Source organism: Spea bombifrons, chromosome 7 (genome assembly GCF_027358695.1).
Source record: "Spea bombifrons isolate aSpeBom1 chromosome 7, aSpeBom1.2.pri, whole genome shotgun sequence".
Lineage (NCBI taxonomy): Eukaryota > Metazoa > Chordata > Amphibia > Anura > Pelobatidae > Spea > Spea bombifrons.
In genome coordinates this window covers 40,175,745-40,752,460 of record NC_071093.1, presented here as the reverse complement: position 1 = coordinate 40,752,460, position 576,716 = coordinate 40,175,745, and the positions used below count along the sequence as shown (strand labels likewise).

The window sequence follows — 576,716 nt, the reverse complement described above, 5'->3', positions numbered from 1 at the left end:
CATAAGCTTTCAGGAGCTCAAGGCTCGCTTCTTCTGGTTGACTCTACAGTCACGGAGAGGTGCGGGTTCCTCCGGAAGATCAGAACTATTGGATCAGTGGTAGCACAAGCTTAGCGGATGAATATGGAATAGACTTGGGTTTTGTGCATTCAGCAGACTGGCAATTTTAAGTCCATAGACCACTTTTGGTATGGTCCAAGAGGGACCATCATTCTATCTGGTGTCACTCCCAGTTTTTATAAAAAATAAAACAGTATTAAATGACACTTTAAATTAAACTAAAGATGATCTGCACTCTATCCTGCTCTGCCTTTTATATAAAGTATACTTTGTCATCCTCACACATTTTTCTTGGACTTTTAAATAGCCTTCAGACAGCCATAAAAGTCACTGGCAGTCCACAAATCAAAGAGGAGCATTTTCCTTGAGTGATGATCTAATAGTCTTGGAAAGAATATTAAAAATTTCTAAAAAAAAAAAAAAAAAAAAGAAAGTTCATTATATAACCGTGATTAAAAATTAAATTTCATTGACCACCGACAAGTAGAGAGAAGAGCAGTGTCTCGGAAGACAGCCCGTCATGGGATTCCAGGGGTTAATTATTGATGGCGTATGGCAGACACATAGGTTTTTAAACACTCCGCTGCGTCTTAGGGGCAGCAAGCCGTTTACTCGGACTGAATTTCTCCATGACTTGCTGCCAGTCCTATCATATTCCAACACACTGCGCTTCTATTAACCATTTCACGGGCTGCTGGCGATTTCAATATATCATGACATGGAGCCAGCACCACATAAAAAGAAAACAGATTGGAGACGCAAATCATTTTAACGCTCGGCGCGTGTTATAGTTTGCCCGCTTTATCTATGGCCTTTTATATGCAGATAATGGTAAAAAAAAAACATAAAAGATCGTAAGAAAAATAGACACATCTTATAGCTGCAGTCACAAGGTCTTTGTAGGGTTTTACAATAGGAATAAACATGCTTTTTTATTATTTTTACGTATATTATTTATATTAATTCCTCAATGTCTGCAACGTGAACGCAAATAAATGTAAAACATTAAAAAATAAAGATTTAAATAAATACATACACAGCCCAGGTACACTATGGTAGACTATGCCAATCCAGTAAAGCCTCCATAGGATGACTGCATGCTTTAAAAACACATCATCGGGCGGCTGCTGGCCTTAAAGTGCCAGAGTTGCCTTGTGATCGTCAGTCCAACCCTGGGCACTAGTAGCAAAAAAAAAAAAAAAAAGTTTAAAAATATTTTAAAAATGTACCAAATACATAATAAACTTTGGGTTTCCAATGGGACGCCTTCCAGAAATGTATAAAGCAGGAATAAAATGAAAAAAACACAGTGTTTTTAAATAGTGATACTTCCTTTTTAGCAAACAACGCCAATAAACACTTCTCCAGATGTCTTGGCTCCAGGTGGAATCCACTCGATCAAAACACATACAAACGCTACATGTTACACTCTTTGAGGCTCGCTTCTAATTTCCAAAAAAGTATTATTGTCTTGTTTTTCTGCACACTCTTGATCCGTACTTCCTTGACCTTCGGTACTTTATCACAAATATGGTCCAAGGCTTCTATAGAAGAGGATAATACAACGAAAGGACAGTCAACGTTCAAGAAACACAAACTTTACAGCTGTAATTACTAAAACTTTTCTCTTTTTTTTGCGTTTTAGTTTGAAGCTTTGTGCCCACAGGGAATTTGTCCTGGATGGAGCTTAATCGTAAAAGGAGAGACAAGTTCCAGCGAAAATGAGTAAGCAAATCTTATTTTTAAAGAACGAATGGATCTAAGAATATTGGGGCTTAAAGAAGTTGGAGTTGATTGGAAACTCTTTGTTAAAAGGACAATGTGACGTACTATCCAGGAAATGGTCAGGTCTTGATTTAAAATCATATCCTTTTTTTTATTATTTAACAGCTTTGAAATCAACTTCATCTCAGAGACAGGAGACCAGATCGCTTTTCATTTCAATCCCCGTTTTCCTGAGGGCACGATAGTCTGTAATTCCTTCCTGTCAAGCCAATGGGGTCAAGAGGAACGCACCGACACGTTCCCAATGGAGGCCAAGGAACCTTTCCTGGTAAGGTCTACTCAGTTTGTGAAACTTCTTCAAAAGTAATAGTTCTAAAGTGCGTTTAGTTTAATTAAATATGAATGTTTACCTTCCATGGGATTCTTTTTCCCCAGGTGGAAATCTATTCAGACCATGACTATTTCCAAGTATTTGTGGACGACAACAAGATCATGCAGTACAGACACCGTACGAAGCAATTATCTGGCATTACCAAAGTGCAGATCCTGAATGACATCAATATTTCCTCCATTGAGCTCACGAGAAGAGAAGTGTATGAGTGAGAACACGTCATGCCATCTACTGTCTCGGGAACCATTCGAGCTCTAGATTGGCAAGCAATGCTGTAATCCATGTACACCTTAAAATACCACCAAGAGTCCTTCTTTTTGCTGTCAACCCATAGCTCGGTGAATATGTCATACCAGATATAGCACATCAACCCATTGGAGTTACTTGCTACATGTCTACAAAACACAATTATGAAATGAAAGCTTTTAGAAGAGCTTTTTTGTCTAGAAGTTGTACTCTGCTCAGATCGTAAATCCTGTATATATATATATTTATACATTTCCCACAATGCTTTGTCATGTTGGAGACACCTATATTTTAGATGTAGTTTCTTTTTAAGTAACACCAAGGTCAGTGTTAATATGAATCGTTCACCTGCCATAGATGGACAAGAGAGTTGCTGTTACAAACATTGATATTAGAGTCTTTGCTGTTTGGTCATGGAGACGGATGACTAGCATGACTTTGGAAGTTTCTATGTTATATTTTTTTCCACCAATAAAATCATCAGAAAGCAGTTGGTGCCATTATTATTATTATTATGTGTTTATCGATGGACAAAAACGTATTTTCAGTAGGATTTTATCTTCTTGATAGGGCACATACTTTGGTGGTACCTGCCCAGAAAATTACCAATCCACCAACCTTTGCATGAGTTCAACAAACTCTTTGTGTTCTTGCTTCATATCTACTACAAACTTTGTATGAGAATACTGATACATTGACACTCGGTGGGGTACAGGACACATCATTGGAAACAACCCATAGACTGCGTGATAATCACTGGTTTTGTAGACTACAAATAGCTTAAAGAGCTTTTGGTTGACTTCATCTTGGTTGATCTTTTCACATTTTAAGTAAGACAGTTTATTTTTAAACAAAAAAATGAGGAACCAAAATCCCAAAAGCAGAATGAATGATCTGAATAATCCAGCACAGACAGATCAGGATCATTCTGGTACCGCAAGATCTAATGTACTTAAAAAAAACAGAATACAACAGTGACACAGAACTTGGTGTGCATCAGACATTCTCAATTCCCACCCGACTTCTTCAGTCTGCTTCTCGGCATTTGAATGATTCCATTTATCGTTATCTGTTTGACTTGGTATAATGTAACAAAGCATACAGTAGCTGAGAGATGTTGATCTTGTATTAGGACTCCATCATTCTACGCCTCTAGGACAGATCTTAGCCGCCTCATTTAACAATAAAAAAGAATTCTTGTGAAATGAACCTCAGCGGCAAAACTATTCAGCGGTCCCAGAATGGTGAGCCGTCACCTGGAAAAGTTGATCTTTTGTTTCAAAAGACAAGGTTTTTTAAAACGAAGTCCGGGTAGTCGTATTATAATTGGGTACAAATTTCTGAGAGCGAAGTGTAGATAACCCTCAAATATAGAGTAACACTTAACAATACTTTTACCGGTGCCTAATTGGAATTACAAACTATTCAATGCATTCACACTTAAAAGATGACTCATCACTATAAAACTTACTTTCACTAATAGGTAAAGTCTGAACACTATCTTTTTTATTTCTTTTTTTTTTTTAGTATTCAGCAGTTTTTAATAATTCTTTTGATACTTTATTTTAACTGAACTACCAAGGAACACATTTTTCTTGCCGCATCCAATTAACCTCTCTCTTGAGTTCTCTTGCGGCTTCAAAAAAAAAAAGCAATTTAATATACAATATGGGAAAAGGAAAACAGGTACGCATTTTAATATTAAGTGACAGGAAAAAAAAAAAAAGTAAATATTAATATATATATAATATATTATATTTAATATAATTAAAATTATATCATTCAAATAGTGTTAAATTATAAAATGTTTATGGAAATACAAAGTATTTATGGCATGATGGTGGTGGCCGGAGTATTTAGCTGAAAAGGAGACCTTCCTTTGAAAAGGTGGTAAGAAAGCTCCCAGGTCACCCAAATTGGGGAGCCACGTGGTTCTTTGTGGGCCTAAGCTCCCTCATTGCTCACTGATATCACAAGTGAATTATAGTTTGATTTACTAAGGACGCCAACTTTGACCGAGTTTAGTCAAGAACAGTTCAATGCTCCTGACTACACGCTTTCTCAGGTGAGAGTCACGTAAGCCAGGAACAACCGCATCACATAAAATAACGGCAAAGCCACAGAACCACCAAGGAGAAGGAAAAGATACAAAACCAAGTTGAGTAGCGTAGTTGGCTAGGTTCCCAGATTTATTCTGGGAACTCTGCCAGCTCTATAGTAACTTATAAGTGGCCAATGAAAGAGCTTAGCACATCCTTAGCAAAACACCTCCGGTGGTAGCTGATTCATCAAACTGAACCAAGATTGGGCTTTTCCTGAAGCAAACTGAGTGGTCAGTCCGCCATCACTAGTGATATTAATTAAACCTTGTATATAAGAGTTATAACAGGGTCAAGCATTATCATTGCAAAATGGCGCCTGTAAACCATCCCAATCCCTGGACCAACCCCCCTTAATATTGTTGTACACAAAACCACTAAAACATTTGCATAGAAAAAGAGCTGGAGGCATTTTAACTCATTCGTTATGGATTATGTAGGTCCAATCCTGGTACGCATCTCCTGATAGAGTTATAACTGCATAATGCATGGTTAAATTGGCGAAATTAAAGTTAAACTTTGCAGCATTCTAAATCAAATTGGCCCTTTGATTAGAAGAAGCTCCAAAAAGTCTCCTATGGCGTGGTTATGCTGCTGTCACTTGTTGTAGTTACTAAGAGAGCTAGACGTTAGTTCCACCTCCGTGCCAACTTTACGTGTTTGTTCTCCCAGAATCAATTTATAATAAGTTTTCTAGCTTTGGTTATGACGTTCTTCAATATAATTGGGCCTTTTCTGTCAATCTATGGAATGTATTAATGTGTGCTCTTTAATATGACTAAAGCTTCACTTGACAGCCTTACAGCTGAACTTCCCTAACTCGTCCAGATGGTGCCACTGCAAGACATTGGATGTTGTCCAAGCGGATCGTCCAATGCTTCCCTTTTGTCTCGGCGTTCTGCAAAGTATACGATCATTTTTCTTTTCTGTTTTTGGCTTTAAAATGAAAGCTTTTTGCAGGCAAGAAAAATGAAATGTACGCTTTCGGAGATAAGAACTGTAAAAAAGACATAAAAGAGTGAGAAAACTCTAATTATCTGCCATGTGTTTGTTTCGGATAACTCCTGGATAAGTAATGCAGCGTCTCGATTCTCTTCCAAACGTCATTTTACATATGAGCATGTGAAATCAATGTCCTGCCAATGCCAGATTAATAATGTTCCGTATTACCTTTTTTTAATGCCTTCTCCCCCTTCGTAGGAAAACACAAGCTGTGTCAGTCCTAGAGAACACGGCGTTCTTCTGCTGAAATATATTCTGCAGGGTTAACATTAGTAAAATGTTCTTTCCACCATTGTTGTGCTTAAATATTTTCCACATTTTACAAAACGTAAATGTCATCATGAGAGAGACACAACTGCAAATATACTGGGCGGAAACAGCACTTTTTGATATATTTAGAATAATTTTAAGCACGTACAGATAATAAGATGTAGGGTCACATAACTCAATATAAGGTAGTTGAGGAGCTTGGAGAAACACTCAACCGGCTACCAGAACCAAAGGGTTTAATGGAACCTGGAAAGTTTTGTCTGTGAGTTGAGCCAAGTCAATCGTGCTATCAAGGGATGTAGAAGAACAGAACCATTATCCATCTTATAAATATAAGAGGAACAGGTCCCTTATCTGCTTTAAACATGGCCACTTATATACCTTAAGATTTTCCTTCTGTCCAACAGCTGACCATCACCGGTGAAGAGTTTGCCGAAACAGGAACTAATATAATAAAAATAATAATAATAATAATAATAATGTTATGCTATTTAGATGTAAAGTTATATGACTGAAATTTATTTAATATCCTCAGGCCATGACTGGGCACCTCACGCGCCAGGCAAATGCCCCGTGTGTCCGTTAGCGCCTCATAATTACCTGTTCTGCCGATCCTACGCTGTGCCGCCGACGGCTGCTATGTAACCGTCATTCTGACGATAAAGCTGTCAGTTTACAATCACTTTAATTAAATGAAACTCTTCTCAGCGTTAGATACTATCAAGCCGGTGAGAGGCATCGGTATACCTGGCTTACTGGAAATGATACTTAGGTCAGCTGTCTATCAAAACTGGCAGAAAAGGAACGAAAAAATAACAGAAAAGGAACGAAAAAAAATGAAATTTCAGGCATGTCAAAGGTAAAAAAGGTGGGGTATATATTTTTCAAATAAAAATGTCCATCTTTTTATTAATGGTTTGACTCATTTATTAGGTACATTGTATATTTAAAATGTATATATACATATATATATATATATATATATATATACACACACACCGGTATGTGTATATATATATATATATATATATATAGAGAGAGAGAGAGAGAGATACAGTATATAGATATATAGATATATAGAAACATATATTCACTATATATTTATCAGGTATATTGTATATTTAAAATGTATATATATATATATATATATCAACAAAAAATAATTAGTATAGTTTTTTTTACGCTTTAATACCTTAAACGTAGGACAATAGCCACAATCAGTTTAATATCCCATTTGGAGCTGTAAGTACAATATTGGTTGTATTGTTCACCGAATTTCTTTTTAAATGTATTATTACTCGTTAGAGCAAATGCTTGCCTGAAATCAATACATTCCAATCAGTGTAATGCCAACTAAAATTACCTCTTTCCTAAATCAATAATCGTCAACCCAAATGCATGCAATTTAACGGCAGCGGTATCACATAATAGTAAATTGGCGGGAGTGACATCTTTAAAATGCCCTCAGAGTACTTAACAGGCAATATTCCTCGATTGGTAACATTTTTAACAAAATAACATTGTAAACAAACCTGCGTCTTATCTTTCAGCATTTACCTGTTTGCGTCCGGATTTTTAAGTTGTTTTTACATAATCAGGTTTTATGAATCTGATTACGGGGAAATCGAGAGACGACATTAACGTTCCGAATTTGTATCAAGATGGCTGCCACGTGGCCGCCGGAATGAGTTTCTAGAAACATGCTGGGTGATTGAACACCGCCAGTCTTTTTAAAGGGACACCCGAGTGTTCCATGCAGCCTCACCAACAAAGAATGCGGATTAAAGTCGTTTTTAACCATATTAAAAATAATTTGCAGAACTTTAGGAGAAGCTGCAGTGCACTGCTCCCTTAGTCAGAGGGTCCCGCCAGGAACTTTTCGCTGAGAGCTGATTGGCAGTGGGCTCTAGCAGCCGACATGGGCGGGGCTAGCAGGAAATTATATATGGGAGTGGAAGTGGGTGGGGAGTGGGGTATGGGCGTGGCTATATGTGGCTCCCATGCCCCGGAGACGTGTTCAGTATAAAGCTAGGTTTCCATTTGGTTTTTTTATGCTAAAAACGCCTATAAAAACGCCAATAGCGCCACCTGGCGTTTTTTTTGTGAAAAACGGCTGCAGCCAGATGTTAGCTGTAATTCAATAGGAAATCGCAAAATGCCATTTCCACTTGGCGTTTTTCTGTTTGGCGTTTTTTCAGTCCTCTTTGGCGTTTTTCTGCTTTTTTGGGCTCTGTGGCAGTTTTTCAAAACTGCAGCATGTTCACACTCTGGCGTTTTTTGCAAGAAATCTTGGCTTTTTTTCTCCAATAGAAGTCTATGGGAGAGAAAAAACGCCATGAAAAAGCCATGTTTTTTATGGCGTTTTTTCCACAGTTACAATGCAGAGGATGGACCCAGTATCTGTGTGTCCTACGAGAAATAGGCTGAAAACAAACAGTTTCACACAAAACAAAGTCCTGGACTGGTTCATATTGAATTTTACACCATTTGGAACAAACATGCCATTACAAACAAACATACCCGACGCATCAACTGGATCCTGCGTGCCAAAAGCAACAGCAAAAAATTGTTTTTTTTTAAACAGAGGTAAATCGGGATAAATAGAGGATACATTGGGGTTTTTTAAAAAAAAACATGGGCAGGGAAGGCAATGGAGGGCACCTTAGGGATTAACGTGATGGCTGTGAGTATGTGGTTGCAAGAGCTCTAAACTGATCTCGGTGTAAAATAAATATGATGAGAGAGCAGGGATCTTTGATACAGAATATTTGGGAATCTCCCAGTTATGATTATTTGCCGGTTTATCCTTGAAGGTTTTCCTGCCGGGTCATCAGGTCTTCATGGTTAAGCGCTCCACGGTAGGACATCATACCTTGAGACCCTCAGTCAACAAGACGTCCAAAGACTGGCAGTTACACCACCCGAAAACCTCAATATCGTCATAAATTAACACCGACACAACAATTAGACCAGAAAATCAATACTTACAAACTCTGCTGCTTTGTAGCCCAAACCTCAATGATCTGATTCCTTTACGGCAATGTGTATTTACTCCTTGGTTTATGCATTGATCTTCAGGGGTTCAAAAAAAAAACCTTCAGGGGTTAATGTGTTAAGTAAGTAGGTTTAAATAACACACGTGAATCACACAAAAAAAATATTTAAAATACAAAAAAAATGGAACAAAAAGGGTAAAAACAGTAATTTTATACAAATAGAGGGTATTATGGAAATAGCGACATTAAAGGTCTTGCTGTATGAATCTTTTACAAAGCTCCGGTTCTATTAGAGAATTTCAGTTCTGGATTGCCCTTGGGGCAGGATCAGACTTATAGGTGGATGGAGGTCTTTTCTCGCTAATGGCACAAGAGAGCTAAAAAATGAGACGCTCCCAAGCGGGGATAGGCTATGAAGCGGAATTGTATTAGCCGCTACCACTTCTGCTGGGAGGCTGTTCAGTTTATCTACCACCATCCCTGTAAAGTAAAGCACCGTTACCTTAAAACTAAACCTCTGATTCTCTCATTTTAGATGGTGACCTCTTGATCTATAATGATTCAGATGAAGGATATTTCCCCTCCTGGTAAATGACTGGTTAAAAGGTGTAATTTACCCCAAGACGGTGTCTTCTAAGGGCTAAGCTGGTCTGCAGATACCTCATCGTGTTCCTTGGGACAAAAGCGCAAAACTAGTTTTATAGAACATATATCAATGTACATTGATGGGACTGGGTCCATAGGCATCTACCGGTGATCACGGCAGACATTAAATCATCTTGCCTTTTTCTAAGAAATAGCTTATTGTTATGGCAACAAGAAAGTTAAACTTTTAGTTGTCAGGACAAACTACTTGAATTTACTAAAATCCAATACTAAATACCTTCTCATCACCTAAACTATTTTACAATCAGTAGTTTAAATGATTTCAATCCCTATAGAGGGTTGTATCAATAAACACAGGTTATTTGGTGTAAATATATTTATAATAAATAACATATATTTTGTATATTGACAATACATTTTTTTCCTGATGTAAAGGCTCTTCTTAGATTCAGGAGCCATATGCCTATCCCATACCTGTTTAAATTCCATTACTTTATTAGCCCCTATCACTTCTGCTGGGAGGCTGTTCCACATATCTACCACCACATTATATCTAAGCATCTGACCCCCCCCCTTAGATTTTAGATTATGAATATTTTTTAAGGTTGGGTCTGTAAAAGGGATCCTTTTTTTTTGTTGCCGGTGTGAATGTTTTGCCTTTTGCTCATTAATATGCGGAATGTCCGCTACCTCAATGTTCCAATTGGTGGAAATAAATGTTCATTGATGGGGATCTTGTGTTCTTGTTGATACAAAAAAAAAGCGACTTCTCATCAGCTATTGGGTAAATATTAAACAGTAGAGGTTTATCCAGAACCACATGATACAGTCCATCTAGAACCCGTCTGAGCCTGGCTGCCTCTGACATGTTACCTTTAATCTGGGGTGGAGTTAGAGCTCACATGGGTACCTAGAACATCAGAAGCTGTAGGCAAAAGGAACACATTCCAGCAGCTTCTGATATTCTCCAGGGCTGAGGCTATAGACTGGCTTCATCAGAGCTCATAAGGAATGACAGAAGGGGCTTTCTCTCAGCACTTTATGGGTGGTCTCTTTTTACTTATTTGAAGCTGATGAATGAATGAGAACTGCAAACTCTGAATGAACAAGCGCAGAACAGCCAGCAAGAAGCAAGTATGAAACTGCCAGATGAAATCGTCATTCATGGTCACAGAGCAGGATGGCAACATGATATCAAGGCTTCAATGTGACAATCTCACAGAGAGAGAGACCAGGCTGGGTAATTTGGGGGGTACTGTCTTCAAGGGGGTACTACATTTTGGGAATCCAGCTGCACTGATGGTGTGAAGGGTGCCTGGAGACACAATCCTTATTCCACCAAAACTGTGGCAGGTGAGTGTATGATTTTATTCTGATTCTGGAAGGTGTGTGATGATTTTAAAGGGGTGATGGGTAAGAGCTGTTCTTGGCATGAGCTGCCCATTCAGCACCACGGAGAGCACTCACAATACCCAGGAGATTAACATCAAATGGCTGTGGATTTAAAGGGAAGATGCACAAGGCATAATCATCACTGTACTATAATCCTCTGTCTGTATGCATGCATTCTGTTCTGATAAAAATTAATACATATATTATATGGCTAAACAGATTCGCACAAAAGAACTGGCACGCTCTGGTCTTTAAAAAAAAAAGAGTCAAACAAAAAAGGTTCTAAAGATAGAGAGATAGAGAGAGAGAGAGATAGATAGATAGATAGATAGATAGATAGATAGATAGATAGATAGATAGATAGATAGATAGATAGATAGATATACATATATATTATAATATATATATATATATATATATATATATATATATATATATAAAACTAGCAATTTCTTAAAAAATATGTGTTTTTTAGATGTTTCTAAATAAAAAGGCACAGTGCTCCTATACATACACATCATTCAGTTTCAGAATGTTTTCTGATCACAGCAGAGCTAGTGGATTTTACCTAAGCGCACTTCAGACTGCAGGCTTCTCAGGCATCTGGGTGCCTGGTTTCTTACTACCGCTTAAGCGGGTGACTTGTTGGGGCAGCAGATGGGGTAGTTTTGTGTTATACAGTATGGAATATAAAACGTGATGGCCACATCGTATCCACTGCTATGGAAAGAGTTAAAAAATACCTTTTTATAAAGGGGTATAATGGAGAAAATATACGTCCACAGTTTCGTTTTTCAATGTACTTTTCATATGTCACTGGAAGTGGGTTTTTTTTGTTAAATAAGGCACTTAGTCAGACACAGATAACAGGTTGGAAAGAACAATAAGAATTCTCTCTATTGATGTTTTGTGTAGCTATTTGCGTTGGTGCGACCCTGCACTTACTACTAGATAAATCACACGTATACTAAATTATGTATTAGTCGCAGCGAACAAAAATTGCCCAAGGCCATCTCATGACATAGGAAATACAAAGACTGCAGCTTCGCTAATCAGTCATTGTCATTACTACTCATTATCAAGTGGTGTGATTAATCGGCTAGCATGAATGCCAGCCTCTGTTCCTGTAAAGGGTTAACATTCCAAGTATGCCCTGGCATTCATCCTACCTCTTTGTATTAGGTGCAAACGAAAGATGGGGGCTCATTAATAGTAATCCATTTTTTATGTTTCTTAACATGAATTAATGAAAAAAAATCAGCTATTCCGTCTGAAATAGACAAAAGGGTTAAATCCGCTAAGGGGGAGCTTTGATTGTAAAGTAATCACTAGAATGCCTCACGTCAGCGGAGAAAGTGTTAACGCAAACGTAGACTGCAAAAAATAAAAGGAATTTAGGGTCAGTAGTAAAGTTTAGTGGGGGAGGGGGGGCTCGCTATAAATCTTGCCAGTAATTCTTTTAATGTTTCTTGTAGCTTTATGTTGTAAAAATGTCTGCTGTATTTGGCAACTTGGCTGTGACAAGAGGGCATCGCTGCAAAACACCCATATTATTACAAACAGTTCTAATGAATGGATTGATGAAACTGTAATTTGGCAGTTTAATGGTTAAATGGGACCTACCGAGACCTGTAATTTTATAAGTTACATTGCTTTACATTCTAAGTCAGATATACGGCGTCAGCCATAGGCTGTTCCAGAAAATAGATTGTTTCCCATAGGAAAGCATTATTACTTATCATTTGCGTGGATAATTAAAGATCTCTGTGAAGCCACAGAAGGTCCACAGGTTCCTCGGTGTATTCACTAACAGCACAGCCCGTGTTAGGATGGGCATATCTCATCTTGTGCAGCAACGCTGGAGCTCAGGTTGAGTTCCTGAGATGAATTACCAGTGAAATGAATTGGTACCAAACCAAGGACAGCTCAGAGAACCTCAGATGGATGCTCCATCATCTAACTGGGGAATGGACCTCCTTCGTTCAGATCGGTACTAGGAACAATTTCTAAGATACGTTCTAAAATCTCCAGTTTGATCACATGATACCTGCTGTCATTAAAATATCTACACAACTTAAAATTCACTTTAGATACCTCAATTCTCTCTCCCTCTTTTTCAAGGTTGCTAGATAGACAGGAAATTGTACTCACAAAGGAAGAGAGGAGACACATAACAATACAAAGTGTGTTACACACACGCACGCGCACACGCGCACACACACACATGAGACACAGAGGGTGAGTAGTAGTCTACAGGGAACCTTGACAATTACAATAGCTATCCAGAGAGAATACGATAGGCTACGCAAATTGAAAACGCGTTGGCTATATCTATTTTTGGAGAAACACATAAAAAGTAACAGTTTTTAGGGAGCGAGAAGAATTATCAGACTAGATGGGCCGTTTAGAGTCGATCTACCATCTCGATCCCTACCTCCTCGTTAGTCACGCCGATAATTTTAGCTCTTCTCTTAGTTTCATGGATTTGGCATGATTACGTTTGTATCCGCGGTTCGCTGGCGCGTCGACGTGTGATTCCGTCCATTATTGTTGCTAACAATATTATTGATATTGGCTCCTCTCACATCGTAACAGAAGAGTTTATTTTCCAGCTAGGTTGCTGTAAACATTTACTTATTCAGGGGTTTTTTTTGTAAATGCAAATAGCCAAACTATGTCATTTCTCGGGTTTTTTCAGATGTAATTTAATTGGTCCAAAGAGAACAAATATGTTCTGGATCGTCAGAGGGAAATCTAATGATCTAATCTATATTTATTGCTTTTTTCTCTCTTGCAGAACTGGCTCTTTTTCAGTTGCATCATGCAAATAAAATACCCAGTGTTTGGACGGAATGATATTGCGTCGGGCGATGCCAGGATTTCCCAATTAAACGTGGATCTAAAATTATCATTATTCCGTGAAGCTGCCTTAAGGAAGCAATGAATTTCTCCACTCCGATTCTTGACTCTAACCATTCCTTTTTAGAAGACATCACCTCAAAGGGCAATGTGTCGGCACATCTATATGGGAACGACAGCCAGGAACTGAGTGTGGAAGAACTTGAGAAAATACTATTTCTGTTTGACAAAGAACCAATCACGATAACTCTTACTGCTATGTATATCTTATCCTTTGTTGTGGGTCTTATTGGCAATATAATGTCTATAAAGGTACTGAGCAGAAAGCGGACCTGTAGAACGTCTAGTTTGAGTGCCACCCGTAGTTTGCTTATCAACCTGGCCATATGTGACCTCATGGTGGTTTGTGTCTGTATGCCCATATCCGTGGGTAATTTGGTCTACAAGGCATGGGTATATGGGGATTTCCTATGCAGGGCAGTTCCTTTCATCCAAGCCGTGTCCGTATCGGCGAGTGTCTTAACCCTGACGGTCATTAGTGTGAATCGCTATTATAGTGTACACAATCCACTCAACGCTAGGTCTTTTTTCACCCAGAAAAAAATAATTTGCGCCATTGTGGTGGTGTGGGTATTGTCCTCCAGCATATGCACTCCTCTTATATTCATGAACAAAAAAGATAACCTCCAGATTGTTCCTGGTCTGCCGTTGGCTTTCCCCATTTGTAGAGAGATCTGGCCCCATGTCATTTTTAAGCAAGCCTATAACTTCCTCCTGTTCTGCTCTCTCTATTGCCTCCCAGTGCTCTTCAACTTGGTCATTTGTTTCCTCACCATACGCAAGCTTTGGAGCTCCAGCAACAATTTTAAAGAGTGCGACTTCCGAAACCAATCCTTACCCGTATCAAGGCTGAAAATCAGAAAGAAGATCGTAAAAATGGTAGTGGCTTTGGTATCCCTGTTTGCTGTGTCTTGGCTCCCCGTGTATATGTTGGACATCTGGATAGACTTCAAAATCCCCCAACCTTCTAAAGATGCCACCCCATCGCTATGGATTCTCCAGCTGAGACCCTTCGCACAGTGGCTTGGGCTGACGAACTCCAGCCTTAATCCCATATGTTACTGCTTTGTGGGCGATCTCTATCGGTCAGCCAAGCAGATGAAGAGCATGTATCACAATAGGATGGTTTCCCTTTTCAGTTTCTCGTTCTCCGAAAGTTCTCCTCCTTCCATTCCAAAGCTTCTTTCGTACAAGAACTCAAAAGGATCAAAGAAAAACGCCTGCCCTTTGGCCATGGGCGACCAGTGCGGAAACTGCTACGAGGTGACAAATTCACTGGCGACTTCTCCAAGCAGCCAAAGCGTGCCATAAAAACACATTATCGAGAAATATTTTGCTGTTAAAACACTACGTCCCGTGAAAATCCAGATTCCAATTGCTTTGTACTGATGAAGCATTTTACAACACAGCCCACTGATGAATGTAAAAGTCACATTATAGATTTATGGACCAGACTGGAAGCCTTTATTGCCACTTTAGTGGTTGATTTGAATGTTGTAATTCTATTACAAATGGTCTCTTCTCTGCCTCGCTCAAAGAATTACAGTATTTTTTTATGTTTTCCCATTTTTTTGTGAAATTATACGGACAGGTGTGTGCTGCTATAATACGACTGGTTAATAGTGGTTAATATTATGTAATTAAAAAAATGCAAATATTCAGCATCTCAAATTTTTTTTTTATGTCCCTTTAACGGGATTCCTAGCGTTTTCTCTCTCTCATTTTGCTGCATTTAATATAAATTAAATATTAATATATAAAATTTCCCTGATGTTGAATATGGGCCATTGGATAACCTTACAAAATTTTTCCTGATATTCTGGATATTAAGACGAAAACAGAGAGTTTTTAACCTCACCCAATTTTTTATCAATTAGGAACATTACTTTTTAAAGTTTTCTGACACTTAAAGAGGCTCTCACAAAGTTTGTGTGTCAATCCCAAAGGTTATGAAATAAATTGAGGGAAAAAAAGCCTAAATAGACTATCTCTTTGGCTCGCAGAAAGTATTGGATTCTGCCATAGTGGCATGGCTGGTCTTCGTGCCGGCCAACTCAGGTCTGGTGTACCAGGAGTAAGTGAAACAGCCGATCAACAAAGGGGCTTCTCATCTGGGGTGCTGTTGGGTCTAAGACTTGCACCGATGGGTGGGCGATGCTTATCTGGTAAATACAGATATATATATAGATATATATATATATATATATATATTTATATATATATATATATATATATTCATTTCCCTGTGAGTATGTTAAGTAAAGATAAGGATTCCTAACTCAATCTCCAATTATCGACAAATCCAAAATGGCTGCCCCTAGACGGACAATACCTCGTTCTATACACCTGAGCGTTAAACCCACAGACCTCCAATAACAACGTCCCTGCCTTTGCCTTGTCCCAGAACGTAAATAGTCGTTTAGTCCGTAACTGTGCCAGCTGACGCCCATCACGGCGATGACTGCTTACACTTTGTTGAGACTTTCGAGGAACATTTGTTAGAATGATAGCCTAAAAACATGTCTACAGATCTCGTAAGTACATGTGACGTCTTGCTGCTATTTTAATGTCAGATAATTGGGGGGGGGGATCTGACTCCAGGGGAGAACTTCAGAAAATTGTCACTGTGATACGGCAGCGAACCCGTTTCATTTCCCAACGAGGCGGTTTTGGTCCCTGTTGCCCCGACAGCTGCCTGTGTAAATTACATTCAGAATGGCATTTAGAAGACGACACTAAAGGCAACCGGCCGTCCTTGTATTAAAAGCAGTATTAGATACAGTGTTCCTTTTTTGTTTTGAGGACCACCAGGTCTTCTCGGTTACAGAAAAAGAAACCCCTGCCCTGGATTTTCAAGGAAAATCAACATATGTTGACTGTTTTTTTGAATAGAACATAGAATTTGACGGCAGATAAGACCTATCTGGCCCATCTCGTCTGCCCCTTAGATTCAGGATAACCACATATTTATCCCATAGGTGCTTAAATACCCTCACTGCATTAACCCCTACCACTCCTGCTGGGGGCTGTTCCATTTATCTACCACCCTCTAAGTAAATTAAAGCTTCCTTACATTCCATCTAAACCTCCGACCCCCTAGTTTTAGATTATGGCTTCTTGTTTTAACATTTCTCCTCTTTTCAAAAAAAAAATTATCCTGTACTTAGTTAAATCTCTTTAAGTATTCAAATATTTCCATCACATCTCCTCTCTCTCTCTTCTCTCCTCCAAGCCGTACATATTGAACGCATACCAAGCCCAATGTTATGACAGTTTATACCCATTCTGGCATAAAGAAATCTGAAACAAATTAGTTATTTTGTTTGTTTTTTTCCCGCAAGAACCCCTAAAGCAGTGAAAGTCACGCATTAATCAGTTACTTCATCTGTAAATGAGATACACGCCTGTCCACCCCTGGAACATGGGCATGTGATGTATGTGCTATAAGGGCCGTTCTGGCTTCCCGACCGGAGCTACGGAGCATTTTGATGGATTACAAATAAATATAAAGGATAATACACATTAATAATAATTCCTCCGTTATGTTGTTACCAGCAGCGATCTGTAGACAGGGCTTCAGTCATTTAGTCTGCGACTGTGTTTTGGAAAGCGTGTTTTTCACGCTAGAGCCCAGGGCTCATGAAGAAATTGATCCAATTTAGTGCAGGGCCACTGCCTCTGTTTCTTTACATAACATGGACACATACGCGTTCACGCTCACACACGCAAACTACAGAGGCACATAAAAGCAATTCATTTTATTAAAACAGAAGACGCAAGGTAAGGAAACGGGAACTTTGTAAAGTCAGTGCTCCCCAGAACCCACGCGGAGTCTACGGCGAGCAGTTCAGCTTCATATGAAAAAAAAACATTGTGGCGAGTTGAAACAATTGTTCTAAACCAGGTCAGCGCTGCTTGCTTGAGATAAGCTGCGAGGGGTTAATTGAGTCAAGAAAACCCTTAAAACTCTGACTACTTACCGTGTTTCCTGGAGAACCAAAGAACTTCTCTTGCTATCGGCGGCCATGCTGTAAAAATGAATGGTGCCTTCAATCAATGCAACATGCGCAACAAGGTAACAGGAGAGAAGGAAGTCTGCCTTCTCCCAGACATTGGCACGTGATGGTTCATGGACCCCTAACACACTTCTACACAGTTGGGATTGGCTAAAGGCGACTACACTGGGCTTTATCAGGAATACCCCGGCACAGGACAACATGTAGGTGACTTCTACCATCGTCTAGACAGGTATGTTACCCAGATGGCTCTAATAGCAGTTGGCTTCTTAATTAAATAACCTGCATTCAAGCAGGGATATCAACCATAACATACTTGGAGCAAAAGTACCCATTGGCAGTCTGGGAACATCCAGGCTCCAGCTACCCAGGAGCTCTCACTTTTCGAGATACCAGTGGGCGGGTCTACTGATGTCAGTAGGCGGTCCCACAAGTGGTAGGAGAGGAAGTGGGCGGAGAGGGGGTGTGGCTCAAGGCAGGCCCTGCAACCTAGAGATATAAAGGAGGGTTTTGAACATTATCCCATAATCCCTGAATAATTATTGAATGCTGTTTATAAGAGCCATAAGAATATGTGTTTTGTAACGAAAAAAGGGAAATATAGAAGAAGTTAGTTTGTCTCTATTGTTTAGAACGGTTGAAAGAATCCATCAAAGCGTCTAGTATGACTAGCACATCCCGTGTTTTCTTAGAGAAGGTTTAGGAGTTTACTATTCCTTTAAACTTCTCTTTCGCAGTTTTGTCGGGGGTGGGAATCCCTTTTTTCCGTGCCTTGGGGAAGTAGATCCAATTTCTTAGAAAAATAGCCTTTCTTTAATAGATCTGTAAGCGAGCCAAAGAAATAAACAGTGAATTAGTTTTTGGATCCATTTGTCTTTGTGACTTTTCTGTTTAATAACGGTAAACAACTATGAATCACATTATCTGATATGCAGCAGGAATAATTACCCACAATTAACCCTGTGCAAGCAGTTTATTCTAACAAACAATGGGGGATGCCTATCCTCTCTGGGGTATACCCCCCAAACATTTAAGTCAGGACCCCTATGTTGAGGTGTATGGCAAGAGACGGGGAGGGCAGGACCAGTCAGTGGAGATCAGGACAGCTAAACAACTAGGAATCGGGACTGTCCCGCAGAAACCAGGATTGTTGGCAATGCCCTAGGGCATTCTAGTTGGCCCATCATAAAACACAAGCCACTGCTGCAACTATGTGAACATAGAACCCTGCGACTTATATCGGGTGTTGTAATGCCAGACATAAAACCAGAGCATACCTCTCAAGTGTCCTTCTTTAGGAAGTCCAGTCCCTCTTTGGAACCCAAATGTTCCTCTCTCTGAGGATCTTTGAATGTTTGCTGATTATGAGTGTTCTATAGCAGAACATATATACACCTCTTACCCCATCCCTAAAACAAAAGTATCCCTCTTGGGCCACCGTTGGCCATATTGGGAGAAATATGTCTTCTACTCATAATGGCTAACAGCGCTCTACGTCTTAAAATTAAATGTAGGGGCAGGATTAGCCATAAGTTATATATGGAACAAAGACACAATGTGGAGGTTAGGTGTGGACATGGGTTGGAGCCACCATAAAACAGTGGCGCCAAAAACCGTCCTAGACTGGGTGTATTATTTCTTGATCGTTATTTTTTGAATTTTGAAGAAATTTCGTTTAAAAGTTCTCCTTAGGAAAGATGAGAGCCGCCCAAAATGTCCATAAAGGCTGCCTGAACCAATCAAAAACAAACAGCAACTTCTAATCAAAAGATAGCTGAATGGGGAGGAAAGACGATGCAGATTCTGAGTAAAGGAAGTTTAGATGGCTGTTTTATACGTAAGGTGGGCTTCCAGAACACATGTATTGCTTTATATTAATGTAAATACAATCATGTACGTTTATTGAGCTCACTGAGCCATAAAATGCAGGATTTGATCAAGGCGGCAGATCCGCTTTAACAAAAAAGTAATAACTTTGCAATAAAAGCTTAGAATTGGAAGTTAATTTTCTTTATGTGCATATAATAAATGGAAATGTTTAGAAGAGAAGCGGTGTTTATGTGTTTCCGTTGGGGGATATCATTGTTTACCCACAACCTTCAAATTTCCAGAGACGCCGCGTGAAAAATAACACCGGGGGAACTGAACGGCGGCTTTCAAATTTCTGATCTGATAACGCGGCACATATTTTCAAATCAACCTTTCCTAAGAGAATCCTATTAGATGGGAACGGCACTCGTGAGCTTCTTGGGGAGAAGCCGTTTGTGTCATAACGCCTCGCAGAGCTATTCTATAAAACATATAAATAAAAGCTTGGGAGGGAAGGTTTTAAACTCAATGAGTGCGTCTGGTTAATCTGCTTCACCCCTGAACCCCTCTGCTAATCGATCCTCCCTGGTGAGAACGGTATATGGAAGCAAGGCTAGAATCCATCCTTCAAACGTGGAAAATCCAACTTGCTTTTTATTTGCCGGAATGCATTTAAAAAGCATTTTATATTCCTGAGAGGGCATCGGTAGACCGGAATTTATTTTCACATTTCTATATTGCACATAGCCTTTTAAATGTGGACAGTCAAATCCATTAGCATATATATATATATATATATATATATATATATATAAAAATATTTAAATGGAATTTCCAAAGTAACATGCATGTACATTACTTCGAGTAATCACGATTGTTTTCTGGGCTCTAGTGAGTTCCTTTCGGTGTCAGTAATAATTCTAGCACGTCTCCATTGTATAATCAATCAAAAGTCTTATCTGCTACGTCCTTTTGAAGGTGATAAGTACAAAATGTACGGCTATATTCAGCTCCCATCTAATCGGCTTCTTCTCCCTCTACATCCGGCCTGTCATGGCAAATTGCAGTTATTTTATTTCTATTACAATAAACTATGATAATATTTTCTTTTGGGCCAGAAGAATAAGGAAAATGACTAATGTCTCTAATGAGCCAACAATTTGGAAACCATACAGCTAAACAAGCTACAAAAAGAGAATGAAATGCCCACCAAGTACAGGCAGCTGCTTTTTAGCCTGTCCCACAGGGTATCTCAGCATAAGAGCATCTTAAATTTTATCTCTCTCATACTGTTGTATGGGACAAAGCTTTTATTGGCATATCAGACTGATCTCACCAAACAGCACAGTTTTTTTTTTTGTTTTTTTTTGGAAGCCCGAGGTGCGTGCTCCTTTGGTGCCGCATTCTGTGCACAAGGCAGCAGAAGCCAGACTACGATACCGAGTTCCCTCACGGAGAACTCGGACAAATTCCAACCCCCCCCCCATGGGAGGGTCGGATCTTGAGTCTCACCCCGAAGAGTGAGACTCCTTGCTGGCCTTCTTGAAGAGAGGAAAGGGCCAGAAGGCTCCAATCCTCCTCCAGCAAAGTCCAGGCTTCACTGCCTCTTAAAAAGAAAACAGTGTCCAAAAACGAAGTGACAAAATCGTGTGCCAAAGAATAGTGATGGCCAAGCCGTGAATTTCAAAAGCCGTGAATTCAAAAGGGGAGCAAATTAATAGGCACTCGTGATCAACAATATGATTAAATAAATAAAGAAAAATAATTTAAGGACAGGCCATTTCTGGCCTGCCGGATTCAAAAATAAATCTCATCCCCAAGACCTGATGGTACATGGGGGCAAGTAGTGCTGGAAGGCTGCCAGTGGAAACATGCGCTCACCGTGTGCAGTGGCGTGCAATACCACACACGGTGACTCCGGCATTTCTGCCAGGGCAATTTCACCTCGGGTTCCATTGCTTTCCTGAACCCTGAGGCCAGAGGATCAGTGTCATCTCTCCCCACCGCAAGAGAGGCTACACTTGATCTTAGCCAAAAGGCCGAGAACAGCACAGTGCAAAACCAACACATGAGATAAACAAGTGCCACCGGTATTCTTATCAGTGTGAGAGCGCAACAAGGTCCATGTCTAGAACTACCTTTACACTTGGGGTGAACCCCAAGAGATCCCTAAAGGGTGAAATGCCATACAAAAAGAATATGAGATGCTCACCAAGAACAGACAGCTGCCTTTCTTACTGTGGCCCTTCTTGGTAGCATCTAAAACTTTATCTCTCTTGTGCCATTACAGAGAAAAAATCTACATATCAGTCCAACCCCACCCAAAGGGGGCAGTGCAGCATGGAAATGAGAGGCAAATTGCCTCTGCATGAAGATACCAAAATCCCCTAAGCATACGAGGCTTATCAGTAGGGTATGGTTGTTATCTCTCTATTCACGAGTGAGCAAGGAGATCCATGTCTGGACTCACCTGAACTCCAAGAAATTCCCCCGAAGGGTAAAATGCCATACATGTTTAGACATGAACAGACATGCCATACATGTTTAGACATGGGCATAGAGCAGGGAATGACATGGCTGGCTTCTTGGTGAGCATCTTGTGTTCTTTAATGTTTGGTGTTCTGGAGGTTTTGTGCCATTGCAATTCAACTTTTGCATATAAAGAAAGAAACATTCAACTAGACAATACCAAAAGTTAAGAGCTGATAGGGCAAATGCCACTGGAATAGTTGTAATAATTTCAAAAAGATGGGATTATAGGGCAGGTTTCTCCCAGTGGACATCAAAATAAATTATGTTGCTGTATCAGTCTTTTTTTAAGTAAATACAGTATAACTTACCCCAGTGGGGTTTTCTATAGGTGACTTTTATTAATGTATTTTATTTCAGGCTTACAGAGTTAGAAATGGCTTTTTACCAAAAATAAAATAAATAGTCAAAAAATAAAATTACTTTATCCACGTGTTTTTTATCAGCATCAGTAGTATCCACTGATGCTGATAAAAAACACGTGGATAAAGTAATTTTATTTTTTGACTATTTATTTTATTTTTGAATTTATTTTACTAACTACACACGATACACTAATTTGGAGATCAGTTTCAAAAATATATATAAATGTAGGCTTTATTGAAATTAAATATGAATATTATTTGCATACGAAAAACCCTTAACCCCTTTGCTGTCTAAAACAGCAAGGCGATTATTAGCCTTTACTGAGTGGGTGGTAGATAAGCGGAACAGCTTTCCAGCGGAAGTGGTAGATGTTAAAATATCCTGTGAGGATAGACAGACGTATGGCTTCTGGTCAAAACTGTGATATTAGTTGTTGCTTTTATAAAATTTGGATTTTTCAGACCCAGCTGAAATATTTTTTTTTAATTTCAGATCTATTTCATTTTATATAGTATTATTATAGTATTTTCTGGCATTCAGGTTAATATGGGAAAATTTAGAATTCCTGCTTTTTAAAAAAAAAATCTAACATCATACATATACCTAATTAGAGTCAATCTGTTTGGATGAAATGGACCGTTTTGATCGTGGAGAATCATACAAAGGTCACATTAGTGAAAAGAAGCCGAGACATATCTGCAGAACCTGATAAGTATGTAATTATCATCAGCTAAGGTACAAAGAGAACATTTCAAGAAATAGAAAATGTTCCTCTTTTGATGGTAAATGCCAAGTTTCACCTTTCCATCTATAATTGGCTCAAACTTCTATATAAAAAAAAAATATTACAAATATTTGCTATCCGCTTCCTTGAAAATGTAAAGCAAGGATTTTATATTCTATATAAAATGGATTTAAAAATAGCAACAATCTTTAAACATCAAAATACAGAATACTTCTAAATTGTAACTTGTCTACATGCTATAAAAAGCAAATTACTGGGTTGAATGAGGTTTAAAATCGGCTTCGGCACTTAACGGCCAACAGGTAATAAATGACATACGTGCGGCCACCTGCTGGATAGAAGCGAGCACACGCTACGCTCTCATACTCACACAGCATGCAGCCGTGTACATCGTACTGCACGTTACAGCTCCAGATCTAATGCCAGCTCCAGTAAAGGTAAGTGACCCCCGCCATTGGCACCAGCTCGCCGGGTATTTTCTTCAGGCCCCAGTTTGCTTTTTTAAAAACAGTTCTATTTTGTGCTTATTACCATTAATTCAGACAGCTGCGTACCCGACATGTACGTATATGTGTTCAAGCACTGTTATCTAAGCCTACTCTACTAGACAAACACCCCGACTCCTTATCATACTGCTTTGTGATATATGTTTGTGAGATACGGTAGAATGACTCAGTCTTAATAACCCAGAAGGACTCTTTGACTCATAGAGGCCTGTAGGTACAGACTTCATTAGATTAACAGGACTTTATTAGCAATGCCCCTAAACAGTGTGGTGTTTGAGCAGGAAATGCGGACATCACGGAAGGTTCAGCGTTGACCCCCTTCTGGATTTTGTCCATGACATCAACATACATGTCATTTGCATCAGGCACGGAATAGCCATCTGGCCATCAAATGCCCGTTGGGCTGTTGGCCAATAAAGTCAAATACTTACCGATGTTGCCGGTCAATGGCACATTGGGTCCTGCTGTGTGCGGCCACCAGCCGTGAAAGTATGAAAACGTAATATCCAAGCAATGGCCGCATCATTTGCAGGTCACTGGCCTTAAAGAGCCGAGGCTACTTAGTCATCCCCATTCCAAAATTGTTTTAAATCTCGTAGAAATAGAAAGATCATCAATGACCTTATTATTATTTTTAAGTCATTTTAATTGACATGGGGGCTGTCCCTTTAAACCGAGACTTGTTATGCTTTATGTCTATCGGTTTTAGATATGCGATCTTGGTGATATATTCTTAGCACTTGGAAAGCGGCATCTTTCAATAACACTAACGGAGAACGGAATTGTTGAAATTCAATAATAAATAAAGGCAACAAGAGAAGCAGTAAATTAGATTTACTTTGCACTAAATCTATAGAAATTGAATGGCAGCGTTAATTGCAATGTGCATTAACTATATTACTAATGGGAAAATATTTCTTTTGTTAGGCAGTCAATAATTTATTAGTGTAATCTTCTTTAATTGTCTTTTGTGGTTGAAATATAAAAGTATAGACTTCTGCCGTCAGTGAAATTCCATTATTCTAAGGGGACAGGGAGCTTCAGTTATTATTGACATGAAGACGAGCAAAGCGTTGTATCTATATCTGTAACGGGTCACGAGGATTTATGGATCCTTAGCAATGATTCCAAATTTTAAATTATATGTTATTGGTGACAACTGAAGACTGGGAACACCAACATTTTTTTTTTAAACAATTTAACACTTTCAACATTCTTTGTTACTGATTGTATTTTAGGATTGCTGCATTGACGTTAACTGATAGATTCTGAAGAATGAAGACATCCAAGGAGCATTCATTCCCTATGATGTCACTTTATAGGAGATCAGAAGGCGCGGGTAGCTATTACCCCCTACACACAACAAGTCGAGTAACCATAGGAAGACCATTTGCTTTTGAGTCCATCCCCAAAGAAGCGGCTTTGGGGCAGAACTTTAACAAGGTTTCTTTATGTGACATTGTGACTTATTGGTATATTTGTTTGTTAAAGGGGCCGTTTAATTGAATTGGGATCCCTACTATAGAAGAATGCATATTAAAATACTCCGTTAGCGGTTCTTCTCCATGATCAGATTATTCTTGCCACTGATTGACTGCTTAAAGCCCACCAGTGGCAGGAAATCAATGGAAACATCTTTCATTCATGCGTACAGGGGTCAAAAGATATCTCCATCTGCAACGTTTGTCGAGCCACTGCCAGCGTTCGGCCAAACAGAACTCCTGCACAGCATTAAGCTGGGGTGTAGGGAGAAGAGGCAAATGCATTTGATGGCTGAAGTGTCCCTATCATGGAAAAACATTTGGGTTCAGAACAAACTGATGAAGAACATTTTTATTCAAGCAAGCAAGTTTTGTACAATTTAACTACTCAATTTCGAAGCTGAACACCAGGTTAGAGAAGGAGGTCGGGGGAAACTGGGTTTTAAAGAATTTCCCCGAAGAAGAGACCAATGGGTAGACTCTCACTCCGTTGGTCTATCATGGTGTCAGATGGTTGGAGTAGTTGGGTCTGTTGGGGAATGATGTCATAGCACGGGTCCCTAGCTGACTCCCACATGGCTGGTGCTGTTTCAATGGCCTGGCCAAGTGGAGTGGCCAGTATGGGGCAAATGTTGATTGTACTACTTCTTTCCTGGACTCTTGTCCCACAAACATCAGATCCGTGGTGCCTTTTCTGTTATATAGTTAATTATTATCCACTTCCTACCTTAAAGTTGTTTTTTTTAATCAAATATTGATTCTAAATTCTAAAGCAGCTACTATTCCTGATCCAATGATTTATTTTGTTACCATCTAAAATTTGTAATTTCTGCGCTAGTAAAAATATTAAATCCCTAAACAAATGTAAAATTTTATCTAAAAGCCGTAGCGCCGTGTGATTTGTTTTCATGAAATTAAAATAGCATGCTGGCCTTTTCAGAATGCCAAGCGGATAAAATAAAACCGATGCTCAAAATTAAAACCTTGATCATCGTCTGAACAAAATAAATGATATGATTTGTAAGAGAGTAGATGTTAGAAGCAGCCAAAACGGAAGATTACATTTTCTTACATTAAATCTAATGGGAGCCAAAGAAATTTCCAATTATGGCTTCAATTCAATGCTTTTATATGAAAAAGTTGAGGTATAAAAGCTACATTTCGCTGAGAGATTACAAGATTTTTATGGTGCATTTTTTTGGGTTATTGACCAACCTTTAACATTCATGCGTTAGATGATGTATTGTTTGCTTCACCCCAAAATACTTTGTAACAAACTCAGAATTAACCCCTTAAGGACAATGGGCGGTCCCTAAACCCAATGAAAACAATGCATTTTGAGCCCGTACATGTACGGGCTTTGTCATTAATTCTCCTAAAAGTAAGTAATTAATGTTATAGTTTACAGATACTGCAAGTATAGGTTGCCAGAAAATTAATGTTGGAGCTCTGAAAGTTCTTGGCATAACTTTATATCTAAGCCTTTATATATTTATATATTTATATATTTTTATATTTTTATATTTTTATATATATATTTTATATATAAGCAAGCCAGGCTTTCTCATCCAACATCAGTGCCTATGCACTTGTAAGGGGGGGCACCGTGTAAATTTAAAGGGACCACTCACTCATCATATGTGTATGATGCCTGGATGGTCCCTTTAAGAATCTGTTCTTATTCACAGAAGCATGATGTTCAGCAAAAGAACAGGAGAAAAATAGCCAAATGCCGAAATTCTTTCACCTAAACTGTTCTGATTCAATGAAACAGAAGAGCTGCTCCATAATAATGGAACTGTATAAATGTTAAGTTCACTTATTAGATGGGAGGAAAAAAAAAAAGCTCGGTAATAGTCAAGGCTAATGGAAGCCTAAAGGTAGATGAACATTAAGCAGTAATGGGGCATTCTGTAGAAACTCACCAGGAAATGAAAAATGAAATATTACATCGTTAGAATTATAAAATTACAGCAATTTTGTATTTTAGGGCAGACTTTAAGAGCTGCCTTATAATGTCCGTTACATTTAATATTCACTACACATGGCACACACATGTATATACAGTATATATACAGTGTATATATAGATTTAAATGATTTTCTATACATATATATAACATGTATGGATTTGAGGAAAATGTTTGTGCTAAATAAATCAATAAATAATAATATAAATGATAATAACATATAATTATATTTCTAATAATAAATAATAATATTTTTATTTTTGCTATTATTTATAATTTTTGGGAGATGTGAATAAATTCCCCTGTCTAATACGTGCCGCACAAGTAGCCTAGAAAGGGAACTGGTCATTTTTTAAAAAAATTAAAAAACAACAAAAAAAGAATTAATGTTACAAAAGTAACAATGTCTTATACTCCGTGTAATAAATAAAGAATATATGGTGGTTTGGCAGTCTTCCAAGCTGTCTGACTGCATTGCTGGTTATATATTATATTGAGTTGTGAGCATTGACACAGCTGGAACAAAGGCTGGTGTTTGAATTTAAAGTTTATTTAACAATAGCCACATGATCGCACACTGTGTGCAGAATATTCTTCTGGAGCAATGGCGTTTAATTAGGGGACCCAGGACTGGTCTGGGGAAGAAAAGCTGCCCTGTCACTTTAAGGCCAGCAGCCACTAATGGAAATACACAAGATCATCTCTTACACTTTCTCAACAAACACCCATGTGTATCCATCCTGTGTAGTCATTAAAGCTCAGAATCTGTGGCAGTAAAGGTGAATGGCCTATGCCCAGCTTGCCATATGGCCAGTCAAGACCTGAAGAGCATATAGAGAGTTACAAACCCAGAGGAGAACCAACACTGACTGCAATAAAAGGTTATTATTAGCAGTACGTTCCATACAGTTTTTATAGAGAGAGATAACACACTTTGCCACATAATAAGTAGGGTTCCTGGAAACATTAAGCCATTCTGCATTGAGCAGTATGAGTACAAGTTCATTGAATGGGGGAAGGTTTACATTTAACCCCTCGCCTGGGGCCCAATGGAATCCTACAGAAGACAAAGTTCTCAACCATCTCCATCTCTATTACAGCTGCAAGTAATAGCTATAGACAACCCACCATCCTTCCTCGAGGTTAACATTTTGAGTGAGATAATCGAGCATTGTTGGGTTGGAACAGGTTGTAACGGTTAACTGTTTCTCAGAATTATCAGGATATGGAATAAGTAAGAGGATTACAGACCCGTGTATAAATAGAAGCACATGAGCTAAATATGAATATGTTCTTGGATGTCTATAGGTCAGGTCAATTTACAAGGATGATAAGATAAAGAGTTTTATCATCGCCCGACATGTTTCAGATTAAAGCACATCTTTAATTCCCGAAGTCAGGTAGAAGTCATCTATAAGTCATCTATAAAATAAATAACAGCTTGTTGTTGAAATGACATTGTTCTGATACCACTGCTGCTTTTAAGAGCTAGCAACTGATTGACCCTGCCTGATCTGTGACCTACGCAGAAGGGAATTTATGTGAATGAATAATACAAGCCTATATTGATCGCATAAAACCATGATAAACAATGGTACTAGAAGTTACATGACGCATGCTCTTAAGCCCCAAACCAAGAAAACAATTTCGTCGGAATATATAAAATATTTAGTCTTAAAGCAATCCTTTTATATATATGCATTTATCCCTGTAAAAAGCGACCTACCAACCAAACTTCTTCTTAATGGCGTTATGTGATATCCCGAAATGGCAATGCGGTGGGGAAAAAGTAACTCTCGCACATTTGTTTCATTGCAAATGCGTGATTTCATCCCATATCCTGAGATCATTTCTTTTAAGCTTGGTTGACGTTTATCTCCAGGGCATGAGCGGTTTAACCTTTTCTCTGTCAGCTTGTCATGGACGTCGCATGGAGCAGCCACGTTCAGAGATGCTCCCTTTTGTATACTGTGTAAACAGATTGATCAATTCAAACAGAAGCCTGAAGGGAGTAAGTCTTAATTTAATTGTTTTCTCCAAACAATCATTGCTAATTCATGGAAAATTATGCTTTCTTATTTTGCTTTACGTTTCCCTTATTGTGTCTCCCAAGTGACTCATACTGGAGCTTTTTAAATTCTTTTGAAGGTAACCCAGGACTATAATTGGAATTCAGTTAATTATAACTGAGAATGCTTTGATACGGAACAAAACGCATGAAAACGCATAATGGGAAAAGCATCAAATTCATCAGACTTGATTTATAAAAAAAAAACTGTTCATTCTTTTAACTTTTCTCAACACTTCAGTAGATTATGGTCCAACCATGTATTATTTTTGCATGCCATCTTCCATCCACATCTGGACTTTCTCACTCAACCCTTTTTTTTATAGCTAAATAATAAAAAAATATATTGTTTGTATCTGTTTTTATAGCATGGACGTTCCATGCAGAAGTTTTCGGGATGATTCTGTAGATTTGTATTACAAAAACCACCCTACCTTACATCGGTGCGAATATACCCTTGTTAGTTGCACGAAAAGCAACTTGAATAGTTTATGACTTACATAAATATTTGAGAGTGTTTTACATATCAGCCGTAGAACTGGGTGGAATATTGAACATTTCATCCATGGCTACCTTGAAAAGCTGGCTTTTCTTGCCTGCTTTCATGTAAGGTTTGGTTGAGTGATGATGAACACGATGGGCAGAAACTGCAATTTTCCATCCTTAGATGTCCTGTGCGTGATAGAGACATGCTGACTCAGAGGTTCAAACAAAGGTTTTCCCCCGGAAGAATTTCCCCGAAACTGAAATTGCTGGTTTCCACCCATTTTTGGAGATGGGTAATTTTTTAATTAGCAGACACTCAACAGCCTCAGACAAGGAACTAATCACAGTTATCAAACATTGTTGAGTTACAAGACAACAAGGCAACTAACCTAAGACACACCAGCACAACTCTATTGGGCATTGCTGAAATATACATTTCTGGAGCCCGCAGGCCAACTCGGTCATGTTGACCATAAGAGAGCCTTGCCTGCTGGTTATAGCCAATGACACACACTGGTAGTATCTTCAAATGGAGGGCAGGATTTGAACGTTGAGGAGCACATTCCATTTTACAACTATTTAAGGAGGCCCAAGCTGTAAGCAATCGTTCAGATCTTTTCGAACAAAGTATTTGCATCTTTTATCCACGCAAAGAAGAAGAATAGAACTAATGGCACCATCCGAAACAAATTATTCATTAAGATTAACCTATTCAGTGTGGCATTCGGTGATACATTGTGACAATAGTGAAGTCAGAGTTTGAAAGTCATTAAGCTGATGGGGAACTTCGATGTTAGATATCTACGCTGAACGGCCTCGCTCATGAAATATTATTACACAAGGTCAGGAATGCTCATGTCGAACGAAGAAAAACAAAATTGCAATTTGCACTCTTCATTACAAACGTGGCAAAAGCTATTATGTCAAATGCCTGCAGAATCCATTTCTATAGGTAAGACTTGCAGCAAATGTGTTAACATTTTAAATCTATAATTTCATCAGGTGGGATAGTACAAAGATCGTCTAATTTGTAATTTCTTTTTTGCTTAACAATATTCCACATATGGACATAGTTGTGGCTCAGAGAAGATGTAGCTATTTCTATATGATGTAATATAACTAGTGTAACTTTACTCCAGATCAAGGACTTGGACCCCCATTGCAGAAGATGAGCCATAGCCAGGATCGAGGACTTTCCACGGCAGTAGCTCAGCCGGGCAATCAGAAGTACAAGTAACCAGAACAGGCTTCCGATCATCAAAGCCAATGCGGGGAAACCAGGAATAAAGAGAAACCCGAAGTCAGGAGGACTAGGTCGCTAATACTCAGGAGAAGAGGACCTGCCGACTGTGGGAGGTGATGTAGAGCGAGCCCGAGTAGTTGTGCCACTACCCATATAGAAGTGACAACTAATTATTTTACTGCTTTTCCTCTATCTGTCTGTGTGCCATTATATCTATCTATCTGTCTATCTATCTATCTATCTATCTATCTGTCTGTCTATCATCTCTCGATCACAGACTTTTCAGATTGGAAAGGTCAGACATGATGATACATATTTTTTGGGACTGATCTGTTGGCCTTTGAAACATTGCTGCACCTACTCAGTCGGTGAATTAAATAAAGAGCCCATAACCTAATTATTTATTAATAAAAGTAGATAGCCAACCGACGTGCCCTCCGGTCAAGCTCCAGTCATATTTACAGTATGCGTTGCTTTGCCCCTTGCTACGCGCCGCTGATTTTCTTGCATTACCCGACTCGGAATCCAATCTTCGGTTTGATCCTCTAAACTGCACTTTCTGTTTTCCTCCTGGCAGGTAACTAAAAGATAATGGGCAGGCAGAGCAGTTGGTCACGAAGTCCTACATGAGAAAACTAGATTTTAAATGAGAAACCCAATTTCTTGCATTCTGTGCCGCAGTAATGATATCAGCCATAACAATGCCAATACATTCTGGCGCTCAAGGACGACGCTGAGAGCTGAGAAAACAAAGATGGAAGCATTGTGTTCAGTTTGCGGCTTCAAGCGAGTTTTCTGAATCTAGTATTCAAGTCAAAAGCATTACAATCGCAAAGAGATATACGGAATATATTACGTTAGTCTGACAGCTCTCCACAGTTCTCCTAATACTGTACGGAAACATGAACCCAATTGTCCAATTTCACAGTTCCGTACACGAAATCCGTAATGACGTAACGTAATGTAGTTTAGGGATTACAACATCTGTCTTGTGTCTACACCAGGGGAACAGCCGCTTTAACCTGCTGTTCTGCATGATCATTCCTCCCCAGTAATCCCCTATTGTTAACATTCATGTTTTATACATAACGGTGGGCCAAGCCATATATGACATATAGTGTGAAGAGATCCTAAATATGTATGCTTTCAAATAGTATTTGCTGGGTGTGCACCGATTTCTTGCTTGTATATTGGTCATTTCAGTGGCCTTCTGACTCTGACTTTTCTGTGGCTTTGTGGTTTTTTCACCCTACTGTAATCCCTTATTTGTCTGAGGTCCACACAGACCCAATTTGTAGAAGAGCTTAAATCTCAAGGGGACGGTGCTACGTAATTCAGACGTCTAAAGCTTGGGTAGGCAACAGACCTGTTCCTCCAGGTTAGACAGAAGGAACTGTGACTGAGGCACAGGTGATAAGTAAACGTATACAGCGACACACCTGTTATTTGTGTGTCACTGCTTGTTGAAGTACAATGTGTGGCTTTCACCCCTAAAATGGCATTCCATAAGTTATGGCGGGTAAAGGTGATGGAAAACCCTTCCACTAAAATTAAGGGGGTAGTAGAAGCGTTATTAAACACTCATCTACAGACACCAGACAAGCGAGGAGGCTTGTTTTTCCCTACAGAAATCTCATGGTGCTGCCACAACCACAAGGGATTCTGGGTAGGCGCATGCAAATAAGGTCAACAATTGTCTGTTGTCTGTAGATGAGTGTTTAAGAATGTTTCTACTGCCTCTAAAATGGAAAATGTTTAACAATGAATTCTACTCCTACAGCACCAGAGGTCGGATCAACACCCTGTGTTACTAACCACTGTTGCTTGAAGCAGAGCCATAACGGGGGCTCTTGGCCCCAGGGTAAGCGGTCCCTCCCCACGCTTATAATGCATGGGCATTGCTGTCAGCTTGCCCAAACCCACCAGGGGCAACAGCTCCTTTTGCCCTGCGTGAGTGGTCCTTTATTTTCCCTTCCAGTATAACGTATTTATAGTATAATGGGCCAGACTTTGTTAATTGTATCCATATACAGAAGCTACTATCCTAGATCTGCCACTTCTTCTCATCACAAAAGGGAGGGTGGCAGCTGTTATTACCGCTGCTGACGGAAAAATTAACAATCGGCCAGAATTTATGGCAAAACTGGCTGTCAACGAATTAAAGCCTGCGCTCAGATACCAATAATTTGCTTGCGATCGCAAAGAAAAATGAGTGGTGACAGGTGGAGTGAGACATCTCGCCAGATGACAGCATATTGTTAATAGTCTGCTTGTCTTGCCTGCTGACTTAATTGTGTTGATTCCCCTAAGATCAAGCCTCAGACTAAAACCCATCACATATATTACCCGCGATAGCTCAAGAGGGCCTTTCCGCCCTTCTTGATGCGTTGACGACATTGCGATCTGTAACTTTGTATCCCTTAATAACAGATGAGTCATTGTTTCAGACTTCGCTCTGCATAATCTCAAACAAGTGTTAGAGGAAAAATCGTCTAAGAGTCAGGGATGCGTAAAAGAGAATGGGGTGAGATTTCCAAAGGTAATATTTAAAGGCGCTGTTCCACCTACTCTGCCGAATTTAACACTTTAATAACCGAACGCAGCATCAGAATCCCCATTCCCAGTGCGGCTGAATGCTTAAAACCTTTTGAGAAATAATTATATAAGAATTTTGAACTCGTTGTTGTCGATCATTGTTCAGGAGCTGATCGTGTCATGTGACACAATAGCAGACCCCGATTGGTTGTTGCTTTAGAAAGCCTTAACTGCTTCCGCACTGTTTATGTGATGAAGGCGAAATAATAAAGTGACGGACCTGCTAAGGTTTATTTTTGCTTAATGTGCTAGAGAACACAGGGGAACCAGCAGCTTTTTGGACACTCCTTGATGCCGTAGACACATTAGATTTTAAGGATAACACCCAGGGGACACATGCTCTTAATTCTTAATTAAAAAGGTCTCATTGATCAATTTTGTGTATGGGCATTGATAACATTTTTAGAATGGTGCGTTTGTTTTTAAAATATTTATTAATATATTTGCATTGAAAATGTATTATTTCCCATCATGCACCTTCCTTCCCTCCCTTATTGGCTATCATTCTGTAACTTTTAAATCCCCAGTGCAAGTTTTATAACAACTGTAGGTAGCAGGGAATAATAGGGTTAAAATAATGTGCCCAAAGCTTCAGAATTATGCATTATACATCTATAAGGTCACAATCACCGAAACATATAAATAACTCCTGTTAGTGCCATCCTTCTGGGAAAGCATTTTAACCCCACAAATGCCATGCAGATTTATGCTAGTAAATACAATGCATGCAAACGGCATTTTGGGTAGTGAGTCTACACGTTTTTATTTTAAAGCAAAAAGACATGCAGCGGATCAACAGTATTTTTAGCCTGTTTCACATGGACTGCCGTATATTTTTAATACCAAATAAATATTTTAAAATAAACTTGGATGCAGTTTTTAGTTTAGATTTTTTATTTATAATCTTTCAGAATAGTCACCAATCTTTTTTTTTTTTCTTTTTTTTTTTTCTTGGGCTTTTTTGAGCTTAGGGGGTAACATAATAGTCTATGACTTTTTGGATGATGGACAAAAAAAAAGCTCTTGCCCACTATTGATCTAAAGAGAGCATAATGTGTATAATATATATATATATATATATATATACATAAAATAATAGATAGATATAGATATTCTGTAACATTGCTGTCTTCATTCTGTTACACGTATCATTCGATTCTAACTACAGAATCAAATGAATGAAATCTGTATCTGCAGAAACACACATTTTTGTCAGGGTAATGAAGCCTCAATTATTCTGGTGTCTTAATATTCTCATAAAACAAAGAAACAAAGGAATTCCGTGTTAGGTTGTTATGGCAATGTACTTTTTTGAAGACAGTCCATTACTGAAAATTACATATTATTTTTATCCTGTAAGTTAATTATTGTTTCTATCATCAAAACATTCTAGATAACACATAGTTAGACAGGCATAATTATCCGTCAGACACCCTGGTAACGCTGGTATAAAGATGTACCGCAGGAATCGGTTGTCACCGAGGATCTGAAACGAGAGCGATCGATATCTAAGCGGTGTGGGAGACATGCAGACTGCTTCAAGGCATGAGAAGATGCGTGTGGCATGTAGCATTAGGGAAAAATGAATCCTCAGACCAAATAAAACTTATATTAAACGGTCATATTAACAGCTGCTAACATAACTACCCATAGATTCAAATATGTATGAGATTGTTTTGTAGATATTAGGTCTAAAAGTGAGGCGCTGTCTTACTTTAGGAAAACTAAAATACAAAGCTCAAGCTGGCAAAACAAGCACCAGCTTCTTGCCTTAGAATTATCTCCCTTCTATATAAAACCTATATATAAAGTGCTCCCCAAGGAAGCCCCAGCCTTTTGACTGGTGTGAGAATTTTTATTCCCTAGTATGCACCGCACGCCTAGCCAAAAGAGTTATGACCAGCGTGTATCATACCATGCAGTAAAATGCAATATGCAAATCATATGCAGATTAGTTATAACAGAAAACCACACCAATTTACACAATTCTGCCATCAGAACCAATAACATTGGTCAGACAGGTAGGAGGAAGAGAGAGCTCTGGGTCTCTCGCTGTTAGCACCCTGTACTCCTTATCCAGGTACTGGATGATTTAAACATAAATCCAAGCAAGGGAACCAGATATTACACAGCACTTAGCATCCACTGTCACCTGCTGGAAGTATGTTATCCAGAGCAGGAGCCCACCATCTGTAATGGGAAATATATATCCAGGTGTCTGCAACCATAACCTTCTGTAAAAAAGGAACCGACAGACTCTGGCACAAGTCTTTTGTTTGCTTTGCCCTTTAAGGTAAAAAAACCTTTTTTTTTTTTATTAGCGGAGCTTATAGCAGTGGGACACAAAGGCAAAAACCATTTAGACCTTCTTTTTTGTATTTAAGTTTATTATACAAAACTGCTTATGATAAAACAGACATCACCCGGTTTTAGCAGGAATACAAAGGTCAGTAATATTGGTACAGATTTAGACCTTCACCCTCAGACATCCTACCAGTAAAACAAAGTTGAGAATCTTGCAGATACCATGAGCAAGGCGGTCCATGAGTATAGATGCCTCTACACTTAGGGAGAGACTGGGAATCTCTTAAAATGTAAATTTGAGCCCAAACAGAGGCATCTTTGCTTAATATGACTAAAGGAATATCAAAAACTATTCATTGATGATGCCCTTGAAGTTTTGAAGGAACATTGGTGGTTGTTGGTTCCCTTGTGCAGAATAAATTTGCATTATGCTAAACTTTCCATGTAGGTGGGACTAATCTATAACAGTGAAAGTGAGCTGACTCTCAAGACCATTGGCAATTTATCACAGAGAATTTTATTCTGGTGCGGTTATTTTTTTTTTGCTTACCCCCCCCCCCCTTAGCATTCTCCCCAAGTGTGAGGGCGAATCTTGCTAAAGTTTTGGGTGTGTTTTTTTTTTTTTTTTTTTTTTTTTTTGTTTTGTTTTGGGTTGCTTGTAAACACACCCAAAACATAGTTTGGTTTTGGTAATTGGTTATGTTTGTTTATTGATAATATGGTGGAGGGGGTTATTCTTCAGCCCCAGAACTTCTATCAAATGTCTGTGGTGGAATGCTAACCACAGAACCACTTTTTTACACCCCTGGATGCATTTATTTATTTTTGTTGTGTCATGATTACTTTTGCTTCTTTGTACTGCATTTTATGTTGATGCGATAATTGGCTACTTTAGTTATAGAAACATACAATTTGACAACAGATAAGAAACATGCAGCCCATGTTTCCCCGATGTAAGGAATCAGATCTTAATCCGTCCTGGTCTCATTTATAATGTATATGTGGATACGCTTGGCTCGGCTGCCAAAATGCTTCTCAATATTTAAGGATCATATAGAAAGTATTCTACAGATCCTATTTTGTGGTGTCCGCCATTATCTTTAGAGAAGATAGGAAGGAATTCATTTGTAAAAGAATGTGCGGGGGGGTGACGGGGGGACATTATTCATCCGCTTTCATTCCGGTGACCTGGAGTGTGGTTCTCGTATCTTATTACTTTTAAAATAACCTGCAACTGAAGCATATAACGTCTAATTGCAATAAGGGGGGATTTGAAGTTAAAATTATCTTCCATGGATCATTCAACCTGTCTTCTCTTAAAAATGACTGTCTAATCATGTTTTAAGCACCCCTGCCCAAAGGAGTCAGGGATATCACTGCAAGGAAATCTCTTTATGCGGTAGATTCATAAATGATTGGACACCTAGGGGCTTTGGGGAGATTTTTGAGTGGAAATAGACTAGGATTCCAGTGCCTAGAAAGTCGGGAGGATTGACAGAGACACTAGTAGTGGTGGGGGTGTTATTTAAAGCATAAATTATTAAAATATAATGCAATATTAATGATCAGAGCGTATTTATGTGTTGTAAAAACACACCGTTCTTGTTTCTATTTGGGCATTCTGGGCATCTTCTGTTTACACATTTGTTAAACAATCAATCAATCAGAAAGGGGGCTGTTGCCTGCGTACTGGGACGCCATATAGAAGTCTGCAGTTTTGGGAATATTCAAATATTGTCAACATTGATCTCCAGGATCTGAACAAACTACTAAATACAGAGGGCTAGCATAATATCACCATCATTATATACAACAAAAAAGACAAAGAAGTAATTGATCAATTTGTATGCATTTTTTATACTTTTTCATCCTTAAGTGTGGGGGGGGGTCTCTTTGGGGTCACTCCAAGTGTAACAGTTAGAGTATGGATGGACTTCCTTGCACACTTGGAGTTAGAAGTCTACTAGTGAAGTCTGGACTTTGCTGGGGGAGGATTGGGAGCCTTCTCAGCCCTTTCTGCTCTTCACGAAGGCCAGCAAGGAGTCTCACTCTTTGGGGTGAGACTCAAGATCTGACCCTCCCATGGGCTCTTTGTGAGGGAACTCAGTATTGTAGTCTGGCTTCTGCTGTCTTGTGCGCAGTTGCGGCACCTAGGAGCACGCCCCTCAGGCTCCAAACAAAAAAAATGGATGTGTTGTCCTGGGGCTAAAATGGCCCTTTAGCATGTGGGGCTTTTTGGGTGATGTATCACCTTGAATGTTTCAGTTGGTTGCTCTCTTCAGAGAAGAAGGTTTGTTCCATCCTTGGTTGTGAGGAAGGATGGTGGAAAGACCTTATACATTCCTTTGGAGTGTGTTCTTCTGGAAGATTAGGGATTACCATAGGCCATACGATTTGCATTGAGTAACAAAACAAAATCTAAAAAAGCACACACACACACACATATATATATAGCTTAATTTAATTTGAAATCATCATAATTTGAGAGTATTAGGCAATACTGTTTTTAAGCCGCATCTGACAATTGAGTAGCTCCCTTTGCATGTTAAGCTACATCCATTAAAATGTATTATATGTGCCGTTGATAAATAACATACATTAGCTTGCAACATGCTAAGTGATTATCACTTAACCGAGAAATGAGCCGCCTGAAATTGCTTCTGCGTTTCTAAAAACCATCATCGTGCGCAAGATGGAAGGACGAGCAGCCAGGGCTGGATTTTAACTACGACCCCCCAAAAAACTTCAATTTCTGCACATGGCTGTATATTAAAAGTACATTCTTGCATACTTAAAGTCCCTAAAATGATTAAAGTTAGAATAAGACATTTCTGTACCCTAAGCCCTTCATGCGACTGACATAAATGGGTACTTTAAAGCGATTTAATCTCTGACGGCGTCACTGCTGGTAAAAGGTTACAATTTTTTAAGTTTGTCAAGCGGCAAAAATCTATACACAGCTAACGCATGCTCCTCTTTTGTTATATCTTTTAGAATCTAGCGAACAAGGAATAGCTGAAAAACAAAAAATGTTTTCAGAGTAATTATTCCATCCCCTGCGTTTTCCCCGATAACTACGCCCTACGCACCAGGGCGACATTGTTCCCGGCAAAAGCTCAGCGGTCCCAGTTACTCGTTCGCAATCAATTGACTCCCAGCACCAACTGACAGATCAATTGCTTGTTGCCAAAACTTGCTGGGCAAAGCAGGCTTGATGATATAGTTGATCCTTTGTAACACAAGTCTCTGGTAGAGCAGTGATAATAGGAGACGTGACAGAGTCTCGAGCCGAGCGGTGGCTTTTAAAAAGTTGAACTGGTGTTCGTATGAAATGGAAATCTTTAACAAAACAGCACTTTAAAAAGAGCAGGGTAATTGTGAAATTCTTGGATTGTCTTTTGAGCTTTAGACAGAGTCTCTGTGGGGTTTTTTCTCTAAAAGGAATAATAATGTTCCTGAAAAGATAATCCCTTAGAAGTTTCCCCAAGTTCTCCTTTAACCCCTTGGATAGTTCTTCTGCAAGGTCCAACTTGCTGGGTTCAGACAAGCACTGTCTCCGTTGGGTTATCAGTTTTAAAATTGTATTAAAGAGCAACTGAATTGGTTCACCTTAAGTTTTTAAGACATCTGTGGTTCCTCTCTTCGCAGAGGAGCCAAGAAGATCCGACTAATCCTTCTGGGTTTAGCCACGGAGGGAAGGACGATGCTGCATATCCCCAATAGGAGAACTGGGAATCCACTGATCCGCTGCGGCACCTGCACTGGCGTCTTCTTATACATCGTCAACTGGAAGCACAACATCTTGGGCTTTGAAAAAAAGGATCATACTGCAAGGTTACTATTTTCCACTTGTATCTGTGTTTTTGAATAAACCTTATAATGAGCAAGCAAACAGTTATCTCCTTCTCCAGAAAATTCTCCACCTTTCTCTGTCTACAGGCTGCACCTGCCATCTAGCCCATAGCGCCATACTTCCACCATTACTGCTCCTGGAGTGGCAGATCCAATGCAGTGGTTGTTGGGTAGATACACAAGGCAGCAAGGTATGGCAGTATATAGGAATAGCATGTGATCGCACATATCCAACAGGATACGCCATTTAGTACCCAATGGCCTAAAAGTGCCAGGACCACTCAGTCATCCTCGGTCCAGCCCTGTCCCCATGTACACTGAGACCTCAAAGCTTAAAAGTTGAAAACCTATATTTTAGTAAATTATGTAACATATTTTACTGATTAAAGTAAGTAATTTGTACTTCCCTAAGATGTATAATCAGGGATACTTCATGTTCTTCCTTCACACTCAGGTATCTCTCCCGGTTTCTGATTGTTGTTGATTGGCTCGGGCAGCCTTTGTAAGGGTGTATACAGAGAAGGGAAGGACCTTCCGGAGAGAAAATGGATTAGATCGTGCTGGTTCTGCCGCAGGCTGCCACCATTTCCTTGAGGTAGACGTTAAACAAATATCTCTAAAATAATTACACCGATTGACAAAACAAAATGTTAATAAATGTAGCCGTGATAACAAAAGTTTGTTTTTAATACCTACATAAGACTAGACATTTACCAGATGTGATATAATTCTATCTGCTCTTTCATGCATAATCCACTCGAGTAATTAATTCAGATATTTTCGCTGGCCTTTCTACCGGTACTCCAATTAATCACTTATTGACTCCATTTAGTCTTGTGAATGCTCCATTTGCCGGGTACACCAATCAAGCAAACAATAAGCATAGGAATCAGTAAAATAAATAACATTACTGACACGGAGTCACAATAACCCTAGAATTGCGGCATAGATCAGGAAATAATTTATTATCAGCCGAAAAAGTGTATAATAACGTTTAACAACCGCCATCCGATCTCCCACAATAGCTTAATACTGACAGAGCTGCTCCCATCCTACTCCTAGCTAATGAGATCAAAAAGTTAATTACGCACCGTATAAGAAAGTATAATATAAGCAAACATATAATTTCACGTCCTCGAGACCCTGCGCTTGAGAGATAATTATAGCACCTCATTTATATTCTAAGGCTTATCTATGGTTCTAACACACAAACTTTAAATCCCATGAGAAAATATCACAATGTAACACTGTGCATTGTGTATGCGTTTTTGTCATATTTTTGTTACATTTAGTTAATCTTCTGTTATAGGTTGTAGTGTGCGTGTTGGGCATCATTGCTTTGCTGCCAAACCTTCCTTTCCATTTGTTATCCTATGATGAGCTTAAAGCCAGCCGACATAGACCAGCTGTGTTCGGAGGTCTTGGCCAAAGGCCCTGACAGCAGAATAGGGCGATGAATGCTCAAAGGCCTGTAATAATGGATTATGTGGGTATGGTGGGATCTATTAGTTGGGTAACTGGGGGTCTTTGTGAAATTATAATATGGAAGCACACTGCCTTAGTTTGATTAAATTGCGCAACAAAATAAACAACACAAACCAAAATGTTTAGGCATCTTTTTTAGGTCCCCTGGTCCATCTTAATAATTTTTATTACTGTCCTCTCCAGTGACGCATCGGGGCCTAGGGGCATCAGTCACCCAGCTACAAAACCAGGGGGCAGATCGACCCTCTTGGGTACTCAAGCTCCTGAATGTTCCACTGCACAATTGGAAATCTTTGATGTCCCCAACAGGCCTACTGACATCACATCTTGCGCAGCACCCAAGGTAAATCAATTATTGGGCCTCTCTTGACGTTTTCTCCCTATTTGATTAAATGGATGCCAGGAGATGTTGGAGCGGGAAGGCCATCAGTGAGTTAGGGGGCACTTAAGAAGCCATGGAGCCAAGTGTAGCATGTGAGGTGTGGACAGAGCTGAACGAGCTGGACCAGAGATCAACAGGCTGATCTGGACAATAAAACAATCGGATATTGAGAATTCCCCCGAACAATAATTCTTTGTAAATAGAGCTGGCCAAAAAGTGAAATTTTCAAATATTATCCACTAGCTTTAAGCACATTTTCTGCCATTTTTAGAATAGATACAAATGTTTTCACCCACTTCTGCTCACAAGCAAACATCCGACGAATCCAAGTTTGTTTTATTAAAAAAAAGTCATCTTATTGTTTTTAGTCTTCATGAATTGTTAATTCTTTTTACAAAACCAGACAGGAGACAAAATGGAAAAAAAAAATAATAAGGGCCCTATTTTCACAGCTTTCTTGCCTTTCTTCAGCCTGTCTGTGTTTTGTTGTTTTTAGAATGAAAAAAATAGGGCCGAGAATCGTGTTAGGGAACGCAACGGACTAGAGAAATATGAGACTGCTACGGGCCATGACGGAAATATCAATAACAAGCCACAACGCTTATGAAGGCTTGATAAATCAAAAAAAATAAGGACATTTTCAGGAAGCACGGTGCGCGAGAGTGTCCCCAATAAATAGCGCGTTTATCTTGTCTCTCTCTTTTGACAGCTTTCTCTGATGCCCATTATCTGGCAGAAACTGACAGTTTAATGAGTTTACCTGTTTTTCCATTTCGCTTTAAAAACCTCTGAAAAGACCAAGGAGTTCAATGCGTTTCAAAGTGTAGTGCTCGGACAATCAAAGGGTTAAATGTCACTGCCGGAACAACAAAGATGTCCCCATCTCTACGGTTATGGAGCCCTGGGCATATCTTTTCTTGGGTGCTCTTCTATAACACATAGCATGATGTATAGAGCAGACTGTGAAGTCTCTGTGCTACAAAGCTTACAATCTATCTTGTATGTAGTCGGTCGAGACTATTTCTCCTCTCTCCATCCATATAACTAAGACAGATAATCAACCGACAGAAGAGACATCCGGGGCTCCTTAAAGGGGTTGGGGCCCTGGGCAGTTTCCCCCCTTTTGCCCCATAGTAAAGACAGACCCACAACTACCCTTGTCTAGCTATTTTTGCCATATTGTCCTTCTCCTTATTTATATTATTGTTTTGTTGCAGTTTCTGAAAGTAAAAATGCAAATCTGGCATATTCTCTGCTCCAATTTTAGCTGGATTTATTAAAAATATGAAACTTGGCAAAAATAGCTTGACATGTGATTCTTTAGAGACCTTCCAAACGATTAAATGCATTCTTTAGCGCAAATTAATGCAAAGTTTGTCGATCGTAGGCAGCCAGAGGTGTAGTTACCTTTGGCATTGCCCCCGATGACCCAACGGGGGTGATTATCCAAGAAGGTGATCTGCCCCCCAGTTTTGTGGCGGAGGGACTGCCTCCCCCCCTGGACCTAGGGCAGAATACGCTACTGCAGGCATCTTGGAATATGATGAAAAACATTTTTTTTCTATGAATACAGTTTCAGAATCATTCAGAATCAATGAAGCATATATATATATATATATATATATATATACACCAAACCTTTACTTTATGAAGGAAAAAAAAATGCGAATAAGCTCAGTTACATTAACAGAACTGCATAAAATACATGAAAAATATTCTCATTCCGAATTATTGAACCGTATCTGGTATTTTATATCGCCTCATTCCGCGAGTCACGACCTTAAATTGTAATATTTAAATGCAGAAACCAGAGCTCATAAAACGCAATATAACAAAAGCTTTAAAAAAAAATCGAAAAATGTAGCTTTTTTGAGTAATGATCGGCTATACGGTTACATAAAAAAATGAAATCAAAAAGTAAAAAGTGGAATTATATGGGTTAAACCGAGGCAAGTGCTTTGGAAACAAATTGAATCGTTTCTCTCTCTGCGTCTTTATTCCGAACCTGAAAGGAATCAGGGGAGTACAAGGGAGCCTAAGCCGTATGGGATTCTGGTTATTAACCCCTTAAGGACAATGGGCGGTCCCTAAACCCATCGAAAACAATGCATTTTGAGCCTGTACATGTACGGGCTTTGTCATTAAGGGGTTAAAATTCTTCATTGTCAATATCCAGACAGTACAACAGTGTAGCACTTCGAAAAATATACGATGTCATTTGTTTGTCTGACAGAGATTAGCAAGGCCTGGTAATAAAAACGGGGAAACTCTTCGGTTTCGTCGCATTGTGGCAACGATTTACATACAGGGGATTATTCATTAAATGCATATTATATAAGTGGTCTCAGGAAAAAAAACGTTGAATGTAATTTATTATAGAAAGAAATAAAGCCTCTGAGAAGATTAAAGTTGAACTCTTTATTATAAGGGTTAATTGTTTCCATTCCGGCAGGATTGGGATTTTTTTCTTTTCTTTTTATTTGGTAAATTAAGTGCCGAGTGCCACACAGGGTTGGGGTCGGGGATAGAATTCCTATTAAGAATGGTAGGCCAGGGCCAGGGCACAATGTTTCTATTGCAACTATTACTTACTGTACAAGTCACGTTTCCATTTACTGAAATTATGCTCGACTCAACTCTACTCTGGAACGGCTGAATTGATCGAGATCTTAAAACAACTCCGGGGTTCAGTAAGGCCACAGTTGCGTGAGAGCTTGAATTATGGGCCATTTTTGAGGACCTCAATGGGTGGGAGAAGAAGAGGTCTCTCCTGTCTCCCTTTTGATATAATAGATTATGCTTGGGACTGCTGAAACGCAACATAGATCTTCTCTGTACAAAGTAATCAACAACTCCAGACATATTTTTCTACCTTCATAAGCTTCATCAGTGGAGTTCAGCAGGTATCCCTCTAGGCCCAAGAGGGCAAGGAGCTCCACTGTGATCAGTGCAGGGGAGATTGGAGGAAAGAAAATGAGAAAAAACATTTCTCCCTCTTCCCACAAAAGGGGAAATATAAACAAAAATTAAAAATAAAATTAATTAAAAAACAAAAAAACAATACAGTGAGCTCAGTTTTGTTGCCGAGACTTTACTGGCATGTATACGTGTGTGTGAGCATGAATGTCTATGTATAGGGGTGTTTTAACATGAATCTGTATGTGAAATCGTTTGAATGTTCGAGCATGGATTTGTAAGTGTTTGTGTGTTAGCATCGGTGTGTATGTGTAAGTGTCTGAGTAGATGTACATGTGTAAGTGTGGGTGAGCATGTATGTGTAAGTGGTGTGAGATGGCGTGTGTGTTAGCATGGGTGAGTAAGTGTGTGCATGGATGTGTGTGTATTTGTATTTGAGGATGGATGTGTATATATAAGTTGTGTGAGAGGAAGTGTGTGTTAGAATGAGTGTGTACAAGTGTGTTAGAGTGAGTATGTACAAGGATGTGTATGTGTGTTAGCATGTGCACATTTGTGTAGGTGTGTTTACATATGTGTGTCAGAGTATATGTTAAAGGGGTGACAAGAGGCAAAGATGGCCCAGGCAGGTTGTTTGGGGGTTAGGGTGGCACTGACTTGCTGTTTTGGGGGCACAGGTTGCACTATGTCACATGTTGCTTGGTGATGATGGGGGGCCCTGTGGTTTCTAGTGATGCCCCTGCCAGTAATAAAAGGGCTAATTGAACCCCCAGCTGGATTCAAATGAAAAACATATAACGGATGAATGAAGTCTTAGCTTCCCAATGAACTAATTTCATTAAACATAGATAAGGTGAGAAAGTTATTAAAAATATAACCTAAGCACAAAATTCATGGCGTCCTGAGGCTTATCCAAGCTGCAGACAGCTAAAACCCATACTTAGACCCGATTAGGAAATCAATTATCATTAATCTTTTTACTGTGCGATTTCATAATTCCTGCTATCCATGTGGTGGCGGAGGCCGTATTAGGTTTCTGTTACTTCATTGGAACATAAGGTGATGATTAATTCAATAGTACAGATGTACCTGTCTCTCTCTTTAAGTTAATTAGCTGCATGTTAATATGCAGAAGATTAAAGATCTATTGCAGAAATAGCACAGGATATTATACCCATTTCTGTATTCCTTTCCTCTACGTTTAGGTTAAGGTTCTTTGGGGTTTATTCACTAAACAGTGAACTTTTTTAAGTGTGCTGAATGATATCATTCCAACACCCTACCTACGTATTATGAAGACCCAACCCCAACGCATTTCTTCAGCAAGAAGGCATGACTTGGCGATACATAAGCCACAATTAAGATGAATTTGAAGACATCACAGGAATGCAGGGCTGGCTCTTTCTAATGCGTAGATGAAGCCTTCAACCCCCTTGCATTGGTTGAACTCTTTCTTTTGGAATCTAAGAAGAAAAATAACCATCACCCATTAGAAACAAGTCAATAAACATGGACTCTGTCTACTTAAAGGTCACATATAATGATCACATGCTGCTGACCAGCAGTATACAGCACACATATGCTCACAGATGGGAAATCCATTAATTGTCCTGATGGTTTAATGAGATCCCGACCATAATTAATCAATTGATTTCTGTCTGGCAGAATGCGCACTCACTATACTGATGGAGAGGACATCATATGCTGTGGTCAGCTTAGCAATATGTGAAAGCCATATGTGTCCAGAAAAAAAGCTGAGGTGGCAACCCTATGCATAAAGAGACTCATAAACGTCCTAAAAAAAAGCCATGTTAGCCCAAGAGAATTCATTACGGGATAATGAGAACAATTATGGGAAAATCCACAGCTTCAGATGAATTGAGCTAAAAATGAAGACTTCATCCTTCTTGAGAAATAATTGTTCTTCCTTTGTCCATCTCCAGATGAATCTTGAGCTACCTCCCAACCATCAGCACAATGGAACAGCAGAAGTGGTAGATGTTAGCACAGTGATGGAATGGGACAGGCATATGGCTCCTGAATCTAAGATGAGACCAACGACTGATTAAGGGTTGAGACTGGATGGGGTGAGTGGGTCTGTCTCCTGATTTCATGAAACGAGAGAAGAAACCCTGAATTCTCATCCGATTCTGGTTTCAGCTTCATAATGTTACCTTATATCTCAGCTTCCAAGGATTTATGTAATCCTGTAACAAAAGCTATAAATAAGGTATTATAACATAATATCATAGAGTTACCATTTTTAATGTTTGCAATTATTATTTATTTGAAATTAACATGTTTATCTAGAATCCCATTATTATTACTATTATTGATTCCATATCAGTGCCAATTGCCTCGCTTTGGGTGAAAGTGGCAAAAAAACAGCCAAAAAAAATATTTTAAGCCCATCCCAATTCATTCTTCTCCACTTTCACATTATTGTAATGAATTTAACATTTGGTTCAGGAAATTTGTGCACCAAAGGGTAAAAAAAAAAAAAAAAGAAAAAAAGCATTTTTGTGAATATTTCTCCAGCCTGTTTTTATTACGCATTTGATATAAATTTCCATAATTTTGACACGCGGAATAAAAATGATTTATTACAAAACAGTCACAAATGTCTTTTAGAAATATATTCAATATCAGCACAAATGCAAAAATGTACCTTGTATTAAAATAGATGTCAAAAACACAGCAAAAATCTTCCTTCCGTGAGGATATTTCCTTGCTGTGTTTTAGTGCCAGTACAGAAGGTGTCGGACCCTCTTTGCTCTTAACGTGGCATTTAATTCAGCTCCTTCTTCTTTCATCTGCCTACTTTGTAACCCTGGGCCGATGGATTCTTCTTAACCCCTTGTCCTCCATTAAAATGCTTAGAATTTTCCCCAATTTTGTGGATCCTGTCCAAATACGCTTTTTTTGTTTTGTTTTGTTTTTTTTTTCATCCGACGGGTATAGCAATCGTAATAATCTAGAAGTTATGTCAAATCAATTTTATTCTAAGCCAATGGATATAACCAAAAACTGAGTCACAGCCAGGACCTTACTACTCAAGGTAAGTGTCCCGAATTTATTGTGTTCTGAATCAGCGCATTTAAGGGTAATTAATCTTTCTAGATGTATTGAGTCTGCTGGCAGGAGTGTTCATATCACAGCAAATGTGTCCCTCTTCCAACTTTACGTATTACATTTATGAATTGGAAGTATTTGCTAAACGGTACAGCATGCCGTGACGCACGGTATATCATCCAAAATGAAGCGTCTGAAACAAGTTGTAAATGGGCTGCGGTGAAGGAAACCCCTGGAACTTAAAGCTTCAGAGTAGACGTTGGAGGACCTGAGTACACTGTCCATGTCACAGGTCACAGAGAAGTCATCACTCTGATGGAACCCTGTGGGTCTCCAGGATTTAAAGCCAGTTTGCCTATGAAAGTACACATGTCCAGAAGTTGCAGTTCTGAGCTATGAACGTAGTGGAGTAAAAAAAGCCAACTGAGATGCGAGACACGTTCGTCTTGCATGTTATTTTTGTTTTTTATCCTTTTTTTTAACTTTTTTTGCATTGTTATATTTGCCACAAGCCTTAGTGAACTCGGGGTGAACAGCATGACCTTGTTAAGTTGCGCACCTCCAAGCATACCTCTCTGGCTCCGGCTGATATATAAGCATTTAATTAATGTTGTCTTAAAGGGAGGACTCTCAAAAGGTCAGATCCTCAATAGCTGTGCAGCAATACATTCAGGTCCACAGCGGTCTCCCAAGTATAACTGATCCAACTCCCCCCCCAAAGCACAGCCACTACTTACTTCCTACATGCTCCTCGGAGCCTGTATCTCCTAAAGTGACACCGCGTCCCAGAAATGACATTACTTCTCAGCTCTTATCCTCAGTGAGGGAGGAGTGCCATAAAAGAGAACACCTAAATTATCAATTTCCCGGTGTTCCAAGAGGCGGACACTGGAACTCTTTGTGGTGGACACTGGCCGACTACTGTTTTGGACGGGTATTGTGGATACATTAAATGTGTTCTCTATTTACTGTATTTAGCCCAAATGTCTTATTGGGACACTTTGCTGAATTTGTTGCCAGCCCACCTCTGTCCTTAAGGAAACTCCTCATGTCTGTACAAAACCCTGAAGTAGAGAAGTGTAAGCCAGCTTGGTTTTGGTCTTCATGTGTCCTCTACTGCTCCTCAACCAGACATAAGCTGAATAATGAAAACAAAGTACAATGATTACAAGTAAATGTTTAACAAACGTGTTGGTTTAATGAAATTATAATAAGATCTTTTCTCTGCACCATCTCAGGTTGACTCTGCTTTCAACCAACGAGTAGGTCATTGGTAGCAGCTAAAGAGCTTTCTAATTAAGAGAAAGGTTCTGTCATGTAGTGCATTAGTGCATGAAGATTAAACATTACATTCTATTTATTATATGGCCTCACTTGCTGTTAATGGTTACGTCTAGCAATGAAATCTAGTTTCTGAACTTCCACAGCTGACAGCCTCGCTTTTGCGAACTTGAATTGCCAATGAGCCATAAATCTCTCGGATAAGATCAGTGCAAGGTCACAAACCTGTTTCTTCTCCATATTTGCATCCATAGTTTTCGTTAAGACCTCAAACCTGTGTTAAATCTGGAAAAATGGTTTAAGGTGAAATATCTTTGTTCTTTACATAATTGTAGATGACCCCAGGATCTAGCCAGTGTTGAAGGACTTCAAAGGCTACATGGACTACAAAGTTGCAGGAGGTGCCTCCTTAAGCCTAGCCAAAGTATAACTCAATCTATACAACTCAGAGATAATCTACTGGACCATGATTTAGGAATTGTGGTGCTTTGTGCCAAAAGGCTACTGCATCTGGGCAATGATTCGTATCGAGAACAACTGTCCTCAACCTTTAATGGAATCCCAATCTACAAGTAGACTTCAGATCTCCTCTTTGTCAATATTTGCCTATGGTGGGTGTTGATAACATATATCGTCTGGGCATGTTCTAAGTATTTTTAATTCCTGAAAGTCATCCCATATGTCCTACACAACGGATGGACATCGCCACTCATCTCCAGTGACACAAAAACAGCACATTTTCAGGATGATACATGGTCCATGTCGCACAAGGGAGTGCAATTACATTCCAATTATAGAATTCCTGGACCTCAGGGGGGTTTCAGCCTCAAGATTAGGGTATGATCAATGCTGATTTTATAATCGTCAATCTATCTACATTCTCGCTATTACATCATAGTTAAATTACTGGTTTTATTACAGGTGATGCAACTGATGGCATTGGAAAGTTCTACCTAGCCTGGATGCGGTCTGGTTTTGGAAACAGATTGTATTAACAGTTAAATATTAATGATCTATTGATATTAATATTAATGGATGTTTGATTACATATTTGATGGGGTAATAATGAACATTTTCATGAATTTAGGAATCAGTGAACTTGTGAACCTCATTAGATTCCTTCGATGAATTGAAAGCTCTATGTTTAATGTAATGGGGATGTAAGGTGATCTATGTCAACGACTATAATGACACTTCATATACATGTTACATGAACACGCATTGCATACAGATGCGAAGACTGAACGTTCTGCTAATTAGATAGGACGGGATGTGACTAAATGATATGTTATGTCTCTGCTGTGGAATTTAATGATACAGAAATAACCCCCAGCGCTGTATACAGTAATAACCCCACCCCAGCGCTGTATACAGTAATATCCCCCAGTGCTGTATACAGTAATAACCCCACCCCAGCGCTGTATACAGTAATATCCCCCAGTGCTGTATACAGTAATAACCCCACCCCAGCGCTGTATACAGTAATATCCCCCAGTGCTGTATACAGTAATAACCCCACCCCAGCGCTGTATACAGTAATATAACCCCCAGCACTGTATACAGTAATAAACCCACCCCAGCTGTATACAGTAATAACCCCCCAGCGCTGTATACAGTAATAATAACCCCCAGCGCTGTATACAGTAATATATCCCCCAGCACTATATACAGTAATGTAGGTCGGCATGGACATAAACCTAGTTTTATGTAACAGTATGATAAGACGTCGGGGGGCTTTAGTAGATTGGATTAAGTGTTTTTATTCGACTACTAGTATCCCCATTAAGTTGCACTCTTCTGCACTCTCTTGGCCCTTGAATAATGTACATTACTTTACTCAGTGTGGTAGATAAGTGGAACAGCCTCCCATCAGAAGTGGTAGAGGTTAATACAGTGAGGGAATTTAAATATGCATGCGATAGGCACACGGCTTCTGAATCTAAGACGAGACCAACGACTGATTAAGGTCTTTACATTAGGAAAAAACTGGCAAACTAGACGGGCCGAATGGGTCTCATGGGCCGGCACATTCTATGTTTCTGCATTGAGTACATCGATCCAGTGCCAACAAAGACAGGCATCTGGCTACAATGCTCGGAAATTTGGCTTTTGTGGCTGGTGTTTTGTGTAATTGCAACTGTTACATTGTTTTATTCCTCCCCGCTACATTGTATTTAAACTCCCCTCGATCGTCTTTGTAAATAACGCTAATAACTATCATTATTTCTGGCAGCCAGTCCCCTTTGTTGTTGAATCTTTAGAAACAGTCATCTTGCGTAGAAATCTTAAACACCTATTAATATTTTAAGTTAAGACACTTAAGGCTTAAATCGAAGGAACAGAATTATGATAATCTTTCTTTATTATGATTTTCCTAAATGTTGATTTTACAGGATTAGTATCAATTTCATTGAATTTTACTGATTGCATGATATTCAGATTTAATGCCTGATTGTAAAGGATGAGTAAACGGTGCTCTCATCAGGTGATTCATAAAAAAGACTTAAATGGTTAATAAAGGAATAAAAAAAAATCAAAAAAAACAAAATAAACAAATAAACAGATTTTCCCTGGATATTCTAACCGTCTATGGATACAAGTACATTTAGTCCGGAGATCTGACTGTTTAAGAAGGACATTGTCTCTTTGCGACTCAAACCCCTTTTTCCTCCCCTGTTGGGCGCATCATGGGGTTTTACAGCAGATGATGGGTTTCTAAGTTAAAATGTGCTAATAAGATATAGACTACAAGGTATATAAAAAGTCTTGATCAAGCCCCGCCCCAGCCACACCTCTAACCACACCCCCTGAAACAATGAAGTCCCTTTATGGCCATTTGAAATGTTGGACCATCAGGTCCCAATTACAAAAAGCCTAAGATCAATTATTTTATTCTTCTTGTTGCTTTTATGTTGTGAAAGTTAAACAATGAGCCGGATTGGTCATGTGATCGGTATTTATCTAGTTTGCGGGGTCTTTGTGCTCAGAGGTGGGAATTAAGTACTCTCAGCCGAATCTACTCCGGTCATCAACACGCGAGATGTGTGCTGGAGAACAAACCCATTCATAACCCTTAGACGGACTCTCCAACCCATCATAATGCAAACAGTGAGCTCTAACCCGTGATCTCGTTCCCTTGGGACCCCCGCAAGAGCTTTATTTCCAAACTAATGTCGTATAAGGACGGGGGGACAGGGAGGAGGGGGGCTTGAACTCCCCCCCATATGATTATGGGTAAATGCGTTCTTATGACCATGAAGATGGATCTTTGTGATGCAGCGTTTACCGAGAACATTCCTACCGGAATGAAACTTTATTAATTCTTATGGAGCAAGTAATGGAAAAGGTCTTGCTGGATATTGAAAACAATATCATGATGGATGATGTCCCTTTAAAAGCTGTTATGGAAGTCCGGTCCCCCCCCCCCAGTCAATGTCTCAGCTGCAGGACCCAGACGTCCAGATACAGAGAGTTTCTATGGTCCAGCGAAAATGTTTTTGTTCTAATTCATGAAGGTGGCACTCTGCCCCTGTTTAGTATGTATGAATGGAAGTTTCCGCTTCAAATGCCTGTCACTTAAAATATTCATAACCTGGTATTGATGATGTGCAGCTTCAGAACACGCAATTCATCTTAGCAAAGGAAGATTTAATCTTCTGATTCTTCTTCACATTAAAATCCGGAATTTGTGTTTATGAGATTTATATGCCAGCGTGAGTCGCCGAAGGAGGGGATACACTGAGCAGTGTCAAGAATGGCGTATGATACACGCAGTGTTCTTCTCAATTCTACATGAGGTAGGTGTGGGCTGACACCATCCAGGGCCTCCACCGCTAGGTCCCACTAGGCTTCACACAATCCAATTTAACTTAGGGGAAGCTTGATCATTGCCCCGCAGCCCCGAGGGTCACAGCGACATCAGCCAATGCCCGCTACACTTTGAGTGCCACCATGCCCTGCCACAGTGACCAATGCTAAATATAACATTTCATCTGCATGAGGAAACCAACATCCCCTTGTATACGTTTCTACCTACGTGGACTTTATAAGTGGAGTCCAGGTGATAACCATCTAGGTATAAAAGCGAGGTTGTCCACATCTGGACTCACCTTTCACTTGGGGTGGGCTCCAAGACATCCTGGAAGAGTGAAATGCCAAGGTAAATATAAGATGAACACTCTTTTGCCTGGACGGATACCAACCTGACCCAAGGAGTGCCTTGTGACAGGATCAGACTGATATGTCAATGGAGATTGTTCCTCTGTAATTACACAAGAGAGCTAAAACTTGAGAAGCTCCAGAGCGAGGACGCTGCATAGGACAGACTATAAAGCGACTGTCCATTCTAGGAGAGTTCATCTCAGTCTTGTTTTGTATGGTATTTCACCCTTCATGGGTGTCTTGGGCCCCACACAAAGAGCAAAAATTAGCCCAGAAAAAATTAACCAGAAACTTCTTCTGTGCAAGAGAACCATCAACCCATCATGTATGTTTGGACCCGCATAGGCCTTGTTAGCGAGGTCTGTTAGTATCCTTCTAGGCCTATGCGGGTCCAAACATACATGATGGGTTGATGGTTCTCTTGCACAGAAGAAGTTTCTGGTTCTGGACTGCTTCTTGGTGGAATCAGTCGTTGGTCTCGTCTCATTAAACTCCACCACTTCTGCTGCTCCATTCTGCAGGTGGTAAGGAACATCTATGTTTTCTACCGTTAAAAACTGCTTCACATGTCAAGACGATTATTTTTTTAAACATGTAGCTTTCATAAGTAAGAAAATAAAATGTCTACAGCCTTTATGGGATGGAGCTTAATTGGCCACTTAAATTACCACCTAATGAATGGCTCTGCTTGTAATGAGAGAATCTAATTTACAGTTAATGAAGCTCTGATATGTTTTGAGCTATTTTTGTACGGCGTTCATAAAAGTGTATTATTGTGTTCCATTAGAGTAATGAATAAAATGTAATTATGTCTATAGTTAGGTTTTCACATTTTTTCGGGGTTAAGATGTAGTTGATGGATGTCCATTTCCAGTATTAATGAATGGCCTAACAACAAATGGTTCAGGGGTTCTACAGTGACAGGGCCAGATAGCATACCCACCCCTCCATTTATTTGGTGATCTAGTCAATAAAGTGGGCATTGGAAGTTGGGTTCCAATGTATCCGTACTGGGAAAAGATATGGAGGTCCCTGATGGACGCCACCAGCCATGGTGTATCAATATAATTATAGCAAGACAGAAAGATAGCATAATATTTAGAGCATGTGACCTCCAACCGCATAGTTTTGTTCCGAGTCATCACCTTAATTTCGTTGCCACTGGTCTTCCTCGCAATGTATATTATTGCTAATGATATATATATATCAGTTTTCCTAGAAACCTCACTAAATCTGGTCCCAAAGGTAATAATTAGGTAATTAACAAGAAAGCAATCTAGGCTACTGCGAAGAGGCAGTGAGCCAAACCATGCAATATGCAGCCCCGAATACTCAACGTGACGTCTCCGTCTTGTGAAGCGAACCAAAGACTAATGAAGCTACTGACTAATACCCTTTAGAATCGTAATCGTCGATACTCAACAGAGAGCTCCCTATAATTTGAAATACAGATGACTAGAACAAGGTAAACTGTCACAGAAAGAGATGGTGCGGAGATCATGGATGTTGGAAGTTTATAAAAAGGTAGCCTCTAAGATTTCGCATACAATAATCAGAACAATTCCACCCCTAAAGCAGTCCAGTATACTATACATATGTAATTTATGGTTATACCATTGGAACTGCCATCTTAACTCAGGTTCTGCATGGCTGTTCCTCCACATTAAGTCATCTCCCCTCATTGTTGAGTTACTGATTGTTGTTGAGGGGTTCAGGCAGTCTTCATAAGGCTGGGGAGAAGAAGGAAGAGAACTTCCGGACAGGTGGTTGGTCATGTAATGCTAGTTGTGCCACGTCAAGACTCTTTCTCCTACAAAAAATGTTACATTGATCAACAATCAAAAAGCACAAACTATGGCTTCTTTCTGTTGTCACAGCGGCCAATCTCCTTTACTAAGTAAAGAATATCCGAAAATACTATGTAGAGGAATGGTGAGCTGCTAAAAAAGTAAACTTGGGATGGGAAGACAATCAGTAATTAATTAGTTATTAGGTGCTACTTCATTTTCTAGAGGAAACAGTATGAGAAACAATTGAAAATATTTGAAATAATTACTAAGATAAGATGCAATGGAGAGCAGTAATTGCTTTTCAGGAGAGAGATAAATGAGCAGTTTCATTGTCCCGTATTTGCCATCAAAATTCAGCATCCGTTTTCCCGTTTGGTTCCAGCTGTCCTCGCTCTGAAATTCTGAAAGTTGGCAGACGGCAAGAAGGCCAAAAACAGCTGCAGGACCCAGGCTAGCTTTCACGACCGAAGCGATGAAAAGAGCAGGAGACAGCTGGTGCCAACCGTAGGCATCTGATGGAGCTACGGCCAGGAGAGCAGATGAAGACCTCAGAAAAAAAGTCATGGTAACATTATTATATACGCCAATATTTCTGTTAGTACTGCTTGGTACACAAAGCTTCAAATAAGAAACAGCAATAAGTTTAATGAAATATGATATTAATGATTCAGTCACTATGGTGGACACTCCATGGTGGTAAGTAATAGAATCCCAAGACCTTCACCAACAACCATTGATTGTTCTAGTTTATCACAGATTTGATATGTGCTTTAGAATATGGTGGGACTTTTTTAGTTCATGGAGGACAAAATGGACTTCTGTTAGCTAACCCCCACCCCGCTCACGTCTTGTTGCCAAGCTCTCCATTGTAGATTTCCATGTCGGTCGGGAGTTTTTTTCTTGTGTGTAACCAGTAAATGTCCATTCGCCATCCATGTTCCTCTTTTATGCTGTCTGCAAGATATTTTTCTTAGCGTGAGGGTCATGTAGGGTTACCTAGCAGCATTTACGAGGTTAAAATGGACCTATAGACTGGATTATTATTAGTGTCTTTAAGTGTTGTTTACGTAGATTTAGTGTCGGTGCTAAACAATGGTACGAACGGAAGGAATTACCAGGATAACAATGGCCTTGTTGTTTGATCCAGCTACTTCTGTGCTACTGAATCCCTGGCAAGGTTACGTGAGAATACAATTTAATATATATTAATCAGCAATCTGCAGTCCATCTGTTCGACCTGCGCAGGCACAAAAGGTTTCAGCTTTGTAAGGGCACAGAACCATTGGCCGTGAAGAAGTGATATGATCAGGATGAGAGCCGATTCGGGGGATCAGCTTTTCTACTAGGTTTAAGCCTTGTATCGAAGCACAGGTCGATGATATAGCATAATATATAGACTGGCTGCACAGTTTGAGAGCGTTTGGTGTTTTTCATCTGCTTATTATAAGTTCTAGCAAATTGCGTGATCAGTAAAAGTTGCCCTGTGGTGTATTTACTAACAAGGATTGGTTTAACATATAGAGTAATGGATAAACCTTACGTTTTTGAACGTTATTGCTCCTCTACCCCGAAATCTTAGGGCCCCTGAAAAATGAGTCCCAAACTTTAGCTCGCTGTCACCGTTATAGAAGAGGAATCAGCATCTTAGACAAAAGCCACCCACACAAGTAGCCAGCAACACAAACACAAAGAAAATGTCCTTAGCATGAGAAAACCAACAAACTCACGTGACTGAGTATATCACACATTACTTCATTAGGCCACAGAGGAACTCCGGGTCACCAATCTTCTAGGGCCACCCTCCCTGAATGGATATGTAGCTGCTTCTTTCCCACCCTCCCTGGCCAAACCAAGGTAGGACCAGATCTTCTTTGTCTGAAGTCTGCAAGAGGACACAGGTACCTGGAGGTCAACCCATATCCTCCACCATTGTAGCAATTCCAGCGCTTGCAATGAAGCAGGTGCAACATATCCATGCACATAGGGGCAACGTGGTGCCATAGACGTGTGGTGCCTAAGCGTTGGGTTAAGGATGCTTTGTGGTTTCCCAGTAACTGCCAGATCCTGAGCTGGGAACAGGTCACCGTACGAGACGGATGCAGGACAGTTTGTGGAGGACCGCTCCATCATCAACCATCTTAAGGCGGTGGATTAATCCTCACTCTCCTCATCTCATCAGTCCTTGAACTTTTGTCATTGTGTTTTGTGACTGTACATAAACGTACGCCTGCACATCCATGGTTAAGCTGAGGATGTATGTATTCTGTGCTGTTACTTATATAGATAGAGAAGAATTCAACTAACACATAGTCACATCTGTTATCTTGTTGACCACGCTGTGGAACACGGCGAGCATCAAGTTATGATGTCATGACCCTGCACGCCTGTCTCTCTAATTACAGGCTCATTTTCTGTTCTACGGCGGGAGGTCATAAAAAGCTTTCGAAAGAGAAATGTCACCATAAGGGATTTGCCTGTGAAAGATTCCTGCCAGAGAGATGCAATATGTTGTCACAGAAGGCGAGAGCAGTACTGGCTCACGCTCAGTCCAGACCAGGCGCAGCGGCAGTATCATAGCTGATACGGTTCAACCACATCGTTATTATCGCTGATTAAAAACCAATCTCCGAAGGAGTCGTGCTATCGCATTCTGGGCACAGTGTGGGTTTAGAGTGCCCCCTGGTGGTCGAATACATGTATTGTAACAAGTCAAAAAGTAAGTAACCTGCAATACACACGCAGGTAAGGATATCCCCAAAACACGTCATCAGACACCTTCAAAACGAGGGCATTGTGCTGATGGCTAGGAATCCATATCTATAAGAGTGTTTAAGATAACGTAATGATGAATGATGTATTAAAAAAAAAAAAAAAAAGTGTTAGCCCTGCAACACCCGTAATAACACAACTTCTAGAGTATTTCGATGAATTCTAAATAAGAATAACCAGATTTTAAGATAAACCAAAAATCTTAATGTTTTAGCCTGTTACAGAGGGCCTGTTACCTTCTGTAGTATGGCTAAAAAAAACGTGAGGAAATAATGTCTACAGGTTTCTAAAGATACAGTTCCCTCTATTTTCCTGTGATTGTCATTTATGGTTTATCTATTAGTAGTTGAACACGTCTTTTGTTTACATGGTTTAAGTAATAATCATAGCTCTGTATTGTACCAAAGAATTAGATTTTTCCAAAGTAGACTAAAGAAAAAAAAACTAATAAAAAACTTGAATCGAGAGTTGCTCCTCATTTATGTCACTTTATAGAAACGATCGTAATGATCCAACACACTGTGTGTTCATAGCCGTTTAATCACTAGCTGTAATTTTAATAAGTTTACCCCCCCCAAAGAGCTCTCATCGGCCATCATAATTAATGGGTAATACGATGAAACAGCAGTTGAGGAAATTGGGCTGTCAGGATTTATTGTACTTTTAGGAAAAATGTCCATGTTGCCTTCTTTCGATTTTCTATTTTGATGACATGTTATAAAATGCTTCAAAAGAACCAAATAAAAACGGGGAAGCGATCGCTCGGCTGCAAATGACAACCCGTGTTCTCTCCGGCTCAGGGCTGATTTATTTCAGCTCCTTGCTAAGACAGGTTTACTTCCAAATCACTCAACCTAAAAGGTGTTTAAAGGTACAGCCTTCTTTTAGCAACGTATACAAAAAAAAAAATGTATACTTGGGGTCAAAATATATGCATCGGTCATCTGAAGCTCCACACTAAGTCATGACTGTTGATGACCAAGGACGTAGAAGATTGACCACGCATTGTCCAAGATGGCATGTAAGAACCCCGGAGTTCTTGGTGTTCATGAAGTAATAATTAGACCGTACAGAGAAGAATCCAAGCGTTTTCTGGTCATTCACCCCTTAAGGACAATGGGTGGTCCCTAAACCCGTTGAAAACAATGAATTTTGAGCCCGTACATGTACAGGCTTTGTCATTAAGGGGTTAAAATGCAGAATCTTGGCAATTTACTTGTTGAGAAACAACATGAATGATGTAGTTGCTGTGATATTTGCCTCTGTATCTCGCACCCTTCTCTGTGGATCCTTAGCCATATATATATATATATATATATATATATATATATATATATATCTTATATCGATTATATGCAGACTCATTACCTTTGAGGAACTCACGCTCATTCTACGCGTTCCCACGTTACGGTTACAGTCTTTTCTAAAATATCAAACTAACTTTAAGCACACGCATCAAGAAGAATGAAATAAAAAAGCACGAAAGAAATATTTCTGCTTCCACTGAAAGCGGATATAATATCCAGAGTTTAGAAAGGTTTCTAGCACGGAGTCCAAACACATGTTTTGAATGAAATATTTGCTACAAAGAATAGTGAGAATTCTGGATCCTCGGACTCAATCGGATTGCAATCTCTCACCGTATGTAGCTCGATGCGACACGTCCTCAAATTTAATAGCAATGATTTAAGGAACTTTGGGTGTTCTAATTGTTTTCTAAAGCACACATTCGAATGATTTGCCCCCAGCGGGGTAGCACCAGGTCTGAAACAGTTTGAGAATATATTAGAAGTTGAGGGAGAAAGTCTTTCATTGAAGTAAAAATAAAACATGTGGAACTCCTGGTATTTAAAAGGTAGGGCTGCTGAGACTCCACCTTCTGGGGCTCCTGATTGGATACTCTAGATCAGCTGACCTGGAGCTGCCCGAGTGAAAGGACAGTGGCCGCTTTGTACGTTAAGTACATGCTAGGTAGCCGGGGGGCAGAATCGGATGGTGTCAGACGAACACTGGAAGGGTTTTTGGTCCACGACCACAGACAGACAGACAGACAGACTTGAATACAACAGTTAAAGAAACGATACGTTGACGGCCGTGTCTGGCTACTAGTCATATAACCCGGCGGTACTTTTCCATGCATTCCTCTGTTGACTGTGTACTTCAGAGCTGCCGTTATTGAAGCAGAAACAAGGGGTCATTCAGTAGGGTTTTTTCTCACAAGACACATTCTGAAGGGTTAAATCGCCCAGAGCAAAACTAAGCTACTGTCGCCAGAACATCACCTTCCGATTCCTAAAATGAAAGCAGCACGCCGCATATCTACACGCACCCACCTGGATACACCGCACAAACAAAATGTAAACAAAATGTTTAAGATAAAAATGTATAACCAGAAATAACATTCTTATCTTCCTCTAAACCTAAAGACATATCCAAGTAGATAAGATACGGGTAACTCGAGCCTAAGGTCTCGGTGATTTTAAAGGTTCCACCTGATGGCCACTTGATTAAATAGAATGTTGGCCATTATAATTTTGCTTCTAAGTATATACTTTTTGGGCTTTTTCGGGGAGCAAAAGTATCATATTTGTTTTTTTCTATTTAATATTTTATTTTATGGCTGGATTCTATTAACTGAGATTTTTATAGTAAGAGATTTCAATACCGTGTGACTCAGGCTAGTGATTTCTAATTTTCTGCAGTAGTTAATAAAAAAAAAAATCATTAAAAATAATTATACAGAAATTATTGTACAAAATAACTACATTCATCTCATTTTGTTTTAAATTAAAATTGGATTGTATTGTATTGACCTAAGCCAAAGCATGTGACACCTAAGCCCAAAATCCTATATATAAAAAAATATATATATATATATAATATATATATATATATAATACAGAATATAAAATGGGAAGCTTGGGGCGGATTTAGTGATCTAATCTTATAACAGATCAATCTAATATTTGTTAAGGTCCTCCATCGCCTCAAGGCTTCAATCATCAATGAGGGTGACAGAGAATGAATAGTCTGTATACAGATCTAGAATTTTATTAACTCCTCTGAAAGTTTAATTACATAAAAAAAAAAAAAAAAAGGTTTTTAGGCAACAATCTATCAATGCCTCCTTTTGCATCAAACAATAAGTGTTAAAAATCAGTAATGAGAAAAAATGTAAAATGATTAAAGGAGTTATTTCTAGGAAGGGTTGGGCATCCAAAAGCACTAGGAATTATTTTTTGAACACGGCATTTAATTATAAAAGTGTTACATTTACCGGAGTAGGTGGAACAGCACCTTTCTAACCTCCCTGAACGTGAAATCTCATTAAACTAATGTAAGGTATAAATAGCTTTTTTTGTACAATATACGGTGTGTGTGTGTGTATATTATATATATATATATATATATATATATATATATATATATATCTATATATATCATGGAGCTTCAGAAAGACATAATGAAAGCTTCATTTATAATCATTACATATGTGGGAAGTGCAGTGGGAAGTAATAGTTAAAATATCATGAAGATGAATTAAATTGTTACATTGAGATTCTTGGATTTAGGTAAACAAGGGAATTATTATTAATAATAAAAACATGATTTCCATTATATATTAATAATGCAGTTCCAGTAGTATGTATATAATGCTCAATGAAGCTTATTTTTTTATTAAAATCTGATATTGGCTTCATAACTAATTTTTTTTTTATAATAAGTCTTATTTTACTGTCTAACATTAGATAATACAACTATATCTAAATAAATTTATTCTTTTTTTTTATTTATTTTATTTTATTCCTTGGCATTTCTTTAACAACAGATTTCCCTTATATAATCTTCCTGATACTTTCCAGCTGCACAGAATTCAATTTTTTGGCTTACGTTGTGTTGACTTTGGCTTCGATGAAAGATTTTAGGTTTTTTTTTGAGGAGTTATAATTCTCTCGCACAATTCCTTCAATATTTTTTCCACAAGCTAATCCAAAACATTGCCTCATTTTTCACTCTGACCTTATTCTTTCTTTTTCTCACATGCTTCTTGAGAAAAAAAATGAACACATTTGAGTAAAGGGAGAAATCGAAGGTTGGGCCTAGAATGGTCAAGAAAATTTACTACAAAACAAAAGTAGGTTCAACAAACGTTAAAAATCTGTATTTCAGCTCCAATGTTTTTGGAAGTACTAAACCAGCAGTATTTTTATGTAATTACCCCAAACTTCACATGTCAAAAAAGAAGAAAAAAAAATATAACAATTTTAACATTAAACTGAAATTGAAATATAACTTTAAATGAGCTAAACTAATTTATGTATTTTATATTTAAATAATTCTTCTGAAAAAAACAAGATTGTGTAAACCAAGGTCTATATAAAGAGGTTTATGGGTTGTTGTTTTTTTTGCTTGTAACCATATACCAGGGGTGTCCCAACCTGCGGCCCTCCAGCTGCTGCAGGACTACATCTCCCATACTCCTCAGCCAGCCCCTTAGCTGAAAGAGCATTGTGGGAGATGTAGTCCTGCAGCAGCTGGAGGGCCGCAGGTTGGACACCCCTGCCATATACTATGTTAACACAAAGATGGACACACAAACCATTTTACATCAAGACCACAAAGTGAAACAACATAAGACTCTGGATTTTTACAGTTAAGTCTTTACTCAACTGTTCTGTTCGCGCTTTGCATTAAATAGTTTAAATAATATATTAATTTAGAAAATAATGGTAAAAAGCATTTTAGATAATTCCTTTCTGAGAAGGCGTAACCGAAGACGTTTTGTTTACATTTTCTTTTTTTTTTTTCTGAAAAAGAAACCAAAAAACGGTAGAAATTTTAAAAAGGAGTTTGAAATTCTTGTAATTACAGCTTTCGGAATAATTCATTTTTTTTTTCTGTTCCCCATATAATCCCTGCTTTCACATAAAATGCAAATCAGAGAATTAACACGTATAAAATTGTATTATCGTAGGAAATTTTGATGAAAGGCAACAGAATGTTGTTAATTTTTGGTACTGGAAGGAATTCTTTTTTTTTTTTTAAGCTTTTACAGTAAGTTGTCGGGTTTATTGTAGCCAAAGAGCACAAAGTCGGCCTCGTATAACTTGTAGAGTTTCTGCCGCCAAGATAGGGGGATTTTGGAAAACCAATCCTCTTCCCAGCTACTTGCAGTCTTGTTCTTGTAGCTGGGAGGGAACTGAAAGAGCGAATCTATGTTTAATTGTCTTAAAAGTAAAGCTGCGTCTTCGTCTAGAGTTTCCAATTTGCCTACAAAATCATAGTCGATTTGGCAAGGGTGACATAGACGGTATATCTGCCGCCAGTGCTCGTTGAATGGCTTCTGTTCTTCGGTCTTCTCATCCAAAAGGTATTGAATGAACTGAGAAAACGACAGCTTCGTTCCAGAAGAGAACGCGTCCACCACGTTAGTGGGTACGTTCGTTTGGTTGAAATATTGTTTCAATATGGGCGCCGCGAAGCTCCGGTAGAAGTCCTCGTTTTCCAACTCAAACTTGCTGCGGAACGCCGAAATAAGACGTACGAAGGGGTCGCGGACAAAGAGGAATTTGGTGTACTTCTTCAACTTGATTTTCATCATGTGCCTGGAAAACTTTCCGTAGCGGCGCCAAAACTTATTGAAGGTCAAGTGACTACTTGAGTTGTGAACATCTTCACGGGGGATCTGTAGAGGATCTTGGTACGGGACCCCCTTTCTATCTAGGAGGCTTTCGCTCAACACAATCATAACCCGCTTCCAGTTAGTGCAGGCGACTTTTGGAACGTAGCAGTAAATAACCCCGTGTCTGTCATCCACAATGAGGTGATCCAATTCACGATTGGGGATGTCATCAAAAGAACGTTCCTTAGTCGGAAAAACAAAACTAGAGTTTTCGCAGAACTTGCGCAAATTTAATTTTCTTTCCTGTTGTATTATTTCCTGCTCTAGGATGGCCTCTTCCAGTTTACCTTTGGTGGACCAGTCATAGCCTCTAACGTTCTCTTCAAAGCTGCTTGAACCCCGTATTGGCAGCTTCCCTGTTTTCGTGCCCTGGAGCTCACCGACTGTAGTTCCAAAATTAAGAAAACTATCTAAGAACTCATCAACATCTGAGGCAACATTGTTCTCCGCGGTTGGGGCAACCGTTGGGCGTCCTTCAACCGACTGCGGAGGAAGAGACTTGGAGAAGGAAGTGTGTAGATTAAAGTTTGCTGTCCCAACATTGTCCCAATAGACAATGATGAAAAGTATCATAAATGCAGAACCCAGGGCCGTCAACAAACAGAAGAGCCGTGACCTGGTCATCATGGCTTGGATGTTCTGATTATACTCTGTTCACTTCAACCTCACACACCGATTCCGATGCTCCATCTTCTCTCTTCGAAGGCTAGCCTGAATAATGGACAAAGAATAAGAATGCAGTTAACATTTAAAGTTCTGTTTTTCAACATTTCATTCATGTTTTTCATTCTCTTCCACAAGAGTCTGTCTTTTACCTGCTTACAACTCCACTCCCAAGTATATCAAAGTCTTCTTTCCAAGTCTCACACGTTACCGTTCCATGCACTAAATGGAACAAAGTCTGTACCACTTAAGATAACAACATATATGTTTGGAAAGCACACCTTACATCCTGTTCTCAGGATCTGCAGGCTTATTCCTCCCCATTCTTCTATCTCTCAACTACAGCTAAGTTAGGACAAGAGTTCCTTTTGAAACTGGATCACAACCCTTCGTAAATAGCGAGATAAGAGAGGAATCCCACAGATTTGCGCAGTTATACAACCTCGGGGCAGTTATACAACCCAACACTCGTTTGATATCCTTACAAAACAAATATATAAAACTAGTTAAAACATGAGAAAATAGGATTCCTTAGCAAAGCAACGACTCACTTGGGAAATAACTCATTCCTCTGCCGAGCCTAATTCAAACAGACGATAATAAATGAATGATAAAATAAGTGATAGCGGGAGTAACTAGGCCATTTGTGCTGTATTGTGCAGCCAAAGATTACAGCAACTAATTAATGTAAGTTTTGGCCAGAGGCGGCTGGACGCAAATTTAGAATAAACCGAGCAAAGCCCAGAAACTTTTGTTCTTTGGCCAATAACTCCGCGGCCACCGCTGATAAAGTGCGTGTTGGGGTCAAGTATTTTAAAAATAGGGAAAACAAACAACCTTTTGGGTTGATAACGTTTGGAAGAGTTAGAAGACCGCCTCTGGATCCTTCTCCCATGGGCGGAACGCAGTGTTCTAGCTTAGAATACCCCTCTCCTAAATGCATTTTGACCCGGTGGGGGGTTGTGTATATCTTTAGGTATGAAGGTTGCAAAGCCACCCAAATCACCAAACTCTTCACCAATCCAAAACGAATCACACCCATGTTATATGGAACAATGAGGTTATTTGCAGTTCAAGGGACAATGCAGAATCTCCACATACATTTACAAAAGGGATCACACATCTCTCATATGCATTAAAGTGCATATAACGGGCGGAATGCCCCTTTAAACCTTGTGTACGACCACCGCTGGTCCCAGGAGGTCACCAACGCTGAATGCTCTTCTTTACAGATGTCCCCAACATATGGAAGTTCTTAAATTCTCTCAGCATGTTACATTTCCAGATATGAGATCCCCTCTAGGGTTAAATTCCATTATTTCTGACATTATGGAGAGGTTTTTGTAGTTCTTAAGGATAAACCCAGGAGCACTGAGGGCTTGCACCGTTGGTCCTGACACCGAAATTTTAAAGTCAGCTCTCTCATTCCGATGATGCTCATGGCCCATAGAATATATCCAATATATCTCCCTGGTAATCTGGGACAGTTGGCAGTTATCCAAAAAGTTCCTGGAGAGCCATCTGTCGTGCCAGAAATCCGAGGGTTAACGTGTAATTATATATCAGGAAGATTCCATGTCCTTAATAGCAAAGCTGGTTCAATAGCTGCAAGCGGAAGAAACGTAAGGGGGAGGCTTATAACGTACGGAAAAGTCTCAAACACAGCGAGGGGTGATATAAAGGAGGGGTGTCATCATAAAGCCTGGGGGCAAATAACGTTCATTCAGAAACGGCCACCGAGCACCAAAAATGTTTGTGTACAGACAGGCCTAGACCTGATACACATACACAATATATATATATATATATATATATATATATATATATATATATAATGTATTTTATGTATTTTTTTTTACATATATGTACATATATTGAGCATTGTTTAGGCAACAAGTTCCTACAACAAGTGTAAGAAATCCTTATAAAGTACATATTGAAATCCTTCCTGTAAATACACTGCCAGGAAGTGAATGTTTAACCCTCTCAGAGCTGGGGATGGTGTATGGTGCACATAGTTACCATAAAAAACACTACTGTACGCTCGCACGGGCCGAATGTGGTCGACTGTTTAACCCTTTCGAAAGCTCGAGAAAAGGGGCGGGGGGTTTCGCATCTGCAGGGAATGTCGTTTACTAAGAAGCGAAAAGGGTTATATTTGTGTCGATAATAAAAAACAGGAAGTTGTGACGGAACCGGCGAGGTCTTAAAGGAAGCATCTTTCTTTATCTGCGGATTCCGTGTCTGAAGACTTCCCCCACGATCACTAAAGCGTTGGGCTCGTTGTCCTTCCATAAAACCAGATCTTGGACCCGTTGATGAAAGACATTTTAGTTGAAAGGCTTTTTCTTTAGGGCAATCTAGATACCTCCTCAGATATTATAGAACTACTTATATAGGATTCATAAAATGCATCATCCCGGGATCCTCCACAATGATTCATACGAACGGATTTATATAACCAAATAATAATAACCATTCTCAATGACATAGTTGGGAGTGTCGGAGAAGAAGAAAAAGAAGAAAGAAGAGTGAGGAGAAGAAAGAAGGGTCAGAAGAAGAAAGAAGAAAGAAGGGTGAGAAAGAGGAAAGATGGGTGAGAAAGAGGAGAGAAGGGTGAGAAAGAGGAGAGAAGGGTGAGAGAGGAGAGAAGGGTGAGAAAGAGGAGAGAAGGGTGAGAAAGAGGAGAGAAGGGTGAGAAAGAGGAGAGAAGGGTGAGAAAGAGGAGAGAAGGGTGAGAAAGAGGAAAGAAGGGTGAGAAAGAGGAAAGAAGGGTGAGAAAGAGGAAAGAAGGGTGAGAAAGAGGAAAGAAGAATAAACTACTTTCAGTGCATACACATAACAGGGCCATCTAATACATACGTGGATGATATAGCGACTTTTCAAACGTTGCACCGAAATCACCAAATATAACATCTAAAAAGGCTGTCTGTTACAACGCGTTATATACGATATGCGAACGGAGATTAAATGGAAGTAAAGCGGCATATGATTAAGGAGGATCGGTAAAGGCGTGTTTAACCCCGTCAGTGCCAGCACAACCTGTTACACGCCTTCGGGGCAAAGTACAATAGGCACAAATTGGAAATCCCTACCTGGGGTAATTCCTGGGACCTGCTTTAGCAATCTCCTTTTTATGCGGACTTTTAACTCCGTTCAGATTAAAACTCCATAGTGACGGGGGGGGGACTGTTTGCTAAAAATAAAATAATGGTCAATAAAGGATTTTAAAAAATAAATTACACATAAGGAATTCACATTAAAGTACTTCCATATATATTCTTCAGGGTAATATCTGGCCCGTTGCTTATTGACATATAACATCATTTATTATTATTTACTGATTCATATAGCGCCATCATATTCCACAGCGCTGTACGACGTACACACAGGACAAAACAGGTAGTTACAGAAACAAAAGGCGAGGGTCCTGCCAAAAAGAGTTTAGAATCTAGATTATCGGACTGTAGCGTGCAGCCATGTAGCATGTTCCACGTCCAACACGGACTGACAGCAGGAGTCCCGTGAGCTCCCGCAACGGTTTGGTATCATGGGTGTGGAACGATCATGTTACACGTTACATGTTACACGTCTGCACTGCAGATAAAACAGAAACGGCTCGGTATTATCAAAAACACATGTAGGTATTTAAAGGGGAAGCATCACGTGTTCTCTGACACACGGCACCGGCCCGTTACAGAGAGCACCCGCGAGAGAGATTAGCGCGCAAGTTGCGCAATCATCACACGGCTCTCATCTAATACAAGGAACTCGACCCGCTGGGCTACAAAGATTTGCTGTGGAAAGCACCAAAAGGGTTAAGTCTGTATCCATAACCATACTGGTTCTGTATCGCTGCTTTTAGGGCAGTAAATATTTGCTCTCCGGGCACAAAGTGCAGGGACTGGGGGGTAACACCGGGAAAGTTGTACTTTAAGGCAGGATTCCGAGTGTTTTGCTCGCGGGTGCCGATACCGAGCGATTTCCAGCTCTATGTCGCTGCCGCAGCTTCTACGTAACAGGGCACTTCAATGTTTGTGGCAGCCAATCAGCGGCAGGAAAGCACTCCCCTGCAAAATCAGCATCTACCACTTCTGCTGGGAGGCTGTTCCATTCATGTACCACCCTCTTAATGAATGAAACCTTCCTTCTGTTACATCTAAGCCTCTGACCCTCTCGTTTTAGATTCCGGTCTCTTGTTGTAACGCTTCTCCTCCGGTACTTTATTAACCCCTTTAAGTATTTAAATGTTTCCATCACAACTCTTTTCGCCTCCAAGCCAGATACATTGTTGCACCGTGGAAACTATAGCCCCGGGGCAACCGGACAGACGGCAGATACATCCGCAGAATAACGAACGGATATTCTACGGAGAGAGAGAGGGGACATTCCAGATGGGAGATTTATTTGGGGGTTTAATCTTTAAAAATAAGGACACAGAAAATAAGGGAGGTGAACAGCATCAGCCAATACCAGAGACAGTCCACACGCGTGTAAACACCTCCACATCATGTATGTTGCTAAGAGAGGGTGAGATAAGAATAATAATGCAAAACGTGGCCCCTTAACCCCGTGTGTGCAGCGGGGGTAGAAATAATCCCCTCCTTGCATTTAAGAGGTTAATCCCCCCAACAGGTTTTTCTAACAAAACAGGAAGTCTTGGGTGACTCGCAAAGGCCGGGCAATTCCTTTGGATCACAACTCTGACAACGCTTAGCCGGCCACCGTTGGCTTTACATCATGAAAGTCATACCCTAGCCTATGGCTTTAACGCAAGCGGCTGACCGTTCCCGATAATATACCGGCGTGCACAGGCAACTCCCAACACGAGAACCGGCTGGCTGGGCGTGATGAGAGTTGCAGGTCTCCGGAGCTGCTTAGGTTTTAACTGGAAGCAAACGTGGGGGGACGTTAACTGGCGGGCAAGATCTGTACTTATAAATTATCACTACAGCATGTCAAAACGAATAATACATAGCGTGACTAAATATATATATATATGTGTGTAAAAAATGGTGAGAAATAAATTATTATATTGGACAAATTCGGTCAGTTTCCATAATTCGCATTTATTACAGAGTGTCTTTTATATATAAATATAAATCACTCCGCAGAGACTGACTCTGTGTCTATATATATAACATTCTATATATTATATATTATAGAGCCCAGAAGGCATTTATCTCACATAATAAACCATTTATTTCTCACCAAGAATTAAAATCTTTCTTTTTTCCTTTATTTTTTTTTTTAATTTTATTTTAACAGTTTGAGCGCTGGAAGAAGTTTATGCCGTGAGCAGACACATTGTGCACAGGGTATGTTAAGACAGGAGGGGGCTATAGGCCCCTTCTTCGTGTGATATAATCGCGACAGCAAAAGAATCCCCCTCCCCAGTAACGAAGCCCACAGTACCGTTATAGCAGGCGAGGCTAGACTCCTATCGCGACACAGTCTGCATGGCGATTTGCGGATGCCTCCCTCCTCCTCACCGACATAGATCCAGTTGATGCGGCCACTCGGTCTGCCAGCTGTCCCTCCACAGCCGCCCCGCCCAGCCACGGTCCGGAGAGGCGGGGCTAGGGAGGGGACAACCGGCGGCGCCATCTTTGATGAGGGCAGTATTGTGGGATTTGGGGGTGTTACAGCTTTAAGGAGGGAAATATTCGTAATAAACTGCATGCATATTCCACAAAAAAATAATTACATACATCAACATATACATATATATATATATATATATATATATATATATATATATATGTATATATATATATATATGTTGATGTATGTAATTCTTTCATATTACATGTTACATATATATTACATATAAGTTTTGCAGTTCTTGAGGGAGATTTTCTCATTTATTGTAAAAAATAATGTTAACTTTTACACAGAGTTATACACGTAGTGCCCAAGTCCTAATATCGCAAGTATTGCAGAGGTAATGTATCATATATGAGATGTTTTATATTATCGCTTCTCGGTCTTCTGTGTCAGATAAAGTGTGGTCTGTGCAGGATATCTTAGTCGGGGGGTTATATTACATTACATATATTTATATAGCGCCCGCAGATTCCATAGCGGGGTTCCCATACCGATGGGATTTCAGCCCTCTGCCTTCCAGCATCAGACTGGAGTCATCTGTCTCTGAGGAAGATGCAGTGAGGGATGGAGAGACACGGGATAGTATGGAGAAGAGAGTAAGGGGAGAAGAGAGTGCGTTCTTGTCTCCTCGTATTCCTTTACTTTTAAGAAGTGAGGTGATTGAGGACCCGATGGGTTCTTCACCGAGATCGGACATCTCTTAATATCAGGGACTCCATAGGTGTTTTTAAGAATGTGAAGCGTAGGACGTGGAATCCCTTAAAGGGATTTTTGACACAGGGAGCAGAGATACGAAGACTGGGGTTTTTGTGTAACCTTTAATAGCTTTCTGTGTGGCCTCCTTAAATGTCAGGAACATTAGGAAATGCAGCAAGAAGGGCCGTTATCTGTCTTTTTAGCAAAACAGAGTGGAGATTTTCTGCGTTCAGGAGGGTAGCTTGTCTAAGACTGCCAGGTATCCAAGGAGAAGACCTTTTCTGGTGGATCTAACCAGAGGCTCTATGATAGTCCATTGGGCTTGTTGCATACCCTGCTGTAAAGCCAGATAACCAAGCATTCCCTCTCTCACAGATACTCAGTTCACCCCAGCCAAACAGCTGAAGGAGTACACAAAGTTTGCCCCCATTCCTGGTGAAGCCCAGAGCGACCCATGCTTCTCACTGTCATTGTGAACAAAACAACTAAAAAGTGCAAGTGAAACGTGTAACTCTAGTGTGCTGTATTCAGATTTTTTTTATTCTCTCTACCACCAGCCATTGGCTGGGACGTATTTAAGTGATGGAGACAACCAAAAAAGTAGGCTCCAAATGGTCAGCATGAACTGCACTTATCAACCTGCAAATCACAAAAGCACATGATGAGCACCATGGAGGACCAGTCTAGCAGGTCTATATCTAGAACTTGAAAAAGACCTCATTGTGAGGTCAAAACATTGTTCTTTGTCTCAATAAATCTGCCTGACGTTGGAACCTTTATTTATCTATTGGATTCACTCTATCACGGACATTTTCCTTTTCTACTCTCCATGAAGGCCACAGTGGATAGCAGGTCCTCGGTCTTCATCTTCTGAGGCCATGCTCCCACAAGCGGATACGTGGTCCCTTCCTTCCCTCCCTTTCAATATCTTCTGTTTCCCGTTGGGGCTTCGGCGTGCGTTTACATGAAATAAGTGTGTAGTAAAAGCAGCACATTCCTAAGCAGTGATCCTCTGTTTTTCAGCAAGCGTCTGTTTCTCTGGCCTTGGGAATTACACATCGGTTTGGTTAGCGTGAGCTGGATTTTAACAGGGACAGTCAACTATGTCAGATTTTCCACACCCATGTTATTCTGCCCTCTCTGAATGTTCCTCATTTAAGAGAGGGCGTCCGTCTCACAGCGACTGGAGCCATGTAAAAAAGCTCTTTGTTTAGGTTACTCTTACACTTGACCATCTGAGCGCCGATGGAATATTTACCAAACAGAACAACTCTTACCAGCACCCTATGGGTTGGAGTCTCGAAGAAACCTCTTGTGCGTTAGCCTTAAAAAGGAGTAATAGAATAAAAATGTACAGGATGCAAAAATACAGGTTTTACAAACTTTTGACTTAAAGTGATTGCAGATGTGTCTGAAATCTGCTTAGGGCTGCTTTACCACAATTAACTCCATTGCTATGTACTTTGACGTGCACAGTGGAGTTACTTACACAAATATTCATCCAGGAATGCAGAGAGATAGCAATAACAACCACTTCAATACAGCCTTATATAAACGCATGTGCCCCCCGGCACTGTCTTTAATACCGGGCATATGATGTCATATGCCGGCGCTCCACTCTTAAATGATACACGGCGTGTAAAGAAACTATTGAGAGTTGTGCCAACCCGGCTCATAGTGATAATGAGGACTGGATATTGCATTATATCATGTAACAACTTTCCCATTGTTGCCCCAGTGGGGTATTCACCAGTAGTCTTTCTTTATTCAAAACCTACCATGGGAACACTGATGCCTGTGAAAATAGTGGGAAATATCCACTCCCTGACCTCACAACGAATCTACTTCTTGAAATATTGTGTCATGTGACATCATGGCACGCGTGACACAATGGCATGACTGCTCTAGGGAACTTGAGATGTGAAAGTTTCTGCAGGGAGCAGAAGTAGAACAGTGCAGACAGTATTGGGACTCTGAGGCTCACGGCACCTGCAGAAAGTATTACAGTTATCAGATTAATGGTGTGTAGTAGCCTCGGTCATCTTACGCAAAGACCGGTCCCGTTGGCTCTGATTTCAGATTTGACTGTCCCCTTTCGACAGGCGGAAACAATTCCGAGGACACCTATTTTCAGTCACCTAGTTTCAGCGACAACACTTCCTGCTCGTCACAAGATAACACTTCATTTTTAAAAAGGGCCTCTTTGTATAACTCGCTATCTTATCAGCTATGTACACCGGTTTAAAGACTGCTAACTACGCTACTTAGTTATGAAGCTCTACAAAAAATCATGGGTTATCGGTTAACCTTTAAACTTGCAATGCACAAGGTCCACAGTTGATGGCATACAGTCTATTGTATCCACCTGGGGGGCTAGGTTGCATATCATTGCTTCTCTCCATGCAAGTCAATAGGACAGTTAGCTTAAGAGTTGACATTTTATTTTGCGTGTCCAGATCCTCAAAATGTATACTACGAACAATGTTCCCAGGAGGTAAAGTGGTGGTTTGGCGTGTACTGGGGTTGTCCGGTCTATGACCTTCAAATCTTTGTCTTGTCAATCTTCACAAAGCTATCCTGCTTATTTTCTGTTCCCGCTTTCTGGTTTCTGTTGATCTTGAATGTCTCTTTGGGAACGCATTTAAATATTGTTGGAGAAAGTTGTATTTGCCTGGCTCATTACAACCTCCCTGGGACCTAAACAGAAAAGTAACATAAACCACAGTTACAAACTTAAAGTCTCAAAACATGTTCCAAGAGTTTTTACTTATCATATTTCTGAATAAGTTTTACAAGTAAACAAGGCAAACGATACAAAATGTATAGAATTCTGTAGCATAGGTGGAACGGCACCTTTAAGACTTAATTTATATCCTATATCAAAGTCCCACAAATACTTGGCAAGCGTCCCAACACCCTAATAAATTGGTAAAATAATTGTGAGTGGAGCACAATAAACAGCTGGCATATGGGCACAAACGGTAGTGAATAGAGAACGTCCCTCCAGGCATTTACAGACAAAAGCATGTTTCTAATTCAATCTGCAGCAAGTGGTTATCTTTCCAACATCAATGTATAATTCATCAGACTTCATGCTACTTAACAAACGTTTACTCAACTATAAAACACCAATGACGTCTAATAGGCAGCAGGGTTTCCACTTCTATGTCAAATTTTACAAGCTTTTTAACAATGCCTACCAGACCTTTAATTTAACCAAATCTTGCTGCAAAGACTTAGATCTTAATCAGTCGTTGGTCTCATCTTAGATTCAGGAGCAATGTGCCTATCCCATCAACTATCATAACCCTCATTCTACTGCTCATTCTGAATCCACCCCCCCCCCCAAAAAATAGAAAATTATATTTTTCAATGCATCTATTGTGCCCCTATGTTATGAGTGATAGATATTTGTATGATTGACCTTTAAATCTCCTGCGTAGGGTTTGACCTTGCTGTGGACCACGTTGTTGAGATGAACCGTGCTTGGCGGTGACTGACTGGCCTTGGGAATCTGCAATCCGCCTTTACTTTGATCTGCAAAAATCAAAAGAGATTTTCATAAAGAATGGCAAAATTCCACCCTACACTGCATAATGCATTCTTTACACCACACCACTAGGTGATATTATATTAAACTGTTAGCAAAGTGCCCCAAAAAAGAAGAGTTAAGCGTAATGAGATACTGCACAGACAAAAGGATGGAGTATTGGGTGAGGTTGTAAAGCGGGTAAAAAAATTAGGAACTAAAGCGGTTTTGTTGGTTGAACAATAGCTGCTTTTAGTGAATTCCTGAAAGTCCTTTGATTAAGGGACCCTATAGAGAGGTCCAGAGGATGTGGAATTATGGACCATCACAAGTGGTGGGATTTAGAGATAGTAATGGTTGAAGATAATATTTAGAACATTTTCTTCCAATGAGACTTGCTTCCCACTACCCTTCGCTCTGTTCGCCAAGATGAGTGGCTTCCTGAAGACTTGTATGGCATACACTTTTGGTTAAAAATGCTAAGTGTATACCTATTTCCTTAAGGACCACCACTGGAATGGTGCTGGGAATATGGCTGATGTTGCTGGGCCTCACAAAAGTCTTCAACCTAAATCCAATGGAAGTTGCAATGGGATGAGTGATGTTGTTATGCTTGTGTAGGCTTTGAGGCTTCACCTTCGGGAGCTGAAACAAATTGTTGGTTATGAAATCATAATGAAGAGCTAATCATCTCACATAGTATATCAATTTATCAGAGTGTTACAGTCCACAGAGTAGGTGGAAATCACCATCAAAGGATGATACATGCAAGAGAAATTGTTACCTCTGCACGGATGGCTTCAAATGAACGAGACCTTTGGTTGTGATACTTTCTTTCAATAATTTTCTCGCTCATTAGCCCTTTTTTTGATTTGAGTGGAAAAAGATCCTTCTTAAAGTCATTTCTTGTTGGAAGTTCTAAGGACTGTCTCTCATTTTTTTTCCTTAAGGGGCTATGAAAACATTTAGACTGAACATCCTTTGGCTCCAGAGCATGCAGTGGTTTAAGGCTGCTTGTATGTTCTTGGAAGAACGAGGACTCCTGACCAAGAACCCTTGAGCGTCTTCTAGCTGCTACTAGAGAAATGCTCTTGGTTCCAATAGCTATTTCATCAGGTTCAGCAACCAACGGAGGGAATGATAGGGAGCCTCTCCTCTCTGTATGCAGATGATTGCGCAAAATCAAGTTTTGCGTGTTTGGGTTCTGTTAAGAATCAATTATTTAAGTTATGGAACAATAGTTTTCTAAAACAATGATGTACAAAGCATGCAGTTTACACACAAATGCTTCACTGACCTGCCGTATTGGTGTTCTTGCTGGATGGAAGATGGTAGGAGTCAGGCTGGAATTCTCCCGTGTTTGAATCAAATTGGGAGTAGATTTGGGTGTTTTACTGTCGCTGTGGTAAGAAATATTAACAGTTGAGCGGTGCTTCACCCGGAGTCTCCGGGAGAAACCCAGAGAGTTCCCAGGTATGGTTATAATACATTAATGTACCAGAACTGTCTTTCGTATAATGTTTATTTTTTTATTTATCACTTTAAAAAATTAGACAGAAAAGAGAATTACAGAAACTCTGTAATACTGTATACTACTGAGAAGTATCATCTGCAGGAGCTTATCGCTATTTAGCTAATGATACTATAAAGTACAAAATATAGGCTTGAAGTATGCGCGGTTGGAGACTCACAAAACCCTTTGAAGGTCGCATCTGGTTCACAGGCCTTCAGATGGAAAGAATTGTTTTTTCATTATACGTAAGACTACAATTCCAACTTTTTTAGCGAATGATTACCTGCCTGATTCACACACAATCGGTGGAAGATCAACTTTTGCTCGGGAATGAACATGTTTCCTACCGTCGGATACCACTTTTTGAAGTTGCTCAATATCTAAGTGGACACACGACTTTCCAAGCCCATGGAGGTCCTTCTTGTTTTCCGTGGGTCCATTCTACAAAGTATCACATGAATACACATTACAGGATATTAAAAATACATACATCCAAAAAGCTGATTATGTGTTATGTTATTGTGCTTGTTATTTCATTCCTTTGCTGATGCTGAGCTTCTCAAACACCCTACTCTTCTAATGACCTCAAAAAAGGAATTAGACAAACAGACAGACAAAGTGTATCTATGAGTAAAAAAAAAGTTGCATATTTTCCCATCAAAGCCAGACAATGGCAATTAAATTAAGTACAGGTAATAGTGATCACTTTAGGCATAGAGAATCATTTTTTAAGATTATTTTTGCTTTTTCCCCAGATACAAAAAAAACCCCTCTTTCCTGATATTGATGAACTTGACTACTTTTTGAAAATAATTACCTATTTCATATTTGCTGTGTTGAAAAAGCTGACTGCAGAACATGTAATTGGAGTGAATATACTATATGCAAACAATTTTCTGTCGCCAGTTGTCACCGTTGTAAAAGGCTCCCTCTGTGATGTCGTTTGCTTGGCTTTTACTCCACTGGGAAAATGACATGCAATTTGTTGTTGTAATAGGTTAGCTAGAACACCGTGTATGTAATGTTTTTTTTTTTCCCCTCGGAGAAAACAGATATTACATCGAATCTGCATGATACACGTTTTCAAAAGAGTTGAGAGCAGCTATACTGACCGACGCGGATATTAAGGTCTATGTTAATGGTTTATGGAACCTTCTCTGATTGCTGCGTAAGCAGAAGTTCTAGATATAGAAGGGATGGGAAAACATATATTTTCAGGAGACTAAACCATCAGATTTAAAATTATAAATCAGCTTTTTAGAAAAGCCAACGGGTACGTAGTCGTCTAGCATTGGAGAAGGAAGAGCAGAGCCTCCAACAACTACTCAAATCTATTTTCTTCTGCTTCGCGTGGCTTGGCATACAAGTTACTTGTTAGAAGGTAAACCTCCACTTGACAGCTACCCGAAACACTTAAGGCATTTGTTGGCCCAGTCTGTCCCTGTTTTGCATAAAAATAGCAATAAATTATAAAGTTGGGGATTGGATGAAGGATGCACGTGGAGATTCGCCGTAAGGAGAGTGCAGGCACCAGGTTTTCATGTCATAACCCAGTACCTGAATCCCTATCAACGTGTAGACAATAGGATGCACATAAAGTGAGGTCTGTAGTTTGAAGTTAATGGCTGTGGACCCTTCTAGTAGTACTAGGAATACCTGCCTCAAGACAACCCCTCCAGGGGTGGTGGTGGGCTAAGGTTCGGTGGTAGTGGTTACAAAAATATTTCAGACCCAGCTTCTCCTTCCGCCTAGTTCACTCAAATGAAAACACATTTAGTATATTATTTCTGTACGACACTGGATCATTATAAATGCACATACCCCAAGTGTACTTGATAAGACAGAATGAAGCTGCTGTAGCCGATTTAAAGTTCCTTCCTCAAGTTCCTTGGAGTACACCCGGTAAAGCTTTTCTACACTATCTGGAACATGAAGCTTATTGTCTGTAACAGAATAATAGAACAATGCATTTCATCATATAAAGAATATTTCAGGTGATGCTAGGCCTTTCAATATTATTTTCACCCACCCAGCTTTTATCACCCCATGCACCTTCTATCAGCGCCCGTTGGCATTGAATGATTTCTTCACACAGAGCGCGGTGCTGTTGGTAACGCAGGATCACAAAGTCCTTCTGATAGAGGAGGTTCTCCTTGCACAAGGACTTGGCCTGCAACTCAGTGTTCCCGACTTCTAGCTCGTGAACTCTGCAAAGCAACTTCAGAACCTCTTGCTGATCCCCGCTAGTGATCTGCTTCGGAAGTAGCTGCTCCAGTTGAGACGCTTTGAGTTTTGTCTCTGCTAACCGCTTTTCCAGGTCAGCCTGTATGGGAAAAACGCATAAATCCTGACCTCATAACGGATAGCCTTAGCAATAACTGAGGTCATATAATCTGCATTGTAATACTATTTTATCTAGAACATAGCCCAATACCTTTCAGAATACTTATCAGAAAATCATCCTAGTGCTTAGTACATGGAAGCTCAGACCAACCTTAAGGGCGGCAGTTTTCCTCTGTTCCGCAAGGAGCATGTTAATTTCTTCTCTGGCCACCATGACTTCATGGGGTTCGGGAGAATCAGCTTCTTCCTCCTCTTCTTCTGTGTCCATGTCATCAGCCACCTTGTTCCTGAACTTCTCTTGAAGTTTGGAAGCACGTCGGGCTTTATCCTGTTCCCAGCTGTGGCAGAGGAAAGTAATTCCTTACACTGCACCTCTAAGCTTCTCATGACTTCTTGTTAAGTCAATATATATATACTCCCCCCTTGTAAATTTTGGCTCATATGTCTATTTTAATATTTTCCACCATATCCCCCGTCTCTCCTCCATTTTCCTGATGACAAAATGTATTATTTGTTTAAAGAAAAGTATAATTCTTGAGTTTCTTTGGAACTTACTCTGCAATAGTAACGAGGTGTCTGGAGGTATCAATATGCAGTTCTATGTTGGAGTTTTCCAGCTGCATGAGGCTGCGTCTCATCTCCATCTGATCTTCAAACGCACTGACGAGCTGATGTCGGAGGTTGTTCATCTCATTGGACTGGAATGAGCAACAGATCTGCTCAGATTCCTCTATGGAAGGCAGAAAAGATACATTGTCACTGAATCTGTAAATGAAGGAAGAAATAATGCCTATGGCTTATTAAGGCACCGGTTCCATCTGAATGGTTTTCGTTCAGTTTCTTTCTCTTCGTTGATGACAAATGGAAGCAAGACCTACCCCAAGACCTCCATCTCTCCGTGACATTTAAAGCAGAAGCACAGAAAATGATCCATGTGCGGAACTATAGAGATTACTTGTCTGCAAGCCATTGACAGCCAAGGCCAACCACGTGTTTTTCTTTTTGTATAATGGGTTTAAAAAATACCTTGCACATTTTCACTGTCGGCACCGTTTGGTTTCTGTTCTTTTTCGTGCTGCTTCACTGTCTCTTTCAGACGCTCAATTTCCTTGTGGAGTTCGGCAATGATGCTGTTGTACTGAGCTATGTGGTAGGAGACATTCTGTAGATTTCTTTTTACCTTATGGGGACAAACAAACCATTGGAAAGACATTTTTTTCATTAATTAAAACTTAATCTGTTTATTTGGATTAGTGGTCAATCCAGTAAAGCCATTTTCAGTTTTCTTTTAAAGAGGTAAAATAGTTCCTTCCCTATTCATAATGGTTCTGGATTGGTTTTGGTCTGGATTGGTTTTGGTCTGGATTGGTTTTGGTCTGGATTGGTTTTGGTCTGGATTGGTTTTGGTCAATCCAGTAAAACCGTTTTCAGTTTTTATCTGAAAGAGGTAAAATAGTTCCTTCTCTATTCATAAAGGTTCTGGATTTGGTTTTGGTCTGGGGGTCACGGTGGGTCTGGGAAGAGCCTAAGGCATATAGAGGGCACATGCTGCCTTCGTTGGGGTATTGAGAGAAGGAGGCTTTGCTGTGAGGACCCTTGGCTGTGGGTTCCTGGCCTGTGGCATTAGGCCGTTGAGGTTTTAGGGACCTCAGAGGGCTCTCCTTCAACTCTTCAACTGCTTTTCTGTGTTGGACCTATAAGGGGCATCACTTTTAAGATTTAGGGTATTATTTATATATAGGTCCGAGAACTGATTAGGGTCCGAGTCAGGAAAAATACTAAGACTGGATGGGTTGAATGGGTATTATCTGCTGGTAAATTCTATTTTTCTATGTTTCTGTATTAATGATCTCACCCTTGTTTTAATGTTCTTTGCTCTGTATGCGTAGATGAGGGTCGTGCGAGATTCCTCAAATGAAGTACTAGCCGGGCTTATGTGCGCAATCATGACCGTTCTACTGTTCCCACCTAATGCGTCCTGTGAAACAAAAGGTCTTGGTTATGTTTCATCCCATCAGCGCTCGGAGCACAAACATTGAGAGACCTATTTCAACGTACTTTCAATTACAAAACCGCTGTGGTTTTAATTGACAAGCCATTCTAGGATTCTAGGCTTTGGTCCTGAGCGCAGCACAGCTAAGTGAACACTTCATTTTCTTAAGTGGAGTTAAGTACCAAAATAATAGCGCTGGGATTTGTAGCGAGATAGAGTCAATAACCAGAACAGAGATTAACATGTTTTGTTCTCGATTTGCATGAGTGGTGTAACATCTGCCTATCTGGAGTTTATCCATAGCGAATTTCAGATGTGTTAAGGTGAAATAGAACGCTTCATCCCACCATTTTATCCCTGGAACAAAGGTCACTGGACCTATGTACATAACGCTTCCAATTCAAGTATGCATTAAAGAGCCAACTCTTCTTGCTTGAGAAATTAGTTTAATTGGTTAAATGAAATGTTTCACCTTTAGCTCCTCTTGCAAATCTTACATATTTTATAGTCTCATTTTATATTTTATTTTATAGTCTCATCAGATACGCAATGGAGTCTTGAATAGAAGGCAACACCTTTTATTGGGGCAAGTGGCCATTACATACAATGTAAGTGTTTGGGCCATAAGAAATCTCTCCTTTAACTTGTTAACTGTTTTTCAAGGCTGGACCTATAAATGGCATGACCTCTAAGAATTAGACAGGTGTGGGGTATGGATTAGGAAAACGGGTGACATTTAACCATATTGAACTCTTATGGGACCCATAAACATTGTTCTGTGGGATGTACACAATGGGAAGCCTGGACAGATGATACGATGTGACATACTTTTAATAACCGCGTGAGTTTGCTGTCTCGGAAGTTGACGTGATGATTTCGCCCACTCCCTTTTTCACTTAGGGCTGTGATGCAGTTTCCCAAGGCCAAAAGGGAGCGGTTAATGTGAGCTCCTTCTTTCATTCTCTTCTCGTGGTTCTGAGTGACCTGGTTGGAGACGGAGAAAGCATTATGATTCTATTGTTTCTTTAAGGATCAGAAGCTCTACAGACGTTCAGTGGTCTTCAATCATGATAACTATATTGTTGGGGCCAGTCAAAGGCCATGGGGAATTACAGATCTAATGTATGACTGCAGTGTATGGAACCGTCAATACCAATTGCATTTATGACCTCTACAAGAGAATTAGAGGAAGTTATGGTTATATGGGATGATGAGTCCTGCTCCAGTTATAACTCCTAATACAAGCAGAGACGTTGACACTGACAGAGGCAAAAGAGAATGAATCGGTCATCAGCCATTTACAACCATTGCCTCAATTACATTGTTTCACCAAAATGTTCTTAAGAATGTATAGCTTGGCGAATACTCATAGCGATACACTGTTTCCTCTTGTGTGCTATAATTCTGATAGAGTTATACCTGGGATGCTCTTTCGGAGCCTGCGAGGTCTATCATGAACAGTTTGCCTATTCGAACTTCTTCGTTTGTGTTCTTCGCTCTGCTTTTCTGTCTCACGGTGACCTGGAGAACTGCATGAGACCGGGAAGATGTCTTGTTGGCAGCTGTTGGCTCCTGAGTGCGTTGCTTGTTTCCTTTTCTCAACAACTGCATTATCTACCAAAAAAAAACCCTTTCGCAATAAGTGTAGAAAGACTTTAGTCTCAAGACCACATTAAACTGTTGAAACATTTAATGGGCTGGATTACATTTAAAGAGCACCTAGTTATAAGGATAACCAGTAAGAGAAAGAGGTAGACGATGGATGATGCAAGGTCTACATGGGTTGAATATGCCCTGTTTACTAAGTTGTGGGACAGAGATATGGTTCATTTGTTTGCTTAAACTCAGAGCCTTGACAACAGCGCAAATGGGCAGGATGCCTTAGAACATTATAACAAGAAAGGTTAATTTTTTTAACTTCTGGGTGAGAGAAAGTGACTTTAACTATATAAGACCCCAGGAATCCAATAAAGTACAGAATGTCTGATTAAAAAATGATATGTCCTCTTTGTTTTTACATAGGTGGATCTCACCGTCCAACTCTCCACAATTGTATCCATTTAGGCTTCCAGACAAATCTTAAATGTAAGAGGTAGAGTAATAACCCCAATCAGATTATGTGGCATATACCTCATTAGCATTGCTGGTAGAAAACTCTGTTATTCCCGCAATCTGTATAACACCTTTGGCATCTTCTCGGAGTTCCAGAACTCCCGAAGAAGGGTTTAAGAGGTCACGTATTATATCATTGTAGATCTGCAAGTTTGAAGAGAGAGGCACAAAGCTATTCGTATAAACAGAGTATTTTTATGAAAATTGGTCAGCAAAACATCAAGGAACTAGACAGCAGGCTGACCTTGACTGGATTTCCAAACCAGTTGCACCTGTATACATAGTTTAAAAAAAAAAACAATCAAAAGGCAGGGATCTGAGCAAGATATATAAAAATTCCATAAAGAGGTTCACCTCCAGATAGGACATGGACACGGTATAATCCATACTGTCACTAGTGCCTTCAATGGCTTTGAAGAGGTCATTCAGTGTTCGGATGTATATCCCAGGGTCACAGTCCATCCCGAGCATAGTGTATGTTTTACCGGTACCTGAAGAGAATCAGAAGGCAAAGATAAGAAGGAAATTGTTTAAGAAGAAATGATAAAAGGTGTTAAAAATATTTTTTTTTACAATATTGAGTTTTCCCTTTTAAAATACTCCCACTTTAATTCATGTGAATATATTCTAAAACTGTAGACAATAGAGGCTTATTGGATGTTGAAATACAGATCACATCTGAAAAAAGAATAAAGTAGAATAAAACCAAGCAAATCCAACATTTCAGGAGCACTTCAGCATGGTGTCCCCAAGGAAGTGGCCTTGGTGGCGTCGCTAACTATGTTAACATTGATTAGAACTTTGGTTCCAAACCGGGGTAGTTTTATATGCATGGTTTATATACAGGCCATGTGGAATAAATTGAGGGCTATAGGCATTTACTTAAAGGTCCACCACAAGTCCTATTCTTGCATACTCATCGCCAAATTAACATACAAAATAGACCAGTACCTGTTGAGCCATATGCAAACACAGTAGCATTGTAGCCAGAAATCACTCCTTCAATCAGGTCTTTGATTGTTGATTTATACACCTCTTCCTAAAAAATAAAACTTATTTGAAACAATTTCACAATAAAATTAGAGTTTAGGAACTAAGGACATCTCTATCCTACATCAACTTAGTCAAAGGCAGTTTGATTACATATGCTGTTTCAAGGGAGCCTATCCTTCTGGATTCTGATCACTTATCTTAGGTTAAAGCCTATGGACAAACCCCTGGTGGGGTTTTGACATCATCAGGATCTATCTTAGAATAATCAGGACATGACTAAAAACTGGACGTTCACCATAAACCACAAGGTACATGGTCTCAGTGGGTTAAAGTCAAGACTCACTGCTGACAGCTTTGCAGTCACAGCCGTAGGAGCCAATTCTCAGTTTTGTCAGTTTTGACTGTTTTATATACTATTAGGGCATTTTCAAATATTTCAGTTTAGTATTTATTTGCACCATCAAGAAACGGGAAACTTCACCTGCGTTGCTTCCATATCGAAGACCGTGTCAAATATAAAGGTCTTTTCTCGTGATCTATTGGTGCGAAGAACATCATCGGGACCTTCTGTTGGGTCCATTAGCACGACCATCTGTAGAAGAATGAGAGGAACATTATACTGAGAACTGTATGTGCTATAAAAAGGCACCATGAGAGACCTACAGAAGTGCAGAGAGCCCAAGCAAACGGAAAATGGAAAGGGTATGGGGCAAGAGTGGTTGTCTAGGTAGCAGCTTATGGTGATTTTGGCCTTGAGTAGAGCCAACAGCCCTTTCTTCCTACGGTTTCTTCACCCACATCCCATCTATACTGTTATTAGATGCGTACATTTTCTTGTAACATATGTGATCCATTTTGAATCCACACCCGTTCTCTGGTATTTTACTATATCGCTGTAGTTTTGATCTCCGCTTCCGTTGCTACAGAATTTAGAATGTTCTATTAGTAAATATTATTGTAGCTGTAACACATTCACTGGAATATTCAGAGGCTTTCCACTATATATTTCTTACCTGCTCTCCAACTTTTCGTGCTATGATGGTGGCGTCCTTGTCTATTTCGGTCTCATTCATCGGCCGAACACGTAGAGCGACCTACAGAACATTACTGTTAAAACATGGTTTGAGACGTTGAATCTCCTAGAAATGTTTCTGGCCAGTTTGGACGATAGGCTTGTGATGTGTTCAGGCCTGGACTGGCCATCTGGCACATGGAGCAATTGCCTAGTGGGCCTTGGGCCGAGAGAGCCACACACCCACCCAATCGGCCCTTCTAGGGGCTGCAGCATGCGGCTGGATCTTCCCGGCTGCACCCTTCATGAGCATAAAGACGTAGCAGCCACACATATTTATGTCATTAGATGGCCGCTGGCCTTAAAGTGCCAGGGCCACCTCGTCATCGTCAGTCCAGTCCTGGATGTGTTTTAGGATCTCATATCTATATGACACATGCTGCAGCCCCATGAATGAGTTGTGTCCTACGGTACCCTAACGAAACGTAGTCACTAGAACCAACCTCAGACATGCTCCCCATCAGCTCGGCACCCCTTCAATTGAATTGTTTTAAGAGATATCCAACAACGTAATCATTTTGCATGACATTGCTAGGGAAACTACCTTCTTCATCAACAAATGTTACGTTACTTGAAAAAAGTCACTAATTAAGTCCCTGAAGCCTTAGCGAATGACAAGCTTATCGTAGCTTGATATACGTTAATGATTCCAGGTACTTACGGTGAACTGGTGGAAACGATACTTCCCGCTATGGTCGTTCATGTTTTTCAAGTCCGGGCCAAGTTCAACGTCGTAGTTATTGGGTTAAAATAGCTGGAAATTTCAGTTGCGCTGACATATAGGACGGGACGACAAATCACCTGGAAATACAACAGCGATTGCGACAAAAAATTCCCTGTTGGTTTGAATTCCCTTGAAATAATTACATCAGCTCAGAGAAAGCCAACTCTGTATGGGAAGATAAGAAAGGGCTGGGATATACGATGAGCGTGTGATCACTGGTGTCAACGGGGATTTGTTTCCATATTTCCCTTAAACGAGAATTAAAAATGTAGCAAAATAAAATACTGAGAGCAAATAATTTCTCTTTATGACCCTTTTTTTATTATGTAAATAGATAGAATATGGAAAATATTTATTATATTTTTTTATGTTTCTTTCCATTTGCTTTACCCCTCCCTAAAAGTATAACAATTGTGTATTTCCTGTTAAAAGTTTGCCGAAGAACTAAAAAAAAAAAATAAAAAAAAAAAGTGAAACTATATAGCAATGACCAAAAATCGATACATTTTTGCCTTTTTAGCACTGCATGCATAAGGGACAAAACATGTATATAATGGACTGGAAATTTGCCTTAATTTCCCATGAATCAAAAGCGAAATGAGAAAAAAAAAAAATATTATTATTGATTTGCTTGTCGGGTAGGGTTCTCGGCTCTCTTAATAATTAGGGTGGCCATTGGAAAGCTGTGATGGGACAGAAAGCGGTGGAGATGTCACCCTCCACCCATATTATTGAAAGTTGGCTGTAGCACATGCGCAATACCCGTCCCGCCGAGTTAATAATAAGTTTCATGGGCATACCTGGGAACTCTGAAGGGTTGGACCCCGAGTCTCAGGGTTTTTGCCCTAATCTCAGGGTAAAGGGGCAGATTATCAGGGTCACTGCCTCCTTACACTGCTGTGATCATGCATCTATAATACCCATATTTGATGCCTTTGCTACCAGTATGCAATGGATGATATCCGTACTTGAATGGAGGTGCCTCAGGTGTATCTTTACATAATGACAAGTCAAAGTTTCCATGACGACAAGTATTAGAACCATTTGGCAACTCACTACATAGAACATTCCCACTGGGCTGTTAAAGGGTTAATATATCATGAGTGTCAGGGGCAGTTCATTTAGAAGGTTCCCAGGTACGTCCATGTGCTGATCTATATCTATGTTTTTATCTCTATTGCTTAACATAATTACTAGAGGAAAACCAATGTTTTTTTTGTTATTCCCTATAGAGGCCATCATTGTCATGACACCGGTGTAGTTGCCATGGTAACTGAAGCTCAGAAAGTACCAGCTGCACGACCTTCTAGGAAGAGTAGTTTTAAGGAACCGATGGAGGCATTCGCAGGAGATGTCAAGAAACATTCTCTATAAAAATAAAATAAGAAATGAAGCGGAATCGTTTTTTTTTTTCTTTTAGTCTGTAAAATATCGGTCACATAGAAACCCCGGAGTCATCTTCTGTGATGCGTTTACGACGGCCTCGATTGATATTCCGAACAGGCTATGCGATTATAGAAGGATAAAGCAAGTATTTTTACGTCTAATTAATGGACTTCAGAGCTTTGACTGAGTCCTCCAGGTTACCCACCTGTCCTCCGTGTGAATCGGCTTTAGCTCAGCTCCTTCCCCCAATCTCTTTCACACCCGATAAAACTATTTGATTTAAGAAAATCCAGACGGACATTTTCGCATATGTTTGGGGTCACTTTTCTAGCTGTAACATAATTGCAAAAGGGGTTTCTGAGGATCCATTGGCCTTTTAAAACCTAACCTTTTATCAGCATATACGTGGCGTAGAAGCACAGTGGTGATGGGAGGTATAAAGGGGCTTCATTTAATGAAATGAAGATATTCCATAAAAAAAAAAAAAAAAAAAGCCGTTTTTAGCTACAAGTCGTTCGCAACATTAAAGTCCGCACTGTATTTCTGATCCATTTCATGTTATTTTAATGGACAAAATTTGCTTTTCTTTTAAAAACAAGGGACAAATGCCCCCAAACTTTTGAATGGCAGCGACATGAACAATGTGTGTGCGTGTGCCTATGTATGTATATACAAGTACAATAGTGTAGGTAGGGAGAAAACCATTACCGACGTCACTGCAGATATCACAAGCGGCTCCCTCTCGTGGATACTTGACTGTCAGAAACAGCAGCAATTGTACTTCATTACGGGCCGTCTTTCCTGAACTTCCACCACCAAAGATACTTACCGGGTGCCCCCCCCCTTCAAAAAAAACAACCTAAAAATGCTCCTTTCAGTGGATACAAAGTAACATTACCCCATTCTAAATAGATTTTTAGTAAAACGATTGCCTCGGCCCCCCTTTTGAATTACCACCATTATGGAGAAGGCCAAGGTTAGACCTCTGAAGACCAAGACCTTCTCCTTACCAACCCTATATCTCCAACTTTTGCCCCTCTTGATTATAAATATTTTAACACATTTTTTTTAATACCTTAAAACTGTTACTAAGGAAAGAAAGACACTTTTTTTTTTTAAATATATGTTTACTTTAAATTCCATCTTAATCCCACAAAGTCGCAATCTGAATGGAGGAGGATACAGTCCACTGTAGTGCTGGATCAGGACACCGAAATGCGCGTTAACAATATTTCTCTTTTTACCAAGTGTTCGCCAGTCAGAACAGTTGACTATCCATTCTGCGTGGAAGCAGAAAAAGCCCCTCGTAAGCCGAACCGACGTGCATCGAGCTTGTGAAGGGCAATTTAAGATGTAGCGGACTGGCCGATCGATTACCAGCGACAGCGTAGATCTCATGGTTCTTATTTCACTGACGGTATTTCGAAAGAGAGTATTATGTTAAAAAGCCGTGCCCTTTGGGAAAAATCTTCCAACGAAGATTAAAAAAAGGCACAACTTTAAAAAGGAGACGTGTATTGTCCATTCAAGGTCGCGGGTGAAGGAGTAAAACAGAACCTTGGAGACCTGGTATAAAAGATGTCACTTCTTGATAGGATGGTGCTGAAAACATGAAAAAAAAAAACCAAAGTAAATGTTAGAAATTATTCGCATATTAAAAACACTCGTCATGCTAGGGCAAATAAAGCACAAATCTACAACATTTCTATAGAAAGCCCTCGTTGACTTTTCTACAGACGTTCCCCTGAAATGAAATAAAGATCCGTCTGTGCGAGTCTTTTAATAATCACTTTCATCTGGTAGATACCTCCAGGTTGGTCTTTCGCTACTGACATCTTATTCCTATTAAACCTTCAGGGTCTAATGTACACATTTAAAGCCCTGCAGCTTCTTCCCAGATTACCAGAACTTTAAATTAATAACGTATCGGACTAAATATATATATATAAACCCAATTAACAACCTGTTGTAGCGGACTACTCCTCCAGAGGGAATATTTCTTCAGTTACAAAGAACTCAATTGTCTCTTCCTCCCAGTCATCTATGTTGCTGTCCAGCTCATCCGTGTCCACACCTAGCAAGGATACAATAATTAGAATTAACAAATACATTTGTTAAGCAGCTTTAATGCATGAAAAGCATCACACAGGAACGGTCAGCTTCACACGAGCAGTAGAAATATTTAAAACAGGCTCCTATTTAGTGATCAAATCCAAGCTTTTTTTCCTCATAAAATTTCCACTTTGACGACCACAGGGCAGATTTACCTCCTCTGAGCTCCAGACGAGCGGATTTCTGTTCTTGGTAGAGCTTCTGCGCCATTTCTCGATAGCTTCTGTACTCTTCCATCATAGTTCTTCTACGATCAACAAGTTCCTTGAAAACGAGTAATTAAAGACGATTACAATCTGCAGAGAAAAGCTGTTCTTTGCCGTTTTTCAGTCCATGAAATACTAATTTACCTTTGAGGCCTTGGACTGACTTAAACGATCCTTCTGTTCAAAGATCTTGGAGTATTTCTTCAGGTCCTTTTTAATTTGCTGTAACAGACAAGGAATTGTAGTTATCGCCATCCGCATGGGGAAGAGATGACAATGCACCAGTTAACTAGACACATGCGGTATAACCAACCAATACCACCTACCTTTATTTCATCCTGGCTGAGCAGAGTTGGTGGTCTTGGCCTCCAGAGAAGTTGGCAAAACCTGTCTTTGCTGTTCTTCTGAAGAAGACGGCCTTGGAATGTCCACAACCAATACGCATTATCCACCTGGAGAGAGGGTTTCATGTTAAACAATAGGAAATGTTTTCTCCAAAGATACTTCTACCTACAGATGTACACGTAATTTTTTACAACTCAAGACAAATCTTGACAGCCTTTCCTGAAACACTTACTTTGTGGCTCCACCAGGATACAGAGGTGACTACATAGCGGCCTGTCGGATCCCACTCCACATCGGAGGCTGTGTAATGCTCGGCAATGTTCATTATTGTGCAATCTGATGTGTCAACAAAGGCCAAAGCTCCATTCATGCTGGAAAACATGGAGACTTTGATTTAGTAACAAAGTTGGTGTTTTATGGGCTTCACGCTTAGAGTTTGTATATTGTAAACTCTTATTCAGGTTCTTAAAAGCAGCAGGAACCAAAAACTCACCTTCTCAGACCAGCCAGGACCAAGAACTGCCCTTGTGGACTCCAGAAGATTGTGTTGGCCTGCTGCTTGTCATACGTTTCTGGTTGAGGAAAAAAAAAAAAAAGGTACAATTATTTTAGAAACATACAAGGTGATTGTAGACAACACCAAACAGGATTCTGAACATACTTATCAACTCAATCTTCCCGTTGTTTTTGACATGGTAGAAAGAAACGGATATTCTGGGGACTTCACCGTGCAGCACGGCAAACTTGCTTCCGTTCGGCTCCCAAGCAAAGGCGATGATACCATCTATCAAAATAAATGAAGACTATTCATCCGAAGAAAGAGCAGGTACTTTAGCCTCAATAACCTGTATAGTGAAGAACTTGATAACACAAAAATACTCCGTTGGTGGGAACTACAACCACACCAAGTCACAAGCTAAAAATAATTGTCACAGAGGTCGCCATCAAGACACTTGCCTTTCATTTCCACCACATCAACTGGGACCTGCTTTTCTCTCATTCTGAAGATCTCAAAGTTAGTTACTACACCCTGGTGTAAAGAAAATGAGTTAGCCAAGTTTTTGCGACAAACAATTAATTAAATCGTAACCGCATCCCAAAATCATCGCTGCAGTAGATTTTCACCTGCGTTCCTTTTGGTGTCCTGTCGACCTTGACACACAGGTAGTCGCCGTTCTTCTGCCAGTGGAGCTTGCAGTCCACCACGTTAAACAGATTCCTAACCCTGATCTCTTGTCTGGATGGCAGCTGCATTAAAGTCACCCTGGCTGGGATGTCTTTGTCTTCAGGTACCCAGAATGCTATGATGTTACCACCGGGAGACCAAGAGAAGTCCCTTAGAAAATAAGACACAGGCAACAAAATATAAATATACACACATTTATTTAGAGGGGATGCATAAAAAAATATAAAAAAAACCACAACTTACTTTATACCGCTGATCTTCAAACTCTTTTTATCCAACAGACCCATAGACTAGAAGATTAAAAAAAAAAAAAAAAAAAAAAAAAAGCTTTGTTAGGACGTTAATCTTGTTATGGGTCAGAGAAGCAAACCGAGAACATCAGCATCTTACATTCCTTGTGCAACGTTTGCATACGAACACATGAATGGGTTTTTTAGGTTGTTAATGTCACAGAAGTCAACTCATTGATGCAACACTTAATACTCACTGGTGTTTCATAAATACTAAGTGTATCTGTAGTCATTCTGGCAAAGAATTTGCCATCATGGCTCCATCTGGAACAAAGAAATGCAGGTTAACCCGTTGGCGTGTGAGATCAAACAGCAAGAAAGTTTTACTTTAGCGTAGTACCGTTTGTTGAAATGATATTACATACTTGAATATAGGCCAGTGAGCGGAGCTCTCACAGTGGAAACCTCTCTTCTTCTGTCCTGTAAGGGTGTCCCAGATAATAATGGCTTGGGGGTCATCTTTGGTGTCCATGAGGGGGCTAAACGTAACCAGGTACCTACAGGACAAGAAGATAGATATGAAAGGTCCTCGAGACTTAGAAAGATCAGGAGAACAGAAAAGCCGCTGAACATGGAATGGAAAGACAAACACACAAGGTAGTGTGCCCTCTGGTGGAAAACAGTGCATTTACAAGCAAGAGGCAAGCAACAATGTACAGACGCCCATTAACACGCGGCACACACCTTTCACATGGAGAGAAGTCAATGAGTTGTACCCCCTGGTGGCTGAATCTCTGGATTTGCTTGAACTTTTCTCCTCCCCAGAGAGCAATACCCCTCTGGTGAAACGTGGCCAGGTAAGTACCTCGTGGAGACCAACGAACATATGTCTCAGTCCAACGCTAAAAGTGACATTAACAGAAAAATAAATAAACTTAAGATGTAGCACATAATTTGCTACCCAAATCTTTAGGAAACAGGTGAATTACATGATATTCCCGTTTGAAAGCTTTCTTAATGAACAGCATGGAGGCCGTATACATGTTCATCCTTCCACAACAGAAACAATATGGAATCACACGGTTTAATTAAACACCAGTGATTCTGATGACGTTCACTTACAGCTCTCTCCTCGACGGGAACGGGCTCCTTGACATCAGTCCAGAAGATGGTGGTGCGATCTCCCGATTCGTAAATAACGCTGAACTGGTCTCTGCAGTCCGGATCCTCAAGCCACGATCGTAGGTTCCCCTGACAAACACAAGAAGAACAGCTCGAGTAAGGATCCCGTTAGAGGTTTTTAACAGAACCATCATTACTGGTTTTCTGAAGCCATCTCTACGGGTGGTCCTATCGCCCTCTCTCTAAAATAAAAGTTTGGTACACTTACAAAGTCTTTAAACGGCTGCTTCTCCGGGACATCCCATTCATCACAGATCACCATGTACCTGCAAGCAAAACGGAACGGTAGATCAATATTACGAGCACATCCCTCGTGCGATTACGCTCGATTGCCACGCCAGCAGAATGTACTCACTTATCAAAATCGGTGAAGAGGTTGACGCGGAACGTGTGCTGCTTGTCTAACTTGTAGCCATCGGCACCTTTCACGGCTTCCTGCGCCTGAGATGGTAACGCGTACTCAAGAAATATATACCTAGAAAGAGGAGGGGAGAGTAATGTGATTTAGTCTCGAGATAATCTCAATGAATTTGTGTTCAAGCCCCTCTCGTCATTAGGACACCTTTGGCTTCAGAGTCACACAGCAGAAAGTTTAGTACATACCCTTTAGTAGTCCCTTCTGTATTTGGATAGAATTCATTTGTAATTTTTCCAAACTTAGAAAAGATCTTATTGATAACGTTCTTGAGTTTCTCCAGTCGGTCGGGTCCAACCTGCGGCACGTTATCCACCACAACCACAGAGTCTATGCCATCGGCTTCTTGAGGACGGTCTGCCAAGATATCTCCAAGCAGCTCTGGGGGGAGAAAATGGATTTTTTTTTTCTAGTTACAACATTTCTCTCCACGTGAACGAACTTGTTCAACCGAGTGTCTGCCTGTTCTAGGTTCTAGATCAGTGGCCTCCACCCCCAGCAGGTGCGGGTTGTCAAGATATCTGCACGAAACCCGATGGGACTTTCAGAACGTATTGTGATTGGTGAATATAGATTACATTGTCACATGACCAATCCCAGTGGCTTCCACCCAAAACTTTACCAACTTGGAGTTGTTTTCTTCTGTGACCAACATGATGGCATGTCTCTCTACGCTTATCCTTGGGACAACTCTTCAGCAGAAGACCCATAAAGTACCCTGCATTAACAATCCAACGATGATGCCGCTTTACTAACAACTAAACTTTATTTCAAGCACTTCTGCCTATCTCAGGTCTGAACTCTCTTAGATTCTCCTCGCATCTTTCATCCTCACCTCGATGGTCCTCAGCTATTCTTGTTAGAGGGCATCTTCAGAAGATGCTTCAAATGACTGATCCGCTACAGACAAAACTTCCAAAATCAGAGCCCTCAAGCTGCACCCTTAAGCAACACAACCTAAAGCTGTCTAAAGACATCTCATCCTCCATGGTGGTAGGGCGAGGAGATCAATGATGAATATCCCTTGGAGAAATTCCATGCGGGAACTGAGCCGATAACGAGAGGAGCAATTCCCAGAGCTCTGGATCCTCCCTCCAAAGTACCCAACTACCACGTTTTATTCAGCAAAGGGCCGGAAGACTCTGGTTCAGTCCTGTCCAGGTTATGGTCTTCCAAGCACGATGTAAAGATAGGTGTACAGCACTGAGTGCACCGCAAACCTTATCGATGCATCATCTCACCTGCCAATCATTTCCACAGACAAGAGAAGCTTGCTACCCCGTCCGTCCATCCAAACATTTTAATTTATGGGACCGTTTGAGTTCTGATTTAACACGATACCCCCTATTTATTTTTTATGGTGGTGGGGGCCGTTTACCAAGAATTACCCCTCTCTGTCGGCATGATGTTTAATATTTCATCGGATCAGATTCTGCGCTATGAATATACTGCAAGCTGCTTAAAGTGATGTTTAATGTCCCCGACGACCCCGATAAAGATGAACGTGCATCAAAGTACTTAAATATGAATTCTTCCAATAAAAAAAACTTCCAGAAAGTGTTTGGCGAAACACATCTCCTGCGCAGCCGGTACCTTGCATCGGGCAATAGGGGGAAATGCATACAGGGAGGACACAGAACCCCTCAACATGCATTTGCAAAAGGGGACACCCTATAAATGTAAAGGGATCATGCACCTACTAAAGTGACTATGATGGCTGGGGTGTCTCTTTAATTTTATCGTGTTTGCATATTAAAGCCTCTCTGTCCTTTGCTCGCACATCGTTCCTTTGTCTTCTCCCCCCATAGATCGCTGTGTATTAACCGATCTATAGCAGAAACTTATGGTCTTTAGTGACTCTAAAATTCATTCATTCATTAACAGGCTCCGTTGGCATTCATTTCTCCAGTAATCAGCGGTAAGCGGGGGCTGCAGTACACACTACCGGGAGGCCCGGGTCCTTCCCATCACGATCCTAACCCAAACTCTCCTGCTGGACTGCAATTCCCCCGGGCCCCAGCCAGGTTCCCCCGAGAACAGCTGGCAGGGGAGCTCTAGGTCCCTTGCACCGGCTTCCCAACCCCACCTTCATCGCTGATATCGTCCACGAAGTCCTCGGGATCGCTGAAGGAGAGCTCTTCCTCTGTGGCCTCCTCTTCCATGTCCAAGCCGCCTCCGTCTACCACGTTATCGGTTTCCTGCATTCCGTGACTGCGATCGGGCCGTGTCTCTCGCGGGTTAAGGTCTCTCTGGGTTGTGCCTTTTGATGCTTACCGGTAGCCAGAGCTTCTAACAGCCTGAAAATTAATTAAAGCCGAGGCTTGGCGGCACTAACAGGCCATGTGCACAGTACCCGGCGCCTGGCGGAAAAGGAGCGAACCAACTCTTCTCGGGGGGGATGCTACTGACAATTACCTGTGCCTCATATACATTTGTATACCTACCAGTGGAGCAAACCCTCACTTCTATTGTTAGTCATAAAAACTGGGCATTTAACCAACCTATTGACTTTTTATTTGGATGAAAGCGCGTACGCAAATGCATAAACGTAGATACCTCCCCCCAAGCGGAAAATGGAATGTTCCAATATGGAGGAAGTAACCTCCTCTCCATTATTGCTGAGTGTTAAGATACTTTATCGCGTTAAAGGCGCAGTATCCACAAACCGCTCCAGCACCTACACAGGCCTATGGAAACTTATATCAAACCATAAAGAAAATATGGCTGATAAAATCATAGTTGCTTAGTTTTGGGCAATTCATTTTTTAAGCTTCAGTTCCTCAGTCTGGCCAATAAGACGATTAAACAACCAAAATATGACATCACTGATTAACTTTCCGCTAATAAAAGAAATCCTCAGAAAGGGACGTTAAGCTACCTCGACGATACCAGTGTATTGTGCAATGTCCTGCGGCTACAATGTTACACAGGGGGCTATGTCTCCGTGGATAGTTGGGGTATTATATGGTGGTCCGCAGGGCTTTATCCCGGACCCCGCATTTAATTGATTGTCCGTACAACGCACAGGGCCTGAAAACGTGGAAGGTAAAGTGGGCTGCTATGGCTATATATCCCGAGGCAGCCCTGATGCCAGTACTAGAATATTATTATTATTACGCCCGGGGTATGGTATGTAAGCCCCATCCTTTATCACCTATATACGCTGTAAGTGGGTAATACCCCAGTGACCCCCGCCTGGGTTGGCCTAGACGAGCCATGTCTCCAGTGCCTCAATCCTGACAACACATAAGAAGCTTCAGTTATTATTTATTGTTTTATATAGCGCCATCATATTCTGCAGCGCTGTACAACGGGATTGAAGTCAATACCATTTATTGGGCCATCATAGAATATAAGCTGTAAAGCTACATAAGCTTTCAGGATCTCGGAGGTCTCTTTTTCAGATGAATTTGAAAACCAGTGGTGGCATCCTCACTACTTTCCATCCTTTATAAAGTTAAGGAGGGCATCCGCCTGCATGATGAATGAATTTACATATATCTGCATGAATAGTGGTTGATTATTAATTGGCAAAAAAGGTCTCATTGTGTTTAATATAAAAATATACAAATCTATACGTATGTTACCATAGAATATGAAGGCAGATGAGAACCATTCAGTCTGCCAATTGTTCCTGGTGTAGAGATTTAGACCTTAATCTCGTCTTAGATTCAGGAGCCATATGCCTATCCCATGCTTGTTTAAATTATTAGCCTCTGTATTAGCCTTTACCACTTCTGCTGGGAGGCTGTTTCATTTATCTACCACCCCAAGGGTAAAGTAAAACATCTAAACCTCTGACCCTCTAGTTTTAGATTATGGTCTCTTGCCATAAATGTATATATTGGCCGGGTCTCTGTTTACCACAATGTCTGACTTTTTACATAGACATAATGCTAGTTACATACCTCCCAACTTCCCAATTCACAGGGACTGAAGCTAGAGTGTCACTCAAACTGGCAATGCTACTGCGCATGCGCACATTCTCCCAGACACCAGAGAATGAAATAATGACCACGGGATTGTGTTCCAGAGAAACGGGACAGAGATAGAGTTCAGTGGGCCAGTGGTATAGAGTGCAGAATCGGGACTGTCCTGCGCAAAACGGGACAGTTTGTAGGCATGTAGCTAACCGTGACGTTTCTTTTTTTCTTTTAACTTGTGCTTTTCTTAGATAACCAACGAAAAAACGGTTTCCGTGCACGCCTTGCCCGTATCACAGAACAGCGATGAGGTTACAGCAACTAGTTACCCAAATCATTGTCGGAACGAGGCAAAAAGTGGATTTTTATTAATAAAGGGGCCCCTCTTCACAGGTTCCGTCATCTGGGGCCCTGCCGTACTAGGAAGTAATATGTGATACATTCATACATGTGATAATATATTTATATAAATTGTTATTTTTAATATATTGTTTTATTGAATTTAATTGCTTCCTCGTTTACAGGATTGTCAAGTAGATTTCAGTGTCCTTTCCTCTAATCAATCAATATATTAATTGTTGTCAGTCATGTGATATTTTGGGTGACTTTCCCTGCTTTAACACCACATTGAGCTGATGCTTTATGGCAATGCTAATGAAGTCCCTTCCTCCACAGACTTTCATTAGTTAGAGTGTCCGACTGGGTGATTAACACAAAGCCATTCTGCTGTTTAGCACAATGCATTATAAGGAGTCGGCGTGTTTCTCTTGTTGGGGCAGCTTAGTCTATTTTTTGGCACAAATATGTCACCAACATTTATACATAATATAGGCCGTATCATACGGTGCGATTCTTCATTCACAGACCCAATTCTTGGCCCAGTTTGTGACAGATTGCTTATATATATATATAATATGTAAGTGTATTTTTATTTACTGGTGTATTGACATTTACAGTTTACGGCATAATAAACGGGAAGTTCAATAAGAGCACGTACATATAACAAGTACGGTGATCTACACTCATTTTGATTGGGGTATCATCGGTATGAATACATTGGGGAGGGAGGGTTCTGGCCCATGGAGCTTACAGTCTGATACTTAACAATATCTTAACCCCGATCATTCCTCTTCTAAATGCTTTACTCAGTTATTACCACATTTGCTACCAGTTGGCTGCAATGTCACATAAAAAGCCCTGCCCCCACTCTGCTATTATCAGACAAATTATTATTAATTATTATTATTATTATTATTAGCCTAAATAGCCCTAATCCTAGCACTTTCTCTGCCACGCTGCTACTAGATTTCTTGTAGTGACCTCTCCTCTGGCACCAGCAAGTCATGTGACTTACTGGGTGGTCACATGGCACAGAGAGCTGCCGGAAGTAGTGAAGCTGGGGAAAGTAGTGACAGGAAGTGAGCCCTCAGTGCTGTCTGAGTCCCGCAGCTGCAGCAGGGCATGGATTACGCTTCGGTCTCGCAGGGAGGTGCAGATCGTCGCATGTATTTTCCGTTCGCTTCGGAACAAGCCCTGGAGTCCGGTGTGTGGGGGAGCAGTGCAAAGGACTGCTCACGGTAAGGGGGTAATAACTCACTGAGTACTCTTAGCATTTACTGTAAAAGAGACTGCTGTGCTGAGACTAGTGGGAATGGAAAGGAAATCCAGATGCTGCACTTCATTGAAGGTTCATTAGCAATATCCTGGCACTGAAAGGGTTGTATTCCAGCGGGTTTAACCATTTTAATACCCATAGGTGGGTGATATGCAGAAGGGTGCATTGCTTCATCATTAACTGCAAGAGTTAACGTACAATGATTTTAGTTTATATTCCCAGTAACCCTCTGCGGAAGCATTCATTCACCTGGCGGTAATCCATTGGTCTGCTGGGTACCACTAGCACGCCAAGGGTTAAATAACTGGCCGTTTGGGGTCGCTTAGCTGTTTTCATGGAAAACAAGGACGTTTCTGTCTGTAACATAATTACAAAAGGGTTTTCTAACAGTCTGTTAACCTTTAAAACCTAAACTTGGATCAGCGAACCCAACGTGCCATCGGAACACAGGAGTGATGGGAGTGATAAAGAGCCATCGGAACACAGGAGTGATGGGAGTGATAAAGGGTCTCTGTACACCTATGAAGAGATTCCATTAAAAATCAGCCTTTTCCATCTGATCTCATATCATTTTTATTCTAATTGTCTAATGGCCTCTAAACGCCATGGGTTTAGGGTCTGCGTGTTTTGTCGGCGGACGCTCTGCTTGTTCGCGTGTGAAGCTTCTCGGGATTATGTGGAAGGGAGGAAGCCGCCCATCTAAGACGGCGAGGAGTCTGATGAATGAACTGATCCTCGGCGTAAATGCTGTCATTTCCTAGTCTGTCGCTGAACCTGAAATGCCGGACTGGAGCGTTGAGGACTGGAGGGTGTTTCTTGTTTTTTGTGTTTTTAACTCTCCCTAGATGTCTGGGTAATTTTAAAAATCTGCTATTCTATAACTCACTTTTGTGGCATTCATGGTAAATGTATAGATCCGTCTCGAGCTGTCTTAAAAAAACAATTCTATGTAAGTAATTCACTTTTCATATTCCATTGGTTGCTATGGTTACACCATCATGTTTGTTTATTTTTTTTAGGAACAGAACTGGTCAGCATACATAATCCCGAATAGAGACAAGTCAGACCGCAGGGTCTTTTTAAGGGTGAGTAGAGATCCTCGTCGTCCTCATGGGACATGCGTGCCGTAGGACTGTATGTAAGACGCTCCCGCGTTCTTGCACTCCATGGTAGCGATAAAATGCGTAACGTATAGAATTTAATTGCACGTAAAGATATTCCGACGAGAAGATGAGGCCAAAGACCGTGTTCGGGTTGAGGTTTTATAGCAGGTAGTAAAAAAGAGCGGTTGCTACGGGTGAAAAGGTTGTTGTCTGTTTTCTTCTTCTCCGCTTCACGTTTTCAACAAGTTTAGCTAAACTTCTTCCCAGGGTCTCATCTGCTCCGGGATCCTGTCCGGTTGAGTTAGAATTTGCTGGCAGATCAGACCCATTGGGCACATCTAGTTGTTAATGTATGTTTGAATACCCTCACTGTATTAAGCTCTACCGTTTCTGCTGGGAGGCTGTTCCCTTTACCTACTACCCTCTCAGTAAAGAGAGGGTGGTAAACTTTCCTCCATTCCATCTAAACCTCTGACCCCCTAGTTTTAGATTATGGTCTCTTGTTCTAACGTTTCTCCTCTCTCTCTTCTCCCCTCTCCCTTCTCCCCTCTGAGCCGTACGTGGTCACAAAGTCCAAGACGCTTGCCGGCTGGTTAATGTTAGAGAATGACTCTGTTATTATTGTAGCGTTATTTGGGTAATAAACATTCCAGCCGTCGGGAATTGAAACACGTCGGTGCAGACGATTCCGATCATTCTCAAAACCACCTTCTCAATGTCTCTGGACATTCTGTGTATTCAACCCTCCTTATTGCTTACTTTTCTGAAGAAGAGACCTCTGAGGTCCTGATTGCCTCTTGCTGGATGAATAAAACGGCTCACTGAGATCCTGTTTCTTTCCCCACCAGGTTTTAATGAAAAGTCTGATGTACCAAGAAAAGTGATTAGCCTAATGAAATATAAATAGCCAAAGAAACAATGGGGGGTTTTCCGCCCCAAAATTAAAATATTCTGTATTTCTGGGACTTTCCAAGGGTACTTCTGCAATATAGAAACGGAATAGAGTATAACAAGGACTGCAGATGGTTCCATAACTGCCCCTCCACCAAGAGTATTAATCTGTGAAGCTAGACGCAGGAAAGCCCCCCCCAGCCCCCCCACGCTGCCATCTTCATTGCAATAAAGGGTGCTCTGCGTCTTTAGGACCTCCATAGTGTAAGTGGGCTGGACCATCGTGCGTCGGCACACAGGGGGACCCGATCACCCAAAAGTGAGATCTGATGCCCCCCCCAGCGGACCTGCCGCCCCCCCTCTGAACCTAGAATAAAGTAAAAGATGCAAATTCTGACCTTTCCTCTCTTTACGTTATTCCTCCTCCTAATGTTGCCGTGAAGGGGGGACGAGCGGCCCAAGTGGGCAGAATAATCCTGCAAATCCTGGCAGCAGTGGGTTAAGATGGCTACCACCATGGTGTGATTTTAAGCCTGTTTTCTAACAGATATTTTAATTGTTAAACATCCGGGTAAGGATATTAAATGAGCTGTGAGATATGCGGTATGTGGAAGCGACCGGCCTTTTTAGTGTTAATATAATATGGACTATAGAAATCCAAAAGGCTGATTCCATGGAAAAACAGGAAGAGCCGGGACGTCTTCCCTTCCAGAACAGGAAAACAAAATTCTGCGTTAAAAGCTCGAGTCAGCTTAATTTCCCCACAACTGTAGTGTTAAAACAAAAAAAAAAAAAAAGTTTTGCCCTTTTTACGCTTATTATAACGATGTTATTCTATGCGATTTATTAGTTTTTATTATTAATTTTATAGATCAAAAATCTACTGACCTTATTGTTGTCAGTTTTGATCATGTTACTTGATTCGTGACCCTTGAGTATTGAGTGGAGATATTCATGACGGTTTTGTAGTCTGCAGGACTTAATTTATTACCGTATTTGCTAGATTATAAGGCGACTGTCCAGCCTCCTAAGTTTTGGGGGGAGAAATTATTTATTTATTCTTTTTGCTTTCATTGCTCTTACGCTCGGTGGAGACGGTAGGAAGATATGGAGAGAGTGTGAATGAGTGGCAAGCCCCTCGGCTCCGAATCCGGATGTATCCTACATGAATTTCACATCCGTTTTTGAACGCTCGATGTGGTTGAGCTCAGGCTCTGCACTTTATATCTCTTTGAAGGCATATAAAAGAAAACATCGACGAGCCCCCTGCTGAGTTTCTTCTTACCTGAGAATGAAGGCATTAAAGGCCGGCTTACTCGCTAGAGATTTCCGTTAGCCTCTGGACAGACCGTTCGAAGCTTTGTAGCTTTTGTTGTGAAGATCCTACCTTTGGGTTAAATATTCTCGACGTGACGGCAGCGATACTGCTTTGCCGCTTGGGGAAAGGAAGACTGTAGAAAGTTTATTGAGCTGGGCTGCTGATTAATACTGGTTCCAAGAATACCGTATTTGCTCGATTATAAGACAAGTTTTTTTTTGTTTGTTTTTTTTTCAGAGCTCTGAAAAATACCCCTCGTCATGTATTCAAGGTCATTTTATAATCTAACCTCAAATAGAGGTCTGAATTTAAGACTAAGATCCAGATCCCCCGCAGCGCTGCAGGGGACCTGGATCCTCCTCTCTGGCAGCCTCTTCTGCTGCCGGCACTTCCTCTGGGGGCTTCAATGACGGAGCGCCGGCATCACATGACCTTCCGGTGCACCACCATGGAAGTGCCGGTAGCAGCGGAGGTTGAATGTCTGAACACGGGTCACAAGTAAAGGGATGCACTGGTAAGTCAGGGGGTTAAGAGTGGCATGGGGGCGGGGTCGAACGGTTTTCTGCAGGCAGAGTGGCATATAGGGGATTAAAAGGCATAACTAGGGCAGAGTGGCAAATATAAGGAAATAAAAACAACTTTTTGTTTCAATCATAGTTTTTATTAACATGTGAATTCGTTTTTACTAGTACCCCCCCCCATAGGGTCATCTTATATTCAGGCTTTTTCTTTTTTCCTAAATTAATATTAAAATTTTGGGGGGTCGTCTTATAATTGAGCAAATGTGGTATATTTGCCAAACCTGTAGAATTTCTTAGAAAACCGGCTACTGTGTTAAACTTAAGATGCGGCTCATACCGTATTTTGCTGACTCTGCAGAACACCGATAGGAACTCTCCGTCACTTCAGCCGGAACGCAGACGCAAACTTTGACCGGTATTTGGAATTATAAACCCTGAATGCTTGGTTAACTTTGCTGTTAAAAATCTACTAGTTTTGTTTTCACGGTGCAGCAAGGTACCTATACAGAGCGATCCGTCCAACGCAGGCGCGCATGTTTTTGTAGTGATTTCTCTTGGTTGTTGTAAAACGGACCATTCATAAAATGTCGCCTGGTCCGGTAGATCTCCTGCGCTGACGTGTCCCTTCCTCGAAGGTTTGCCGGGTCGTCAGCTGAATGAGTCCTTGATTCCGAGACGATGCAGGTGACCGAGGGGAACCCTTTGATGCTAAGCTACACCTTGCCGGACCTTTTTGGCCATGATACCGTTCAAGTGGAGCTTATTCCAGAAAAGAAAGGCCTGTTCCTGAAGCACGTGGAGTATGAAGTTTCAAGTACGGTAAGAACGCGTTAAAAAAAAATCAATTAATGGCAATTAAACTACTAGTGAAAGACCCAAAGGTCATGAGTATGGAGCTTCCAGCCACTGTGATGACCTGTTCTCGGGGTCTATTAGAAGCCCAGGAGCCTATATATATATATAAAATCAATAACGTGATGGTGAATATAGTTATATAGCCATCTATTGTCTACGTTGGTCCTAAGACCCCCGTGGTTTTCACCTTCTGGCTCTGTTTGTCTCTCGCAGTTCTTCAAGTCTTCGGTGTACAGGCGTTACAATGATTTCGTGGTGTTCCAAGAAATGCTGTTGCAGAAATACCCCTATCGCATGGTGCCTGCCCTGCCGCCCAAGAGGATGCTGGGAGGTGTGTTATATCGTTTTTATTATCCTTATTCTTTAGCAGACTGGAATATCCTTTCATTATCTGTAATTAAGTCCTGAGTATTTAATGCACGCAGAATGACGTCTCCTAGCAGACACTCCTTGCAAGATTTGGAAACCAAATTTCTGCACGAGAATTTAGTTTCCGTTATGCCCGCATGGTTTTAACGGGGAGGAAAAAGATCTCAGATCTCCATAAAAACATGTCAAGCGAAGCCTAAAAATAATTTTCAAAGCGTTTGCCCAAAGCGACAAAACTATCGGGCTGTCGTGTCTCCTTCTCTGAGATGAAGACCTTTCAGAAGACGGGAATTTATTTTTGTCCTTGATTGGTTAGCGAGGGTTTAAAGAGACTAATGCGTGTTTGAGAGGCCCGATGATGCTGTCACTCCTGCCAGCTGTCTCTCTTTGATCACAGCTGATGGCTGCTCGGGGAAGCTCTAATAGTACAAAATACAGTAAGAGAGGAATAGCTCGGAAGAGAGAGCTGTTTATTTTTCATCGTTTCAAGAAAATAAAAGTACCTTTTTTTGGGATCACACAGCCTTAATTAACAAAGACGTCCTCCGACTCTCTGCTTTCACACAAAACTTCAAAAGGGAGGATTTTTTTAGTTCCATTCATGAAACAAATAATTATGTTGGGTCTTTTGATGGTAAAGCCTCTCATTTGTAACGTTTGCAGCCGACCGTGAGTTCATCGAGTCACGCCGACGGGCTCTAAAGAGATTTATCAACCTTGTCGCCAGGCACCCTTCTTTCTGGGACGATGTGCTTGTGAATATTTTTCTTACCTACAACGGTCAGGTGAGTACGGAGCGGGAATTTCAACTTATTATGGGAGTGTTAGCTCCTCAACAGCTAGATGGTGCTGCCTCCACCGAGATGTTGAAAGGTAGAGCGAAGGGGGTAAACGTAGAGAGATGGAGGGCAAGCAGGGTACGGTAGAAGAGAGAGCGTGGCGAGATCAAGGCTTATTTGTGTATTAATATATGCTCTGTATTTGTGGATCTAGGACATACAGAACAAAATGCGGGAGTCTATTCGAGGTGTGGGAGATGAATATATCACTTGTAAGATGTCTGCTCAAGCTAAGGTATGTATCACGGTATCCCTACGCTCTCTTCCTTTAAGTCCCCAAACTTAAAGGCTTCACTATACATTACGAAGGACCGTCGAGAAGAGCTGAGCTGGCCCTGTATATTGCATAACTCAATAAGTAATGAGACGTTAAAGGAATCTTACTGATTTAACTATGCATTAGGACTGGCCAAGCAGCAGAAGCTCGCCGGGGATGGACTTCCGTGACGTACAGTAAAGTCAAGGGTCTGAAACACAATCTCCGACAAACTCTCCCTTTAATGAATAAACCCTGTTCTGCCTGTAAATGATCTGTTTTGTGTTCAATCAATCATTATATATAACACAGAGTGTAGTGAGTTTTAGAACATAGAATCTGTATTCAGTTTTATGACATGCATTGAATAAAAAGATGAAACAGTTGGGCAGCGTGGCAGGTGGAGACCATTCTATCTCCCTTACTGGAGATAATTAGAGGATGGGTGCTGGCCGAAAGAAGAAGAGAAATGAAAAAGAGAAAATTCAATTAAGATAGCGGTACTGGCCGTTTCAGATAAAGGTGAGGGGATGAATTGGATTTATAGCCAGCGCTACGTCAACAGATTCTTAATGAGCTCTTTGGAAAGAAAGCTGGGTTTCGTCCATGAAACAATGTTTAACTTTTTATTCAATTATTTAGTTTTAGCATAACGGTCAAATGGCCTGCAGCATGTGAGGTGAGCCCTGGCACTTAAACTGCAATGTTATTTCGCTTTTCAAGTCAAGGACACGCCATTGAAAAGCTAAATTACGCTCCATGTATCACATTCCATTAGTAAATAAGCTATAGAATCCAATAGAAGCTCAGAGGCTTTACACACCGGTGGGAGAATTAAGTGACACTCACGAGAACCAACCTCATTTGGACCATCAATGAGTCCTAAAAGTCTATGTGCTGTGTAGACAGACGCCATCTATTTACCTGCCGTCGTATTTGGAGAGGTGTATCCAAGGAATGAAAGATTTCATTCATTCGCTATGGTGGATGTATGTGCCTGTACTTGATTTAAAGCGCTGTGTAGTTATTCATGCATGATATGGTTGATTGCAATCGTGTTTATAGAAAGAAAAATCTTCAATCACCCCTGTGAGGCTCCTGGATTTGCCCTTGAGTGGCCAAGTCGCGTCACCCAGTGATGCTGGATAAATCAAGCCCTCCTATTAGACTTTCTGCTAGTCAGTGAAGTTTAATGAAAATCTATTTCATAAAATATATTTTCATTGAACAAGCCACAAATTGCTCTCGTGTTTCCGGTCCTCTCAGGATTTTCTCCCGAGTGATATCCAAGTCCAGTTTGCCGCCAGCCGAGAGCTTATCCGGAACATATACAACAGCTTTTATAAGCTGCGAGACCGCGCGGAGAGAATGGCGGCACGTGCCATCGACAACGCCACCGACCTTCTAGGGTTTGGCAAAGAACTAAGGTACAGTGAGCTCCTCGGATGATGTGAGCTAGTCCGTCTACAAGTAGGAGCGGTGCACAAACCCCATGTGGGTCTGAGAATGTTTTTGGGTATGGATTGAGTTTGGGGTAAAGAAAAAGGTTTGCTGCATCAGCGCCTTGTGACGGGGAAGAGGCTTTTGCCGACCATGTTGAATAGTCCTCATGGAAAGGAGATAGCAGAAGAAGGAAAGATTAAGGCAACTTAAGTGAGTTTGTGATGGCGGCGGTATAACAATAATAAACATTAGTCCGGTTTGCGTGACGATGAGATGATAATCTGGTGCTGCACACTCAACAAGTGAATGTATTTGATGGATGTATCTGATGTTGGGTTTTGTTTTATGTCTTTCTATGTTTCTGTAAACCTGTTTTAGTGCCTTAGGCTCGGACACCACTCCTCTACCTTCCTGGGCAGCTCTAACCCACGGCGCCTGGAGCTCCCTGAAGCAGGCGCTGAAAGGATTATCCGTAGAATTTGCGCTGCTCGCTGACAAGGCAGCACAACAGGTGGCTTCTACGACGCTATATTACATTTTCCATACCTTCGTATCTTTGATATTGTTGATCCTTGCCTGGCTTTTGAGTTCTCAAAGCCTTATACCTTAACCTGATAGTTCAAAAGGAACTTAACTACTACAGGAAAGGCATAAGTTAACGCAACTGCAATTTAGACATTTTCTGTGGTGGCCAAAACAACCTCCAAGTCTGAAAAAGTGGCCAAAACAACTATAAGCATCCATTTAGATCTACCACATAAACCTAACCTTCTTTGAGAGGTCAAGAAAACCCTGTCCTACCGTATCTGTGTCACCAACCCTTGGTAGTTTCCATGTTGGCTCTCATTGGTACTGGATGTACACGGCCTCCTTTTAATTTATTCCAACTCGCTATACACTACAGATCAGATACCCCAGTGGACTTGCCTGTAAGCTCATTCTTTTACTTGGTTATTGTCAGGGTAAACTTGAAGAAATAGACGTGGTGGAGAAGCTGAATCTGTTTCTGGACCTTCTTCAGTCCTACAAGGCAAGTTATACTTCCCAGAGACTGTTGTATACAACAATTTACCCAAAACATGTCCGTATTCCATCTGGAATGGAAGCGTGACGGATTTTAATATCACCCCGACCCTTTGTAAGCCTTCGCCCCTTTGGATTCTCTGCATGTTGTCCTAACTATCACAACTCGAAGACCGATTCCTTTACCGCTGGAAGAAGGTGTCGTTTTAGCGACCTAGAAATGTTCGTAAGCCTTTTTCTCCGCTTTCCGTTCCCCAGGACCTGTGCGAGAGACACGAGAAGGGAGTATTACACAAACACCAGAAAGCCTTACACAAGTACAGCCTGATGAAGAAGCAGATAATCAGCGCCTCGGTACAGAATAAGGAAGGAGAGTCCGTGGAGCAGCTGGAGTCCCGCATCGCCGAGGTTAACTTTTGATCATTTTAATATTCAGCACCGTGGGCTGAAAAATATGGGGTTTCGCCTACTTTTGTTGGGGAGCTTGGGGTGGGAAAAGGGCAGGGGAGGGGGGAGTATTCTCCAAAGGATTGTTCCTTTATAATGGTGAAATTGTGGCCTCCAGTAGGATAGAGTCCTAGTAGCCGGGCCCTTACTTCCATCCTGACTAAATTCACTACATCAGGGGACCAGGGTAAGTATGCCTAGCCCTAAATTGCTTTTTGTGGCCCCTTGTGTAACCTCCCTCGGGCTGGCTACCTCAAGTCACTTCATTTAGGGTGAAGCAAGACACCAGCTACTCGCGCTATATATATATATATATATATATATAATATATGTGTTTTAGACTTCAGTATCGCTAAGCCCCGTTTCATTTCTTTTCTGATCCATTTTTAATGTTATTGTAATGGACTAAACTTGAACTTTTGTAAGTGACCCCGAAGCTGGTAGTGTACGTCTTCTGAAATGTTCTATCATAAAGATGTCCTGTGTTCCGTTATTTCTTATATCCGTGTAGGGTCTGATAATGGTTCTGAATGAGAACGCTTTTAACAAATATTTATTGTTTTCATTAGCAAGAAAATGCCATAATGGCCATGGAGCTCCGGAATCACTTCTCCTTGTATTGTCTGCACCAAGAAACGCAGCTCATCCACATCTACCTGCCCCTGACCTCCCACATACTCGGGGCTTTTGTGAATTCACAGATCCAAGGGCACAAAGAGGTCAGCAACTTTCACCAACTTTTTTTTTTTTTTATTTATTTACTTTTTATAAGTTGGATTAAACTGTTGTATATTTTTTTATATTTTTGCTTTTGAAACATCGCTTTGTTTGGCGTTATCGTCGGAATCCCTGAGCCTGATTACGTTCTCCTTCGGCGAAAAGGTTAAATCGGCTTTAGAGTACCAAAACTGGTGATGTTTTTATTGGTGTAACTCTCAAGCATCCTTATTTAGGAGGGACGCCCTCTTTGAGACCCAGGTCCCTCTGTCCCTTTTTCGTCCGCTGATGTCCCATTTTCTAGGAGCTTGGACTTCTGGTGGGTTATATATATATATATATATATATATATATATATATTTTTAAATGTTTTTATTTTCTCCTCTTCTTTTTTAGATGAACCAAGTCTGGAATGAGCTAAAACCAAAGTTGAACTGCCTGTTCGTGGGAACGCACGGCCTCCCTTCGCCTCCCCTTTCCCCGGAAGAACGCGGCTTTTTCCCCCGCTAGGGGCTGGATTCAGTAGGGTGCAGAAATGAAGCATGGGAGAAGAACATGCGCAGGTCTGGTCACGAAGCCCTTCTCTTTATGCATTCGGGGAAGAGCCAGAACGTATGTGTTTTGGGAGAAAAGCTTGTATTTTGCACTTCTGCTCCGATTTACAATAAAAGTGTATCCAGTCCATTGCGTTAGGCGATGCGCCTTTTCAAAATCAGCAGTTGGATCCATTCCTAGTAGAAGTAGAAGTGTTAGTAAGTAAGGGCTCAAAAAAGCAGGGCCTTTTAAAAGACATTTAAAACGGAATAATTCTGCTTAACCGAACATGTTCTGATTATTTCTCAGAGTATTACTAGATAAGCTGTATCCGCACATTTCGGGATCTGTCCGGCGAGTGTTGCGTACATTCTGGACGGATATATTGAATTCTGCTTCGCCGTTAATGTGCCTTTTCAGCCAGAGAGTTAAATTGCCACGATCACAATCATTTAATACATGATCTCCCAGGTTAACTATACATTATACAGGGCCAGCCAGGCTCGCAGAAGCTGACTGAGGAAAGACATGCATAATGTATAGCAGCTGAAACACTACTCTGTTCAACCTTCCCTTTAGTGAATAGGCCTCAAATACTTTTTAAAACCTTTCCATTGTAGATCAGTGGGTCAGGGTTCCAAATCAGAGCTTCTATTATATCGGTATATTTTGTGTTACGAAAAAATTGAAGTCCTCTGGAAATAGCAGTGAATGACACGGCCGTCAGTATTAACGCTTACATTTAAGGTGGACCATCCTGGACTTGGTACTTGTAGGCCAAGTTTGTATCGGACGCCCACCCAGTTTCAACTTCAACCCTGTAGTTCTACCAGGAAAACTAGACATTAGTGTTAACATCCATCAGAAATATCCCTTTAATTGTGTGGTCAGTTTGCGGCTGTCGGTTGCTACTGGCAACGCTTTACTTCATCCTCGGCAATAAGACAGATATAATTGCATTTATCTGGTATAATCTCCTTGTATGTGTTGTTTTTTTTATTATTATTTTCCCCTTTCATGTATAAAGTTACTTGTTTGTATAAAAAAAAAATAACTCAGTATTCTATAATGCAAATATTGTTGAAATTATATATTTTTCACCGTTCCGGCAATCAGTGTTAGCACACAACAAAGCAGGAATTACTATGAATCTGTGATTTTTTTTTTTTTTTAAACTGACAAAATATATATCAATCTTAAGAATTATTTGTTTTGTCTAAGCGACAAGCTTATCATAATATTATCATCGTCGGCACTAGCCAAGTCGTCTTGGAAAACAAGATGTAAAATATTATTATTGCAAAATATTCATTAATTATTAATATTAGTAAGAAGAAACAGTGTTCAGGGTCGCAAGTTTCGTAACATCTTATATCCCTGCTTCTGGGGAATCTGATCTCCATGAGGCCCGGCATTCAAAGTATTTTATTTTTTTGGAATATAAAACTTTTTCTTAGAATTTTTTTGCTGCATAAAACTAATTTTTTGAGCAATTTAATATTACGATAAGAGATCTATAAAAGCTATATTGCACAGTGTTTGATCCAAATGAATATATAATATATTTTATTATGTGGCAATGATAGGAACCTGTATTAAAATAAGATTTTGTAAGCTTTTGTTTGCTAGATGTTACAGTATCGAGAGATGTTGATATAAAACCTTCTAACCAGCCATGTGCCTTCAGCAATAATCACTACATTACAGAATTATATACTGTATCAGGATTAAGGATGACGTTTTATGTATTTTTGTACCTTGTTAAAGAACAAAATAGCACGCAAAACATCTTGTGTGCGTCTAAATCCCGGATCACGGAGAGCTGGCCTGTAATTTTATCAATATAGCCAAATATGTCACTTTTCATAAATTCTATACATTAAATGACCCGTCTGAACTCTTCACCGGTTCAGCATCATTATTCCTCCCACCGTGTTCTCTCTTCCCAACTGCTAAGTCGCTGGTTGTTGTTGATTGGTTGAGGGAGCTTTTGTAAAGGGTGGGTACGGAAATGGGAGATACCATCTGGACGGGAAATTAATAATATAATAATGCCACAGATCTTGGCTTACGCAAGTTCAACTGCAAACAAATTCCGGGTAGTGCCAGTGGCATGTTAGAGCTATGGGTCTTAGAAGGCTCCATTTACGATGGACCACATGACCTCCAGCTCTCCATGATCCAGGACGTAGAAGCATAGAACTCTCTATTAACTTAACCACAGCCATGTGGACTACGAGAAAAAGCAAGCGCTTAGATACCAGTATGGCCAGAAAAGATATGTCTGCTTCCAGATCTATCGTTGGTAACCATAATGATATCTTCCTGGGCTTTCTCATGGGATGCTTATAGTATTTTAAACTGGAACGGCCCGATATATAGTGTTGGTTATTACACTAAAAAGCTTCTTACATTCCAAAGGATACAAAATACCGCCAAGATGTATGATGGAAAAATATATGTATTATTGTACAATGCGTAAAATATTTAATAAAATATATATGGAACCACAATCGGTGTGCGAACATTATTTATCGTTGGTAGTTTTTTTTTTTTTTTTTTTTAATTTTGCTGTTTTATAAGAGTCCTTCTAAAAATCATAGCGATCGCTTTTGTTGCCAGATTGGATGTATGCGAGTAATCCGACGACCCTGCGCTCACCAGTGGTGGATAAATATCACGCAGCCTGTTTTTGTGTTGTTGCTGTGTATATATGTTACTGCCCCTCTTTCTCGGTTAGTGAACCCCAAAAATTATTTTTTGTTTCAGCACAACTAGGGCGTTCTCCAGGGTATTTTACGAGGGCCATTTTGACCCTTTTTAGAAGCCTTATTACCATGAATTTATTTCAAAGTTGGCAATAACTTTTTTTTTTTTCTTTTTCAGTTTTCACTCTGTTTTGAGTTTTCACTTGGTTCTTTGTGCTTACTCACACCGGTCACCCCTGTCGGGGTATGGGCTGCCAACTACGGCTGTGAAACCGACAGTGACTTAGCCCTGCCAGTGCAAAAAGCCTATGACGTAGGGGATACCTTCTTGGTCTTCTAGGACCGTTTTTTTTGTACCGTATCCCCCTCGGTCCTTGGCTGCAAAGGGGATAAAGGTCTCTTAATTGATTGTGAGCACCAAACCATTGAGGTGCTGAAATATTTTCCCCAAACTGCTGCTGTGTGCTGCTTTAACTAGGACCAAACAGTGAAGTTTATCGAATGATTACACAGGGACAAAGATAAGTGTTTTAACTACCTCTCAGCTCTGCAATGTGGCAACTTGAGGTCCTTCTATAACCAAGAAGAAGGGTTTTCATGTGACCTGCTCCTCAACATAACAGGGACTAACATGAAAGGGAACCTGGATACACTTACAAATGGCGTAACAGTTAAATTATTACAAGAAGGACCACTCCAACCCTATTTTCAATGCATATAGAAGGCCCTTTTTGCATGGATATCAAAGCCGTATCCTTCTGTGCTGTTGTGATTTGAAAGTATTTGACTTGAGCAAAGCCGCTACCAAAAGAAAAATATAAAATAGAAACTAGAAAATTTATTTAACCCCTTAAGGACCGGGCTCATTTTTCGTTTTCTACCCTGTGGGACCGAGGCTGTTTTGACACTTTTGTGGTGCTTGTGTTCAGGTGTAATTTTCTCCTCACCCATTTAGTGTACCCACATAAGTTATATATTGTTTTTTTCAGGACAAGATGGGCTTTCTTCAGATACCATTATTTTGATCGTATCATCTTATTTACTATAAAAAAAATAAAAAAAACATGGTGAAAAATTGAAAAAAAAGACATTTTATGACTTTTATTTGAAAAATCTTTTACTCACCTAAAAAAGCAAGTAAAAAAACTAGCTAAATAGATTCTACTACTTGTCCTGAGTTTAGAGATACCCAATGTTTTTATGTTTTTTTGCTGTTTTTTGTACGTTATAGGGCAATAAGTACAAGCAGCGTTTTATGATTTCCAAATCTTTTTTAACAAATCTGGTCAGTCTGCCTACATCTCCTCTTTGGAACATCTTTGAAGCCGGTTAACTCAATTTAACCCCCTCAAACCATATATTTTTGAAAACTAGACACCCCAGGGTATTCCAAATGCTGTTATTTTAACCCTTTCCATGCACCAATTATACAACTACACTTTGTCAAACTTTGTAATAGTAATTTTTTTTATTTTTTTTTCCACACAAATTGTACTTTAGTTATAGATATACAGGTTCTGTTATATGCCACTGTCTAACAACACCCCAATGTGTGTTCAGGAACATCTCCTGAGTACAGCGATACCCCACATGCATGGGTTTGTCAGATTGTTTGGCTGGTAAAAGGCTACTTTTGGGGCATGCGTAATTCAGGTGGTCATTTGGTCATTCTGCCTCCATCTCCTCTTTGGAATATCTTTGAAGCCGGTTAACTCAATTTAACCCATTCAAACCATATATTTTGGAAAACTAGACACCCCAGGGTATTCCGAATGCTGTTATTTTAACCCTTTCCATGCACCAATTATAGAACTACACTTTGTCAAACTTTGTAATAGTAATTTTTTTTCACACAAATTGTACTTTAGTTATAGATATACAGGTCCTGGTATATGTCACTGTCAAACAACCCCCCAATATGTGTTCAGGAACATCTCCTGAGTGCAGCGATACCCGACATGCATGGGTTTGTCGGGTTGTTTCAGATTTAAAATGCCACATTTGGGAAGTGCGCTTTTTTTCTCCATTTTGGTCAGTCTGTACCTATGCCCTATCTGTGAGCTAGGCCACTCCAATTTACCCCATCAGCCATTTTTTTTATATATTAGACACCCCTTGGGTATTTGAAGTGCTTTTATTTTAACAAAGATTTTTGAGAAATTTTAGCACTTGCTCAAAATAATAAACTTTATTTTTTTATTTTTTTATTTTTTTAATACTTTTTTTATATTTTTTTTTTACACATTTTGCTGGTACTGGATGGTTCATCTAGTGACATCACTGCATAATTATTTTTAAATGTTAGCACATTTTTTTTTTTTTTCCATTTTTTTTTTTTTATTATTTTTTTTTGAATATTTTACTAATCACATAGTGATTAGAAAGCTGGGCTCCATTGACTTGCATGGTTGAATGCAGTACCTGTATTCAACCAGCAAGTGGAGCCAGTTCTCTAGAGGGTCTGGAGACCCTCTAGCGAACTTTTTCGTCTCTATTGTTTTAGTTCCCGGGCCGCCGCCATCTTGCTTGATGGCGAAGATCACCGGCAGCGGCGGCTGTGACCGCTCTCCGGAGCGGTCACAGCCCACCTAAAGGTAAGTGTTTGGTGTCGCTGGATGCCTCCTGATCGAGGCATTCCAGCGACACCATTTAAGTTTAGGAGGCGATCGTTGATCGCCTCCTAAACGCTTTTAAAACGGGCGTCCGCCGCCATACAATGTATGGCGGCTGTTGACGCCGCGGGGAGGGGCCAGACATGGCCCCCGATGCCGATCTCGGCCTTGCTGAATGCCTCGACATCGAGGCATTGCAGCAAGGCCGTTTAAGCGAAGAAAGTGATCCTTGATCACTTTCTAAGCTTATTTAACTTTTTGACGGTTCAGGACCGTCAAAGGTCATTTAGTGACCTTCTTGTCATGACGGTCCTGAACCGGCAAAGGTCGCGAAGGGGTTAAAATAAAACCGTTTAACTTTTTTGAGAAACTGGAATAAAAAAAAAGATAAACTGAACATAAACTTTAGATCTTAACTATAAGAATACATTTGGTGACCTGCGTACTATTTGTACGTCGATGTTGAGTCAAAGCTGTGTTGCCGTTGGTTAAGTTCTTAGACATCATCAACCTGCTCCAAGGTGTAATCCAGAATGGTGTCATGGCCCTCAAACTTAAAATATCCTAGAAACTTCTTTTTCTGGAGAAGAAGAGGCATCCAATATCTGTCATCTGGCCACATTCCTTCATACGGTATGTTTTCCAACTCAAACCACTGAGGACGCATTTCTGAAACGCAAAGTTTGGTTAAAAAATGCTTCGAATTTATTTATTTGGAAAATGCAAAGTTTGGCTGAAAATGCTTTGGATTTAGTTTTATCATGAAAAACCCAGATGGCTTTCAAAGTTATCAAAGTCGAAACATGGTCACCAAATACGGACAAATTCACACAGCAGATGGGCCAGAAAAGAAATGTAGACTGACAGTACAGCAAACTGGGTAAAACAATTAAAAATATCTAAAGTAAAAGCAATCACCTTCGCTTTCGGTCGGTTCTCCGGTAAAGTCGTCAGCCCGGAACACATGGACGTCCAGTATTTCCGTGCTGCCGATAAACTCAAACTTAATCTGACCGATCTTCTGCAGAGTCTCCACTCTGAGGCTGCTTTCTTCCCATAGCTCCCTATAAATGCAATGGATCGATTTAAATTAAAAAAAAAAGACATAAAATACAAAATAATATAATCTCCTCACAGGGGCTTTTTATCACTCCCATCACTCCTGAGTTCCAACGGCCCTTTATCACTCCCATCACTCCTGTGTTCCAATGGCCCTTTATCACTCCCATCACTCCTGTGTTCCAACGGCCCTTTACCACTCCCATCACTCCTGGCTAATTGATCATTAGAACACCCTTTTGCGATTATGTTACAGCCAGAAATATCCTTGTTTTCCATGAAAACAGCTAAGTGACCCCAAACTTTTGAACGTTAGTGTACCTGAAACAAAGCTATTGTATAAACCAAACTTACACTTAAACCTTAGCAGTTCTGTAATGTTATTCTTGTCTCTGAACTTTCAATCACAAGAAAACAGACATTTTTGTATTTAGTTGCTATGGTAACAATTTATCAGTGCCCGTTTCTGTGTCACGTGACAAGTGTTCCCAGCACAAATTATGAATAAGACAATCCTTTGGGCAGCCAAGACTACTGGGAAAATGGTTGTTTATAATAATGTAGTTATGAAATGGTTAAATTCTGAAGGGTAGGTGGGACAGCCACCATTAAAAGTGGGTTCTGCGCAAAGAAGGACCGTGGGAGTGGATTTCCGGTGGACACCTCGCAGACCATCGTGGTCCCGAACCTCCTCACCGCTTTGCAGCTTCTTCTATCGTCTCCCCGGTCTGTACTTTCCCTCCGAAGCCGTTCCAGCGGCCGGCGCCAAAGCCGCGCTTCTTCATGCCCAGCAGGATTCTTGGCGGTTGGACGACTAGCACTAGCGTTAGCAGCTTTGATGTAGACATCATCCTCTCCGTCTACATACCAGCCAGAGATAAAAAGGAGGATTATTTCAATGTTACAGTTAAAAGGTTCATTTTAATCCACCAAACGACATCACGCCAGAGATCACCTAATCCACACCAAACGACATCACGCCGGAGACCACCTAATCCACACCAAACTACATCACGCCGGAGATCACCTAATCCACCAAACTACATCACGCCGGAGATCACCTAATCCACACCAAACGACATCATGCCGGAGATCACCTGATCCACACCAAACGACATCACGCCGGAGATCACCTGATCCACACCAAACGACATCATGCCGGAGATCACCTGATCCACACCAAACGACATCACGCCGGAGATCACCTAATCCACCAAACAACATCACGCCGGAGATCACCTAATCCACACCAAACGACATCACGCCGGAGATCACCTAATCCACACCAAACGACATCACGCCGGAGATCACCTAATCCACACCAAACGACATCACGCCGGAGATCACCTAATCCACACCAAACTACATCACGCCGGAGATCACCTAATCCACACCAAACTACATCACGCCGGAGATCACCTAATCCACACCAAACTACATCACGCCGGAGATCACCTGATCCACACCAAACGACATCACGCCGGAGATCACCTAATCCACCAAACTACATCACGCCGGAGATCACCTAATCCACCAAACTACATCACGCCGGAGATCACCTAATCCACACCAAACGACATCACGGCGGAGATCACCTAATCCACCAAACTCCATCACGCCAGAGATCACCTAATCCACCAAACGACATCACGCCGGAGATCACCTAATCCACACCAAACGACATCACACCGGAGATCACCTAATCCACCAAACTACATCACGCCGGAGATCACCTAATCCACCAAACTACATCACGCCGGAGATCACCTAATCCACCAAACTACATCACGCCGGAGATCACCTAATCCACACCAAACGACATCACGCCGGAGATCACCTAATCCACCAAACTACATCACGCCGGAGATCACCTAATCCACACCAAACGACATCACGGCGGAGATCACCTAATCCACCAAACTCCATCACGCCATAGATCACCTAATCCAGACCAAACGACATCACGTCGGAGATCACCTAATCCACCAAACTCCATCACGCCAGAGATCACCTAATCCACACCAAACGACATCACACCGGAGATCACCTAATCCACCAAACTACATCACGCCGGAGATCACCTAATCCACCAAACTCCATCACGCCAGAGATCACCTAATCCACCAAACTACATCACGCCGAAGATCACCTAATCCACCAAACTACATCACGCCGAAGATCACCTAATCCACACCAAACGACATCACGCCGGAGATCACCTAATCCACCAAACTACATCACGCCAGAGATCACCTAATCCACCAAACTACATCACGCCGGAGATCACCTAATCCACCAAACTACATCACGCCGGAGATCACCTAATCCACACCAAACGACATCACGCCGGAGATCACCTAATCCACACCAAACTACATCACGCCGGAGATCACCTGATCCACACCAAACGACATCACGCCGGAGATCACCTAATCCACCAAACGACATCACGCCGGAGATCACCTAATCCACCAAACGACATCACGCCGGAGATCACCTAATCCACCAAACGACATCACGCCAGAAATCACCTAATCCAGACCAAACGACATCACACCGGAGATCACCTAATCCACCAAACAACATCACGCCGGAGATCACCGAAGCACAGCAGCATTGTATGGAATACAAATAATCTGATTATTACTCGTTCTCATTATTACTGCCGTAAGCATCGCACCCCGTCCCATTTCCAGCATCATTTCTCGTGTTCTTGATGTGGACACCTTGCCGAGAGATGAGCGCCTGCCCCGTACCCACCAACGCCTGAAATGGGACCGTATTGCCGGGTGAGACTTCATCTGACCACATAACCTATTAACAGCTATTTACAAAACAAGACAATGGATTAACCCCTTCCGTACCAGTGACGTACCTGGTACTTCCTGGTTGGGTGTCACCCACAGACCGGGACGTACCAGGTACGTCATCGATGATGTGCGATCCAGCGTCGCTAAGGCCGCTGGGATCGCGAGGGGCGACTGCTACTGATCGCTGGGTGTCCCCAGTGATCTGTAGCAGCCACTACCCCTGAATTCCACGCACGTGATTGCTTTGAAGCAAATCACTAGCACGGAATTAAAATATTTAAACATTTAATACTGTATTTTATTTACACAATTTAATTTAGAAACTTTTATTTTTTTTTTCCTTTATATTCTACATTATTGTGTCTGCAGAACCCCATACCCAGCAAACATTCTGAGCTACTGGAATAAAGGGGCAGAGCGATTTGTGCCCCCAAAGAGGGACTGTCATTTTTAAACAGGGACACTAGGTAGGTACCGCTATATTATATGTGTATGTATATATTTATATGTGTATATGTATATATATATATATATATATATATATTCCAAGCCAGTAAATTAGTAACACACTCAATACCTACAACCCCTTAACCCAGTAACTCTTACCCGTATGAAGCCCCGGCGCCGGCTTCTTGTTATAATTGGCGCTCTGGGACGTACAGGAACTGGCCTGCAGTAAACACACGTGGAGCGCTACAGTAGATCACGTGCTCCCACACTGTGGACGCCTCCTCCGCCATCTTTGACTAGGGCAGAGAAGGTCTCTCATCATTACTACACGAAGCTGCATCCATAACATGTCATGTGTGCCTGTCTACGGTACAAATATATGATTAATAAACACGTTCCATCGTCACTTATACATATGAGATATTTATATTTAAATATGAGATTCATGCAGGGTAATCTAAGAGGAGTTGTTGTTCGCCGTACATGATTTTGTTTTGCTGCGTCTGAGGTGGACTTGGGGGATTCATTTGTGCAACGAGTATTCAAACTTTCTTTGCCCATAATAAAGATGGCGGCGGCTGCTTCAGCATGGCGTCAGGGACACTGTGCCCCGGTGGGTGCTTCTTCTGGCAGCACTCGGTGGTCATGGCGCTTCCAGTAACCCGGTGAGTGCTCATCAGTGGCTCCTGGGCTGTTGCGCACCTTGGGGTATCTAGGCATCAAAGGGTTAACTGGCTGTTTTGAGTAAAATATCCTCTGCTGTTCCATTTGATTTTTTTTAATGTTGTTTTTATGTTTTTTTTTATGATTTATTATATTTTATATATGTTTATTTAAATATTAGGTACGAATATATTATTATTAATAATAACAATAATTCCTGCCCTGGTAACAGAATTGCCCTTAAGACCATATTTTACCGGAAAAATATTGGGGTTTTATTGGGGTTTCAGCTATTTGTTTTTATGAAGGTCCGTCACCAGCGACCTTCTGCTGCAGGAGGAGCTCGGCTGCCCTGTATAATGTATAATTAATCTGGGAGATTGCTTCATAGTCTTCTAACCCAGTAAATTATGCATTATTCACGACCAGATCATCCCTTCAAGACGGACGGACCTGCCAGTGTTGGTCCAAGTGATAGCGTCTAGACCTGAGCTCCCCGTTTAGTGAATAAAGCTCCCCGGTATAATAACATATAAGGGTCACTGGGAAGACGGTCGTTGTATAATTTGGGGTACGGCTCCTCTCCTTTATTGTAATGATGTGCATGCGCACCGGGTAGTGTGTTACAGACGGCAAGGCCCTTGGCTCGGCACTGTAACCTGCATGTCACCCCGGCATTCAAGAAGGCCAAAACGGGAGCCGAGCAGAGGTGGTTAGCCCGGCAGACGAGCGACCCTTATGTGAAAGCAGCGCAAGCAAACAACTACAGATGCCGGAGCGCCTTCAAACTCCTGGAGATTGACAGCAAATACAAGCTTCTGCTTCCAGGTCATAGCGTCATCGACTGCGGGGCCGCTCCTGGAGCTTGGAGTCAGGTGGTTGTTCAGAAAGTAAATTCCTTGGGCACAGGTGAATAGCGTTTTTTTAGTGTAAAAAATCCTTAATTGTCTGATTTGTACATGTAAAGTTTTCTGGTTTCACCGGTGGTGCCACCATAGAAGAAGGGACTTCTTCTGGGCCGCTGAGTTGGCCTCTAATCGTTTCTCTTCTTCTAGAACCCAATGTGGATGTCGGCTTTGTAGTCGGAGTGGATCTTCTTCACGTCTCTCCGTTGGAAGGAGCCGTGTTCCTGTCAGACTCTGATATAACCGACCCCGTCACCCAAAATAAAGTCGTTAGCCTTCTTCCCACCGGGAAAGCAGATGTCGTCTTGAGTGATATGGCTCCCAATGCCAGCGGGATCCGGGAACTGGACCATCAGAAGCTGGTCAACATGTGTCTTTCCCTCCTCGATTTGACTGAAAGAGTCTTGCGTCCGGGGGGCAGCTTTCTTTGCAAGCTGTGGGACGGAGGCAAAAGCTGTCTCGTACGAGACAGGCTGCGGCAGAGATTTCAGGACGTGAGGAACGTGAAGCCGAAGGCCAGCAGGACGGACTCTGCCGAGACCTATTTATTGGCGAGATTTCACAAAGGAGACCCGTCTCCGGCAAACTAACGTACTTTACACGACGCGAAGGACGTGGAATCCTAAAAACGACGCAAATTTACAGCCACGTTATCGTCTTGTTCTGTTTACCGTTATTTGCGAGTGAAGGGGTTGGTGTGGTTGTGTCACTTAATGTAGGAACAGCGACAATATACCCCGCGTTCAAAAGTTTGGGGTCACTTAGCAATGTCTTTGTGTGTTTGTTTTTTTTATTTTTTTTAAGAATAGAACATTTCGTTTATTAAAACAACGTGAAATGGATCACAAATCCAGCACAGACCGGGTTAATGTTGTAGCTGGAAACGGCTGATTTTTAATGGAATATCTTCATAGGCATACAGAGGCCCTTTATCGCTCCCATCACTCCCATCACTCCTGTGTTCCAATGGCCCTTTATCCCTCCCATCACTCCTGTGTTCCAATGGCCCTTTATCACTCCCATCACTCCTGTGTTCCAATGGCCCTTTATCCCTCCCATCACTCCTGTGTTCCAATGGCCCTTTATCACTCCCATCACTCCTGTGTTCCAATGGCCTTTATCACTCCCATCACTCCTGTGTTCCAATGGCACATTGTGTTCTAATCCGAGTTTAAGGTTAATAGGATAATTGATGGTCGGAAAACCCTTTTGTAATTATGTTCCAGCTAGAAATTTCCTTGTTTTCCATAAAATCAGCTAAGTGACCCCAAATTTTTGACACAGTAAATGTTGGGCTGTGGGATCCGAAACCTTATTCTCCGGGCATGTTTATAAAAAGGCTTGGCGTGTATTTTCTCTCATTTCTTTGTAATTTGTTAATATAAAATAAAAAGCGCACATTGGAATTATAAATAATATAAGCAGAGCGTCCTATTAGCCCAATTTATAGCTTCTGTTAATGTCATAGAATCCGGATGGAGCCCTGCAGAGCTGCGTGAACGGCGGAACCACCAAACTATCCACGATTTATTGCATTTAATACAGAGAATTACACTTATATTTAATACAAATGTACTTAAATTAAATATTTTCATTTTACTTTATTTTAGAGTCTTTATTTTACTTTTTTAACGCTGGAGCCTGGGTCTTATAACAAGACTTTCCAACCATATATAATATAACATATTATATTCTTATAACAAGAATTTCCAACCATAATTTAATTTTATATATACACTGTGTATATATATATATATATATATATATATATATATATATTAAACAGTATATGTATATTATATATATAATATGATATAAAATCTCCATTGTACAGCACTGTGGAATATGATGGTGCTATATTAAACAATGCATTATACATATATATATATATATATATATGGTATATATATATATATATATATATATATATATATATTATATACTTTTATTATTTATTTTTGATTCCCCCCCCAAGATTTCCATACAGAGATTTATTTTAACTCGTATTTTCTTTTGCTTGCCATATACACCAAATAATAAAAATAAAACCACTTTCTAGTTATTTAAACATATGTATCTTCCAGAAACTAACCTGACATTCTGTTTATAAGACAACAAAGATCCCCTGCTGCAATATTTTGTTACTTACACTGTTACATTAGGGTGATGATGTCATCCATAAAGTATGAGTTATTATTGTAAATATTATTTGCACTGGGTAATAGACTTTTACATTAAAATGTATTTTGTGTAATTATATATATATTTCTATATCATTTCTATGTCTATTTATAGTAAGGTCTATACGGGAGGGAATGTATTCAGCGAAAGCTTTTGCTTAGATCAGACTGGCAGAGCTGGTGGAAGATTAGCGTCATTAAGGTAGTGCGCGCGGACTCCAGGGATTACGGTAAATGGCAGTTCTCGCGAGACGTTGCTGGGAAGAAGCTGCGAGCGGGATCGTTCAGTTCGTGTTTGGGTGATCGGTGTGAGTGCCGGTGAGTCATGTGACCTATTTACAGCGTGTGGTGATATATCGGCCTTATACACACTTTCATAATAGCGCGTCTACCGCTCGGGTTTCAGTGAAACTTTGAGCCCCCTCCCCATAGCACTGAATTGTAAGCTCTTGGGACAATTTCTGCTTCACTCATTTTGCAGCCGTATCATACCACCCATGTGCCCCTGTCTTAGAGGAACAGTCCTGCTGCCCCTTCCCTTCATTGTCTCGGTGGCTGTGCTTTGTGTTTAGTTGTTGGAGCTGTTTGATCTGGAGTAAGCGGGTTTATAAAGCAGTTTGTGCTGATAGATATGTCTGTACAGTTCCCGACTCCCAGGTTTCAGAGGCACGGACAGAGCCACGGCTGTGAGTCCTACCAGCCAATCCGCCTGCATCGCCTACCCCAGTCACGGCACCTGTAAAGACAGTGTGGTCACTGGCCGGCTTGCCATCCTCTATCCCCCCCGCGGGTCTCGGCGTGCGTGTCGGGGCCGGGGAGAGTTGTGTTTCCACTCCTTCTCTATACATTATGAAGTTAATAGTTAAATCGGCAAGATTTCTCACCCATTGAATTATACGTTATACGTTATACAAGGCCAGCTCAGGGAGGAAGCTGCCGACGTTGGATCTGCCCCCCCAACCCGTTAGAGTACTGGTACCCACAAAGCGTTGCGGTTACAGAGTAATCTGCATTGTTCTGCCAGTAACATTAAACTGTCCCTTCAAAGTCTGTAACGCGTTCCGATGCCCTGTTCTGATCGGCGATTCATAAACGGGGCCGGTTGGCTGTGGGCCGGTTCTGTATCATCCTCTCCGTCATCCCGGGGGTTTGGGGTTGGAACCGGGGCTGCGAGGCGGCAACGATCTTCATCGCGCTGAATAACAAGTGATCCCCAAAAATCGGAGGGATGTCTGATGTACAGAAGAATGCATATTAAAGTTCTCTGTGTATAATAAAAGATAAAGTGCACCCTTGTGACCAAATAACCCCATTGTGTATTATATACAGATCAGTAAAGTTATGGCGGTCTTCCACGTTCTCACATTCATTCTCCATCTCTCTCTTTTTTAGGCCTGTGCTTTGAAAGCAACCAAGATGGACGACATTGATGAAAACACCACAGTCCTTTCGACGTTAAGATCTTTCAATAAGTTTCTTTCCCAGCCCCTGGATGAGACGTCGCAGAGTCTCGGCTCGGCCAGCTCCACGGGGGCTTCGCTGCACATGCAGCTTCAGCAAAGATTTCTGGTGGGGCTTCTTCACATCAAACCCGTGGTGTCTCCACTTATTCTAAACCCATGCTTACTAAGCGATCGGTATATTTAGGGTTAACGCTTTATTATTATTATTTATAATATTTATTATTATTATTTTATCTGATAAAATGCATTTATTGTCATATTCTGCGAGCTGCAGACCATTTTTCTTTTCGTGAAGCAGGAGCACGTTTTATCTGTGAGACATGATGGGTTATAAACGCTTGGCTCCCCTATCTGTGTTATTTATCTGCGTATAGATTTAAAGAGGAAAAATACCTATTACTGTTTTTTTAGCTTTGTGACATTGCGGGCGTTTCAGCCTACATCGTACCGATACCCCCTCTTATATTCTCACAGATGGAGGACCAAGCAGCGCAGATCCGCTCCAAGTCGCACCTTATTCAGGTGGAACGAGAGAGAATGCAGATGGATCTGAGTCACAAGCGAGCTCGTATCGAGCTGGAGAAAGAAGCCAGCGCCAACGCCAAGAACTACGAGGTTCGTAAAGTGCTGCGTAATGAATATTTAATGTATTCAGTGGCTTGGGCTGCCATTGTCTATAATCCCTGCAATGCAGAAGGATTCGGTATAAAGGGACTGAGTGATGGTTTGGTGCAGTGGGAGTCTGTGACAGCGGGAGCGGCGAGGCAAAGTGTCCTAACGATCCACCGCAGATAAATATTAGATTCCCTTTCAAAACTAAGAATATTTGGGTCGGTTGATGCGTTCCCTAGAAACGTGCACCCTAGTTCCTTTAGGGTCATTTTTTTTTACCCTTAAGTAGAAAATTATTATTTATTGATTTATATAGCGCTATCATATTCCATAGCGCTGTACAATGTGTAAGCAGGACATAACAAGTAGTGCATCCCATAATTGGGCCCTGTTTAAAAGAGCTTGCAATCAAAAGAATATTTCCGGGGCCTTCTTGTTCATATTAGATGTTATTCTTTTTCTTAGGTTTCTCTTTCTTTAATGACTTCATTGATCTGTGTGACCAGCGGTATCTCGATTTCTAACTATTTGTATTAATGGTAAAAAAAAACACACAAAATTGGAAAATTAGGAAGCCAATTGAGCCAATCTTCTACGATCCTTATTTCCTTTGGTGTCTCTGTGGATCCCTTATTAACAAAGGAGATCTTGCGCCATTACAGTGAAATCCAAAGTCTGTATACTTTCCACCCGAAAGCCTAACGTGTTCTTTTCATGTAACCTTTTTTTTATTTTTTATCACAAGTTCCTTTTAACAAATAATTTGAAATCCGATCTCTGTGTTTTACTTCTCGATAGCGTGAGGCAGAACGGAACCAGGACCTCATCACTCGGATCAAGATGTTGGACGAGAGGGAGGCTGATTTCCAGAACAAGCTGCAGGAGCAGAATGAAATGAACAAATCCTTCAAGAAAACCATGGAAGCGCAGAGCAAGAAGCTTCTCGAGAGGGAGACAAAACTATCTGAAGCTAACGAGGTAACGGCTTCGATTGCTTTCCTCTACTCATCGTCCGGTGCTACCTTTTGGAAAGCAGTAATGGAGTGCTGTAGGTTTTTAACCGAGAAAATGCTTTCCTCAATCATTTGAACGGCATACATTCGAATAATTTTACTGCTGCTATGGCAACAAAGCATATATATGTGGAATTATTGTCCTTACATTATGTAGAGTATGCAACTTATTGAACAAGAGACATTGAGGCCAACCCTTCATTATAGACTAATAATGGAATGTGATTTTTTTCTTCTTATCATTGCAGTTATTCAACTTTAGGAATATTGTTAAAATTTCCAACTAGAAACCAAAGCAGCATTTTTCCAATATGTCTTATTATTAAAGAGGACTTGTTACTTTAACGCAAATCATTAAGGAATACATTTAACCTATTTCCCGTCTCTCTATTTTGAGTGCGACTTAAGGCATCTTCACACTTTCTGCATGACATGTCTTACCTGTTTGAGATTATATACGAAGCAGGAAAAAATAATTTTTATTTTTATTCAATATATATATATATATATATATCGCGGTCTATTTTATCTGTGTCAGGAATAGATTTGGGTGTTTACAATGAAGTGTCTGTTCTTTACTGTTGTTCAAATGGCCTTTTCTGACAAGAATTTCATTTATTTTTGTTTTTCCAATCTCGGTGGATACAGACCATAACTGCGTTAAAAGGAAAGATATCAGAGCTTCAGTGGACCATAATGAACCAAGAGATGCAAATAAAGACTCAAGACACAGAAAAGCAGGGGCTGAGCGAACAGCTGGAAATACAGCGCAAGTGAGTGATTTAAGAGACTCCATCTGCCCGTCCTACCTTCGGTTTTTGTCTTTTGAAAGCACATCCTATGCAGCTTAGCAGGCTTTAAAAGATTGTTCTCGTTCTCTGGTTCGGAGAAAGGAAATTATTTGTTTTTTCTTTTGAAAAAAGCCATCTTGATACCGGCGGGAAGAAAGTTTGAGTTGAATGAGTGTTCAGGCGTTAGTCTCTGTTGTGTAAAACAGCTTTCTTATCGTGTCCCGGAAGCTGAATGGAGACATTTTCTGAGGTTCTTCTGTATCTGGAATAAACAGAAGTGACTCTTTGTGGATTCAAATGCTCCATATCTGTATAAACCTGCGGGAATCTTCTGTTTCTGTAACTATGACTTCTTACCCACCCAAAAAGCTTTTACATTTTACAATACTGTAAAAACTCAAATCTACAACTCGCGTTTTGTTTATATTATAAATAAATATTATACTAGAATATTTGATACCAAAAGATGATTTGTAGTCATTTTGTTTCTATATTTTTTAAAAAATAATATATATAATTTAAGAAATATAAACTATATTAAGGATATTTCAACAATCTAAATGCATTTGCAGGAAGTTAGATGAAAGCAACCAGAAAATCCAAACCACTCAGGAACTGCAGGCGCTAAATACTGAATATGAGCAGAAAATCAAGGTGAGTCTGTTTGTCTAACAAATATTACCTTTCCATGTCTACACATTTATAAAACCTGACTTCCTGTTCCTCATTAACAATATGTATATATCATTTGATGGCGCTATACAAAACAATAAATAATATATATATATTTTTTGAACGCAGCCCAATCTATTATAATCTACTAATACCCCAGAGAAACGCTCTGGCTCAAGTATCACAGGGCTGCCAAGATGATGACCTCTGGTTTTATACATAAACAAATTTTAATTGGAAGAATGTGAAATAAACCACACTTTACTGTAACAGTATTACCGATAGTGTATTCACTGCTCAAAGAAAGCTTCCGCTTTGTGTGCATAAATCGTAGCATTTTAACAATGGGTCGCTTGTGTTGTCTTTGTAGAATTTGGAGCAGAAACTGTCTTCTCAGGAGCAGGATGCAGCCATCGTGAAGAGCATGAAATCTGATCTGTCAAGAGTCCCCAAATTAGAACGAGAACTTCAGCAGCTGAGAGAGGAAAATGCTTATCACAGGTAGGAAGGGGGAAAGGTCTTATCCAAGAACATGGATACCTTGGGGGCCCACAGCCAAACATGTTTTGGGCTGTTTAATACAGTTCTTGAGTTTTTTTTATTTTATCTATCGTGTTGTTACAGCAAATGTACTATGAGGGAGGTCTTGGGTTACAGTTACACCTCAAACTAACATGTTTCATGCATCCTACGATTAAGTGCTAGAATGCACGAAGCGTGTTAGGTCTCTACCAGCGTTATTTATACCCTGTTAGATATCTGCCGTGGATTTATGCGTTTAATTTTGTCTATAATAAAGGACTTTGTTTTTATACCACATCATTTCGATGAGCCGGCATCTGATATATCTACTCAGTAGGCACCTCGCCCGTAAAATATAACGTCAAATAGTAAACCTTGCTAAGGCCGTACAGGACCCATCTTCTAATGGCTTGAACTAAGACGATTCTACATCTTCTTGTAATAATGAGTTTAAAATTCAATAGCATTTGGTGGTATGGCAATATTATGTGCAAAGTTACATATAGTGGATGGTTCACAAACACATTTTATTACCTTCTTGTGATTAGGGAGATGAGAGAAAATAATGCGTTGCTGAAGGAAGAGGTTGAGGGTCTTCGGAGAACTGTTGAAAGATACGATCGCATGAAAGAGGAGCTTGTGGCGCTGGAAATGGAGAAAGAAGTAAGTGTTCTTTGTTTTGACATCTTAAACTCAAAATCTCATTATCCAACAATGCGACATCAACTTGGATACGAAGTTGATTCTGGCAGTTCGTGTCCACCATACGAAGGGCTGAAGTTGTGTCGGATATGATGTCTCCATTAAAGTGGGAATTGACTCGAGCGCGCTTCCGCATTAATAGTTAGAGATGGGGGGAAAAAACTTTTGGCAGAAAAAGGGACTTTGCACCCATAGAAATTTTCACAGAAGAATTGTTTCTGTGAAGATGAAGACTTTTTGTAGTATGCCTCATGATGTTTGTCAGGATGCATGTGAAGTTTAAGGAAGTTAATGGTTATCAAGTGTGTTGTGATGATGTAAAAAGTGGACATTCTGCAGTGGTATTTCTGCACTACAGATGGGCTTGGGCTAAACCTCAGATCAGTATGAAGAAGACATTCAACATCCTGATGAGAGTCCTATGGCCCAAAACAAACCAAGCCCATTCTAAATATTCAAATCACACTTATTTTATTGGATTATGTCTCATTGCCAATGAGAATCGGCCTTTGCAAGGCTCTGGGTTGCACGGATGCCCCCGAATCGCTAATTGCCAGTTTGTGAGCCTCTTCAGAATGAAGTCGCGGATGTAGCCATTATGCCAACTGTCTCTCTTGACGCTGTAAAATTTTTGAACTGATAGGCTTGTTTATGGCCACTAAGCTTCCCTTACAAGTTAATTTTCTAGTTACAATGACATTTAATGTGACTTTTTTAGTATTATTATTATTTTTATACTCTCTCTTTTATAGCACAAATACACTCGTAAACTATCTTTCATTAATTATTTATTTGTGTTATTTTAATGGTTCACATTAACTAACCCCGTCCCCCTCCCGTCGCTGTGCCATGTCTAGCATATACTTACATCAACGGGTCCCGTGATGGAAAATTATAGTTAGAATCCAAGTTATGCTTATAAGCAAGAACGCCGCGCAACATCAACAAACACGAAAATATTTCCATAGCGTCATGCATCTCCGGCTATTTGAAATGGCATACGCTGTTCCATAATAGACCAGGAGATGTGATTTTCCCTTTGAAGTTTCTGTTAAGAGCACTTTCTAGCAGACGGGTTTCAGAGGACACAGCAGGAAGTGGGCAGTGCATCGGAAAATTGCCTCCCCGTGTCAGCTGGAAACAATACGTTTTAATGCTTTCTTATTTGTTTTTTTCTTAATGTACACGTAGCACCTTTTTATAATGTTAGTTACGTCCAAATGCCTTTTTAGAAGTTCTACTGATCTGAAAACGATGTTTCAAACCATAAACCTTGCATTTGATGTTTTATAGAAAGTACAATGAAATTGATAAATAGGATAAATGAGGGTTTCCATTTAGAGTTGCATTTTTGCCACCTCCACATGGGAATAAATTCTCCTTTTGAAGCTGTTCATTTGAACACAAGATTTCATGTAAAAATCACAAATTATAACATTTTAGTTTGCTCTTTCACTGTTTTTTCTTGCGATTCCACCCCCACACCCTGTTGTATATGATGTCGGTGCCGTCATCGTTAGACTCCCGTAGACTAGAACTTAGAAACCACAGAATTGGACTGCAGACATGAACTATGTGGCCCGTTATGGCAGAGCCAGCGAACGCCTTTCTAGGTGTTCCATGTTTCTTGGCCATGCTTTGGGTACCGTTTGTGGCCCAGAAACCACACACATGTGGTTCAACTAATGGACAGGACCGAATATAATTAAGAACCTTTTTTAAAAATCTTTGAGAGCCACCAATTGGTCTTCAAGCTTATTTTTGACAGGATTTCTTAAATTTGTAAATATGGTGAATGCACGTTACCAGGGAGCATAGAACTGGAGAAAAACTGTTCCCGTTGTACAAAAAAATGTATATATTAAAACAAATCCACACCCACATTTTTATTTACTTTTTTTTTTGTAGAAACTGCAGAAAAAACTAAAAAGCTGGGAGAATCTAGAGCAAACTGGCTTGAATATAAGGTAAGATTTTATTTTATTATGAAAGGTTGTCTCCTCGTTGCATTGATGGGACTTCTTGTAGAGTCATATTCATCCATGATACTGTATCCATGTTTGGTGTTAAAAACAAACACGTTTTTGTTGGTTTTCTGTATTTTTTTTTGATTGTGGTCACCTTGGTAAATTCAGATATGTTTGACTTTTGGTGTTAAAACTCATTAAAAAAAAAATCATGGATATAATATCCGCACCTACTTTTAGCACAATATTTTCAAGGGCTACTAATAAATAGAAACCAAGTTACTTAATAATAATAATAATATTATTATATACAACCCCTACTTAGGTATCTAAAAAAAAAGTGGGAAAAAATGTGAATGTACAGGATTTATGTAGTAAGGTAGGGATATGTTGGGATAAGTCCATTGAGATATATCTAACTGCATTGATCTAGATGAAGGCAAGAACCTACACGCCAAAGCCATTTTTGACCCCATGGGCAACACGTTCACCGATGAACACCCGTTCTTGCCAAAAAACAATTCTTCTTCTTAAAATCCTCTATATTATCTATGCCCGTCGTCTCCATACTGTGCATTCCAAAGCTTTACAGCCCTTACTGTAACTCCTCTTATCACAATAACTGGTGTGATGTCCGCGGGACAGGAGAAGCAGTAGAACTTTCAGCTCTTTATATTTAATAAATATATATGTAATATATTCTTATTAGGAGAAACCATCTTCCTGATTCCTCCAGTTTGATTCCGCGGCCTTTGTAGGGTTTGTGTGAGTAGATGGAAGAGAACTTCTGGGCAGACTATCATTTGATACGCTTTACCGCTTACCCCTATCCTTGGGATATCTTCATATTATTTCCTTCTGAATGAACAACAGGCTTATATATATTATATAATGATGCTTCTCTACTGTCCTGGAGCTTTCTCCTCCCCTCAAACATTTTCCATAGGTGAGAAAGATGTAAAATACTTAGTAGATTGTCCGTTTTTTCATTGGGAAATGAAAATGACATCATACCCCCCCCCGTAAACTAATACTTTACCTTAAGGAAATGTTTTAAGAAAAAGAATCGGTGTGTCTAGAACTGCCAAATAAAATAATTAAAAAAAAAAGTTCAACTAATAAGCATGAATTCTCTTTATTCATGTCAAAGTTTGGTTGCTTTTAGGAAATATTCTACTCCTTTCACCCTCTTTCCACAACCCGGGAAGGTTGGATCGAGTCGTCGTTCAGAACGCCGTGACTACCCATAGACGGCAGATTCTCCGCCACTAAAGGCTAGTTAACCTTCCACAAAAATAAATTGGGGAGCTTGTTTCTCGCCCGTGAAATAATTCACTATTACTGCAGCGGTGTCGGAAACGCACAAAATTGAAAGTCATCTTGTACTCCGAAAGTTTAAGAGCCGACCCGTTGAAAGCTTAGATTGCGTTTCCCCCCCCATTTTTTCATAATGTTCCATTGCTAGAACTAAAATTGATGCAGTTACATTTAAGAAGAAATCAAAGTACCTGCCTATTAAATAAAATTATTTTAACCCTTCTATTCTCCGGGAAAAGAAAAAGTAACACGCTACATTTCTGACTTCAGAAATAAGAGGTTTTCTCTGTTAAATCTAATAATAATATTAATCTATTAAAATCTTAATGTATATTCTAATATAGAGAGAGGAAATATTGCGCTTAAGGCTTTCACAAATAATCAACATATTTTAATTATTTTGTTGCCCCGAAATTATTAATATTTGCATACCCCCCATTTCTAATCATTTTAATCAAATTAAATTTGTTTGCTTTTGGGGCCTGACTAATATATTATACTATTATTTTTTTTTTTATTTTGGGACTTAAACACACGCGCAGGCAGCACTAAATATATTTTATATACCGTATATTTAGTCAAAAGAAATTTCGTGTGTGCCTTAAAAAAAGGTACATAATCGTGCCTTTACAAAAAAAAATAAAATGCTTATTTATTCGTAAATTGGAATATGAAGAGCTGGTGATTTAACAGCAAATTACTTTTGGCTGTATTCTACTCATAATGGAATCCAATTACGCCGGTTCCATATGCGTTTACGATCCTCTTCGTAATCACCGGCATCTGTCACTTTGTCTCCTCTACTACGTGCCTCTACGTTCCACCGGATACCGGCACGGGAATAAGAAATAGGCTACCGTCCCCCTTCCAACATACCACCCAAATTACTATTTTATTATTATTACTTATTATTTATTTTATTATTATTATTTATTATTATTATTTATTTTTTTTTGGGAAGGGGGGTATCTAGTGTTTAAGCTTTTACTTACCCCAAGCTGTTCGTGTTTAATGAAGTAATTTAGCAGCAGGAGAGAAATGGAAATGAATGACAAGCCTTTTGCTGCAGTCTAATAACGTCTTCATTGAACATTAGAGCGCTCTGTTTAAGCAGGCGGCTTTTGATTAAGCCACGTAACGCTGAGCCGTGCCTTACACTGAATATGTATGTATTTTATTATTTTTTTTAAAACAGGGTTTGAATAAGAAAAAACAAAAATATATGCCGGAGGAAATAATTTATGGCTGTATATTATTTTTTTTTTTGTGTGAATAATTTGCATTAGGAAGATTTCACGCTGATTTCAATAAAAATATATCTTGTAAAAACACTCATTTTAATTCCCGTTACGTTCGCTTAGGGGCACTGCTGAGGTGCGGACCCTGCAAGATTGATTTACCGCTGATAAAACTTAATATTATTTCACGGGAGGCTTAATTCATCTGTGAAATTCTGTTCAGAGGCTGCGAGCGAATACCTTGCTTGTAAAAGTGAAGAAGTTTCCTTTCCTTCTTACCCCCGAGCTCCCTCGGACACTTTAATTATCCATTCTGCGCAGGAGCCACGTGCCTATCACTCTGTAATATGTCTTTAAGGGGGACACGGTGTTATGCGATTCTCTAATGTAACTAATGTGGCTTCTCCTGCGGGTATAAGGCTTGTTTAATACTTAGGCGTGTCTGCTAAACCGTCCTGCACTGTGAAAAGCGGGCTCAGTTAGGGGCTGGGGTGTTGGAGTATGCCTCAGGGGGGCTTCCAAAGAGAAATACACCGCAGGGCACAGTACGGTTGGATGCTTCAACTTTTTTATTTATTTTTTTGTAAATATTGCCAAGATTCTACAGAAAAAAGTGATAGGACGTGCCTGGCACAAGAGATTGTTTGCTGCCATCTTGTCCTGTAGCGTTCTATGAGCATCGTTCAGAGATTTCTATCAAATTAACTCGTGCAGATCCTTATCGCCAGATTCTGTTAATTTCTGTATTTTTTTTAGTTTCAAAACATTGCTCTCCTATATTAAGGTTTTTTTTTAACCATTATTGTTTTTTTTTCGCCACTAGATGGCGCTCTGCCCTATTTTCCAATCCTCTCCACTCGGAATGTCAGTGGATGTACCCGCTACTTACAGGCTGCTTTTATTAAGACCGAAGTCCTTGTTTTAAGTAGAAAACCATGGGCATGCCAAGAAGAAAAAAAGAATTCTAGAGCATTAAAAGAAAAGGCCTTTTCACCGATATTTAGTTATCTAATGAGTCTGATTTCCTTTGGCATGCTTTCACGTTTAATACGATCTGTTCCGCTTCTACGCTGCCGCTCGTTCTCTCGCTCTTAAAATAAACAAGCAGAGGTTTTAGGAGGTGAATCCGCTAACTCCCTGAGCTTTTCTCCTATTCACCGAAACGTCTCTGTTGTGATTAAGTACGTTCGGCATTCTGCAGGCAGCTCGGTTTAGATGCAATTAAGACGGGACAGATGTCGGGGGGGGGGCATACTTATGACACCTACATTCCTGGCGCGTTAATGACTTAACTGTACTAGTTTCGTCACGGTTACAGGTGACTTCAGCACGGTCCCGTTGGACCCATTTGGATCATAACTCATGATGGCAATTGTCGGAGCAACTCACGAGTTAAAGTGAATTGACCCAAAACTGTTTCAGCTATTAGAACGTCGTCAGAATTCTAGCTGAATAATTACTAGATGATCCGCTTTACACTAAATGTTAGTAAGGCAAGTGGTTAAAATATATTACAGGGGCAAGTATATGGAGATTTGGTTCCTAGGAAGGAGAAAAAGTGTTTTGCAGAAATACCTTTTATTAACTAAGCCACTGGCGTCCGACCTACGGCCCTCCAGCTGCTGCAGGACTACATCTACCATGCTCCTCAGCCAGCCCCTTAGCTGGAAGAGCATTATGGGAGATGTAGTCCTGCAGCAGCTGGAGGGCCGCAGGTTGGACGCCCCTGAACTAAGCTGTGAATTTCCTGGCGACTTTACAGAAGGGTTTCAATCTCAGTGACGATGAGCTTCTGCTGCAAAGAACCGCTGAGCTGGACCCTGTATAATAAATAAGAAATCTAATTTCAACAAACTGTGTGTCGTTCAGGGCCAACTCGGCCCTTCTTCCACGAGAATCTCTCAGGGGTCGGCCCTTCATGATGCATAGTGAAGTTAGCATTGAAACCGGAACTCACCTGGACACTCACCAGGTAGCTCCGGTGAGTGAACCCTTTGGCTTTGATGTGGGATTTTTATGAGGCTTGCTTGTGGGACGTGGATCTATTATCAGCGGCATCTGGCTTCTTCGATGAAGATCATGGACGGCCTCCAGCTGTCTGGCGCAGACTGACGCTAGTCTCCTGCCAGTTTCCCAGAGATGGGTCTTTCGCTAATAATTGGGATGCAGCTCATCGTAAGCCTTAGCAAAATTTAATTGTGCTACTTAAATGACTAATGAAGGGGCACATTTCCTCATTTGGTAGAAGCCCCCAGGGTTTTCTTTATTTTATGTTTATTTTTTTTGAGGACTTTATTCCCTGGCCCTCCTGAACAGTATATGGCAACCAACTCAACCTTATGGGGGCGGGGGGGACTCCAGATGGCTGCATACACCTAATCTTAACGTTATGGTATGGAAAGAGACTTTAGAGACTCGTCACCTAAGGAGTGTTTAAGATTTCCAAAGCCGAACATTATTATCTGTGAGCTTTGCTATAGGATTATTGTGCGTTTCAGTTTTAAAGAGTTGTAGTTTATGGGTTAATTCCTTGGGTTTTCATTTAATTGATTTTTTTTCCCCAAGTAAAAAAGCAGGAATGTAAATTTTTGTAGGTTTTAGGTTTGCGAGCAGAGCCCTCGTTACCTAATCTATTGGCTTCTAGGCACGTAGCCGCCATCTCTTGCAGAATACAAGTCCGCCTCATACTAATGAGCCCCATCAAATGTAAATTAGATCTATTATGTAAAAATTAGTCTTTCACATTTGCAAATTGGCTATCCTGGAAACCGCGAGGCTGCCGCCCTGAAGGTCGAGAGCGGGTGAATGTGTTTTTATTATAGGAAATCCTTTGTGTGGCCGGCTGATCTCCGGCGGCCGTGCCCGTCGAGGGGCTCGCTCGTAGGAGCGGCAGGTGCTTGGCACACAGACACCGGAGCCCATGCTATAAGAGCGTTCCCACGTCCCCCGAAACCTTGTCTGCTGAAGTCGGATGAGGCTAAGCAACTGCCTTAAATGAAGGCTGAATGAATGAATGAAAGCAAACGCATGCTGATCTTGCGCAATGTTGAAAAGGTTAAACAAGGACATTCTAACGCGGAATGTTTTAGAATTTCTTTTTGTCGTTGAGTTTTTCCGGTACGGCACATTATACAGTTGTGCCCTCCGTCTATTACCTGTCCCCTAATAGTGAGCCCCTCTAAACAAGCTTGCCGCCTCGCCTAGGTTCATCACCGCCTAGGTTTTCGCGACAATGCAGCACGCTGATCGCCTTCAATGCATCCTTCTGTGTGATGCCCCTAATCTTTATCTGAACGCCGTATCCGAACCTCGCTCTAAACCATGACCACACACCCGGCTCGCTATTTCACTGATATCACGGCTCGTTTCACTGGCGTTCCAGTAATCTGTAGCTTCTAAACACATTTAATTTTTAATCCTATACTGACCCCTCAGCGGGAATGGAATCCTAGGCTATGAACTCCAATTTTTTCCTTTTCTGACTCTTGTACCTGTGTCTGCCTTCTTTCTTTTTTTTTCTTCATGCAGGTGGGGTCAGTTTTCCCAAATTGTGTCTCCTACAGTTAAATAAACCTATTTAATTTATGTTTAAAATAATATATCTATATATATTTATATTTATATATATATATATATATATATATATATAGTGTGTGTGTGTGTGTGTGTGTGTGTGTGTAATAAAAGCCCAAATGGGTGATAAAACATGGAATAGATGGAGAGATAACGATAAGGCTGCATTGTAGATGAGCCGCGTTTGAATATTTATTCTTTATGTTTTGCGGAATCAACCCCTTTCTTACTCAGTAAATGTAAGGATTGACAAATATTCGGCAGTGATAGGATGCGACATTGTGCAAAATGAATGGTTTTAGAAGTAAAGAGAGCTACTTCGTTTTTCTGAGCTGTCAGCAAAAAAAGAATGAATGAACGCAAAGACAACACAAACACTTGTGTGTATAGATTTACTCGGATAACGTTATATGTAGACATACCATGGAAGGTCTAAAAAGCTTTGATATAATGTAGGGAATGTTTACTGACTGGGGGTAGGCAGAAGGCCTTGGAGGGCTGATTAAGCTTTGAGTCTTTACATCGGTAAAAATGGGCGAGCTACATGGGCGAATGGGCCGGCTCTGTCGTTAAACCTCATGTTTCTATTTTTTGGTGTGGTGAGCTTGGAATCCTCTTATACTGGAGGTCGGAAGAATTATGGCCTATGGGATAGACAATATCTCATGGGTTATGACTGAATGCATGTTGCGCTCCAAAAGTCCCGACGTTCTACAACCAGAACATAGGAACCACCGCCCCAATCTTTTCCTTACTCCATGGTAGTATAAGTTCTGCAGCTCCAAAGCAACCTAGTAAAATAGGCTGATTGTTTTTAGAATTGGTTTTTGCTGAGGATCTTCAATAATGTCCGCCTAAGGGGCTGATAACCGGGATGAGGTCAAATGTCCACCAGAAACGAAGCTGACGATCAGTAGTAGATGGAAACCATAGATGGCAAGTGAGCTTTCTGGAAATCCAGATCCATGATGCACATGATCCAATAAGACTCTGGTTCAAAAGAGAAAACCCCGATACATTGTGTGTGTGTGTGTGTGTATGTATGTATATATATATAATACACAATGTAATATGTGTGATCATGTCTCAACATTTTAGGTGTCCAGATTATGACACCTTTGTTACGTGTGGGTAGAAACACCCATTTACCTTCCTGGTAGGCCCGCCAGCCCACTTTAAACAGGACAGTTGGGAGGTATGATAAGTTTCCCAGACACCTGTTCATTCTTTGCTCTTAACCTTCTTCGCTTTAAGACCTTGTGCAGTCATTTGTAACTCCTCATTATGGACAGAAGGAACATATCATCGAATTTTTTGGGTGGGTTTGGATCGTTTATGATAAAAATCATAGATGGGTCTTCAGAAACTGTTGCATTAATGGGATGTCTTGTCTCGGGATCCGGGGATCAGGTGACATCGGGGCTGTTTGTAATTGGGCATTCTTTTCGCAGCCCCCCCCGTTCCCTTATCTCAACTCTGGTTTTGAATGAGAACGAAAGAATCTAAAAAACCTTGAAGCAAAGGGCACCGGTCCATTGTCCGGGGCTTAGAACTTACTAATGCAGGAAGGGCCGGCGGATCGAGAACAACTAAATCGCGTCGCGTCTATTATCAGCATTGTGCTCGGCGAACGTTTTATCAATAGATGGTATCAAAGCAATTTGCCAGCGCTGTCTACTGCTGATTGCAGCGAGATGGTGCGACAAAAAAGGGTTTAACGAATAAAAGGACCAGGGAAATGAGCTAGAAGCTGAAGCTGAGCGGGGAGGAAAAAAAAGATGACTCATGATTAAGGAAGAAAAAAAAATAAGAAATTTAAGGGCAAGTGCGCTGGTAAAAAATAGGTAAATTTTAAAGAGGAAGTAGAATTGATGCTTCACTTTTTATTTTTTTTACTCCGAAGTTTCAAAAATATGTGTGGACTTTGATTGGGGGAAGGGAGTCGAGGACAATCTTCTGGCCGTTGTCTCCGGCTTTGATATCCAGTATTTGTTTTTGAACTGTTGGAATGAACAAGCGTGTGCAGGGTCCCGTTCTTCCAAATGATTTGTAATTCCAACCCCATGGAAAAGCCATGGTTGGGAGACAGAGAAGCAGACAGAGGTTACTGTACTGAGAGGGTGGTAGATGAGTGGAACAGCTTTCCAGCAGAAGTGGTAGAGGGTAATATAGTAAGGGAATTAAAGGATGCATGGAATAATAATACGGCTCCTGAAGCTAAGACGAGACCAACGACAGGCAGACTAGACAGGTGGAATTGGTCTGATCTGCCGGCAAATTCTGTTTCAATGTTAAAAAACCCCCCAAAACATAATTATTTAAGTGGAAAAGACCCGTCTTTGAGTATTTTATGATTTTTCTCCGGCCTTTTTAGGTTGCACATTTTCTCTGTATTTGGATTTATTCTCGAATTATTTTGTATCTACCCGGCCATTAAACACTTGCCTGAAGCGCGTACAAAGTTTACTCTAAGGAGTTAGATTGCTTAAAGTAATGCAGATTAAATCAGGGAGGTGACTTAATAAACAAAAGACCATTATCTGCTTTTTTTTGTGAGGATAACCAGCTTTCTTGCTCTTAAGTGAGTTTTTTTTTTTTTTTTTTTTTTGTGAGCCGAGAATCTTGTTATTTCTGCCCATTAAATGCTTGGCATACGAGGACGCCGCACCTTGACGTACACTAAAGAAAAAGTTCCACTCTTTCCAATTTTTTTTTTATTTAAAAAAGTTTTGAAATTACATAAAAAGGCCAATTTGTTAGGGTCGCTTTAAAATAAATAAATAAATAAAAAAATCTAAAATATGGGTAAAGGTGGCAGAATTTTCCCCGTAGCGTTTTATCTTTCATCAGCTTCTTTATGATAGTAAGGAGCTTATTGCGGTCCTTAATATGTTGCTGTGAACAAGGGCCACATCACATGCCATCTTTTTTAAGGCAAAAAAATAAAGAATTTTCCCTGCTTGGCCCAGTTCTGTCGAAGTTAATTCAAACCTGTTTCCCCGGGCGAGATTTCTTTTGCCTTCATCTACAACTCTTTTAAATGTTCCTTGGAGGAGGTGAGGCGAGCTGGCCTCGCGATCCCCTTCAATACATAGCAATTCTAGACAGCTAATCAGCCCAGACACTTAGTTGCTACATAAATACTTTTTTTGCGTCTGTTCTTTCCACTTCGGCTCTGTCTGATGGGTAACGTCCTTCTGTATTCTTCACCTGTTCCGAAAGCGAGACGGACCCCCCCCACCCAAAAAAAAAACTCTCGCTGGAGGTTTGTAAACCGGGGTTACTCGTCATGTATGTCATACGGGCTGCTCCTTGCCAAAGTTAATTCTTCACTTAGATGAATTGAGCTCGGGCCAGACTAATGAACCCGGAGGGAATTTTGGAAGCCAGGTAGACCGTTAGTTATCTTCTCGAGAGTTTTTTAATCTTTACCGTATTTTAAAGTTTGGATTTTAAAAAGATCAATATCATTTTATATTAAGTGTTTTATTTTATTATGGAGAGAAAAATAAAAGGGAACATGTAACAATGAATTGTATTTATTCCCAATATGATAAGTTAGAATTAACCCTTTTGTTCCCTTATGTAAACGTATCTGAAGATTTTTGGTTGCTTTCTAGAGAATGTACTGGAATAAACCCACTGAACCCAGGGGGCAACATGCTGGATACTTACGGTTTGTTGGTATAACTATAATAAAATATATATATATATATATTAAACTCCTTTGCTAATACCCATTAATAAAAATGGTTGATCTACACTCTAACCTTGGCGGCCTGCAAGCCTACGGGAGATCAGAAAACGTAAGCGGTTACTGTGTATCACACGCAATGTCGATTGTGGGGTAATTGTATATACAGTATATGGACAAAAGTATTGGGACAGCTGACCATTACACCAACATGGACTTTTATGGCATCGCATTCTAAATACACAGACATTGATATGGAGTCGCTTGGTACCCTTACTATCCGTACCGCCAACAAGAAATGAATAAAGCCCCGGGACTTCCCCTTTAACTCTACCTTTTGGTCTTTAATTTATTATTTTTTGATCCGGCAAGCTCGGATTGCAGCCCAGCAACTTTAACAATTTTAATTTTATTACTATGTTAAAAACACATAATTGTTTCAATGGAAAAGACCCGTCTTTCAGTATTTTATGATTTTTTTCCGGCCTTCTTTCGGTTGCTTGTTTTCTCTGTATTCTGATTTATTCTTAAATTATTTTGCATCTACCCGGACATTAAACACTTGCCTGAAGCGCGTACAAAGTTTACTCTAAGGAGTTAGATTGCTTAAAGTAATGCAGATTAAATCAGGGAGGTGACTTAATAAACAAAAGACCATTATCTGCTTTTTTGTTTTTTAAGACTGTGAAGATAACCAGCTTTCTTGCTTTTTAGTGAGCCGAGAATTTTTATTAAAAAAACAAAAAACAAAAAAAGAATAGTTTTTAGTGCTTTTTGTGGGTGTGGCCACAATATCTGCCCAATTTACATTTTGTATAATTACGACCACCAAGCAGAAATATATAAAATATTATAAAAATAAAGAAAACAAATGCCAGCCGCTTTGAGAGTTCTTGCTTTTTACACTTTGGAAATATTAATTATTATTAATAATAATATTTTGTTATTATTATTATAATATAGCGCCATCATATTCCGCGGAGCTGTACAATTTTTTTTTTTTTTTAATTAAATAATTTCATGTAAGACTCTTTCCAGCCACCTGATTATATGGAAAAGTACGAGATGTTGTCCGGTAGATCACGACCACAAAGATTACCCTGATGGATGAGCCTGTTTGCTATCGCAGTCTAGTTGGACTTCCCGTTCATTAGCGAAGAATATTAAGTACGGATACGGCGATGGATGTGTTGCCCGTTTCCCCCCGTTGGGGGATTTTCGGCGAGCGCTGTGAATTTCACCGCTGGCTTTGTATTAGTTTTGTTCGGCTGCGTGTATTGGTTTCAGATTCGGCCCCTACAGTGTTTTTAATGACTGTTCTTTTATTTCCCGCGGGGGCAAGAATCCGTGCGAAGCGTTGGCTTTATTTCTTGTTGTTGTGTATGTTGTCTTACACGGCGGAGCACGGGGGCAGTAACGATCAGCCGTAGATGCTTTAATGCTTACCACGTAGAATTTTCAGCTACCAGCACCGCTTTCTTATGCAGATAAAACACTCCGGCGATGGAATATTATTTACGTGTAATTGGATTACTGTTGGACACGCTGGCTTATATGTTTTTTTTTGCGGCTAGAAACCTCTTGAAGGAGCGCTTTGAAACCGGGAGGACGTTGTGCAGTTGATTTCACGGATAAGTTAAGCCTTCATAAAATGTACTTTTTTTTTGGCCAACGGTCAGCCCTATTGGGGAATTTCAGAATGTTAGCTGATGTAAAACGCCGGTTTATTTCCGCGACATGTTTCCTTTTGTAAAGGAATAAACATCTTGAATAGATCAGACAATGCCGAGTTCCAGGTAGATTGGATTACTGGCGATGGAGACTCGAATCAGATTGGATTGGGCATGTTTATCGACGCAGGGAAATGTTTATAATACAGATTACCGGGGAGCCAGCTGGTTGTGGAGCCTCTCAGTATGGGTTTGATTTATAGATGGCTGGGGTAGATATTTGACCTTTTGATCCCACCTACTCTCAGCCAGTTGCCCCGTGCCACCAGAAATGGGGTTATAGCGACCATTTAATTATTGCGAAACTTCACTGGGAATGGTGATGACATCATAACTCACACAACACAACGTTTCTGTGTTTTCTATAACTTATGTTGATGGAAATGCCACTACACGATTCACACCAGAGTCTGAGGAAACTTTATCTTCAGTCTTTTTCTTTTTTTTTCTCCAGTTATGTCTCCCGGTTTTTCTTCCTCTGTCCGCCATCTTGCAGTTCACATTTTTTTTTTTTGGCATGGTTGTTTTAGTTGGGGAGCCCTGGCTGAGAGAGCCAGATCTCATCTTCTATCACGCTGTGCTGGGTAGGACCGTGGAGCTTTAGTGACCCCAATCAGATGGACCCAAGAAGCCTACGACCATTGTGCCCCCCCCTTTCCGAAGCACCAGCCTATAGACCATAATGGCTAACCCATCTCTGCTCCATAACATAATATCGCAATAAGACTGCTAATATCGAATGCACTTTAAAAAGGACTTTTTTTTTTTTTTTTTTACCAAGATGGTGGTATATAAATGGAACAGCCTCTCAGCAGAAGTGGTAGAGGCTAACACAGTGAAGGAATTTAAAAATGCGTGGGATAGACATATGGCTCCTGAATCTAAGATGAGACCAACGGCTGATTAGGGTTTGAAGAAAGACTGGATGGGCGAAAGGGTTAATCTTTTAGCACATCTGTGAGATTTGTAGCGGCCCCTTCCTCACCGCTTGGCTCTGGATTCTGGTCCATTCCCTCTGATTCCTCCCCTGTACTTTATGACGGTATACTCGGGCGTTTGGCTGCCACTGAATAAGCTGTTCCCTGCCCCCTGAACAATAAGCGCTGCGTACGCTCGCATAGCGATTAGCATGCTTTTGTGTTTGTGTTTTTATATGTTTTTTCAGAACGTGCCACTCTGACAGAAGCGTTTGCATGTACAGACGTCCCTCTGCCAAATTAATTTTATTTAATTATCTCTCAGGGCTAAGCTTGAATACATTTTATGGTAAATTCTCCGTTTCTCCCTCTTCTGAACGGAACTGACTTAATATCCTCCTTTTAAAATCTGATTAGAACTAAAATTGAGTTTTTTGAAGTCTGATTATCCCGTGAAAAGGAATTTTTAAACCTAATTAGGAACAGATTTGCATATTTTTTTTCCCCATTGAAAAAGTTAAAATAAAATTTGTTAATGGACTCTCCCTATGCATTCTGGGGGGGGGGGGACCCAAACATCTGCACGGCGTTCTTGTTCCGACGGCATGCACTCCTTCTTACTCTGCTAGTTCCTTTAAATCCATTCAATATTTAAGGCTACAGAATCACTTGGTTGGTCTTAAGGCCGTTTTCATTGGACGATGGATAGGCGCCTACACAAGTTGGAAATACGTTTCTCATAAAGTTATCACTGTAATGTATTTCTCCTTAAAATAAGCTGGTAGTTGTTGCTCTCCTTAGTTTAAGCATTTATTATATCGCTTGTATTAAAGCAGAGGCAACGAGTAACCTCTTCATCTTCGTGTATTGGTCCTCATACTAGTCTATGAGCTGCACTAATCTCCAGGGGACATCAACTTTGTCCTTAGAGAAGATCCAACCTTGTGGTCCGCAGCCTGGTAAATAAGAGGACTGGAAAAAGGTTTCTGCCCAAAAGGTTCTTCCAGGTTGTAAGTAGGGCTCTCCTCAACGTCATGTTTACCCATTGTACAGCGCTGTGAACGGTGGCGCCATACCGATCAATAAATAAAACGTTCTTTGTCAAGTCTTGGGATTGTCCGCACTCAACGCCCCCCCGCAGAAAGTCGGAGTGCGACTCGAGAGTTTTAGACTTGATGTTCATTTTAGTTACTATGTTGTGTTTTAGTTGTTGCTGATCACAAGCGGCATGGAGTGGTCCTTGATGTCCACTAGCTTTAGGACTTTGGGTCATAAGTTATTCTCTACACAAATACTTTGTAGATGAGTCACTCGTGAGTCTAGCGCATCAATTTCCGCAGCATGATGGGACATTGGGTCTATTTACTGAAAATAGAATACTTGGTGAACTACTGTTTTCCATCTGGAACCGGGACATCGGTTTCCAGAAGTATTTTCAGTAACATTTGCTAATTTTTTCGTCTAATACAAGAGTAGCATCTTAAATTAGTGCAAAAGCTGGTTTCTGAGATAAATGCCCCCCCCCAAAAAAAATGAACTGTTGGTCAACGTTTATTGGACCTCATTATTAACGGCTCGGTTAAACACAATTAAGTTGCTCTGGAAGAGTAGTTTTGGCAGGGATTTCCGCCAGAGGCAGGTTTTGCTGTAATGCAGTAGAGACTCCATTATTAGAAACCAGGAGCGGGCCGCGTTCCTGAAATAACAATTATTAGAGTGTGTACCGTTACGCAGCATTTAGCCATCTGTATAAACATGTCGTTCCAAAAAATGAGCAAATTCTGTCTTGCATGATAACAATTAAAGGGACGCTTCACGGCCCATGCAGTCCCACCAACGATGAATACATATTAAAGTACTTCAGCTTCAGCGCTGCAGCACACAGGCCCCATCATGGTCAATTTTTTTCCACTAGTTTAGACTGATTGAAGCAGCCTTTCAATGGCTGGAACAAACCGGGAGGGCTTTCTACGCGTCTTGCCGGACCCTCTGGAACTCACGTGAGTCGCCCCTGGAGGTGGCTGGTGGTGAGGATACCCGGTGAGAGCAGCTGCAGCAGGAGACGTGTTTAGCCGAACATCTCTCCTGCGACCCATTGAGCCGAGGTGTAGGCAAAAGGGGTAAATTCATTCTGCAGAGTTATTAAATTTATTATTTTATATAGCACCATCATATTCCGTAGCGCTGTACAATGGGTAGGACATGTAGCATATAACATAATAATTTGACTTACAGAACAACTGGTGAGGAGGATTTGAAAGGTGAAGAAAACATTTGTTGTTCTTCTTATAATTGTTCATCTTTTATTAATATTATTATTATTATTATCCTTTATCACTTATTATTATTTATTATTACTATCCTTTATCACTATTATTATTATTACTATACTTTATCATTATTATTATTATTACTATCCTTTATCATTATTATTATTATTATTATTATTATTATTATTATTATTACTATCCTTTATCACTATTATTATTATTACTATCCTTTATCACTATTAATAATAATAATAGTGATAAAGGATAGTAATAATAATAATAATAATAATGATAAAGGATAGTAATAATAATAATATTAATACTATCCTTTATCACTTATTATTATTATTATTACTATCCTTTATTACTATTATTATTTATTATTATTATTACTATCCTTTATCACTATTATTATTATTATTGTTATTATTATTATTATTACTATCCTTTATCACTATTAATAATTATTTCCATATTCTCACTCAGTGTAAGTACATTTTATTAGCTGGCGTTAGTGTCTCTTTTCACTCTGCGACCTGAAAAATGGAAAGTTCTTATTGCATTTATGAGCGTTGTGATAAATGTCCCCCCCCCCAAGGCTGCTCTCCATGATTTAGCGTTCTCCTCTCTCGTGATTTATAGGGACCCACAACAGATATCAGTGCCGCACGCGCTTATGAGTGCCGAAAGTTTTATTGATGTTTGATTTTGAAGAGGTTTTCTTTGGGAAGTCTCTTTTTTTTTGTGGCTGAACGATTCGATGTTGTTAAATTAAATGAAGAAGAATAAACTTTCTGAGTGTAGAGCGCTCTTTATTAGTGTGACGTTACTGCTGTCACTGTGGGCTAGGCGGGCAGACGCTGTAAAATAAGATTAGGGAGGATGAGAAATTAATGTTTTTACGTTAGAAACATTATTAGTGGTAAAAAAATTTACAAAATTCTCTGTTGAAAATGTAATTATAGCAATGAACAGAAAAATTGCAAATAATACTATGCGGGAGGAGAAGCCAAAGGAATCTAATTACCGGCCAAAAGTTTTATTTCATTTTAGGGCTCTTGTAAAATTTTAAGTTCCAAAGTAACACTAGAGGCTTATAAAAAAGCTAAAAAAAAAACTACAAGGGGGGCTTCTAGGTTTTTGAGGTCCTAAGCAAATCTATTCATAGGGGCTCCTATCAAACATAGACTAAGCGATATAATATCTACGGTGTGACATGTTTTGTTACAGAGGTTTCACTTCATGAAGAATATAGAAACATTTTCTCTTCATCCTTTTAAGGGGCTGATTATACCAGTGGGGGCTTTAAGCAGCTGTTTAAGTCTGTCCTGACCACAAAGCAAAGCCAACGACCAGGACCTTAACGAGAGGAGCAGACTTACGTTTTAGCCGTCAGGTGCTTCTGTTTCCGGTCAAATTAGAGAATGAGGAGAGAGCGGACACCAGATTTTTCACCATATATCCACTCAGCCTCTGGCTTTGTGTGGCTGTTGGACCATTGTTGATTCAGGTTACGCACGGGACCCGAGGTAAAGAAAGACGCCATCGCTCCAGAGAATGTGGGATCGTTAGAGTGATGGGGAATCCAGGTCTAACTGGAGACCTTAGCTGTGTAGAACGTATTGGTTCTCTGCTCCGGGGCTGTTGGTGGCCAGGAAGGTCACCACACGGGAGTCTGTTCACCAAAGGGGTTGTTGGCAGGAGAGTTACAGTTTCAACTCCTTGACATTATGAGCTTCTGCTGCAGAAAGAGTTGAGTGGCCCTGTATTATGTATAGTTAAATCAGAGGGTGTTCTCTTTACACAGTGGGTTATGCATTTTACAGGGCCATCTCAGCTCTTCTACCTGGAGGGACCTGTCTGTGTTGGGTTTTCGTAATACAGAGTGAAGTGAGGGAGATGAAACCACAACTCTCGCTTTAGTGAATGAACCCCAGTCTTATGTTCACCAAACCCAATATTGCTTTTATTTGGATGGCCAAACACGTCCTGCCACCTAATCCCGCTTCCTATCACCGTGCGAGGCTACAGGCAGCCCCGATCGGACCCTTACAGAGATTGTATGATACGGCCAGATCCAAAGATCTTTGCGCTCTCGGAATATTACTTCCACTGAGGCTTCCACGTTGCGTTGCTATAGACTTGGGGGCTTTTTTTCTTTTGTTTGTACGAATGAAATGTGCAGTTTAATAAATTGGCAACTTCATTCCCCAACCTAAAGGTGAAAACAGATTATTGTACCGTGCTTTGAAGAAATCATTAAAAGAAGAAAATCACACACCAGGGACGTCTTTTCAAAACCATCAGCGAGGTCGGTCCATCCGCACAAAATAACACAATGGCCACAACGGCCAAACGTATAACGAATGAAAGGAAACCTTTTCTGTCAGAGAGAGACCGAGGGGGGGCTTTTCATTCCTACTCTTCAACCTCAACTCTTGATCACTTGGGGCTGTTTCGAGGCACCTGCCCTATGTTCTTGTAAATGGAGTACAAATGCTCATTAGATAGGACAGGACTTCACCCAAAACCCATACATTCTTCTTCTTTTATTAGCCGTGGAATTATTCCTTATAAAGGATAGGTACGTATTGATCCGTACGAGTTACCAGTTGCAGAACACCTTCTCCTGATGGACCCATAATCACCCCCCGGTCGTGAAAACGTCAGGATCTGCTCTGATGGCCCGACAGCAAATATATTTTAAATGTGAAGTTCGAAAAGCAGAGCGGATTCAAGCAGAACAAGAACACGGCGGTGTCTCAAGGGTCTCTTGGGTTTGTTTCATTGGAGCTCAGAGTTCTTATCAATCGTTGATGATCTGGAAGAAGCTTCCAGTTCTGCGTGCGCAGCCGTTATACGGGGACATGTTTTATTTTACGTTTGGTCTTCTTGGACGTTTAGTTGCTGATCAAGGACAGCTAGGATATTATGGGTGTCAGATCAGACCAGATGGTGGAGATGCCAGCGAAGTGTTGTCTTCTGCGCTTGCTGATCAGTAAACATTTGGTGAGGGTGCGGCGGGACCGACATCAAGAGAAGACGTTTCGACAATTTCCCCGTCTTTCCCAATAGAAAGCGTTCTACGCCATTCTGGAAGTTTGGAAAACGCTGTTTGTTTGTTAGAGACGCACAGATGGAGTTTTCTGCTGTTGACGTTTTTTTTAAGCAAAACATCTTTGCTTCCGAGCTCCTTATGATCTGTTTTCACATACGGATGGGGAGAGAAAACGGCAGAAACTGTCTCCTTTTGTGTTTTCCTTTTGTAAGTAAAAAGGTTGTGGTTTTGATTTAAACGACTTGGCTCATCGTCACCAACTAAATAAAGGCTTTGGTGCATCGGTTTCAAATATTTTATGCAGTTGATTTCAATGAGATCCGGGTACTATATTTACTTGTAACCTGGTTGCTTTTTTATATAACTTGTGGTCCCTTGCAGGAGGGCACGGTGGGGAAAGAAAATGGGTAGATGGAGCGAGTTTTGGGGCAAGATAGTGATTTAGGAAGGGAGATAGTGATAGAACATAATTTCCCTGACACCCCCATAAAGAAGAGTGTAGACAAATGTAGAATAATATGAGTTCTTACATGATGGTAAACAGCCAATCAGGGACAGGGAAGCGCTCCCATTAATAGGAGAGCTTGCCACCCATGTGCACCTTCGCAGTGTTTGGCGAGCCTGCCTGGAGGTAACGCATCACCTGCAGGGCGTGGGGCAAGAGAAGGGGGCAAATGCATATGCAGGGGTGCTGCAGGTCCCTCCATGCATTTGCAAAGGGGGGGGACCTAGAAATGTAAAGAGACCTCTCGGGTATCATCCCCATTAAAGTGCATTTGATGGCTGGACTGTCCCTTTAACTCTTGGTAGATCGATTGTTTATTATCATCAATAATCTGATGCATTTATGGTTTGATCATTTCAATCCTGTTTTCCTGTTTTTAGGACTCCAGATGACCTTTCCAAGCAGATTATAGCCGTACAGCAACGAGAGATTAAACTAAAGGAGGAGAACCTGAGAATCACAAGCAGGTAAGTGTAAAATTACCTCGTTTTTTTAAAAGCTATCGAAAGTGGAAATGTTGTCATATCTAAACTGCAATCTCTCTATATCTGCTGGGAATATTCAATGTGACAGGTGTCATTTCTGTAGATAAAGTTTAGCTTCTCCAAGGTATCCCTGGTCGCATTGCAAAAAAAACCAAAAACCCTCTGGCTCAGTTTTTACCAGAAAGGGCAAAAAAGTCCTCATCGTTGCAAGTGCGGTTCACCCGCTAGTAAAACTAATAAAAACTGTTGCTCTTTCCATAAAGGAACCCAGTGGCTTCTTAAAACATTCATTCTCGGTGGGTTTGAGCTCCATACTCTGTACATTCCAGAGTTTTCATGCTGTCGCTTTAAGAAAAGTCATTATTAGTATTATAATTATTATTATTTCTTTTATATACAGTCATTATTTTACTATCTAGACTCCAAGTTATTGCTGTCTTTAAGTGTTTTTACAAGACTCCATAAAGCTCTATTTAGGCATTTTTTTGCATCAGAGTTAGTAAATGGCAAAGACCAAAAACACGGGTTGTATCCAGGTTTAATTTGAGAACTAGCGGATATAAGCGTCATTCCGACAGCAAACGTTTCAATGAAGCTGGATAAGTGACATTCTGTCGTACCCCGCTCTCCACTTCGGGGTCTTTGTGTTAAATTTGTTGGAAGCCGATAGGTCTGGGCAGGTTCCGAGTGAGGACAAGGGCGACAGCAAGGGAATAATTATATAGGCAAGGCGGAATAGCTTATAAAGTCTCCTGAACTGTTATACTAGCTAGAAAAAAATGGAAACTCAATTTAAGCAATTTAAATGAAAGCAACGTCCTCTTCAAGCAATTGAAGCCACAGCTCCGAGCATTATTTACAATAACGGAACTTTTATTTTTTGCTTTCGTCTCGCACTGTAATAAAGCAAGTACTCTATAACTCCTTGTATCGAGAAACCGGACCAGGACGCCCGTGTCCGTGATCGCATTTACTCCATTAGGTCATATCCTTTTCGGCCACGAGGAACTTTCTTGCTCGGTTCAGATAATGTTAGGATCTCCCGAGTTCTGGCTGCCGGGGAGAAGGGGCACAGTCGGTTAAACACTTGTTAGTTTTCTTGACATTTCGATGTGTTTCGAGCCCCTCGAGAAAAGCAGCGACGACAGGATTTGGCAACGCCAGCAGCCACCGCAAAGTGCACTCCAGTGCTGAAATGACTGAGGCTTTACGTACTTGAGTCATCTTAAATGCTGGGGAAAATATTTGATGAGTATTTGTTTGATTTTTCTTAAATGTCAAGTGTGCCTGTTCCTTCGCGTAAATAAATGCCCTTGAAGAAGTTGTCGTTTGTAGGTCACAACAAGGCTCCGTTTGGGGGAAAGAAGACCTTTTTAACGAACAGTTTTGATAGAAGAAGAATATTAAGTAATAAAGAAACAAGTTTAAATAGGGGAAAATAGGACGGGCACACACATATCACGTATACACACACATATCACGTATATACACACACATCACGTATATATACACACACACATCACGTATATACACACATATATCACGTATATACACACATATATCACGTATATACACACACATATCACGTATATACACACACACACACACATCACGTATATACACACACACATCATGTATATACACACACACACACATATCACGTATATACACACACATATCACGTACATACACACACATACACACGCATACACACACACGCATGCATACATACACACGCATACATACACACACACACACGTATACACGCGCACACACACACACACGTACACATACACCCATATTTACACTCCCTCACCCCTTTATCTCCCCGTAGCTTTCTATCTAGCTGCTCACACAGTGTAAGCAGCCGAGCTTTTATGTCGGGGTCATGTGACCTTCGTCTTCTATAAACCATTAGGCAACTCGACGGAAACTTCCGCAGGCCTTAGTAATATTAGTAATCTTATTACATCCGGAATTAGTAATTTTGTAACACTGACCACATGCCCATGTGTGTTTTTTTTTTTTTTTTTTGTTTTTTTTTGCCTCCCAGCTTCTTCTCTCTCCCAGAATACACTTCACATCGATCAGAATTCACAAAAAAATGTTATAAAATTAAGTTAAGCAGTAAATCTCCCCGTCAGAATGATTTAATATTCTTTTTCCGAACGTACTTTGCTGTTTTTCCTTTTTATGTCTTTGTTTAGATTCCTCCTTCCTTTTGCGGTCCCGTAAATTGTAAGCGTCTCTACGTCTCGCTGCTTCATTAGCGCGGCGGTTGTGAATTGAAAGTACGTTTCTGTATAAATTTATTCCGCTTGTAATTGCAGGTTTCAAAATTCTAACATATCAGCGCATCAGTGTTTACGGCCGGTACCCTCCGCAGGATAGGAACTTATTTAGATATACGGATTAAGAGACGAGAAAACACACGTCTGTGGGACACGGCCACATAAACCGTGCCGCTGCTCTCCCCGATCCCGCGCTCTCCCCGACCAGATACCCTCATTAAAAGCTAAATATATATGTACGTGTTATGCGATAATATATGTCACGGGGCGCCTGCGTGCGTGGAGCGGTGTTCTGCCGCGGTTACATCGCTAAGACGGCGAGATTCAAAGGCTGTTTACTGTTAAGCAGGCTCTGAAACCTTTGAAATATGATTTAATTTTCTCTTTAATCTCCCCGTCGCGCTGGCAGCTCGCGTTTCCGTTTACAGTGCACGTCTCTGGTTCGGAAGATTTTGTGCCGTTCTGGCATAAGGAGAACGTCTCGGGGGGATTAGGAAGAAAGGGTTTCTGGAGAGCAGAGAGTCTGCAGCTGGAAATACACAACTTAAAAATACACTTTTTTAATTTTATTTTAATTATTGCAATTTTAAACTTTTTTTCCTCCATTCTTATGTAATAATTTCCAGTCGAAGGATCCATTGGATCCCGGCAGTATTCTGACGTATCCGTAACATTCGCACATTTATAGTTCTCTATATCAGAGCCCCACCTTGTATATACCACGGGAGCAGCGAAAAGCCACCCTGTGGCACACACCGACGCAAGATGGCTATGTGGTGGGACAGAACAGCCCTCCATTGGTTTTATAGCTACCTGGGCCCGTCAGAGAAGATCAGGGGATCTCCCCGACTTACCCATGATCCGGTGCCTGGAAATCAGGACTGTTCAGCAAAAACTGGGGCACTTGGATGATCCAGCAAAGGGTTCTTGCTCTGCTACAGTTGGCCGAATTAAAGGGACTCTCCAGCCTTAATCCATATGAGACCTGGGGGATGCCTTTGCATTTTCATGGTGACCCCCTCCTTGCAAATGCCTCTCCATGTTATGCCTCGGGCCAGTCAGGTCCAGCACAGGCTGAGTGAGAGCGACAAGGGGGTCTAACGAGACCGCCCGTGTGCATACGGAGAAAGCACTTCCATTGATTGTGCTTTCCTGCCGTTGATTTGCAGCTTTAAGCAAAATGGGAACACGGAGAGGAGCTGCAGCTTCTCCTATAGAAAAGCCAGTTATTTTTCCTCTATTCGGTATGGAAGGAATATGAACTGAGCGTGATATGCATTCATTGTTGATAAGGCTGACAGGCCCGTCTATTTGATGACCGTACAAAAAAAGAGAAAAGAAAAAAAAAAGCCAATTAAGTTAAATCTCACAGCCAGGAGTGCAGGGAAGTAAAGCGGGGGGTCGGAGAAGCTGACATTGAGGGTCTTGGGTGGGTGTCCGGTAATCGCCGGCATTGTGAAGGGAGGCAGTTGTGTGATCTGGGACTTTTCTGCACTGCGGTATGCAAGAAATTGGCCACACTTACGAGCTGCATGGAGGTAATGAAAGAATGAAGTTAATTACCAGTCCCATTTAACCGCTGTGATTAGTTCCATCCCTGGTTTTTTTTTTATCTTCCCTCTGAACGCGGAATTAATTTTCCTTAAGCCCATTTTGTGATCCCGGGTGTTCATTACGCACTCCTCGCGCAGCGCCGCGTGCAGACAGGGGGAGAGCGGGCCGCGCCAGCTTAATGACATTTTCCATTTTTACCGCTAAAACACATTGACCGTGCGTTCCGCTCACAATTCATTCGCCGATCGGAGGTGTCCGCTTTTAATTACTTTCAGCCACGTCTCGCGTTTAAATGAGCAAATTAAATTATTAGCATTATTCAAGCACCTTGAGGATGGTTGGGGGGTTCATGAATCTCCTAGGAGAGCTTTAGAGCTTTATTCCCTAAACGCAGCGTCCCGTCCTCTCGGGTTATAATTAGGGCAGCAGTAACACGCCGTTTCACTTGGATAAAACTCCATTACTCTTTCCCGTGTTAAGGAATGAAACATTGGCAGATCTGTCACTTTGTTTTACATAAAAAAAACAAATTTTAAAGAGGCCTTTTCACTTTCCATGGCAACAGCCTATCGGTGTGTGCTGTTGTGTCACGTGACATTTAAGCATTCCCTGAAAAAATATGGCATGCTGTCTAAGAAGGGATTGGCCATTCAGTAGCACAAGAATGATGATTGTAGTCCCACATTTAGTTACTAAAGTGTTTTATTCAGCAGAACAGCACCTTTTCCAAGACATTTTTTGATCTCCTTGATCTCTAATTTTGTATCAATTCTGCAAGTTAAAAAAAACAGGCATTTTTTATGCACTTTTATGCAACATTTAAACACACCTGAGGCTCTTTATGCAGATCGTTTATAAATCATTTTGTGTTGAGCTGGTCCTAAACGTTAGGAAATGAATCGTAGTCTTCATCATCAGCGTGTCGTTTTGATGTGTTATTTAAGGGACAGTTTAATGTCCTCGACAGTCCCTCTATAGAAGAAAGAATATTAAAGTACTCTGTGATTAACCCTAACCCACTGTGAGTACGTTAATATACATTCTTCCAAAACAAGAAACCTGCCAGACACAGAAGGTATTGGCATGCTTTATTCCTCTACTATCTGAAATGTCTTGCCACTGATTGGCTGCTTAAGCTGTCAATCAGTAGCAGAAAACGTCTTTTAATGAAACCAATGGGAAGACTTTAGACAGGCGCACTGCTGTCCAAAGAGACCCCGGCAAAGGGGGGTCTTCCGGCAAATCCAGCGCTGGAGTAGACTGGAGACGAGTACGGTACGCGCATTCGGCCGAATGCATCTTCTACAAGGTATTTAGATGGTGGTGGGGAACGGGGCAAATGCATGTGAGAGGTATCTGCAGACCCCTCCCCCCATGCGTTTGCAAAACAGACCACATGACGATTTAAAGGGACCACACAGCCGTCATATGCATTAAAGAGAGCGTGATGGCTACAGTGTCCCTTTACTTAACCCTTTATTGGCTTGCCTTACAGATCCTGCATCCTGGTACAATTTTACACGTCTTAAAAAGTATACAGGCTGCTGGATCGTGGCGGATGCTTGTATGTAAAATAGTCTCGCATGAAATGATACAGAAGCTAGGACATTAAACTTAACCCCTTAATGACAAAGCCCGTACATGTACGGGCTCAAAATGCATTGTTTTCAATGGGTTTAGGGACCGCCCATTGTCCTTAAGGGGTTAAAATACAGGAACCACTCAGAGCTGATAACAGAAAATAAACATGGATGTTACAATTAACAAAAGGCAAACTTTCTGCACCGGTTTTATACTCATCACAGCGATACAATGTAGTCTTCGCGTTGTCCCGCATTGAGTCACGGCCACGAGTAATTGTTGCGGTGATTTAGCTTTATTCGTCTTTGAACCAGATGATTGGGGTTTAAGGTAGCATTTGACCTTGGCTTCACTTGAAAAATTTAGGCTGAAATATTGATTTTGTAGTTATGGCAGAAATGTAGCTGATCCAGCGTGCGGTAACGACCTGCTTCATCATTAGCAAAGCTTCTAATACATTACCAGAGTGACTCTACCCTTACCAATGCTTGTGTGAGTTAGAAATCTTCAGGTAGCTTCCCTAACTCCCTGTTTTGTGGCTTAAATTGACTTTAGCAATGGCCGCCTCTTTAATATTCGCCAATCAAGAAAGGAGAGCCCTACAGAGTATCTCTCAACAGGTCAATAATAGAAGGAAAATCAGTATTTCAAAGCCAAAAAGCATTAATTGTGTTGCGTACGTATTACAGGAGAACATTTCTTCTTGCCGCTCTGGGAGGAGTAATGTTTATTATATGATTCCGGCTCTAAAGCCTTCATTTCTAGCGGTTATTCCCTATCCACGCCAGGAGCGCATCTAAACCACCATTGTATCAGCGTCATTATAGTGGGCAGCTGTCTGTAATCGCTGTCCTCGAGGCTTCTGCTGTGGCCAGATGGCTAGTAATGAATACCTCCGCAGGTGTCTCCTGCCAGACATTTTCCTTTAATATTTAGCATTTTGTCAAAAGCAGAATAAAAAAGGAATACTTTGTCAGGACTTGTGTTGAGGGAAGGAACATCGGTGGCTTTTGGTCCAGAGGAAAGCAAGACTTAGTATATCTACCTTCAGGCGGCTCTAATGCAGGCTCGGTGAACGCTCCAGGTGGATGTTCGGACCCCCGTGTGTTACCCGCTCCCGTTGATTTCGGTAGTAGGACTTTCTTGTCAATTATTGGCTGCTTGAAGCAGCCAATCAGTGGCAAGAATCATTGTACCGCGGAGGAGTAGGTAATCTGCGTGTTAACGTACTCGCAGAAGGCAAGGGTTACTCACAGGGGCTGTCAGGGACATTAAACTGTCCCTTTAAATATTATCTGGTGGAGGACGTTTTTAATTTATACCTAGAACTCCGACTGTAACGAATCTATTATCGCCATCAGTGATTCATCTGGTAGATGCATATTAAGTGTATTAATTACTAGGAAATTGAATCCTGCTGTTGGTTCGTCTCTTAGAAGTAAAGCGTCTTCTCCGTAGGGGTTCGGACGTCCGGGGATTCGAGTCCTAAACGCTTGTTCAGTCGCTCGTCTTTCAAATAATGTATTCCATCAAAATTCCAAAGTGCGTAAATTACAGGAGATGATCATTTCTCAGTCGGAATGAAAGGCCCTTTGCCCCAGGAGTCCGTCCCCTCCAAATATTAATTCTAAGCCAAGCTATAAAACATTTTCTTTCGGAATCCCCTGTGTGATTTACATAATAATTCCAGCGTTAACCCAGTCGCATCTCATGTCAAACATTATTCATCTGTTGTTCAAGTCTCCAGTTCGTTTCTATTACAGGTTGTCGCCATTGTTATCATTCATTTTTGTCAATTATTGACTTTAAAAAAAAATAAGTAATTAAACTATAAGCCACGTTTCCCCCGTTTTCTATATAGACCTAGAAAACCCTTTAATTTTGTGTTTTATTTATAAACATGTAAATAAAAGAGAAAAATCGTGTGTGTGTGTATATGTGTATATATAATCCACCCTTAAATAATGTTATAATGCTGATACTATATTGCAGAGAAGGGTTTACAGGAGACAATAATAATAATAATACATAAAATATACAATATGCATTTATTTGTGTGAAGACTTTTTTATTGTTCAGACTTATTCAGATTGGCAGACAAAATTATACTTTAACGAGACCCCTACTTACTGTTTAGGGGGAACCTGTTACACAAATACCACAGGCTAAAATAGAAGAGAAGGCAGCTCTTGTGGTATAGCTTGAAGAAGAATGGCGTCCATCGTAAAGGTGATATAGATGATGTGATAAGTGAATTATAGGTAAATATGTTGTTGAATAGGTGTTTTTTTCTTGAATATAGTAAAAGGAGGGGTTAAAGGTAAATCTGTTGCAGGAGATGGCTGCTTATTTCAGGAGAACAGACGGTAAAGCGCATCCTTTAAGCATCTCATACTGCAATACTTGCCTGAGCCAGTAGATGGCGCCTGCTTCCTTGTTTTGCTGGGTATGATTTTGGGTTCAATCTGCACAGAACCGATACAATCTCCAGCTTCCTTTTTATGAAGGACCTCCGGCCCCTACCTTGGGGGGAACATTTATTATTTCGGCATTAACCCTTTTTGTGACTTGAGCTTCTTTGAGGAGGGCCCTCCTTACCATTTGTTTCTGTAAGTCCATATTCTCACGTGATGCACTACTTCTCATGTCCTGCTTATCTATTGTACAGCGCTGCGGAACGGTGGCTTGTTTTGCCTGCTACTCTTTGTGAGAGATAGAGGACAAGGAGTAAAATGCCAGCTTTCCATCTTTCCATTTAACATTGTTCCGCTGCTAAGGGGTTAAGGTAAAATGCCCCCACAAGTTGCTTCACATTTTAATGCAGATGAATCCCATACTGAGATCTCTATGCTTTTCAGTAGCAGTTTAAACTAAGAACAGTCACCTTCCAGAATATTACTAACATTCATGATTGTATTTTGCCCATTTTTACCTAAACATACGAAAACCTCCACCTGTTTTTTGAGAGCAGGAAGTTATCTCTGCCCTCTTAAGTTGCTGATTGTAGTTGATAGGTTCAGGCAGCCTTTGTAAGGAGGTTGGATAAGAAATAGGGAGATAACTTCAGGCCAATGCCGGCCGACACAGACCTCGGCCTCCTCGGGGTTAACATTTAAACTAGATATATCTAACCAGGTACGCTGATTCCAGCTAGTTTTAAATAGTGGATTTAGTTACACCAAAAGCGAGGATGGTGACGGACTCCGCGATTTTAGGTCTAGTAGTTTCTGCTGATTTACTGCATCTCCAGCTGCTCTCTGAATACAATGTTCTGTCATATTTTACCCAGAACAAGGCAGTCTCTCTGCAGTTTGTGCTACACTTTAAAGTCGCTGGAGGGATTCTCCGGGGACGGAGGGAACTTTACTGTTCATGCTGTCACAAAGCAAGCACTTTGCTGGGGTTAGGAAATTAAAGGCACACGGTGAAAAATGACAGGGGGTGCACTTTAAAGAGCGGCCCGTCGGATGTACGCCTTGTGCTTGGCAATGCAAACCTTAAGACGGTTCCTAGCCGTTCCAGCACACGCAGAGTGGGAATGCAGGCAATGCATTGTGGGACTGCACGTTATTTTGATAAAAAATGACAGATTCGGTTATCGTGCTGTGTAAATGCTAGATATCTTGGAATACAGTGAAAAAAACCTATAAACGCATTTGGGAACTCGGTGGGGAAATGGGGACTTGGTCGTTTCTTCAGTCTACGGGCAGGGAAGAGGTTCTTGGTGGAGCCCGCTCTCTGCTCCCACTTTCTGACTCCCCCTCACCCGCTTTCACCTATACTCTAACTGGGTATAGCTCCACCCATAAATGAAGCCACACCCCTTAAAGAGTGAGACCTCTGGGTAGCCAATCGGATATATCTATGTATTAGCGTTAACCCTCTACTGCTACAGACAGAAACTCTTCTTGGGCTTGTATGTTCTGCATCATGGATGACCAACAGACATTGTCTCCACTGTGCTTTCTCTAGAGTGTAAGCTCTTGCTCCAAGTTTCATTTCGTTCATTTAGTCTAGATTCTAATTGCCCGCAAACTTTTTCTGTGTTACACTTTGGTGTACGGAACCGTTGACTGTTGATATAATATAAACAGCCATAGAAACTGGGAAAGATCTGAGCCTTCAGACCGCAAGAGTTTTCACAAGAATAAGAATAAGGTTAGATCTGAAAGCTCATTATGCCAATTAAAAAAATCAGTATGTTTCACTGATTAAAGATCTAACCAGCTACAGTTTAGTGACTCGAATTAAATGTCTATGAAACAAGTGCCCTAGAAGTTTTCTTATTTGAACTGCATGCTGATGATCAATCAATAAAAGTGAACAGCTCAAAAGGTTGAAGAATTAGAAGTATGTTTGACAAAAGTCTTATCAAAAACAATTATTCAGATGTGTATTTGATCTGAGATGCGCCCCAAGCTACAGACATCAAGACTACAAAACATTTATATCGAAAGGGCTATCGGCTTTCATATTCTGAATCTCCTTTCTATATTATTGGAACATTCTATGCAGTGACTTGGGAGATTAAACTTAACCAAAAAGTTCTGTTCCTTGGTAGTAACTACAGCATTACGGGCTCTGGTATTGAGTGGACAAGATTGCAGTTGGCTTAACTCGCCCAAGAGGATTGTTGGGCGCCTTGGTCCTTCAAGAGTTCAACTGGATGTTAGCAATCTGTTGAGCATTTTTAAACAAATGCTCCAGTAAAGATTGCCAATGTGCCTTGTTGTGACCCACAAGGAAGCGGGAGACCCCAGATATGGGGTCGTGCTAAAGCATAAAATATAAGTTTAAGCTTATGAAGACCTTGTGTAATCCTCGTGAGGGACCAGCAATGGTGCTTGATTTGTGAAGTTTACTTCATATAGGGTCACCTGTCCTACGAGTACTCCGAGAATCTATAAGCCATCCACCAAGATAGTAATTCAGTAGTTTGAGAAAAACAAGACAACGTCCATCAAACCCATCAAGTCCAACCTTGATGTTGATCCAGAAGAAAGCACAGAAATATAGAAACATTGCCTCTTGATGCTACAGCCATCATTCCAAGTTCATTCCATTTCAGAACGTTATGCCAAATAAGAGGTGCTACATTTCTGATCTATTTACATTGTGATCTACCTAAAGTTCTTTCAATTAGAATTTCGTTGATTAACTGTTACGGCCTTGGCTTTTACTTGAGTTTCCTCGCAGACGTTTGCGTCCTCGGCTCCCACCCCCTGTTGGTGCTGATCAGTCTCCCACCTTCCCCCAGCTGTCGGCGGAACCATCGGCGGGGTCGTCTTCCCCGCCTGTAGCGCAGCTAGAGAGTCCCGGTGACACGCTTCCAGCTGCTCGGCAGACACATAAAGCTCTCTTCCCATGCTTTACACTTCTCAATTATCTGCACTTTGTTTAAATAAAGCACCACAGCCGACCCTATAATTAATTCAGCCTCTGGGTTTATCCCTGCAACAGCTTTATTGTAAATAACCATTTAAAAGGCTCCCAGTCACTTCCTACACCTGACCTTATTTTATCTCCTTCCAAACAGCTATGCAATTATTTTTAAATATACTCTCAAAAAGACGCTTCAGCCTCGTAAATGCGGTCGAAATACAATAAAAACATGTGCTTGGCTTCCCGGAAGAAACACGCGTCGCGCATGTGTGTGTTTTGCAGGAGAGTTGTGTTTCCAACTCCCTCGCTTCACTATTCATTATGAAGCTTGAAGGGCTGAGGTGGCCCCCTATACTGTATAATTCAATGAGGGAAGAGTTTTATATGAAGCTACTAAGTTCCCATTTGATCTGGAATGGCCAAAAATGGCTCATCGGGAGACAATGGGGTTTATCCACTAAACTGAGTTGCAGCTCCTTCACTATACGTTATGAAGAGCCAACCCCAGTGAGCTTGGCTGGCCCTGTATAATGTTTGAATTAAGTAAGATTTGAAGTCTCCTGATACATTGAGTTATACAGTACCCAGGGCTTGCCCCTCGCGCCGGAGAAACATGCTGGTGTTGGCTCTTCATAATGAACAGTGGAAGGGTTAGAACCACAACTCTCCATTTAGTGAATAAACCCCACTGCATGCACTGATAAACGATCTGTTAAATACATTAAAAATGGAAATGTATCTTCTCCCTGAAGTTCCTGATTCTAACGTGTTTGGACACCGAAGATTAAGTGAAGGAGGCTTCTCCGCTCGCTCGGGTTTTGGACACATTTTTGTGCGTTAATAATTTCCTCCGTCCGCTGATTAATTTATACGGCGTGAAGATCAATACCTGCCCTGTAGCGGCAAATCAAGACGAGCTTATGATCCATATGTGACCCACGATACTTTCTGCCTTTAACACGTTAACTCCCAGCTCTGGCCGTAACGTTGAATGATTTCACGAAGGAAGGAAGCCGCTTGTGGCCGATCGTTGCCGCACCTAATGAATGAAGGTGTGATGGGAAGGAGAATGGAGGCCCCGGATAACCTCCATCATTTCTCACCGTAATTGCTTTCCACCTATAAACGTTCGGTGAATAGAGGAGGCTTTTTATGTACTTTGCTCTTGTTTAGAGAGCTTTAAAAGCCGGTGATGTGATATTTAAATAACCTGCCGAATAAAGTGTGTGAGAATAGCGTTTTTCTGCATATAGCCGAGGAATACATCCTTGTTCGTTACTTCTCTATGTGCTCAGCATGCTGTAGTACACCGCTGGGGGCAGATAGCTGACGCAGGTGGGGGCAGAACCAAAGAAAGCAGGGGCACTAGGCAATTACCTCTATAGGTTTGTTGTAGGGGTGGCTCTTTTTCTCCTGTGATACCCCAGAATGATTGAACGAGTCAATAATATTCAGACTAGACGGGCCGAACGCCTCTGATCTGCTCTCAAGTTCTGTTTCTGTTCTTCTTTTTAAATTTCTCGGTGACCCTAATTGTTTTTGCCCAAAGCCCGGCGTTCCCGTCGGATTGTTTCCTGCCTAGACTTCTCCGCTCCATCCCCGTTGGATAAAGCTTTTTGCCGCTTCCGCCCTCCGGAGATGTTTCTATTGATTTATGTGGCTTAAAAGCTTTATCTATGTGCTAATTATGGAGGTTTCCATTGTGGAAGCTCGAAGATCACAGAGTTTCGGTGCGGTCGGCCTCTTTGATGTCGTTGGAGTGTCTCAGAGTCTCCTTTATTTTTTTTAATGATGTCATTTATTACCCAGTTTCTTTAGTATATGTTTTAGTAAGTATGCTTAATCAGACTTCATATAATAGGATCTAAGATCTGAATTTAAAGCTTTGTATTTTCAGGTAAATACTTTAAATAACGTTGAGTAGTTTGGTGCCGTTAACTAATCACGAGACCCCCTGCTTCTCCTCTACTTTTACAGAGCTTTAACACAGAGCTCAGCCATCACCAGTACGGCCCTGGAGTTTTTTTATTTATTTATCTTTTTTATATAGCCGTCCGTCAGAAAAAGGCAGAATTGTGGACATTCCTTTTACTTTTCCGTGGTCAGCGGAGGCGGATTGTCCGATCGATCGGCTCCTCGTAGGGGTATAAAACCAGGCTTTGCTTCTTGATCTTAACATCTTCTTCTACCCGATTTCTAATACTCCTTATTGCCTTTTTACGAGATGATTTCGAATGATCCGGTGTATAGCGAGGCACGGCTAGCTTATGCCGGGATTACAGTCCTCCTCCCGGTTTATTTGTCGTTGAATTCGCACTTATTTCCGCATCCACTCCGCGTGAGAAAACCGGGATGTGAATGTCTAACGACCTCACAGCTCTCTTCTAAAAATGTTATTTATTTCATAAAAAACAAAGCGCAAAGGTGATGATGATTGCCGAGATTTTCCTATACATTTAATATATGTATGGAATACTTGCTCACCGGGGTTTATTACTGGGGAGAATTGGGGTTTTAATCACAGAAATGTCTTTTTTGTGACATTAACGGAGCTCTCTCCGATGCTTGGAGAATAGACCTTAGCATACGTTGTTTTATTCTTTCTTCTGATAATTTTAACCCCTTAAAGATCAGGGACCCAGGGAATCTGTGTTCCTTACTGTTTTTTTTTTTTTACTGGTCCCTTTTTCAATTTTTTTTCATATAATAAACCTTTTTAGGATCCCCCCCTCGTAATTTTGTTGCATTGTTTACACCCCATAGGGTTCTGCATAAGAGAGAGCCAGAGAGGGCAGACCAAATCACCTGCTGACATTGATACCCCAGCAGCCGGGTTCTAAGTGCTGCTACTGCTGGGCTTAGACTGACTGTCTTTTTGTATGTAAAACAACCTCTCCTGATGGCGTAAAACATGTAGTTTTACTTATACTTGGGGGAAAAAAAAAGCTGTATACAGTTTAAAAAGTTAAATGCTCAGATTGTATTAAGAAAACCGAAGCGGTTAATCTAACATAGAATTGTAAAGCGCCGGAGCGTTTAGCGCCTCTCCCTCCCCATCTCCTCCTTCGGACAGCAAGTCGCAATAAGTTATTACCCGCTTAACCAAATGAGTTTTCTTTTTTTTTTCTTTTTTCTCAATGGCGGCACTTAGAGGAAATAGCCCCAATTCAGAACAACCTGCTCGTTTCCATAATTCGCAAATTGCGGTTTTTCATTTTACTGTTTATTCCGAACAAGAGAGCGAGTCGTCTTCAGCGGAATAAACGAGCGCTGCTTTGATCAAAAAGAGATGTATTTTTTTTTTCCTTCTTCTTCTTTTTGCTATATAAATAGGAAGAAAATGAGACGCGGTTGCCCCCCTACGTTTCCCTTTCACAAACAAGTCGGTTTTTTTTGGGTAATCAAGTGTTTACAAAGTGCCGCTTTGTTCCATTCCCTTCCGGGCCCCGTATGTTTAAACAAAAGGACTTTGGTGACTTCAACACAGCTGCGCGTAAAGAAGAAAGCGGAAAAATAAAAGTTAAAATGTGTCGCCGCGGCTTCTAGATCTGAAATATTGTCATCTGATCAAAACAAAGTCTCCCGTACTTTACACCAAACTTTCCATTCCGCTTCCCCTTTTTTTCCTTTCTTTTTGGGGGCGAGGGAGGATTATTATATGTTGAAAGACGAGCGGTTTTGTGTTTTTAGCGCGCGGAAACATCTGCGGCTTTTCTGGTGAATGAAGCGGGAGCCACGGAAGGCTCTCTCGCCAGCGTAAATTATACCTTGTTGGCTCGAGGGAAACAAGGCATGGATGAAGTGCCAATTAAGACATATATGTTAATGAGTTTTCTTTTGGATGATGGATTAAAGTGGTCGGAAACCCCCTAGGAGCTGATTTGATTAAGTCCCCCTTTTTTATGTTTTCTAGTGATGTCATCGTGTTGCTTATGCTTGTTTTGTATGGGAAATAGACTATGCGGAAAGTGTCTTTGTGTGTTACTTCTGACACATACTATGTAACAAACATTCTTGCTATAATGTGTAGAATACAGTGAAGCATTACATTGTCAGTTGCCGTTTTGTCCTATTCACTAAAGCACGAGCTGGGGTTTCGATGCCTCGACGAGACATTATGAAGATTCAACCGAAGTGAGCTTCTGCTGTAGGAAGCACTTGGCTGGCCCTGTATAATGTATAGTTAAATAGGTGAGATTGACTCACCCGTTGAATTATGAATTATACAGGGCCAGTTCAGCCCTTCTTACTAGTGTTGGCTCTTCATAATGAAAAGCGAGGACGTCAAAACCACAGCTCTCCTTCTAACTAGCGTATTGGTGAATAACGGCAACTACTCTCCTTCCAACCCACCCTTTAATATATATATATATATATATATATATATGTTGGAATGTAAAACTCTCTCCTTTAAATTCTGTGGCATATTGTAATTTATGGTTTTAACGGGGGGGGGGGGTCTAAATCACAATTATCACAGATTGTCCTGAGTTTTTGGAATCTTTTTCTTTAATACCGTAGTAATCTGTCCTGTTGACTAATCTTCAGTGTCGTCCTGGCCTTCCCGGTGTACATTAGTTTTCCCGTTACGTGTGCTTTTATAAAGTGAAGAAGACAATCAGTAGGAAAAAAAAAAAAAAAAAATTCAAGGATTTGTGGCTCTGAATCTTTTTTTTCTTTCTCTCTTTTTGTCCTTTTCTCAGGTTTTTTAATTTCCCCTGTCAATAAATCTTTCAGATGTCTTAAAGTTTAGTAACGAGACGTCTCCTGCGTCGTCTTTCATTTTATTTTGCCTCTGGATCTTCCAGAGAACGCTTTCTTCCCCAAATGTTCGCTGTCTGAATTCGTTGACGGACCCTTTGAATTGAGATAGACGTTGAAATATTCGTGAACGTGGTTCTTAAAATCCCTTTAAACAAGACTTTCACTTTTTTTTAATACCAGAAATCACCAATTTGCTACTGAAAGATTAACCCTTATTATTATTTTCAGAGTTTTAAAAAAAATGTTATAATAATAATAATACGCAAAAGGTGTGTTTGGATTCCTTGAACAACGTGATCTCCCATCGGTACCAAAGCATTAGGCCGGCGTAGATCTCCTTTTCTGATGGTTCTGATACTAGATTAATAGAATAGCCGTAATACTGGATTAATGGGACGATTTAATAACATATTTTCTTTTGCATCTGAACCTCCGAGGTCCTTAAAGCGTCTGTGACTCTCCGTGTTTTTCCTAATCTTCGACTTCCTTGGGTAAGTCTTTCGCCGTCAGTCCTTTCTCCTCCATAGAAAGTGCTTTCTGAAGACATCCCGCGCTTTCGCCGGCTTCTTGTACATTGGCGGTCCGGTCTGAACACTGGATACACCGGGATTAGACTCGGGAATATTTTTGTAGCTGATACAAAGCGGTTGATAACCCGGATCATCTTTATCTACTAAAGCCTTATCGATCTTTTTGTTGAGGTTTACAAATGGCCTCTGACAGCACAGCTCTAGCCAAGTGACAGCTTTGCGTTATCCTTGTAGAATAACGTCTTATTCACGGTACTGATGAGAGAGAAAAAAAAAAACAAAACTAAAAAATAATGTTGGTCTCCAGATATTTCCAAAACCGTTCTTAAAAAGTTTTTCCAACTGCAGATTTAATGTTTAGTTATGCTAAATGCTATTGAAGGCGACAGGTCATCCGACTTCTATGGGATTTGCCCCAAACGTTTAACCCCCTAAGAACCACCGTTAGACTCACGTTGCCCTTTGCCAGCTTCTGCTGCGTTGCCTGCAGAGTTTAGCTACTGTGTGGTTCCGAGCCTCGTGCGCTCGTATATCATGTCCCCCTCCCGGCTGCGGAGTACTTTCCGTGGGATAATGGGCCTTGTTTGTTTCATCGCCAGGCTGTGCTTTCTAAACATCGGGGACTTTAATAACCGATATTGCCTGCTGAGCAGTGCATTTGTGGTGCGAAGCTATGATCATTATTTATGTAGCTGTGAGAGGATAGCCGGGGGCAGCCAGCAAGATGAATTCCCGCCTTTATCTTCTGCTTTCAAGAAGCTGGCTACATATGCACTTTACTTAAATCCTTTTCATAAGGGGTGCACCCAATATGCTTTTCAGCGGGATCGCTGCCGGTTCTCTTATTACCGATACAGTGCGAGAGTGTTCGAATGGTCGTCAACGCTTATAAAAAGTTATGCTTGTGTATATGTACAGTATATACAGTATAGTGTGTGTGTGTATGTACAGTATATACAGTATAGTGTATGTATAATATATATATATAATATTATATACTACATGTGTGTGTGTGTGTGTATGTATGATGTGTGTGTTTATAATGTACACTACTGAGTAAAAGAGTATGTATATTATAGCTGTAAACGGCTGATGTTTCATGGAAAATCTTTATTGCTTCCGTCACTCCTGGTTTCCAGGGGCACGGTGTGTTTGCTAACACAGCTAAGTGACCCCAAACTTTTGAACATTTTTTTTGTGTCTGTATATATATATGTATATGTATATGTATAAAATTTATGTATCTATACATATTGTGTGTGTGTGTATGTGTATGTATATATATATATATATATATATATATATATATATAGTATATTGTATTGTATGTTCTATTTCCGTATGTGACAAATCTGTATTTTTATGGGTTTTTTCAAGAAACACCTTGAAATCCCGCAGCACTCCTATTACTTGTTAATATACCTGAAAGCTGTCTCTGCACATAAAGGAGGTGCTGATATCTTATATTGTTAACGATTATCGGACGTGTCCCTGTCTGTGTTTAATTCGGGTTAATTAGGACACGGTTTATTCTAGAATCGAACTGGCTGGGAATTGGTTCTCTCTCTCTGGAGAGGAATTAGTTGAGAATGAATGGTCTCCAAAATCATCCCCTTGCCCACCCTATCCGCTTTCTAACAAACTTTAATTAGGTGATCTTTCACTAACATTATATGTCAAATAAGGATTGCGTAGACTATATAATTGGAATGAATTAAGAGCGAAGAAAGAAAATCTATGTTTGAAACGTTCTGAAGAAGGACTACTTAATAATATGATGGTCTTTAAAGGTCAGATTTGGATGATTCAGTCACAAGGATTTTTGTTCCACCTCTGGCAATTTAATATTCGTCGTATCACGCCTAGGGGTCCGCCGTTGCGAATATACACCTTTTACTAATCGTCTTTGGAGCTTTGGCTACTTTTTGGGTCCGAATCCTGCCCCCCCCTACTTTAGTGGGTATTTTTTTTTTTTTTTTTTTTAAATAACCATTTTTTGTTTTATTAATGCATTTAAAAAAATAAATTAAATAATAATAATAATAAAAAAATATATATTGCCATAAAACACCACTGTTTGTTGTAAAGGTCAGCCGGCCGCTGCGCCCGACCATATATCACGTTTTCTGAATCGGCTACGTTCTAAGAACCGTTAAACACCCCGACTTTCTGCATGATCTAGAGCCCCCGAGTCACGGCTGCGGTGGAAATGCTGGCATCTTTCCATTTTTCTAGCCGCTTCTCTTATTCCGTCCCTGGTTCTCTACTCCGTTCTTCCTCTATTACAGCGGGTCCTTCACGTCGTCGGGGAAGCAGTGGAGTGTAAATTCCATTTTTTGCTTCAGCTGATGAGGTGGATTTACAAATCTACGGATATTCCCAGGCTGAAAGAGAGAAAATCAATGGCCACGCGTTTAAAGGCTGCCACCGGAATGCCAAGAATACGGCGTCTGTTTTTATACTTTACCTCTATATTGGCTTTTTTTTCAGTAAATCGGCGTATATTTCTCGTAATTTCTCTAGATTGTTGCCTATTACAGCTTTTTTTATTTGCTGTGGCGCAGTAAAGTTTAAAGGCACATTGGGGGTCGTGTATAAAAACTTGGGGCAAAACAGACAAACTATATTATAACCCAACGCAATGGTATGGTCCAAGAACAGGACAACTGCACTGGTTGCTGTGGGCGGTAAACCCAAAGGACCTTTTTAAATATGATTCTAAAAGCATGGTAAACGTTTCTTATCGCGCTTTAAGCAGTAGGCTTTGCTAATTGTCTTCCAACGTTCCGTCCTGCTGAGAGAACGCACAAAACTTTTTTTGTCTTTCTCTGTGAGAGCCGTTTTGCTGCCACGTCATGTTCTAAATTGCTGCTTAGCACTTAACCACAAGAATAATGTAACGGTGGCACTAAGAGAATGTACAAAATCACTAAAGTAATGCATTCTGGGGCTACACTACCCAAGTGTCCCTGTTTAGGATGGACAGTCCCTCATTAGGACCCAAATCCTCTTTTACCCCCCCCAAGTCCCTCTTTTCTAGGAGCTCAGAATGTTTGCAGGATATGGGGGTATCACAGCATTCTATAGCCCTAAAAGCCCCAATAATGGTTTCATCGGTAAGTCAAAAGTCTTGGTAGATGCCCAAAGCCATCTTCCAGCCTCATCCCCTTTGGCCAGTGAAACGTCGGGAAGGAAGACCTTCCCTCCCAATATAGAGTTCTAACAGATCATAGAAAATAAGGTAATTTACGTAAAACGCCATGGAAATGTCGATGTTAAAATTGGAAAGTCTAAACCTGAATACTCGACTATCAACTTTAAAGTTAGACCGCAGCCCGAGTGATCGATGGCTTCCAATGATGGTTTTCATCTCGGATGTGACCGTTCCCGTTCGCATTCACAAAGCGAGCCGATACATATAATGCGCATCCGCCAGGCTCGGCACACAGTGATTTGTGTCGCCAGGAACCGCTAGCGAAGGTTTCATGAAAGAGACTCTCTTTGCTGCGTGAAGTAGTCGGTGGCAGCCGCCTCTGCCGTGTGATTTCTCGTATCAGCTCAGCAGGCCCCTTCAATCTGGAGCAGAGATTTCTTTGCTTGATGCCAGTGGCGGCTTTTATAATAATGCCGGATGAAATGTGTGACTTATATACTGTCCTCTCGCCGGAGAGATGAAGCATCTCCTCGTTCTTTGATTAAGCCGCCTGGCTAGTCGCGTTAACGCTTTGAGTACCGAATGAGAGGAGCCATGTTTTGAGCCCTTATAATACATACAGGGAAAGAAGAAAACAAAAATCCCTTTATATTAATAATCCGGGGGATTTTTATTCCTGCTGTAAACGTTAAGGAAAAATAATACGGGATCTAGAAATTATTTATCCAGATATTAATATTAATTTATCCAGAAATATCTAAATAATTATGTATTATTATTTTTTTTATTTACTGTCCAGTTTTCCTTTAATGGTTAGAAAGCATCCTCTCTCCAAAGGCTGTTTTGTGCTTTTGAGTCATACTTTGTAATGAAGTGAAGCTGAATAACCCGTGTTTTGGTGGCATTCCTTGTAGCCGTCCTCTGCTCCGTAATAATCCCCCCCCTTCCTGAGACGCTTGATGTTTTAAGCGCGGCGTTGCTTCAATTTTCACGGAACCTTTTTATTTAAAAATGAATGTTTTTTTCAGTCAAACTGTTTACAAGAAAGAAATGTTTATTGATGTAAAACTCCCGGGACGAGCCTTAAATACGCGGCGAAGCTTCACGCTGTGCGGTGCGTTCCACCTCTGGGTATCGCCTCGCTAAATAGCGATAGGAAGTTTGGCCGTTCTGTACTCTGGAGCCGCTGGAAAGAAATACGCAGTTTGCAAATAATTTAGTTTATTTGTAAATGTATTAAACTTTTTTTGGCTGGCGGATATATTAATTTTGCGGCGTTTGGTATTGAAGACATGGCTAAGGAGCCGGGCTCTACCAAGACTGTTACTCCTAGCCATGTATGTAACTCAGTAAGGCATTGGGAAGATGGATAATTTATCTTATGTTCACAATTTAATATATAAACACATTTTCTGTTGTTTCTATACCCATTATGGGGGCTTTTAGGGCCAACGAACCCTGTGATACCCTCATACCCAGCAAACATTCAGAAAAGAGGAGGAAGGGAGGAAAGAGGGCATTGGGAGACTCTCCGTCCTGAACAGGGACACTTGGGAGGTATACCGTGATGGGGTGGTATACCCCATCCCATCGCCCATGGAGTCGGCAGCCAACCTGTGCGTCTCGGGTACCTCTCCCTTTAAAGATAACACAAAATGAACACGTCCGGCCCGCAGGCTGCATCCTCCCCACGCCATGATCGGCACCGAAGTCTCCTCCACAGCATTTCATTTCGTTTTTAAACAACTTTCTCCCCTCCGTCTTTATCCCGTACGAAGATAGCTACATAATTAGAGCACAATATGTCTAATGCGTATCCCGAGGGGACAGGTACTGTAATTAAAAACAGAGAAAGCCACGGCGTGTCCTCTGAATGATCTTTAATGGGTTTTTGGGGTCATTTATTTTTAAAGTGGCAAACGGAACAATTCTAAATGAAAAGGAAAAACCTGGAATGGAGGTTTAGAAATGAAAGCAAACTTTATCCAGGTGTATTTCTACCCCCATCACTGCTTGTCTTTGAGTCTGACCTAGGCTTAACCCAGGACAGGGCAACCAAAGCTTTGGAGATCAGTGATCTCCCTTTTAACTAACCACGGCCTCCTGTCCTTTCTGTGATGTCACCGGTTCATTTGATTACTTCATCAGCTGGCCAGGAGGGCTTTAAACCCCAAAGGAAGCCCACCTTGGAAAGCCTTGGGTCCTTCTAAGGAGTCTCAACATAAAAAATCCAAAAAATATATAATTCTAATTACCCTGTCCAGTGAAGCTTTTGATTAGCAACGAGTTTCCAAAGAGTAATAGGAATAATTCACTAAACAGTGAGTTTTAGGCAATTTTAAGGGGAGAGAAAACATCACCAAGTCGGCCCTCCCGGGTAGAGAAGCGCTCCCGCTCCGACCCTTCCTAATGCACGGTTGACATGGTGAGACGTAATTCCGTCGTTTAGTTTAGTTTAGTGGACATTGCTACCTGGGATAGAATATAAATAGGTTCCTATAACTAAGCGCACGCTGCCGCTTTTACATGCATTATTTAATAGTCCTCGGTGTTCCGGCGTCGGCACACGCTGTTCGTCTGTACGAGTTGTACGTCTGAAAATTACAGAGTGATTCCTGTTTGTAAGTATTGATTTAAGGATAGCTGCGGCGCTCGAAAATACACCTTATTACTCGTATTTTCTCCGAGGTTTTCATCTGGCGTCCTGCTCTAAGCCCTGTGTTTAAATTCAGTTTGAAGTCTTCAGAGGTGACCGAGCCACGCGGAGATGGACCTTCGCAAACCCTTTGGGTTAAAGAGCAGAGCCACGACTGGGCTCGGACGAGGGACATACCTAGCTCAAAGCACCTTCACATCTGGTCGCTGTTGACTTCATGATGTCCCCGGCTGGAGCTAAATCAACAGAGACTCAGGAGGACTGACATCTTCAAGACTTCCCGATTACTCACAACCGGCCACCAGGCGTCTCGATTGTAGCCCGACTGGCAAATGGCATTACATGCAACATTTATAACCATTTACCCTCCGTGGCTGCTGAAGGATACTGGGCGCTCCGGTCAAGCAGCTGAGGATTAAAAAATATATATATATATATTTGAATTATTTATATAATTAAAAAATATTTAAATGTCCACGTAAAAATCACCGTCCGTGCGACTTTTTATACAAGGTAACGTCACGTGACTATGAAGTTGTCCTTTTTCATGGAAGAATCAGGGATTTTTTTGAGAGATATTTTAAAGTAAAAAAAAAAAAACTACGTCGATCTCAAGTATTCTTAATATTCACAATCTGAAGGTTTTATTTTAAGAGAAAATAACTCGGCTGTTTAAAATGTACTTTTTTGGAGTTTCTCTTCTTGCCCTTCAGTTTCCCGATCACGTGCTTTTTACTGGTGAGAACTTCTACAATTAAAGGATGAGGAATTGATCTTTAACCAAAAAAAGACCCACCTGGGAGGATCATGAAAGCAATTGCCGTTTGGGCGGACGGCTGAGTGGATTAGGCTGTCTCGCATAACCTTCTATTACTTGCAGCTTTTCTAACGAAGGATTTATATGAAGGTTTACCCCTTAAACTAGGTTACCGAAGCCCGAGCGTTAGTTTCGTTTGGCCTCGGTCACCTTTTTATTCTTCCTTCTCAGAGTTTTAGTTTTTTTAAGCGTTCAGACAGCTTGAACGTGCGCGTGATTTACGTGTAGAAGGGAACAACTTTCTTTCTATTATTCTTCAGCCTCACACAAGAATGTAACGACCAAGTTTGCTGACCGGTCAGAAAGTCCTAAGGAAATTTAATGTCTGCCGCGCTGTTTCTCTTGTCCCAAGATCGTGGGAGATAAAAATATAAAAAATAAAAAACTCTATAGCTATGTCACAACGATCTCACGGTGACATTAATGTGGTTAAAGTAGAACCTAAAGGGGCCAGAAATTACAACCTTATGTTTTCTTGATCTGGAATGAAACAAATGCCTCCTTTTTCCAAGAGAGTTGGCTTTGTGGTCCGCAATATACATACCGGGTTCCTCATTCAATGAATTTGTCGGCTGTCCATCGTTAATTTGGTTGAGTGTTGAGTAGAGCCGGGCAGACACTGAATGTCCCGCAGAAGAACTTTTTGAGGAATTCTGGTGGGACTATTAAAGATATTAAAAATGTATATATTGATATTAGGCAACTAAGAATTGCCTAACCCTGCGTCTTTACAGGTCAACTCTTTAGCAGTAAATGGTTAAAATTCAGTAGGAAATATAATTTACAAAAATGCCATTTTTCAATTCACCTTCCCGCTATTGAAAACCCGGGGCTATTGGATTATAGTATTAATAAGGCGATTTTAACCTTAATGTCTCTCTTCTGATGCTTATTAATTAACATAGCCATTAACCTTGGCAAGCAAAAAGTTTATTTTTATTTTTTTATTTCAGCGTTAATAATGTCATTGTGGTCAGTGGACAGCCGTGTGTCCTCCAACTAACCATTTAATCCAAAATCATCTGTTTCAATAATTTTTGGACACTTTTATAGTTCACCATATTTTTATCTTTTTTTTCATGTAGATGTAAGCAGACGTTGTGTTGCAGGGTGCTGGGTTGTATGGCCGGTGGCGTTAGTAGTAGGGAGAGGGAGGAGGTTCTGCCACTTTACAGATCTCTGGTCAGACCTCGCCTAGAGTATTGCGTACAGTTCTGGAGTCCCCATCAGAAGGATATTGTCATTCTAGAGAGAGTTCAGAGGAGAGCTAAAAAAATGATGGATGGTTTGCAGGATGAAACGTATCAGGAGAGAGAAGATGATGTGGGACCCGTGTCTCCGGGGGGCCTGGGCTGACCCCTTGTTCCTGTCTCCTCCTGCCGGTTTAGGTTGTTTAGGGGCAACAATGACACACACCAGCTGTTGAAGTTCAGGGGCCCTGGGCCACTTTCCGTATCAGGGCCCTGTGGTTTTTCGTTACACCCCTGACTAAGAGGAGAAATGTTAGAACGAAAGGACATAACCTAAAACTAGATGGTCAGAGGTTTACATGCGGTGGAAGGAAGCTTTACTGAGCTAGTGGTAGATAAGTAGAACAGCCTGATAGCAGAGGTGGTAGAGGCTAATACGGTGAAGGAATTTAAACATGCATAGACATACAGCTCCTGAATCTAGAACAAGATCAAGGACTGATTAAGGTACTAGACTAGAGGTACCGAATTGTTTGTCTCAAGTGAGCCGAGCTTACTCAGTATTTGTAAAAAAAAACAACCCAAAACTTTGTGTTATTGCTCCATTTTGATTGCCGCTGCCACCCACTGCCCTGCCCTTGTGCTGTGTTCTCTAACTTCTTCAAATTAGAAACGTAACGTTAAATTTGGGCGTCTGCTGCGTCACGTCTATTATATAATTGCTACAATTCATTTTAATCCTTAAATTCTATTGTTTGCTTGAATAGCTTCACCTCCGTCTTTTCTCACACCTTCGGGTAAACATCCCTTTTTGCATTTTCCGTAATGACTTCGCGCGTTTGGTTCTTTCTTATCGGCGCTGTTTCACAGAAGAACAGCGGTGATTCACGGTATCAGAATGTATTCGGCTGGCAGGAGGAAAAAAAAAAAACCCACATTCTGCTCGGAGAACGGAGGGGTAGAAGCCTTCCAAATGCTCATTTCATGCCGAGAAACGGTAATGCGGCGTTAGAAATGAAGTCTGATTGTAAAAAGGTCATTCCGGAGCAAATGCTAGCGCTGTCATGAAATTGTAATAAATCACAATATCATAATTTTTTTTCCCTCTTCTCCATTAAATTTGGGTGTAGATTTCCCCTCCGTCTATATACAGTTTCTTTTTTTTTATCACGCAAACATGGTCTCTGACCCATTCTTTTATGTTATCGAAATTAGCTATTATTCTATGCTTCCAGCGCATTGCATCTAAAGAAGGTCGGCATCTGATTTCTTTTTACAGCTCCCCATTGTAGATTTATTTTTTTTATTTTATTATTATTATTAATAGCAAAATTTTTTCTATTGAATGCGACGCCTTCCTAGGCAAGCAACGGTTTACTGTCTGGAGGGGAAAAAAAAAAAGTGGAAAATAAAATAGAAAACAATAACTATCGTGTTTGGCAGCAAAAAAAAAAAAAACCTAATGAATACACAATCTGAGGCTTTCCGTTTGGAAATGCAGAACGTGATTCGGGGTGATTGTCTTATGTCATTACACGACATTGATGTTCTGTGACAAAAACACAACCTTTTCTATTTATTTATATCGTTGTATTTAAAGGTCAGGACGAAATACTTTGCATTTGTTTTTTTCCCTTCATTTTTCTATTAAACTCCCGATTCTCTTGCAGTCTTTTTTAACCTTTAATGCCCTCTGGTGTAGCAGAAATATTTTAATTTTTATTATTATTATTAATATTATTAATTATTATTAATTATTATTATTTTAGAGAAATTGTTGTGGGCAGTGGAAGCATTGAATAACCTACCAGTAGACTCTGCTGGTGCTATATCAGTAAATGTATAAAGGTAATGCGATGACAGATACACCTATGTTCAAGTAGGTATAAGCTTGAAAATACCTTTTGAACATTCATCTGAAGAACAGGAACAGGTTTTCGGTCACCTGTTTTGGGCTCGGAAAGGAATATTCTTGTGTGATTTCCATTCCTCCCTCCCCAGCCCTTAAGCCGAAGGTGCGCGCGTCAGGCTGAGTTTTCATGACAGGTTTGTAACCGCGAGGGTAAATGTGACTCTTCATTACTACTCCAAATGAATTAAACTTGAGGGTGATTTTCTTCAAGGTCAGAACGGAGTGTTTTACTGTTTGCCGTCTGTTTATTTGAGAATGCAAATTGAATTTGGTGATTCAAATTGACGGAATGTTAGAAGCCCAAAACTCATCAGAGGCGACACGGAAAAAGATTACTGGTTCTTTGCGGCTAGCGGCCTTCTGCAGGATGTGGCTGCCTTTTCTCCTCCATCATTAATTATTTTACTCTTTTATTTTTCTCATTTCAAGTCCCTAATCAATATCATTTCTTTTGATGAAAACTGAAATTATAAGTGAACAATTAGACCATGCAAAATGAAATTCCGCCAGTGCTCTTTGTTTTCTGTCTAGAGCTGTTATTACGAGGCTTGTTTTTGTTCTTCTACGTCACTGGTCCTCATCTTTGTTCTCGTGGGGCTTATTTGACAAATGGCGGGTTCTTAAGGTTCTATTTCAGTGCAATTCCGTAAAATTAAGAGACGCACGCAGTGAGTTTCTCCTGCAAGAAGTGCTAAGTTGGCCCTTGATGGCCCTTGATAAGTTATAACTAAGGCACTGAGATGAAATTTCACCACCAGCTAACCTAACCTCAACGGACTCATGACTCTGCTCTACTGGCGAACCTGGAGCCATGGTTAGGAGTATCCAGAGACTATCCTGAGAGACCCCAATCTTCAGCAGATGAAGGAAGTGGATTCCGTCCTCAAAAGTTTGAGAGCAGGGATTAGACGTGAGAATTAAAGATTGGATACAGTGGGAACGTAGCTTGGGCGAAGAGTAAACTCAATGAGCACCGGGTCTGGCTAAACATCTAAATTAAATCCAGACATTTTTAAGGTGGGCTCAGTGCTTGGTTATGGAAATCAGACCGGTATATTTTTGTAACGTGTTCCTATCCATCAGGGCTGTCTATGCGCCTGTCTTTCATATATGTCCAGATGATATTCATTCACAATCTGCAGGCTATTTATTACAAGCAAGTCAATGGTAATCAATATTGGCCACAACATCTCTCTTGCCCTATTCATGGTCCTTTCCCGTCCATGAATTTTGAATGGAGTGTTTATACATTTACAGCTAATCATATCTGAAATGTTTTTACTGGAATGGATACATGTCCCCCCGAGGCTTATAAAGAAATGTAGCAGAGAGACGGATTATGCATTCCGAGCTTCTTTTGTTCGCGCGATATCTAATCAATGCCGTTGCCCCGTTATTTTGCCTCTGGCTGTTCGCGGTGATGCTTCGTCGTGAATAGTCTTCATTGGCGTCTGATAAATGACAGCTATCACCGAGATTAAGGCCCCAAAGCGTTGGTGGAAATTGTTTAATGTTCTCGATTCCAATCTTTGATAGAACTTTCTTTTTTTTTCCCCCCTCTTCTTCTTCTTCCTTTGGAGAATGTTTGAATCGACGGCAGAAATGTAAAATACTTTAGGACGTCTATCCAGGTTTGCAGGAAATCATTATCTCTTCGTAATACGGTTATTAGCAGCGAAGACACAAAGCTATGCAAATAAAGTATATTATTTGCAAACAGCAGGCTCTTCAAACGTTCTCGCGCCTTTGACGATCTGAAATTGTTTGGAGAAGATGACAAGATGTGTTTTTTTTAAGGTAACACGATAAAAAGTTAATTACGGTATACAATAAATAGAGAGATAATGTTTCTTATCATTATTTGAGGAGGGGGAAGGGGACATTAACCTGCATTTTTTTCCTGAGACTAGCATTCAAAGTAATTTTTTTATTTGTCTATTTTTAACAAATGGATATAATTTATGGTAAAATCTCCATTTTATTCACAATTACCATTTGTTACATTACAGGATGCAGTGACAGCAGAACAAGACAATAGTTTAAAGATCAGGATCATCCAAATAGAGCCAATGTATGTTTTAAATATATTTAAAGTGTCCATATTTTAATACCGTATGTAACTCGTTGAAAGCACTTAAAGGGGCAGAGCGATAAACTAAAATTAAGCTTTAGTTCTTTAGCTCAAAAGCTTTATCAGATAAATGAACTAAATGAAAACAATATAAAGCTAAATATTACTTTTACAACCCTAGTGTTTAGTTTGAACACACACTTTTTTTGTAGTAGGGTCAGTTTAAATATATTTAGTTTCATTTGGGACTTCCCTTAATAGTTAATATTCTGTTTATTCATATAGCGCCTGCAGATTCCGTAGCGCTATTACAATAATGGGGCGGTTAACAATAAAATATACAAAAAATTAATATAAATAAAGAAGGAGAAGAGGAATTTGATGCCGCTATATAAAACAAATAATAATAATAAGAGAGCACTTGTTGGGAACTAGGTAGGCAACAGGGAGCACACCTTTGGGGGAGTGGCTTTGTGTGTGTGGGGGGTCAGCACATTGTGTGGGTGGGGCTAGCTGCACATTGGAGTAGGAGGGGAAGTGGGTGTGGTTAAACACTGCTCCGCCTGGCTATAGAGAGAGTGAGGTGACCCAGGGAAGCAGGGCTTCGCCCAGAGACTCTGGGTCAAACTTGGACAATTCCCAGGTATAAGCCCTGGACCTGTGAGCTTTCAATCTATTAGGCTGAGGTAGAATGGCATAAAAACAGAAATAAAATGCATCACAAATGTATATTCAAGCAGAAGACTGATCAAGTAGTCCTTTTTTTATTTTTTATTAATAAAATCCATTTTAAATAAATGTGAGGAGTAATCCCTTTTAATAAATATTAGGAGGCAGACGGCTTTCTTAAACAAAAAACGCTCTCACGGCATGAGAAATTTAGGTTTGCTGTACGCCGTACTCTACATTTCCATTCTTTGAAGTTAGAACAAGCGTACGAAGCCCCGTCAGCTTTGAGAAGCCGGCTGCTGATGGACGGAGAAATGGAACACAACATTTACTTATGAAGATGATTTGTTTTGAAGCTGTAAAGGTTTTAAAATGCCACCGAGCTTCTGGAACACACGGCCACTCCATTATTTCTTTATTTTTTCCGGTGGGTGCTGCTTTGGGCAGCTACATCCAACCTGTACTTTCTATCTCCTTTTGTTTGGTTGAGGGTTGTTAACTTAAGGTATAAAATAGAATATCATTGGATACTTTGATCTTTTTTTTGGTATAAATCAATTTATCTTTTAGGATATGTATACGAAAAATGGGGCCGCCTTGCTCTGTGGCTTTGCGAAAGCCTCTCTCTCTCCCCTTGTCTGTCTGGCCTATGCTACACAGGAGTTACTTTTGTAAATGGGGTTAGAGAAGGCTTTACCCCCGTGAGATGTGTTTTGGGATCATGGAAATCAGCCGCGTTCCAAAAAGGGACAAAACTGATCACAACTATACGATACACTATACTACTTTGAGCTAGAAACTGCAGCCCTGCAGCTGCCCGCCACCTGTAGGGTCTGACGATTCTTGCCACTGATTGGCTGGAGACCCCGATATTCTCTTAACCAGTTCTGGTGCTGACTGGCAGCCCAACACACCTCCTACAGAAAAAGTATTGTGGGGGGGAAAGAGGCAAATGCTTATTAGGGGGTTCTACAGAATCCCTCCCCCCCCCGTGCGTATCCAAGAGTAACACCGCGAAAATGTAAAGGAACCACACAGCTATCATATGCATTAAAGTGCATATAATTGCTGGAGTGTCCATTTAAGTTTATTTCTTACATATGACATAACCGTGATGTCACAGTGATGTTAATCCTAGGATTCTCTTAAAAAATACATATGTTTGCAACAAAATGATGCTTTCTAAACACATTTAGCTTAGAGATAGATGGTGTCTAGTAAGATACGGAGGATGATGCCAGTTCTTGGCTTTAGTGCTTTATTTTATAACACGATCCGTTGCCGCAGTTTTCAGATAATTTCATCTTTTTTTTTTTTTTAACTAATTAAAACAGTGAGCCGAAGCAAAGACGGAGCTTATGCAATTAAATTATCTGTTTTGGTGGCATGATTTAAAGCCTGAACACTGAACCTTTCCGCCTGAATCTACTGCTGAAAAGACTCGATTTCACAGCTGATGATTATAACATTGAACTATAAAGAGTTTGAAATTAAAGAGTATCTTAAAATTGCTTCTCAATTTATCAACAGTAACACATTGTTGGTTTTGCTTTGTATATTTTAATCACTTATACCCAGAGGAAGAGTCAAAGGTGGTAGTAATCTCACTTAAATATACTATTAGACAGGGGAGAGTGATAATTACCTTTAGAGGCAAATATATCATTTCTGTAGCCTCTGATTTGATTTCACCCCGTGGGTGCTTTTCTTTTATTTTTCCCAGTAGAACGAGACGATTCGGCTTTAAAAGCAAACGTTTTTTTATCGGAAAACGGCTCCAATCCTGATTTCTTCATATTTTAGCTTTCGGACCGTTTGATAGATGTGAATGTTGATTTTGTTTCATGATAAATGTCACGTTTTTCTGGGTTTGTCATCAGAAATGCTACATTTAGGGTCTTAGAACTTCTGTCCGATTGCTTCCCATTTCTATGGTTGTTATTGATGGTCTCGATGGAATGATGGTCCTATGTGCTTAAATCAGAGACCTTCTGAAACCAAACCTCCCGAGCATCCTGTTTTATGCTAAACCTTGAACCTTTTAATCTGGGTAGATAAGAATTCCAGCTTTATTATTATTATTATTATAACACCTGATTATTTTTTAATACTAGTTGAGCGCCGATATTTAAGTGTTTATCGGGTTGACTTGGAATCCTCCCTCCTTTTGGAGTATCGACATTCTCACAGGAGGAAATAGTCTTTTTTCCATTAGTTCTTAAGCTGAAAGATTGTAAAACAAGTCTAGTCCAGTAAGCCGCTCTGGAGTTTGAAAGCAGAACATTTATGATCTCCACTCATAGAAGAAGCTTGAGCTTTCGACTAAAATGTTCTTGGTTCCAGAACGCTCTAAGAGAAGCCCGATTTCATGTTTCTAGATCCAGTCCGACGAGGACTTTTAGGCAATCATTTTGCACATCGCTTGGAGGTAAACAATCCTGGTGGTAAAAGGAAAGAGGGAGGTATAAAGTCTGGTTGGATTCTGGTCCTCAGGAGTGACTACCCTTTTACTTGTTATATTAACTGTCTTTTTTTATTTAATTTTTGAAAACCCCTTTGATCCACCCAATGCTCCTTTATTCAGGCCCAGAATGTTGGCGTCTAGGAGAAAGCTGCTTTAAATGTATTTCTGCTTTTCCAGCGCACAGATGTTGGAAACGGCACGGCAGAACCTACAGGAAGAACTTCTAAAAGTCCAGAGTAACTTCCTCGAAGAGAAGAAAAGACGGGAGCAGCAGGAGGCCCTGGTCAGACGTCTCCAGAAACGCGTGCTTCTGCTCAGTAAGGTAACAGATTCTATCCTCCAACGCTGTTTTTTGAGTCTTTGCTGACCGAATTAATATTGCATTTTTGTTTCTTATTCAAAAGATGCAACGGGGTTTATTCACTAAATGGACAGTTGTCAGTTGTGTTTTAGCGCCTTGGCTAAACCCTAGGAAGAGCTTGGCTGGCCCTGTATAATGTAAAATTAAATCAGGGAGATTTCTTCTCTCCCATTGAATTATGCATTTTACGGGGCTCTTCTTCCAGGAGGAACCCGCCATTGTTGGCCCTTTATAATAGAGGGTATATATATATATATATATATATATATATATATATATATATATATATATATATATATATATATATATATATATATATATTACTATAATATTCTACATTAAGATTCCATGATTAGTCAGCTGGCCAGAAGTTCCAGCTCCCATTGGCTGCATGCATTTTGCCTCTCAACCCGCTGGTATTGCGTGATGTGTACCAGGTAATACATCATAAAGATGGCTCTGCTCTCAACTTACAGCCGTTTTTGTGATGCTTGCCCCTGTTCTTCAAATTTAAGAGAGGAATAATGTATTCTAGAGTTCAGATTACTGAATCGCAGTCAGTTTCGCCCAAACCGCTCAATCCTCACGGGCGGGATCTGGTCGGATGTATGCGGCGTATTTGAGAATCTTCATCTAGTTTAATATCTCAGATGTTTGCAATAAATCGTGATCCTTAAAAGCCCCATTGGAGAAGGAGTCTATTGATTAGCGTCTGTCAAAAGGGGAGAGAGACAGAAGAACAATCTTCCTCCCTAGACTCAGAAAACACTTTAAGATCTTAACTTTTCCCCCCTAGTGCTGTAGGGACGTTATAAACTGCCTGGCCGCTTGTGTATGGAAATGAGAAGTGAAATTGCTTGTTATATTGCAGTACGGTGTCATATCAGGGCTCAGAAACAAGCAGAGAGAGAAATAATTGAAATGAACCAGATTTACATGATCTCCTGTTGTCTTTTCTATCAAATTGAAGACAGATCGCATCATAAAAGAAGTTCTGCTTTGCAGGGATATACAACCTAAGGTAGAGGTTAATTATATAATCAGCGGCTTCTTTATAGAGCCGCTGGGTAAGCTGGCTGCACGTCTCTCCGATGTGATGTCTACCTTTGGAAGTTGAGTATGTTTGGGGTACATGGGCTGTTCCCATAATGCTTTGGGTATCGCATGGGGGAGGGGGCAGCCCCGGAGCCGGGCAGGATGGGGAGTTGTTCCGTAGCATACCAAGGAACGGGAGACAACAATTATACAGAGCTCTCTCGCTCACTCAGGGGGGATCCTCTGATCTCCGCAAGCAACCCATATTCCCATCTGTTCTCAAAAAGCAGGCGTGTAGAATAGTGAATAAGTATTAAAATTAAAATTGAAGCTTAATGAAGGGTAAAAATAAGACTAAAGTTTATTGAGCAGCATGCTCTTATTTATACACACAGAACTAGGTGGGATTAAGTAACATAAAGGGGCAAACGAATATAATCTCCACACTTTCGGGGAAAACGGGGAGCTCAGGGCGAGATGTTGAAGAGGAGTGCATATGAAAACAATCCTATAGTGCAACATCCAAATTCCAACTCCATTCCTAACCCTTGCCTGCCCCCTGCCTCCTTTGGATCCCAGAATTGCCTGTTTTCTCTGGTACAGATATATACAAAATCGGCTTTCCCCCTATACTTGCATATTTTTCTTCTAGAGGAGTTTTTAGCGCAGTATTTGAACCGTTAATCAGGCAGAACTCCGTCTCGTAACTCTGAGATGGAATGATGATGTTTTCCAGCGGGGTGAGTCAGGCGAGCATTGATTTAAGTCGACTGATTGTTTGAAACGATTATGCTGCCGAGGTGTCTCTAAAACAATCAATACTAATCATATAGGTGACTTGCTGTGGCCTATGAGAGCAGAGCTCCCCGGGAGAAGCCGTTCACTTATTATCGTGTTTTCTGAATGTCAGGCGGATCGACCGTTATTCATACCTCGGATCTTTAAATGCTCTGGTGTTCCGTCTTTAAATAAGGCAACAGACGCAAACGTGGCAGAATATAAGGGTTAAGATCCCATAATTAATCAGTTTAATGCACAAATATAAATTATTTTCAAAAGCATAAAAAATAAGTGAGTGTGTGTATATATATATATATATATATATATATATATATATATATATATATGTATATATATATATATATATATTTTTTTTTTTTTATTTTAGTATTTTTTATTTTTAATATTTTCTTCCAAAAGGACAGATTTTATTCATTTTTTTCATTGGAAATGCCCATCATATACACCGTAAGTATTACAATTTAATCCTAAACTTTTGATAGACGTCTTTATATATTAGCACAGATTTTTTTTTTTAATCCTTTGTACATTTACACGCCGGTGTGAGAAAAACATATTTTTATCAAGGCACCGAGCCCTCTCACATTTATAATATTCGTAATATTCAGGGTTTTTTTTTCCCCTTCCTGACAGGCGGAATCGTCGGTTTACAAAAGCAATTTTTTTACAGTAATAAGAATCTCGGATCATTATACATCACGGCTGACCTCGGAGTTAATACTCTGTGGCAACTTTCAACAAGTGTGGAATTAGAATTCCTCCCCGTGATGTCTTCATTTAGTTTTTCTTTTGCGCTAGAAAAAAAAATCTGAATGGAATTTCTTTCTATTCCTATTGATATCCTCACTTCATTGAGGAGATAAAACCACTTTATGGGAGAGTCTACAGGAGAAGTGTAAAGTTTCTTTTTATCATTTTTATTTTTTTTTATTGATATTTAGGTATTCCAGACCAAATATACATTATTTAACATGTATGAAGAAAAGAAAAGGAAATACGTGTATTTACGTTAGGGAGAAGCTGCAGCGCAATGTCCAGTTTTCGCACCACTTTAGGCTGGCTGAACCAGCTAATCGGTGACAAGAAAGTGCTTCCTTTGAAATTAACCCCTTAAGGACATTGGTGCCCCTTAAAACCATAAATGACAATGCACTTTGAGCCCGTACATGTACGGGCTTTGTTGTGAAGGGGTTAATATTGGTATTTCATGGGCATGGACCCCCACCTGCAGCCGAGACAGCGCGGGAGCTTACCGGATGTAAGTATTTAACATACGGAGAGAGAATATTCGCCGAACAAACTCCTTCATTGCAAATAAATGGGGGACGGGGGATGGGCAAATGTTTATAGGGAATCCCGCAGAATCCCGTAAATCCGCAGGGACCGAGCGGCTGTCATATGCGTTAAAGTCCACCCCAAGTGTAAAGGTGAGTCCACGCATCGACCCCCACGCATCGACCCCCTCGCTCACCTGTGCCTAGAGGGATACCAACCTCACTCCGCTAATGAGGACCATGTCGGCAGAAACATATGTCTGGGGTTGTTGGTTTTCTGGCGCGGATCGAATTTATCTCACATTTCGGCCCCTGTGGACAGGATCGGACTGCTTTGTCAATGGAGATGTAAAGGGTTAAAGGTAATCTCACGGGGAGTATTTCTCATGGCTAATATTCATTTTTTTTTTGCTATTCCTTTTTAGGATGACATTTTCAAAGCGACACTTTTACTAATTTGCGATAGTCCCTCATTTTCCGCTAATGAAACGTGACCTCTTTAGCTTAGAACTCAAATGGGAAAACATGTCATCCGGGGAATAATGGTGTTTAAATATAATTAGGGTGCTGTCACCTGATGATTACATGCAGATGTATATGGGAATAGCTGCGTATATATTTCTTTGTGAAAATGTGACATTGACACAAAATTATGTGCATGTTTTAAGGAAAGTGTCTCCTTATAAAAAGTACTTATTTTTCCTGTGCTCTCTTGATCATCAAAGGACTAAATAATGTGTGGCCCCCGGTAGCAATTATATGGGAGGATTCTGCAGATTTCCCAATATGCATTTGCGCCTTTGCCCATCTCAGAGATATACGGTAATTTTGGGCGACATTGACACAAACCTGGTTTTATCTTATTTTATTCCAAAGAACTCCCTTTATCTGCAGATCTGGAGGCCGCCGTTGCTGTCAGTCATGTCATGTTTTGGGTGGCTTTCCCGGCTCAAACACCACACTAAGCTGATGCTTTATGGCAATGCTAATGAAGTCCGTTCCTCCATAGGCTTTCATTAGTCAGAGTGTCCGGCTGGGTGGTTCAGACCGAGCCATTCTATTTCCCATGGTACGCGGAGGATTCAGAGTGTTTGTCTAATAGATTGGACTGAGACTAATATGCAGCTGCCTGAAAATGTTATATTTTAAAGAATGGCACAATATATATATTTTTTTAAACGTCTGAACATGCGTCGCCGCGGGTTTGTTTGCTTTCCCGAGGACGTCTTACGCGGCTCACTGCAATCTCAATCGCGCGGCCTTTCTGTGTTACCGATGCAATCAAGACAGAAGCCCCTTAACTGTGCATTCAATGGCATTGTCTCTGATGTTAACCAAGACGATAATTAAACTATCATAGCTAAATTAGACAAATGGAAACCGCCGTCTCTTGAATCGCTTTTCCGTGATTGTCTTGGGTATTGTAGGTTGTTTAACTCCGTCCGTTACAGGTAGAGGACGCTTGCAAAGCTTTGGTGAAAAGGTGAGATGATCCGTTCATTGAACTTATTGAACGTATTGGTGCTCCCCCCGGAGACTCCAGGTCAAGCCCTGAGACTTCCCATTATAATGTCTTGCATGGCATACAATTTAAATTAGGTGTTATTCTGACTAGTGTCGACTACTACTCCCATAGTCCTCAGCCAGACATTTGTGTATATTGGTGGAACACTGAGATCATTCCCGAGAGTTGTTTGGGTTGCATAGAAACCTTTAGGTACGACAGCTGTTTGTTTGGTCTCTAGTGCAATGTTTAATGGCCGTGTTCTTGCCTCTCCCTGGCCTTTTGGCTTCAGTCGCCTACCCTGCCTGCGCACAGGTAGTCCTGTCCCCTGCGGGGGTGGCTCTCGTACCTGTCTGGCGCTGCACTTTCTGAGTGGCCTCCAGCTTCCCACTTATGATCTGCATTATTCCTTCTCTTGGCCTTAGGTGTTGTAGAGATATGTTGCGTTATTCACATTTATCATGTCTCTAAGCAGGTCACGCTAGGTGACGGAGGCACGACGGAGCGTGTCCTGGTTATGAGGTGAGATTTAAAAAGTCAAGTAAAAAAACACCTACTGCAGATACAAGGTCATCACAGGGCTTTAAACGTGAAAGATGCCGTTAAAAATGGTCGGCCGCCAACACGCATTTCGGTGGAGCAGTTTCTTAGCCACCTGGGTTGGTAACGCTTTGAAAAATGTTTTTTATTTTTTTTATTTTATTTAAAGCTAAATAAAGGAGCCATGTGCCTGTCCCGTGCATATTTAGATAGAGGTCCATTCTTCAGGTGAGATCATTTATAAATAATATGTCCAAATTTGTTATAATTATAGAAAAATAATCTCCGGCGTGAACTTGTTGGTGGAACCCAGCCAAATATGTTAATGGTGAACAGATTCCTGGGAGGGATGTGAACGACGCGTCTCGGTGTCGCGTATATCGCCCTTTGCAGCTTACCTTTGCGAGCTGACATTATTTTGTGTCGTGTTTCCGAGCTCAGATTTTTGTGTATCGGGAGGGGAAATGACCTTTTTGCGAAATTATTAGCGAGATGACCTTGTCGGGAATAAACGCGCATCAACGGGGACCTTGGCGGTGAGCGCAGAGAATGTGTGAGAAAACAGCATCGAGAAAAAGCAATTTCAGGAAATGTAATGAAATCAAAACAAAAATGTCTATTTTTCTGATGGGAAGATGTTTATTAAGATAGGCTTTATGTAAGTGTCTGGAAAGGATAATGTATGTAAACTGCTTATAGTTTCAGGGTAACTCCTTCAGTACTAGACAAAACGTAAGGACCCAAAACGGTGGCTTTAGGGCCAGAAAGTGGAATTACCCCTCACAAAGTTGGACCCTTTGAATCTATGCAAATTCCAGGCATGCAGATCACATCTTGGTCCATTCTGTAATAAGCTAAAAGGCCTGTTAATGACAGAGAAGTGACGATATTTATCTTCCATTCAGTTTTGCTTGCTGATGCATGTAGTAAAGGCAAAGCAGGCCAAAGAGAGAGAGATGTTAATTGTGAAAATATATTTTAGTCATTATTCAGTCTGCCGGTTTTCTGTATAAGGCCCCAGTAGGTGTTCTTTGGAGTAATATGTCGCTGTCCGTATAGAGACTTCTCTGATTTGAAAGTTCAAGTGTAATCGTTCCTGAAGTAGCTCCGTGTAAACGCTTTCCTTCAAGGAGTTACTACCCCGGTGTGTGAGCAGCATGACGTCCTGCGATCGTCCACAGTTTGGGCGTCTTACATTGAGCTAAACCCTACGCCATCTCACAAGAGAATTATGAGTAACCCATGTTGCTTTGTTGCCTTCATAAAGTCTGATAAAGTTCCAGACAGATAAGTTGACACCGGTAAGGACCTGTAAGACAGGGAAAACTGTCGACGCATAGAAACCTAAGGAGCTTCATGGAAGACCTCATATCTGGTCACTCTGGTGCTTGGGTGAGGGATACACTCAAGCACTTAGTTTGACCGGCCTGGTTTATTCACATACTTGCATGAGCTAGAAATTCCACGGTGGGACGTGGTCCCTAAAGACGTGGCTTTGAACACTCCAGCGATCCCCTTCTTCGGAAGAAGACCAAGAGGATCCCGCCTTACCTTGGTCTTTTGTCCTTAGGTGAGTGCGGTCCCAAAGGAAGAAGAAGATTGGGGACCTGGTGGTCCTCTGTGGCACAGTCACCTTCAAGCTTCTTCAAAAGCATGATACTTTTATGACATTAACACAAAACCCTGTTTATTGTGGCAAAAAATTCCACACTAATCACATAAATATATAAATGCTTCCCATTAACCCAATGAGGGACTGAGAGTTGTGCGAAACTTTGTATTTCTTATGTTAATGAGCTGCGTCTGCAGAGTGAATATTTACCGATCGTGCCTTAGAGGACCCTCGTTTGACGTGCACATTAGTTTTAATTTAGCATTTAAGTGCGATACTCGTTCAGCAAACATTGCCACATATAATCTGTTCCGATGCGGTATTAATTGTCATTGTTGTTCAACATTAATTGCCGTCAACCTAAATGACTGCTCGAAAGCAATCTTGCTTTTGTTACCCCCGAGGGACCTTCGTAAATCATACCTTTAAGTCTTTCACGTCGTTGAGAGTTTGTCAGTTTTGCAGCAGGACCGTAACAAGGCTAGAAAGCCATTGCACGCCTGTGTGCGGCTGCCACCCCACGCCATTAAAATGAAATGGTAATTAAGGCGCGTGCGAGCAACATATGGGCATCTTATGCCTATTTGCAATGGCATTTGCTTTTAATTAAGCTGTGCGCGCTGCATATTATATACCTGAATATATTTGTTTTGAGTTCATTTTTTAAGGCTTCGCCCCTGCATTGCTTTTGTACAACTTTCATTGGCATTCTGGTCTGCGTCGAAATGTTCTTGGTACATCTTTACCGCAAGTTAGATCTTGGCCATTATTAGCATTATCATTCAAAGAATGCACTTATCACAAACGTTATGTCATCAGATTTGCTGAAACGTGGCGTTGCCGAATTCGATGTTCTGAGTCGTTCCGGTGCTAATATTCCTTAAATTCTGTGTAGGTGTTTTAGCCGTTGGCATAAATCTCCTTTGTAATTTTTATAATCCTCATCTCCCGGACCTTTGGCTCAGTAATTTCATCTGTATTCACTTTACTGGGATAATGGTGGAATTAGTGTATTATGCTGATAATTCATTGACCTGTAGTATCTCCTACATACGGTGTAGACAGGAATGCCATCAGACAGAACAGTGGATAGATTATTAAGCAGACTTTAACAACTGGTGACTCCAAATGGTTTCCTTGTGATACAAGGAGATTCTTTTAAGTTCTCACGATCACTGACCATACACTAAGCCCAGGTTCGATATCAAAGGGATCGTTATGAAGTTTGAAATCCAGTTTTTAACGTTGATCTTTTTGTATTCACTAACTTGAAGCTCAATGCAATTTACCAAGACTCTATTCAACCCCCATGACCTTGGATTTAGATCAATCCAAGGGGAATCTCAAGTTTAATGTGAACTTTGCTATTCAGTGCAGTTGTGTTGGGTCTCATTGGAAGACGATTCCGTTGGACCGTGCTTCGGCAAAGACCTGAAAGAAAAACAAATGGATCCCACCGGCTTCCCTGAGTCTTTCCATGAGAAGAAAGTGCCTATTTGTTTGAAGACACTCTATATTTTGAGTACATGTTAAGTAGTGTTGGGAGTCACCAACTGGCAACATAGTTTTATTCAAGACCATGACACAATTGGTATGTTTCATCTCATCTCTTCCTGAGGCACCATCATGATTTCATGCCCCCCCATTCAACAATATTTGGGTTATTTTATAGCTGCCAACAAAGTTCTACTCAACTTCAAGATCACCGCTCTGTTGGAGTCTTTGTTCTCCTCTGTTCCTGAGCCGCCCTTGCGATTGTCATGTAGTCAGGATAATGGACCCACGGAGGGGAAGGCCGCCTTGTCAGACCTTAATTGTACCAGTGTTGGATCCAATTTCGTTCTGTTGATACTTATCAGGATTCTATAGCTATAATGTTAGGTGAACTGGACAGTTTGTCAGACATTTCTATCCATCACCAGCATATGACAATATGTTTTCCGAAGGAGATGTGAAATGCAGAGAGTGGTGCCTGATTGAATTCCATCACCTTTTTTCAATAGCTTGCCGGAGCCGAAAATAAGAGCCTTAAAACTCCAACAACTGCATATTGTCTGTTCTCATGTAACCCCTTGACTTTATCTTCTCCCGACAGACTCGGAATGACACCTAGTTGCTATGTGCCAACATTTTGTAATTAATGATATTTTTCAGACTTTCTTCTAAACCTCCCCATGCCTCCTGCTGCTGTACTTCAAGGCACTTATCGTTCGTCAGTCCCCTGCGCTACATTCTTTTTACCAGATTGCTTTGTATCCATGGTGTGCCAGTGGCTCTCGAAACGTTACTTTGAGTTCCAACCCATTTTATCGGATTTGGTTTATTTCTAAATAGTGAATGATGGGTTATGACGCGTTTTTCTTATCAAGCCTTTCCTAGGAAATCAGAGTAATAAAGCGCTCTCTGTATGTTGCTTTAAAAGGGTTAAGTATTTTTTTTTACATAAATCGCTACATCGCAGAACGTCAATGGGAGGTCCGAGGAAGTAGCCTGTAATTTAGAAGATGCAAGCTGCTTTCTCAAAATTTCAGGAGAGCTTAAAAATACTTTTCTAAAAAAAACAAAAAAACATTTTATTGGCTCGTGTTGTCCATTTTTCTGTAATAGTATTTGGGATAAGAAGTGAGCAAGAAGCTCTGTTAACTAACTTTAACAGAAACAATAAAAAGAATAATAAAAAAATAAATAAAAATTGAATATTCCGTACCTACCCCAATTCCTGTGAGATTGTGGAGGGAGTATGGCAGCGCAAGTTCACCGGCAACCTATCTACCTACTCTTATCCCAACCTGTTCGTTGTATTCACAATAAAATAAATAATAAAAAAAGAAAAGAAAAATAAAATGAGGCAAAAAAAGGATGATGTTAATTAGTAGTATTGTTTCTTTGTCTTTACTAGTTTAGCCTACGTAGTTTTAAGTTCTTTGGGGCAAAAAGATTAAAAGGCTTTTCATAATCCTGCCTTTGTTTTGCTGCAGACGTTATTTACAGACTTTATAACGTGAAACCTGTTTTTTTCCTACTTTTATTGATGTTGCTATTTAATATTTCATATGAAAGGAAATATGTAATGAAGGCATTTTCATTCTTAGTCAAATTTTAATTTTTAATAAACTTTTGCCCAAGTAGGCATTTAGTCTTATCTCGCCAGACAGATTCCGAGCCGCGCCATGGTGAACTGATTGAAAAGAAAGCTCAAATGAGCCGCTGGAAATGGGATATTTCTGCTTGACTTGCCGCGGGATCTGGAAGCTGTAGTCACCGTAACGCTGGTTACCCGAGAAAAGAATTAGCAATTGCGTTTGCGGCATTGCCAAAAAAAAAAAAAAAAGAATTGGACTGGATTTTTAGGAGGTAACAATGACTTGTCTGCAACTGAAAATATTGTGTTTAACCCTTTGTGCAATGGGATTTATAGGCTTATTGAACTAGATAAGTAATAGTCTTAGTTATTTAATTGTTATTTTATTTTTCCTCCTAGCCCCTCTTGTTGTGAAAGCTAATGGGGGGTCTGTCCTAAGCCCGGCAGCTTGGGAAAGATCCATAGGGAGAACTGAAACGTGTGCCCCCAGTGCCTGTGAAGTAAGCACCGTGTCACATGCGCATGCTCAGTACTCCAGAAATACTACCGAAAGGTGGGCTGTGAAGCACAAGTCCTAGTAATTGACCAGAACCAGCGACCCTGAGCATTAGAGACCCTTCACCTACTAGCGTTGCCACCAGGAGGCGCGGTGGTCGCTGGGATTCCTGTCCTGTCCACCACATCCCCGTCAGGTTTTCTCTCGAGTTCCGGTGACACCTGCGGCTCTTCAGATAACGAAGGACCTTTTATAACTCCTTTGCTGGAGCGTTGTATTCTCTGGCCCTGCCGTATTGAGGGCCCTGCGTGTTTGCACAGCATATTTCTTTGGTTTTGACCCCTGGCTTTGGACTCAGATCCTCTTTAGTTCTTTTGCACCTCATTGGATGATTGTGGTTATTTGGACTTGGACCTTTGGCATGGACTCTGGTTATTCATTTTGGATTTTGCTTGGGTAGCGTTCCCCTCGGTGTATGACCTTGGCTAGCCTGACTCCATTTTTGTCTGCCAGTTCCTACCAATTCTATGTCGGCGTCTCAGAAAAAGACCAAGGCTGCAGCAGATGACCATCTCCAAGCAGACGTCCCGGAACCTGCATTCCCCATGCCTGGTCCTGGGCAAGAACCTGTCCCTACACAGACAATCCAGCCTGTCCTGGTACCTGCCACTGCGGCAATAACGCTTCCAAAAACCGGGTCTATGCTGATCACAAAATAAAAGTAACTTTAAGAATAATTTGGAGCAAACTGAAGCTGCCGGTAGTTAGAATGAAAGGAAACTGCTTTTGAGCATGCCACCGAACAGATTATATTAAACACCAAGAGACAAATATTCGCGATCAATCTGTTCGTTATTACCGGCGGTATTGTTTCTTACATTATTTCTTGCTTTCTAAGTAAACTTTCATGTATTCTCGGCGCCTACTTAAGTCTTTTTTAGGCTTTTAGATTCTGCTGTTCTCGGAACAGAAGTGCCGGGTTGCAATACTTACGCACAGTTTGAGATGGAGTAAATTTTTGCTTGAGCCGTTTAGATACCATTTGCGTCTTTTAAAGTCTTCCCACCCGCCGGCACCAATTTGTATTTGGAAAGCAGCCTGTCCAAATGCGTAGCAAGCTTTTTTTTTCTTTCTCCCCCTTCCCAGGGCAAAATGTACGCGGTCAAGCAATTAGTTGTAACGGCCTCCACCAGAACTCTTTAAGGCTTATTAAGCAAAACTCTTCCGGTTGGAAGTCTGCTGTACCCTTTTAGACAATTACAGCAATTCTCCTTTATTCCTATACAGCCGTCGTATAACTTTGTCCTGCAGGACCCGGTGGCTATTATCGCAGGTCCAAAGGATATAACGCTGCTAGATAAAATGCGCCCACAGGTGTAGTTAGTGCTTTGCAATTGGTGTAAGAGTACAGAGAGTGTACGGTAAGGGCAGCGGCTCTTCAAACATAATCGGAAGGGGAGTATAAAACATCAGAGGTGCTTCCAAAAACGTATTCTCTAAGCAAGGGGTCTACTAATTCTTCTCTAAAAACTCTCTGCAGATAGCTGACCCTGGGTGTAAGCGTTCGTCATCAACCTTTCCTTTGCAGTGTTGGCGACTCCGCTGCTGCGTATGGTCATTATCTAAAACTAGACGGCCAGAGGCTTAAGATGGAATTTATGGAAGTTTTACTTTGAGGAGCGATACAATGAAGAATTTGTCTGCATAGGAAAGACAGGAGGTCATCCGGAATCTAAGACGAGACCAACCACTCGCTTGAGGTCTAAGTCTTTAGGTCCGGAAAAACAGGCAGCCTTGATGGGTCGAGTGCCGTGACGCTCTATGTTCCTATGTGATTGTATTAGCCGTCCAGAAGGCGTCACACATCATGTAAACCCGTAATCCTATCCTTGAACTGTACAGATTTAACCCAAACCAGTTTTTAGTAATAATAAATTTTTTTCAGTATGTTTAATTTTACTGAGCCGCTTCCAGTGTAAAGATCATGAATCATTAGTCCGATAATATGTTGTTCCACCGGGTCTTTACTGGAATGTAGGCCTTCTTCATGTCATTACGTATTTGAAACGTATCATCTGTTTACTTTCTCCTTTCTTTTGTGTTTTTCTGAATTTGGCCTTGGCAGATATCATCTTTTTTGCGTATTCTCTACCGATACACAAACTTAATCTATGTCAGCAGGTACATGCGCGAGGATTGGTTTCTATGGTAAAATTAACGGAGACATCGAAGTTGAGGACGGATGAGAACCAATTGGTGTATCTATTTTCCCATTTTTTCCTAAAGGACTAAAACCTTGTTACTGTCCCTGAGTCAGGATAGCTTTTTTTCCTATCCTATGCATGTTTAAATTTCCTCACAGTATTAGCCTCTACCACTTCTGTTGGGACTCTGTTCCATCTCGATAAGGTGGAATGTGTTACGTCGCCTGTAAGCCTCTCACCGTCTAGTTTTAGAACGACCTATTGTTCTAGCATTTCTCATCCTTTCATGTTTTAAGTACTCTTGGTGCGGTCTGACCAGAGATCTGTAAAGTGGCAGAACCTCCTCCCTCTTGGTTTTTCCGACGTTTTATTGCATTGCCTACTTACCTTTACTGCCGAGTCCCCAATACTATATTCTGCCTTGGGATTTTTTTTATGTCCCAAGTGCGTTATTTTACATTTATCAACGTTAACCTACAGCTGCCACACTTGTGACCATTCCTCCAATTTACTTAAGTTATTTACCATCTGAGTTGTTCCACTCAGAAGGTCTACCCTACCAGTAACAAGTCCTTCCTCTGAATACACCCCATTAACTACAACCTCCTGCCATTGCCTCATCCATTCGACTATTTCAACATCCAAACCCAAAGAACGCAATTTATTTATAAGTTTTCTATGGGGGCAGTGACGAACGCCTTACTGAAATCTAGATATGTGGTATAGACAGCTCGTCGCCAGTCTACTATCTTAGTTACCAAGTCAAGTCACCGATCTCTTCAGTATGACCCATTTTATGGCCAGTGTTTGTCTTTGGAGCCAGACATGCGCTCGGTTTTATAGTCCTGTTAGCAATGAGTGCGGCTGAAGCCCCTAAACTCAATAACCCAATACTGTCTGCCGTGTAGTGTATGTATAGATCCTTCTGGAAACGCAGTGGAGGGACATTATTACCAGTGTTATGTTTTGCTCTGTGACAGTCGGGTAATTTGACCATAGTATTAAGTACTTCATGTTCTTTTTAATATCGAACCTCAAAAATCTTACCCTGCTGGTAGCCTGAAAGAGCCGAATGTTTCAAAATAATTGCTCGAGTAGCGCTCCTCTGTGTCCTCTTTGTGCGCGCACATTTTAATATATAATATTTCTACTTAAAGGGATAGTAATATCTGAACCCGGCTGCAAGAAAATCTCGGTAACCTTAGCAGCAAAAAAGAATTTGGCGGTGCTGAAACAATCAGTAGACGTTTTTATTCAAACGTTATAAAAGTATTTAAATCATATTTAATGAGGCATTTGCGCTTTCTTGGCAGACTCGTTAAAGTTCCTAAACCATTTAATCTCCAAACCGGAGCCGCCATTTTTTTATTTTTGTTAACTAAACCGGGGAGATCTTTGGCCATCAAGAAAGCAGATGAGCAGCAGGCAGTCTGATCCTTGACCAAGTCCTGACACGAGAGATTTACAACCAACCAATCCCTGCCATGGAATACTTCTAATTATTTAGTTGGCATGACAACACGTTCTTTTGTTTCTTTAAACATATGTAATAACACGAGGCCTTTGTTTGGAAGCTTAAAGGGACACTCCAGCCATCGTGTGCACTTTAATGCATGTGATAGCTGAGTGGTCCCTTTAAAAGTCCATGTGGTCTACAGAATCCCCCATATACATTTACCACTCCCCCCCCCCAGCTATATGCCGGCCGGGGGAGATGTGTTCAGCCAATGGAGCTCTGGAGCTGCAGCTTCTTCTCTATTTTGGCTGGTTTAGAGAATACACATTAAAGTACTTAGAATACTTTAGAATGTGTTATTTTTGGGAAAGCAGTCATTGACACTGGAGTGTCGCTTGATTTTTACTTTAGATTTTTAGTCTCAGCGTTGATTACCTTTTTTTCAAGTATTTTATAACTCGTGAATGATTTTGTTTTCTCTGAACTCCACGTATTTATGCAGCAGCACGAGGAGAACGTAGCCTGCTAGCAATGTGTTTAGAAGGACGGTTGCGCTGTTGCAGGTGCTGGGTCCTTTTGTAGAAGAAGCTCCTCGTAGAGCACAGTTGCGTGGCGCGTTCTCTTTCCCGTTACACGCCGACGGTTTGACCCGGCAGACTGGCGCTCTGGCTCTTTCGTGAACCCGCACTCATACAGCATCGTGGACGAGTCCTAAATTAGCCTAATTGAGCTCTCATGCTTTGTGTTGTGTCCCGTTGCGTTAACAGAGTCACGTTGATTGTGGAGGCTTTTATGAGGCAATTAGGGTGGGTGTTAAGGAATTCTGTGACTGCGAAGAGGCGTTGTTAAGGACATGAGATTGGCAATAGACTCGTTTAAAAACGTTTGGGTTTTTTCCAGCCTCGTGGTTGTAGAAAACGATCGCACACTGGGAGAAATATTGTCAGTGGTCTCGTACACAAGTGCGTGTGTAGGAAGGCGGTTTTTGAACATGTCGGATGCAAACAGCAAAATGATTCCGAGATGTTACCAATGGCATTTAAATCATATATGAATCTTAATGTATATAAATGTATGTGAATTTAAATGCATACATATAAAGTTGTAACAAAACATTAAACTGGCTGAGTATGTATTGCATTTATTACATTTATAATACATATCTATATCTTTTTATATATATAAATTTAACAATTTGAAAATAAAGCTGTGTAATCTACAACAAATACTTTTTCTGAAGGTGGTTGAGTAGTTTTTTTTATTTCTTTTGTTTAAATGTAATACTTTTAATAGCATGTTTAATAATAATAATAATAATAATAATATACATCTTGTAGCTTTCAGAGCACGCACCCAATATTTGTACTTTTCGCCCTTCTGAAGACTGCACACCTTGTCTGAAAGACAACATGAGTGCCCAACATGCCCTTAGTCTATAGAGATGTAAAAATAAATAAAATGAATAGCCCCCTAAAAACTTTTTCCAATAAATATGCAGTTTGGGTCCAGATGTCTTCTTGTATAAGAAGTTGTATAATATGAAAGCATAGATGCCCTACCTTGAGCTACAACTCCCATCTTATCATACCTGGAGCTTCCTGTTGTGGGGGAGTGCCTTTGTAAGGGGGAGCGGCTAGCTGTGTGCAGGGGCATGGGTAGGTTAAGAACGCCTCAAATGGGCTGGCAGTAGGCGGGGAAGTAGGACGTTAGTAGGCGTTGACAAATGTCACTCCTCTGCCTGGAGAAAGTGACTCAGGGAAGCAACACTTGGCTCTGAGACTCCGGAGCATTCCCAGGTATGCCCACCATCAAGTCAGCCAAATGCATGCAAAGGATCATGGGAATTTAGGTAAAGCGTATCCGTACAGATGACTGAAGCAGAGCCCTGATGCAGGGTATTAGCTGTAGGTGATTCTGTGCCCGTGATATATTATAGAGCAGTCAGAGGAGGACTGTGTGTCCTTCTTTGTAATTTGTCATCCACGCCGTACATCTTTGGTATGAGCCGTGAATCCAGCGATCAGCCTGCTTGTGTATTCCGGGGCAGACGGCTGTTCATCACAAAGATTCCTACCGCTGTCCATAATGAAGCAATTATTGTCGAAGCAGAACGCTCCTATAAATACTAATAAATATGTATTTTATGCAAGGGTGCCTGTTTTAGCAAAGTTAACCAAGCAGCTTTATTTAAATGGAGAATACGTTCTTTGTAGAGAGGTCTATAAAGTTGGCTACGGGGTCTGTTTTTGAGACGTAACAAATATTGACGTTTAAGAAGTTTGGTTAATAGCGCTATTCCTTTCCATGTGGTATATTTTGGTAAACGGTTACTCGCTTCCATATCCGGGTCTATCAGGGGATTTACAGACGGGCAGGGAGGGGGATGAGTGAGAACACAGAGTTATTTTGTGACTATTCTTTAAAAAAAAAAAAGCAATTTAGGTTTAGAGGAGATTATATGCTTAATACATGCCATGTCTCCTTAATCTTCTAGTTATAAGTCGTGTCCTCCTCCACTGGTCTTGGGATGTATGAAATGATCTGCAAATGTGCTGAGCAATATAATGTTGATGGGAGCAGCCACAGCTATAGGAAGGCCCTTGATCATTAGGCCGCATTACATTTATTTGTGTGCAGAAGGAATTAGAGGCATAAGAACCATCCTACTATGTAAAGTATGACTTATCCAACATGGTTTAGCGACGTCCAGATAGCCCTACGTGTCACGACCACTGAGAAGAAATGGCGGAGTCGGTAAATTTCCGTGATCACACATCAAGAAAAAGACACCTTAGCTCTTTTTGTTTCTCTCCTAATCGGAGGAGAGCCGCCTTATGCTTCAGCCCTGTTCTTGGAGTCTTGGTGTAAGGGTGTAAAAGGATGTTACGGTCGTTCCACTTATGCCTTATTGTTCAGACCTTACCCAGAGGATTCTGTACACTACCGGAGACCCCATATCCAGAAGTTTGTAGATACTCAAGAGCTAGTACAAAAGAGCGCTGCTAAAATGCTGCCAGTCTTTTATTATCTATATATGTACATCACGGAGGACAGATGAGAGCAGCCGGGGGGATCGGATACCAAACATTTAAATATGTAGAGGGGGGAAACAATACAGTAAAGAGGTATATTTCAAAGGGATTTAGAACTTCAAATCACACAAGTTTTTTTTTTATTTATTTAAATACGCTGATGGTATTTATTTTTTTGTATATTTAAGTTTGCTGCTGTGTGCTGTTGACTTGATTTATTTGAAAGGGTAAAAAATAGAATACAGAATAGTTACTGATTGATACAATAGTCACATCTGGCTTCAAACACGTTTCCATTTTTTTTTCCGCTCTTCATTTTGTCGGGCATGCTTCTGCTCATGCTTTTATTAATTATCCGAGCTTCTGAGCCTAATGAGAGGAAAACAGTTGATATTTCAACTGCTGCAGAGAATTCATTAAAACTCACTGTCAGCATTGATTAACAGCGTCTCCTTCTTCTGACTGGTAATGCAAAGGTAGGCAGTGAGGAGAGAAAGGCGAAAGATGATTACTCCACAGAACCGGCTCGTACGTTGAAGAGAAGTCTACTTTAAGGTTCACACTAGTTTATTTTGCGTCAGAATCCTTGTAAGGCTTTTGTTTCTGATTTGAGGTAGGCTACCTAGAAAATGAGGCTTGAGATGGAGCAGCCCGAGGTCTGTAAGGGCTATCTGGGGGAGAACCATCCGTCAAAGGAGGGAGCTCTGGATGTTGTTGGTTGCCACTCGACTTTGCTTGGTGAAACTATGTTCAGTGATGGGTCATGAGCTACACTTAAGCTCACGTCTCGCGGCTGATCTGAGCCTCCTGACGCCTGTCTGGCCCTATTTTCACATTGTCTACTGAGAAGTCTCTACATTATGGGTTTGGGATGGGGAAAGATGTCCCTGTTTCTGCTCCTGGTTCTTTCTTGGTTTGTGAGGACACGCAGAACCTTTTGTTTAGGTTTACCGGAGCAGAACATTTCCACCCGGCTTCCTGACATACTCCTCATGCCCTCTCTTTCCTTCTTTTCCGCATCTAACTCAGGAAGGAGCAGATCTGGGGCCACCAAGGTACTCCGAGCAAGAAAATACTCAGAGGAGCCCACTCAGGACCCTTCACTGAGAACATTTAAAGGGCTGTGTGCATCATATTATGAAGGCTGCCGAGTTTGGTGTCCTTGCTAGCCGTCTAAAATATATTAGGGCAATCTTATGCTACTTTTTGGCTTTAAAAGATGTTGATATATGCGATATATTGAGGTCTACTCGTGTCTGTTTTATTCCAGTTGACTCACGCATTGCACGCTCCCATCTTTCGCTCTACCAACGACAAAACATTTTTTTTTCTTTTCTTCATCTTAAACTTTGTATTTTCTCCCTCTCTATCCCCGTTGCGAAAGGCGAGAGCGCTGGACTGAATGGAATATGGTGTCTGTGAATGGAAGCGGTTTTGAGATTTATTGATCAATAAAGCAAGCAATTACAGCCTGTTTAGAAAAAGATGGTGAAAAAACCCTCCTCATCCTGTCCTTAGAGCAGCATTGAGCGTCCTGTAATGATAACCCTTGCATCTTGCTGAAGACCATAAAAGTCAATAGCAAGATATAGGATTTCAATAAAATTATGACACTAGATAAACTTCACCCCAGGAACACATTTTCGCAGGGGATCGAGCCCTGCCTCCGTTAGATTTGTAACTTTAATTTTTCCCTCATTGATTTTGTGGGCTTTTCTTGCATTGTTCCTAATTAGGTGGATTCTTTAAGCAAAGAGTCGTGTATTCCGCAGAATGGACTCATACGAGGATTAAAAGCTCAATTTAAACTACTTTGGTATGCCTGTGTTTTTAGTGCAGGAACGGCATGAAAATGACTAACAGGGGGATTTTTCTTGTAATTATTTTTATTTCTGACTATTGTTCGCATTACATTTTCCGTTCTGTTCCGGAGAATGATTATGCTCATATATATTTCTTTGTTGACCGCGACAATATGCTAAGAGTTTGGTTACATGTCCATTGCTCTGGTGTTGATGACAATTCAACACCTTCATGCAGATATTGCTTGCTTGGCCCAATTCAATGGTCCACTGCTGGGTAGTTGATGCTGGGACTGTTGGCAGCTATTAAAATGTTATCTTAAGCACAGAGATAAGGACATCTGGGTACTCTCATATACATTGTTAAAAAAAATAATAATACAAAAAACCTTTAGGTTTAGTAGCTGTTAAACCTTAACCTAACCTCATGATGTCTTGGTGTCTTGGAGTTTGCTTGGAATTCTAGTGTTTACTCAAGACTAACAGCTCATCGTTCCAACTATACTTTTGATAAGAATACACTCCTTCATCTTTGGTAGATGTTAATAAATATTGCTCTGTGCTAGAGGCGCAGAGCATGTTGGATAATGGATTTTGCATTCGTGACATTACAGCCTCTCTGACACTTGTGTGCTGAATAACAATCAAGTGTTTCTAGACGAAGCGTTCTCCGGAATGCCTCGCCCGAACTCTCTTTCCGTTGAAATGCATTCACGATGTCGGCATCGGGTTCTCCGTTCTCGAAAGGAGATGTGATTAAACATTGCTACGTATTGGGTGTTTATACAATATTTTATTCAATAAGAAACATTAATAAATCAGAAAGCTTTGCGTTACGGGTTATTTTTTGAACGAATGAGATTTGGGTCTATTTGCTATGAAGCTGAGTGGTCAGCCGAATGACCTCACAGCTTTACATTTTGGGCGAGAGGACATTTTTAATTTATTGTGCAGGTCCTCGTCTAATATTTGTAAAATGTACGGCTTAAACAACATATAAAGTTAAAATTGATATACACACCCCACAGGGCTGGACAGGGTTTGGAAGAACGTCTTGTATACCGAGGTAGGGAATAGCAGAGATTTATTGGACCTGGTAATTAACCCGTCCTGTTAGAGATGGCGTTACCCACAGATCAGGGAGCGAGCGTCTCCCCAGTATCTGCTCGGGGCTTCCGATGAGACGTTTTTCTTCTGTAAGTAATTAACTTCCATCTTTTGATCATTAATAATTACGTAGTTATCTTCCCCAAGGGCGAGTGATTTCCCGAGAAGAACAGACAACTTTTCATCTTACAATACAAGTTGTTGTGTTTCATTAGTAATATTTCTTGCCCCTGATTTTACCGTTAATTAAATAAAAACTAGTGAGTAATAATTACATTTAAAGGTTCATTTGTTAGTTTTTTTTGTGCCCTAAAACCCTAGGCTTTTGCAATTGGAGGATCATTGAGCATCAACGGCGGTATATTTTTGTCCTACGTATTTATCTACAATTAACATTTTACTGAAGTCCCAATAGATTTGCACGATGGAGCCTACTCTTTCTGCCATTACTCACCTTCAGCGATAAAAACCTCGCGGTTCGTTTTCCGCCATGCCTTCGAGGCTCGGTTCCTATAACGCTTACAAGGAGACCGGAGGGCCGGTGGGTTAAGTCAAAGCTTGCGGGGAAGTTAGTCTGCAATTCCAAGGGATGAACCTTGTTCTTTGCTTCGCGCTCCCATAAATTTGTCTGCTTGACCCTTCAGTAGAACGGGGAACAATTATTTTTATATTGTTTTGACTTCCAGCCACCTCGATGCGCCGTTGTGGTTAGAAGCCATTTACGACGAACCTCTATCTGTACACGCTTGTTAAATGTATACGGCTACATCGTTGACCTCCTTTACCTTGGTCCCGACAGACTGTTACCTTGGCGTTTTTATGTACATAGGAGGTATTTCTCGGTCTTTAATGGTCCTGGTCGGCACCTTCGCTCCGCCTGTGTTAGTATATGTGGTTTTCTCATTTATTGTATTGAAGGGGAGTGCAGGCATCTTGGATACGCTACAGAACCATTTTCTTTTTCCGTAATTCAGCTTCTTGGAGTTATATGACCCCCTGCGAGGCTCAGTGCATCTTAGCGAGACAATTCAGAAACCCAGACGCCAGTTCACAGGAGCTGTCCGTTATTATCCGGCTTTCAGGGCGTAGGGGTTTAACGCAAGGTGGGAGTCGGTGAGACGCGAGGGTGATTATTAAAGACCTTTGCTCTTATTTTCTTCATCCTGGGGAGAAAAAAAAAAGATTGGCCGAGCCCTGCAAAAATAATTGTGGAAATGTAACACGGGGATGCAAGCGTAATTATTTGATGGGGCTACTGTCGGGCAGAGGTCCGTAAGATATGTCCAGCTAATACAGATACAAATGTAAGAAAGCACACTTGTTACCTGTATCACGTTTTGGGCTGAATATATGTTTAGTGTTTAGTCTTTCCTGAAACGCCAAACTATAGATCTGCAGGTGAGCTGAATATCTCAACTTTAGCGCGTTCCTCCCGCTGCGCTCGCCCCGCAAATACTCTTGTGTCGCTCAATAGATTAGAACGTATTCAAGAAATCTCAACAATTTCGTCTTAGCTGCACACTCGTGATTTGGTAAATAAACCCCAAAATGGATATTCAGGCCGGGCTCCAGATCGGAATCTGGTTACTAAATGAGACAGGGAATGTTCTACTTTCTGCCATATAAAGCTGTTTAACCGTTCCTTTTCTCTTTGTTTTCTCTTCCATGTCAATCGGATCAGGAGCGGGATGGAATGAGGGCGATCCTAGATTCCTACGACAGCGAGCTGACCCCGTCAGAACATTCCCCGCAGCTCAGCCGCCGCCTGAGGGAGGCCGAAGAAATACTGCAGAGGGTCCACGCTCAGAATTCCGAGATGGAGGTAAAACATTTAATGATCAAACACAACAGACTAATGGAAGCAACTGCTTTCTGGAAATGGAAAATACATCTACCATAAATGAAAGGCATAAAACTGACGGTTACTTATAGTCTGATACGAAACAGCATAAAAATATTATAGACCTGTTCTTACTATTTACTGTTATTCCAAAACATGATGCGTGCATTTCTTCATTTTATTTCCCCTATCTTGTCTTTGTTTTCCTCTCTTCTTTTCCTCTTCCTTTCTTTTTATTTTCCTTCCATTCTCATGAGTTATACTTATCCTTAGATATTATATATATATATATATATATATATATATATAATTATGTATTATATTTTTCCCCCCTGTATATCAGATTGTCCACGTGCTTGGCTGATTATTATGGAACATGACCAGGGGCTAATTCTGTCTTGCCTGTCGCTCTCTGAACAGCAGTGTCCATCTTTAAAACTACTTCCCAAAATGTTCCAAAAATACCTGCTGAGATAGGAAGAGCACAGTTTGTGAGGTTTTTTTTTTTTTTTTTTTTTTAAATAAGTGACATGTTACCTGTGTGCACACATGTAGTGGTGCTTGTCTAGGTAATCGCACGCTCACTTGTATGACGATGAGCTAATCCCACCAATATGTCTGGGAGGGCATCCATAAAAGGGTAACATGGTCATTTAGGTTGCAAAAAGACACATTCATCAAGCTCAACCCTTCTGTTAAAGGGGAAGCAAAAACCCAACGTTGAAGCGATGTCCAATTGTGCCCCAAAAAGGGAAAAAAATATTTATTGACTTCAAAACAGCCTCTGATTTCTCACTATATCAACAAACTCCAGCGATTCAACCCATATGAAAAGTAATCTATTGACTTTGACTACATAACGCTTGTGGATTCCACATCTTAATTGCTCTTACTGTAAATAACCTTTTTTGCTGCTTTAAGTAGAAATTACCTCCTGTTTGTTGTGCAGTCCTATTCATGAACAGGTCTGCTTGTTTAGTCCCTGCATGTACTTGTATCATGACATCATATCCACTTTAAAACGCCCCCCAGTGTAAGCGTGTGTTTCCATACGCCTGTCTCACTAAACAGCAGGGTAGAGACAGAAACCTTCCCAAAGGGTAGTCGATTTGAACTTCTCAGCAAAACAAGCCGCTCACTTCGGCAGGGAGAACCTCGTCTGGTTTTTGTTTTCACACCATCAATGTCAACAAATTCACCAGGGCTCGGAACGGGCTTCCCAAACATGACAGCCTGTTCCTCCTTTGTGTTTTGCTGACATCTCTGTGACTTCTAAGGAAGGAGAAGCAGCAAGTAGCAGAGAGAGAATACTCGACCGCTCATCCGCACTTCGGTCATACGCGGCGCTCGTCGGAAAGCAGCGTGTTTTTTAAGGTCCGCTCCAGCTGTAGGAAGGAGAACTCCCCATAAATATAACTACATTAATAGAGATTTTATTGCAGCGCATTTGGCTGTATATGAAACATTAATGAAGGGAGATCAGCGGGGCAGACGTACTGACACTTTCAATTGTTCCCTGTGTTTTTTTTTATGTTCAGGAGTGATTTAGTATGGCTGAGAGCGCCATATGCACACTAATCAGTTAATTATGAGCTTGACAGTTTTGGCACGTCAACGTCCATATGCTCGGGCTTTGTTTTGCCAGTAAGACCACGGGTGAAGCAACAAGTCCGGAAAGCGAAATAATGTCAAATAACATTTAAAAAAATAACCTTTAACCAGATTTAGTAATTTCCCTAAACTGTGAAAAATGTAATATCTATGTGAAGAATAATTGTGGATATAGTACCGGAAACCATTCACAAGAATTTAAGGACGAATCTGGTCCCCGTTTAAAAAAAAAGATGCACAAGAAGTCAATTTCTATGCATGCTTTTTGTATTGTAGTTAGAAAACAAGCATTTTGTCTTATTCTTCTCCTCCCCCTCACTCGCTGTGTAGAGCAGGAAGCGTACTTGAATATACTTCCTGCGCAAGCATTGTGGCTCTTCCACCAGGGGGAAACCAGTATATTCTGGCTGAATGCTGTCTTGTGTTGTAGTTTTAGTACATATACAGAAAGAATACACTTTATGATCAAATCAGAGTCTAAAGGAGGTCATGGAACTAAATAATGCCTGTATTCATTTGCTTGCGCTAAAAATGCATTGGAGCGCTTTAGAGGCGGACTCCGATATACATTTTTAAATATGAGTACATTTATTGTGTGCAACAATTGTGTTCTTGTTTGAATCTTGTTGCTTGTTATTTCTTGGGATTAACTAACCAATAATCCACCCTCCCCAGAATTAAAAAGCGTGAGTTTATTTTTTTTTGCTGTTTCTCTTCCTTTCCCCCCCAGTTTTAGCGTGCATCCTGCTATCTCTACCTAGCAAGGGTTTTATTTTTATCTTCTTCTCCCTGGCGGATGCATGCCATTTCTCCGTGTCACCCACAGAGGAATAAGAGAACCGTCCTGCCCCGTCTCCCCAGCGAGCGCATGCTGAGCGTAGCCCAAAACCCCAGGCTCCTTTTCCCTTCATACAGTCAATATTTGTCACTTTCCACGGCGGCGATGAGCAGAGCTGCCATGTCCACTCTCATTGCAAGTGATGAATGTTACTCGTCTCCCCCTTATCTGTCCACGTGCTAATTCCCACTTGACAACCTATCTAAGTAAAAAGGATAAAATGTGATCCCATTTTCAGTAATTCTCTCGAAAAGGCTCTGAATTAATATACACGCGCGGTTTAATCTCCCGAACCAGGTGCTACAGCCATTTGCATTCGTTTAGAAGGTAATAGGGTGATTACTTTCTCATCGGCCATCGTTCGTCTTGTGTACGTGAGGCATAATCCATCTCGAGTTTAACATTCATGCTCACAGTACTTTATTGCACAAATCGGCATAACGTGCGTTGTATCATACGAGCGTAATGGAATTATCCATGGGCTTTTTTTGGAACGTCGAAGGTGCCACATTGTAGTTCGTTCCGTTCGTTCTCGGGCTTTGCCCACAAGATGGCAGCAGATATTGGGTTTCCCGTATCTTCGTTGCGTCTCCTAAGCAGAAGGCTTACAGCTACCTGCTTCAGCTCCGTCAAACTAGATAACCTACAAAACTGATCGGTGGAGAAGACCACCGCTTTTGCACCACGCCGAATAAAGTAGATTCCCTTCTCAAATTATTCTTTAAGATAAGGTAGACAAATAAAAATGACCAAGTTTTAACCATTCCTGTTCTCCTGCCCCCCCCCCATGCCTGTGAACATTTCTCAAACCCTACGGAGACCCAATATTTCACTTTATCTGACTTTTGGTTATCTCGGTCTTGTCCCTCCTTTGGAACGTGTGTGATGAGACCTTCGGAGATGCCCTTGACGTGTCTCTGCTTGCGTTTTTTGGATATTTTATATATATTTTTTTTCCGATGAATGGTTTCAAAGAGGGATATTTGTCTCGTGTGAATAGATTGGGCTGGATTCGATGCTGAAGGTAAACGTATCACAAGAAGTTGAATAGCTATCTATTGCCATAGAAATAAAACCAGATTGGCCCAGATCCACGAACGGAGACAATACGTATAACTGACTTTAACCATTTAGTTGCCTTAACTTTATAGTTTATTTTCTAAAGGCCAAGTTTAAAATTCTAGGTCGACGTGACTTTCCTCTGATGAAGTTGCCATGGTATAGTCACTAAGTCAGAACATAAGAAAGTTTGTTCCTCGGTGCTCCTTCTTTTACATTTCTTCTTATTTAACCCTTTCTGTAAAGAAAGACATATTTAAGGATTTTGGTTTCATTCACCTCAATGCACATTCTTTTATTAAATTCTGAAAACACCACTCTATAAACTGCTGATCCTGACAATAAATCCAATGTAGCCTTAACTTTTTATTATTATTATTATTATTGTCCCTTTCTTTCTGAATCCACTGTATATAAGTTTTCATCCCCCGGCAGAGAGCAGAAGACATGCAACATTGGCATCGGCATAATAAACGTGCTGATTCAGAGCTTGTTTTTAGGGAGCTCTTAACGTTCCCCCGAGCAGCGAAAATTCATTATGTGCCTTTAAATGAAATGTGCTGCTTTAGGATAAGGCTTCTATCCTTTTTTCCTTGTTTATTTGTAAAAGGAAGATGCTGCTTGCTTCGATTCTGTATGTTTTTAAAGAGGGATTTGAAGCCCCTGCAATACAACTAATCATACACGGACATAAACATTATATAGATAACGTGTGTATTATATACAGTGTCTGTATGTGTGTGTGAATATATATATACCGGTGTGTGTGTGTATGTATATATATATATATATATATATATATATATATATATATATATATATATATATATATATATATATATATATATATATATATATATATAGGGAGAGGGAGAGACTGTTGTCCTTTATGTGTTTAAAGCAGATAATGCATCTAAACCCCATTGCGTATGGCATCTTATATTGAATAACCTTTATTTTATTTTTTATTATTTTATTGTATTGTTTATACTATTATTAGTTACTAGAATGACAACAGCACTGGTTATCCCTATGTCGTTTAAAGGGTTAATTAAAAAAAATTGGCTAGAAGTTATGCATCCAAGCGTTTATATTTGGATTTTTCTAGAATAATTACCAAAAGTTTATTTTCTGTTATTTATTTTTATCCCCCATTCCTACAAGCCAGGTGATTGGCAGAAAACTAAATTGAAATTACACCCGTATTGATCATTTGTTATGTGATGCTGTTACAGAGCCGCTGCTTGGAAATAATACCGTTTATTGTTCGCTGCCTGTGCGGCTGACTTAAAATAATGCTTTGCGGCGTTGATTTGATATTGAACTGAATATAATGTTTTAAATGCGATAAACACCTTTTGATTAATTGGACAGGATCTGAACGCGGTGCCGTGCTTTAAGTGCTTTTATTTTGTCAGCGGTGCTTTGGTTTTTGCGTTTCAGGAGAAGGTTGTGCAGCGAGTTACAAAATCTTTCACGGGATGAGCCCACAGAGCTTACAATCCAAATAAAACTCCAGTCTGTAACAATACAGTGAGCAGGAACAGAACCCTGGAACCAAATCTAGTCGACCCAGATTGACCCAAACTCTGCTTACAGTTTGAGGGTCCTCGTCCTCGTGTTTGGGAGGATGCGTTGTAAAATAACCCTAAAGCACTAAAAACATAGAATCTGATGGCAAATAAGAACTATTCGGTCCATCTCGTTCCTGCTATACAGACTCAGACCTTAATATGTCGCTGGTCTCCTCAGGGGTCGTATGCCGATCCCATAGATGTTTATATAGATGTGTACGTTTTGAGCCCCCCCCCCCCGGCTTCCCCTCCTTGGGGGTAATTAGTTGCAGGCAAATACCAGTCCTTTGGAAATACTTTTACATTAACCTCAGGGCTATTGCTAAGTATATTAGATATATGTGTTTTCTCTCTCTCTTCTTCGCGTTCTGTTGGCTCATTTGCAGCGCTTCGGTGTTCCGCCATCATATCTGTTAAATTGCTGAACTTGATTTATAAGGCAAATTATGTCGGCAGTTACCAATCGCACGGCAGGCGTACAAATGTTCAGCGTGCGATATTACCAAAGGAAGACGTTCATTTCTAGAGCATATAAAAAAATTCGATTTTAAACAAATTGTTGAATGCTATTAAGCTTTGATGCGCTGCATTTTTTTTTTTTCTTCCACGGTTTTAAACGCCGCGGTAAAGCAAGTTCTTGTAGCCCGGGCCGGTTCGTGCCAATCAGTAGACTAATGGCAATTTGTATAAATTAAAGTGCGGAATGATCGTATAGCACGGTTAGCCTCACAGCAGGAAATAAAAGTTTAAATTAACCGGTGGAGAATAATATACATTCTGAATGTGATATCCCTCAATCTATAAAGGGAAGGTTAGATAAAACCATAGTAACACCCACCAGTGGCCAAGCATGTATCACGCGTGTTATCGTTATAACTTAATCATTTAGATTTACATGTTCCCGCTTTGACTTACAAAGTTGGGGCGGGGACACACACCCTCATCTGCCGAAATATACATCACAAGCATTTTTACATATGTGTCATGTGGCCTGTGATGTCATCATGTGACCTGTGATGTCATCATGTGACCTGTGATGTCATCATGCGACTTAAGGAAATGTCACTTACGGACTAACACCAGGGGGAAACAGAATCTTTGGAAGAACTTTAAAATGCATTGTTCATCATTCTTCAAAAAGGAAAAAAAAAACCTGTTGGAGAAGCTGCAGCTTCAGAGCTGCCTCCTCACACCCCAGGGAACCAATCACATTTAAATCAATTGGAGCTCTTTGTGCGCGTGCATATGGGACCCCCAAGCTGGAGCTTGCTGGTAGTGAGTATAGCGTACATGCGCAGTGGCAGCACAAGATGTGTTCAGCCAAATTTGGAGGGGCCACGCATGCCCCTCCCATATTCTGTTCGCCAGCTTGAAATGAAACCTAGAAAGGATCTGTTATAGGATAAAAGTTAGTGATGTAATTGTAATGTCTTCCAGCAATGAGAAATGAGCTGAGTGTATAAATTGATACACAGTTCACCCAGTTCGGTTTGTAACGTTTTTCCCCGTTCGCGTTGTACTTTCCTGCATAGCAACCGGGATATTTCTTTGAAAACAGCCCGTTTCCTCGCTTCACAAAGCCTAGGTAACCGCAGAGCTATTTTACCTTTAAAACCTGCAGAAACCAGCAAAAGAGAACATATTCTCACGCAAATATCAGTTTCCGATTTGTACGGCTTTTGTAAAGAATGATTTCAGCAGAGAAACGCGAATGTGCCGTCCTTTTCTCCGTATCGTTTTACTTTCTCCTCTCGCGCCCGATTAGATGCCGCTTGTTCCCTTATTTCTTGTTCACAAACTCTTTGATCTCGTTAGAAAGGAACGGAACCCAAACGTAAGCCGCTGCGCGGGAGATGCTTGGCTCGGGAGCGGTTTGATGTGTCTGTGAAGGCGGCTGCGGTGAATGGATGTGTGCGTGCGCGCGCGTCTGGTTATGCCTCTCGTGTTTGATTACGTTACTTCTGATTGAGCATTCACTTGTTCTTCAGGCGCATGTAGCACTTGTCTTAATTTATTCATGGAACATTTTAGAGACTTTTTTTGTTAGGTTTGAATTATCTAAATGTGATCAACAAGGAGATTTGCATTCAGCATATTTAATTTTCCAAAACTATCTTTAGCTTGTGCTTCCTGCTTTTTTTTTTTTTTTAATTGTTTTGTAGTTTTTAAACTTAAAAGGAATAGGTCTTCTTTGGTCTTCTTTACCTCTGTGGATTAAGGTAGCCAAACTATTATCTAATCAATTTTGTGGTCCTGAAGTTCTCTCTGTTCTTCTCACCCTTCCAAAGGCTGCCTCGACCAATCAGCAACAATCAGCGACTTAATAGGGCAGAGATAACTTAATAAGGAGGAAAAATCACGCAGTTCCTTTAGACCGGAAGGACTTTTTTCATCTCCAATATCCCATGTAGCTACGCACCATCCATAGTAAGCATCTCCCTGCTTCTATAACCGCCAGTGCTCCATCTCAACTTAAAGATCTTTCCCCTCCGCGCTCCATTATATCCCTGCAACTCTCTACTGCCAGACGTTCATCAGGCCCTAAATGTCCGCAAAAACCTGGAATTTAACATCTTTTTCATTGATGTTGTTGTGATCTGAAAAGGGAATGGAAAAAATTTTTTTTTTTGCTAGTTCTGTGAACTTAATAGCAAGGCGCTCCGTCTACAAAGGAGCTCGTTTCAGTATCACGGAACAAAACACATTGATTTAATGTTCCGATGGGATTATGTTTCGGCGTAAGAGATGATGCATCGAACAAAATACTTGAAAATAATAAGAGCCTGTTCTATATGAAAGGATATCGACATGGCAGGAGAGGAATTAATTCATCGGGTCTCAGGGGAGAGAGAGTATATTGGGAACCTGTGTGAGTAACCCCGCTCCGCGCAGGTTTCTGCATATCTTTACTTTATTCAGCCCGTTTCGCCGTCATACCTCCCATTTAATGTTTTATTATGTGTTAAGCAGTAGTAAATGGGGTATTGTGCACACATACTGTTGTTGATTGGAGCGCGTGGGTCACGGTCCTTTTAGTCAGTCTAGTAGCTGAAAAGTTTTTACATTATTAGAAAAAGATCCGATGTGTAGCGGCTGCACGGAGACGAGGGGCTTCTGATTGTTGATGCGAAAGGCAATGAATATCACAATAAGAAGCAATAGGAATGATTATTCCGGGCCACCTTTATTGCGATTCATATTCTTAGGACTGGAATCGATAATCTGCTGTTAATGAAATCCTTTTTCTCTGTGCATAGTTAACAATCGTGGCGGATCAGGTGTCTCACTTAGGTGCAGAGCGGATTCAGAATTATTGCCAATTAGACGCTAAGACTTCCAAAGACTGTTTGTTTTTACCCAAAATCAGAACGCTGAAACGCGAGGAACACGAATACGTTCTATTTCCCTCGAGATAACCCCCCCCCCCCCCGGGATTCTGCTATCTGCTTTTGGAGCTATTGTTGAGATAAATGATCTTAATATTTCTCCATCGCAACAAAATATGCTGATATTAACACCGCGGATGATGTGAGCTAAGATTAGTTAAGAATTCCATTTCCTAATCACTTTTGGTTATCAACGGGTAACCCAAGTGAGTTCCTTCTAAAGGAAGGTTTCTTATTAAACTATACATTACATATACATTCAGGGCCAACTCGGCCCGTCTTGCAGGAGAAGCTGAGGTTGCTACCCACGGTTTGGTTAGTAGACTTAGTAATGCTAAACAGGTGTATTCACGTAAGGGCATTAACTGTACATTATGAAGGGCCAATCCCAGGGAGCTTCTGCTGCGGGGAAAACGTGGTTGGCCCTGTATAATGTATAATTAAATCATCAAGATTTATTCTGTTTCCTTACAAATTGAACTAATACTTCTTGCTGGGCTGACCTGCATAGTGAAGTGAGATCAAACTACAACTGCAAACTCTTCTGACAGCTCTGCTGCTAAATTAACCTCATGGTAGCCAGGGTAGAGAGGGGTATAACCGTACCTCTCATTCAATGAAATTAGACCTTTCCCAACGCCTTCCCTTTTTTTAATTGTAATTCCGCTTGTGGCCACACGGAGCACTCTAAAGGGGAGAGCCGGCCTCCAGGCAGAATTTTTAATATTACCGGATCCTTTTTGTGTTTTGTCGTTGTCTTTTCTTTGCCGGTTTCCACTTTGTTCTACTTAAATTTCAGTGTTTTTTTTTTCCAGTAGTTTTGCCAAGGCTGAACAAATAAGATAAAAAATGATAAAATGAGCGTCTGGTCCTGAGCTGTATCCAGAGATTTGCTAGCGTGGCAGTTCATCTCTGCAATTTATTTTTTAAAATTTAATTCAAACCAATTTGTGCACATTTTTCCTTCTTGCCGACAACTCTAGACATTGTTTCTTTTTTTAATTGTTATTTATATTATATTTCTTATTAATAGGAAGCTTCAGATCAAACACCTTAGCTGCACCGCTGCTAATCCTGCCTGTTTCTAACCATAACCTTGTTTTTCCAGGCAGTTCTAGCAGGACGTGTTTAATGAGTGTCTGTGTGCTCTGTATCTAGTGAAAATTCCCATATTTCTGGAGGAATGAAGTTAAAAATAAAAGCCCTTCAGTTGGACTGCGCCAGAGATCCTTTAATAACGGTGCATCGTTACCGGACTGTTTCAACTTTTAACTCGTTACTCCTTCCGAAGGCCAGAGCCGATACGGGGCGCCTGCCTGTAATTGCTCTGTTTATTGGGGAATTGGTTGGTGCATTTTATGCTAAACCCAAGACTGCAGTTTAGTTTATTTTCTACCATTTGGTTTAATGATCGTCTGGAGATATACACATATATGTCTGTATATCTTTGGTCCATAAACAAGAAAAACCTTATTAATGGTCTTATACCTGTATTATTAAACGTTTTCTCTTAAAATGTGTATAGCCCGATACCTTTAACAACTTTAGCTATGTGCACAGTACTTTGTAATTGATTTCATTTCCCAATGGCTTAAAAACGTTAAGCAGAAAACTGGGGAAAACATGCAAACTGATGCCGTCTATGAAATGGAAACATAAAAAAGTAAACGTGTATTTTTTAGTTACGTGGGATAAAAATTCTAGCTCAACGAATGCAAATCCTGGTGAGAATACGTATGGATTACAAAGGAAAGGGCGAGTGTGATGGAAATGTTTAAATACATTATAGTTGCAGTGAATCCATTTTTTTTTCATTCAAAAATGAACTTAAATTGCTTTGGGGAACTATATAGCAATTCTGTTGGTGTTAGTATCACAAGCTTAGATTATCAATATGATAGACTGGAGTTAGATGGGGAGGGGCTTATTGACAGCCCTGCCCACGAGGTTCCTTGAATTACCCATTTTTTAATACTCATTTTCAAACTTGCTTCACACATTTAATAATCAGCAGGGTGACATTGATGCTGTTATCCTCTGGTCTCTCCCCACTCCTTCATTCATCTGGGCCCATCTATAGGATGATTATAGATCCCTCCAACTGGCTCTTTATTAGCCTGATCACCTAATAGAATGGTTAGCTCCTTGTAAGTTGTCCCTGGGGGCTTCAACCTGGCCAGGCTAGAATACACAGCTAGATTTAGAGGAGGCTGTGCTAGCCTCCAATAGACTTAAAGGGGTTGAGGCTACAGGATTCAGGATTTCTAGCCACTTGATTAACATAAATCCTATAGTGTCATAGAAGATGGGGCTTACGGTGGAAGCGTACCTGAAAAGTTCCCAGACTGGGTGACGGGGACAGCCAACTTGAATTATAAGGTTCCGTAGTAACAGTTGTAATTGCTCACCGTAATGACAGCGGGCGTTCCGTTTTGTATCTACTCGTACTGTTTCTCTATTTTTATGGGCTTATAAGGAAAGTGAAGCAGTCTTTGTCTACTGACAAGCGTTATCTCCCGACGTAAGTTGACTGCGCATGTGTACATACACGGCCATAGCGTTTCCTCTATGTATGGAAAGTTAGCTGCCTATACATAACAGGGAGGTCAGAAGGACTTCGAATTAAGATATGGGATATATATATGAAGAAAACTCATAACATGTCCTTTATATATATAATGTATATACATATATATTCATACTGCTCTGAGGGACTTGTTGACAGTATAAAATATCTGATTAATAATGTGTGCATATATTTATGTATGAGTGAATAATGCACAGAAAAAGATTCCCGTACACGCGTGTATAATTATATAGATATTACCTTGAAAATGTTCTTGCCCTTGGCCAAGCTTGTCATTAAATTATTATAATGTACGAGCTGGTACTCAACATCACGAGTGAGGATAGGCTACATAATTCCAGTGACTGCGTATTTTTCAAAAGCTCAGCCTATGTGAAGGGTCAAAGGTTATTATTGTAAAGATTTAAAGGTCTGGTACTAAATGATATATCAACGGCATACACATACTGTAAATAGGCAACCTAAAAAAAAAACTAATGTAAAGTATCAGGTATAGCTAAAGAGCGCTCCTGGGATCAGAGATACGCTCAGAAACCTAGATGCGTTTCCACCATAGATTCCTGCCAAGGGTTTGGCTACAATGTGTCTCTGTCTCTTAATGCGGCGGACCTGGCGTAGCGTATCAGAGGCATTATATACGTGGAAATAAATAGGTACACACTACCACCGCCAGGAATAAAAGAACGAATCCTACGGAACGTAGAACGCAAGGTGGTCCCTAACCCATGCCGTACTTTCACAAGGAGCTCCGCCAAAATGATTTCTTGGTGCTAATAATTTCATTAGTAGAACGTGTAATTGAATTCATATTTTATTATTTTTTTATTTATTTTTTTATTTAATTGATTTCTTAGAGGATATTGTAGTTATTATATTCGCTTTTATTTTCCATTTGTTGAAGGAAGACACGATTGAGCAAACGCAGTTAGACAGATCAAGGCGCGCTCAGGAAATGACATCAGCGGTAAACAGAACAGATTGGCTTCATGCTCGAGATGAAATTAGTGCTCAATTACGTACTTAATTATGCTATTTGCTAATTGACTGCCACAATAATAATAATACTTGGCCAATTAATTGCGGCATTTGACAACACTGCGTCTGCTCGTCTACGCCGGCATTTTAATAAATCATGTTTAGCCTTTCTGTGTTTACACCGAGTACAAAGGGTTTGTTTCGTTAGCGCCCAGACGAGACGGAGCGTTTGGTCTCGCTAGACTCGCTTTGCATCGTGTACGGGAGTTTCTTATGAAGGTTGGTTAGGCCCATTCCATAGGGTGCCGAATTCACAATGGCAGCCCTGGCTTTTCTTTGCCTCCTTGTCCTGCAAAATCCTGGACGTGGCTTCTAGCTATCATGGCGACCGGGTTGTGTTGAGCCCTGGGTTTGATTAACATCCTCACAATGACGATGGGTAATGTGTCTAGTTACAAAGAATCTATCCTCAGAATATAGTATATTCACTGAGAATGTCTACGTAGGACACGCAGCCTTGTTGTCACATGATCCCTTTCAAAAGTCCAAGATAAAGCCTAGCCATGCGTTGGTTACGAGCCCTTTTCCGATTAAATACGAGTCACTCATCTATTTATAAGTCTGCAGGTCATACAGGTCCAGGAATCCTAACCTAATTAGAATGGCTAATTGGGGATTCAGTCTGATGATGACAGCTCCATCTTTGCCGCTTCTGAATTTAAGATGTGTCCCTGTGAGTAATGACAGAATCATCTATTATAAATGAAAATAAGGCCTTTAATCCTCCATTTCTATTATACATTCTGTTTAAAGCTCACAATGTTTTTCCCGTTTCATTTTTTGTCTTAAAATAAGTGAAGTAACCTCTTTTGATTGGTTGTCATCTTTATTACCACCAGCCCGGGTTCCCGATGCCTACGGCCCCTGAACGAAGTCGTGTATCTGTGTACCGGGCTTTCTTCTTTGAGGGCCATTATGGTTTCTGGGTTCACGGAGTGAGTCTACTTAGCATGATACATCGCAAAACATTTAGAACCCTGATGTCTTTGTTATGCATGGCTTTGGGAGAATAAAGTTGAAAGACTTTAAGGGACCCCGGATATAATGTAACGTAGTCAGGTAAACGGTGGAGATGCTTTTGACCCAACACAGAAAGCAAAAGTCGAGAGGTGCTTATTTACTAAACCGTGAGTGGTGGGTGAAATAAAATTATCTGTGGTCAACATCATCAAGTTTCTCCTGCCAGAATGTTTGAGACAAAGCATTATCTTCATGGATGACCTAAACCTCTCGTCTCCACTAAAGGCCAATGACGGTGCTCACGGGGTTAAATGTTGGAGATGCAGCGTGCCGCAAGTAATGTTGTGTTGATCAAAAGGAGAATACAGAATGTGTCTTCGCACCGTAAATTGTCTCCGTCTGTAATTGCAGTGCCTGTAAGTGTGATGATCACTAAACAAACCTTTAGGACAGACCTTTCACTACATCGCTTAAATAAACCGCATCCATTTTGCGTCATTGATTTCCTTGGGGGGGAGGATTTGATTTTCAGGTCAATCAAAATTGATTAGATATTTTTAGATGGTTCTATTAGCACGCTAATGTATCTGTGTATGTTAATGATCTTACGTGACAAAGAGAATCGCGTCGTGAGAACATTGTTAGTCTCGTAAGGTAGACACGGCGTTCATCTGATTGGTACTAATTGCAATTTGCATCCAGATAAAAATGGTTCCTGAACAATTACGCTTTTGTTCTAGAAGGGAAAACGGAATATTTTTACTGAGATCTAATAAATCTGCGATGCTGATTCGCTTCCTTGCTTTATATAGTGAAACGCGACGGGTCATATTTATATCACGCAATTATAGTGCAGAGTTCTGTACGGGGAACGTTCAGCGCACGCGCACTCCATTCAAATGGTTCGGGTCACAAAAAAACATTTTTTTTGGAAAGAAAAGCACGTTTTGTCCATTAAAATAACATGAAATGAAAACAGAAATCCAGCACAGACAGGGTTAATTTTGTAAACTAATATTGTAGCTGAAAGCGGCTGATTAGTAATGGAAAATCAAAATGTTGCCAAATTTGTGCCAAAGGATAAGTGCGTTAGAGTGTCTAGTTTGAGAAACTTCCCCAACTGCTTCCGTGTCTCCTTTCCCGCAGCTCCGCTTCTTTTCCTGCCTTTTTTTGGTTTGCTATCTTCTGTCTTTTTTCGCCTTCTTCTCCCGTATCTTCTTTCTTTGTCCGCTTCTCCATGGACCAATTCTCCTGGAGCACTTCTGCAAAAGGACAGAGCCTCTGGGCACATCCTCTCCCCCGATTGAAGAAAAAAGAGAGAAGCTCTCCCCATGGCTCCCTTCTTCCCCCCCCCCCGTCTTCATTACTCCGGTCTTTCTGAATAGTTCTTCGAAAGAGAAGAGCCTTTATTCCTTTGATCAGGGGAGAGGGGTACATTCAGAGGCTCTGAAGACGGGAGAACAAGACGAGGAAAGGGAAGAAGTAGAGCTGTGGGAAAGGAGACAGGAATGCGGAAGTGTTTGGCGGAGACGATCAGGGAGACTTAGCAGGCACAAACTCCCCACCCAACGCTCCCCTACTGTTCAGAGCGCCCGGGTGCGACTCTGCATGGAGGGGCAGTAACTGCTGCGTGTCTCGTGTGAGCTGCACCGTAATGTTCCGTGGATGCCCTTGTCCTGGGATGTGCTTCTTTAAACGTATATATATCCAAATATTTCCAATATCTCCAAAATAATTACATTGGCCGACGAACAAAAGGCACAAACTATAATTAACGGATAATTTACCTTAACCTTGGTTGTAGTTCCTCTTTAAGGAATCCACTATAATAAAAACCATTGCTTTTAATGTTCCGCTGAATGCAGACATCTCCTCGTTCATGATACGTATATAATATATATGACTTGTTAAACCGGGAAGGCGTATTCTCTGAAACCAATAATAATGTTCCATTAGCCGCCATTGTTCAATGCCACAAATTAGTGTTCAAACAAAGCGAGATTCCAAGTATATTTGCGTGTATTTCAGGATGCTAATTGCTCCAAAATCTTTGTGCGTAACTGGATATCGATAGAAGTTTTTCTTTCATCTGCTGCTCGAAATCCTCATTAGACCCGAGAAATCTTCCTATAATACGCATCCTACTTACAAGATAAATGGTCTGTTAAATGCGTGCTAATGATGATTAATTTTCCAAATGTTTTTATTTATGCGTAAGCTTTGCCTGACTTTCAAACAGTTCTTCAAATTGTAAAAATAGCCACGTGCTTCGAGAAAGACGCGGAGATTTAAATGTGGAATTATTTTATTATAGCTCGCCCGTACGGGGCTGGGTAACGGGACTGCAACTCCCAGCGTTCTGTGGTCGGCAGTCCAATAAGTTGTGTATTTGGCGTATATTAAAAAAATATACATATATATTATTATTTTCAGGTATTTCAAAATGTGTAAAATAGTTTAATACGGATATTCTGTCTCTCCTGAGATGTCTCTCTCATTTTATTTCATTTTATAAACATAATTTCCATTTCTTTGTATATATAAATTATGGTGCTTATTGTCGTTGATCACTTAGATACTCAGACGCTGACTGTTCTTTTCTAGAGGGAAATCAAATAAAGATGCTTCTCCTCTAGCTAAATCTAAAATGAAATATATTTTAAAAAAACAAGAAAAACTTTATTTGTAGTACAGATCATTACTAGAAAAAATGATTTAATCGTCCTATATGTCATTTTTGTCGGGAATACTTGTCATGTGACACAAAAGCAGGCACTGATAGGTTGCTGCCATAGAAACTGAAAAAAAAACTTTTTTTATTACTCCTTTAGAGCAAAAATTACAGTGGCTGCGGCACGGAGTTATATTGCATACTAGAAGTGTTTGAAGTGGAACAGCAGCTTTAATCTTATTACTGTTCCTCGGAAGGTACCGAAAGGTTGCTTTTTTTCACCGTTTTTTCCTTTTTTTTCTTCTAGGCGCAGTTAAGTCAGGCTCTGGAAGAAGCAGGCAGCCAGAAGCAGAGAGCCGAGATGGTTAGTATTGCGTTTCTCCTTGTTTAATGTTTTTTTTTTTATATGGAGCATGGGGGCAAATATTCTTCCATTGCTATTTAATTTGCCCCTCTGACACTTGTGGCATCCTTCTGTCTAACGTCGCATTGAGTTGCTTTGCTCGTAGCACTCATGGTTTAAAATCGAAACTCCCACCGTAGTATTTTTATTAAATTTATATATATATATATTTATGAAATATTAATATTATTGATGTCACTTTATAACATCTTTTAAAAAAACATTTTTTTTGTCAATTTGTCGTTGAGAGCAGTTACTTGTTTCATATAATAGAATGGCCGCTGCCTGTTTGGTATAGATGTGTGTTTTAGATCTCTCATAACAGCACAATCTATTAAAATAAACATTACGCTCGTTACGCTGCTTGGTATCACACAGTAGAATGTCTCGGTCTTAACCAGAGAGACCCTTCAACTGCCGAAAGTCCATGGGTGGAAGAGGCTTCGTTAGATAATCAGGACTTTCGTGGCATTGCCGCGAGTGATCATCTCATTGTGGCGTTTATGGAGAGGCTTTTTCCTGCGCGTCACATGACTCTCTACAATGGCCGCCTCCACGTCTGCAGATAAAAGAAATTTATTGGAGCGATTTGCGAGAAATGCCGTATTTCTTCGTCGCTGTAATATATTAATGCTAACAACGTCGTATTTAATCTGCAAAGAAAAGCATTTCTTTTCCCTTTAAGCACGATCTTATCACGAATTCCACAAATCCTCATTTAAAGCGCACCCGATATTACATTCCCTGGCCTAATATTAAGTACGTAAAGCTCTATTAAACGCAGAATGCTGATTTAGCCAATTTCTCTGAGATTTACACCAAAGAGCGTGTTTGTATGTTTGCAAATGAAACCAAGTACGGCTGGCTGTGTTTCTCGGCGCCCTGATGAAGGCCCAGCACCTGGGGCTTTGTAACGCGTGCGGGGGAAGAGATTGAGCCGCGCGCTCGGATAGACTCTACGCTCTGACATGTTTCCATTGTCTCTCGTTTAGCCCCCCAGGAGCCGCGTGTTCGTTAATGGCTCGCCAGCCCCAGGGAGTCTGTTCCTGATCCGTTTTCCTGAAATATAACTTTAATTTGTTATAGAAAAAAGAAATCTGCCTTTGTAACCCAATCGCGATGGCATACAAATTGAGTTAGACAATTAGCTTTTCCGATTAGATAGCGGCCGATCTTTTGTCAGTGTCAGGCTAATGACTTACGCAACCTTTTTTTAGATACGTGGAGTTTACCGATTCCTTTTTGCTTGAGAAATGAATCACGCGTGTGTGGGGGGCAGCGGAGCTAAATATCAAGGGGCTTACTGCCCACCATACCCCTGCCTCCGCATGAAGGATACTAATGTACGGAATAGACTCACAAGCTTTTTCCTCCCCCTTTATATCCATTCAAACCGTTAAACGGGAGCTCCCGCTGTGCTGGTTTTTGTTACTCTTGTAAACGTGCGGGATATATTCATGTTTACAGTACAGCGATCATTAAAACGATGGCAGTTTATATAGGCCGGAATAGAAAACAATCGCCATACGGCATTAAACTTGTGCGCATGGACAAGAAGCGATTCAGGTTTTTTTGTGGTCCATTCGTTTTCAGGCAACAGATTTTGTTTCTTACCCTTTCAGCCTGGAAATGAAGTTTATCAGTCTCTATCAATGTCTCTCCACCTTCTCTGGAAACCAATTCTCCTTCTCTCCAACACCACTTCTCCTCCGCTGCGCCCGTCGGCATTATTCTGGCCTCTTCCAAGTACTTCCGCGACAGGGCAGAACCCCCGCTTTAGAGGAATGGGGACGAGGTTGTCCCCTTGGCCACGTGGACCATTGATTTTACTTTTCCCTAGGCCGGCCACAGGACGTCAGACTGTGGACAGCAGGCCAACGCCTGAAAACCGCGAGAATGTGAAAACCGGGGCTGTTGGGAGATATGGTTTTAGGCTGAATGGGTCTCAAAACAATCCTAAACGTAACATTCTCACCCGTTGATAGAAAATATTGATAAATACATAAAAATCACTGTGTGACCAAACAATAGAGTTTAGGGGTTTATTCTAAGGTCGGAATATTATGGGATTTAGGCTTGGGAAGCCTTTTGGCATCATAACTTTGGGCTTGGAAGCCTTTTGTTCCATAACTAAGCCCCTGTGCAGATCCGATGGCTTCTTACCTCTTATTGCTGCGACAAATCCCGAGATTGCTTTCGCCGGCCGCGCTGGAGTGAGATTAAATAAACACCTGTCAGGCTCCATCACACAGTCCAGCGGGTAATGGGTGGTTTCGGCTATAATGCCGGTGTATTCATGACACTTTATTTCCAGGCAAGTTGCAGGGTAATAAGATGAGTCAATGGCGTACCTACGGGGGTATCCAGGCGGGAGACTGCATGCGCACCAAACACGCTTCGGAAAACGATCTTCTGTAACACAAAACGACATCATCCGTGCGTCCTGCATTGGCGGATAATTTTATTATATTAATACCAGGGTGATTGGGGATTCCTGCCAACGCGGCTTCTGATGTCACCTGTAACTAGCGCTGTGCCGCTCGCTAATAGTATATGACAGCAGCTTGACCGGTCCTGTTTTAATTCATTCTGATGGCTTCACGATTGACACTTTACATACTGCCCAAGAGTCCCTTTTCGAAAGGACCAGTCCTTCCTCAGGACCCAAAGCCCTCTGTCCCTCTCTCCTCCTGTTTGAGTCAGTATCAGTATGTTGGGTGTGAGTGCATCGCATTGTTCTACAGCCCCGAATAATGGCTAAAAACAACATATTATAATATATAATTAACGGGGAAGTAATTATTTACACACAGACACACAATAATGCTCTCCGTGTTCATTATTGGTCACGATTTGCTGTTCTTGTTAATTAAATCTGGAGCTGGAAATCTGCATATATTCTATAAGAGCAGGTGAAGTGCTCGGAGGCTACATTGGCTGAAAGTGTTCTAATTTAGCCCTGTTTACAGTTTCTTCTCATCGCTGCATCTCCGGGGAGCGTTTGGCGTCATAGTTTTGTGGTATCGTTACTTTATTGCGTATTCTTTATTCTGCGTATTGCCCAAGGCCGCCACTTAAGGGTTAACCAAGGGCATAAAGAGGGGCATCCCGTTAATGGTGCTTACTTTGCATGAAACCTCAGCAAAATACTGAGTTCTAACTTAGAGAGTAGAGGTTGACCAATCCGGGCTGAGCTGTAAGCTCTTCGGCCAAGCTCGAGTTGTGAAAATGGAACCTTTTGCTCCTCGATCCAAGCCGAGACTCCGTTTCCCGAGGCGCGTCGGCAGGCGTGGGTTATTAGTATCTGTACTTTACCTGATGAGGATCGTGTTGCTTCTTAATCTATTTACCAAAAGAGAGAAAAAAAAAGTTCCAACTCCTTCCACTAATTGCACTCGACAAGACAAAGGCAGCTTGACTTTCTGGTATTAATTAACAAATCCATCACTAATTACCTTGGATAAGAACAGCGCGCGCTTCTTTCCCTAAACACAATTAATACGGCTGCAACGCGCATCTGCCTACCGTACGGCTCCATCATTAACATACTTCACCCTAATTAGACGCGGGCAGGAGTGGCTGGAGAAGTTGGCGCATGCACATATTCCGATTCGTCTGGTATTCGGGGAATTAAACCCAAAAGTGAGGACGCGTTTCCCGATCTATGAAAAAAGCCAGCTTTTATTGTGATATTTTCCTGCGGCGTTAATTAACATCGGAGATTTACCCTCAGAGTCCACCGAATAAATACATTAAAAAAACATCTCATTGTTGGCACACAAACCATCCGTTACAATCCCTGATCCGTATATTTAAAGGGACTGATCGTTTTATGGTGTAATCCCTTTTATTCGATTGTTTTCGTTAATATTCTGGCGCTTGCTTTATACCCCTTATTATACAGACAGATATTATATCTGTTCAAAACGGGGCCACGAGTCACTCCACCGATAAACTTGTACGACAGATCAGGACCAATCGGGTCATTTTTCCTCTTTTCTTTTCCCCCACCTGTCTTTAACTATTTTTTTCACTGTATTAACCTCTACCACTTCTGCTGAGAGGCTGATCCATTTCTCTAGGACCCTCTCAGTGAAGTAAAAGTTACTTCGATTACATCTCATTTTAGATTATGACCTCTTGTTGGTGGAGCGTTGGGTCAGACAGAAGTTCTATATTACTGCTGCCGCCCTCTAAATGTATTCTTCAAATGGCGCCATTAAAGTCTTCCTGTGGTGACTGTTAGCAGCCCTACGGCGGCGGGAGAGGCTTTTCCCTTATCCCTAAATATTATATTTTGTGTTTTAAAACCCTAAGAACATTTACCGATTTACAAGATGCATGTACAGTCTTACACACCAACTGTGTGAGTCTTCTTAACTTTGTACGATGCAGCATATTTATTCCTCCCCATCAAGTCCCCCCCATCCTTAGTAGGAGTGGGAGAGGAAATTCTCGTCTGGCCGTAGATGAAATGTTACTAAACATCATAACGCTGATTGTCGGACGCAACGTTCTAGGCGGTTTTAATGAATGAATACCGTTTCTGTTAAGCTGATGGATCTCTTATAAAAGAAAAGCTTCGGCTGCGTTCCGAAAGACACGATCGTGCCAAATGCCGATGAATAATTACCGCTAATATTTCTTAAATATTTTTCTGCAACACCCACACTGTTGTATCCACTCCGGGGACGCGTTCTCCTGGGGCCGGTGGATGGATGGAATCCAGGCCGCTCCAGCATTCTAATAGCGTTTGCTATGCGCGGCTCGGCGCCTATCGTTTGATATATAGGTTAATACTCCTGCTTGTGCGGCTGTATAAGTCAGCGAGATGCAGGATCATCTGTTGTGCGAAGCAGCCGTTTCAGCTGTATTTAAGTGCAGCTCCGGGCGTATTCACTGTATTAGCAGGAAGGCTTCTTTGTGTTTTCCATTTGAGGTTTAATAATACATGGTACCGGCAGGGGACATACATGTTCTCTTCTGAGTATGGTTGCATTGCTATGGTGGCATTTAGAGTGAGAAGTAAAACAAAAAAACAAAGAAAGAAATTAGCAGCTCTTATGGTTCAGATCTCCACACCGGCTCAAGAGTCTTGGAAGACCATCAGTGATTTGACGTCTGCGGGGTTAGAAAGGTCTATCTGCTGTAGCCAAGAGAGGCATCTATCTGTAGGTTCTTGATGCTGCTCGTTCCAATGGTGACTTGGATCTATCGCCTAAAGTTTGAATTGTCGAGCCGTAGACTGATCCAACTCAACAAAAGTTCACAAACGCAACTCAAACAGCAGCTTGTTGCGATTCCGGAACTCGCCTTCATGCCGCATTCATTCAATCCCATGTTGGCAGAACCTTTTCCTTTTGCATGCCCTCGCACCCCCAACTCTTTTATTTTCTCTCCGTACCTCGGAAGTAACGAGCGTATTAAACTCCAGCCCTTAGTTCGGCATTTGTACGTTTGTCTTCCTCTTGACAGCGCTTTGTCTCAACTCCAGCATCCTCCAATTAATATCGGTCGCCAATCGATGACATTCCTGGTCGCGTGTATAAAATACTAACAAGTTCCAATAACTGCGGATTCTTCTTACCCTCAATCAGATATCTCTTGGGTACAAAGCCCAGCTTTCTGACTTCAAAGTGATCTTGTACCTGCGTAGTCTCTCCATTAGGGTTCCTTCTCTTATATACTAAATACTGACAGACTGCAACATCTTTGGTCCGTTCCTGGGTGTTTTACCTGTTCAAAATCATTGAGTCGAGTTATTCATTTTTTTAAATTATATGTTACAATCCGTATATTGTTTGTTTTCTACTTAATAAAAAGACAAACACCACCTCCTGCCTGCTGGGTTCTGGCCCAGCCCTGGAGTAACAATGCTAAAGTTTCCAGGATTTACGTGTTAAAGGGGCAGTTTGACAGCCCCAGTAAAGGATAACGTATATTAAAGTAACTCTAACCATATGTGAAAAGGACTTCCCTGAGGTAGAAGCTGCAGCCCTTCTGCTGCCACTGCCCTCCTCCTCTTCCTATATATACTGACAATTCAATGGCTGGACTGTCCCGTTAAAGCCACATTTTGAGAGCAAATGACTGATTCTGATGAGTTTATGCGAGGGGGGCCCTACGTTTGAATCTCACCATTACTGCTATTTTTAAACGCCGGTTACCCTCATGGGATCCGACACTAAATTCTTTCAAATTAAAAAGAAATCAACTGTCTCTTTAAAAGTTCAATTACAGAAATGAGCCTGCTGCTCTAACCGTTCTCATTAAAGTTTCATTGAACTCTGCCTCTCCCCCCCCCCAAATAAAGGATTATTTTTTCCCTTTTTTCAGAATTTCCAATCAGCCATGAATGGTTAGCTATTCAAGACATTTTTTAAATAGGCCTAGGTATTATTGCACATAAAAACCATGCTCTCTCCCTCCATGAATAATGATGTTCTGTAGATGAAGGAAATGTTTCTTTGTTCTGTCCTCAATAATACGCTCTGTGAAGTTGTTTGCTTCCAGCTATTCAGAAAGAAAAGAAAAATCTTTATGCTATCTGGCAATTATATGACCTTAAGTTTCTAAGCGTTAGGGCACGGCTGATGGACATGCTTGGGAGCTTCCCAGGGTAGTCTACCAGGGGCTCTTCCTCTGTTGGTGGGAGTGGTGTTGTGAAGGGGCAGGGCTACCCAAATATAGAGGCGGAGCTAGCCCTACATAGGAACATCTGTTAGTGGGCGGAGAGTGGGTGTGGCCAAACACGACTCCCATGCTAAGAGAAGAAACTGGCCTAGAGACCTGGGTAAACAGAGCATCACCTGGAGACTCCGGGTCAAACCTGAGGAGTTCTTAGGTATGGTCATGGAGGTGTTTACTTCTGCTTGGGGAAGTTCTTTGAGGCCGGTTGGAAGCATCTTACAGGTCGCCTTAAATAAAGTAGATTCCATGAGGTCTAATGGATGGTAGCCTCACATGAGACGTGGTAAGACTTAGAACTTAAGTGCAGTAAGATCCATTCAGCCCATCTAGTCTGCCTATTTTCCCTGATGTAGAGACTAAAACCCTAACCAGTCCTTGGTCTCATCTTAGAGTCAAGATAGCTATATGCCTATATCATGCACATCTAGATTCCCTCACTGTGTAAACCTCTACCACTTCTAATGGGAGACTGTTCCATTTATATTCCACTCTCAGCTAATGAAAACCTCCTCAGATTACATCTAAGCAGTTATTAGATTACCAATATTAATATAATATCCACATGTTTAATTGATATGAAATGGTGTGCTAAGTAGGTTTTGGCTTCCAAGAGAGTATTCTTTTTTTTTTTTTTTTTGCAGCTTGCATTCCCAGTACAGAAGTAGATTCTAAAATATACCCGTTATTCTAGAAAACGACCCAATAAAGTTTCTTAGAGCTGTGCGTGGCATAAGACCCTAATGTACTTATTTATACTGCGGCTCATTCATTCGCTACACAAACACATTTTCCGGAACCTCGCGTTGGTGATACCCTTTTGAGTAATATAACTCTACGATGAACGCTTCTGTAACAAGTGTTTTCACAGCTTAGATACAACGCTAATGGACTTTGCCCAACGGTGACTATTCTATATTCTCCAAACCAAAAGAACCAAAAGTTGACCAACATGGGCTTGTTTATTCAGCTCTCCCCATAGAGATATTAGATTGCTACATAGCCCATGGGGGGTAGTTAATCACTTTGATTAATCAGGGGCTGTCAACTGGCTTAATTGAATAATCTTGATAGTACATGACCGATAACCCTTAATTCGCCTGCAAGATGAAACCCTGGGAGTAATTTACAACTGCCTTTTATTTTTTATTTTTTTTTCGGATATATTCTTATCTTTCCTTTATCTAGTAAGCTGCAAAATAAGCTCAGTAGGTATCATGTGTCCAACATTGTTTAACCTAAAAAAAAGGTTTTTCCACATGTTTAATTATCGATCATATTTTTTTCCCAAACAACCTATGTTTATTATGTTTATTAACCTAAGTATGTGTTATGAGAGGCCAGCGTACCATTAGTTTCTCCTCTGAGAAATGCTAAGGTTGCCCTGCATGATAATTACAGATGTGTTACGTTGTGAAACTGTAAAACTAGTCGCTTGGGGAAAGTAGCCTGTAACATCTGAAGTACAAGCTGCTTTTTCAATATCCCAAGAGCATTGGAAAAACAAATTTGGAGTGCAAATGTTAGATGATGTCATAATCTAAACCTAGAAGGTCATAGGCTTAGGCATATCTCACCTGAATCTAATTAAGGTAGGGCCGGATGGTTCTTAATGAAATAAACCTCAATGTCTGCTATCCTAGCAACTTGACCACAACACTGTACAGAGCCATAGAAAGTCTTTCCCTTTCAAAATAATAAACACGTCCCTAACTTATCCATAACCTTACTGGCATTAATGGAAGGACATCTACTTTTAAAAGCAAATGTTGTCCTTACTTGGAACCAAATATACATCATGGATTCCAATGGGTTGCCATTCGGCAGCCCCTCTTGAGTTCACGCCAACGCAACTCTTTCTCTGAATCGTACGAGTTCCCCTCATGGAAAATGTCCTTTTTAATCTTTGAAAGCCTATATCATTTTCTATATTATTATTATTATAGTTAGGAAGAAACTTCAAAAAGGAAGAAAACTGTGCTGGACATAAACTGAAGTTCAACCACAGGTCAACAGACATGTAAATTGGATCTTAGAAGAAAAGTAGGTTCCTTGAAGAGTAGATCGATACCCCTGTGATTTACGGTGAAGGGGTTTTTAAGCAGATATAAGACAATACTTCTTAAAAAGTCAATCAGCCACACCATGATCTGATTGGCAAAGGCAAGAACTGTGATTTTTTTCATCTAGCTTGGCATCCACTCCGTTTTTCCTTTAGACGCGTCTGTAACAAATGCATCCACTAAACTGCTTATGTCAATGATTTGTGCTCTTACTAATTGTTTCTCACAAATAACTCATGAAATGATCATTAGCTCCAGCAAATAATGGAAGGCAAATAACTTAATCAACGAGGGAAACAATAATCCTCAGAAATGCCAATTTACAGTTTCCGAGCTGGTGCATGCGGCTGATAATGTATTAGAGCGAGCTTGTTTTTTATTGTGATGCTCGGCATCTAAAGGAAACCGTAGTCTACTATGAATATGTAATCATCGTCGTTAACTTGTGTCTCACTTTCCAAGGAACCTACCATGTGTTTCTTGTTGACATGCTACGCCTAGAAATGTAGGGGCTATGCTAAAAAAACTAAACAATTATGGAATAAAGTTTGAAGAATAATTTTCAGCATAGCAACCTACGGATTGTTGCTGTTCATTGGACCATTTAATTGGATTACAAGTACTTTTCAGACCTTTTATCATATAGGTACCCCTGTATGATGTCAACTAAACTTGGCCTGTCACTTGGCCCGTTTCCTCTATTTATTTTCATTATTTTCATAGTTTACCATTTTCAGGAACTAATGTGAATTTGACCTCCTTTTACCCCTTTTTGTAAGGTCAGAAAGCAGAACCTTTAGTCTTTAGTCTTTAGGACTTTAGAAAGTAGCCTGTAATGCGAAGAGTGCCAGCTGTTTTCTGTGATTTAGAAAGTCCCCTGTAACTTAAGAAGTGTGAGCTATCTATTGTAGGAGGAATCCCAGAAGCTACTTACATTCTATATAAAGTAATATTTAAGAATTAATATTGGCCCATATCCACATTTATTTGTTCTTTTTTATTATCACTATTCATCATTTTGTGATCATCGTGACAGCCTGATGAATAATATGGTGTTGGTTCGCGCAAACCAGCAGGATTGTCAACTATGAATTTATTATTCCGCATAACATATATAATTTGTTATTGGCTGATATTCAGAATTTAGAGCCCTTAGCTGGATTTTTGGCACTTCTCTTAAAACGCCAATGTTATTACCGGGTTTTAGTGCACCTTGGGGGCTGCGTATGAGCTCGGCGCTAAATAATCCCATAAAGTGAATATCTTTTAATGTGCTTCTGTTTTTCTTTGTGTGTCTTATCCATTTATTACATAAGTCACTACCTTTTTATTAGTATTGGGCTCCTGACAGTCGCTTTGCAGATGTTCCTAGGCTCACCGTGTGATTTCATGGGCCAATCACAGTGGACCTAGGGGCATCTATCCTTAGCTAGAAAAACAAATGTACTTGACCTATTGTGTGTCCGCCTCATGGACATTTTCTTACTTCACAGAATGTTAAACTTCCCTCACCCTAAGGGAAGTTAAGAAGTGGCTCCTGCAGTAAGGTTTGAGTGGGGATCAGATGAGGAGAGAAGCGTATGTTAGCATGATGGTTTAGGATCGGATAAAGTTAATGGAGGTGTAGACCATAGTATAGTGAGATATGGCACTTTTAGGGTGTGTCAAAGGGGTTTAGGTGAAACATGAAGATGTCGATTATTATAGAGCGCAGAGAAGGATCTGACGGTAAAAACAGATACCTAGACCCAGTGCCATAACAGTTTGTGACAGCGCCACCTATGGGTGTGGATGTAGGCAATATTGATGACCCTATAACTGATAACAATGTTATGGAATATGGAGATCCTTAATACTATGTTCTCCCACATATCAACCCCTTAATGACAAAGGCCGTAGATGTACGTGCTCAAAATGCATTGTTTTCATTGGGTTTAGGGACTGCCCATTGTCCTTAAGGGATTAAAACACGCATGGCTTATGGCGCTGTAAAAATTAAATACATTATAATATTTCAGCAGCTGGCAAACTCTGAACCCGCTCTCTTTGCAAAGTAGCGGTAGTGATAACCAGTTCCTTTTATATTTGGTGCAAAAACATTGTTCTTAGAGGAAAAAAAGGAAATCCCTAAATTAGATTTATTTTGAAGAGAGAGAAAAATTCTGTATAGGTGCCAGAAGTGAACATGTTCTGAAAGACGTATATTGCCCGATAGTAATATATTAAGAGGGTTTCCTGGAATCCCATGATTGTATTTATCTCTAATTGATTTCTTTTGATTTTGCTCTTCTGCCGTACATTCTTCCTCGGTTTTGATATATATTTTCCCCGGCTCTTTAACACGTTCTGCGAATCCACCCCCCAATTTCCAGTTTATTGCTTTAGCGTCTATTTTGCACCCCACAATAACTCACTCTGTGGTTTGTGGGTTCAGATCCTTCCCGTGTCGGATTTATAACCGGAACGCGGAACATTTCTTGGAAATCTCAATGGCATCTCTGTTTAATGATCCCTAAATATATTACCACATCAATTTTTACAGCACAATCACTTTTCCCTATTGGTTCTCTATATAAAAAAGAAGCTAGCTGCTTTGTAATAATGAAATCCAAATTTGACTTCAAAGAAACAGCACACAGATATATATCAACGTCATCGTAATGGAACCTACAGTCTGGTAACGAATCACTTTAGGAGGCTCGACGGGGTCTGGTTGCCAATTAATCTCCACAGCTTTATATTTACCGTTTTATTGTCAGAAAGCAGCGCCTATCTTCTTCACGGAGGGAGCTGGGCCACCCCAAAGGAGGGTAACTTATTTCGGTTCCTTCTCCTCAACGATTATTTGCTTCATTCATAATTTCTCAATGTAGCGCGGCGGTACGATTGATGGATAGTCATGGATTTGTACTCCTCATTCATTCCAAATGCAAATTGTTTGTCAATTAGAACTCTGGTGGCTGAGGCAATATGTGAAAACCTGACAGGTTCTCATCATTCAGAAACTTCAGAGGCTTTTTTTTTTTTTCCCGGCATCAGGAACATATGGTGTTATATTTTGTTTGTTCAACGAGAGCTAAAAATATGCAGTTAGAAATATAAGTAAGAAACTGCAAGTTTTAGGGGTTCTGTTAAGTAGGTTTAAAGGGTTAGAAACAAAGATCGCTGTAGGTTTTTAGGGAGCTGAATGCGATGATTTATAGGGGTGCCGTCTTCCAATTGTCCCACGGAATTTAATATTCCTATGTAAATTTAGAAACATTGTTCCTTGTTATGTGGAACGGCCAAAACCTTCCCAAACCGTGATGTGCTTGGGCGGGAGAAGCTTTTTCTGACTTGTAGATCTACTGGATCCATGATCCTGAAATCCTGGAGAACAAAGAAGAGAAACACAACCTCGCCAACGGGTTGTTGGCAGTCTGGATTTGCATGGAGGGTTGATATTGACCACGCTTCAGCTCATCCTTTGAGCGTTGTATTTGTCTGCTTTCCTTAGGTCCATGGAAGTGGAGAATTCCTATTATTATTATTTTTTATTTATTTATCGAACATGGCCCGTTTCCACCGAGTTACATAGACATTATTTCAGAACTTGGGAAAAGATATTTGGCAGATGATCACGGCTTCCTTACAAGCCGCATCCTTTTGAAATGTATTTTTGTTTCTTGTTGCTTGTGTATCTTTCGTAGATGTCTGGGTATAGATTTTGCTTGCAGACAATTGTTGCTAATGGCAGAGATAGCGGCATCGTCGTAAGCAGACATATCTCCGGCGAGAAGGAATCTCGGGAGGGGTGCCGGTGGATTGGTATCTTTATGCATCTGGCATTGACAGCCTCTTCTCTCTTGGCGTTTCGTTTGTTTGCAGCGAGAGCTGTTTGTAATTACGCCTCTTAATTTAAGAGAGCACGGTGGGAGCGAGGAATATAAATTTTTGTATTAACTTCAGAGATTGAAAACGGGGACAGCGAAGCCTTTCTCTCTTGAACATTATATTTTAGAATGAAATGGTGACATTCCATATAAACTTGAAAAATTGCTCTCTTTAACGAAAAAAAATAGGAAATGGATCTGGCTGGGGAAAGATGTTAGAAAAACCTTCGGCTGTTTGATCCTTTACGTCCTCAACCTTGGCTTTTGAGATTTGTCTACTTAGCCTTAAACAAACAATTTTTTTATTTTTTTATTTTTTTTTGTGATAAAAATAGGAAGCTTTGTTATGGAAAACCAATTAGCTGAGGTTGAATTTTGGATTCTCGAAAGATTTGACCCAATTAGCTCTTGCATTTTTAGCAGCTCCAGTTTTTAAGCGATATGTGGAGTACTATGAAAGTCCGGTTATCGTCCAATAAAATTCCTGCATGTTTTACCTTAATAAAAAAACAAAACTAAAAAAAAACTCCACTTAATTAAATAATTTATTGCCTTCAAATTATGAGATACGCCTTAATCCCAATGGTTAGAGAGTCGGCCTTTTTTGTGTTCAGTTTATCTTTCGGAACCCCAGGTGGTGTCATCAGTCCATGAGACATGTGGTTCTCGGTTTAGGAGAAGGAAGTATTTTGGCAGCTTATCCATGTTTTCTTGTACTTGGCGTGTAATCCAAGGAAAGCTGACCCCTCTTGAGTTCTTGATCTCAACTGATTAAAATAACGTTAACTTTTTTAAATAAATAATCTCTCATCAAAATAATAATCTTTCATTTTTTTTCTGTTTTTACATGAAATAATTGGATTATTTCTAAGACATCCACAATTTGCCTATGAGTGATGAACTCAGCTGAGTTTCTCCCGGAAGAGGGGCTGAGTTGGTCTGGTTAAATTATTGAGATATTGAAGAAGTCACAGATTGAGTTCAGAGTGTACATTGTGCAGGTCACACTCAGCACGGCTGGCCCTTCAAAATGTATAGTTTACAATGTTTCATCTTACATGTCTTACCTGCAACTCGATTTAGTGAATAAGCACCACCATGTACAATCTATGATGTCATTTTACAAAAGGAGAGCACACTTAATTTATAAACTTGCGAAATCATGTAATTACATACCTAAAAGCTATAATAAAAAATCATTCAACCATATATTTCACCCATGTCTGCTCCCTTCCATGCAAATGAGATTTCACAGCAGTTTATCACAAGCAAAGTGGCAAAAAACCACGTAAAGCACATGGTACGGAGTGTTAATTGGACCACGGGGGCTACTTTACGCGTTCCCCTTTACACCTGATTATAACAACCAGTTTAGATTCTGAGGTTTGTGCTTCTGGATCGTACACAGGGCTCGTCACAGATACTTGTTAAAGATTATTTATGTATATAGTGATGTCATTACCACTACTGGCTGTTACATTCATCCATATTAACCCTGTCGAAAGACCGTTCTAACTGAAGAATGAGTACCATAGATGGTGGGTTTGACAGTCTCCTGGGTCCCAGGGCCAGTCTCTTATTTCTATAGGCAGATGAAAGGTGATTGGCCACAACAACTTCCCATGCTTCTCAGGCCCACCTAAGGCTAGATCCACCTCCGCGCATGGCTAGATCCACCTCCGCGCATGGCTAGATCCACCTCCGCGCATGGCTAGATCCACCTCCGCGCATGGCTAGATCCACCTCCGCGCATGGCTAGATCCACCTCCGCGCATGGCTAGATCCACCCCCACGCATGGCTAGCCCTGCCCCCTTCTAAAGATACCCCCCAGAAGAGGGACAGCTCTGGTAGCCCCCCATGGTTATTTAGTAGGCAAGATGGCTACAACTTGCATGGCTTGGGTTATAGAAGGCAGTTATCGATAGATGAATAAAACATTAACACACGGTTTGATAATATTTTCCATGGTCTTCATGGTCCTATTATTTAATATATATACGTTGACATTATGTTTAATGTTTTTCGTTAGTAACAACCAGCAAAATGGTATTATCAAGACCTCAAAGTGTTTGCCCGTTTCCCCCCCCAAACACGACCTACAGCATTTATTAAACGGTTATAATAATGTGACCTTTTCTAGATCCGTGTTTGTACAACATTTTTTCCAGATTTTAAACTCTAATATTGTAACAGGCTTAATGCCGTTAAGCAAAATAACCATCTAAAACAGATCATTATATGGATTAAAGCTACTTCTCCAAGGATAATGCCAGCGCTTAAGATTTGTTTTATGCTGAAACAATACACACAAGTAATTAATACAGGTAATGGGTATAAGTGTAGAACAATACTTTTAATTAGCGTGGGATACACAAAATTGCTTAACTAAGTCATAATCATATTGTGATTCAGATTTTTTTTTTCTTCCTCTTGAAGCATATCCAAAGTAAAATCAGCACTTTCCCCAACAGTGTAACTTATATAGCGTGTATTCTACTAGGACGTAAAAAACGGCTAGCGACTCTGGGGCTGTATTGGCTAATGTTTCGCTGAAAAGTATCGAAGCTATTAATTAATGCAAAATAATTTACCATATAGGGTTAAACACTGAATGTATACCAGACACAGTAAAGGATCCAGTTATGGGGAAAGTGTGACCTATACCCCATCCTGTGGCCGTATGAGGTATTGCAAGTTTGGAGCCTGGGTATGTGTGTGTATATACAGTATGTGTGTACAGGTATGCAAGCGTGTGTGTATGTGTATATATATATATATGTGTGTATATATATATATATATAAATATATATATATATATATATATATATATATATATATATACCCAAGAGAAATGGATGGTAGTAATGGAAGAAATAAAAATATGGAAGTTTGTGTCAAAATAATATAGCTAAAGCACATTTTCTTCTTCTACATTTCAGCCAATTGACTTAAATCTCCAGTGCCGTGCGCGGCTTCCTACTTTTCATTTGTTAAGTGTAAATGCACCTGTGATTCAAGCAGATTTTCTTATTATTTCCCAGTCACATTTAATATCTCACACTGTATCAATATGCTATAATGGCCTGGGCGATGCAATTTGTCCAGTTTAATAGGCCCCTTCTTTATGGCAATAGCCACACACCGTCCACATCTCCAACTTAAAATGTTGTTCTCTCCTTTTTATATTGCATTTAATATTAAGCTGTAGAAAAAAAAGCACCCGGGCTGAGAAAACCTATTCCCAGCTTTATTTCATATCGGTACAAGTCCCTGGATTATTAGTCAAAGGTATGACCGTAGCTTTATAAAAGAAGTTATAAAAGAAAGGACATTTTCATTCTAAATTCTGACTTTTATTACTTGTATAAGCTTAAAATAAATACTATAGCTAATAGAAAGTCTATTTTGTGTTTTTATGTAAGGACTCTACGTGCAGAATATATATATATAATATATGCAGTGATTTAATAGGTACAATGTGGTGGTACATTAGTCTGGGTGGTAATATAGTTTTGTTGAAGCTCATCTAAATTGAAGACAGCGCCTACAGGAGGGGGAAGACATTTTTGATTGTACTTGCTCTTATGAGCACTTCCTGTACATTGTACATCTGGAAAACTCCATTAAATGGTCTTGTATGTGTTTAGTGTGTGTGTGTATATATGTATATATATATATATATATATATATATATATATATATATATATATATATATATATATATACATACACACACACACACACACACGTACTAAGGACCTGTGGGTTCACCTTTGACTTGTGTTGTTGGTGCTTGACCTTATTTTTGACCATGAAGAGGAGTCCAAGTTGCTCAACCCAATATTTTCTCTGATTTGACTACCTCAACCAGGAGCGTGTGATGATTCCTCCACATTTTACTCACATGATATTCTACTCTTAATGCCAAAGTTTGGGAATCAATATAGGTGTGTATTCAGTACCAAAATCAAACCCTAAACCCTAGTCTCTCTCTGTACCTGGATTTGTCCCATGGTAGTCAATGGAAGATGCTCTTATCTGGTGATAGCGTATTATTGAATATAGAACACGTCCACACCAGAACCTCTTAGGTCAGAAGACATGTGTAACATTAGTTATTGTCATTGTTCTAAAATTTAGTCACAGTAAACTGCGTGTTAATCTCTATAATTATCACCCTAGATATGATTATATTGTGTGGATTATTTAAAGAAAACATGTTTTAAACATTCAGGGCTTGCCTTTTTTCACGCTTCTTAACTCCTCCACGGCTGCCCTTTTCACCGCCGCTTTAAATATTTATGTATTTTAATAGCTTTTGTTGAATTGCATAGAGGTTTCTGCTCATTTCCAGTGTCTGAATTCACCTTTTGTGTGTCATGTACTTAACAATTCCCATTGCACTCCTCCTCCCCTCTTTTATGTCTCGGCGTGTGAAAGGGCATTGGACCGGGGTTCTTACACGAGGTCCTTGTGCGATAAGCGTTGCAGAATGTGGCATTTGATGGCCCAACTATTGCAAAAGACACGGATATCTCATCGTGGCACGAGGAAGCTATAATGGTTTTACTGCTGGACAATAATGTAAGAGCCGCTCTCATTACCATGTCTTTATATCCGAGAGACAGCTCTGCACTAGAAAGGCAGAAGTCAAAAATGTGGTCAACCTGGACCATCATATATCTTTACACGAGGGTAGCTTTTTGGAGGATAGTCCATTACGTAGTTATTTGAAGAACCGTGTCCACCAATCACTTTATAAACGGTTCCACGTCCTCACTTTCCATATATATATATATTGTTTATATATATACACTGTCGTTCAAAAGTTTGGGGTCACTTAGCTGTTTTCATTGAAAACAAGGAACTTTTTAGCTGTAAAATTGTTTTCTGACAATCAATCAGCCTTTTAAACTTAAACTTAGATCAGCGAATGTAACGTGCCATTGGAACACAGGAGTGATGGGAGTGATAAAGGGCCATTGGAACACAGGAGTGATGGGAGTGATAAAGGGCCATTGGAACACAGGAGTGATGGGAGTGATAAAGGGCCATTGGAACACAGGAGTGATGGGAGTGATAAAGGGCCATTGGAACACAGGAGTGATGGGAGTGATAAAGGGCCTCTGTACGCCTATGAAGAGATTCCATTAAAAATCAGCCGTTTCCAGCTACAATAGTCATTTACAACATTTACAACGTCTCTGCTGGATTTGTGATCCATTTCATGTTTTAATGAACAAAATTTGCTTTTCTTTTAAAAAAACAAAACAAAAAAAAACAAAAAACAAGGACATACCTAAATGACCCAAAATTTTTGACCGGTAGTGTGTATGTTTTTGTTTGTAGAATGCTCAGCAGAATACGGAATCTGATGGGTATCATAGAGGTTTAATTTTAATGAGCCAGTAACGACCTTGCTTAGCCACAGTCAGACTGCAATTAACTTCACCTAGAACACTTATTTATTCTCTCTGGGAGATTAAAAACCGGGCTTCTTAAAAACGTTTCTGTATTTCTTTTTTGTTTTGATGCTCTGGTGGAACTTCTGACCCTTTCATTTTGACAAGTATGTCTCCTGGCTTCTCACCATTTTTAGATGATCTGTTGAGTGTCCGACAAGTTTATCCTACAACAGCTTTTGGTCGCTAATCCGTTCCGCCGGTGCCATCTCTAATGCTGTTATTTTTCTGTAATGGTTTGTTGATAAATTAGTGGATCAAAGTAATGATTAACTTGTCCTTACCTTTTAATAGTCCGGCCAATACCTTTATTTATTAGCTCTTCTAAGACAAAGTATGGCTCCTCTATAACCCAAGAGTCATGAATGGGCTACCCCTAAGAGCCAGGGAACCGTAACTCCCAAATGGATACTAATGGTAGCCATCGCTGTGTGTTGGCTTATGTCGGTTTCTATGGTTGTATCTCTTCCCGGCTCTTAAAATTGACTGTGAACGGTGTTTACGATGGAATCAGACCACAAACACCAAGAACGCTACTTAGAATAGTGTCCAATAGTGCCAATGACTATTTAGTACCCTAAAATGACCTGAAAGGACCATCCTAGGTTTTGGGGCAAACCCTGGTTATATCATTCTTCTAATTACAATTCCATTCTTCACTACGAATATTGGTTATTCCCAAAATCAGCTCCGGGTTCCAAGGGAAGTAGGTTTTGGGGGTTACCGCTGTACCCGCATACCCAGAATACAATGATATTGTTCTGTTAAATACTATTTTTCTCCTGCGGCTGTTTGTTTTGCAACACAGCTTATTCATTTTTAAGCACTTGATAAATGATTACATGAAACGGGCACGACGCACTAACTTTACACTTCTCATAAAGTCTGGAGATTTCACCGACTACCAGTGGGGCATTGCAGAATTTAATAAGGACTCCTGATGCTACCTCTCATGTATTAATCATGTTGTACTCAAAGCGCATAATGCGTGCGGAGAATGAGAGACGCGCCGACCAGTAGGTGGCAAACGTTCCTTGAAGTGTGGAACGTCGTCGATAGAGTGAGCGGTCGCGACGCAGTATCCTGACGTTTAGAGAGCGCCTGGACGGTCTAATTAAGCAATTTGGTTATGAAACATCGACGGAGCGCAAACCTGGTGTTGGTTGAATTAATGGTCGAATTCTCCTGAGAAAAAGTTATTTCCTTTAATAGATTATGCGCATAATCGAGACAAGGCACACAACACACAAAAGTCGAAGCGTTGTCTAATTACGTATTTGGATTACATGGTTTATATAACTTCTTATACTTCTTATCTGCTTCTAATAGCATGCCTCATTCTGATTGGTTACTTTTTAAGCAGGTTACGCCTCTTAGTAGATATGTTGGCGCAACTCGTGATATATCATAGACTAGACATTTTCTACTGTCTTTGCCAGCAATAATATTTATGATAACATAAGCATTTTTCTAACATTTCCCTCCTGTTTATCAAAATATTATTCAATATCAGTCTCCTCATCTTCAGTATCGGTCATTAACACTGATAATTCATCTTTCATGTCAACAACGTCATTAATATATAGAGTCTCAGATACTTGTAATAATTGATCACATTCTTCTTTGTCGATCAGGGAGTACATAGTCTGATTTACAGCTTTATCAATTGTCTTATTCAAAAGAAATCCTCGGCAACATGGAATAAAACAGCATCCTCCGAATATTAATACTGCAGCTACTATAGTGATAGTAATTATTCCGGATATTATCATTCCCGACCATCACCCGAACCATCCTTCTAACCAAGAGGTGAACACATCATGTATTCCTGCATTCTCGGCAAGTTCATTTGATAAGGATGTTAGATGTTATCGAGGGCTTTGGTGATGCTCTCATCAGGGGCGGTGTTATTTGGTATGAAGGTGCAGCATTGGTTCCCGGACATCTTGCACACGCGCCCTTTCTCGGCCAATAGCATATCCAAGGCCATTCGATTCTGCCAGACCATAAGAGAGGTCGCATCCAGTTGCTTATATATTCCTTTAATAGCATCTCGAGTATAATTCACAAACCGCTGTTGATTATAATAGATGTAGTTTATCCAGTCCACGTTTTTCGCTATTGTACTCCACCAGAAAAGAATTGATTCGAAACCTGCAGCAATTTGGATTCGGACTTTGAACTCATTTGGAACTCTTCGTGGTACTCCAATTTCATCAATATATATTCGATCATCAAGCAATCCTTGTGGTTGTATTGGTCGCCTTTTCCTTGACTTTGGCTCCTTCTGTGAAATCAACAGGTTTATAGGTACAATGAGTTGTATTATTATTTTCCTTTTTCTCTGGGATCGATGAAAAGTCTTATTTTTCCGGTCTCCGCACAACCACCAACCACTGGGTTGGCTGTCGCAGTTCTGTGGAAAAAATCTTGACACATAGTGATTTAGACAAATCTTTATAATCAAAATAGCTGCTATTACCCCGAAGTTCCATACAGGTGTAATTTCCCCCATATATTTGCACTGTTGGAGGTAATTGGGGTCTCTTAACCTTGGGAAACAACAAGTCTAATATATGACAAATTTCATTTCCAGATGGGGTATAAGTCTTATCAAACAGCTTTATTATGCAGTCAAATCCGACTGGATCATTCTCTTTTGTTAATGGAAATGGCATCGTAGCCAACTGCGGACAGGCTTCTGCACAGACTACATAATTCTCTTTGTTTAGACTCTTTACAGTAAATCGAAGCCATTCCAACCAAACGTTATCTCTATGAAATCCTGCTTCCAGGGCAATCTGATCAATAGAACTCAAACTGGTACCGAATTACCCCTGTCTCAATTTCCTCGATATCTCTTTCTTCCTGGATCTGAAACTATTTTACTGCTTGGACCTTATTTTCTGGAAAAAACAAAAGAAAATTCCCTGCGGGTCTCTATTGGAAACCCACACACCTATAGTATATAGTCTCTCATCCGTCTTCATAGGTTCCTTTAAAGAACAATTTATTACAATTATTAAAGGTTTTACATTCAGATCTTAATCTTTTTACAGATTTTTATTTTACTTGCTCTTGCCCCGGGCATATTATATCCCCAATCTTGACTAGCTGTTGTCCACATAGCATAATCCCAACCAAGACATAATGTTATACTTCGTTTTCCAGGGGGCTTTTCGGGCATCCAGCATATATATATATATATATATATATACATATACACATATATATACATATACATACATATATACACATATACATATCGGCCTTAGCATAGTTTCTTGCTTGCCCAATATTTTTACAATGAATCAATTTACACAGATCAATTTCAATGGAACTATCTCCTGCTAATGAAAAAGTCAGATTTTGTGCTTTGGTATCTTCCCATTTGGTCACCTTGTTCTCATCCCACTTAGCATTAGCATTAGAATAAGAAATTATTGTAAAAACATCAGTCACTACCCAATAAACTATAAGCAGGCACCACCCCTTCATCCTACCTGGCCGTCAACTCAGGGTTTGGGGAATGGATTTCTTCACTGGCTTGAGACGAGTCCAACCTATCGTCTGGACCCCCCTTTGTACCCAGACTTAATGAGTGACTACCAGCAAGTGGTGTTACCTTCTTACAGTGCGACTGATGTATCCAACAACTCCTCTCAGCTATCTTACACGCCGCGGGGGTGGTTAGTAGTACTTGGTATGGTCCTTCCCACCTCGGTGATGACCAATTCTTTCGTTTGATTATCCTTATTAGTACCCAATCTCCAACGCTCAATTTCTCAGGAATTGGCTCTTGTGCTTCTGGAAGAGAATTAACAGTTTGTATTGATCTGGTGTTCAACATTTTTACCATATAATCTGCTAGGGTTAATTCCCTTTCATCATTTGCCTCTTTTACCTTTATCTGTGGCAAACTATAGGGTCTCCCATACATTACTTCAAATGGGGTGAGACCTTGCTTGTTGGGTGTAATACGCATACTCAATTTTACCATTGGTAGGCAGGAAACCCAATTCTTCCCGGTTTCTGCCATGGTCTTTTTTAATTTATTCTTTATTGTTCCATTGTTTCTTTCTACCAACCCTGCTGACTGAGGATGAAAGGCGCAATGATTCTTTAATTGTATACCAAATCCTTGTGCAAATCTGGAGATTAGTTGATTGACAAAATGAGGCCCATTGTCACTATATATTCTTTCTGGTATTCCATATCTAGGAATGATTTATTTTATCATGACCTTAGCTACTGTATCTGCATCTGCGTGGGCTGTTGGGAATATTTCTATCCATTTAGTTAATGCATCAACAATAACTAGACAATATTTTACATTTATTTAGTTCAATATAATCCATGCAAATATATTGAAACGGATACTCTGGGTTGGGGAACTTCCCAATAGCAGGTTTGAGATTTCCCTGTGGATTATATCGAGCACAGATAAGACAATTAGCACATAAAACATTTTTTTAGAGTAATTTTGGAACACCTTAATGGCTTAATGGAATAATGGCTACCATCCCTCCTGTTGAGACATGGCTCAGCCCATGACTCAATAAGGCTGCATAGCGAAATAATGACTTCGGCAATATTGGTTTGTTGTTAATATAAAAAATTTTGTTACATAGAGTCGCTTATTTAGACTGCCAATATCGTTTTCAGACATAGGGGCAGCCTGTTGCATATCATACAAAACCTGGTGATCAATTTGTATTTCATTAGTGATTATGGCAAGCATCTCTTGAGCAATTCTTTTTGCTTCTATATCTGCACGGTTATTGCCTAATGCAAGGATCTTTGCTGTTGGTATGAGCTGCACACTTTATTACAGCTACTTCTTTTGGTAGATTTATAACCATTAATAGCTCTTTAATTAAAATTTATAATTTATCGGTTTCCCTGTGGAAATCATACCTCCTATTTTCCCCATTGTTGTGCAAACACATGTATATTAGAAAACACATATTGACTGTCGGTATAGATATTTACCCATTTGTCTACTGCCCATTTGCAGGCCTCGATGAGAGCCATTAATTCAGCCGCCTGGGCTAATAAATAATTAGATAATTTACCTGCCTTGATTACTTCAGCATTGTATTCAATGTTTCCTTTATCCCTTTTCCACGAGTGATTAATCTCACATCACAACACCATATCTCCCACAGACTTCCACTGATCAGTTTGCTGTTTACACAGAGACAAATGTGGTGTTATACCTTTAGAAAGTGTGGTCATTCAGGGGGCTTAATATACAAGATAATGCCCCTTGTCCTTTGTCTGTCAGGTAAAAGTATTCTGTCTGTATTACGGTATTTCATTCGTCTTTTAAGTGTGATTCATAATACTCGTCTCCTCCTGCTGTTCTCTTAACATACATTGTACAATGAAAATTATTTGAATATTGAACTTGTACATGATCACAGGTTTCAAATGTCTTATGTACAAGTTCCAAAACCTGTATTATGTTTCCCTTATTTTCAGTAAAATCTATGTTCAAGGCATAATAGTAACGATCATGCCGTCCTTGATAGTTATTTCTTCTTTCCACTGTAACATCAAACTTGTCTCCCACGGGTGCAATGTGCACTCCTAACTTTTTAATTAGATCTCTTCCCAGGAGATTTACGGGACATACCTCAGATAATATTACACTGGCAGCAATTATGTTTCTAGACTCTGGATGTTGTATTTGAAGGGGGACAGATAAGCTTTCGGTATGTGTCCTCCCTTTTACTCCCTTTATGTGAATTTAACCAGTCCCTTTCTGTATGCCAGTGCAGGTGGGATAATTCAATAGGGTTCGCGAAGCCCCTGAATCTACCAAAAATGTTACACATTTGTTATTTACAATTAAATCAATTCCAGGCAAATTTGACAATAACAACACATCATGAACATTACAGAAATCTAATATCTCTTTTTCTTGTATTAGTCATTGCTCTGGGAAGTTCTGCTTTCTCTTGTCTGGTTCGGGACACTCTTTTACTTAATAACCTTCCTTTCCACAATTATAACATCCATGTGACCGTCTATCACCACTACCTCTTCTACCTCGGTACGACCGTCTGCTCTTGCCATAACTTCAAAATTTCTCACTTTTTCTTCACCATTTAATTGATAACTGTTACAGAGCCCTCATATATCCTCCCCAAACTGTCAAGGATCCTCTTTTGGACTTTTTACATGTTCAGTAGTTTTTTTAATATCTTTCTCTGTATTTGACCTTGACTACTCCCTAAGGAGGCGCGTTACTTATATTGTTACTTTAAGCATATTAATTTGAATATAAAATAAAACAAGAACATATATATCGTAAAAATTACAGACAGGTATACAGGATATCTTATTATTTTAAAAATAAAATGTGTTCATTATAAATTCTAGCATTTAAAATATTAACCCTTATTTAAATTAATTCTGAAAGAATCATCTGAATAAAAGCATTAGAATAAAAAGATAAAAAAGCTTTTCTAATGTCGACTCTACATATAATTTATGATCGATCACAGATAACAGACAAGACATACATTTCACAGATTCTGGAACCAGCTGGAAACATGGTATAGAATTTGGAATGTTATAATTTAGTCACTACGTAGTTTCTTTTAAATCCACCACTCCGAGTCTAGACTCTACTGGGATGGTCCAGCCATCCGAAACCTGAGGGATCCGCCCTCAATTTTAAATGCACTATACCTGAACAATGTGAATTTATGCCTAAACATTTTCTAGATTGAGTTTATACATAAACTGTTTGTCTCCTTTCAGTGGTTTCTTCTTTATCCACAAGAAAACACTCTCATCCTTTTGTTTCTTTCCCTTACTGTGGGATTTCCCCATGATACAATCTCACCGCAAAGCAGAAAACAAGGAACATCTTTCGGTATTTATAAGATACCACGTCTGGACAGAGTGAAACAAAGGACCTCGGTATTTATAAGATACCGCTTCTCGACAGAGTGAAATAAAGAGCCCTTGGTATTTATAAGATACCGTTCCTAGACAGTAAAGGCAGGAAAATCACTCTCGCAGCGAAGTTGTTCACTTGCAATCCCAGCACTTGATCACAGAGAGCTTCTCACAAATGCCGGGGGGCGTATTAACAACAACCTTATTAACTGTTCGTTCGCCGTAAAGGACTCCTGAACAGTCATTCACACAGATAGATTCATTCAGACACGATTTGTGACATGGGTTGGTATAGCTGTCCCTGGACCATAAGAGCTCTTCTCTTTAAGGTCTTGTGATACTCATTCACAATAATACAAGCCGCAACCAACATCAACAGTATTATCACAATTACAAACAACAATTCGCTATCACAAAAATAATGACTAACTACCTGTGCACATTTCTTCTGATCAGCCTCAGTACTCCAAGTACTATTCTCATTATCGAATGCATACGCAGTTATTTATTTCAGTAGTCCCTGACAGACTTTGACCTCCTTATAATATTTCCCAGAAATATTTTTCTTACTCACATTTCTGAAGAGAAGACCGTACTAAATCTTCGGGAGGACGCTGCCGGTTTCAGGGACGATGTCGCGAAGTGCCTCTAATTAACAGCAATCTTAGCTGGAGGACTTTTATTACCTCAGATGCAGATTCTTGAGGTGCGGTTCCTCAGGACCGTCGTCCCTGTCTCCGGTCAGGACCTCCTCACACGGGGCACCAAAATGTTGGTTGAATTAATGGTCGAATTCTCCTGAGAAAAAGTTATTTCCTTTAATAGATTATGCGCATAATCGAGACAAGGCACACAACACACAAAAGTCGAAGCGTTGTCTAATTACGTATTTGGATTACATGGTTTATATAACTTCTTATACTTCTTATCTGCTTCTAATAGCATGCCTCATTCTGATTGGTTACTTTTTAAGCAGGTTACGCCTCTTAGTAGATATGTTGGCGCAACTCGTGATATATCATAGACTAGACATTTTCTACTGTCTTTGCCAGCAATAATATTTATGATAACATAAGCATTTTTCTAACACCTGGATTGAGTTATTAAATCCATTGCTTGTTTTGAGCTGAGATCTACGGATGAGATGTTTAAACCTTCGCTTTGTCATTATTTGGCAGATGTTTTAAGGCATTGACCCATGGCCCGTCTACCTCCCCGCACCACAGTAAGCTAGTAACGCGCGCGGCCGTATTTCACCGTTATATCGCCGAAGCTAAGCAATATTAAATACTGCGTTTCAACAAGCCGAGCTTTATCATTTTAATGACCGTGTTCTAATTATGACCCTTTTTTTCCCCTCCAGTCTATAATGATAGTTGGAATTTTATGTATGCCTGTTCATTATTCCGTGCCGAGGTGATTGATTGGAATCCAATGCCTGATGGTGATGTCACAAATTGCACGACGCCAGTTTTAATGCCACACGTCTCTGTCGGCGCACGTGTATATTTGCACTTTTGCTGGTGATTTATCTGCGATAATGTGCACCGTCCCCATAGAGCGTTCCGGTTCCAGCTCTCTTTAATTTTACAATAGCTTTTTATAACATAGGGACAGCACGACGTGTTGTTTACTTTCGCCCCATTCGTTTTCTTTCGCCGAACCTCGTGGGTACTTTTTATGTCCATCTAAATTCTGCTCGACTCCCGGCTTTGAAATGAAAACCCGTGATAAGAGGTCCTGTTTTAGCTGCTGATCGTGTTTCTCATTAAGTCCTATTCCTTTCCCGCTCTCCCTCCCGAGTTGCTGTCTGGTGCAGATCGGAATCGAGGAGGGAGAGCTAATGAAACTGTTCCCAGAATCCAGCTCGTAGCGGCGTCTCTTCCATTTGCCGTCCCGCTCTCTTGTGAATAGCTCTTCTTTTTCCCTCCCAGCTGGCTTTGATAGACTGAGCAGAACCGCCGATAAGCACCCTAATCAGAAAATTGAGAGAAACATTTTTTGCTACGATAATCTTATCAGTCTCTGAATAAACAGCAGCGTTTGAAGGCTCCGTAGGATTGGAGAGCACCTCTGCTTCGCTCCGGCTGACTCGGGCCGTGTTCTAGAATTGATCTGAAGGAGCACTTTTTACGCGCGAGCTGGAGGTTTTGTGGGAATTGTCAGGGGTCCTCCTCACCACACCTCGGGCACGTCGGTTTCACACAAACTGCCGGCATTAACGTGATTGATGTGCTGAAGCCAGAAACACTTTATCGGGTTCAAATGCTTATCAATGTTCTACATTTTCTGCAGACTGTTTTTGAAGGCCGTTTCGGAACTCATTCGGTGATATCTCATGCCTCCAACAGCTGGGGTGGTCCAGATTTTCTGGTAGTTGCCCCTCTATCTTTGCTTTTGCGTTTAGTGAGGATCATGGCCCAGTTTTGAACTAACACAGACCTCCGTTGTAGTATCAGTTAAGGCTGGTCGCCAGTCCTACACCTTGTCCAACCCTAGGCATGTTCTGCCCCTCCGTGCCTCTTTGACACTCACCCCCTGTAGTAGGTACCGATTTGAACCTGCAACCGTTGTTGGTCTCGTCTTAGATTCGGGAGCCATATGCCTATCCCATGCACATTTACATTTCCTCACCGTATTACCCTCTACCACTTCTGCTGGGAGGCTGTTCTTTTCATCTACCACCCTCTCATGAAAATAAGAACTGTTCTCCCATTTTGTAAGCAAATAGTAAGCAAATATATAGTTATTAGCTTAATTTTTAAACAGCAAGATATAAATATTTTTAGTGCTCCATCATAAGCCTCATGGTGCAGGGACCCCCGATTCAGTCCTGTTACACGCACTTCAGAACAGCCGTTTTCTTTGCCTTTTATATAAAACCGTGGCGTCTCTTCTAGGAATGAACTTTGTGATTATTTTTTTCCCCCATTGTGGCAAGAAACAGATCTGATTAAAACGTGGAACGACCCCGAGTGCAAATAATGTAATAGCCTTCAGCTTTCTCACGACGGCAGACGTTGGATGCTCCGCTCGCATTGTCATCAAAACTCAGCCTCATACTTTAATTAAACTTGTTGTTTTTCATACGCCTGCCGCTGAACCTTAGATAAAAACCGCCGTTCTCATTACAAAAAAAGAATGTTTTTAGTCTTTATTTTTTTTATTGTTGAGCCAACATGTCTCTGCCCGGCGTTCTCTATTTTTGTTCGCTGAGCAGAGATGTTCTGATTATGCCGTCCAGAGGTGTTACTTTTGCATCTGATGTGTTTTTTTTTCTTGTGATTAGACAGTGCTCAAAAAAAAAGAAGGGAGCTAAAATGAATATGTTCCTCGATTTAGCGGAGGCCCCCGAGCAATGAATGACAAAGAAATGACAGCCAAGTGTCTGCCTCCTATCATTTCTTAAAGAGATGAAAGCAGAGAGACCTTGACGGCTCCTGTCAAAGAACAGAAGAACAGGCGTCGTTCCGGAGCCGTCCTCGGAGTGGTTGAGGCAGGAACGCGTAGAGACACCGGCCGGGTCATAACAGATCAAATCTGGAATGGGAAGCGCTGCTGGTTTTTCTTTTTGTGCCGTCCGGTTCCGTGGAGGAGAACTTCCCACGTTACGATTCTGGGGCTCGTCTCCTGTTATTTCTTTAGCAGACGTGACTACCTTAGTCAACGTCTGGCATCACGACATCTCGTGTCAGGTGGTGGCACCGTATGGACACTGACAAAAGTGTTCTAATAAGCAAAAGTGCTTGATGAGATCATGCATAGCCTCCTCTAACCATCCCTTTTAATCCAGAGTTTGAGGTAATATGTCAGCGGGGAGTGATGTCATAAACGTAGAATTTGACAGCAGATGATCCCAGTGACTCATTTCTCTTGATGTAAAGACTCAATCCTTCAATCTCTGTCCCATGCATGTTTAAATTCCTAATTTGTATGAACCTCTACAACTTCTGATGGGGGGGGGCTATTCCATTTATCTACCACCCCAGTGGTAACAGCACATGATTGTAATCCAAAGACCTAACCTGTCTTGGTTTCTTGTGAACCGAGAATTTTTGGGTAAACTTGAATCACCATTAGCTAACGTTAGAGCCCTATCCTGATTATTTCTTAAAATTTGAGAATAAAACATTTTTTTTTCTTCTTCTTCATTATCATATATTTTTTATTTGCCTTTCCCGGATTCCTGAGCATGTGTTTAGATGAAAAAAGTAAAAAAATGAATAAAAGGAGCCGGCTTTTATAGTGTAGTGATGATGCCTTTTTATATTTCATAACATATTTTTAAACACAAAACCTCCATTAGTTCCATGGAAATTCGGAAATGCATTATTTTGTGGCAAGCTATGCTCTAACGCTGCTTGGGGTCTTTTGATAAGCCTGAGCGGTGTTCAGATTGACGCAATTCCTTGTTTTTATCACAATAACATTCTAAAAGTTATCGCTTTCACGGTTTCCGCGAAATGACTCGTATCGCCAGCTTGTAACTCTTGTGTGTTTCAGAATTCCGTTGGTCTGATCTGCTTCTTCTCCTTAATGTAACTACCAACTCTATTTAATATCTTGGATATATCAGTTATGGATTAAGTCTCCCTGCTGGCAGCTCTCATGATGTAAATCATATAAACAGCAAATTATATCGCATTGTATTTACTTTGTATGTGCTAGACTAAAAGGAAACGTGCTATAAATAATAGAAGTAATTCCTCCTCTCCGCTAATAGGGGAGAGAAACATTCTGTCTCAGCAGTAAGAACCGTCCCCAGCCCCCTGCTAGCTGTCATTTATGTTTAACGTATGTATAAAAGTTCTCTATTCGATAACGCTATTAAATGGACAAATTAAAATTATTGCCTCATTTACAATTTTTCAGGGAAGGCTTTATTGTCACGTGACTCAAAAGAACACCGCAACAAATACCAATCTTATCGAGAATATATATCTTATTTTCAGCCTTAAAGTCTAGCACCTCTTAAAATAAGACACATTAATGTAAACCCGTTAAATGTGGATTATTTTTTTTTTTTTTTTTTTTTACGTATGCCTTGAATATGAGTGTAATTTGTCTTGTTCCATTGGAAAAAAAATCCATTTATTTAAAGGAAATATATACCCCAAATTATGTTTTTGACAATCATATTTTGCAATAAGTTATTAACAGCAATAAATATATATATATGAAAATCTGTAAATAAATAAAATATGTAAAAATCTTGGAGCTGTGCCACGTATAGCTTGAATCTGGTTTGTTTAATGTACTGCTTTCTGTTTAGCATTTACCGTTCGCTTAAGGTTTGCCTACCTGTCCATCATCGTCGCTGGCTTTTTGCAGTCAGCGGCGCTCCGTTATTAACGTACCGACCGTTACTCTGTGTCCTCTGCGCACCCTTGAATCAGTGCAATAAACACTTTGCCTGTTTCCCCCCCCCCGCGTGTTTACTGTTTGCAGAATTAATGCAGATACCGTATATTTATAGAATCTTATAACCATTTTTTTCCCTCTGTCTAGGTAACGGCAGAACTCAACCTCCTGAAGTCTCAGATGGGAACCTCCGATCAAAGCAGCTCGATTACGAGTGAGACCGTAAACTCTCTGAGGTAGGACGCAAAACTTTATGGGGTCAGAGATCAGTCTGTGGATGAATAAAGTTGGTTTCAGGTGTCTATCAAACGTTACAGCCAGCCTACAAATGGGACTTTATTCCAACAAGGGTAGACTTAACTCCTCAAATATCTTTAAGCTCTTCAAGTGGAAAAAAAACCCACAAAAAATGTTATTCCGTAGCTAAGAATAAATGTATCTTCTGGAATTGATGCTTGAAGTGTATTGCAAAACTCATTCAAATACGCCAAACCAATTGGAGAACTATAAGGGTTTGCTTCGTTGAGGGTCTTGTGCCTTGTGCCTTGTGTCCAGGAGAGCGTTGGGAAGGAGATTTGTCCCGTGGTGGCCGTGAAGAAGATAGAACAGATATCAGGAATTGGGGCACACCAGCGCTGGTCCCTTTGCTGTTGGGGTCTGCCAAGTTATCCTTTGTCTATAAAACAATATGGTTCTGGAGGTGGAGGATCTAGATGTAGTCTTGATATTTAGAAGGAACGATTCTCAGGATAGAGAGTTCCAAATCTTGAGATAAATTGGCATTAAAAATTATCTGGGAATAATGTATCAAAGACCCCAAAACTTTGTCTGCTTCATAAAAACATCTTATGGAAGGATTGATGAGACGATTGATGGGGAGATGCGGCAAGCCATGGGTGTCTGGGGAGAACCAGGAGTGAAGTGGGTGCCGCCTTGTGGCGTTTGCTGTGTCTCAGAAGCCAAGATTAAGAGTCGCTGGAGGGAAGCCAATATATTCCCAAGCATGGCCAGAGGCGATAAAAAGGGGAATCGGAGAGCAATTCTTTTTTTTGCCCAACATTCTGGGCAAAAAAACTTTGGCCACACACGAGCGTCTATTTCAAACTCAAATCACAAAGCGGGCAGCCAGTGGAGTTTTCAAAACCGCAGGAATGGTGTGTGAGAGAAACGTTTTTTGGATTTACTTTTCTAAAATGTCGCGGTACCTCCTATGTCTCCTATTCAAATGGACGTCACAGAAAATGGGTGAAATAAATATTTTAAAAAGCAGCCACTTCCTGGACAGTAAAGTCTTCCTCTTCTTTGTTTCCGGAAAAACAAACAAAACTGAGAGTGTTAAATGATTGCGATTATGTTTATGAAGCTAAAAGTTTGATGTGGGTCCGTTGTAGACAGCGCTTTATTTTTATGTATTTTTTTTTTCTGAAAACCAAAATCTTGAAATAAAGGCCGTCATTAAATGTAGCGAGCGTTTCTCCGTCTGAGGAAGGACTCCTGCCGTGTTATTATTAGTACTCTTGAGAGCAAATAGCAAGATCAGCTCCCAAATGTAGCTATATGTAAAATCAATTACAAATCTACACGTTTGCCCCCGCCACTTTAACTAAGGGGGGTTTATGATCTCTCGCGATTCAATTTAAAAACGCATTTTTTATTTATTTATTTTTTTAATAGTCCTTTAAAAATTTTTGTTGACTGCAACTTCCAGAGAAGAGATGGGACTTGATATTATCGTCGTCCCCGCTGTCCATCTGTCACGCCGCCTCCCTACGCGCCCAAATTGGATTCCCTCCTTTCAATGGCTCCCTTAATGGAAAACGCAGAGAAACGGCTTACTTTGTGACTGCAGGGGTAGAATTCCAGAAAAACGGTTTCACAACCAGCGTGCTTTACTGTAATTGTGATTAATGTGTGCAGGTAGCAGCTTCTCCCGAAAGAATTAAAGAAATAGGCGGGAAATAAATAAAAATAAACCACATTCTATTAATCGGAATATTGAGCAATTGCGGGGTTAAGAACTTGAAGGTTAAATAAGATAGAATTAATAAAAAAAAAAAAAAAGCCAAGCCTTCCAAGTGGAAAGAAATTGAACTTTTCTCTTTTTTATGTCAAACAACAAATCCAGTACATATTAAATGCTGTCCGTGGAATCGCTCGACAGGAAAACGTTGGGAGTTTCAAAAGAAATACATGTATATGTCAGACGGTATTAGTCGGGCACCCCTATAGCTTTTGCTGTTTGCCTTTAATGCCATCCCGCTGTGAGCTTGAGAGGTTTAACCCCTTTGCTGCCAGGTAACGCTGCTCCGTGCCGCCGATGCTCCCCGTCGAGCTGAGGATTATTGGTCTCTCCCATGCAATCAATTTTATGACATGTTTTCCTCGGCTCTCGGAATTATCTTCTTTCGGGCGCAGTTGGTAGTCATACCGCACTACATAACTTCTAAATAGCCAGGTGTGGGGACGTACGTGACCACGATCCCTAAGTAACGGTAAGCGCAGCCGCTTGTTTAAATTTGCTTGTACAGCGCCTCGAAACGCTTTCAAATAAACTGAAGTGCGTGGCGTAGCCAGAGTCCGCTGAGTGCGTAATATATGCAATCACTCGCCACTAAATATGATTAATAAAGTGGTTTCAGAACTTACAATTTGTCCAACTATTCCTTTTCTTTTAGCAGTAGAACTATTGTTCTATTCACTATCTTTCTGAGCGCAAATAAAAGGCCATGTGTGGATTTGATAGGATTCATTCGTGCATTTGTTATAGATCAGCTCCTGGAGCCCAAGCGGTGGCAGTGGGTTGCAGTTTGAACGCCTCATTCAGAACTTGGTTGGCTATTTCATCAATGACCGGTTCATCGGCACCTTTGAATAGCGATAGAACCTGTGTGACATTCTAACATGTGGATGGGATAATCTTTTTGGTGGCTCAGTTGAGGGAGCCCTACCTGATACCTCATCATCAGACCGCGGAAATTTCTGGCTCGGGCTACCTGGAGACCCCCCTTGTGGGATACGTGTAGGGAATCCCGCTGACGTTGCATTACTTACGCGATCGGGTGTTTCCCTGTATTGACCAGTAGAGGCAACTTATCCCCTGGAGTCTTCGGGGCAAAACCCAGGTCGGCTGATCGTTGAGTCCCCTGAAGCAGTTCTCCAGATACTTCACCATTTATTTTTATCTCAGTAACCTGATGAGTTCCGCGATGCTAATAATCTCTACCTGTGCAGTCTTTCCTTCTGCTTTCTTCTTGCAATGTCCCACGATGCCACCACGTTGCCCAACTCATCAGTCCTTCGAGACTTATCTATTTTGTTAGAACCTCTGTTGAGTTATGATAGGAAGTGGATTGCCGTTCACATTCTAAACCTGTATCCCGCGTTCCAGACCTTTACGTTAACCAACGTGTTCTATACGCTGTGTAGACAATTCTTCTTCAGCATATGTTTAACGTGAATAGCATTGCACTGCCACAGACATTTTTCGATAAATTAATATTGTTCTGTACAGCAAAGTCACTATATTTAATTACCCTTCATACTGTTCTCCATGGTGTCAGGAAATAATTAAACCCATCTCCATATGCTGTACACTTGGCATTAAAAGACCAGATAGATGAATTAATTCTTTAGTTTTCACGACTCGTGTTGTTACCCTCTGTACAATTATTCCGTCTTAACAAGCGTTAAGAGAACAGCCATCGCAGTGGGTAATGATTCTAACGTCTTACAGCGACTGCTTTCAGACCCCTGGCATCTTAACGCGCCTTTATAACCAGCTGTATGACACAGCAGCCTCTTCAACACCATCATACCATCAGAATTTGTGAATCAGCAATATAAGGACCCTGGGCTTTGAGGGCATGGACATACCTGGACACGTTCTTGGTGATAAAGATAAAGGAAAACAAATATTCTATTTACAAGAAGCCGATTGTTGAGAGTAAGGTGTCATTCTCACACACAACAAATATTGTTAGCGGTGTATTTATGTAGGCCTAACCCAGGGCAGCACTACCTCTCGCCGCCTCTTCGCCGCTGTCCTTTCTACTCGGAAGGAAGCCATTGAGCCCTCCGTACTCTTAATGGGCTGGTCTGGAGATCCGTCATCTCTTTTTTAACCGGCCCGTTGAGTAGTCACTGCCAGAACACGTCACTGATTGTTAGTTCCTAGAAGATTAAAATATTTGGATTGGAGAGTAGGAATACTAGGATTATGACCAAAAAAATTGTCCGGGTCACCTGCAACTTTATCAGCGGTGATGAGGTCTTCTTCTCCAAGTGTCCATGGCCACAGATGCCCCGCTTTTAGGTATCCATTCTTCCAGGCCTTGAAATCTTTTGTTTCATGCCATGTAGTACATGTATATTATAAAATTAGCATCCCGCAGCTTTAAAGCGAAGCGTGGGACTTTAATTAAATATGTGTATTAAATATCCATGTTAGATACGCCTTTTCATTGAGTAGGAGAGTAGACTTTTACTGTTAACGTTCACTCACTTCACTTTATGAACATGCAACCTCCACTAGATTTGATGTTTTCTTTATTCCAAATTCCGTGCCATCAAAATGATAGCTTTTTATAATAGCTGTCTTCGGAGGGAGCTTTGATCACATCTTATCCACCTCTCCTCACCCCCACCTCTTAGAATATGGATAGACGTACATTTTCTCTCTATTGCTATAAACGCGCATGTAAATACTCGCACGATTCCGTGAATCACATCAGCGCTTTATCTAGTAGCCAACGATTTATCGCAATGATTCCCTTGGCATATGCTTTCAAACTGAGCAGCACTTGATACATACATTGAAGAGAAATGTTTGATGCCACAGATGGCTTTTGGCAAATTAAAATAGATCAATCCCATCTGGTGCGGTTTTTTTTTTTTGTTTTTTTTTTTTATCATGATCAGATTTCACGGCGTTTAACATCCAACATTTCATCCAAAACATGGAATTATGTATCTTTTTCTAACTATATCATCGTATTATACAGTAGCTACTGGTACTCCATCCCAAAACCACCCACTAATGCCACTAGCTGGCTCTAGAACCTAAAAAGAAACTTTTAACTTTGGAAAGAAAAAGAAAAAAGGATTCCAGAAAATAGTTGATTTGCAAACCCATGATCTGCAAGTTCCAGGTTTGAGAGCAATTCCTATGCAGATCCTAACGTGACTTTAATCTGTCCTCCCGCTGTAAGAGTTTATCAGCTCATAGATCATTTGCATTTTGCGATGAGGATTTTACTCATTTTTGTTATAATAATGATTTTCAGTAAAATTCTGTTAAACCAAGTAGCCAGAAGCGTCTTGATGCTGTATTGTAATGTTTCCTTCTCCATATTTTTTCTTTACGTTGTCCGCAGATTCAAAATTGAGGAGCTGGAAGCTGAACGCGGTCGGCTGGAGGAGGAAAACAGAATCCTTGAGATGAGGCTGGAGAAACTGAGTCTCCAGGTAAGTGAAAGGGAGGCCACGGAGCTCTGTAATCGGATCCCCCTTAACACGCGTGTCTGTGGCCATCAGCTTCTGTCGCTGCTCTCAAACGAGCTGTAATGCTGACTGGCAGGAGGGTGCCGAGGAGGGGGTCATACATAAATAAAACCAGCTAACGCGTCTCGGAGTGCATGCCTAGTCCTTGTAATTTGTCTCGTAATGTATATCTCGGTGTTCTTTGTTCCGTACTTCGTTACATGTAGCAATGCATCTTGTTTTCATGGTTTTACGCTCTACCAAAAGTGTTGGTCAATTATAATATCCTCTTAAAACCATAGCAAAACCTCATAATTATCTCCATCATATATTGTCTTTAAGAGATCATCAAACAGAATTTTAAGGGTACAGAGAATTCTTGATATCTTGTAGAATTTGGCTGTAAAATTTGTAACAAACTTAATATTGGATACAGAGGAATCTAAAGAGGTTTGTGTATGTGATCACATGATCACACAGAGACGTTCCGAGGTTGCGTTGTAAAGGTCCCCCTGAATACATGTTTTTTCTGTTCGAATGAATACTATTGTAGATTTTTGTTATTTATTTTACACGGGGCATAATAGTTCATTGAAATGCATGTTAGAAACACAGTCGGAGTTCAGACCACATTAGGTTTTGTTTTTGCTCCAACCAATTAAGATTAAAGCACCCAGCAGCATGTTAACACGCCGAGAGGCAGCGGAGTATACGGGACGTGACAAAATGTATATAGGTAGCCATGTGGAACGCAAATCTTAATTATAAACATGTCCATTATTGTATGTATGAGACGTGCCAGAGGCATCCTCTTCTGTAGGCAGTGGTCGGCTTTAATGCCGAAGAATCAATCAACGCAGCATTTCAGACCAGAGACAGTATCCGACCGGCAGCGCTGTGCAGTGGCTGGCTGAGAGTTGTGCTGTTTAGCTATATTGAGTACATGTCCCAACCCCCCCACGTTTCATGTCCTTCGACACCTGTGTATGTTTGCAGATTTTTATTATCTATTATATAGATTTTTATTTTTGTTTATTATATAAAAACATGGAGTTTGAAGGCAGATAAGAACCATTGAGCTCATCTGGTCTGCCCCTTCTCCCTGATGTTAGACTCGGATCTTAATTGGTTCTTGGTCTTGTCTTTAGCATTTTGCTTTTCCTGCATATATTATCCTCTTACAGTTCTGCTGGAAGGCTGTTCAGCTTACCCACCACCCTCTCAGTGAAGTAAAACCCTCTCTACATGGTATTCTAGATGCGGTCTGACCAGAGATCTGTAAAGTCACCAAGAAGGTGGTAGATATGTGGTAGAGGGTAATACAGTGAGGGTATTAAACATGCATGGGATAGGGATATTGCTCCTGAATCTAAGACGAGACCAGCAGGAAGAAAAACAGGCCGACCAGATGGGCCAAATGGTCACCTCAGCCATTCTTGCTGGAGAAACTTGTGAAGGACGACCTTGTGAATGCATGAAGACTCAGCTCTTGCAGTCATACCTGTGAACCCCTGTGTGTAACGGCACTACAGAATCTGTTGGTGCTATTTAAATCATTTCTTTATAGTAAGCCCTAATAATAATAACTATTTATCATTTTCTAATCTTTAATTAGGATTAGGACAAAACATTGTTTTTTTTTATTTTTTGTTTTTTATATATTATGATTAATGGTACTTAGGTGGGATATTGTAAACTTCCATGGTCGGCACTGTTTACTGGCATGATGCCTGTGCGTGTGTGTGTGTGTGTATGTATATATATATATATATATATTATACATTATGCATGCATACATTTGTCTTAAATCTTTTATCTTATTCTTCATTATTCGGTTGCTTCAGAAGAAGTCTTCAGGTTTGGCTGCTTGGAGAAAGATTGATTAAAATCATGAACAGTTTGAGTTAATTGGATCCATATGCTCCGAGTGGAAGCTTGACTAGTTGGAAGTTCTTGTAATTAGTTCACAGCTGGTTGGTGGAAGCAGAGCTGCATTTACAGTTCAGAGAGGGAAATCTTTAAAGGGAGGATAGGGAAATATTTCTTTATTTTGCTGCTCTTTGTGTATATCTATACAAGACTTCTACAGTTATAGGGGGAAAAAGTCAACATAATGTAAGGGCTATGAACGTGTTTGTGGTGGCCATCAAGTGTCATGGTGTATTGGTATCCAGCTGACCTGGACACAGCGGAGAGAGGTCTCAGGCAAATAGGTAGTTTATCAGCTCCATCTCTAGCTGTATAGAATAAGTTAATGTACAATTCCACTTATTTTGAAGATATGTGTACTCTAACAGGAAATAAATGCGGTACACAAGGAAGTGGAAAGGGGCGGGGCTAATGAAGACAAAATGGCTGTCTGCATGTAGCAGTTCCAGATAAATTGTTTAATAGTATTATCCTAAATCCTGTGATTCAATTCAGGCACAACGCAGATATTTAGGATAATACTATTAATTTAAATACACAAAAAGCTTCATAAAAAGTTCCCTTTTTCAGTTTTCTTCCAATTGACTGGAACTTCATTTGGACTTTGTAGCTCGGTCAGCAACTGAATTACTTTTTTTCAACGGCAGGACCAGCATGACTTCTTAATGCGACTCTAGCTATATCTTAAGAACCCAACACCATGGCGGCATAGAGGGTTAAACAGTCAGGGAGATGCATGTTTATTGGGTTCTGTCATGTTCTGTGTCTGTCTGCAAAGTGTCTTTGTACCAAAAATCCACATTCTTTCTTTCTGTCCTTCCTTCCAGACTCCTCATTCCTAAATATTCCAGCATGGGCTGTTCTCCTACACGTCTGGCTCAGAATTCTGGCTACTTTTTATTTAGAAAACCCCGATTGCATTATTCTTCTCTTCTGAAAAGTCCATTTTCTCAATCCTCTAAATATAGGTTTCTCAAAAAAAAAATAATCATGAAATTCTAGAATCACAACCATTATTGCACCAGTTACGGAATAAAAACAGTAATGAGAACTTGTATTATACCATTTGATGGATATCATGATATATATTCAATACACAATTTCTAAATTGGCTCTTAAATGTAATGAAGGATAATGATATCTGCTCTCTTTTTTTTGAACTCAAGATGCTTTCATTATTTTTCTTAAGATACATTTTGAAATTTTCTTTTCTAGCCCTGGAGGGCTATATGATTTCTCATTGTTGATTTGAATGCATAACTCATGATGTTTGTGGCTGTGTTTATGTTTGATTTGTACCATTGTGCATTTCTTAACTGGAAAACTGTGAATGTACCCTTCATTAACACAGTCTAGATTATATAATATACCCTTACGGAATGTTATATGGATTACTTATTTAATTCCGATTCTATGGATTACCCCTATATCATTGAAGGAGTTCCAGGCGATGTCTGTATCGCTGAGAAGAGCCGTGGAACGTTTCAGTCTTTGCACCTTTGTATTTTGAGGGAAATGTTTATTTTTCTATTATTATTGTGTGAGCCCTTCATTGACACAATGAGATGATAATGAATCAAAAGAACAACAGAATGAGGCTGCTTCAGATTTAAGGAACAAAGGGTTATTGTAGTATCCGTTCTCCTAGCCCTGGAACGTCATCGGAAAGATAGGTTCTTCCTAATACCTCTACTGTGTCACAAGAGATACCTGCAGCCACCAGCTAGAAGAGATGGAAGATGTGTCCTTCAAAAGCCACCAATGATCTGTACCATTGCTCATATGTAATTGTCATAAATGATTATTTAATAAAGAGACTATTCAATGGAAAGGACCCGGCTGTGCAGTTTTGTTTATGCTTTCTATGCATAGCTTTTGGATGGGTTCCTGGAAACGCTGGATCTGATTTTTGGATGGAGACACATGGAGTAATGTCATCACTGAATGTCTAACATCTAATTTTCCATAGAAATGGCAATGAAGGGGATTTTGATACGGTCTCATATGCAGCACACGGCAATATTACATTATCCAAAGTAATGGTTTGTGCTACATAAAACAGAGCGACTTTTCCGATCCATACTAACGAAGTGTGGGGAATTTCGATTAAACAGAAGGCAATGGAGAACAAGATCCTTTGGGTGAAACCATCATATGAAGATGCCGAGTTCCTACATCAGGATTAAAATAGGCACAATGGCCTTAGTAACCATAGTCAATATACATTGAGAACTGCTTCTATAGGTACATGTGTGTGGGGGGGGGGGCGTACATAGAAACTGATGACAGAGAAGAAGCATTTGCCCATCTAGTCTGCTATGGTCTGACTCGGACCGTAAGCGTTGGACTAGTTTTAGGTTCAGAAGCCATATCCATATCCCATGTATGTTTAAATTCCTATAAGCCTCTAGCTTTTCTTATGTCTTACAACATTCTATTCTATATGGCTGATTTTTATTATATATAAAATATGTGAACTTAGGGCTGATTCGCCCCCACCCCAAAAAAGGAAACCATCGATAACCAGTTTCCTCTACCTAATCTACTCATTTGTAATTTTCCCCTTTATATATTTTGAAGTTACACTTTAATTTCCCGTTATCTATAAATCCTCACTCTCCTCTTCTCACTGTCTTTGAACTATAAATGAACATAGAACTTTTTTTGCTTCCATTTAAGTTTTTTTTCTCTCCATATTCTCTGAGATTGTTTCTTGCTGCTAACGTTGCTTCGTTCAGAAAAGGCAGCTCGCAAGAAAAAAAAAATCATTTTGGCTTCAAGACCGAACTTTAGATAAGATCTGCCTCGAAGATCCACAGCAAACACAGAATAAAATTATCATTAATGGTGTTCAGCTGTTACGGTCAGGTAATTGAATTTATGAGTAAATGCGCACAGGGAGAATGGGAGAGAGAGAATTTCTTTTTGAAAAGTTCTCAAATTTTAGAATGAGTAATATTTTTTTTTTTTTTTTTTTTTTTTTTTTATCCCAGTGGGCACAAATATCCATAAGGCTTGGCGAAGATGTTCAAAGTAATTAGGATTTTTTACTTTATTTATGCAAAGTTGACCAAAGACAAAGCTTTGGGTCAAAGGTGTGTTTATGGTTGCCTTTAGCACATTGGTAATTGCCAGTCTCATTCCAAGTAAAAGATGCGTTATATAAATAATGTGGAAGAATTTAAATTACAGTGAACATTAAAAAAAAATAATATATATATATATATATATATATTATTTTTTTATTTTATTTTTTAATTATTATTAAAAAAATTAGTTTGGTTTGCCATTTTGGCTTGTTTCTGGTAGAATACACTTGGTATCAATATACTGAAGAACGTAGAACCTTGTATTAGCCTCGTGAACGGGTCTTATACTGTGTGTTTTTTTTATAATTCATTTTTTTTTTATTTAAAATAGCTAAAGACTTGACGTTAAAAATATTTTAGTGTAATAGATTTTGGTTCCGAGTTTTGCTGTGATGTAATAACTGTAGCCAGTTTTATATACAGTATTTTGCACCCGTTAATGTTTTATGTATCTCCTTCACAGCGTGGGTTAAAGTAAGACTCTCTCTATAAAACCTGTGGGCCGGAATCGGCCCTCTCATTTATCTGTATGACTGTAACATGTTTTAATTAATAACCACAGCAGTCCGACATTGTCAATTAGAGGAGACCTTTCAGCCTTTCCTTCGCTCAGCTCTGAGTCAGTAATAGTGTTCACTCCAGAGGTTCCTCGATGGTATCGGAGTGTGTGTACCAAGCATAACATCGCTCTTGAGATTGGAAGTCCAATCAGTAACAGTTGCTTAGCCATCGTTTGTATGAAGCGTCCTCACGGCCGCTGGGACTTGGACTTTTCGCTAATTGCTCCCGGGTAGGTCTCCGCGCTAAACCCTTGGAGGTCCGTTTGCCAATTCAGATCTCTACACCTAGGGTTGTGGCTGCAGGTCTTAGAATTTAGAATATGGGAGATAACATTTCACACAAGTAGCTTACAGTCGCATTAATATCTCTGTTCTCAAACACCAGATCTGTGTCAAGCCTGATTGGCAGACTCCTAAGGCACAGAAAGGATTATACTTCCTTGAATGAACCCAGCAGAGAGCGGTAAGACCTAACGGTGTTCGAGTGCAGCTCTCAATTGTTCTAGGAAAGGATCTTTCTTATTTTATTACCACCTGGGGGGTTTAAGATATGGAATCTGCACATTCACAATACGTAGCCAAGGGGGGTATTCATTTACCCTGAGACTTGGATATGGAACAGAATTCTTATAACACCGTTTGTCACAAAGATTGTACGTGCTGTACAGCCATCACCGAGTCCAGAAATATACTTATGTGTTATAATATTTTTTAACCCTACTGCTTCAACTTTCTGTTTCTCAATCTGCCGGTGTATATATCTGCTTTAACTTCCATGCAGGAAAACCTAAGATTCATGTATCTTCTCTTTGTAGATCCTGGATGAGTGTTGTAATTGGATTTAAAGCAAGGTTTTTAGCTCAGAACTGTACTTGTGCCCAATAAAATAAAAGCTTGTTACTCGGGAAGCATTAAAGCAGTATCTATAGTTAAAGGGACAGTTTAATGTCACAGACAGCCTCACCAAAGAAGAATTTATATTAAAGCCCCTTATAAATACTATAATAAACATTATTTGAAAGTAAAAATAAAACAAACACCTACCTTAGGGAGAATCCAAAGCTCCAAAACTGCATCAGACTGCCCCCCCCCAATGGTTCTCAACACTGATTGGCTTCTTGAGATGGCCAATCAGTGGCAGGAAAGAAAGCACTCTCATTTTGATAAGTATGTGGGGGGAAAAAACTAAACTTTAAATCCAGTTCTCAGGTTCGGCATAGTTGCTTATTCCTATAAGTTTCTCCTCTGATAGTTGTTGATTGACTTTGAGATGAGAGAGATTTTTATCAGCTAGTGCTGGCTCTGCCACGGGTTGCCGCTGGTCTCAACTTTCATAAATTGATCCTTTTAAATAAAAAAATAAAAAAATAACAAAAGACATTTCTAAAACAATTGCACTGGTTACCAAAGCACAGGCTATAAGTAGTTTTAATTAATGTTGTTATGTAGTGATGCTAAAAAAACTGTAAAGGTAACATTAACCCTTTAAGAATACCCCATGAATCTTCCAAATAACCTTTATTTCAAGAATAATACCGGTAATACATTCACGCTCGCTCTATCGGACCCCGTAGCGAACGCATTTTATATAATGCAAATCATTTCCCTACAATTTGATTTCGCTGCCTTTCTAGACGCGGTAATGTGCTATGACAGCTCTGTCAGCTTTAATGTTAGTTCCAGCGGTTACCACCTTTTGTGTCCCCTTGCTTATTTTAGCCAAACAGTCATTGTTTTGCGTTGCGGAAAATTATAAAAGTCGAGAGTTTTAATTAACATCTTTTCAAGCAGTTAGGGACTCGGTGACGTGCGGACGACATAGACGTGACTTCCCTCCCTCTGTTGCTTCGTGCTCAGGGGAGTCCTGAAGTACCGCGGAAAGCGCATCGCTAATCAAGTGGGGCTGTATGGATGCGGGGATGTTTTAATTGGCTCCCAAACTTAGTTTGATCAAGTGTAAACATTGCTTAACTTACTTATTTACTTTTGGACATTGTTTTTTTTTTTTTTTTTTTTTTTTTTTAAAAAGTCTTTAAAAACAAGCAAAGTTCTGTGAATTCTGAATTTTTTTTTTATCCCCCGTGTCGGTCATGTATATTCAACATTTTCACGCAATTACTTCTTGTTGTTTTTCATTACGGTTCATTGTTCTGTGACGTATTGACGCACAGCAGATACCATCGATTATGGAGGTGCCTAATATGTTCCTGGCTATTCAAGGTTGTGATATTAATGTATATAATCTGTAACTGCTGGGGGAAACAAAATACATTGGCTGTCGCCTACACAGTTGTTACATTGTGTCAATATTTTTATATATTTTATTAAAGAATAAAACCAAGGCCAACCTTTTTCACCGCAATCAGGGGTATGTCCACAAGTTTGAAGGCATCCTTGATAAACGTTCTACAGATAAGGTGTTCCTCCTCACCATATCTGTTCCTCGGCTCACACTACAATATCTCTTTTTGTGAGAACAACTTGATCTTTACTTGTATCAACAAGACAAGGAGACGAGGGATGTGATCACGGAAGGGACAGCAAACACAAGACAGAACTCAGGACAGATGAGCAATCACAAGAGGCAGCGGACTACTCAAACTACCTCTATGGATGGAAGATCTGGCTTAAACAGTGTAGGAAAGCAAAGGAGAAGCAACTTCGAGGAGGTTAAAACGTTGATTTACTTAATATCCATATCGAAATGCAGACGGCAGGAATGTCTCACGTGTTAATAATAGGCGTACTCGTGTAAGTCATAAGTAAACTCCTCTCTGCGTGTTATTTTAAGTTTATTTAAAGATGATTCTGTCCCTTTAATTTGTGGATCTGAGATGCCGGCTTGAATAGTGAGAGCTGTCCGTCTGACGTACCGTTGTGGATCGGAAAAGGTTTGGAAAGATGTTGGTGAACGGTTGTAAGTTCCTGACTCATATTTATTCAAGTCGTATGCATTTGGTGAGAGAATATTGATTTATTCTGTATGCTGTGTAGTTTATAAATATGCATTAGGATTTAGCCTTATCTGTGCTTATTTTTTTTCTCTCCTTACTTTGTAAATTCATCTGGGAAATGAATTTGATATGCAGGCCAGTTTGCTGCATGTTGCGACTTTTCCTTTCCTATTAATCCCAAATTTGTAGAAACCTAAAGCTGCAGCTATGGCTGACGTTGTTTTGGAATACCTTTTTCTTTTTTCTTTTATCAAGGTTCAAATGGGAGTTAATAGGAGAGTTTTAAGATGTCACAAACGTAAAAGGGAACATTTTCTGCCGTGGAACATTTTGATAGGGTTTCGAGACGCCGGTGCTTTCAACAGAGTTCCTTACGGACAAGAGGTGACATTGCGAGTTAGACATACTGACGGCAGGCAGGAACCTTCTTGTGTAAGGTTACAATCTATGGAAAGTTTAATTTTTATATAGAAGAAAAACAGGAGGTTGAGCTGAGCTGGTGTACAATCTAGCATGTAATTAGAAGGTTAAATGGTTTAGGATGGAATATTCGCTACAATCTCTATTTGGTTTCGCATCGTGGTTCTAAGAGTGCCACCAACAAAGTGCCCCTGGGGCAATATTTTAAGTTTTCAGTGCGGAATGGGGTGTATTCCTCCATGTTCCATGTTCTGACAGGTTTCTTCCCTTCCACAACGGCACCTTCTTCCATAATGAGCTCCGTCGGTGGCTCTGTCACTTCTTGCCCGTGGTGGAAGAAGTTGTGGGGTTATCCCTAGGAGAAATATGCTTATGTACATGATCTGTTACCTCTTTTTTTATCTATATATTCCTGGGCCCTTTAATGAACCCACACATTGCGCTCTTAGTCAGTTGCTTCCAGAAGCTAAACATTCTTTTTTGTTTCTTCTGTGAACCTATTTTAGTGGTTATAATGGTTGTAAAGTCTCTTTCCTCCGCACCGGTCTCTATGTTCTTCTCGGATTGAACATTGGGTCCTCCGAGACCCAGCCTCTCCTGTAGTATACGCAGTAGCTTAGCTTGTTAGAGCGGTTTACGGTCTAATTTGGAAGGCTGGAGTCATGTCTTCTGGTAAGTTGTTCCCCATAAATCTCAATGTCCTTTTCGAACGAGCGGAAGGTATGGTGTGTTACAAAATGACCTGTGTCCCTAGCTATACGAGGAGGCTCCGCAGTTGTAAAAAACAATTTACTTCACTAGTTCATGTTCCCCGAGTAAAATCCTTGAGACTGAAGTAATAACATTTAATGTTTATTGTATTATATTTCACCTTGAGTACATTTAGCACTAAACCTACAGAACAGGGTTTCTTTTGGTCAGCAGAAATCCTTTGGAAAGCCAAATGAGATAATCGCGAGTAAACTGAGCGAAAGGATGATATGTTCTGTGTGTCTTCTTTACAAAGAAGAAAATCCAACGGGTACCCAAAATGGGGGAACCTCAGACACCAAAGAGTTTACCAATGATGGAGTGAGGGTTAAGGACCCCGCCAAAATAAATGTGAATGTGTTTTGTTTTTACTTTGGGTTTACTTGTAATGGGTCAATGGTGACGTGAAGGCTTCCTGAAACTAGGAGTTAGGTTAAGCTGCAAAGGCAATGAGCTTCAGTGAAAATGTTGGAGGTCTGTCTTTAACCCCGATAGAGAGAGAGTCGTGGCTTTAACTCTTGGACTTCACTATTCATTGTAAAGGCCGAAGTACATGTAGGTTTCTCCATCAAGAAGCACCGAGCTGGCTCTGTATAATATATTAATGAATCAGAAGACTTTGAAAATATCTCACTATACATTATACAAGGCCAACCAAGCGGCGGTCCCTCCCCAGAAGCTCACGGAGGATGGCTATTAACGTTTAGTGACGTCAAGGAGTTGAAACCCGACAACTTCTGTTAGTGAATAACCCCTTTGTGTCACTTCAAGCTCTATCGCTCTCTTAACCCATGTTACTTTATAGACTGTTTGGCCCTGTTGGCCATTTCAGCTGTATTTATTTAAGTGTATCACTCTTTGGATGATATAAACTAAACAAATTGTGTCATTTAAACAGTCAGTGGTGTTCTTTCGAATGAAAAAAATAAACTTGAATAAACATTTATATTGTCGTAGAGTTTTGTAGCTCTGTACTAAGGACTCTTCACCCTTGGCTGTTCTTGAAGCGAAGTGAAAGATTAACAATGTATACAGTCAAACGCTGGGCCTGAAGACACCCTGGGATGCGTTTTCGATAATCAGAACTATGCTAGAGTATTACACTTTTATAAGGCTTTTTCAACCTTTACTACTCTCTCGGTGTGAGATTATTCACTTTTAGGACACCCTGTCATCAGTTACATTGTATCGTATATTTAGGCCAAGCTTTTTTCGGCGTTCCCTCTTTTCAATCAGTAAGTCACATACGAGGCAGGGAGCGTTCAGACATTTGGACCGCGATTCACATTTCGTTGCGTGAATCAGGGATTTAAAACTTTGAATTATGGGGGCTTGGGTCTCTATGGCACAACAACATAAAAAATATAGGAAACAACTAAACAAAATTAGTTTTTTACTCTGAATTTGATATATGGAGCTTTAAAGATCCCTGATGGTCTTGTAATGGTTCCTTGAAGCTCCCATACCTTTATGAGAGAGATTTGCATATTCCATTGTGGATAATTAGAGAGGAAAATCGTCCTCGGGCCTCGTAACAGTCAGCCTTAGCAATATGTTGGGCTGCAGGCACAATTGTTCGAAGCAGTGGAGCGTGTGTCTTCTTTTTTCAAGAAGCGATTCTTAATTGTCGTGATTATTTCTGTTTGTTTGTGGATTGAAACTCAGATCGGAAGTACTCTGCGGCTCTAGGGCCGTTATCTCTGAGTTACCCGACTCTGGGGACTCTACTGGACTAATACCTTAATGATATTCCAGCACAACCGGTAAGACATTAGTTACCAGCTATTCAGCTGACGGTATATAATATGTTAGTTAGCCATATCGACGCTTTGCAGATATGTCACATCTTTGATATGGTTTGATGTCGTCCTCTGCTTGTCAGTCATTGACTAGGAATAAAGGTCACAGAAAACATGGGTTCCAAAATCAGAACTCCGTGGGGATGAAATGTGTGTCTTGCTGTTCTCTTAATGGCTTCATGATATTCTAATTAAGAATGCTAACATATGGATACACATTTTGCCTGCTTCTCTTATACTTGAATAGACTTGAGTATGTATTTCACACGTGACACGTGTTATATTTGCTTTTTCTAGGGCTGCTATGATCCCAGTAAAACAAAAGTGATTCACATGAGTTTGAATCCTGCGTCTAAAGCTAAACAGCAGCATAAAGACAGCGTGAAGCACCTTCAGGAGGAGTGTGAAAAGCTTCGGGACATCGTGAGGATCTTGGAGGGAGGGACGCAAATTCCGGACAAACTTGAAAGCACCTCAAAGTTCCAGTCTTCACAGGAATTAAAAGGTATGTTGGAATTATTTATCGACCAGTAGTTAAAAAATGCTCACTTTGACTTTATTATAAATATGATAATAAAAGATAAAGAAGGAAAGGAGAGAGACAATGTCAGGGAATGGAGATGGAATGGACAAGAGGTAAGGGAACTGCTGCAGGATATACAAAAGAGAAGGAAAATGGATCTAGGATAAAGAAGAGAGAGAATAGCTAACAATGAGAGGTGGAACAAGAGAGAAAGTCATACAATGGGGGAGAGGGGAATGACGAGAGAGGCAGACAATGGGGGAGAGGGGAATGACGAGAGAGAGAGAGAATGGGGGAGAGGGGAATGACGAGAGAGAGAGAGAGGCAGACAATGGGGAGAGGGGAATGACGAGAGAGAGAGAGGCAGACAATGGGGAGAGGGGAATGACGAGAGAGAGAGAGAGAGAGAGGCAGACAATGGGGAGAGGGGAATGACGAGAGAGAGGCAGACAATGGGGGAGAGGGGAATGACGAGAGAGAGAGAAAGGCAGACAATGGGGGAAAGGGGAATGACGAGAAAGAGAGAGAGAGGCAGACAATGGGGGAGAGGGGAATGACGAGAGAGAGAGAGAGAAGGAATGCATTCAAATGAGAAGAGAGTGCAATATGTTGGAAAAATGTAATTAGCAGGGTTTGCATGCGCACATATATACCCTCTTCCCATACAGTCACATTGAGAAGTGATTTATGCTTCCGCTATGTGTGGCTGCAGGTGCCTCGGGGTCCTCTGGCTTCATCAGCAGCTCCACCATCCACACGGAAGAAACCTCATTATTGCCGGTTTAATATTTGGTAATCGGCGGCACATCTCTGCCATTTATATGCCCATTAACTAAAACGCAGCATAACCGGTAATATTTAAAGTGATGAATATTTTTCAATACATTTCATATAGACCTTTTCGCAGCTTCTACTTCCTACGTCATAGCAGCTTGGATGTATTACTCGGCCTCCCAGGGTGAGAACCGCATTATACATCTACCTAGAACATTTTAAATAAGCTGGCATTGCCACTCTTCAAATATTAACCCTTTGATGGTGATGTTTCTAAAATGGGCTTCATGAAATCCACTACTTAGGTGATATCCAAAGTTAAGTCTCCTGTTCTCAAGCAGGGATCTCAGCTGTTGTATGTAAGTGTTCGTACTTACCTTGGAATTGTTCTTTTGGATGTGGAATGCTCAGCTATCATTAAATGAAGTTTAACGTTCTGCTCCTGGGATCTGTATTTGGTTCTAGTATTTCTTGTTCTAGTATGATGAAATCAGGATAGAATATGCAGGTTCCAGACTGCATATGACCCTGGAAATCTCGGTGTAAAGACCCTTAGATTTGGGGCAAACCCTGACAGCTCCGAGGCATGGTTGTCCTATTCTCTAGTTCTTCTACACACAGAAGCACAGAAAGCGGTTTCATCTGCTATAAAGGGAACAAAGTGAGTGTGATTGCCCATAAAACTACAGAGCCTTTTATCACGAGGGAAAAGTAATACCCACCGTGCGCCCTATTTAATTAAAAATATATGTTAATGAATGGAAACAGCCTTTGACAGCAGATAGAACACGTTTCCGTTTGTATATCGCCTTTGGTAACGCAGGGAAAAAAGAGAAATAATACCTGTTACAGAGGTCAGTGCGTTTCACATCGACAAAATGTACTGTAAAAGAGTATATTTATACTAAAGCTGTAATTTATCAACGTCAGAAATGTAAAGGAACAGTAAAACCCTTCATAAAGCAGCAAGCAGGCACGGGTACAAGAAAAAGTATTTTTCATGCGTTATTTTTAGCTCCCTAGCTGTTGTCGATCTACACATCAATATAGTTAGCTTTTGTGCGTCCAAGGACAGCTAAGGATTATGGGTGTTTGAGCTATATCTCTACTGCCCGGCCCCTATGGAGATTGCGTCAATGGTTCAGATGTTACTCCTATATTCAGTATTTTTCTTTTTTTTTTTCTCCTATGACGTTCAGGTTTAGGACACCAACTTGCTGTGTGTGCAGCCGGCAGGCAGCGAGCTTATGTCCCGACGACCTGTTTCGATTTGTCATAGTGACAAGGAGAGCCGGCAGCCTCACGCAAACAAACCTTATTTAAACGTAATCGGCGAAGAGCCGCGATCCTGACTGCTGCCCCGTAATCAGAATTAATGCCCGCTCGTTACATTGTAGCAGTAATTAGAATGTGTTTTTGGTTCTAGAGCAACTCTATTTCTTCTGGGTCACAGTGTCGCCAAACGTAAGCGGGAGAAACGTGTGCCCCCCCCTCCACACCGCCGAAATCAGTCATAAGAGTCCGAGAGTAACGTAGCCAGCAATTTCTGCTGCTAAAAACAGCCAAGTCACTTATCCCCCCCCCCGTTTACTTGGAGAACGTGTCTGGAGAGTTATTTAATGGACGTCGCTAAATTTTGCCAGAGGCGTATTATTTAATAGTCTGTTACAACTCCGTGTTCAGTAGAATTAGTTCTTCTGCACAAAAACAACACAGTTGAAGATATTTATACATTAGCTCATCTCGACTGCTGTTAAGTTTTATTTTTGCTTCTTAGCTCACCAATTCTTCTGTGGTATTTACGTCATTTAAAAAGTTCTTAAAGAATAACTCCCACCGTTTGTTTACATATCAGATCAATCATACGTTTTCAAAAATATTGGGCTGTTTTCTTTTTTGAAGTTCTAGTTTCTTCGTAATGTAATGTTTTTCGGGGAGGTCCATATTAGCCATGTGTATGGGTTCTGGTTCTGTTACCTGAGCCCAATCTACTAGACAAACACCCTTATCATATTGCCCGTGAGAAACAATAGAATTGCTTAGTTTTAATCACCCAGACCGACACTCTGACTTAATGAATGAATGAGGAATGGACTTCATTGGCATTGCCATAAAGCATCAGCTCAGTGTGGTGCGTGAGCCGGGAAAGCCACCTAAAATATCACATGACCGACAAAAATGGCCGCTGCCAGGTCTGCAGATTAAGGGAGTTTATTGGAACAAAAGGAGATAAAAGCAGCCAAGGTGATTTTTTTTTTTTTTTTCCCATGGAGTTTCCTCTTCAAAGGGTTGAAGATCTCATTCTTCAATGGAACGTCCTACATAATAACCATCATATTATGCATCATGTATACAGAGAGCCCTTTAGTTGTTAATGATGAAACAAGACATATCCTTCACCAACTCCACCATGCGTTATGAAGGGTCAAGCCAAGCGAGCTTGTCTTGTAGTAAGAGCCCCACCAACCCTGCATAATGCATATCAAATATGTTCACTGATATTCAAGAAACCACCTAATTAAACATAATATGAGGTCAACTCAGGGTTTGTTTTATAGAGAAGCTCACTAGGGTTGGCCCTTCTTAATACATAGTTCAGTTGAGCGTTGTCTCGTTCATCACCTACAAAATGCAAAGTTTTGTGAATAATCTTTGCTGCCTTTCTGCTTGTCAGTCTTTCCGTCTTTCTGTACAGCCGTGATAGTCCAAGCGTGTGAGTTTTTCTTCCAGACTTATGTAACAGCAGCTTTCATGGTGCTTTTTTTTTCTCTAAAGATATGCATAAGTCTCTGTCTTCCTACATTAAGCGTAGCCCGGGGGTATTTTCTCTCCATGGGAGATTGTACAACTACAGCAGGAGTCTAAAGTAATGCAATTGTTACACTTGCGAGACTGTCTCGGTTTCAAATCGCTAGCCTTACCGTTTGGTGGTTTTCAGATATTGCAGGATTTTCGGGACAATGGGATTACATGACCCACATCAGATTTATAAAATTACACGGCTCTATAATTATTTCGCTGTCATGTTGATCGACTTCGCCGAACAAAAACATAAATCATGTTAGTCTATATTTTATTTTCTGGGAACTGCCCTGTAATTACTTATATAGCGGACACTTCTTACGCTGCTCACTCGCCAAGAGATTTTTTTGTAAAAAATGAAATGGGGAGTCACATTACAGAATTTAGATCTGTGTACACGGTGCTGAGCATTTAAAAACCTACTTGCTTTCTTAAAGTGGTCTCACTTTTTCTTTTCGGACTCTGGACAAGTGTTCTAGACTAAGTGGAAGGACATTTAAAGCGGCTTTCCAAGATGTGACTTTTTTTTTTTTTTTACAAATAAGAGAGATTCCCCAACCTTGGCAAATCCTGAGATATCTGGAATAAGGTACTAAAATGTTCTCTAGCTCATGATATTTGGCACCTCTTACTTAATGCTTCTTACTGGCTTCCTACTCAAGTAGGCTTCATATTGAGTTGTTAAAGCCCCCCTACCAGCGTTGGTTTTAAGATAACGTTAAAAATGCTCGATATGCTTTTAAATAAGCGGAGGTGGATCTGTCGGAAACACTCAGCGGCCAATTGATCCGCGAGAGGTGATCTGAGGTTTTACTAATGAACGAAACAGTTTTTGAGGCTTCTGAGGACCTGGATCGGGAAGTACAGAGCTATATTATATTGAACTGTACTATACGGGTTGCCTGATGGCATGGGAAACATTTACATTCATATTGGAACATTCCGAGAGTTTGTCTCATTTTAACGCGCAAAAGGTTAATCCGGTGAGCGGTTATTAAGTTTTTCCAGTTTTTAGACTAAATGCCTGTTTCACATTCATCTTCAGGTGGTATTGATTTAGATGAAAGCTTTTTATTGATGTGTCTGTGTGTTCTAATTGTAACTTCTCAGAGCCTGCATGGACACCTTGTTTACCTTCCATCTCTAACACTTTTTTGTACATATGTGCTTTTTTTCCCTCTCTCTTCATGAGCGCATCCATGTTCTGTGGTGTAGAACCGCGTATAAACATCACAGCGTTCTCTAGAAAAGGATTCCTGGCTTTGTGTTTAGACATCGGGAGCACATACTGATTACGGCATGATGGCCTGTGGGCACTGTCCTTAAATTATTAATACATTCCACTCGTCACTCAATGATTGACTTTTGGACTCCATCCATGCGCCTCTTGCCAATACTCTGTGTCCTTGACCCAGACCATATGCAGCTTGGAGTTATTGCTGGTTCCCGAAGCTTTGCTTTTAGCATACAAAGCATGATTGTAAATTATAAAAATAAATAATATATGTATGGACGCTTAACCCGTCTCTTTGAAGTATTTTTACATTAATGATCATCTCGTACAAATGGTTTTAATAACCAGCAAGTTAAAAACACTGAGCCATATTTCTCTAGGCAAAACTGAAGCAATCTATTTGGGGACAAAGTATGACATTTGGAGCAAGCCCAATAGAAACCATCCGAATGGCCCTAGTAATTAGCCCACAATTAACTTGATATTTTCAATGAGTTTCAAAATGATTTTTTTTATCGTCAGTAACAATTGTGTGAGAGACCCACAGCTGTCCCATTCTAAGAGAGAAAAAAAGAACAATTTACTGAGCATAACGTACCATTTATATGTTTTATATCTTTTGAAAAGTTTTTCCCCTTTTTTTTTGTTGTGTTGATCCTTTCCTGGTTCTTCTTTAAAGGCTGCGAGGTCACCACTGGATCGCGTCTTCTCAGTGGCCTCACTTGATCTTCTGACTCCAGCTGTCTGCCAGAGAGAGAGAGAATGGCATTCAAAGTAGATGCATATTTTATCTCTACTTTAGAACCTTTAGAATAGGGACACAAAAGAAGCCCCTAAACATAGGAACATGGAAGAAATTAGATAGTCTTTGTTCCATGTTTAAAGAAAGATAAATACATGGGGCTCTCCAGAGCTATGACTCATGGAACCTTAACATGACCTTTCGAGATACGTCACTTGTCACGCGCCTCCTGGGTTTGGAAGGTTGTTTTCGAAGAACCTCAGCCGAGTGGTAGAATCCAGTATTCTAGCTAGTATTCACCTTAACCTTGAAGGTCAGAGGTAGCTGCAGGCAGGTAGCCTCCTCACCTTTGAACTTCCTATTGAGTTCCAGTCCATGACAATGACAATTTTCTTGTTAAGGTTTAAGGTCTCTTCTCTAGACCCATTCAAGCCAACATTAATATCTCACAAGAAAGTATAAACCAAATGGCTGACAGGACTAGCCCACATTTTATTAAACCAGAGGTGTCCATCATCATTCTTAAACAATTGTAGAAACCCCAAACTCTCACAGCATCGTGACCTTCGAGGAAAGGAGTGGAAATCACAACTGTGTGGACCATCGTACCGTTCTCCTTCCCTTTTCCTGATGGTGGAACCCACACAATTATTCTACTGCCTACAAGAATTTTGTAGCAGAGATGCGGCTTTTCAATGACTGAATATAAACCCCGTAAATATAAACCTTGAACGTTAAAAACATACCGGTACAGGGGGAGAAGAGGTCCCTGCTCTTTCGAGGCTACAATCTATTCAACTTGGGTGACCCCATAATCCACGTTTTCCATTTTGCTTACTATCCCCTGTAAAGTGCTGCCCCCTGCAGGATGTATAGATCGTTGGCATTGAACCAATTCCTCCTACATTTAAACCGTTCACTCAACGCAGGTCAGCCGTATGTGAAAATTATGCGTGTCCTGGAAAACATGGTCAATGCGACAATAGTAATTCCAACTCTCTAAACAGGAATTGGTAATCATAATCTCTTTAACGTGAGCTTCAGAATCACCTGCTATCAGACTATTTGGCCAACACAATGAATTTACTGTCACTGCAAATTCTGTTGTGCTACTTCCAAATCAAGTGACAACAAAGGAAGGTATCCGAGGACTGTGCGTGTGAGCGAGAGATACAACTGTTTATCTAAAAGCGAGGTTATTCTGCTTGCACAAGTGATCCTGAAGGCACAGCATTCTCCATACACCTTTACAGCTTCTTGGGGACCTCCTGATACGTTCTTTTCTGATAATGGAATTGATAAGTGGTTGCGTGTGCTCCAAAACCTTATCGCTAAGTAAATATGAAATATTGTGTAATTCCCCTATTTCATGTTTCATATTTCTATTCGCCCCTAGTATTTTTTTTTTTTTATTAGAACACTTATTTATTAAGGGTCCAGTTTGTTTGTTGAAAATCAAATCCTTTAGACTGTCAATGTTGAGAAGAATTTATACTCCCTAGTTGATCTTTAAACATATCTCCGGCTGACCACATCTCCTGATGCCTGTGCCACTCGATCTACTAAATGGCACTCGGCTCAACTCAAATACTAGTTCCTCTCCTGTCTCTCTGTTCGGTATGACCATTTTTCAGGAACTCACCCCGGGGGTGCCATAGAAGAAGCGTGGTGCCTATCGAATTGTGTAAAGGGAAATTTGGGATTAAACAGGACCTGCCTAAGTGGGGAACAGGTCTTTATCTCAGACTGTCGCAGGTTGATCCTCAGCTTGCTTAAACACTACTCCATCATTGATAGTCTCAAGGAGGAAGACTAACCTCCACACCACCTTTCATCTGATCTCCTCAACGCCAGGTGTCTCTTCTGCCATAATACATCAGCGGCCCTGGAACCGTTTCCTTTATTTACTGCTTTGTTGACTGTTGCTTCTGTATGATATGTTACAGATTAACGTGTAAACGATTGTTGGTGCCGTGCTGAAACACGGTAGAGTATGTATGAATGTATGAGTGTTTAGGATGTGATGGGAAGCTTGCGATGCTTGTGTTCTGCGCTGCATCTCAGCATGCCTTGTATATGAAATGTATATCTAGTCTTTGAATAAACTCAATCGACCCCCAATGGTGGTCAATAGCATTCTTTCATATTCTCTCTCTTACATTCAAGGCTTCCTTTCTGTACATCACTGTACCCATATAAATGTGACTAAAAGAAATGAATGTTGTGTGTATGTATATGTATGTGTATATATATATATATATATATATATAATATATATACACACATACATATTTTTGTATTTTTTTTTAAACCGCAAAACAATATCTGTATGGATTCTTTTAGCTGAATGAGATGGTCTGGCAAAAATAGGAGGTACGGTTTGTATCCATAAAACATTAAGTGTATGTATAAACCAGTACCCATATACATCTAAATATATCAATAACTGTGTAATAAATACATGAAAAAACATAATTATAAAAATAAATATTTTAAGCTGGACTTGAAGCTAGAAAACCTAAAAAGATATTTTATAATGTTTGATATTTTTTTACATAATACTACCTATTTCAAATACTTATTACTCGAAGAAAAATATATTAAAAAAAATATATAATATGGATATTTTATATATTTTTTAATATATTTTTCTTCGAGTAATAAGTATTTCAAAGACTAGATATACATTTCATATACAAGGCATGCTGAGATGCAGCGCAGAACACAAGCATCGCAAGCTTCCCATCACATCCTAAACACTCATACATTCATACATACTCTACCGTATTTCAGCACGGCACCAGCAATCATTTACACGTTAATCTGTAACATATCATACAGAAGCAACTGTCAACAAAGCAGTAAATAAAGGAAACAGTTCCAAGCCGCTGGTGTATTTATTTTTATAATTATGTTTTTTCACTAGAAATCTGAACTCATGAAGGGCCTGATGGTCCCAATCGGAACCTCCATCTTGATATAGACAAAGCAAATGCACCATTCTTTTTCTAAGCAAACTTCTGCTTATACAATGTCATCAACTGAATTTTCCAATCTTAACAGCAGAACTTCTCCATTATCTCTTTAATAAAATATTCTCATAACACGTCCTCTGTCCTCCTCTCACGATTCATTATTTAGTTCACGCATGATACAGGCAGAAGACGCTCTTGCAAATGAAAGCACTCAGGGATTGTTCATGATTAGGCAGAAGACGTCAGTGTAAGGTCAGAAGATCTCACCTGTTCGCCGATACGGTATCGGGGTATAATATTAAACACATTGACACGCTCGCTTGTGACAATGACATGTTTCACCTCGCCAAGCTCCCGAGGTATTTATTTCACCTGCAAAGTCTGAAGAAACCGGAGAGGTTAAAGGATCCGCCTGACACCCTTCAAGTTCGAAGAAGAACAATCAGAAATGAGGTCACGGCGCAGATCTAAAATGTTAATCAAAACTAATCAAATTTCCGTAGGCTGAGCAAATGGTACAAGGGCCTTCTGACAAAATGTAAGTGATCGTGATTAGGGTGAATTACTTGTAAATTCCTTTTCTTTTAATTAGTTTAATGATGGAACTTAACCAAGTTAAAGGTGTGTGACCTCACACATCCTTTCGAAATAAATCCTTCTTACCTTTTTAATATTATAACCAAAATAATACTGAAATCCAGTAATGGCCTTTGTTTTATTAAGTACGATTTTTCTTCTTCTTTTTTTTTTTTTTTTATTCAGGTAAATTACATTTTTAATAAAGCGTTATATTTGGGTAAATTGTATACATGGTGTATTTTGTGTTTCAGTAAGGGCAGAGACACTGAGGAATACCAATCCTTGAAGGGGTTTTTTTTTTTTTTTTAATATGTAAGTAACAGTTAAAACTTTGTTGGCCGCTTTTATGAAACATTTTTTTCCTCCTGTAAACTTTACAGCCCTTGGTTTAATGTTGTCCAAACATGAGTGAGACCTGGAGGCTTCTGGACTGGGGATGGCGGGGCAGCCCTGGTACTTTAGAGTGGTGGCCTTCCAGTGAGGTCACTTTGGCTGACGGCTGGATATTCAGCTTGTATTTGACGGTGTTGGCCAGCGGCCCACTGGGTATTAGCCTAGTGCGCCAGATGGCCAGTCTAGGCCTGGGTGCATGTTTCCAGAAGAAACTCCAAACACTATTCTCCTCCGTAGAGAAAGAAGAAGATAGTCTGGGAAAACAGGGCTTCACCCAGAAACTCTGGATCATTCCTACAGCTATGGCCATTATTTGAATGGTAACCCAGCCTACATTGAGGCTTGGAAGTTCTCCTTCTTCACCTTATGTTGTGATTTCATGGCAAAATGCTACCATGGTAGTTGTAATCCTGAGACGCCAAGAAAAACACTTAGAGCTGTGGTTCCCTAATGGCCACCATTTGTCCCTCTGTACCCTCAAAGGGGTCTTTGGGATAATGGAAGTGTGAATGTGAAAGAGAGAACATGTCTCGAGGAAATCTAGCATCATGGACTTTCAAGAAACATGATGCTATTATCATTATTTAATTTTTACAATTATTATTTTTTTCAAATTGCACAGCCTTTGGGGTCTGGCATCTTTCAAAGTCACGTAAAAAGGGAAATACTTTAAGATTTGCTAGGGAAAATACGATGCTGCGTGGGTTCTTTTCCTAATTGATGGCTGAAAGAAAAAAGAATGAAGAAGAAAAAAAAACTTAAAGTGCAGCGGAAAAGTTTCTTTCAATAAGTCTTCTGAAATCTTCTGAAACATGCATTTTCTCCTCCCGGTTAATGTACTTCCATTAGAGCTATTCATTATGGTTGAGCAAGGCGAGCTTGCCGCATAGATCAGCTGCATCTAATAGGCTGACATTACTCCGAAAACAAAATATGAAGGGGCTCGAAATGTAAGAGAAATTTGTCTCGAAAAAAATGACTGATTTGACTCAGAAATGAGTCAATAAAACATGAGTTTTAGGGGAAAAAAGTTGATTTCTGTTTTTTTTTTCTACTGTGCTGGGAATTAGGTTTCTGGAAGCCCACTGTCACTAATGAATAATATATGTGGCATGTAAAATGAATTTGTTCAACAAAAGTGCATTGTGACTTCTAAGTATGACACAACGTATGCTTATGTTTTATCAGGTGGAGATAATCCATAAGTGGAGAAACTTGTCATGTCTTTATCTCATTATTGCGGCAGCCATGTTTGTATGTCGGATCTTTTGCTAATATTCGGGTTTGATGGCGTCGCCACCCCTGTCCGTTGGACTCTCAACTATCCATACCTAGTTTTTTCTTTTGCTTTTTTTTTTATTGTTTTTTCTTTTCCTTTTTTGCTTTTTTTTACATTTTTTACCACTTTTTTGATTCTGTGTTTTACGCTGACCGTTTTGCACCAGGGACAGACTGACGACCCTGGCACTTTAAGGCCAGCAGCTGCCAAATTGCCAAATGACATGAGTGCGTCCAACAGCTGGATATGAGACACCGCACGTTGTGTTTTTATGCTCACGCACCATCTGTGGCCCACTGGGCATTTGCCCCGATGTGCCAGATGGCCAGCCCTGGTCTGCTTTGTACTGTAGATCCAGCATCCGCCTCTATCTCTTGTCTATTTTTATTATTATTATTATTTTTCTCTGCGCATTTGACAAAACATGCGCCTGTGGTGCGCTCTCTCCACCCCCCGCCAGGCCAAAAGTTTGTCAAGGTCTTGGTTTTTTACTTTTCTTGCTCAATCCTTTCATTTTGAGGCTTCTGAAGGAATATTTCCTCTGTGAGCCATATCCTAGTCGTACTGAAAAGTCTCATTTGTACAAGTAATTAACCTCAATATTTTAATTACAATTTTCAAATCATTTACCTCAAATCGTTTGAAGCAGGTCTGTTGTTTTTTTCCCTCTAAATAAACCTTTGTAACTGTGTTTACAGCTTGAAATAAACCAAATATATGTAATAACGTGCGCGTCACGGGGCAGTCGCCCCCACTTCCTGTTCCGTTAAGCTCTGTTGCTAAATTGCTGATGGTTGCCGATTGATTGTGAAATTAATGCATTCTCTATAAATGAATATCTTTACGTTAGAAGCTGAGACAGCGGCGGGTCCCCATTAACGATCGGTCCGGAATTCGGTGTAAAATGCGGGTTTCGTGTAATGTTGCCGGAGCCGCCGACTCTTATCTGTCTCCCCGTGTGTGTGTTAAAGCCCTAACCTAAAACAAATGACCCAGATCCCTGCGGAGAGGTGCGGAGGATTTCTGCGTATGGAGCATGATATGTAGAGTTAATCTGTAAAAGGTCTTTGAGTTACAAGGTGTGAGAGGGATGCATTAAGGCGAGTTACCGCAGAGCCCTACACCCCGTGACAAGCGTAAGCGGTTAAAATATTGCCCCTGATGACAGATACGTTGCGTTGGTTTATGGGCTGTGTTCATGTGGAGAAAGCAATTCAGTCCTGTTTACAGCCCTTGTCTTGTTGCACACGTCCAACCATTTTAAACGGCTAAATGATTAGATTGTAAGCTCCATGGGGCAGGCACCTTCTTTCCTAATGTATTCTTATCTATAGTACCCCAATCAAAAGTTCTGCAGACCACCCGAAACCTAGACTGTAATAAAAAGTTAAAAAAAAAATGAAAGAAAAGGCATATTTTCATACCCAAATCCCGACACTCGTGTTGGGGTCGTGTGGCCACCCCTGCTAGCGTCGGAAGTAGGCCGCGATGGAGGTCTCTGCTTGAATTTACAGGTCCCTGAGCTGGTCAGGGGGCGATCAGAGGATCTCCACTGCCCACAAAAGCGGGACAGCTGGATGGTACCGAAGATCAGGACTGTCCCGTGAAAACAGGGACTGTTGGGAGGTATTGTACATACATCTGGCAGAGAACCAGCCACTTTTGTCCCCGGATTGCCTAAACTTTCCTGACTGTCTACGCGGGCCGCAGGTAGCGAACCTTCGGCATTCATCCGCAGCACAATAACGCGAAAACTAGATAATGAGGCTCTGATTACGGCCAGGGAGAGATGAATTGCAAATTCATAGACATTTCTGCTAATCATACAGCAGATATAATCGTGGGATATAATGTGAGCCGGCACCTGCTGAAACCGAGCCCTATACAGAGCGCGGCTGCTGTTTTTTATTTTATTTTATTTTTAATGGGAATCTGTCTAGTTTTCTCTATAATTATATTTACATTTAAACTGTGGCTGTTTGTGTTCTGTGTGTGTGAATCACGCAGTAACCGCGTGGGAGTACTTGGTATGACAATGAAAGCAAAAGAAGAAACTCAGATATTAAATGCCAAAAAAGCTATTACTTGTGAATATTGCTCGACTTGATTCCGGGGCTACATTTGCTTTTTTGTGTCATCGGTAAACTTCCCAGCTCTGTTCAAACTACAATTCCTATGATCCTCGGCGTTCCGAAAGAATGATAGGACTGCAGGGTCTATTACAAAGTAAGCCTTTGTGTAATTCTGGGTTCCTTGGTAGTTTCGGGTTTGGAGCCTCACCCTCCAGGGGTAACTACTGGGGAACACGTTGGAATTTACTCCTAATGTGTTTTTGGGGAAATTGTGTCCCTTTTGGTCAAAATTTGCCCTCCAGATCCGATGATCCGGGGGGAAACCCTACACATTGAGAAGTTTGCAGGAGACCCCGTATGGCGGTCAGTCCCAAGTACACCTGCCTGTAAGAAGCACCTATGAATTTCACGGTGAATATAATCCTATCGTTCTGGAAGCTGAGAATAAAGGCGGAAGAAATAGTTACTGAATCGGAAGGGATTCGTTTGTCTGCCGTTACTATGTTTTATATGCAGCCCAGCTGTCTTTCGGTAGAAGGTACAGCTAGGATAAAACACGTTTATGGGAAAGTTTACATGTCTCTGCCAAGCTGTAAAACTTACTTTTACCAGGGAACGGGCGCTACGCCGTGTTTAAACAGTCCCTGCCGCCCATATAGCTTTCAGCATCGTTAAATATATTCATTAAAACTGCATAGATTTTTTACATTTTTTTTTGCAATTAGTGTTATTGTTTTACTGGTATTTAATTTAAATGCGATGGCGGTTTTAGCTCGGTTTATCTGTATTCAGGGCATTTGAGGCTAAACCTGCATAAGTAATCGCTTTCCTTTTTTTGCTCTTCCTCTGAGCCAATCAGCTTCCTCCAAAGTGAAAGAACTCCATGGGGGGGGCAGTCCGGAATATCACGGTACAAGCAGGAAATATATAGCCGCCATCACCAGAACATAGATGTTTTGTAATGCGGTATATATATTAATATATATTATATATATATATATATATATATATATATATATATATTTAATCCTAAAAATGTGATCTTCTCTTTTACACTAAAAATAGCTGTGATTTTTTTTTTCCGGGCATAAAACCAGTGAGAGTTATTGATCATTTATATGACTTGTGCTTTCAGCAGACAAAATGAATTTGCTAAGAAATCAAAGCACCGCCAATTTTATCTATTTACCATTTCTTTCCATTCTTGTTAGCATTTTCGAAATTGTGCTCAAAAGATATTATGTGTCAGGAGCCGCTGCTGGGTCTGTGTCATTCCAGGGACGTTTCTAACTAATAATCCTTCGTGTTATAATGGCTGGTGTGTTTTAAAATCATTTTCTGGTAAAAAGTGAGAAATGGGGGAAAAAAAGAGAAAAATAATAATAACACCAGAAAACGCTTTTCTTTAGACGCTAACCACTCGACCTACTGAGTAGTCAATGGTCTAATAGTGACATACAAGGAAAATCTGCTCATTTCCATGTAATTCCAGGGCTGCCTTGTCATCTCTGGACTAAACCCTGCAATTTCTGGAACAGTCCGGAACAAAAGTGTCCCGAAACACAGACATTTATGATATTGTCAGCCGGGGCCATTTGCGTGGTGGGGTAAATAGAAAAGGTGCCTCTTAATCTTAGGAAGAACCTAGAATTCCTATTAGAATCCCACCTGTTCAACATCAATCCGTCTGTGTTATAAGGCGCAAGGAGGAGAAGGATAGGACCTTTGGACAGGCAATGAATTAGCTTTGCCGCCTTTTGCCATACCTGGGAACGCTCTGGGTTTTGACGTGAGCGGCGGGTATATAGAGGTTTGTATGGAATCCCATAGCGTGCTTTGCCTCGAGGGCGATGCATTGAATTATTGGAGTTAATGACATCTCGGTGATGGTATAAATGTATTTTATCAAAATGATGGAGTTCCATAACCCTGTAGATCACCTATTTCACAAATAATTCATGGCGTTAGCAGTTAGTGGACAATGACAGGAGGTATGAACCAAGCTGGATACAGTCAAAAGAAATTGATCATCTTTTAGAGTGTCGGAGACATCATTAAGTGTCTCTGGGTTCAAGGAACTGTGCCTGAAATCCGTGCGACTGACTGGAGGGAGGTTCAGGCTGAGGGCACGGAAAAACCATAGGACACCCCTGGGTTTTTATATTATCCGTGCATATATATGTTTGGCGTCTGTAGCCCATTACTCCAGTGACTGGTTCACAGCTTCTCACTTCATTCTGTATGGCGAAGCTGTCAGCCGCGATCAACTCAACGTTTGCAGAGCATGAACGGCAATTTTTTTTTTACCCATGGTGCTAGTAAAATGAACACATGAATATCTGAGCTCATTCCCGGCGTGGCAGACCTCCATGTTTTTTTTTTCTTGAAATATATCAGCACATGAATTGGGTTCCTTCGGTTAATTTTCCCACAACCACCTGTATCCCTCTCGTTGCATCTTCCGTAACACTTTTTTCCCTTTCGTGGAAGATGCTTTCGTGTTTTGCTCCATCATGTACGGCTGAAGGACATCTGTTGGACGGTTCTCCTGATGAAATTAGTAGGCCAAAGCTTTATTTTCTGTCTTTCTATGCAGTCCATGCACTTGGTATCATCTTTTCTTCAAGTTGATTTTTTTCCACTTAAAAATAATGATCAGGAAGATAAAAGAAGAAATGTTCCTTGGTCTCAATCCTTATGTGTACAATGTGTTGTAGAACCTGGAGCTTCAATTCAAGGGGTTCTAACCAAAACTGCCACAGAAGAACTTATGTATAGTCTTTTTTTTTTTTACCATTAGATTTTTGCATACATCTTTTTCACTTTTTCCCCTGTAACCCGGGCTACTGAACAGAAGAGCGTGACGCTTCGTTAACCGCACGTGCCGACGCCGCGGCTCCCTTTGGTGACGCTGGTCTCCTTGGTATGGAGCGTAGCCATATCCTCTCCTAAAACCCTAATTAGATTTCCGTGACAAACCATTACAATTAAGCTTTACTGCCCAGCTTCCAAATTTTCTAATAAAATGAAATTAATATTTAATGTTGCGTATCAATAATTCATGCATTGAAAACTGAAATAGTTTGGAAATTAGCATGGTATGAATAATTTATCGTTTGGGAACGAATTTCACTTATTGAGTAGAGGTGAGGCCTTCGTTTCTCTAACTGTGGTGTGATTACTTAATCTGCATTAAAAAAAAGAGAGGTAAATAAAACTTAACTTTTATTCAAAACACAAATATTTTATAGAAAAAAAAAAAAGAGTGAATTACACCTAACCACACGGCAACTCAAACGCTTTAAATGGCGGACGGCCTAATATATGAAGCAGAAAGTTAATTTATCCAAGGAAAGTCTCCTGCGGGCATACTCTCCCCTTTAATAAGAAGAAGAAGAACAGTCCTTAGTATCCTACACAAAGCTTTAGGGTCTTTATGGTCCCATTACCACCACTAAGAACGGAAAACTAAGACTATCGGCCGCCATCATGGGGGGGGGGTATAGCTTTGGGAAGGATTTGACCTTTTTGTCAATAAACCTCATTTTAGGGGATTTAATAAAATTCTATATTATTGTGATACTTATTTATGTTAAGCATTACTCCCACCTCACTACACAGACTAGGATTGGATGGATTAGGATTCCGCTGGCGTACCTCCGAGAAGGGGAGGTAAGCACTGGATACTTCAAAATGGCCTGTCCTCCCATGTTGGGACCTGTAGAGTTAGGGGGGCTCTATATGCACAATATCAGGGCCCCAAACACTAACCAAGCTTAACCCCCCCATCTATCTTCACCCCAGTGACACATCTCATACTATTCACAAATCTCCTGATTGAGACACATCTGTCTGATTAAATTGTTCCTTTTTAATACAGAACAAAAAGGGATTAACGACATCAAGAGAATGGACTGAAAGTGGAAAAAAAAGTGCAAATTGTTTCATCTGAAGTATAGTCGAGTAGTTTCTAAATCATCAATAAAGCCCTTGGAGACCAAAATAATTATAGAAGGCTGCATTAAACCAATTATCAGCCCGAATTTTTTAAACAACACATTACTGTCAGAGACTGCAGATTGTGCCCCGGGCCAGAACATTGGGCTGTAGTTAAATCTTGTAATGCCCATGGTAATTTAACCAAAGGGGGAGCTGCGGAATGGACGTGGTAACTTCCGTACATGACTTTATATCATGTTTTACTTTAATGGTTGTAATGGAGGGAATTAATTGGAAAATTGGTCTATCAAACTATCTTAGGAGATATTTCCCACAAATAAAAATAAAATTCATAGCTAAATCCCTACAATCTTAAAGGTTATGTTATAGTAGGCAGGGTTTATTTAATCAGGGATGGACATTTTCAAAATTGTTTTCCCCTAGGCACGTGTGTAGCCCACCACGTGGGGAATGCGATGGCTGATCTGGGTGAAGGCATCTCTGGTGGCTTCTTCAAGTGGAGATGTTGCCACCACAGCTTTTACTAAGACTAAACTCATTATTTAAAACTGCTTACAGCTTTTACATTTTTTTTAACCAGTATCATTCTTTTGGAGGTATTTGGTAAAATTAAGGAAAGGGGCTACTTGACCTTAAGAAAGTTTTATGTTGGGCGCAGAACATGGCACGACTTGCGTAACAATTAGTTTCCTGACGTTCTCTCCATTCTTAAGGCCGAACCAATCAGCAACTTAACAAAAGTGCCGAAACTATAGCTTATTTTAATCGGTAAACACAATAGTATTCTCTTATTTAATGTATAAAACTGTAAAAAGTAGATGAACCTGTGGTCATTTCGGTACAGATGAGACTTCCAGTTAGCTGCTCCATTGAACACACCGACCGCTCTAATAATCAATTACAATTACGTGGCCGTTTGTTTCTTTAGCTTCAAACGTATCAATATTAATTAATTTTCTAATATTTTATTGTTACGTGAAGTCCCCCCCCCCCCCAGTCTTTTCCTCTACCCCCTGCATCGGTCAGCCGGTATACAATAGCCGGTTGTGTTTGACTTTTTTTTTTTAAATGTTGTTCAGCACAAGTTGTTTGCTTAGCCATGGAAGACGACAAAGACGCGGCTTTTTAGATCTTGCCGGGAAGGAAGGCACGGTGACCTAGACGCACACTGCGATCATGTCTCTGTAATAATGCCTGACTGCCTAATGGGAGAGAAGAGCGTAGAAGGTTCAGAGGGGCAGAGCTTCTAAACGGCTTTGTGCTTTCCGCTCGCGCTCCGGCTCTGTAAGATCAGCGGGCTCCCTCTCTCCGAGCAGCAGAATGCTATTGATGAGACATGCATTCGTCAGAAGTCGGAGAAAGAAAAAGCAAGCTCATACTGTGCCTCCGCTGTCTGCAAACACAGGCAGGAGAGCTTGTCCTTTCGTTTCGCCGGCCCCCCCTGCGCTCCCGATGGGGGCGACGCCATTAGTCCTCGCGACGAGTGCAAAGCAAATGTCAAGCAAGCTTTCCGTGGCCAAAGTGCAGAGAATCAAGAGGGGTTTTTTCCTCTCAATTAAAGGTGCAAACGCTCATGGGAGAACCATATGTCATTTTACATGCTATATACACCATTAGCAATGTCTGCGCATCTTCGGCCTTAAAGGGGGACTCCTTCCAAATTCTTTTATTGCCAGTATCTGATTGATTCATACTTCCTGTGAGGAATAGAATTGCTCAGTCTTAATCACCCAGCTGGACACTCTGACTAATGCGTGGAGAGGAACAGACTAAATTACTGTATACAGCGCCGGGAGGTTATTACTGTATACAGTGCTGGGGGTTATTACTGTATACTGCGCCAGGGGGTTATTTCCATCCCGTTATAGTTCTATCCTGCCCCTCACCTGCCGTCCCTTAATCTGCATGTTACCCTTTGCTTTCTTTGCTTGTACGCTAGGAAAGGTCTCTCTGGCGGGGTAGGGGTTAATTAGCGAGGGACGGGGTAGTGGGTTTAGTGACGGGTAGGCTGGAAGGTATTATTAAGCGTAGCTTGAAGTCTATGCCCTGCTGCGTCACGCCAAGTGCTTTTTATTAAGCGACAGCCCAGTCCTGGTGAATCGGGTGACTCGGGTCTCCGTAAAACTTTCTGAGCAACTTTGCGGATGTTAAGCGCCGGCCGCTATTCCGGGGTGCAAACAAATGAGATTGGTGTTTTGATACATGCGGGGGGAGCAGCTGATTATAGAGTTATTTCCATAACAGCCTTAACAATTCTCCGAAGAAGAAGAAGCAGCCCTTTTGCATTATGCAAATTCCCTGAGTAGGGACATGGCGCCGATGCCTGCTCAATCAACAGGATCGTAATTTGCAAGTGATTTGCCATTTCATGGGCCACTGATAACACAGAGGTGAATTTTTAATGCCGGTTACAAGTTTGTCATACCTTGGTGCTGACAAACTCTGTATATTGATTTGTTAGACCCCACGTTACCACCCAACTACTCTAGTTCAGGAGAGACAGTCCCTCTCCACTACCTCCTTTGGAATTAAATTCTCACTACCTCCCCTCCTTTTGTTCTTCCTCGATTATATAAATAGCTGTCACTATGTCGCGTCTTTGTTGCCATGTATAATATATATATATATATAACTGGGAACTTGCTTGATGAGCTGATTCTGAGACTTTTGAAACATTAACCCTTTAATTGACCGTTGTAAAGATTCTATGTAATAACCGGCCAAATGTGTTACCCAAATGGGGCTAAGAGCGGGGCTCGTGGAAACCTGGACTTGCCATTATTTAAAGGTGCTTAATTGAGTCACCTGCATTCAAGCAGGGATATCAACCATAACTTGTTGGTAGCAAAAGCATCAGTTTAGGAGTCTGATCTATGTGTAGGTCAGCTCCAGACTGCGTGACCCTGAGAATCTGCCCCTTCACCCCGAGATTGGGGCAAAAACCATGTGTGCATGTATTGTGGGGCACAAACAAAGCCTCAGTCCGGCTGCTCTAGAAGAGATGCGATGGACGGGGTTTGCGACGGATACCTGGCGATGCGGTGAAATACTGCGATGTCGCGCGCCGTATAATGGCAGGCTGCAACGCTGCACTTTTCCCCCCCTATTGGGTTTGAACAATCGATATTCCTTTATGGCTCAAAACTCCCTTCTGTACGTTGACATGATTGAGATCCCGGGCTGCGTAATACAGGCTGAGGCTACGCGGACAGCTGTGATAAATCACCCCCCCCCCCAACACGAGAAGCAGAAGAGACTGAAACGCGGCGGGAGAAACCGCCAGGACATTATTCAGACGCAAACAAAGCTCGTTCTATATTTTATTTATCTCAAATAGTGTGAATTATTCATTGAAGTTAATGTACAGTAAGTGTTTGAAATTACGTGCCAGTGGGGATATATTTTTTCTTTTTATTTATTTTTTTTGTTTTAGCGACCACATATTGCACAGATATTGATTTCCGACACAGTAATTTTTCAGCGCACGTCCGTACCCAAACTTTCTTCCTGGAAGCTACGGTCTCGGTGTATAATTCATCCCGCCGATGCTTCCAAGCAACTCTCCATTATTATTTTCATACCTTTCTCTCCCTCTCCCTTCAGCTTTTATATATATTCCTGTTGCGTTTCTATATTCTTCACCGTATATCCAACAGTAAAAATGTGATTAAAGTATTTTTCATTTTCCTATTATTGCCTGGTTTCTAGAAAAGCGCTTTTAAGAAATGAACTAGACAGAATAAAACGTGTCGCGTGTTTGGGGCTCAATAAAGTAGACAAAAGTGAGATTTATATTCTTACATGCATCTCAGGCATGTCCTAGTGATGTATTTAATTGGGACGGGGGCACATTTGGTCAAGCCTAGCGTCCACTCCACTTACCTGATGCCCTAAACTTCATCTTGTTTCGGGAACCTGTTGGATGTTCCTTGCGGAAGTCAACTCTGCTTTAGTTGAGGAAGCAGCGGTGAGTTTAGCCGATGGCGTAGAGTTTAGGCGATGGTGTAGGACGTCACATCCCATGAGTGGTCACAATGCTGCCACAAGAAGGAGGAAACATCTCAACATCTGTCTTGGAGGGTCCAAGTTCTTCACTTCTCTGATGGACATCCCGCTGTCCTCCTTGCGATGCCTTCCTAGACTAAAACACCGCATAGGCTACAAAGTATCACCAGATCAAGTTGCTGCTCTTGAGATAGCGGGTGTTTAGAAACCTCCGTCAAGTGAAAGAGTGAACTTGAGGTGGTTGTGGAGTCGGTTCCTCGGCTGATTTAGTTTGCTTAGCGGTTAAACATTCAAGAAGCGATCATATGCAGAAATGTCTATTTAGTAGCAGGTGCCTGGAACGTGCTTCATAAACACAGTAGCCGAGGATTCGACTTAAAGGACGACCGGTGTAAGTTGCCGGGAGTTTTTTTGTATTACCGCTTATTTGTTCTCAAATTTCCTACATTTCTAGAAGTATAATCTATGGATAATACGGGGATGGCCAGGTAGCCAAAAAACAATTAGTCACCGCCTGAGAATGTATTCTAATTATTTATTTTATTTCTAATGCAAAATTAACCCATTAAATCTGAGATGTTTTAAATCCAGGGCAGCCACTGAAAAATGAATTCACCTCTAAAATTTGTTGGTTGTGTTTTATCTCCATCGCCGGCTTTTAATTGCCATTTTTGAAAATGATACGGCTGTGACGCGGCCCGATGAGAAGTCCCAGGAAAGTTCGATAAGTGAATGAGCTTATTGATTTTTTTTTTTAGTCGCAGATTGAAATCGTAAGAACCGTGCAATTTTATAGAAACAGGGGAGCGGCGGGATTAGAATTGGCGTCTTAAATGCCATCAGTTGGTTAAGGAGTTAAAAATAAAAACCTGTTCTCCGATGTGTTTATATTTCTCGTAAAGTGAACCTGTCACCAAAAATAAGTAAAGGTCAACAATATATATTTATCAGAAACCCGCTTTATGTCTAGGGCACAGAAACAATTATCAGAAGCTCCTTTGAAACAAAATATTAATATTGCTAATAGATACTTTACCTGGCCTAGAAGCTGCAGCCCTGTTACTGCAGCAGCCAACAGATGAGATGCTTTCAATACATGAATTCACGTTCTTCAATATATTTCAGACGGGTCTATTGGCAGAGATCGTTGACATTGGCAGTTTTCTTGAATAAAAACGACTGTTTATGCGACTTTTTTTTGTAATAAGCGCTGCGACATGCCCTGCGTTCATTTTAATTCAACTCGAGAAAGCAAAGTGGATCTTCCTCATCTAAACCCGGCGTATTGTTTCCCATCTCAGCAAACGCTTTCCGTCCTCACAGAGCTTTATAAGCCGCAATCAGCCGGCTATTGTCTGTTTAATCTTCGGTGTCTTGTCTGTTGCCGCAGACCGGCTCCCGCGTCCACACACCTGTTTGCCTAAAGAGCTCGAACGAGACCACCTTACGTTTCACAAAAGGCCGATAAAGAGCTTTCAAACGGCAACGATTTCCCGTCCATTGTAAGCAGAGATTGATTTCGAGAATCGTGCTGTGTGCGTCCCACGGTCTGTATAATGATCGGTTAATTTACCTCTCAGAATAACATCCTTAATGAATTACATTTCGATGTATCGGACCAAGTTTTGGTATCGCTTAGGAGTCGCTAAGTTATTCGGATTGGCCGGTTAAAGCCGTACACCCATTGATATGGACACTGTAGATGTGGATAGGAGGAAGCTTTCTAAACGAGATGGCCCAGAGACCCTTCACAAAAAATGCTCTAATGACGAACGGAAAAAGAACTGCAACTTTGCTTCATTTAACTCACCTGTATTCATGCAGGGAATCCACCTATGATATACCCGTGAGAAACACAGTAACTGCGATGCTAAGGGGATAGTAAGATGCGTAGGAGGCAGATCCAGACCTTGTGAATCTGTCCATTCATCCAGATACAGCCGACATAAGAATGGGGAGCAGCACTCACATTGAGGCTCCAGAACTAGCATTCGGAGTTTGCCGGTATACGCGTGAGACCGGATTTCAGAGTAAAAGGAGCACTCCAGGGTCCCGGGAGCCCCCTTAGCAATGAATGTGCCTTCTTCCAACCTAAGAAAATGGATAAATGTACTTGCCTTAGGAAAAGCTGCACCTTCCTCCTTCTTCCCTCGTTTCATACAGTCAATTAGCTGCTTTCGGATCATGTGCAGGTGGGTCGCGTAAGACCCCCAAACGTTCATGCTCGAGGCAGAGGTGGGTATATCACGTGCATGATGTGTTTATCTGAATGCCTCTTCTGCACGGCAGAAATCTCGAGGTGGGGAAAAGAGCAAATCCATTTAGAAGGTTTACAAGGGGGATACCAATGATAAAGGGGCCTCAGCTGTCACATGCATTAAAGTGTCCCTTTAGTCTCTGAAGATGTGGTGTAGAGCAGGAGATCAGGTTCTCCGATGGCTGGGATCTCTGTTTTACAAGCTGAGGTTACCGGTTGTCATCTCGTGCCTCGTCACCCTCTACAGCGCAGATTAGCCAGAAACAAGACCTACTCCATCGTTGACAAAGGTCTACCTTCTTCCGGACCACCAGGATATGAGGATGCCTGGATTCCTGGTCCCCATGTCCCAGACACAGCCGCTTACCCCATTAACCCTTTAATTCCTCCAATGGCCGGATTTGGTATCTGCCATACGCCCCTTCCGACAGCGCAAGCTGTTATTAAACCCGACTAATATCCCCGAGTGGCTTATTTTGGCCCTGGAAAACGCAAAGGTATCCACCGACTCCGCCGTGTGAAGAACATTTTACGTCTCTGCATCCGAGCGCTTTCTTTAATTATTACTTGCATATTAGTGTTATGCCTCTGTCGATACATTCGCGGTATCTTTGGATCGCGCTGGTAATTATAGGTCATTCTGAGCTGCGTTTTCAGAGTGTTTGAATTTTAATGACTTTTTTTTTCCCCTTTCTGTGGCTCTGTGTGGATAAATAGTAATTAGGCGCGTTACTACTGCGGAGGAAACATCTGGGAATATGTATTGTTTTCGTTTGTTTTTGCATTTTTGCGGTAATTAAAAAGAAACGCGTGGCAGGTTGGTGACGGGCTCGTTAAACCAGCTTATGAGAGTAAAAAAAACCTTATTTAATGTGAAAAAAGAATTACGGGGCTACAATCAAAACAAAAACCGCTTCACCTTAATAACACCCAAACAACCTCGGTTGTCTCAGAGAATTGCATTGGTGTCTTTCATTCAGGTGTATCTGAGCACAGGCAGTCCTCGCACTTACATCGGGCTAAGCCATTCATATGGTGATGTAAATTGAGTCCGGTTTACTTTCATGGCAACAGTGAGATTATGTTCCAAGAACGTAACATATATGGACTCTGGCATCAGCTCCAGGGTTCCTGCTTTAACACAGGTGGATCATTAAAATGCTTGAAACTGGCTTGCTTGTGTCAGGGTCCGCCCCCAAAACCCTGGTCTCAATAGTTTGTGAGTCTTGAAGTTCACCATCCCAGGCTTTAAATATTAATCTAATTGCATGAGGTCACAATAGGCAGACTGACTCCGTGGGAAGGATCGCTGCTTTCCTGAGCTCTAGAATCATTAGAAAAAAATCCCTTATCCAATCAGGACGGGACGTCAGGTTCAATATTGTGTACTTAAAGGACCCCCTTATTAATGAAGGAATAAATACACATTAAGCTCTTGCAAACGAGTCCTCCAGTAAAAAGCTCCTTGTAATTACGGTATATTTACTGGTTCAGCGCGAATAAAAGGAAAGTGGAAGGCAATATAAAAGAATCTTGAGGGTCTTACTTCACTTGTCTGAAATGTCTGTTGCTGTAGAGTTTAATCCATAAAAATAATTGTATTCCAGCGGAAGAAGCAAGAGGTGTAGAGGTATAAAGTTAGTTAAATACACTCCTAAAAGCTCTTAGTATACAGACCTATCTTTCTGGAATTGGACCCAAAACATCCAAAGCCGCGACTCGGTTTATCCCGTGAGTGTTCCGTTTATTAACTTTCAGTAGCTCAGCAGAACCCAGCAGCCCGGATGTAAGAAGGACGTTCTGTGCTTTATGGACCGGTTTCGTATGGCATTGTAAATTTCCACTCTAAAGGGTTTTTGGACAGCATTGACGTAGTGTGAGAAGTGCCTTTCCTTCCCGTCGTCTGATCCTCCAAAAAGAGAGGGCCCTGATATCACCAGCGGAGGAAAGACCACCAGGTTCCTTTGCTAATTTTACGTCTTTAACAAACTCTCCCACCTTTTGTTGTTGAAAAACCTGACAAGTGATGTCAGCGTTGCAGCGTTAATGGTGTAGAGGATAGATCGCAAGCTGTCTGTCTGGGTGTATTCTGGTGACCATTGGTCAATACCTACCGAGCATCCAATATTTTCAGATCAGGGCCTCGCTCGCAGTCATTAGGTTTCTGTTTCATTAGGTATCGGACACATTTCTACTGCTCAATAAATCTGTTCAAAAGTGTTTTTTTCCCAGATCGCCGGTGTTTAGCTGGCCTCAATGGCCATTAAAATGTTTTAACAAGGATATTGTAGAGCGTCTGTCAGGGCTCCGGTATTCCTATAAGCACACGCTCTTTCATTATACCTGTAATCGCAACAAATGTGTTAGGTGTTTGTCTTTCTGTCTGTAACCCCTCACTACCAAAAAATAATTACGAAATAAAGCTGATTTATAGCTGAACAAATAGTCTCATGGTACTAGTCCTTGGACTAGGTATGTTGGCTTTTTACCAAGGGTGATCGCCCACAACCTTTCTAGCTGCAGGGTCTTGTGGATTTTGATGTTGGACAGCTGCAGGGTTCTGCTGAACTCAGCCAGGTTCTTGGAACTATTGAATTCTTTCTAATTTCTGCTAAAATTATTTTTTTTTTTTTAAAAAGTGCTTAGGTCTGAAACCTCAGATGAGGAGCAGAATCCAGCTTTGGATCGTCAGTTTAATGCATGCACCATATTATTTTATCTTATACATTAGTTGGCAAAAATGTCCTTATTTCAATATTATGTTTTCTCTTTCCGATCCCAGAGTTGAAGAAGCAGGTGGAGAGTGCAGAACTGAAGAACCAACGACTCCGTGAAGTGTTCCAGACAAAGATCCACGAGTTCCGAACAGTTTGCTACATGTTAACGGGGTACCGCATCGATATCACCACCGAGAACCAGTATCGCCTAACCTCCATGTATGCGGAGCACAAAGACGATAACCTGCTCTTCAAGGTACGTAAACGTTACTGTTATTAACTTATTTATTCAATGGTTCCCATTGGTCTTCCAGTACCAGTACCCAGCTGTGTTATTTGTCCACGAGGGCAAATTTGAGAACCACGCCAAGAGAAAAGATTTGCGTTCTGACATTTGTCGAAGACTCTTTGCCTTGTGTCCATTTGATGTATAATTGGCTTGCTTGTGTGTCCAGTGCTTTGTGGTCAAGCATAAATGGTGTAGGCTGGGTTGAGGACCAAACTTCAACTTCACTAAACTAGCTGAAGTGTTCATGACTTTCCTATCGAAGATTCCAAGATCTTACATTTTAACATTTTAACCCATCTCTATACTGACCATAATTGGACCAAGGAGTGTCCCCAGGATGTAATTCTGTGACTGTAGCGCCATATAAGAATGCTGCTTTATAGGTTGAACCCTATGTCCACATTATGTAGAGGACCCTTTTTGTTTTATTCCATGGTCGCACTAACCCTAAAAACTGGGATTCTCACAAAATTTCACCCATTTGGTTTTATGTGTGCCTCCTAAAATGTTAATGATCTGTTTTATAGCATAAAAGCACATTTTATTTTTATTTGGCGTCCCCATTAGTAAGAAATCAATGTTTTATGGTATACAAGTTAGAAGACGACATGTTAACCGGTTCTTTATTTTTCAGCCAATTCCGTCTTGTCGTGGAGGTCAGAACCGCTTCCCTCTGGGGGCTTTACTATGAAATGTTTGCCACCCACGTTTAATAGAGTCTGTTTTACCGGTGTAGAATAATCCACATGCACGATTACTTTGTGCAAATGACACTGTTTGTGCTATTAGCTTTTGGGATAGGAAATCAAGTGTTTGCGAGTATTGAGAATGTTAAATCATAGCTGCGGTTACGTCTATTGCCGGCTCGAGACGCTCGCATTACGTTCGGGTCAGACCTATGTATCAGGGTCAGAGCACAACAAGCCCGCAGTTTGCCCGGTTTGATTTCCTGAAGCTCACATCTAACACGCTCAGGGAAACATGGTCCGTACGCTTTAAATACCCCATCATTTACCACCAGCGGATTGTGACCCCTGCTGCGCACAAATAGACCTCTTGCTGATGTCTGAAGAAACCTTAACGGAATAAATAAGAGCTCTTCAGGAAACATCATGTTTTGCACAAGCAGAAACCTAAAAGGGATGTATTTTTGAATGACTCCTATAAGCCTTAACCTGGCATAGTATCCAAGGGGAGAGCAATATTTTAGAAAGTGGATATAGGAGAGGATGTCACCGCGACCAGCTCCTGAAAGGGGAGCAGCCGGAGTTCATTTATATTTCATCCGGTGAACGTTGTAAACGATGTTCCCGGTGCACGGTCACCACATCTTCGTGGATCCTCTTCCGCGGTGTCGCTTTCTGACACAGGAGCCGTAGAGGAGCTTTGAACTCCTAACGTGTCCCTATCGATGGCTGAAACACAAGAAAGAGACATGCAGTTCTGCCATCTATTAACTTACAGTTTGTCCGATGTGGGATCCTCACCAGCTGGCTTTACCTCTTTAGTGCCAATGAGTAACGTTTAACCGGTTTCATACCAAAAGGCTGAAATTACTATACTTCTACTGGTGTCAAAATGATGATTACATTAAACAAAAAGTAAAAATCGGCTACAATGTATCTGTTAAGTCTGCCTAGCTTGTGACCCTTCTGCCCCATATACCACCGCCCTTGGCAACTCTTCATGTGGATTTCATTCTATATGTCGTAAAATTGGTTGGTCTTGGAAATGTATCTTTTTTTCCTTTTATTTTCCTTTCCTGCTATTTGCACAATTAATAATTACGTTAAACAGTGTGTAGATGTCCTCAGTCCCGGTGGCCTTGAAGCCCTTTGACGTTCTCTCATAGCCCCATCCGGCTCGAGTGTATTGCCGCAACTTTAATGGATCTTAATTCAGCTACTGCCAAAAAAAAATCACAAAAACTGTATTTTGGCTTCGCGAATCAGTAAACCGTGCGTCCTCAAGAAACTTGCATAAGATCAAATGACGCGATTCAGAGCCAAAAATCTATAGTTCTGATTGCTTTCTCTTCTGTGCCTTAAAAATAAGACTCAGTTACACGAAGAGCCGTGCGCGTTACTGAACTCCCACCAGCTTGTGCCATCTTCAAAGAGACCCCAAATCTTCAACATATTGGACAAAGTTCGACAAAGCTGGTTTTATCCGACTCTTACCCCCTCCTCTAAATAACTTTCGATCTGCGCAGGTAGATTGGGAATGTTGTCAAAATTCTAAATCGCTTTCTAGAGCTTTTATGAGTGTTCTTTTCAACCTGGCACAGTGGGGAGGGAATGAATAAGTCGTAAAGTAGCAAAATCTGCCCTTTACAAGCGCAGAGAGAATTTGTCTAATAAAGACAGGGAGCAGCCCTCCTGCATAGGGAAACACATATTCTGCATCCAATTTCCACAGTAACACCAAATATACAATAGAAATGGGAGAATATCTTAACCTGAAACAGTATTTCAGCCTTCCAACTACGTGTATATATATATATATATATAGTTTTTATTTTTTTTATATATATATATATATATATTGTTTTAATTTTATATATATATATATATATATATATATATATATATATATATATATATATTTATTTTTCACCTAACACATAGGTGGAAATAACTTACAGCTCTAAGACATTAAAAGGGTAGGGATTTTTTATTTATTTTATTAATACAGCTTTTAACATTTTCTGTACTTTTATTTGGATTCATGATGTTCTTATCGTTCCTCTGTCTTTTACATTTGTTCTCCGTACCTTTGCCCGTTGTTCCGGCAGAAACCACTAGCCCTGTCTGTACTACCCCTGGGGCAGAGTTAGACATGTCTATGCAGAACGTAGCTAATATTCTTTTTTCTTTGTAGAAAAGAAATGGATATATCCATAGAGATCGTTATAAAGTAACCCAACACATTTGTTGCCGGAAGTAGTATTTTAGGAGCCACAGACATGTTGTCTCATTATCTCAATGTATGATTGTAAATCTCAGATCGCTTCATTTGAATCTATTTGCTAGGGGGGGGTGCATTTGATTAATGGAGGTCTGTGGGGTGAAAGGACCTTACAAGGATTTACTACACCTGACCATAAAGCAATCACCATGGTGAACTTTGTGATCTGTGGGTTGTCGCATGATAATCTAAAATGTTGAACTCCGGGTCAGGTTTAATATGAGAGTAATCGGTTTCATCATAGGGGTATATCCTCATGGCAGAAAATCTAAGTGCAAATATTTATTGCAAAAATATTGCCGTGAAACCAATGGTGTGTTAAAAGAAAGAGTTCAAAACCGTTTTAAGGTGATATAGTCACATTAAGTAATGAATTCAAGATGGCCAGCACTAAATCCTTAAGGTGTCAGCTGAGCCGACAATTAGAGTACATACCTCGGAGCTCTCCGTGTGTTTAAAAGACAATGAGGATTTAGTAGCACTGCCTCTAAAGTAACGTAAGCAGCGGCCAGTCACATATATGCTATCAAGACTTTAGTGTAGCATAGATGTGATTGGCTGCTGCTAGTACTATTGATTTTACTTGGAGCTTAGCGGCCAATGGAAGTGCTACTGAGCATGTGCAAGAGGAGTACTGATGAATGCTTCCTGCTTTCAGTAGAAGCAGCGGGGGGGGTTAACAGAATGCTTCTAAAACCCCTTTGCGACAAATGACGTACCAGGCATGTCACGGGAAATCATACAGTGCATGAGAGTTAGAGTGGTGGGGTTTAAGGGGTTAATTCCCAGGTATGGCGTGTTGCCACTAACTGTTGCAGTGCAAATGGCAACTATTCTTCACACAGAAATGGGACAAAGTACTTAATAACTTTCTTAGTGGTCAGTTAGTACGTTCATATTTATTAATTACATTTTGTTTTGAATGGCAGCCAACACAATGACCATAGACTATTCAATCTCTTAATTCTAAACTCTGTAGTCATGCCGTTTATAACATTGCTTTTAGTATACGTTCCGATTTTCCCTGAGTGCAGTAAGAAGGAATAAAATGAAACGTAACATTAAAGTTCAGTGATAAAATCTAAATGAAATTACTGAGTGTAAATGGTATTTACAGTTTAAAGTGTTCCCGGAATATAAAAAAAAAAACACAGCGTGAGCTCTCTCGTAGAACTTTACTTTCCACATTCTTTAAGATGACCGATGATCACAAGGACTACTTGTCACCAATAAAATTACCTTAAATCTTTACCAACACTTATTGTCTACCAAGGATTTTCACTGGGAAGGAGCATAGCTTTTGAGTCCATGACCCTTTGTCCATGTATTTCCCCCATGGTGTTTAACTAGGATTTTAAACCCAAGTCAACAGACATCAAGTGGTTAATTAACTATTCTGTTGCCAACATCCTCTTAATACAGTCCATTTATCCTGAAGGTCCATAACTCCAGATGCCCAAGTTTAGGAGGGCCAGTTCATCCTTTGAACCCAGATCTCTCTGTTCCTCCTTTTTAGAAGTTCAGAACGTTTGCTGGCTATGAGGGTATCACAGGGTTCTACAGCCCTAAGAGCCGCAGTAATGTGTATATAATTCGCAAAAAAATGTAACCTGTAGGTCATAAAGATGTTGGCCATGTGAGACTCACGTTCCTGGTCCGTTGCAATGTTTTACTCATGCCTATCCCATTGTGTTGAAATTCCCTCGCTGTATACACCTCTTCCACCTCTGCTTTTATCTGCTTCCCTCTCTCCGAATCAAAATAAAGAAGCTTCTTAAAGATCACTATCATTAATATCTGAATAAACCCAACATTTTCTCCAATTTCCGCGTGGTGTAGAATTTGATTCCTGGATGGCTTGACCTCTGCCCCATCCTTAAGAGCTGCCAGGAGGTGTCTCAAAGCCTTGGTTTTTTTATGATAAATGTGTAATTGTGAGCTGGGCATCTTTACCGTGACACAAGCAGACAATGTACGCTGTGATTTCCTTTCTACACCGTGATATATTACTGAGAACGCTGAGAATGTTCAATCTAAGCTTCCAACACCTTCAAGTTCCGTAGCAGGGACCCGTTTCAGAGGACTTCTTTAAGGAGCTCATTCTGCATTCGGTGCCTAGAGTCTAGCTCCTTGTATTAAAAAAAAATGGAAAGATATGTGAAAATGGAAGATAGTTAATGGAAATTGGATTTATAAAGTGATAGAAAAAGAGAGCACTGCTCGAATCTAGCCTTTTGCAGTAGATATGCTACTTAATGCGTTCCTTTTTATGAAGTTTCATTTACCAAGCTGCCTTTGCTACCGAATGTATGTTTAATGATGGTCGGTCATTTTCCCCCACGGTTGCCAGAGTTACATAGTGGAAGCCCCTATCTATCCTTAATTCTCAACCTGCTGCTTGGTGGACCCTCTACGTGTAAAATGACTTCGTTAAATATGTGCGGATTAACCACAGACCCCAGCTGTAAAGTCCCAGAGGGCGCGCGGAAGGGCTGAGTGGTATCGCCTGGCCTCCAGATGCAAGAAAACTCTGTGACATTAACTGTCCATGCGGGAGCACTTCAGCTCCTTGGAAAGGCAGGTTCAATTAGTGCTTAAATCATCCCTGCTTTCTGCAAGCCCCTCGGGAGCTGTGCATGGGGACTTGTTTCCAGGGAGTGCATAATAGAACTTGCTTCACTCTGCAGTCTCCTGAAAGCAAAGCTGGTTTGAGACGTGAAAACAGATCCATCAACATAAAAAAAAAAACAACCTCTCGCGTGCCCTCTGGAATACCGTTTGTGAATGCGCTCTGTGGCTAGATCAATTTGGTAGGGTAATTGGTTGAACCAACGAAAGCGTGAGATCCATCACCAACGTTTGGGACCCACTCACATCATCCATAAGGTCTCATGACCGTACAAATGCATATTTAAATATTTAGTAAGAAAATACACATTTTTATACGTAGGTGGGGGGGGCATGTTCTTCCTGAAAACACACAAGCTCCAGGGCAGAAATCCCTCAATGCATTTGGATTTATAACGGCGATTGTAAGGTATCATTCAGCTTTTATATGCATTCAAGTACGTATGAGGGCTGAAGAAAGGCTTTTAAGAGCAACTTGAAGTAAATCCAGCCCTGGCCAAAACCTGGAATGATGGGAAGCATTAAAGAAGTCCACATAACAAACTGTCAGTTCCTCTTGATAAGCATGCAATTCAACCAGCGTACTGCGGCGTGAACGAGTACAGCTTCATTTGGCTTGGTTTGGGGCTGGATGCCTAAAGCATTCACGTAGCCATTGATAAAACCTTAAAAACATTAAAGGATAACGCATGATCCCTGACACTTTGTAGCAATGTTACTTCAGTATAAAAATAAAATGACGCCTCTGCTCCAGGTTGGTAGTGAGATGTTTGAGGCTTATCAGTAAATGCAAGCGTGTGAAATCCTAAATATCCAAGAAATCGGTATAGCCGCACAGTGCTGGACAGCCCCAAAAGCCACGACGCTCATATAAACAGCAGAATACCTGTCTACAAATACCTTCTAGAAATTAGTCACGTTAATTAGTTTTTTCAAATGAATTACTTGGTTACAGTGAGATCAATCAATAGGTGACAAAATAATAATAAAGCCCCACTCCAATCCTTTAAATGACCCCCAAGAAAAAAATGCCAGTCCTTGGGGTTTATTTACTGAACAGGGAGTTGGCAGGAGAGCTGCAGTTTCATCTCTGTGACTTCATTTTATATCATGAATGGTCAACCCCAGTGGGCTCTGCTCAAAGAATAAACTTGGATGGCCCTGCATTAAGCATATTTAAATCAATGAAATCGCCGCACTGTTTACGCTATGCATCGTGCAGGGCCAGCTCAGCCCTTCCAGCAGAGAAATTAGCAAGGGATGGCCCTTTATAATACATAGTGAATATAGGGAGCGTAAACCACGGTTCTCCTGCAAACTCCCATTTTAATGAATAAACCCTAAAAGCTTATGGGACTCGAATTGCTTTCTATGATGGTCCAAGAAAAGATGTCACCTTCGACTATAATCTCAATCTTGTCTTGGGCCAATATGGCTATATCCATTATCCTTATTAAAGTGCAGTGGGTGGGGGGGTGCTGCATGACTATGTTATGTGCGTGTTCTTATATTCCTGTTTCAATGTACTTTTCATACTGTTATTTTAGTAGTATGTTCCCTCTGTCCCTGTTTAATGCGGCAGTGTGCTGCTTTGATCCTCCTTCCCAGGATTTTAGCCAAAAAATAAAAGATGAGGCAGCAGTGCGTTCATCATCAGACGAGCAGTTGGCGGGATTTTGGCAAAGTGCCTTTTAACAGTAATCAAACCTCGCCTGTGTCCAGCCAGCCAGCGCTTTACACAGCGATAAAGGCACACAGGATTGTTTTTTTTTGGTGCGCCTAGTTTGTTAAACTAACATCAGAACACACGCAGCCTCGTATTTGAACCTCTTCAATGAATTATTTAAAATGTTTGGGATTTTAATACAAAATCCCTTTTTCTCTAACATGAAACGCCGAACGAGTTCTTAGTTGCGTATGACATTTAAGAGCACGGAAAAAAATTCAAAAAATGCGGCATATCTACAGAATTTGACATATAACATTATTTTAGGTGCATTGATTGCATTAACAATTGATGGACTGCCTGCATCCTGCAGACGATTTCTTCTTCCCGCCATCATCTTTAAAACCTCTCTAAAGCCAATATACTTTTCTTATGTCATTAGACTGTCCCTACCCTTCAATCTCTCCTTGACAACTTACTTACTCACTGTTTAATAAAGCCATACGTTCTAAGAAGCTTATGTCTTCCAGTCTCCTACCTCAGTAGGACCTTCTGCCCACCTTCTGCCCAGATGTGACTCGTACATCGGAAAACCTATGACCTCTAAACTCTTCAATCATCATCTACACACTGACAGTCTATTTTTGTGCAATTTCGTCAGTAGAACAAACCGATTACCCCCTTAAATGAAGCCATGTTGATTAACGATCTTGAAATCCACCAGACTACCTATTGCAAGGTGACCTTACTTACTGTTTAGGTGACATGGGCCCTTGGGTTCACCTGAAACCCCCCCCCCCCTTTTAATTCCATCATTTGCGAAGTGAAGCACAAGGGCCATCAACAGGCAGATGTTTTATTATTGTTATTATTTTTGTAAAGCACTTTACTGTTTGATTGTTGTTGCCACAATCAATTGTGGAAAAGGATTGGTGCTTTTAAGACGGTAATTGGCACTTTCTGTAAAATAAGAAAAGCAGGGCACCATTGTTTGTTTTGCATTATTCGGCGCTAGTCTGTCTTCAATCTCTACTAAGGGGTTGTAAGAGCTGATGTAAGGTATTGGCTCACCGACAGGTACAAATGTATTTGATTGTGCTCTGCATGTCGACAGAACCAATTATGTCCCCTTGAAATCTAAGCAGAAAGCCGTCTTTTGCTGAAATATAATCTTGTGCACAGTTCCTTCTGTTGTATTCCATGTGGTTATTTCTACGTAAGACACAATAATTAATTATTTTATATTATTTAACTTCTCTAGAGCCAGGAGAGCAGACTTTCTTAAAGTCCCTAATAGGAAATGTAAACATTTAATGACATATATCCAGCACTTTATGTATTATGGGCTGGAGTAACATTACAAAAAGGGATCTGCCCTTCAGTAATTGTATTTTCACATGTGTGCGAGATACTCAAAGAACTTTTTAACCCCTTAAGGACAGTGGGCGGTCCCTAAACCCATTGAAAACAATGCATTTTGAGCCCGTACATATACGGGCTTTGTCATTAAGGGGTTAAAGAACGCTCTTGGTTCTTCTCAGCAGTGGTTTCCACCTCTGGACCTTGAGGCCCATCCTTGGTTCCACATAGGTGAAGAACCAAGGAATGGCTTAAGGACCAGCGATGGAGACGAGAGCTCTACGCACACCAGTCCTAAGCATCGTTTTAGCCAATAGCTTCTTTATAAACAGGAACAAAGCGCTCGTCTTGTTGAGGCATCAAGTCGATACCGTCCCCTTCACATGTTCCTCACGGAACGGAGGTTGACTCTGTCCAGTTGATGTTTAGATTACTCTTTCCGAAGCGCTCAATCCGCGTTAATGGAGATATCCAAATATAGGGAATGCGTGGCTCACCCGATAAGCTCGTATTTTTGTTGGTAGAACCTGATAAGGAATGAAAGACGGTAAAAAGAAAGAGTTGGACAAGCTGATAGCTTTTGTATTGTTATCTTTTGTGATATGTCTGCCTGTGGCTTATTTTTCTAGAGGTAGGGAAAGTAGCTTTTCGTGCTACGGTTCTAATTGGTTGAGACAGACCAAAATAATGAAGTATAGAAAGACCCCAACCGTACAAGGCGTCGGAGAGACTTTCCTCGGACTGAGTGAAGAAGCCATTTGAACGCCGGGTATTCCGTCACGCGGGGGAACCAATTGTGCTTCTGTTTAGGAAGCCCGGAACAGCCAGAATCACAAAATATCTTCAATGATCCGTGAAATAGGGGTTTTCAACCCTAAAGACGTAGTTTATGTCCTCATAAGAGCGGCGGCGCAGAAATCAGACAGAAATGAATGAAATATTACATTTTGGGAAAAGACTCTTCCAACGAGTTAAGTCTTGTGGTCTGAAATAGTGCTGTGTCAGATCCAAAGAGTTTATTGGGTGTTTACAAGAGTTATGACTGACACGGCTTAAGTGGTAAAATTGAAAAATGCTTTGTGAAGGGTATTTTTTTCCACTCTCCGCCTGTCCGCTCTACCTATTTGAGTATTAGCTCGGAACGTGTTATCGCGTCTCTCGGCCTTATTTGTTGTTACACGCCACACCATAATCCTTGACCCCAATTTTCTTCCAGTCAGTTCATCCATTTAGTATCATCATTATTCACTCTTGACACAGCAAACATTGCGAGCCGCTGCCCAGCGCTTCTACGGCAACAGCCGCCACAAAATAAACTTCCTCCGTCAGTCCTTTTTCTTTTGATTGGTGACTTTGGTTACTGGAGCAGAGAAGAGCGGATGATTGGTGCTCGGAGAATTTGATTGGCATGTCAGGGTTCCAATTAGAACACTATGCAGCTAATGACCATCTCCCATTGGCTGCATGCATTTTCACGTCTAAATTGTTTATCATGTAAGCTTAACCGGCAAGTTCCGCAAGGAAAGGCCAGGATGCTAAGAATGGGAGTCTTTGGTGAGCTGCCAGGACTTCCAGGAACTGCCAACGGCCGAACCCAAGAGCCTTATTACACCGGCCAAATGGTGCTTATCAGCCGTCTAGGGTTATGAGCTGTCTCTAGTTGCTCAAAACGTATTCAGTTGTTGGACTCAGGAGACGTCTATCCCATGCATGTTTATTAAGTTCTGCCACTTCTGCTGGGAGAGTGTTCCATCTATTTACCACCCTCTTCCATTAAAAGCCCTGGTAATGCCACCTCGGACAAAAAGGTTCCTTCCATCCTTTCCTGTCTTAGGTTCGTTTGTCCTTAACCTCCGTTTCGATACTCCGCCGTTCACCAACAGAAAATAATTCAATTTATATTTAAACTTTTATTTTTTTTTGGAATGTTTTCAAATGTTAAAAGTCAACCGTATGCCACCCAGTGAAGTGAAAGAACAAACTTCAAATAAGGGAGGACTGCTTAAAGCAGGGTATGGCCCGGCACATGCAAACAGCTGTCATTTTGAATCTCGTATGCCAAATCCGTGTACAGGATCTCTGTTTTTCCATACCACGATGACAGCTGAGTAGTAAAGTCTGCCCGTATAGTGGGGGCGGAAAATGTGCTCGCTCGGGGGAAACGGCATGTACGTCTACAGGATTCATTTATATTTATTTGTATCTTCCACGGTGTGTTTAATACAAGACCGTTTATTGTATTATCTGTTAAAGTTTATATGTTAAGATTATGCGTAGGTGGTTTTTGGACACAGCTAGCTACATGTAAACATTATTGGGTCTATTTGCTTAAAAAAAAGTCAATTTTATATAGTTCAAGTACGAAATCCAGCCTATACAGCAACTCGGCGATTCTCTTAAAAGACACGTGAGTGCAACTTGGATGAGCTACAAGAGCTTTGAGTGCTGGCAAATCACCCTGCTAGGTGGCAATTACTTGCATCAACTTGGTGCTCAGTTGAGTCCTTACGAGTCAGGATCACAACTCACAACTGTTGAAAATGTATTGTTTTTTTAAGTGTATTTTTTTTGTGTTTAAAACTAAAACCCCTCTACACCGGGAACTGGCCGTTAGCGGGTAACACGCCTGACGTTCCCTGCCATTATGATGAGATTAATGTGATGCAAAAATCATGACACCATATCTTCTGGATATGAAGGGGTTAAGAGGAGAGATAAATTGCCCAAAGATAATGCAGGTGCTATTTCGTTGTAAACGGGGGAAGTAATTTTCCCTTTGCGCACCCCTAATCCCGTGGGTTATGAAGCCCTTCAGCATTGTTCGTTGAGTTGTTGGGGTGCCCTATCTCTGGAGTTCTTACAGAATCTTTAAGATTAAATCATAATATAGAAAGGTCAGCGGGTAAAACCATTCCTGGAAACTCTTAAGATTCTCCGCAAAGTCTCCAGGCTTCATACTTCCCTACTTGGCGTCCGGGGCAACTTCCCAGGTTAAGGGTCTCGAGTTACCCGATAGCCTGAAGAAGATGGAATGATCTCCAGAAGGTACGACGCCAAAAGCTGGCGTTCTGCAATCCAATGGAAACATCTAAGCCGGATGAAACTTTCCCGTTGGCGTGAGGATAACGAAGCCCCGCGTATCTTCATGCGAGACAAGCATCCTCTAATTAGTTAACAGATGCAGGGGAGATTCTTCAAGGTTCCGGCCGCACCGAGTTCAAACGTCTCTTTAAACTGCAGTCTGTCCGCTGACTTCACAGGCGACTTCAAATGGTCTTCAACGGGACTTACCGCCGAAGATCTGTCGGCGCGCCAGAGTCCCCCAAACCATAAGGACATCCACAGATTGCTGGAGCTCCCTCCGTCTCCAAGGGACTTAAATTTTAATCATTGAATTAATTTTACAAGAGCCAAAGCACAATTTTTTACTGCCAGCTGCTATTAATAATGAATGCCGCGAATAATAACATTACAGAAAAGAGGGAAAGGTTAGCAAATGATTTTTGGACAGACTTTTAGTAGATGGAGAAATGTTGTTACACTGGTCGAAATTAAATATTTTAGTTTTTTTTAAAGAAATGGCATAACGACGCTCCAAGTAAATAAATAATTTACGGGATACAGAGACGCAGAGCTAGGAAGGAAGGAGTTTTTACATTAAAACAAATATTTTACAGCGAATATGAAAACCTACTATGTATGGCGCAGTGACCTGGACTTGAAACCAGAATGTCAGATATTTAACAATTTAGCTCCTTCTAGGTAAGCTGTGGAGGTCTCTACAAAATACGTTATTTGATAATTACTTTTTGCTCTGTTTTTAGGAGTCGTTGGCAAACCCCATGCCAATGCAGATGTTGCTGTGTCTATATATATATATATATATATATATATATATATATATATATATATATACTGCATGCCCCCAACTGTCCCAATTTAGGTGGGACACTCCTGATTTTGGGTCTCTGTCCCGCCTATCCCTTACCTGACTTTAGTATTGTTGTTTCCCGGCGGCATCCGCTCAGCCACGGGTCCACCCAGGGACCCGCAGCGCCCCCACAAGAAATATTCAGGCTTCGCGCTCCCAGCGCATTTCGCACCTTAGACTCGCCCACCTATATGCGTGTATACCGGCACTTTATCACGCATTAAAACACTTTATATTTATTCCCGGTGCGCAAAGCCTGATTATTTATTTGCTTTTCATTTGGAGTACCTTTAAGCGTTTTTTTCTTGGGTTTCTCCCTGTTTATCTTTACATAGTGCCACGTCATCTGAATGGAAGGATGACTGCATTGTTCCCTACGTTATTATTGTGTGTTTTTCATTTTTTTCCCATTTTCCTTTTGGTTTGCTCTCAGCCATTGTTTTTTTTGTTGGTTTTTTGGATAATCTTAGCATGTATCAAGTGTTGTGGAGTACAGAGGACAATACCTATATGAAGGAATTAATATATATATATATATATATATATATATATATATAAATATACTTTATTTACTTTTATTTACACTGTTTAGTTATTCGCACCCTATATTACAGTAAAACCCCAATACGTGGGAATCTGAAATGAGAAGGCAAATGCATATACGTGCAGATTGCGTAACAGCTGTAAGCAAGCGACGATATATTACGTGTATTATATTTATTCTGGATTATCACCTAAAAAAATCAAAATACAAGATGGAGAAATTGAGCGAAAATGCATAATAAAACAAAACATTTTTTTAATGTTTATCTGCCATATGGAAGCGCGGAATAGAGTCTGGAGAACAGAAAAAGGAGATTTTAGCATATTGTAAATGTATTCATAATGCATGTCACTATTCCCAAATGATGGCGAGGTATTGTATTTATAAGATGAATGTAAATCACTTTTTCACCATCTGTGATTGTAGATGTCAGGAAAAGAATGAGTTTTAAATTAATTGCACACGCACGCAGATTTTAAGGATGTTTTAGAGATATTTAAAGCGGAATAGGAAAAGAATAACTTTTTTTACACTTTTAGGAAAGAATTGATTTAGTTCTGCCTTGCGTTCTATTTTGGAATCGTTTTTAAATGGTTCGAGAATTCGCGTAAGGTTTACTTAGCTCTTACGATAGAGAAGTGCAATCCACAGGGAGGTTATATTGGTTTCCATAGCGACTGCTCCACTTTTACCAGAATTGCTCTTTTTCACGTATGGTTGCGTGGTGAAATCACGGTTGTATCCGGAGGGCTCGAAGTTTGTATTCAGCTACTTCTGATCTTCTTTCTCCTCCTCCTCCCCGAGTCCGTCCGCCGTGACCTGACAGTTTAATAATAGGTGACAGAGAGCCTGACGTCTGGAGTGACTGGGGGATAGAATTAAAACCGTATTAATTTGGAAGCGCTGCCCCGGTGCCGTCTCTCCTCCCATTGACACCGGCTTGCTGCTTTACAACTCTCTTGGGCCACTCCGGCCAGGAGATTAACTCGTAATTCACCTGTCCTTGACACGACTCGCAATCATTTCCTAGGAAAGCTCTCCTGGCCTTCTGTGGATTGAACCCTCAGCGGTGTGTGTTATTTTTTTTTCTTCCATCTCTTTTCTTTTCGATACGTTAATTGACGATGTGACAAGTGAGACCTCAACCTCAATAATACCCCATTATCCCATTATTTTATTTCTTACGGATTTAAAGGTTCTCATTTATTTTGATCTAGATTTTGGAAGAGTCATCCAAAGACTGAAGTCACATTTTCCAAGTGGGCTTACGTGCAACCGCATGCCGTCCCCAATAACGTGTGTCATGTACCCAGGAACATATTTACCCTCCTCGATCGGACATCATATCCAGGCTGTGCTGAGTCGGCCTCCATAGTCTAAGTAGGCCTTTTGGTCTCAAAGATCTTCCCGTAACCGGCCAATTGGGCTCCAGGACACCAGGGAGGTTCACATCGCCCCAAAAGCGTGATCCGCCATACTCTGGACCTGCCTACTCCAGGATATGTCACTGCCGGTACCTCCAAAATATTCTCCGGCTGGCACCCGAACACCTCTCCTCCACCCATGACCAACGGTGGACACTTTTAGGGGTTTTCTTAGTTTGAAGAGATTTGCCATTACTTATTTATAGCTGTTTATGTTCGAAAGGCTGTAGAACCCTTTGATACCCTCATACCCAACAAACATCTGCAAGAGGGGCATCAGGGGAGCAAAGAGAGCCTCTGCCCGCTAAAGTGATAATAACATTAAGATTTAATTTTTTTTACCGCTGATTTGATTATTTTAATTAATTTTTTACGGGGGGAGGATTTATTCGCAGCTCCTATGTAACCTCCCACGACCCCTTATAAGTCCTTCCATCCACCTTTCCAAAGTAACCGCTAAATCCGGCTGGATTTCAGACGTTCTGATTCTATGGCTTACAAATAGACAAAAAAGGAGCGCGCTAATTATAATTAATATTACTCGGTTCTGAAAGGACTTCTAAGAACTTTCCGTTCGTTTACGGATTGAATCCACATGAAAGCTTTTCTCAAACCGCATGCGGGTTTATCAAGTCCTGCAGGAACTGCAACACAATGACATCAAAAAGCCTTTTACAAGCCTCCAGATCGTTGCTGTAACGCGGCCCGTGTTTTCAGTGACGGTATTTGGTAATTGTAGGCGGTTTATGCTGCTTCCCGAGATCAATGAAAGCTTCTATTAACGGCTCGGGGAACGGCGGCTTTATTTCGCCCCGTTCAATGGTCTCACGTTAAACCATCAAGCTCGCTTCATTCCCGCGTGTGTTCATCTGATTATTTAGACGACGGTGTCTTAATATTTCCCGTGGCAATATATGGGGGTTTTAGCAGGTGCTTGTGAACTTGCATGTGATATATGTGATGATACCTCCCAACTGTCCCGGTTTTCACCAGATGCTGTTCCACCTACTCGCTAAACACTTTTGTCACTTAAATAAACCATCGGTAACATTATTCCTAGTACTGTTAATTAACCTTCCCAGACACGATTCTTTAATCTTATAAAATGTGCCCTTATCTTTGCTGGAAACAATTGTCATGTGATGCAAAAGTTAGCACTGATTGGTTGCTGGCTTAAAAACTGGCGGGGGGTTATCCTTGGTGTTGTGTTAAACCTTCAGAGGAAAGAATAAAATGACAGATCTGCTAACTTTCGTTCGCTTACCATACTAGAGAGCGCAGTTAATATTTTGTGTAAGTGGAACTGCACCTTAAAAAAAACAGCACATGTACGTCGTGTGTGCACAAGCGCAGGAGAATCGCAGCGATAATATTCTCAGCGCTCCTAAAACCTCTTCGGATCGCAGAGTCAATGAGGGTACTACTAGATTGCGAAGAAACAATTGTAGGGTGGGGGGGTAAAATTATTGCAGCTTTAAACGGCACTCGTCTGTTTTTGGGGGTAATGTGTGCTTAATGTGTAGGTGAATCCTGGAACCCTATCGAAGTGCGGCCACCAACTGACGGAGGCACGACATACGCTGCCGGTTTTCGTACAGAATCCTCTGCTTTCTCCCGGAATCGTGCGGAATGCGGGGGACGAACGTCGTCGTGGAGAAGACCTTGCGCTTCGCTGTTCTCAAGTCATCAATTTCTAATGCTGACCCCCTTGCTTCTAGTTCAGCTGCAGATAAATCACTGTACGGGCCATCGATTGCAAGTGTTCTGTGCTTTAATGGCTGTTACTTATGATGCAGGCAGGCTGGATTATTACTCCCCTTAGGCTGTAGTCTTGCGTGTTTCAGGACAGCGGCACGTGGGCTGCCTCCTGTTTCAGCCGTGACAGTAATAATGCTTAAACGTACACAGGTTGTGTCCCCCGTGGCCCGCTGATCATTAGTTGTACTTGTAGATTTTGGCACGGCTCCATCCTGTAAAATATTTATCGTCGTGTAGGCTATAGAAAAATAGTGTGGGGCTTATGCCCGGGGCATATAGCAGATTAACCCCTAGAGAACCGTCTCAATGAGTTAAAACATATGAAAATGAATCTTTATTTGTAATATCGGTGCCCTCCCAACCCTGCTTGAAAAGTAGGATGCATGATAATGTTACGGCAATAGACCTTGTGATTCATGATGTGATGGAGCCAGGCCTGCCGTCTCCTTGGGCTGTGATGGTGCAAACCCCATTCAGTGAAGCCACCCTGTCATGGCGGGGGGGGGGGGTCATTAAACTATCCCTTAGTTGGGGGCTGTTTGATAAGTGCTTATTTATTACAGCTTGTGTGTGTTGGTGAGCGGATTGTTAATTTGTGGGTCAGTATACCCCGAATCGTCAGTCAGATCGCTGCGTTCATCTATGAGACGCATCCAAGTCATGTGAGTGAAAAAACAAATGTACTTGTGATCTAATTTTAAATCCTCTGACCTCCTCTTACCGGCCTGCGGTCTGTGAACTCATTTCCCGGCGTCGGCCTCAATGTGACGATAGCTAGTAAACACGGCCATACATATACAAATACATAAACGCGCACACACACATATACATACACGGACACGCACACACACATATACATGCACACCTGTCTGCCGTCAAATACAATGTTTCAATATCTTGCATACTTACACGCAAAAATACCCGAATAGTCGTATTAAACACAACACCTGTGTGATATTCACTAAAGGTTCCACGCAGCATATTAAGGAGAGCTGGCGATATAGAATTTCATATAAAAACCATGAAGGAACCTCAAATATTGATTCCAAATGCAGTAACGGCTACTCTGCTACTTTTACATTTTAAACTAGATTTTTAGAAGTTGTACAAAGTTTTTTTTTTCGAGTCGGATCGATATGACATCGTATTCGTGTACACGGTGGCACGGTCTGACATATTTTCTTCAGGGTGATAAATTAAGTGCAAAATTTTAAATTATTTAACGTTCTCGGAGGAAAAACTAGCTTTTGAGGACAGCTTGTGTGTTTTTTTTTATTTTTTTTTTCCCCAGCACTTCAAATTCATCCTGCGGAAAATAAATGTTTGATACAATAGCAGTGACACCTCTCGCCAAAGCATTATTTAATCAAGGAACACAAATACGCTTTGCAATTTATGGAACGTAGAAAATCCATCTCCTTAATCTCCTCCTCTGTCCTTTCTCCTGTATCTGTGTCAAAAAAATAATCTCATACCAATAAATTAAAATGTAACAGCGACTTAACATGATCAGAGCGCTCACCTGCGGGATTTAATGGGTTAAACGCGGTTGATATCCCTTATCCCTGCTATTAGTTGGACCCCCCAAGCTCTACTCCAAGCCTGGTTACGTTTTGCTTTTTTTCTGAATGCCTGTGAGGGCCCAACTTTATACAATTCTTTTCGTACACTTGTGTAGATTGTCAGCCCTTTGTCCCAAGTACTGTTGGTCAAGCATGGGGAGATCCTGCCTCCGGTGGAACCTATTTTCTTCTGCTTTCTTCTCCAACATCACGACATGACTGCAACTTCTTAACTAAAGCCACGTACCACGTATACTGGAAGGCTGTTCCACTTATATACCATCCTTTATGTGAAGCAGTAAATTATTACATTCCATGGAGGCCTCTAAATTTGGACTAGAGGTCCTCTTCTAGAGCCACCCAACCCTTGTGACCACATGTATGTCCAGCTCGACACCATGTCCCGCCAACCAGCTTCAGTTGGCTGTTCCTCCCCATTTGAGATGAACATTAATATTTCGCGCATGCTTTTAACTTATCTGGTTGTTATGATTCAAAGCTGACCGAATTAACTTGAATCTGCAATTGAATGTACAGCGCGCATTCACGCTCGCATCTCTGTTATCTCTTATTTCCCGACGCCTTCGTTTCTTGCCGCGTGTGGCTCTCCTCCGGTTTGAGTGTAGTCTTACGTTTTAAGTTTATCTCTGCGCTGGAAATGCATTTGCGGGGCATTACCGTACGATAAAATATTCCGACTTGGTAATTGCTCTAGAAATAAGGAAAACGCAGAGTGTCGTCGCTATCCCGACAAGAGAATTTTCCCCGTGACATCTGTATGGTGGATACGCAAACCAGCAAACAGAATGTAACTTGTGTTTTGTGCCACCCGGCAGGCAAGGAGAACAAGCAGCGGAGTTCTACAGACTGTTCTTTCAGATAAGAGCAAGCAACTCCATCCTTTTTTGCTGAAGAAATTGGCGGCCATTGCAATCGGAAAGGGCTTATACCGCGTCTCCGATATCTGCCTCAGCTTTAACGGCTTGATGCCTAATGAATGCCTGCATGGGAGAATAAGATAATACAATAATAACATGTAAAAAAAGACTTTTAAGCCCTGTCTAATTTTTTTAATGTCAATGTTAAGTATTGAAACCACAACACTAGGAACTAAACACCTATCTATGACTATTGAGGTCAGGGTGGCATCGCAGGAGACCATAAAAATAAATATTTAACCATATTGGTCGTCCATTGCATAAAGCCCCTCAAACCTTTTCCCGGGTAGAACCTAAAACCCAGGAGAAATCCAGTTGAGTTGCGCTGGAGATCTCAACCTCCTCCTCCATGGGTCAGAGGTAGAGGGCAATAATGGGTGGTATCTAAAGTTTTGTTTTTTGTTTTTTAAGGAAACGAGCCGGCGAGGTTAGCTCTTGACCTTAGCGGCCATGCAGATTTAAGAGATGCAAGTGTTCTCAGCAAACTGCATTTCATGCCCCCCCCCAATTGTGTTGGAAGTTAGCTGATATTGTGTTAACGGAAAGGTACCGGATCGCCTAACGTGTGCGTGTAGGACGTTACAAGTCAATATACCCCTCTAAACCATTGGAAATTAAATTACATTTATTATAGTATAGTATTATAGTTTGATGTTGATTTACATATTTTGGTATACTAATGGAATAGAAAAAAGTATACCCCTTGACGTAAGCTGTGCCGAGGGTAGTTGTGTGTTGAGGGAAACTTCTCACTCGGAAGATAGTTTGCGCTGTGTTCGTTAATGACCGTCTGGTCCATGCTGGCGTGGGACAAATTATGGCGTGTTTGTGATTGGAGACGAGACGGGCAACAGATGCAGGAGCCAGAAATTCAAAAGAGACCAGTTCCTTTGTTGTACCTTTTGTTTACTGTAGGCTGTTTTTCGGCACATAGACGTAATTAAGTATGCGCGCTTAATTAGCTCACACCGAAATTTCTGGGAAGCGTTTCTCTGTGGAATGTGTGTGAGCCGCACGTGATCGCCTGTAGGTAATAACCAGCCCTTTCGGAAAACCGCTTTATATTAATATTGAATGTTTCGGTTCTGAGCTTCTGTGTGATTTGGGAACCCCGGTGCCCGATGCAGCATTGTTTAGCTGCAGTCCCGGAACAAAGATAAAAGTAACAGGCGTTTGTGCTCTGAAGAAGTAGAGGTAAAAACTTGAACCGCGCATGGGCAAAACAGAGGACCTTCAGGGTATGTGGCATTCGGGAGGTCACTCTAAATTAGTGAGATGAACATCTCAAGCTCTGCAACATCATGCCAGCTGTCACAAAAAATATGATCCATATACAGGTACCCGTCGGTGCGGAGGAGCGCCAAGCCTCCGGCACTGTGTCCTGCTGACACGCCGCTCACCTACTTTAGAGATGTTCTAGCAGCGAGTATTAGGATTACCCAGAAAATCTGCCGGCAGAAACAAATGCCAAGCCTCTCGCGACAGGGACAGCTTGACACCATCCGATTCTCAATGCATTTTTTGCCTTTTTAATATTCAGCTGTGAAACCATTTAATGAATGAATTTACATGCAATTACATAGCGGAGTGCCAGATACATTTTTCTTAAGGGGTGGATGTTCGGCTTTGTGGAGTTGACGCGGTAGGACGAGGTTAAACATGGCAGACTCGGATAAGGTCTAGTGCTGCACCCCTGCCTCCTGCATGTGTTTTGTGCACGTGAGACGTGAATAAGGAGCACATAATGTTTAACATGTATAAAATGTATAACAGGAACACAAATGGAAACAGTAGGTGAGTGAAATGATGTCGGACCACTTCTTTTTTTGAGGAGGGCTGTGTGGATCAGTATATAAATCATGACCGTACCTGGAGAGCTTACGATTTGCCCTCAAGGCTTGAGAATTCAACGTCCATTCCCGACCTTTGATCTCCAGGTGTGGGGGGGGGGGGTTCTTTGGCTACTTGTTACCCCGTACTACCTTTTGGGAGCCAACTCTGCCTCCTGAATGTGGCTTCATCCTTCCCCACCTTTTTATAAGGATGGTTCCTGCGTATGGTCATTACTCCCGTCCCATATTTATATCTCTGGGATCAAAAGCTTAGACTTAGGCAGTTAATATGTCTCGTGGAAATTCTGGCCCTGGTTGGAGGATCCACATCTGTCTGCCTTGCTCTTATCTAGTTGAGGTCACTTCATATTCAGCCCTGACGAGCCTTGTCATATTACTCTGTATCAAAGGCTAGGTGAGGATACTGGAAGTTTTACCCCAACACAACCTCTATGACATCAGTTGTCTGCCCCTGATTGATAATAATGATGACCCTTATGGCTCTCGCCCCACGGCACGATCTGCTTTCTTTTTGACACGTTACGGCCCGGCTGTCTCATTCGGCTCTGGCGCAGTGGATTATTAACGATTACATTATGTAAGCAGATGCAATAAATACCAGACTCTAACACTTGTTGAATCTCTGGCCTTTTAAGTAATAATCGCTAAAATGTTCCAAGAAAAGACACTTTGCGTTTCTCTGCCATTCGTCTTCAAGATCGATGCCTTTTTGATGAGTTCCACAGTTCTTGTCTAGCATTTTAAACAAGAACTGATTAATATAGACATGGGGGGGGTTCTTTAGACTTAAGCAACATTTTCAAAAGGAAGCCCTGCTGTTCCTACATCATATTGTAATTCCAGACGCACCTCAAGGCGTGCTGTACAAATATGTTTAGGATTCTAGAAATGTTAAAATTCCTAATGTAATACCTGGGTATTCTTTGGTTCCTCTCCGGCTTTGCCCTGGAGGACTCTCTTCTGTTTTACACCAACTTCTGAATCCAGAATTGTATGGTTCAGTGGATAAACCTGCGTAAAGGTGGTTCGGCGGGTCTGCGCGTGCACAGCGGAGGATCTCACTACACACATGCACTTTAGCACGTAGGAGATTTATTGTGCACGGATACATGTGGCACACGCACTGAGTATTCTTTATAAGCTCAGCACATGTGGCAGGGTCTGATAATTAAATATCTCCGAACAATGAAATACCATTTTAATTTTTGATCCTGCCAAGTGTCCTGTTTTTCGTGGTACGGTCCCCCTTTTGCAGGCAGTGGGGATTGTTGGTCGGTTGAGGAGCTCCTCTGATCTCCCCTTATTGTCCCAGGGACCCACAAGGTGGGTGGTCCTGCCCTCCCCTTACTGCCCCAGGGAACTATAAAATCAAGGTACCATTGAAGCTCCTAGGTGGCCACCTTACAATGATCTGAAGCTGAGCGCCACTAGGTGGGTCTCTGGGTATTGTAGGTGGTCCTGCCCTTGCCATGGCCATTTCCACCTCCGTCCCTGCCCTCCTCATCTCCAATTGCACCACAAACACATGTGCCCCAGTTTGGACACCTGACATATTGGAGGGGGCGCTACCAACACCTTCGATAGCATATTGGGCCAATATCTCACCTGCAGAACGCTTACTGGTATTGTTTTAAGAGCTTTCTTCGCAAGCATGTTACACGCAGGGATTTGTATCCTTTTCTGGGATTATTCATTCATTTGAACGAAGATCTATCAAGCAACGGAACGCAGAGGGCCTGCCGTCGTGAAATGCAAATGCTGTAATTGGGCTCACCCAGAAGGTACTTACTTCTCACCTGTGACTCCGTCTGATTGCAGTTTGACAACACTACAAGAGCACGCATGTCTGCGTTAATGATGCTTAATTTCCTCCTCGCCTAATGGATCGTCACTGCCCACGGGCAAACACAGTGGGTCGAGCCTCAGGCTCCGCCGTGATTGGCACGGATCCAAATCCACGGCGTCTTTAATTATAGTAATTCCGCATTTAAAAAAAAAAAGCAGCAATTTATCCGGAGAAACGCGGGCTCTTCGGCTTGCAAATACGCGGCCGGCTAATGGGTTGACCTTTCATTAGAGAAATCTGAGAATTTTAGGGGCTTTATTTATTTATTTTTATTCTTGCTCCGGGAAAGGCAGGTGGAATTGCAGAGATCCATTAGCTCGGTGAAAACGACGGATTTTTGTGATTGCAGCAAAAAAATAATAATTAATTTTCTGAGAATTAAAGCTAGCGTCACCTGCAGAGACCGATGAACTGATATATAATAATATAATATTCAAGTTACTTGGAACTGATCTCAGTATGTGCGGCTTGGGGGAGAGAAGAGAGAATCGATCCGATAGAAACATTTAAATACTTTTTAGTTCCTAACCAACAGCTAGAGGGTCAGACGTTTAAATGGATTGCAAGAAGGTTTTACGTTACGGAGAGGGTAGTAGATAAATGGTACAGGCTCCCAGCAAAAGTGGTAGGGGCTAATACAGTGAGGGAAGTTAAACATGCATGGGATAGGGATATGGCTCCGATGACTGGTTAAGGTCTGAATATCTACATCAGGAAAACATTCACACTAAACGGGCCAAATGCTTTATTTCTACGTAACTACTTCTGCCAAAGCCTGGCTGGGAATGATGGGAGTTGTAGCTGGGACAAGAGAACGACTGTTTTCCAACTGTATTAATCATGCCTCCCAACTGTCCCGATTTTGCGACAGGGCTCAACAGTCAACAATATCACGTTACTTGAAAAGCCCCTGCTTTATATCTGTCTTTCTAACCCCAAAACAGCTCTGATGCTGGAATACAGGGGATGGACCCAGGTCACTATTTACTAAGCAGTGCTCTCCTTTTTAGAACTGATTTACTGCTTTATTTCCGCCTCGGTTATGTTTAACCCCTTGGATTCTAACTAACAAACTAGTCCGGCACTAATTTTCTATATGTTTGAAAGAAGCCGGGTTCTCCCTTACCCATTAACCCTCTCCCAATAACACACGCCGGGGCGCGCATGCTTTGCCTGACAGTTAAAAGAGAAATTGTCTGTCATCCCCGGTCTGTGGATTGTTCCGTCCCGTCTGCCGCTCCTTTCTGCTCACTCGACTGGCTGTCTTGTTAGGGCTCCGATGTTAAGTGCTCCGTAGGGAGAGTTTACCAAATACTTCTGAAAGTAATGCAGTTATCTCCGGTAGCGAGCGCTCGCGGGGGACGGCGCGGGATCGTCTCTTTGAAGTCACTCGCTTTATAGCTGATTTTAAAGCGTATTGCAAATTGGCCAAATAAGTACGGCCCCCCCTTTAAAGATACAATAGACTGGGGATAAATCACCCGGATTCCCCATTAGTTACAGCATTTTCTTTACAGCAAATTCTACCTTATATGGTTAAAAAAAAATATATATATATATGTTCTGCTCATATTAACTTTTTATTTCCCGCGATTGAGATCTGTAACACGCTGATCTCTACTGCCCACAAAAGAGGGACAAAGGGACAGCGCCTGGAAATCAGGACTGCCCAGCAAAAATCCAGACTGCTGGGAGATATGGTGTATGCGGATAAAATGCATGTCCCCTTATCTGTACCAGCATATAGGGCAGCGTATATAAACCTGTCTATAAGTTAACTGTTCGTCACAGTGTTTTCCGAGTTTCTCACCAGAAATCCTCACCTGCATCATCTGCGCACTCAAGCCAAGCAGCGGTGATTACATGAAACGGCGAGGTGAGCGTTTAGCGCAGTTTGCCGGGAATAAAAGACGCACCTGGTTATAAGATGCACGAATCTTACAGCTAGGAACATATAGCAAACAACAATTTAGCAGCTGCTGGGTTTGCGTTAGAAGCAGAAGGGGGAGAGATCTCATCCCGCCGATACAGAATGTGATTGGAATGATTGGCCATTGTTTACGGTGCAGCGCAAGTCCCTTGTTAAGAAATGTAACAAGAAGCAGCGGTGGTCCGCGTAAAAGATGCTAAAAAAGACAGAGAAATGGTTCATTTATGTAGAAACGGACTCTCGGTTTCCGTGGGCCCTGTGACTAAACAGCATGTCTACGCGATACGGATGCTGGACGGACAGGAGAAGTCAACATTCTGTCCAGCCTTTCGGACCTTAATTACATCTCCAACGTGACCACCTCGCGGTCTACTGAAGCGGATCATCGTGGAAGTCGTATGCAGCTAGCCCCACCGCAAACCTCGACCCCGGGTCACACTTTAGCTGCCAGCAGTGCTGGGAGGCATGGCATGGCCTCAACTAGTTCTATTGGAGCATCGTCATGTTCCCTTCATGTAAAAGAAAAATGATTTAAAAATATAACAACAATGTGTTGAAAGCAGGAGCACTGAGCGTAGCAGGGGCATTACCCACAGGAATAACTTCTCGGACCTAAGGTTTGTTACGTCTCCCTGTCAAAAACATCCACCCACCACAAATCCACTAAGCGGAGAAATCTCCCTCCTCCTCAAACTCTATGCCCCTGGGGCTCTTCTGATGGCCTTTCCTTGTCTTGTCTGCTTTCATTTTACAGCTCGGAACTCGCTTGTCTAGAACCTTAACAAGGAAAACATTGTTTTTTTATTTCTTTTGCTTTTTTTTTTTGGTATTTTTTTTTTGCGGAGGAGGACAGACCTACTCTGCCCAGCCACCCACCAACATGTCCTGGATTCATTTCCGATTAGCACAAAGTAATTAAATAATGAGGAGGATAAATTATATATATGCATAAAAAAAGCCACTTGAGTAGTAATGAGAGATAATTATGTATAATGTAAGAAGATGTAGCCTCTCCGGACAAAGGCTCACAAACCGTTCCGATAAAAGGTCACAGCCCAATTCCGAAAGGCTCTACCTTCAATGTGTAGATCCAGGTAAATAACCCTGATATCACCCCATGAGTTGTCTCACCTCGTTTGGCTTTTCTAACTAACATCGTTCCCAAGACCCCCTTGTCATGGCGTAGTTTGAAGCTTTGGAAGGTTTATTTATACAAAAAAAGCCAATCCAAGATCTCTTGTTTGTATTCACAGTTATACCCCCAGCTAGAATCTGTATAATGTAACCGTCCAAAATATTAACTGTTATTAAAAGTTCCCCGCTAAAGTTTTTGGGAGTTTCACAGAAGAGAAATGCTTCTACCGCCATTCTTCACGGAAACCCCAATTTCTTACGATTAAGACCCTGGTTTCAAGCAGGTATTTCAACTGTGAACCCCTTAAAAAGTCTATTTTCAGAAAAGGAGGGGCATCTTCTGAGATGCTGACCGACTAACATTTGGCAGACTACAGATCCACCCGGTCACAGCCAATCCTGTGAGACCAGGGGCCAAAGGATCGCTGTCAGTCGCCGACCGGATCGCTGTCAGTCGCCGACCGGATCGCTGTCGGCCTGAGAAAACAGCTTGTAATTTCTAAAGTACCAGCTGTCTTCTCAGACTTTTGGTGACTTTAACAAATAACTTTGATTTCTTTTGAAGAAGCCTACATTTTTTTACATTATGTAATTTCTGGTTTTTACCCAGAATTCTGTAGGATTATGGCCCCTGCGTGCTCGTCAGTGTCCCGTATGCAGAACCTGGCATGACTTTGTTCTGGGACTTCATTTCAGATCTTAACTGAATGTTAATTAAGCAGCTTGTTGGCTCGTATTGTGATTTTAAGACCCAGGGCCAGAAATAAAGCCAATATCACAAAGAATAACCCCAAAAATCTGCTCATTCACCCTCCTTAGAGTAAAACCCAGGCGCTCAGGACCCCGGTATGCAGATATCTGTTGCTGAATGCAAATTAGACTAGGTTCGTAAAGAGCTTAACATTCTCTATCGCTTTACAGAAAAAGGAAAGCTGAAAATAAAGCATTGAGCCTAGCCCACAGAGCTTACAATCTTACACATACATATCCATCCACTTCTAGCTGGGCTTATCAACAGACGAAAGCTGGCTTTTTTGTGTGTTGATTATCCTTCCGGTCGGTTATATGTTGAATGTTTTATTGTTTATTTATGATTTGGAGGTTTCATTATAATCTATTCACTAAAGCCAAGTTTGTAGAATGGGCAGCCGCTATCTCGCGGCCTGACAATCATTTAATATCATTTTTAGGCGCAGCTTGGCTGAAAATGAGAAAATCGCTTTAAATAAAGCCGAGGCAGAAGCCAATGCAGATTATTTTTCCGATGTATTTGTTTTTGTGCGAATCACCTACGCTCTCATCCATGGATCTGAGCCGGAGACACTTGATAGTCTAATTGTGGAAACCAAATGAATTTATAGACGTGACGCTCCCACACTTACGACGGCGGGGTATTATTTTTTTTTCTTCTTCTCTTCTCTGTCTTCCGATAATGCCTACCCTGGGACACTATCTCGCTGTCTTTCTGCTGTCAAACCCCGGCACGCGAGTGTACAAAGATGACACAAACGTAATTACAATCATTTTTGGTGTCTGGACCCACCATTACTAGTCAATTTAGAGCAAATCAAAATATGCCTGCAATTGTACTCCGTTCGTGGAGTGAAAAAGAGATGATTAGCGGTAAATTAAGCCGGGGCGAGGAATTGGCTGCTTGGGTAGGCAGAGCACATACTCCGTACGGCAGCCGAGGGTGAGGAGGAGGTGGGGGAGCCAACATCGAAAAAGCATCACGTTAGTCCTTCTGTTCAAGGTTGAAAATAATAGCGTCCCTGTCAGCGCGTCTCGGCCCTCCGTCGGACGCTCACACCCCTTTATCTGTACCCGGTGATTGACAAAGTTTTTTTGACGTCTCTCGAGTGCTTTGGATTTATGGGTCCGCGGCTTCGTTCGGGAGAAAAGAAATTGCACGAACCATTTTTAGGAATAATAATAATAAAAAAAGTACTTTACAGGTTGTTATTTTCAACAACTTTTATGCAGACAGCGGCGGTTAAACCTACAAGGCCGGCACGCTGTGTATACGGATGTTAACTGCTTTGTTACTGAAAAGGAAGGACAACTGCACGGTTTAGAAAACCTGTAAATATATCCCAATAGTCCCGGTTTTTGCAGGACATTCCAGTTTTTGGGGTAGCTGCCCCTCTGTCCCCCACTTTTGCAGGCAGTGGGGAGCATGGGCTGGTTCGGGTGATCCTCTAACTGGCCCCGGGAGGTCCGATGTTGGGGGTTATGTGATTGCAATGTTTAACAAGATGGAACTTTCATGAGAAACGTAAGAAATATTTATTTTAAGATGGACTGTGTTTTAAGGGTAGCTCTTACACCCTTTGTTATTATGCATTGCGGGTGCCGGCATTACACCAGGAGAAAAATTTAAAACTGTTGCTGGTTACGTTGAAAGACGTAAAATGGGGGTTTTCTTTTCCCAAAAAGAAGAGTTTGACACAAGTGAGGTGAGATGAAAGATTTCAGACTCACACGGTGAGTTTCATCTGTATGCTGCGCTGGCACCACACGAGCGCATAGTTTATAAAGTGTTCTTTCCCGGCTTCCCCTCCCTATCTTCAGGGGGTGATATTCATTACTGTGGGGTTTATGAGCGTTCCTGGGAACTCTCCAGGGTTGCCTCGGAGTCTCCGTGTGAAGAGCTGCCATCTGGGATCTCCGGTGCAGTTTCCTCTTTCTCTGGACATGGGGGGGTTAGCCACACCCACTCACCAACATTTCCCTCCTACTCAATACTGTCTGGGGCTAGTCCCGCCCCAACGACCAGCTAGCACACCTATATAGCTGTCGGCCCCACCCCTTGCATGACAAGCCCCACCTCACAAAGCCACTCCCCCAAGAGAGGAAGCTGTCTGTGTAGCCCACCATGGGATGTTCCCAGGTATGTGCATGAGATAGAATCCTAACACATACTCATAGAAGGGCCAAATCAAATACATCCGAATAAGTAAAATGCAAAAATATGCAATGGAATTATTTTTGTATAAATATTTAAACTCTGAACCGTTGATGTAAATAATAGTGTGCGCTCCTTTGTCACTTCTGTACAAACACTCAGTGTAGGTACACAATAACTGTATACGTGATACGAGTCGCGGATGAGAATAATGGATCATTCCGGATAATTATCCAGGGAGGGTAGAATTCACCTCGCTGGAAAATCCGAGCGATCGCAGGGTAGTCCTCGGAGATCGCGCCATCTGCATAGATCAAGCGTCGCGATTCGTTTTCCGCCGTCAGCCTGACCCCGTGGTGAGGGAAATCAGGCTTAAATTAAATCACATTTTTTTAAATGTTAAACTAACCCATTAAAAAAGCAATCACATTGAAGCATGCATTTTTAAAAAGGTTTTGTTTAATTTGTCATAATTAATTTATTCAGTGTAGAGCCTTTTGTTTATTCAGGGCGCTTGTTGAATTTCTTCTCAGCGATGAAGCTTTCTAAAGACGCCGATCCTTCTATAATCTATTATTTTTTTTCTTTGTAGGGTCTTCTTAACCCTTTGAGTAATTCCTACATTAATACTACTAATAATAATAAACCATATCCAACTGTAATAATCCCATAAAGAGATCCTGAAGGTACGCATAATGTTGGAGATTGTCTGTAGGCCATCTAGGAGGTCTCTGCTAGTGGTTAATAAAGGGTATTTGGGGACACTATCTGCCCATCATATCTCCTCTTTGAGTAGAGATGGATTTATAAAGGGCAAATATTCTGTTTATAGAATTTAGTCACCATAGTAAGAAGATTTTGTTTGGTGAAAGAGCAATGGGTTTATTTCTCCAATCTCGGCCAAGATGAAACCAAGATGTTTGGTAGTCGCTGCAGCACCACTGGACCGAGAGATAGGTGAGTATGGGGTGCTGATGGCCAGTGGCCCACCAGGCATCTGGCCAGTATGCTAGATGGTCAGTCCGAGCCAGATCCCACCCAACCTAGCTATCCGTACCACCGGTGGATTTTGGAACATTGGAAAGCAGTCTCTGGAAAGCAGAGATCATACTTGTGTTCCACCATTAGGATGGAGATCATACCCAGCGTCCACAATCAATTAGGTTATATTGCATTGGTCAGCAGGACCAAATAACGTTATACCCACCCGCTTTATTATCCGTTAGTTTAGAGTTCCAACTCTGCATAAATTCTTCAGCAGGTTTCCGGGAAATATTGTTTCATAGTCTCTGAAGCTCAGCTATTTTCTGGACTTTCTACTTTTAATTAATCCAGCTTTTATTCTATCAACATTCACACATTCTGCAGAAAGCAGGGTAATAAAACTGATCAAGCAGGCAGAGATGATAAATTATCTACTTAATAATTAACAAATTAACTCCAACAGATGGAACCAAAACAAAGCTCGCTATATATTTTAAGTAGACATCTCTCATTTCCCATTTTGTCAGTGACGCAGTGTTCCCGCGGGTCGCCCTATGGAAACGGGGTATTCGGAGTGTTCTGGAGCGCGCTTTAGTACAAACAGGGTTGAGTTATGGGCTGAATCTGCGCAGGAGCTGGCGGAGGTGTCTGAGCCTCTAGAAGGGAACGATCATAGTAACCTTAACCATTCTCGGCTGCCAAAATGGTCATCATTATCATTTGCATACCAGGTTATTGGCTAGAATTTGTAATATTTAATTTAAAAAAAAAGTCATTTAAGTATTAAGGGGGACAGACTCATAAAAATATATCTGTGTACAATTTTTTTATTTACCTGAAATAGGTGAATAGATTGACAGATGAGTGGAATATATCAATATACTATAGAAAAGTTATTGTTGATGACATTCTACTACGTTCTACGGAATATTTAAAGGTTTGATTGTTTTCTTGGCAAAGGCCAATTAAAAGATCTATTTAATTGCATTTATATAGCGCAAGCAGATTCTGTAGAGCTATTACACGGTTTTCTTGCATCCAGTACCATGTCAGTAAAGTGTTTGTTCCTGAATAATGGACATGGGCCTCCCAAACTCAAGGATGGCCTTTACAGAACCCTGGTTGGGGTGGCCAAATGGCTCTGTAGGAAAGTTGCTCCTTGCCTTCCACTGTGTTCCAACCATGAGACATTAAACATGGATGTCCGGTGCGTGGGTTAATATCACTGAGCAAAGACTGGTATTTTATTGTTGTCTTTCATCCCAGTGAAATGGGACACCAAAGAGTCAACCTGTATCCATAGGTGACAACGGATGACCAAGTGAAATAAGGACAAATATGTTGTGGCATAATATAGCCTGAAGGGTGAATCGACTCTTCTCAGGACTTTATCACCTCTCCTTAAAAGCTCAAATAAAAAAAAAAATCTGTAAAGGGAAGGAGTTTAGCATAGTGGGGGGGATTAGAACAGAAAGTAGATACATTGAGTACAGAGTACCCCAAATGGGGCAGAAGGGTCTGCATAGAGCAGAGAAAACATTATAGTATCTATACATACAAACTCAGTAAATGTCTTCCAAAATGTAATTGGGAGATGGATCTTTTTAATTAATAAAAATTAATAAACATAGTTTCTTTTTACAAAGTTCAATGTCTTTTCTCCAGCATTTCCATGTTTCTTTAATTCTGCATAAGACGTGAAAAAGAAAACTTCAGATCCAGGACTGGCCCGCATGATGTTGGCAGTGAGCTGAACAACAGCTCTTGAAGTCAGCAAATGTTCTGCGTGGATAAATGTTCCCGACGGCGTTTGATACTGTAATTACATTTCACAATGAGCAATATTAATAGCGAGAGCGCACGTGGCTACTGCGACGTCTGAAATCCTGAAAGAAGCATATCTGGGAACATCCAGGCTCCAGCTACCTGGAGTCCACTCTTTTTGGAATGCGGGTAGACGGTCCGACTGACGCCATGACCGAGAGAGGCGGCTGTTCACCCGGAGAGTTCCCGGGTATGCATATCAGCTCACTTTGTAAGAGCTTTTTTAAGCTTAACATTTAATGTAGGCGAGTTAAAACAGGTCATCTCCCTGGCTTTACCTTATGTCTAGAAGGACCAACCCAGTGATCTCTTCCTGCAAGATGGACCCGGTTAGGCGGACTCTTCTTGCAGGATAACTTAGCTACTTATACTTAGTTAAGATCTTGGTGTCAGTATTACGCACATATAAAGGCCCCCAGGCAGCATAAAAAAAAATTAACCAAGTTTTCGTAGAATATAAATTGTATTTATATAGAATGGAGAAAATATTCCATTAATACGTCATACATATACATGTTTACCAGTACAGGGATTATGGATACAATCTTACAGCGGTTTAAAATATTGTATTCTCTATAAAAATGTCTAAATTGGGTTTATATGTAATTTAACACCACCTTGTGACAGCTTCTACCCTACAGTGTGCTTGTGTCATATAGGAAGAGTAGTTTCATTCTGTCCCTCATTGGAGATGTAGAATTGGTAGGGGCAACATTGTTGATGGATAGAACGCTCCGGGGTTTATCGAACCATAGAATTTGACAGTAGATATGAGCCATTTGGCCAATTAGTCTGCGGATTGTCCCTTGGTCTCTGTTTCAGGAGCTATATGGCTATCCAATAACATGTTTTACCACTTCTGCTGGGATGCTCTTCCATTTATCTAGCATCCTTTCAGTGAATGGGTAGGAGAAGTTGTGCTTTTCAACTCTCCGCTACACATTGTGAAGAAGGGCCAACGCTGTTAGGGTTCTCCAGCTTAGCTGGCCCTGAATAATGCATTATTCAGTGTGTGAAGAGACCGTCAAGAATTCTCACTCATTTAGCCATACATTATTCAGGGCCAGCCATGCTCTCCCTGTAGAAGAAGCCCACTGGGGTAGAAACCTTTGTCATGTATACTGAAGTCAAGGTGCTGAAACCACAACTCTCCTGCTGACTCGCCTTTTAGTTAATAAACCCCAGTGCTCTCCTGCCTCTTCCGTAGCATTGTGGGGCAGACATTCCCTTTTCATTATATGCTAATACAACACACAATTGGGCATTTAAGCAGCCACTGATTTATGTCACAATAGTGCCATAAACGTACACACCATAACTTATCAGCAATTTTCTTGTGGTTTCCGGTTGAATGCACTAAGTATGTGTTGGCTGCCCAAATCTTTCATGCTTCTCCACTGTTAAATAGTTTAATTGTCTTCTCTATCTTCAAGTAGCTTCATTTTAGATGCTAATTGCATTCAATTTATAACTTGCATGCGCTCCACCACGGTGCCAGGTATTCCTCGCTCATGATGGATTACATTGTAAAAACGGAATAAATGAGCAGTCTGTCCAGGGTCATCCTAAATAAATGAATATTAAAACATACTTGCTTCCTACTTCATTTTTAAGTTTTATTTTGTTGTTGTTTTAAACTTTACACTTGTGGGCCAGCGATTAACCCCTTAGTTTATGGCTCTTACTCTTTGTAGGTTTTATAACAGGGAGCTGCTTATAACGCTTCATATTGATCCCTTGCTATAGTTATAGGGTAAATGTACCTCCAAACAGACATTAGAACCTTAGGCCCTTTCTGTGGCCCTCAATTTATCTTCCCATGGGAGTCGAACCTACCTACTGCACTATGCATTATACAGGGCTGAACCCTGTAAGCGAAGTTGGCCCTGTATATTGCATAGGTAAACCAGTGAGATCTCGATGGATCAGCTTACCTTCTTGCAGTGGAGGCTTACCAGGGTTGATCCATCATAATTAGAAAGACGCCTAAAGCCATATCGGTTCAAGAGAAAATGGAGTCGTTAGTTGGTAGGTAACTAATGGGGCAACATGGAAGAACATAGTTGTGTCAGCTTTCAGGACGCCAGCAGCCTCTTCTTTAGATGGAATCAAGAACAGAACTCCAAAGTTCCAAAAGTTTTTGCAACTTTACATCTTTTTCCATGTTGCCCCTAAAAAAGGAATAACGTTGTAGAAAGTGTCTGACTACCCGCAGGTAATCTGCCGGTCGGAGGAGGAAAGACGGCATGTATTCAACCTAAAATCATTAGTTTCTTCAGATGCGTATCAATAGCTCATCACCGCACAGTGGCAAACTGGTGAATCCATCCGTCTTAGTATCACGGTTTATATTGTGTAGTCACCTGCAATCAATATGTAGCATTTCAACTTAACAGCTACGGCAAGTCATCAAGCAGGCTTAGGAAATGTAACGAAGCAGGGGCTGGTGGGGCAGGATGGCTTCTTTTATATAAGCGCATGGTAACTGGATGAAGCATTAATGAATGGTGCAATATGTTTTAGACTCCATGCTGCCAAAAATATGGCAATTTAAAATGAAGGTTATTAAACAAAACAAGATGACTCCGTATTATAGCCAGCCGTATTAAGGTGCGTCTGCTGGCATTGCCCGGGACCCCACATGCATATCATCTGTCAGTAGGGACATAAACTAGTGATGGGGTCCCATGTTAAGATGGAGAAAGGCTTTATAGCCAGGAGGGAGGTAGGGTAAGGTGTCCATGAAAATGAGTAAGGTGGGACCAAAAATTCAAAGAGCCTTGACAGGAGTGGGCTAAGCCACGATTAAGCTCTTCCACTTTTGAACCATATAATGATGGAAATGGAGGGCACATGCCTAACCTGATTAATGGAGAACACTTGCCCGATGTTTAAAACTTCTCAGCCTCCTTCATGCTGGCTATCTTAGGCTAATGGAAGCTTTATTTCAATAATAATAACTATAGTTGCTCAAGCTGAAAAAAAAAGAAAGTCTTATCATGAAGTTCGACCTTTCCGGGACACCCGGATCTGCTGCTCCAGAGGAAGCCATAAAAGATGGATTCCTTCTCGACTCCAAAGGCATTTGGTTTTTCCACGGAGCAATATTACCTATCATAAAGTTAAACTGTTTTACTCCTCAATGCCTGTGTTCGCTATAAAGGCATCCAATCTTCTTTTAAAGTATTAATTGAATCCACCAAACGTTCTACATCTTGACTGCCCTGACCTGTACAAACATTACTTATCTTAGAGTTCTGTGGTCAAGGACTTCTTCATCTTCCATTTTTTGTTTGGCCGACTAAAGGTCGGTTGCGTTACAGTCTATATTTCCATGTAAGGATATTAACCTCAAGTTTTCCTGGCATCGCGCTATCCCCTCTAGACCGGGAATTCCGTGTCAAAGTGTGAACATGGTGCCCCAACTTTGCTCCTTGTCCACGACCCAAAGAACCTTCATCCAGCTCTGATGTCTACTTTTGTTCAACGATTCTTATTGATATCCAAATGTCAGTTGATAAAAACCTACGTACCTTTTGCTTCTTCTCCATAATGTACTCTAGAGAACTGGCTTTACTGTAACCCTTTTTGGTCTCTGCATAGTTTTTGTCTTTTCTGTGGTTTCAGAAACACAAGGAGAGAGACGGGTGGCCCCTTACGGCTAAAACCAAAGGCTCTTTTTTTTTTTTCTTCTCTGCCGGGGCTCGGCGGGACTGCCTCTTTTAAGAAGTATATCTCATCTTTTGAGATTCTTGAAATAAATAATCTGCTTCATCAGAAAAGGGAAGGAAACAGAACAATGTAAATGAGTCAGGTCTGTTGAGAGGCAGAAAGATTTGTAGTTATTAGTACGAGGGCCCCCGAACTGGAATGATTTAACAGCGGGATTACTTCTTAATGTAACACTTCATACGATTTCTGGAAGGTTTCTTCCTATTTTCTTCTGTGAGCTCTTGTGAAAGAAACACCTGGGGCTGCAGTCCTTTTTATCACTCAGTTTAATTAACTTTTAAATCATCTAATGTTATCCAGATCCCTTTGACTGTAAGCGGTGAGCCATGATTTTTTTTTTGGCTTTCCTAGAACCCTGCGTGTGTTCCATTGCTGTTCGGCGGAACGCTTTACAACACGTTTCTCTCCAGAGAGCGAGATACCTCTTCTGTATTCCTCGTCCGAGCTGCGTTCTTCCCCCTCGGCCGTGCAAATTGCTATGAAATCTGTCATAACTAATAACGGTGACGTTAATGGCGGAATTTGTGAATGGATTCAAAGTTGGCTGACAATAGCCAGGCACAGGGTAGTAATTAGCTTATTTGCCGTGTGATTATTTTGATACTTTAAAGATATTCTTCACAGCTTGCTGACAATGAAGTGCATTGAAAGGTGTTAATTTATTTACTTCGCATTTTCCAGATCCAAATTTAAGTCTGTTATAACAGAATGTGTGAGATTGCAGAATAAGAATAGCCACGCAGAACGGGGCGATTGGATGCGGCATTAAAAAAAAAATAAAAGTGTCACATTTGTCATAAAAACACACGTTTGGCATAAAATATTGCTGTTTTAATAAGACACGTTAGATCCAAACCTGGATAGCGCCTTTGACAGGGTAGCGGATCAGTCCGTAGCCAAGGGGCTGATATGAATTCTGCTGCTGGAGTGAAGTAATTCGGTTCACGTTACGAAGCATCACATTAAATGAACGGGACTTCGTCACTGATGTATTTCCAGTCTAATGTACTGCGTGTAGCTTGTGGCTCTAATCTCGATGGCTCTAATGTTGTGGGCATTCGCTTTACCTGTAGGCAAGGGTAAAAGTAAATGTTTGAGTATCTGCCCCAACCATGATGTTGGGGTTTATTCAGTAAAGGGGGCATTTACAAGGCAGCTGTTGTTTCATCTACTTGACCTCATTAAACATGGTATGAGATTTCTGTTCACCAAATAAATCATACATTATCTAGGGCCATCACAGCCCTTCAAGCTAGAGGAACCTGCCAATGGTGACCATTTATAATGAAAATAGGAGTGAGGGTCTTCAGACCACAACTTGCCCTTTAGTGCATAGACCCCATTGTCTTCCCTTTGGATCGACATGTTCCCTATTGGGGTGAAGGTTTTTCGGTAGGTCTGAATGTCAACCATAATAATGTCAGGTCTTCCCTATTGGTCACTGTGTCTTCTCCAGTATGTTTGCCTGCTACTCATTGGTCGGAGGGTCTGAGCTATTGGAGTTAGATTGTCTCCTTAGGGGACAACTGAAGTAGTCCCTTGTATTCTTGTGTAGATGCTGGAGGGTAGCCGAGTTAGCTTTTGTTTTCAGGTATGTGTGGTATTTGATTATATATTATATATGTGTAGTATTTGGTAGGGCAGAGTTGACCCAAGGGGGGGTAGTTAAATTAAGTTTTAGAGTTCTGTTGATAACGTATGTTGCTTAATGCCGTTTACTCATCCCTTGCTGCTGATTGGAGGATTTGGGTGTCATGAGAAATCTTCTTGAGATGCACCAAAGTGGTCCTCCAAGTGCCTGCAGATACGAGGATGTTTGTTTTTAAATGTTCCATTCCAGGGTTTTGTTACAATGGTCTCGCAGCATTCGATTAACTGGAATATCTCTTCTGCAAAATGATTCATCCTGTGAGAATTTGGAGATGATAAGATCTTTGATATAAGGAACGACACCACATTATCTGTGAAATTAGGCTGCTTTTCCCAGCGAAATAGCTTATCTCCCTATATATGTGCCATTTTATCATAAAAGCTCCAATTTATTATTTGTTTCCATTTTCTCCCCTTCCACTCGTTTCGCCGCCCAATATGTGCATTTGAATGGAATTCTGGCAATCATTTATCTTTTGAATTATACATATGCTTAGCTATTCCCTACATCATCCCCCCTCCCCCGTCTTCGCTGTATTATTATAATAGACTTATGTTTAGCTTGTGCCAGCATATTCGTACATATTGCCTGATCGCAGACAAAAGACAGGAACAAGAATGTTTTCTATGAATTTGTGTCCCTTTCAAAAGAATGCAACAATCTGTTGTCTGTAGTTTTTATTAGTAAATTGTATCCAGCCGTGTTTAACAGCCAAGTTTAAGGGAAAATACAATGCGTTGGTTATTTTTTAAATTACGGTACATTTAGGGAATCATTAAAAATAATAAAAAGACCAGAACAAGAATGCTGGAGAAATAAAGATCTATAACGAGAGCGTCACCATTTTGGAAAATCAATTGGAATCTTCGGTTTTCATGAATGCAATCTCAGGAACGCCGTGTTGCGTAACACTTGGATTGATAGTTTTATTATTTTATTATTTAATTTATTCAGTGGTAAGTCAGGGTTTTACATTCACTATTGGCGAGCCGGCTCTTAAAGGGACCATATCATTTATAAAATAGCCATTTGAATTAAATATCGTTTATCAGTAACAGATGTGACTATTGATGAGGTTTTGTAAGAAATGTGTTGTGTCCCAGGATGAAAATTAGCGGTGGGCTGTGTGATGTTTCTTGAGTAACTTCTATTTGGCACCTTGTGTTACCATGGAGTCTTTAGTTGAGGTTTATACCTTTTTATTTATCCAACACAGAAAAATATGTAAAGTGGCAAGAGCTTGGACCTGAGGTTTCTTCAGGTGGATTGAATCGGAATTGTTTTACTTGCAATTCCACGTGTAGACACTTTGTTTCAAGAGTAACACGGGCTTGGGGCCTCATTGAGACTGAGCAGATCCTTTATGTGCTCCTTCCATTGCTTTTCTATACATTCTCTTTCGTGAGTAAGATTTGGATAGGATTAGATAGGAACCTTTGCAATATTTTCCAATAGGAAGGCATTTACCCCTCCCCCTCCGTCTTAAAGATACCCGTGACCCCCTCCTCAAAGAGTTAATGTCACTATCCTCCTAGGAAGCCATTTACCCCCCTGTACCGAACACGTCCGCACCAGAGACGTGATGATTCATGATGATGAACCTGATTTAATCTGGACCTGCAAATGCTTTGACGTCCTTTAAAATAAACGTCGAACATCTGTCTGCTTTCGGTGAACTTGACTTCGGTGCATAATTCGCGAGGAACCAAATCCACTTTCCGAGTGAGTTACCGCTGATGAATTGACACTGATGTGCCCTTGCCAGGGATTGCCGCTCCTGCCTGTCGGGAAACTTTGCCTTCGAGTGTGTGCAGGTCGGCGAAGAGAATCAATAGGTGGGAACAAGCTCAGCCTGACCCCAGAACAATTACGTTGGGTTTGGCGTCCCTTCCCAGTGACCCCGGCGACCGGCGGCCATCGCGGTGTGTTCTTAATTGAGTCAAATGAAGTCACGTGCTCCTTATTTCTCGCATTAACATTCCCAACATGCTCTTACATAACCTTGAAATGCTCATCAATCACTTTTACATTCATGACAGCACTTCTTGGTTTGAACATCGCTAAGACTTGGTCTTAAGGCGTGAAAATTTATTTTAGAAAAAAAATTAATGCAGCGATGTATTTAACCAGTCCCTAAATATATTCCAAAAGCCGTTCAGTGTTTATCCACTAAGGCATACAGCGTGAAGGTGATTCATATATATATATAATTATTTTTTTATGCAAAGCCTGGATTTGCCTTTTTTTGTTTGTGTTTTAATATATATATATTTAATTTTATTTATTTATTTTTTCTTTCCACTCATTTTTCTTTGATAAAATATAAGATCTTACAAAATGCCATCGTACTTCCGCGTGGGGGCCTCCGTGACACCCCAGCGCATTAAATAAATCACTACCCCCTTTTAAGCTAATTGCCTTTTTAATCATAGTGAAATTGTGTCTAATATTTTGCACAGCTATTGGATGGCCACCGAAGGCTGTTATTTATTCCATTTTTCCATTTTCTTTGTTTTTTTTCTGGTTCATTAGCAAAATGGATTTATCTGTGGAAGTTACTGTTTGAAGCCGCTAATTTAGACACTTTTGGAACTGAATGCAGTGGGAATCCGGGGGGAATGTAAACGTTTCCTTCATTCATATTTTTGCTGGGAATGATTAATTGTCATGTGACATGACGGCAAGCGAAAGTGGTTGCTGCTTTAGAAACCAAAAATAAAGCGTTCAGCTGAGATTTATTTGGACTATACTAGCGAGTGCAATAGATCTTTTTTGTGTGTGTGTAAGTGGAACAACAACTTTAAAGTGGACCTGCAATGTATTTATCAGTATACCGCGCAGGATGCTCCAGCTGGTCCCAAAAGCCATCAACATTCTAGAATATTGGATTAAATTAGCCGGACAGTCAACGATGGGGCAGCTCCGGCACTTTAAGGCCAGCGGCTGACGGATAGGTACAGATCAGGTGAGCATGGGGCGCCGATGGCTCGTAGCCCGCTGGGCATTTACCTGGTGTACCTGATGGCCGGTATGTACCAGTATGTTCCCTCCTAGGGTTCTCTTCTATTAAGACGGGAGTCCGGCTTTGCCATTGCATCCTAATGTAGTATGAGTAAACGCGTAAACCTAGTGATAATGTACAAAGTAAAACGGCTACTTTTAGCACAAGCACGTTTTACCCAAAACGTGAAATAAGATCAGGATTTAGTGCTGCCGTAAAATTTGCAATTACCACCTGACCTTTATGGCTTTATGTAAATATTCAAATGTTCTGCTTATCGCAGGCCTGGAGACGTTGGTGAATCTTCCCGCTTACAACGATATAAAACCAGTTTATTGAGGTGATAAATGATACGACGTAAAAGCTGCGGACCAGAGCATTTATCAATTCCTAAAACACGCGGAGCTGGGAGCGCCGTCGGGAAGTAGGGTAGCCATCTAATAAGCCCTTATTTTCGCCTGTTTGCAGTCACTCCCATCGTATGAGAGGAAGGTTCTAATAATCTCGGGAGTCGCTTCTAGAAGGTGCACCTAAAAGCATCAGGGACTTATATTTTTAGCAGGGATTTCATTAGCTGCTAAACTGTCAGAAGGCGTTTGACACTTCCCAGCCAGGAGGTCCTCTGGGGATCCTTCGGCTTGTTCTGGACGCCGATGTGACATGGAGTGTTACAGAAAAAAACCTTGTAGCCTCGAGAACTTTGACTTTTTTTTTTTCTGTGCATGTTGTAGGAAGAAGGATACCTTATGGAATAGACTAAAAATAGCTTTTCTTATCGCGCACTAGCCCGGTCAAGTCACACGGATGTACATCTGGATCCCCCATGCGACTTATACGCACCAAGGTTTACCATCTGCTCATCGTCATCATTATCAGACCGTTTTACCCAAATTCCATGGTTTTAGCTCTTTAATCTTTACGTATATTGGATCATTTTACTTGAAATAGGGGTAAATGTCGCAGGCACCGGGTAGCTGTCATCAAGCGCCCTCTGCCAGTTGTTTGGAACCCACGAATCTAGAAACGCATGTAACGTCTTCGTGGTCCGTGGTGATTTGGGCTATCATCCATCATCAGTGATATCTTTTTAAAGGGACAGTAAACGAAGTAGAATGGTGATTTAAATGTAACGAAAAAGTTTCCTGCTACTTTCCATTGTTTCTTAGCCGTATTAGAACGTTATACGGTGTTCACCTATAGAAAGTATCCATGACGCGCTGTAAGGTTTGTTGTATCTTCTGGCCACTCTCCATGGTGCTGAAAGGTCCTCCAGAAATAACGATGTTCAGCGTATATATAATCTAACGCCGCGGGAATTAAACAAAACAAGAAACAAAGTCACCTTTGTGCGACTTAAAGGCCTGTATGATTAAAACGTGTCGCCGGTGGACTGCGTGTTCTGGAGTTATGTTTCGTGGGACGAGTAGCTGGAAGGGAATGAATCCTCGGTGCCTTTTAACTAACAAAGGAAATCAGATTCATGACTTACTGTATTGAGCATAAAAATGCACGCTGGAAATAGGATAAACAACATAAACCTTGATGCCTTTGACGTTCTAAATGACCCAAGCTGAGTTGGTTTATAGCTTTGTGTCTCCGGTGGTTCAGGGATTCACAGCTTTCAACGCTTGCAGGCTCCTCCAGCGTGAAGGCCTGAGCTGGCCCTGTATACTGCATAATTCAATGAGCCAGGAGACTGGATATATCCTGCTGATTTAACTATTCATTATACAGGACCAGTACTAAACTCCTTATTGTAGAAAAGGACTTTTTTGGGAGGTCCACCTCAGTTGTCACCTAGCGTGGATTTCCCGGGTCCTCGGCGCGAGGCATGATGCCGTGGAATACGTGCCGGAAGAATGACTCTTTATTCTGTTTGTTTTTTTCTGTTGACATTCATGTTTACCGAGTCTTTTTTCCTACAAATGTCAACCTTTTCATAAATGTCATTGGGAGAGATTTATGCCGAGCCATTAAAATACCTTTTTCCAACCGTCCGTCCATGGTCCCTAAAACCGGTTAGTAAATAACTGTCTTTCTGCACCTAACCGGCATTGCTTTCTGGTTCCTCTGTCCTATTGTGGACGTACCAGTTCCATGCATTAATGAAACGTGCATCGTCTACTAAACATGGGTGAAATTAAAATTATTTTTTTGAAACATTCTTTTAATAATTAAGAAAGAATTTAAGAGGAATGTTTGGAAATTGAAGTTAATTTATCCATTAGTCAATGAATGGAAGCAGCTCGGGGCGTTATTTATCCGAAAGGAAGAGAGAACTGAATGGGGAGGAATAACCGTGAAGATCCTGAGAACAGGATGGTTCCTCTCATGATGTACAAATACGGTAGAGTTTTTATATGCTGCTTATATTACTCTCAGCACCATTATGTAGGTTTATTTAGCGTATAGAACTGTCAAGTATAGAATTTGGGAAAAGTGACAGATTCACTTAAAATAGCTCCTTTAGGGGCCACTCTAGATTTTTTTTATTTTTTTTTTGAGGGCCCTAAGCAAAAATATTTACTGGAGCCCTAGTCATTATGTAGTATTTATTACCACTAAAATTACATCGCAGTGATAAATGTTGTGACGCTTGCATAGGACTTTTCCTTTCATTCTCTAAGAAGCCCCTAGGATAATTGTGGCCCTAAGGAGATGTTTAATGTGTTTATATGGTAGTGCCGCGCTTTCCTGCATCTGGGACCATAAACGGTTAATCCTTTTGCAGGCTCCCTACTGTTAACCTTTTTATCCACAGGATAAAACTGTCCACCAGTGGAACTGCCTCCCAGCAGAAGTGGTAGAGATTAATACTATCAGGAAATGTAAACATACACGGAGTAGACGTGGCTTTACAGCAGGAAAAAGCAGGCTAGATGGGGGCTATTAATGGTTCTTAACATCATTTGTGGAAGTTCTGCTTTGTGACGATGGTGGTGGGTAAGTGGAAGAGCCTCCCAGCAGAAGTGATAGATGTTAGTACAGTAAAGGAACCAAAACCACAGGTGGAGATCCTGCTTCTTCTTTTGGTTGGTGTTTGGGGCACAAGCTGCAGTTTGGAAGTGAAGTTCAGAGAGCTGATGATGCCTGCGCTCTGCTGACCTGCAGAGGAGGCCCCGTTGGGTTTATGATTTACCGCACGGCATTCAGCGCCATTAAGCAGACCTTCAATTAGGAATGAGCAACTTAGAAGCTTGTCTTTACCCAACTTAGTCTACATCAGTGCGCCTGAAACGGCTATTGCTAAATTGGGCAGCAATATCTGACTGCCTTCTGAACGCTGTATTACAGTGTTATCCCTCCCCAGCATCCTCGATGAGGCCTTCTCAACACCTCATTGGATGTTTTTGATGCTCCGAATGTCGCATTCCGGCAGCATCATTCTGCGTTTTCCAGACCTACTTTTTATGTTACATTTAACCTTACCTGGCGAATAATTCTTCTTCTTAAATTAATTGCTCCGCAGCCCGTGTAATGAAACGCTATGTGATTTTTTTTTTTCTTAATCTGAATTGAAGCATAACGAGAATAATTGGATATTATTTACTTATGACTCTGGTGCTGACGGACGAAGGCCAGATTAACCATTAGACATCTCCTGTAATTAATGTCTATTACTGCAAGCCCATAAACTCTAGGAGAAGCGTCCCCATCTGTCTCGGCTCAGATATTGCGTCTGCTGCTATCCGTTCTAAATATCCGTGTAGCTGGAAATGGAAAAAAAAACCTTTGCCAAAGAGTTCTCAGGTAGGCACCTTGTGTCTTGAAGATCACACCAAGTCCTGCCTGTCTCTAGATGACCACTGAACATGCTTTTAGCCAAAACGATGCAATGAGTGTCTCTCCTTGGTGTCCAACTATCCAGTCACCACCAGGCTCCATTGCCTCTTCCATGGATTGTCCAAGCGTAGTTACTCTTATGTATTTTGAGTCAATGGCCACGCAGCAGCAAGCATGGTTGTTTGGAATGGTTGGCCAACACCCGGGTGGAAGGGCTAGTAGATTACCCTCACCTTCTTACACCAGTGTTATTTTTCTAACATGCAGGATGCCAGAAGATCCAACCATTAACCTCTCTGAGTGGTGTATCTTCCAGAAGACTGGTCAAATGTGACCTATAAAATATACATTGCGCAAACCCATTACCTCCCACAGCGGGAGCCACGATGTTGACAGCCTGATGCCTGCTAAGAATGCCCCCATGCATTACAATGTATATGTCGCTCATGCATACAAAGTGCTACATGTTCTCAGTTTTGTCAGGTTGATGAGCTGTTTTTAATGCGTTTGTGCTGATAGAGAGTCTATATCAACCTATAGTTAAGCGCAGAACCAGCCGAACTTGCCTTGCATCCATGGCGTTAGCAGAAGTCGCATTGCAAGCGCCTTGCCGGATTTGACCGCCTTTGGCAGGACACCCCGTGGATTTACTGTCTTGAAGGAATATAAAGGTGTTGCAAGCGACTTTCTTAAACAAGCTCGCTGGCAAAAGTAATAAATGCAGATTTGCGATCTCCGAGACAAGGCTTTAACCACAAATCATTTTCCAACCGGCATATTCTGAATGTAATAAAACAAGAAGTTTAGTTACGAGTAGCTTGTAGAGAAGGTAGATCGGGACTGTGCTCGGGAATTCATTGTCTCCGCCTCAAGGCCAGGGGATTTGAATCGTATAAGTTTAAACGGTGAAGGCACCGAACTTGAGTTTGCATTAGTTGTTGAAGCTGCTTATACCTAAAGCAAAGATGTCAAAAGTTCTAAAGAATACATGGAGTTTTCACCCAGTCTGCTGAAAGCAGAGATTTTAACCTGTTCCTCTGCTTCCATATGCATTTGCTCCTTTCCCACCAACCCACCGGTTATTTGCCATGTAGTATTTTGTTGGGAGAGCTGTGGAGCTCCAAAGCTAAAACAAGAAAAAGAATGAAGAATCCATAAGAAACTACCTCAGATATCTTCATTTGCGTTCATTGTTCAGGATGCTCCATGGGATATTAGGGTCTTTTTAACCCTTTACAAAATATGCCCCAAGCGCTTCTCAGAAGAGAGAGTTTTTGGAAGGATCCACATCCCTCTTTCCTCTCCTGATGTCCCTCTATTCCAGGAGCTCACAGCTCTACAGGAGGTTCTACAGCCCCAGTGTAACGGAATGGTAACACACACAGCACCTGTATTTGTAAAGATATAACGCAAATCTAGCATCATGCTTTGATTATTGTAGAAAAGGACTTTTTTGGGACGTCCACCTCAGTTGACAGCTACATGAAAGGATGCGTGGATCCTGAAATTAGCAGCTTTGGCTTTAGTTAACAGGAACTTTAGTAACTGCGATACTGCGGGTAAAGGGTGCACAATGTCACAAAATAACTACATACACAATCTTATTGTCGTCGCCCCCCCCTCCCCTGAAGGAATTGTGTGTTTCAATGCAGTGTACGGAAAATTGAATTCAGTAAATGTATCTCCGCCGTTCTGACCTTAGCTCTGATTCTGGCCTTCAGCAATACGCCATCATTCACAGGTCCAGGAAAAGGCAGTGTTGTTTAGTCTCGGAAAATTGTTCAGAAAAATAACATGTTTGGGACTTGATTGCCCTTTCTTGGTTCTGCTGTTCCAAAGCTAAATGACAAGTCTAACCTCCAGGACCCGAGCACTAAGGAACATATATGCAAAGCTCTGCATTTCAAACTGACGGATCGTCAACACGAAGTAACAACGCTCTCCGAAGTCTCACCGCTCATGAATCGTTAATTACACTCAGACCTTTTGTGTAATCCTAAAAGTTTCTGTTGCACCTTCTCTGCTGAGTTTAACACTTCTAGAACTATAAGCGCCATTAAGAACGCCATTCCTGGTGCTGACAAATGCCCCAACCCTTCCCAGACACAACGCTTTTCTCATCCGAAATATTTCGCCTCATTCATAAATTTTCAGGGAAAGCATAATTATCACATGACACCAAAGTAGGCGCCGTATTGGCTGTTGCCATAAAACCAGAATTTGTGTGTTTTCCTATGATTAAGCAAGAAATAATAAAATCTCAGATCTATGCACATAAACTAAGGATTATTTGTGCAATTAATGTTTTGTCAATGCCAATTAGAACCTTTTTTGCATTTTTTTTATATAAATACAACATGGAGAACTACTATTTTTAGAAGTAAGAGTAAGCTTGTTGCTTAAAATAGTTCAGAAAAAAATAAAGGAAATTTAATATTATGTTAACGTTAATCCCTTTTTTTTTTTGCTTACAGTTCTTCCCATCCCAAACTCTTAATTTTAATGCTCTTGACTTTTTTTAATTGGCTGCCATTCATTTTTCTAAAGGCTAGCAAAATAGCTTTTAAAGCCACAAAAGAGCAGTGCGATCAAAAACAACATAATTTATTTAAAAAAGTGAAGAAAAAAAACCCACCTTTCGCACACGTTATGCACAGAATCTTCGCACCTTGGAGACAGATGCTGTCGCGGGAGCGTTGGGTCTCCAGAGGCTGATGTGCGCCGCCTCAGGTGATTATATCTCTATTTTTCATCAGACGTAGGCAGCTATGACACAAGCTGACAAAACAGTGTCTCGAAGCTGCCGCGTCTTGTTACATTTACACACAACATAATAAACCCCGGGCTCGAGGCCTGCTCAGCGGTGCAGGTAGCGGCTAACACGTGGTAACCGTGTCCTTGCTCTATGGTCGCCGTGCCCTCTGAGCATATCACACGTGTGCACCTGCCACAAATTTCATGGAGGGTCTGCGTCCCGCCAACACACACACAATATATCGTTGTGTTGTTTATGCTACATCCACATTTTAATCTTTAATATACGCATATATATATATCTTATTTAGCGATAATGGTTATATCAGGATAAACGGGTTAGTTGATTAACACGGGGAGGAAAATAAAAAAACTCTTCCTAAAATGGCATGATAAAAGTGAATTTTGAGGTAAAATGCGCATGCCGTAATGAAAAACCTTTTAGGCCTTAGTTAAAGATCTTCCATAGAAGAAGGTATTTTCACGAAATAGCAAAGAAAATGATCCCATTAAGAAGTTCATATTTTTTGCCTATAATTCCTAGATAAATGCCTGATAGCTGGATCGTAACTAAACTTAATTAGCAGAGAGGAATATTAGTGTGATTAAACATCTAAATATTAGGACATATTTACCAAATGGTGCTTACTTTACATATACGTGAAATTATTTGGAAGTAAAAATGGAAATGGCATGGAAATGAAAATGGATATGTATAAATTTCCAAAGTCTTCTAGATAATTGATATTAAAAGAAAATTTAAAGGGAAGCTAATTTAAAGGGGCTCTTAAGACTTATCATTCCTAATGGGGAAAGGTTATCGGACCGGAAAGGACCAATATTTATTCTGAATGGGCCGAGACTGGAGATTTGGCACACTGGGCAAACGCCCCATGGGCCGACAGCCCAGGACCACCAGGTGCCAGGACCACCTCATCATTCCCAGTCCGACCCTGATTCTCAGCAACCAAGAAGGCACAAATGTTAATTAAAAAAAATAATAATAATTAGACGTCTTTCAGGGGCCTTCAAACCTCAATAATACAATATATAACATTTAATGATCAGTTTATACATCACCTCCTTCTACTAGATGTTCTAGTTATTTATTCTTCTGGTTTCTCAGTTTTCCGGATACTGGTTCATAGTAACCTTAATTGCAAGCGGTGTAGCTTCGGAAACAGACATCATTATGATCGACTCAGGAGAAATATTGATTCTCACCGGTCTCGCACACAAAAAAATATATATATATATCTCGGCAGTCTTGTGTCAGCACGGGGAACGAGCAGCCTGGTCAAAACAATTCTGGAATAGTAATTAAAAGATTCAGCTTCCCCATGAATCACAGAGACGTAGACTCCATCCTGCGGTCCAGAGGAGGTCATCACTTGACCCAAGCGCTTAATGGACCATATTTACAAAGAGTTAGTACTCTGTACCAAACTATCTATATGAAGCGGGATCAGTTGCCATGGCAATTGTTCCATATTTAAAACTTTGCCCGGGATTAACTTTTTAGAAATGAAAACAAAAGAAGTGTATGTGGAGTCAGAGGATCTTCTCCGAACGTTTGTGGGCAGGAACTCAGAAATATTACAACATAGAATTTGATGGCAGATAAGAGCCCTTCGGCCTGTCTGGTCTGCCCAATTTTTCCGGACGTGGAGACCGGGAGCTGACTGGAGCTCTCCCTCTTCTGGGGGAAGTAGCTTCATGCTGGGTTGGGCTATCTGTGCCTGAAGGTGGGGTTATCTGTGCAAAGGGGGCGGGATTAGCCCCAGACATTCTTAAGTGAATGGGGAATGGGTGTGGCTACACACTGCTCCCCTGCCCAATGAAAGAGTAGACTGACTCAGGGAAGCAGCGCTTCACCCGGAGACTCCGAGCCAACCCCATGATTACATCGAATTAACTACGCTGCCCAAAATGCTAACCACTTCTATATATGAAATCAGAGCAGCAAAACCTTTTTAGTTGGATCCAGGCTGCTGTCTGCCTTTTTTTCGGTAGCATCTGGAATGTGGATCTGAAATAGGTTGCTAAGGAAGAACGTACAAAGAAAGCAGATCTTGATGCGTCTTTGAGGACAGTAAGGATTGTTTGCGAGATGGCACCGTGACAGCTGTTACGAGGCTCTGCACACAGGCCTGGTGGCAAAATGCATCAATTTGTATGATATCTGGGTGCAGCCTCATCTGCTTTCATAATTGTAGCGATGGTGTCTGCATAAATCTTCTCCCTGATGCACCTCCGGCAAAAGCTGCAGAGCACAAGGAAGCCGGCTGTCTGCTGGGAGACACGACATGCCGAAAGAAGAGATGTCAAAATACTGCAGACTAAAAGGCCTTTTTTTTCCCCCTTTGTCTTGTCAAAAAACCTGACATGTAGTCAACAGAGTCTGAAAACAGAGCGCTCCTCCTTCCCGCGAGAAAGCGGAGAGAGGAAAAAGAAATGTATGGGCAGGTTTTCAGAAATTTCTTAGTTGCAAAAACGAAATGAACAAGACAGTGTGTGTAGGGGAATCGGTGCAATAAATGATCATAACCGCCGTTCCGTCCTCAGAAATTTTCTTTAAAAATCCTGGTTACAGCACGATCTGTTCCATAAACCCAACGTTTGATTAAAAGCCATATGCCTATCCCGTGCCTGTTTAAATTCCATCAATGTGTTAGGCTCTACCACATCTGCTGGATACTGTTCCACTTATCTACCACCCTTCCAGTAAAGTAAGACTTCCTTACGTTAGGTGTAAACATCTGCCCCTCTCATTTTAGATTCTGGTCTAAAACATTATGTTGCTGACGCTGCATGGTAAATGAAACTGTAATAAGTATCACTATAGGCTTGTCCGGGGCTCGTGACGTGACCAAGATCTCCATCAATGCTACGAAAAAAACAGGCAACAAAATACAGTATTTAAAGTGAAACAAATCCTTTGTCGATGGGAGGATTAACCGCGTACAAGTAATATATTTGTCTATATTTCTTTGTTACTCAAGTCCTGCATTCATCATACGGCTACAGTAATTAGACAGCTCGAGCTGCTGCTGCTGCTTCCATGCTGTGATTCATTCGCAGCCGTAATTCTCTCGCGTCTCCTTGACCAGGGTTGACAAGAGCCCTGACCTTGTTAAACAATGACAAACTCACCTGGCATGATCTTGATTTGGGAGGATTCTCTGGTGGTGGTAGCAGTTCGCGAGGCTCCTGTATGGCGTCACCACTGGGAAAGCTCTCTAGAGCTCCGTAGGGTTTTATAGCGGGAGTCGTGCGGATTTTTATGCTTCGACGATCCCAGTTTTCCTGTAACCACAAGCAGCTTTTCAGTAAGAAGTCCCACCTGACCTTAGGGCTGCCATCAGGGGGCGTACAACCATTACCTGTGTATGGGACCGGGGCAAGCAGGTGGCCCCATGGCCCGCTACCGGAGCTGGGCATTTCCAAGGATTGGGGCATGGTGGTTCCATCAATCATGGCGGTGGAGCCCTGTCTGACCTGAGTGAGTTATAGATTGTAAGCTTGCGTTTGTCTTAGTCTGTGACTTCTTTGAATGTATGCACTGTAAGTAGCGCTGCGTACATTGCTGGCGCTATATAAATAAAAAATATTAAAAGCTGGGTTTGGGGTATATTTGCCCAGCCCTGGGTTTGGGGTATATTTGCCCAGGCCCTTGCAAAGTAAGTATGTCCCTCTTGTCCAGTCAGCTGTACACCCAGGCTTGCCATGTATGTGCCATTGGCATGCTAGACTGCCTACTGCACCAACAAGGGTCCTGTTATGGGGGAGGCCTGGGGCACTATAATTTTCCTGCCCGCCAGACATCCTCTTCCTGATTGGTTGAAGCTTTTCTGGCTTTTTAAGTCTTTGTTAATATTGGGAAAGTAACGTTTTGACAAAAGCAAAGTGTTCTTGGTAGACGCCTAAAAAATCAGCTGTTCCATTTTGTGGTTTCTGGGTATTCCATCAGAGCCAGAAGAAGTAACATTCCATCCCCGGCTCGTTAGTTTATTTATTTTTTCTAAGAATTTTTTTATTTTCTTCCTTGCGTTTGTCTGTGTTCTTGACCTTGAGCCTCACACTTTCTTTGAATGCAAAGTGGATGGCGAAAATGAGAAATTTTAAGTGAGATGAATGGGATTTGCAGGCTTGGCAGATGCAATGTACAGTGCAATTATATATATATATTTTTAGATATTTTTTTTCTTGATCTTAATACTCTATATTCCAGATTCAATGCACTAAATCGGCTTTTTATTGTAAACACATTTTAACAAGAAAACACATAGCAAGCATGAAAAAGATCACAAAAGTTATGATTAATCGCATGCCGGTGTCTGTACACACTCATTTTCACGGAGATCTGCCTCGTGGGCATTATTTTTAATCTCTTCGTTTCGGAGTTCCCAGTCCACCCACAAGCTTCCCACGCTCCAAACATACCCGTTACTATCGCTCTCTTACAACAAGTACAAAAAATCCAGCACAGTCGTAAAGGAGAACTGGACGCGCACGTTTTTCGGACGGTAGAATCGCGGTGCGGAGGTCTCCGCGCTGTCGGGGAAAAAAAAACATCTGCCTGGAGTGTTTTTCGTACAAATGTATGATCTCTGACATGGCCTATGAGTCCAAATCTCGCCAGCAGCTCCACTCTATAGCGGAGAATGAATGTTTGGTATAACCGTGTTGCTTTTTGAAGCAAGAAAGCTAATTTCCTGTTCTTGGAATCCGCACGATTATTTTCTCCGCTGCGGTGGGAGTTGATTGGAACAATGTGAAGGCCATCCTATGCTTTAGGTCTTCAGCTTCTCTGAGATGAATGTGTTGTTTGTTGTTTATCCCTTATAGAAATTGAATAAATATTTTTTTTTCCTTCAAGCATGATGTGCAGATATAGTTATTTTAGAATACTTGATGACAAAGCTTTACAAAGAAACAAAGAAACAACAAAAGGGACAACAAAGGCAGAACATGGGTCACCCAGTACATTTTTATATTAACAAAAAGGCGTACTGACCCAACGGGGTGTTTGGGGTCTTCATGTTACTAATCTGTTTCTTTAATGCTTCAGAGAGATAATATAAGGCTTAATGTTCAAAGCAGAAATACCTGTAATAGACTAAAGGAAAGTGGAGTCTTTGGTTGAAGTCTATACCATGGAACGACTTCAACTAAAGATCATTTCTTTAATTTCTTTAAATGTTTGTCCAGTTTTGGTTGAAGTTTGAGATTCGGGACAAATCGATGGAAAGTGGTTGTAGAAGAAAGGAGGTGGGAATTTTTTTCAGGTGTTGTGAAGCCCTGCCGGTGTGATTGAATAGTGTCATGGCAAGTGGACACCATTTTGGATATGAGAGAAGAAGAGTACATAGTGGCAAGGGATGTGTTGGTGGACTTTGTTTGGCAATGAGGAAGAAATCATCGGTTGATAATGATTGGTGTATGTTCCTGGTGTTATCCATAGTCCCGTGTGCTCTATATAAGATCGTGGGTATTTTCCCATGAAGTGTATATCTGCTAAATCTAGATAAGAACCACCCAACACATGTGGTCCTTCTGCCCGTTCCAGTAGATGTCACCAATAGTAGAAGGCCCCTATAACCTTCCATATATATTTACATCTCTCTTCTTAACTAGATTTTCCTGGGGTCAGTGCCCAATTTGCAGAATCCCAGAAGCATTCCACTCCCTTTGTAAGGTAATCATCTCAGAATGTTCCCAGTCACAAAATATTGTCCGGACAAACCTATGAGAGGATTCCTGTCCACTAGAGAACCAAGAACGCCATCAACCAGCCCTTCGAGTGTCATTTCTTGTAAAAGCCATTTATATTAAATAACTGCTGCCCCGCACATTATACGATGTTACTATTTTCAACCTATATAAATACCTATATAAATGATACTTGGAAGGCTGTTACAATGACAAAGAAACAGATGGATAGGAATATTGTGACCGGATCACAGAGAACGGAGAAATATTTTTCATTAAAAGAAGGTGTTTCTCGCGTCCCACAACAGGTTTTCGGGTTACAATGTGATTGCAGAGATACCAACCCGATACCGTGCATTGTATTTATTGTCATGCTTAGGAAATCATCTATTTTATCCTTACATTCTCACACTTGATGATCTCAGACCAAATACCCAGGTCTTTAAGGACAGATTTACTAAGCGGTGAATCGGAGCTGAGGGATGGAATCTCTGATCTGCTTTGCAATCACCTATAATGCGAGAACTTTAACCGATAACTTTACATTTATAAACCGAGCATAAAACATATATATGTTCTGTTAATTACAAATGTTTCTGCTGTTTTTGTTAATATATAAAAAAAAAATCTACACTTCCAATAACCATCTGTTTTGCTCGTAACATGTTTCCCATCATGCACCTCATCGCGCTTTCTGATTGCCTGCTCGCTCAGCCGCCATTAAAAAAGATCGCTGTAACGAGTTTTACAACTAGTTTAGAAAATAGGAAATTTTAAAAGCTTAATTAGCTCCATGGCAATCTCTTTGCTGTTTTGCTCTTGGGACGGTTCCGCTGGCCACGTACTCTTCAGATGGGTTTTAAAGCGACATTAAACTCATTTACGAACATCGTGAAATACACAGCCAAAACACGGTGTAATGCGCTGTCCGTTGGCGGTATTTTCATGGTGGGACATGACCCCAAAATGGGACCGTCCCTGGGGAATTCGAGACTGTTGGCTGGTATGGGATTATGATGGCTCTGTATAAAACAATCAATCAGAAAAGGATTCATAAAACCTTAAAAATAAAAAATAGGATCACTAAAGCTTTACTTTTCTTTACTCCAGCGCTTAAGATAAGTATTGTGCGCACCTTTTTATATAAGCAAGGTTTGCTTAATCATTTTCATTTTTAGGGTTAAATATGTCACTTTCATACAGATACTGATTGCTCCAGTGATATAAATAATATGAAAAGGGGGCTGTTCTCCTCTTTCGACGTTTTCCTGATTTGGGGTAGTTAGTCTGTCTCTTGCGTGGGGATTCTTTTGAAAGAATGACTTGGGTGTCACCTCCGCTCGCGTTCTCAGTACATCCGGCACCCTTCGGCTCTGAGATTTAATAGGGACGCTAACAATGGAGGCCAATTAAGTCTTTCCTTTTTTTGGAGATTTGAATGTGAAAATTGGCTACAGAAAGGAACTTTGTCAGTGCTGCGTATTTGCTGCGTAGATCTTTTCTTAATTTTCTTGTCCTTATGTCAGCGGCTCCATGGCAGGCAAAAAAAAAAAGGAATTCAGATTCATTTTCATGTTCACAGAATGTTCTTTTCCCCAATTACAGATTTTTTTATATATATTTCATTGTTTTTGCTCTCCAGCCAGAGTGATGCCATGCCACACTTACATACAATGTGTATTTTTCCATCTTTTTGTGTTTCTGCTTTCTGCGCTGTCCCGCAGTTTAATCGGGAACCTTCGGTGCTATCCCAGCGTTTAAATTAAAGTCTTCTCCGCGGTTTCCTTTTCGCTCGCAGGCTTTGTCCGATCGCGTTCTTAAATACGCGGCATTGTCTGGATCACCTTACCGAACAAAATTAAAACTAGAAAACCAAACTGAATTTTTTTTCTTTAGGATTGCGGCACAAAATGGAAAACGGCATCAAATATTTGTGAACTTATCTTATCAAGCCAAAAAAGTGTTCACAAAAGAAGGAATTATTTTACCCTGTAATATTAACTTGCATTGCAGGACAAAATGCCAATCCCGAGTTATGTGTATGGAAATCTGTGTGTCTGTTTATCGGGTATAGATGGGTACAGAACCCTCAGGGCAAGTTTGCTGCTATGGGTCTCTTCTGGGTGGCGCGGAAGCCATTGTGAAAGTAGATTTCACCACATTGGTTTATTCGCCACCATCTTCTAGGAATCCTCACCATTCACTAATAAAGTGAATAAAGGGGCAGAAATGTGTGGAATAAGCAGTTTGTTGAGGACAACGATAGACCACAGACTGGGCAGATCTGTAACACTACACTGGAAGAATATAAACGAAGCAGCCCCAAAGAAAATAAGCTAATTAAACCCAAAGAGCAGCTGGCGTAGCGATAGATCTTCCAAGCCCCTATGTATGTCCATTAGGTATAACATCACAAGGTACCTGTATCTTCATGTGAACATGATAAATGAGAGCTCTCTTCTGATCAGTCAGCATAACGTCCCTTCCTACAAAGCCACCGGCGCTTATAAACCTCCTTACCTGTTGGTTTTTATGTTCTTTTAAAAATGACCAGCATATTAATATTTTAAAAAAAATATATATATTTATATATATTATCTCCCGACAGCATGTATCTCATGGCTGGTGTTTGACAGAGCAAGTGCGGATCATATAGAAAGGGTTACATGTCGTAATGATACACTAAGTGGAAAAAACCCACATTTTTCTATTTCTTTTCTTTTTTTTTGGGCCAATGTGACGTTTTCATTTAAAGTAGACATATAAAAAGGCATACAATGGATGTGTAATTGAATGCCTGTAATGGAAAATGTGTTTTTATTAAGTGTCCTGTATTTTATTAACGATATGACACCCCTAATCTATTGTGGATTAATATATATGTACATATAGCACAGAGCCTAGAAACACAAATTAGTACATCAGCTACGCCGGCCTTCCAGCGGAATCGCTCTCTCGATAAAATTGACATATTGGCCTTATAATAAATTCAAATATTGCTTTCAACTGTGCTGTCTTTATGGAATCCTCTCCTATTAGAAGTGAAAAGTAAAGCAAATGAATCGGAGTGTCAGAAGAATGAGGAGAAAGTATAAATCAAGCAGTAGGGGCTTCTAGTGAAAACTGCTTTTCCAATATCAGATTACTTCTAGTTATTTTGTCCAATCTTCGGAGAATCATTCTATATCTTGGGCAGCCATCGTGCTCCGCTAAGCTTCATAAATTTACTTGTTCCTGTACTGACAGGCAAAAAAATGTGGAAGAACAAAAAGAAATGCTTAGATGTATGGTTTTATGATTGATGAAGACCAGCTCTGCCCAACTGGTTAAGGGTGGAGACCATGTTTCATTCTGAAGCAAAGCCTAGAAGACGCTGGACATTTAAATCAATGGCGGACTTCCGTGGAGCCTGTGTATTTTGGGGGCAGGCTAAGTACCATACAAAAGAAATTACGAAGACCGGCAACCCATCTCACTCCAGATCATCGCAGGCTAGTTGGTCCCTGCCATCCTTACAATGAGAACAAAGGTTCAAAGTGTCCACATATCTAGAATTTAGGGGTGTTCGGGAACAGTAGAGGCTCAACCAAGCTCGTCATAATCTTCAAAGGGAACGTTCTAAGTAGATCACATATGGCATTTAATATAGTAATAGAAAAATACATAGATCAATTTACTAATAGGAAGAAAAAAAAATCTTCAATTAAGGGGAAATGCTAATTTACACTTCATTATGTAATATAATTTATGAAATTTAATATAGAAATTAATTATGAATTTCAGAATGTTTTTTTATTTTATAAATAGATACACATTTTAAATTATACAGTATTTATAATTGTGAGTCCTTGACTGAAGGGATGTTATAAGCACCACTCACTGTTATAAATCGTACTCTAGTTTTATCTTTTCTTTTTTTTTTTTTTTGGCTCTTTGTACAAATAATTATTTTCCAAATCAAGAGTACGAGGCTGAAAGCCTATTATTGAAACGTTTAACCTCCGGAGTACACGGATATTGTGTTGTCACTAAAAATAACAATGTGTTGTAATGTCACAGTCTCCCGTGGCACAGTAGGAACACGGCAGCTCCTAGGTGAAAATAAACATCAAGAATAAATCATGATGACTGTTTACAAAGCAGTTACGTCCATTATCCCGGCGTATTTATCCATGCCGGTTACATTAGCAGAATATTTGCCCTCGGATTGCAGGTTAAACCGCACAGTGTGAAATCCGAGTTCCCTAATGGCCGACTTCTAGAGCGGTGAAAATATGGCCCATAGTAGGACCTTCGACGGAATCTACCTATTTACTAAAATAAACACAATTATGCTTATTGTGTTAAACTGCTTGTTTAAGAAACTTCGAAAGCTCATAAAATTTCGTATTAGGAAAGGAATTTAATGTCTAATCTTTGGGATTGTTTACTTTACTATACATTCTGATGGGATTCTCCTTTATTCACCGACCCTGCTAAATTCCCTATCAGAAACAAGACCAAAATAATCCTTTAATCGTGTAAAATGTTGTCTCATTCATAAATTCCTGCCAGGAACATTTAATTGTCATGTGACGCAAAGCAGACACTGATAGCCTGCCGTATAAAATGGATTAAAACTTCAGAGCATACTTGGGTTCTAAACATGGTCGGCTAGCGGAGCTCCCCCTCTTCTGTGGGAGGGGCAGTATTCAGAACTCGTTCCGTGTAGGGGCGGAGCTAGCTGCATATAGGACTGAGATAGCCCTTTTAGCTTTTAGTGGGCGGGGAGTAGGCAGGAAATAGGCGGGTCTTAGGCGGGAAGTGAACATGACCAAATGCTGCTCCTCGGCCTAGAATCTCAAGAAATTGGGAACCCGTAACTTACAGCGTAACACAGTAAAATGCTCGAATTTCTTCAAATACTTAATTTTAATTGATTGATAAATATTTTATTGTTACGCCGATTGGGAAGTGATTTAAACGTTCGGAGGGGGGGGCAAGCACTTTCAATTGTTGGTTAAGAAACATTTTGCAAATGGAAGTTAAAATCTTTCGAGCACCGACCTGCCACGTAGAGTCAATTAAGTCCGTTATGAACAATGCCCCGAAGCCGGCAGCGAGTACGTTTATGATCGTATGACGATGGCTCGGGGAAAGCGGCCATTAATCCACACCTGGTTCTGTAACGCACACCGCATATCATGTAAATCTCCGCTCGGCTCGCTCCTGCCTCCGTTCCTCAAGACTTTTTGTTTTTTACAGTTCCAAGTAAAAAAAGAATAAATTAAAAAAAATACCCTTTTGGCGTTTAGAAACATTTCGTGGAAAATGAACGCCATAATGTAAAAATATAGGGTATACCTAGTGAAAAGGTCATGCCTTTCTTATATAGAGTGCGTTTTAATTTTGTTTTATGTCCTGACCCCAGCTTAATGGGAAAAAAAGGATGTTATAAATCAGTGGGGCTTTCTATTAAAAAATGGCTATTCTTGTAAAGGTGCTGTTCCACCTGAATCTGAATTTTGTAACTAAATGCTGGGTTAGAAACATTATTTTTAGTATTGGTGAACGTCCAAACCCTTCCCAGACATAGTTCTTTAACTATTTCTGTCTCATTTTTGCTGTGAACTTAATTGTCATGTGACACATAAGCAGGAGCTGATAGGTTTGATATACTTACCACCAATCAGCTCCAGCACTGGCAGCCAATTAGAGCAAAATGCTTGGCCATGTAGAGGGTTCTACTTTTATTCATTGGTGAGTAAGTTTTTTTGCTTTTTTTCTCATCACCCAGGCGTGATTTGCTTGGAATTTGATTACAAAGAGCTTTGGGAAGGAGCGTTCTTTCTGTACACGTTTATGTAAAAATCTATGTTATGCTTCTTCCCACTGATTAAACACTTACGTTTTTAGGTTCCGCAGCGATTAAACGCGTTAAAGCTTTAGACTGCAACTTAAGTACTAACTGCCCGTAAATAATTCAATAATTGTTTCTACATTTTAAATTATAAAAGGCAATGAATCACGTTTCTTTTTTTACACTCTGTGAATATGTATATTTTAATGGGAATTTTGGGTTTATGTCCTGTAAACAAAAAAGGGTCTGTTTTAAATCGTCTATTCGTGCCATTTTTGGGATTTTGTCACGTTTTCTTTTTATCTTCCATCCAAGAAAATGAGAGATTATAAAGTTTCATCCCAGGGTTTCTTTTTTCCTTCATCATTTCTTTCAATGTTTATTTTTTCCAACGTATTGTCTGTTGTGAGAAGTGTTCCGTTTTCTCCATTATTCCTGTGGAATAAGAGTAATATTTATATATTTTTTCTCTGTATTCAGAGTCTTTGACCATTAACGTTCCTTTTATGTGAGCTCAATGAAATGCTACAAGATTCATTTCTGGGTTTTTTCTTAAAAACAACTTTTATTCTCCGCACTCTTTTTTTTTTCTTTTTTGTATTGTGTATTAGAACGATTGCGTATTGTCTCTTCAAGCTCACCTTTAGCCCTACAGAATAAATATCCGGGAAAATCGTGTTCTTTATGTTTCGTTAAACGAGAAGCGATGAATAGGTAGGCGTAGTCTGTAGAGACGGCAGTATTAGCGAGGGCAAAGTGTGGATGTTACTACTTCACTATTTCTCAAGAAACTTTTGCCTGATTACCAAACATTCCATAAATGTGGCATTTAATAAATCTGTAATGTTTCCCAGGGCTCCAAACAGATTTTTTTATTTTTTTTTTAATGATTTTATTATTTTTTTTTATTTATTTATTTATTTTATTTATTTTTATTATTTTTTTTTATTAATCATGATCATACTGGCTACTAGACCATTGATAACTGAAGTTTTAATCCGTACATTTGTATATTTTGGTAAAGAATGTAATTTTAGTTATTATTGGCCTGGTTGTAGATCTAGTTTCTTTACCCCCAGGATAGTTGGTTCAGAATTTAGGCAAACGCTGTAATTCTCAAGCAATTGAAAGACTGTATGTAAGTAATCTCTGTTTTACAAACATCGGAATTGTTTTTAATTAAAATCAAGTAATGTTTAACCAGTAGTAACTCCGTGAGGTTTTTATATTTGTATTCTGGGCCGATGTTTTGCACTATTATTCAAAAAAGAGTTGAAAGAACGGAACGGAGAACTGTGTTCCTGCTACAATATTAAATGCAAAAAATATATAAATATATGAAATGCACTCATTTCGCATATAAATAAAGGTTTCAGATGCGGCTGAAATGACCCAAATGCCGAATTAAACGGTTAATTGATGGGATAATCCGATAACCGGTTCCTGGTGTGTGGTCTGAAAGTTGACCCTGGTGAAGATTTCTTAGACGGCTTTTGATTTATTGTCTCGTCAGAAATCTGATTGTTTCTTTTCTTTTTCCCTTATAGTCATCTGGCACTCCAGGAGCGAAACTACAGCTGTTGGAGACGGATTTCTCCCTGACGTTGCGTGACTTCATCGATCTTCATCTGCATCACCAGAACAGCATCCCGGCTTTCCTCAGCGCCGTCACCCTGGACCTCTTCAGCCGCCAGACCTTTGCTTAGACATTTACTGCGTTTCCTATGATTGTCATCCTACAGAAATGTATTCCATCAGCCGTCTAGTGCACTGATTTATCATTATTGTCGTTATGGGTCACAATCCACTGAAACTGTCTGGTCAACCGAACACGTGATTTTCATACGGGGGGGGAGGTTAGCGTGATCCGTCTGATTGTTCTATTTATATGTGCAGTAAACAAAACAAGCATTGATGTGTATTGGTATCTAAAGATCATAAGAAGACAATTGAGATGTAAAGGGTGAGTTCTAATGCATCACATTGCAAAGAAACGGTGTGCTAAGTGTTAACATCCACTATGATAAAGCTCTCCAGATGTCATCCCACAAGGCCGATGTGATAAACCAGGATCAACTCTTAAATACCGGGAATGTCATGGGGGTAGTACAGCCTAATAGGCTCAGTGGAACATAGTATTATTATCATGGAAAGAAGTCCCTCCAACAATATTACGCTTTGGGACAGACTCTAAATGTTTGCCCGGCCAACCAGAGCCTCTTGTTTTGTAGAGTTTTATTCTATCCTCCACATGACTCATTTTATACATTTTTTCTCTTGTGCCCAAATACTTGCACATCTCATGTCAACATATTAGTAGTCTATGAGCAATCTTTTATTTGTCCTTAAATGCCAAATCCGAGAAGCCCCGTGTAATTTTTATATCTCAGTCGCATGTATCAGCTCTTAGAACTATTTCATTATTCTCTTACTCTTTTACAGAGTAAGAAAAAAAAGTCATTTATATTTCAGCATTCCTTAACATACTAGCGTAAACCTTCCACGCGGCCTAATCCAGCGGGTTCCGAGGACCCCAGGATCTAGAGAGGCTAAAGACCCCTCACCAGTGTAAAGCTTTCCTGATCTATTGCATTTGCTTGGCTGTCACGGACCCTTCTCTGTGGATGATGGAGTTAAGAGGCGTAATCTGTTTTCTTCCAGTGTTCTACGGCATATGTTATATAAAAGATAAGAAAGGTATTCAACAATTGTAGACCTTGCGATGAATTCAATTCTGTATGTAGACATGTGGGCAGATCCCAAGATTCAGCACAACCAGAAGCCTTCTGCTGGCACCCAACACTCGTCATGAGTCCACCAGTTGCCAACTCCTAATAATATATATATATATACACAAACATACAGTGCCAATAATGTATTCTTCATATGTTCTGCACTCATATCTGCTATAAATATATTTACAGAATAATGTGAAAGCATTAGGACTATTCACAGTTGAATAAAGATGTCCGCGAGATGCTTTGGGGTCCCGTCAAGATTCATCTTTTCCTGGAAATAAAATCAGTATTTGGTTTCTCATAAATTTCCTTTAAAGTCAGCAAAGCTGGATTTTGGGCAAACATAATGTGAAAGAAAAGATACAGTTTTTAGCAGAATACTTGGGGAATTCATTGAAATTTGTGATTCCTTTTTTTGTAACGGCCACTTGACCTCCGTTCCTTAGGATATAAACTGAAACTTTTCTTTTAGGTGGGGTGAGTGATGTCACAAGGCTGGAAACAGATTATTCTTTTTTGCGTATACTGTGTTTTTCTAGCAGACTGTATAGGTTGTATTTTTTGGTGTTAGATTCTCTTTATTTTGGCAGCAAATGATGTAACTCCCCTTTCTTTTTTTTCTTTAATGCTACCCATTTATGTACTGAAATGATTGAGTTGTAATGACTGAATTTTAAAATTAATAAAAAATACATTTTCTACAACGGTAAATGTTTACTTTCATCCATAAATCAAAGTGACTTGTTTTACATCTTTTATAATGATTCTATGTAAATGTACAAAGAGAGCCATTTTAAAGATCTTAAAACCAATGGGGGCTTCACCTTATTCTCAAAGCATGGAAGTGCTGTGCTATTCTATGTTTATTCTCCAGACACTTTAATAATGCCCAAGGGGGTTTCTGGAAAAGACTCCCAACTTCATGCCACTCCACCCATCGTGATCATTATTTATTCATATATAAAAACTATGCAAAATATATATTTAATTTTAGCCCATCACAAATGTATGTTTTAACCCAATGGGTTTCAACCGGTCCTACTAGGAATTCCCCAATGCCTTGGACTTTGGTTTTTTATCAGTAGCTCACAATAGACTTTATGAAAGCCACAGTTGGGAAGCCCAAGCATAATCAAATAGACTAGAAACAAAGAGTATAGGACCACAGAAATCTTTCATTCAAAGTGGAATTTCCATGGACGATTATACTTTATAGTATATGTTTCTTATAGAAATAAAGCTTTAGCAGCTTGCCGACGTGTGCAGTTGCGCATGTCCGTACATAAGATAGATCGCCCATCGTTCCTTGCCAAAGAAAAGGGTCCTGATTCATATTTGCAAAGCAGCACTATTAGCCCGCTCCATCAGTCATGAATGGAAATGGAGTGACGTAGACCGTGGTCTGTTTGCCAGCAGACACAATAGCCAGAGTCTGACACTGCAAATCTCTCCCACTCAGCTATGTAGGATAATTTAAGTAATTAAAAGGTTTACAATGGAGCCCCTATCTAAGACGAACAGAGCGATCTGTTAGGCAGAGATGGAAAGTGGTGAAAAATAGAAGAATAAATCTCCTTCGGAAGGAAAAAAAAAACAGCCTCTGAATCAATTCTGCTACTAAGCTAAGGTTATGCTTCACAATCATAAATCCTAAACTCCGAGCAGCGTCAAAAGGAAGCATGATGCAATAATTACCCACGCGGAATCTTATGGAAATCTATGGAATAATAATTAAAGCCAATCATGAAATTAATATACTTGGGGAAACCATTTATATTATTTTAGCTTGGAGATATCTTTTTACACTTTTCACTAGTCCTCTAGTTCTATAATCGTTTTTGACGGTGAAAACAAGTGTAAGGAGGAATTAAAGAACAAGAGAACAATCACACACCGCAATGATCTGAGATCCGGGTGCATTTTCTAATAGGATTATTACATTCTAGAATATCCACCTTCGGAGTGTTTTTTTTTCCTTTTCTTTAAGCCCCATTGACACTTAAACTATTTTTTATTGTTTATATAATCTCAATCTAAATATACAAGTATACAATTGTTTCTTTTTTTCCCTTCTTTTTTCCTTCGTCTTGGAAGAGCTGTTTTATATTCAGTGAATGAATGCGCTGGAATATAAATGATAACTTAAAAGGTATCTCTGGCTCTAACAATAAAAAGAAACCGCTTGCAATGAAAAAATAAAATAAAGGAGGATTAATATTTTGGTGCGTGCTCATTTATCTCTGGTGACACAATCTCTCAACTCACCTATTTCGTATATTTTTTAATTATAAAGTGTCGTCGGCCGAGTAGCTTAGAACAGAAGCTTAAAAGAGAGATAAAAAATAATATAGAAATAAATATAAACACAAAATATCCTGCTATCAAGACGAACGCAGGTGGACAATAACTTTTGTAATTCAACCATGCCACAAGTTTGGGTAAACTTTCAAATTGGGATGAGGAAAGTGGATTAAAAATAATGTATTTACTAAAATCTTAATGCCACATTATGTGTGTGTATTTGTGCATATATATATATATATATATATATATGTGTGTGTGTGTGTGTGTGTGTATTTCTATGTGTGTGTTTTATGTATATGTGTGTATGTGTGTGCTTGTGTGGATAGTGGATATGTATGTGTATATGTGTGTGTGTGGATAGTGGATATGTATGTGTATATGTATGTGTGTGTGGATAGTGGATATGTATGTGTATATCTGTGTGTGTTTTATGTATATGTGCGCATGTGTATGTATATATGTATATGTGTGCGTGAATAAGTATGTAGGGGGGCCAGAATAGAAGTTAGAAATGTCCTTCAAAAAAGAAGAAATCATATGCAAGTTTTGTAATTCATTATCTTTTTTCCTTCAGTTTTATGTTTCTACTATCGTATTAATTTAGGTCTTACACTCTCTAGTATTATGCTTCAATGTTTGGTTACCAAAGCAATAAGACAGATCCAAACAGTCTCTCTGACCTTCTATTTATTTTTGCGTTGCCATAGAAACATTTGTGAGTGGCCCACCACTGGTTTCAGTCCCAAACTCTAAAAAATAGAAAAAGAAGCCCATTAATGACATTTATTCAACCAGCCTATTTAAAAAACGCCACGCATTTATTTCCCTGAATCAAGTGGCAAATGCATTTATGGCCTTAAGAAATTACAGCAATTAGCATAAAAGGGAAATTATAGTTTTTTGTCTACTAAACAAAACATGAAGATTTAAGACATCTCCTTTAGTACTGTTTTTGTTCATATTCTGATAAAATTAGCTGGCTGATGTTCTTTCTTTGACCATTTACTTACTTGTAAATGGATTCTAGTTAAACTTCTGTTTCATAAAAGATGGAATTTATCAAGGGTAGAAGCCAAAATATAACTAAACACTTAAAAATTAAGTTATCTTATGTGAAATATCAGCACAGTCCTCCAGCTGCCCTCACCCTCCCTCTGACTCTGCGTCCTCCCTTCCATTCTCTCTTGTTACTGAAGGTGAGGTTCATGCTCTTCTTCTTTCCTCTTGTCCAACCACATGTCCTCTCAACACAATCCCATCTCATCTCACCCAGTCTCTCTCATCTACTCTTGTCCCTACATAAGCTTCTTTCCCCAACCTCTTCCTCTCTACTGGATCTGTCCCATCCTCCTCCAAGCATGCTACCATTACTCCATTCTTGAAAAAGCCCTCCCTGGACCCGACTGATCTACTTGCCTCCAAGCTTCTTGAACAAACCTTCTCGACCTTTCTTCTGCTTTTGACATTGTGAACCACCCTCTTCTCTTTCAAATTCTTCATGATCTTGGCCTCCGTGACACGGCTCTCTCTTGGTTCACACCCTACCTTTCTGATTGTACCTTCAGCATCTCTGTCTCCAGTAGAACGTCCCCTTCCCCTCTCAGTTGTGGTACCCCAAGGCTCGGTTCTAGGACCCCTCTTGTTCTACCTCACTTAGCAGATTAATCTCAACCTTTGTCTTTCAATACCACCTGTATGCTGATGGCACACAGCTTTATCAAATCTCTCTCACTCTATCATGTAACTAATTACCTCGTCTCTACCTGTCTGCACTCAGTCTCTCCAAAACTTCTCATCCTCCCTCCCTCCAATGCTTTTCATTCCCTCATCAGTTTCTCTCCATGTTAATGGTGCTATCATCCCCCTGTCCAAATTAATGTCTTGCAAAGCTTACTGTGGAGAATATTGCTAATGTGTTTTTGTGTAACTAAAGACCAAGGTTCCAATACCCATCGTGAAACCCTTGAGAAGACTTCATAGCCCATTGGTCCCCACTAAAATGTTATGGGTGGGTTGTGGCCAACGATGTTGTGTTACTGTGAGACCTGCTGGTGGAACCTAATAATTGTGTTGTCAGCATTTGGAACCTTTAATGTTCTTACTATGGTCAGTCAGTGATGTATTCTGGCCAAGGGTACCAGGTCCCTGTTGGCTGCAGTCCCAATGCCGCAAAGCCAGGGGCCTCTGCTCAATGGACCTGTTACAAGGGTGATACATGCCTTTAAGATGTGGACAACCATTAATTTAGTGTTCTAAAGACCAAATTTTATTTTGAACAACACTATCCCAAGATTATGCTCTAAAAGTGGTTTATATATAACCTAATATATGCTATGTATGTCTGAGCTGTGCGGCCTCCATAGTACCGATGGATGTATTGATTCTCGATGTCTTTAGTTAAATTATCATACTTAAAATAATTAAAAATCACATGTAACCCCGTCTTTTGGCAAACGCATGAAGGATTGTGCCGAAAATTATGAAACTATTTTAACTTTCGCTGACCTCAGGTTTTAAAGGACATCAGCACCGCGTGAAGGTATCAGTATTCTGCGCACGCAAAACATTATCAACATGGCGGAAAATGAAGACGCAGCCTCATTGAGTCACGGGAATTGAAATCCTAAATTGTTCTTAGGTCCCTTAAATTGCTATGCAGCTCAGTTCCGTGGAAAGTGTCCGGGACAAAGTTGAGTAAGGTCATTTATCGGCTGCATTCAGCGCCGCTTTGTGAAAACCGCTGCCAGCTCTGTCTACAAAAACACCTTTTGTCTTTAAATATTTGTATTTTTTTTCACATACACATTTTTCATATTGAACAATAAGACACCGAATGTGTTTTTGTATTTGTTTTTATGTTTCGATATGCCTTTGTTAACCCCTTAAGGACAATGGGCGGTCCCAAAACCCATTGAAAACAATGCATTTTGAGCCCGTACATGTACGGGCTTTGCCATTAATGGGTTAAATGTTCACAATAGAGCGTGAGTGAGTATGGTTGGTACATAATCAAAACTGATCTGTTACCCAGAAAGCTTATAAGTAAACTGGATAAACCCTCAAAAATGGAGTTTAAACCTTTTATTGGGCCAAAACAGAAAAAGATGAAAGGTCACATAGGCTTTCAGTTGCTCAGAGGTCTCTTCTTCAAGTAGAAGAAAGAGGAGACCGCTGAGGTCCTGAAAGCGTATGCAACTTTACTGTGTCGGCCCAATAAAATGTATCAACTTCAACTAAAACCCAAAAGAGTCCAATTTATATTAAAGATACTCGTATATTAATATATTTTGTTTATATTCTGAAATCAAGATGTTGGTTAAAATAAAGGCACAAATATCTTGCATTTTTAGGAAGTTTATAAGTAAGATTTCAATATATAATGGCCCAAAATAAAAAATCAAGATGCCTAATGATATCTCCCCCTTCCCGTAGTATTCTAAACATGGTATTGCACAGCAGAAAAATATAATTTAATGCTAATTAAATATATATATATATATATCGATTACACATTTTATGCAGAATTTAAAGGGACATTATCAACTAAAAAGTGTTAACTGTGAGGAGCTGCTGATCGGTCAGCGACCAATTTGGCAGCAGCACTTAATTGGACTATTTTCAAGAGAGCCTGGGGAATCATGAAGGGATTAAAATCCATTCTGCTCTTGATCTATTCATTCATTAGCATTTTTTTTCTAGCAAAAATGCAGCGATCCATTTGTAAGTTTAAACTGTTTACTGCTTAGATGACAAAGCCTCGTAAACCCAGTTATCCTCAGTCTAACAAGCCTCAACACATCTGGCCTTTCTACGGTCCCATCTCCTTCTCTATATACGTTGTGTTTTCACGTTGACCTCATCCATCTTTTGGGTCCCGTGGATCATTGTATGCCCTGATCATGCGCATCCCCCGATACGCTGATGCTTTTGATTGGCATCTTCTAAGTGACAGATTCCCAAGCTCTATTTATCTTGTTTTGCTCTAAAACCCCCCCCCTCCAGAAATGAAAATGACGGAGGTGATGAAGGACGAGAAGCTGATGACATCACTCTTGTGTTCGTTGATTTAATAAACCAGCCGTATAGTTCGTCAAATCCCTTTCGCTGTTACGGGCAAGTAGAATGGGAATGAAGCAATTTAAAGAAGGACCAGAAAAGGAGACGAGAAAACGCAAAGGAGGGGCAAATTTGGCAAACAATGTCCGGCACAAGTGCTTCTACTGGATGTTGATAAACCGAAGCCTCTCGGCGGCCTCCGTAATGCAGGTTTTCGCTTGAGTGAATGGCCTAGGGTGCTTTGTTTAATGCCGCTCGCGTCCCTAAATAAGTCCCTGCTTATAAACGGATAATTATAAGTGCCGATGGCTAGTTAACAGTCGCAGGACGACGTGGGGCTGATTTTGGGACTGGCTGAACAATCGTTAAGTATGCGGACTCATTAAACTATTTGATGCACAAAATTGCCGGTAATGATAGATTTGGGGGATTACTGCCGCTGTAGACCATAATTAACAGTTTCAACGAACATTCGCTATTTAATTGTACTTTAGAGGAATCCGAGGCATGATATCTCTAAGCCCAGAAGACTATGCGGGGCCGGAGGAATACTCTCACGTGTACCAGCCGTGTCGGGTATGGGGATTTCGCAAGAATGTTGCTCCTTGTATGTTTATATGTTGTTTTATGTTGTCACTTTTGTTCCAGGAAGTGACAGATCCATAGATACCTCCCAAGCGTACCAATTCAATTGGGACAGTCCTGATTTTAGTGCACTGTCCATCTTTTGCAGGCGGCGGCAGAGATATATTTACCTTTTGGGACCCAGGACCCCCAGCCGTCCCATCTACGACCGCTGTCCTCATTGCGGAGCGCCCGGTTTAATTGACAATTAATGAGCCTTTTTCTTGTTTCCTTGTTAGTGTTTGTGCTGTAATAATCATAATTACCCCCAGACTCGTTTCTGAAACTTAAAAATGTGAATTCATTTCTCTGCTCAGAATAGAGGCTGCCGACACGCGCTGAATATTCAAGGTAACTTAAAAGGCCACGTAAATCCGCACCGAAACACCTCTGTATTTACATATTCATGCTTTTAATAGCGTCTAGAAATGATATTTGTATCTGATGAATAAGATTAAATCGATGCATGTGAAGGAGAAATATTAAACTCAATTTCCTTCGCTAGCGTCTCTATAGAGTAAATATGCGGGAGAGAGAAGAGAAGAGAAAAGTTTCTAAGCAGGAGAAAAGGACCTGTGTTGGGAAGACAAGCTGCAGGTCAGGGAAGGAGGCAGGAGTCTGTACGAGGAAGGCCTTTTACCAGGCGCACATATTAAAAGTTAAAGCAGGAGAGAACAGTTACTGACAAGAAACTAAAGATATTTCTCTTACTGCTACTGACACCTGCCAAGAGTAACTAGTCATAGAAACGTAGGCGCTGACGGCAGATCTGACCCATTTGGCCCGTCTAGTCTGCCTGTTTTACCTTCTATAAAGACTCAGACATTAATCAGTCGTTGGTCTCGTCTTAGATTCAGGAGCCGTATGCCCTATCCCATGCATGTTTAAATTCACTCACTGTATTAGCCACTACCACTTCTGCTGAGAGGCTGTTTCACCTATCTCTTACCCTCTCAGAAATGGTCCATTTAAAATGTGAAATAATTATAAACAGCCTCAAAGAATACCAGTGTCTACATGCTTCCGGTAATTAACCATTATCCCATTATTCAAGAATAGCTTTAACATGTTCCTTGGAAATATGGCTCACCACTAGTTATGGAAACCTATGGAAACACATAGCTTGAGTGGGGTCAACCTCGGAAAACATTGTTATGCAAATGGTGTCCATCGTAATGTCTCACAATAATGTTGCACAATACTACTCTGAAAGAAGCATAAGTGTCTGCGTTACTGCCTGTGGCTGAAGTTAATGAATATTCTTCTAAAGAAACACAGCAAGGAACATCAATGTGTCCTCCTGGCTTCCAGCCAGAGGCAAGACGTATCTTCGGATATTATGCATCGTGCAGCTCCTACCCTCTGTCCACTGGAGAATACTCAGCTTTCTTCTAAGAGACAGCAAATGCTGTCTCCATGTTTTCATGTGACACCTGGTCTCAAGATCCCATCCCCCGGGTCCCTCTGTTTGCATCTCATTATCTTCATCTGGACTCTGGGAGACAAGCGGTCAGCATATTTAATATTGACCTCCTTAGTGTTTGATGGCTCAGCACTCCTCGGTGGAATCAAGTTTTCTTAGTTTAGCTTTAGACCAGCGGAATAATTTGTTGAGTGTTCTGTTCCAAAAATACCTTAAGTTAGCAACTAAGGTCCCATTAGTGGCCTTTTGTGTCTTAATGGTAACTTTGATTACTCTCTATTATTTTAATCTAAATGATGTACTTCCCAGCTAATTATTCAAGGGTGGCTTAATTGCTGTTATTTAAGGAATAATATAATCTCACAACACAACAATAAATATAGTATGTGTTATAAATAACAGCTTAGAGAAAAAAAACCCGTAAAACTGGATATCTGTTATCGGGGTCAGACAGGAGATGACTAAATGTCCGTGTTGGCATTAAAAAGGTTTACATTTACCAGTAGCATATTTTTTTTGCCTGTCTATGCTTATTTCATATTTATGCAATATATTACATTTATTTAGACCTATGGATTCTAGACCAAGTTGTTAATGGTCTGGAATATAATTCTAGGAATGCATACATTTGAAACATGCTGTTACTATACTGGGCACCCCATTGGATCTCTTAGAAGAAGTTGCTTTCAATTAATATCAATTTAATTTTTATTTCTTTATTTTAGCGCGCTTACACTCCAGAACCCATGGTTGCTATTTGCAAACCATTAACAGCGATTAAGGTTTACGTTTCTACTAATTAGAAACATGTCATATTTTATTACATATTAACACTCTAAGGATGTAGGAGGATCAGGTGCCAATGTAATGATATATATATATATATATATATATATATCACTGCTATAGGTGACATTTTTGTTGTTGTTATCTAACCCGGGTCGTCTTTCCATAAAAAAGAAAACAGAGAAACAAGAAAAAGAATATTCTGTTGCCAGTTTTTAATCCATGTGTATTTATCTGAACATTAAAAAACTTTCATTTAAGGATACAAAGCTGACCAGATTATATATTATATATTTTATTATTATCATTCCAATAAAACATTATATATATATATATATATATATTTTAACCAAGTCCCTACTGTGTTCTCATTTTTGGGCACTGTCCCGCATAGCTGCCCCACTGACCCATTTTTGGTCGCTTTCACGTCTCTGCTGTTGTTTTTTTTTCTCTCTGAATTTTAATATTAATCTCTAAATCAAAATATGTCTCAAAATGAAGTGCCAAGTGTGAAATCATGAATTATTAAAGGTACATTATCACCTCTTTACAACATATGCTAATACGATGTCGTAGTACGGCAAGTCCTTACGGCTGAAGTGAAGACTACTTTGAATAAGATGTGTTTGTGCATTTATTACTTCATTTAAGGAAACAAAATCTTATAGAAACCATCTTTTATCATTTTCCTAAGATTACAAGTATGTAGCATCTTCTTCAGGCTGTTGAACTACTTAAGAGACAGTCAGTCAAAGGCCTATACGTACTTCCCCTTACAAAAAAATTACTGCAGTTTTTCTGCAGTTTTTTGGACATGAAAAAACTGCAATACTGTACTTTTACTGCAGTATTACTGCACGTTTACTGCAGTTTTACTTCATTTGTACTTCACTGTACTGCATTATTACTGCACATTTACTGCCCTTTTTTTTTTAACTGCAATTATACTGCATTGTACTTCAATGTACTGCAGCTTTATTGCAATTGTACTTCCGTACAAAAATAACTGCAGTAAAACTGCAGTACAGTGAAGTACAAATGCAGTAAAACTGCAGTAAATGTGCAGTAATACTGCAGTAAAAGTGCAGTATTGCAGTTTTTTCATGTCCAAAAAACTGCAGTATTACTTCAGAAAAACTGCAGTAATTTTTTCGTAAGGTTCTATTTCCCGATGTCCCAAATTGTAATATTGGCCAGGCGGATCTTTGAAGTGACTTTAAATTATCGCTGTATTACATCACTGACTTGCCGCCGTCACTGACATGAAGCCACCATGAAAAAAAATACTCAGAACACAAGAAAATCCCAAGAAATAGCCAGTTCTCATATTTCCCCCCGAACAACACCCAGAACAACACTTGTACCCCGCCATAACTTTTGTTATATGTATTTCTTTTATACTTGAGGTAAAAAGTATACCCTAGGCCAAAAGGGAACGAGACTGTAATAACGGGTGAGGTGCGTTTCAACTCAATCTGGGATCATGGGATATTAATGAAAAATTCAAAATGGAGGATAAAAAAATAACCCAACTAATAGATGCTTGTGGAAATATAGTCCAGTTTGATCTGCGACGGTTTTCCAACACTGTATCTGAGCCGATATTCCGTTCAGACCTCCTCAATGGCTTCTTAGACAATTGGGAATGGAAAAGCAGAGGTAGGACCATTTATCTTCCTCTGTCGCTTCAATTCATCATCTCACAGTTTAACATCGTTACGAACAACTTGACAAACAACAGTTGTCCCTGGGGGTAATATGGCATTAGAAGGCCCCTTAGTAGCCATGTGATGAAGCCACTCTTGTCAGGTCTCGCTGGCTGCCGTGATGCATGGCTCTCCGTCCTCGGAGCTCCTCAAAGATTCTGTCATGGTTTGTCAGTAGGAACGGCCGGATGAACAACATCCATGATTTGTGTTTATTCGGCTTTCTGTGTGTGGTCACAATGAGTGAATGAAATGTTAATTTGTATCCTGCCTCGAATCAGAGCTCGCAGTTAAGGAAAACCCATCATCAATACTGTCCGGCATCGGCTCATGAAGAATCATCCAGCTCCTGCGCATGTACAAGATGCCGTTACTAACAACACAAAACCTTATAGTCCATATATTATATAATATTTTATTATCATGTGGGTGGAAATGCTGTCTTAATATATTTATCTCAACATTTTGTTGGGTGAACTCCATAAAAATAATAATAATTTTGTGTACATTGCAGAACATTCCTTTATAAATGATATCAATACATTATTATTCTTTTAAATGTCTTACTCAGATACATAAAGAGATCCAGTAGGTCTTGTAAAAAAAAAATCTTGCTAAAGCCACGCCCACAAGCCACATCTCTAACCTTTTATGGGCATTTTAAATGTTGGGCGGTATCCTCGCCTACCAAGTCACAGTTTAGTGAATAAACCCCACAGTCTCTTTCCTAATTAATGAAATCTAACTATCCCAGGGGTTGCACACCCCTTTAACTCTTGCAAGCCCGCGCCTGCGCAATCATCCTGATGGGTTTTGTGTTGCTCCTGAGATGACCGGCGTCTTTGATGGGTCTATAGAAATTCTTGTTTAGAAAGACGTTCAGCGCAAGGAGCATGCCAGTAATGAAATCTGGCAGCCTTATTACTTGGATTCAGACGGAGTTCAGCAAGCCATCACAGGTCATCTATAAATAGACTGAGCTGAGCCGGCCTTCTAATTAAATTACACAAAATTAGTGCGGCTCGGATGCCACATAGCGCTTTCTGTTAAAACACGCCATAATGAATGATATATTCACTAATATACTCTCTAACATACATTTGAAGGAAATACCAGCCTCCTCCTCAAATCTAATTTACCAGCAAGGGCATTCCCATAACATGGAATATTCCACGTGGGGTTTACCGTTTTATAATTAAATGCAGCATTAAAACATAATTATTCTTAATGTTGAATGTCCAAACCGTTTTCCAGAAAGAATTGTTTAATCATGTAATATTTTGTCTGTTTTATAAATTTTGCTGGGAATGCTTAATTGTCATGTGACACAAAAGCAGTCAGGGGAAAGAATAAAATGACATGTCTTCCAAGGTTTATTTGGGTCATGTCATGTGACATCCCCAGACATGCCAAACATGTATAGGGATTGTGGCATAATAGAAAGTTATAATTAATTTATAATGTATAAAGTAGCAAATCCAACAGCAGAAAAATTGCATTATTACAAGTTTATTTTTTTATATTTTATATTGGCCATTTATTTTTATGTTTAATATATTTTTAAATAAAAATTAAATTTACGAATATAAATATAATAATAATAATAATAAATATAATTAATTATTTTCTTATTATTTTTCTTTTAATTGTATTTCTAATAATAAATAACGCAACATGATAGATCTGAACGCTCACCAGGGAATCCCACACCTGATATGTGTACGATAAGAGGGCAGAACGCCTTCAAAATGTTTCTTGAGAATTGTTTTTCCTTTTCGTAAGACACATTCTGAAGGTGTTCTGCGCTCTTATTGTATATATATATATCAGGAAATGCATGGTTACCAACATTCTGTCCAGACCAATGTATGCTGATGGTGTTTCAAACATTATTCCCAATACCTGTCTTTTTTTGGATATCCCGTTCATATATTCCTGGCCCTTTCAGTATAATGTGGACTTTGATGGAGGTGCATCCATGCCTGGTTATTTTGCTTATTCTCCCATTGACACCCCCTCCACCCACGTACATTCCCTGATCTTCTGTCTCACGCGTATGAATTAGTACCTGGTAGAATAATGTCAGAGATTTGCAATAAAATATATATTTCTCCCTTTGTCTTGCTAAGTGTCGTATAGAATGTAGCTTGATGATAAATGCTCCATTTTGTGCAATTGTGGATATTGTATGTTAGCAGGTGTCATGAATTAGATGCAGGGGATGGGAAAAAAATAAGAAATTTACAGTGAAGCGAACATCTTATCTATTAACCCTTTGCGTGCCAGAGGCATGGAACGCATTGGGCATCCAAAATATCTTCCAACACATTCCTCAACCATATGATACATAAAGGGGGTTTCCCCCCCCCCTTTAAGCCACTAAGAACCTTAAATATGTTACATGTTTTATAACTCTTTTAATTAATTATAAATTAATTGAACAAATTAGCCCAAATTAGATTCTCAATATGGTCCTCTTACAATATAAAAACATAGAATTTGATGGCAGATCAGACCCAGTCGGTCCGTCTAGTCTGCCCATTTTTTCTGTTGTAAAGACTCAGATCGTAATCAGTCGTTGGTCTTGTCTTAGATTCCGGAGCCGTATGCCTATTATATTCCTTTAGCCCATTATGACAGTGCTGGTCTGTAAGTAACGAGGTCGAGCATAAACACAGAGTATCTCGGTTTATGGAATCGTAGAGCCTTCCAAGAGGTCCCAATGGATTCATTTAAATTTCCCTCTCCCCCTGGCTTCGTGTCTCTGATGGACAGCGTAAGCTAAGAAGATAAAGTCCAACAAGTCCAAGAAGAGAAAGCCCACCCTAAGGATATAATCATTGGGAATTTAACTTGACATTCTTCTGGATTGGAGTGAGTACACAACAAATAGGACCACACAAAATTCTGGAATTAATGATGTTTCTTCAAGCCACAAGCCAGTGTCATTGAGATGTTCCTAAGGTGAGACCATGGACTGATTAAGGTCTGAGTCCCACATCAAGAAAATGGGCAGACTAGATGGGCGGAAGTTTCTTATCTGTCCTCACATTCTATGCGCAAGTCACTGGGTGGAAAAAGCCAGCAGTCAGAGGTCTCAGATGTTCTATAAGGTAGATGGCGGGACCTAGATGGAAAGTATTGTTATACTCATATTACGGGTATGTCAGCAGATGGGAAAGGTTTCAATGGAATCATAAAACTCAAAACTTCACTATATGGGGTCATACACATAAATTTCCAGGTGAAAATAGACCTTTAAAGCCTTTAAAAGAAACTCCCATTAACCTGACACTTACTTATACTGTGTATCCCCTACAGCTTTGTTGACTTTGTGATGGGCTTAACAATGATAATATAGCAATTTAAATTAATGTGTTATGTTAATTAACACTAATGGTCATTAATTATATTCTGTAGAGTATGGTAGCTAATTGGCCATTTAATCGCGGGTAGGTCATCTTACTATATATTATATTATATATTAATATATTATATATCTATATATATATATTGTCTCTGCAGAAACAAATATCAATATCTATTGTAGTCATATTTTATAATAAAATAAATATATTTATTTATTTTCTAAATAAGGTCGTAAATTTGATTGTGTATAAAATTAATTTAATGTATAATATTTAGCCATTCTCTGTCTGCCTTTTGCTCCTTCTACCCCGTTTACCGCTTTCTTCGCGTCTGAAAGAAAACACATTAATTATGCATCCCCTAGGGGTACATCATGGCTGCCACAATACCGACCAGGGCTAAGGAAATTAAACGTAACAAAGCCAATCGGACTATAAAGAATTATATACCGGTCAGATGAAGGCATTCACAATATTGTGTCATTCCACTACTGAAAATAGTTTTTGTATTATACATTTAATTCCCTTTTTTTTTTAAACACTTAAAGGAGTACACACAGGCTTGAGTAACAACTGACAGCCTTTAATTCAAATCAAGGATGTGTTTAATTGTGTTGTGAGTTTTATGTTACACAATTCCTGATAGGTCAAGCCTTTCGCCCCCCCCTTCCATTCTCTTATTGCCTAAGTCTACAGCAGCGAGGGAGTGAAAGAGTTAATCATTTAATGAGCGTGGGGCACTTTCAACTTGACTTAAATTAGCAGCATCAATTAGATTGTAATAAAATGAATGTATCGAATCGTACTTTGCCTTTCAACCGCTTCTTGAGGCTTTTATTGTAATTATAGTTTCGTTTAATGGTTTTGAGAATGTGTCTGTCTGAATGTGAGTTACATTTGTTAAAGAAGTGGCTTTATTATCTTTTAGTATAGAATGTATCAATATTTCCCTTACGACGACAGCTCCAGGAACGTATATATATACAGTATAAGTGGCAGCGTCACTATTCGCACTTCTATTTCCGTGGGCAAAGTAGTCTGATTTCAGACAGGAAGCTGTTCCTGGTCATCGGTCTGTGATGGTTGGGCATTCTGGAAGATACAGGAGAGATGGTTAGGGTTCTTAGAGGGGTTATCTACTCTTTCATTATGTTCTTTCCACAGTCCTACAACTACCCACATGGGGGAGCTCGACACTCTCAGCTCTAGGACAAAGTTCTGATGGCCCAGTGATACCTGACATAATGTGCATTATCCAAGGTGAGCTGTGTAAAAAAACCCAAACCGTGAAAAATCTTAGAGTGACAGACCCTTTTATTCAGCACGACCACATGCCTAGAGCACCCATTTCTGGACGAGGTGTAGGGGTAAAAAAAAGGATGCGCCCAAAAAGTTAGCATCATACAGTTTTCTGAACATGCTCCACTCATTTGTTCCTTACCTGACCTGTAGAAGAGACCTCTGAGGTAGCTGCAGATTATTCCTAATATAAGTATTTTTTTTATTTTTTATCAATGATGTATATCAAAGTACTCATAAAGTAACTTTACGTGCATTATTCTTTGGAATCGGTCCCTGAGACATTAAACTGTCCCTTGAATATGCATTCTTTGTTGGTGAGGCTGCATGGGTCATTAGTTCCAAACTGTTACCATCACTGGTTTGGCCCGGTCGCCATTAGCATTAAAGTCTGCCTGGGAGTTCCTCTTTAAGTGAAGGAAGACCATCGGGTAGTTTGCAATTCTAATGGAATGGACAGATGGAATTACATGGTGTGCGACCTCGTATAACTCCACAAGGCATTGGCTTGCCCGGTGAGATTCTCTGGATGTGCACTTTACAGCCGAAACGACGCGGTTTGGAGGGTGGGTGGACTAATAAAGCTGTTTTCTCTGCACAGTCATTCTTCATCATGACAGGCACTCAGAAATGTAAATAAATTCCGTCTTCAGACTCGCGCTCCGTTGGCTGCTCTATAAATAGATGTTATACGCAGTGTATTGCATCCGTCAATCACTTCCATTGATTCAGCATCCTTGGGCAAGCTCCTGGCTCCGTCCAATTCTATCGTCTTAGAGGAGTCATTGTGTGCGCAATTCTTGGTCGACATTTAAAGTTGGCTATTAAAGCAGATGAGCAGACACAGTACACCTCTTTTTTTGTACTCCAGGTCTATATTTAGCAAAATCTGTTGGCCAAACTGTGGTAGATTACAACTTCCATGATGCCGCAGGGTTGGTTGGACACTGCAGGAGTCATTGGCCATCCACAGGACCTGACGTGGCCGAGTTTGGATATAAATCCTTGTTTAACTAAATGAACGTGAAAATTATGCCTTATCACATCACCAATGTATTTGTTTATTTTTCATGTCTACAGAATAATTATTTTGTTCTCAATTATTAGTAGTCTAATACTTGGATTTCCCAAATACAAAACTGCTAATTAACCCAAAATCTCATTGGGCCAACCAGGTGTGTGCTTTGGGGGCAATAAGGAACATCAACAAAAGACATTCCTACCTAAGCTCAACCCATGTGCTGATCGTTCACACAAATTCTCCCCACTTTATGTCTATTGTCTTCTTACAAAGGGTTTCAGAAACTACTTTCTTATTGAACATCAATGCAACCTTGAAGGTCTTCCAGCTTTTGGGGTCGTACCTCTGGCTTTCTGTTCCATGCTTATATTGTCAGTGAGAAGGACCTGTCCTAGTGAGCATTTTTTACTTTTATTCACCCTCTAATATAACCCTCTTTTGGAACTTTGTCTAAACTTTCCAGTATAGAATGCTTTTGAAGATACATCCCCTTCATGTCTCTTCTTTGGTTTTGTCATTGTCATTGTTCTTAGGTTTTGTCTCTTTCCCGTCATTGTTCTCACCCTTGAGAGTGTCACATTAAGTCGCCCAAAGCTAAACATTGGGTTTTGGAATGTAAATTACAATTTTTCTTCCAAAAATGATCTGACCTTGAAATCTATTGATAATGATTATGGTTGCAAACAGAAGATTTATATCGATATATTGTGAGTGAAATGAAAAACCTAGCACAGAAGCATAGAATCTGATGGCAAATAAGACCCATTCGGCCCAACTAGTCTGCCCATAAGAGACCCAAACCTTCATCAGTCCTTGGTCTTGTCTTAGATTCCTGTACCATGCATGTTTAAACTCCATCACTGTGAGATGATTGAATGATTGAATGCGAGATCTCACTGTGACTTCCTAGGAACGAGGGGTCAGGCTCATTTACATCAATGTAGGACAGGAGGGGGCATGGGGGTCCAGGGTGATTGTCCCATTTTGCCCTATATAAAGTATGGCATCCTGGATAGGTAGTTTTCATTTTTAAGTAATTTTTAAGAAATAAGTGAACATTATGTATTGTGTTGTTTATCTCGCTTATAATGTAGTGCGCCAGTTGAACACTTTTGTACCCTAGAAAAATTAAAATCACACTAGATTCCCCCAAAACGGCACAGAATGTGATCCGGACTCAATTTGTGTGCTCCATACCAGCAAATATTAATTTAAAAAATAGTATAAAAAATGTAAAAAAATATTATATTTTGTGCAGAGACTCCACGGTGCGTAATGTAGAATTTTACGGTCTTTAAGGAAGTACAGAATTGCTTTTATTTCTATTTATAGAAATACATTTGGCATTTATCTGCAAATATATTAAATCCTGTAGCCATTTTTCCTCTTTTTTTATTTCCTCTGTTACAGTGAAATAATTGCTTTTTTTTCCTGCCGTTAATCGGGTTTTAGGCCAAAAATGACATGCATGTACATGTTTCCGTGCTGTCTGTTTTCCCCTGCCGTAGTGTACTTAGGGGTATTCGACAAACAGAAGGGGGTCCTACACTAACCCATGTGTGGCAGCTGCGTCTTACACGCTTGAAATATTTACATTGGAGCCGATATTCCCCTTGGACAACGGAATATACTCCACAGTGTCCTTAGAAATCTGGAACTAAGTAGCACTGAAGTGGAATAATTGTTATTTTAATGACAGTTAAACTGTATTTGTTCTCAAAAGGCTGAATCCCAGGATTATTTGCGGGGTTTGTTTTTTTTTGCAGCTGCTAAGGTAAGGATGCGGAGACTTGCGTCTTTTTACCGAATGCTCCTGCTTATAAGTAGAAAGGCGTCATAGAGATGGTTTAACCCACTTTGAACATGATCACGGTCCATTAAATGCGTTAGTCTACTGAAATGTATGAAAGGTTATGTCTCTATGCGTCTCTTCCATACGGTCGTAATCTTTTATCCAGCAAGTGGCAATCAAATAAAAAAAATAATAATAATAAAATAAAATAAATGAACAAAACGTATAGAACTCCCGAGCCACAAAGTATGGAGGTTAAAAATGAAAGTTTGAGAGAACTGTTTGGGCCAATGCCAGTGCGTCCATCAGCTTGATATACGTATATATATATATATATATATATATGCAGCCGCATGCTAATTCTATTAAACCTGTTCTAGTAAATGAAGCTCAATGCTTTAAATATTCATTAAATATTGGTCTCCTTAACCCAATGAACTATTCAGGTGAATTTTTCACATACTTGATTGTAGCTACTATGAAATAATACACCTTCATTTGCTAGTGAAAGCATAAAGTATATGACATATGTATTATTATTATTATTATTTCATTATCATTTAGTTATTCAAATATACAGATTTTGGGAAACAGAGGATTTTTTAACATACAGTAAAGACATGGTTGGATGGGTTTGGGGTAGAAGAACTTGATCGCTGCACAGAGCCCTGACCTCAACCCCATCGAACACCTTTGGGATGAAGGGGAACTCCTGACTTCACGAATGATCTACGGGATGAATGGGCAAAAATTCCCCCAGAAACTCTTCGAAATCTTGTGGAAGTTGTTATAGCGGCAAAGGGGGGACAGACTACATATTAATGTCTGTGTATTTAGAATGCAGTGTTATCAAAGTCCCTGTTGGTATAATGGTCAGGTGTCCCAATACTTTTGTCCATATAGTGTATATTTGACGCAAGTAAAGTAACTCTCCAGTTATGGTTTTTATATGGACTGTCATTATATACACGTGATGTATTCTCTGCTTCCGGGAGCTGCGATGACATCAGCTTCCTGCAAAGAATCACAATAAACATGGATGATCCCAAGAACGAATGTTTTAGAAGCAAATTGGGATTGCGACAAGAGATTTCCGAGTCGGACAAGTTTCAGATCTCAGGAGGCTTTCTGGAATTAGGTGACCTGCTCTGTTGTGGATCAAGCAAATCTTCATGTTTTAGTTATTTACTTCTGTTCTATTTCAGAGCCTAGGTCTTATACAATTGCTCATAGATTTATAAAATCTTTAGTGGACAGTTTGTCTGCTAACCCATGGAAATGTCTAGCCAATGAAGGCTTGAAGAACACCATCAGTTTCTCTTGTAAGTTCAGGTGCTTCTAAGGGAAAAGTCACTGGGGAGCCTCTTGTCTCTAAGCTTTCTCTGTCATTGCTGAAAGGAAGCAAATGTTACCTCTCGTCTATCTCTCTTCTCCTCTCTCCTGGCTTGAATATACATTCCTTGGCATCTCCAGAGAGGACATCATGGAGAAAGAACATCTGCTCCTCTATTCTGTGCCTCTTTGGAGACACTCTGATTCTCTCTGCTTTACTAAGGAGCAGAAGCTCCGACGTTTATACCGACAGCTTGTATTAAAGTTTTAATGAGGTCTTTAGTTGAAGTTGATATCTTTTATTGGCCCAACATACAAAAAACGATTTAAAGTTACATACTGTAAGCTTTCGATACCTTGGCATCCCATTCCTTCTTCTTAAAGTTCTCCTTTGGAACACGCTTATTACTTAATCAAAATCTACGAAACATCTGTCGCTGTTGGCATAGCAATGCGATTTGTTTAGTGTAGATGTAATAAAAACGGGTGATATACATGAAAACTGTAGCTATGTGGCTTTTATTTCTCACATAATAAATTAGCAGCTTTGTTCACAAATAGATCATACCTTAATGTTTCATAAAACAGGCGTTCTTTTCTTTAAACGTGATATTAAGATGTGATATTAATTAAAGATGTATAAATTCCCTCGCTGTACAAACCTCTACCACTACTGCAGGGAGCCTGTTCCATGTATCTACCACCCTTTCTGTAAAGTAAAACATCCTTACATTACATCTATGCCTATGAGATATATTGAACTCGTTTTTTGACGAGTGGGACGAGAAACTACTATAAAGTTATTACTGACTTGATTCTGGGGTATATAGATAATTATATTAACAGTAAAATTTAAATAAAATCGAATAAACCCGCATATATTTTAGGCGCCAGTTGTTTCACATGAGGGTTAAACACCTGGAGGATGAGATTAATTTAATAGGCTTCACAAATAAAAGCCAAGTAAAAGTATTACATGTTCCAGAGGCAACAGAATGAATTTTGTTACAATATTTTACTGATTTCTGCTCTGGGGGGAAATGGTGATGATGAAAAGATTTTTTTTTTTCCCCGTTTCTTCTTCATTTCCTCTTTTTTCTGTAGCGAGAAAATGAAACTTTTCAGAAGTTACTTAGATTTTGGTGATTTTCCTCCGCACTTTTTGCAATGAGAAAAAAAATTAAGCAATCACTTCTAGCTAGAAGCAAAAGGCAAGTTGTTAGAGTCTGCATGATTAATCACTCGATAAGATAATGCTTTAAAATATTACTTTTTTGTCTACAGAGACTGGCTGAATTACTGTGGTTTTATAAATAAAGGGATGTTGGAGTTTTGGGGGGGATTGAGGTCACATTATATTTTTATTTAGAGGTCACTATTTCTGTGAGAATCTGTGGATAGCTATCCGCCTGTCTCCTGATATCACGCGTTCATCGAACCCCGTCAACCGAAAGAATCTGGGGTTTGCCCGTGTGTGCCTCGCATGTGCACATGTATTCCCAACCAGGACCGGACTAGCGATGCTACGTAGAGTGCGAGCCTTGCCGGTGTGCCGGACGGCAGACTAGATGGGCAGAATGGTTCCTATCTGCCGTCAAATCTGCTCCCTTGTTATGAGGACATTGGATGACATCACAGGCTATCCCGCCCACTGGATAACTGTACACAGATGGGACATAAACCCAGTCCAGTGGCCTGTTCACAACTTCGGAATCACATTTTTCCACCCATGGGAATATTCACAATTAACTAGTGTATTTTTTTTCTACTTTCCGCTGAGTAACGCAGAAACGTCACGTATTGCTTGATGACATCATGATGCATGCCGCAGCTCTACATCTTGATATGTTGTGACGTAAATATTATCTTGTACTTGAAGCCACCTGCTGCTAGAAAAATATTTATTCTGTGAGTGTTTCAGTGGGACAGAAAGTGGTATTTTAGACATTTTCTGCCATTTCTAGTACTCAGAAGGTACCTGTCTCTGGCCAATGCATTGCGTGAATAACGTGCACAGATGAATATAAACTATTATGTCTTTTAGTCGTGGATGTGATTATCTCACATTAATTATTTCCCCTTGAAAATATTTTTTTTGTAAACATTATCTAATACTTATATTCTCCTAAATCTCCGACAGACCACCTTGCAGTTTTTGATCAGTTCTTTGAAACATCTGAGACTCTTGTGTGAGTAGAACCCAAAAAAACAATCCTATTCCACGCCGTTAGGAGCTCATCTAATCATCTTATACAGGTTTTCCGAGCCTCTGTAGGCTTCCAAACTTCTTTTGAAGGAGGCATTTACTGCCGCGTCAAGTATATTGTTCATCTAAGTCTGTTTGCAGAAAAACTAAAAAATAATGGCTTACGTTGTTAACAACAATTGTTTGTCTGGGGAAAGCTGACGTGGAGTCTGTAGGATTCAATAGCTGGAGGCTTCCATATTAGCTCTCTGTTTCCTACAAGGTTCCTGCACATTCTGCCATCTTTCATTTAGACTAAAAGGGTACATTTTGTCACCCATTTGTCCCCATTGATCCTCAGACTCTACTAGTATTATTCATTCAACAGCCCATCATGGTTCTGGTAATGGTTCCTACAAAAACCCTTTTTTAAGGACACTGGAAATCATACCCCCCATCATCTCAGGGGTCTAAAGCCTAATATCCTCTGCAGGGGGTACGTGGCTGGAGGTGAGATGGGGCAGGTCTGGGGCAACACTGCTCACCTACCTTACCCCAGGAGCCACCTTGTGGTGCTCATCTTCAGAGATTCGAAAGTGCAATGGAGATTCATGCTGTATCTCCATCAATGTTACAGCTGGACAGTGCCTTAAAATAGGGACTATCCTGTGAATAAATGGGATGGTTGGGTAGTATGGGAAAGCAATGTGGCTTTCTAGCTACAGAGCTGGAATTATTCCTTTATTTCACTCATTATTATGTTCTCTATTCCTCTCTAATACCTCTTTCTTTCTTTCTATCTATTTTTGTGTCTCGGAGCCAGCCCTGCCTACACACAGTGTTTTTTGGGTTCTTAACTCACAACCGTAAATTTCTATGCTCCCTGGTGCTAAGAAAATAAATTGTCAGTTATATACCTAAATCCGTGTGTTTATGTGAATTTATTATGAAAAAAGAAGGCAGACGATGTAAAAAGAAAACAAACAATTCCCAGATCACGACATCGCATGGATCAAGAGACTTCATTTTGCCGTCTTGTACGGGATATACTCAGTATCCTGTGGAGCTCCTTTTATTCCTGTTCCGAGAATTGTAATCCTGATGTCATAAACACAGCGCGGCTGCTACCAGAGGATAGGAAACATGTTGTAATGTGCAACATCCATTTTTATTTTTCGTAACCAATCCCCATATAAGAGCAGCGTCTTGTGTAATTGCATTTTGGAGATCTCGTACTGTATCTGGCATGGACTTGGATAGGTCACCATGACTATTACACGCAATTACATCTCTATTATTCATGGTTCGGGAAACATTATCCTTTGTATTAATGTAATAATGTCAATTACTGGCCCTATTAACATTACAAAGCAGATTCAGAATTACTGCAGCAATTGTAATTAGGGGGACTAACTCTTGCAGCGCTGGACAGAGAGTTGAATCCATGGCCATATCCAGCCAAGGGATAAAAATACAACAAACCTATAAAAAATGTTGGTACATTTAAAAGCCTCAAACAGGGCCATATACCCTGTAAAACACATAACAGACTTCCCATGTGTTCTACGGGGGGGACACGCGACTACAAACAAAACTACCCCCAGTGCTTCCCGGGTTGTGTTTATATAAGACACGCACTGTAAAAACCTCCATCTTTATATATGGCCCTTGGTCTTATCTTCAGCATAGTCTTATCCTATGCATCTTTTAAGGATCTCAATGTATTCTTCTACCACTTCTGCTAGCAGGCATTACATGTAGACCTTAATGGACTAATGCAGGGACAAGAAGATCTTTACCTCTGTCACCCACAGCGGAGGGGGTTAAATGGAGGTAGGGCTAAGCTTTTGGTTAGGACAAATATTTTTTAAAACAATGGACACCCTACCAGTTTATTTTCATTTTGACACCACCACCCACCTTTGCCATTGATGGCCTCCTTGATGTTTGGGGTGGAGGTCAAGCAAAGAGGAGGAAGAACTCTACATTTGATAAGGAGGACAATCATATTGTCTCCCGGTGACTTCTGCATCAAGTTTTGCTCTTAACATCTGTTATAAAAACCAGTGCGATTGGTCTTCCATGGCTGTCCACGGTCACAAAATATCAGCTTAGGCAACATGTTAATGATCTGACCTACAGCCAGTTCCCCAAATAGTTACATATCTGTTACTATGGAGATGGGTATGAAAAGGTTTTTTTATTATTTTTTTTTTTAACTATTTTCAAATTAACAAATTTCCTTCGAACTACCGTTCTGGATTTGTAGACGTTGAGATGTTTTTTAGGATCCGGCTGCCTTCCATTGTAAAGGTTGGGCCGTCAGCCATGAATCGTTTCACATCCTTCACCCACCTGTATCCTCCGTACGTTCCTGAATTTGTGTAATCAAAACAATAAATTCGACGGAGGAACTCGAGGGGCCCTTTCCACACAAAGAACCATCATTTTAGTCTAGAAGATGCCAAGGTCTGAGGTGGACACCCTCGCTACATATTTCTTTTCACGCTTTACAATCCAATCTCCGAATTACATTTTATAAAGCCAGTCTCTCTTCTTTTTTTTGTGTGTAAAAGAAGAAATAATACTGTAGTCATTTTGGATTCATGTAAAAATAGATAGAAGGTGTCTGTCATGGTGAAATGCGAGTAGTTCCTCCGGCTCTGCGTGTAACTTTTCATTTTTGCAGAAGAACATTTGAAAAGTTATTGCAAATATATTTCGCCATCTCGCTTATTTAAATGATGTCTTCCAGACTCACGCCATTAAGCATTCTGTTTGCCAAAAGGAAATTGGTAAACAGAACACGCGTCGTATCATTGCTGCGTTCACAGATTTATATGTTTTTTTGCTTGTCTTCTGAATATATAACTTCTCGGCGAGATATTAAAGGGAAACCTGTCATATTAATGTAATATTATCGGGTTTATATGTAAACGCAGCATTCTGTAGACTAAGCGTCTCGGTGTAATTTGTGTGCCAATCGTTTTCGATAGTTGCCATTGTTGTTGGCTAACGACGTCTCAATAGCTTCTTCTTCTTGTGTAGCTGCCAACATAGGCGAGATAATAATATAATTAAGATGATTAGATCTAATGTAAGGACGTCTTACTTTTAGGGTAGGCGATACGTGGAACAGCCTTCCATTAGAAGTATGGGCGTATAAACATGAATGGGATAGACATTCGGCTTCTGGATCGAAGATGAGACCCAGGACTTAAATATATATACTGAAACTTTAAAGCAACAATTAAATTAGTTGGAAATGTGTAAAAGGAACCGAGGAGGAAACATATTATTTGTACATTTTTATGCAGAAAGTGTATTTGGTCAAATTTAAAAAATAGTAGAACTAGAATAGTAGAATTTTTTTATATTATCTGTGATATATTGATAAATAAAAATGCAGTAAACGTTTGTAAATGCATATGAATGATATCATTGAGTCAATATTTAACTGCAGAGACAGAAGGAGAGTTTCTTCACGATGTGGTCATTTAGTCCTTTCTTTCTCGGTTGGTTGTGGTTGAAGGTTCTTGATGTTGGGTTTCTGCTGGTTCCTCATCTCGTGACCACAGCTATCGGGGGGGTTCTTTAAACAGCAATGTGGACGCCCTTGGCTTTATGTCATTTATAACATTGTTTCAGCATTCGTTCTGGTTATGAATCTATATACCCATGGAGGATGATTTAGGATAGCAAGGAAGGTTGAGAACTAATTTGTGACCTTCCTGCTGTATCATGGTTATTGTTGAATCAATAACGCAGTGTCATAAATACAAAGAGTGCTTTCGTTTCATTAGGGCCAGTGTGTGTTCCTGTTGCCAACGTAACTTCTGGAGTTATTAACACAGGAGTACACGACTCCGGCACAATGAAATCTCTGATACCTGCGCCTAATGTCCTCGATGTATAGAAAGAGTTTTCATTCTACTGCTGATTAAGTCTCCGAGGTACTCAATTTCACTTTAAAACCTACGCGTAATGTCTTGAAGGTATACATGAAAAAATATATAACATTACAAATTCTACGGGTTTTGCTAGAATAAAACTAAATTAATTTGTAGAATTACTGCTACCATTTGCCTTTAGGTTCTCGCTAAAATTAGACTACATGGCTCTGGGAAGTCTTTTTGTACATTGTATAAATGTGTTATCATTATTGGCATAAGGTTTTTGGGGTGAGATGCAGTTTTCACTTGTTGGGTTGACTTAATTTAAAGTATACATTAGGTCACCTTGTTCCTCCTTAAAAAAAAAGGTCCTTCCAACCTCATGGGGCAATTAAGGCACTAGCACACTGCTGTTGTTTCATGAATTAACATTTTTGGGGGAGGACATGCAGACATGCTTTATAAAAACAAAAGGTTTTGATCATCACAGAGAAGTCTGTGGGTTTTACATTCTCATCCATGGGTTTCCCATACACATTAGGGTTTGATGCAAACTGATGATCACATGGGAACGTCCACCACCTCCACCTCTACCTCCACAACCAGTAGAATGTGCCTAAAAGGTAGTCATTTTGCCAACTCATGCGCCAAATCGCATCTGCCTATATATAGATACATGACCATGTGAAAACGAACCTTTAATTCTATTATACCCATCTGAAAATAACAGACAAGATTCCAGGGTTTTGTTGAAATGTTGTCCTTTCTATTGTTCAGGTCCTCAGATGACCTCATTCGGAACTTCAAGACAATCATTCACCAAAGAAGGAGTTAAATCAACCCAAGAAACAAAGGATAATGCTTTCTTTCTTTCTTTTTTTTTTTTTTTTTAAATAAAATAAAGTGAAATAATAAAAAAACAAACTTTGTTATCTCTAAAACCCATGATTAAAACCTGATACAAACAGGATATATATATTTATATATTATATATATATATATAGATTTTTTTTTTTAACCCGTTGCCTACCAGAGGGGCTTTCAAAGCTTTGTGCTGGAAGTCCCACTGGCTGGCAAAGAATTAAGACATAAGTATTTTTTTTTTCTATTATGTATTCTCTTTCTCTCTTTACAGCAAACATTGCAAATATAGAAATCTGTATCTGTACAGAGTAATAGTGATCACAGTTTTGAATGCAGCTGTACGTGTTTTATGGAAGCCTCCCTAAAGGCAAAGTCTGCTCTGGAAGACTCAGTTGAATTACAAATAAACAGAACAGAAGGAGTTACTGTCTATTTTCAGTCCTTTTTTTTTTTTGTGTCTTTTTTTTTCATCCTGCGGTGATGGAAATAAGAAAAAAATAATCACACAAGTCAAACCACGCTAATCAGAGTATGAAAAAGACATGCTATAATGTGAAGTTCAAACCACTCCCAAAATCTCACGCTCTGCGACGGCTGTAATTTTTTTTCTTAAATTTTTTCTCTTCTTTTTGTTAAAAAAAAATCAGTTCCTCTTCACAGTTTTAGTGTGTAGTTTTTTTTCTTTTGATTTTTTTTTTTGTATTTATTTTCTGATTTGGTGCACATACTCACAAACGTGAGGTTTTAAATTTTTTAAGCAGTTTTATTTTTCTATATGATATATAATAACCTTATATTTTTTAATCATTCTTATAGACAGTTTTGAGTAAAAATTAGCTGCTGCTAGTTTGAATTTGGTCCTGTTAACCTCTTTTTCCGCTAAAGAGACCTGCAGAGTGTTGCATCCCACAATGCTCTGCCCGCCTCTCTGGCTGACACAGGGTTAAGGGTTATGAAACAGTTAAGTCACGAGTAGCTGGAGGCAAAAGGGAGAGGTGAGGACTCAGGACTTGTGCTGGGCAGAGACACCCTTCCAGTAGTCTAGGATATCATGGAGATCCTCATCTTTGGCAAACTGGACCTTTTTGCGCAGGGCATGGCCGGCCGCCATGTATTCCTCCTCTTTGTGACGCTTGCGGTGCAGTTTGAAACGCTCCCAGATGCTGTGGGAGGGTTTGCAGGTGTACTCTGGGCTGGAGCTGTAGCTCAGGTTGTGGTAGTGAGGAGAGAGTTGGGAATACGACAGCTCCCTCGGCCGGGAACGTGTTAAAGGTTCCAGTATGGAAGTCTTGCGCCCTCCCATGTTATCGTGTTGAGGAGGGTGCTGCTGTTGTTGCTCTGTGTACTGACGTATCTTCTCAGCTTCTGCTCTCAAGATGGCAGCAGCTGGGGTCACAGTGAGAATGGTATCAGCAGTGGGAGATGTCTTCTCAATGTATTTTGCTTCAGACTTGTGCGCTGACCCCTCAGAACGAAATGATCTCGGGCTGCGGATAGAGCCACTGGATGAGGTGCTAGATCGTTTTGTTGGCCCCTCCATGCTATGATGCCTCTGTAAAGGGTGGCTGTAGCTTTCCTTATACACTGGAGAAAGAAAACCATGTTTGCTGGGAATCTGTTCAGAAATCAGTACCAGCTGGGGTTCCACTGTGGATACAGCTCCAGACTTCACCCCTTGGAAAGAGGTGGATTCTGATTTCAAGGCATCTATGCAGTTGTTAATGATCTGATTCACTTTGTCAACTTCCTTCGCAATAGTAGAGATCTCAGCTACCGAACTTTGAGAGTCTGGTGGCATGGACAGTTCGCAATCCCTTCTTTCAGGCTGTTCACCAGTTCGAACCTCCATATAGTTCCCCTTCGTGGTTTTGGGTGTCTCCTTTGTTTCTATTAGTTTGTACTGTTCCACTTCCCCAACAGAAGGCAAGTAAGGGATCCGGGACATCTCTGAACTCATTATCTGCCCTTGAGACAGCTGAGTGATGCTGGGTGTCTCCATCTCTGGACCATACTTAAGTTCAATGATAGTTTTTTTCATATTACTCCCTGCCTTTTTGTGCTTTTCTTCCTTCTGGCGCCTTTTGCGCAGGCAGTAGTACACAATGCCGAGAATGATGACCATACCAAACAAGCAGCCAAGAATAGTCATGATGTAGTGTGTGGCAGTGGATGGGGTAGGCACAGGTTCTGTTTTGGTATGGCTGCGAGTATAAAAGGCTATACAGGTGTGGTTGAACCTGAGAGAGTTGCGAATGGAGGCCACGCAATAAGTATAATTTGTATTGGCTTTGAGCCCATCCAGCTTTATAAACTCTTTCTCAGTCTTCAGATTCCGAATGTCAGTAAAGAAACTGTTGTTGTATTGGACCAAAATATACATCTTGCTATATGGATAAGGTATCTCTGCCACGAGAGTGGCGTCTGTGTGTGTTTCCGTGTTTAAATTGACGCTGAGGCTGACTTTGGAATTGGCAGGTGGCGTGTATACGTTTATCAAGGGGGTGGTTCCATCTCCAGAAAAGCAGTCTTCTTCTGAGCATGGACTGTCAGGAGGACCCGTTGTGACTTGGTATCTTGGAGACATTTGATGCGGCATCATTGTATATGAGCCATCTGTGCAAAGTGAAGACAACATTCCAAGAGCATTGCGGTAGCTGGATCGACCTTGGCCCAGCAAAAAATAACCACTATAGTCCGGTGGAGAATCGCACTGCATGCGATCAAAAGTGCGCGTCATGTTAGTGAATATGTCCAACCACTTCAGGAAGCCTAGAAGCTCGCAGGAGCAATAAAAAGGATTACTATACAACTCACATACTGTCAGCTTGTTGAGGCTCACAAAAGTGTTACTGTCCAGCCTTTGGATACGATTCATAGACAAGTCAATGTTCATGATGTTCGGGCACTCCCAAAAGGCGTTAGGAGTCACAGTTTCAATGAGGTTTGCTTGGAGGTAGAGGTACTCCAACTTGCCCAGTCCTCTTAGAATTCCCTCCGTAAGGTTTCTTAATCTATTGTAACCAAGCTGGAGCACCTGCAGATTAAACTGACCAGCAAAGGCCCCATCTTCAATGTAGGACACTTCATTCTTAGTGAGGTTGAGGTACGTCAGGTTGCCGAAGCGGCTGAGTGAAGCGTAATGCACGCTCTTAATTTTATTTTCATTGAGCCGCAAGTCCACAATGGTACTGTTAATGTGCTGTGGTATGGATTCATAAGGTGGTTGGTTCTGGCTGCAGATTGCGAGCCAAACGAAACCCTTGTCGCCTTCAATCAACCAACAATCCGCCTGTACCTTACCTGTATAGAAGAGGGCTAAGAGTGTGACCACCCACAAACAGAGGGCAGGCATCACTATTCCTTGGCGACCTGCCATAGGGATAGATGTCCTTGGGCCAAGACGGCTTGGTCGGTCCTAATTTACTGATATAAAATGGATTATATTGTTAAGGAGATATCTCCTTCATTTACTTTTCTTCACATTTGTACAAGAAAACGTGCTCTAAAGTGCTGATGAGAAGTCTTTGCTGTAGGAAGACTTATAGTATGTATAGGTTCTTTCTATTCAGCACAATTATAGGAAGTCAACTCTTTGTGCAGATTGGAGACAAAGTGAATAGTCATTGCAGATCTGGAACCAGGTATTAATAACAATTTCTCCAAAGACGTTAATCTTTACAGCTGAGTTTTCCCAGTGTTCTTCTGCAGCGCATGTCTTAGGTGTCCCTAGTCTCTTGTCATGTTCATTGCTTGACTAATGGTGATTCCTTCTGAGCGATAAGCCTTCCTGAAAGAAAGAAACCAAAAATTAGAACCCAGGATTAGTTAAATCTTTCTTGTTTACGCACTTTTTTTTAGACTTCTGTCATCCATTTATTATAGATAAGAAGTAAATGTAAAATAATTGAAACTTCTATTCATTATTTCTATGATTTTTGATAATTTTCAAGTTTTTCGTGGTTCTACCGCCTAAAGCAGTGAAAAATTGCATTATGCAGCCCATGGCTAATAAATACTCTAGAGAATGACCTTCAGTTTGATATCTAACGTTCCCAACCCGTATTTAAACCCTAATCCCACGAAATTCTGTTAACCTGCGTCTTCTCTTTATTGATACTTTGTATCTTTGTATTTTGTTACATGACTTCCAGAGCCCCAAATGACTGCCTCTTGTAACAGAGAGTGCTGTAATATGCACATTTTATCAGGAGCCGGAGTTTAATTTCAACTCATTAGAACAGGCAATTTGCTGCTTATTTGCTTTGCAAAGTGTGAATGAAGCAGCAGCACCATTGGGAAGAAAAGCAGAAGAAATATAGGTAAAATGCTAATCTCACAGTTTATTGGATTGCTGTGACATGTCTAGGGAGCTGAGACCTAATTTCACGTCTGAAGTTATTTCCTTTACAACTCCATTTTTTACTGATAAATACTAGTATGTGTATGTACCGTTATATGTGGAGCCTGCAGTCTTCAATGGACAGAAGATCGTGAATCTAAAAATACTTTTCCCAATAAAAAATGTGTATATATATATATATATATATACGTTGCGTTATGGATTATGATGAGTCCTATGAAGGACAAAACAGCTGTCAATGAGTGGTGGACCCCTGTATGAAATAGATATGGAGCTAAAGTGGGTAATTGTTAACCTTATTTGCAAGTGCCTACCCAGGATCCTTTGCGGTTGTGGCAGCGCCATGAGATTTCTGAGAAAAAACACACTGTCAGGTGACTGTAGATGAGTGTTTAATAATACTTCTACTACCCCCCTATATATATATATATATATATATATATATATATATATATATATATATATATATATATATATATTCTTTAAGGAATACAGTACTTGTGATGTTGGTGTTTGCAAAATGGCAAACAGATTTCCAGGTGCTGCCACAAAGATGTCTAACATTTACTTAAGTTAGGACACAAAACTTTTAAGTTTCAGAAACCGGTGATATAATAAAGCCTATAAAATTCTCGGGCAGCTTTTACAGGCCATAAACAATTCTTGTCAGAGGAAGCTGAGAGTCACTACTGGTCCAGAAAAGTCTGGCGTCCACCTAATACCAGTCCACGGCTTGAAGAATTACATTGCATCAAGCGCTGTGCAGAAAATTGTATTCAACCTAGGCGTGATTTATTGACGGTATTATACGTAGGAGAGTTCACATTGGCCCAGCTGCAATTACTATTTTTTGTTATTTATTACACTATTGGGTCTATTCACTAAAAAACGGAGTTGTCAGATGAGTTTTAACCAATTGACGTGACTTTAGCTCCTTGCACGTGCTATAATTTGCATATTCGTTTTTGCAACTTGTTTGCGAGTTCATGCGAGTGCCTGCAAATTTTGAGTATTTGTGGTGCAGCTACATTTATGTAAATTTAATTTATAACTCGAATACTTCTGACTGTAACTTGCAAAATTTTCTACAATGTAAAAAAAAAAAAAAAAAAAGTATAACAATAAATATAAAAATGGGTCTCACCAGTCCCTCTAATTAAAAAACAAAAAGGGGGGGTGTCTTCTCTCTTCCCTTGGTTGAGGGCTCGAATTTGCACAGGAGAAGGAATGGCGCCAGCCTTTTTCTTTAACCTCGTCACGTAGAGATTGAATATGATTTAAAAACTCTATAGGGAGATATTAAGCCCATCTACCCTTGCTCTATGATATATATGTATTGGTAATGAATAGCGCTCAAAGGAGACTTGTCTCCTCCTACAACAGGGCTCCACACCCTCTGCCAGGGGGTAAGCTTTATGGTCAAGAGCCAGCGACCTACCCAACCCTGCAGGCGCAGCTTGTATGGGGTTAAATTGCCTCCTAACCCTAATTGCTGCATTGGTTTACCATCAAGAACAAGATGGAAGAGTCACCCAAGCAAAGCAACAGAAAAATTAAAGCGATGAATTACAAGTTATAAATGTTTAATCAGGCGTAGAAAAAAAAGAGAAGGATTTGTATATTTTTTATGATTGCTTAGAGGCGCCAAATGTAAAAATGAACACAAGCTATCCATTTCGGTGGAGTAATTTGGGCAGACAGCTCGAAGATGCCACGGAAAATATTTATTAATGATGAAATTTACCTGGAATGGCCCAGGAGACATTAATCAATTGTCAGGTGCTAAAAGAAGGGTCGGGATGTTGTTTCTTACCATTGCTCGGTAATTCCCAGGCTGGGGAATTAATTCAGTAACATGCTATTTATGAAAAACATATTCACAGTATTTTTACTGACATTCCATTTAAATATTTAGAATATGCCCCATATGGTTAGCTTTTAAACCATAGCAAAAGGGAGGAAGAGGCAGCCGTTAAGTGATACCTTCATCCGGCCTGATATTAAAAGGAATACTAAAGAGAACATTCCTCTAAAACCCTTGCACCCTGGAAGACATATCACAAAGTTCTCCTATGAATGGATGACACTACTGAGCCATAATAGATTGTGAACTCTATGGCCCAATACACATATAACAAGCCTTTCACCAGACTGTTGGGGTGAATGATAAGTGTAGAGTAATTGAGAATGCGTAATGGTTATAATGTTGCCTGCAGGGCAGCTCATGATGATCGTGGCTCATCGCTCCTGAAGCATTAACTAGTTCCTGCGCAGTTTAATACCTGGATGCTCCTGGCCACTCGTTGGGAGTTATGACGAATGGTTGCATACTCATCATTATTTCAGGTGTCCAAGATGTCCAAGTAGGGGTGTGGCTAGAGAAAGGAATGGGCTCTGCCATATATTGGGCAGTATGCGTGACCACCCACCCGCTGCACCCGCCGAGGCACCTAGCGGTACTCAACTTCAGAACATCGGTCACATCGGTTACATGGGAGATGATTGATTTTACAGCTCCCTGGGCCAGTCAGGGAAGATCAGAGGATGTCCACAACTGGCCCATTAGCGCCAAGTTGGGCAGTGTGGCAGCTACACAGGACAGCGCCCAAAAATTGGCACCATGTTGCACAAAGCCTGGACACTTGTGAGATGTTCCATTATCCACTTTTCTCTCTCCTATTCTTGCACCAGTAGGCTCCCTTTTTAGCATAGCTTCTCCAATGCCTCCAAAATGTCTTAGCCTTTGATAAATAAAGGCGATGGGGAGGTATTTCATCTGCCTTATGTAAAATGAACGAAGGTCACTAATGAATTGGGCACCTACGGCCTTTAAATAAACTACAAGTGCTTGCTTTTGTTGAAGAACGACTACGTTTCATTTATCAACAGAAACACAAGCAAACGTGTCTTTTTGCAGAAGCCATATCGAGGAGTTATGCTGATGCATTTGTAGAAGTGTATATGCCGTCGTAACGCATGATAAAATGTTATTTAAGACCCGCGTGACATTCCAAGTACATTTCGCTAGCAAGATGTATGGAGGAAAAAAGGCATTCAATGCTCCGATTTATAAAGTTTCGCTCTGCTGGTAGGAAGGAGAAAAAAAAGGATTGATTTGTTAACTTATTTTCCTGGCATTTCCATCCTCTCCACAAACGTTGCTTTTAATAATTGTGTCTCGAGTTTGCTAGTTACTGTTGATATATCTTACCACGCAGGTGCGGGTAATCATAATGCTAACGAACATGCAAATTAAGCAAATTGAAATGCATATATTATAATAATAACATTCTGCACAAACACAACTGAAATCTTGCTGGCTCCAGCATTTTGTCCAGAAAGCTTAAAAAAAAAGAAGGCATTTGTATTTAATTTATTTTTTCTAATGACAAATAAATCAGAAATTTGTTTGTGAGGATTCCAACCAGGGATAAACAATCTCTTGCTGTTATGGACTTCATAACCCATCATCAGCAAGTCATAAAAGCCATTAAAGTTTCAGTTTCTGGAACCTATCCAGAAAAATAAACATTTTTGCCTCTGTGTGTTGTAAGTAAGTGTCTTAGTGTTAAACAGAGCCAGGGTAAACCCCCCCCAAAAAGACATGAGTAACATGCATGGGGAATTCTATCCAAGCATCAAGCGTTCTGGAGGCTGTTGGCCTCTTTGGTACAGCAGCTGCGCTATGACCTCATGGCTCCTGATGCCTTCTTGGTTAGGGCACTGCAGTGTCAGGGACAGACATTGGCCCTTAGGGGTACACATTGTATTAGGTGACATGTTATATATGGATGGGAACTCCTACTCACTCCTTTTCCTATCCGAAGCGGAAGCTAGAAAGCCCTTTGCTTGCCCTCTGGTCCTGGAATGTCTGGTGGAAGGATACCTGGCCAGTACTGACCAGTAAGGGCTAACAGACTTTGGTAAAGTTAGACCAGATGCAGCTGTCTGGGTCTAGCCCTGTCCCTGTCTGTAGCTAGCCCCACCGCTGCTTGTGAACAACCCTGAGAAGAAGGAGAGCTCCAGGTAGCCTTCCCTAAGATGTTCTCAGGTATGTGTATGCCGTATCTAAGTCAACCACCATCAAAGTACCATTGTGCTAAGGTTCACTGTTTGGAAGCCCTGGAGATCACGTTACCGTACTGTGGACAGGTGGTGGCAGGTCCTTATCCACCCAGTTGCACTCATCATGAGTAATAGCTTTTCAAATGATGAGTGTCCTGCGTTATTTATACACACAAAAGTAACCCTTGCAAATTGATAACACAAGTAACTCAATCACATCCTCATGTTAGCTCAAATGATGCAATTTGTGATCATCAAATAAGGCATATGGCATAATGATCCATGCTGCGCCCTGTGTCAACAAACCATGGTCTTGCATGATAAGTCATAAGGCATCACTTCTGGATCATGATAATATAATGGTGAAATAATGACGTGTCATTAGGTTAAAATAATTTCTTCTTCCTACATAACCCATTGTTCCATTGACTGCTTCACATAACGACAAGCAATCATGGGGCTGGAGAAAGACATCTTTGTTTAGGAGAATAGAATGTTTCAAGCACAAAAAATAACAAAAAACTATAAAGTACCATGAAAAGGTCAACTTTTGGGGGGTTTCATACCTTGGCTATACTTTAATGGCACAAAAATCGAGGACCAAAAGCAAATTTAAGTCTCTGTTTTAGCGGAATTAATCTTTCCATGGCATAGTCCCAAACAATAGAAAAAAAAAATATTTAGCCAAGCGATACACACTACCGAGCTCTTTCTTTCCTTGTCTCTGCCCTACATTACAACTTGGATAAAAAAGTATGAGAGTTTATCGATTCCAGATCCTTATGGATTGTGTCCTTCTTGCATGGAATTGTGTGCCACACTTTGTGTAGTGGGCTCAAGTTGTCTTGACTCCAGCCAGGTCACAAAGTGGTCTACAAAGAAGAGTAGAAGTGAGGTGGGTGCTAGAGAAACACAGATTATCTGTCATGGATAGATACCACTAGGTTCAGGACCTATGGGCTTCCATATGTCTCAGAAGTTGGCTAACAATTTACCCAGGGGTCAGCTGGTAGAAGTTGGTACTCACAAAATGGTTTTAAGTATTTAGCCAAAGAATTGAGATTTTATAAACTTTTCTGTCTTCCCTTCTTCTCGTTCTATATTTTTTTTCATTGGATTTAAGGTGATTTTTGTTTTTCTTTAATTTACTATTTTTTTTACCCAAATTGCTGTTAAAATGGTGTCATCTGGACCAGTTAAATTGTACAAAACCTATATTTTTTTTAATAATGATACTTTCTCCAGTATGATTATTTTTTAGGAAATAGAAGCTGGCTACAGATTTAAAGGTTAATAATGCCATAATATTATCTTGTCCATATGGTAACATCACGTGGCTCTGAGAACGTAAATTGTGAAAAATCAGAAAATAATTTTTCATCTCTTAAAATTAAAAAAAATGTAAAAAATCCTACTTTGCTCACTCATCGAAGGGTTAAGTCAGGAAACGCAATTTGGCTAAACAGAGACTTTTTATGAGTAGAATGACTGTCAGTCTGGGTTTTTTTTTTGCTAGTATATTTCCCATTTGCAGGTTTGATGGTTGAGCGGGACGTTATGAAAGAGCTGTAAATTGAACAAAGCTTTATTGCAGCACTTGATAAAATGCCTATATTTTAATTCCTGGTGTTAAGAATGATGTATGTCATTTGAAACATTATGTAGCTAATCAAGAAAACAGAAGCGGCAAACGAGAACAGGTCCATTATAAAAAATAAAACAAAGGGTATTTATTGTTAAAAAAAAAAAGGTAATAGAGACACAATTTAGCGTAGGTTAAAATTGTGCCAGTAATATGATTCTTCTGTGAACGCTTCCTACTTATTTTCGGTCTTGATTTTTTTTGCTGGCTATGCAAGTCGCCCTAAGCTTGGGACTCCACGTTCATAAAAATGGAATACGGAATATATTAGGGGCGAGGATACCTTGAGCTTCTGGATACACAGGTTAAGGGTTGACTCACATTTATGTAGCATTACTTAGAGTGAAAAGCAATGTTAATAACACCGCATTTTACCATTTTAAGTACCTGTTAACCAACAAGAAGGAAAAACTCAATGAGTCTTAGCCAGGGCTGGTGCAAGGATTTTTGCCACCCTAGGCAAAACATAATTTTGCCGCCCCTGGCTCCACCCCCACAAGCCACTCCCCTTTTGTCACACCCACCCACCCATCCACTCCTATAGGTGGCACCGGCCTTGGTCTTAGCCAATAGTCAGTTTAGAAAAGTGTAAAAGTGTATCTAGACATGGACCTCCTTGCTGACCTAGAGAAGTAGCTTCTGCACTTCACTGATGAGGCCCATGGAGGCAACAAAGTATGTCTGGGGTTGTTGGTTCCCTCGTGCAGAGACAATTTGCCTAGTTCTGGACTTTCTGCATGGGCAGCATCATATTAATATGTCAATGGCGAACTAAAACTTGAGATGTTCCTGAGTGGGGAGGCACTGTAGGGTGTTATCCTCCCTTCCATGCGTTCCAAAACATCCAGTAGAGTTTATTAGACCAAATCTCTTCTTTGGTTCTATGTATATAATTTGAGTAAACTGGTCTAAAGGGCTGATAACTATCGACATGCTCCCGGGAATACATAATGGGATATTCCTCTTGGTTCTATTCATCCATTACAATCTCAGGTTTGCCCTTGGCCAAGTAGCCATCGCTAGCTGTTTTGCAAAGGTTTAAGGTCTTTGGTGCCTACTGCCCAATTTCATAAAGCATACAGTGTCTGTTGATACAGTGCAACAATTTAATAGCCGTCTGTGGGTATTTTCCTCTCCAAAAATATAAGATTGCTGTTGGAATTTTATAGTGTCATTTTCCAGAGGACGTTGTAAATGTGCTATTGTGTTCTGGCTGTTCGGATAGTGCCAACTTTCAGTGCTTTCTGCTTGTAAGATGCCTATTTATGGAACACTGGCAGCCGTCAGCGAAACTTCAACTTGTAACTGATTGTTTTTACCTTGGTGAAAAATGTTAGCTTGGGAAAGTTCCGCTTGTGTGTGTTTTTTTTTCCCGGAAAGGTGAAATGAATGACACAGTGCAGAAGGAGTACATTTCTCACATACGAGACATTAAAAAGTAATTGTTGAACGGATTATGAATTATCCTGAACGCTGCAGTCTTGCAATATTTGGGCACTAAACACTTGTTTCAAAGTTGTATTACCCTTGATATTTTGTTGCTGTACGTAGATAATATTTAGTCTACAGTATATATATATATATATATATACAGTATCTCACAAAATTGAGAACACCCCTCCATGTATCCATGTATAAAGTGGAGATAGAGGCAAAAGGTGATCATTGTTGACCTTATTTGCATGTGCCTACCCAGAATCCCTTGTGGTTGTGGCAGCACCATGAGATTTATGAGGGAACAACAGGCCTTCTGGCTTGTCTGGTGTCTGTAGATGAGTGTTTAATAATGCTTCTACTACCCCCTTAATTTTAGTGGAAGGGTTTTCCCTCACCTTTACTCACCATAACTTATGTAATGGTATTTCTTGGCTACCACAAGCCTCAAGTATTAATCTAATATGTTAACATTATCGTAGCTGGTTGCTAACAGCAGGATCTTCAGCCATGTTTTCTGCCTGGTGCTCTGTGCTAAAGCTGGACCTGGTAACTCTTCAGCCAGGCTGCATCTTTCTGGCTGGGGTGATGAAAGGACCTATTGCACACAGCTTTCTGACTTGGATGAATAGTAGAGAAAGCTGGGGTCCTGAGGCTTCTTGATGTAAAATAAGAAGTGTAAAAAGAGATTGGCTATTGCACCTCTTTCCTGAGTTTTGTCTAAAGGCTGTCCTGTACAGCGGGCAATTACTTTCAAGGGATCCAAGTGTAAACTGGAGATGGAGACAAAAGGTGATCGTTGTTGACCTTATTTGCATATGCCTACCCAGAATCCCTTGTGGTTGTGGCAGCACCATGAGATTTCTGGCTTGTCTGGTGTCTGGAGATGCTTTAACTACCCCTTATATATATATCTATATATATATACATATATATATAGATATATATATATATATATATACACACACACCAGGGGAAGACAATGGACCTAGAGAAAGGGACAACACGAAACAAAGAATCTGACGGCCTGTTTAGTCTGATTTACCTCTTCTGCTGGGATGCTATTCCACTTATCTACCACCCTCTCATTAAACTACCATTCAGCTTTCATAATGCTAACTACCTACAAAACTTTGATTTTACGTGAATTACTTATGCTAAATTCTTCAAAAGGTGACGGATCCCCTTTAAAGCAGAGAGCTGCGCAATATTGTTAAAGGCTAATAATGAAACTTTTTAAAGATAAAATATACTAGTGCCTGGGCCAAGAATCATTTAAAGTCTGCATTAATATGAAAATATTCTTAAATGATATTCCCAAATGCCTTGTTTCACTTTAAATTCACTCTGCAGCAGAGAGGAGATCACGGACCTCTTACATATTTTTAAAAAATACAATATTAATGTGGTTAAAAACAAAAAAGGGCATTGTTTGCAAAATATCAGTTGAAGGGAACGTGGACATTTGTAAGCAAATAGCGTTTTGGGAGAGTTGTAAATTAACAAACATGTTATTTAATATTCCCTTTAAATGTCAGGTCTTTTTGTAATGCTAATGCGTTCCTTCTCTTTATCCTGTACGGGTTCTTTCATAACTGCAGATGTGTGGTGTCTGGAAGATCTGCCACGTATCGCACCCATCCTTCTTCTTCAATTAACTTTCCGCAGCATGTTTCATCTTTATAAAGTCTTAAACTTAAACCAGTGTTCTCAAATTTGCTGGAGGAACGGTGTGGTCAAAGGCATCGCCCACCCTGAGAATCCTTGATGTTGTGGTTTAAGGGAGGGGCAACACACAGACTTTTGGGCAAATTAGAGAAGGTATAAGTAGAGGAATGATGGAATTTGGCGAATGATACAATGTTTCTTATTAAACAAAGCATGGGAGATTAATTTAATAAGACTGTAAGGTTGTAAATAACCTAGGAAGGAATGGGAATAAAGAGATCAGTAAGGGTGAAATGGGAGATACTTGGTCTCAATTTTTGGGCACTGTCTAGGGTAGCTGCCCCACAGGCAGTGGGCATCATGGACCCTCTCATCTTTGTCGCCATCCCTGGAAGCTTTAAATCAAAGGAGGTCTCGGCTGTTACAGCACGGACCCTCATCACAGCTCCCACATGGCCACCTTGCAACACTTTGAAGCTGAGCACCACAAGGTGGCCCTTTGGGACAGAAGTAGAGCTCAGTGGGATATAGTGGCAAAGCGGGACAGTTGGGTGGGATGTGTAATATGTTTATATTTCTGCACAGAGCAGTGTATGGGGTTCTTTATTTTTACCCAGAGAAACATATGTTATTAGTGATTATTTCTACAAGAAACAGAGTATATTATCAGTCACTCTACATAAAGAGAAAACTGTGTGTTGGTCCATATTTGTGAGTGTACAACCGTGTCCTTCTCGCAAACAAGGCACACAGAGGATGGGATTACAAATTGTTGAGTTGAATTAGCTGTTTATGTGAAAGGATTCAGCGGGTTCTATATTGGTATCCGTCAAGGGTCCTATGGAGATATAATAAGGCACTGGCTGTCACTACGTTCTTCAGTATTGCTGCCAAAACCATTTTCTGGGAAACAGTTTGCTCTCTCGAGCTGCCAGTCCTATCTGCGGGAGCAGCCAACAATCCCAAGAACATAGCTCTCTACTCCAAGAAGTAGGAGAAGATCTCGCTTTATCCAATCACTTAGATATTCTTCCACAAACTATTTAAATTATCTTCTCTGCCATGCTTCTTAATCACTTCCTTGGACTTATTTTACTCCAGTTGGAATGAGGACACTAAGTTTGGAAGCACATTGACTGCATGCCGTAGAGAGAACATGTAAGAGGGAACGCCTTTTAAGATCTGGCATAGAACTGATAGTTATTGTGTTGTGTATAATTATTCTTGCTTTTTAAACTACATATTAATAAAGACATGGGATAGACCCTTGATCGATATTGTTTCCTTGTGACACAGGCATGGACTAACCATCTGGCAAACACCCGGCGGGCCAGTGTCAGGTAGTATGAGTAACTTACAATTGGTGCCACTCTTGTGGCAGATGTGGTGCTTCAATAAACAGCCGGCGGCTGCCTCTGTTATTTGCCGGCTGCTGGCCTTAAAGGGCCAGGGCTGCTTTTGCTGCCCAGTCCGTCCTTGTTGAAACATATCCAGAGCCGTATTTACCTACCATGCTGCCCTAGGTCCGACCCCCCCAGCCACCTTTTCTACTGTTAGCGTTTTCCCTGCATTAAAAGGTGCACCGTGCCTTTAAGACACGGAGCGCCAGGATATGCCTCCATAGTGTAAATGGCCTTAATATTTTCACTCAATTAATTTATGTCAGCTTGAATTTTAAAGACAGAAGAATGATGTACAGAATTAACATGTCGCACCAAAAAAAGGCTTGTTACAGCCAATAAAAATCAAACAAAAGTGTTTTTTTTTTCAGTGAAGTGCACTTGCAAGCTTAAACAAAGACATAAAAGACATCAAGGATTTCAATTTGGATAATTATTAACCTTATATCTGCTGGTGTAAACCAGGATTTTTTTCCACGTTACAGATTACTTAAGGCCATATTTAAATATGGGGGGGGATCTCTTGAGGAATAGAATTTATCGTTAATAATTGACTGCTAAAAGGGTAACATCTGTTTTGGACAAATTGTAATGAGATTAATTCCCCAGGTAGGGAATACAGTGTTGTAATGAATGAATCGCTCTACATCTAATAGTTTTAATTCTTGTTTTGGCAGACATCGCTGATTTCTGCTTGCCAGTTTACTTTTTTTTTTAATGATTGCTATTAATTTCAAGGGTGAAAATTCTAGACTTAGAAAAATAATTGGTTTTTATGTGTGCTAAACAACACAAACATGGGGTAGCCAACAGCCCCTCTACCTCCTGCAGAATTACAATTTCTGTCGGCAGTGACTAGTGACAAGGTGGGGACAATTATTCGAGGACTGCTGGCTGTCCCGTCGCCATTTTTATAAACATATTCATTTATTGAAGCTACCTATAGCTTGTATTTGAAGATATTTAGTATAAAAAATCCTCCTTAGGAAATCCGAGATCTGTGGCTCCAGGTGGTAGAACCAATTTTATCAGATTCATTTTCTGTCCTGAAGTTCTCTCCCTTCTCGCTGTCCACCCTTACAAAGGCTGCCTGAACCAATCAAAATCAATCAGTAACTTAACAACAGGTGGCGCTATAACATAACAGAGAGGAATAATCATACAGACACTGACAACAAGTTAAGATGGTTACTCCTATAAAGTGCCAACGGATTCTGTAACACTATTACAATGACTGAAAATTAACAATAACAACAAAAAGCACAAAATACAAAAATTCATTGACACACGTCAAGACCAACTGGTACAGAAGGGCAAGAAGGCAGGAGGTTGAGGGCAAATGATGAGGAATGAGAGGAACTGCTTGGGTCAAGATGATTTGATTGTAGCAACAATTATGTAGGGAATTTAGTGGGGTGGAGGACTCGATGGTGGAGAGGACAAATGGTTTCTTCAGGATGCAGATTGTGGAGATTAGGAGATTATATTGTATGGTCTTCTTCTGCACTGGTGGGTCTCGATAAGAGCGCACCAATGGCATACGACGCCGATTAGTTTCTAATACATGTATATTTTGTTTTAAAATGTAACAATCTTTATATTGGTTTATTTAGTGTATAGACCGTAAAATGTAGGATTTTGTAAAAGTGCCAAATGCTCTTTAAAGTGAAACCTATTTTCCGCACCAGTTATAAAGGACCTTACCGAAAATTCTGAAATCTTTGACACAGAAAGGAGGAGGCCGGTTGTACGCTTTGGATATATATCATTTTCTCAGCAGAAGAGCCAATAAATATAAGTATGAATGCTTTATTGCAGATATCTCAAGATGCGGGATATGGCATGTTACAGATGTCAGAACAACTTATAGCGTGGTTTTATACTCCTCGTGATTCATGTTACTAGTGACTTGGCCACTTTAAGCATATGGAGACATCATTGGCACCGTGTTCCTGTGTGCAACTTTAGAACAATTGGTACAATAATCATAAAGAACATTTTACTTATAACAAGTAGCATCCAATTAAATGATGGGATTCCCAATTTCACAAAAATTGTCTAATTTAGCATTATCGGGTGACAATCCCACCGGTGTCTAAGTTTTATGGTATGACCTGATAAATGCCATTCTTCTAATGTATGTGGCTTAATGTATCATACACTACCACTGATCCACTGGAAGTATAGTAGGTAGACCGAGGATACACAGCAGTACAGTATGGATCAGCATTGCCTAACACAGCCTAAGAAGAGCTCCCCCCAAAAGCAGGTACCCCTAGACAGCTCTGGGGTGCTTGGTGATAGAGGTGGGTCCTAGAAGTCACTGTGAGGACTTCTAAGAAAACTCCCACCATACCTTTGTTGTTTTATGACTGTAAGGAACATGTATGTATTACCTTGAAAAAGTCTCTTAAATAATAACTTATCATTTATTTATTTATTTACCCACAATCCTCTTCTATTTGAAAAGCTACTTCTAGTGACCAGGAAGCCTCGATCGAACGTATTGTGTCAACAAAATCACATAAATATTTATGTCCCAAACGGCACCAGACATCATCCAGTTCATGGTTATTTGATTCCTACATATATTCTTTAAAAAAAAAAATTCATAAAAAAAATCAGTTTTTCTTGAGCCAACATTAAGAAAAAGTAAGCCTAGTCTTTAAAAGGTAGTTTTGAAATATCCACACAATACAGTCGTGTCCAGGTAACCATTATAATCACCTTTAATCTCTTGCTTCACATGGTCCAACACCAAGTTAAGAAGGATTAGGCCGTCTGAGCCCGTGTTATCATCCGTGTATTACACAAACAGTTGGCTGCCAGTAAAGGGTTTTTTCGATGGCGGGAAGAAGAACAAATGTTTACGTGATGGTTGTGAAGGATGTGCTCGGTAATCATTTTCACCCTACATTTCTCAAAACTCAGGCTTCTGAAAAAACATCTAATATTTTTCTGTTACTTCTTATTACCGTTATAATTTATTTTGCCAAGGCTGGCTGCAAGAAACTCAACCACCGGAGCATTATTATTGGAAAAGGTAACACAGCCATTTCCAACGATATCTTCTCAGCACTAATTTGTCAATAGCAATCAAGCGATGCATTCACACAGCCATATGTCCAATTTATGATGACTTATTTATTACACACATACATCAATAATACTGCCCCCCAACAGCGCAGATTAATAAGAGGCTGAGGGTAAGTGTTCTGAATGGTAAATTGAGACTCTGCTTCTAAAATAATACACGGCTCATAGCACATGTGTCCATGTTACGATGTATTTATTAAAAATCAAAGCTTTATATTTGTATCTGTTTTTCCAATATTAAAGTGCCCTAGGAATAAAAGACTTTTAGCCCTCTGATCAGGATACTTGACTCTAGAACCTTAGCCGTCAAGGGCTAATACCCAATCAACTCCTTGGGGAACATAACAGCCAACTATCTCGGAGATCGCTGGGACGTTCCAATAGGGTTATCATGCTAGGAATGTTGGAAAGCATTTCAGGTATCATCCTAGAGAAGTCAGCATTGAGTGTCTATAAGGCCACCCCTGGAAATTCATCAATGGTCATCTCTGATTGAAAAGAGATTGAGGAACTCCATGATCCATCATACATATATCTGGGAACTCCTATTTTTTTGTACATTTTATATGCGCAAATCAGCCTTTCTCTTAAATTCTGTGATGCTGGCTGATTTTAAATAACTTGCTCACTTTAGTTTGATACAATGACTGCATTTACTCTTATTTTCATATACATCTGTCACAACGTGTCTCAATTTATTGACAGCCACAGATGGCATTCCCTAAACAACATTTATGTTGTCTTGTACTCTCTGTTTTAAGCCTACTAATGTAAAAGAAATACTATGTTAACATGAAAATGGAAAAAATGCCGCCACTCAAGAAAGCTTGTTTTTTTTAACTAATTTAAATGAACCTTTGTATTTTTTCTATAAATACACCGACTTTTTGTGATCATTCTTTCTTACTATTGTGTAACAGTTATATTATTATTATTTATTTGTTTTATATCATATCCTCTTCTCTGCTCCCATTCCCTGTCTCCTTTATACTGAAAGGGAAGGTTCAGACCATAGTACAATATAATAACATTTACTTTAAGCTGAAGTTCTTTGTAGTCTTGAACGATATTAGCAGTTATCCCGAAAAATGGATAAATTCCCTTTGGACTGGCGACCACACAGCAAGAGTCTGGAGATGTAAAGGGAGTAAAACATTGGCCATAGAGTTAAGAAGGCACTTAAACACATGAAGTTACTTGGATCACAAATCCTTATGATGTCACAACTCTTGCAAAAGTTAACGCAAACTTAGGCAAGATAAAGGTATCAGTGGCAAATCCTATGCAAATGATTTGAACATTTTTTTTAAAATTTATGAACGTTTCTGTACGGGAAGAAATGTTAATATTTTCCTCCGTTCTACCGGTGACATTGTAGTCCTCTTTTCCAAAATTCCCATAATTTAAATCCTTACCCTATAAATAGGTTTTGCCACAAGAAGCATTGTCCTTTCCAGCCTCGGGCTGGCTGATCTTTCTCGTAGGGGTCAACTCTGGACGGAGAGCAATTGTTTTGTCAGAGTTTGGGTGCCTATTCACTTGTCGTAAAATATTTATTGACTTAATATCTGTCCAGAGTGCCTTTGGACCCAAACAGAAGGGAGTAAATGACACCAAAAAACAAAGCTCGTCCGAAGATGATGCCAGCCGTCTGCTTCTGGGAACACGCTCGTCCAAATGATAGCAAACATCTGGACTGTGCTGGAATGTAACACTCCCATGCCCTTGAAGTTGAATATAATTTAAAGGATTTAAAACTCAATTTGTGTAACTGATACCCAGGGGACTCCCTTGTATATATTGTCTAAATGCGTTTTACAAGCTACTTATGCCAGCACTCATCCACCCCCCCCCCCGTCATCGATACCTTCCGGTGCGTTTGTATGATTAGATGTTTTTGATTAAAATATAGAAAAGAAAAGGATTTTGATTAAATGATTTAGGGTGGGTATAATCTCTTAAAAATGCACATGCAATTATTTTTTTTCTTCAAAGATCTATTTTTATCCAATATTTTACATTTTAGTATTCTTATTTAACCTATGACTACACACACACACAAACATATATATATATTATACATTTTATCTATCTGTGTGCCAGTGCTCTTTTAGGACAGTAGCCCCTCTGACGTATAACAGGGAGCCAGTCTCTATATTAGGCGATCAGGCTCCTTATAGCAACAATCACTGATCTCCCAACTGGCCCATTAACACTATGGAGGGCAGTACCCCTAGGGCTTCATCCAGGTGGGATAAGATGTCATATATATCAAAAAGGATGGCAGCATGAAGGGGGCTGCTGGTGACGCTGCCCTAGGTTAGGCCTAATGGAGGGCCAAAGGGAACGACCATGATGAATGCAGATTTGTTCTGGCAACTTTGGGGGCAATTCAGATATCCCTAAAGCAGTTACGCTGATTGAAATACAAAAATAAGAGATTGATAGAGCTAATAAAAAGATTTTTAGTTGAGTAGTTGACGGGTTCACTTTAGGTTTCTTGTATAAAATTGGATTAGGGAGCAGATACATTTTTCTTAAATCCACTTGCAACCTCTGCACAGAGAGCAACGGAGATTGTGGTGGACATGATTTATCTTTACTCGGTTTCCATAATGGAATTATCTGGTGTCACTTTTATTTGGCTCCCTTCCAACACTTCAATTATTACACTCCAAAGTGCAGGAATCTCGCAGTAACCTTAGCTCCAATTTCGTTTCCAGATGTTAGCATCACCTCGGTGTAGGCATGAATGGCCATTATTCACTGTAGAATCATGTCCAAATTAAATTATGTACCAATGTTATACAAGTTAATTTTATAATTGTGATATCCTGACTTTTTTTTCCGTCTTGTCATTCTCTTTGCGTTGGCCAAAGTTTAATGTGTATTCTGTGAATGAGTTGGCAGGATGAGTTTCCTGACAGTGCTCACGGAATTGCTGCATCAGCAGAAGACATCCGATGAGCCCGTTGAGTGTTTGATGACCAGCAGACCGATCGTTGAGTAAAGTGTTAACGACATGATGCAGGTTTTTTGAATACTTGGATTTTTAATTGCAGTGTATGTGACATTAACCTGTTAAATGCCATTGAATGGGAAACACAACTAGGGTCTTAGGATTTCTAGTGTCCCAACCACATTATGGTCATAGCTTCCTGCATTCACTTGCTTTGCTAATATAAAGTCAATGAGTCCGAGCCATAACTTCTATAGTTGTGCTTTCCTTGGCTTTCAGATCCAGATGTGACATCAATGCAAGAGGAGACTCCTGACCTTGCCCCTGGTGTCAAGATCCTTATTTAAAGCTGTGATGAGATTACCCAGAGGTGCCTACATCAGCTCAGCACCCTGTGCAGACACTTACTTATCATTTATAGTTTTATACATCACCATCATCTTCCGTAGCAATGGGTAAACAGGACATGACAAGTCGTGTATAACAATACAATTTGGCTTGCAGAAACAATAGATAAAGAGGGTTAAGGACTGTAGGCTCGAAGGAGATTACAATCTAGAGGTACTAAACCCTAAGCCAACCCTGAGCTATGTCCAATTCGGCCTCTCATGGCCCAAAAGATGTTATTGTGACAAACTTCTATTATCCAATATGTGGGGAAAAAAATCTGAAAATGAGCATCCAACTCTATCTACCCCAAATAATCATTTTTTGTAGCCTGCACCTTTTCTGCCTTTTTCAAAATGTTTTTTTTAAGTCGCTTTTGCAAAAGAACTCCTATTACAAACTTTCTATTCGCCAGTTGGCAAAGGAATCCTGTCCACACTAGATCCCATGGGCCAGCCGATCAGAACACAGCATCAAAATAATTAAAAATTCGATTTAATATCGTAAAGAAATCCAGCTATCCCTGTTCAGTAACCCATAAAGATGACGGGCCCAATGCTGAACCCCGGTTGTTAATTTTAGTTTAATTAACCCTTTCCTATAGCATAAAACCAGCAGATCCTGAAAAAAAGCAATTCTAAAGGTCTATATTGCTCCGCCGATAAGTGTTCACGGCAGCCTCCTATAAATCACACAACAGGCCTAATAGCAGGTCTTCGTCACTGTGATTTGGTTGGCTCGATCACTTGGGCGAGCTATTTTATAAACACACAGGCTTCTAGTTTAATAATGTCTGGTACAGAGGAGCAGGAATGGATTACTGTGCGTAAAAACACAGAAAGATCGTATGAATTCATTATAATTAAAAAGCTAAGACCGAGGAAATGAAGGGAGGCCACCACAGGGCTTTAATAAATCAGATTTAATCAAGAATGTAAGAATTCTTTAGCATGCAATATGAGAAAATTAAATACTCCCTGATATTTAAATGGCTTATAATTTATGGATATTTCAGAATGATCGGGCACAAAAAAAATTACCAACTCGGTATACAATTTGTAAAATGTTACTTATGATACATACAGCATCGATCATAAACAGGGTATTTTTCATTAAAAAAAAAAAAGGTTTTGTTTTAGTGAATTTGATCTTTTTCATTTAATGATGTCTTCCTTTTTAGGGAATTAACATTTATGAATAAAAGCCAGTCATCTGTCGATAAACAAAATACACTTTGGTGCGGTATTTGTGAACGTTGTCTCTATTGCATTTTTGTGGAGCTGCTACTCCAATCTAATCTGCTAGCATGGGAAATATATTTCAGCTTTAGTCAGTTTTAGTCAGGCAGGAAACTTTCCGGAGTTGGTTGCTAGGAGCGCCTCGTCTCCAGGAAGTGTGGCTGTGATAAGGGGAGGGGCTAGCCACCACTAGTCTTTAAAGGATTGTCAAGTGGGTGGGGGATGGACTTGGAGCTCCTGAGCGCCTTCTGCAATAAATGTTGAGTTGTTTATGCATAACATGCATTTAAATGTGTATAACCGTGTTAGTGTTTGAGTGTGTGGGTGTTAGAGTGAGTATGTGTTATTGTGTGTGTGTTAGTGTTCGCGATTTTCTGTGTATACCTGCGTTAGTGTTTGAGTGTGTGGGTGTTAGAGTGAGTATATGTCAGTTTGTGTTAGTGCTGGCGATTTTCTGTGTATAACTGCGTTAGTGTTTGAGTGTGGGGGTGTTAGAGTGAGTATGTGTTAGTGTGTGTGTTAGTGCTGGCGATTTTCTTTGTATAACTGCGTTAGTGTTTGAGTGTGGGGGTGTTAGAGTGAGAATTTGTCAGTGTGTGTGTTAGTGCTGGTGATTTTCTGTGTATAACTGTGTTAATGTTTGAGTGTGTGGGTGTTAGAGTGAGTATGTGTTATTGTGTGTTAGTGTTGGTGTTTTTCTGTGTATAACTGTATTTGTGCTTGTATTTCTGTGTATTAGTTATTGCTTTACATGCTGCCCCCCCACCCCTGACCAGCTGGATCTGAAACAATTAATGCTTAAGCCTATACAAATAACAATATAGCATATGTACCATTCTAAGAGACAAATGTGCATATCATCAAATTGAATGATGGGTTTGCAGAATGTATTTATGCCTTTAAATCAATGTCTCCTGTTGTCTACAGACACCACTGTCTGAAAATGAGCTGGTAAAAAACGTTTTGGCTTGTTAGATAAAGTCATAAGGGGTTGTAAAATAGAATCCTGTTAGTGATAAGGGCAAAATGTCATTTTATAGCCCACAAGTGGCTCCAGGCCACAGAATAAAAGCTTGCGCAGAGATATAAAACAGTTATGATGCAGTACGCTGGCTTGACACATGGTATTGTCTTCTAGAGGGATTTGTGATGAACGAGCACTTTATGATTAAGATTTAAGATAAAGAGCATATTCTATAACGTCGTTAAAAATGCACTAATACTTTGCTTTTTATTGAAAAGATTCTAATGGAATTTTAAAGAGATGCTGCCTGGGTTGCCCCTAGGGTTTGCAGACCCTCTTTTGTTTCTGTTCTTATGAGGGGGTCCTGCAGTCCTTTGTGCTTGTGGTCTCTGCATTGCTGAGAAAGCAGAACTCTGGGGTATGATGTCATGACTCAGAGCTTCCTATTTACTCATCAATGTAGAGAGCATGATCACGAGGGAGAGGAGCAGTGCTGTGGGGCCCTCCTAAGCATTGGGAGCCCCACTTGCCCCAGCCTAAGGGCACTCCTGGACACGTCGCCCATTTTTCCTGATGTAAAGACGCAGACCTTAATCAGTCGCTAGTCTAGATTCAGGAGCCATATTGCTGTATATGCCGTATTAGCACTGCATTAACCTCTACCACTTCTGATGAAAGGCTGTTCCATATTTATCTACCTACCTCTTGGTAAAGTAAAATCTCTTTTTACATCTAAACTTGGGACCCTCTAGTTTTAGATTATGCCGTCCATTCCGCCTGTACTTTGTTAAATCCTTTGCTGAAATGTTTCTATCGCATCTTCCGCCTCTCTTCTTTCCTCCAAGCCGTACATACTGATCAAGTAATGGGAATAATGAAGAAACACAGAAGGAAAAAAGTGGCTGTACCCTGTGTCTCAAAAGACAATTAGGTCTCATATCACAGTCACTGACCGGAAGATACCCGAAAAAGACCAAGCAGTCCCCTGTATAATATAAAATAGAGCGATGACACCAAAAATACACATAGCATTTACCAATAATTGTTCATTTCTGTGAAGTTATATTTTCAAATAAGATGATCGGAAGTTGAAGAATAGTCTCCTTAATCTACTTCTATAAATAGAAACTGAACAAATGTAACAAAGGCTGTCTCTTTAAGTCTGAGTGAATGTTGACACACTGTATGTATTTTAGAATGACATAACATGCTTTTTTTTACAACATATGATGTCAAATATAGTTTCCGCTTAACATACTTATAAAGCAAAACAAAAGGCTTGATTGATCTCTCAACTTGCCTTGAAGGCATTTGTTTCTTTGCCTTTTGTTTCACTTAATCAAATCTCTCTCTGGAACAACGATCAAATATTCTGGTTATTTAAATGCATTCTAAGCTAGAATATTAAACAACTGCCTTTGTACCTATGGATTCGAAGAGTCTAAGAGGTATGGCTTTACCTCTCCAATGCCACAGAATCACTGAGCATGCAATGCACCGAATGGGTTCGTTTTTCCTCCCCTATTTTCTATGTTGAAGCAGCTCATCGTTTTCTTGTTATCGCTTCAGATTCGCGCATCTACTTTAAATTTCAGTTCTGACCTGTCTCGTGGTTAGAAATAAAAAGAAAAAAAATCGCAGGTGCTTATTAAAGAAAATAAATGGCTTTACAGGCCATGAAGAAAAAATGGTCCAAAATCTCTCGAAATGCACATTTGGGCCTGCTTCTTGTCATCCCGCTCGCCAGGAGATCACTTTTATTTAATGATGCTTCTTTTTGCTGACAGAGCTGTCGTCAATTCAAAATATTAGAGAGGAATATGTGGTATTCATTTGGTTGTCATACAGAGTATCAGAGCAAAATAAAAATCACATGGGTGTATATATATAAATGTATAAATATTCTGAATTCCAATAGGACTGGCTCATTGTGGGGACCGAATTCTGCAGCGACTCCTTAATAATATGAAACGGATACGAGATTTCTAGAGTCGTCCCTTGCTAATTGGAATGGAGTATGAGAATTTCGTCTGGAGTTATTTCTTCCTAATTGGAATGGCGCATGAGATTCAGGAATCACCGTACTTGCTCGATTATCGATTATTAAGACGACCTCCCCGAAATTTGAATATTAATTTAGAAAAAAAAAGACGACCCTATAGGAAAACAGGTTTTACTAGTAAATATTAATTCACATGTTAACTATTTTTACTTACATACTTAATAAAAACTATGATTGAGAAAAATTCATTTTTTTTCTTTTATTTGCCAACCTGCCTTATAACCCCATATATGCCACTCTGCCTCCCTGATATGCCACTCTGCCCCCCTCTGATATGCCTTATACCTCCTACATGCCATTCTGCCCCCCAGATATGCCTTATCCCACCATTTGTCAATCAGCGCCCCTGATATACCTTATACCCCCCTATATGCCCCCCCGACATACCGATGCATCCCTAGACTTGTCCCCCGTGCTCCAGACTCCCTGGTGTCAAGTGGAGGCAGCTGGTGGACGTCTGCATGATGCACGCAGACAACCTCCGCTGCTACCCGGAAGGTCATGTCACGCCAGTTCTCCGTCATAGAAGGCCCGGCGGAAGTGTCGGGCAGCAGCGGAGGATGTCTGTGCATATGACGCAGACGTTCACTGGCTGCCAGAGAGGAGGATACAGGACCCGTGCAGCGCTGCAGGGGATCTGGATCTTAGTCTTATAGTTAGACCTCTATTTGAATATAAGACGAGGGGTATTTTTCAGTGGATTTGCTCTGAAAAAAACCTTGTCTTATAATCAAGCAAATACAGTATTTCTTTCTTTTTTTTTTTTACTGAAATGGCATAGTAGAATTCTGGAATTATTTCTTCTAAACGCGAATGAAATATGATGATAATTTTGAAGTTATTCCTTCTTAATTGGAATAGAGTATGAGAAGTCTTAAGTTATTGCTTCCTAATTGGAATGGAGTATGAGAATTCTAGAATTATTCCTTTTTAACTAGAATGGAGTATGAGAAGTATTAAGTTATCGCTTCTTAATTTGAATGGAGTATGAGAATTCTGGCGTTATTTCTTTTTTTAATTGGAAGGGAGTATGATAATTTTTTGGGTTATTCCTTCTTAATTGGAATGTAGCATGAGAATTCTGGAGTCATTTCTTCTTAACTGGAATGGAAAATGATAATTCTGGAGTTATTCCTAGTTAATTGTAATGTAGTATGATAATTCTGGAGGCATTCTGTTCGGCTAAGGTTCTTCTGTGTCATGTAATAGTTTTAGAGAACTACTCAGTGTTGAGTGTAACTCAATGCTAAAGTCATAGTTTCTTTGTCCGAGTGGAGTGTGAGTGGAGTGTGATTTTTTTTCTTGCATGCTGTGAGAGGAATTAATCATGTCATCTTTATTCAGTAGTCATTCCTATTATAAGTGGCATGTAAATTAATGATGTATGTATTGCTTCCTTCAAGTAGCGGAATATGAGAAGAGGCTGCTGAAAGGTCCCATTTTTTTTTCATGAAACTGGGGGAGAAAATCAGCATTTTTTCGGTGTCAAGAAATTATTAGAGAGGATAGGAAAACAAAAAAAAATGAATAAATAGTCTATAAAAATTGTAAAAAAAATAAAATAAAAGAGAAGAAAAAAAACACTGCTACCTAATGTATTTCACAAACCCCGTGGCTCTGATATTAGAGAGTGTGGCAGCGGTTATCCATGCACCTGACTACAGCCTGGCAAGTGTCAGTATTAGGGCTCCTTTGGCAGAGACCCTTGGGCAGAGACAGGGCCGTGTGTCTAACTTCCAGATCTGCTGGTGGATACCATACTTTTTATTTTATATGAGCTCCTAGGTGGCAAGAAGGTTGGGTAGACTTGGATAGGCAAGTTTCTGCCTTTTCCTAGGTTATCATTTTCAGCGTGACTCATTTTTTAAAACCGTTGCTTTAGACATTCTTTGTCCTTGTCGATATTTTGGTTACAGATACCCTTACTTTTCTCAAATCTCATGCATCATGTCACTACTTTTGTTGAGTAGAGTTTATATATATATATATATATATATATATATGATATAATAAACTAGCTGGGAGGTGGCACTTGCTTTTTTGACAATGCCGCTGGCCTTAAAGTGCCAGGGCAGCTTAGTCATGCCCAGTCTGGCCCGTATTGCTGGTAAGAAACCCACAATGTACATGTAATTTAATTAAATTCAATTTTTTTAGGTATAGATCCAGAGTAAATTTTGAAAGTATTTATGTTGAACACCTGCAATGTAATAAAAAAAATCAGTATGTTATGCCACAGCTAGACATGGCAGCAAAATGAATAAGACTGTGCTAAAAGAAGGCAGTGAATCTTATCTCTCACCCCACAAACGACATACAGATACTATCAAAAAATGTCACAAAAGCTCCTGTTATCATATCAAAAGCATGATTCAGTTCCTTTCTTCCTGAAAGCATCTAGAGAGATTTCTCAGCTGCTGTCGGAATAAGAAATCTCCAATTTAAAAAAAAAAAAAAGTAAAGAAAAAAAGCCTGACTCATTCTGTCTCTTCAAATTTATGCCGGATTCTTTTATTTGCCTTTTATTCTCCGTTTTGTACCGTGTGTGTGTGTGTGTCTGTTTTTTCCCCTTCGGTACTGACAGTTGCATGCCGCCTGATACCACGGTGCGTAGTTCAGAGACCAAGATGGCTGCTGTAATTTCAGGGACTTGCTCTCACGGGAATCTCTTGTCAAAAGAAATTCCATGGGACATGATGTGGAACATAAATGGTTTCAGGGAAAACTGCCTGTCTGCCGATACAAACAGAAAAACAGCTTTTCCCCCTCTCTTACTTTGCAGCTATGTAACACTTTCGTTGCTGTATATCAAGTGTTCAACGAGGCCAAATATAACCTGGTTTGTCGTTAACACTGGGTAAAGGTGTCCATGCTATCCCTTGGGCTCCGTCAACATCCAACATACTCTGGAGGTGGAGATGTGGGCAACCGCTGGGACGGACCCCTCTACTAATAATTCCTCTTAATGGTCTGCGCACCATCTGTTTTTGGGGAGCATTGGTATATGACATCATCTCAGCCCTCGACCCCGGGGGACACACAGACGGGGGAGCAAACTATAATGTGGAGGACACACACATCTCTCACACTCAGCTTCGGGTAATGGGGCACCATCCATGATGCAATTGCAGAAAGACAGTTGGGGACACAAGTTGGAAAACAGGGTCAATGGTTAAGAAAGGAAATGTAAATTAGCCCTGAAGAGCACCAGAGAAGGAAACGCTAAAGGTACGATGAGAGAGGTATGCTTTGAGCAAGGAGAGAGCCATATCACCTCCCGAAGAAGTGACGGTGTAGGAATTTAAGCTTGCATAGGATAGACATAAGGTTTTCCTTATGATCAAATAATGTTTAGTTTGTAATGTTTTATAGCAGGCAGAAAAAATCCCACACTAGACAATTATTCTTATATGCCATCAGATTCTATGTTCCCACGACACTGAACAATTGTGTAACTCCGTACTGTGTATTGTCCGATATCCTTTGTACCGCGTCCGACTTTATTAAGCAGCAACTGTGTCTGTTACTCGAGTCTCCGCGATGACTGAGCAGACGCGTGTCCACAGGAGCGGATGTCCCGTTCAAGCGCTTTCTGAGGATAAAAGGTTTCTGATAAGTTCAAGAGGCCTTTTTCTAAATAAACACTCTAAAACCCCTTTGGATCACAACACAAAGCTTAGCTCCTTGCATCATACAACTCAACGGAAAACATGTTTCCAATAGTATCTTTTTTTTTTGTCACCTTCTCGACATGGCTTAGAATGGTTTAATGCTATTCCTTTTGATTGACAAAAAAGCCTCTTTTTGTTCTGTTCGCGACTGATGCGCTGCCATAGAAATGTCATAGCTCCTTTTTTTAAGGAGGGTAGGTGAGCTGTAAACAGGTTTGATGTTTTCAAGTCGATGATAAACAAAGAGCGACTCGCAGTGCCCTGCCGCCTGTACCCCGAGGCACATCTCCTAAGTCTTTCGTGGTGCTTCAAGTATGCTAACAAACATGAGCGTTCCTTTTGGTGACTGCTAACATTTCCCAAAAGCTCATGAGTAGTCTTACCAGACTGCAAGCCGTTGTTTCTTTTTTTATTATTTTTCTCCTTTTTTTCTTTTTGTAACTTGAAAAGCAGCCATATAAATCATATTTCAAAGCAAGACCATAGACCTCTGATGATCATTTCTTCATCACAAATTGATGGCATTTCAAACTTCCCAAAATTTGACCCAATGAGGGACACTTTTGGACGTCTTCTGTGACTTTGTAACATGCCAAAGGTTTTTAGAATAGAAATTATATATTTAATGTATATGATTTTGTTCCTAAACATATTTTGTATCCCGACCTCCTAGTAAAAAGGACCATTGGTGAACAAAAATATAGGCCCAGAGACGCACTTGGGGGGTATGTATCTACTTACTGAACAACATCACAATCCTTGCAAGATACATGGTTGTACATTCTTAAGCCAAGCAAATCTCAGCGCGGGTGACTTCTATCTGATAAGTACACTTGCTTTTTTTTATTTGTTCTGCTGTAGAAGAATTACTTCTCTTCTGGAGCAAAGTTGAAGCTAAGAGGATAATTTCGTGTTTTTTTCTTCTGAATATACATTATAAGGAATTAACATTCTTCAACACGTTTTGCTTAAAGACATTCGAGTAAATCAGGAAGATTAAGCTATGATTAATTCACCAGGGGAATGAGGAGGCGCACCCTTAGGCGACAAAGATATGATGGGAAATTTATTGTTCGGTGCAGGATTCTGCTAGCCTCCTTAAATTGGTTTAAATCCAGCATTGTGGGAATGCCAGGCATTTCTGAAAGCCGGCTATCGGTGGCCTCTAGATGGGCCGAATCGGTCTTATCCGCTGCTATATACTATAAGTAAATTTGTCACTTTTACCAAATCTTACTATTTCATACACAAAGTCAACTTATGTTATGGTGTTGAGAGGTTAAATAAATATATACCGGTATGTGTTTTAAAATGGCTCCTAAACATAAACCCCAATAATACTATGTTTTAAGTTGGATTGTAACATTTTAGGGCATGTCGCAAACTTCAACAACAAAAATTGTGAAGCTAGACTGAAGCTGGTCTGTATCTTACACAAGCTTCTGCGCAGCATTGTCCCCCCCGCGCCATATAACGCTATGCGATAATCCTAAATCCTAGTTTCAATATCTGCTAATACCAAGAACGTACACGTTTCCGTGTAGTATGCCTTCGGTGGAATAGCACCAGCAGGAACCATTCTTAACAGTTTAATGACAGGCTTGCCATTCCGGTTGTCAGAAAATCACAGCGATGTCCTCATAATCAAAAAGATTAGCTCTACCCAGACTTTACAATTCTCATCTCCCCAGCCATATGAAATAGATCTGTTTTAGCATCTTGCCTTACACTTATAACTGCATTCTTGCTACATTGTACATGTCACCCCAGACTACATTTTAAAATGTGATTAATACAACATGGAAAAACTGTATGTTTTTTAACCCCTCAATGACAGAGCCCGTACATGTACGGGCTGAAAATGCATTGTTTTCAACGGGTTTAGGGACCGCCCATTGTCCTTAAGGGGTTAAAAACAGTTTTAATGTTGATGCAATGCAGCTCTCAGCTGTCGCAGTTGTGAGCTGTCCTGTTTTTTTTGGGGGGGGGCTGTTGACAACTTGGTATATATACAGTGGCCAGTTTAGGCATGGCTGAGACCATGGGTGGAACTCTGTGTTACATCAGACTTGTAACGTAGACACAAGACGTCTTGCAATGTCGACAGGTCATAATGCAAGGTCACAGTGTCTTCCATGCGCTGTGGGTGGACGGGCCCAAAGCAGTGTATTTACTCTCCAGATGGGGGGAGCGGTGCTTGGTCATTCTTGGTTTAGAAGCTTTAAAGCCCTTCTAACTTTAAGACCCTACTAACATCTGCTGTTGGTAACTTCTGGTATTGTAACCAGACATGCGCAGGGTGTTTTTAATGATGGCTTAGTTGGGGCTGCTCCTTTGCTTAATTCTCTCTAGGTTTGATCTGAAGTCTCCAGGTGAAGCTCAGCTTCCCCAGGTCTCCGGGTCAGTTCTTCTTTTTCTCGGCAGGGAGTGGCATTTGACCACTTCCCACCTACTTCCCCTCCTGCCCCCCATGTCTAGTCTTGGTCGCCTTAGGAAGCTCAGTGACATGTTTTGAGCCACAAATATTTCGATCTAAGTCCAGATCTAAGAAGATTCTTATAAATGGAATCCGGTAAGTGTACAACCTCATATATTCCGTTCCAGAATTGTGCCGCTGGCATTGTCTGGATTCTTCAGCCGCAGCGTCATCGTAAAGCATCGTATTCCTGGCTGTGAATCACCGTGAACTCCTTCTATTCAGCTACCCTGACGCTCACCATAAGTAATCGCCCATCTTGTTAAATTACATAGGAACATCCTTTATACTGGGTTGAATTGCTCTATTTTGTCTTATTAACTTTCGGTCTTCTATTTATGTTAATGAAATAAAGAAATATGAGGTTTCCAGACTTTTAAACTTCTTATTAGCCTGATTTGCATAATGGACGCACTCCTACCTTTGAAATAAAATATCTCAAACACGCAGGATTTTATTCCTATTCTGCATGGGAAACAATTTGTCGGACTGGCTGATAATGACAAATTACTACCGATGGCATTTGCTTTGCCAATAGCTGAACATGAAAGGAAAGCGTTCGGACTTTTTCCAGTATTGTCAGAAAGAAATTGAATGATGTGGATCAATAATTTTAAAGCGTATTATGTTTTAAGGATGCATCGTCGTTACTGCGGCTACCGTCAAAGATATTTTCTCACCTTATTCTAATGCTAAAAATATTTTCTCCAAATTAGATTGGGAACATCAGACGAAGCTGAAATATCTCCGAAAAGAGTTTATTTGGAAATCTGCCTGTTTTCATTGGTCGCTTTATTGGAAAAACAAATGAAAACGGAAAGGCTAGTCTACAATCAGCCTCAAATAGGACAAAAACACGTGTTTTTCGCTCACCAGCTCTCGGCAAGCAATAAATCAAAAATGCGTTTTGTTTCGTTTTATTTAAAGTAAATTTTAAGCAGAACTGGCTGTATATAAAAGGTACAAAGGACATTTTGGGCTTCTGCATATGAAATTTAATATAAAAAAATGTCTGAATTGTTTTAAGGTTTCCATCTAAAACGACCCAGCTTTAGGCCAATAATATGTATGGGTCCCATTCTCAACAAACATTTATGGTACCAGCAGACTTGATAAAAAGTTAGAACGTTATGATGAGAGTCTTTAACCAACTCTACCCACTGATCTATATAAAGATATTTAGACCTAATTGTATCCGTATTGATCCTTCAGTGTGATAACAGGGAGATTTTAGCCATAATGACACACAATGACACTTGAAGACACCAACATTGGTTGGTTTCCAAGCACCATGGCCATGTGGACTTTCTGAGTAGACCTAGGAGATGTGTCCTCCACTGGATCCATCCAAGTAAACAATAAAACCTGTAGTATTGTTAAGACCTGTGACCATAAAAGCCAACAGTCCACAGGACCATATATAAAATTTAAGGGCGAAACCTATATTTGTCTGCCCAAAACACAGTAACACTTTAAGGGTCACACCTAAACTTTTTCCATGATGTAGTTGCATGTGACGGCTCATAAAGTTTGTAAAAACAAGGTCATTTGCATTTTGCATTGGAAATCAAAGAGACAATTAGGAAACAAATCACAGGTGCAAAAAAAAAAAAAAAAAAACAATAAAAAAAAACAAAAAAAAAACAGGAGCCCCATCTCAGAGCAAGAACAGACAGCACTGAAACAGCCTGGTTTATAAGAAAATACCCACTCAGGAGGATCATCACCTTTTTTTGGTTATTTGCACCATTACAGAGAAAGCCTCCTTGTTAGCATATGAGACCTATCAGGGCAACACAGACGTAAAACACGTGGCTAACCGCCTCTGTGCAATCAAAGCTGAATGAAAATCATTTAACAGGAGGGGAGGTTTACTCAAACTAAAAGAAAATCTGGAAAAAAACCCTTTTCATCAAAAACACATTCTGACCCTTACAATTCTGGTACAAAAAGACATTTAATAATTCCTAAATGAAAGCCCAAATAGGTGTGTGTTATATTTTGGTGAGCCAAGTGCAACATCACAGAAGAAGAATTTAAACAGGCATATCCTAAGTCTAAAACAGGACCAAGATCCGAGTACTTACATCAGGAAAAATAGGAGAACACACGGCCGGTACGGTGAAACTGCGAATGGCTCATTAAATCAGGGCCAGATTGTTCTTATTGGCCGTCAGGTTCTATATTCAGTTATGTATCCAGACTCTTAACTCGCACTGCAGCATCTTCGGTTCCAAAGGGGGGGGAGCAATACATTTGCCCCTGCTAACGGGGGTTAGCTGCCCCCCACCTAATCTATAGCCCTAAGCCAGTTGACATTTATCACGCAGAATACCCCAAAGAGTTGAACATACCCTGGCCACATTGATTTACTAAGATTAAAGCTTTTTTTTTTTGTAAAATCTGGAGACAAATTAACGAAGGGCTCCCTGGGGCCAGATGTGAAATGTCATTTTCCCAAAACGTTTCATTAGACTCATTTAGAGAAAAAAAAAACATTGTTCACGCCACAATATTTGTGGTTTGTGTTGCTTTTTAAATACACTGGCAAATGTTTTTATTGATTAATGAGCCAAAGTGGAGACGCGTTAAGACATAATGTTTAAAGCCCCTATATAGACACTAATTTTTTTTGTCTTAGATCATCTGTTTTCATTCATATTTTAAGATGATAATATTTTTGAAGATTGCAACATTTTTACATCATAAAGGGACCCAGTAGTGTCCCAGAGAGCCCTCTGAAAAATGAATGCATATAAAAAGCACTTTTGAAGAATGCATCTGAAAAAAAAGAAAAGAAAATGTACTTACCCTACGGAGAAGCTGCAGCTCCAAAACTGCAACCTCCTCCCTGTGGTCTCACATTTTACATCACTGATTGGCTGCTTTCACGCCACTGAGTGGATACTTCAAAGAGCCAATTAGTGGCAGCAAAGCACTCCCATTGAAATCACCAGGAGTGCTTCCTAGGGGTCTCGTTAGACCTCCCTGGAGCGTTGGCTGAGCCATCACTAAAGCTGACTGGCAGTAAGAATATCAAATGTCAGGAGATGTGTTACGCTATTGTAAGGGAGACACTAATTAAAGGGACCTCTATATATACATACATACATACACACATACATACATACATACATACATACATATACATACACACACACATACATACATACGTACATACATACACACACACACGCACACAAACACGCACACACACTTCTTAGAGAGAACACATTGCCTGTCTTTAGTTTTGCCGCGTCTGGAATGGTTCTTCGAGGCTAAATAAAAAGACCTACATCCTTAATAACTAACTGCGCACAAACCAAATCACGGCCAATTTGGATGCTGTGTTCAACAGACTAAAACAATAGGGATAATAACAGATTTATTAAAGAGCCATCCCTTCTTGCCCCGGCACAGAACAGTCCCTCCACTACTACCAAATGTGTTTATACGAAACATTTCCACCCAGCCTGCTGACGATGGGATATTTTCTCTAATTTTATCTTTCCAGCTGCAATCCGAGCGCCGGACTTTTTTCCTGCCAGGATACGAAGGTTACGCTGCGGACGGGAGAAAAGAAATCTAATAACGTACAAGTGACAGACGGGTATAGTAGATCTGCTGCTTAAACCTGGCACTATATGATTTATTATTATTATTATTACTGACTTACTTATTATTATTAGCTTACTCTTTTATAATATTATGCCTCCCAAAACTTTAAACAGCCAAAGAGGAACACGTTTTAGGGGTAAACTACTCCTTACCTAGTTTTAACTAGGTAATGCATTTAAAATATTATTTTTTGTATAATTTAATGTATAAACCAGTTTCTGCTGTTTCTATACACATGAATACGACGTTTAAGGCTGTAGAACCCTATAGAACATCAGGGGAGGAAAGAGGGTAAGAAGAATTAGGGTTCCAGAGAAGGACTTTCCCTCCTCAGAAGGACACCTGGCAGGTATGTCATATGTCTTCTTTTAGGTGTACAGATGGGATATGAGTTGAATATATGGCATAAATATGTGGAATATGGTTAAAAACAATGACTTTGAGCCATACCCACTTGCACCCTGCTTCCTTCATAGAACTAGAGGTAAACTCAGGGCCACCATTAGAAATCTCGAGGGCCCAGTACAAACCCAATGCCAATGTAGACACCCATGCTCTCACATGCCCCATACAGGGGTCCTGGTTGTACCCGCTGGGTAGATTTACTGATATTTAACCAATGTACCAATATTTGAGGCACCTCATTGGTTAACAATGTATGGCTCATTCGCACCGAAGCCCAAACTCGCTTTCCAACCACACTTGGCCATGCCTAGACCTTTTTATCTGTTTCCAAATGGCGGCTCTTCTAATCCTAAATCCTTTAATATGAGTACGGCGGCGTACTGAAGAATATTTCCTCCCTGAGTGTAAATAACCTTTCCTCTGATATAGGAATGTTCTCTCCCCAGACTCAGCACTAGCATAAATCATAAGATAAATTGCTCTGCTGTGTCTTTAGTCTTTTTTTAATGCGCCTATGAGTGATCCCGCTTGGAGGAACGTGTGGTGGGTTCACAAACATAACGTTCCTGGAAAAGGCGGCTCTGTGATCGTGAACCCGTGCGCTGTAACAATTCCCAGCAGAACCGAGAACCCTCTTTTCTGTTTTCATCTGCACTTTGGCGAAGTCCATCAATTCTTAACGTTAGAATAGGCTTTAGCCTCGGAAAAATAATAGGAAGACCCGAGGATTCGTTGGAAACGATCTCCTAATGCCAACGTCGCTCATGTCTTATACTGAAAACAAAAAGCGTTACTTTTTTTTCCAAACAACAGGAAATTCTAATGCATTCATTTGCTTTTTTACTGGATCCCAAAAAGGAGTTTTCAGAATGATAGTGTGGTGGGACTCGCAGGTACCCCATAAATCAGTGACTTAGAACCTCCCCCACTACAAGCTGAATATGAAATTATTAATGTCATTTATTAATAATTAATGAAATATTGTAAATTCTTAATGAAACCTACTTTTTTTCACATGTCATGAACACTTCCCAAAGTAGGCTCTCCTTCCATTGGCTTTATGGTGGGTTGACACTAGCCATGGGACTATCCCGAGACCACCCATTTGTTGTATTAACACAATTAGATATTTCCCGTCCCTTGTGATAAGAAATCATCCTGATCAAATTGATATTCTTCTGATTATTATTATTATTTTTCAATCTCTGCCCCATTTTAAAGCCGGTGCCTAAATCAGGAAGGGCGGACTAGATAAGCTGGCTGGTTTCTATGATTTTAGATGAGCGCTCGAAGTGCCCAAGGGAAATTCTGGTTCAATCAGGTTTGTTGAAATATTTGATTTAGAACAGTTTGTAACTCTGTAGCCAATTTGTAAACTAAATTGATATTTAACCAAGACGTGGATTAAATTAGATATTGCTATATGTTTATGTCTATACCGGATTTTTTTAATTTTGATATCAACACCAATGGAGCTTTGACGCCCAAACTCCTGCCGTTTCTCTTAATTTATCTGCAGAAAATAGTTTGGATAAACTCTAGAACCAAAATCAAGCAAGAAGGGCAGATGAATAAAATTCCAGAAATGTCAACGCTGATTATTAGACCCTCCCAGTATAACCTCTCGAATACTTCTTCTCCGTTGGTGTCTTTGAGACCTCTGTGATAAGTAGTAGGTGTGTAGATAGAAGGAACAAGCGATTTCCATGTGATGGTAAATGACAGTGCGAGTCGTACGACGCTGAAATTTACATATAATTCCTATGCATGTAAATCAAGCAGGAGCCAACACTTACATATTGAATATTTCTAAAGGATCTGCAGTGCAGATAAATATTTATAACTTCTAGCGATAGTACGAGCTACGGCGTGCAGTCATTAAGTCACGGAACCCTGTTTTTTTCCTCTCGCGCTGCATTCTGCCGGTGATTGTAATTACCTGGTTTTCTCAATACATATTAAACTAGCGCAATATCAAAATGCCACTCAAGTTTTAAATTTAGCAAAGATGAAAGCTGTAGCTGCAATACACACGGGGCAGCTTTGCACGAGGAGAGGCAGGATGAAACGGGGCAAAGATGTACATTTATGACCTTTGTGATTTTTTTTGTTGTTGAAATATAATAATTATGCATAGAATAAGCGAGTGGCAGATGATGTTAATACCGGCTTGCAGTAAGTATAAAAGGCTAAGTGTGATTTGGGTAGCTCTTCGTAAGACCAGTATATGTTTTGTACAGGTGTTAGTATGGTTATGGTTCATTTGGAGATCTGTCTGTCTGTCTGTCTGTCTGTCTGTCCGTCTGTCAACCCTCCCTCCATCCCTCCCAAGAATGAAAGGCATACTCTAATCCATACATTTGCTTGCCCTGGGGCTGATCCTTGTCCATGGGTGTCTTTATATCTATATATATATATATATATATATATAATGCCCCTAGGCCAAATGCTAATTATGTACCCTTACACTAAAAACCGTCTTACTTTCAAGGCTCATCCAGTCTCATCCTATGTTTAAATATCTCTCTGTACCTCTAACAGCTACTATTCCATCTCTTCTCCATCCCTACTCCATATACCTGGAACTCCCTACCACCAGACATTTATCAAGCTTCACCTGGGGCAGGTACCTCCTTCCTAATGTATAATAATTACTGTACCACGTTCACAATGTTTGCTGGACGTATTACATGCACTTGCTGTGCCTCCCGTTTTATTATAAAGTAAATGTAGCTCCAAGAAAATCAGGACCACAGAGGAGGAGGAAGGAGGGATGAAGGAATATGAGCACGAGATAGATGGCTTCAGCCAGGACCAGGCGACCCAGTAATATAGAAGCCCAGAGCACATTTGGAAGGCAACAATGCCCCCTTTTGACTATCCAGTTTCATCTAAAATACACTACCAGAAAGAGAATGCATAAAACACATAAAGAGAACACAGAAAGGATCCAGTCAATGGGTAAGTTATTTCTTAAAGTTCCTGTTACTCTGGTGGCTGTATGTGGAATTGCAGCTAAAACACACAATAACATTTCAGACAACAGCCCAAACTCCTCAAATCCGAGGGGGGCTGTTTCTGTTGACAGCGTTCCACGAGATATGGGTCTTAGAGATAGATTGCCCCTCCTAAGAGGGATTAGTTGGGGGTGATTCGAACCTACAAAGTTGGGGCAGGTAAAGCCTTTTTGCTCAGCATACAACATTCCATATCTCTAAAGTACCATCTTTATATGCCATATAACACTTCATAACTATTGTCATCTTCTTCTTTAGTTAAACTATTTATTTTGTAAGAATTTCTTATTATTTCTTATTATTATTTTTTTTTTTTAGCGCAGTGCTGTTTCAATACAAATTAAGCATATTTTTTTTTATAATTTTGAACATCTCCATTTACTGTAAAGACAAAACTTCTCTCGCAAGACAATTACCGAGACAGCCTGGAACTGGCGTCCAAACGTTCATCCAGATCATTTTTTTTTTTAAATGTATTTTTATTTTATTTCATAGAATAGGCATAGTTTATGCTCTAGACTGTCTCAATCCATTAAAAAAATAAGTGTGACATCTTTATTTCCATTAAATTGTCATTTTTAGTTCTATATACTTAAATCTCACTTATTTTGCTGACTGGACCTAGATATTTATTAGGCTAATAATCTATGCCCGTCGGAGAAGATGGTATTTTCTTCCTGTCACACAGCCTATAAATACTAACTTAACACGGTGTATTCTTCACTGCATTGCAGGTCTTAGGATACCCCCCCCCCCTCTATTATTTGGCACTTTTCCTTGTTGGTCGGATTCATTATTTTGTTGGCATTAAATTTTGAGAAAGAATGGGCCAAATCTCCGCTTTATATTGATAAAACATTAGCCTGTTTGTTTTTCAGTTCTACGAGAACAAACATCGACCAGAGATTAGAATAGAGGGCATAACTACTACTTTATCGTTACCGTTGGTTACCTTTCATAACCCCCTTCTTAGGATCTTACAAAACTGAAATGATTTGACGAGCTGCCAGTTTACTTCTGCTCTGATCAGGTATTTTAGCCATTAAATATCTTGTTTCAATAATAGTGGGCCTGCCAGAAAAAGCTTAAACGCCGCCGTTCCAAAGTTTGGGGTCAATCCAAAAAAATCTCATTGTGTTTGAAAGAGAAACACATTTTGTCCATTAAAATGGCATGAAACGGATCAGAAATCCAGCGCAGACGTGGTTAACGTTGTAAATGACTATTGTGGCTTTTTATCACTCCCATCACTCCTGTGTTCCAATGGCCCTTTATCACTCCCATCACTCCTGTGTTCCAATGGCCCTTTATCACTCCCATCACTCCTGTGTTCCAATGGCCCTTTATCGCTCCCATCACTCCTGTGTTCCAATGGCCCTTTATCACTCCCATCACTCCTGTGTTCCAATGGCCCTTTATCACTCCCATCACTCCTGTGTTCCAATGGCCTTTTATCACTCCCATCACTCCTCTGTTCCAATGGCCCTTTATCACTCCCATCACTCCTCTGTTCCAGTGGCCCTTTATCACTCCCATCACTCCTGTGTTCCAATGGCATGTTGTGTTCGCTGACCCAAGTATGAGTTTAAATTGAACTAATGTTTAATTTCTTCTGAAATACTGAGTCCTGCACCTGTTATTAGACATATTAAAAAGATCTAGAAATAGGCAGGATTTGCAGCCAATCAGGAAAGAGAACTCAGGGCATGACGGTAGTTTCTAATCTCTTTCTCTATAGAAATACATCAAGCAGTAGTCTGTCGTAGAGCGTGTACATTCTTTGGCTGTTTTTCAAGATAATACCCATGATTCATTCTCCCAATGCGGTCCATTATTTTGTTTCTCTAGGTCCGAGTGTACTGGGAAATGTGATTGCTCAGGTTGCCCACTGGTATGAAATGAAATAAAATTAAATACAAATAAAAAATCTCCTGTACTTTCTGTGATATCAGACCTTTCTCCGGCGACCTGGGATGGCAAGTCCCCTATTAATTAGCTCTACGGGGCTTTAAGTCAGGGAGATTTGCGTAAAACAGGCAAAAGGTTGAAATCTATTATTATACTCGGGCTATATTCCTGCGCGGTGACGTTAGCTTAATGAAGCATTAGTTTCAACAGGGACTGAGTTTGTACAGAAAAGAAATTATACACGGCAAACAACATTAAAGGAAAAGAAAATTCCCATTTTCTTCTGCACGTGAAATGTCACATTCTAAATATATTATCAGCAATTACTTTATATCTGCGAGCCGGGGTTGGCCATCAATAGAATTACACATATCTGTTTCATGCATCACAATGATCGTGGGCTTGTTAAAACCCGCATATTGATACAGTTCATGTGTTAGTGTTATCGGGGACACATATTTATACAGGGACATTATATAAAATAATATTTAGTTATTTTTCTGCATTAAAAGTTTTGTAAGGATAAACTTCTTCCCTCCCAGAGTAATGGCCACCCAGAACAGGACTTCTTGGATTCAGTAGAGGGACTGTTTGTACATATGAATATACAATACAAGCCCCCAAGTTATTCTTGATTGATTTTCATAAGTTATGGAAACACAGATTTGGAAGATTATCAAAGGGTTAAATTTGAAGCCGCTTTTGTGATCGTGTTAGAGGGATGGTCTCATGTTTCTGACAGCCTCACCAAAAAATAATACATATTAAATGTCTTTATGGTAACTATAATATGCATTATCTATGATTTTTTTTTTTTTTTTTTAAATAAACCTTAGGGAGAAGCTGCAGCTCCCTTCCTCCCATGTTTGATGATTTGTGCACTGATTGGCTGCTTTAAACAGCTAATCAGTGGCAGGAAAGAGCTGCCATTTAAATCACCGGCTGGTGGTAAATATATCACACGACAGGAGACGTGTTTGGCCGGACACGCGTCCTGCTGCATGACTATATAACTGGTCGTGGTGCTAGGGAATAATCTGTCTCCTCTTCCTTTCGATGGAGTCCAGGAAACCGGCTTGCAGAAAAAGCCCGAATGCAACCGAGAAACGCAACGAAAAGCTATCTTCCCCTCCCCGGCCATCAAATTACCCCCTCGTCCACGAAGGCTGGCTCTCCGAGGGCTTTGCGTCTTCAGCATCTGTCCCTCTGCATTCAGTCCATAAATTCTCTTCCTCTTGCAGAGTACATAAAAAATCAATCTAATTATACAGCGAACATTAATTACAGCTGAAAGACCATTGAAAAGGATTGATCTTAAGGAAGAGAAGCATCGGTGTCTGGCTCAGACCTACAGTGACTGAATCATGAGCTTTGGCAGATCTGGGGTGAGGGGGGCTATTTTTTCTGTAGCGGTCATGCGCCACGGGGGGGGGGGGGTATCTGAAGAGGTACACAACACAAACCTAGGTCTGCAATGCAGGACACCACCAGGATCTCACAGCCCGGGACAGCACCCCTACGTTTCATGGTGAATATAGTTGGTCGGCGCTCCCCAAAACCTGACCTACGCCAGCTTTCTCAGATGCACGTGAGGACCTTCCTTCTTTCCTCTGCCACGAACACAACGTTCTAGATTGGCAATCTGGCCACTTACTATTTGTCTTATTCAAGCAAGAGTTAAAGAGAAAATTGGATTTTGTATTCCGCTTGAAAAAACATTTACCGGACAGAACTTTTAATTTAAAGAAACCTTGTTTATTGGTGTTCCGCTATTAAAAAAATCCATGGGTTATTGACAAGCAAAATTCTTGCTGCCTTCTCTTTGGATTCAGACCAAGAATTAGACGCAAAATAGACCGTTTCTCTCTTTTTTTTAAAAAAATAATCCCAGGATCTAAATTACTGTAGCTGCCAAGGGATGTTAAAATGTACCCATAATATTTAACAACTGCTGCGTACGCTCTGCCCGAATTTAAATAAATATTATTTTTCAACAAAATGTTACTTATCTTGTTCAGCCCACTACGGTTGGTATAATTGCACTGGCGAGTTGCATGCAACGTATGATTGAGTGAATGTGGTTTGCCGGCATACTGCCTCCCGGGATTACGTTTACCCCTCTGGCTTACATTTTTTTTACAGCCTGTAGAGTGAAAGCTAATGACACGTTTGCAATCTTCCTTGCTAATTATTGTAATATTTTATTTATTTTTAGATAAAAAGTGGTCGTTGACGATTACCAGACTTATTTGATGCACAGTACTGTTAGGGCGGTGCATTTATGTTCAAGAAACCCCAACGTTTTGGGTCACAGACCCGTGAGCGCTCCCTACATTCTCTATGGGCTGTGTATCTTTTAATACATGTATAGCACCCGGGCGTATTGAAATTTCTGATAAATGTTAAGCTGAGTGCAGACATTGTGGACTTTTGTGTAGATAGATAGATAGATAGATGGATAGATGGATAGATAGATAGATAGATAGATAGATGGCTAGATAGATGGATGGATGGATAGATGGATAGATAGATAGATAAGTAGATAGATAGATAGATAGATAGATAGATAGATAGATAGATAGATAGATAGATAGATGGATAGATAATGGATAGATAGATAGATAAGTAGATAGATAGATAGATAGATACATAGATCGATCGATAGATGGCTAGATAGATAGATAGATAGATAGATAGATAGATAGATAGATAGATGGGTCCAGATGGGTTCATTGCACCCAGGTGGGACTTAGTGGGGGGGTGGGCGTGAATGAAGATGGGCCATTGTCTCGCTCTATCGATGAGTCCCTTGGTCAGGAGTAAATTCATGGAACTGACCCCAGGAAAGCCCTCTCTATTGGTGCCAAGATATGACGTCATTTCCTTGCACTCAGATGTAGGCAGCATGTAAGAACTGCAAGATGGCAGAAGAGCTGTTACTGGCCGGTGGACTGTCCCCTTTTTGAGCAAACAAAGGTAAGGGTGCGTGTGTGTGTGTTATATACGTGCGGTGAAATAATGGGTATGGGCGTGGTTTGGCTGGTAGGGTTTGGGAATGGTTTTGGTGATTTTTTTCTTTTTTTGGGGGGGGCAGCATTTCAGTCTTGGTGTCTTGGGTCGGACCTGTATACAGAATATGATCTCTAAAATGTAAATGTTTCTCTCTTATCAAGCAAGTGACCTATACAGCAGGTCCAGATGAAATGTAATTATAATATTCATTTATGATTCTGTGTGTCGATTTTTTTATGTGTAAACATAAAAATGCCATCCTAGGAACAGTATTTTTAACACACGACAAAAAAAAAAAACCTTCAGTTGATCTGGCAGTGATTCTTTAATCATATACCCTCGTACGTATGAACTTATTTTACAGTAAATTAATCTTTACAGAGTAAAACTATTATGTGAGCATATAAGAAATGGCAGCTATTAATTTATATATCTGCGGCACTAAAGGATGCAAATAGAATTTTGATTTTTTTTTTCTTTCTTTTTTTTTTTTTTTATGGATAGTGTTTGTGCTCTCTACAGTTCTTGTTTAAAAACCTCCAAATTGTAAGTTTTATAGCTTGTACGATCATTAAAAAGGGATTTCAATCTGCCACAGATGTTTTACAGTAAACCGTTTACAAAGGTTAAGAAAGACATTCTAATTGAAATTTGTGATCCAAATCTTCGCAGTATTTCTCAGTGAAAGAACTGTAATAATGCATGAACGTTCTCCGCCTCTGTCTCTCCTGTTCTAGAAGTGATAATGGAACTAGCTGCACACCCTAGGGCATATTTGAATAGAACCAAAAAAAAGCTTAGTTACTCACATATACCATTTCCCTCTGTATTGAGAGGCCAGTAGACCAATTTCTGCAAATCTTTTTGGTTGAGTCTTAAATTGGCGGCTGAGGGTACCCTGAACTGTTCTTCTTGGTACAGAAAGAAGAGAGAAGGTCAAGCGATGCCACGTAAGAACATATCAGCTTCCAGAACCCAAGAACACATGCTTACTAGCCTGACATTCTTTTATATTCCTGATATTTCATTTGGTCTACTGGTTGGGTTTTAGCAGCTACCAATCACCTGGACATTTTGGAAATGGGGTATCATTTTTCCTTCTACAGGGTCCATTACTTGGTTGTGCCTCCTATCTTTCCTCATATCAAATGAAGTCAATATACCATGTTTAAAATGATGATCAGAAAATAGATGCAGCCAAAGAAAGTTCAATCAGTTATAACCATCCCTGGGAACTTTTTGGGTCTGACAACCTGGAGGGATACGGATAGGAGGTCTCGCTAATGTCGCGGGACACACGCTTTTGTTGATGGGGAAGTAGGTGGGGAATAGGGCATGCCACAATGGTTCTCCTGCGACGCGGAGTTCCCCGTAAAAACCTGGAGACCCAGAGAAGCGGCACTTCACCCAAAGTCTCTGGGCAAAACCTGGAGAGTTCCGAGGTATGGTTATAACCTATATAGGCACTTTCAGAATTGGAACATTATGATGACTATTGTACCAGTAAGATGTTATTTGATGTTTAACATGTTTTAGCCAGACCTTACTTTTGAATGTATTGACAGGTACCATCTAGTCGCCCTAGGCTTGGGCTCCAGTCCCTCTACTGCATAACTGGAACATTGCCCAACTAATAAACCTTACATCACAGCATGTAACCCACACGTTATGTTCCGTGTCTCTGTTAAACAGGGAGAACCCCAAGCTGTACGTCTACAAGTAAACTCCAGTAAAGTTAGGGTTGGAAAACTAAGACAGATAAGAAAGTTGATTCAATTTTAATGATTATTCTCAGATTCTATCGCATCTAAAGGTTATATTTGTCAAGGCAAAGCCAGAGCAATTACTGTGCAAAGTTTTGAGTTTGGAGCAATCGGCAAAAATGTTCCACCGTGTTCTTAAACCGCTCCAAATGTTTGCTTCCATTTTCTTTCACTTCCGTTTTGACATCTATTATCCTAAATCGCAGAACGCACCTTTGTTAAATAAATTCTCACGCTGTGTTGGGTTACAAATGATCTGTTTCCTTGCTGGGACCACCACACAACGTCATTTTTCCCAGTTTGGCTACGGCCCCAACTTTTATTTGTTTTAACTTAATCCTACTTTAAAAAAAATATATCATCTATCCTTAAAAAATGCACATTTCGCATAAAAAATATTTGGGTTCAACAGAATTACAAAACTCTCTTGAGATTTTGATGCTTCCGCGCATTCCGTAGTTAGTTTTCGAAATGACTTGTTCCTTACAGTTGAGGCGTCAAAACGCTGCATTATTCATATAACAAGCGAAGACCAAATCAGACCACTTTAAATTATCTTTTACTGTCAGCGTATCCTGCCTAATAATAATGAAATATGCCGCGTCCGCACCTGAAACCTTCTATATCTCATCCAGGATTCACGTTTTTGACCCAGCAGGTGGTGATCTCATAAAATCTCCTGTTAAGTGACTCGGGCTTCTCCCTGATTGTGCGTTTGCGTCTCATAGCTACTCTTCGATTTTTCCTGTATTCTTCTAAGTGTTACTTCTAATAGGCAGGACATTCAACCCCTACTGTGTTCAGCAAGGTTTATGTTACCTTTCTCTAGCATTACAGAAAAATATGGTTTTAGCAATAAAATATGTTATGTTTCAGGATGTGAGTTACCCAGTTGAGACGATATACTGCAGATAAATACCAATATCTAACTGAACAGCAACCCTCACATAGATAGCAATTATGGAATAAAAATCAGTTGGTCTGCAAAAGCTATAAAAAAAAACCCCCGGCTTATTTTATATAGGAAAACAGTTTTTGTATTCTTATAGTTTGTAAATGATGGCATTAAATCAACCAGCGTCGTAATGCTTGAGTTGAGCTAACGCTCGTGGGTGTGTTTGAGGAGGAACCGTTTCGTACCTGCATCCTTCCCAGGAAGATCAGTAACATTTGATCCTGTTGGGTTTTCCTTCTTTGCTGTTGGGATGGAGAATGCTCTGAGTTCAGCCCCTACAGAAAGAAAGGAAAAAAGATTCCGGATATGAATTTTCACAGACCTCAAGGGAACAAAGAATCATAGAATTTGATGGCCGATAAGAACCACTTGGCCAACCTAACCTGCCATTTGTATACCAGCTGTTACACTGTACACCTCATTTGGTCCTTGGTCTTGTCTTATATTTAAGACATCCTTATGCCTATCCCATATATGTTTAAATGTCCTCACTGTATTCACCTCTGTTGCTGGAATGCTATTCTACTCAAACAACCATCCTCAGAGCAAAGAATTATTTTCTACATCAACTGAGTGGGAACTGAACTGAAAAGGATCAGCAACAAACCAGCTTACCATGCAGTCTAGGAAGACATCGTGGCTCACTTATGCCATTACAGAGAAAAATCACCATTATCATATCCAGATGATCCTACCCCCAAGGGCAACACAGAACCTTAACCCAAGGCAAATTTCCTCTTCACAATAGAACATTACATTTTGGTGTTTTTGGCTTGTCAGTTAGGATGTAATTGGCATCCCTCTAGGCACAACTGAGCAAGTAGGGTCACCCTAAGTACAATAGAGACCTCCTTGCTCACCTGCACCTTATTGATAAGGTAAGCAAAAGTGACCACATCCACCACATCCACCACATCCACCACATCCACCACATCCACCACATCCACCACATCCACCACATCCACCACATCCACCACATCCACCACACATGGGGCTATTGGTTCACTTATACAAAGGAAACCATCCATGTGTTTTTGTTGAGTTAGAACTGAGTCAAAACCTGACACACTCATGAGAGGGGATGCATTGTGGCGCAGGGTATTACGTTCTTGTGTGTTCTTGGTTGAGTTATTCTCGTCTTAGTCTCTGACCTTATATTTTCAGACCTAGTTCTCTAGCTCTAGGATTTTTTCTATCAAATATAATTCCAACCTGTGCTTAGTTTAGGTCCTTTGTGTATTTCTGTCATATATTTAATCTCTCATTATTATGTCTCGTTTTATTCCAGGTAGAATCCTTCCAGAGCAGACTTCCAACTCATTTATCCATCCTTTTTTTTCCCTGTACTCAGTGCCCAGCTATAGATAAAATTTTACAATTATTTTACATAATAATTACAAATATATACTGCTTCCACCTGACTCTCTCAGTCTGGTTTCGCATCTGCCCGCTGTTTGTGTTCACATCTTTAGTTTCATTATTTTTTTTAAACAAATCAGTAATAATAATAATGAATTTTCCATATTTTCCTATTTTTTTTTACAATTATTTTAATAGCTTAATCTTGTCTATCTTATCTATTACCATTTATGAAACGCAATGATTTTTTTAAGTGAGATCCACAATATTTTTGTATATTATATATGTATCATTTAGTTTTATGTATACTCTTGTATACTATTAATACTATTTTTTCCACTTTTTTTTGTTTTAATATATCTTTCTGACAAGGGGAAAAAAAGACATATTCAACGATTTTTTTTATGCAGTAGGACTTTTCAAAACTATTTTAAATGGAAAACTTTTTATCCCCCTTTTTATAATTTATTACTGATTATCTATATTTCATTGACTACGTGCACTTGGATTCCCAATTTACGCTACGAGAAGAGTGAGAAGCGTATTTTTAGAATACTGCTTTTTTGGCCTATAGTGTCCTGAACTGATGGAGCTTCTAAAATAATTATAGGCTGTCTCATTATAGGGCACTGATAGCTGTCACAATGCTGAAACCATTTTTTTTTATTCTTGCCAAGGCAAAACTTACTTGCCAGTTGCCATAATTCACACCATTTGATTTCAGCCCTCCAGGCTTCAGAATATAGACGGTAAGATGGAAAATATTTGGTGCTCATGATGGAATTGGCCAACTCTAAGATGGGTAATGAGACAGCTGCTCAAACAAGTCCTCATAATTATATTTTATGAAATGCAGTCTAAAGAAATGTTGACCCCGGTGCCCAAGTGATCTTTTGGATGTACATTAGGTTAAAACATGCATAATCAACAAGATTACCAAAATTACAAATTTTTATAATTATATTTTTGTGATTGGGGGTGAATGATGATTTATAAACCATTAATCCTATAGTATGTGCCAATATATGATGCTATAAATTTAATTAATGTTGGAAAACATTCTTAATATCCCACGGACGTCCCCGGTGCATTTGTAATGGGGACACCAAAACCATAACACATTTAAAGGGACCACTCTGCACATTAAAATGCATATGATGGCCGGGGAGCCCCTTTAAGGTATGTTTATTATGGTTTTATAGACAAAGACACTTTACGTTCACGTATTATATTCCTGGGTTGGAAAGTAAAATCCCCTATTTGCATTAGAATTTTTTTTTCTTCAAAAATCTAATTTCCAAGTAAAAAGGATGAACTCCCAGTCAAAAAATTGATATAAGGTATGTGTATGTGTATGTGTGTATATACAGTATATATATATATATATATATATATATATATTCATTCTCACACTATCTGTCGATTTGACATAAGGTATAAGTGCAGTAATTGTTTGTGTTCCCAGGAAACAGCACAAAAATTGTCAGAAATAAGAAGAAAAGGCAGGCTAAGATCTACCTAAAAATTAAATTGTATATTTATAGTTAATAGTGACCATCCACAGTATAGTTTTAAGGAAGTTTCACTGTACTAAAAGGGTGGTAGATAAGTGAAACAGCCTACCTGTAGATGTGGTAGAGGTTTACACAGCAGGGGGGATTTAAACATGTTAAATTATATATATTAGGCATATGGCTCCTGAATCTAAGACGAGAACATCTGATTAAGGTTTGAGTCTCTAAAGCAGAAAGAAAAAGGGCAGACCAGAAGGGGGCAGATTAATTTTATCATTCAATGATTTCAATAAAGGAAATATATAAAATTATAATAAACCGAATAATGATCTTCTTTCTATCGTACTGCACATTAACTTTCTTTCTTCCCTTTTGAGTGCATAGGTAATAAGAAACCCCGAGTTTCCTTTTACAAGATCGATACCGAGTCTACCTAGCGCGTTAGACAAGTTTTTACCATTACCCCGTGTTGGAGTATAGAGCTATTTTTTCATTAAATGAAAGCACGCTGCATTTTTGATGTTTATATATTCTCTTCCTAAATGGAATTCGGCTCAATAGAATTTCTAATGCTTTTCTGGCAGCGGTAGAAAGAACGGGCTTTTTATTTATTTATTTTTTTGGTGTCCTGCTCATCGGCGGGTATGTTTCACTGCGACTTGGCAGAGAACATTGCTTTGGTACCTCCATTATCTGTAATAGGGCTGGCAGCATATATTTTTCTTAATTTGTTGTATCAATTTTACAACCTTTCCTGTGATAATAATCTTAGCTCGGGCTGCGTAATTTACAATATTTCTGCCAAGCTAACAACCCACAGAGGATGCGCGGGATGCGACGCACTTAAAGTAAATGAAAGCAGAAACGCAACGGAGGTATAAATATGTTAAACATCTAAATATGTTTATGTCCCGTGAAAACGGATTTGCAATATTAGTAATCCCTGAGACACGTATTCGATAGGCCATGGTTAACCCTTCGCTTGCTGGGAGATTCCAGGTACGCTGCATTAAACCGATGAAGCCCAATGTGGCTGGGATTTAAAGGGCGACTGCAAGCAACATAAGCTCTGATTGAGTTTACTGAGAATTAGAAAATTAATAAGTACTCAGGGATAAATCCTATGTGTTTCAGTTTTAAAAATAGGTTTGATAAAAGAAAATTAGGTGTTTTTTTTCTTTCTTACGAGCTATTTCCCCGCCAGGCCTGGACTGAGCAAACGCCTGGTGGACCACTGGCTGAGAACGCTTCATACTCTGCAGTGAGTGGCCCTCGGCCAAATGTGGCTGGCCGCACTCGGCATGTGTTAACACACCCCGCACTTTAGGCAATATCATGTTATCTCTTGATTTTCGATGTGGAAGCTTTGTGGTCATTCAGTGCTTCTTTCTAATACCTCAAAGCTCTGGTTTGCTTCATTTACATGGTTATGTCCATACCTGGGAGCTTCTGGGCTCCGGCTACCCGGAGCCTTCCCTTGCGGGACGCGGCCAGGACTGCCTACTGCCGTCAGCCCACTGACGTCGGTGGCCGGTTCCATGACATCGGTGGGAGATCCCGCTGATGTCAGTGGGCGGTTACGTGAGGTCAGTGGGATGTCCTGGTGATGTCAGTGTGCAGTCCCGCTGATGTCTGGGGCGTTCCCACGAAAATACCCCCATTTAGAGGGAAAATGGGCAGGGAGCGGTGCGTGTCAAGGATGGATGGAGGATTCGGGTCTTGACCCGGAGAAGCAGTGCTTCACCCGGCAATCTCCGGGTCAAACCCAGAGAGTTCCTAGGTATGATTATGTCCCTAGCAGAACCGGCCCCAAGTTACCGCTTTCCTCACACACAATGTGAGGGCAATAGGTCTGGTGTCCTTTCATATTAATCAAAGAAATAGTTTGATTATTTACTATTAATTGCATGGGTCTCTAACATTTTTGGCGACATGTTACACATATGATGCATGTTAATGTGTAGATGGAATGTGTAGATTCATCTTCTTCTCCTGTAATATATATATATCTACAAATGCTGCATTAAGATAATGTCCTTAGCATATAATTTCACATTAAAATGTATTTATCACCAAATACCTAGAATGGCACAATTTTCCGAAAAGTCTCTCTTCTTTTGTAGGAAAACAATTATCTAATTGGCACGGTACGGTAGCCAACTATATGACTTTCATGTACTGTGTACATGCCCTGAGCTTTAGTTTAGGTTTTAGGTTTCCATGACAACTATGAAGGCTCTGTGGAATTAGCTCTAAAGGTTCATGTGGCATTTCAACTGTTAAAGGTACAGTCACAAAGAACGGAGCTTTAATATATGCACGGAAGGCTTTTGTGCTCTCAGAATCATAGGATTTCAGTGTCTCAGGGCAATGGTTCCTAAGGACCACCGGGGACCAAAAATGGGGATTGAATCAGGAAGCCATTAAAACTGTAAAGAACCCATAAATAAGTAATATTCTTTAGAGCCCAGATTTATATATAAATATGAAATGGCTAGATTCTGGATATAACTACAAATAATATAAAAGAAAGATAGCAACGCGGTACCCTTTCTGCTTCCGCATTAACTACCTGCCTTAAGACTTACAAATGTAGGACAATGGCGGCCCAGCTGAAAAATCACAATATTCTTAAAATATTGTAGTTATTTTCGGCTTTAAAATGTTGAATGGTATGGAAATCCAACAAGCTTTTTCATTGGTGCTTTCGTAATACTTAAAATTATACATGTTATGAAATGTGCCCCGTTGGCAATCAGTATGAACAGATTTAAATTTGTGCTTACTGGAAACGACATCAAAAGCAGATTGTCCTGCACTAATTAAGGAGGCATCTTAGGCACGTTATTTTACAACACTCAAAAACGCTAATGCTAATAAGATTATTAATTGGCCCACCCAGGATAACACTAGAGGGGGATGTTCATAAAGTAAGAAAAGTTTATTGCTTAAAAGTCTCTAGTTCAGTTGATGGATGTTCCGATATATTTTTAGATAGCATGGAAAGTCTTTATATTATAAGAATATTAAGCATTAGCCTCCACTTTTCTTTGAAATAAAGCTTCTATTTTCAGGCAATATTTATGTTTTGCAGTTCTGACATCACATCTGTCTCCATCAAACAAAAGAAAATCGCATTAGAATCCTATGAACCAAAACAGGAAGTCGTAAGGTACAGGAAGTCATAAGGTACAGGAAGTCGTAAGGTACTTCCTGCGCTCTGTATGAATGATTCAGTTTAAAAATGGCAGCTCCCATATACGACACTATATCACTTTTTATTTCAACATTGATCATTAAAGAGAAAAGCTAACTACTTATTATGTTGTGCGTAAATGTTTTGCTGATAATCAAAAATTACTAAAGTTTCATATTTTTGGATTTCCTAATTCTTGATGGTATCAATACAATTAGCACAGATTTGCATCTTATATGAAAAACATTCACTGGTGCTCCCAAGTGCTTTATCTTTTTATAAGATAATAGAATGAGAAATAAAAATAGCTAAAAAATAATAAAAAGTGGCTTTCCAGGTGGGTTGAAATGAAGAAGAACCTGTAGCCAAGTAGACAGCATGGACAAACATGTCCGAGTTTGGCTTTGCACTTATGACGTTAATATTGGGCAAAAGCCAAACTTTTTCTTCGTGTCTGGCCCAAAAAAAATGCTTAGTCTGATTTAAAGGAAATCTATGCCTATTTTTGCCTTAGTGGCATTAGAAACATTCCTATTAGTTTTCTGATAATTGGACTAAGTCATTTCCATCCATAAAACGAGAAGAAACCTTTATGTCTGGGCCAGTTAGATTAATTTCCCTTCCTTTAAAAAAAAAGCTGGCAACAATACACACACAAAAGGCTGGGGCCGCTGTACTGAATATTTTCTTCAATTTTCTATTAATTTTATTTTTATTTATAAGTATGCACCACATGATGCAAATCAGAAATTTGTATAAAATATATTTAACCTACAACAGAAAAAATTCAATAATTTCTCTTTTTAAATCAATTATTTTACTTATATCTGGTTCTGGTTTCTTTAGTCCAATTATTTCTGTTTGAAAGAAAGGATGGGAAAAAAAAGAAGAGCTAAACTAATTTGGTAAATAAAATCATTTTTTTTACTTAAACAATGTCGGCCGTAACATTAAAGATACAGTCAATACTTCTAATGTTCCTTCCAGCCAAAGATTCTAATGCGAACTCTGCTTTAATTAGTTTGCTGTGCAATTTTTATTCTTTTTTTTTCCTTTTTTTTTTTGAAGGACCCAATTTGCCTGGCTGTTTTGTTTGAAGTTTTGCAGGTTTTCCACTTATTTTGTTTTGAATGTGTGCTTGTGAAAAAGAAACATAACAGGCATTGCTATTAATTTGTTCTCTAGTGATTTCCTCAAAGGATTGGAGGATCAATGTCAAAGCTCTATCAAGTCCCAATGTGAATAAACAGCTTATGCTGGAGGATTAAATAAAAAAAAATATATATATATTTTTTTTCTCCCCAATGTTTTGTTATATTTATGTCTTGTTGGTTTAGGATTTAGCAAGGATTAAGAAGCAGTTCTCTCTAAAAATTTAAGGAAAGTATAATATTCTGGTAAAATGTGTCATTTTTATATATCGCACCCAATTTTGGTCTCCAAGGACCATTTAAAGGCTACTGAAATTAGGTTCCAAACTGTAAATTTTGAGCTTTTATTGTAGTTTTTTTATGTCCTGTCTTGCCGCTATTTACAAATCCTCCCTTAAATGTTTGAAATGGATTGAATAAATGATACGTAGTCAGCAGCCACATGCAAAACATTGCCCAGAATCCTCTGCTGTTGACAACATCATGAGATTCCATAGCAAACAATGGAAGTATCTTTATCTACTTAAGAAAGTCTCCTTTCTCCCTATAGCAACAAGAGAAACCTGAAAACTCAAATAAAATGGTTTCTTATTTGTGATTTTTCCCCCCAGCAGTTTATTATACTTTGTTGTATATGCTTTCTGTGTGTCTTTGTCCACTATAGAGAGTGTATATCGATACCAGCTGGGATATGATGTAATATCCCAGCGATCCGTGGCTCTTTAAAGAAGTCTATACAGGCTGTGGTGGCCCATAGCGGAAATAGGTTGGTTGGGCAGATCAAAGATGACTGGTTTTGCGGTGGGTGGGTGTTTGGGCTGGAGAAGCAAAACCATACAATTAGAAATTAGCTAAATATTTCACCTTCATCAAAAGGTAAATGAATGTCTTGCAGAACGTTGCTGGGGACACAGAAGATATTGACAGTGTACTGGATACAACTATCACTATCGTGAATGGCGGCCTTCTTAACCCAACACATAAGATTCCTACACTAAATTTGTTAATGGAGATTTTAAAGCTTTCTAGTCCATTCTGGGTAGATCCACAACTGGCCCATGACCCCCACTAATGGGAGCAGAAGGGTAGTTCCCGGAAACTGGGACTGCCCCACGGAAAGTGGGACACTTGGAAGGTATAAGAATGAGGAAATAAAGTGCATGCGGAGACATGTACCAAACGCTGCATACAGGTCGAAAAAAATGCTGTTTAAAAAAAACAACTAACACAAGATAAAGACAGATTTGTATGCAGAATTTTTGCAGTAATATAAGAAAATTGAGATGCATAGCAAAGTATTTAAAACCCTTTGAAATGCTTATTCCTTAGGCACTTAAAGTGTTAGACAGCTTTTAATTGAATTGATGTTAAATATACTAGGAATGCTTGAGCTACGGAGTCTTTCTATTAATCCAGCTAATGGGTAGATGCCGCAGTTGTAGCAGAAGTGCTGAGTCAGTATCGGATATATTTTTCCATTCCAAAAATAATACTTCAGCATTCTGACCGCTACCTCCCATCTGCTGGACATTCGAACCTAATACTATACCTGCCGACAATCAGGACTGCCACGTGGGCCAATTAAATGCATGAATGAAGACAGAAGGCAGCTTATCAGGTGGTGATCACCCAACCGCATGTGTGCAATAATGGCCGTTATTGAGTTTTGAAGCAGATAATTTTACTTGGGTCTTGCGCCCTACGTTTGTCAGGTCCATTTTAGAATATTTATGGCTAGAATTGTGTAATCCAGTGTTTTTTTTTGTTTTTGTTTTAATAAGGTTAAAGTAATCTGTTTTGGGGTTACAAACCAAATGTGAAATAAACTGGCCGGATGGGAGATAAAAGATATTTTAGAATGTCAGGAGTATAGGGAAGATTAATAACAGCAACAAGTCCAAAGAGACACACGAGGGGTTAACTAACTTAACTAGAATTAATCATAGGCAGAAATTGTGATCTCTAAAACATAACGTTTAATATACAATAATTAAAATGGCTATAGAAGAATATAAATAAAATATAAATATCCAACCACAAATAAGTATACCCTTATCCCGCTAAGGGCATGGAAAAATAGAAAGGAATCAATAATTCATTGGATACATAAACTGAAATGCACGTTAATGTTAATTATTATCTATTAAAATGTAGGTTTAAGAGATCACGATGTATGCCTCTTAGTGCAGGAAAGAAGACCAGTAGCAATGATCTAATATTCTCCTTTGTTGGTCTAATATTCCAGAATATTGTTTGGAATTTACAAAAGTCGCATTATTTCCGAGCCACAAACTTTTGCCAATTGGTTTTCTTATTTCCGACACATTCTAACTGACCATACCGTAAATGAGGTGGAGCTGTGGGTAATGGTTTGGCTGGAGGCAGCCGGAGTGACATTAACTGGTTAAATGTATCATAAATAAAAGAGTCCGAAACGTGGCTATATCAGCCTCACCTCTAACGCTGCTCAGCACACCCCTTGTCCATATGTTCCTAAAACACACGTAATCCTGAGTCAGGATTCTGCTCTAGTTGAAAGCATCAGCAAAATTAAAGGTTACTCGGGAGTAAATTTTATACGTTCAAGAGATGGTTCATTTAATGTCGAAAGGACACCGGATTTGTAACGTATATTTACAAGCAGAAGTGCTGTTGGTAAACTTATCTTTAGTTTTTATCATGCATGGCCTGAAACATCTTAAAAACTGGAATTGATACCAAAACATATAAAAATAACCAGTAATCTACAGAATTTATAATGCAAGATTATAAAAAAAATAGCTTTTTAATCTACTTCCATCATTCTATCTAGAGCCCCTTCGCATTGTCTGAGAAAGGGTCCTTTGTTAGCTCTAAAACGAGCCCAGCATCTCAGCATGGTCGGTCATCTGTCTTATGTGTGGCCCGGGTTCAGAGGTGACGTTAACGTGTCAATACGTTTTGTTCATTGTCCTGATCTGTAACCTCACCGTGAGAACTAACAAAGAAAACACACAGAGTGAGATTTTGCTTGATGTGATAAATCCCACCATAAATCCATATAATATTGACCCTCGGAAACAATTTTACTTAGGATACTAAAGGTGCTGTAGCTCGTTGAACATCACTACAAGAGTGGTGTGATTAAAGGGAAGATAATGAAGTCACTTCTATTTCCTCAGGCCTATCAATCTGATATGTATATTTATTAATTATTGAGGTTAAATATTATCTTCTAGAGTCGATGATGACAAATCTTCTATTGGAATATGGGCAGTGTGACACTATAGAGGAGACCAGTGGGTCAAAAGAAACGGGATTTAAAAATGCATGGGACAGGCGTATGGCTTCTGAATCTAAGATGAGACCAACGACTGATTAAGGTTTCAGGTAAAACAGACAGTCTAGATGGGTGGAATGGGTCTGATCTGATCCCGGCAAAACATTCTACCCAGTTTTGTTTTGTTTTTTAAAGCAACATGCATTTTTTCAGCTTGCTATCATCATTGTGGCCAATAAAGCCTTTTTTTAAATTATTTTTTAACTTCATAGCTGGCTCGCCATTTTACGTCTTGCATCGTCTGGGATATAAATTTAGCCTGTAAGGTTTTATTAAAACAGGAAAAATATTTTGGAGGTTGTGCTGGGACTGCCACCAAAACGCAGCTTTTTCTGATAATTATTTTTGTAATTATCACACAAATAGTAATTTGTGTCCATGCTGGGAGTCACATAGTTTAACAAGGTTAATACCTTATATTTTACACAATTAAGAATTATTTACTTTTTTTTGTTGGATTACAGCAGTTTTAATAATAATAATAATAATAAATATAACATATTATAACAAACACGCCTATAAACTATTATTTGTAGCACAATAATTATAACAAAAAATAATAATTATAATAATTAAAATAATACTCTCAGCAAGCTTTCCACTGTTAAAAATGAATACAGGTAATGCACCAGTATTTTGTTTATGATAATATAACACTCCATTAGAAACAATGAATGTCTAATTGCAAGGTAGGGAAAAAAATCATGTTCGCTAACTGAGAATGATTATCATTAAAATAGAAGTGGCGTGAACCATGAATATAAATATAGATTTTTGTCACTGGATATGAGGATCCACTTTGTACACATTGTAACCGAGTATATATTCTGCGGACCGACCCGCGTAGCGCTTTACTCTAGATAGCTGGTTCTTTGAAGCTATGAATACATTGAAATTCATTATATGAAAAAATTTATTCATTGCCGAGTGCAAGAATATGTTACGTTCAAAAAAGGCTATTATTGTGCTGTAATGAAATGATGTCAGAGAGGACAAATAAGAGCGCTATCCCAAAAACCCAAGCAGGTGCATGCAATTAGCGGGACAATACTTAACACGTCTCAACATGAATATGCGAGAAAGGCTATTATAATAATAAGACAAAAGTTGGTATAATCAAAGCACGCAGTCACAGCACAGATATAATACATGTCTGAACACAACAGATCCCAAAACTGTATACCGTTTAAAAGAAAATTTATTACGGATGATATAACAACATTATTATGGGGTACAGGATACATTTTTTTATATTTTTTTTTATTTATTTTTAGCACGAAGACCTTGCAGTTGGTTTCCCAATTCCCATTCTATATCTTAAAGGATTTTTGCGTTTGTTAATTATTTTACACACACATATCTACCACTTTTGTTTTATGGGGTGCGGTTAGAGGTGTGATTCTGGACGTGTCGGGACGTCCTTAAAACGCATGGGTCAAGGGACATGGTGTCTTCCCTCATATTGCCACGGGGTTCAGAACAGACGACCCGTGGCTTGAGGAAGGATCTGTGGGGGCAGTTGGGGGAGCTAGGGTAGTGACCCCCTTACATACCCCACAGGGCTTTATTGGTTGGATCATAGTTAATAATCTAATGTAAATGTCTAACTTGTATTTATAGAAGGTGTTTTTAAATTTTTGCCTCTTGTGAAACAAGTTATATGTAATAAGTGATCGTTGACCAAGGTACAATGACCAAGGAGCAGGGTGGAAAAGAGTAGTTTTCTTGGCACATGTAGAACATGGTGCCTCCTTTAAAATCATTGTGAAAACTAAATGAATAAACTTATCAGGGCAGGAAACCCTTGCTGGGTACTTGGCTGTAATGTTTTTGGATTTTGTAGTTGCGAATGGTGTAATTCCTTACATTTTTAGGTACCGTTGAGTCTATGTTAAGCGCCACTATTCAGCAGAAGCCAACAGGGAGCTTCAGCTACTCAACCAAGTTCAACTAAGTTTTAGCCATGAGTCCAAACTCAAGTCCATCTCTTCTGGAAGGACAATTCCCTTTGGTAATGGAAGTGGGTCCAATACGAGAAGATTGCATGATTATTAATGAGCATTAAGTTAAGAGTTTAAAATGTTGTTTATGTGATATATTTAACTGGGGTCTTATCTATAAAAAACTGAAGCAGCATTTCTAGATGTTGTGCTTTATATGTGGATGCTTTGTGAAGTTTTGCACCTATTCATATATTAAATCTTGGAGAGCGAGTGAATTATTAATGCATTTGATGATATTGCATTAGTTTGTATTCATGTATCCGTAGGCACTTTTAATCCCATGAAAGTCCAATGTAGAAAAAGAAATACCCACTGATATTAATTATTAATGGTAATTTCCTGAATGTCTAAATTTTTAAAAAATACAAATGAAGATAAAAGTGAACTTGAACACAAAACACAAAAGAAAAGATAAATAATGAGAAGCTATGAGGTATTTTAAACATATGCATTTTGAAGGGTAACTTTTCTTTATTATTAGAATTATATAAAACAATATTATTGTTATTTAAGGGTGTACGGTTTTTATTCAGACTACATTGTGAGAATAAAAAGTTTTTTTCAAGAATGTGGTAGCCTCTCAACCAAGATCAAGTCATCTCTAAACTAGAAATAAATTAGTATGCTTATCTAAATCTAGAAATGAGAATTCGCAAACAGGATGAAGTAGATGTAGACTCTGAACAAGAATAAACCTTAAGCCAGGACTAAGTATATTGTCAAGAATAATAAAATGGACTCAAAACCAAGAGAAGGTAAGCTTAACTAGGATAGGTTAGATGGTCAACCAGAACAAGGTAGAATGAGGTAGACCCCCAAGGAAATCACATGATGGAATTATGTTATTATGGAAATTATTACAGTATAGGTTCCAGAGCTAGACCTTGTGTCCACCCCACATATAGCCAGGGTCACCACGTTTCCTAACTGCCCTTCAAGTACACTTACTTTCTTACGGACGTTCGCAAGTGCATGGCCACAGAAGGTGGTACAGTATGACTCCACACACCACATGGACATCCTCTCCTGAGGCTGTCCACATGTCGCAACAGAGCCCACCATCATGCCGAAGCAATCTGGAAGGCCTGGTCAACGAAGCTGTTACCGGACCAGAAGGGACGCGGTTGGCAAAGAAGGCAGTTAGACTCATTCCGGCACAGTGTAGTCCTGAGACAGTGCCTTAAAATGGGTATAAAATGACATTCTACGTATAATGAAAATAGTGATGAAAATAACAAAAAATAATATGTGCGATCTGAGGTACATTAATGCGAGGATTTAATTGTTGTTTTTATAAAACTAATGTTTTGTTCATACATTCCTACTAATATACGTTATTGCGAAAACATACTAATCTTTGCGGGTTTGGTATATGGGTCATTTTTCTGCGATACCGTTTCATATCCTTTTCGCTCACTGAGCAATTGGACCACAATTAACCCTTTGTATATATATATATATATATATGTGTGTGTGTTTTTATTAACTGCGTAAGCCCTGTCATAAGAGATTTGATTTGCTCTGTAAAGGGCTGCCCTGTCAGCTGAATTTTAGGCACATTGCTTCAACATTTAAATAAATAATTTTATCTGATGACTACCAGTGCAATATTATGCGTCTTCACGGAGAAGTTATCGTCTGATGTGTAAATGAAACATGCACGGATCATGACAGTTTGCATGCCTGGGCTATACACATTGTGATAGCAAAACAGTTGCTGCTTCTGATGAAATTTGCATTTGTCAAAGATCCTAATATCTGTCAAACTATACAGAAAAGCGAAGAGGAACATCTTTGTAGTACGGATAAGCTTATTCTGTGTCAGGGTTCAGCTTACATCCCAGACGCTTCCAGGTTCTGAATATCGGATGTGTTAGGAGTGACAGGACGTACTTTGCTAGGGCAAAAAGGGGCAGATGTCTAGTGCCAGCTGCCCTCAAGGGCCCAGTCAGGCCTTTTCCCGGTGGGCCTCTAGCCAACGTCACTCCATACATAACCGATCTGCTGCTTCAGCCACATGAGCCTAAGGACGAAGCATACGGCTTCTCATATCCATTTGTCAGCTGCACTTACTTCGTTGGCGGCCACTGGCCTTAAAGTGCTAGGGCAGCCTTGGCGTCTTCCACAGTCTCTCATTTTACAACCAAATCAAAGAAGAGCACAAAAATAGCATGTTTTAGCAAATAGCAACCCGTAATTCCGGCAGTCTGTTCCAAAGAGCTTACAATTGTGTATAGGACAACTTGTTATAGACTGCTGAAAGTTTGGAAATTTTATTTGTTTTTTATTTCAATGTAGTTTTTTTTTTGTTTTCATATTTTCTGAAACAAATATGAAGTGGATTCCGTGACAGCCTTAAACCATCTATTTTAATTTCTGTTATTACCAGACAGATGACTTTCCTGTCTGTAAAGAGATTTTTTTTAATAGCCTCAGGTGCTTCCAGCTAAAAAAAATAAAAAATAATAAAAAAACTAAATAAAAAACAACTGAAAAACCTCAGCTGCCAAAAAAACGGCAGTCTTTCACGGCTCTATCACCGAGGTGCGAGAGCCGATCAGCTGGGTAAAAAACAAATTACTGAAGCAGGTGAGGATATCATAGCTAATGTTACAGGGTCTACAGAAATATAATTCCAGCCAAGTCCCTTAGCTTGAAGTCTACAACACCAACTTTAATTATTTGCTGAAATAATGTCTCAAGAACGACATACTGTATAAAAATAATAAATATCAACACATTTTCTGGCTAAAATGAAGTGATTTTCAGTTGGTCTCCTAACAGAAAATCTCATGGACCAGATCTGATGCCGCACTTGTTATAAAAAAGCAAAAATTATGTTACTAAAAAATGTACTCCTAACATTAAATAGGGATAAGCTACTTATTAACCATTTAAACCAGGCACAGGACTCTGCCAACGAGAGGTTCAGAGGGAACGCTCTTTGTGTTTGGTATCTAATGTCCATAAAACAGCCTTTTAGTAGTTTTCCATAAAAAGTAGAAAAAGTCTATTTTTAAGGTACTGAGCCTATAAATGATGGCTTGCTCAGCAATTAGCTTTCTCCGCTCTTAGTTCTGCTTCGGATACTTCAATTACCTGACGGAACGTAAATATTAGTTATGGAGAGCAGGTGGCTGGAGAGTGAGAAGTGGAGAGGAACATATGTCCAAATAAAAATAACATAAACAAACCTCTTAGCTGTCGATCCAGCCAAATATTTATTATTTACGTGTTCCATAGCACCTTCTGAGAAGTCAACAAACATTGCTCCCAACTATCCTTGCCCCGGAAGGCCAGTCTCTCTCCCTATCCTGGAGCTCAGAATTAATAATGTGATCTCCTCAGTAATAAAACCCACAAGAATGTTACTTTTAAATAGACTTGTGCATTCGTATTCCGAATACCGAAGAAACGAACATGGCGACGGCAAAACGTATAAGAAGACGGAGACACACAACACGAAGAATCTCGGTGTTCATTGGTCTTCATTTACTAATCTCCCTGGTCCCTTCCCCGTCTAGCCTACCTTATCTACGCAGTATCGCAGGGGTTAACGGGAGCGGGAATCCGTAGGCTCGCCGTCAGGAGTTAAAGGGCTGTGCGAGCGATTCTATTGGTCGCCTGCAGGGGCCTCCTCTGGCATCAGCCAATTGGCTCTGCAGTGGGGAGGGAGGCAGTAGAATATGTCCATATATGGTAAGAAGGCTATGGTAAGAAGGCTATCTGTGCAAAGAGGCGGACGCGTTGTGGTGCTATGCATGAAAGAGGAGTAACATTGTATCTGAGTATTGGGGACAAATAAAGGCCTCGCACATCTCCATAATCTGCATATATTTAGCAGTTTCATCCCTGAATACACTAACACAAGATTGTCATATATGGTTTCCGCTCCACAAGTTAGCAATAAACCCCAGAAAGAGTGAAGAATGGTTCATAAACCGCAATGTACGTCGAAACAATTCCGGGCATCAAAAATATAAACAAAACAGAAAAAAAAAACACACAGAGTCTCCTCACCTAATTAAATATATAAACATCACCCTAATGATGCTATAAATATTTAACCGATTCCCCCCAATGGTAAACAAGTAATTAAATAATAATTCCACTTTTTTGCAGGACTGTGATGCTTTGTTAATTCAAGCTGTCTCCTGTGGCACATAAACCACGTCCCTCGTTGTTAAGATGTCGGCTGTCGACTGCATTTGCAAAGCAAAGCTTTTATCATTTGCATCATACAAAGCAAAGGCGTGAAGATCTCTATGGGAGAGAAGCCACATAAAACCCTTATGTAAATCTTATTTAAACATTTAAGCTCGTCCCGTTTAGAGAGAGCGATTTTTTGGTATTCTAGGACGTGTTTCTCAGAGTATCTGCGCAGCGTGGGATGTCGCACCAGATGTGACACATGAATACATCCCGACAAACAGAATAATGGCGATATGTGACCGCGCAGAGTCATTAAGACCAAGCATAAGTAACCTTAAGTATGCCACGCACTGTTATGGACGCCTCCGAGCAGGCTGAGTGTCATGGGAGTCCTTGTTTGTGGAAGTTGATTCATACTGTATGTTTGTAATATTTGTGGAATTAGGGCGATAAGGGGGAATATTGGGTTTTTATGTTAAGATAAATTACATATCGAATTGAATGCTGAATCATTAACTTTGTAATGTCCGGTATACATGCATGCCAACTGTCCTGATTCAATGAGGAGAATCCTGCCAATGCAACTTTGTTTTTTTCTTGGCCATAAATGCCATCACTACAATGATGCAATATATAGTAGACGATACTATATATTTACTATCCTCTTTATTAATCGGTCTCTTCAAGATTAAAGACATCCGCACCACATCATTAACACTCAGGAACAGTGCTGGTTTTAACGAGGGCATGTTCTTTAATCATCACATAAGGTTCCGATCGACAGACTGAGTAACTGAGTGAGCCCCCAAACTGCTGGGGGGCTTCTGTATAAAGCAGAGCTTACAGCTTAGTAGTTAATGCTTGTTGTGGCTGGGAAACCCGCAGTATTTCACGAGTAAAGGCTTGGTATACAATGATGCCAAATACGCAAAGGAAAGTAGGCATCTGGATCCGTATCTGACACCCCCCGTAAGAATCCAGGCAGAAGGGGCACCGCTACACGGATTGCTGCTTTATTGGAAAATTACCTGGGGCAGTCCAAATATTGCACCGCTGTGAAGCTGTTCTTGATGCTCCTTAGTTGCAATTGATGCCGTCCCTAAACTGGAAGCGAGAACAGCTGAATTATAAACTGGCATTGACAAGAAGCAGCTGAAGGGAAGCTCCAACAGAGGAAATTTTAGAGAGCACCAACTGTGCACGGTTGTTAGAAAACTGTAGCTCCTGGCATCTTTCAATCATGTTGATGCAACTGATAAAGCTGGATTTGTTACCAGCGCAAAAAAACAGCATATGAAGAGTAAACTGGCATCACGGGCATCTCAGCCGAAGCTGGCGCTCGGCACTTCAACATGAACAACGCCAGTTCTCAGCAAGGGGAAGGCATCGGGATAGCTTGGCCAAAACGAACACCTAGTATGAGATAGCGGGAGGTTGGAGAATGCTAATATCTTAGTGTAAAAGCCCGTTCTTCATTGTAGGTGTCATATCATGAAACGGTTTTAAGGAGGCACAGATGGTATTAATTGCCAGTGTCAGATCCTTTCTTGTTACAGTACATGCTAATAATACGCTTCTATTATTATCAGGATATAATTGAGGCCACGACTCCGAGTGTGTGTGTGGAAAATAGCATGAGAGTTCGTAACAAAGCTTTAATACTTCTGTGAATATAAAAGGCATCTGGTAGATGGCACGAAGATGTAGCCAAGACTTGATATCTACAACATAAAGGGTCACCGGAAAGTTATCTTCAGGTTTAAAGGCAGCAAAGGGTAAGTAGATACGTTTCTAAGTTAGTAAGTAAGTGCTTGCAGGAGGAGAGGGTTGGAGATAAGAGGGTCTGAGTGCCCACTGTTGGGTTTATTTACTAAAGAGAGAGTGGTCACTTTGTGACTTAGTATGTGGACTTCTGGAAGTCACCGTCATTAAGCAGTGACCCTCATCTCTGAATCCTCTTACACCTGAAGACCTTTTCGGTCAGATTAAATACTGCTGCTTAATGGATCTTATCTGTCCTAATTTAGTAACCGGCATTTACAGGGTGCCGCTACTACAGGACTCACGTGATCACCTGCAAATCTGGCATGAAAAGACCCAGCTGGCAGACGATAAGACGGATCTTATAAATGACAGGACCTCACAAGAATTCTGGAGACACTCCACTTGAATACATATTAACCGGTTCTAGTTGACGTTAAAACGCTTCCGCTAATTTTTAATGAAACCGAGAATATTAAGACAAAGTTACCCGTAGAATAAAATCCAATAGCCGATGGCAAATGCATCCATGTTTTTTTGGCTTCAAGCATTCTTAGATACGTAGTCACTTGTGCAACGTATACATTTTATGCAATGATTCCCTCTAAGTATTAGAGTAGGGTGATACGGAAATATGGAGCAATAATAAATAGATTTCGCAGCCTTGTCATTCCAGCTGATTGCTGGCACTTAACCACGGCCATATATCAAAGAAAAATTAAAAGTCTGATTGCTGTAGAAGAAGGCTGGTCCTGGGAATACTGTGGATCGTAATAAGGAGAGACATTTAGGAGGTAGTATATGAGCATAGGCTAAAGCCACATAAATTTGATACCATGGACATCAAAGGAGATTGATTTCACAGGCTCGGAAATAAATACTTTACATAAAATAAATGGGTTATCAGGATATCTTGGAAGCTGCTATGGTGATTGCGCCAACCATGGACTTGCCCCTACATTAGCTTCCCTTTCACTAAATATTATTGTTATTGTAATAATAATATTTTACTAAATATTATTATTACGATTGACAAGCGCACTTACAAACTTCCACCAGTAGATGTCAGTGCTGCAGCTGATCATCGCGCAGGCTAACAGGAACAGTGTGTTTGGGTAGTGTTGGCACGCCATACAACAATAGTTTGTTGAAACACTACAAATAGTAGCTTTAAACATTAACGTTAGGCACTAGACATTATTATAACTTTAAATTGTCAACACCATCAACAGGGTACAAATATTTCCAAATGTTTACGTATTTGATTTATTACTGATCCCCTGGTGATATTCCCAAATGCATCACAAAGCATCAGTTGGACACATTGTTAATACTCCTCCTCCGGGATGACACTGCCTAATTCCCGGCTGTTGCTATAAAAAAAAACCGAATTACACTTATCTTATCAAAATTGGAAACCAGAAGACTAATGGCTTAGCTGGGTCTGAACATGAGCTCTTGTAAAACCCGCTTCCTTATATCCTAAAATACAATAACAACACAAAAAAAAACAGAAAGAAAGAAAACAACTATTCATACAGTTTTCTCGGGGGTGGTGAATAAATAACTGGGTCATAATTTAAAAGGAAAACTCTTGATAGGAAAAGAAAGAAACGAGGCTTACATAATCCACGACGTATTAGCTGGATGCTGCGTGATATAGACAGATCTAATTTGCAGTATTGAAATGATGTAAGCCAGTTATGCTTAATCCTCTCTGTACATCACGTGCCCCTGCCCGTGAATGCACTTATTTGCATTCCGTTATGCGTTCTTGTCGCCTCCGTTTAAGCTGCGTTTTAGTGCCTAATGTTAATGTTTAAAGATTTAAGGTTAAGATCATGCATCTGACATGAATTGTAATTAAATTAAAAGGCAAATGAGAAGCCAACGACAGATTAGGAAGATCGGCCTCTGGCACGAAAGCAGAAGAGGAAAAAAAAGAGGTTGAAACGAGCGAGCAGGGTTAAAAGAGGAGAAGCCAAGACGCTGAAGTCAAAACGTAAGGAGGAAAGTAGAACTTCAAGGCACTAACTGAGCAAAAGGGAAAAAGTCAAGAATGCTTCAGAATGTTGTAATATAAAAGTGTTTTTGTGCTGTGGTCTTTTGAATTTGCTCTGATGTCATACAGTCCACTGTTTGATGGCTTATTATTAAAGATATTGGAAATCCCATCTTCCAAAAGTATTTGATTTCAAAGCAGAATTAAGAGTCACCTTTGCTCTTTACGGCCTGGGAGTCCGCAGTGACTATCGATTACTGCAGGGTCCAAATGCCAGCGTAGGTTGCCTCTTGATTAATCGCTATAAGATCATGGCGTTGATGTTGACTTATAAGAGGTCTACTCTTCTATTCATCAAGTTCTAAGAGAATAAAGCCAAGGCAATATAGAGAATTTACATCAGGAGGTGTTCCCAAATCCTAAAAGAAGACCTTGGTGCATCAAACGAAAAGAAGAATTAAGATTGGCCAAGAAGACCACAGCTAAGAGTTAGTTGAGTCATCGATTGGCCGGATGATGATGTAATAGGTTTGGGTGTTCAGTGGTACCTCATCAAATCATAAGAAACAGGCATAATTTCATAATTTGTCATGATTGTATATAAGGACCCACTCAGACGCCTTTATGGCGATTACCACTAAACAAACTATATAGAAGAGAGAGACAAGAGCTAATCTATATTACAAGATGAAAAACAAATAATTGAACAGATCAGGTATGGAAAACCTTAATCTCTCTCTCTCTCTGTGAATAAAGCTTTATCCTCCGGCAGAACAGAACACAGCCTGCCAATGGTACTTGGGATCTTGGCCAAAACAAGAAAATACCACCAAAAGCATTTTTTACTAAAGTGCTTGTAAATCATAGCAACGCAGGTAACTACTGCCAGAGGCAAACGATTCATTTGAGGGGATTGAAGGTATTTAGTTGGCGTAGTCTTGTTAAATCAAGGCATGCCGTTTTTTTAAGGCCTGTACAAGGCTTCTGGAAAGCTTATGCAGTAGAATAACTTCCTAAGCCGGTACATTTAAAATGTATCAGAAATACCTGGTAATTTCTGGAAGTGATACAGTCCAATATATTGCAAATACTGCCTGTCACATTATTCTTTCAATACTCTCTCCCTCGGTAACCAAAACTTTAACAGTAGAAGCTCGTATTAAGGATTTAACGCATTATGTTCTGAGAAAATAACCTATAAATTTATATTTACCCAGTTCGAAAAATACAGACAAAGCTCTTAAGACGCCCTCCGTCATCCCCTTTGTGTCTGTGGGCTTGACTGGCATGGATAACCCTGGGGAAATGTATTTTCTACCCATACTCTGGGAATATTTCAGAAACTCCACCTTCAAGACAAGCCACCCTTATAACTAACACTAATATACCTAAAGACTAACACCACACACGCTAACACAAACTCACCCTAACACCAATGTTTAAAACACACACTCACTGACCTTGCGCAGGTCTAAAACACACATACACTCTTGCTTTCAGCAGTTTTTGTCTTCAGAAAAAGCTTGCTGTGCTGTTGGGCTACTACCACAGGGTCACGTAACATGACCCTTCCTTTCCTCTGGCCTTCCTTTCCTCTGGCCAGCTTGCCTCCCTTTCCTCAGGCCAGCTGGCCTGAGGAAAGGGGGGCAAGCTGGCCCCCTTTCCTCCGGCCAGCTTGCCCCCCTTTCCTCAGGCCAGCTTGCCCCTGGGGAAGACTAAATGGCATTAAAGTGGCGGGACTGTATTCTGTCTGGTTTCATACAAACAGAGAGGAAATCGGAGACTGGTAAAATCAAACCCACTGATCATCTACTTTCCAAGCCTTGCACGGCTGCAGTTCCAAATAGAATAGAATATTCAGTTGAGTAACTGCAAATTGCAAAATTCCGCCTCCTATTTATAGCTATGTACCGACGCTGCTTGTAAATTCTAGCGGGCAGCCAGATGACAAAATTAATCCATGCAAAAAAAAAAAATAATTCCTACGCTACTTAGTAAATGGGGACCCTGGGGTCGTAAAACGAATAATAGTGAGTTACATGGAAATCTCATTGCGCGGTGCAATTTTCATTTATAGTAGCGTTATCAATAATCAGGATGTTGGGCATTTTTCCACAGGAACTGTTAAATCAGGCCAAGAAAAAAAAATAAAAAAACCCCGTTAAAAATTCATGTTATGATATATTAAAAGCAAAAACAGATGTTTTTGTTTTGATTTCTGAGCATTTTATGATCTCGGTGGTACATTGAATCTCACCAGGCTCCGAGCCATGTGCTGGTAGCTTTTGCTCACACCCTGTAGCTCGTGATGTTACTTTAGGTTCATCTTGTAATTGTATTGTAAAAACATAGAGATACATTTCCAGCCTGGATATAAATTCTTGCACGCGTGTCCTGGCTGACTGTTTTGCAATTAAATTAATGGGTTTTTTTTTTCCCCCCAGCGTTACTCTAATTGAAAACTGCCTTCAGGAGCAATCGCTTCCGTATCAGTCCTTGATCAGTCAAATAATGACTGGTCTGGATAATTAAATGCCCACAAAGGAAGCAGCTAATATGAAGTGAATATAGATTAAACATAAATTTGCAAAAACTCATCAATATTTTTTTGGTTGTTTTTGAAGGAGAAAGAAATGGTTACGTGATTTATTTAATTTTTTTTTTGGAAACTTTTAATAAAAAATAAAAAAAGCAGGAAATTTAGGAATTTGGTGGTTTAGATAATCAAACCTAACTTAACACTGATTAGCGGCTTACATTCTCTTTCAATTTCTGCTTACTCCCTATCCAGCAACTTGCCCCTTTTTTTGACTAGCCCCTGCTCCCTCCGAGTCCCTAGCAGTCTGGGAAGCTCCATGGTATGCAAAAAAACATCTGAAGACTGCGTTAAAATTGAGGCCTATATGAAGGTCATGAACCAACTAGGGATTCAAATCGGGCCTGGCACTTTAAGGCCAGTGACTGGATACAGGTGGCACATACCATGCTCTTCTGCGGCACATTTAAAGACAGGATCTGCTATACATTTGGCAATAAATGGAAGGTGCCATGCAGTCTTTTGGGCATTTGCCTGCTTTGCCACATGGCCAGTCCAAGGCCTATGGCAAATCTGCAAAACCCTGGAAGGATATCATAACAGTATCATAGCTTCCCTTGTAATTGGCCCGATGAAGGCAAGATAAATCACTATTAATATGTACTCCTCTGTAATCTGATGGGTATATTTAAATATTGTATCTTACCTTGGATACAACCAATAATGGCTTACATTTCATAAAGAGCTAATACACCTACGATGATATGACTCGCACATCAAAACAAACCTCCAAACCTCCGTATCTACAAGGTTAAAAACACCATGAGATTTAATTGGCCAAATGAGTCTAGATCTCACCTAGAGAAGGTCAAAAAGTTTTTCGCCATCTTAAAAAAACAGCAGAAGGTAGCACTTTTCAACTTTTTGCCAACTTCTTTTCTTATCCTCCATCTAAATTTATGGTCAAATATACTTAAAAAGGGAGAACCCAAGCTATTCCAAAGTGCTAAATAAGGTTCCAATGTTGACTGTTCCAAATAAAGCTCTCAGCCCCACAGATCCTCAAGTTTCCATAAACACAGTCCTATATTCCATAAATATAATTATATGTTTTGGCGATTACATGAAAAGTATGGTGTTGGCTCAATGGTAATTGCCCCCAAAACCAAAGCTTCATGATTCTTTCTTCTTATATCAAACAACATTTTGTATATCAAGACGTCTACTACTCCTAATCTAATGTCCATATTTAAAGTCAAACACTGGTCCAAGCCAATGGAATGGTCCAATCAGCGAGTATATTTGTGTTAAGACCCTACTTAATTCCAGGATTACTTTTATAGATGCATCTATTGTGAGTCAGAATGTTGACTGACCAATGAATTTATTTCAATGAGCTATTTTAATTTTCTATGTAGGATTTTTCCTGACTTAGCTTTCTCGGGTTCCATTTTATTTTTTTTTTTATTTTCCGATCCATTTATTTTATACTCGTGTTAAAATTTCATTGGCTCTGAACCACAAACTATATAAAATGCACTATTGCTTTTCGGCTTCACCTGTCACTGCTTTCTGATTTACTGCAAAGAGAGACAATTTTTTTTTTCACCTGTACAAAGAAAAATAAAATAGCGTTTGATCTCATTTCTTCCCCGTAATACATTAAAAGTGTCTTCGGGTGATGGGCCTATTGCAGGTGGATCACCTCTGACCCTAAACTACAAGCCCAAATATTTTTTTTCTTTCTAATTTTAAAACCTACAATTCAACTGAAATGTACTAATCTTAAATACTTATGTCTAATTCCTCACTAACCCTAATGCAATAATCCTGTCCCTTTAACAATAATCTAAAATAACTAACCCTATCATGGAAATACCAATTGTAAACCCAAATTCGCTGATTCTATGACCCTGAGTAATTTCAATACAACAATTAATAAAAATTAACCCTTTTCTTTATCCATGATAATCCTGATCTATATTAGTTCTAACCGACTAACGACTTAAAGCTACCTCTAACCCATCAACTGTACTCTGCTGGCTCTAATCCTTCAAAACTATCCTCACATCTTGTTTCTCTTACCCCAAAAACATGCTGACTGTCCGAACCCCCAGGGGCTGCCTAAAATGACCAACATGAAACCACACATTGTACAAGCTGGAGATAGAAAGTGTCTTCAAAGTATGGAACTATGTTGGCCAAGCCACTTGAGGTGGCCACTTGGGATACCTTAAGTGGACTATGCTCCAAAGCTAAAGAAATACTTTAATTGCTAGCTTTCTATGTTGGAAAGGCATTGTCTTACTCTATTTGACTAGTTCAAGTCTATACGCGCACCTAAGACTTTAATTATAATAATAAAGGGCAGAACCTACGATGTCACTGTGAGGTGTCAATATCTTAGTGAAGAGAAATGGTCATGTATGTTAGATCTGCCCTTCACTGGAATGTGAATGTCAGCTAAGCTTTTATTCCGTGTACCTGCGCCAACAGCATAATCGACAAAGAAGTCCATTGGGAGCAAATGACAGGCCTGATGTAGTTAGAGAAACTGGTGAAGTATGAAAATATGCAATTTAATGATGTAATTTGATCATATTTGTTACTTTATTACACATAATCACCTCCATTGTATTCCAGGGATTGAAATTGGCCTCCCTTTCTTTCAAGACATTGCTACAGTGTAATCTAATTTTTGTAGCTATGGAAATGTAAAACTAGGGCAAAACTTTTTCCATGAACACTCTGTTTTTTGCCTGTACGTGCGATGAAACATAACAACAGAATTTTTCTTATTTATTATTTTCTGGATTCGGGTGAGGTCCTAGGATAAGCCACCCCAAGGAGACAGTCAGTTTGGGCTTCACCCCATGCTTAACAACTCTTCCCAGCAAACACTTGCCTGTGTCCATGGCTTTGGATTTTGGAAAAAACGATCTCTTAATCATTTTTTTTGACAACGGTGGCGGAAGGTAATCCTATGATCTACCAACACGTCTACAAAAACTGAGAGGCCGATGCTATCTACAGTTGACAGCTGTCCAGCCATGTCTAATCCCTTAACATCTATGGTGACCACCAAGAAGGCTCCGATGTAAACCCAACTGTGCTATGCAGGTAAGGATGTGTATATGAATCCCATGGATACTGAGAGTATATGGAGAGCGTCACCCATTCTTGGTCAAGGTCCACCTAGTTATAACCATATTCTTAACCGTCTTCATCACTGTTTATACCTTAGTCTGATGAACTTTTTGTGTAGAGCATGGTGCAAGCATAGTCTTCAACAGGGGCCTCCATCTTGGGAACACGTAAAAAAACACCTGTATGCATACAGCACAGATAACAACAGTTCCACCGATTACTGAATTATGAATTGGCCGCAGAAATGAAATTAACCGAGCAGAAAAAACATTGACAATCGAAATCTCCCTGAAGAGGATCGAAGCAATGCCATGTAACCGTGAATTCAGAGACAATACACCAAATTATCTTTCAAGGAATGCAGTCACAAAAACGTTCCGTAGAATCGAAAAGTACGCAACAGAAGTAGTTGAATTCTTTAAGCAAAATATTATGTATGGGTTTCAGAAATCTAGCATTTTATAGTTATCTGTTAACTAATTGTGAGACTTATTTTTGCTTTATCTCTGCTAACAACTATAAAACCCACTTTACGGCTTGGGTTCTAAAGCAGAGCCAGTTGGATGATTAATCATAATTTATATCTGTTTTTTTTTTCTTTTCTTTTTTTATTTATTTTTTAACAAAAAGTTCCCAGTGACTTGTTCTAGTTGGTGGAATATTTCTAAATAGGCATTTTGTAAAGGAAAAATATTGCTAAAAAAAAAAATCTGCAAACCATTATAAGCCATATTTAAAGTCTGTCAGGATAAACACATTTTGGAAGATGCTGTCCCTTTTAAATTCCTTTGGCTGCCGGGTTACTGTAAATATATCCAGTGATCACATCATACATAACAAAGAACCCACATTGAAGTTAGAAACCAATTTTATAATACAAGCGGTATTTTCTGTCACGGCTTGGAATAGTCATTTAAAATGAAGAAATTACTTCTGCCCCTTAGGGGGATTTTCAATGTAGCCCCCCCCCTCTTTTTTTTCTTACAAAATAATAAAATGTCATTATTTGGCAAGAAACAGGATAGAGAACAAATGTCCCTCTGAATGTAATTTTTCAGGTTTCAATAAGTTATGCGACTCTGAAGTTGCGGAGGTCATTGATTGCAAGGGAGCAAATGAGTGGAAAGTCTTAGACTACCAGTATTTATGTTCTAACTTGGAAAAATCAATGTCCGTCCCGTAATTTGGGGCTAAAAATTCCATGCCGTGGTTGAGGAAGTGGAAAAATGAAAACACATCTTAGTCGAGAGCAAAATTCTAACATACATATCTAAGGTCCCTCTTGTCCGTGAATGGTTTTTGTGGTGGCCTGGCAGTGACCATTGTCCTTTCTCATCCCAAATCTTGTGTTATTGTTGGCGGTCTCACAAGAGGAAGCCACAATGCTTTAGGATACAAGAATATGACATCACACCCTGGCTCCTTTAACCCCTGGTAGCACAGAAGGACAATGGAGTAGATGAACAGGTCTTCTACCTGCTAGACCACAATGGAGATTTCATTTGGTTCATTGAAGACGTACCCATTGTACTTCCTAAAACTACGATACGGTTCTGTTGTACGTGAGAGAACTTTAAAACAGGCTCGGTTCCCTTTAAAGGCCTTTTTATAGAAATACAAACTCAAAAATACATTTATTTTTTTTAACATGATGTGTAGCAGCGACTGTTCAATAACTCTGACAGCAACGTACGGGGGATACAGACGTCTAAAGGAATTTCTGCAGCCGGTTAGGCATTTCAAAGACGGGACCGCAGACACAACGCCCCCTCGGATCGATAATATTTTATTGAGGATACCTCTGAAGTAATGCAGACAGACAGCGGGAGTTTGATGAATGAGATCCTTTCTGTTCCTTTTAAACATGCATGGGTCTCCATACAATCTCCGAAGAGTCTCAGGTGTTGACTCGGAATACCCAGCACCAATTAAAATGTGAGTTTCTGCTTTATTTATACCGGGGTGAGAGAAATAAATTGACATTTTCCAACCCAGACATATAAATTGAAAAGGCAGATCAGCGCAATGCACCGCTCTTAACCTTTCATTCTTTTCTTAATGTCATTTTTAAGGGGCTTCTATTCATTCATCCTGCCTTTGTATTCTCTTTGCAGTCAAAGTGCGGCAGTGCTGCGCACGGCTTAGCTGTGACACCGGGACATTTGCGGTTCTCTTAGCCGGTGCTTGTCGTAGTTGTGCAATACGATCGGCGACTTGCTGATGCGACGAGACACCGACCGAAGACTGGACCCCAAAAGCAAGTATTCCGCTCCGGACTGGGTATTAAAATCGGCCCAGGCACTTTAAGGCAAATAGCCCATAAATGGCATACTAGCAGCCACCGACTCGCATATGATTTATACGTTGGCTGGTCCTGTAACGTTCGTCTGCCCAGTCTTTTGAAATCCTTTGCGTATTGACCTGAGTTTTTTTTTTTTTTATTTTATTTTATTTTTTTTATTCCATTTCAGAGACTCCTGCGCTAATAGCCACCGACTGCCAAATAATCTTTTAAAATATCTTCCGAATTCTGCAACTTCAGCACTTCCAAAAATCTAACAGCTTCATTTGTATGCGGCAAGACTCAGCAACAGCCGATTTGCCAACGACACTTATTGATGGAGACCGATGCCAAAGCCGCCACCTAAATAACTTCTGGTACCGTGGCCAATATAGCTTATCAGCAATACTCAATATATGCATTTTGGTTAAATACAGCCTAATATATGCCGCACCGAGAGAATGTGCACGGAGAAAATCAGACAATATGTCCCCAGGGCCTTACAATATGTTGAGGATCCTGCGTGGGACGTTTGAGTGTCCCTTTAATCACTCCGGGGGGTTTCTGTTAAAATTAATTGCTTGTCTGGAGTTTTGCATTTTAAGAAAACAATATTTTGCATTATCTTAGTCTAGACGATAGTTTTCTGCAAGTAATAAATCAACACACAAAAAAAAAAACTTTAAAAAAAATCATTTCATAGCCTCTTCTTTTTTCCTTTTTTTTTGCCGCAAAACTAGTCAGTTTACTTGTAGCTTGCTGAGCTTTGTATGCCCCGAAACATAAAACAATTGAGTCATCCGCATCAAAATTTGGAGAGATCATGTAATTGTGATCAATATGTCTCGAGGCTCCCGAGGCTGTTTAAGTTTAAGCATCCAAGAAAGTTAGACAGATTATAGTTTTCAGCATATTTCAATTAACCCCCTCCTACGCCTTAGAAGTAGTCGGCAATGCGACTCTAAATTATAGCGAGACAGGGGCGAGGGAACGTGGGGACAGCTGGTTAGCAGAGGATGGAAAAAAAAGTCTTGGTAGGAAATATAGATTTTTTAGATAAAGAATGCTTGCTCCCATTTCAAGACCGCAATCAGAAAACCTTGTGCCTAGTACAAAGTGAAGACCCATGAATGACCCTAAATTTGCTTAACTTAGAGACCCCCTAGAAGCCAGTACGCCCCTATGCCTGAGAATTTAGGGAGCCGTGCCCAAATGTTCACCATGCGTGCCCATTATGATCTAAACGAGACAGAAATCATAAGGAAGGCGATTGCTGCCACAGTCTAAAAAAAAATGTACCTAAACAGAGCGTCCAAGGGATTTTACGTGTGCCCCGATAGCAGTGACATTTCCTTGTTCACATGCCTGAGTGCATAACTCATTCTTCATCTGCGCGATACCAAGGAAAGTCTTATGTTGGACACTTAGAGGATGTTGCATTTAAATGATGTGAAATTGCCCCTGTGTATCCAGGGGAGCTGGCCGAATTGGATGTGACAGCAATGACACTGTGCTATGGGAAGCAGAGAAAGGGTCTCCGGGAAACTGTCAGCATCGCGTATCTCCATCACACTATATTTCCTTGAGGGCTCTCTCCCTGTCAGTCGTATTGCTCTCTTTTTCACTTTTCTTTTCATCTAGGAAGTGGTCCTGACTTTAACCAGCAGTTTCTGGTATGTTTGTTTCCATGGAAACCTATCTGTCTATCTATCTATATATCTATCTACACATACATACACGCACATCAATGCATAAAATAACCTTGTCACCCTAAGAATTGTTGTTCAAATTGGGCAAAGTTCACTATGATTGACTCTTCGCTGTATGCCTTGCCCAGAGTGACCAAGAATTCAAACTAAGTTTCGATGTGTGGGGAGAAGACGGGCTACCAGATAGTGTTGTGTGCAATGTGCACTGCGGGGCTTCTAGATAGTGTTGTGTGCAATGTGCACTGAGGGACTCCTATATAGTGTTGTGTGCAATGTGCACTGAGGGGCTTCTAGATAGTGTTGTGTGCAATATGCACTGAGGGGCTTCTAGATAGTGTTGTGTGCAATGTGCACTGAGGGGCTTCTAGATAGTGTTGTGTGCAATATGCACTGAGGGGCTTCTAGATAGTGTTGTGTATGGGGAAGAAAGGAACTGTAGGATGGTGTTGTGTGTTATGGTGGGTGAAGGGCTGCCTGATAGTGTTGGGTGAGTGGCTTTCAGGTAATGTTGGGAGAGGCAAAGAGAAGAAAGAGATGGAAAGAAAGAAGATAGAGAGGGAGGAAGTATAAGAATACACAGAAAAATAAAGTATGTCAATATGGGAATGTCTAAAACAATCTGCTCTGTACTGAAAAAATGCAAAGCTCCCTTTGCTCCTTAATAACTTTTAGGCGGAGGCATGCAGGTAAGGACATAAGACATGTCACTATGCCTTAATATCTGTTACATGGGCTCCCTAATTTGCATATGTAATCTACTCTATATATTGCTTTGAGAACAGGGCAGGGTTGGATAGCCTGAACCAAAGAGTATCACATACATATACCAGAACCAGGTAACGGGATTGATGAACTAGCAGGACCCCTGGTGTTTAGGGCCAAGTCCCAGCTGTGTGCCATGTGTTTTTAGTAGCTATAGATAAAAGAAAAAATGCTGGAGAGTTGTAATAATGTAACACAGGGTATACCTCTTTATTTTTTAAGAAGACTAAGAAGAAGAGAACATTTTTGGCAATACAAACCACCTGATTAAATTGGGTACGGTTCAGATTTGAACTGCAGGTGGTTGTTTTAAATCAGTCCTTCGGCAAGATATAGAATCCCTGGGACAATTTTCATGATGTTCCTTGTAGACCGTGATTGAATTCCATTTCTCACGCCGGTGATGGGCAGAAAAGATAAATCGCCTCCGTTCTGAGTTTTATTCAGTTGTGAGTTGTCATTTGTCTCAAAGCTATTTCAGCACACAGTAAGCGCATGCGAGTTTAGAATTTATGGAAACAATTCCTCTCCTTCTGGAGATGTGGACCTTGAGTGACTCATGTATCAATGCATTGATGTATCTTATATCAGATTCCTCCTCCATGTAAACCAATGGGCTAAAGCACATTAGAACATTACATACGGGGCAGGAGTTTCCTTGGGTCAAAGATTAAAGTGGACCTGTCATCCACAGATATTCATCTGCCTGCACTTTAGCTGGCATAACGTATGGATGGAAATTCTCTCCCGGCAAAAGGTCATCCATGCCATATTTTCAAGACAGGTGTAATGAATCTCCGGAGAAGAACTGGGAACGAGCATTAAATAAAACGAGAATATTTCTTCTTCTTTTTTTTTTTTAAAGAAATACAATAGTGGACATTGTTCAAGGGTCATTCTGTATGGATATGTATTACCCCACACCGACATTAATAATATGTCATAGCTTCAAAGCCTATGCTCATTTTTGAAGCCAGTGTTGGAAAATTTGGCTATTTCCATGTTTGACGTTAAATTCTCTGTATCTGTTTTGTGTACAAATCTATGTTTTACGTAAAACATAGTAAAAGTATGCATAGGGTCAAAAGAAGCCTCAAGAATAAGTAAATATCAACGCCTTTACCATCACCAATCCTCACCCAGATATAATGTAATATCCCAGAGCTCGGGAAATTACCTATGGAGGCTGTCTACTATATTTTATTTTTCCTACATTCACATGTAAACCTACTTTATAATAGAGATAGTAAAGACTACAGCACATTGGTTGAAAAACACATAGAGGGTAGCCACTACATCACTGATATAAGTTATCCTTTTGGATGGTGGTGGTTCAAACAATTGAGAAGGACTATACTGCTAACTTCTCCTTTTCTCCCTCTATCTTTTTTCTTCTCCTTTCTTCTTCTCCCTCTTACTCTCTTATTCTCCCTCCCTTTCAAATGATTTAAAAAAAAATAAAAAAAAATTAAAATTAAAAGTATACAAAAAAGGCTCACATAAGACCTACTTGTACAGAAGGAGAAGAAGGCCCTGCTTTTACGGGCTCTCACATTCCACTCACATTCTAATTACTTTTTATCCGTAATTATCATTCCGTAATACACATATTATCAAATTCGGCATCAGATCGCTATAGCTTTAGCACTATATTGCAAAGCCGTCTTATCACACCAAGATGTACATAACCTGACAAGAATACAAATATTATTGTATTTATTTCTGGTAAATCACTTTATGACTATGAAGAGAGAACACAATTACCAAAGTCCCTACATATTGAGCCTGATAAAATTGACAGAAATGAAACCTTCTGCTCTATTAAAATGGTGCAAATCATTTCATCTTTTTTTTTCCCCATATTTGTATTTTAATTAACCTCATTCATCATTTCTTCAACAATAGTATCAGACATAATCATAATGATATTTAGATGCTGTGCTGCCGTGTCTTTTGTGCGTCGGAAATTTATAATGCTGGCTGAGTATGAGGTCATCAGGGCTGGAAGCAAAATGCAGTATATATTAAGATGATGTGACTTAACTTAATAATAAGGACAAGCTATGTTTTATTTGCAGACATCTTTCTGTATCATACTAGGATTATTTTATTTCTGCAAGTTAAGCTTTAGTTTATAATAATAGATTTAGGTCCTGCTCAAAAAAAAAAGTATAGAATGTAGAAGTAACAAAAGTTGTTAGGAATAAGTTATGAAAACCCTCGGAAAAAGCTTTCTAGCCATGACTACGGCTCTTTGAAAACTGTCTTTCTTTGGCTATTGGATGTAATGGACGTATATACCATATGGCACAAGACGTGCCATAGTGGGGCATCTAGAGCTAACTTGGAAGTATACTCCTTGGAGTCTCTCTTTCTTCACGACAGCTATGATAGATAGAGCTGGGCTGGCCGTGGGATCTCGGACCTGGATAGGGAGCAACCACAAAGTTTCCGGTGCAATGGGCAGAACTGGGAGAGGTGGTGGCAATGCTAGAGGCCACCACCACCTCTTGGAGAGGACAGGACTGACCCAGAGACATGGCAATCACCAGCTATGCCTGGATCATCCAGGGCAAATCCAAAGGCTCCTCCTGGTTGTAACTCACAAGATCCCACACTACCAGTAGTCTTGCTAACTTTTTGATAATCACTCTATGGGGAAACAGCTTATTGATCCAAGGAGAAATCTGACTGCCATTTTGGGGTCAAGAAGGAATTTTTTCTCTTGTTTGTGCAAAACTGGAAAGAGCCAAACTGGGGTTTTTTGCCTTCTTTTGGATCAACAGCAAAAAATTAACAGATATAGGAAAGGCTGAACTTGATGGATGCCTGTATTTTTTCAGCCTATATAACTATGTAACTATGTAACTCTATGGTTGGCACCCAAGTTCCTGTATATTGAATACTAGATACGTTTTGCAGTCCAAGAAGAGGGCTAAGAAGTTAAAATTAGAAAAAATAATAATAAAAATAAAACATACCAACAAACACATCAGACCATTAGCAAAATAAATCTCTTATTAGGGATTTTTTTTTGTTATAATCATCTACCTCCCAGAGGGACATTAATAGAAAAATGTCTGGCCGGTGAGTATTAAGGCAGATTTAGGAAGGGCGCCTGTACTCGTTTTGCAGAAAATAATGCCAGCGTTGTTAATATCTTGCATCAAAGAAGCTAATCTAACACTAAGCTGACAGATCAAACAAAAAAGAAACAATATAAAAAAAAATGGACAATATAAAGGCCTCCCAAAACATAAGGCATATATCAAACAACCAGATGAGATTTAAGATAAGCATTGGAAAGGGCTTGCTTCAAAACACTAAATTATACATCTGAGAGATATGCGGTTGACGTGGGACAGGTATCAGAGGGAAAGGATACATACTGTTACAGTATTTTAGATGTCAGTCAAGACAAGAAGATCTAAGGTATAAATCAAATGATTCAATCAGGAGCCTTGGAGGAGGGTAAATGAGATCAGCAAGCTTCACAAAGCAAGAGACACCGAGAGGGGGCTGATAAGCAACGCACAGGACCCCCGTGGGACAGAAATCAAAGACATGGCACAGTTGGGGAGCACTAGACTAGGATATAACAAGCCCTATAAAATCACAACTAAAAGAGACACTACTTGTAATTAGCCAACGCCGTCAATGTTTTTGTTATACTTTTTCTGTAAAATTGACTTCAGTTTCTCAAATATGAGCCACATCGATTCACAATAACATATTACAAACATGCGCATTCAGGCTTATCGTCATATTCTTTCATCTGTTTCATTTTTTTCCAATTTTTCGACGTCGCTCCTCCACCAACCTGTTACATGCTTCTCTTTATTCCTAAATTCAAATATTCCCTTAATAACCAGACCAATTAGTGATACTCTGCCATCTCTGCTTCTGTCTCCCAGCTACTCTCAACCTGATTTTCTGTCATCTAGTACAAGTATGATCAACCAGTAGCTGTCCATCATGAAACAGATAACTAAGGTAACCAGAGAAAGTGCAAAGATCTGCTGGAAGGATCTCAGGCTATAATATTGTGTTTGTAATGCCCTGATCAAGAACTCTGAGCACAGTGCAGAAATTCTGATTTGTCCAACTCTACCAGACCCTGTCCATGGTCCTGTCCAAGCCGGGGTTAATATACAAGGACAATGGCTACTCAACATTTCATAAATCTATCTTACAGCTACTAAATGATCTTCGTAATTAGAGCCACAGTTGGACTATCCACAGTTGGTAACCAGTCCTTGTTGGACTGCGCCATGCCATATTGTTAAAGGTCATGTTATATTGACATTGTTACCCAGTTAGATCAGTCATGTGACGATATGTTCTTCCCTTCAGGGGTTTAAAAAGAAAATGGGACAATTATCCTCTCTACGTTAATACTGTATACGCACATATGTTTGTTTTATGAAACATAAAATTACTTCATTTTGAATTAGTTTCTCTATTTAAATTATAAAAGAAAAAGTAATCAACAGCGCCTTGGGACCAGGGCAAATGTGATCCCTATCATGTTCTTATATTATGCTCAGTGTGCTGAAACTATAGTAGTGGGGACGATATAGCTCAACAGAAAACAGATAGAAATGGTAGAAAATAATTATTTCCCAGCGGGGAATCTGCAAGTCAGGAATATTTTTTTTTTCTTTCATTGTCTTTGAAATATATTCATAGTTGCAAATTAAACGATCGCACCTGGAAAAGGAAGCATTTGTTTATTTTAAAGAATCAAGAAAAATGCATTTTTACTTCCCTTTTATGATCATTTTCCTTTGAACGTTATGGTCCTTCACCGCAAGTGAATGATTCTCTAAGATTCAAGTGGATTTATTGTTTGTTTCGCATTACCCCGCAGGCTCTTCAAAAGCTGCATTATAATTATTGTCAAGTAAATGATCGTAATTATTAACGTGTTAATTTGAAACCTAATATTACCATGATAAAGATTACGGGACTGCGTATCGTTGCTTGTAGGGGACTCTTCGATGGAACGTATAGTGATACTTTGTTCCGAGAACAATGATATTAAATATAGGCTGCATGATGTGCATCTGGATGGGACGTTTCAGCCTTTAGAGTTTGTTTTGTCAGATATGGAAGGCGAGAGATCTCAGATGTAATTAGCATCGTGAACGGACCCTAAGAGTCTATAGTGCATATAGATTGAGAATATTATCCAACAGAAAATAATTACGTGTGTATACTACTAAGGTGAGAAGGCCACAGAGATGTTGACGTGTATCTGCTGTAGGTAATCCAAGTTGTACCCACCATACATGTTACTATGTTTCTGGTCGTTGGGTCCTGCTTGATTAGATTAAGAAACATGGCGAGATTACAGCCATCTATTGTAGAAGACCACTCTACAGATGCTATTCTTTCAACCAATACTAGACATGAAAGACAAGTGGACTAGGATTCATTTTCATGGCTAGCTTGATGGACATCCTCATCCACAGAAGAAAAAAGTGATGTTGTACTTTTTTTTTATAGGGTCCTGGTTTTAACCCCTGAACGACAAAGCACGCACATGTACGAGTTCAAAATGCATTGTTTTCAATGGGTTTAGGGGCCGCCCATTGTCCTTAAGGGGTTAAACTGATTGGGGGCTTATTGAGAGTGCAATCCAAACAGGTATATATATTTGTGTATATATAATTGTATGGTGGGCTGGTATTTTCATCCATTCTCTTAGATTTTTTGTTTATACAATGTATAATAGATCAAATGTGAGTATTCACATATTATAACATATTATCTTTCTATTAAACCCATAGATATTTTATGTCTGCTTCTGGGCTTGAAAGACGACCCTATCATGCAAATGTCATTTGGAAAGCTAAAAATATTACTTTCCTTGTAGTAGAATAGTATAAAAGTATAGCTCAAAACATTTTTTAAAATATGTGCCCCATATACGTGACATTTATATTTGAAGGCACTGCACGTGATTGAAATATTCAGCGGAGAATGCAGCAAAAACACATTCATATCACATTTTTTTAATACTTCAAGGTGAATATGCTTCAATTCTAAAAAAAAAAAAAACAACAGATTACATATAACATACACAAAGCATCTACAGGATTGTTCTGAACATAGTTGTTCATTCATTCGCCTAACCTTTTTGAGTTAGCCGTGAAAAATAACATTTAATGCAAATTCTCTATATTAAATGACCCACTCAGCCAAAGGTTTAATTTCCATCCCATCTTCCTGAATGGTATATTAATGCTTGCATTATACATTTCATGATGCAAATGTTTTTAGAAGCAACAGAATAATTTATAGATATGTGCATATAAATGTCTAATACATTTTGCTATAGCCTCTATACTTTACACTTGATCGCTCTCAAATATTTCATATATGTTTTAAACTTCAATGCATTCTGCTCTGCATTAGGTGTTCTGTTGATAAGTCATTGAATTTAGAACGTAAGTGATTTTTCCAGAAACTTACTAGAGACGTAAATTTATCCAGTGTGTCAGACAGCAATTCCGCACCAAATTGATACTTCTAATGTGTCTTCTTCACACAGTACGTATCTGCTCTATTCTACTTCTCCTCCTCGATTCTTGTGTACGTGCTACATAATCTTGAAACCCTTTTTACTAAAATGTGAGAAAAATATACTTTTTTTTTATATAGTATAGGGTTTTCAGTAAATAAATGTGCAATAATAAATATAGTGCGCCTGGCGGAATCATTCTTCTTTTTCATAATGTAGATATAATGTCATTTTAAGCGTCAGGGTTGGAACATGATTTTGAGGTCTTAAAGGAGATTTAAAGGTGAACAGTGATCCTAAGTTATATTTTAGAAGAAGAATAATAAACACAGGTTGTTTTTTAAAAAAAAAAAAGTTTTCTGATAAATCCATTCTAATGGAATTTGGTGTTTTCAGAAAGGAATGTTTTATGTTACCTGGTGTCGCCTCTTTTAGCGACATAGAGCTTTTGTATTACGTAATTTGCCTATTCTTCTCCTTGTTCTAGAACCTAAAACCCTTGGCTTTATTATTTTCAAACACAATTATACATATCCCATTTATACCTCTACTGCCATCTACCAATTGTCCTCTTTATTATCCTTTCCCACCCTGGCCACTTGCCATGCATTCCTGATGTTTAATGAATAAACCATTGTTTAGACTCTTTTGGAGCCTTCATTCAAAGATGATACCTTTTATTGGCCAAACATAGATGTAGAGTCACATACGATTCCAGGAGCTCAGGAGTTTCTTCTCCAGTTGCTTCTGCTAATGGATTAATAGAAAAGTTCTGCTGCAATGGATTTCTTCCATTTGATATTTGTCTAATATGATTATATCCACTTTCTTTATTTAGACTTCTTATTAATGTTGGGACAGTGAAGCTTCAGGGATCCATTAGATACCGTAACCCAACTTTAGTTCTAGTAGGAGCCGCCTCAAGCTCTCTCCTTTGGAAGTTTGGACCACATGGATGGCTCAGCAAGCATGGGGCCAGGTCCGTGGTGCACCAGCAACAAAAAGCTCCAAATGGACTGGGTCACACAAAAGCCGCATGTATCAGTAGGCAGCAACACGGATGTACCAGGTCCAATTTTAATCCTCTGTCCTTTGTTGAATTAAAACATTGGATCTGCCACATGGTTGGCGCCAATATGTGCCTGCGCAGAGCTATGGATGTCTTTTGACTGCTCAATCTTTGTTGAACGGAAAGTGTACTTAATGAATTGTGTTTCCTCTAGATCTGAAATGAGTGTTTACAAAAGAAAAGCCCTATTTTTATGTCACATAAGGTTCGAAGAGCCTTACCAGAGATAGCCAAGTCTCGTAATTCCATTATTAACATTATGAAGATATCTTCTTCGCTTTGTTTTTTTTGTTTTAATCATGGGGCTTGTGACTAGCCCCTCAGCCTTCTGCTAAGCTCCTAAAAAAACACATGTATGCCTTCCAGGAAATCCAATATCAATGAATAAATTAGAGAAGGGCCAGATGAGTGACCATTCCCCAGGGTCTCCCCTGTGCTCCAGGACTAACAAACAAAGTATTTTAAATATATATATTTACATGAGCTACAACATTTCAGAGAAAGAATATATTTTTTGGGGCCAAATAAAAACTCTGTCCCGTCAGCATTCAAAGATTGGTCATTTTGTTTCCCATACACGAGAAAGGCTGTTAAGGGCAGAGCCAAATGCTTTTATGGAGTAAACTTTCAAAAGATTTAGAGCCGTTGGATTAGAGGATAAAAAGTGGCATTATTCCCAATGCAGTATCATGTACATTTACCCACTCAATTTCCTTTCATTGCTACTCTGCAGAGAGGTAAATGCTTGTTCTCATCAGATTCTTGTGGGTACATTTAAAATGACTGCCTTTTATTAAAGAGATATTTTTTTATTCTAGTTATATTACACTTTTCAGCCTCATTCACGGTCTGGTTTTTGCAGCAGCGGTAGAACCTAATATCTTCTTTAGCGATGCTATTAAAGTGCCAGAACGTTATTGCATGGGCCCACTGTGCATGGTCACCGAGCTCCTTATCTGTAATTAAGGTATTGCAAAATATTGAGTTTTGATCTTATTTGGGATGTAACGTCCCTTAATGCAACTGGGACTTCGTCACTGCATTTGCTTCACAGACTTTTGGTTTAAACCTAGCCCCTGATGAAGTTAGTCCATTTAGGGCTGGCTCTATTTCCCTAGAAATATTCCACCCAGCCTTTTAAAATTATAATCGCAGGAGGAGTTAATTTTTCAGGAGCTAAAAAATACAGATTGAGGATTGCTTTCGGCTATTTCTTAAGGCTTGCCATCAACACATCGTCATTTGCTCCCAAACTGATGATCTCTCCACCTTTGAACCTAGTTACACCTCGGGACGGACATCGATAAACAGAGGATGCGCCTACCCAGAATCCCTTGTGGTTGTGGCAGCACCATGAGATTTCTGAGGGAAAAACAAGTCTTCTGGCTTGTCTGGTGTCTGTAGATTAGTGTTTAATAATGCTTCTACTACCCCTTTAATTTTAAGTGGAAGGGTTTTCCATCACCTTTACCCACCATAAGTTGCGCAATGGTATTTCTTGGCTACCCCAAGCCTCAAGTGTTAAGCCAGTATAACAACCTCATGCTGATGAGTCCCATTAAGGCTTAAAAAATAAATAAATAAATAAATAAATAAAAAAAAAAAATAAAAAAAAAAAAGAAGAAGAAGAAGAAGAAGCCAGGCTTAATCATTATTTGACAAAATAAAATATCAAGATTTTTGCATTAAAAGTCCACACAGTTCAAGGGGAACTGTCGGGCCCTGGCCTTCTGGCAGGATCCAGGCAGTCCATCAACGCAGTTCAAGGGGGAACTGTTGGGCCCTGTCCTTCTTGCAGGATCTGGATGGTCCCCCACAGAAGTTCAAGGGGGAACTGCTGGGCCCTGGCTTTCTGGCAGGATCCGGCTGGCCCCTCACGGAAGCTCAAGTTGAACATTGTAAATGCCCACATAAAGGATAGGCTTGTTGAAAAAATTACTAGAACTAGTAGACCTTTTAATATACATAAAAAAGAAAAAAAAATCCAGCAAGGCAAAAAAAAAAACCCAACACATTCTTACAGACTCGGAATGTGTGCAATAAATCAAAATAATCCTTCACCGGCATTTCCGAAGAACCGATTACAAAAAGAGAGGAAAGAAATGCATGAATATATATATGCTAAAAGTCAAAGACGGATTGGAAAAAATGAGAAGATAAGAATCAGCCATCAGTGAGACAAAGCTCATATCATAACAGATATCAGAACGAGGGGGCGGATGTCAGAAGAATTGAATAAACACCAATCATTTCTCAAAAGATGGGTGCTGTAACTCTGTTTAGCATCAAATTGCTACTTAGGGTGTCATATTGTATTAAATACTGATTTATAGGTGATGTCTGCATATTTTTTTTTGTTTTGATTTTGTATTGTGGTGAAGTCTGTGAATCTTATCAGAATTTATGAAACCATCCATTAACGACGAGATGAGCTAGGCAGAAAAAAACCTCTCCCTAATAAAGGAACTGGAAACCTAGAACATAGATTTTATTTGGAACCCCATAAAAATGCAATTTTAATCTTGTTTGGCAGTGTTAAAGGAAGAGGAAAAAAAATGCTTTACACGCGCCTTTTCTTTTGGCTGTGATTTGTCATGTGAAAAGGGGTTTGGATAAATATTATTGCTGATTGCGCTAGTTGGTTTTCCTGTGGCTTGCAAAATGTGGAAATTTCGCAAAGAACTCGCAAATCGTATACTGCAAAATCAGCTTATTGAAACTTAAGGGGTTCAATACAATGACTTGCCTAAAATGACCAGCTAAGTTCATACTCACAACTAAGTAATTAAACTACATGGGCAGAAACTGATAATTTGCATGTATATGGTCCACATCAAAACATATTAATCATGTTAGTCCAGGTATTTTCCACAGCAGAAGCTCATTGCAGCCAGTATGCTACAGACAGTGGTCTGAGGACTTTTATGTTCACGGATGTTTTGATATCTGTTTACCTCTGTGTTACATGAATTCTGAAAAGAAAAAAAAAACAACTATATTTATATGTCAAATATTAGGATGAAAATATATGATTGGCTCAGAAGCTGCCTGATTGAAGTGGTTGTAAATGTGGTGTGGTAAGAAATTAGATCATTTGAGTCCTAATTCAATGCCATGTCATTTAGCACAGGAGTAGTGTTCTGTCTTATGTGTGATTCAGTCAGGTGAGTGCATGGCGTCTCTTTAGAAATGTATCCGTTGACGTGAGGTACCCCACTGAATCCGACAGAAGTAGATCTATTGTATTTTTAGCCGCTGTAGTCTACATCCAACCTCTTCTGCTTGGGGGTTAATCAGAGAGGTGAGTGGCAAACCATGCATTGTGAGCCACAAGCAGAATGTTAATGTTTCTGAATGGGGAGAGCCAGGTTTGTTAAATTAGTTGAATTATCCTAAGACCATGTAGCCCTCAGCCGGGGGCATCCAGCCGGTGGTCACGCACTGCAACATCGGATTTGATGCTGGAGCGGCAGATAGGGTTAGTGTGTATCGCTGTCAGCAAGCGGCGTTTGCTCGGAGTGCCAGATGACCAGTCCAGGCCTGCCTATGGTAAATCTATAGCAACCACTGTGGACTCCCTTTATCCAACAACTGATGGCTGTGTCTCAGGAAAAAAACATATATTATTTTTTTAAAAATGGAAATAAATAAAAATTAATTTTTCCTATAAGTCCATTATATGAAAATTGAATGTTGCGTTAGCGATAAAAAAGCAAATTTCCTACTTAATATCATTTTTATTGTGCCATTGGGAATGCTGACTTTTGGTACAACGTGTACGTCCTTTCTAAGGCTTTTTAAATCCCTGAGACTGCCGAAGGAAGATGTACAAACAGATTACCCCGCTTTAACCCCTCGAGGGACTCAGATTAACACTCTGCTTGGCAAAAGGATAATGTTTATAAGTCACAGCTGTTGAACTGCAAATGAAATTAAATGTTATTGGGTAAAAATAGTGCAAACAGTCTGTTTTCCTTACACTCTACATATGGGAAATAATGAAAGCGTCTGGATATAATGATGTTTCCACTGTCTAATAGGGGAGGTAGAAGCAAAATTAATGTTGGCATTTCTATGCCTGAAGCAGGAAGATCTATAGGAAACGTACATTTTGGAATGGATTCGCCAAGTGATGCTTGTTGCAAGCTGTTCACATCAGACATGTTTATGCCCACGGAGGTTTTACCTCACACACAAACCACACGGTTTAATTACGTGGCGCCAGTACGTGGCCACCAAGCATTAAACATGGACTTTCTGGGGACACGGAGCGTTCCAAGCTGATCTCATAGACAACGTAACGGTTGCAGTAAAGAAACATAGAATTTGACTGCAATTAGCTCTCTTTTTTATTGAAATTGTACTGCACTGCGGTATTTATACAATATTAAAGATGGGTTTGGGCTCAGATGCGGAACTTTGTATTTCATGGTGTCTGTGGTCACAACATTCAAATTTGCTTACTAAAGTAGATGTCTCAAGTAAAAAAAACATCCAAACCCATTTTTTTGTTTTAAAAATAGAAAATGGTATGATTGCTCCTTATAACATTCCTCTAAGCTATCTCGTTGTCTGTGGGAGAGTCCTGTGTTTCATGTGCTGTTGCCGGCAGTGGGGATCATGGGCTGGTTGGGGACATCCTCTGATCTCATACCAGCCGAGCGTACTATGAAATCGATGGAGTTGGGTGCTTTTGCAGCTCGTACCTCAATCACAGCTTCCGCATGGCCTCCTTTGATGGTTTGAAGCTGAGCGCTGCAAGGTGGCTCTTAGGGTAAGAAGGCAGGCAGTGCCACCATGGCCACGTTTACCTCCTCCCCCCAACAAAGGCGCCCCGCAGGTATGTTACAGCATAACTCTAGGATTTGCCGATATTAGGTGACTCTCTCTAACTGGCTCCATGAGTGTGAAAATGTGCACATACTATTAAAGACTAGCGATTGTTCTATACGCTGGCCCGGTGCGGAACTGAAGAGACAGACTTCAAGAAACATCAGCAAATTGTGAGAGCCCTTATCTGCTCGCTGACATAAGCCATTTGTAGCCAGCAGAGACCGAGCAGAGACCTAATTTTGCTTTGATGTTCATAGAGTGTTTAATCGCCTGCGTTCCCTAAGTAGCCTTAGTAACAGAATATTCATTTTTTAACACGAAAACGCTTATTGTTAAACGTTTTCATTTCTCACAAGATCTTTGACTTTCTCACGCTCTTGGGAAAGTCTTGGTTCAGAAGACAACATAGATCTCTGTAATTCACCCTATCGGCCCGAAATATTTAGTCTAAAAAATGATTCTCTTTATTTGATGTCCTTGCAGTACAGACCCTGTGGCAGGCCGGGCCTAGGGGGGGGGCAATTAAAATTATTCAAACAGGCCGGGTTTGACTTGACCCAGCCTGGTATGGGAGGTGGAAGCACAGTGGGCAAATGGCTGCAATTCTTTTTTATACTTGCAGTTCTACAAATGGCCACAAGGAGCATCTGTAAAAAGGTTTAAGGGATCCCATATTGCAGCCATCACGTTGCCCAAAAGCTTACAATTACCACCAGCCTCTAGTACAATGGAGCCTCAGAACAGGAATCAACACCTGAAAAATCATTGGAATATGGAGCATAGTTTGGATTCAAGAGCTCTAGAAAATTCTAGGCATTTGCTTATCTAATCTAATATGAAGTCCACATCTATTTATAGCATAAAGACAGGCTAATCTTGGAGTATTTGATCTCTGTCACAGTAACATTACTAAATCTCATAGAACATTGCTTTACAAACTAATCAGTTTAATATGGCCACTGATCGTCTTTACAGCCCACAATATGTAGATAGGGCATAGCTTTAAACATGTCATGAATCAGTAAGAGGCTCTAATCCTCTCTAACGTTTGATGTGATTTATATCAGGGTTACATGATGTGCTTTATGACAATCTAAATGGTACCGACTGCCGGCGGGATTTATTTTGCTAAATTAGACAGGTATGCAGAGCGATCATGACGTTTCTCTAACCTTTTTATCAAATTGTGCAATTGTTTATTCAGTGGCAAAGCACAGATGTGATATTAAACATAGTTAATCCATCACCCTCGCTACTACTTTCCATTGAAATATAAGCATTTATCTTGATGAATCTGCTGTCCTACATCCAAAGCAAATGCCTTCCTCTACTGAAACACCTTTAGGTTTCGGGGTAACAGATTCAAATTTGTTCAAAAGTAACTATAAAAGGAGCATTTGGCCTTCCATCTAAGAAGCCTCGGGAATTGTGCCTATTTTTCTTTTCAGTAACATAATGAAACAAAATGATAACACTCAGATCCACAGGTGGTGCTATCCCAGAAGACTTTACAGTAGCTGAGCAGAGGTGGTCTTTCGGAGGATAGAATGCCTCTTATTGGGGAATTAAGACGTGAGACATACCAGAATTCTATGAAGACTGCATCGCTATACGGCCTATTGTTAAAAAGTTCTATCACTTTAATCGTTAGTTAATACACTGATGTCATCAGTTAACGGAACGCTAAGGCAACTTACGGACCTTACTTGGAGAATAACCAAAAAAGGACCACTTTGGCAGTGGATGTTGGTGGGTAAGTAGATTGTCTGCATTTGAGTGGCGTGTTTCCAATCCAGTAGATGTTTCAGGTCATTATGTTGACTGAATTCTCATTAGATATCAGTATATTGATGCCTATTTGGGGAGGGGGACCTGTACGATATGGACCACCACCAAAGTTCTCCAGCACAGACAAAATTCCACATTGAGTTGCAACATCATGAGTCAAGATGAAGGGTTCACCCGTACATTGTTGGGTGTTGCAGCTGAACTTGACTATAACCCAGAGCCTCATGTGAACAAGTAGGGACCCTCCCTTGCAGAACCCAACAGGATTTTATTATCTTACTGTTTTATGTACATATAAATCACTTATTTATTTTAATGGGAAAAGAGGGTAGAAAAACAGAAATTTTATTTTTTTTGTATTTTATAGAAAATATATTCCAGCACCTTTAAGATAGACTTTTGTATCTCATTCTCCCCTGCATCCCATTTAATTTTTAATTTAGTCACTTTGCACTACTGATTTGGTATGCTAATTAATTATAAGGATAGCGTAAATCACTTAAGACAAAAATGAAATGCAAAAGAAATGCTTTTCAAGAAGATGCATATGGATGGTGCCTGAAGTGTATTTAAGAAACTTTTGATTAAGCTCTGAGGAATCCATTCACTAAAAGAAGAGTTTGCAGGAGAGCAGTGTTTCAGATCCTTTACTTCACTATATATATATATATATATATATATATATATATATATATATATATATATATATATATATATATATACCGGTATATATACACAGACACATATACATATTATGAAGGGCCAAACCAGCGATTAACGGTGGCGCACATGGAGCAATTGCTCCAGGGCCCTGGCATTCTGACTGGTCCAGGTGAGAGGTATTTAGTATTTACCTGTCCTCTGAGGCAGGGGTCTGATCAGTTACCCCAAGAAGCTACAGGCCGCAAGAAACATACAGGAAGTGGAGAGTGCGGTATGTGTATGTGTGTGTGCGTGTTTATGTATGTTTGTGTATGTGTGTGTATACAGTATCTATAGATGTGGTATTAGACAATAGAAGTTAGAAGAAGGATGAAAATTAAAAGGCAAACACGCAAGATAAAAGAAAAAAAGGAAAAGAAGATAGAAAAAGTGAGGAAAAGGTGTTAGCAAGTGAGGTGCAAAAAAGAGATGGTGCTAAAGAGAGAACAGAAGGAAAAAAAGACAAGAGACAGAAAGCAGAGGAAAAAAGGGGAAAAATAAGGTAGCGAAAGCCAGAAAATCCAGAGAAGGGGCCCTTTCTGTATAATTGCTCCAGGGCCCAAATCTTCTTAATCTGGCCTTGACCCTATGTAATATAGTATAGTTAAATTGGTGAGATTTCGTTCATGCTCTCTTTTACCCGATTCTCCATATATGACCGTCATATAGCTAGAGGCTCCTCAAATATACTATGAATATGACGATGGATATTTCGGGGGCATTAAAAATGATATATGGTGCAAGTGACCTCGCTCTCGCAAAAGGCGACGATTCTAAGCACAAAATTGTACCAAAAGTACGAAGACAGAGAGGCTGCGGACTGTAGCTAGTGTATGCTTCTTGTGACACACAATTGTGTTTCACGGACCTTGCAATGCAATAAATCAAGGCCGCAAATCAGAAGGAGAAAAACCAAGGTGTGAGACATTGTGATTTCCCGTAGCAAAGCATGATTAATAAAAGTCAAGATTCCAGAGACAATCCCTGCAAGACTGCTACAAGCACTACTTCTTTAATGTGATTTTATTTTAAAGCAATTTGTAAAGAACCTCCAAGCATCAAAGTAGGGTAAAAAAAAATAGAGCCACGTTAAAATGCTGATTATTAGCATTATTAGCTCATCGAAGTGTATGGAGAAGATGAAAAGGGAAAATGATCGTTATTATATTTTTTTTTACATTATTTCACTTATATTACTGGAACAATAAACTAGTTTCTCACGCTGGTTTTGTGGATTTTTGAAGTCGCATTCAAACGGTTCTTCTTTAAGGAACTTTATTTTTTTTAAACAATGATTCTATGATCGATCTTCTCCAAACACCGGAGTTCTTTTAAGTTTTCTGAATTCGAAGACTTCCTTTTTTTTTTTTTTTTTTGAAAGCTTTGTTTTGGAAAGCACCTTTTGCTTTTTCCAATTATACCCTTCTAAACTCTGTGCAGCTTGCAATTTTCTTTTTTTTTTTTTATTGGGCCAAAAGAACAAAAGAAAAGTTAAAAAAAAAAAATAAAATAAAAAAAATTACTCACAGAGCAAAAATGACAGATCTGATCACTGAAAAAATTCCTGAACACCGTCTATGGAGAAAAGGGACAATTATACAAAGCAATTCAAAGGTCCCTTTGAAATATTAAAAGAATACGGTGTATTTCTGATGTACGTGCAAGCGCTGCCAATGACTGGAGTTGGATCATCAGAAAAAACAACGCTGCTACTTAAAAGATAATTCTAGCTGCTGAAATGGTCCAAGAACACGAGAATGAATTAAAGTGCATGAATTAACTTCTAATTAAACTAAGAATGGGTAGCGTTTAAATATTTTGTAGTAATAACAGTAAAGGTGCGTCTGGAAAGCTAATTTAAACAAATACGCGTGGGTTATAAATAAAACCTGAAGCTTGCTTTGTGAATATCCGCTTGGGTATTAAAGTGATAAATTAAATCTCTTTTACTCCTGACATCTTGTAGCGGCAGTACCTTAACTGTGATGGGGAACAGAAAAATGTTCCGTCAGTTGCTGATAGCATAGGAAGGACTAAGCTTAGAGATCAAAATCAGATTGGGTACCCACGAAAAAAGGAATGTTTTAAGCCTTATAGATTTTTTTTTTTCAATTTTGCTCTTAATACTGAAAAAAGCACATCCTGCAGTTTAGAAGTATGTGTTGAAAGTCTTCAGGTGGGTTCAAGGGACTTTCTGTACCTATGTGATATCTGTTATTCTTTTATAACACCTAATTATGACATATTGTTATTAATTCAGTTGGCGAATCCACCATGCCCTACTCTAAAAAGGTAGAGAGATCAACAGGTAAAAGGTGGCAATGGGAGGTAGCCACTACCTGAGACTTTTCTGTGTTCTACTTGCTATTCAACATGTAGCAACAGATATACAGAATAACAAGGACTTAATGCAGTGTTTACATAGTGATTAGATCCTTTCTGTGGTCCTTTCAATGGATACCTATACATTGCCTTTTCATCTATAAATTGGATTGAGATCATAAAGAAATAGGCATAGATTATGAAAATAATGCATTGAGACACAGCTAACCTCATTGATTCTAATTCTTAAACTTGTGTGACAAACATATATGCTGGTGGAAGAGACAAGAAAGGAGGAACGAAGAATTAAGCAGGGAGGAAGAGGTAAGGAAAGGAGATGAAAGGAAAGGAGACACGAAAGGAAAGGAGAAAAGCAAAGGAAAGACAGGAAGGAGGAAAAGTTAGGGGCAGGAGAAGGAAAGAGGAGAAAAGAAGAGAGTAGGTGTGGAGAAAGGGAAGGAAAAGAGTTAAGATAGTAAAAGAGAGGATGGGAGGCAAGAAAGGGCAGGGAGAAGAGAAGAAAAGGGAAGGAAGAAGGTCAGAAGAGAAAAGGTAGGTCCAGAGAAGGAGAGAAGAGGCATGTGACCAGGAAGCTGTTAATGAGCTAAAGCTTTAATTATCGTTACCCAGGCAAAGAGGACACTTTCCCCGAATTCCATTACTTTAGGAGTACAACAGGCAGTAACGTAGGGATGTCACCTCTCATGCTCAATAACTAAAATTGCAAATGTGCTATATCTGCATCACCTATTATTCTTATTGTAATTATATTTTCATTAGAGCACTGAGAACCCCAATAATTTCTGTGTCTACTAGTACCTGTAAATTTATCTTGGTAGGTGGCAGTGAGGACTAAGAGGAAGCTAAATGCTAGCAACAAAAACACACATAATTACTAATACATTATCTGTTACATCATCAGCACACAAAGAAAAATAAGTCTAATAAAATAATAATTTCCATGTATATGAATAAAACAATTACTTAATAACTATGTATACATACAAATCAAACCTGTGCAACCTTACGATTGGCCTACTGTTGTTTGGATACTTAATATGTAAAACTGCATTTACCCAGCACTTCACACCGAGTCACTTTCATGCTCACACAGTCATGTGTGGGACAGATCAATCTTAATGTTTCATTCAATTCAATCCTGAATTCTCAATGATTCATTTTATTTTATATTTGCTGCTCACAGGGCTGTGACAATTCCAGAGCCTCTTCAGAGTGAAATTGCCTGATGCTATCCTTGTGCTGCGCTTATAAGAATGCTAATGCTTTGTGGGCCCAGCAATGTGCTTTCAACATCGACGTAGCCACGTTGCAGAAGCACCCCTGCTTTCAATAAATAGACAGGCTGCGATGATCCAGGCACCAGACTTTCTGTCTATGAGATATATATATATATAATTGAAAAAATAGAAATTCAACAGTATTACGAGCATGTGTTAAGCCAAAAACTGGTACAGTAGAAGAGGGGGATTGTGCACTTGCAGGCTTACAATCTATTAGAAACAGGCTTTGACCGGCCATCTGGCACGCCGGGCAAATGCCCAGTGGGCCGCCGGCCGATAGTTTCACACATTCACTCGAGCTGCTGCTCCAGATTGGGTGCTACAGCGTTCAGCCAGCGATTGCTTTGTCCAGCCACACGCTACGTGCCAGGACCGCTTCGTCATCGCCAGTCTGGCCCTGGTTAGGAAGCACATTGCCTTGTTTATGTAAATAATTTAAGGAATTGTTACACAATATTATTTGTCTCTTCTTGCAAGCAAAGCCATGGCTCGCTTTATGCACCATGAATGACTATAGCAGGGGACCAAAGTGTGTGTGTGTGTGAGCATGAATGTGTGTTTGTGCATTAGCAAGAATGAGTGTGTGAGAGAGGGTGTGTGTGTAAGCATGAGTGTGTAAGTATGTGTTACTGTGAGTATATGTGTGTGTTAGTGTAAGTATGTGAGTGTTAGATGTTAAATTGCTTGATAGAAGAGAAAAATGTGGTGCTGAATTTGGTGTATATAGGTGAGTCTACATTCCTTTCTATATTTAATTATGTTATTTAAATGATACACATATGCCTAGTCTATTTTACATAGAAAGTCTTGGCTTTCTCTGTGAGTGTGCCGTTGTGTTGTACATATCGTCCCTGAAGCACAGCCAGTTGGCTAGAAGGCTTTCAGAACTATTTATCAGATGATTATATGCTGTAAGATTTAAGGTGTATTGTTATCTTTGGGATGCTGAGTTAGAAATGCATTATTTATGATTTCTTTTCAAGATGGAATTGCAGGCTGCAGTGGAACTAACACAATGGGACGTACTTTTGCAGCCAGTAGCTGGAGATTGAGGATGTATGAGCACGATTGGTTTTTCATTGGGAATGAGAGCTTTAGCACAGTTCTAAGACACAGGAAACGGGAATTCATGCCGCTATTCATCAAAGCATAGAAACAAAGTTTTTATATTGGAGAATGAAGGAACATTGAAAACATATTTAAGAATATCTTGTTTATTTTGTATCTTTATAACCCTTCGCGGTTACCTTATCAGACCTTAAGAAATTCAATAAGTTGCTCATGAGCCAGCATGCAGCATCTGGTTTGGTTGAAAGTCTGGTAGCAGGGTGAGAAGTAGGAACAACTCAATGGACAAAGTTACCCAACCCTGAGAAGCTTCTCCGCGACATCTATACTTTCTTTCTTATCATGTTGTGGTATAATCAATTGACCCTTACAGTCTCCCTTTACAATTGTGTTAGGTCCATAGGACATTAAAACAGAAACATGAAATGGGTTACTTGAACCCTGCCTTATCATCCTAGAAACACAATCAAAATTAAACCAGTAGCAACTGGACAGCTATACTTTTCAGGATTCCTTGACCTGTAACTAAGTGTTTGTAGGTATTTAAATATGGAAGACATTTTTGGGCGGTTAGAGGTTAATATTCTTTACAAAGTGACATATGTTTCATTTGGTTTACACAATGTATCCCACATGTAGATCCAACCTCAATTTCCCCTTTCTGGGGATTGTTGGCGACGCCATCATCAAGGTTCCTTCAGGCAAAGCCAATAGTGAAGACCACATATATTGTTGACACCTGGGCTCATTAGGGCAGAACCTTAGCAGAACTCTTTTCATCATAATTTCAATCAAGTAAAGTGTAATATAAATGTACTCTTTACTATGTGATGTTACAGACAGTCCCTTAAAAAGAACCTTTAAACAGTATGAAAATTAATGATTTTCTCAAAGGAACAATGCACCTCACAGTCAAACCCTATACGAGTTCCTTTCATGTTCCTGTGAGAAACAACGTATAAAGGGATATTAAGCGTATGTTTATTGCACTGAACGTATCGGAGCGCAGCAATCTATAATTAGTCTTCAGTGTGTTGCACGCATTGTAGTTTCGTTTGCACGTACAAAGTGACAATTCCGGATGGAGAAAAGCTCTGTCACACAATAATTGCCCACAGACAAAGTTTAATGAACTTATTATAAGGCGAATGTATTGACTCCAGATTGGTAAATCCCAATGGCTCCAATTATACAAGTCTGTATAGACGTAACATTTACTGTTCGTCATTGGATTTCTCTCTTTGCAATTAAGATAACATCTCTGGTTCCATTATTCCATGTCCGATCGTTCAGAAAACAAGTCTTCATACTAACATGTAAACACGCAATGAGATTATAATTTTTCCGAGCTCAGGCTGTCGATAAGTCTAAATAATACGGCACAGCACAGGGGAGTTTCTTTATAGTAGGCACATCAATCTTAATCTTACCACTGAGGCTTTATCGACGCATATTACTTTCTGTATCATAACGTAACTATATCATGCTTCCTAAAGTTATTTTTTATTCCTGTTATCTGTGTAAAATAAATCACTGGGCTCTCTCCTAAACACATTATCATCTGCCTGACGAGATCGTCTTCTTCAGATGAAACTCACGAAATGTCTATTACAGGTCTAGCACTGGTATAGGTAGGAACCAGCAAGCCAATTGGGTCAGAATGGGCCAGAGTGGGCCCTTGACATGGGTGCTGAGTAGGGCTAGGCCAGGCTGAATTTTTTGCATTGGGGGTGGAGTTACTGGGAGGCTATTTAAGGACATGTGCTAAGGTAGGGGCAATTTTGTTTGTCATCTTACCAGGGTATTAATGATGTGGTGAGAGCATTGGTGGTAAAAATTGGTGGAAGGTTCCTTGCGGGCGTGGAGCATGCCCCACTCCCTGCCCACTTGTCCTGCAATGTCGGCGGGACCGCCCAATCATGTTAGCTGGACCGCCCTCAACATCAGCAAGACCACCCACCGACATCAACAGGACCTCCTACCTGCATCCCCCAAGGGGGGGGCTCTGGGTAGCCGGAGCCAGAAAGTTCCTTGTGTGTGGAAATTATTTGGGTTTGGCTTGGAGTCTCCTGGTGAAGTCCTACTTTCTTGTGTCTCCGGGGTTTATGAATGTGGCCTTTTAAAGGAGTAATTAAGTATATTTACTAAATATAAATTTATTGATCGTATTTCTAAAATCTTATTTTGTTAAAAACATATAATTTTGCTCTTACTGGTCAATGGATTTACCGAATTCATCTTTTTTTTCTTTTGGAATTAGACAGCATTTGCATATTCTCTTCAAGAGATTTGGACCAGTATCAAATAGGATGCAAATTCCCATAAAACTTAAACTGTATTATTATTAACACAAGCAGAGGGAGGACACGTGAGGCTGGAGATGACATTGAAAAAAGAGATGATTGCGTCTGATTGGTCATGTGGATGGCCTGGTGGGAATATCTGCACCTGGACATTAATGCCATCTAGCTGGCTCGCTTCAGCGCTGTTTGGGCATCGTCCACCTTCCCCATGGAAATCAAGCCTTGTCGAGCGTTTGGCTTTTGGCACAGACTAAAAACCTGAGGATTTGTCGCAAATCTGAAAAGCATCCACAATTTACACCGGCTTCCAGACTTCGTAATGAACTTCCACCGCGGGTTTTTATAACAAAATATGGCACAAAAACCTGAGCCAGCAAAGGTTAAAGATGCCGTTCCACCTACCCCGGATTATGCGCTTTCGTAATTAAATGGAGCATTAGAAACATCAGTTCTGTTTAATGTTCCAACCTCTCCCAGGAATAATTCTTCAATCATTCAATCATTTATGTCAAGTGACATAAAAGTAGACACTGATAGGTTGTTGCCATATAAACTGAACAAGCGTCTTAAAAGTTCTATCATGTTTTTTTTCTGTGATTAAGAAATGATTCAATGGCACTTTTTTTATTCCATCAGCATACAATGCATGAAGGAGAGGAAACGGAAACCAACGCATTTCACCTTGAATGAATTTCACGTCTGATGGCACTTAATCATGTGAGCATGTGCAGAGATAGTCCCAATACTGTAGAGCGTAATATGGAAATGATATTGTGGTCCCTAAACCTAGACATACCGCCATGAATGTTATTATCCTCTACCGCTTCTGCTGTGAGGCTCCTCCACTTATCGACCATGCCCTTCCATGTCTAAAATGGAAGTGATCTTAAAGATAGGCATGGAAAAACATAGTGCTCAAGTAAAGTATAGGCAAGTATCAATACATTTAAATGTGCAACATAAGAGTAATGTGATATTGATAATATGATATTTTAGTAGCGTTATAAAATAATTTACATTAAATTTGTATATAGATATCAATATTTTAAATATATTAAAATTATGTTAACTATTTTTATAATATATAATATTTTATAATATGTTATTATATTATATATATACTATTACATATTATATTTAGATTGTTTCAGTTCATATTAATGCAATATATATATATATTTTATATTATATATATTTATATTGTATATATATATAGTGTATATATATGTATATATATATATATATATATATATATATACATACATTTTCCAGTTCATATTGAAATATTCATCCCCCTCCTGTTCTGTAATCTCTCTATTAATTGCTTGAGTGACAGACACTGGCCATGGATTAATCAGATTACCTTGTCATTGTCAATCAAACAGATTGATGCTGATCTGGTCACCATTCAGGTCATTAAATAAGTCTCTGACAGCGATTCACTCTGACTGTAAGTGGTTATTATATAGTGACAGGAAAGTTTTCTGCGGAGCTATCACTCTGCATCGCAAGTAGCCAAACAAGTACCTTTATTGAAGCAAAAATAAAAAAATGTATTTTGATAGGAAATCACACATTTTATTTATTACTAGTATCAGGCTGAAAATCAGTTTTCAAAAATATTTTTTTCTAGTTTTTGGCCCATAATATAATGTTTTCAGGCAGCTGCATATTAGCCATTTGCATGCGTTCTCGCCCCAATCTACTAGACAAACACCCCGAATCCTTATCATACGCCCTGTGAGAAACAATAAAGTGTCTCAATCTTAATCACCCTGCCGGACTCTCTGAGTAATGAAAGTCTATGGAGGAACGGGCTTCATTAGCATTGCCATAAAGCATCGGCTCCGTGAGCAAGAAAGTCACCCAAAATATCACATGACTGACAACAATGGCCGCCTCAGGTCTGCAGATAAAGGAAGTTTGTTGGAACAAAATGAGATAAAACCAGGTTTTGTTAATGCCGACCGACATTACTGTATACAGTGCTGGGGGTTATTCATGTATACAGCGCTGGGGGCTTAATATTGTGTACAGCACTGGGGGGTTATTATTACTGTATACAGCACTGGGGGTTATTACTGTATACAGCGCTGGGGATATATCACTGTATACAGCACTGGGAGTATATTTCTGTATACAGCGCTGGGGTGTTATATTACTGTATACAGCGCTGGGGGTTATCACTGTATACAGCACTGGGTGCGTTATTACTGTATACAGTACTGGGGTTATATCACTGTATACAGCACTGGGCGCGTTATTACTGTATACAGTACTGGGGTTATATCACTGTATACAGTGCTGGCGGTTATTACTGTATACAGCACTGGGGGTTATTACTGTATACAGCGCTGGGGTTATATTACTGTATTAGTGGGTTTATGAAAATGCCCCCACCCCCACTGATTCATATAATGAAGGTGACAATAATCATTTCATTTTGGGATAATATCAGCAGATGATACATACACTGAAGGTTTTTTAAAAAAAAAAAACTTTAACATAACTCAATATGCCAGGCAAAATTGTAATAGTTTTAAATATAAATGAAGTATATTCAATTTAAAGACAACATGCCACTGATTATTTTGATTAAAGGTAAGATACCTGCGAGTGCCATCGCTGGATCTCAAAAGAGATTTCTCATTACAGCTTTGGAACCTGTGATTAAACTAAACGAGGGGAAATGAAAACATTCCATCAACCTCACAGACTAAAACACCTCCGAGATCAGAAGATACACTACGCAGTTCAACCTACTTTATTCTCTTTTTTTTGTATTAACTCCATTGCTGTGTTTAAAGCAGATCTTTTGTGGAATGCTTCGTTTTACGGTTCCATATTATCACTAATAGGATACATTTACGTAATCAAACTTAATGTATCTCTGGTAACTGAATGCTATTAGCCACCTCTATTATATACATTATAATACATCCAAAAAGGAAAAAATTCTTTAAAAAAAAATATATTCTGTCTCAGGTCCCTGAATTCAATGTATCAACACTACTGAGCAGCAAGGACTATTGAAGCTGACCATGAAAGTCAGGCAGTTGCCTGGGGTGTCCAGACCAAGGGTCACCAGTTGTCACCCCCAGAAAATGCCCCCTATGTGTAAAGGTTGGACTGGAACCTTTGAGGAACTCAACAGAGTTGTCCACATCATGTGGGACGTGCAAATGAGATCCAAGCGTACACTGGCATTCTAGGTTTATAAAGTGGGTATCACAACCTCATGCTGACGAGTCCCATTAAGGACGAAACAGCTGCCCATGAGCGGTGATCTGGCTACTGCACCTCTTACCTGAGTTTTGTCTAAAGGCTGTCCTGTACAGCAGGTAATTACGTTCAAGGGATGCATATATTTGCATGCGCCTACCCAGAATCCCTTGTGATTGTTGCAGCACCATGAGACTTCTGAGGGAAAAACAAGTCTTCTGGCTTGTCTGGAGTCTGTAGATTAGTGTTTAATAACGCTTCTACTACCCCTTAAATTTTAAGTGGAAGGGTTTTCCATCACCTTTACCCACCATAACTTATGTAATGGTATTTCTTGGCTACCCCAAGCCTCAAGTATTAAACCGATATTGCAATCTCATAATGATGAGTCCTATTAAGGATGAAGTTTAATGAGGCTGTGCTGCATGCATGTGGTTGTGTCTGGAGTTTGGAGTTATGCATGCCAGGGGGCTGTGCAGATATAGACGCTGTCCACAGTGCATTGTGGAGGAGGTGACTTCCCTTAACTTGTTCTGGCAGTGCCTGTTTGCACAGGCTTTGTTCAGAGCCCTGGAGCTGGATCTCAAGGACTCTATTGAGAGAAAGTACCTGTCTTACCACTCTGTACTTTACAGACTTTTTCCAGGAACGCACACTGAGAGCGCTGTTGACGATGCTTGGCGTCTCATGTGCTGTGTAAAGGAACTGTCCGGTGCTGAGGAGGGAGCAGGTCACAGTCCACAACCTGCTGGGAGATTACTCTCTCAAGGACAGTCTAGAGGGTGAAGACTAGCCCCATTCTCCTCGGCCCCCTTTACTCACACCCTCACCACAACTCATGTAGTAGGTTTAAGAAAGACATAACGTGACCTTGTGTGTGGTGAATGGGGTGCAGTTTGGTTGTGGGCCTGTCCCGAAGCTGACAAAAAAAAATCTATTACACAGATCAGTTTCTAAATATAGACAAAGTTTAAACAAGGTATGTAAGTTTCAGCTGAAAAAAATGACTCTTTTTTTGTTTTGCAGAAAAATATTTTCGCCAGACTTTAAAAAATAATAATGATAAATTACACCTTGCCTATCGTTAACCTTGCAGTATCTGAGGCCGCTTTGTTAAAGAGGGGGTTAATATGGGCTCAAGGACAAGATGAAGCTGATATAAGACAGTTAAGAAGGCAACAGATGTTTGCGTCTCCCCCGGTCCTTGCTATAACACAAAATGGTGATGAGATTAAACTAATTCCTTGCCATGTAGAGACATCTGAACATTTGGCTGGGGGCTGGGAGCAGGTTGTTCTTGGTTTGAAATTTCACCTTAGGGTCTTCAAGAAAACTTTAGGAACATTCATTCACCGAGTGGTAAACAGTGGTGATCAGTCATACCAAGCATGGCTAAGTGATTGGCGCTTAGTGAGACATTAATATCTCCTTAAAGGCTAGCGTAGACATGCTGTAACAGTTACAAGTGTCTGCGTTATTAGTATTGTGCTTTATCGCGTCCCGACTCCTTCGGTCTATGATCAGATCTGGTATGCTATTTAAACGTATCTTCAAATTACATTCTTTATATTGAAAAAAGGGGGGGGGGGAATAAAATAAATAATAAATTTTATGTTGATTAATGCAAATTTTAAATGAATTTAAGAATATAAAATAATAATTATATGAGAAAATATTTTACAGTTCTTTATACCTTTGTAATGGGATTAAAATAGGCAATATACGTGTATTAGAAAGCCATCCCTTGTATATGCCATGGCCCATCAAACTGCCCCATAATAGTTAAGTTATAATGGCCATAAAACCAAATTTATACCACGCTCCCGCAGGGAGCACAGGGCGGAAGGAAATTATGGAGTACACGCCGACTCGGCACATACCCCACTCTCCGTGATCAGTGCCGGACTAGGGATGAACAAGTGGCAAAGTGTTCAGTGGCTGCCAAATGACATACATGTGGGCACTGGCTGGATACACGTGGTCACACATTAAGATTTCACGCCGACACAGTATTTGTATCCATCTGCCGGGCCTGATCTGCCAGCGGAGCGGCATTTTAAGTATGGGGTGCAGACGGCCAGCGGCCCACGGGATATTTGCCTGTCCACCATTTGTAAACATGATTTGTAGGTGACAGATTCCTTTTACAGAAAAACAACGGGTAGAATTTTTTTATTAAAGTATAACACGGTGTTTTGTCTTGCAGTACAATTCCATGGCGTTCCTTGCTTTATTTATAAGCTGATTGGTTTAGGTTGGCCAGGGCTACTGAAATGTTGAATAGACAAATAAATCCCTATCTTGTTGCATGCTGTCAGATGTGCTTCCTTTTTGCTGTAGCTTTTGGCTTGGCGTTCTGGCATGGGTTGAAAAGAGTGTAATTGTTGTTCAGCTTAATCCAAATAATTGTCTGCATTATGCAACAAGGCAATCAGTGAGAGTAATGCGATTGAAAAATACATCAGTTTGTTTTTGAGTAGATTTTTGTCAGCAACTGAAAAACAGAACTTCTGTCATCTGCAATCGTCATGGGAAAACTGATGGTCACAGCAAATATGGCCAATTGGGGTATTCAGGAGAATGTGTCTAGAAGACAACCTGCCAAGTATCGCCCAGATCTGTGGATGGATGATGTGAACCAGTAATCCTCTAGCATTCCCCATGAATTCCGAGACAGCTTGTGATGTTTTATCATAGAACTAATGACTCCTTCATCTCCCATCTCCTCTATTGCCCAGCCACGGAGCTGTCTCGGGCTGTCATGTAGACAACCCTATTATGCTTGAGGCTAGCACCTTCAACAGAGTGACCTTTGTCAGGGTGTTGAATTATCCTTTCCTGTAGCAAATAGTATAAAGGTCACGGGGGAGTTATTAGCTGAACAGTAAAATAGGCAATATATACTCTACAAGCCAAAGCAGAGTTTTGGAGCCCACCAAACCTTTTGCAATATCCAAAAACAAAAGAGTAATGTAAAAATCAATAACTTCATTAGAATGAATACACTGGAGGAAAGCACATACAGTAGACACAAAAAAGTTTAGTCTTGGTAGACACACCAAATTGACAACCCAAACACGTCTTATTCTACATACATGTGACTATACTATTATATATATACTATATTATTGTTTCATTTATTTGGGCATTGTCCCAGGTCAATGGTAGCACAAAGGAAACAAGTGAACTTAATCGGGGCTCTCATTGAGGACCACATGGACCTCTGTTTGTCATTTCCACTGTTGTACAACAAGCGATGTCCATGTAGAAGAGCAGCTGTGTCCTTTAATTGTTACCACTGGAAATGTGTCCCTGAAACGCCACCCTAGTGAACGTCAGCACTGCTCCGGTTTAACAGCTGTCAAGCTACCTCTGTTTCATTTCATTCAACCACAATGCAAACCTCCATAAACACAATCCTACAGACAACTGCTCCCATCAAGCAATTGCACCAATAGCACAAAGAAATCTCAGAACTTAAGAAAGTAAACGCAAGACCTCATCAGGCAGAAATTAGCACATCGGCTGCACAGGATGATTAAACAAATGGCTGGAATAGACTATGGCACAGATTTGTTATTCCCCAAGTAAAGCAAAAGGAAGAGACAGAGGTAAACTTGTGGGTTTTGGTTGAGGTTAAAGTGCTGGCAAATTCACTTTTCCCCAAGTATCTCCTGATACTTTCGAGCTACAACACGTTTGTTAACAATCGATTCGGTCCCTGCATTGCCCCAGGATTCCCGTAAATTTTGTATCTCTTAGAAATGCTCCTTGAATTCTAATGATGCTCACTGGGCTCTGAGAGAAGGACCGTAGTGGTCCTTTAAACCCCCCAGACGTCCAGTTTGGCAGACAATTAATGTCACGAGACTACCTCAAGACAGGCTTTCGTGAATTTGCCCCCGTGACTCCCCATATCATAGATGGTTCCTACGAAGCCACTAAATTGTGGAAATGACCCGCACAGGGATAGGCAGACAACCTGAAAGAATTCAGTTACATGTATGGATTTCTTCTGTTACGCCCACAGACATCTCCTACCCCCTTAAATCTCTCATGTGCGCTGTCTGCACTTTAAGCGAGACGTGTGCACATTCATCCTCAGGCTGAAAGATGGTTTGTGATGCATCTTTACAAATGTGACACTTGACTCTATGGACGCGTACCTGAATCCCACAAGTTACCAATTACCGATGATTGCACACAAAAGAAGCCAGGGGACTTGCATGATGTGCACATTCTGTAGGCATACCGGGCACATTATTTTAAATGTATATATCAATCCCATAGCTAATGATAGGTTTGTGACTTGCTGATGTCATCACAATGAAAGGCATGAGTTATTTCGCATTTTCTGTAATGCTGAGTCTGATAAAGTCTATGCCAGACACACACATTCACAAACACCCACACAGTTCTCACATACATGCACACTTTTTTCAAGCGCAAATTTGATCTTTTGCTTTCATTTTTTCTTCTGATTTTTTTTTTAACACAAGTGCTCAAGACTTATACATCCAGAGTGTTTCTGTTTGATAGAGACAGTCCTCTTGCCCCACTTTCCTCCTCTGTTGTCCTTCTTTTGTAGGCGGAAGTGAGTTATGGAGGCTTTGCTCACTCGGCATGCTCCATAGTGTTAATGGGCCAAATGGGGAAATCAGTGATCTACCTTTTAACTGACCCATTGAGCAGTGGTGCTACAAAATGGCAAATGGCATCCTGTTATGTGGCAGAGGGGCTGCCTCCTTTCTGGACCTGCCAACCTAGGCCTAGTCGGCCTAGGCTAGAATGCCTGACTGCATCAGGGGTGCTCTAAGACAGGTGATGAGGTACCATGTTACCACAAGTTGCGTAACCCCACTGTAGAGGAAGGAAGGAAGGAAGGAAGGAAGAAAGGAAGGAAGGAAGGAAGGAAGGAAGGAAGGAAGGAAGGAAGGAAGGAAGGAAGGAAGGAAGGAAGGAAGGAAGGAAGGAAGGAAGGAAGGAAGGAAGGAAGGAAGGAAGGAAGGAAGGAAGGAAGGAAGGAAGGAAGGAAGGAAGGAAACTGCCCCATAGAACAAAAGTGTCCCTCTTCTTTTACCTTTTTTTTGGGTGGTAAAGATGTAGCCATGCTTACTGACACTTATTTATCTTTTCCCTGCAACACTTCAGTATTAAGTAAACTTAATGTCAATGGAAGTTTCAATATGATTGCAGAAAAAAATGGAGAGAAGTCCTCCATCTGTATGCTGTAAATTAGCCATTGTTAAAGTGCTTGAGTCTTTTGTCTCTTTCGGCAGGCCGTAGTATGAGCGCTTAACAGCCTGGCAGTTCTGTCGTGCTTGATCATGTTAATTGTACTCTTATGACTAATAGAACACAGGCCGTCTTTAAATTCGCCTTCTATAATATGTATAACTGTTCTAGATTATGCTTTAAATAACAAGTTAATTTGACTACCACATATTATTACTGTAGCTGGTTATGTATGAACATAAGAATGCAGTTTTTGAGATATTTATAATAAACAACATTGCAGTAGCTTTTGTGACACCTATTATGGGGCATTTTGGGCACTCATCAATAAGTCCTTGTTTTGCCGATTTCTTCAGATTTTAAAAAATAAATTCCAAAGATTTAAATCAGCAGCCAATCAAGAAGGCTGAGGCCAGTTGCATGCTGGGATACATTCTCACAGCATTCAGATTCCAAGCACAATGCAGTCAGAACACACAGAATTATATGCAATCATAATCATATACAATGTAGGAAACTACAATTACCACTGTGTTTTAAGTAAAACAGGTTTATTACAAGAAAAAAAACAGAATCCATTTAACTCATCTTAGTGCCAAAGGGCTGCAAATGCATTGCCTGTCTGGTATTCAAAAGGTTAAATGCACTGAGACTGAATATATATATATATGTGTGTTTGCCAATAGGGCATAACCACCAAGAACAGCCGTGATGTTTTGCATTTTAAGAGTCCGATGGCATCCGATTGATGATCTCTAACTGGTTAGACAATGACTTCTTCCCATCTCTTTGAGAGAAATGATTCACTCCTACCATCTCATAGTGGACAGAGACCCGTGTGCCGGAAATAATTGGGTAGTTTGTCATAGTTCTAAATAAAAGTCCTTCGCCCATCTCAGGATTAACTCTCCTTTTATTGTTCTGCGGGGTGAGTGAGAATTTGCGGTGAACGATTGCATCACAGAACATCAGACAACCCCCCCCCCGTTGCGCAGAGACTCATAGCGGACAGAAGAAGCCGAAGATTAGAGAACAGATTTCCATAGGCAGAAAAAAAGAGGAGGGAAAAAAGTTAAAATCCTTCCCGAAAATATGGTGACCAGGGTAGTTTAACCCATTCAATGCTGGAGAGGCCTACAACGCCTTGCAAAATAATGCATTGATGTCCACTCCAGCAGTTAAGGAGTTAAGGTTTACTTCTGTGAGAGATCCTTTCTTGTATACCAGTGAGAACGTTAGTCCTTTTTGCCGTTTGCGCTGGCTCTTGATGTATCATTCCTGCGTGGGACTGTTGAGAATGTCTTCGGGTTTGAAGGCATCATCTGAAATTTCAGGGGTAGGAAATATTAAAGTGTAAATATGATTCAGGCACAAAAGGTAACATTAAAAACTGAAGATTGTTTCTTGGTCCTTGTCTTCTGAGTTTCTTCTTGTAACAGGTGCATAGTGACTTTGTGTGTGTGTGTATTTAAACCTGTAAGCGTTGCCTAGTCTTCTAGACAAAGTTCTTATCATATTGCCTTAAATAACAGTATGGCTCAATCACGCAGAGGAACCCAAGGTCTACTGGGGAATGACTTCATTAGCATATGCAGGACTTCATTAGCATAGCCATAAAGAATCGGAGTGCGGTGTTTACATTTGGAGCGTAACCAAAACATCACGACTGCCTACAACACTGACCTCCAGATAAGGAAAATTTATTGGAACAATATGAAACAAAACCCAATTCTCTTCAGTGCTATAGTACATTTATATATACAATAATTAAAAAACATTCCTATATAAACAGCACACACATCTACACATTTCAATGAACCATTGGCGGGGCCCTCCAAGAAACCCCAGTGGACTGCTAGAAGTTATATTATATTACAAAAAGAAAAGCATAATGAGTCTATGGGATGCAGGACTTATATCCATAACCAATGAAACAAGTAAATCAGCTTCAAAATGGTTTGGTATCTGAGGATTCATATTGTAGGATTTTAATTATGTCATCATTGTTGGGAAATAATCCTAGAATATGCATTCCCAATTCAGACTTGACACCTGGATCTCTTAAACTCATCTGGTTCCATGGAAGGTGTATTGTATCCTGGAGGGAGAAAATGAAATCAAGGGGAACTCCATGATAACACATTCCCCTGAAATCAGCTCCAAAAAAGGTCCATATTTATGTAAATGAGGTCAGTTTGGGACTAGGACAATGAGTTACTTGCCACTCAAAAACAAGTTCAACCCAAGTACACCACGGTCAGAAGATCTAACCTGCTGATGGTGGAACCAAAAAAAGTTTTCTTCAGAGTTCACCTCTTAGTTTCCACGGCTCTATGTTCTAAGAGCAGAACAATAAATCAGCCGCAGTGCTATCACAAGTGTCTTTGATTTACTACCTGTTCTCTAGGCGGGTAGGAACATGAAAAGGCTTCCATTGTGCATATAATAAGCAAGACAATTAGATTCTATATTAAAAGACAATACAGAGTTACCTAAAACATTCAGCTGAAGAAGAGTTTTAACAAAATACAGAATAAAGAAGCAAAACGGTTCTAAAAAATATAATAACAAAGTTACGTACTTTTGTGTGCTCAACAAATTGGAGTTTATCTACAATACATACGCAGCCCTGTATATTCTGTGCGTCTATTACGAAATAAAGAAAATGTTTTAAAGTTACAGAACTTGTATCAATCTATTTTTTTTTATTATTTTTCAAATACAAGTTACCTCACAAATCACCCCTGTTATCGTCTAGTTAGGGTTTCAATGTACAGAGCGTTCTAGGTTTGTAAATGTGTTTCTTCTCTCTATTGATTAGAGAATTCTGTAGAACCCCGACAGACCTATAAACTACCCAATAATGCTAGATTAGACCTTGTTTGGCTGTGCAACCATACCTCAGGAGGTCGAAAGCCACTAGGATGCTTTGGGCACCTCCTGGTTGAACAGCGCAGACCGGAAAATGATATCCAATGAATTTCGCAAAAGTACATCATGAGTCAAGTGGCACGTTACCAAGATTGGGAACAAATGCAGTCTTTTACATGTGTGCTAAAGATATACAGTGTATGAGAGACATGAAAGACTAAATAGACTAAATGCCACTTGACATACAGTTTTTCAGTGATTGAGTGGCTTTTTTCCTTAAATAAATGAATTTCAGAAGGTCCATGCTAGGTGGGCAACCATGTGTCCTTTACGGAGAAGCTGGTGAGAGTTGCAGCTGAAAGACGTTATTGTCTTACCATGAAGCCTCTCAAAATCCACCAGACCTTAGTGCGCATGGGACATGATCGAGCACGTCCATGTATGACTTCATCCTAGTACTCAACCCCATCAATGCCCCTCTGACTTTCAAACACTGGAAAGTCTTCCTAAGGACTCTCTCTATGTATATGATAGAAGCCCTTGAAAAAATTATCGGTGTATTTTACATATTTGTCTTTTGACACCGAGGGATCCGCTAAGTTTTCTCTGAAAAAAACATGATCACAAAGATAACAACATTTAAAAAACTAAACATTAATATATGAACATCTTAAACAAACATAACACAAAAATATTACAAAATAACAGATGCCCTCAAAGAAGCCCAGTTGCATTGCAGGTTATTTTATTTGATCTGACATTGGACCCTAATAAGAACCCTTATAAAGCCAACAGATGATAAGGCTGCCCCATGGGCCACCATGGGCTAACATGGATACTTTATTTCCTTTGCCTCCAGGCTGCTGGTTATCGGCTATATATATATATATATATATATATATATATATATATATATATATATATATATATATATATATATATATATATATATATATATATATATATATATATACAGACGGAACCAACCTGTGCTCTCTCATCCCCTCTCTTAGGGCTTAAAAGGTGGAACTTAGACAGAACCATGGAAGATTTTCACACCTGGCTGAAACCAGGTCAGGCAGCTAATGCGTTTTCCAAGCTCAGCGGCTGCATGTTGAAGACACAAAAACACTGCTCAGCTATTGAAACGCTGCAGGCGGTAAACAAAATCTCCCAACAAGAATCATGTATGTAGAGTGTGATATTATGCAAAAAAAGAGGCAAAAAACGGGACAGATGTGGAACACTATACAGAGCAGAGGGGTGCCAAGCAAAGACCTCACACAGAAACCTACTTCAGAAGAACGTTCATCGCAGTGGCTGTTGAACTAAACAGAATTTTGTGTTATATGTGATACTGGTAACAGAGGAATGAACAGGGACTTCAATATTGCAACCCAACCATTAGCCATGCACTTAATAATGATACAATGCCTTTTCTTAATTTAATGCACACTAAATGTAGTATTCTCCTACATTATATATACCCCAAAACCTGGAACATTTACTGAAAATGAGGATACAGCATAGAAAGGCATTTTAAAGAATCCATGTTTTAAGCTCTGTCCTGTTTGGGTTCCATAATATAACATGGATAACTGATAGGGGACGCATTTTTTATTCTTATTTTTTTTAATGTATAATCCTGCTATTGCTTTTGGATTCCCCTAATCCTCCGTAGTAAAACAGTTTGTGTAGGTATTAGCAACGTACGTAACACAAATCCTAAACGTATGTGTCTATGTAATACCTGCTGGAATTTGAGACCTCATGTGCGCTTCTATGGTGCCCCACTATGGAAATGCAGCTGTGGAGCTGCAGCTTCCCCCTAAGGTAAGTACATTCTTTTTCTTTTTTCAGATTTGAGGAATTCATATGAAAGTACATCCATTGTTCAGAGGGCTCCCTGGGACACCAGAGTGTCCTTTTACAGCATTTCTGAGTCGACATACGCACTGCAGTCAAATCGTGAATAAAGGAATTTCGACTGTATTTTCAAACCCTAATGTATCTTCAAATAAAGTCTGAGTCAGGTTACTGGTAACATTCTTTCATCTCTTTACTTGGTTATAAATAAAAGAAAGGAAAAAATCTTCTACCGAGATGACCTTTAATATCACTTTCTCTTTGAGTCTGAAATGTAGCGTTTGCGATGTGAGACTCTGCTCTGCTTTGGTTCAGGGATACACAACAAAGGTGCTATAACCCTCCGGATAATCCGGAAACCTTTATTAAGGTTTTTGCCGTTTGTAAAAGAAGTATGAATATTTGAGATATTAAAGAGGCATACTTCTCTAAAACAGTAGTTCCCAAAGCTGTCTTCAAGGCAAATAGGTAAAGGTAAATAGATAGCCCGAAAAAACCTAAACCGTTGGTGCGCCTTGGGAACCAATTCACTGAAAGAGCTCTATAAGCACAGTTAATATGTGGAATGGAAATGCAGGAATGAGGTTCCTTAAAAAAAATAATAAATAAAATAAAATGAAACTATAATGATACCTGGGAACTGTCTGAGTTTGACTCTGAGTCTCAGGGTCATCTTCCTACTTTTTCTCCGAGACAGAGGAGCAACATTTAGTTATACCCACTGCGTGGCCAATCCCTCTGCTAATCTACTTACTATACCTGAGGCCAGCCCCAGACTTTTCTTCGGCTAGCCCTGTCCCGTCTACAGCCAACCATGCACTTCAAGCTACTTGGCCCGCCCCTATGTATGGCTAACTCCACCCCATCCTGAAACCACTCCCTCCCTATACGTGAATGCTGTAATCCTCTGAAATATCATATTTTAATGTTTTCTTTAAAGATCTGTTTAAATGGAGCCCACCAGGTACTGGTTAACACCTAATATCCTAAACCAACTGTGTAACCTATAACGGAATTTTTTTTATTTTCCTGCCTCCTTCTGAAAATGTGCTTTATATAGGACTGGATAGTGAACTTTAAGCATGTAGTCAGCTATATTTCTGAAGGTTTGTGACTGTCCCACTTGGTTGAACTAGAAATTTTTATTAACTGGAGTGAAAGTTTTCTTGTTATTATATTTCATTTTATCAACTTCCCTTTCCCTGCAAGTAGTGTGAACTCTTCCTACACCTCTATGTTTCATCACTGGTTTCACTCACTGGCTGATTACCCTCGAGGAACCGGGGTCTATTCACTAACAATGGTTAACTTAATTCAGCCTCATGTCCTTTCATGCTAATACTCACAAAGCAACTATATTTACGAATATTTACAAATTGTGTGCGGGTTCATTTAGGATTGTACATTTTGTGAGTTGCAGGCGAGGGCATGTGAGTGGAAACTCATATGAAAATTCCTAAATTTGTTAGACGAAAACAGCCCTGGTAAACATAAAAGGATAAATATACATAAATATTTAAACCCGGCCCCCTAGACTGCCACTCCTCGATGTGTGGATGGTGGTTATTAATTAATCCTCGGTAGATTATAGAGCCCAACTATACCTCCATTAACTATAATGAAAGTCAATTAGTTAATATGGAGCTAGGAGACTCCTGTTCCTTTCAATTTTTTTGATTTATATTTTATTGGCTAGTGTCCATCTACAATCCTCTTTACACTCATCCAGCCCTGATGAACGGGGCTCTAATGAATTCCTATCTACAGCTCCTCACAAAAAGATGATGGTTGCTCTTTGTCAATGATATTCAGTCAGAGAGAAGAGACTCAACGTCGACCTAGTGCCTTAATTACTGAAGCATACCATGGTTGTTTATGGAAAACATGGAACATACCGCCTGAATTGGTCTGATGCAATCTACTGTTTTCAGACCACACAGTTGTCCACACATTTCTCTACAGAGGGGGTACAACAAACAGACAGATTGTCTATTATTTCTGTCCCAAAAAAGCTACTTCTGACATCAGAACCATGACTTCTCTCCACAATGACCTGAAATACGGCAGCGATAAAGACACGGCAGAGAAAAACGTCTAACATAAACCTGCTAAACCATTAAAATAACTTTGCTAGGAAAATGCACTTAACAGAATAAAAATGACCGCTATAGTTATTCTCGTTGGCTTCATTCACAATTCATCTGAAATGTTATCAGATTAATGAAGCATTTCTGTAACTAAGATACACATCCATGCAATTCTCTTGAGGTGCACTTAGCTGCGTTCGATGGGTCGACACTCTTTCAAATATTATTTACCGTCTACATTAATTTGTTTAATAGATCCCTTTTGTAAATTCGGCTTTCAAGGAACCTTTGGTCCAATCCACGGTGGTTCTGATTGCTGTTCGAGTGGCCGCCTGTATCAATGCGATATTATTTGGTGCCTTCATTTAGCTCGCTCTCAACTGAATTATTGAATATTATGGCTTCCCTCCCAACAGTCCCAGCTTTCACAGAACAGTCAGGGTAGCTGCCCATGTCCATCTTTTGTGGGCAATGGAGGGTCGTGGGCCAGTTGAGGATCTCCTGACCTCCCCTGACATTGTTTCTTGTAATTGCCATTTGTAGCTTCAGCAGCATTCTGTACTTGCTAAGTCTACTTCTTACCCACATTATTCTCCTTCTGGGTTTTGAGCCTAAGGTACTTAGTACAGAATAGCACCAAGGACATGCGCACATATTTGTGAATAAACTTATTTTTTTGTTTCAATGTGCCTTAGGTGTAAGGTTTTTTTTTACTATTGCCACTCTGAAACCATTATCACTACAATTCAAGGTCGATGTTTGTTGACTAACCTATTCACGCAGTATTAAAGAGCCTTGTAAGTAAGTTATGACATCATGCCTAACCTTGTTTTCATTTAGATTGTTATTTACAAATCTATTGGCCGTTATGCAGCTGCTAACATTTTTTTTTAAAGTACATGGCTTTAGTATGGACAGGTCTGTGTCCTCTTTTGCCCATTTAGGAACTTATACAACAAATGAACATTATGAATACTTAATGAATACTTCTTAATCTTGTTTTCAATTCAGGAGCCATATGCCTATGCCATAAAGTCCCTCATTGTACGAGCCTCTACCACTTCTGATGAGAGACTCTTCCATTTATCCACCACCCTCTCAGTAAAGTTAAACTTCCTTACATTCCATCTAAACATTGGTTAACACATATTGAGACATATCGAAACACAGACGCAAGACAGAGCCCTGCTTACAATCTGGTTACCTCTATACCAAGGACAAGGAAACGTTACATGTGCCGCTGTTATTATTCGTTTCATACACCAGTCATCCCTCTGGAGAGCCAATGCTATCTCACACCTAACCGGCAGCTCCGGAGAGGTCCTGTCCTTATACTGGCCACGCTTCAGGGAATACCATGTCTGCAATTCTCTTTAATTCCTGGCAGGACACTTCACACGGTCACTCAGCAGCCCTGCGGTTAGTAAACACTTGTACATAGACTGATTGCTTTTATAAAGCACTGATGTTACTATTACCACTGCCGGGCAGCTGCCGGGGATGACTCCTCTACGCCATAAAAGTTAAAAAACATACGACACTGTAGCATTTTTACTTGTATTCTCCATTCAACAATGACCTATGTAGGTGTTCTGCAACCAATCTACATTTGGTACATTTCCATTACTGGACTGAAAGTTGGAGTGTATTCAAAATTCATGACAAACACCGTACTTATAGGTAAGACTAGTGCCGGAAGCAGGCATAGTGTCCCAAATACCCCTATCTTTTGCTTGTGTTACCCATCAGATGGGCTTCATCCTTGGTGGCCCAGCCAACATCTCTGCTCCTCTGGCACAGACCTGTGTGGTTTTGACAGTCGCACCAATGCTCCGAGACGATATTATATCTAAGCTCTCCATGCACTAATGACAATAATACCAAATAACCTTTTAGATAATAAATATTTGGGGTTATCCGGATAACGGCACTGGAGAATATTTGAATAGCTTGAGTGAAACAGCTCCCAAATGGTAAAACTTTCTAGTATATTTCCAATAATCATTAGATATGGACCCCCAGTGGAAACCTTGTTTGACTTATAGTTATTATACCTAATCTAGTGCTGTTTGTTACTTATTCTGTTATCCATACGTTATAGGAGGCAATTCAGCAGTCAGGGAATAACCATGCATCGATTGTCTAGTACCTACTTCATTATTTATCTACTAACAAAACCACTCTATAATTTATACAGGATTAGCACATACGAGGAAAGAAATAAAGTCTTTCTTAAGCAGCCACACTAAAAACTAGAAAGATATGTTTTTCTTGTAGCCTCCCTATAAATCATATCAACCCTTTTATTTACTAATTCTAAAATAAATTGAAGTATATACATACCCTACTGGCGTATAAATTATACGGCTCTTATCCCAGTCCCATTGGCCACAGTGTTGGTAACGTCTCACGATTATTTAGTTTGGAGGGTTTTTTTTTCTTTACAGTAATTAAATGGTATTGGTATATTTCAGTTGGTTCTTTCTCTTTTTGGAATAGTAACATTATAACATAGTAATTTAGGTTGAAAAAAGACCCAAGTTCATCGTGGTGCACCTTCCTTTTGATCCGGAAGAAGGCAAAAACACCACATTGAAGCGTTTTCTAATTGTGCCTCAAAAAGGGAAGAAAATCAGATTTCTCACTGGATCAACAAACTATAATAATAATAATTATTATTATTATCTTTTATTCATATAGCGCCAACAATTTACGCAGCGCTTAATACAATCCATATATCCAAGGGGTCTGACAAGACGAGAATTGAGTATTTAAAGGCATCAAATGAATTTGATGACACAACCTCTGTGAATTCCGCATATTTATTGTTCTTGCTTTCAAGAACCCTTCTCACTCAAAACACCTCCTTGAGCAAAGGTGACTCTGTATCTAGAAATCTTACCAAATTAGAGCCCCGTTGCAAATATTACAAATGACGAGTTTCTTTTGTAGAAACGTCTTGATAAGAGTTTTTAAAGGGGGTTGTTGACATTTGAAATGTCTCAAGGTGAGCTCACTTATTCATATTACATTTTTATCTTAAAGTTTATTACTATGATTTTAGATTTCTTTTTAAGAAGTTTGGAAATGTATTGGATAATGGTCAACACATACTAACGTAAAAGCAGAAAAGAAGATAAAAAGGGCACAACTGGTTGATTCTGGAGATGAGGGATGGGCGATAGTTGTTGGTTGACTATAAATATCATGATGTAATGGTAAATGGCGGACTGAGGCCACTCTTTGGTCATCCCGGTTTCATCCCAGCACACATTATTTACAGAAAGGAACTCTACTATTCCAAAAGGTGCCGATCACAGCATTTCCTCGAGGGGCCGGTATTTTTCCTTTTCTTTCTTTCTTTAGAAGAAAACCCGTCTGCCTGAAGCTGAAACAATAATGTTGCTTCGGAAAAGGGTTTGTTCCCAGTGGACCCTTAGCTGTCATATCTCCAGAAGAGAAATGGTTTGACAAGATCTAATACAGTATCTTTAGAAATAATTTAGGAAGTCAGGTCTCACTCATCTCTCTCCATAAATTATTAACAACATGTTTGGCTTGTGTGTGTGTGTTTGTGTGGACTTTAAAGCATTACTTACTTGGCAACTTTTTTGTTACATTGTTAGGATAGTGAAGACAGAAATGTTTTTTAGATTTGAACTTTTTTTTTTTTTTTAAAAAAGCAATTCTTGAAAAAAACATCTATTGTATCTTTTCTGAGACGAGATCCAAATTAAAATTTTTGGACTGATTTTTAAAAAAAATATATTATATGGTTTACCTTTGAAACAACCATTTATGGAAAGTGCAGAGTTGGCCGTCACGTAGTACTTAATCTGAAGGCATTTTCACTTTTAATGAATATTCAAGTAGCTATTCAAGACAGGTTGAAGTGACCTCATTGAGAAGAAACGTCAGTTTCAGCTTAGTGAAAAATCCCTTATGGGTTTCTTCAGTGTTTTTAGTTATATCATTTGTTCCAACCAATTCCGATGGTTATCTACAGAGATAAAGTAAAACTAGCGTGGTTCATATTGTTTTGATAGAAAAAGACTAACATTAGGTGTTACAGAAAGCTGGCTCATTAAACACCTATAAGGCTTGGTTTATGGGATGAAAAGAAATATTTCTAAATCATTAAGCGGCAAGGAAAAGTCAATTTAGGCAGAGAAGAGGGTGTTACAGGGAAGAGTGAGGTCCTTGTTCAATTCCCTAAAATTATTTTTGCTCCTTTTCGGTTTTCGAAAAAAATTGGCCAAATCCAGATAGAGGTCCTAGTTCTCAATATAAATGTTTGAGTACCCAAAACATCCAAGTTCTTGGCAGGGTATCAAATTAAAGCTTCTTTGGGTAAATCCAAGGACTTCGTTCAATATTGAGAGTGGCCCTCATAGATGGGACCTCACAAAGTGCCACTGAGGACTTGACTTGGAGGAACATAGGAGAAAGGTTTTAAGAAAGCGTTTCTTTGAGCGCGTCCCCCCTATTAGGAGTAGAGATCCCTTTTCAGCCTTTTTTTATTTTGTGAGTATTTTGGACCATATGTAACTTTTTTATACATCTTCACAAGATCAAAAAATAAGTGTTTCATGTATGGCACTCCCAGGTTCTACAGCTTCTAGTTGTATATTGGTAACCTGAAATAGGAAAGCTCGGTTCACTCCAATGTCTCCCGTTTATTTGCCAATTAAATTTCAGAGTTGGATAGTTCAGTTTTCGGCTATTGTTGGACCTCTTTCCCTGGGAATAGATTTGCTACTTTTCTTTATCAGAATTGACACATAATGCATACTACTCCTTTCACTGAGCAATAATAAACGGGCCTTTATCTTTTAGCATTTCATTCTAACTGTACACTTAAATTTAATGGAAATCAAAGCCTAATTACTCACAATACTGTACAGACAAGCCATCTGCTCAGAAAAGAAACGGGACTACGTTAAGTCATTTTCCTTTTTCTTAAAAACTGTTAAGAATTGCTGAATGTAGTTTTCGTTTCACTTGGGTTCCTGGTCTCTTGTTCCCTATTTCAGCATAAATACCTCCGTTTTATGGGTTTATAATGAGCTTATCTGATTTAGATACTTCTCCTTCTATGTTTTTAAGGAAGATATAGAGAGCACAATTGGATACCAAAGAACTTTCATAATAAATGGCCTCCAATCAGTAGTTATGGAGGCTGATACAGTAAGGGAGTCTAAACATCGATGGTAGACCAACGACTGATCATCAGGGAAAATGGGCAGACTAGATGGTCTGAATGGTTCTTATCTTCCATCAAAGTCTACGTTTCAAAGTTTCTATCACTTTTTGTTTGTAAGACTATATATTGGCAGAACCCCAATTACTTCATATTTTCTTTTTATTTTTATTTGTAAAAATCTCCCCCAATACTTCTGAAATTGCCAAATAATAATAGCATTCACCCTTTATTGAAATTGAACGATTTGCACGTTAGGCTGCCTGGTGGTGTAAAAAAAACGTGTTGTGGCCAATAATAATTTTTATGAGCATTTTGTATGCCATACACATATACAGTCACATGCTTTATATGAGATGTTCTACAGATCTCACCATACGCAAACTCTGTTATTATGAAATGGCCAAACCCCATTTTATCCGCTAGATAAATGACGAAGCTGCTCTTTGCTGGAGAGTTATCCATCAATGATTTATAACGTGACCGTCTATTTCACACTTGCATGGAAAGAAACTATCTATCAGTCAGGTATCTAGGGATAACACAGTGGGATGGGGTGTCGTAGGTTACAAACCGGTTTTATTGCATCCTTCATCCACGTCGGTGAACAGCTCCACTGGCTCGGAGTGGGGAGTGTTTGAGTGATAACGGTATAAGTTCTCGTGTGAAAGGTTTGAGGAAATCAGGCAGAAAGCTGAAAACAAGTGATGTGCAATGGACCAAAGGGCTTTGATTTAAACCTAAATCAGTACCTCCCAGAACTATCAGGTTCAACGTAGACTTGTGCTATGCAGACAAACCAAAAGCAACTTTCCATAACTTGGGTTGGCTTCTAAACATTTTTTTTTAAAGTTTTTTTAATAGCCAATGTGAAACATTATTTTATCTTTATTAATTGTTAGAGTTCATAATAAAGGTCAATGGGGTGAAAATGCATCTGGATCCAAGGTCCCCAATGCACCCAATACCATTTTTTAATGGATTCTCTGAGGGTGCTGTGAATGCTTTCATTCGCTTGGAATGTATTTCTGATCATGGCAGAACACCATTCATTTTTGAGTCCATATGCTAGTAGGGCCTTTATGCAGCCAAGTGTTAAGGTGATATAGCCCATAGGCCAATGCTGCCTAGAATACCTCTGTGTCATACTACGTACACATATACAGATGTGATAGAAACACTTGTATGAATTTAAGTACAGAAGATAAGTTTATTTCAAATGAGAAGACATGTTAGAACAAGGGCATCATCGAAAAGTAGAGCGTTAGCGGCTTAGATGTAACGTAAGGAAGTTTTACCTCACTTAGAAGGTGGTAGAAGTAGTAGATGCAAATACAATGAGGTAATTTAAACATGCATGGGACAGGCATATAGGATCTGAATCTAAGATGAGACCAACGACTGATTAAGGTTTGAGTCTTTACAGCAGGAAAAATTGGCACAATAGATGGGCCGAATGGTTCTTGGTCCATCATGGCATGACTACCTTCCAAGTGTATGAGGGAAGTCCCTTTTTGGGAACCAAATTCCTCTTCTCCTTTTTCCTCCCCTCATGTCTCTGTTTTGTAGGAGTTTAGACTATTGGTCTTTAGCTTTTAAAATATCGGGAAGTTTGCCACGGCTACTTCTGCCGAGACGCATCTCATCCTTAATTCCAACCCAGCTACTTCTAAGCTGCCTCACCTTTTTTCCATAAGCATTTATACTGTTATCAAACATTTCATAAATGTATCTTTCACTTGAAATTTCTTCTTTGAACCAAACTAAAGCACATATCGGTACACGGATAATAAAAACAAAAACAAAAAACCCAAACTGTGAAATTAGAAAGACTACCTCGGTAAACTAATGAAGCCCCTGATGTCTTTGAACCACCATTTTATCGCAGGCCTCTGTTTCTCATTTTCCGCCGTCGGGAACAAAATAAAAATGGAGTATGAATTCTGTTTTCGGTAATAATAATGATGTGCAATTGTCTGTAAGACAGTTCGAAATCTTTGGGGATAATAAAAAGCCAGGTGCAAAGTGTCAGAAATCAAAACAAAAGTAAGAAGCAATTAAATAAGAAACTGAGATGGCCTGCACATCGTCAACCTAACTCATCCTAACAACAGGTGTGTACGCAGCTACCGAAAGGAACCTTATTAGATTTGTTATAAGCTACATTACAATTTATTGATTTCTCCCTGCGATACACACAATCTTTTCCATCTGAATTTTTCATGGACCGTAATTCTGTTGTATATATATCTTTATGACGTGTTCTAAAGCTACAATGTTTTCAGATCAAGTCCTGGATTTCAGAACATATGGAGCGGCTCTAGGTTCTTAGAGGAAAAGGTACATTAGGACCCCCCCAATGCAATAAAAACAATAGTTATGGATAAGCCAAAGAAGGCAATATATGTGACGGCAATTGTTTTAAAGACAATATATTCTAGTGAATAAGTAGAGTGTCATACTTGTAGGGCCCTTAGACCCATGGGAAGCCCTGGAACATCTGCTTAGTCTTCTTATATTATATTGCCATGCTTTGCAGAGAATATATTTTCTTTCACGAAGAAAGTGAATCAAGAGGGAGAAGAACACCCGTTATAGTCACCTAATATTGTTATTTCTTGGGATTTATTTGTTTAGATGTTTACTTCTTTATATACAAGCGCATTAAATGTAAATGCCCTGGGCTTGCCAAAACAACAGAGTTTGTACAAAACCCAGAATTTGTGGAAATTCAGCTCAACTAGGCTCAAAAACATAACGTATTATTTAGATTCTACCTAATTTGTATTTATAATAAAACCGGGCAGTAGATAGACCCAAGACAGCTAAATTACCTCCTGCCCCTTCACTTCAGTTCTTCCTATACTTCTACTGTATGTCTAGAGGGACACTTTGTAAGGTCCTAAAAGTATATAAGGAGTTTGCGGCTCTGTTTATTTGTTGGTTTGACAGCTTATTTACTGTTGATTGTTCTCACACGTTGGATGGATATGGCTTTTACAGCCAAGAACGTCTCAGGTGGTGTCTTCTGAGGCCCTTCCCCTCCCATATGCAGAAGACAATCTTTGTACCTCTACCCATCAAGCGAAAGCCACAGACTTGCATGTGTGGTGGGAGAGTGGTTGTATAGAAAAGCTAATGGTGCCCTAATTAGACATGGTGGGTCTGATTTACATATCACATATCACTAATAACAAGAAAAATAAAACTTAAAAGGCCTTCCCTTTGCCATAAAACCAGGGGGGGAGTAGTTTGCCCTAAAAGGGAGACCTCTCATCTCCCCATCCAGGCATTTACAATATGGTGGACAGTGCATTAACTTGCATCGCACATCTTTAAGATATGAAGAGAGGGTGGTTGGGGGTGCTGTCCAGGGTCAGACTGAGGAGAGCACCCAAGGTAATTGCTTCACTAGAGAAGTACCTAATTTCCCCATAGTTGATAAAATGGTAAATTGTTTATACGTGTTACATTTCTGATGATATGAAAAGCTGAAAATGATAAATGAGGCAGCTGTTTACATTTCAATATGTATTGAGATGTTTCAAATAATACAACTTACATCTATACAAACCATATTTCCCTCTTCTATTGAAGTGTTTCTATCTACAAAATGTTGATGTTGCTCAATAAACTTTTACATCGCTGTACAAGGAGCGCTACAGCTGGTGGATGTATATTTCTTGCAAAATGAATATGAAAATAATTACCGTTATCTACTAATGACAAAATAAATTAAAAGCTGCCAGAAACCTATCCAGTGAAACAAATAATGGATTAGTTAAAACATTTCGCAATGTCATTTTGAGTTATTCAAATGTGAGTAGCATAGTGTTTATAAAGCAGTGATCTGAAATCCTGTTCTAATTAAAAAAAAAATGGAAATTGGTGAAAAAAATTTCTAGGGACATTCTGACCAATAAAATTGCTAAAGGGGGGGAGAAATTTACCCCCGAAGTAAAAAAAAAAATCTTTAACAATTTTGTAATACCCCTGTGATTTACCTTTAAAGATGTTTTGTTATCCTTGTCTTTAAGTGACTACTGCTGACCACGGTAATCCCAACCTGGAGTTGACATCACTATGATGTCATGCTTCCCATGTTTCGAGTCTAATAGCAAAAATACATTGTAATAACCCTGTTTATTTGTAATACCATATCATTGCTTTTCTATAACATATTTGTAGAATTCTAGAGTTTTCTACATTGTATCTACACTAGCAATGACCCTTGTGCCTTGACAATTTTGATTTAATGCTACTCATCTATTCGGATACAAAACCTCTCCTTTATCAATAATTAAGAAAATGTATACATCCCCATAGGCACACTTTGACCTTTTTCCAGTAATCTTGTTTTAATTAATTTTTCATATCCAGCATATTAAAAAAAAATCTGGAATGGTTTAGATGGACTTTTCAGATACTAGGTAGCACTCCATGGGGGTCTGTTGAGTCTATGGCTTTCATTATTAAACCAGCCTTGGCTCATGTTCTTAAAGAATTTTAGAAATGAAAAATTACTTATGAGCTGATTCTGCGGAACCTGAAGTGGTGCTGAAAAACGCAGACTTTTATTAACTGAGATTTCAACGTTCCAATGAAGTTGACATGAGAACATTCTACTTTCTTAATCTTAAAAGTAGCGTTATTCCAAAACAAGAAAATAGGTTAAAATTGAAGGGCAATTTTTAAGGGTTATAAAGCTCTGGGACGTCTAAAGTTGTTGTGTAGAGACTTTTAAGAATATTTTTGGGGTAGAAAGACTATTTAAGGGGACCCATTGTAATTCAGAAGTAAACCCTGGGATTATTATGCCTGCCCATGGAGGCATGACAGTAGAATTGACATGTGCTCAAAAAGGCTTTTTACCTTCATCCGGATCAAATCAATTAGGAAAAGGTTATATCGGAGGGGGTGAAATCCAAGATTTCTGTTGTCCGCACACAATCCCATTAAGTAAGCTCTTCAATTTGCTCCTATTGAGTTTTATAAAATACAAAACTCTTATGAACCGTGAGCTCGCATGAAATTATCTCTGATTTTGGATTATTCAGGGGAAAAAAAATTACGTCTGTGCCTCCTGTAAAGTAACACACATAATATTATATATGCATTTTACCGTTGCGGTTTTGTAATTGGTCTTCTGACGGTAAGCCTGATCATTTTATTGTGGTGATCACTAAGCTATGGGAAAAGGAGATACATACATTCATAACCACAACCGAGTCTCACCAGACCTTTCTGCAGGGGAAGGAATATGAAAGATTAAAGACGGGCTTTTCATTATATTACAGGATTCATTTCTAAGTCAAAAAGACGAGGGAAAGCTGGAAATAAAATTTCAAGCTGTCTTCTGACGTGAACTTTTGTGCAGTTCTGCACTCACTTGAAAGGTAAAACTATCTCACACTTCTACTTTAAACCAACCTTCTGAAAAGTGGGAATAATAATATGGAACAAGAGGCTTAGGGAGATAGAAAGAGAAATGTCAATTGGAACATTTGTGTGAAGTTCATCCTAAGGAATATATTATCATAACTTTTGATCTTGGTCTGAGCAAGGAATGGAAAAAGCAGTTGGCTATCACCTGTTACTGGGACTGTTTTATTGCCTTGTTTTGTATAGCTCCAAAAACCACCAGGCCAGCATTTTCTTCAGGATATTAAAGAGTTAAAAATTGATATGTTGTGAAGTTCAATTACGCTGCAAACATTATGCTCAATCTGCCTTTTATTTCTGCAAAATCGATCAGTTTAGAGAAAGCAGGTAATGAAAAAGAGAAGGGCAGAATGGCCTGATGAAGACACAGCGTGTATAGTATCTAAATGTTGGCTTCTGTAATGGGGGTTTTGTTAAAATAAACATTTCAAACATAAACCATTTTCCTTTAACATTTTAGTAAATAAATACTCAGTTCTGATTTGCCTCCTGTTATACAGCAGAGAAATAAATCTTTTTTTGCCAAACTATATATGTATTGATATGTTTGAATATGTTTTTTTAGTGTTTTTCATCCCCTTAGATAACTATATAATTGATGGAATACAGGACTAAGAGCAAAAGGGGATGTAGGGAGGCAGAGAAGGTTTCTTCAAGGGCAAACAAGATGGAAACATGGTTCTGCAGGGGTGTGGCAGCTGTAAGCTCTGCAGGGGCGTGGCATCAGAAGGCTCTGTAGCAATAGGAATTTGGGAATAATGTTTATAGGGACCTTGAGCTTTGCAAGGGCAAAACAAATTCTTATGTAACAAACAGCAATGAGATCTAAATTTAATTTCCTGGTGGGGGGTCCATGTCAGTACATATACCCAAATTATGCAAATGAGTACAATTAAATAAACATTTTGTTTTGTAATTATTTTATTGTTACTACAGTTCAAAGTTATAAAGTTGTAAATAGTCTCTCTAGATCTAAAAAGGTTATATAGGGCTGTTTCAAATCTTTGTTTTATAGATGGCTGACCTCTGGCCTGTTCGTTTACGATTCAATAAAAAAATCTCATACAATGAATCTTAGTAACACATTAAATGATCCCCTCAGGTAATCCAGTCTGATTAACTGCAAGCTACACCAATGATTCGCCAAGTTTGATATTTTATCAATAAGTATAAATTGGAAAAAACAGTTTGAATCAGTGCAGTATGATAAAGGAATGCATGTAGCTAAAATGACAGTCTTACTGGCTTTATTCAGATCTGATGCTCTGCTTGTCCTTCCAAATCAAAAATTAAATTACATTTTATATATTTGTGGGACAACTTTGATTGTCTTACCAAAAATTGGTTTAATGCTATAGAACAATTTCAGATATGGAAGAAAAGAAGCTCAAGGTGAGCTTGTTTGGCAAGCTGGTGTGCCACAGGCACAGGCATCGGCCTACAACATCCAAGCCTGAAGCTGACCATTAGAGGAGATTGCTTGTGACCACACGAGTGCCCGCTTCCAGAGCTTGTGTATATACATGCAACACGTCCTATGATACTGCCTGCCATGACATAGGAAGCACCAACCAGGGAATGGGGTTTCTATGGTTCCTTCCACTCTCTAGACAAACTCTGACTTACGTCACAACGCGTCAGGCGGCCATACCTGGGAATCCCGATGAAGCAGTCTCAAGGCACGGGAATGACGTTTGGTCACCACCACATCTGCACCTGTCACTCCTGCCTATTCTGCTCCCACTTCCGGCCCCTTTGAGTCTAACTGGAGTTAGTCCTAAGGCCCCTGGCCCTATTGTTGTTAGTCTCACTCCTTATCTCAACTACACCCTAAGTGGGGGGGTGGTCTCTTGGCAACCAGTCATTGAAAGTTCCCGGGTATGTCAATATCTCTCAATATCAGCAATCGATATCCCGTCCAAAATAATGAAAACATATTTTGATTATAATTGTAATACCGTATATTATTTTTTGGCTCATTGAATCCATGGGTTACCTACTGAGATGTTTTGGGTTCAATATAAATCTTTTATATGAGGTTTAAAAAAACCTTTTCGTTCTGTTCCCTTTCTGTCCGATCTTTGAACCCATGTAAGTCTAACCACGCATGCTAGGTCCCTCCTTGTGGTTTTCTGCCTATGGTGTCTTCCTGATGGCACCTGAATCCACCTCTGTCCAGCTTTGCCACTACTGTGGAGCTGGTGCCGGTGAGCCAAGCTCATTAAAAGCTACTTTAACCTTCTATGTTTCCAGCCTCCAGTGAATGAGTGTCAGGTATAGCTATTAGTAATGAGAAGAAATGTTACTGTTGACTTCTTATAGCAGATGAACTTCAGGATAACAGCGCCATAAGACAGGTGCGTGATTAGGGCTCACCACGTCTCCCATTAGTTCAGCTGTTCATCTTAAGGTTAGGGTTCAATTCCAGGTATTGAAAAAAAGCTCTATGAATTATTGATCGGTGTCAACTCCAGAGGCACACTCTTAATATTGCCAAAGAGAGCTAAAGTTTCAGTGAATGTAGCTTTCACCCTTTAAAGCTGCCTACGATCTGGTGACATTTGCTTCTCATGACATTGTTCAATGAAATCTCATTCCGAGCAAATGAATCCAGGTAATGGTCAAAGTGCAAGGCGGTGGTAATTACCATCAACGCTGGCCTTTTAGTAGATTACACTAATAAAGGGTAAATGACAAGATGTGAGGCATGCAAACTCAGGACCGTGTTACCTGGATTAATGGAAAGGTTATGCGTGTGTTTGCCTGCGTGTATTTTATATAAACACAGCCAAGTAATGGAACTTTGTGGAACTAGATTATATAGAAAAATAGATCTTACTTAGATCACTTAGGTAGAAAGATGGACAGACACAGGTAAACAAGCATTTTCCTAAAAAAATCTGTTTTTCTGGTGAATTTGTTTTCTCAGCGTTTTTATCTTCTAAAGATTTATATATTTTGACATTACAGGGAAATATTAAGTTTTCCTTTAAAATAAACTTTCCTCCTGTACTTGATTAAATCCGTTTAGGTATCTCCTCCCTTAATCCCTTCATTTGTCCTTATTTCAAAATTATGGCCCGGAAAGGGTTAACGGCAAAAAAACAAAATAAGTGCAAGTGACCAACACGATGTCAAATAGAAGAAAACAAAAGGGAGGAAAAAGCTGTTTAGAAATAAATAACTGATGGAAAATAATGCCCTGTGTGTTCATGATAGCATGAAACATGTATTGATCAGCACACGCTGACATACATTTTTCCATCAGTGATCATTGAATTTTTAACTGCGACTTCTGTTCTCCTTCTGATATCGTATTCATTAGATATAGTCATTGATTTGGTACAGAGGGGGGGGGGGAAAAATGCCTATCTCGTACTCTATAAATGGGTCCACGTTAATGAGATCATCAGAATGAATCGGTGGATGTTACAAGTGATATGTTGAGAATCAGGAAGGGACAGGCGTATATTAATTAGGTCCACGCCAGCAATTGTGGAAAGTAGTCAGCTGGCTACAGCCTCAGAATAAATGACCCCGCTATTGAATAAATTAACCCCATACATGCACACAGCTACACCGCATTGCATGGCGAAAGCAACATTTAGATTTATTATATTCCTGAAAAAAAAAAAATCTTATTGCAAATAGTTAGCACTACGAAATATATACATTATATATAAATATATAAATGATATATAAATATATAAATGATATATAAATATATAAATTATATTATTGGATCAGTTTGAGATTGAGGAAGGGCAATCGCAGCCCTTATATTATTATATCTCCCAACATGTTAAAAGGGGACACGTGTGTTTTAAGGACGACTTTTGCTTTATCAAGACTTTTTTTATCTGATTTTGTGACCTATTGATAGTAATTTGAATGATTGATGCTCACAGCAAAGGATACTAAAGGGGCATCAGGGGAATAAAGAGTGACAGCGGCATTTAGGACCAAATTGGGGTTGTCCTTGTTACAAAGGAATTATTAGGACATAAGATGTTGGCCTCAAAGTCAAGATTATCACCTAAGAATTAAAGTAGCCTCCAAATCTATGCAAACCAATAAACCCATCTTGTGCTAAAACACAACTTTCGGCAACCCAACTTTCGGCAACCCAGCAAAAGATGGCTGACAGTTAGTCAGTCACAACAGATGGCCACACTTCAGAAAACAATTCAATTTATTTGTAGTCAGCTTCTCGAAATCAGAGTAACTAAGGGCTAACACTACCTGTGATCTTCAGCTGTCAAATTGAAATTTGGGGACATACCGAGGTTCATCCATCCAAACCAAACAGATATTTCCTCCTCCTTTAGTCATTATCCCCAGTATAGACCAAGGAACTCTATAAATCCTGTAGAATACCGTAGAGCACCACATTCAAATATTGGTACATATATAACAAGATCTGAACAAAAGGTTGATATGTGTCAAAATGCAAGCGTTCCATACCTACAAATGAATATAAGCAACACTGTATCCATGGAAGCAGCCGTGTGGCCAAAATGTATTCAGACTGACATTTCTCTACCTGTCTCTTTGTATATAAAACATACATCAAAGTTCCATCCTCGTCACTTCTGCACACCACCCCGAATGGTTTCAAGAAAATATTTAACCTAACACCGGCTCTCCACAAGACCTCCGACCTTCATTAACATCCAACAGAAGAGTCCTTTCAAGCAGTAATTACTTCTTTATCGACGCTCCAAGAGGGTTTAATTGAAGGTTTTTACTTCACGCCTAACTTGCAGTAAGCCACACGACTAGTGCAGAAACATGAATATTTTTGTAATACACATATCTTTAAAATTATGAGTACTCTTTCTTTGTTTAGTAAAGGTTTTTTTTATAGTCGTGTTCATATTTTTTTCATTTTTGTTCTTATCGAGAGAGAGCTATCAAGCGATTTTTTATTTGTTTTTTGTTGTTTGTTTTTTTTTTAGCTTAAAAACTTGAAATATGTCTCGTCTTTTGTTCAATTTATTGTGAGAGCTGCCATCTTGTTGCCGAATCACATGTTGCATTGCTTCTGTCTCTAAGATATATCTGATATTAGCTTTAAATAATATCTGATACCAAAAGGCTCATTAGCAGTAAGCAGGTAGTGCCCAGGGAGTATGTTGCCGCTTCCTGCTTAGGCAGAAGGATCATGGGAAATGACAGAAAATTTGCATTCAATGTCCTATCTATGCCTTTGGTAGAAGATGACGTGTTGTCCCAGCTGGACTCTTAATAACTTAAAAACAGAGCATTAAATAAACATAATAATATCACAACAGATGGTTTTAATTGCTGGATTCTATTATGGTTTTATCGCCAATAGACAGGTGGCAGTTCCCCTTTAATATGAATGGTGTCAATATTCATAAGTGATCAACCATCCGTAATGTTCCCATTTTCACCAATAATGCGTCCCATAATTACTCCGTCTAGCATTTCAATTTCTGATATTAAAATCAGTATTATGAGGATGCCTTTCTGCAAGATACGCTCGCCCGTCATTAAAAGCCATTTGCTAATGATAAACCAAATAAGGTATTATTAAATTCATCAAAAAGCGGAATATCTGCGTTGAAGGGTCGGAAGATTTAAGGTATATTGCCAACGTTGTTATTATTTCAATCAGACCATGTGAGAATTGAATGTTGGGTGATATCAAACTGCAGATTTCACTAATCACAAATGCCTCCGTGGCGGCCGCGTTACTGGAAAATGTATTTCGGTACCAGACAGCTGAGAATTGTCTCTCCTGGCCCCGAGCTCCTGACGGATAAGAGGCGATGTGTAAATAATTTTTTTTTTTTTGGTTTTAACCCCTTAAGGACAATGGGTGGTCCCTAAACCCCATTGAAAACAATGCAATTTGAGCCCGTACATGTACGGGCTTTGTCATGAAGGGGTTAATAAAGACTTTGTGAGACTGCACATTTCCAAGCCTGCTAATGGTATTTATTAGGTAACAGAAAATAGCAATTTTGCCATCTGCCTCGACAAAAAAATAAATAAATAAATAAAAAATTCTCATTAAGCTTTTTTTTTTCGTTCCTTTTTTTTTTTCAAGCATACAGCTGCTGAGTAGAGTTTCAGCTGATAAAATTCCAGTTCATTCTAGACACAAAATGACAAGTAAAAAAAAAAAGAAGAATCCTCTTTTTTTTTCGTTCGTTTCTAGTGTTTGCGTCTGCAACCGAAAACGGAATGTTTTATTTGTAAATTCTGGGTAAGTTGACAGCTTGCAAAAGTATAAATCCCGAGATAAAAAGAATGGAAGAATATAGCTGTGTGATCACCAGCAATTTGTTATTATAATATCTTTAAAATGCTCTTATACAGTACATTTATCTTCTCGTCTGTTTATAATCAATGGAATATTAGGATTGTGTAACACTGTATATTGGTGTTGTGTACTTTTGTATATCTTTGTGTTAAAGAATCTCTAAATATGTGAAAAATGATTAGGGGAGCTGGCTATGAAACTCTTATAACTCCTTAATAAGCCCGTCGCCATAATATATCATAGTGAGTGACAAGTGTGTGCTCCTAATATAGGTTAGGAGGTAAGAACGTATCCTGGCCTAGACCTAGGGTGGCAGGTCCAGGGGGAGCAGCAGCCCCCCTGCTAAAAAAAAAAGCAGGGGCACCCTCTTGGGTGCTCAGGGACCCTGCGTTCTGCTGCTCATTGGGACTGGCTGTGGCTGTGTTTGCTTCATTTGACGGCTTCTGGCCTTAAAGTGGCGGGGCTACTTAGTGATGCCTATGGGCCGCGAGCTTGGGCTTGCCTCTGGGGCTGAATGGCATCATCCCTCCATTGCCACCAAAATAAATGGTGGTTTAATACTGACATGGGGTGAAGTACTCGGCTAATTCCCCATTTCTTTGTTGTCTCTGATCCTCTCTGAGTTGTTCCGGTACAGAGTGACATTTGAACGCAGAAGTCTTGTTGCCGAGTTACTGTAAGTTCTGCCTGAGACGTGAGGCTTGTTCTTACATTAATTAAACAATTCTGGATGGGTATCACATATTTATTCTCTGTTGTCTTGCACCTTTTTGTAACGTGAATGTGCGACATGGTGATAAAATTCAGTTCCTTAAAATAAAAACAAAATGCTGGATATTTCAGCCTTGGGAAAGTCGGCGTATGGGAGGATGAAACTTCAGATTCAACAAGGAGTCCAACGACGATTTTACAGTTTATTAATTGTGAATAAATAGATTATTTTTAGCCATTTAAAAAATATATATATATATTCCAATAAAATTCATTAAATAAGATATTGTGGCATTTTAGCTGATATGACCTTCCTTCAATAATCAGCCAGGTTTACTCTCTTTATGGAATGGATGACTTTAACTTCTGAATACATTCTACTAGCTGCAGAAGGTTCATGCCAACCCCGACGCTCTTCCGATGTTGATTCTTTAATGGCCATGGAAAGGGATCCTCTAATGGTAGCAACCAAATCAGTTTGATACTGTAAAGATATTCTGACTTGTCACCTGTGTTCAAGCAGGTATTTGTGGTGTGATGTATGCACCAGTTGTGATGCTGTGTGTTTCTGAGAACCTGTCTTTTTACTCACACGGGGGCAAAAACTCTCGACTTTCTGGTACGACACGCTTCTGTTCAGCAATTAACATGTTAAAAACTGTACTTTTCCCAAAACTCAAATGCCTGCCCAGATTTGAAAGAACAAATTAAAGGTCACGCAAACATGCACTCCGATAACTTAATGCCATTCCCAAAAATCACAATCTGTCTTTTGTTTTCTTTAATTTCGTAATAAAAGCAGAATGGATCCGAACTCCTCTTTATGCCAGCGGATACGATCCTGCACGCCATCACCGTGCCCGTAATTATTTACCATGCCATGGCTGCGAATGTGTTATGATACCTTAACATAATGGAGATATATTTAGGCCGTGTAAAACTGCATCTGGTGTAAATTAGGATGTAAAATTGCAATTTACCCTTGGAAAGGATTTTTATACAGCAGGCAGTAATATCAGTGATTAGACAAGCCAGGATAGAATGAAAGACTTTTTTTATGCATTTTCATACATGCCATCAATGTTGTGTCCTGCTTTTAGTTTAGAAAGGATGAATTTAAAGTAGATAGGACACATTCGAGCTGCTATCTTCCTGTTCTCCAACCATTAAGTCATCACTCTCTCATTGTTAAGTTGCTGATTGTTTCTAATTGGTTCAAGCAGCCATTGTAAGCATGAAGTGACATTGAAACTGTAAATTGACTAGTTTTGCTATTTGTGCCACAGTCATCAATAGCGTAAACATTTAAGTAAAACTTTGAAAGCATACTCATGAAAAAAGCAAAAGGACTTCATTTATTAGTTTTACTAAACAAGTTCCCCTTTTATTTTGATCCCCAAACTCATATCACTTGTGATAGCGGGTGTAAGAAGACGTATTTAGTGTTAAATAGTTTGTAACAAATTAATTTTTAATTTATTCCACATTATTACACTGTTTAAAAAATAGAAACAAAAAGTATTGTCAGATACGAAGGAAAATGTAATTACAAAGGCGATAGATGCTGTAGAATAAATAGGGGTTTTATAAGTTTGGTTATAATCATCAATTCTGAAGAGTAGTCGCCAGTACTTCCTCAACTGTCCTAGTTCCCTAATCTTCCCCCATTTTTTTATTTTTTTTTTAATTATTTTTAATTTTTAATTTATTTTATTAAAAATAACATGATTTTAAAGTGATGTTATTTTGACAAAAGAAGTAAAAGTTCATTAAAGTTGCTCGGAGGAACGGGTATATTTATTTTGATTTACACATACATGATCGGAACTGTGTATTCTGTTCTAGAACATCACCATCAAAATAATGTAATCCACATTATTATTATTATTATTTTTTTTTTTTTTTTTACTATAGACTCTGAAAATGTAAATATATACATTCACGTAAGAAAAGCAACAGTACAATTTTCTTTCTAAATGTCAAATTTCTTAGTGTTTTTTTTTTTACTTGACCTGGAAAATATAATGTTAATGCATATCTACTGCCTTGGCTAGATCTTTCTTGGCCTGAAAATACCATTCAACGCCTAATATTTTCCACAATGTAGTACGTGGGTATTGGTAGCTCTCTACAGAGGGCAAAACCAAAAGCTACCCTACAACACTCACAATCTGGAACTCAAATGGTTACAGCAACATTTATTTTCATATTATTCATGGTTTTGATAAGAAGGTATGTACTGAAATCAAAAGGGAAGCTTTTCACTTGAATATTTCCATCTCAAATCAATTCAAACAATTTTCTCTGAGTTCCGAGCAAACAATCTCCCGTCGAAAATACTCTATCGCTGATCTCCATTTTGTCATTACAAACACACCTACTAAAGGGAGAAAAAAAATATGAATAAAAAAAAAAAAAAAAATTTCCAAATCACAACTCTTTGCCTTGAGCACAAAATGCAATTCTATGAAAAGTGTTTTTACGGAGAGCCGGCTTCCGCGGTTCAGTTTTTATAAGATTTGTAAATATTGCTGGTGGGTTGTTTCTTTTATACGATAATATCACGTTAATCATGATAGGATTTTTTTCGTAAGCACATAGGATTATTTCTCAGTTTTAACACTATATCAGATCCACTTAACCATGGTGCCATAAGTAGATGCGCATCTCTTAAAAAACAAAAAAAAAAAACAAATCAAGCCTGTCTTAAAAAATAATACGAATGCCATCGGTTGGAAAAAGAAATGTAAAAACTATAAACCAGACAGTGGGAAGAATAAGAGCCTGGAAGTGAATGTAAATGAATGGTTATCCATTAGATTCATTCCCCAAGGTTCTGATAAATAGATTTCTTATTCCTACACACGTACAGTATGTGTTTCTATTCGAGTAGCAGTAAGCCAAAGGCGTCCTTTATGGTTCTGACGTTAGATTCCCCGCTATAAAGCACAAACTTCAAAGGTGTTCTATTGTTGGACAGAAAATGGATGCTTTTACAATGTGAAAATGATTACCGGGAAGATAGTCGGTGTATGTTAAAGCACTGAATTACTTGGCAAGACATCTGTCGAGAACAGGCGGTAGTACCGATTTCATTGGACCAACGAGGTCATCTATTAAATCTCTGTACGTGTATAAGAAGTTTCATTGTGATCGTCCCCTTCGTGCTTCAGTCTCTGTTCAGTTACCTGATGTAATGATTTATTTTAATCTAGAAGACTAGTATTCATATTAGGCAGGTGGCGATTCTCCACCTTATGTCCCTCGCATAACGGGACTTTGGGTGGGGAGTCTTGGGAAGCAATACAAATATAGTATTACATTTGTTTTTGCCTTTTTTATTTCGATCTCCCTATGCTTATAGGTAGTTTTCTTAAGGTAGGGAGGGAATTGGAGATTCTGTATGTTGTTTTTAAAAAAAGGTAACACAAACGCACGCGCACGCGCACACAGCCACGCACACAGCCACGCACACACACCCACGCACGCATGCACGTAGTTTGTAATATTAGTTGTATCTTTTAAAGGTTGTCCCTATGGCGTATTCCTTTATATAGGGCAAGAAACTTGAGTGTTTTATTCAGTTAAAATATACTGTATATATTGGGCAGTTCCAAAGGAGACAGGCATTTTTGAGATCTGCTCTTGAATAATTTATAATTTAATTAAGGAAACATTAATACCACGGCTAGTTAAGACATAGAATGATAACATGATAAAACCGGTGTCTGTCTACTCTTGCTTAATCTAGGAGTAACTGAGTAAAATGCATCCAAGTCCATACAAAATGCACTCCAATACGCATTTAAAAAAATGATATTACACGTTTTGGTTACATGCCATGCCGTGTAATGCTCTATAGTGTTATTTTTGATCTCTCCAAGTGGGAATCCTGGGCTGCTACTTCAAACTGTTTCTCAAAGTCCAAAGAGAGGAAAGCATGACTTGTTATATGTAAATGACATAGCTTGCTAATTAATTATTACACTTTTTAATTTGCAAGCTTTAGTCTAGAGAGTAGACCCACAATTACGTTCTGCTGGTGTGAATATTCCTGTTTTGCTAAGAATTATTCCAATACATTGTATTGTTCTGCTGTGTATCCTTTCAGCCCCCAAACCTTTTGACATGTTCCAATAGTTGTATGATATAAACTCTAAGGAATGATAGATTAGCCTTCATAAGGCGGTGTAAAAGAGATGAAATCAAGAGGATACACATCATTTCACAATAATTAAAACATAATTCACTTGTTTATTTAGATTGTCTCTGTTTTATCTACCCATCCAATTGAGACTCTCAATTCACAGTAGGCTTAGCAAAGAAACTGAAATGCCCGTGGCTGATTAAAGGAAACATTCTTTTTTAGAATGCTTTGATTGGGGTTGACGACTTTGGACAGTTGGCTCTAATGATCTATAAAGCTCTTCCTGCTGTGACCATTTTTTTTATTCCCGTCTTGGTTTGCTGCAAGCGGAACTTCATGAAGATCAGAGACCAAATGCAGATCATTTGGAGTGATTGTTCCAGTGCACAGAGCATTTCCAAGGAGGAAGTCGGGAGTTTCTAATTCAAATAGTGGAATCGCATTTTCTTGTCTCTTAGCTATGGATGAAAGAAATATAACTCGGGACCCTGGAGCTCAACTTTCATTATCTCATGTATCAAAGACATCTTTTGCTCATTGACATATATGTCAGTATAGAACAAAGTTTTACAGTCTATACCATGTGCCACTTTATGTTTCTTCTCAGTAGCTTGACCTCTTTTTTTCTTTTACCACCGATGAAGTCATAACAGTATCAGTACAAATCTCTGGGGGTTGTGGGGAGAAGAAAAAAGAAATTGCCGTAAAGGTCTTCCCTTGATCAGAGTTTCCTTGATTAAAATCTCTCTAAAGTCAAATCTCTGCAGAGAATCATAAAACCAAAATTAAGTAAAGTGCAGAAGGAACAGTTGAACCCAAAGCATGCAAGATTAATAGTATTTTACATTTTATAGAGGGTGTTGGCTTTCTGCTTCCATCAACTGAATAGGTAATGACAACAGATTAATCACCATACTTCGGAGCTCTTCCTATTTGTCATAGTGGCTCAAGTTACAGGAGTTATTGCTAGGCTTATGTGATATATTTTATCGCTAGGAAGGAGCAACGTGTTAAGTACTGCCTGGTTCCGCTCAAATGCAGAACAGGTTCTGCACAATCTCCAAACTCACCCATCGCTGTCCCAACTACAGAAGGGGATTTCTCCAAATGTCACATATAGAGTTAGGGAAGCGCTACAGCGCTAAAACATTTCACCCATTGGACAAATTCAGTCATAAAAGCTGAAACTGGTCCTTATTTCCCACTAGCGAATCCAATAGCTTGTTTTGTGAATCAACATCTCCAGAAATGGGATTTTGTTTCACAACTGTCCCTATAACACAAGAGCCCCTTCTCTTGTTTTCAGCAGCTCCCTCTTACCTGTCTCTTGATGGCCACCACCAGGAAGCCACACATCCTGGCACCCAGAACAGTGATGGCGGAGCGAGTTCCATAGCAAGACCCAAGTACTCTATCCTGACCCCAAGTCTGAAGAACAATGGCTACAAAAAGTGACCTTGACTGCAATTCTCTTGTAGTAGACCCCTTGCAAAGTTGGTTAACCACAAGAGCTTCATCTGGAATAGAATCCAGGGACAAAATTCCTAGCGTCCCAATTATTAGATTACCTTAATCCTGAACATATTTTTTTTGTCAAATTTAACCATTTTCTCCTCTCAAGAGTAGGTACGGGCAATCAGTGGGTGAATTGGAGGAATTGTAGATTAACATCTGGAGAACCCCAAGATTCCCGTCCCGTCCGCAGAGCTCAAGGTATTTTCTATAAAGCTTTGGCATTCTATGCAAATATTAATAATGAGCCAGAAACGACAGACTTCTTGGAGAGGTTTATTTAAGAAGCTGTGATGAAGATTACACTAAACGAATGGAAAGGTTGGATTTGACCCTGGTGTTGACATTGGTTGTTCTGAGATGTTAATCCCACTTTAGGAGGATTTTAGCAGATCCTATTTAATCGCTGCATTTACCTCATTTCATCAGGCAGGCCACATGGAGAGGGATGAGTAATTCACAATCTTGTAGCAGGTATCAAATTAGGCTATTACTCTATGAACTGGCACGAGGATTCGGACCTTCCCAGTGCGTCCGTTTAATTAATATCACGTCGCAGCAAACAGGCACAGCATCCCCGTCTCTCTGCAAACTTGGAACGGATATCCACATATAGTAAAAAGATAAATACGTCCATTTGCCGAACTCTTACTGAGAAAAATATCTTGGGAGAACAGGAAACAATTATCTGGGTAAAATAGGAAATTCATTCTAAAAACGGTGGTTCATAGTACATATTTCTATAGAACACACAAACACACGCACACACCACACACACACACACACACACACGCACACACGCACACACATATATATATATATATATATATATATATATATATATCAAATAATTGGAAAAAATGGGATAAAAACACTGATACACTTTATCTCACATAATAGACGGGTTCAATATTTGTTTATATATATATATATATATATATATATACACACATATATATATTTATATATATATATATATATATATATATATATATATATATATATATATATATATATATACACACATATATATATATTTATTTTTTTCCATTGGGATCTTTTAAAGGATTACAATTGAATTAGATGTGATAGATAAATAATTGTATTCCTCTCAATATCGCCAGCTATTAACGCGCTCCCTTGCTTGCATATGCCAGCTATATACTGTATGCACGCACGCATATATAATATTTTCTATTGAATACATGTGTTTTCTAGTTGAAGCAAAAATACAAAATGCTCTAACACAACAGTTTTTAAGAATTTCAGAATAAAGTCGCCATGAAGTAAAATCAGGGCAGCACACAGGAGTACAGGGTCACCCGGTGAGTATCTGGAGGTCGCATCTGCCTAATATTGCAGCCGGCTCAGGCGTTTTATAAACCAAGTCGAGGGTCGTGAGGTTAAAAATGGTTTCTCTTTCACGGGGACGTTAAAAATGACTGACTCTAAAATGTCTTTTTTCATTCTGCAGTCCTAATATCACCCTGGAGGAAACTCTACGCATTCGTCACATTTTGCTTGAAGTATTTTGGCCTTGGGCTCTTTGTGCATGGAAGCCACCTTCTGTACCCCCAAAACACACATCAAATATGGCTGCTCGCTGACATAGTGATAGAAATGCAGCTGTGTAGCTAAGATTGGGCCCTGACTTAATAATAAATCATTCTTGTCACTTATCAACAGCACGGTTCTCCTGTCGGACAGACAGACATTGGTAAAGTTTCAGGACAAGAGTTCTACGCACAGTGAGGCCATTTTGTATTGTCAAAAAAGGTCCAGGATCATAAAAAGAGTCAATACAGCAGCACACGCTATACGTTAAATAACATTTGTTTTTTTTTTTATAAATCAAATATTATTTTATAGAACTAGATCCACTAGCGGATAAATCTTGCCCTTCCCATTGGCTATGGCGGCTCTTGGATTCTCCTGTGGTTATTTTTGAGTTAAACCCAGCAAGCTTTTTCCTACAGGTGCGCTGTTTACCCTCTGCTGTACATTAAAAATTGAAGCTCTTGTCAAAACTGTTAAAATGATTTTTTTTCTCATTTCCATTAGCTAGATTTCCAAAGGTCATCCCCGTAACATGTATTTCTACCCGAATCCGACTTTTTTTTAAAGAAAAAAGGGCTCGGGCGGATGTGATATGCTAGCTTTTTGTCTAGAGGTTATACAAACATATCTCGTTTTAGTAGAAAGATGAAACAAGAAAATGACGGCCCGATAAGGAAGACTCAACGAACCTAATCAGCTGTCACCGAGTCACTTATCTTGTGGGAATTCTTGTGAAGGTCAATGTTTTGTCTGAAACATCGAAAGATAGTTAAGATTCCTCTTTCATATTTTTCTGTCGAGACCTCAGGCTACATATATATATATATATATATATAACACACGCATATTTTTTACAGATCATTTAATCCCACCTTCCCTGTTTCAGTGATACAGGCCTATGATGTGAAGGCAATGTATTGCTAAGTTGGTTTAATGTCTTGGTGTCCCAGTCTGTTTCTAAATACAATATATACCTCGTTACCCCAAAATCTGAGAATTTTTTAAAAATACGCTTTACATAAACATTAATTTTATTCCATTCGTTACATATCTATCAGTGAAGCTTAACAATACCTAAATACATTGACGAATCCTTCACAAAGAAAACTGTTAATCAATGTTTTGTAATGAACAACGTATAGATAACTTCATACGTATTACCATGGCAACATGATATCTCTAAAGTTTAAAAAAACATCCATTTTATATTTATGTTGTGATAATGATGTCATAAAGTTACTCACAAACAACAATTTAATTGTACTTTAGTTAAACAGCTTTTACTTGTTTATATAAAAAACACACGTTTATAAAATGCCTTAACCTTTCCAAAGAAATCCCAAGAATGTTATTTCTGTGTCTTCAAAATAGTCTTTTGCAAATGCTTTGTACTGTAACTGATTACAGCATTAAATTGACTTGCCACCGTTGTGTTTTTAATATCGGTATTTTGCTTTATAAACATTGTTCACCAGTTTCTTTTTATATTTTTTTTTTACTTCAGTCTGATACTATTTTAAAATTCTAATTTGAAATAAATAACTAATTGAACGACTTGTTTTAAGTTTCTTTTTACAGGTGTAGTCTTCTTCAGGTCTGCTAACGGAAGCCGCTACCCTATAGCACCGTGCCGCAGAACGAAGTGCAGCAATTAGATCAATTAAAAGAACCGGGGGGGAACAAACAGGCTCGCGAAAGCATGAAGTGACACCAAACATGACAACGGAGACTACAACAGAGAACACAATATAAACAAAACCTTCTATTCTTCAACTCACATTATCTTTCAAATCGACGCGCACAAATATTATTAATAGTCATGTTTCCCCATTATCATACTAAGCGATCGCTATACGGTGCATAAAATCCTACTGGGTTTGCTTATCCATTAGTAATTTCCTTTAAGCTACCATTTTATTTTTTCTCAAAGCCACTTACTAAATCCAGAACCTCTGCCCACCTTCTTTGACGACTGAAACATTCTTGACAAAGGGTATTCTAACTCCTTGAGGATATCTACCCTGGTTTGAATACATTTAGGATGTTAAGAGTATCCTACTTTGTTCCTAGACATCCTTCCAAATTCCTTTGGACTTTCTTTGAGTAATAGGAGAATTTTCTGGTCCTACACCACATCCTATAATATGGCTCTCGGAATGTTGGGGTCTTAACCACCAGTTTCTATGGTATCTTCACCTGGGCTTCCAACCAAGAAGTCATGTTGATCGCTTATATTCTTAATTCTTATTTCCTCTTTGACTTTCAAGGCATTACCGATAACTATTTCTTAATCGTAGGGCATATAATTACCGCTACAGTTATATAAGCAATTAAAATGTGTGATAAACCAACATAACAAGGTTTATCGCTAAGCGAAATAATTATTGAATGGTATCCATGCTAAAACAGCCAGATTTAGAATCACCCTGTCCTCGTCCGCAAATAGGTTCATCTATCTATGTTAATATGCCCTTTGGAGTAATTTGTTAATTCACAATGCAAATAGGGAGTGACAGCACATTTCTCACATACGTGTTCTATCTTCCATTTTTATCCTTATTTTAATTTAGCAACAGTCCCCTGTGAACTTATCTATCATCCATAATTGATATGATGATGGAAAGAGCCAGTTTCACTGCCTTGATGACACAAAGAATTGCTTTGTCTGGTTATTTCTAAATGTTTTAGAGCAGCTGTTTTAGAGTGATGCCGAACACCCGCATTTTACTTTGGGTACTTGATGTTTGGGTTCTTTTCTTCTCCTGTTTTAACTCTGCTGTGTAAATTTAGTGTTGGGGTAACTACAGTGAGGTAAGGAAGAGAGAGATGGTAATACAAGCAACGTTTTCTGGCTAGTAGGCCTAGAATGGCAGGTCCAGGGTGGGTGGAAGCCCCTCTACTGGATAACAGGGAGCCAATCAATCAGGTTCCCTGTAACGCCACTACTCAATGGACGGTCAAAAGAGAGATCACTGATCTCCGCCGCCGCGCTATTAACACTATGGAGGGCTTGGGCCGAGTCAAGCCTTGTCCTCCATAGTCTTCCACCGAAGACCCTGCGTCCTCTTTCCAAAAGGCTCTAGGATTTTCCAGATCAATAAGTCTATCTTAGTTGCCTGTTTTAAAAGTTAAGCAGCGGAGGGTGGTTAAATTATAGTCTTTGGTACTGTTTTTGTTTTCTCCAGATAGTTTGTCTTCCATCTCGTCGGGTCAAACTGAACCCTAACCAGGTCAGACCTGTGACCTGTGTGTCTCTAATGTAGGACGCCCATGACTGAGGCTGACAAACACAGGATATTTGGATGTTAGATCTCAACTCCCGTCCCCATCTTTCTTTCGACTTATTCTAAGCTAATCTATAGCTTGCTTGACCTTTCATGAGTATACTTATGAGCACCGCTGTGCATTTTTAATGCTGATGAGTACAGATTTGTAATGCTTCACTGCTCATATTTACTAATCCTCACTTCAATATAAAACATCCACAATAACCATAAGAGAATTATGATAATCCATCAGGCAAGTTACCTACAATGCTAACCCCTATTCCATAAATGTAACAATGTATCATTATGTAACGTGAACTATCGTCAATGACACGGATGGTCTATGAGAAGGAGATAAGTGAATAGTTTTTTGTTCCTTTAACATAGGTTTAATGCCGCTTTAAATTGTCTACTGTTTGAAGGTCATTCCACTCTTACGCAAATAAATCTATTCACGTATATGACCACAAAGGAAAACCACTGAGAGCTCATGGGGAAGGCAGCTAAACAAAGTTTTCATGGTAGAGATACAAGCGCTATCAGTGATCCATGGCGTATCGGACTAATGTGCAAGTCTGCAGAATTTCTATGGAGCCCTTTTGACCCCTTTAGAATTTGCTTACAATTTAAATCAGCCGGCATTGTTTCTGATCCGCGTACAGCTGCATTATGTGACATTATTTGCACCAGGAAATACATGTCACTGGGAGGTGGGGGGTGGGGGGGACTTGAACGTTACATTCATATTACTGAAATTGTAAGGGTGCGGAGGCAGTTTTTTTCTGTCTGGTGTACCGTGAACCCGTAATGCGACTCAAATAATGCAAATTGCTTTCAAACAGTTTGCGTTGGAATAGTTCCCAGATTCGCACAAGCAGCAAGTGAAGCCCGGAAATGAAAAACGCCGTAAAAAAAAATAGAGCGGAATATATAGCAGACATAGGGTCTGATTAATCAAAGCAATCCTAGACGTATAGGTCGATTAGCCAAGATTAATACCAGGATTCCACTTATTACTCCAAATTGAGCAGTTGGACCAACAGTTGGCTTCATGAGTATGGCTCATGCATAGAGAAGGGTTGGGTCACCATTAGGCTGTTATAAGATTGGTCGGGGCCAGGCCATGCCTTATCTCATAACGCTCAACCAACTTAAGGCTCATACTTAAATGGCAGGAGATAGTAGAGGGGGGTATTGGGTTTTTCCCCCTCCATGGCCATCGTCTTTGTTGGGCTCCATGACTTAAAGGCCAAAAGTACCTTTTAAATCAGTGTATGATCAAAGATCTTTCTTGTAATTCAGCACTGGGACACAACCAAGGGGGTGTCCCCACTGCTAACAATCATGATGTTGACTAGCCATGTCATAATACAAATAATTGCCAATTTTTGGAAGAAACAAACAAAAAAAATTTAAGAACCTTGTTCTAAAGAGCTTGCAATTTAGAGCCGATGACAAGGAACCTACTGGTCCAAATGTTCTGTGATTACCTATTATGTCACCTTTCTTTTTTTTGGCATCTAGGGCATTATTAAGGCTTTCCTTAGACATCATGACCTAAACATAGATAATTATATAACCGAACAGGACTTTTACAACAATTATCGTATTTAAACAAACTTTCCTGCTTTGTAAAAGTTGATATACACAACTGGGTTAAAAAAAACCAAAAACATAATAGTTATTATCCTGAAATAAAATAAATTATTGCAAATCTTTGTGTTTGAATGCATAATTTATGACCGCGGGGAATTTATTTGAAAGAAAGCAAATTAACAGCGGCAAATAGCTAACTTTTATTGGGTATTTAAAAGAGAGATTGCAAAGTTAACGCTGCTTAATACTTTCGAATGACATTTGTAATATCATCAGGATAAAGGGACTCATAATTTCTTTTATAGAACGGTCCAGGTGAATGATGGAAGATGAAATATTAGGAAGTAAAAGCTTTTAAATTAATCATTCACAGATATTAACGGCAGTCCATAACTCAAGAGCGGAATATTACAGGTTTCACATTATCCGGTCGGGGAGAATTGAATCTCTATCAGCAGAACCGAATATTACAAGGCTCTCGCTATTTGTCACTCTATATTATAGTGAAAAATAGACCTCGTATTTAATTCCATTCAGTGGACCAGGAACTGGATTTAGGTGCAGCTGGCATATTTTAACAAAGACCAGGAAGACCATTCAGATATTATAATCAAGCAAAGACTTTATACTGATTTCGGATTTGTTGAATATGTACCTATTGAACGTTCCATCACTGCCCCAAAACCTGGATACTCAAATGTATTTGTATTATCTGTGAATATTTTAAAGCCCTCTCCAGACGTCTGTGTCAGCATACCTCCCAAGTGTCCATTTTTCATAAGACAGTCCCACTGCCCTTCTGTTCTGCTTTTGCACGCAGCGGGGATCATGAGCTAGTTGGGGAGATCGTCTGATCAATAGAGGTCTGTGTGGTTGCAGCACAAGCCTCCAATGCAGCTCCGACGCAGGCCTTCATCGCAAGTCCCGCGAGGTGCCTCTTCAGCAGACCCCTCCGTCTTCTAACCAAAGACCCCACAAAGGCGTCCTGATTTGGACACCTGAAATGTTCTGGGTATGGGTTAGAACATCTCCTGCCACATAGGTTCTTCATTTATGGTGCTCCAAGTTGGCTATAATTGGCATTATATACAATATGACTTGGCCAGCTTAATGGTAGCCAATACAGCTATGTTAGGATCAGGTAGGACTCAGGGAATGCAAAATAAGTGCTATTGAAAAACACCCTTCCCGAGTTTTTATTTTTAATGAATGTAACTGAAACCCTAATATTTTGTTCCAGGAAGGGTATTTTTAAGTAGTATCTATAGTATCTATCTATCCTACCCGGTTATACTCATATAACTCTTAGTCTGGTGCACGCCTTACCTGCCATGGCAGACTAGAACGGCTCTCATCTGATGTCAAATTCTGGATTAAAATGTTTCCTTCTAATAATTATTATTAATGAATTGTGGGGAACCATCAGTGTTGTCTCGGTCGATTTGATACTCGGGGCAGAGATCTAATTCAACCCCAATAATATCTCCTCCAATCCTAAAGTGTTCGGAACGCAGATCCATGCATTGGTTCGGTTCTGCGGGTGCGAAGTATGGACTTAAATAAAGAAATAGTTAAATGCCAATGCTGCCCTTTAATGAAAAGAAAAGATAACTGATTTTCAAACTAGAAAATATCATGGATTTTCAAAGGAAAATAATGACCCTGTCTTTTCGTGAATAATGTGACATATTAAAAAAAAAAAAAAAAACAATTCTTACCGTTTTATTAATGGGTTTTGCCACTGAAGAAAAGCTATAAAATGAAGTCTAATTTGTGTTGATATTCTCTGTAGAAATGGAGGCAATTATACCGGAGTACATTAAGACAGAAAATGTATGATATACGTATTCATTTTGTCACACTCTCCAAACATCAAAGGATGTCTCTCTTGCTCCGGGTTGTAATAGAACGCTCTGCAGATTAAGACGTTTCTGTTTTTCTTCCGTTCCTCTGAACGTGTTTAGAAGAGGATGCCTTGTATTTATTGATTAAACCAAGTAAGAAACCAACCCCACCAGCTGGTATTGATCTGGAAGAAAATATGCATTTTCCTAGTAGTTAGAACCGGCAAGCCCCAGGCGCGGACTCCATGAGGTTACTCATCAATTTTACATCTCTGTATGCGCGCCGGGCCGGCAAACCGAGACATGATGCCCACAGAGACCAAAGCAATTCTGTTAAAACGTACCTGTGTCATCGGGAGTATAGCCCAGATCCTTCAAAAGCGAATTATTCCAGGGTTACGTACCCCAATGTCTTAAGGGGGGCGATAACCGGAGCAGCCTGCGCGGCCATCTACGGCTCCTGGATAAGTAATGGGCGACTCCAGGTCCTACTGAAGCCTTAATTCGGCTCTGCGATAACATTACTGAATATTGAGCTTCTGTCATTCCTAAGAAATTAACATCGAATGTGATGGTGGGGTTTTATTTAATGTAACGTAGATCAGGAACAACATTCTTATGATTTATTTTTAATGAATATACTAACAGGATAAGGGATCTCGATATTTATAGGGCTTTGGAGGAACGAACAGAGAAAGAGGGGATGTGATAGAAACATCTAAATACTTTATTTAGCAAAGGAGGAGAAATGTCAGAACAAGAGGCCATCATCTAAAACTAGAGGGCCAGAAGGTTAGATGAAATGTAAGAAAGTTTTACAGGAGGGTGGTGGATACGTGGAACAGCCTCCCAGCAGACGTAGAAGAGGTTACTACAATGAGGGAAATGAAACATGCATGTGATAGGCTTTAGATTAGGAAAGTGGGCAGATTAGATGGGCCGAATATGATTGTTCACCAGTCCTTTCTCCTTCTGGTTGGGGAAAGCATTAGGAGACAGGAGGAAAGAGACTCCATGGAGAGGTAAGAGCCCATCTCTCGCCCCTGCCGCGGTAAGAAGACCTGCGGAGGGGGTGCTGTGCGTGTACACATGATGCACGAGTTTCATTATATGCCAAGTGTTAACAAGATCTCCAGATTGCCTATTATTTTCTGTTGAGGTTAATGAGCGTTAACAGTTGAGTCAACAAATCTGGTTTATTCATCATGTGAAACATGAAATATAGCAAAGAGGAAATGCCCTCATCATACAAAACAATTACGTGCTACCGGGAGATGTTATAAACAAACCATAATGTTATAAACAAAATTTAAACCAAAGAAAAAATCACTTTCCATTCTGTCTCAATAAGGAAAAGTAGTCCCTTTTGCACATTAGCTTCATATACTGACTTACATGAACATACCACTCAAGTGTCCCATTTCAGAAGGCACAGTCCCACTTTGGAAGCCATAATACACACCTTCCAAGTGGAACAGCCCTATTTTGAGACTCAAATCCCTCTTTCCTCCCAATTGTCCCTCTTTCCTCCCAATTGTCCCTCTTTTCTAGAACCCCAGAATGTTTCATGGAATAGTAAATACCCCCCACAAATTTATAGTTCATTTCCTTTCAGTAAATATTCTGACAAATAAAATAATATCATAATCGAGGTTATGAATAAGAGGTCTGCTGATTTCTTTTAATTTCCATAACACGGCCACTTTTCTAACCTAGCATCAGAATTACTTTTTATATAAAACTCCCAATAATAACGAATTTAAATTACTTATTTAGGTCTGGAAATGTTCTTAAGGGAACATATATATATATATATATATATATATATATATATATATATATATATATATATGTAAATATATTTATTTATGTATATTTATATATATATATATTTATATATTTATATTTATTTATTTTTTATATATTTTAGATATTTTTTTTTATATATATATATATATATATTTTTTTTTTATGGGAAGACCATTCTAGAAGTTACCCTGCCCTTAAAACCCTTCCGCGGGTTCAGAATTCCATCTCCTCCTCATTATAGCCTGCGAAACCCTTTGAATCTTGCCAAGTCTCAGATGCCGCGCACGTCAATGTGATTAAAGCAAAGTGTCCACTTGGATCTTTACGTAGCTTTGATATTGGATAAAAAAGCAAATGACACAGTATTTCCTAGTGTAGCCGAGATGTTGCTTTTTTTTTTCCAAGAGCGGCAAAAAAATATCAAATGGTTGCATTTTACCCAATGTTTATGCAAATTAATACGATTAGAGGATTTTTTTTTCACCAATATTTTCTAAAAAAAAGCTTAAAAAAATACATTGTGTTAGGTTTTAAGAGATTAGTAATTTATCGGGTAGGGGGGGCCATGCAGAGCTCCATCTCATTGCAATGACCGTGCATCATACAGGAGCAAGCCAGTCCTTGTTATAGAAGAAGCATCCTGGGGCTGGAACTTCTTAACGCGCGATTCATTTAATTAAAGTGCAACGTCTTACTGTTTGGAGAAGCAACCCCATAGCCGTTAGACCTTATATCTGCATGCGGCCCTGGAAAAATATGCCCCTTCCCCTAGAAGACAACAATTTCCCTTGTAAAATATCAGGCTTGAGAGCTGAACGCAAACGTCCGGCCATATCTAAAATGCAATCGAAAGCAGCATTTTCAGCCCGGTGGGACAATCTGTGATGTCATACAAAATATAATATGAGGCCAACTTTTACAGTGAACAGAAAAACTGTAAAATATTTTTTTGTCCGTTGACTTACTTACATTAAAGCACTAACAGCTTTCCTTAGACAATATCACTTAGGATAATAGGTTTATCCTAGACTGACCTCTTCGACTCATTCATCTACGCAGAGCAAGAATGAACGCCCTATTGTGCCACGATTCAGCTTGAATGTATTTATTGGATATTATAAGATAATATATATCATACGAAATGCCTGAAATGGTTCAACATCTAAATGTCCTCGATCCTTTCACACGGCACTTACGCTACAATAGAAAGGTTAACTAATTAATAGAATGATTCGCGTACTCTTTTCATATGCAGTAATAGCCACCAAGTGATCAATTTGCAAAATGTTCATAGAAGACCAAACATGGGAAAGAGATGTCGTTGTTTATTAGAATTTTGCTTTAATCTAAGTCTATCTGTTTTCATGCATATGCTCTTGATTGTTGAGTTGAAAGAAATGACATAGTAAAAAAAAATGGGGGGGGTGATTTATAAAGCGGACGTCAGCGTGAAAATGGGTGAAAATGTGCAAATCTGCTATTAATATGATCATTTCAAAGGATTCATCTGCAAGCTGATAAAAATTCAGCGCATCTTAATGAATAAATGCGTTTATGCCCCCCAAAAAGCTTAATTTTAGGTATTAAGTGTCATGTGTTTACTGTTCCTTTATAAATCACCCCTAATGTTGCATAAAACATTTACATATTACATCAGGCAAATGGGATGTTACCCTTTTAATGGCATTGATCTATTTTGTTTAATTTTGCTTTGCTAGTGATTTACAAAATTTCATAGAAACAAAGAATTTGGCCCATTGTATCTGGGGACTTTTCTACCTCCCGTGAAGCCCCAAGGCTTACTTGCCCTTGATCCCATCTTATTTTCAGAATAGTATCTCACACAGGTATTACACTCCACCATTTCAATTGGAAGGTCGCTTCATGTCTCCACTACCATTTCTGTGAAATTACTATATTACTCCTAGTTTTGGGGAGATTTCATGTTCGACTGTTTCTTCACCTTCAAAAAATGACCCCTATGTTGTATGCTGTTTAGCCCCTTTGACGTGTGTTTGTGTTTTGCTCAGTCCGTGTTAATATGAAACCGTGTAAATGAAACAAAGTGTAGATTTCAAAACATTTGCATTCATCAGAATGAAGAAAATCTCTTCTATACGCAAATGGCCGCCGACAGCTAGTGACGTAAAAATGAGTAATTGCGGAGAACGGTTTCCATTGTACGCATCTCCCTGGGCCTTTTGTTTCATGAAAATACCATTGTTGGAAATAACCTTTGAGGGCAATATCAGGCTTCATTTTGACAAAAGCCGGAGTAATTAATGGAGGCGTTGAGTAGTATTGTTGAGATGTCTGGCAAAAGGAAAGTCTGGTGGCAGCCTACTGTTCTATATTTCAGTGCGTGATTTCTCGTATTTATTAATTGCGTTGAGCTTAAGAGGAACCAGTCCTGGTGGACCAGGGGCCAGCAATACCTCACAACACTGCCGCTCCGACAGGAGATTGGGTCCTGCCGTGTGTGCCGGCTGGATATAAAAATGTAACACGGGGCCGCACAGCATCATTTAGTGGCTGAATGACTGATGAGTCATCCCCAGTCCGGCCCTAAGAGGAACTGTCCCCTGCATAGAATGACTTTGTCACAAAAACCATAAACCTGTCATTAATCGTTAGAGAATCAACAGAAATTGGCTAATATGCCTGGGCACACCGGGGATTCAACATGACTTCCTGTTTTCTCCACCAGTCACAGAACATGTTACAGAGCTGTCAAATGAACAACCAATCAGGTTCAGGCAGGTGAAATGCACATCGGGAAAGATCATTTTCTCAACAAAAGAAACATCACAATGCGAAACTCTACAATGCAAATAAATTGCATCTCAAGTGAAACATGATACTTGATCTATACATTGTTCTAGGCAAGGGTTTATGCAGGATACAGATGTTTATAAGCTCCTACAGAAAATTGTACGCCGACTAAAAGACACCCGATCCTGGGAATGCCAACGGGAGGATCAAATTCATTGCACAGTAAAATTAGTTTCTCTCCCCCCCCCCCCCCGGCATTCCAAAACTTGCAAAAAAATATTTTGATCTAAGCATTGGCTTGTAACTTGGGCTGGCAGCACAACAACCAGGTCAGCCATTGGGCGCTTCGTAGCGCACGCCTTGTCATCGTGTGCGTGACACTTGCATGTAAACGGTAAAAAAAAAAGGCATTTTCTCAAATAGATTCTCTTTATCATCCTGTTTATAGCACAATACAAGAGCAGCTGATTGCAGATGAATACAATGAAACATCTTATGCTATCTAACAATGTAACAGAGTTTATGTACAATCACGGCACATGGCACACATAAAGGGGCTTGGATAAAAAAAAAACATGATTGCTGTGTCCAGACATGAAACATCTCTTTGTAAACTCGCAAGTGCTTTTATTGTAGAACGTGTTTAATACTCTGCAAAAAATATTAATTTCCCTCAATTCATAATACGCATGAATTTGTGTTCTGAGAAATGACAGCTATTGTTCTGTGATTTGTGACTTAGCTGATTTCTAAATCCATTTCAAACTAATTTATTAATACTTAGCTACCCCCCCCTTTCCCACTTGCTGACATGGAAGATGGAAAAATCAGGCAGTATTTCTAGGAGCTTTGATTAAAGTCGGGGTCATAGATGTATCTGGGGTCAGCAAACATAAAGAATGCTTCCCATCCACTTAGAAAGTGCACATACAAGACATATGGAGACTGAGAGGAAAGGCTGTAAGTGGTTAAATCAAGAGAGGGGGATGCGAAGAGAGTATAAGAAAGATTAAAAAAAACAAGGATGAGAATTGTGCATTCGGATTGATGTGAATTGCACATTTTGGCAAGTTTGGCAATTTTTACAAAGCCACGAAAATGAAATCCGACCACCCAAGAATCAGAAAAATGAAGCAAAGAGCTCAGAATTTCTGTCCGCAATTTCCAGTCCCTTTCACTCACTCACTCACTCACTCACTCTCTCACACTCTCATTCTTGTTCACACTCTCATTCTTGCTCTCTAAATGTTTCCCTACCTTCTCTGCCGACCACTTCCGCATCTTCTTTTTCTTCATCTTCTCTCTTTCATCTTCTATTTTCATCCGCATAACCTTGCGCAAACTTCCGCCGCAATTTGGGTGAATGTTCACCTTAGGGCGCCACCGTTTTGGGGGAAGTTCACATCAGGTTATGCCTGATTCTCCAATAGGGTGGGAAGACGTCCTCAAAAGTGCTGCAATTGCGATGGAAATTCACATTCGGGCAGCATTTTTGATGACATCCTCCCAATCCACCCGAATGAAGATAGAAGATGAGAAACAAGAAGATGTGGAAGTGGAAGCAAAAGCCCAAGTGATCATAGAAGGAGGTATGGAGTATGAGAGTGAGGGAACGAGAATGAGAGTGTGAGTTTGAGTGAGAGAGAATATGGGCACAGGCAACAAGTTTTGTTCCCAAATAAAATCCCCCCCCCCCGATTTTCGTCCAAACTGAATGGTCAGGGAACATAATTTGTTGCCCAAAAATGAATGGGCCAAAAAAATACCCAAAAAATAAAGCTGATCTGAACTAAATTGGGGATAGATGTAAAGATGGAGAGAGAACTAGAGAAGCAAAATGCAGTTGGACCTCCGCCAGATGTGGAATCAGAATGTATTGAACAAAACACACAAAAAAGAAGCTTATGAATTTACAAATAGTGAGGAACCACTGAGGAACGACAATCAAGCATTCTTCTACTTCATTGGACCTCCACTTCAATTTTGGGGCACAATTAGCCAGACAACGAAAGAAAGAAAGAAAGAAAGAAAGAAAGAAAGAAAGAAAGAAAGAAAGAAAGAAAGAAAGAAAAGCACCAAAGGTATGCAAAATTTGGAAAATCATTCTTAACAATCGCACAGATTCCGTAAAATATTGAGGGTGAAGAATCCAAACTTGCGCAACTGGATTTCCTCAATGTTTCTCTTATTTTAGTCACATTTTATATCATTTGTGAAATTAATAACTTCCAGAACATAAAAGGAATTAGTATTTTTAATATGAAATATAGCTCACAGGGATAATATATATTAAATTACATTTACATAGCCCAAGCAAGACTAATGCAAACACGAATAATAAAATGTCCTTTCCTCTTGCTACTCATATAATTACTATTGTATTACCATCAGAACAAATAGTGGATTTTTTTAGTTGATTTCTAATTATAAGAGATAGGCAACTGGCAAAAAAACATATTAACCCTTTGAGTCATAGAGCGCAGGGTGACAGACAGTTCAAATTGTTCAAATACAGGTATAAAAAAAAAGAAGCCAACTCAAGACTCACCCTTCAGGTTTTCAGATCCTCGAGAGTATTTTTCTGGATGCAGACAAGCGCCTAAAGATGGAAGGATAGGAAGCATTTTAGCCATATTGTCTCCAACTCAATGAGCCAGACAGAACCAAGCGTTAGACCCCCAAAAATCCAAAAGAACCTATGCTTAGAGCGGACTAGGCAATGTCCACCAGTACTGTTATGATCATAGGTTGTGCCACCTTATTATATCAAGAGACCACCAACACATTCTAACGTCTCTAGACAGCTTTACAGAGGCTTCCAGGTCTCTAGTAATGAATAAGCAGAAAGACCATTCACATAATGGTTATTTTTTTTCCAATACATTCCAAACATCATCTGATCGCTGACTCCATTCTGTTTTGATCTTCTTCTGGAATTCACTTTTTTTTTTCATTCTTATTCTGCTATCATTGCACAAAAGCCATTCATCAGCCTGCGCGGCGTATCATTAACCCAAGCATATAGCTATCATTTTGATCCGTGCCGAGTTTAGTCCTCCAGACCTCCATCTCCTGATATCGCCATTATACTTTATCTACCACCGACGTCGCCGAAGCCAGCCATTTCTTCTGTCGCAAACAGAGGAGCAGAAGACGAGAAAGTTTAATGAGAACCACTGTTCTAATGAACCTCGTTAATGCCTCCTTGGAATGCTATATATCTGAAAACGTCGTCTTTTCTGTTTATCTAACCTTATACATAATTGCAGAATTCTGACCCCGCAGGCATACAAGTCTCTACAATTGTAAACATTATTGTATAATTCACCCTAGGGATTCATTTCCTTGCCAAAAAACTCAGCAGGTTCTCCAATTGTCTAAAGAAGTAAATGAAATGCCTACGTGAAACTCTACCTTTCCATAATTATATTTAATGCTTTCCAACAGGTTTCCCATATATTTAGAGGACCACAGTTATAATCAGTATTAATTAAAATTCTTCATTGGAAAACCAGAAGCAATCAATATAGTGTTTCATTAAGACCATTTACAATCAAAGGTTCCAAATGGTCAGGTTCAACTTTCTCTGTTACAGTCAATGCCGTATATGTTTTGCTATCATGGTGTCACCATTCAGTACTCTAAGCTGAGATTATTGAATTTGTTTGGGTCTGGGTCTTTAAATAATTCTACAACATATGCAATTTTACAAGAATAAATGAAAACATAGACTTTGACAGCAGATATAACCTCTCAGGCCATGTAGCCTGTCCATGTTCCACTTTCTGTAGGACCTCAAGACCTCCTTGGTATTGTATGTTCAGGATAGTCTTTTCCATGTCCCATACATGTTTAAGTTCCATCACTGTAGTAACCAATACAGCTTCTCCAACCTTGAGTTAAATAAGAGTTGATTTTATAGAATCAAAACCTGTGATCCCTACGTTCCTTTATTTAAAGAGCAATGGTGGGACTGGTGGTGAGGCCCAAGGCTGGACATGTCGGTCAATTGTAGACTACGGCTGTGTGTTTCAGCTTACCTGGCCACCCTTGGTGGCACTGGCTGAGGTTCTATGTGCTCGATTATTCATGGGTCTTGGGCTACCATTAGCAGTCAATGCTCCGGAGTATGGCAAATATATGCCTATGGCAGCCCCCCCTTATTCAGTTAATATGTATATACATCTAGAATTATGTTTAGAAGTTGAAATACAATTTAAAAATAACCTTATAATACATCCTTAATCCCTAAAATGCCAGCTTTTTTCAATGGAAGTTCATAGTAATCCTCCTTGGAATCTGAAAAATATAGGGTTGTTTTTTTTTTTATTTCTATTTATCTATATTTTATATTTTTATCCTTAACCAATGTTTCATTTATCATAAAATAGAAAGTAAAAAAAATACTGTACTTTTTTTATGTATAAAAATAATATTATAGCTAATAAAATAATGTTTATTCTACGTTATAAATAATTTCCAAATCACTCATCCTTTGGTTCACTGAAAGATGACACATCATGCATCAAAAGACAAAATAACGTCGCCTGGTTCAATATATATACATTTTTCAAATAAAAGCAGGCCCTGCCATAGGATCAAAACCCATCGTATTTCCAGAGAAGATGCATGGGATATATTTATTCTCCATATTTCAGAAATGTCTCTTCTGGATCAATGTTGTGATGGAGAAATCAATGTTATTTATATAGACCATTATCTCTGATTAAGTCAAGGGTTTAATAAATGTAGACATGATGGAGGAACATACTTATTCCATAAGTGAAACAGATTTTGACAGTAATTAAGAAGTAACCGACCTTCTTACTTAGGCCAACAAAGCCAACCATATGTTGACCTTTGGAAGAATGGACCCACCATTATACATCATTACTTGATGGACTACTAAACCACTGCCTAGACGGAAATAGGTATGTACACCGTATTTCTTCCCAGCATGGCAGCTTTATTCAATGGGTAGCCAGGCATGGGCATGGGCTCCATGGCTTATATTGTGATATATGAGGATGATAGATAAGTGGAACAGCCTTCCAGTAGACGTGGTACAGGGTAATCCAATGAGGGAATTTAATCATGCATGGATTAGGCATTTGGTTATCCCAAGTCTAAGACGAGACCATGGACTGGTTAAGGGTCGAGCATTTAAAGCAGATCTAAATGGTCTTGGCTTCCAATTGCCAAGCGAGTTTCTGTAGAAAATATACCTTGGGCTGTCTTTACAGGCACAGTATTTTTTTTTTTGTTTTCTAACATAAAAAGTGCCTTGAAGTGGTTATCTTTCAAAACAATAGTTATTAAAGGCTTGGAGCGATGATACCTTTATGTCGGCCTGGGTTTTGTAACATTGTATCGAGAGGCTTGTTATTTGTAGAACAGATTTCTTTTCTAAACCTGAACAGTTTTAGGTATTTCGGGGGTTTGTAACCGGTGTGAAGAAGTAGGTTTTGTAGCGCATTTACCAGGAGATTACTCGGAGGACGTGTGTTTTGTGGCCGTTTTACCGAGAGATTACTGGGAGATTTCAAAGAACATATGAAAAAAGTTTAACCCAACCAGCGCAAGATGAAGACCGAGGAATCTTATTACATATCTGCTAAATGAACCAGGTGACACGGAGAGATAATACAATAAAGAACACAATTATCTAAGGGATATTGGATATGACAAAATTATTTTCCGGGGGAAAAAATGTGAATAATTGTTACATGAAAACGTATTTCTACTTTATGTTTAAGAATCTGCGCGCTCGTTGGGGCATCGGGATTAGTGTGTTTGCGTGTTCTCGTGTGTATAAATGCATTATATCTGAGAACGCTCTCAGATGCTGATCGTAATGACAATAATTAAGAAAAAAACCTTATTTATAAGCACGGCACACAACTTTTTGGATTTGTAGCATATTAAAAAAAAAAGAAAAGAAAAATGTAATAAATTAATATTTTATTAAAGGATATTTGCCTTATATATTTAAGAGTATTTTTTTTTTAAATCTTCGTTTATAGGGATTGTAGACATTGGATGTGAAAAACATAAAAAAACATATATTTCATTCTTATTTCCTAAAGGAAAATTCCCTTTACTGTGTGTATATATTTATATATTCCCATTCAGGGGCACTGTTGACATCTCTTTGGATGTGGAACATTTACAATTCTTCACCTATCTATGGCTTCCTCAGCATTTATCCAAATTAAGAGTTAATTATCAAACGATAGCTAGCCGTGTGCGTATAATAGTTGGCATTATTGAACGTTATGTGTCAGATAATACCTAATTGAGTCAATTGAACGTCAAGCTGATCTTAAATTAGGCGATTTCAGGCGAGAGGTGCGAAGGGATGGCTCTTTCAGGGACCAATTGAGTTCCCGAATGCAGAGACTGGCAATCAATAAATGTTTCAAAAGCCTGAACCCAGCAATTACAATCGCAACACACTGTACCGCACAGCACTGACTTGTATTTGAAGGAACAGTGGATTTCTATGTTTTTATGCATTTTGTGGGGACTCCAATGCTTTTTCATCGTGCAAGTATTTTTTTTTACTTGAGATCTCACCTCTACTTAAAGCAGGAGGCATACTTAAGTACACTTCCTGTCCGTGTTCTATAGAGTTCCAAATGTAATTGGCGGCACCAACTGGAACGTGAGTGCTCAGCTAATATGAGTGCAATGGGCTGTTTCTCTTGGAAGTTGATTTCAATGGAAATGCTATAGCGCATGTACAAGATGCATACTTAAGTATGCTTCCTACTTAAGCTACAGGCAGCCAGGGGAGGAGAAAAGATTATAGGATTTCTTATAAAAGTAATGTTTTCGTTACCAATTCATCCTTTAAAAGGACAGTCCCCTATTGTGTGCCAAGCATTCATGGCTCACTATTTCCCTTGATGTCATTTTTTTGTCTAATTCATTGTCCTAACATTCACAAAATGGTGTATTTTAACAATATAATACTAAATTGCGTAAATATAATACACCATTCTTCTAAAATTTTGTATGTGTTCTAGCTCTGTTATTTTAGCCCATTCTACTCGACAAACACCCTGACTTCGTATCACACTACCTGTGGTAAACAATAGATTGGCTTGGTCTTAATAACCCAGACACGCACTCTGACTAATGGAAATCTATGGACTTTATTATCATTGCCATAAAGCATCAGCTCAGTGTGGTGTTTGAGCAGGGAAAGTCACCCAAAATATCACATGACTGACAATGCTGACGTCCTCCAGCTCTGCAGATAAAGAGGGCCTCTGGACCAATAGGGATGGGGGATCATGGCTTCTGGCTCATGCATATGGCCGCAGTAAGTTCCATTACAATTGGTGGGGTGGCTGACAACAATGGCGGCCTCCATATATAGCGCCGGGGTCGAAGCTCAATGAGAACCATATTTTTTTCATCCACGCCTTCTTTGAATAGTCCTTTGCATTTAAACTAAATACTTCTAAATGATTCTATGATTCTAAAACAGAATGAACGAGCCAGAAGCAATTTTAATAAAGGAATGCGGATTTACTAAAAGTGGTAAAGGTGATGATTCCGCTTTAAAAATAACTGTCCGGATTTCTTTTACAAGCGTCCCTGATTAACGGGGCGAAGCGTTGGCCAATATTTAGATGCCCGTAGAAAACGGTAGATTATTCCGCCTGATTTTCCATCTTTTTAGTGCATTTAAGATAGCTTGAAAAGACTTTTAAAATACCCATATTTGCATGCAAATTATTTCTAAGAGCTTTGGCAGCTAAAGCCATTAAACACATCAATATCATTAATGTACTTAGGTAGTACATCAGACTGATCCTCGAATCTGCTTTCACAAATGAGTGAATCATTCGCTACTCGTCCTGGAGCAGGTGCATTTTGCTGATTAAATAGTGGATTTCTCAAAAAAGAAAAAAAAAAAGTGCACGAAAGACCGAAACAACTCAACGGCTCTCATCTACATTAAGTAAAAGAGAGTTTATGGTGATTTGGAGAAGATAAAATTTTAATAGTCTGTGTTTTTATTGGTTAAACGTAAAGCTATTAGATCGGCGGAGCTACAGGACGGGGGAAACTCATGTTTGTATACAGAATGCCTACAGGGAAATTATTATATTTAATGTTATTACAGGGAAATTATTATTATTATATCTATAAAAATATGGAGAGGCATTGGAGGGGAAAAGAGAGTCTCTCTTAATAGGGAGTTTTTTTTTCTCCTGTTTGAGGCTTCTTGATATAAAGTATCTTTAGTAGGATTTGGTTGTTTAGAAGCAGAAGTGAAGCCAGCGTATTGTCTAGAATAAAGAGTCTCTTTTTGTGGCAATACGTGGCTTATGTAACGACGTATTATTACGTCATTATGTCTTACGTTATGGATGACGCAGTCAGGGGCAATATTCCATAGGCTGCATACAAAAGGTTTGAGAAGAACTCAAACGAGGACAGACAGTAGTTTAATAGCTTGCCCTACGGTGCGTCCTTACTCAGGAGGGTCTCAAGTTTTGGATCACTTGTGCCATTACAGTGAACAAATCTCCATTGACTTATCAGTCCAGAACTGAAACGGAATTTACTCTGCACAAGGGAACAAGCAACCCTAGACATATGCTTCATCCTCCAAGAGATCCTCAAAAGGTGAAACAACATACAATGAGATATGAGAATAACTCAACTTAGAAGAGACAGAAATGTAATAACCTTCCTGGGACCATCTCAAGCTTTAGCATCAACACATCAGTCTGGTCCTGGAGATTTCTCCTCTATAAGGCCACAAGGGTGTAAAACCTTGAGCCGCTCTCGAGCAGGGAAGCACTGAATGGAAGCCTATTAAGTTGCCTTTTTTGTCTGTTCTTGGTCCATTTGTTCACAAACCTTTTTTGTATGCTATTTCTCCCTTCGAGGAGCTCTTTGCTCCATTATGGCTAACTGGATTCCAACCACATCCCATTCATGAAGCCTATGAAAGCGAAACATTGTAGAGATATGAGGCCGTTGGTCACATTGTTCTCAAGTCATTTTGTATGCAGCGTTCAAAAAGGCTTCCAGGTTGCGAGAAACGGTTTCTCAGATATTAGAGAATGGGGAGTTCTAGGAATAAATTGTAACGTTCCATTTTCTACAGCTTCTTCCAACAAAGAGTACATATATATATATATTCTTTGCAACCATAGACCAATAACAAAAGGGATCATATAATAGTGGGAGCTCCTCTATAACTGAGGTGAGAACATCACTAACAGGACTTTTGTGTTTTTGGGGCCATCTGATGAACCTTACAGAAAGGATTCCATTAACTACTACCCCCGATTGTCTGATTAGGGAGATCAGTGCTTCTGCCAGCTCCAATCTTTTGTTGTTGTTGGAGACACATGGTGCAGGGTAATAGTTTGATTCACAATAACGCTGGGGAGGCAGGTCAGAGGGGGTAGTTGTGTGGCCTCCCACCAAGCTGCTGGGATCTGAAGATTCTTGTCCACTTTGAGATTTGGTTTCTTTTTGTGTGAGCATGTCAAGAATCATAAGGAATTTGGGTGCTATTTACACCCTTACTGGATCCTTTATTTGTTCTGTTGGGGTTTCCCAAAAAGTCATTTTTTTAATGTTTGTTGGACTGGACTAGGGTATGATATACATGCTTTGCCACCTCCTGTCAATTGCCCTGGAATAGACTCAGTTTTACACCCCTCTTGCCTCCATATTAAGAGAAAAAAATGAAGAACTGGGGAAATAGGAAAAGAACCATACGCAACCCAAACTGACATGAACCAGAATCATTTCTAGCCAAATATTTTGCAAGGTTAGACTATACAATTACTAGTACGCCTTTCAATGTAAAGGTAAATTAATCTGACGGTCTTTTTTATGTTTACTCAGCATCTTCACTTTGAGTTTAAGGATTACCGGATGCAATCTTCCTCTGTGTTTGCTATTTAAAAGGAATCCTCGCAGCATTCACCAATACAGTTTCTTCAATAAAATCAGCTACTCTTTCCGACCTGCAATCTGTATTTTTGAACAACCTTAGATGGAGTGAAAAAAAAAATATACAATAACGCTATGTGCCGACGTTCCGGAGGTCAGAATGAAAGATAATTAAAAAGATAACTATATGCAAGAATGTCCAAAAAAAAAATACATTTTATGCTGAAATGAGTAGTTTCATCTAGTGACTGCCTTTATTAACCAATTGAGAGCCGGAGGGATGTTCCATCTAGCTTAAAAATAGAACATAAAAATGTATAATTTAATGGAATATAAGCACCTATCCAGCCTATTCTGCTGTAAAAACGTTAAATCTTATTTGATCCTTCGCTCCTAGGTCTTGCCTTATATCCTGCCTTATGCTTATGTCTTATATGTTTAAATTCCGTCAATGTATTTAATTCTACCACTTATCTATTCCCCTCGGAGTGACCCAAGTCTTACATTATTACATCTTGGCCTCTGACCCTTTAATTTTAGACTTTTACCTAATTTCTAATATTTCCCCTCTTGTACGTTTCTGGATCACTTTATATACTTAAATGTTTCTTTCCTATCCCTTCTCTCTCGGCTCTCTTTGGAACTATACATATAACCCCAAAACTCCGAACACAGTGCCGCTAAAGAATACAATTTACGCGAATATCTACTTTCCTTAAATCACAGCATTTCTTAGAGAAATTCACCCAGACCATGACTGATGCTGAGTACGCCGCTCTAATCCGCAGGTCATTCTTTCTCGCAGTGCGCAGGCGGAGTAAAATAGCTTAGATAATTTCGGGCGAATGTGAGATTTAATTAGTTCTATGTTAAACACCATGCATAATTTCCCCGTGTGCGATAAGGGAGCTTGCTCAATAACACCCTTGAAGTTACTATGCAGGACATGGCGCGTCGGCTCATAAACGCATTTCAAATAAGCCGATATAAAACTTTGTGAAAGTTTTAATTAAGTAGATTGGTTAATCTGACAATTTATTGTAACAATAAATTCCAGTACCAGACAAATCCAGATAATCTACTGTTTATAACTTGACTTTGCAGTAAGAATTCAATTACAAGTAACTTTTATATTCCACTTAACATAAATATTCTGATTGTTATTTATTTAGTACATTTAACATTCATTCCACACTTCTTTCTGGAGTATGTGTTTGTTTTCGCAGTCGTTTTTTTTATATATTTTACCATATCTCCCGAAATATGGGGAGGCGGTCAGTGGCATGGCTAGAGTGCGAGGTTGACCAAGACATTGCATGTTATTTTGTGAACTATTGATGGCTATTTATACAATGGATTCAGCTAGCCAGAAGAAGAGGAATGCATCTTATTCACACATCATTACCCATAGCCAGCAAACCTTCTGAAATTCTAAAATGTGGGGAGGGAGGAAGGATCACAGGGACTTGGTTCCTAATTCTGGACTCCTGAGGAGTTTGCATACCTTGGATCTCTCCAGGTTCGACTCAGAGTCTCCTGGTGAAGTGCTGCTTCCCTGGGTCACCAGGTTACTTCTTTGTCTGGGCTCAGAGACCAATGTTGTCTAATCCTCTCCACCCTCTCATACTACATCAAGGGAGGCAAGGAGAACTAAGGGTCGAAAAGATGGAGACTTGGAGTTAGAGGACTGCACTGGGAGGCGGGTCCCGCGGGACCCGCCAAAAAACTTGCGGGCACGGGCGGTCTTGCTGGGGCTGCGGGCGGGAGCGGGCGGTCAGGCACTGTACCTGCGGGTCCCGGTAATCCCGCGCAGTCCCGCAAGGCTGCCTTCTTGCTGCTCCCTTACAGTGTCTCCTAGCTTGCTCCGCCCAGGAACAAAACGAAGTCACGTGATGTGACGTCACTTCCTGTGACTCCGCCTTGTTCCTGGGCGGAGCAAGAGAAGAGACGCCGCGGGGACAACTCCACCCTCTCTCCTACTACATCAGGGGAGGGAAGGAGAACTAAGGGTCGAAAAGATGGAGACTTGGGCTATGCATACCTGGGAACTGTTCAGGTTTGACCTGGAGTGTCCACATAAGGGGTTGGTTCATGTCTCTAATTCTCCGGCAGGAGAGCCTACAATCTATGATTAGTCTCACCTATTCACGAACCAACTCCCCCAGTAGCAGGAAAGCCTGTCCTGGAAGCTTCCCGAGTATGGGGGCATATATTTTAGCACCTATTAGCATCTGTCAGCAAAACACTCAATATTTATCTCCAAGAGACGGACAACACAGAGACAAGTTATCTGCATGGACTTTGGCTTTTCATATTTATAGTGATAACTATATCTTCATTTTTGCAGCTGGGTATATAATTCAATAGACAACCTTTGGAGGAGTGACATTATACACAATTCTGTGTCAGCGAATCTCTTCTATATGCTTTAACCTAGGGTTAAACACAATATCTGATAAAGAGTTCTCATCATCCTGGCAATGCGATTTAGCTGCATGTTACTCACAAAGGCCCGGCGAAGGCTACAACGTGCCCTCAGACCCAATCCTGCATTATAGCTCCTGAACTTTACTGAATCCAATTTTAGAAACATCACAAGACATTTCTCAAAACACTATCAGAAAAAAAATGTACTTTTGTTCTTAACCAAAAAAGAAAAAAAATTAAGTAGAACATACGGGCCAAGGACATTTCTCTTACAGCACAAATCCACGCGACGATTTAAAGCCGTACTCGGTATTCTAGTTTGGAGTTTTAGCACAGGGAATGTTCTGAAAACATTTGTAGGTTTTTGAGGTTGGGATATGCCCCTGGCTTTTCCACTGAACCTCTTCAAAGGACCCGGACTTACTTGAACGTGTAAAATATTTTACATTGAAATTTGAAGTGTTACATGCGGACAATTAAAAACATCACTTATGCCGGTAGGAAAGACTTCACCTTCTCCAGAGTAAGTTTCCATAACATAAACTTTGAGTCTCTACTTCTAAACCTCTTTGATAAATGTTGATTCTACTTGGGTGAGTTAAGGAACCTGTTACATCCAACACAACAAATCCAAGCGCTCCAGACAATATAATCCTTCCAGTAGAATGTTCGGTAAAAGCAATACAAAATACTCCAATACCCGATCTTCATTCTTCTGGTGGGCTAAGGCTTTACTCTTTGTTTATTACCTCTTTGTCTTTCCACGTAGAAGACTTCACCCATGCTTCTCCATACCACTGGAACTCATTTCCACCAAATCACCAGCTTTCATCCTCTCAATATCCAAGAAGAAACCTCAAAACTCTTCTTCTTTAGAGAAGCGGTACAATCTTTGCAACTAGAACTGATCTGCCACTAACACATCTCCCATATACATCTATGGCACTATCTCTCCCTCTTTCTCTATACCCTGTGTCGCTCTGTACCCCATGGTATTCTTTAATTAAATCAATCTTGCAATCAACACGAGCTCGTAGAGGCTGGAAGAGATGCCTTTGGTGGAGAAAAAACCAAGAATCAGCTCTCGGGCTTGGCTTGTCCAACAACTGGCAAGCCAAGCCAGGCTCAACACATTTTTTTGATAACTACGTCCAAGTCGTTCTAGGACCAGCTCAAACCAAAGTTGGCCAGCCTAGGTATAAGGGTTTAAATGAACTGCAGCAAGACCTTGGAAGATTGACACATTCAATTGTAGTCTGTATGGCAGGTTATATGCTTCGTATAATTGTTTTATTGCTAGGTGATGTGAGCAAGAGAAACAGATTTCGTATACAGTCAGAGCCGTTATCAACAATTTGGCTGCCGACCACTAGAAACCTTATCGCAGCTAAGCAAATACACTATTTTGTTCATTTCTACCACACCCCACTCACAAAGAATGCTAATTACATCTAATTATATGATCCTAAAACGGCAATGGCAGTATATACATAAAGGTGTTTTATTTGTGCTTATGCCATAAATTGTCGGTAATTGTACTCAGCATTTTGTATTTTAATATGGTGGAATAAATATGAATTACAGAACTGAATATTGCCACTTTTTCCATTTACCGCAGTAAGTCTTCCTAATTACCATGTAGCCAATTCACATTAAGGACGCGAGTGCTGAGGCAGCGGTATAATTGTTAGGATGAATCCCGTTTGATGTCCTTTGGATTGAGATCCCTGCTGTTATAACATCCCTGCGTACTTGTGTTCACGGTTAAAGCAGATGCAATCAGAGCAAATGTATTCCGAGGAGCCGTTCTATGAGACGAAACGCAATCTAACCCTACGCAGTCATATGCAGAGATGGATCAAGACTATGTAGTGTTCTGTATATGACAGGGTATGACATCATATTTTCAGACAGACTCATATGACTGATTAGTAGTGAAGGCACGATCTCTCGCCATCCCAAGAACATAAAGCAGAGATAGCGGAGGCAAGGGACCCTAGTGTTGTTTTGACACAGCGTCATCAAAGCGTATTGTAACAGGACTCGATCCTGTTACCGTGTGTTGGCTAATGCTCTATATCTTTTACATCATCTATAGTGCCCGCCTGCCAAGGTACAGTATTTCTCTACTCTTTTTCCCTACGTCCGTGGCGCCTCCTTGGAGCATAAGCCCTGGCTATCTGGAACAAACCATGGGCAACTCAATTTGTGTTTCTAAACATCAAAACATTCTCATAAAAGCCATGGTTTTTCCCCAATGCAGCTTTCCATGGTCCTTCATCCTGACCATGTGTTGTGTCCTTCTCCTTTCTTAGGAAACATTCTTGAGGAGAAATATTTTACTTCGAAAACCAGAAAACTGCTAATCTCTCGTAGCCGTCTTACCCTAAGAGGAATCCAGCAGCGACTGCAAGAGACCCTAAAGTTGACCTGGTTACATATACATTATTTTTTTAGACTTTATTTGATGGTGACTATGGCTGTGATTCTTAAGACCAAATCCCCATCTTTCCACTCCACTACCAATTGCCCATTGATTTTTTTTTTTATCTGACAACGAACGTTAAATCTAGAAACTGTTTTCTGATCTCCCAGGAGGTCTTCGGGGTATCATTCCGGTAAAAAAGACACCTTTCTCAGGAGAAAGAAATACGAAGTTAACCCGGCTCCTCTCTACGGCACGTTGGAGGACAAATTCTGTGATGATCAGCACCATTTTATCCCCATTTATATACACTGAGCAGGTATTAATGTAGAGAGAGATGATTACAGGCTTTTCCGCTGAACACGCAGTTTTGTATTAATAGTTCTGTTATTTATTTAAAATACTTGGCTGCCAGGGAGACCAGCGAAGCACCGAATGCCTCCTGGGTACCATAGACTTTAAATACTGCATGGCTTGTCTGTATTATGCATTAATGCTACTTTATTACGGCACATATGGGCTGTCTACGCTCGTTTTAGGGAATGGACAATTTAACATTTAAATTCCGCTGGTAATGGGCTGCACGCGATTATGGAATCTGGATTTTCATCAGAATATTTTAAACCGGAAAGATCGTGCAGCCAATAGGAGACGCTCGAGGCATGGAGTCCGCTTTTTATTGGCTGGACACTGCCCGCCGGATAATAAAGTTATTTTCTTTCAATTTTCAATTTATTATTAAATAAAAACACATATTGAGTTATTAAGTATTTCAGGGGCCACACCAGAAATATTTTGGGCTTTTCATGCCTTATTTATTTCTAAACTTTTCCATCACTTTTATAGCCTTACTATATTTCTTTTACCAGTTTACAATCAACATTATTAACCCTACCTCATACACAATTTATAGAATCTATATGCTGCTTTTTATTCACATACGCTTTGAACTTATTTACATCCCCCAATATTTTAGGCGTCTAAATTAGGACCCCTGTGTTTGGGGGGGGTGGCAGAAGGCAGAGAGGGGTGCAAAATATTTATTGATGACCCTATTACCTGGACACCTGTGTTAGGGGGTGTGGCAGGAGGCAGAAAGGGGTGGGGCTGGGGCCCAGAAGTGGGCAGGATAAGGGATGCGGCCACCTGCCTTCCTTACCTGAATACCCATCTTGTGACCCTAGGAGTCAACGTGGGGGCTTCAACGGAGGTCTGTGTTGTAGCTCAGACGCCCATTGTTTATTCACCTCCTTGGGCTGGCCAGGGGACATAATCCTTATTGCCCGCACAGGTGGACAGTGGGGCATTAACTCGAGACAGCCGGACACTGCCTGAAAATTGGGACTGTCCCGTGAAGACCAAGACTCTTAGGAGTAATGCATATCTGCAAGGGAGATTTGTAATCCAGTAGCCTCACCTACACAATTTACTATATTTTTTATATACTCTAGTATAAATATGTATAAATATTCTTGTGGTTGGGGGGGGGAGCTGGAAGGAGCGTTTAATACCGAGCCAAAACAACAGCTTGTGAAAAAAATGAGCTTCATACTTCAAAGGCAAACGAGGCAACAAAAAGTCCATTGAACAGACTTTTTGAAAAAGTCTCATATTTTACATTGCGGCAGCAATTAAAGCTCCCCGACTACCTATCGAAAAATCCAAAGCGTCCATTGTTAAATGATGGCCCAAGCACAAAATGATAATCACGGTAGGTACCGACAGTAATTAAATGAATTGACATGACTCTGGGATAGTACGGAGCCGTAGAATAATGATGTGCTAAAACAATTTATGTATATGGGGTTTATGTGTACCATTCATTATTTGCTGCGAGGAACTAAACTGAAATTCCCAAAGCTGTATTCCAAATAAGACATAATATAAAAACTAATGTCCGCGTTCCCCCGGTTTAGACGACTGATGTATGTATAAACTTTTGGAGTAATGTACATTAAAACGGAGGTTCGGTATGGATGGTAAAAATGATTAACGGATTATACAGAGCTATATTTTGTTACCATCATTATTAATTTAATTTCAATGCAAGTAATCTAGTATATAATCCAGTTGATTTGCGAACCAAAGCACCAGTGGCGAAGTGAGGTGGCAGACCCCATCACCTGTGGTTAAGCAAGGTAGAAGACCATATCCTTAAGTAAATTCTGCATTATATGGGGTGGGGAGGAAAAGTGGGGACAGCTGTCTAGTTTGTTGCAGACATGGTTGCATGGTTGTATGGTCGCAGACATGTTTGTAGTGGGGTTTAACATGGTAAGTCAGTGTATTTATTTTTTGGGCTTGAATGTGGGAGGCAGCAGTATTTTTTCAGCGTACTAAGACATTTTGGGCAATGTTATGGTTCCAATGTTGTGGGAACTGTTTGGGGAAGGCCCTTTTCTATCCCAGCATGGCTGTACCCCAGCGCACAAAGCAAGGTCCATAAAGACATGGTTGGATGAGTTTGGGGTGGAAGAACTTGACCGGCCGCACAGAGCCCTGACCTCAACCCCATCGATCAACTGGAATGGAGATTGCGAGCTGGGCCTTCTCATCCAATATCGGTGTCTGACCTCACAAATGAATGGGCAAAAATTCCCACAGAAACACCCCAAAATCTTGTGGAAAACCATCCCAGAAGAGTTATAGCTGTATAAGGGGGGACCAACTACATATAACTGTTTATGTATTTAAAATGCAATGTCATAAAAGTCCTTGTAATGGTCAGGTGTCCCAATACTTTTGTCCATATGGGGCATGTTCGATAACAGCATGTAGAGGAGGAAGAAATGTGACACCCATAAAACGATGGTTCTGGCAATGAACGTAGAATACACCGCAGTTCACACAAATGGAATTTAGTGGGCATTTTACTTTTCACGTTGGAGATCATATGGATGATACGGATAATATAGTATAACGGTAGAAAATATAAACATTGCAGAAATCTTCATTGACTCGTAGCCACTGGGAGACAAGGGAGACAGGGATTCCATTCCCTATTGGCTGAATATTCAAAGCAGGCCAATTTTTTTGACAGGGAGGGGGGATATTGATATTATATCATAGCTATATATATGTCAGTTCGCTTACCTGCCTATTTATAAGGGGAAGGCTTTTATCTTCTGGCCCTTTTTGGCTACAGCCAAGTCTCTGTATATGTACTGGCACACACACATTCACTCTAACACATACACAATCGCACACTCACACATATACACACTCACAAGAAAACATCCTCCCTCTGCGGAGTTTTTCTTTCTATAGCTGCTCACACACGTAGGGTCACATAGGATCAAAGAATTTTGGCATGGCCTGAGGGGCCCGTGGACTAGTCAGCCGCTGCTATCTATGATCTATTTATCATATACAGTATCTACATACACACATATATATTATAATGCTAATTAGAGTCATTCAATATAAGATGCTCTCCCGCAGCTGGCAGAGATTAAAAAAAAAATACTTTTTTTCTGGTTATAGCAAATGTACGGGCATGAGCGGATTATTCAATTTAATATGTTCATACTAATTTTTTTTCTCCCACAAAGGGTTTTGCAGTAATACATTATTTTCTGACTGCTGTATCATCTTAAATTACACATTTAACTTTCATGTTAGGGTTTCTGCCAGGCGGATATTAAAAAGTCTGATATCTGAGTAAGACCGTACAAAGAATAACTGACAGCGCATTATGAAATCCTGATCTAGAATTTCCTGCCAATTGTTGGCTTTTCCTTAGAGCTGTGTTCATTTTTTTTTTTTCGGGCCAAACATTGCATTAAAAAAAAAAAAGAAGGAAAAAAAATGACTTCTTACTCATTTCCATGGACTTCAAATAGCTATTTTTAAAAGACTTGACTTGACTGTAATTTTAACTTATCGCTATATGCAAAATAATAATTTCAGAGTTAAATCATTCTATAGTGATTCAGTCCAGGTAATATAAGGGTTAAAAAGAATGTCGCCTGGGCATCAATCAAAGGTACAGTATGTAGTATAATTATAATGTGACTACAGATGTTAATGCCATCCTATACTACTGGCTGGCTGAGAGTAATGGCAGCTGTAAAGTCACATTGGCTTAGTAGATTCTGTGGCAAGGTAAAGGAGTCTGTCTATATCAGTGTCAGGTTGGAGCGCCCTAACCTGCCACTGATATAGACCGACTCCGTTACCTTGCCACAATTCATAGATTATTGCTGTTTGAGTGAGCAACCTTTCAGAACTCTAAATTGCAAATAAAAGCCCCTTGGGTATAGTCGGGGGCATCCCAGCACCTTGGATCCCACCCCAACTTGTATTTACAAAGAGTTCCAACGTCAATTTCCCCGCAGTTCATTTCTCTGCAATTCATCAAAACCAATAATCAAAGTACAAGTGCATACTGTATATCCACATTATTAAAATCTCCCTGCCTGGAGACGTCTTCAGGAACTCTTCCTACCCTCTCTCCGATAACCCTTTATTGTTTGCAAAATGTTTATTGACGACCCAATTATCCGTCTGTGTTATGAAATATCCAACGAGGATGGGTTATTTCGTAGCTGACTCTTCCCTCTCTATTGATATAAATACCCAGCTTGCAACGACTCCAAAAATAACAATTTATACGCGTTTCATTTTTTATTTTTTTTTAAAAGGAATATTAGAACATAAAAACGTATTGTGATATCGACAAAAGCAATGAGTTTTTTTTCCTCCTTTGTAGCTACTGGAAAAAAAAACCTGTTTACTCTGCTGTGTATCATATGTTAAAGGTTTAAATAACTGATAAAAAATTCAGTAGGGAGACGCATTTACCTTACTTGCTGCGGAAGAATTTATATGAATATCAGTCTTTGAAGAAGAACCATATACGTTCTGCTCTGGCATGGCGAGGAGCGTATTTATGGTGAATGTATTGCATTGTGGGACATTGGAACGTTTATGTGGTCTGTGTATATACAAAAGGATTACTAAAACCACTGGCGACGTTCCAGATCTGTCAAATTCTATTTCTCCGCTGCGCATCTAAATGGAGTACGCGCAAGTAACAAGGGATAGATCAGACAGCTGGTTATTACATGCAAGATGAAAATATCTCCCCAAATGTTATCTCAGCGTGCTTTTAACCTCTGAAGGCATTAGTAAAAGGCTTGGCGTTTGGTTTAGACCAGTGGTGCACAGCTCAAAAACAGGCCAGGAGTTCTGTCTATCCTTGCCTGGAAACAGGTCATTGAACACAATCGTCATTGAGATTGTCTGTGTTCAAGATGGAATATCCAAATATTGTGGCCTATTTGCCACCCTCGAGGCTTGGTGTTGAGCACCCCTGATCGGTATCAAATGATATGTTGGTTGCGTCATCACACGAGTCATGACATACAAATGAGAACCCATCATTGAGTAGACATCATGCTCTCAAGCCAAGTGTAGCCCACATGGAGAATTAAAGCAACAACACCAAGCAGAAGAAGACACTAGCTTTCCCGTTAATGTCTTTAAGCCAAAAAATAAAGCAGGATACGCAAGTGCAAACAGGTAAAACATTACAAATAATAATATGATAACAAATATACCCTAGTACCAATTGTATTAAGAAGGTGTTGTATCAAAATTAACACACAGGTCAATATCTGGTCAAGGTCTTTTCAAAAGGGGTTCATTTACCATCTCAGGACCACATTATGCTCACCAACATGCTGTTGTATGCAGGTGGAGGGGAGGAAAAAATATTATTTACCCTATAGTAGGATAATGAGCCATGGCGTTGACCAAACAAATTAGGCCTGAGATCCCCTCATCCCGGCCCAGAACATTTGTGAATGAGACAACTAAACTGACTCTTAGATTTCAGAGGGTTATGAAACCCTTACTTACATTTATACAGACCCCAAAGCACTAGGATAATGACATGTGAGATGGGACTGGCGTATCCTCATGTTTAACCAGCACATTTATGAAGGAACCAACTAAATTAATGTTTATATATCAAAGGGTAATGCAACACGCACTTACGGAGGCATAAACATTTATACAGAGCATATTCCTTGTATACTACGGTAGTCCCGATGTTTAAAACTCTTGTATTATGAAACGATTGCCCTATTTCTACGTCGAATTTGCAAAGTCTATTATCTTTCCAAGCGCACCATTTCAGAAGCCTCTCTTGCCAGCTAATACGTTAACTGGCGTTACTTAATAATTGATATTTTTGATGTGTTCTATTTTATTCCTTTTCTCAAAAGAACGTAAAATATTAACCGCCCTACTTTCCTCACTACCTTTTAACACTGAAGGATGGAAGACTTTCGGCCACTTCATTAGCTTATCCATTCAGACCCCCAACAATGGGTGGAAGCGATACCGTGCGTCCATCTGATCTTTAATGACAGTAAGGACTCGTTATATTTTGTTTCAAACAATGAACATTAGGTCAAATTCCCAATCTTTACAGATCAGTTACAAACAGCACCTTAATTTACTGCTCCGGGACAATTACCTCAGTCAACGGGAGAAAGTACCTGGCATGGAGATTTCAACAAGGCACATTAAGATTATTGTCTTTGCATTTGTGTAACAATGTTGTCGCCAGTCAGACAGGGTGTATGTTTCAAGACAAGTCCGTTTACCTCTAGACGTAGCTGAGGAGTTTTCACCACAGTTCAGTTTTCCCCAACTATCAAACAGATGATACCTTTTAAGTTTCTTGGGATGACGTTGGCTTTCAGTGCCCAGAGGTTAATGTTTGGTTGGGTAGATTTCACTTAAGAAAACAAAGGAATTGGTTCAGTTACTACAACACATTGGCGTGTTGAGTGTGGTGGTTTAGTTTTAAAGATGTGGTTGAGCTTAGCCGTGCCATCTTTTCATGACAACAGAAAAAAACAACATTATATCAACAAATGAAAACCTAGAACCTACATTTCCAACCCAATGTTCTTAAATTCTAAATCACTATAGAATTCTCAGCCTAGTGACCTTCTCTCTTTATTGGTGCACCATAACTCCTGAGGGGTTGACGTTCAGAGGCTTTCACACCATAACTCCTGTGGCAATGTGCATGGGACTGCCATGGTCTACTACAAGAAGCATATAGGTGTCCAGCCCTCAATCATGTAAGCTGATGATGTGACTGTAAATATGTGTCCACTTTCCACTTATGAGAAGGTGGACCAGCAGACACAAGGACTCACCTCCATAATATTAATAAGGTCAAACATGCTTATTCTAGCTCATAACAGTTGGGACTTTTGATGCCCCTGGCTCGACCGGAGCTGGCCATACTTCTGAAACACACTAAATTGTAATAAAAAAATGAAAACAAAACAACTATAATTCAGGGACTAAATGAGCTGTTCCTTCCCAATCTGTCTTCACAGCTACTCTGGGTATGAATCAGAAATAAAATGAAAGTGTTTTATTATAGGCTATTTGCATTTATGTTATAGTTGATAACTATTATGGCGTCGCTGGCTTGTGTCGTGTGTCGGGGCTATATTGTTAACCCCTTAATGACAAAGCCCGTACATGTACGGGCTCAAAATGCATTGTTTTCAATGGGTTTAGGGACCGCCCATTGTCCTTAAGGGGTTAATGACTTGTTGACGTGTGCGGCGTATATCTGTATAGTGTATGATTACAGGCTGTAGAGACTGGAATCAGCAAGGAACGGCTGTTGCTGTCTGACGTACACAGCTTCAATGCTGAAATCGGGCGCTTTCATCCATCTAACTAGGCTTTTTTTGCAGAAACTGCACTCTAGTGTTTAATGAAGATACAGCCGGTACTGAGACAGAATCAATTCCTTTAGGGAGCTGCTCGAGCGTAGGTCTGTTTTCTTTAGTTTAACATTGTAATGAGATCCCACGTCTAAAATCGGGCCAAATTGGTTCGCAAACGGATGTTTGTTTAGATTTTAATGTTAATGTTGGAAGTGACAAATAGTTTGCATTTGGCTAAAAGTGCAAAGCAAGGAGCCCCCCCCCTCCCCGCTCCCCACCAACTGAATGAATTATTACGAAGGCTTCAAAGACACAGCGTTCTATCGTAAACACTTTTATGACGAATCCCATGAGATTTGGGTTATTTTGTCCCATGTGGCCAAGTGGATTTACTCGGATGTTCTTCAGCTAACGATAACTATTAAGAATACCTGATAAGAGAAATGCCTGTTGGGAAATCAATTTTGGCTGCTCTTACGAACTAATGACCGGATCAAGTTCATCATGTCCAAAAATGCCTTTGTCAGGTCTTTTAAGTGTTCATTAATTTGCTCATTGCAGAGGGCCACGTAGAAAATCTGTATTCTCATCCATATCATAGCCCAACACTTTGTTACTCCAAAAAATGGCATACTCCATAACCATTTATGGCTAAATGGAATAGCCATGATCAAGGGACATCATCGCTTGTGAGAATGGTATGATCCATTCTCCACACTGCTTCATGTTGGGTGTGTCTGAGACATATAGCTTCCAGGTCCATCCTGGGCCATCTAGACTTGGTATGGTGTTGTTTTGGGGTAAATGGTTGGGTTTAATGGCAACCAAGGCCAAATCCTATAGATTTTTAGGGGTTTGTCTGTGTTTGTCTTGTCAATGCTTCATATAATAAGCCTTAAATTTAATTATATATTTTTTTGCAACATATAATAGACAATGTTTCTTTTTTTCCCTAGGAGCTCCGAATGTTTGCTGGCCATGAGTTTCTCTCTTTAGCCTTTTGAAACATCGCAAGGAATGGAAGAGGGTAGGGGCTTTCGTAACCATTGTTCCTAGGATTGCAAACCTGGCCCTTGGGATACTTTCTGGAGCTTTTAATAATGGAAACGGCAGAAAGATGATGAATGTGTCTACATCTAGAAGGTTTATGGAATGTCAACAGAGACAATCCCTACCGAGATCCGAGGATAAGTGTGTGGCTACACGATACACCTTAACAAAACATCGTTTAGGATAAAAAAAAAGTCAAAAGAGCTCCGATGTTGGAACAGAAACATTGTCAATCACGAGTTAAAGTTAATTTACTCTTTACAGTTCCGTAAAACATAACTTTGATAAGTCAATCCAGCGTTTGTTGAAATACATTGATCCATGGAACTCTGGGACATGAAATGGTGTTACAATGTAACGGCACAGCTTTGAGCCTTGGGGCACATCAGTGTTAATGCAACTCTGTTTGTGTGCTGTGGCATTTACACTGATCTGTTGATCCTGGGTTTTTTTTTTCCTCCAACAAAATCAAATCAACAAAGAAAAACAAAAAAAAAATAATCTCTGGTATGAAAAAACCCCCCCCCTAGAAATCGGTCCGTGCTCCAGGCATCTCCATTTCATTTTGTCGCGGAGTATAAACATGATGAAGGGTGCTTGAAATATTTTTGAGGGTTTTATCTAATACGTGTCCTTTTTACAATCGGTAGACTCGGAACAGGACGGATGAGGCTTCAGCTGGAGGAGTTTTGTTGGGCAGCCATGTTTATACATTAAGATCGCATGTTAAGGCAATCAATTGCCCGTCCTGTCCTGAAGAACCAAGACATCTGAGCATTATCCCAAGTCACTAGACCCGGGTCCGTGTGCATGGTCTACACCCAAAGACGGGTCATCTTCTGAAACTATATATAGTTTACCATTTTTAAGGCATTTATGGCTTTAGTGGCTCAGATCATGGAACTGCCCGGTAAAAAAAAAATAAAAAAAGTTTGTTTCACCCCCAGAGCAGTTATTTCTACATCTGTGACTTCAACTTTGGGGTCTAATTAAAATTCCAAAAGAGTATGCAATCGATCCTCGCGCCTAGTAACTTGCGTCTGAGGAAAGTATATTATTCCTTTCACATTGAGATCTATTTTTCTCATTAAAAATGAAGAGCGCCCTTGCAGCTTATCATCATGTTCACCAGAAACAATCAAGACACAGACATTAAAGGAAGGATTCGGAAATTTCACTGGGTGCTCCTATTAGAAATAAGAAACCGAGATAAGCCAAAGAAATCATTTTGACGGACTGTATATTAATTAACCCCGATGAACTTCTTACTTTTTGAAGCCCACGTTCATTTTTTTCTGTATTCTGGATTTTTATTCTTATTTGTAAAAAAATCCGTAGTCTAAACGATTTGCTTATTCTAGGATCTCCGGACCCGGTTCTCGTTGCCATATGTAAGACGTGTTTTAAGGATACCTATATTTCATTTCTTGGTTTCCTAGTCTGTCTCGGTTATGGCGGGCATTGTGCAGACGGACCAAGGAAACAGAGACCAAGGCATGGAATAAATTAACCCCTTAAGGACAATAGTCAGTCCCCAAACCCATTGAAAACAATGCATTTTGAGCCCCGTGCATGTACGGGCTTTGTCATTAAGGGGTTAATCGTACCCAGGCTCAGAATAACCTACACAATTAGTAAAATCTGATGGTTAAACCACATTGGTTGTCCAGTTGACCTGTTTCCATATACTGTGGTTATAGCGAGACAATAAAAAAAATCATCATTACTAAAAAACCATATGAGTAACCAAAACCAAAAAGCGATGGAATGAGAATCCAGGCTTTTTAACCCCCCTACCAAATTGGACATCTTTGGAAATTACTAAATTAGTTATTTGAACCTTAAACTATATACTTTTTATACTTCAAATGATTTGACTGTCTAACATAACGGGAAGACATTTCCAATGCATATTAATTTGGGTCATAATACACGCAAAAAGTATGTTATTAGTCAATGATCGTCAATAATTAGTAAATTAGATGAAACTGCCTTCTATTCTATGTAACATATACTATACATATATAACGACCGTGAATCTGAAGTCCTAGAGGGACAATAATCTGTAACCAACAAGCATTTACAACAACAAAAAAATAATAACCATTCGGAACCGATGTGTTTCTTTTCCTCTTTGAACTGTTTTTGTAGAAAATATATCTAGGGTTAATATTTCTACTGAACAATATGACAGCGGAGTTAGCAAAAAAAAATTCTTTCTGAAGCTCAGCACATCTGGCCGGCTATGATTCACCATATTGTATGTATCTGACGGCATGGACTATTGTGTTCGTAATTCAATGGAGCAGAGGGGTCTAAGTGCGAGGTACTTGTCACCGCAAGACAAGGTGTTTCACGAGAAATGTGTCATTAGTAGCAAAGCGGATTATCTTTGGTAAGCCGTGTAGGCTGTTTGACCTCCTATATTTAAGAGATATGCTGGCCATGTATACCGGAAGCCTGCCTGGTTAAGATCCAGCTCACAACTCAATGCTTTTAGATTACTGTGTGCTCGGAGTTGGCATTCAGCAACTTCACAGCGAATGTAACGTCATGACACTGTTTCGAGGGCTACGTGCGAGGAATTCTACTACACTTCCAGCCTCGTGAAGCTTCGGTGAACCCTGTTTTATCAACGGGGCAAATTTTGAGTGAAAAGCATTAGAACGGGCTTCTGGAGAATGGAAAGGATCGCGCATTCTATTCTGGTCAACAGAACCTGGAAATATAGTCTCCATTATCTAGCATTATGTATAATTGCAAAGGGGTTCATCATACACACACATATATATATATATATATATATATATATATATATATATATATAGAACAGCCTCCCAGCAGAGGTGGTACAGGCTAATACAGTGAAGGAATTTAGACATGCTTGGGATAGGGATACAGCCATCTAAGATGAAACAAAGGACTGAATATGCATCATGAAAGGCAAACCCTAGTGGGCTTCTCCTGCAGTAAGGTCTGAGTTTAATGCTTAGATGAGTGGGCTACGTAGGGGCCTGGACCGGCCATCTAGCACACCGGTGCGGTGGCCATTTACAAAAAATCTAGTTCTCTTTAAATGCATTAAATATTTTATTTGATATTAATTCCTTACAATATCAAAAAAATAAGGATGGTCTCAAATAAAAATAAGTTTTTAAAAAAATATATATTTTTTCCTTGAAAAAAAATCCTATTTTCTACAGATATTTTGACTATTGTTCCTCTTTGAACAACAGAGAATATGCTGCTACGTTGTATCTAATTTGGTAATGATATTTGTGAGCCATCAGGAGGAATTTGTTCATGTGTTATTTATGTTGGTTATGGTGACTATGTTTCAGTTCATTGTCATTCATGCACTTGTGTAAGCAAAAGAATAACAACCAAACAAGTATTGCGGATAATGGAGCTTCGTAAAAGCGCAAGCTTCTTACTGTATTCATTCAGAAACAATAGGACTGATTGGTTTGGTAAAACCGTATTGTCTTTCTCGCTAAGTGCTGTATTTTTTTACATTTTTTTTTTTCTACAAATAGAGGAAAGACACATCAAAGTGAATGACATGGCCTCAAACATACGAATCCTTTTAGATGCCAGTTAGCTTTAACATTTTCATGTCATTAAAGGAAAGTTCATTTTTTTCCAAGCGAGTTATCGTAATTTAAAATAAAACCGTTAAACAATGCAATTTAAAAGGGGTATATTGACTAAGGAGGGAGATCGGAACATTTGAACTCATTCATATACCTATGCATTATTCAAGGTGTTCAGAAGGAATGTATTGGCCCTGAATAACACATAGGTCATATAGGAGAATTCTTAAAAATCACTGTGCCTTTTTGGAAATGCAGTTTACAGGGCCAGCTCAGCCTTCTTTGTAGGAGGTGCTCACTGGGGTTTGCCCATAATAACGTATAGTGATATATACTTTACTATACTTTGGGTTTATTCACTAAAGGGAGAGTTGCCAGCACAAGTTGCATGAGATATGTGGCTTCAGTGACATAGGTCATGGTCTAAAACTAGTAAGGACATTTTATTTTACAGAGTAGGTGGAAGATCAATGGAACAGCCTTCCAGCAGAAGTGAGGAAATTTAAACATGCATGATACAGGCATATGGCTTCGGAATCTAAGCGGAGACCAAGGGCTGATTTATGTATACATTTTACAGGGCCGGCCAAGTTCTTCCTGGAGCAGAAGTCCACCAGGTTTGGACCTTCATAATGTATATAGTGAAACCAAGGAGCTGAAACACAACTCTCCTGCCAACTCTCCCTTTAGTGAATAGAACTATTTAACCCAACATGAAAAGTTAGAATAACACTTATTCTATCTTCACAAATATCGTAAATACAATACTGCTCAAAAAAACCCCCCCAAAAATCCTGCAATACTTTCTGAAAAGGTCTATAGAGTGAAGGCTTGATAAATTACGAATAATAATAAGAGAGAGAATTCGAGGGTTTGTTTCCTTCGCCGGATTCATTGTCTGAAATACGATTTTGTGGTTGGATCATTAGTGCAATGAATTCGCTGGAGAAAATGCTACAATCTGTCAATTGTTTAAATGAGTGTCTTGCTAGATCGGAACAAGGCTTCCGCAAAAACAGATTGATTCCCAGGATAACTCAAACAACCTTTGGATTAAATGCTTTTATGTGTCCAAATGACTTGCAACACACAAATGGTTACAAATATGTACAGAAGGTAGAGAGGTGTAGGCGCTGTCCTGTGGGATAGCGCGCCGCCATGATTCCTTCTCCAGTTGTTGGATGTACAGAATAATTATTATTCATACCCTATCCCAAAAAGATAGCGTCTGTTTGCATACAGAATGCTTCTAGACATATTATATGGGTTTTTGGATGGGGGTGCCGATGCTACTCTCTGGATTCTTGGTACCCTCAGGCTAAAGAGTCCAACGTGGCCCTTACTCATCATTGGGACATTACTCCTCACCTCATGGGCATGCTGTACTTATAGTCCTCATGGTCCAAAGCTGGACTCGAGTTGCTTAAGATGCCGTAATAGAGATTAGAGAAGTCGGCACCCAAACTCTTCCGATTTTGGTGCTTTTGCCTAATCAACCTGTCCCGTGTAACAGATGGAAACAGCTATAGTAGAATGGATAATATTATGCGCTCTCCACATAGACTAACGGGGTATAAGTAAAGGTTGAAGCAAGAATTAGGTAAGTAGTAAGTATTTTATGCTTAATGAATGTATGTGACCAGGGGCTCAATGTGTATGAATAGCAAAAATAAAAGTCCTCCATCCTCACCATACCACACACATGAGAAAAAAACTGAAAAGACCATCCATGGTCTCTCATCCTATCCAACATATTGAACGGGTATAAAAAAATAATAGAAATCTTTATTTCCCAAAATAAAAGGGAAATTGAAAGATAGATATATATATAACAGGTGGATCCACACTATATGGGTACTATATAAGCACTATAGCCTATATGGATCCAAAAAGTGCAATATACCCCATTAGTGGAATTTCTTAAATCTTTTCAATGTTCTGTGTTATTGAATAGGATGAGAGGCAGGGATATTTTTTTAGTACTTTGCTGGAGGATTCTTATTATTTTTGGTATTAATACACGTTAAGCCCTTGGTCGTAGACCATAATTAAATATTTCATGCTAACTACTTACCTAATCCTCGTTTCGGCACTTAGTCGTACACAGTAACTCACGTTGCTTCAGACCATCTTTTGCAGAACTGCATCTAGCAATGATTTAAAGGTGCCGTTCAGCTTAGATCAAACCTTAATTGCCCCCTCGAGTATAGGAAGCGAATAAACCTTGCCAGAGCTGTCGTTATATTCTTTCATCTGAAGGTTTGATGCGCAAAAGAGCCGCGCAGAAATGTTTGAGAAACTTTACGGTAACAGCCAATCGGTGTCTGCTTTGGTGTCACGTGACAATTAAGTGTTCCTGGGGGAAAAAAATTCTGAATCAAGTAAAACGTAACATTATTAAAGAATTATTTCTGGGAAGGGTATGATGGGTATGATAAGGGTATGATGGGAGGGTATGATACCAAGAATGATGGTTCTGATGCTGCATTTAAGGAGGTGGAAGAGCTTCTACTTTGAAAGACGTCAGATGTCCCCCGCTTTCTGGATCTACACCATGGATCTGTTACCCGAGTGTCCTAGGTCTCAGCCATATCTAAGACATTGAAGCCTTGAATGAACCATCCGCTTGTGAATTGTCTTAATAACGTATGATTCATTTACAAGCCGCTCTCTCCGCATCTTCCTTAATAGATATCATTTATATATACGTGATAGAACCCTTCAGAAACATTGCAATCAATTTATATTAATGATCTCTTTATTCGCCCCGGCAAACTTCTAAATATTTAATACAGTGCAAACAGGCAATGAAATGCATCAAACTAACAGAGGGAGGGGAACCCCTGTTCGGAATAATATATGTGCAAGTGGATCGCAAGGGCCATAATTACAGAAAGGGCAAATAAACTCTGCTCCGAAGGAGACTTAGTGGAAAGGTCACTCTCAGCTGCGTTTCTTTTTTTGTACCTGCGCTACTGGGAAATCCTGTGGATATTAGAAATTGAAAACCTGACAAAAACACCTTTTTATAACCAGGAATCAAGGGGTAGATGAGCACTCAGCTGTGCGCTGGAGAGCGCGAGGCCGTGTTCGAGTGCTTCACGCTGGCTCTAGATGTAGTCTATTGGATAAACGTGACCACACATATCATAGGCTTGTCTAAGGAGCATCTCAAGATAAAGCAATCAAGGTGGCATCTCTAACAATGGTTATAGAGGAGACCCAGGAGGCATGGATAATATTTCTTGAAGGTTCTGATGTTAGTCTGGTGGTACTTTTGGACCAAGATGCTTCCATCTCTTCTTCAGATCCTTCATATTTGACCCATTTTCCGTCCATGCTCTGCCCCTTTTTTGCTCCATCTTGTTAGACACCTTTCAGCGTTTGCCCTCTTTTCATAGCTCTCTACCGGGTTCCGTAAGCAGTGTCTCCCTGCAATCTTTCTCAACATGTTAAATTATAACACAGGATAGTCTTTGAAGATAAAATCTTTAATAAAAAGATATTTGGTATGTGATGTATATTACATAATGAATTAAGTTAAAGCACAATATCCCTGATTTTCAATGCGAAGTCATTCTGAATACGGTCCATCTTCTTGCTTCACTGTCTCTGTTTCTAGGGTCTACTGTCGTCACCATCAGACTTCCGATCCATCAACTTCTTCACTTCCCCATATCTCCTTCACTCCCAGTCTTTTCTGTCCATTTCTATCCGTCCACCAGTTCCAACAGTTGATTAATCATCATTAATCTTCTTAAGAAATCACAGCTGCCTTCCCAGTTCCGAACGTTTTCTATATTTTCTCATCTCTCTTACACACCCATCTCTCTCTCTCTACTCTCTTTACATTCTTGTTTCCTCGTGGTGTCCTCCGTCTTCTATTTACACATTTTTCCTAAATCTATCTCACGCGTTACCTTCTGCCCCTACTTTACAGCCTTTAAAGGCCTCTGCCTTTTTTGTTAATAGTAAACAAAGTCCAGGTATACATACAGCACTCACCTACAAGGGGTTAATGTAACTTGCTTTTATATGAAAGATGTTGCTTTTAAAGATTTTATTGCTTTCTCAGCCGCACCTTAGACACGTCATTTCTCAGGGAGACTGGACATTTCAGATCGCTGGTGGCATCTGGTCAACGTCCTGTGTTGGCCAACGCACACGATGTCCCTTTAAATGTCCTCGTTGGCTAAAGCTAGCAGAAGGACCTCAACAAAAACTGCGACTTCCAAGTAAATTCTCCAATATCTCTCCTATCAGAATCCGAGTAACCAAATTTCGAGTCTCATTGGGACTTTCCACCAAGTAAAGCACCACAGATGAAAATGAATAATAATAATTATACCCAAAGCTGTGTTTTGCAGCGTTTCAGGGCGGTAACTCTCCTCTTGTAATGCCGGGGCACATGCAATCTGTACTAGGACTGAATATGACTGATTATCTCTCTGAAATGTTAGAGAATGTAGAAGAAGAAAGCTCTAAACCCTCCAGTGGATCCATTGTTGGGAACGCCTGGTGCTTTGGTTCTTAGGAACGGACATGGTTAAGTCAGCTGTGTACGGGATCAACTTGTGTCTCTACGCGGGGAACAACATTCCCAATACCAATAACCACTTGCGCATTTGTAATGCATTTATCACTAAACCCTTCTTTTGCTATTCTGCTGATGAATTCTCTCCCTAAAGGTACAAATCCTATTACTTATTCTGCCATTAAGAGGTTTCTTAGTAATTAAAATGGTTATTAGTTAGTAGGGGGGGGGGGCATGTCAATTGCGTTCGGTCAGAATTCATGGTTAATGAACGTTCAAGACGATATTGATCGAGACCGTATTCCAGAATGCAAAGTACAGAACTGTAAACAGTTCGGAGAATTCAAAGGCCAGATCGCCTTCATCCAGACCCAGAACCAAGAATAAAAACAATCAATCGCACGTATTACCACCCCCCCCCCCCCAAATTTACAAATCTTAAGAAATTTGTATACGGGGGAAATCAGCTGTTTTCTAAACAAAATCTAAGATCTAATATGAATATTTTTAGCCAAGTGTGAAGAGGCACGTAAGACAATGAATTTGAATTTCTGCATAATTATCACGTCTCTGGCGTTTTTTTGTTTTTTTTGTTTTTTTTTTTCTGGCGGAGCAGGTGGCAAGCTGTAAGATGTGACATTTTCTGAAGAAAATGAAACAGCAACGGATAGGTCTACCTTTTTTTTCTTTTTTTTTTGCAGAAATTAAAACCACTATGAAAAAAACCCCAGCTTTTTCCGTGGTTGTCTGTTCTCATCCAAAAAAACAAATTTATGAAGAGCACCCTAACCTCAAAATAGTAGGATACTGTGCTAAAGATGACAATAAATACATAATTTCAGAAAATTAACTAATAGTGCAAACGAAGGCAGATAGTGGATGCTTCAGGTCAAGTCATTTATCTTTGGATGGATGTTCTACTCCCTTCCTGTAGACACAACATGATCATATGGTGGGTTTTTTCTGTAATAATCTGTCCTCCAAAATGTGATGGTTCTTCCATCCCTTGGACGTAGGGGTTATTATTTTTGCTTCATTAAGGGACCAGCAACAAATGTTGCCAACTGAAGCAAGCTCCAATATCATCTATTATTCTGATATTTGAAAGGAATCTTCAGAAACATCTGTCATTATAATTAAACCTGCAATGCATCCAGTGGACGGTACAAAATATATGCTCTGCAACCCAAACTGCAAAAGAAATGGGAAAAAAAAACCTAAAGCGGAAAAAAATGAGTAGCGAAAAGCATTTCCAGAGCCAGCAGATGCCCATCTGTTGGTCGTTTAAGCCAACGCTTCTACTGTCCCCTGGAAATTCCCTCTACAACTGGACATGTTGGCTGAAACCTGACATTCCCAACTTTTTGAGCGTGTATGATAGCTTTTATTATTGGAAATTGGAAAGTCATAACTTTGAGAAGACAGATTTATGGTGGCGGTTCAAGGTCCACTCCGAATGGAGTAGTGGCCCAACGATGAGGATGGTCTGGACTACTCATAGGAGCACCGTGATCTCACTCATGGCATCACAGTTGGATATAAATTCAGGTCTGGCTCATTGTAACATAATCAACCAATATGTCATTTTGACTGATCTTTTTTCCCCCATTGCAAGCCAGGCTTTGGTCAGTGTAGACAAATAACCCACTATGGCTGAATTCAGAAACTGGCAACGCATTTTGCGATCCCTGTAGTTTTCAATGGGTTGTGGTCTCCCTACCCTGTTGGTGGAGCTGAGTTGGTGCGCAGTCCCCTAACACCGACCCGTAACGGGCTTATCTGTTATCACACAAGATACACCTTGCCTGTTAAAGAAACATTGCATTCGTTTGCTCCCGTCAGCTTGTGCCGCTATGCTCCGTTGGCCATATTTGTAAAAGAAACAATAGCGTGCTCCATTTAATTCGTTAAAGTGACATGCTCGGCACTATGGGGAATATTTATTAAAGTGACAGACAGTTTTCCTTAATTATCATGCAAAGCAGCTCTTCTCTATACTCTTACATACCCAACGTCTATAGCAATTCAAATAAGCACCCGTGGTAACATGTGAGTTATAGCTATTAGGCTTTTAAGTTAAAGAATTTGTCTCAGGCTTCAGATGGGTGAGCAACGCATGGCAATAGAATGAGTTGCTTAACCACCCAGAATTGAAATGTTTTTATGCCCTTCTGTATTATTATATTTCATGAATAGCTTACCCAAAGTAATTGAGTTATCCTACTTCCAAGATCTCAATCAACTAAAAGGAGATCCTTCATACCCCTATTCCATGCTCTTCTGGTTTGTCATCTAAAGGGTGATCACAGAACCGACCCATTGGGTGCCGTCTCCGTCAACCAGGAGTAATCCATTGGAAAGCCAACATTTTGTGCCCTGAACTTAGTGGTGCTATTCTGTTATCCCATATTTATGAAATGAATGTAAAGTCTTACTTCCCTGTCTACGAGATACGAGTACAGCCACACTCAATACCAAGGAGTCGATTTTGAGATATAAGAAACGGGCAAATTATTTCTCAATGACACCGTTTAGTCATAAGCTGTAGCTTGAATAAGAAAATAAGCTATAGACGTCCTTGGTATTCAGGACCCGTTTGCTGCAGGTTCACTCTCCGGAGAAAGGCTTAAAACCGGGTCATTACTCATTTTTGACAAGTTCTAAACAGATCAACCAACAGCTTAATCTTGGTGAAACTAGCAGACTATCAGATCTGGTTAGTGGCATCAAACGTACACAACATACAGCGACGCAACCCTCTTATACCAAAGATCTCTCCCTTAGATAGGCAACTCGGATCAAACTCTTCTTAAACAGCTATGCAGCAGGCATCGGAATCCGAGGAAGATGCTAAATATCAACAGCTGAATTAACCCTGCTAGTGGTAAGATATCATCAGAAAGTCTGATCTATAAATAGCGTTCTTTCTCAATTCCTTCAGGATGGAAGAGAAGTAATCATAGAAATAGACTGATCTGGATGGAACGAGGGTCTAGCATGTGAAAGAATGCAGGGGAGTGTGAAGGAATACACACATTCCTTTACGTTTCATAATTCTATATGCAGACACAGCTGTGCATACATGTGAATAAGCAATATATAAATATATGTTGGGTAGTAAAGTGGGTACCTGATTTAAGTCCACTGGTCAGGAGAAGTGGGGTCTCCAGAGCTTGCATTGCATGGGGGGAGAGAGTGCTGGATAGCTCCAGATCTGGAATGAGGAGTTGGATAAGGAGGACTCCAGATGATGCCTGCTGATGCTGGGAGCTGTCCGCCAGCCTCTGGTGCTGAAATCGCCTCCCTCCACCTTTTCAGGACATCGTATTCGCCAAACCCAGAGAATCAGCTGGGACAACCTGAGTCACACAGCTGTATGCTGATCCCTCTTTAAAGACAAAATAAGGGAGACACATCACAACTCCAATTCATACTCTACGCACCCCATCACACTAAGGACCCCCTTCTCCAATGGACACACTAAGGACCCCTAACTCCAATGGACACACTAAGGACCCCCAACTCCAATGCATACAGTAAGGATCCCCAACTACAATGGATACACTAAGCACTCACAACTCCAACAGATACATTAAAAGGGCCCACAAACCTAATGAACAGACTAAGTACCCCCAACTCCAATGGACACACTAAGGACTCTTAACTGTAATGGACACACTAATGACCCCCAACTCCAATGTACACACTAATCACCCCCAAAATGCAATGGACATGCTAAGCACTCACAACACTGCATATGCTGACAGTCTAAAGCCTGTCTGTAAATTATAGATATGCATAAAACTTTTACGAGAATGCCCATGAATCTGTTTTACAGCATATACCCCCCCTGCTACCCCCACCTAAGCTGTTTATTTATAGCAAAGGACAGTAAGTCAAGTATGAAGAGGTTAAAAGCAGTTATTACAAGTGTTAAGCTTTGCATGATGGTTGTGAGATGATGCCAATGAAGGACATACCCTCTCCCCGCATACACACACAAACACATACACACACCTTATTCAGAAAGATTATTTTAATCGTGTAATCCTGTGATGGAATCTATTTATAATGTATCAAGGTCCTGGAATCATACGATCATATACGTCCGATATGCCCTGCTGTCTGATCGTATACTCCCCATCACAGCTGTGCTGTACTCACAGATCTTTGTAATCATTACACAGTCATCTATATTGCTGCTGCTGGAGTTGTGTTTGTTTAGATGATAATTTAAATGAAACATATATACATATATATAATACATATAATACATATAATACATATAATACACATATATATCTAATACTACGTATATCGTGATGATCCTGGGATACACAGCTCACTCCAGACACTCACACAGCTCCTTATCTCCCTGCATCGTCTCAGCCTCAGTCTAACCCGTCTCTCCCATCACATCTGGAGCCACAGATGTGGGTGGAAATTAACCCCTTCGGTGCTGGGCTTGCAAGATCCCATTAACTAGCCGCTAGCCAGCTTTTGAATGAGAGCCGGGCGGGTTGCTCGCTGCCTTAGACTGCTAGGGGCAGAAGCACAGACAGGGGGACGATCCGGAAGATGCAAGGGGGGCTACAGCTCATGTAGCATATATCTGGGGTTTTGCAGGGTCCTGTACTGCGGCAGGGAAGCCTGGAACATGCATCTCTCTCCTCCTGGCTGTAGCACTTACCTGTGTCACACATGAGGTCTTCTTCTGGGCTTGTTTTCAGGGTGGCTTTTCAGGTCTCTTCAGGACAAGGGGTCCCACTGAATTCCACAGCAGCCTCCTGTGAAGACTGCAAGCTTCTTAAGAAAAAAAAAAGAGAGGAAAAAAAAAAGACAGATCCAAGGGCTATAATCAGCTTGGGGGAAAAAAAAGCCTGCAGCTCCTCACTGCGTCAAGTGAAGGACCTCAAAGATCCATTCAATGCAAGGTGATTAATTCAAAAGCAAGTCCTGATTGAGAGCTGCCCACTTCTCTGCTTTCATTTAGTCCAAACAGCTGTAGAGAGGCTCTGGGAGATGCCATCCAGCTCCTCCACAAGAGCATTTGCAGTGGCAGTTGTTAGGTAGCTGCACATTTCTCTTTTGTGAGTCTGGATGTTAAGGTTTATTGTAGAAGTCCTGGAGGGGAAGGGGAGGGGAGGCTGTGTGTGTGTGAGTGTGTGTGTCTGTGTGTGTGTGTATGTGTGTGTGTGTGTGTAAGTTAAACAGAAAACAGCATGTTGATCCAGTGGTGCAGAATGGGAAGTTAATGCATACAGTTTCTAATCAAATTGTTTGGCAAGACCTAGGGATGATGAATAAATAGATCTGCAGTAGCAGAGTTATCCCTCCTCCCACTGTCCCTTTAACCACTTCTTTCTCTCTCTCTCCTCCTGTATGCACTGTGTGTTTCATCCACTTTCCTCCCCTTTTCCTCTGTCTCCCTCTCTCTTTGCTTCTCTCTTTTCCTATCTTTCCCTCTCTCTCTTTCTCTCTCTCTGATAGTCTTCTTCTGTATTTCATCCTCTGTTCACCAGATCATTTTTAATTGTAATTCTTTATATCTGAACCCATCTTCTATCAGTATTTTGTGCACTCTTTTCCATTCTCATCACTCTCTATAATTTTTATTTCCCCTCACTTTATCTCTCTCTCTCTCTTTTCCTCCTGCTTCCTTTCTCATCCATTGCCTTCTCTACCTTATACTCACATATGATAAAAGCAGCTTGTTTCTATTTCCCCACCACCTTTCTTTTGCGAAACCTCAATTTCTGTTAGTAGTCTATCTGCCCTTCTCTTTTTCTTCTTCCTCTCTCACTCCGTTTCTATCCTTTTTCTTCTCTCTCTTCCTCTCTCTCTCTCTCTCTCTCTCCCTCTCTCTTTCTTTCTCACCCACTACCTTCTTTTTCTGTTTTACACTTACAAATCTGCTTGTTACTATTTCTCCACGACCATTCTTTTCCTAAACCTCAAGTTATAGCAGTATTAATTCTGTCCTTCTCTTTTCCTACTTTATTCCTTTTTTCTATCCATCCCTCTCTCTCTCTCATCTATTCACTTAGATTTCTGTTTTAAACTCAACCCTCCGTTCTTCTTTAATGAACAATTAAAGAATTCTTAATATGCCCACTGTGTCATAGTGATTACTTTAAAATTTAGCTACTAATGAAGAATATATTTGAAGTAGACAAGCACTGTCTTCCCTTTGTACTTATTTTGAAATTCATGATTTCTGGAAATGGGTCATCACTGTCAGGTTTGTGGCATTAAACTTTCAGATACATGGGACTCTGTGTTTCTTTTGCCAGAATAATAGATTACTAATTTATACAACTATATAGGAAGGTTTCAGGTCGCATGCCAATTATAATTTCAACCTGATGCATTAGGCAAGCCATGCGTTATTATAACAATGCATTATTCAAGATACAGAATTTACTTGAGAAAGTCATTAGCGAGACCCACGTACATCCAAATGCCGCTTAAGAGGATGCTAATTAATTTTAGTGGGAAATGGAAACAGTTCAAGCGAGATGAAACAGTTAATTCATGAACTCATCTAAAAAACAGTAGGGTTATTCATGTGGAGACAACTGCGGGGAACAGAGAAGTGTCCTTACAAGACCAGAACCACAAAGGTTCAGTGTGTGGACAGATCCTCCGTACACTACAGGACTGTCTTTCAGAGGTTGCTGTAGCTACAGATCTAGGTAAACGGACTAAATCCCAAGACTGGCTTATAAATGAATCATTGCTTGTTTCCAGTTGCTTCCCTCCTTCTATGCCTGGTCGAGAAGAAGGCTGTACCAATAGCAATGGCCGATAGATATGTTAGCCCATTCACTACAACCAAGATCTAAGTCAAGTCTACAAGATCCCATGGGTGTGAAGTCCCAAAACATAAAGCTTTTGACTCAACGGCATTAAATTATAAGTAATAGACGTCGGCTTCCAGGGACGTACAGTGTATATATAGCACCTCGTGTAACTAATTCACTATAAATCAAAGCCCTTGCATCCCAGCACTATTTCAGCCAACAAAACATCCTTAACTACATTACGAACAAATATACAAAATGTGATGAGTAGACCAGAAGAGGTTGCTGTGGCCTGTTGTTCTCTTTAGGCTTGGCTATGAGAGGGATGGAGCACCGCTTCTCACAAACACCTGTCTGACATTTTAACAGGGGAAGCTTATTCAGCTTATTCATGCAGAGTCCTGGTTTTACATTCATTCGCATTTACTAGTTTGTTAAACCAACGTGGAGTTACGGTTTTAAAGGGGAACTTTCATGAAATTGTGGGCTGCATTCTTTCTAGTTTTTGCATGATACAATGTTTTTAGACAACTGCATATTAGTCATTTGATTCTAGCTCTGTTATGCTGAACACTCTAATCCTTGTCATGCAGCCTGTGGCAAGCAATAGAATGTCTCTGTGTTAATCACTCAATCGTACAATCTGACTAATAAAAGTCTACGGAGAAACGGACTTCATTAGCTTTGCCATAAAGAATCAGCTCAGTGTGGTGTTTGGGCAGGGAAAGTCACCCAAAATATCACATGACTGACAACAATGGTGGCCTCCAGGTCTGCAGATAAACGCCCCCCCTGGACCAATAGGGATGGGGGATCATGACTTCTAGCCAATGCATATGGCCACTGTAAGTTCCATTACAATTGGCTAGCTGGAACATTGAGGTTAAATTAGGGTTGTTGTCTATGGTCCGGTCAGTCTGGGTCCCCTGGCCAGCGCTGTTTACTGATAACATTGGATGATTCGCCACAACGCTGGGCTTTATGCTCAAGGAGTAAAATATTTTTTTTTGCCATGAGACTTCTCTTTAAGAAGGTGACAAACAAAATAATTTTTGCAGCAACCCCTTCCAGCCCTGAAATAAACAATTGAACAGATACTCCAGGAAATCAAGAGAATTATTTTTATTATTAAAAAAAAAACAAGAAAAAATATATATTTGCCTTAAAAAAAAAGTGGACATGCAGGTATTTATTGCACCTAAATAAGTGGTTTGTTTAATTTTCCCCTTCTTGGTGCCTTAAAATATATTAAAAATAGTAAAAATAAAAAAAAATCCAGGTAACACTTGCATATCAATTGATATAACTAGTTAGTTGGTGAGCTCAGTGTAAGGTTGGTAAAAACTCCATAGTGAAAACGCTAAAGAGCCGTCTTCAACCTCAGAATTTCAATGATCGTCTCCGTTGACACGGTTGTTACAAAGACACGAGACACAAAGGAGCTGGACGCGGTATCCCCGCTTTATTAGAGGCAGAGTAAACATTTAATATAGTGAGAAATGTCCAGGGCATAAAACTCTGAGCAGCTGCAGCTCTTGTGCTAAGCAAGATGGCCAAAAGAAGATGGCATTAAAGGTGATTTATTAAAAAGCCCGATATTCGTCAACACATCTGCCAACCGGTTTAAAAGGATGAAAGGAGGATTATTATTATATCTTCTGCTGTGTTTATAAAGCTGGGGAATTTATTTAACCCCTTAATGACAAAGGCCGTACATGTACGGGCTCAAAATGCATTGCTTTCAAGGGGTTTAGGGGCCGCCCATTGTCCTTAAGGGGTTAATTCATTTATATGCCAAGGAAGGCGATGCCCCCCCCCCCCATTTTTACTAAGTTTAATATCGCTTCCAGTATTGGTAATTGGAAAGTTACATTTAACGTTATAATAACGGGGAGGTTATGTATAACAAAGTGATTCCGGTGTAAAGTTGGATACATAGCGACCGACGGAACGCTACTGCTAATTGGACCATTCCATTGGTCGCCACGGTGATATGACCTCTTTTCAAACTTTGCACCGGCATCTTTGAGTTATCAAGAATCTTAGAAATTCTTGGTGGTAAAAAGTCTGCTCTGTCATTTTCGGCATAACATTAATTCATACTGGATTTCCCTTTGTACAGCGCTGCGGAATATGATGGTGCTATATAAGAAGAAAAAAAGCTGTTACTTGTACCCCTTAGTGGATTGCTCATCTCCCAGGTATATGTCTTACATAGCATTCAAATATATTAAATATATTAGCCCATTTAGTGGAACACGGTGGGCTGAAAATACATTTTTTGGGATGCACCTGACTTTGTAAGAAGGGTATTAAAAGCCCCAAATTATGGAATTGGCTGCTACTTGCCCAAAAAGCTTACAATCTAAAGGGCTGCATGAAAGGGATGCATTTGGTGATTAAATGGAAGTAAGGATAGCGGTTTCGGTGACGGAAACGTTAATGCCCAGCTGCTGGTGATAAAACGTAATTATTAATTTTTTTCCCGCAATTTCATCGAGATTTACATAAATCCAAAGCACTTCAAATCGGAGGTTTGATTTTTTTTTTTTTTAAATGTCTAACCATTTCACTTTTCGGGAGAAAATTTCGTCCCGGCACTGAACAGGTTAATTCAGATGGCATGCGTGCCATGGGCCCTCAATAATTGCATAGCACACGGCCCGTCTTGTGTAAACGCGGGTACACTAAGTGATACAGCGCGGAATAAATGCACGCGCAGGCACGTAGCGGCTAAAGCTACACATTCCCATAGCCAAATCGCATGTTATATTGCAGCATGTAATATAAGATATGTTTGCATTACGAGGTTACGTGACGTTATCCCTCCTAGTGGCGAATAAGATATGTCTATAGACATAAGGCAAGTAAGATTCTGATCATAGCAACATAGCCACAGCTTCGAAATCCTTCTAAATGACAAGACCTCATAGAAATAAGCCAACAGTAGCTGGCCTTGCGTGGGTTAAAAGTCTATATTTATGGCTGTGACTGTAAACAGAAGGTTTTTAAGATATTAAAATCCATTAGTGCATTTCTCGAGAAACGTGCGGAATACATTTGGTAAATTAATGCAATTATATATGATTACACCCTTTGATATGAAGAGATGCCTGATTTTAACCCCTTAACGACAAAGCCCGTACATGTACGGGCTCGAAATGCACTTCTTTCAATGGGTTTAGGGACCGCGCATTGTCCTTAAGGGGTTAAAGAAAGGTCCTTAGAAAAAGAAAACGTAATGCCCCCCAATATTCCCAATTGGATTGTTCTGCTGGGCTTTGAAGGAGTTAAGAATTTTCTTCAACGTCTTGAACCCCCCCCCCATCAGCTTCGGCTTCCGTACCTGAGCCGATCGTCACATTAGCATCCAGCGGCTCCGGTCCTTGCAAATTTAATATCCCTACAGCTGTCCTGATTATATCGCTAAGTGTGTTTTAGTTTATTGCTTGCATCGCCGTCCTTTTAATAGCGTCTCGATTGAGTCGCGGCGTGCAAACAGAATGCCGTCTTTGGAAGTTCAATACAACGCTGATAGAGTGACACGAGGAGCAAATTACATATTCTTTTATATTGAAAGCTCCCCTACCCAAAGCGGCTGAATGCAGACATGATGACACTTCCAGCACTTATTCCAAAGAGAAAATCAGTTTATTGGACTTCACACGCTGATCCTCTTAAACGGTCTTGAATGCACATGGGGAACACAATGCCATAGGGCTGGCACTGGTAGCCAGAATAATCCAGTGGCTAAATTACTATATAAATAGCATAAATGGATTATTTGCACCGTAATGTCACCAACTGGGAAAATAATCCCTTCCGTGCCAGGGCTATAGCTTCCAGAATGCCACTTTCTGCCACATTTTCTTCTGATGAGCCACACGCTGCCACTCCATCCTCCTAAAAACGCATTCTTCTACCCAAAGGTCCTTTTTGCCCCAGCGTTCCACCGCTTCCTGGTGCTTCCCCTGCCTCCTTCCGCCAGATAAGGGGCTGAGATTTATCGTAAGAAAGGAATAGATTGTAAGCTCACTAGGACAGGGCCCTGTTCTCTGTACCAGTATATCCCACCCTGTGTCGCCGTTATTGTCCATTTTGTATATTATCACTTTTTTATGTTGTTAGTTTTTATTTAGTAACAAGGCTACGGAATCTGCCGACGCTCTATGAATACAATGTAATGTAACAAGCAATGAGATATCGAAATGCAATATAAAGATATGACATCACAACAACAATCGTGGGGGGCAAATGTAGCTGATTAGATCAAGTTTAGATTCAAAGTCAATATATCAAAAATGTTGCACTTTTTAGCTAGCGTAAAATCCTTCTCAACGGTCTTAGTCATGCCTGGGAACTCTCAGCGTTTTGAGTCTCAGGGGGTTCAGGGTAAAGGGGGCAGATTCTCAGGGTCACAGAGTCTGGCGCTGGCTCCTTCCTATTGTACGCCGCTGTGATCGTAGATCAGACTCTCGGTTGGGGTTTTTGCTCCCAGTATGTTATGGCTGATACCCCTGCTTGAACGAAGGTGACTCAATGAAGTGTATCTTGAAAAAAACGACAAGTCAAGGTTTTTCGCGAGGACCGGTATAAGAGCCGTTTGGTTAACACATTAGGTGATTCCCTAAATAGAATAGTCATGATAGGCTATTAAAGGGTTAACACTTCTCTTGAATTTTATATATAGCATATTTTAAAACTCAACCCTTGCTCCACATTTGTTATCGGACTACAAACACATTTAGCCATCCATAATGAAAAATAGAATTTCAGTGGCCGTGCATTCATTAAAAATACACTACAAATGCAAAATATTTAACTAAAATTTTAACATTTTATTAAAAGATCCTTTTGATTTCTGGCTGCGGAGTAGGAAAGGTCGTAGGAACAGCAGGAGGTCCTCTGTTATGCCTTATATTTATTTTAATGTTTTTAATACAATATGTGCTTCACTGCCTCTGGCACAGAAAGGGTTTAATTATCTGATATAATCTATGGGGTAGATTTGGAACTAAACCGTGTGAAGAATTTATTGAGAGTAATGGAATTCCTTATACCAATAAGTTTCGCTGCAATTGGCAATTATTCCCACTAGATGGCGCAGTTATGAGCAAATATAACACAAAGAATGAGTGTTTGGTAATGATTTAAGAACTAATGCTAGAATGAGATGCAAAGTGATAAAGTGATGGGTAATATGTCTGCATTTGTGTCACATGACAATTAAGCATCCCCTGACAAAAAAAGTATTATTAAGAAAAAAGGAAAATGGAGAAAAAATGGAGGAAAGATGTCAGCAAGAGAAAGAACAGAAGTTAAATAATCAGAGCAAAAGGGTGAAAAAAAGAGCTTGGGAATCCAGAGAAGGGGCCCTTCCTGCTTAATTGCCCCAGGCCCCGAAGCCTCCACAAATAAATATATCACTTCTTCTGCGGCATCATCCAGAAACTCCAGCCTTGTTTATAGTGAGTTTTGTTTATCTATGGTTGTGCGTATGAAGTGAATGAATGAATCTGCCTTAGAATTAAGGTCCAGTATTCATTGTATAAGCAAAAAGGCCACACCAAAACTGTAAAAATAGCTACATATAGAAGCTTATTCTGAAAAAATGTCCCTAGCATGACAAATGGCGTTCTATTTAAAGTCCGCATGTGACCAAATCACTGCCCGGAATGGTTTCTCTTCTCCTCGGGTTATACAGATATTAACCAGACAAAGCACAACATCACCTGCGACGCCACCGTCTTCTTACTGCATTAAACTCAAGTCTATGTGTGCAAAAATGACCAATAACTGAATCAACAATGCACAAGAGGGAAAGCATATTTGAAAACGAACAAGAGGCTATGAAGAAAGGGTTTGGCTCTGATTCTGGAGGAATGCGAGTTCAAGAAAATGTATTGTTCCATGTTGATTAACCCTTGGGCTGCTATACTAAGGAGCGCATTAATCACCTATATATAGCTACAAGGGCATTGGGAGTCTTCCTGAAGCTTGACTTCACCCTGGTGAAAAAAAAAGAGCTTTAACTGTTATTGTCTACCTTTGCTGGAAGGTCATTCCATGTATCCACAACTCTCTCACTGAATAAATACGTTCTTACATTACATGCTAAATCCTAATCTTCGGTTATGACCTATGTAGATGCATTGACAAAGACATGAAAATATGCATTATGCACACGATATGAAATACATATGTTCACTAGTTTAAAAAGCCATTAAAGTAATGTATCATTATTATAAATCCATATCGCATCTGACTCTTCCTTCCCCTTCTGACGGGAGATAATGCATCATTTGGGGCCCTGCGTTCCTTCAGAGCAGAGCCACCATCATAGAGATTGTTTTAAAAATGAGAAATATGTTAAACTGTAACAATTACATAAAGAAGTTACATTCGTCACTCAAGCTTAAACCGTTATTATTAACCATTTAACTGACCAACCTATGCTTGAGTGCATTCCGTGATCGGCTGGTGGGACAGATTAATGCCCCCGAGAACCCACTATAGAAGAATTCCGTTAAAGTACTCGGTGAGCTAATCAGTGGCAGGAAAGCAACCCCACTAAAAATCAATGGGAGCGCTTGCTACGCATGAGCAGAACCTCCTCCCCAAGGTTCATCGCGCCATCTCTGGAGCTGATCGAAGGTAAATAAATCCCATGCAATCACGTGATGAGCTGAGCAGATCTCCTGCACACAAAATAGATGGGGTCAGGCGTTCAGAAAGGAAATTCAAGGGGTTTTAACCCAAAATGCCCTTTAACCATCAGACCTGTCATTTAAATATACCTTATATTCCATAGAATTATATATCAAGCATATTCCATATAAATTTGGACCTTTTTAGATGCTAAGATGAGAAACGATGAGATGCTAAGATGAGAAATATTGTGTTTTTACCAAATATATATATACCGTATATTGCAGATTCTTTGACCTGGGAAATTGCTAGGGGCAGTCGGCACCTATACGGTACAAAAAGTCCTCATTATACAAACTAGGGAATTTTTTTTTTATTATTAGTAAATATTTCTCAAGAAAAACCTGCACAATTTATGTTACCTAATAATCCTTTGTTAACCGTTTGCGCTCTAGGCTCCATGCATTGACGCTGATCACGTCTTTTGGTCGAGGAGCCGGGAATCTGTAAAACGTAAGTTGGAGTTTTCATATGACAAAAAAAAAAAAAGACGAGCTTGAAACTGCTTAGTAAATCGTGTCTTTTTTCGCCTGTGAGAAGACATTGTGGAAATGACAGCCAGTGGTCGCAGCCTGTTCGGTTTTAGGCTCCTCTATGAAACACCGCAGGCCAATTAAAGAAAGGTTGGGATGTTCAAATAGTTGTATATCGCTGGCGTAAGTTCATTTTAAAAGGATTAATTGGCAAGCGTCACATATCACTACACACCGCTCATTAAACCTACCTGGTTTTTTCCACCCTTAACACAAGGGAGATGGGTTCTGCGGGCCGAAAAGAAAAATTAATGCTTTCTGATGCAAAACACCCAATTTCCTTTAAAAGTACTGCCTTGGACTAAATTGAACGTACACAGAACACAGATTCATTCCCCAAAGGGAAACTTTAATAGATACTGGAAAAAGGAAATAAATGTACGATGTGGATCTATTTTTCTGTACAATTAAAGGAACAGTTTGATGTCCCCGACAGCCCCAACACGAAAGAACGCATATTAAAATACGTATTTAAAATGTTTAAAATAAATAAAAGCACTTCGCTTATGGAGAAGCCGCAGCTCCAGGGCAGCTACAGAATGCACCATGTGTGGTCTGGCATCTCTCGCCACTGATTGGCTGGGTGAAGCAGCCAATCAGGGCAGTGGGGCACTCTTGTTAAAATTAATGGGAGCACAAGAGCGCTAAACTTTGAGATCCTCCCAAGCAAGGCAGGCTTTTTAATTGCATGGAAGACAGTTGGTGGTGGAGAAAGTGGACATCAGGTAAGTTTAAAGGGACCTCTCAGCTTAATTATAGAGCATATGGCGGCTGGAGTGTCCCTTTAAGATGTATGTATGGGAATAGTTTAACATTTACGTATTTTCAACAGAAATGTGACTGCAGAGGCCGTTACATAGTGTAGCTACTATCAGAGATTCACTAGATGGGTTACTATAGAGAAAAAGCCGATAGCATCAATGCCAACATAAAGTGCGCGTTATAGTAAAGAAGAATTGTCATTTCCATAGCCTTTCGTAAATTCTTCTGTCAATGGTCATCATTTTTTATTGGTCCAACATAAAACAGTAACTAAAATACACATTGGTACACATATTTACACTCTCACTCTTACATTTACAGAAACTTGCACACTGACACAAACACATACACACTCATGCTCACACATCCTTACACGAACACACTTACACATAATCTCATATTATATGACACACGCTTACACATATACACTCATGCTAACACACTTACAAACTCACTCCCTTATATACATACTCATTCCCTCACAAACTCCCTTACGCTCTCTTGCTCTCTTACTCCCTCTCTTAACCCCTTAACCCCTAATCCCTTTACCTACCTGAGAGCTTTCTTTCTAGCTGCTCGCACACGCTGTGTGGTCACATATCATTATTTTACGCGACCCAGCTGTGTTCCCGGCTCCGTGGGTGACTGATGGTCAGGCATTTATCAGAACTCTCTCTTTATTAAGGCAACACATTTAAGGATGAATTACTTTTTTGTGATGTGTCTTCCGGAATTTAACCAGTGAAAGAATGAAAAGGGAACGCCATGATTTTTTGGGAAATTTCCTTTGAGCCGGGCCATCCTCAACCTTTGGTTATTTGATGCACTACTTGTTATGTCCCGATTACCCGTTGTACAGCGCTGCAGAATACGATGGAGTTATATAAACAGTGAATTATAATCATTTTAGTAAATTATGTGGGTTTCGTGGAGTTATGTAGAATTTCCGTAAATTCTTAGCCAGACATATATACATGATCCTTGAATGAACGCTTACGTTATAAGCAGCTGGATATGGGAATCTCACGTATTTTACAGAGTTTAAGTAACAGAGCTGTTGAGAAAATTCTTCATTCATCACCCTAAGCTTTACTTAACAGCATCAGTTTTGCACGGCTCAGAATGTATTGTCCTGGGCTAAAGAGCTTACTTTATTTGTTATTAAAGTGCGAAACTGGCAATTGCCTTATAAACTGGCTCAGAAAGTATAAAAATTCCCTGATAGTAAATAGAAGTATTAAGAAGAAAAAAAATGCATAAGTCTTGTACCTCGAATTATATTTCTCATGCAGACAAAACTTCAAGAGGGGATTACGGGCTTTTCCGAGATCTATTGCACGTTGTACTATTTCGGCGATTCTCAGGCATCTGTTCAAGGTCTTATATGAGATACGAGGGTGGGTTCAGTTCAGGTTTAGTATTAGGATTAATGGGCAGCCTCCATTGATTTTGTTTGAGAAGGAGGTGGATTCGGAATAAGAAAGAGGCAGGGAGTCATTTTATATTCCCAGCCTTTTTTTTTAAAGTAAATCCCTGCTGGGGTTGGTTAAAATATCTGTAATGCAGTGTGAATAGGGTTAAAAGTGAGTGTAGCTTTAAGTAAAATACGTAATTATTGGAGAAATCGGTCCCTAAGGACCCAAAAACATTGCTGATACACTGCAGTGCACAAACTTTCATAGGGATCCATTGACTAAAGGCAGAGTTGGCAGCAGAGTTGCAGTTTCAACTCCCCTAGTTCACTATTCCTGCAAGCATGTCTAAGCCGTCCCTGTATAAATCATAATTCAATGGTGAAGAGACCTTGAAGAGATGCCATTAATTTAATTATACATAATACGAGCCAAGCAAGAGTTCATTGGGGATGGACCTTCGTAATGAACAGTGAAGCCAAGGAGCTGAAACACAACCGTTTAGTTATTAGACCCTAGAGGTCCCTTCTATACATAAATAATACCTGATTTCATCCGAAGAAGGTATACAATGAATGCCGATCCCCCCTAAAAGGTATCACAAATGCCTTTGTGGAATACATGTTTGAAAATGGCGGTCACTACATTATTAAAATCCCAAAAGCTTCTTTATTTTTAAAAATAATGTAGTGACTTCCTCCAACGTAAAAAAAATAAATATTCTTTCTTTGGTTTATTTTAGAGCCTTTGTGTACCAATAACGCCTTTTGAGAAGTCCTACTTGTGGTGGGGCTAAGGTGTCTCTTTAAGCCAACCATCATCTTTGATTATTGGTTCCAAAGAGATTGAT

At 40.0% G+C, this 576,716-nt stretch overlaps 10 protein-coding genes across 11 annotated transcripts in view; 5 read left to right on the top strand and 5 right to left on the bottom strand.

Moving 5' to 3' along the window:
- GRIFIN (galectin-related inter-fiber protein) overlaps nt 1-2,912 on the top strand; it is a 3,483-nt gene extending 571 nt beyond the window's left edge. Inside the window, exons 2-4 of the mRNA XM_053471413.1 lie at nt 1,706-1,785; nt 1,951-2,113; nt 2,221-2,912. Coding sequence (XP_053327388.1) covers nt 1,706-1,785; nt 1,951-2,113; nt 2,221-2,388 — 411 coding nt within the window. The 3' untranslated portion in view covers nt 2,389-2,912. The remainder of the gene's footprint in view (nt 1-1,705; nt 1,786-1,950; nt 2,114-2,220) is intronic.
- A 10,694-nt stretch (nt 2,913-13,606) lies between these two features.
- Nucleotides 13,607-15,308, top strand: LOC128501982 (QRFP-like peptide receptor). Its single transcript, XM_053471655.1, has one exon. The coding sequence runs from the start codon at nt 13,728-13,730 to the stop codon at nt 15,015-15,017; it is 1,290 nt and encodes a 429-aa protein (XP_053327630.1). The 5' UTR covers nt 13,607-13,727; the 3' UTR covers nt 15,018-15,308.
- A 47,069-nt stretch (nt 15,309-62,377) lies between these two features.
- CHST12 (carbohydrate sulfotransferase 12) lies at nt 62,378-69,452 on the bottom strand. Its single transcript, XM_053471122.1, has 2 exons — nt 69,293-69,452; nt 62,378-63,925 (listed from the first exon to the last, which is right to left on the bottom strand). Exon 2 carries the CDS (start codon nt 63,839-63,841, stop codon nt 62,582-62,584), a length of 1,260 nt encoding a protein of 419 aa, XP_053327097.1. The 5' UTR covers nt 63,842-63,925; nt 69,293-69,452; the 3' UTR covers nt 62,378-62,581.
- A 2,954-nt stretch (nt 69,453-72,406) lies between these two features.
- Nucleotides 72,407-83,736, bottom strand: LOC128502254 (kinesin-like protein KIF19). The gene is made up of 19 exons (XM_053472012.1): nt 83,677-83,736; nt 83,145-83,255; nt 82,622-82,709; nt 82,025-82,161; nt 81,689-81,814; nt 80,978-81,172; nt 80,387-80,542; nt 79,421-79,543; nt 78,592-78,745; nt 78,121-78,295; nt 77,717-77,903; nt 77,275-77,545; nt 77,044-77,165; nt 75,506-75,663; nt 75,007-75,109; nt 74,494-74,913; nt 74,201-74,354; nt 73,605-73,717; nt 72,407-72,877 (listed from the first exon to the last, which is right to left on the bottom strand). The coding sequence occupies exons 1-19, from the start codon at nt 83,734-83,736 to the stop codon at nt 72,860-72,862; spliced, it is 2,871 nt and encodes a 956-aa protein (XP_053327987.1). The 3' UTR covers nt 72,407-72,859.
- A 3,215-nt stretch (nt 83,737-86,951) lies between these two features.
- EIF3B (eukaryotic translation initiation factor 3 subunit B) lies at nt 86,952-93,894 on the bottom strand. Its single transcript, XM_053470903.1, has 19 exons — nt 93,608-93,894; nt 91,710-91,902; nt 91,462-91,581; nt 91,315-91,372; nt 91,047-91,175; nt 90,669-90,826; nt 90,350-90,481; nt 90,182-90,248; nt 89,938-89,984; nt 89,634-89,844; nt 89,466-89,538; nt 89,170-89,292; nt 89,002-89,080; nt 88,741-88,879; nt 88,490-88,615; nt 88,308-88,385; nt 88,113-88,221; nt 87,809-87,919; nt 86,952-87,447 (listed from the first exon to the last, which is right to left on the bottom strand). The coding sequence occupies exons 1-18, from the start codon at nt 93,723-93,725 to the stop codon at nt 87,822-87,824; spliced, it is 2,058 nt and encodes a 685-aa protein (XP_053326878.1). The 5' UTR covers nt 93,726-93,894; the 3' UTR covers nt 86,952-87,447; nt 87,809-87,821.
- Nucleotides 93,895-96,862: 2,968 nt separating this feature from the next.
- On the top strand, nt 96,863-107,523 carry SNX8 (sorting nexin 8). Its single transcript, XM_053471229.1, has 12 exons — nt 96,863-97,021; nt 98,079-98,144; nt 101,528-101,711; nt 101,961-102,078; nt 102,780-102,901; nt 103,110-103,190; nt 104,478-104,638; nt 105,033-105,165; nt 105,616-105,684; nt 105,936-106,085; nt 106,694-106,843; nt 107,238-107,523. The coding sequence occupies exons 3-12, from the start codon at nt 101,571-101,573 to the stop codon at nt 107,349-107,351; spliced, it is 1,239 nt and encodes a 412-aa protein (XP_053327204.1). The 5' UTR covers nt 96,863-97,021; nt 98,079-98,144; nt 101,528-101,570; the 3' UTR covers nt 107,352-107,523.
- A 5,510-nt stretch (nt 107,524-113,033) lies between these two features.
- NUDT1 (nudix hydrolase 1) lies at nt 113,034-117,232 on the bottom strand. The gene is made up of 4 exons (XM_053471234.1): nt 117,171-117,232; nt 114,451-114,614; nt 113,614-113,759; nt 113,034-113,364 (listed from the first exon to the last, which is right to left on the bottom strand). The coding sequence occupies exons 2-4, from the start codon at nt 114,603-114,605 to the stop codon at nt 113,192-113,194; spliced, it is 474 nt and encodes a 157-aa protein (XP_053327209.1). The 5' UTR covers nt 114,606-114,614; nt 117,171-117,232; the 3' UTR covers nt 113,034-113,191.
- A 363-nt stretch (nt 117,233-117,595) lies between these two features.
- On the top strand, nt 117,596-119,351 carry MRM2 (mitochondrial rRNA methyltransferase 2). Its single transcript, XM_053471233.1, has 3 exons — nt 117,596-117,679; nt 118,297-118,586; nt 118,733-119,351. Exons 1-3 carry the CDS (start codon nt 117,603-117,605, stop codon nt 119,170-119,172), a joined length of 807 nt encoding a protein of 268 aa, XP_053327208.1. The 5' UTR covers nt 117,596-117,602; the 3' UTR covers nt 119,173-119,351.
- A 1,647-nt stretch (nt 119,352-120,998) lies between these two features.
- On the top strand, nt 120,999-350,045 carry MAD1L1 (mitotic arrest deficient 1 like 1). The gene is made up of 18 exons (XM_053470470.1): nt 120,999-121,080; nt 122,155-122,331; nt 122,700-122,840; nt 123,636-123,815; nt 124,499-124,623; nt 125,214-125,295; nt 125,684-125,814; nt 126,384-126,498; nt 128,446-128,504; nt 147,187-147,273; nt 178,504-178,648; nt 200,314-200,454; nt 216,501-216,557; nt 247,102-247,190; nt 252,327-252,417; nt 264,231-264,438; nt 290,311-290,501; nt 349,807-350,045. Exons 2-18 carry the CDS (start codon nt 122,179-122,181, stop codon nt 349,963-349,965), a joined length of 2,154 nt encoding a protein of 717 aa, XP_053326445.1. The 5' UTR covers nt 120,999-121,080; nt 122,155-122,178; the 3' UTR covers nt 349,966-350,045.
- Nucleotides 350,046-378,123: 28,078 nt separating this feature from the next.
- ELFN1 (extracellular leucine rich repeat and fibronectin type III domain containing 1) lies at nt 378,124-564,892 on the bottom strand. Of its 2 annotated transcripts, XM_053472086.1 has the most exons (5): nt 564,339-564,892; nt 562,779-563,036; nt 530,532-530,582; nt 423,936-424,025; nt 378,124-381,437 (listed from the first exon to the last, which is right to left on the bottom strand). In XM_053472086.1, exon 5 carries the CDS (start codon nt 381,024-381,026, stop codon nt 378,654-378,656), a length of 2,373 nt encoding a protein of 790 aa, XP_053328061.1. In that variant the 5' UTR covers nt 381,027-381,437; nt 423,936-424,025; nt 530,532-530,582; nt 562,779-563,036; nt 564,339-564,892; the 3' UTR covers nt 378,124-378,653. The 2 variants fall into 2 exon arrangements, with proteins under 2 accessions (XP_053328061.1, XP_053328062.1); XM_053472087.1 differs by lacking the exon at nt 562,779-563,036.
- Between the last annotated feature and the right edge of the window lie 11,824 nt (nt 564,893-576,716).

Coding starts and splice junctions, on each gene's coding strand:
- LOC128501982 (XM_053471655.1), top strand. CDS start 13,728: ATGAATTTCTCCACTCCGATTCTTGACTCTAACCATTCCTTTTTAGAA.
- CHST12 (XM_053471122.1), bottom strand. CDS start 63,841: ATGATGACCAGGTCACGGCTCTTCTGTTTGTTGACGGCCCTGGGTTCT.
- LOC128502254 (XM_053472012.1), bottom strand. CDS start 83,736: ATGAATGAGACCGAAATAGACAAGGACGCCACCATCATAGCACGAAAA. Junction 83,256..83,676: donor CACGAAAAGTTGGAGAGCAG/GTAAGAAATATA, acceptor ATTCTTCTACAG/ATGGTCGTGCTAATGGACCC. Junction 77,546..77,716: donor GGAAAACTGCCGCCCTTAAG/GTTGGTCTGAGC, acceptor TTTCCCATACAG/GCTGACCTGGAAAAGCGGTT.
- EIF3B (XM_053470903.1), bottom strand. CDS start 93,725: ATGCAGGAAACCGATAACGTGGTAGACGGAGGCGGCTTGGACATGGAA. Junction 90,482..90,668: donor GACTTCTCTCCATGTGAAAG/GTGTGTGCCGCG, acceptor CTTGTCCTGTAG/GTACCTGGTTACGTTTAGCC. Junction 88,222..88,307: donor GTCAGTCCAAGGCCTCAAAG/GTAAATTAGTAT, acceptor CTCGTTTTCAAG/GAACTTGTTGATCGTAGAAG.
- SNX8 (XM_053471229.1), top strand. CDS start 101,571: ATGCAGGTGACCGAGGGGAACCCTTTGATGCTAAGCTACACCTTGCCG. Junction 102,079..102,779: donor GCCCAAGAGGATGCTGGGAG/GTGTGTTATATC, acceptor TAACGTTTGCAG/CCGACCGTGAGTTCATCGAG. Junction 106,844..107,237: donor AGATCCAAGGGCACAAAGAG/GTCAGCAACTTT, acceptor CTTCTTTTTTAG/ATGAACCAAGTCTGGAATGA.
- NUDT1 (XM_053471234.1), bottom strand. CDS start 114,605: ATGATGTCTACATCAAAGCTGCTAACGCTAGTGCTAGTCGTCCAACCG. Junction 113,760..114,450: donor ATAGAAGAAGCTGCAAAGCG/GTGAGGAGGTTC, acceptor TTGCATTTATAG/GGAGCTATGGGAAGAAAGCA. Junction 113,365..113,613: donor AGAACCGACCGAAAGCGAAG/GTGATTGCTTTT, acceptor TTTGCGTTTCAG/AAATGCGTCCTCAGTGGTTT.
- MRM2 (XM_053471233.1), top strand. CDS start 117,603: ATGGCGTCAGGGACACTGTGCCCCGGTGGGTGCTTCTTCTGGCAGCAC. Junction 117,680..118,296: donor ATGGCGCTTCCAGTAACCCG/GTGAGTGCTCAT, acceptor CGCACCGGGTAG/TGTGTTACAGACGGCAAGGC. Junction 118,587..118,732: donor AGTAAATTCCTTGGGCACAG/GTGAATAGCGTT, acceptor CTCTTCTTCTAG/AACCCAATGTGGATGTCGGC.
- MAD1L1 (XM_053470470.1), top strand. CDS start 122,179: ATGGACGACATTGATGAAAACACCACAGTCCTTTCGACGTTAAGATCT. Junction 147,274..178,503: donor AACCTGAGAATCACAAGCAG/GTAAGTGTAAAA, acceptor CTGCTTTTCCAG/CGCACAGATGTTGGAAACGG. Junction 290,502..349,806: donor ACGATAACCTGCTCTTCAAG/GTACGTAAACGT, acceptor TTTCCCTTATAG/TCATCTGGCACTCCAGGAGC.
- ELFN1 (XM_053472086.1), bottom strand. CDS start 381,026: ATGGCAGGTCGCCAAGGAATAGTGATGCCTGCCCTCTGTTTGTGGGTG.